Source organism: Phymastichus coffea, unplaced genomic scaffold, assembly GCF_024137745.1.
Source record: "Phymastichus coffea isolate CEN01 unplaced genomic scaffold, Cenicafe_Pcof_1.1 PCOF00118, whole genome shotgun sequence".
Taxonomy (NCBI): Eukaryota; Metazoa; Arthropoda; class Insecta; order Hymenoptera; family Eulophidae; genus Phymastichus; species Phymastichus coffea.
The window spans coordinates 87,480-630,938 of record NW_026706929.1 but is presented as its reverse complement, the minus strand read 5'-3'; the positions used below and the strand labels follow the sequence as shown (position 1 = coordinate 630,938).

The window sequence follows — 543,459 nt, the reverse complement described above, 5'->3', positions numbered from 1 at the left end:
CAGCGGCTCGCCGAGTATCGACTGCGACGCCGCGCCGCGTTAACGACTGCCGCCGCGCCGCGTTAACGACTGCCGCCGCGCGCGCCCGAGGATCGCCCGAGGATCGCCCGAGGATCGCCCGAGGATCGCCCGGGGATCGCCGGACGCGACCGGCAGCCGCGATAACAGTCGCGTCGCAGGCTGCTGTCGCAAGGCCAGCGCGCCTAAATAGCCGCTGACCGGCAGATTTCGCTTTCCGATCGAAGCTGCGGCCGCGCTCCGGTCGGCGGCGAACGCGCGGGCTGTCCTCGCCGGCGTCCGCGCACCGGATCCGCCTCGATCGCCGAGTGACCCAGCCCTGCCGCTGTCGTCGCCGAAGCCAATAATATTCGCACGCGCGACGCCGCCGCTGCTGCTGCGACTAGCGGCGCACGCGGAGCTCGACAAAGGACGCAATCGAGCAACGTCCGCCTCCGATTTCCACTTTTTCTGGGCGTTTTTATCTGCAGCTGGCCGCGCTGTCAATTAGTGGTGCACTTTCTTCGACTCGGCCGAACGCCAGAGAGGAAGAGAGAGAAGAATAAAAAAGCTGGATCGCTGGAAAACCGGAGGCGAAAGTTCAGGGCCGCACAGGACGCTGCTGTGGATTGTTGTCGCATTGTTCGCGACTTTCGCGAAGGCGGTACGCGAACGAAGGCAACAATGACGGACGCGCGATCGATTGTCTGCGAGCGATCGCATCCTCGATACACGCGCCACTAACTGACTTTCCCCCCTCCTCCCGGCGAATAATTAAGCAGCTCGCTCGAATGAACTTTCTCCGTTGTTTTCGTCGCCATCGTCGTCCTAGTCGCCGTCGTCGTCGTCGTCGTCGTCACCGTCGTCACCGTCGTTGCCGTCGCAAGGGTGCTCGCGAACGGCAGCAGCAGCAGCAGCAGCAGCACTTTCTCCGCAAAGAGCGGAAAATAGCGTGGGCGCGATGTCGGCGCGAGAGGAGAACAAGTGCAGCGTCGCGCGCAAGGGGGATCGCGGCGTTGAGAACCCTCGCGATTCAGGTTTTGGGCTAGGGTCCCTCGACAAGATTTCAGACCAGTTTCTACGCGAATATCGCCGCGTCTCCTCCGCTTGCTCCTTTTCGCGGCTTTGCCGGCGGCCGTGGCAGCGGCAACGGCGGGAGCAGCCCGACAGGTAGGCCGAGCGATCGTCACATCCTGCGCTGCGCGCGCCAAGCCAAGAGTCGTCCGACCGCGGGACAGGCGTTTACCGCTATGCAAACCGACGCGGCAACGGAGCAGGGCAGCCGAGGCGCGAGACGTCTCGGGCCGCCGGCGATCAGCCGAAGCCGCGGAGGCGAGTCGGCCCTCCAACGTTCGCGGTGCCGCGACGGCAGCCGAAAAATGCGGACGGGAGCTCGCGCCAGGCGCGCGATATACGCGTGGGAAAGCGCCACCCGAAGCGAGGCACCGTTAGTCGCGAGGCTCCTCTCGCTCTGCGCCTATGCACGCGGATCGCATAGGATATCCTGTGTCGTGCGTCCGCTCGGCTCGGCGGCGAGCACCTGCCCAATCCGCCGCCCGCGACGATAAGACGCGCCGACTTTCTCTCCCCGCGATTACGCGCGCGCACCGCCGCGGGTACCGTTCGACGGCAATTGGCGAATCGATCACTCCGGAGAGCTGCCTCCAGCCGCGCTCCCGTCCGCCGCCCGCGGCCGCGAGGCTCTCGGAGCGACGGGCCCGAGCCGAGGCCGCCGGGCACGAGGCTCCCGTGGAACGACACGCGAGAGCGCGTCGCGTCGGGAGCGCGTCGGACGTCGGCGCCGACCGGGGCACGGCGCGCACGTGCGGGCGGGCGAGCGCTCGGCGCGACGGGCGCAGGCGCAGACGATCGATGCGAGGGAGCGACGGCCCGGAGCGCGGACGCGGCTGCCGCGGCTGCCGCGACGCCGAGCTTGCGGACGGCCGGGCGGGATCGATCCGCCTGGGCGCTCGCGGTGACGCAACGGCCGACCGGCGGGCAAGGCCACCGCCGCCGCGGCCCGACCTTCGCCTCGGCTGCTGACCCGGCCGGCACCTACCTGCGCCGCCTCGTCGCCGGCGGGCTGTCCGGCGAGCTGTCCGACGTGCGTCGTCCGCGCTGGCCTCGCGCGGTGGCTCGGCACTGGCACTGCTCACATTGCGCGGCGCGCCGACCGAGCGGCTGCGGGGAGAACGACGAGCTCGGCGCGGAGGAAGGTCGGCTGCTAGCGCAGTCGGCGTCTCGGCTGCCGGTCGGCCCAGCTCGCACTGCCTCTCGAGCCGCGCGCCGAAGCCGAACCGAGTCGGCTGCGCGGCTGCGGCGGGGCGCCGACTACCTCGGGCGGCGCGGTGGTGGGGCGACGCAGCCGCCGTAATGCCGCAAAAGCGGCTGGCCGGAGAAAGAGCCGCAGTCGCCAGAAGGACGATTCTTGTTTTCGATCAACGCCGCGGCTCTTTCACTCGTCCCCCCGCGTCCCGTCGCCGTCCGTCCCTTTTTCGTCGTGCTCTTCCCCGTCTCGCCGGGATTTTCGACTTTGCGAGCGAGCCTCGCGCTCCCGCGCGGGAAAGCGCGCGAGCCGAGGGTGCGCTGCCCGATGCGTCACTCGGCCCGCGTCGATGGGGCTGCGGACGCTCGTGTCGATGGATTCGGGGGGCGCGGGACCCCGGCCGGCCTCCTCGCCCGCAGTCGGCGCGCGATCCCCGCTCGGCGCGGAGCATCGTCGCGGGCAGCCCGTGGGCAGCGGTTTTCCGAGGCGCCGCCGCTGCGCCTCGAACGAGTCGAGCCGCGCGCGATCGGCGCGCGGCGAATGCCCGTAGGCTCCGCTGCATAACTGGTTTGCGCGCGACTCTCGCCGGTCGCGGCGAAGCCCGAGCCGTGAAAATCGCCGGCCGCGCCGAGGCAGACTTTCGAGTGGCGCGAAAGATCGGCGGGAATAGGCGAGCGAACTGGCAATTTGTACGCGGCCGGATCCGACGCTGGTGCGGGCAGGCTCGGCGCGAGCGGCAATGTAGCGCGCGCGTAGCCGCGGGAAGGCAGCGCGGAGAGCCGCGAGCGCGGCCGAGTCAAGTGCACTTGGCGCGAGCGCTGCTTACGCGATCGACGCAATCGTTCGCCGCGGCGGCGCCCCGTTATTCGCGTCGGATCGCGCCTCGACGCGCGGGCTACCTCCGAGACCGACGCGGCGCTAATCAGCGCGAGGATGCGCGCAATAAAGCGCCGAAGGCAGCCCACTCGCGCGCTCGCGACCGGCAATGGTCGCGACCGTAAAAATTTTAGTTTACATTAGCCCGCGAGTGGCGGCCCCGTTTCCCGGGACCTCGCCGCTCGCGACCGTTACTTTAATGGCCGTCCGTCCGTTTTGCTGAAAAAGGTGGCGATATCCAGGCAAAGCTGAGCTCCGGTTGGCTTCGTCCGCTGGTTCGCGCGACTAATCGCGCGAGAGTGGCCTCCGCTCGCCGCTCGGCCAGTCATCGGCCCCCGGACACCAGCCGTCGCCGCTCGCGCGCAGACCCACCGATGCGCCTTCGAGGATGACTCGGAGCCCGCTCGCGAGGTACAGTTACCGCGCGGCCCGCTCTCGCCCTTTCGTCGGCGGTCGGCGCCGAGCCAGCGAAGCTGCCCGACGCGGCCCGTCGCGCGCGGTACCGGTCCACGTCGCATTGTCCGCGAAACGCTGCGGCGCGGCTTTCGCGTCGGCGGCGGCGGCGAGCAAACAATGACGCGCGCGCCAACCAGCCAGCCATGCAAACGAGGAAGGGAAAAGAGAGGAGAGGAGAAGCCGAGGCAGCCGCGGGAGTACGATGGCCTAGGAAGATAAGCTAAACGTCGAGAACCGAGTGCCGATACATATACGCGCACGCACTCTCTCGCTTCGCCTCGCCTCGCCTCGTCTCGCCTCGCCGGGAGAGCAGCAGCCTTTGTAGGCCGCCGAAAGAGAATCTTGCATCGCATGGGAAAGTCAACTCGACTATTATTTCCGCACGTCCGCGTGTATCGCGGGTACCGACCGATCGCAGAGCCATCACCGGTGACACTTGCGCCACGCGCGCAGACTGCCACGTCGATTCAGCCCTCGTTCCGCCTACTTGCTCGCGCCGTTCCCACTGCTCCTCTTGCCTTTCGGTCATTTTTTCGCGCCGGATGCTGCTCGATTCAGGCGAACGAAAAACCAGTCGATTCAACGTGCTCGTCCGGACGAGCGCGGAGTGAGCGGCAAATCGGCGAGTGATGTATTGCGGTGCTTATACGGACGCCGACGTGCAAGATCGTTACGTTTTAATGAGACCTAACGACTTCCAATAATTAGGCTATCCGGGACAACGTGCGGGCAATTGCAGGAGTTGGAAAATTCGCTCGCACGAGCGGAAAGCCGCCGGGCCGCGATTAACCTGGTCCCATTTCGGCATGTATAGGCGCGCAGTAGCGGCACGCCGAGTCCCCGTCTAGCTCGCGCGCGCAAACGCAGCGCGGTCGGTCGGCCGGGAAATCGCGTCCGTCGGGCCGACGAGCGATCGCGGGACCGGCGTCGCGCTTTCGGCGGAGCCGTCCGGCGCGCGCCCCCGGCTCGGCGCGCAAGGCCGGCGCGGCCGCTCGTCACGGCCGAACTGCGCCGGGAAAAGGCAGGCGAGCCGCTGACAAATCAGCGCGCCAGTCGAGTTTTACGGCCACCCAGCCCATGCTCTGTCGCAAGCGCGGCATTGAGGACCTCTTGCGGAAACCGCTTCTGGGAAGCTCTTTTCTCGGGAGAATTGCCCGGCTGCAATTAGCCGCGCAGCTAACGAGTTGTCGCACGGAGCTGACCTATAAACCAGCGCGCGTTCGTCCGCGAGGCGGATCGGTCCGCGCCGAGCGAAAGTGCCGGGTCGCGCCTCCGCGCTGGCGACCGACCTCGAGCTCTCGATCGTCCGGTCGGCCGAGGCGCGGGCGCGCACCCGGGTGATCGGCGCGCCTCGCACCGTTGCTGCACCAGGCCGCGCGAGAGCGCGGTTGCGTAACGCGCGACGGACAAATCGTTCGATCGCGCGGCTGCCGATAAGCGGCGTGCCCCGCCAACGCGCCGCCGCGCGAGCCGCAGCGGCCTCGATTCCCCGACGCGACAGCCAGTGCTCTCACGCGCTTCCAGATGAATCCGCGACTCTTCTCGACTCTCCTCTGCGTCGTGCTCGTGCTGGCCGCTTTCGGTAAGTCACCGTCTCTCTCGCAGACCCAGGGGCATCTCCGCCAGCTCGAGCGCAGCGGAGCCGACGTCTAACGTGTTTTTTTGGCGCAGACGCGGCAGCCTTCGCACCCTGCATGCCTGCCGACTGCGCCGACTGCCACGGGATCTGCGCGACCGTGGAGATAAGGGCAGCCAATGGTGGACAAGGCCATCCGGTGTGCCGATGCGAGCAGCCGAGAAAACGCTGATGCAAGCCTTCGGCGCGCCGTCTGTCGCAGTTGCGCAATTGTCCTGTAATCGCGGCTCCGAATGACGAATAAAGACCACTGAGCAAAGAACAATAATTAGCAGGCTGATCGAGCGACAACGGATCCCGACTGGGTGGGGACGAGCGGCCGTGTCCGCGAGTGGAGATAAGACGGGCAACGAGCGAGCGAGAGCTGCGCGAGTGACTTTTGACACAGATAAGCCGGCGAGCGTGAACGATGAAATTGCAAACCGCGCGAGCCTCGGCTGGTTTGCGTAACGGCGACCGGTACGAGTGCCAAGCCGAGCGCGCGTCAACTCGACTCCGCAAGTCCAGCCCGCGGAGCCGTTGTCAATAGCAGTGCTCCGAGAGTAGCGCGTCCGAGCCGTGTGAACGAGTGAAAGCGGCGCCGAGCAGATTCCACTTTCGCTCGGTCGGTCGCTCTCGCGGCGTCCACCCTCGCTCTCGATTCCGGCGAGCCGGCGACGACAATGGCCCGCGAGCGGCCCGCAGGCGGCCCGCAAGCGGCTGACGCCCGGCCTCCGATCGATCGGCCGCGAGGCTTTCGCGTGCACGCGTACGCGCGAGCCTCCTTTCTTCGTAGAAATCCACCTCGGGAACTGGCCGTCGCGCGAATCTCGACCCCCTCGAAACCTCTCCTCCTCGGCAGCTGCTGGCCGAGTCGGTCCGCGCCGGCGCTGCATTGTATGCGAGAGTCGGCGTGCCACGGCTAGTCCAGTCGGACTGATGCGTGAGTCAGAAGGATAAAATGCAGGTTTGGCGCGCTGAATAAGTTGGCCTTGGTGCGAGTGTCTTTGTCGTGGAATCGTCGAAAATAGAGTCAGAGTGGCGTACAAGAGAGCGGTAGAGAGAAAGAGAGAGAACGCGCGCGCGCGCCGCGAAAGGTAATGACAATTGGCAGCTCTCTGTTTCTCCCTCTCTGGAAGAGGCGTCGCGGCGACCTCGTGGCCGCGCGCGACGCGGCGCATCCCATGGGGGGAGGTCAAGGTCCCTGCGCGGATGGCTCGCGCACGTGTGATTGCGCCGATTGCACACGTGGAATCTACTGTATAAGCGGCCCCATTGTGCCTCGTAGGCTGCAAAGAGAAGACAAGAGTAAAAAATGCCAGTTGCAAGCCAAATAAAGCTCGGCGATTGTCTGCGGGCTTCTAAGAAAAGCAATGCTCTCTCTCTCTCTCCCTCTCTATCGCGGCTACGCGCCTATATCCGCGAGGGAAAACGTACACTCGGGTTTATTGAAATGAGTCGCTGCGTCGCGCGATTTCGCAAGCCAGAAAAGGACGAGCGTGCACATGTGTGTGGAAAGACGTGTGTTGCTCGCGGCCGCCGCTCGGCGCTGCGGGAAAACTGGTCGCGCGAGCGGAGCCGGCGAGGAGAAAAACAGCATGGAAGCCGAGAGCGAGCGAGAGAGAGAGTTGGGACGAGTCGGCAGCTCGGCGAGCTTTCGAGTCGACGCGAATGGGCTCTCGAGCAATTATGATGGAATATCGGTCAACTGCGATCGATTTCGCCGGCGACAGACCTTTTCTCGTCTCTCGCGCGATTCACCTACTTCGCCATTTGCAGCCGAGCCGCGCGCAGGATCCGCTCCCGCAGCCGGCTGTCTCCGCCGGTCTCGGGCGGTCGGCCGTGGCCGCGCCGCCGCTCGGAGAAACTGGCTCCGCGGCCGAAAATGGCGCTGACGCCCCGCGCGCCGCCGGAATCTTTCGCAAACCGCGAGCCGCGCGAACGTGACGGCAATGCGAACGAGAAGCCCCGGCGGGTTGCGTAAGCTCGCGCGTCCTCCGCAGGCGCGCGCGCGCCGCGAAAACGGAGTCGCAACCGGAGCCGCAAGCTCGAGTTACCGCAAGCTCGCCGCCGGCCGATCCCACGATTTCTCGCTGCGAGTGCGGCTTATCTGCGCGCCGATCTGCGATCGCTGCCGCGGCGCTTTTTCAGCCTGTCGGCAGGCGAGCCGGCGCGAGGAGAAAGCGCGGCCCGAGGCGCATTGGTCGGCTCGCGCGCAATAATCCGGCCGGTCGGCGCGCGATCGGCCGCTCGGGCGGCCGAGGCTCGGCCGCGAGGCCGCATTCCTCCGGGCCGAGACCCGGGGGCCGAGCCCGGCCCACGGCGCCGCGGCGGAGGGCGCCCGAGCGGCCGCCGCGGCGAGCGCCGGCCCGCGCGCATCTGCCGCCCGCGAGTCCGCCAAAGTGGGACGCGACACCATTCCCTCGCCCGCGCGTCGCGGCTCCGCTCGACGCTCCGTTTTCTAATTCGCGATCCCGCGGATGCTCGCCGAGATCGGCGCGCGTGCTCGCCCAAGGCTCGCTTTCTAGCCGCCGAGCTCGCGCCGAGCCGCGGACCCGCGGACCGGCGACGCGTATGGAAATCCAGCCGCGCGGACCCGCGGCGCAACCAGTCCCGCGTCCGCGGGCGGCAAGGTTTTTTGCGCGCCGACGTATTCCGATAATTTACGAGGCGAGATAAGCGCCCGAGCGCGCCGGGCTTTCTAGAGCGACGCGCGGGCCGCGGCCTGCAGACCGGGTGCAGCGAAGATGCAGCGAGCGCCGCGACTTGGCCGCGGCGCTCGGATCAGCGCGCGCGCGCGCGCGCGCGCCAGCCATTGCACTTGGAGCACTCGGAACGGCGCTCGCGCTCGCGGCCGCAGCCGACTATAAATTCAGGCGCGCGCCCACGCGGCTGCCCGCCGCTCCGATCTTATGTAAATAAATGACTGCGGGCTTCCGGCGAATTAATAATGGCCGGTGCACGGTCGGGCGTCGATAGATAGCGCCGAGTAACGGAGGCCGCAGGCGGCCGCCAGTCGCGAGCACATAAATTACCGCTGGCAGCCGAGTTTTCTATGAAAGCTGATTGGAAATGTGGGCCGCCTGGCGGCGTGCGACAAAAAAGCCCGGCTCGCTGAAAGTGTCAATGGGCTTTCGAGCGGCCGCGTGGGTCGCGCGAGCCCTGCTTCGCGGTGGCCGGACGCCTGGCGGATGCCGACAGGGGAGTGCAGACCGCGCGGCCAGCCAAAGGGAGGTGAGCGCGCCTGGTCCCCGCCTAATTAGCAAGCGCGTCCTCGTCCTCGCAAAGTGCAACGTGTACGCGCGTTGCTGCCCGACTCGTTGGCCGGCTATTTTTAGACTGTCCTCCGATCGCCGAGTCGCAGTCCTACTCGGCGCTGCGAGCACTGCGCCTCCTCTCTCGCTGCCGTCGACTCAAGTGACTTGTCGCCGCTGCTGCTGCCTCTGCTGCCGGGTTTTCGGGTTGTCAAAGTAAACCACTCGTCTATTCATAAAAGTCTCTTATATTTTGCCATTTCTCTTTGTCTCTCAAGTATATTCACAAAGGACAATTACATTGGACTCGCGCTTACGTTGGCTCTAATCCTTAATTCTTACATCGATAGCAATAGGTTCGCATTACTCTCATCCTCGCACGTACAAGCACTCTAACACATAAATATCTCTCTTTTTCAGTAATTGTTTTGGACATACTTTTTTCTTCCGACGTCCGCAACTACATGATGGCGTGCCTACTCGCAACGATAAAAACTGATTTATTTTTATGTTTATCTTAGTTGAGTCTTTCGACAGATTGCTTTTAATGTCTTTTCCTTCTCTCTCTATCTACCTGTCTCTCTCTCTCTCTCTCTCTCTCTCTCTCTCTCGCTCTCTCTCTCTCTCTCTCTCTCTCTCTCTCTCTCTCTTTATTTATACATTGTTTTTTTGTTCAAACGCAATAAACTCTATGGAGTATTGCCGAGTACCTAAATATGGCATCTATAGGTATTCAACTTTACGTTCTTCCAACACAAACCCAGAACGTAAACAACACAAAGAAGTTTTTGATTCGGTTGAAAATGATTTGATGCTACGTAAAAGAAATACGAAATATTCTCTTTGTGATTGTTATTATGTACAGACACGAGTGTGATTTTTATACAAGGTTATCTTTGCATCAGTCGTTTGAAAAAATCCATGAAATTTGGCCTTGTGCTCAAGGAAGGTTTAAAGTAATAGAATGAATTTAATAATGCGACATCATACTGTGATATAGTAGTATTGAATGCAACACTGTCATGGTATTAGTACGTGTTTTATTTAACTAGTTTACTCACGCTACAAACGTCTCTTTTCTTCTACTGTAGTATTTCTGTTTCGTTATAAGGCGGACAAGTTATTTCACGAGACATTTACATTGAATGTTCTTTATTCATAATACACTTACATACGTTCTCTACGCTACCAGTTAAATTTTCCTTTTTTTATGGCATTTTTCATCGACCTTTTTCGTACAAAACAAAATGGTATCTTTTTGGCATTGGAAGAAAAAATACATTTTCAACGTTGTTCTCTCTTTACTATTCATTCATATCGTCCTATTCGATCATAACTTTTAAGTCTCCTCACTTGTTCTTTTCTTTTAAATTTTCCATACATCTCGATATAATCATTTTCAATGTTTTCTCATCCTTTAAAGACTTTAGTTTCGATAAACTCGCTATAATTATTACAAGTATTCTTTCTATTTACTTTCTAAATATGAACTTTAACACTATTTTGGCATCATCGCATTTTTAATATCGTGTTTATTGTATTGTTCTTTTATTTTTGCGTCATTTCGAGCATATTCGCCATGAATAATCACGTATAAAAATTGGTAGAACAATATTTATTCACTTTGTCTTTTGGAATTATGGCAGTGTTTTCCACAATAGTTAACAACACTCCGAATGACTCAAAAAATAATCATTTCAGTTCGATATATAAATTATCCACAACAAAAACTATAATTCATCAATGCAATGTTATGATTAAACGAAAGTCACAATAGCATATAAAAGATTTATCACAAAATCATAAAAGTTATTCAAAACTATACATTTGAAATAAATCAAGTTTCTTTTTTTGTTAATGTTCTTGAGATATATTTGTACATTCCACATCGAGATAATAAAACAAAACTAAATAGAAATAATATCTCATCGCCTCGTTATTTGATTTTTTTCTCGCTTCATTCAAAATCTAAATGACGAATCGATGTATGGATTCACATCTTCACAAATGCGATTGATGGTCAAAGTTGTACTGTGGGTTGCTTTTCCTTAGTAAAAGATCTAATAGAAACACCATTACTTTGACAAAGAAGGAACACGGTTTTTGCAATTAAAAATTTCTACATCACTTTGACGTGAGTATAGTTTGAAGTGAATACTATTCACTGCGCAGCAATATTCTTATAAAGTTGATTGACGTTCATTGCATAAAAAGTCATATCACTCAGACTCGCGTGTATTAGTGATTCTATCAGACGTTCTTTTTCAGGAAAAAATATATACGTACGTACGTTTATATTCGAGTTTCTTTTTTAGTTTTTTTTCTTTTTTTTATATATAAATTTGTCATATCGTATAAATATTTATAAAAGGTTCATAGTATGATCTTTAAATGAGATAAAAGAAAATAAAACGAACAAAAGTAAAAAATGAGAAAAATTATTATTTTAATTTGAAATATTCGTTTGTTCTTACAATAGAGTGATGTTCAAAGAAGGAAGAACAACTGAAGGTGTGTGTGTGTGTGTGTGTGTGTGTGCGTGTGCGTGCGTGCGTGCGTGCGTGCGTGCGTGTGCGCGTGTTAGTGTGTGCGTGAGTGTATGCATGCACGTGTTGCAGTGAAACTTAGCTAACAAGAGAGAAATTCGGAATAGACTTTTAAGAATATTAAGAGAAGACGCCGTGGTGGCTTTTGCGGAATGAGCGCTAATTTCGCAACAACTTCCTTTGGGACGTCGCTTGTGACAGTCGTAGGTATTGGAAATGCCGGGCCGCAGCCCCAATTGGATTCAAGGCGACTGATTTACACAAGTGTCGCTTTTTATTACACATTATTGCGCCACTTGTACAACATTCTGCCGTGAATCGCCGCTTCAAACGTTACAATACTAGTACATAACACTCTTCCAAAACTTAATTTATAAATAATCAGTTAAAATAGATTATACTACTAATTATTGTATGCGATAATCATGAATAATATATTAATGATTCTTATAATACTCTGGCTCGGGCACGAGGCTGACCGCTCAATGATTATTCTTAATCGTGCCTCAACATCTTTAATTTACATGCAGTTTCTTCCAAAAGAAAATTAATAAGAAGTCTTCCTCGAACCCATGCGCCTTCAAACATACCAATATAAAAGTTTTCATACAACCGGTTGACGTCGTTATTCCTAATAATCATCAGTGTACCTAAATTGTAGATCGCTTATAGTTCACTAGAAGAAGGTATAGGGGCAACGGGATTGCGGGCAGTACGGGATAGGGGCAAGTTGTAATAAATAAATTATCGATAGACTTTGTCGCCGCATAACTATTCTTTGCCGAGAAAGCTCAGTGTCACAAAGTACGCGAGTATAAAAATAGATGAGTAAGGAAAAAGTGAGAATTGATTGGAAAGCAATGTCACCTAATATGTACAAATATTCAAATAATACAAATTAATTGGATAGACCGAGCTCGTCAAATTGATCGATGCGCAGGGCGTTCGCTCGTCACATTAAAAGACTACTAAGGAAAGTGTCTGGATCGCTCGCGTCAATAATCGTTGCGCTGGCTGGTCGCGCCAGGCGCGCCAGGCGCAGCATCGCCGAATCGAACAGACGAAAGAATCAAGATACCAGTAATGAAAGTCACGCAAATAAAATGGTATGGGTAGTACGGTGGAACCCAGGAACTATCAGTAGACAATAGGTCTAGAGCTAGGCTGATCGCTAGAAGGCACGCTCGCACGGCCGGACGGCCGAGGGCGTGCGCGCGCGTGCCCGTGTGCGGGGGCAGAGAGCAACAGCGAGAGCGAGAGAGAGAGAGAGAGAGAGAGAGAGAGAGAGAGAGAGAGGCAGAGAGAGAGAGAGAGGGGGGGGGGGTCGGGGACAAGTGTATGCATAGGTACGTATAAGTATAGACGTGTAATGGCTAGCCTCTGACGGGGCAGCTCCTCGTCGGGAGCACGCTAGGTACGTATAAAATCCAGGCGACGCCGGGCTACGGCTAGCCGGGCGAGGCGCCCTTGGCCTGCAGTCAGCCGATGGCCCCGCCCTCCTGATATGGACCGGTGATCATGCACGGGTGCATGGGGAAGAGCGTCGTCCAGGTCATGGTCGTGTAGGTGGGCGAGCGCATCATGAACTGGGAGCTCGGCACATTCGGCACGTGAGGAACTGGCAGCGGCGCCTCCTGCGGGCCCGCGCCGGCGGGGCTGGCTGCCGCGGGCGCGCCCGGGCCCCCGAGCGCGCCGCCCGCCGCGGCCGCGGGCGCGGCGCCGAGGCCCAGCTTGCGCAGCCGCATCTTCTCCTCCCACTCGTCCCAGCCGTGGCGCGGCCGGTTGAGGTTGCGGTGCTGGTAGAACACCAGGCTGATGCGCGTGGGGTTGAGCCGGTTGGGCCGCTTGAGCGCCGTCGTGGCGTGCATCTCCTGCTTGGCGCACTCGAAGAGCACGCTGCCGTGGCCCAGCGCGATGGCCACGCCGCCCATCTGCGCGTCCTTGAAGCACTCCTCGTTGTCGGTGTAGTCGGCGACCTCGCCGAGCGGCTCGGCCTTGGGCGGCGGCTCCGGCAGCACGGGGAAGTAGGGCGCCGCGCCGTACAGGTCCCAGCGCGGCCAGCCGGCGTTCAGGTGGGCCTGGTACGGCGCCGCCACGTTCTGGAACGGGTACTGCGCGCCGGGGAAACAGGCCTCGCGCTTCGGCTGCTGGTAGAACTGCGCCGCCGGGCCCGCGAACTCGGCGCCCACCGCCGGCGGGTGCGGCTGGCCGTACGCGGCGTTGTACCCGTAGCCGTCCCATGAGTTCGAGTAGGACTTGTCGAAGACCGCCGGGTAGGCCGGGTAGCCGTACTGCGGGAACGCCGGGTGCGCCAGGCCGCTCATCGCGTGCGTGTGCAGGTCCTGCACCTGCTTCATCTCGGCCTCGGCCCAGCTCAGGCTCGGGTTCTGGCTCGCGAGCTCCGCCCTCGCGGCCTCCTGGTAGAAACCTGCAACAGCGACGGTGCGCCTGATGCCCCGCTCGTCGTCCGGCGCGCCACCTCCACGCGCTCGCCTACCTTCCTTCCGCTGGTGGGTCTGGCCTATCTTCTGGCTCTGGTTCTCGGAGTACGAGCCGCCGCTCTTGTTGGGCTCGTGGGGCTTGAGGAACGGCTTCGGCACCGTGTTCTGGAAGTTGCTCGAGTCCGAGGATGGATTTTGATTCGGGGTGGTCCTCGAGGGCGGCCTTCCTTTAGGAACTCTGAAGGGCGAGGGCGGCTCGCTCGGCGAGTCCCACGACGATTTCGACGAGTCGGACTGCTGCGTTCTGTCGTCCCAGGGGGACTTGCCGTACTCCAATTTGGAGGATGGACTGTGGACGTTGTGCGACGGCAACTGCAGGGGCTTCTTCAGGTGGTCGCTGCCCCACGAGCTCAGCGAGCTCCAGTTCGACTGCTCGGTCGAAACGGCCGGGTTGTTGAACGAGTTGAAGCCCACCCTCGCCTTTTGGTCTATCGCGTTCGCCAGATGGTTGTCGACGCTCGGGTGCTCGTAAGCCGAGCCCAGGGGCGCGTAAGCCGTGCTCTGCGAGAAGTATCCGGGATTCGTCGGGGCGGCCGAGGCCGCGCTCCCTTGGATCGTCGGTGCTCCCGATGGCTGCTGCTGCTGCTGCATCGGCGGGCCGAACTTTGGATTTGGCGGCGCGGCGGCGGCGACCTCGGCCAGGAAGCCGCTCTCGGGCGCGCCGAAGCCCGGGCTTCGCAGCAGGTGTGCGCTCGGGGACTGGTTTCTACGGGCGGCCTCGGCGCCGACCGCCGCGAACATCTGCTGGCCACTCCTCGGCGGAGTCCTCTGGGGGCTCTCCAGACTGGCCGACGAATTCGAGTATCCGACGCGAGGGGACAGAGTGGACTGCCGGCTGTCGTGCGAGTGTTGGTAATTCCTCGGTGACGGCGTGGCCATGTTGAAGTCGCTCGGGACCGAGGAGTATCCGGAGCTGCGAGGCGATACGATTCTCGGGTCCTGAGGCGTGGCCGGGCCGGTTCTCGGCGGCGTCGAGTACGCGGACTCCGAGGGCGTGTTCGACAGCGTGCTCCTCGGTGAGACGGCGTGTCCCCGTGGCAGGTGCCCGTAGCCCGCCGCCCTGCTCACCAGCTCCTCGCCGGGATGTTGGCCGCCGTGCAGGCTCCTGGAGGACGGCCTGTACGCGTCCTGGGACAGCGTGGTGCTCTTGGGCCTCGAGTCGTCGAGGCTGGTGCTGTCCGGATCTACCTTGATCTCGCGATCCAGTCCGCCGAACGGGCTGTAGTCCGCCCATGGATTCATCCAGTTGCTCTTGCGCTGGTCGAGCCAGCCCGGCCGATTCCACTGCTGCTCGTTCTGGTAGTTCCAGCCCTGGTACATCGACACGGGGCTGTCGAGAACGGTCGACGACACCTGCGAGCTCTGCAGCTGGCTGTCCATGCCTTCGAGCATCGTGGCCATTTCGTGGGTCAACTGCGGCGTTGGCCTCGACGGATCTTGATACATCGCCGGTCTGCTCGCCTCGACCAGCTTCTCCGCTGGATTTTTCAGGTCTTTCTTGTTGCTGGCCGCGTCGGCCTCGTCCTCCTTTCTCTTCTTGCCGTGGCGTCTGCAGGGCTGCAACGGCACCGAGCGAACTCTCACCTCGCACGGATATCTGAGAACAGACGTTTGCATTGGAACAGGCGCCAGGCACCATTTCGCGGGTCTGCTGACAGTCGCTCACTTTTTCAGAACCTCGATCGCACCGGATTTCACTTTGTCCTCTTGTCCCTCCTTGGAGCCAAACTCGTCGGTGTCGTCCATGATGTACAGTGGTAGCACGTGCAGTTGTTCGTCGTCCGGTTTCGCGAGCGACCGATGTCTCGTCAAACTGACCACCTGTCGAGAAACGATGGGAGCGTGAGCCCTGTTCGTCCGTCAGGACCAGACGCTTACCAAGGCTAAGGATGCTTACCACCGTGCAGCCGTTATTCATATTGTGCAGGTCCCGGTGCGAGTGGGCGCAAAAGTCCAAGCAGGCTGTCACGCCGGAAAATGGTCTGCCCGGCTTGAATCCCAGCCGGCACTCGCTGGCCTCCCGTTCGAACTGCGTTTGATTGTTGAAAGCCTCGGGAGCGAGGCTCAAGTACAAGGGAGACAGCAGAGTCGCCAGAACGTGCATCCGCTCTTCGACCTCTTGTTCCTGCGAGGAAAGATCGAGCGATTTAGTTGGCAGAGCTCGGCAGTCGCGTCACCCGCACATCTGGCCCATACTCACTTCAGATCTCACGGATAATCGGAACTTCCTGACAGTCTTACTTCTCGCGTATTTACAACCGTTATAATACATCGACCAAGAGCATCCGAACGAGTAACTTGCTCCGCAGGAGTCAGGATCGAGGCCTTGGCAGGCGCACGTTCTGGGTTCGTTGGTACCGCACCTCCTCGTAGTTGGCAAGCCAAACCTGTTGAGCTTGTGGGTCAGCACCGAGTACAAACGGTCGGCTTCGTGACTAGGAACTCCTTCCCAAGCGACCATTGCCACGACTAACCACGCGGTGGAGCATTTGTGGCCCTGGCGGTGCTTCACCACTGCCAGAATCTTCTCCGCCAGACTAGAACGTCGGATTATCTGCGGAACAGGCAGACTGACAATGACGGCTTGCTTTCGCGGGCAAAAGCTGCGGAGGGAGGCTTGCTTACCCATTTGGCCATAGGACAACCCTGAGTAGTCTTGCCTTCTTTACCGGTATAGACGACCTTCTCCAATCTAATAGCAGTGCCTTTTAGACCAGTTCTCTTCTCGAGGTCGTTGCGCAGGTCGGCTAGACTTGGCGCGGCGCCGAGATGCGTGTAGTAGGAGCCAGGCTCCGGCGGACCTTTTGGTTTACGTTACGTTTTATACATTTATATCATGGACACGCACACATACATCTACGCGCACAAGAACGGACACGTTGGTTTTGAAAATGAGAGCTTTGGAGCGTTACATTGACAATTAGCGCCACTACAAATGTTTCTCTCGACGCGCGACATCTAGGCAAGCTGCGTACGTTCGGCATGGATTTATGCTTTTGTCGTCGCTCTACATACATATTTGCTTTGTTTGTTTGTTTGTTTGTTTGTTTGTTTGTTTATTTGCTTTTTTTTATTTGGAGTGTTATTACGACTTTGACATTCAGCATCTACGTTTGCATGATGGTTAGTGTGATTGCTCAATGGAGTTAGTGTGGCGAGGTACATACAACTGTGGGTGCAACTCACATTTGTCGGAGGTGAAGCAATCGCAGTCGGGCACTTCGGTCCTCACATTGTTCTTCAGCTTGTCCAAATGATCTTGAAGCTTGGCACCGCAGCCGGGCCGCGACTCGCCCTCGTTCTTCACCTCGGATTTTTGCGTGGAGTCCTCCGAGAACTCGTCGCGCGTCTGGAGGCCTTGGCAGCATCCGTCGCGCAGGTGTTCCGGAGTGGGCTGCTCGGTACCTCCTCGCCGACAACACCAGGAGCCGACTCCCGTGGCCAATTTCGCCGGGCCGCCGTCACCCCGGAACTTGTAGCTGGACTCTGCTGCTGTGTCGCGGTTGTCGGCCTCGAGCTTGATGGACGTCGGCTGCGTGGTCAGATCGTCGCTGCTGTTCGACACCGGGTATTCTTGCTTGATTTTTTGGTTCGAATCATATTGCACTTCCGCAAGAGTATGAAGCTTCGTCAACTTGGACTTGTGCTCCTTGGTGATGCTACCAGACGAATGGCTAAATTGATTATTATCCGCAGTCTTTTTGCTAAGCTCCGAGTCGATGCACAATCTCTGCTGAAAGTTTTTATTGTCGATATTCTGATTTCCCGGCTTGATGGCAGAGTTGAGATCCCATGGGCTCCTGTTATCTAAATTATTGCTTCGCGCGCCTAAAACTCTATCAGTCTCTTTTTTCTGTGATGTAAAATTTATCAGGTTGTCGATACTCGACATTTGGGCACTGTTGTTCATGCCAGCGTTTGATCCTCCATCCGATGACCATTCCCATAAGCCACCACCGTCGGGCAAATTATTGGCCCGAGGGTGGTGGCTATGCAATAAAAAATTACCGGTCATGGATTCGTTGCTCTGACTCATTGCCATCAACCCGCTCTGATTCACATACTGTTGTTGCTGCTGGTGCTGCTGCTGGTGCTGCTGCTGATGCTGCTGCTGATGCTGGTGGTGATGGTGGTGGTGGTGCTGTTGCTGTTGCTGCTGTTGCTGCTGCTGTTGTTGCTGCTGCTGCTGCTGCTGCTGCTGCTGCTGTTGTTGCTGCTGCTGCTGCTGATCACTTCTCTTGTTCTGATACTTGTCCGCGTTCTCGTGTGACTCTCTTAACCGATTGTCGGTTGACGCGTCGCTGTTCGAGCTGTCGCCGTTGCTCGTGTGCTGTGGAGGCATCTGATGATGAACCTGCTGATTCTGCTGGCTTATTTGATTCTGCATCTGTTGTTGTTGCTGCTGCTGCTGCTGCTGCTGCTGCTGCTTGTTCAGAATCATCGACTTCAAACGGCTGTTCAAATTCACACGATTATTTTGCGGGTACATGCTATCTTGAGATTCCTGAGTTTCTGGGTAACCGTTCTGTTTGTTAGGCTCCGAAGCCTGCTGATGCTGCTGCTGTGGCCACATAAGTCTCTCCCCTGAATTTTGTATGTCTTGCTTGGTATTTTGCTGGCCCCAGTTGACCTGATTCTCGGGCTTGGGCGACCAGCTCATCTGACTTTCAATCTTTTCTTGAGCACTTTGGCTTTGCCAGACGGCGGGCTGGTGACTCGGAGTCCGTCTAGGACTGGGCTGTGAGTCAGGCCACTGTTGCTGTTGTTGGCTGCCATCGCTCTTCATGCTGCTGGGCGACCAGTTGGGTTGACTAGTTGGCGTATCTGGCCAGGACATCTGATTCGAGGGCGTTAATCTGGGATTGGGCTCGAGTTTTGTTTGCTGCTGCTGCTGCTGGTGCTGCTGCTGTTGCCACTGTTGCTGCTGTTGTTGTTGCTGCTGCTGCTGCTGCTGCTGAGCCGAGGGCGTTAGTCGTGGGTTTTGTTGCTGAGCTGAGCTCTGCTGTTGCTGCATTTCCGGACTAGTTTGCGGCCAGTTGTGCTGCACGGGCGTCATGCGCGGATTTTTTTGGGGCGCGCTGTGATGGTCCGGCATCTTTGGAGAGTGCTGTGGCCAACCCTGCTGCTGTTGTTGCTGCTGCTGCTGCTGTTGCTGCTGCTGCTGCTGCTGCTGCTGCTGGGCGGAAGGCGTCAGTCTTGGATTCTGATTGTCTCGCATGCTAGGACTGTGACCTGGCCAGTTGGTCTGCGACTGCGAGGTCTGCTGTCCGTCCATATTCTCAGACCATGACTGTGGCGTGTGAGGTGTTTGATCTTTGACGCTGTTGCTGTCCCAGCTCATGTGGCTCGATGGCCTCGACATGTCCTGCTGTTGATTCTGCATCTGCATGTTCTGCTGTTGCTGCTCATTCGATTGCTTTACATTGAGCTGCTGTTGCTGCTGCTGCTGGGTATTCGAATCTGACCAAGAGATCACGTTATTTACAGACTGCATCTTAGCGATGCTGTTGGTCTCGGACCAGATGCTCTGTGGATTAGCACCGGAGACCTGTTGCCACTGACTATGCGATGGCGGTGGTGGTTGCTGCTGCTGTTGGCCCATCTCTACGTAGCCTGGGTATCCGTTAGAGCTGTGTAAACTCTGTGGGCCCGGTTGAAGTGGATACCCAGGCATCTCGTTTCCCGACACACTGTTTGCGGCAATTGTTGCGAAGCCCTTGACTTGCGTGTCGCCTGGCTGCGGCGCCGCCTGGTTCTGCGCTGACTGGGGTTGCTGGACCTCCATGTGCACCGAACTGCTTCGACTGTTGGGCGTCGTGGAGGCTGGCGGGGCCATTGTTATGTCCTGCAATCGCATCGGCAATCAGTCAATTAGCACCGAGCGACGGTCGGCTAACTTTTCTTCGCTTGCGGAAACTCTCATGCAGTCGTCTCTGCAAGCGTTTCTATTTTTTTCAAGAACCATCCAAAAACTGCACGCATCAGATATTACTTATGGAGGAAGTTTGAACTCGAGGCTTTAGCTGGCGTAACTTGACGCGGAAATAAGACATGGTTCATACCTCCTACGCAATTACTACGTGCATTACTTCAATCGATGTTCAACATTCGAATTTTATCGAGTAATCGTAATCTTGATCAAAGCAACGTCTTAACAATCGAATAAAACAACATGTACTTTACAGCGAGGTTAGGACTTAATTCGTTATCAACTAGATGACAACAAGTAGCGAGGTCTAGTACGTAATTGCAGAATGAAGAGAGATGGAAGAACAAAACGAAAGAGAGTAGTACTACACTGCAAGATTACAGATGACTAGGAGAGTAATGAATGCACCCGTTGAATCGGATCGAATGGAAAAGAAAAACAAAGAGAAAGAGTGGTGATGAACTTTGCAACACACATAATCAACTGTACTACGACAAAATACGAATGTATAATGGATATATCGTATTAACTTAGAAGTCAGAGAGATTGATTGTTCGGCAGCTAACCTGCTGCTGATAGCCATTCACATAGTCCTGCCTGTCGTACTGCGGCTGGCTGGGCTGGCCAGGCGGTTGCTGGACAGAATCGATGTACTGGCCGTTCAAGGGCCGCTGAGGCGCCGTCGTGGGCGCGCTCGGCGGCGCTTGCTGCTGCTGCTGCTGCTGGGCCTGTTGCTGCTGCTGCTGCGGCTGCTGCGCGGGCGACGGGGCCAGCGGCGAGGACTGGCCCGTGATCGCGTACTGCCCCGAGGCGCCGGCCGCCCGCTGGAAGGCCGACTGGTCGGCCGTTATGAAGGCCTGCTGCTGGTAGGCAACTGAAAGGCGGAACAGCGCGGTTGGCACGGTCTCCGGGGCACGTCGCTCGGGGACTCACCGGTCTGCGGGTGGTAGGGCGCGGCGGTGCTGTACTGCGGGTGGTACCTCAGCTCGTCGATCTGGTTCGGGGGCAGCTGCTGTATGAACTGCTGTGGCGGCCACGGGGCCGGCGCGGGCTCGACCGCGACCGCCCCCACGGCCGAGACGCCCTGGTGCCAGACGGCGTTGCCGAAGCCCGCGGTCGGCCGGAAGGCCGTGCCGCTGTCCCCGTAGAACGGCATCACTCCTGGCGACTGGAATTGGCGCAAGTGCCCCGAGAGCGTGAGTCTCGATCAACTCGATAACGGCGCCAGGACCGGTGTTCGGATCGGGGCGAGACGGGCCGGCCGAGGGCGGGGGGAAGAGGATCAGTGCGACCCTGAGCGGGATCGCGGTCAGTGGCATATCCGAGCAGCGGCTCGGCCGAGCTCCGGCCCGCGCCGGCCCCTCGAGCGCCGAGGCAGGCACTTGAGTGGAAATGGCCGCGAGCTATAGTCAAGCGGCTGCCGGCGGTGCAGAAAAGGAGGAAAGGGAAGGGGTAGACCGGCGGCAGACACGCGGGGGCGGTGACCGCCCTCGACGCGAATCAATACCCGCAGGAGGAACAGGAAGCGACGCGCGCCAGCCAGCGTCCCAAAGCCGCTGCTACTGCTGCTGCCGCTGCTCGCTTCCGCAGCTTTTTTTCGCGCGAAAGCGAAAGCTTCAAGTTCATCCCCCCTCCCGCCCCGAATGCCGACTCGATCTGGACCGTCTGTCGCCTCTCGTGCTCGTTGCTCGCGACCGCGGTGCACAGAAGAACGAGAGCTCACCATGGAGACGACCGGCGGAGCGGGATTGCCGTTCCGCAGCGGGCCAGTCTGTTGAGCCACCACCGAGTTGAGCGGGTCCTTGCTCTGCTGCATCGGGTCCAGGTTCTGCGGGGTCGCTTGCTGCTGCTGCGGCTGCGGCGCCTGTTGCTGGGCCGCCTGCTGCGGCTGCTGGGGAGGCGGCTGGGCCTGCGGCTGGGGCGTCTGCGGCGTGGCCGGCTGCTGCAGTCCCAAGGTCGGCTGCGGACTGCCCAGTCCCTGGGGCGCCGAGTCCGGGGTGCTCACTTGCCGGGCGATCTTGCGGTAGCTCTGCAACAGCGAGGGCAGGCCGCGTCGGGCCGGTCAGGCCGCGTCGCCGATGGGCCTTTGTTCGGCCGCGTGGCCGACTCGCGCGCGCCAGCCGCGCCGCTCGGGCGCGCGAGGTCGCGGCAGCGCGCGCCGTTATAAATAGTCGGCGCGTCTCCTCTCTCGCGGAGAGCGAAAGCGCCGAGGCTCGGCCGGCCGCGGCTGCGCCTATCGGCAGAAAAGATCGAGCCAAGCGTGAATGGCCAGGAGCGGAGGAAAAGCCGCCGGATCCCATTCTCGCGTCAATCATCGCTGGGAGCACGTGCGCGCACCGGTCGGCGCGAGCCCGAGGCGCCCGGCCGGGCCGTCGCTCGAGTGCGCCGCGCGGCCTCGCGGCGGTCATTTCACTCTCGCGCCCGCCGCCCCTCGCTGCACTCGCGCTCGCGCGCGACCTCCGCTCCGGATTTCGAACGCGCACACGCGCGCGGCCGAGCGAGCTCGGCGCCGCCGCTGCGCAGCGCCGCGTCGCATTGTCCGTTCCCGCGCCGACGTGGATCGTCGGCGGGCTGCACTGGCTCGAGGCGGATTCCGGTAGCACGTGTGCAGCCGCGGAAAATGGAGTCGACAGCGCTATTAATAGAGCGCTGCAGCAAGGGGTCGTCGCGTCGGCGTCGGCGAGCAGGCGAGCTTGCGCGCACGGCGAGAAACACGGGAACGGCGGCCGATAAGAGGCGGCCGCGCGTGACCCGAATCCCGCGGCGGTCCGGGCGAGGGATTGCGCAACGCCGCGACGGCGAGGCCGACGGCCAGCGAGAGTGAACGGAGCAGAACTCACGGTCGGCGGCGGCGGCGGCGGCGGCGGCGGCGGCGGCTCGCGGCAGTTGGGCGCCACACCCGTGCGTACACGACCAGGCAGGCCTCGGCCGGGCCGATATAGCTATAGCGTGCGTCCGCTTGCAGCCAGTGATCGCAGCTCGCGCTCGGCTGCAGCAGCCACACGTGCTCACCGTTTGCTGGCGCTTCTCGCGACTGAGAGCCGCGGCGCTTCTTCCGCTGGTCGTCTGGTGTCGGCGGCGGTACGCGCGCCTCGGCGCGCCTCGTGTCTTTCCGCGCGCGCTCGTCGCCTCCTCCTCCTCGCTTTTCCCTCCCGCGCGTCGGCCGATGCCCGCGCGCTTTCCTCGCCGCCCGCGGCCCCAGCCCTCGGCGCGCACCTTTCGATTTCGCGCGACCACTTACCGCTGCACTTTTCGTTTCGTCGGGCGCGAGGCGCTCGCGATTGTCACTGGCGTCGTCGCCGTCGGAGCATCGCTCTTCCCTCCAGGTCCTCTCCCTCGCCCGCCGCGTCCCCTCTACTCACTCCCTCGCTCGCGCGCGCTCTCTCTCTCTCTCTCTCTCTCTCTCTCTCTCTCTCTCTCTTCCTCGCTCGTTCCCCTCGCCGCACTCATAGCCATGGCGTAACCCAGCGCAGAGGTCGCCAGCGCCCGAACTCCTTTTGTCGCCAGCGCTTTCATGCACGCGACGGCGTTCGCTCGGTCACCGAGCCAGCGTCCGCGACGTCGAGCCGCGTGCGTGCGTGCGTGCGTGCGTGCGTGCACCGCCGCGGCCATCACGCGGCAACAAGTTGCCGGGGAGCTGGGGTCGTCGTCGCTGCGAGATCCCCTCGGGACTCGGCAGACACGACCACGTCGACACGTCAAGTGCAGCTCGTAAACACTTGGAGTCGCTCTCTCGGCGGCGATAACGCGCCACGGAAACGTCTCGAGAGCAGCGCCGCGCGCACCTTATCTTGCTCCTGACCAGCTACACGGCTATCTAAGTGGGTTATGATTAGATAGCTCTCGAGCCCAGCCGAAGCTCGCTCGCTCGCTCCTAGCAGCGTTCCGAATGAATCGTGCGCTCCGCGATTCCTCCCCCTCGATCGGATTGCGGAAATTCCCCTTCGAGACCGCTATCCGCGCGCGGCGGTTCTTTGGTCGGGCTGCCGAGGCGTGGATGCGCGCTCGCACGTCTAACGGTGTTCGGCAGTACGCGAGATGCGCACGAGCCGCTCGGCCGGGCTCCGATTGCCCAAGCACTCGGCGATATCGGCGAAAAGTGTGACGGCGAATGTCAAAGCGGCATATCACTTGGCGCGGCTGGCGGCGCGGAGCACGGCCCGCCCGTGTGGCTGCTCGCTCGCCCGGCCGATCAATAGCGCCCTGTTTAATATCAGTTCTCAAACTCGCTCGTCGATGCGAGGCGGCGCGGCCGAGTGCCAGATGCGAGTGGGCGCCTCGGCACCCCGGAGTGCCCCACGTGCTCTCATTTTCCAGTGGAACAATCGAGTTTGATCAGACTCGAGCTTGGCGCTCGTCCGGTCGAGCGCAACGTGGCCGGAAAATGCCAAGATATGGTAGCTGCGCTTACCCTGGTGGTGCCCTTTCCTCGGCCTCGGCCTCGCTCCCTGTAAGCTCCTTCGCCGGTCTGCAGGTGGTACAGATGCTGCAACAAGAAGCAAGCAATCGTTAGCTCGCGTTGGCGGTCCGAGCCGCGCTTATCGCGACGGGCCTCGCTGCTGTCGAATAACCATGGACAATCGGTCTCGTTAACGTTAATAGGAGCCCCAATAAAAACATAGCCATAGGCGACTTTTTTCCGCACCGCAATAACAGCCTTCGAAATGCCGTACGAGTGCTCGCGCACACGGCCGATGGCCTCGGCGCGCGGTTATCGTCGCGCGGCAAAAAAAATAGAAAACGCCGCGCGGCACGCGGAGGGCAAAGAGATATCGACGACAGGGAAGTACCGACGCACGCGACGTGCATACGAAAGCGCGGCACGGCGCGCTGCAGGGATCTGCGTGCTCGCGTCGGTGGCGGCGAAAGGTGGCGCTCTCTTTCGAAAAACTGCCCCGCCGTGGGAGGGAGAGAGAGAGAGAGAGAGAACGCGCGCGCACTACGGGAGTTACCTTACCGACCACGCGTGTCCCGACGCGATCGCTCTCGAGAGTCCCGAGGAAGGCGACAGCCGCGTTCGCGGCCCGGTGTCCACTCGCGCGACGCGGCACGAACGCCCGAGCGGAGTTATCGCCGCGCGAGCCAGCCGGCAGGTCCGTCGACGCAGAGATGGGAAAATTGCTCGGTTGATTGCGCAGCGCGAGAGCGTTCACGCGTAAACGCGCGCTTGCTCCACATTTTGAGGAGAGCGAGAGAGAGAGAGAGAGAGAGAGAGAGGAGCAGGCCGATGAGCAGCGTCAAAGAAGAAAATCGATAAAGTGCGTGCGAGCATTGGTTAATTGCGCGGGCGACGACGGGTTTGCACGACCTAGCTACCTACCAACCTACCTGCCCGCGATGAGTGCACGCTCGACAGGCAGGGGCTGTGGCGTCGCGCAGGAGAGTTTGCGCGAGCGCTTTGTTTTCGCGAGTCATTAACAGCCGCCGAGTGCGACGCCTCGGCGGGCAGCGCTGGCCAGAGTTCGGTCGCGAGCTCCATCGTCGTCCGTCGCGCCTCTGCGCAGTCGGCAGCGACAATTCAAACAAACAAGACGGCCGGGCGTGCGTTGTTTCCATTAACGCTGCGGCGGCTTATTATGTTAGTAGTCTGCTGGCGGCGCGCCGAGCGGAAAACCGATGCATCTGCCGCGGGACCGTCTCGCTTTTCCACGCAGCTGCGCTCGCGGCAACGATCGCTCGCGGCTGACGACTTTAATTTCGACAGAGCGATCGCTGCCTCGATGTAGATATATTATATACGCGCTCGGGCACACGACGACTCGTATATAGGTGCACGCGCCGTGCAACCAGCGACAGATGGTCGGCGGACGTAAAGAGCCGTTGCGATCCCATTAGAAAGTGGCAGCGAGAACGCCAGTTGCAACAACAGCAGAAACAGCGGCGGCCGCCGGCGCGCGGCTCCGGCTCTTCCCGGCTCCTCGCGTCGCGATCGCGGAGCCCGTCGGGAGCACGCCCGCACGTCGGCGCTCGCGAGCGAGGCTGGGTTCGCGCGGCGCCCGGGCCCGATCGATCGCGCGCGCGACGCCGCGCCGCGCCGAGGCGTATTTCGGCGAAAAAGTTAGTATTCGCCTCTGCGCGTCAGTGCCGCGGCAGGCTAACGGCTTCGATAATTATTTTTACAACGTTTCCGAGTACGTAGGTCGGCGGTCGCGCTTGGGCGCCTTGCAGCTGGCTCGGCTCGGCCCGTCGCTGCGGCAACCCCGTGCCGGCGCAAGGGCACGCGCGTGCTCCTGCTCTCTCTCTCTCTCTCTCTCTCTCTCTCTCGCTCCGCGTGCAGGCAACTCCCGGTCGGCCACGACGCACACGCCTCGCCGGCGGTAGCGTCGCGCATCCCGGCTATCCGCTCTCTCGAGCGCGCCTTCTCCCGTCGAATCGCGCGCGATCTCGCCGCTGGCTGATTAATCGATTCAGCCGGCTTTTCTCGTGCAGCCCCTCCCGCCGCCGCCGCCGCCGTCGCCGCTCGCCCATTCTTTTCGCTTCCGCGTCCATTCCCACGCCCTTGTCCCCCGTTCTCGTTAGCTTTCGACGCGAGCGGCGGCGTCGATTATTATTGCGACCAAATCCATCGGTCTTTTCTCGCCTGCGTCGTGTTTCCAGTCCGTTCGAGCCTCTCTCTATCTGATCGCGTGGTGCGTCGTTGCCGCGTTGCCGCGTTGCCTTCGTCGATAAAAAAGCCGCGCGGGCGTATATCTCGGCGCTGTTGGCCTATCAGTGGCTACGATAACCGAAGGAAAACGTTTCCATCGCTCGGCGAGTATCAACGGTCCGAGCAGCTGACGCTCACGGCAATCAAACGGAACGATCCCGAGGCACTTGATTCGCGGCCGCGCGCGGTATCTCAGCGGACTGGCCGGGCACGGTGCCGAAATTCGACAATTGGCCTGGCAAGTGGGACGCTGAACAGCGATGGGGCCAGCTCGTGGGTCGAGAGAGCGAGCGCGAGGGGAAACGCTCGGCGCAGGCGGCCTGGGCGGCAATTTCCTTGGCGGACAAGGGCTTCCGATCGGCGCGTATCGCGGAGCGCCTTATCGTCGCATCGAGAGGCCGCGGCGGAGGAGTACATAACGACAAAGCGGACGCGCGGGGCAGATGCGAGCCGAGTCACTGGCCAGGGCTCGATAGGCATCGGCAGCGAGACGCCGGGCATGTGCAGGCGCGCCGACAGGTGCCGAAGCCGCGGCGCAACGGCTTTCTCGCGCTCCGCGGCCGGCTCGCCACGGCCGGACGCGCACGTGCGAGGCCCGCCAGTCCACGTGGACTTGTTATTGTTTTGGCGGGGGTGCTGGCCTAACGACAGCCAGAGATTCGGATTCGGGAGGGTCAGGCGACGACCCTCGTGCTCGCGCGCACGGAGGGATCTCTCGCTCATTCATGCCCCACGGGCGGCTCACCCATCCCCCCGGTGGCCCGGCGGCGCTACGATCCCGTCGCCGCCGACGCCGCCGCCGACGCCGCCGCCGACGCCGCCGCCGCCGCCGCCGCCGCACGGTCTGCGCCGGCGAGAGCCGCGGAGCGAGCGAGCGAGCAAGAGAGAGAGTGAAAAGGGTCCGCGGAGAGCGAGCACGCGCCGCCTCGAGAGCGAGCAGCACGCTACGGGACGCGGAAGGCCATTTGATATCTTAATGCGATATTGGGGGAGTGCGCGGCGCGGGACGCCCCTCTGTTTTGGCGCGGCTCGGTCCCTCAGCGCCCACGCCGCCGGAGAAGGCTCCGGTGCAGCGCGACGCCCGGCGCTCGCTCCCTCTCGTTTGTAGGTCAGTCGCCCGCGCGCTCGCCCGGGTGTCAAGGTCGCCGCGCCTCGCTCGCGGCTGCCGATCGCTGCCCCGTCCTGGCTCGCGTTCCCACAGGATTTTTCTATCCGGCTAATCAATTGTCGTCTTGGCCGAAAGTGCAGTGCGTCGAGAGCGAGCGCTAGAGGAAGTGGAGCGAATGAGCCCGACAAATTGGCGCTTCCGTCCACCGTTGCAGGTTCATAAAACCTGTTAACCGCCGCTCTGATTATAAAAGCCGCTGAAGCGACGCAAGCGCGTTATCAGACATCAGGCTGGTTAAAAAAAATCAACGCTTGTACGCGCCAAGCAATTGCCGTCGCTTAAGGCCCCCATGCCGTGATGCCGTGCGCAGCGCGGAGCGCTTCACAATTTTTTTCAGCGCGGCCCGTCTCTCCCGTCGGCGATAATCGCCGGCTCGCTCACGTCACAGCCCGAAACTCCCGTCGCCGGCCTAATCCTTTGGCGAATGCCGGCGAATCTGTGTCTGTAGGTTAATGCAATCTGGCGCGGAGTCGTCGGATAACTGGCCGCCCGGCTAGAATTGTCCGCTCGCGCGGAATTGATTGATAGGAGCTCTTTTGTTTCAGAGCCGCAATCATCGAGTTACATCTTCTCGCGCGGTGCTCACGCGCGCGCTGCCTCCGCCGGCTCGCACCGCCGTTTTTTCCTCCGTTTCTTTTTTTTCCCCTTTTCTCTCGTTCTCTTTTTCTCGGCTCCCTTGCTCGCTCGCTCTCTCTCTCTCTCTCGCTCTCTCTCTCTCTCGGTTTTTTTCTCCCGCTAAAGGTCGTGTCACGGCCAGAGATCAGCTGGGATGATGAATTTGTGCCGCGCGCGGCAGATGCGCCGCGTGAAAAACCGGTCGTGTTGATGTAGCTGCGCGAATCGCTATAAAAATATCCGTCGGGGCCCATTGTGTCGTGCGAGGCTATATAACGGTCGAGAGCGCGCGCAGCGGCCCATTCACTGAATTACATTCTTCCCGATGTGGAATTGTTCGTGCTCGCGCTCGCTCCGGCAGTTCGGGCCTCTCGACTGGGCGCGAATTTTCGGCGAATCTCGAGCGAACCTCGGACGAACCTCGGGCGAATCTCGAGCGAGCGACGTGCGCTCCTGGCCCCGGACAATGGCCGAGCGCGATCGATTTCGGAAAACGAGCCCGCAGGTACGCGGCCGACCGGCGGAAAAGGCAGGACAATGCGCGAGCAGCTGCCCGCTGCGCGTGAAATGGACCGGTGCCGCCGAGCCGCGCCGAGCCGCGCCGAGCCGCGCCGAGTCAACCCCGATAATTAAATGCTCTCCTCGCTTTCCTTTGGCGCTCGCGCGCAGCGTTAATTGCCGACGGCAGAAACGCGCCACTTTAACGAGTCGGCGATCGGGCGCCGTTGTATAAATGCGCCTGCAGCTGGCGTCTTTCGGAGGCCCTGCCACGAGAGGCGACGCGCGACTCGCTGCCGGAGGAAGTAGATTTCCTCCACACGTGCTTCTCGTTTCGCTCCAGATTGTTTCCAAAAGTCCTGGAGGTCAGGCGCGCGCACGTGTCAACTCGGCTTTCCTTTAAATACCGAGAAGCTGCGCCGATCTGCAGCCGCTATATCTTTCAGTCCCCGGGGAGCGAAAATAAGAGCGAGAGAGAGAAGCGAAGAGGGCGCAGCGGAATCTCGGGGCGTGAAAGTCGCGCGCGCAAATCGTCCCTACACACAGGGGAGGCATCGGCTAATCCGATTAATCGAGACGTCGCGCTCCGCCAAGCTGCGCCGGGAGAGAAGGCGAGCGCGCCATCTGGCGCGGCAATCGTAAATTTCGAAAAAGCTAAAATCAAAAATTGAGTGGAGCTCGCTGGGGGTTGCTTCTGCTTGCACATGCAGCGCGCACCAATTGCTCCTTCTCTCTCGCGCTCTCTCGCGCTCTCTCTCTCTCGCTCCATGGTAACCATGGCAACTGTACAAACAAGATGGCCGCGGCAGCTTCCGGTCGCTCGCGGTGATCAATCTTTCTTCCTTACTTTCGCCTGTTTTTTCTTCCTCGCCGATGCAAATGCACCGTAATTAAGCATATCGATTTTCCCGGCAAGACGAATAAAACTAATGGTCACGCGTATAATTGGGATTAGCTGCAGAGAGCGAGCGAGCGAGCGAGAGAGAGAGAGAGAGAGAGAGAGCGAGCTGTCGAGGGGAGAGCGGAGCACATGTGCGACAGACACCGAGGCACGACTCCACGACTGCGACTTTTTACGATTTTCCGCGCTATGATTTAGCGCACGTCGGGGAGAAGGGTGGCGACCGAGTATTCTCCAGGCGGCTCTCGCGGGGAACGCTTCCGACTGGCCTCGGCGCCGAGCCGGTCGAGAGACGTTCACTGTTGGAGTCGACCTCGCGAAGACGGCCCGACGAGCTGTACTCCTCGCGGCCGCTCGTCGCCGCCGACGGCCGCGCCTCGTCGCCCGTGTGTATGGACAAGGGAGCAGCTGTCGGACAGCTGTGAGGGCTTTTTACCTGAGCTACTGCACATTTTTCGAGCGAAGAGAGAGAGAGAGAGAGAGAGAGAGAGAGAGCGAGCAAAGAAAAAGGCGGCAACGCGAGTGGCAACGGAAGGAACGGTTGGATTGGCAAGCGGCAGCAGCAGCAGCAGCAGCAGTAACGGCAAGTGCGTCAATTTCCGCTCGGCCTTGGCGAATTCCCGCGCGTAATTATTTGGTGCGCGCTCGAAAAACGAGGCGATAGGTGCGGGTACAGTCGCGGGCAAAACTGGAGCCCGAGCGAGAGGTCGCGCCGGCCGGCGGTGGTGCGCGGCCGCCGGTTGCACGTGCGAAAAGAGAGGGAGGCTGTGCGTGCCGCTGATGAGTCATCAGCCGCCACCGCACTCGCGCCGCTACACGCCGCGCACAGTCCTGCTTCCGCGCGCAGGAAGCGAAAGTGGGGGCGGCAAATCGATATATCGAGCGCGGCTGCAGCGCTTTCCTCCGCCAGCGCCAGCCACTGACTCCCAATTTCGCTTTCGTTATGGCGCAGACACGCGCCTCCGCTCGGCCGCTCTCGCCCCTGCCGCTTTTCCATTTTTTATCGCTGCTCGTGCTTTTCTCCTCCCGTTTCGCCGGCTCCTTCCCTCCCGGCAATTACTCGCGATCGGCAACAACTGCGGCCGTTCGTTCACCTGGCCCCGCGGCCTCCGCGCTCGCAGACGCGCCGGCCGTGTTTGCCTTTTTCTCGGCGCGCGTATGTTAATCGTCCATCTGTCCGAGCCGAGCGTTGCCTAGCGCGCGCGTCGCCGCGGCAAGTCCAAACAAGGGCCGCGCGCGGTAATCCGCAGCGGAGCGAGCTTTCGCGCGTATCAGTGGCCTCTCCGAGCGAGCGCGCTACCGTTTGCGCCGCTGGCGGGCAAGGGGCAAATCTCGGCTTGCCGACGTCGCGCCGGCTGCGCTTTCCGCGAGCGCGGCCCAAGAATAATTGCGTGTAAGCGAAGAAGACTACGGCTGCAGTTTCGAGGGCTGGGCTTCGGTTTGGGTTTCTCGATAAATCGAATTGAAAGCGAGAGCGCGCGGCCGAGCGGCCGAGCGGCCGAGCAGGCGAGAGCGCGCGGCCCGAGGAAGCCAATGAAAGTGGGATCCGAGAAAGAGGATCCGGAGTGTACGGTTACCGGGCTCCGCGCCGGAGCTGGCGCATCTGTATGTCGCGCGCGCGCGTATCGCGAAAGTTCATTAACAACGTGCACAACGCAGCCGACCGGACGATAACCGATATCGAAGCGCGACTCGGGAGGTTATCGCGGGTCGACGGCGCGGCGCTCATTGTTCGGTACTGGCAGGCGCACAATTGGGAGCGCGCCGATCGGCGGGGCAGCTGCCGCGGCCTCGCGAGAGCAACGACCCAGCGCACGAATATCGCGGGCCCCCCGGACCCCAGATAGACTCGCCTGGCTGCCCGGCCGCGCGCCCGGAGAGGCGGCAATTAAGGGCGCCTCGCCGCGCACAAAGCGCTCGCATAACAATGCCGGGCGAGGACGTGACGCGAGGATGCTGCCCGAGGATGACGCGGCGTGCCTGGAATCGAAAACGACTATTTTCGCGCGCGCGCGCCGCCGCCGCCGCCGCCGCCGCCGCCGCCGCAGCCGCCGCAGCCGCAGCCGAGCACGAAACGAGAGCGGCCGCGCGGCGTGAGTCATAGGTCGAATCGCGTCAGCGCCAGCGGCGAGCGCACAATTGATTTGTTTGTTCGCGAAAAATTGGGATGAGCGCGGCCCGCCGCTCCGCCAGCGCGCGCGCCTTGAACTTGCTGGCGCGCGCCGCGCCAAGGCGCTCTCTCGCGGTGCACGCTGCGTCTCTGCGCAGTGTCGGCCGCGGAGAGAGCGAGAGCACAGGTCTCGATCAATAATCGAGCCCTTCCAACTGCCCGCCGCGGCCGGCGGCGTGCGCGGTGCGTGCGCGGTGCGTGCGCCCTTCCCGCTCTCCTTCGCCGAGCCGTGCAAAGGCTTTCAACGACTCGGCCGCGAGGAGCGCCGGCCTCCCGCCGCCCCGCGGGCCCCTCGGATGGTCGCGCGCGCTCGAGTTTATTCGCCTTGGCCGGCGCGATGACTAATTGCCGCTGTATCTGTTGACTCGGCTTATTTCCATAGGCACGATTAATCTACGCGGCAGCGGCATTTCGCAAACAGCGCGCTATCGGGCGGCGTTATCTATCGGTGATTTATTGGCGACGAGAGAAGCGGCGGCCGCGGAGAGCAGTGACCCCAACCCGCGGCGTCGGTCTCGGCGCGGTATCGCGCGGCAGGCCGGTATCGGGGCCAAGTTCAGCCGGGCGCAGGGGCGAAAACGCCGCGCGGCACTGACCTTCTTCTCGGTGAGCTTCTCGCAGCGGCGCATCTTGCAGATCTGGTGGCTCTTGTCGTTGCGGCACGGCGCGCAGTCGCCGCAGTTGTCCTTGCGCTGGCAGCCGATGCACTCGCCGCAGCGCTTGCGCTTCTTCTTCGCGGGCTTGTCGCCGAGGCCCGAGCCGTCGTCGTTGAGGTCGCCGGCGCCCAGGTGGTGGCCGAGCGCGCGGCCGCCGCTCGAGGAGACCGCGGCCACCTGGCCGCTGCTCTCGGCCGCCGCCGCCTGCTGGCCCTGCGCCGCCTCCTCGGCGCCCGCCTCGTCCATCGAGCCGGCGCGCATTTTCCGGCGCTCCTTCTTGCGGCCGTCGACGCGCGAGCCCGGCGACGCCGAGGACGAGTCCAGCACCGTGGACATGGGGTTCTGGAAGTTGGCGTGGTGCAGCTGCGGGTACTCGGGCTTCATGGGCACGAGCATCTGGGCCGCGTGCTGCGCCGGCGCCGGCGGGCCCGCGTGCTGCGGCTGCTGGTGCGGCGCGCCCACGAAGGGCAGCGGGCTGCCGCCCAGCACGTGGATGGGCCGCTCGTCCACCAGCTGCTGCTGCAGCACCTCGCGCGCCGACACGGCCGCGGGCGCGGCCGAGACCAGGCCCGGGTAGGCGGGCGCGGCGCGCTGCGGCTGCGGCGCCGCGATGGCCACGGGGTTGCCCAGCGTGTGGAAGCTGGGCAGCGCGGCCACGGGCGGCGAGTGCGACATCGAGGCGGGCGACAGCGGCGTCAGCGTGGTCAGCTGCGGGTCCTGGCCCGAGTCCGGCCCCGGGCCCGGCCCGGCGAACTGCGAGGCGAACGACGGCAGCCCGTCCAGGTGGTGCTTGCCGCTGGTCTCCCAGGGCCGCGTGTACTGGTTCGAGAGCAGCTGCTCGTTGCGCGAGTCGAGCAGCCGGCCGCCCAGGCCCTCGTAGTAGGCGCCGTCCCAGCCGAGCAGCTCGCTCGACAGGCTGGTGAAGGGCCCGAGGCTCGAGGCGGAGCCCTCCATCTGGACGAGGGTGGCCACGTCGCCGACGGCGAAGCTGCTGAAGGGGGGCAGGTGCCGGGCGGCCACCTCGGCGGCGCTCAGGCCGCCGGCGGCGCCGTTCAGGCTCACGCTGATGCTGCCGGGCGCGCCGTTGGGCGCCGCGCCCGGGGTCGCGCTCGCGAGCGCCGCCGGAGAGTGGCTGGCCACCCTCTCCGCGGCGTCGGCCTCCTTCTCGCTGCTCATCTTCGGCGCCCCATCGCCGCGCCGGCCGCGCGCCCTGCGCTCGCCCGCGTCGCCTCGCTGGCCGTCGCTGCCCGCGGCCGCTGGCTGCCTCGCTGCTGCTGCTGCTGCCGCTGCTGCTGCTGCTGCTGCCGCTGCTGCCGCTGCTGCCGCTGCTGCTGCTGCTGCTGCGGCTGTGGCTGCGCTCGTCTACTCTTCCTTCCGCCGAATCGTCGACGCGCACTCGCGGATCCGCATGCTGCTGTCAGGGCAATCTTGCTTCCTCTCTCTTCCTCTCTCTTGCACTTTCTGCTGCACTTGTCCACTCTCGCGCGCGCTCTCTCTCTCTCTCTGTCTCTCTCTCTCTCTCTCTCTCTCTATCTCTATCTCTCTCTCTCTCTCGCTATCACTCTGTGCTTTTTGTACTCGACAGGTTTAGGCTACGAACGACTGCGATGGTCCCTTTCCGATCCATGCACTTTTCCTTGCTACAAATGGCTCGTTTCTTTGGTCTTCGGAGGAGGCTGTGTCGACTCTGTGCGCGTGGCTGTGTGAGTATTGGGTTGCGTGGGTTGAGGTGTATCGGGTGCGTAGCGCATTCAACAGTCAACGTGTAGAAAAAATTACGGTCACTTTTTGCTTTGCTTTGATTTGGCACTTCCCTTTTGTACACTCGCTCGCTGTAAGTTTCTTCTTCGTCCTCGTCTGTTTCTTCTTCTTCTTCTTCTTCTTCTTTTTCTTGTTCTTCTTCGTTTCTTGCCGAACGCTTTAAGCTCTGGTTAATTTCTCTCTCAAATATATAAACACACCGATTAATATATTCTCTCTCGCACGTTCTCTTCGTAAGAAAAATATAAATCACTTGAGGTTAACGTGGCTTGTTAGAAGGCGGTTGATTTGTACGATCTGAAACAGAAGAGATAAGAATCGCCGGTTAATGTCTCATTAGAGTAGCGATGTTTATGGGATGTACGTATATGTATATATTGGTGGGCACGTGTAAGCGAGTAGCAGGCAAGCAGTAGCAGGGAAAGTATAAACACGGCAAGCCAATCGCATCGCGGCACACATCTCTGCAGCTCTCGGCCTGTATACGTGTACGTGTATACAGGCCGTGCGGCTCTCGCTCTCTCCGTGGTCATAACATCGAGAGTCAAGGCTACTATTACGACCCTGCCGATTCCTACTCCCACGCTCTCGCGCCCAGAAAAAGTACAGGCGCGACTTCCGCGCGCGTCGCTCACTGCCATTGAGGCAATCGGCTCGAGGCGGCGTCGGCGATAGGCGAGATTGGCCGAAAATTGGCCGGAGCCGCGGCTGAAATTGAAAGTGTGCGCGCGCGAGCGGTGGCAGCGGCGACTGCTGCCAGCGGATCACCATAGGCAACGCATATCGATCGGCCGATGGCGCGTGCAAGCTCCCACGCCAGCGTCGCGTTGTGCGCCTTCGCCGGCGCAGCATCCGAGCCGTCGCCGGCCGCGGCGCGCCCGGCAGCTTTCGCTGTCGCCGCCGGCCGCTTGCACTTTCCGCCGGCGCGTGCCAAGGTCGCCGCGGCCGCCGGCGGACGCCGCCCGAGCCCGAGCCCTTTCTCTCCTCGAATCTGGTGCAGCGCGGACGGGAAAAAAGAAATCCAGGCAACGCGAGGGAAAAAAGCGAGAGCACGCGCGAGCCCGCAGTGAAAAGAGGAGGAGAGCGAGGCAACGGCAGCGGCAGCGGCAGCGGCGGCGGCGGCGGCGGCGGCATCAGCGTGGAGGAGCAAAAAAAAGCTTCGGGTACACTTTCGCCGGCCTCGTGTCGTAGTCCGCGACAAAGGCTGCCCGATTCAAGGTCCCACGCACTCGCGCATGCGCTCTCCGGCTCCCTTAATCTCGTCTCTCTCGCTCTCCCTCTCGCTCCTTCTCGCTGGCTCTCTCTCTCTCACTCTCTCTCTCTGCTCCGAACACGCTTGCTCGCCTTACTCTCGCGAGCCAGCGGCTATGTATATACGCTCGGTGCGTGTTTAGAAACACGTGCTGCTCCGAAAAATCTGCCAGCAATTTAAAGTCCGCACGGGTTTTCCCTGGTGCACGGGCCGCTGCCGCCGCCGCCGCAGTCGCCGCCGCCGCAGCCGCCGCCGCCGCCACCGTGGCCGAAAACAAAGGAGCAGAGCGAGGGAGAGAGAGAGCCAAAGAGAGCCAAAGAGAGCCAAAGAGAGCCAGAGAGCCAGAGAGAGCGAGAGAAAGAGCCCGAAGGGCTCGTAAATCTCGGCTCGGCAGGTTCTCGATCGAGCCCGAATCTCGAGGCGGCCGCGGTCCCTTGTGCGCGCGGCGCAGGAAAAAAAACGGCGACGACACACGCGGCCGGGAGAGAACAAGGCGAGCCGCGGCGGCGGCGGCGAATAATTCAAGGGCCGCGCACTCCGACAGCCGAGAGAGCGGCGACTCGGCGGCGCGGCCGGGCCGGCGGATCGGCGATTCGGTGCTCCGATAAACTGTCTCACGGCCGAGTGCTGGGGCCCCGACGGCGCGCAGCAGACGCACTTGTTCGCGCACAGACACACAGCACACGGAGGAGGGCCGCGGCACTGGGGCACTGCGGCCGGCCGCGGCCGCGGCTCGCGGTCCGCCGGGACGGACGCGGCGCCGGGACCTAGGTACCTTTGGTTGCGGGCTGCAGGCTGGCGTGCTCGCTGCGCGCGCGCTGACTGTGTGTACGCTCGCGGCGCGGCGCGTATATTCTTTGTCCGGTCCGCTGCTGCGCTGCCGCCGCTGCCAGTCGGCGGTGGCGCAGCTGCCCGCGTTTAGGCCCTCGTGCAAGCTCGGCTCCGCTCGGCGCGGCTCGGGTGTCATCCCGCATCGGCCATGGCGGGAAGCGAGCGCGCACAGGACGCGAGCCGCCGAGAGAAGGAGCGGCGAGCGCGGTGGAGGGGGGCGGCGGGCCGCGGCGCGCAGGCGCGCCGCCGCGAGAGACCGCCCCGCCTGGCGGCCGCGTGCAACCCCTCGCCGCGGCCGGCCGAGAGGGGGAGTCTGGGCCACGAGCTGCGCGCTTTTTCTCTTTCTCCATTTTTTCCTTTTTCTTTCCGTTTCTTTTTTTCTGCTTCTTCTGCCTTTTTTTACTTTACTTTCGGACCAGCAATTATTCGAGGTTGCGGCTACGCGCGTTTCTGCGCCGGAGTGCACCGGCGCTCGTTACTCGCCGGCCAAATTGGTGCTATTGGGAAAGCGCTCGAGAGCGGCGGGTGGCTCGCGGCCGAGCGACCGTAACGGTTCGCGCGTTTGTTGCATCGCCGCGAGCTCGTTGCGCGCCAATCAATCGCCAGCTATCGCCGCGATAATGCATAATGAGCTGTTTTTCTGGAGGTTCCTCGAGCTTTCTTAATATTTGCGTCGAGCCGCCTATCGATAGCGATAGGTGCTTATCAGAAAAGCGTCTCGGAGCCGTGCTCGCGGACGCCCCGAGCGAAGCTGCAGCGTCGACGCCGAACAGTCGACGATGCGTTTTCGAACGAAGAGGCCGAGTGCGCTGCCAAGCATGGCAGAGAAAAGTGCATATCACGCGCAGTGGTGGTAGCTGACTTTCGAGTCCCAAAGTGCCCCAGCACCCCCCCCCCCTCTCTCTCTCGCTCGCTCGCTTCTTTCCTTCTCTAGTTTCAACTCGAGCAAGCGTACGCATACGTGCAGCTCCGCTTCTCTGTAAACGCGTAGGTATATATGTATGTGCGCGCACGCACCCCGACTCCAACGCGAGCTGCGCGCTACGCATACACGTATACGCACGCACAAGGGATGCTGCACGCGCGCAAACCTGCTCTCCTTCTTTTGCCTTTCTGATGCCGTCATCGATCCAAATGCTGCCGCCGCGTTGCCGCACTGCCGCTCGCTCTCCGCACATTTTTCCGCCGCAGATTAAAATCTTACGTTTGAAATACGCATCGCTCGAGTGCCACCAGGTGCTTGGATTTTCCCATGGCAGCTAAAAAAATTAAGAAAAATAGAGCGAGAGAGAGAGAGAGCGAGAGAGAGAGAACGAGCGAGCAACGCGTTTTTCGTTCCGAGCGTTTTTCCGCTATGAGAAGTGGAGGCAAGAGGCGACGTCGAGAGAACTGAGATAATACTTTTCGTTAGGCTTTATGCGTGCGAGACGCGAAGGCTCGCAGGGAACCCGATTGGGCTTGGCTCCAGATCGTTAGAACGGGAGCAAGGCGCGCGCGACAAGCTATCGCTAGAAAAAACGAGCCGAGGTATGTTAATTTGCAAATAGATTTGGATGGTCTGCGGCGAGAGATTCCTTCCGCCATGGGCATTGTCTGGCTGTATGTACATTCTCGCGTAGAGCGGGCAGCTGAGCGTGTGCGTGTGCGTGCGCGCGCGCGCGCGCGAGGTACTTAGCGTAAGGCAGGGAGCGACCGGCGGAGCTCGGCCAGTGTGCGTGCGTCGGGGCCCGTGATTATCATGACAATGGGGCGCGCATGCAGATACATATATAAATTAATGCGCGCTCTCTCTCTCTCTCTCTCTGTCGCTGCGACACGGCGGCCGGCTAGGCGGATAGCGCGAGCAGCGCGCGGGGAGGCTCGACCGCGTATAATGCGCATAAAGGGCGCCCGGTGCCGCGGCGATTTTCGCCCCGGCCGGAGACGCGACCGAGCGCGCCGCGGATAAATAACGCGGCCGCGAGCGAGCGCGACGACGCGATCTACGCCGGCACTCGGCGGTCTATTTCGAGCGCACGTGCGCGCCGACGCCGTCGCCGCCACCGTCGCCTCCGAGACCTCTTTATCTCCGGCTCTCTTAATTTCGAGCCGCGCAGCTCGCTGGCGCTCCACTCGGTCGATCGCCGTGGCCGACGTCGGTGCAGCTCCGATGTCCTTCCGCGCCGCCAGATCGACAGGGAGAGAGCGCCGATTATGCGATCCTCGGTCGCGCGCGCAGTCGGCCGAGACGCATTAATATGCATAAATACATACGAATAGCCCGCGACGCGCTCGTACCACTTAGCTCGTACGCCCGAGATGCGAGCCCGTGCCTGCGGGCCATCCCGCGCGCCTCTTCTCGGCCGCGCTTTCCTGTGCCCGAAATTCCTGGCGCGACGCGTCGTTGCTGCGCCTCCTAGCCGAGGCGCGGTCAGCTGCGACTCGGATGGCGCCGCCGCGATAATGCAACTTCGTGCGAGCTTTCATCCGGATACGCTTTCGGCGACGTCCCGTGCTGGACTATCGCGGCGAACGATCGAACGATCCTTATCGGAGTCCGAGTTGAAAACGAGTCGCTGCTATCCGCGTGAACGAGCGAGGGACCGGGACGCGAGTACGTCTGCGATGCCAGCAAACGACGGGACCCGACGCGAGGTTATCAGCGGAACACGGCCTTCTCCCACGAGAGCTTATCGCTGGCCTTTCTTTCATTCTCTTCGTCCGCGACCTTCGCAGGGCAAATTTAAAGGTATCGAGCGGACCGACGTGGTTCCGACGGAGCGCTGCTTCGGCCAGTGCGCCGCGAGCGTTGCGTCACGAGCGTTCGGGCAGATGCGACGGCTACAATGACGCCGAAATAAATCAGTTTATCGAGCGAGCGAGCGAGCGAGCTAGCGAGCGAGAGAGCGAGAGAGAGAGAGAGCGCAGGTATAAGCCTGGATGCGGCTATTGTATGCGCGCGCGTTGCCTCGCTCGCAGCGGTTCTCAGTTACCGAAAAAGCCCCCGAGCTGTCGAAATCAAACGAGAAAATGACGCCAGCTATTCGCCGTCGTCCGTTGGCGTGCGGCATTGTGAAAATAGTGATACGGGGCGAATTAAAAGTGTAGCACGCGCAAAGCGATGATAGCCATCGCCACAGGAGACAATGCACCCCGCTCTCTCTCACCTAACAACTCATGTATATTTATGCCCACAACTTTTACGACTTTCCGTTAACATGTAAAATCAAGTCATTAATTCCTGACTTTTCCCGTGGGGCTGCGTCCGTTTGATTTATATCGAGCGCTCGCGGTACGAAAAAATCGGCACTGCCCACTTTCCACGATTGCGAAATTGAAAGGCAGCATGAGAAACCCTGCCGGCTCGTACCTGACGAGAGCGAGAGAGAGAACGATGCTATCTGTGTCCTGCGGATCCTTTCGACGACGGCTCGTATATACACGAGTATCGATCTTTCTCTCGCTCGCTCGCTCGCAGGCTGCGGCACGAGAGGCGGTCCACGTGGTTGCAGCTGCTCCTGTTTCATGAAAAAATAGCGTTTAATTTTCTTAACGACTTTTCGAATTGATTGATGCGGATAGCATTGGGAATAGATGCTGTACTCTCCGTCTTTATTGTAGCACGCTGGCGATCGTCTCTCCCGTTCGGCCGCATGCGTGCACCGTCGCGCTCGGCCAATTTTAGTCGTCGTTCTCGTCGCTTGTCGCTTCTTCTTTCCGCGCGCCAGAGCCACAGGTCGAAAGCTCCGGCGAAGTACAACGAAACGGAAAAAAAACAGCGAGATCAGCTGGCCGGCGAAGCAAGAGGCGCCGGCTCAGCGCTTCCTTTCTCCGTCGCCGCCTAATCGCGAAAATTGAGAAAGCCGTAAAACGCGCCTGGGAGAGGGAGCTTCGCGCTAGACGCACGTGCGAATGCAATAACCGGCGTCGCTGTCCTAAACGACCGATTGGAGCTTTGATCTCGCGCTAGAATCTCCGTGTCGCTCGCTCGCTCTCTCTTTCTCTCTCTCTCTCTCTCTCTCTCCGCGCCATGTGTGCGCGACAAACAGTAGTGGCAGCTGCAGCTGCAGCAGCAGCTCGTGACACGCGTCCATTGTCGGGGGTCTCGTGGCATCGAGAAATGAAAAATCGTCGCGCCAGTCGTTAAGGCCGTTCACCTGGACTTCTCGCGCTCCCTCCCGTCATCGCGCGTCTCTCAGGAGCGACGAGAAGCCAAGTCGGCCGCGGACGGCAATGCGCCTGTTAATTGCGTTGCCTTGCGGGCTGCGAGAGAGCAGTGGCAGCCCTTTGGGGCCGGATCGACGCATTGAAGAGGCCACGCGACCCCAAGTCGAGTCCCCAAAAGGGCCCGCACCCTCGCACCCACTATACAGGCGGCGCGCCGGGGAACGGCGAACCCTCTCGCGCCGGTGCACTCGACGCGCCCGTCAAAGCCGTAAGGTGCACCGCGAACGGCCACTTTGTCGCCCGGCCGATCGCGACCGATCGCGCCGCGGACGGCAGCGAGCAGCACCGTCGAGCCGCCGACGGTCGAGAGTGATCGCTCGTTACGAACATCTGCCCCGCGCCTCGCCGCAGGGTAGTCGCGGCATCGTGCTGCCGCCGCCGCCGCCGCCGACCGACGCCATTGCCGAGCCGAGCGCCGTGGACAGCTCGCCTCGCTACGGCCGCGCCGATTCCGCGGTCTCGCGACCTCGCGACTCGGTCGGCCGCAGCGCCAGTCCCGGGCAGCTTTCCCCTCGAACCTCGGCTCTCGCGCTCGCTCCCGTCGACGACGACCGGGCCGCCGCTGCCACTTGGCCTTCCGACCGATTGCGTTCCGAAGCTGCGCCACTCGAGCGGAGAGTGCGCCCGTATCCCCCGTGTGCAGCCGCAGCGGGCAAGTTCAACGCCCGGATCGGACGAAAAACAGCCAAGGAAAAGGTCTTTCACGGGCGCGCGCAGCGCCGAGATTCGTCAGGGGAAAAAAGCGTAGTATGCATAATGCACGGAGAGACGCGATTCATCTGCCTCGGTCCGATGAATGCGAGCGAGCGTTTCCTATAGGCAGGAAAAGCCTCGAGTCATTTGACACTCGAGGATGTTACCGCTTGACTTATGTGCTTTACTTTTTTCTTTCCGCTGGCTCGTCCGTTCCCATACGAAGAGCGACGCAGCGCCAGGTAGTCTCTCTGGTCAAACAACATTAGCGCGCGCGTTCGCGCGTTCGAGGAAAGCGCGCTTTGTGACGTCCCTCGCTGCGGCATTGTGGCGAATCGGAGACGCGATTTACGACTATGACGCTTCTTTCGATTTGGTAAACACGCGCGCGCATCCGGCCCGAGGCGTGCCTGGCGAGTTCGTCACGATTAGCCCGAGCTACAGCTGCGGCGCTCGAAATTCGACGTGCACGCGCGATCGATAAGCGGACTCGGTTGCGCTCCACTTGGACGATTCGAACGTTTGATCGCACGCGCGCGCGGAGTAGACCAGGGTTATCCCAGGTGATTTATCGAAAGCTCGACCGAGCGAAATATTCATGCGCGCAGAACCAGCGGAAGGAGAACAGAGATCTGAGAGGAGAGCTCGGAATCCCTTGGCCGCCCCTGAAAAAGTCCTGAAATTTAAAGAATCCTCATAAGGCGCAGATCCTGGGAGACAGATAAAGGGCGAAAAAAACAAACAGAGCGAGCGACGCTGAGAGAGAGAAGGAGAGCGGTGGTGGTAGTGATGTCGTAAAAATCGCAGGCTTGCAAAGGAGACGCGTGCGTGCAGCAGTGGCAGCTTCGTCTACGCACCAAAGAGAGAGAGACAGAGTCTGCGATCGATGCGCGAGCTCTCTCTCTCTCTCTCTCTCTCTCTCTCTCTCTCGGTCTTTGGTCGCTATGGCAACACACCGCACGCACTGCGTACGATCCGCCTTGATAATCGTCGTCGTTCTCTCCCCATGCCCCTCCCCATCCCTGCCCCCCCCCCCACACAGCAGCGTACGCAGTCTATCTCTATTTTCTCGCACGCATAATTTTATTTCATCCGCGCTCTACCACGCGACTTATTCTTCCATCTCGCCTTCCTTCTCTCGCTGATCATGCTAATGTCGCCCTGCTTCAAAGCTGCTGCCTTTCTTTGCTCCTCTTCTTCGCGCACGGCGATGCAGCTGCGTTGACGCGCGCGTGTACGTCTTGCTAGGAAAACGAACGAAACCGAAAGAGAGCGAGAAAGAGAGAGAGAGAGAGAAAGCCAACAAGCAACTCGGCACCATCGATCGATGCCAGCAGCAAAAGTTACACACCCACCGTCGGCCTTCCCCCTTCTCCCCCTTCTCTCCCCCGCCCTGGTACACAACTACCTCCAAAGCATGAACCACATCGCAGACTGTGAAGTATTTGGTTCTGCGATGCTAGACCAATTTCAGCTTCGGAAACGCGGGTCGACGATGACTCGTTTTCTCGTAATGTTCGCGAAGGCGGATGGGCGCGAAGCAACGATCGCGAGAGCGATAGCGGCGAAACGCTGGCGTTACAGGTGCGGAGGCAGGGACAGCGAGAGGAGGGGCAGCAGGGAATCGAGGGAAGAAAAAAATCAAAACAGAGGCTCGCCCGGCGTTTGGGTATTTGGGTTAAAGGAGGAAGCCGAGCCGAGGGGGAGCGTCGGTCGCGAGTCATACACGCAAAACACGTGGCTGCAGCGCGGATGAACGTATATAGCGGCCAGCTCCCTCAGCTGGCTGGCGCGTGGCAGCGCTCGGGCGGCTGCACGTAGGGCAGGGAGTGAAAACTGCCGGGAAAGTGCGGAGGGTCGCAGCTGCGCGTGGAAATCGCGCCCCTCCGCCGCTGCCAGCGCCGCTCAGTTAGCGGGTCAACAGGTTGACGAGAGGGCTTCCCTCTCTTCCCTCGAGCTCTTCAAACGATCGTTTTCACAAGCGACTGATTTTCATTTACGTGTGCCTGCCTGCCTCGCAGCGCCTGCCTGCTCACTGAACAATCTTGCTCGAGAGCGCTCTTTTTCTCTTTTCCTTTCCGTCATTAGCAAATGAATCAGAGTTAACTCGGCCCAATTACCCTCGAGAGCTCTAATCAGTGCTCTGGCAGCAGCGGCAGTGGCAGCAGCGGCGGCAGCAGTGGCGGCAGCAGCAGCAGCAGCAGCACGACAAGAAAAAAAGTCATCGGCCTCTGCGACAATTGCGAATTATGAAAGCCAATTGGTTAGAGAGCCAAAGAGAGAGAGAGAGAGAGAGAGAGAGAGAGAGAGAGAGAGAGAGAGAGAGAGAGAGAGAGAGAGGTCAGTGTCTCTCGGCGTCGCCGTAATGGTCGTGGTCGGCACGCAGAGCGCAGCGGGAGGCCGGTCGTTGGCTCCGCGTACTCCGGGGAAAGCCCGAAAATCCGCGGCTAAGCCCGGAGGCTTCCGTCTCGCGGAAAGCCGGACGAATTGTCGAGCGCCGGGCAGGCGGCACGAGCCGTTTGCCGGCTCGCGGCAACGGCGCGCGATCGGAGGGTCGCGTCCGCGAGCTGCTCGGAACTATCGACGACCGGCGAGATGGCGGAGAGCGAAAGGAAGTGGCGTCGCGTCCGTGGCCTGTGCGTCTGCCCATCAATCACAATTACACGCTCTCCCCCCAGCGCAGTTGATAATTACGGTGGAAGACTGCGCTCCGCTCGGCCCGCCAAAGCTCTAGAATCCTCGGACTTGTTTGCTGCCGGCTCCGGCTGCTTTTCACAAGATTAGACGAGCGGAGGAGAGCTCGGTCGAGTAGGCGCTGCCATCAGGATATAATTGCCAGCAGGTACTCGCGCTCCGGCTGGGCCTATTAGCGCGCAGCTCGGAGAGGGAAAGGCTGGCGCGTGTGTGTAAAAAGGAGTAAGAGAGCGGAGTCTTTGTCCGCGCGGAGCTTGCTCTATCTCGGTGCGTGCGCGCGTATAATGGAAACCCTTCAAGTAGCTGCCCCGCTCTCGCGCACCTACTCTTGGATTACGCACGAGGCGGAATACAAGTGCTCTCTCTCTCTCTCTCTCTCTCTCTCTCCCTCTTTTTCTCTCTCGCCTTTTCAATTTCCAAGTCCTGCGCTCTCCCTCCCTCCCTCGCTCCCTCTCTCTCGCTCTCTCTCTCTCTCGCCTTCGCACTCGCACTCGAGCGCTCGCCTCCTTTCAGCCTGCGCGCTGCTTGATGAAGACAGCATAGCTGATGCGCGTACGTGCCTAGAGCCAACCAACCCCTCGACGACTCTGCCGGCTCCGGCTCTGCCTCGAGCTCAGGTAGGGGGAAAAGTGCGCGCACACGCCGCGCCTACGACACGTATACCTCGCAGCCCAAGTGCATCTCCAGAAAGCCGTGGCCTGCGCTTCTTCTGGCTGCTACGCCGATCCCGCGAGCGCCGAGCTTCCGCAAGCTCCTCCGCTTCCCCGGCGATCGGCGGGCGCCTGCCTCCGACATCTGCGGATACGGCCGACTCCGCACTCGCTATCCACTACTGACATCTGTCGATGTGACACCGAGTCGTTGGCTTCGCGGCATGGTAAAGCGATCCGGAGCGCGCACGGAAGGTAGTCATCGGCTTGTTTTACGATTTATTGAAAACAACAGAATAGGGGCAGCCAATATGAAATAAATTACAGCGGTCGGTACACAAACACCTCGTTGCAATGCTTAGCTACTAGAGTCGATAAGTGAGCTGCAAGTGACACGCGGCCTCGTCAGTACTCCAGCGAGACCTGGCACATGCAGCCGTGCGGGAACCAGAAGACGTCGGTGTAGAGGCGGTCGCCGCCGCCGCCCAGGGCCACCAACCGCTTCTGCACGTACTGCTGCTGACATCTGCTCGTGTAGCCCAGCGGCAGCGAGCACAGGCCGTCGCACGTGTCGCTCCTGCGCGCAAACGGACATCGGCCGTACGTTAGTGGCGGCGCGTACCCGCGCGGGCCGCGAGCCTCGCACTTACACGCAGAGCTCGCTCTTGACCAGCTGCGAGTGGTGCTGCGAGTGGTGCTGCGACTGCTCCTCGAGGTTCACCACGTACATCCAGTTGCCCTGGTTGTTGAGCGCGGCCCTCGGCGAGACGAACTGCGAGCGCGTCGGGCAGATCGACACGGCGTTCGCCTCCGACTGGCGCTTCGACCGAGCGCGCGGCTGTCGCGCCGCGAACTCCAGCAGCGGGTTCCGGTACCGCGTGTAGCCGGCCGCGGCGCCCCGGGAGCCCCGGCTGAAACAGTTGCCAGTCGGCGACAGTTGGCAGCGCTGCGGCTGGGAGGCTCGCTCGCCCCGTTACCTGGCCCAGGGCGCTAGCCTCTCGAACGGCTCGGGGCTCCGATGGTGGTGGTGGTGGCCGTGGCTCTGCCGGCCGCTCGCCGAGCGGCTCTGCGCCAGCAGAGGGCGGCCCGGGTGCGCCGGCACCGGCAGGTACCTGCAAGCAGTCGCGGCCGTCGATGCGTGCACGCTCGCCGCGGCGAGGTCTCACCTGTTGTTGGTGGCGTTCGGCGGCACGCCGAGGTGCAGAGCCGGCGACGACTGCGGGTACAGCTCCGCCGGCGGCACCTCCGGCCTGGGGTAGTCGTAGCCCGCCTCGTACGCCTCGCCCGCCTGCTCCTCGGCGCCCTCGTAGCTCGGCACGCGTCTGCAACAGCGGCAGTGTTAGTCGGGAGCGCGCGATGCATCCTCGGCGGCCGAGCTCGATACCTGAATGCGTCGAAATTCTCGCTGGATTCGTCTCGGAGAAAGTTTTCCAAATCCACGGACTGCTTCTCGATCAGGTACTGGATAAGTTGCCTAGAAGCAGTTGTTTTGATAAACGAGTTCTCGTTTTGCCGGATCTGCGAGGCCCGTGAAAAAGAAAACTCAAGTTTCACGGTATAAATTTGGGCTGATATTAATTGGCGGCCAGCTCTGTTTGTTCGACGCTAATTTGATTTGCTAATGTGGAATTAGTGAGAGCCAATGACCCGCTTACGAGCAACATTAATCATCCGCAGCCCTTTCTAAAAGTCCAATTCCTGCGTCCAAGTGGCACACGTCGCGGACAATACGCGCGGACAATAGCACTCGGCCGCGACTTTTAGAGGCTGACGTGGTTGGCGTGCGAATGACGAGCGCTCTCGCTCGTTCGCCGATCCGTGTCCAACTGTCCGGGATCAACAAACAGAGTGCCGCCAAAAGGCTACTGAATTTTTCCGAGACGCCTTGCGTAAGCAGCAACTCTAACGCCGATCGGACCCACGGACAACTTTATGTCATTTACGCAATTTTATAGATATTGTCGCGCGTTATTGTAATAACGGTGATATGTTATTTACGACCTGATTATCAACTTGCGTGAATTTGAAATGGCCGGCCAACTACTTTCTCTTTGACTGGGACGCATAAGGCGGTTTTCAGCTGCAAATCCTTGGAAAAAACGGCCATTCGTGGTGAAACATTTTTAATGATAGTTTTCGCACCACCTTACTAATGACTTTTTAGCACGAGCCGTGGAATTTCAGCTCTTTTTCTTCCAGCAGATCTCCGACGTTCCGGCGTTCCGTCGCTCGGGCAAAGTAGAAATCACTCTGCCGCCCATTACAAAAGCGTTTGAACGCCCGAGCTCGAAAATTAGAAACCGAACGCGCGGCCGAACGCAGTTCGAGAATTCGTGCAGTCTTACGTAGCCACTGTAGAAATCATAGCGCGTCGAGTAACGGACGAATCATCGCTGTACGAGATGTCGGTGCTATAAAATTAAGAGATAGCAGCATTACCGCGAGTCCCGAAATCATCGACTAAGACTTTCACCGTGGCCAGAGACGACGAGCAGCAGAGCTGTTTGATGTTTAATTCAATAGTCAACGACGCCTCGGGACTTATTTTTCTTTCTCTTACGTGAAGTAGAAGCGCCGATTCTTCTTCAACCGACCACTCCAGTGATTGATCGTGCTTTTTTATTCTCTCGCATAATCAACATTGAGATTGCGATTCAAAATAATACCTAATAGTTTATTGTTGTAGTGCCTTCGACTTCATTGTCCAGCTCACCACTGATAAACGCACAGCTAAAAGTAAATATAGTTTGAGCTTTGCTGCACTTGAAGCCGCGTAACAAGATTATTTCCTCTTTTTACCGTACTATACTGCGCATTGATTACCATGGATTTTTTACCCTTCGTTCGTGTAAATCTTGATAAAATTTATCTATAGAACTAACGCTGCACTTGACTTGAAATATCTCACTGCAATTAAATTTCATACGTTGTGTTACATTCTCAATTGTCAATGTCCTCAATTTGCAAAATAAACAAGCAAAAATTAATAATTTTAAAGAATAATTTTTGTTTAATCGAATATTAGAATTTAAGAATCTTCAGTTCATGCTGGAATTTGAGAAATTTTAAATTGAGAAAGGCATTTACTAGAAAAACCATTAATATACATTCGTTAGTTTTTCTTGACAAGAAAAATACATGTCTCGTATTCAAAGATTTTTTTCGACTTAGACATTTCAGAAATGTACGTGTGCGATGCATCCTCAATCCTTCTTAATCAAAGCATTTTTTTGGCAGTACACTGTTCGAATGACGTATTTTAGAAAACTAGAAACGTATTATTCATCACGGGTGCGTTTATCGAATGGCGTGAAAAATTAATTATTTAATATGCGAATATAAAATATTCCGAGGATTATCGACGGAAAGCCTGATGAATATCTTCAAAGTAGATAAAACATAACTGTGGCAAGGCCATGGTCACGGAATAGTAATCACCGAATGTGTCTCGCTCCTATTTATATAATCGCCTTTTTTTCCGTCAAATTAACACTTTTCACACCCGAGGAATGTGCATCCGTAATGTGACATCAGCGGTTATCCAATAGAAGATGAATATTTTAGAGACAACCGACTTGATATTGCAGTTACGCGCGGCTACATTTTGGCACACAAGCAATAGTTGTACATTGACAGTGATGCAGCGCTGGAATAAAATATAGGCTTGTATGCAATTTGTTATCATTGTATTTCCAAGCGTACGCTAAGCCCGTGTAGAGGTCTCAAAATGATGTTCATGTACGAAAGAGATCTCTATTCAATAATAAGTAAATGACACGTAACCAGTTTGAATGGAAACGACGCATTCTCTAAGCGAGCTCTGTATTATTTGAACAAAATTATTGGCACGTGTCAAATTCAAAGTAGCTATCCTTATATTGTTTCCTATAGTGATATTTTGATAAGATTTATGTTAATGCAAAGAAAATAAGATTTAACCAGCCGGAATACGTTTCGTTTACGTATGCTCATTCGAAACCTTTCAGATGCAATGTTGGCGTTATTCTACCTAGCGTGTAAGTGAGCTTTTTCGTTGTTCTGGAAAACGCTGTGGCCTTTGACTGACGACAAAAATATACTACTGTATGCAGATTATCATATATATATAGATTATAAATAATTAATTTCTTACTCGAACTCGATAACAATCGACCATTCCACGACTGTTTCCAATTGCCGTACGAACATCACAGCAGGAAATATGATAGGAAACTTTGGTCGGCGGATATTCAATTGGTTGATTGGCCAAATGATATACAGTGAAATATTGAATAATAAATAGGCATCTTACTGCGGATATCGATCCAAGGATTCGCAAAAGGTCAGTCCAGGTTTGGCACATTTTGGAGTGTAACCAGGTGGTGCTGGCACAAACTGCTCGTGAATGGGCGCTGCGAGCGGACAACCATACTTCGGGCAAGGCTTATGATTCACGTATCCGCTGGCCGATGACTACAGAAATAAGATCTGGCATTAATGATATTAATGATGGAACGAGCCAAAGTCAAAAGTTGTAGGCGCGAGTAGGACGTCGATTAGACAAGAGTTACATCGAAAGAGAAATCTCGGGCTGACTGGCTCGGAGGCGCGCAGCCGGCGAGGGCACGCGCGAGCCGTCGTCGCACGCGGACTCGTCGCCGAGGACGGAAGAGCAAAAAGAGAGAGTGGACGGAGCGAGCCGATCATAAGCTTGCTGCTGTGCTTTTGTAAGCCGACCGCGGCCCGACTAGACGAGCCTAATTTATGGGCGGCGAGCTCTTTCACTCCGGCGCCGCGTTCCTCGTCTTCTTTCTTTCCGTGCGGCGCGTTCCACGTGGGCTTGTCCGCTGCCGCGTCGGCCACTTTCACGCGCGTGCGCCGATTCCAAATTCGAGCAGCGCCCGGCGCACCAGCCAGCGCAGCGGTGCGCGAGGAGCCGGACTGACCCGGATTCGCGCGAGCAGCGAGAATCGGCGGCGAGGTTACTCACCAGCAGCGCCAGCAGCAGACAGGCCGAGGCGAGCGCGAGCCGCGTCGGGGGCCGCATCGTCGAGGGATTGCCGCAACCGAGCGGCCGAGTGCGCAGCTTGTCGTGGACGAGGCGTGAAGTTTGGCTTTTCGAAAGACGATTGCATTAGCGAGTTTCACCTGGCGGCACTCGCGGGCGAAACGACCTCATGGCGCTGGCTGCGGCGCGCGGATCACTCAAGCTGTCGTCGCCGCTGTGCGCGGCGCGATCATCGCGGCTGACCGGCGGACGCACTCGAGGCGGCTGCAAGCACTACTGGCCAGCTCGTCGTCGCGATCGGCAGGCCGTGCGCACATGACCGCGGCTCCGCAGCGGCGCGCTCGCAACCACTGTCTGGCGAGCTGCTGCCGCCGCCGCCGCCGCCGCCGCCGCCGCCGCCGAGGTGGGGTCCACCCGTGCTCGTCCACGCGGCCCCGCGCGCACTTTCACTGCGCGCACGCACTCGGAATTCGAGCGCGCCGATCGGCACCGCCGCTGTCGCCGCCGCCACTCGACCTGCAGTTTTGCAAGCTTCGCTTCCCCTCGGTCGCCGCGAACGCTGAGGTGGTGCAGCGCTGCGTCCGCGAGACACCTGCTAGCCACGCGGACGGCCACGGCTCCCGACGTGTCCTTTTGTCGTCGCGCCTCGCTCGCGCGTCCTGCCCCGCCACGGCTCTAGACGTGGTTGCCGCTGGACCATCAAGGATCCGCCGAGCGACGTTTCTACGTCTCGGCGAGCTGTCACGTACGATAACCGTCGCTAGCCCACAGCGGTGCACATGTCAGCATACGTGGGCGAGAAACCAGCGCATTTCTGCTTTGGCATAGACGCGCCGTTGAATATGTATTCTTTAGGCTTGCAGCTAGAAACTCGGTTATGATGGCTGGGGCAAGAAGATGAAGACGAAGATAATGGAATGCGACTTGAATGGAATCGAGCTCATGAATTTCATTGCAGTCGCTCCTCTTCGATTATATATTGCGTTACGTAAAACGGAAACGCTCAATGCTGCTTCTCAAACGAAAGCAATTGAACACCGTGATCCACTAGACTTCAAATAGAGAGAGAGAGAGAGAGAGAGAGAGAGAGAGAGAGAGAGAGAGAGAGAGAAACCGTGTTACTTGTTTTTGCACAACGCGCACCTCTACTATTCACGTTGACTTATAAGCAAGAGTTTCTCAGTGAAGCTTGCTTCACAGCAAAATGAACTTAATCTAACTCTCTCACCTTTGGTAGTATTCATATTTATTAAGAAAATGGAATGATAGTCGGAAATCCAAATTATTAGTATAAGCACCGATTGACTTTTCCAAAAGAAACCTTTAATTAATGCGGTATTTCAGTTACATATTTGACGATAAGCATACCATCAACTTACAGTATAAACATGACGATTATTTATTAGTTCATTTCATTTTTGCTAAAATAGTTGTCAATTATTTACTTTTTCGAACTATTACTCGGTCGACTGAAAATAATATTTTTGTCGGTATCGGACTGAAGATTCGACGAATTATATTTTTTTTTTCGCTTTTATCGAGATTCGGAGTTTCGAAATTCGGCAGACATTTGTTGAGCGTCAAAACAACAGATATCTATCATGACCGACATGGCGTACGATACAGCTGTACCATTCGCAGATGTCGCCAGGCGCCGCTGTTTACAAAGCTTTGATGCACACTCGAGCATGGAGTCTTGTTCACAGTTCACTGTGACGAAGAATGCAGACGAAAGCAGCCGCGGCTAACTGACACGAAGTGCTGGCACCAAGAAAAACAATCATTTTGGGAGCAGATCTGGCTACCGAGCAAAAGTACCAGAATAGAAACATAAATTCGCGCGGACGGTAAAGGGCCGTAAGCGCGCAGACACAAGTGTCAAGTAAATTTCCCGGCGAGCAACGATATTTTCTGCCACAAAGTACAGTGGCAAAGTAAAGTACACCAGTACAGAATTTTAGTGATTAAATCGTAGGTGACAGTACCGTGGAGGCAAAGTCTGCTGCGATCGCCCATCGCAAGTACAGCTGCATCCGGATCGATCCGGACTGTTGCTGCCGCTGCTGTTGCTATCGACACTGCCATAACCATGTCGGTCGTATTGTCACGAGCCGACGAACTGGTGCAGAGCGTCAGCTTGCATAATCCTCGAAAAATGCTGTTCAATGGCTACGTGCTACCATTCGTTCTCACGGAAGTGCTATGGATCTATTGTTGGATTTTCGTGTACGGCCTGGCAGACTACTACGAACCCGGCTTGGTTGGCATCGCCGTCATCGCTGTGTTGCAGATCTTTGTCTGCTTGTGCTGTCAATGGTCGGTGCACGTGCACACCTTTCTCAATTGCAGCTCGGTGAGTTACACGGTCTCTTTAATTGCTGTACCTGACTTATATTAATAATCAACTAACGCCTTCAATATGCTCCGATTCTCACGGTAACCGTGTCGTGCGTGGCGATTCGGGTCACGTGGGATACTTTTAGAAGGGACCTCTAAATGCACTTGTCTTAAATATTATCTCAGCATTTAATGATCGATCTCATTTCTTTTAGAGTAATGATCCGTATAGAGCAAATATTGCTAAAGTTGTGCCTACACCAAATAATGGCAGTACAGAGCTCGTCAAACTGCACAAGTCCAAGTCCCAGGAGCCATGGTTTATATTTCAAAAGACCAAGTATATCTGGAATCCTGACAAGAAAGAATTCAGAGGCCTTGCATTCCCTATCAATCATTCGGTGAAACATTATATGAATTGGAAAGGCTATGCCGATGAGAAAGAAGTCCAAGAAGCCGAAGAGACTTATGGTGGTAACAAGTAAGTTTCAATTTATTTTTATGTTCAGCATGTTATGTCTATTATTATGATAATAAATATATCATTGCAGCCTCGATATGGTTGTGCCAGAATTTTGGGAACTTTTTAAAGAAAGGGCAATTGCACCTTTCTTTGTTTTCCAAGTATTTTGTATGGCTTTATGGTGCTTTGATAAGTACTGGTACTACAGTCTTTTTACACTTTTCATGCTTGTCATGTTTGAGTGTACATTAGTGCAGCAGCAGCTAAGGAACATGGCTGAGATTAGAAAAATGGGCAACAAACCTTACATGATAATGGTCAGTAAATTAAATCCAATAAATTATTTTTCTTTATGACAATAATCCATTTCAAGTTATTATTTTTTTTTTCACCATCTTTATTTACAATCTGTCTACAAAAACGCCAATAAGTAAATTTTATAATATACATTAGGGATAATGTATATTAAATTAAATTAGGGATAATATATATTAAATTAAATTAGGGAAAATCATACACGCAGGTACTTTTTCAGTGATCCATACCATTATAGTTACATATTTACATTATGTTTACATGTAAAAAAATAACAATACAAGTATTAGGTTTGTATAAATGGTGTTCTTTATTTTTTGAATCATGAACAGCTACGTGTTGCATGGAGCAAAATTTTCGCCAAATAATTTATATGTTTAGATGTTCTGTTTGTGTTCTTTCTGCATATCTGTTTGATTTTGTTGCAATTTCTATTTTTTCTTTTACTGCTGTCATCTTGATGTCTTTTCTAATTACTTCATTCATAATGAACCATGGCGCATTCACGATAGGTCATAGGGCTTTTTTTTGGAATTTTTCAACAATATCTGTTTGATTTTGTTGCCATGCGTCACAATTAGATTTCATAAGTCCATATCGGTTTAATTATGCATTTGTATATTAATAATTTATTATTAATTGAAGGTTTTGATTTTTTGTCTAACTACCAGTACCATTTTCGTAACTGTAGGTTGAGTTGTTTTCGCTTGGTCCAAATATGGTCTCACCACGTCAACCTGCGATCTAAGTACATCCCTAGATATTTGACTTTATCTCCTTGCGGTATTGGTTGATTGTTTATGTGAACTGGCGGGCAATTTCCTTTCTTTAAGGTATAAGTTACCTGTGTTGATTTTACTTTGTTACTCGTTTTCCTCCATTTTTCGAACCAAAAGTGGGCCATTTTCAGATACTTCTGCATATTTATAGAAGCTTGTGTTGCATTAGTATGTGAAATTAATATTGCTATATTGTCTGCATAAGTGGCGATATTTATATTTTCCATGATTGGGAGATCACAGATGTAAATTAAATATAATAAAGGACCGAGAGCATTGACTTGAGGAATATCGGTTTATATTGGATATAATTTAGTGACTTATTATTAATGAATTAATATTATAAACAGGTTTATAGAAGTAGGAGGTGGAGATTGCTGTTTACTGATCAACTAATTCCTGGTGATATTGTTTCGATAACAAGATCTCAAAATGACAATCTTGTACCTTGTGATATGCTTTTACTTCGAGGACCATGTATAGTGGATGAAAGCATGTTGACTGGTAAGTAGCAGTTAACCAATGAAGTACACTGAGTTCTGCTGCTTTCATTATTAATTAAACTTGATTTATTACAGGTGAATCTGTACCTCAAATGAAGGAACCTATTGAAGATATCGATGAAAACACAATTGTAGATATTGAAGGTGACAACAAACTACATGTTTTATATGGGGGCACAAAAGTAGTTCAGCATTCGCCTCCAATAAAAAATTCGTATGGATTAAGAGGTTTGTATAGGTGTGTATTTACATGAACATTATTTTTAAATCAATAATTTAATGTTTTAGCAACAGACAATGGTTGTGTTGCTTATGTATTACGAACTGGGTTTTCCACTTGTCAAGGAAAACTTTTAAGGACAATCCTCTTTGGTGTTAAAAGAGTCACTGCAAATAATTTGGAAACTTTTGGTTTCATTCTCTTTTTGCTGATCTTTGCAATTGCGGCTGCAGCATATGTTTGGGTTAAAGGTTAATTTTTAATAGAGTATCTCTGTACACAAAGTTTATTCTTTACTAGTGGTAAAATTAATTTTTTATAGGAAGCGAGGATGCGACAAGGAACAAATATAAGTTATTCCTTGAGTGTACACTAATTTTGACATCTGTTGTCCCACCAGAGCTACCAATTGAATTATCGTTAGCAGTGAATACTTCACTTTTAGCATTATCTAAATTAGGTAACTGACTGCAATAGTATCATTGCGTGCTTTATAAAATTTTCAGTTGTAGCAACAAATATTATTGTTTTAGGTGTTTTTTGCACAGAGCCATTTAGAATTCCTTTTGCAGGAAAGATTGAAATTTGTTGCTTTGATAAGACTGGCACTCTAACTAGTGATAACTTAGTGGTTGAGGGTGTAGCCGGTATCGAGTAAGTATATTTAAGATTTTCTTATTCAAAAAACTTTATATTTCAAGATACTAGTATTTAAATAATTTTTAGTGGCAATCCAGAAGTTATTCAGTTACCTGAAGCACCATTGGAAAGTGTTCAAGTATTGGCAACTTGTCACTCTTTAGTTCAATTAGATAATACCATTGTTGGAGATCCATTGGAGAAAGCTACATTAAAGGCCATCAGTTGGAATCTGACGAAAGGTAATTAAATATTTTCGACTTTGACAATATCATAGTTTCTATGTCGTAACATTATGCTTCGTTCGCATAAAGGAGAAGCAGTTATTCCGGTGAAAGGAAAGTCGCCCGGGCTAAAAATTATCCAAAGACATCACTTCTCGTCAGCACTGAAGAGAATGTGCGTCGTTGCTGGATATGCAACCAGCGGATCAGTAGATATCACATACATTGTCACTGTAAAAGGTGCTCCGGAAACGTTAAAAAGCATGGTAAAGTTGATATATTTAAAAAGTACACACTGCGATAGAGTTATCGTTTAATTATTTTTAAACGATCATTTGTTTTATTTTTGCAGTTCTCTTCGGTACCAAATACTTATGAGGAAATTTATTTGGCGCTATCTCGTCGAGGAGCAAGAGTTCTTGCGTTGGGCTACCGCAAACTGCCAAGCTCGACTACGCTTCAAGATTTACGAAATTATACTCGGGACGAATTAGAGAGTGAGTTGACTTTTGTCGGCTTCGTAATTATCAGCTGTCCACTCAAATCCGATTCAAAGAGCGTAATAAAAGAAATAATCAATGCATCTCATTCGGTAACTAATTTTTCATTTGTTTGTAGAATCGACCCACCTTGCATACAGTGTCAGTAGTATTATACTAATATTTTCAGGTCGTGATGATTACTGGCGACAATCCATTGACTGCGTGCCATGTTGCACGTGAATTACACTTTACAAAAAAACCAGTAACGTTGATATTAATAAATGTCAAAGACTCTTGGCACTGGGCGAGTATAGATGGGATAATGCGTTTCGACATCGATAAGGATACGAAGAGAAACCAAATATGGGAACAGTATGCCTTATGTATCACCGGAGAGGTGATAACCGTTGCGATTGATTATAACTTTTCATTATTCAATTGGTTGACTATGAATGTTGATTTCAGGGCCTTAGTTATTTAAAAGATTACGAAAGAGATTATTTGTACAAAATACTTCCACACGTAGGCGTGTTTGCACGGTGTGCGCCAAAACAAAAAGAGTACATTATTACCACTTTGCAAGAAATTGGATATGTGACATTGATGTGTGGCGACGGAACGAACGACGTGGGAGCACTGAAACATGCTTCCGTTGGCGTTGCCATACTGTCGAGCCCACCAAAGCGCAACGGAACCAAATCTAACACCACCACACCAGTGACCCCAAAGTCAAGTCCGACCGAATCAATGCCACCAACTGTTAATGGACCGCGAGTAAATTCACGGCAACAGCAAATGAATAGTGCCAAGAGTAAAATCGAGAAGCTTATGAAAGATTTGGAAGAACAAGAGCGATCCGTCGTTGTGAAGCTTGGAGACGCCTCCATTGCTGCACCTTTCACAAGCAAGTTCTCATCGATTCAGTGCAGTAAGTAGATATTTCTTGTGAATGAGTCGAATAATCGGATAATGTAATGAGTGATAACATTAATTGTCGTTCTTTTTGCAGTTTGTCATGTTATCAAGCAAGGTCGTTGTACTCTGGTCACCACTCTACAGATGTTCAAAATTTTGGCACTAAATGCACTGATTTTGGCATACAGTCAGTCAGTTCTCTATCTAGATGGAATAAAGTTTAGTGATGCGCAGGCAACGCTCCAAGGCATTTTGCTTGCAATTTGCTTCTTATTTATTTCGCGCTCAAAGCCACTAAAAACACTATCAAAACAGCGACCACTGCCCAATATATTTAACGTGTATACAGTGCTCACAGTTTTACTGCAATTTGCTATTCATTTCTGTTGTCTCATTTACATCGTTAGAGAAGCAGTTATTCGATCACCAAAGTAATCACACTTGTGTACCAAAGTTAATTAATTTGCAACAAGCCGATTAGTTATTTTTTTTAATAATCAATTCGTTTTTTTTCTAGAGACGAGAGGCTATCTGCAATTTTGGCGCCAAAAGTTAATACTACGAATGTTCCGAGTGACTCCGACAAAGAAGAAGAAAATTTTCAAATGAATTTGATCAACAGCACAGTGTACATAATGTCTATGGCACTGCAAGTATCAACGTTTGCAGTAAACTACAGGGTTAGTGTGCAAAGTATTTGTTTTAAAATGTTTAATTCAGGAAGTACAAATAAAAATAATCGGTCTACAGGGCCAACCATTTATGGAAAGTCTGTGGGAGAACAAACTGCTACTATACAGTCTGGCAAGTAGTACCGCGGCTATCTTTGCCTTAGCTCTTGGAATCGTACCCGATATTGCTCAACAATTTGAGATTGTAGATTTCCCTAGTGACGTAAGTAACTCCGTAATTAAGCCTGTAATTAAGCCCATATAGCGTCAATGCGTAGAGTATTCATTGAATTTGACATGTTGCAGTTTCGAAGAATTCTAGTCCAAGTGCTCGTAGCCAACTTTGTTCTCACATTCCTAGTGGACAGGGCGTGTCGATGGTTGTTCGGCGAGGGAAAATATCGAAAGCTGTGATCACCTTATCGCATTTAATATGAAATTTTTGTATGATAATCCTGTGTAAATGCAGATACGTTTATTAATCGTTATCTTGTATAGGTAATTACTGAATGGTGTTGCAACACCGGTACGATTAGTGATCAAATGTGCCGAAATATTTGTTCAAAAATGGAAAAATGCCGAGCGTTTGAACTTGATATGAGAAGAAATGTATGTCTGATACACTTGTACAAATAATGCGTCGGTTTTAATTCGAAATCTCACATTCCACGTTTCATTCAATCAATTGAAATATTCATTTTTCGAACTAAACAGTGACTTAATCCCATTTTACGATTTGATATTTCAAGCTAGACCAAGTTTTTCTACATAGATGCGATCAGAAAAATCATTTCACAATAAAATTTTAATTTTATCAGACAATAATACTACGAATCGCGCTATGTTATGCGCGTGTCGAGTAGAAAAATTTGATCACACGACTGAGTTATTAGCGTTAATCGATTATTCGTAGTTATTGTTAGTTTATTATAAAGTAAGTTGATGTAATGTTCTGCGAGTTGCCCCGATGTATCGAGCAATATCTTACACAAAAGTCTTTTTTTTCATTCGATAAGCAACTGCGCGACAGGCATGCAATATTTCTCCAGTAAATATCCATAAAAAAAATCACAAATTAAAAGTGTATGTGTCAATCGATTGTATTTTGATAGACTACAATCACCGTAAATGAATCTAGTTTGTTTGAGAAGCTTTTTGTATTTATATTGCAATTTATTTATAGCCAACACATGTATGATAATGAAGTAATTCACTCGTCGCGGAAGATGTGTTGAAGCTCCGACGTACGGCATTGTATGCGATATACGTCGTGAGTAACGCCTCGTAGAGGCATGTATAGGCCATCTTCATCTGTATGTGTACATAAAAACGATGGTAATTATACGACGGAGCTTTGAGAATTGGTGAATTACTCGTTGGTCACTGTAATTGGAAAATAGCCACAAGGGTGAAATGAAAAATAAAGATTTGGAAAAGTAAGAAAAAGAAAAAGATGTAGATAAAGAAAGAGATTATGCAGTTATTACATGCGGCGCTGTTCCTCATCCGAAATGAAGAAAGAACGTAATTTGGGCAGAAGGAAAACGGACGACTTTATCGGAGTGCTGGAGCGCGGCGTGAGGCTGGTAAACAGTTTTATCGTCTACATTAGCGGGCTTAGCGTTTTACGTAAAACATCGTAAAGTCGAGTCAATTGGCTTTATCGTGGCAGTTCGCGTCTGAGCGAGCGCAATGGCGAACGCTGCCCGCGAAAAAGCACAAACAACGTGCGGTCAAAGCGAAAGAAGTAAGAGAAGCGCTTAGTCACGCCGAAAGACAGTCGGAGCGGCGTTCGATTATCATAGAAAATCGCTAGAACGTCAGTGCCAGCCGAGACAGCGTGAATTCGAAAAAGGCTCGGCGGCCGAGCGCCCCACCACCGCCCGGCGACGGTCGATCGCAGTACGTTCGCGTCCGCGTTCGGCGTTCTCCCGCCTTGAGAGAATTATAAGCGACTACAGGCGAGCGGAGCAGTCGTCTCTCGCCTCGAGAGCCCAAGCAATACCCATTACATATCGTATCGCAGTTCACTGATTAGCAGCCGGCAGCCAGCCAGTCCGCCGCGATTTGTCGAGCGCTGAGCACGCACCGCCGTCGCCGTCAAGGCGAACATGCACAAGTGAGTGTCGAACGCGGCATAGCATATACGTCGGCAGCCACGTGCCAAGCCAGCCGCCGAGTGAATGCGGTCGAGAGACAGCGCTGCGTTGACTGCTGCGCGCATCGCTCGACGACTCGACTGGCCCGCTCCTATAAACTCCGGAGAGTTTTATTCTGTCCTTGCTCCTTGCTTTTCCCTCGGCTGCTTTCACTGCCGACCTCTATCCGTTTGCTCGTCATTCCGATCCGATTCGCCGTTTCCATTGGTGCGGGACTGTCGGCTCGCTGGGCGCTTGTTGCGAGCGTGCCGATCGTTGCTGAACGTGCTCGTCGACAGTTGTGAGTATACGCCGATACTGATTCGGCTGCCTGAAAAAAAAAAATGCCAAACGATTGTTCGTTTGATCGAGTCTCGAGCGACGATGACAAAGCGAAAGCTTCGCCGCGCTCGAACGCTCGTTGGTCGTGGAGCGACGCGACGCGCGAGAAGAGCGAAAGACCTGCGAGCTCGGGTGTTTGTTTAGCGCGGCGGGGCCGGGGAGCCGAAGATGGAGACGTATTTCCACTGGGCGGACTGGACGGTGTTCGTGCTGATGCTGACGATCTCGGCGGGCGCCGGACTCTGGCACTACCGCAAGGCGCGCAATGCAAACATGGAAGAGTATTTGCTGGGCGGCAAGAACCTCAAGCTCTGGCCGGTCGCCGCCTCTCTGGTCGCCAGGTGAATATAGCGCGCGCGCGAGCTCGCCCCCGCGACCCTCGTTGAAAACGGCCAACGTGTTGCAGCTTCATATCGGGTGTGACGATCCTCGGAACGCCCTCGGAGATATACAACTTCGGCACTCAGTACTGGATTACCGTGATTTCCATCATGTTCTCCGGCATTGTGGTGGCCAATGTTTACCTGCCCGTCTTTACCACGCTCAAGCTTAATTCCGCCTACGAGGTAGGTGCATGGCTTTCGCCTTTGCCTACGCGCTGACACCCACGAGTCACGAGTCACGCGCGTTCTTTTCTGCCCGCAGTATCTCGAGATGCGATTCAACCGGGGTGTGAGGATCTTGATATCCCTGATCTTCGTGGTCGACGTGGTAATATGCACAATACACGCGTTATGTTATGCTCTGGCTTCGCTTGGCGCCTCGCGCCGAATCGACGCAGCTGCTTTGCATAGACTCTTAGCATAGCGAGTGAACGCATTGGAGATTCGCTTGGCGACAAAGCGAACGCCGAGGCGGCGCGAGGCGCGCGCACGAGGTTTAACGCAAGCTGACGCGAGGCTTTCAGGTGATGTACCAGTCCATCGTGGTGTACGTGCCGGCCTTAGCGCTGAGCCAAGGTGAATAAAAATCCGGCACCAGCTGGGCGCCAGTTGCCTAAACGAACGGCCTGCGCGATGTTTCAGTGAGCGGCATCAGCATCCACGCGATCGGCTGCGTGGTGTGCCTGACCTGCGTGTTCTACACGGTACTGGTGAGTATTCGGGCGCGAGCAAGGCGCGAGCGGGGCGCGGGTGCTGAGCGAGCGATGCCTGGTTCACCAGGGTGGCCTGCGCGCGGTCGTGTGGACGGACGCGCTGCAGGTGGGCGTGATGGTGGGCGCCATGCTGACGGTCACGGGCCTGGGCACCTACCACGCGGGCGGCCCTTCGGCCATCTGGGAGAAGGCCCGCGAGCTCCAGCGCATCCAGTTCCTCAAGTAAGCGGCCGCCAGGCTAGTCGGTCGCGCGCGCGCGCGCGCCGCGCTCCTTCTTAACGCGCCTCTGTGCCATCAGCTTCGACGCCTCGCCCTACACGCGCCACACGGTGTGGACGGTGCTGATCGGCTCCTGGCTCTACTGCACCGCCTACATCGCCGTGAACCAGACCATGGTCCAGCGCTACCAGTCGTTGTCCAGCATGCGCGCCTGCAAAACGTGGGTCCATCGTCCCGGCCGGCCACGGTGAGTGCGGCCAAGCCCGCGGCCGGCCACTAACCGTCGCGCCTGTGCTCGCTTGCAGGGCGGTGGGCCTCTTCACCGTCGGCACCATCCTCTTCATCTCGCTGTGCTGCTGGTGCGGCCTGGTGCTGCTGGCCTGGTGGGCGCCGCCCAGCTGCGACCCCAGGGCCAGCGGCCGCATCCAGGCCGACGACCAGATGCTGCCCGCCTTCGTCATGGAGATAGCCGGCCATTTGCACGGCGTGCCGGGTCTGTTCATCTCGGGCATCTTCGGCGCGGCGCTCAGGTACGCCACCGCGTGCTTCCCCCGCGCTCGCTAATCGCCCCCGTCGGCGCGCAGCTCGCTGTCCGTCGGCCTCAACTCGACCTCGGTGGTGCTGCTCGAGGACTTCGTCAAGGGCTGCTTCAAGCTCAAGCCCAACGAGAAGTGGGCGAGCATCTTCGTGAAGAGCGTGGTCGTCGTGCTGGGTCTGGTCGCCCTCGGCCTGGTCTTCGTCGTCGAAAAGCTGGGAGGCGTCCTGTCGGTAAGTCGCGAGCGTGCGCGCGCCCGCTGACCGACGTTCATCCCGATGACTTTGCTCCAGGTGACCAACAGCCTCGCAGCCATTGCCGCCGGGGTCTCCTTCGGGGTGTTCACGCTGGGGATGTTGTTCCCTTGGGCCAACTCGAAGGTGAATCGCCGTGGCAGGCTTGATTCGGACGGTGGCCGACCGAAGCACACTGAAGCACGCGCCTTTTGTCTGTTGCCGGTGCGAGCAGGGCGCCTTCGTGGGCGCCGTCATGGGCTTCGTCGTGGCCGGCTGGGCCTGCTTCGGAGCCAACGCTGCCATCGGCGCCGGCCTCATCGTGCCGAAGAAGCTGCCCGTGCCTCTCGACCACTGCCCCGCTAACATCTCCGAGAGCTTTCTCAAGCAGTTTCAGCATCCCGAGTGAGTACTTGCCGTGCCTCCCCCTCCCCTTCTGCCAACGACAACGAGCACTGACCCGAGCACTTTGACGCGCCCAGCGAGGAGGACGTCTTTCCGCTCTACCGCCTCTCGTATCACTGGTTCACCGGCCTCGGCAGCATCGTCGTCGTCGTTGTCGGCGGCGCCGTCACCTGGATCACCGGCCCAACCAATCCCGCGACGATCAACAAGGATCTGCTCTCGCCCGTGATTCACAGGTAAAGCTCTGCCAAAATGCCGTCGGAGGGACGTTGCACTGATTCCATCGAATGACCTCGAAAGGTGGCTTCCGGAGCCGACCATCTACAGCGAAGTGTGCATGTGGCGTCGCGACGTCTCGTCCGAGCTGCCGAGTAGCAGCATGGCGCTGAGCAATCGCAGACCGTCGAAAAACAGTATTCAGCATTCGAGCGTGAGTTTGCATTTGGCTCGACGATGCCGCGCCGACGCTCGCGCGCTAATCATTGTCGTTGGGATTCGCAGGTAACACAGGAGCTATCGACCGAGCGCACTAGGTACTGAGAGTCGACGAGGGGGCCAGTTTCCGTAGAGGCGCTTGAGCTTGTACTTAAGCTAGATGTAACCGTTCGTAACTGTACGCCGGAGGATCAGTGGGTCCGATCCGTAGAGCTGGTTACTGCGCGGGCTCTGTCGAGGCTGAGAGCCACTGGAGCCACCGAATCGGCAGACTAATCCTTCGTAGCGAGATTTTGTATTTTATCCGCGAGAGATCTTTATACGTAACTGTTGTCACTATTTTATTTACACAATGCAAGGCATGTTTTATAAAGCTTCGAGATGCAATACACCGACTTGGCCTTATCACGCCCGTGTCTGCTCCACTCGGGTCTTTTTCCATTTTTAATCGATCAATCAGCCGAATGAACGCCGCGACCGGCAAACAATGGTCCGCGCGCAAGCCTTACGTAAGCGCCCGCCCGTTCGGCTGTATTCGTAAGCAAACATCCGCGGCTCGGCTTAATCAGTTTTAATTCGATTGTCGTGAGAGTAATTCGCGACGATCCTACACAAGCGAGGACGCACGCGATATCTTTTATTTGCATCTCCGTAATCAGCCAATTAGCCTGCGACTACGTTGCACAATAGTCGGCCGGCTTGTCTCGCCCCAGAGTCACCCAGGCAACTTGAATAGAGCAATTATTGACCATTCAGTCTCGGCGCGGTCGAGTGGCGAGGTTCGCGACAAGGCCAACGGCTGCGGCCGACGATTAGTCGCGACATTAAAAGCCGACGGCACAGCGACGAGTAATTGCCGTTGGGCAGCGCAGGACCGATCCGAAAGACAGGACGAGCGGAGATGCGCCAAGTCGAGCGCGAGGACGCGACTCCAAGTCGATTCGACTCGACGCGGCTCCGTCCAATCCGTCCGGGCATCGGCGCTGCGGCCGGCGCCGAAAGGGCATAGGATATTGGAGCTGTGCGAGCCGCGCCGGAGACCCGAGACCGCAGATCAAACGGCGCGGATCCAGTCGGACTGACGGAATAACAAATTTATCAATTCTTCGCTCGGCTTCACCGGTCGCCGATGCCACTGTTTGCTCCGGCCAAACATCGACGACTGGCTCTCTGCCGATGAGCCCGAACCCCTCGGCTCCGAGCTGCGCCGCCTTGCCCGCAACGCGCACGAACGCTCTTCCTTTGCCGACGAGCGCTTCCGCGTTTTTCCGATACGCTCGGCGGCGACCGTCTCGAGCTCGGCGACGCGGACCGAGCAGCCGCGCTCTTTCCGCGCTGACCGCCAGATGTCGGCAGGTGCCGACCTGGCGCTGCTTTCGATCGACCGCGTGCCGCGCGAACGCTTCGCAATCCCAGTCGCCGAGGCGCGCTGTGCGATGTCGAGAGCCGATCGGCTCTCGACATCAGCTCTCGAAGCGCCCCGGGCGTTCGCCAGCTGGCTGTCGCCGCGTCGGCTCGTCGAAGATGCTATCGAGGCTGGTGCTGCCTATCGCGCTCGCATCTTCGCCGGCGGCCGCGGCGAAACGAGTGGGCGGAGCGCTCGACTCGACGGCGCATTTTTCGCGTCTTTCGCCCCGCGCGGCCGCCTGTCCTTCGGCCGTTCTGCAGTCATTATGCAAATCGCGCGCTCGCAACTGGGAACGGACGGCGTCCAGGCATCCGAGCCGAGCGGAAGCGTCAATTGCTGGACTGGAAATCAGTAGAAGCCGCGGAAAGGGGGAAAAGTGCGGCGTGCAGGAGGGCGGAGTGCTGCTAATTGCTAAAAAGGCGAATGTCCGGGCAGCGCTCGAAATGATTTGACGCGCGGCCCGGGGAGCCAGAAGCGCGGCGACTGGGTGTCGGCCGGTCCAATTAGCGCAAAACCGAATAATCAATGTAACTGGTCGTTGCGGGACTTGGGGCTTTCGCTCCGAATCTGAAAGATCGGCTGACTGACAGGTCCCCGCGCGCGCGATCACGAAACGCTACTAGACAGTCGCAATTAACGATAACGGTTCCCCGCGGACGCGCCCGGCAGGGGCGCTAATTAATATGGGCTCGAAATAAACGCCCGATTACGCGCAGCAAACAGCGCTCGCGCGCACAATGCCAAACGGTAGCGGAACGAGAGAGCGAGAGCGAGAGCGAGCGGCCAGCCCCGGCCTGATTGATTGCAGCTAATTGCAACGCACACAGCCGCCGCGGCTCCGTCATATTTTCCCGTCCATTAGCCGCGCATCACTCGCGCTCGCGCCGCCCTCGCGCTCCCGCGCTCTTTCCTCCAGCCGTCGTTCGGCGCTCGCGGGCCGCGCGCCCTGCCGTCTCCGCGGACCTATCGATCCGAGGATCGGCCGGCTGCATCGACGCTTCCTCGCCAATTAAGCCGAGCGCCGCTACGGGCGCTCGCTCGACGATTTTTGCGCCGCCGACGAGCGCCCGGCCGCGCCACAGAGGGATGGATGGCGCGGCGTCGCATGCAAATTCGTTTTATTGCCGAGGGTCCGAGGGCTGCGCCAGCCGGGAAAGAAAGGGAAAGCGTAACGCGCGATCCGCGCACCGGGGACGTCCGCTCGGCTACCTTACCGCGCGCGCGCGCGCGCGCGCGCCTGTAAACGCCCCAACTCGCCGGCGACTTCATTTCGTCCCGTGGCCCTCGCTTCAATTAATTACTGCCAATTGTCCGGCGCCGCACGCATGCCAATTATCTCATTTCGTTGTAGCGCCCAATTTGCAGCTCATCCGACATGCAGATCCGCCAGATCTACGGCTTCTTACCTCGGCGCTCGCGCTCGCGTGCATTTTTTTTCCCTTACCTCCCGTCCGACGCCACGGCCGCAGCGGCTCGTGTTTCGCCGTCGTCTCCCCCGAGGAAAGACTGCGCGGCGGCTGGAAAATGCGATAAACCAATTCGATTAGACCTCTGCAACGCGAGGCGCACCTTACGCACGACATCTGTGCACTCGAACGATTCCCTCGGTAATGGTGTCGTCTCGACTATGAAACTTGACGTTTTCCGTCAAGGATGTTCGGACGGCTTTGCGAGCCTCGTTACGTGCTTTTCCGGACTCTCGTGCACTCGGCACTGCGCACCGAACGTTCCAACGCTGACGATCCGTGATACGTTTATGCAGCACTTGGCGCTAATAGCCAGGATTTTTCCGCGGTGGATTCTGCTTTTTCATTGTGGATCGTTGGAAGGGAGAAAACCAGCCGAAGCCAGGAAGAAAATATTTTGTCCAGGTACGTGGGTTCCAAAACTGCGCGTTAAGCTCTTGGAAAACGCAGACGTATAGGCCAGAGGAGCGGAAGAGCGTGCTTTTTACGATCGACGGACAAAAGTCATCGATAAGATGGACTGACTCGAATGGAAGATATTTTCGAGTGCGAAGCAAGTTGCCAGAGCAGGTGGTAGGATTCGGCGAGCATTAATCAGAGGTGTCGGCCCGTCCGGAAAGCCAAAGGTAGCGCGCGACGAATGTCTCGGGCGGGCATCAGTCTGGCGGACAATCGCATTAGGTTTTTGAAAGCCGGCGCGGGAGCGCGCGAAGCGGATGAAAAATCCGTCGCCGCTGGGCTTACTTACTTATGTTCTTACTCCACTTAGTTTAATCGAGGACCGCTCTTGCCTTAGATCCACTTGTTTTTCCGGCTTATCCGCTCGCCACCTCCCAGCTGTCGTTGGCTCGCGCAGCTAATTCATTACTTAATTCCGTTAGTTCCGCGCTAGTCGTTCGTCTGCAGCCTAACAGCCGGCGAGGGGCAAGCTCATTAAGGCCCTCGGCTCGTTACTCCTTTGCTAATTAAAGCAATTGCTAAATAAAATGCAATCGCGCTAATGGGCCGCGTCGTCGATTCTCGCGCGCTCGCTAATTGATTTCTCCGGGCGATTTATCCTCCGGATCGACGCGGCCCTCCGGGAGGGGGCCCGGAAAATAAAGCGGACGGAAAAAAAAAATAAAGCAAGAGACACGCATAAATCTGTTTGCGGAGGCAGAGCGCGAGAGCGACAACATAAAGCTCTCGCTACGGCTCATATCGCTTTATTGACTGTAAGTTTTTTCGGGCGGGCACAAATCGAGTTAGGCACTTTTCTTTTTTTTCCTCTTTTTTTTAGCGCTCCAGTGTTGTTTTTCAGTCGTCAGGCCGGAAAGCCAACTAGTCGGATGCAGCTGGTCAAACAGGCGGACTTTGTGAAATCGAACATCCCGATATTTTCGCCGGCATTCGGAATATTTGCGAAATCGAACGGCCGGCAGCAGTTTTACGCTCGGCCGCGGCCGTCGAGCGTAATGGCTCGGACTCTCGCCCCGGCCTTTTAATTATTGCGCGAGCGCGCGGCCGGCAACGAAAAAATTTTCGTTTTCCCCCGCAAGCCTCGGGACTTTGTCTTTGATGCCGACTGCTCGCCCGTGCATTCTGGGCTTCATTTGACGCCGCTCGCGTTTTTTCGTCGCCGGGGCCAATAACTCCTGCATTAAACAATTTTAATCCGGTTTATTGACTCGCGTTCGCGCCGCCCGCCCGCTCCTTTATTTTATTTTTATTTTTTTTACTTTTTTATCGTTATTATCATCATTATTATTATTATTACGCTCGTCCGCGGTCGAAAGTGGGCGCGAGCAACAAAAATTGATTGTGCGTACAGCTGCTGGACGATAGGCGCGCGGCGAAGAATTTAATTTGAAATTTCATAATTTTCATATATTGCTTTTGCAGATGCAGCGCTCGCGCCGCCTCGGCAGAGGCTATTTTAATTATTCCCAGCGAATCCAAAAGCAATATGAACTCGCTACATTTATTTAATATCAAAATATTGTGCCTGCTGCAATGAAATTTATTTTGCGGCTAATAATGCGGCCGCCCAGCGATGTCCGGGCGGCAGGGCCGGCGCACGATTAATCGCGACGCGCGCGCGCTCTCGTTCGCGATTAGCCGCGCCCGCGCGAGAACCGACCCGTCGATCGGCTCGCGCCAATCGCGGACGAGCGGGCGGACGCGCGGCGCCTTCCCTCGGTCCTCCGCGCCAAGTATTAACTGGCCCGGCCGCAATCGAGCCTGCAAATCAACAGGCCGCTTGATAATCAAATTGGACCGAGAGCGCAGCCAGCGGCCCGAGAGCACGGACGCCGGGATTTTCCGCGAAATTGGCGGGCGATTACTCGCGTCGAGACATAACAGTTTCCGACTGCGAAATAATCCGCGCGAGCGCGCCAGGCAGCAGTTGCGGCCTCGCGGCAGCCCCCGCCGCGCCGCTTTCAACAAATTCCGCTTGCGGAGCTACGATGACTGTTTATTTTTGAGCGCCAAACGAGCGCGTAAAGTACAATAAAGCCGCTCTGAATACCGGCGTCTGGCGGCATTAGTGCGCGCAGCTGTATCGTTTCGCGAGATTACGCCAAAGCAGATCCACACGTGGGATGATACTTTAAATAAACTCTCGGAATATGCTTAGCGCCGGCGAGGGAGGCGAGCGAGGCGATGCGCGCTCTCGCGAATATTATACGTCAATACGGCGGCGGCGGCGGCGGCGGCGGCGGCGGCGGCGACGACGACAGCGACGACGACGACGTCGAGCCGCGGCGAGCGAGCGCTAAGCGGCTTACGCGCGCTACCGCGGAGAGCCGGCATTGTCCGAGGTATCCGCTATTTTCAAAGCCAGTCGATTGTCAATGGCCGGCGGCCCCGCCCCGCGCCGGATCCGTCAAAGCCGAAAAGATCCAAGGCGGCTCTCCGCAAACACAAGCTCGCCTTCCTTGTGCAAACCCACTCGACACCGGTATCTTTCGGCGCTGCTCGCGCCCGCCCCTCGCACTCGAGCTCCCCCGCGCAAACAGCCCCGCGACCAGCCTTGACTGGACGCGCGAGAATCGGCCGCAAGGACGGCCGATCGCAGCGAGTCGATCGGCGAGAGCAGCGGACCGGCCGCTCGGCCGCTCGGCCGAGCAAACATTGACCGTTATCTCGCGCCGGTTCGGGGGCTAATGGAAGGCGCTGCGCCGAGCCTACGAGCGAGGGCCGCCGATGCGCGCGCAAACGAGCGCGCCGTGTCAATGTTTGCTCGCTCCCTTGGAAAGTGACGCGCGGCCGCGACGGGGGACGCCTTTTTCCCGATCGCGCCGACAAAGCAGCCGGAGAATGGGCCGCGGGCTGCCCGTTTGCGCTCTTGACGACTTCTCGCTCGTAAGCTGCATAAGTAATAACGGAGGCGCGCGGATAATTCGGCTGGGGCGTAATGAAAGGCCGGCGAGAGGCGAGGCGGCGGCACAAGCGGGGGCAGCGCCCGTATCATTATTTTCTAATTGGGCCATTATTCGCTAAATGAGCGAAGAGCAGCGGCGCAGGTGCGAGCAATTAGTGCATTCGCGAGTGCGCGCGGCTATTTAGGCGGGCGGCCCTCCACTCTCGGCACTCCGTAAATCCTGCTCGCGGATTTTCAATTGGGGAGGCTGGCCTCCTTGCGCGCTCCACTCTTTCGCTCGACATCGGAGCTCCTCTCCGCAGTCGGCTAATAGCATTAACACGTCTAATGCTCGGCCGCGGCGCCCAGGAGAGCGCCGGAGGCCCGCCGGGGGCCCGCCGGGGGCCCGCAGCGTCGCGCGCCATTTGCCGATGACCGCCCAGGCGAGTGCCCAATGGATCGCATTAATGACCGCGCGCGCGCCGATTCCCCGGCCGGATAAACAAGGAGGAGGGCGGCGCGCTCGGCCGGCGCCGAATTGCAGTTGCGAAAGGAATGCGCCGCGAGCGGAGAAACGCGGATGAAACGGATATCAAATTGTTCGATCGGCTCCGGCACGACAAAGAGAGTCGGCCCGCGGAAAATTGATTTTTCGCGAGGCTTTGTGAAACGGCGCAACGGTGATACGGGAGCCTCGTGCTGCCATTAACAGCCATAAAAATAATCCGATCCGCGGGCGTTTGATCCGCGGGCCGGCTTGCGTTTCGAGCGGCGCTGATCACACGGCGATCGGCCGGCGTCTCGCGGCGGTCCGCGGCAAAAGCCCCGCGGCGCGCCCGCGATGCCTTGGAATAAATGTTTGCAATCAACTCGAGCGAGCGCGTCGTTTATTTGCCGCGCTAGCTGCCGAGCGCCATGAATAATTCCCGGCCGAAAACTAAATTATTCGCAAATAATGCACATTTAAAGCCGCGCGTACGCGTATAGCTGCCTGCCCGCCTGCCTGCCTGTGCGCACGCCACTAACTTTTCACGAGCTCCCTCCTCCGCGAGCCGCGCTACGAGCCACGTCTGCTCGCGCTGGCGAATTTCTCGCCTGAAAATCGAGACCCCGGCGTCGCTGCCGCCACGGCTAATCGTAACTTTATCCTCGGAATAAAAGAGGGAGCCTGTGTATATACATTCCGCAGCTCCGCTCGCGCTCTCTCGGAACGTTTAACGCGCCCGTTAACTTATATCTCTCGCTCTCTCTCTCTCTCTCACGCTCTCCTCGGCGCTTTTCCTCGCCACTTGCGCAATTTTATTTCGCCCTGTCCGCGCGACCTTGTTGCCGCCCGCCTCTTCGGCTTTGTTTGGCTTGGCCTTTGTTTGGTCGTTCGTTCGGCAAGGAGCGTCCAGCAGCGTTCAGCGGCCGGATTGGCACGAATTTCTGCAGCGCGATTCGCTCGGCGAATTATGCAGGGATTAGCGGTGCGTGCGGGCTCCCGGCCGCGCGGACACGTATTTCCCCGCGTCGCTCTTCTATTTTTCGGGCGAGCTTAGAACGACGGAAAATAAAGGCTCCCCGGAGAAAAGTCAAATAGAGCTTGCGCGATTCATCAGTAATTCATAGGACGCCAGTGGAGTTCCGCCCGCGCTGCAGTCCTGTCTATCCGACTTTGGCGTCAAAACTTTGCGGGCTCCCGCTGCTCTGTCAACTTTCGCGTTCCACCTCGGCGCGAGTATCGCAAATAATGCAACTGCCGCCGCCGCTGCCGCCGCTGCCGCCGCCGCCGCTGCTGCTCGCTGTGCAGTACTTCCACGAAGCGCCCGCCGCATCTGCTAAATGATAACCTTGTTCGATCGTTTTTCCACAATTCCCAACGTTGCCCGCTCGAACATCACTCGCCCTTTTTCCCCCTCTAATAATTCCATCGGCGCGCGCCAGCCTTTGTCTCGCATTTTTCTGCCGCGTCATTTTCGAATGCCCAAACGTTTTCCATGCTAATATTCAAATTTGCCGGCAAAACGAACGAGAAGTATCTTTGAAAGGCATTAAAAGCTGAGCCAACAGCCGAACATATATTAAACGTCGTAACGTTGCCTGTAATAAATGTCCATTGAAAGTATTTCGAACAAATTAAAAGTTTTAACGGCGGTAGATTTCTCTGCGAACGGCGATAAAGGTCGCGTGTTTCTCTTTTATTTTTCTAACTTTCGGACTCGGAGCGCAAGCGCAGGGATTTTTCGGAAGAAAAAAAGAAGCGGAAATTTCGCACGGCTACCGGCATGCCGCGGATAATATAAAAGAATGGCAAAAGCCGAGCGAAAAAGCTCGAGGATTAAAAACAAAAAGGGCTGGAGGAGGGGGGGGGGAAGTAAAGCGCACGCATACGAGAGCAGAGAACGAAACAGGGTAGGCTCCAACTGTAAAAATGATTGTAAAAATAGCAGGCTGATATAAATGCCAGGGCAAGCGAGCTCTGGCTGCAGGTAATCCAAGCGATTGGCACGCCTGCATTCTCTCCGACTTCTTTTTGCATTGTTCTCGAGAGCGAGTCCAGCCCCTCTCGTTCTCCTGAAATCTCGACTTGGAGCGCAGCATCGAGCTCTCGGCCCGAAAAGCCCCGGAGCAAAGCGAGAGCGAGAGCGAGAGCGAGAGAGAGAGAGAGAGGGCAAAGCCTCTACTTACGTCGAAATGAATCAAGTGGCGGCTTTCCAGGCAGGTGCTTATTACTCCGCGGCGGAGGTATGCGCCCCGACACACCGACACGCGCGCGCTCGGCTACGGCGGAGTCCCCGGGGCGAGTCTTCGCCGATATCTGCCTCGGATATCTCTTTTCTGCGATTAGACGCGAGCCGCCCAAGTTCGCCGGCCGACTGACTTTCGATTAGATTGCCAGCTGTAAATCACGGGGATTAGGAATACGCCGCTTGTCCCTGGCCGATAAAACAAACTTTGCTCGCGGGAAGAAACCGCGGCGCGTCGACACCGAGCACTGCTCGGAGGCGAGCCGATGCCTCTGGCCGAGCAGTCGCGGATTCGTCGCCGGGATCGTCGCCGGGATCGTCGCCGGGATCGGCGCCAAGCATCTCCGCCGAATAATGCTCGCGGACAAGTTTCGGAGCGCGATTGCGAGCGCGCGAGCGAAGCTTCCTCCGTGCATCAGATTAGCCGAGCAGCTCGACGAATTAGGACTCTAACGCTCGCGTTCGTAGCCACGTAGCACCTCGCGCTCTCCGATCTGATACTCGGGCTATTGTGCGCCGGCCCGACTGCACGCAAATCTCGTCGTCTGCCGTGCTCTATACTCTGCCTGGCGCTCGCTCCGGCGGAGCTCGTTCGCTTTATCGTGCAACTTATTGGGCGCGCGCGCGCTCGCGGCCTTTTTACGCCGACCGCCGACGAGGAGCGATGAGCGGAGCGACGAGGAGCGAGGGGAGGAAGAAAGAAAAGCAGCGCGGCTCAATCGCCTCTCGCGGCAATGTCGAATGCCGCGCGCTGAAAGAAACATGGGATCCGCCGCGGAGCTGGGAAATGGCAAGCGCGCGAGAGAATCGGCCGCGCGCGCTCGGTTATGGCGGCGATAAAAATGTGAACAACTGGCAGGTAAAGCGTCGGCAGCGGGAAATAAACGATGCTCCGGCCGGCGCGCACATCGCGCGGAGAGAAGAGCGCGCGGTCTCCGTTGGCGCGCCGTAAAACGGACAATTACACGCGCGGCCAAGCCGAGAGCCTTGGGGGAGAGCTTTCGCAGGTGGCAGGGGCGCGAGGATGCGCGAGCCGGCTTGCTCTCCCACGGCACTCGCTCTTCCCGGCCGGCCGAAGGCGTTGCTCGAGCCCGGCGTAACGATCGACCGAAAGCTCGCTCGCCGCGACGGGCCTCTTCCGCGAGGACGACCGTCCGAGTGCTGCAGTTCCGCCGGCCGCGCGACGCTCCCGGTCTCGTTTTCCGTCGATCCCGCGCGCGTAAATCTCGCGCTGCGGGCGTTCTTTTGTTTGTTTTGTTTTTTCCGCCTTTTTGTTTCAGCCCCGCGCTAAGCCCCTGCGCCGCGCACATTATCCTCCTCGAGTCCGGAAGCTCGATAGTTGCGCAATGCTAATCCGCTGCGAATGATACGCGTGCGCCTGCACCGACATGCGGATGTGAAGCGGCAAAATTTTTTGTTTTCCCGTTTTTTCCTCTTTTTCTCTTTTCTTTTTCGTTCTTCCGATGTTCATCGCGGATCAAAAAGGCACTTCGGCGAGTATTTGATAAGCCGGGAGAGCGTTTATCTGGAGAGCGAACTTTTGCCAGCGCGAGAGAGAGATGAGAGTGCACTCGAGAGCCTCGATTGTTCGAGGGCTCTTTCGCGAGGATGCCCAGGCAGCCGCCTGCATTTTTCAACTCGTTACCGCTATCGCTCGCTCTCTCTCTCTCTCTCTCTCTCTCTCTCGCTGGCGTTTATCCTTTCGCGATATGCCTACTCGTTAAGTACGATGCGCGTTGTAGGCTGCACTCGAGTGCTCATTGGTATTTTCCTTTGGCAAACTCGCCAGCGATTTTTATCCGAATCATCGGTCGATCGTTTGGCAGGGAGAGCGCTGTCGCGCGGTGGCGTTGCGCCTTGGAGTCGCGAGCAGCGCTGTTCGGGCCGCAAAGAAAAGAGGCGACTTTGGTCCGTAACGCGCCGGCATTCTCATGCAAATGCCGGTCCGCGTAGGCCAGCTATACGCGAGAGTCACGAGCGCAGGTGGAACCGCCGAGTCCGATAGCCCAGCAGCCGGCGCGCGCTGGCATTGTGTTTCGGGGCTGCAGCGAAGACGCGAGCGGTGAAAAATAAGTTACAGCACGGCCGGGTAATCCGGAGCTTTGCCGCGCTTATCCGCGCGCGCGACAGATTTGCTCTCGGCGAGAAACGGAGCCGCCGCTGGCTGCGCACTTTTGCTCGGCGGCGGCTTCGTTCGCGCGAGAGCTTAGCCGGGGCCGGGCGTTTCGGTCGCTGCCGGCTGCGGAACCGAGGCCGAGGCCGAAGCCGGGCGAAGCCAAGCGACGTGGTGCCTCGGCCCTTTTGTTTTCCGAACAAAAGCGCGCGTTCGCCAAAGCGTTTTGCACTTTTCCGAGCGAGCCGCAGTTCTCGGCGCTGCGTCGCTCCTCCGGGGCTTACGCCTCGCTTGGCTTCGCTCCTCTCTCCCGCGCGCCGGCTGCAGCTCGCCGCTCGTTACGGGCTCATCCGCGCGCGACCGCCGCCGCCGCTATTTGCCCTATTGATTTGGAGAAAAGCAACACGCGAGCCGCGCGCCTCGCGCCAGAGGCATATCATTACGCCTATCGCCTCGGCATCTCGAGACTCGCCGCGCGCCACACCAGATCCCTATCTGCGAGCCCTCGAGCCATCGATCATTTTCGCCCCCCTCCCCCGCCCCGCACGGCGCGCGCGCACCACCGAACTCCGCGACACCGACCGCGAGCCTATTTATTTATTTATTTGTCTCTGTATTTATTTGTTTTCCCTTCCGAGCTTATCGCCGGTCAGCCGCCTCATAGCTGCGCGGCTCCTTCCGAATCGCCTGTTCGGAATCGGGCTTTTCCGGAAAAATACGCAGCTGCTCCGAATCCTTTGACATGCAACGCCAGCCACTGCATTTACATACAATTTACACGCGCAGATACAATCTCCGACCCGTGGCGCGACCTTTATCCAATTGAGATCTGTCACGAAATGCTTCACCGAGAACATGTATATACATTTCTATAATTTATACTTGTTATCTACTTGTAAAGGACCACTTGACGAGCGAGCTACGCACTCGGTGCGTGAGCAGTCGCCGGTGGATAAGTTGCGCCTGATGCTATCGGAACGTCGTCAGCCGCAAGTTTGCCGCTTCAAAACGATGTATCCGTCGAACGATCGATCGACCGGCGTGTTTCAGCGGTCACTTCGCATTTCTAGACCATCTGCCTCGGAGGAGCGAAGCTTCCATCGCGCGAAAGCAGGCTGGGGCCAGACGAGCTCGCGCCAGGCTCGCCCGTCTGCGCGCGTCTTTCGTGCGAGCGGACAATAATTTGCCGAGCCCCGGGGCGAAAGATAGGCACTGGCGCGAGCCCATCGGTCCGCCGGGGACAGCGCGCCCGCAGAGGCCCGGCCATCGACGGCCTCGCGGAGAGCGAGATTGGCCGGGGCCGCGCGCGCGGAGGGCCCGGTACCGGTCGCGCGGCCGCCGGCGGAGGTTGGCGCGCGGACCGGCGCGCAGGTGTGCGCGCGCGGCGGGGGAGGCATCCCAGCCGCGGCCGCGGCGCCAGGTGAAAGAGTCTCCAATGGCGAGTGGCTCGGCGCGCGAGCTCGCTCCTCCTCGCGCGGCGAGGGCGTGGCGCGCCTGCGCCCTCGGCCGCCTCCGCGCGCACGTGCTCTCCGCGCGCGAGCCCCGCGTCGCCCCGGCCCCCGCCCTGGGCCGCGGACGCGGTCGCGCCTCGGAGCCGCCCGCGCCGCCGCCGGGGCCGGCCGCCGAGGACGCGGACGACGGCGCGGCCGCGGCGCGGGGCGCGCCGCTCGGCCGCTCGCTTGGCCGAGCCGCTCCGCCGCTCGAGTGCTCTTCGCGCCTTCGCCAGATGGCGCTGGGCTCGGCTCCTCGGGCCGCCGCGCGACACTCGCTGCGCCCACCTCCGCGCCCGCGTACGCGCGCCCGCGCTCGGCCGCCGCGCGGAGGCCTCCGTCGCCGGTCGCGGGCGACCCGGGCCGGCGCGCTGCCCGCGGGGGACGGCGTGCCGGAAGGAGCCGGGTCCGGTCGCGGAAAAGGCGAGCGGAGCAATTGGCCGGCCCACGGGGAGCCGAAAGCGAGGCGCGCGAGTGGGAGGCACCGCGGCGGCAGCGGGAGCGCAGCCGGCGGCGCCCGCGGCGCGCAGAATCGCGAGTTCGGCCCAGCCGTCAGCGCCTCTCGGATGCTCCGGCAGTCCAGTCTGCCGGCAGCGAGCGTCGCGCGTATCTCGCCAGCTACCTAACCTCGTGGAGTCTCGCTTGCGCGCGGTGCAGTGCCGCCGTTGCCAGCTCGCGGTGACGAGCTCGCGCTGCCCATGACGCTGACCGCTGCTCGTCGACGACCAGCCGAGCTCGAGGCCGCGGCTAGCGAGCGGTGAGCGTCCTCGTGGATGTGCCCGCAGCGCCGGGCGAGCGAGCGACGAGCACGTGGCGACGGAGCAGCAGCACCAGCACCAGCACCAGCAGCATCAGCAGCAGCGGTAGCAGCAGCAGTAGCAGCAGCGTAGGCTTTCCCTGCTCGTGCCGAGCGGCTTCGCCGCGGGAAGAAGCGTAAGTGTTGCCAAGTTGAATCGAGCGACAGGAGCTAGTTGCGAGGCGGCCGAGCGTCCGATCTCCGGTGCGGCCGACTGCTCGGCGGTGGCCGCGTCGACGACAAAGCCCTCGCCGAGCTGACGCTGCAGGCTTCCCGAGCGCCGAGCCCAAGTTCGGGCGTACAAATGACTTGGCGCACAATTTGGCCATTAACGGCGGCCGCTCTGCGTCCGTTAATGGAGGCCATTGTTCGAGCTACCTCTCGCCGCTAATAGACGCTCGCTGGCTCTCTGCTGCAGGCGCGCCAAACACGTGTACCCCCACTATTGTGCTCTGCGTCGCATCCTGTCAGGATTGCCCCGCTCCCCTATAAATAACCCGCCGTACGCGCGCTCTTCGTTGACTCTCGCTCGAGCGGTGACTTTCGCTAGACGCATGCAAATGCGCGCAAACGCGCCTAGCCGCCTCGAGCGCATCGCTCGCGGTGCCTGCTGCCTGCCTGCCTGCCTGCCTGCCTGCCTGCCTGCCTGCCTGCCTGCCTGACTGACTGACCTTGAGTTCGCGAATTCCGCTCGTGTGCCAAGTGCCTCTGCGTATAGCTGCGCCGCGGCCAGCAACATCACCGACCTGCGCTGGAAAGCATCGCTCGCCCAATCCAATTGCCAAGCGATCGCCTTTGTTAAACAGCGATCGAATCAATTTTCGTTAGCGATCAACAAATTGGCCTGGCAGCGTGTTTTTCGGTGGCGAAACGAGGCCGGCTTTCAACCGTTATTCAATATGGCCGATAACCAAATGAAACGCGAGCGAAAAGGCGAAAAGGCGAAAAGGCGAAAAGGCGAAAAGGCGAAAAGGCGAAAAGGGGGGACGGAAGAGAGGAAAGTGTGCCGCGCGAGCTTGTGAAAAATACGAAATTCCCGAGTGCTTTTCATAAGCCGAGTGGGCTAAAATAAAATTGGCTTTTGTCGGCGTTAATCGTCGGCTCGCCTCGCAGGTATAACGGGAATCGAAAGTAGCTTGTATTACCAGCCGCGATTACGGCCATTACTTGAAATTAAATTTCGGTAAAGCCCGCTGTAAAGTAATTCTTCGGAGAGGATGATCGCTGGAAACGAGGTCGAGCGGGCGAGCGAGCGCCGCGCAACGGCAAGTAAGCGGAGTCCTGGCTGGATTAGGAGCGCAGAGGCGACGGGTAGGTGGCACAGGACTCTACGCGAATAGAGGAGAGAGGCGAGGAACGAGGAAGGAGAGCGGCTCGGCGCTCGCGTGCACTGCGAATATCTCGAAGGACACGGCTAGCGGTCGGGCGAGCGGCTCTGCTCTCTCACTCTCCGCTCTGTGAGTCACGCTCTTGAATTTCAACATTTCGCGGCCTCGACGACCAGTCGAATTAATGAGCCGTGCAACGCCAACACGCTGCCACCTTCCTTCTCTCTGGCTCACGGCTGATATTGATACGTCATTTTTGCCCTCTCTCGGGCGCCCGAGCGCTCGAGCGTCGCACGGCACCATCGAGAAAAATTTTAATTCCCAAAGAATGCAGGCGGCCGCGCGATAAGCGAGCCGCGACGGCGACAGCTCCAAATTAAAAAGGGCGTCACTTAATTAATTAGCCCTCTCGTCGCGCCGCCAAGCGCCGCCTCGCGCTCGCCCACCTACCCAAACGACTTTGATTGCATTTTTATCGCGCGGCCGATTTATAAGCCGCGTGCTACGACGAGATCCTCTTCAAGACTCTCGACAGCCCAGCCAGACCCTCTTTCCCTCGCGTCTCCCCCGCGTGCTCCGCTCTCGAGACACCTAATGCTCTTATTAAACATCGGATTACTCAACTCCAGTCGGGCATCGTTCGTTTAATTAGTCGTCAATTTTTGCGAGCGCTCAGCCCCTCCAGTTGCGAGTCGCCAGAGCCGGCCAGCAGAGACAACGGCCGCTCGCTCTGCTCGCTCTGCTCGCTCTGCTCGTCGATCGCCGAGCGTCGAGCGTCGAGCGTCGCGCGCGTGATCGCCCGCTCGTACGCGTCGCTCGCGGGGCTGCATTTTTGTTGCACGCGCACACGCAGCCAGTCCGTCCCTCGGCGAAGTCGAGTCGATCAATAACGGCCCTCTGCCTCGCATGCCTATGCCACGCGGCAGCTCGCGAAAGCCACTCTCGCGAGTGTTCCACGAGTCCTCTCGGCCCGGCCTCCGCCGCCGTGACAGTCGCGATCGCGCGATGTGGGCCAGCGGCGCGGACTCTCGCGGAGACGCGGGCGCAGCTCGCGCGCGCCATTCTCGCCTCGCGCGCGTCTCCCCGCCCAGCCGCGCTCCCCCGCTCGCACGGCACTCGTCTCCGGGCGAGGAACGCGTCTCGAGAATTCAGCACGCGCGGCACCTTTGGGATTTGATTGAATTTTTTCTCACGAGCGCGCCCGCGTGCTCCCCCCCGCCCGCCGCTGCGCCCGAGTGAGACAACGAGGCGGAGAAATGTTTCCGCCAAATGAATCCGTCGAAATATTGCATTCCTCCAAGACGCGGCCGCGCCGCCTCCTCCAATTTTTGCACTTTAATAAAACTACCCGACGCCTACGCCATCCGGCAGACCGGAGGGCGGCATGGAAATTCGTTAGTTGATCGGCCGTCGATCGCCGGCAGCGCCGCGGGCGACTGCAGCGAGGACTCGGCGCAGCGGCCCAGCGCCGGGCCTCTTGCCGCCGAGCGTTTTTCGCTGCGGCAAGCGCATCAATGGGCGGCGGGTCGGGCCGGGCGCCGCTTGTCGCGGAGGCGGCGCGCTCCACTCTCATTTGGCGTCTCGCAATAAGAGAGCCGACGCGGCTCTCGGCCATCCGCGCGCGGAGCGGGGGCAGCTCGGATTCAATTATCCGATATTAAACTGCCACCCCCGTCCCTCGGCCGACTGCTCGGCGGCGAACCCCTTTGCCGGGCGTCGGGCGCGCGCGTCCGAGAGCAGCCCTCCGGCTGTCCGCCAAGTACTAGATTGAATGGACTTTGGCCGGCGTGTTGTACTTGCTGCGCCGCCGCTCTGGCTGTTTTACTTTGCCGGGCAAACGCCTCGCGCCCTCGCTCGCGACGATTCGTCCGCGGCGGTCGTCGCGCGCGGGCACCGCGGGGCGTCGCTCGACCATTACCGCACCTGACGCTCCCGATCGCTATCGGCGGCCGAGGCGCGCTCCCGCGTAATTGGTCCATTGTTGGGGGGGCAGCGCTTCGCACCTTCCGCGGGCGCTCGTTATTTTTGATATTTATCGCCGCGAGACGCGCGCCCGGAGATCCGTCGCCGGCGAGCGCGCCGGCTGCAGTCGGCGAATTGAATAACAATGAGGCCCGCTTCCGCGACGTCCGCTCGGGATATCGAGCTCGCGACTGCGGCCATCGCTCGGCCCCGCGCCCGGAAGCCCGTTTTTCCGCCCCCGACGCCGACGCTCGCTTGGTTGGCGCGGCCGCGCGCGACGCCCGGTTTCGGCCAATTTTATGAGTATGTAAAAAGCAGCCCGGCGGGCCGAGCGCCGAGCCCGCAGGAAATTAAAGGGAAATGGCCACGCGCATTATGTGCGCGCGATCGCGGACGAATGGAAGCTGCTCGTTTGAGCGACGCGGCCCGACGCGCGGACCTCGCGAGAGCAAGAGGCCCGTGCCTCGCCGGCGGCGGGCCGAGCGCCGGCCGAGCGCCGGCCGAGCGCCGGCCGATCGATGCGTCCACGGCCGGATGAACACACATGCGCGATATACGTGGACAAGCTCTGCCTTGCGCTGCAGCCCCGGCTAATTACGTTTATTAGCCGCCGGTCGTGCGTTTGCCGCGAGCACACACAGAGTTGCCGCTCGCTCGAGCCCACCGCTTTGCCCACCGCTTTGCCCGCCGCTCTGCCCGCCGCTGCGCCGGAGACTGCAGCTGGCCCGGCCGCCGCATTATTTTTCGATCTCCGTCGTTGCCGCCGCGCGATCGGCCGGCGCTGCGTCTCCAGAACGGCTGCTGCCGGCGCCCGAATGAAATTACGCGGCGGCTTGCGGTGCGGGGTCCGACCCGTGCCTTCTTCCGCGAGCTGACGCGACGTCGCGCGTCCGATCCGAGGCATAATATCACCGGGGCAACGCGCCGCGAGCCAGCCCCTACTGTTTTACCTTGCACTCGACCGCCGGACATTTTCTTCTCTTCCAACGGGGTTTCGCGTGGACGGAACTCGTAGGCGACAGACCCAAGTCGAATCGAACCGAATCGACAAATACGACGTCAGTAGTATCGGTCGAGCGTGGTCAGACGGGCAATCCAAGCTGAATTTTCGCGCGAAAAACAATTAGGTCCTTGACGACTGGAACATAGTCATTGAGTTTTTATCGTTGACGGATATTGAATAAACGGAGGAACAACATCGGCTCGATAACCTTCAAAGTCAATAGAAATCGAGCGGAAGGAAGGGAAAACATATAGCGGCAGGCAGCGCTGCGGCATGCGCATGAGCAATCGCGCCGAAAACGGAAGCTATGAGAGAATACTACGCGGAATTACGTCAGTTTTCAAGTAAACGTGGAAGCTTTGACGAGACTTTGTGCGAAAACAGAGAGCAATAAGTCGATGGAGCTTGGATTCGTCGGTGCGCCAGGCCGTCCAATTGCAACATCATCCCTGTTACCGGAAGTAAACAAGCGAGCAGGTCTACGCGCGAGCACTAGCGGGCAAAAAACAGGCTCGGCCGAGCCGCGGCGAGCGATGTGGGGGCTCCTCTCGTGTGCGTTATTAGCGCAAAAAAACGCGGAGCGTCGGCGCGTGGCGCAAAAGGAAGAGAGACGCGCAGTGTGGGGCAGAAGAGCAGGAAAAAGGCGAAGACGTGAGCGCGGCGTCGTGATTTACGCGAGCTGGGCGTTACTGGCCGCGCGGCGCCGGCCGTACGGGGCAGCCACACTTAGTTTATTAATCCGTGCGAATGCGCGCGTGCGATCCGAGCCGCTTCATCCACCTCGCCGTACGAGCGCACGACGACGACGACGACGACGACGACTGTCGCAGCTCGCCGGACTCGTCCTCCGTTTACGAGCGTTACTCGCGGCGTCGCGTCGGCCGACTATAACAAACCAGGCGGGAGGTGCTGCAGTCGCACCACTCGCTAACCGGCGTAGGCTGGCGCCGAGGACGAGCCAGCTCTCGGCAAGAGCTCCGCGACGAGTGCGCGAGATGGCGGCAATGATCGATCGCCGTCAACGATAAATCGCCGCGCCGCCCGTGTCCGCAGCGCCCGAGCTACGTAGCGCCGATAAATGATCGCCAACTCATGACTATGCCAATGAGCGCCGGATAAATAATTCAGCGGCGAGGAGCTCGATCAGCGTCCGACGGCCTCGGCTGCCCTCGAGTCAGCTGACGCCTACGAGGGGCCGCCAGCTCGAGCGACCCCTCGAAAGTCGCCCGCGGACCTTCGCGCTTCCGCGGCACGGACCGAGGGAGCCGCGTCGAGTCGACGGCTCGTTTTCGTTTGGCTTGTAATTAGTCCGATCGGCGGCGTTGTCGTCTCGCCAAAAAGCCCGAACGCAGCTGAGCGCCACCGAGTATCCGCCGGCGCTAGTTTATTTATATTTTTAATTAGAAAGAAAGTTGGCGCTGTTCGCGGGCCGCGCGATTATCGTTCGCGAGTCCCGTTAGAGGTCGTTAAGGATGCCATTGGCCGTATACATCTTGCGGGGGATTGCGCAACTTTGCCCGGCGGAGAAAAGTTGGCGCGGCGGCGGCGGCGGCGGCGGCGGCGGCGGCGACAAGGACAACGGAGAAAGCGGAAGAGGCTCGCGCGAGCTTGGTTCTGCCTCGCGTCCGCGCGCTAATTGATCAGTCATCGATCAGAGAGCTTTTAGCGCGACGTACCTCGGCAAGGCCCCTTGCCTCTCGTGGGCGCGCGACCGTCGATGACCAGAGTTGCAAATGAGCCTGGCCTCTGTCCATTGTTTTCGCTGTTGCTCGGCCCTTTATCAAGTTGTTTGCGATAACCGCGCGAGCGAGCAGCGACGGCGGCGGCGCCATTTGAAAAATGAAAAAACGGAGCTACTGACATAAAAATCTGGGCGGGTAATAAATTGGGCGTTCGGTGATAAAAATTCGACGTAAAACGGCGCGGACTTGCGGGCAGGGGGGAGTTGCGAATCAATCCCGCAGTCGCGCGCCGAATAAAAGTGAGTCGTCGTCGTCGTCTTTCTCCAATTTCCATGCTTCGCGAGGACAGACAAATGCGCACGCCGCGAATATATTCGCTTCCGGCAATAGATTTGCCTGACCCCAGCAACAACGGCAGCAGCAGTAGTAGCAGCAGCGGCGGCAGCAGCAGCAGCAGCGCCGGCAGCATCCAGTAGTTAGTTAGGGGGTTAGGATGCCCTTGTTTGTCGACGCGCGGAGTCGCGAGGCGCACAATCGTCCCATTGTGCGCCTCGTGATTTGTGAGGACGATTTTTTGACTTCCGGCCCACGCGCGCTATTCAGCGAGAGACTCTCTCTCTCCCTGTGCGCCTGTCTGCGCGCACGCCGGTAGTAAACCGAGCGGTTAAGGGTTGATCGATTTATGGCGAGCTGACGAGCGCGCGACCTGGGCTGAATCTTATTTCGGCTTTGTGCGCGCACTCGGCTGCCGAGCGGATTTGCCCGTCCGCCAGTGGTCTTGCCGCTAATTGATAATCAGCGTTGCGCAAGCTCCGCCGCGGACGGGGGCATCGGGAAAGTCGAGGAGGGCGAGCGATGCTGGCGGGGAATGCGCGAGGCCGCAACCAAAATAAACAGCGAGGAATGAGCAGCATCATAAACGCCAGCTATAAATTAGCTGTCAAGTGTTAGTGATTGGCGATTAGCTGCGCGCGCATGCAGGCGCGCTCGCTCGGGCGGCCGCTTAACGATCATTGCCGGGCTGAAAAAATTAATAACGAGTCGAGAGCCGGCAGCGCGCGGGCCAGCTGCTTGCACTTTCACCGCGGGCCGCTCGCTACCATTCGACGGCGCCTCGACACCTCGCCGGCGCGAGCCAATGGTGGTGGCCGGCTGCGCCGCGCTCGCAGTCAAGGCGAGATCGATGTTGCTTTTCGGTGATGGCCGGTCCCGACCCGCGCGAAGGGACACACGTCCAGGCCGACCGGTTTACGACGCTTTTACAACTCACTTTCGACCGGCCGCAGCCGCCGCGTCCGTTTTATTTTCCGCGTCCGCGAATTAGTCTCGTCGCGCGTTCCTCTACGCATACGCAGCGATTACCGCGCAAATTAATGTGGCCTTTACGGCTCTTCGTTAAGCCGCACTTTGGCCGATCGCGCGTCGCGCTCTATTGCAGATAAGTATCGAGACTCGGTGCCTTTTCGCTCGGCGGCCGAAAACGCGGGAGGGGCAGAGGGTGCGCTCGGCTACGAAAATAATTAGCGAGGGTGTAGGCCAGACATGATCGCGACGCGAGCGTGTTGCTTTGTAATCTAAATTAATTGAAAAACGCGCAGACCTCGCGCATGCAATCATTCGGCTTATTGGTTTTTCCGCGGCGAATTGATTCATTATCGTGCGCGCGCGGGGCTTATTTATACCGCGGCAGTGTGCTGCGCCCGCGAGCATAAAAACCAGCTCGACATTGAAATTCCTGTTATTAGCCGCCCGGCCCACGGGCGCGCCTGTCAAATCTGTCTGGCGGGGGCAAATCATCGTGCGTTATTATCCGTCCTCGTCGTAATTTCTAATGTGGGACGCTCGCAATCGATGCGCGCGCGCGCGCGCTTTTGCCGCCGTGTCGCGCTGATTCCGCGGCGTAATCGTCGCCCAACTGTAAATAATCCGGCGAATTAGTTGGGCCGCTCTGTCGTAAAATTCTTCGGAGCTCTATTTTGCGCGGCCGAATAAAAATTTAATTATAGAACCATAGAACCGAATACTACGAGGGACGCCGTATGCCTGAGTGGCTGCAAAATATGACTCACAAAAATGTACGGCTTTATGGCTCCTAAGAACATTAAAAAAAAGTTTTATGATTCACTCGTGTGTGTGTGTGTGTGTGTGTACGTGTGTGCGCGCGCGTGTGTATGCATTAAATTTTATACTTCACTACTGCAGAAATGAATTAATAATAAATATCTCAGCTTATTGCCAATTGGCGGGAATATCGCGTGTAAAAGCTGCCAATAATCGTAAAACGCGTTGCGATATATATTCAAATTTGAACGAGAGTCGAAAGCAGCTGCAGCGAGTTTAAATCGCAGGAAGCATTGTCGTGAGTCCACGGCTACGGTGGCGCAAGGGCGAGCGACTCGCAATTCCTGCGACAAGTATACACGCGTGAAACGGCCAAAGTCCGTATCGGCTTACGCGCGAGCGACATGTTGCGTTTGCGTTTGCGCGATAATTCTGCGGCATCGCTGAGAGAGAGAGAGAGAGAAAAAGAGAGAGGAAGGAAAAGAAAAATCAGAGGTCAAATGAGTCGGTTCGTCGTTGTGCCTCAGCAATTTGTAATCGTCGAACGTCAGGGCGTAAAGAGAGAGAGAGAGAGAGAGAGAGAGAGAGAGAGAGAGAGAGAGAGAGAGAGAGTGAAGGAGGGAGAGAGGGCGAATTCACACGCGAGAACTGTGGCTAGAATTATCAAGTAGGAGTCGGCGACTCAATATTTATTTAGCAAAGAAGACGAAGGAGCGGCAGAAGCTAGCTGTCTTCTTTCGCCACTCAATCATTCAGCAGCTCTTCTCTAAACGATTCGCCAGCAAATTCGTCGGGACGTCGTCGTCGTCGTCGTCGTCGTCGTCGTCGTCGTCGTCACGCCGAACGAAATTTAAATCCTGTTTAATATTGAAAAAGAGGCTGCAAGCAAGCAAGCAAGCAAGCGTATGTCGTACTGGCCCCGGCATGCCTAATTCATTCTTGCCGCCGACGCGACGCTCCTATACCACCTATGACTTGTCGGGCGACTGCTGCTGCTGCTGCTGCTGCTGCTGCTGCTGCTACTGCTGAATGATACATGCGCGATCCGAACGCCCGCTGTACGACCTTTTTTTCTCCGCTTTTATCTTGGCTCGGTGCTACACTACTCCGGAACAATCCAACCGGCTGTCCTTCCCGTAGACCTTTGCCACTCGTAGTTTGTCGCTCAATCGGCGCTGCTGCCTCCCTCGACGATTCGTCAGTCGAACCGATAGACGTCGGACGATTTTCTTCGTGGACCTCGGTAGCTGCGAATAAGTTGGCTCGATCGTAAGTTCGACCAGGTAAAGCCGGAGCAAATGGTCGGGACGTAGAAGGCCGCGAAGAATGTCGAGTCCCGCGCGCGCGGCCAAGAGAGAGAGAGAGAGAGAGGGGATGGAGAGGGGGAGAGCGACGCTTAAAGAAGATTGTTTCTGATGTAAGTGTGCGTAAAAATAGGTGTGCGAGCAAGCGAGGGTCCCACCACTCGCCAGCCACTCGCAACGGAGAGGAGAGGCGTAGTCGCGAGTAAAACGACCGCGTGGTATTCCAACGAGAGCAAAATCCTCGGCTGCAGTGTGTTGATACACTGAAGCCTCTTAAGTACTGCTCGCGGCAGGCTTGGCCAATAAAATGCCGAGCAGCGCGTAACAAGTCTATTCGAATCCTTTGTTTTCTTCTCGGCTCGCGCTCTGCTGGCGATGCTGCCACGCTTGGATCGAATCGCGACGCGGCGAGCGTCCGACACAGCAACTGCAGAGAGCGAGAGAGCGAGAGAGAGCAGTCCAAAGGGAAGCGCTCGATAGTTCACTATAGACAAATAAATAAGCGCTTGCTTTTTTTTTCTTGCTTTCCAGAGGACGATTAATTGCTCGCGCGAGTATAAGAACTCGAGGGGGTTAATGGATTTGCACGCGTGCAGTTTTAAGCGAGAGCCTTTATTCCCGTATATAAGACTCCGCTCCAATTACCTCCTTGCTCGCTCTCTCAGTTGAGCGCTCGGAAAGGGGTTGCATGATAGTTAATTACAGCCCCCCCCCTCCATCTCTCTCTCTCGCTCTCTCGGCGCTGCTAATTACTATTTTTAAAACATTAAAAGTAAAGTTTGTTAAATGAGTGGGAGTTAATTACGAAGCTACCGGGTTGGAGGTAATTGGAGCGAACGACAAACAAAGGCTAGTACCTGCAGTTCTCTCTTTCTTCCAGCCCCACTCGCTCTTTCTCTCTCTCTCTCTCTCTCTCTGTCTGTCACCGTCGTTATTTCTCGCTGGCGCGCTTTATTTTCACGGCAAATTTCTGATCCCCCGTTAATCCCCTGTCCCGCTTTCTTTGGCCCTTTCTTTTCGCGCAACTTTGCCAATTAACTCGAAATAAGGCTCGTCCGTCGGCGTCGCTGGCTATTTGGGCGCTCTCGCTGCCCCCGCAATGACAATTCGATTCGCGAAAGCGCGGCCCGCTTGACAGCCGATGCGCGCAGCAGAGCGGTCGCTGCGCGCGGCCAAAGTACCACTGACATTACGCGCCAGCGACTTCAAAGCGCAGGGCTAAACGACTTGCGCCCTCTCTTCTTTTCTTCCGGCTGCGCGAATTCCTCGCGCGATCTGCATAATTGATTGCAGCTGCGCGCAGCTCTCAAAGGAGCGCGTCTTGTGCTGGCTGCTGCTGCTGCTGCTGCCGCTGCTCCTTCTCCTCCTCCGCGTCATCCTCGTGCTCCTTCTTCGTCTGCTGCCTGCCAAAAATTCAGCTCCCGCGAGCTGCTCGATTGGCCGCCATTATACTCCGAGTCGGCTCGTTAACGCCGTCCGCAGTCCCACGGGCCGCACGTAGCGAGCGAAACGCTCGTCGCGTCTCTTCGCGTCTCCGCGCGGCGGAAACTCGTCGGCGACACGAGGTTCTTCGCAGGGCTTATCGAGGCCGAGCGCGACGATCGCGGCGGCTTGTTGATTTATCATTAGCGGGACAATGGGGGATATGAATGGGCGCTGAATAGGCGTGCAGCCGATAAGCGTCCGCAGGCCGCGCACGTGTTTACTTTTAATTACGCTAAGAGAGTGTCCATTAGGCCGCTACTGCTTGCCTTGGATGTTGCGTGGCCTCGGCGTCTGCGCCCCGAGAAGCGAGAAAAATGCGCACTTATTAAGTGCCGAGCGATGAATATTTAAGGCGCTCAACAAGTTGCGGATTTTTCGCAGCACTTTGTTTAATTGCGCGCGCAGCCAGTACAAATCCATTTCATCTACGCGCGCGCTTCTCTCTCTCTCTCTCCCTCTCCGTACTCTGTTCCGCTGTTTTTTTCAGCTCGCAGTTAATTTTATTAGCGATCGATCGACGGCAATCTGCGGAAATGGATTTTTATTATTCCCCCAAGGCAAATAGCTGGCGAGAGAGAGAGAGAGAGAGAGAGAGAGAGAGAGAGAGAGAGAGAGCGCGCGCTTTTAGCCCGAGTGGAGGCCGCGATTTATCAAGGCATTTATTCGGCTGCAGATATCGAATTGGCTCGGCTAAGTAGCCGTAGCGGCGCGGCCCGCAGTCTAGCTCCGCGGCGAGGTGTCGGGAGCGCGCACGAGAGGCTCGGTTCGTCCTGCCACGCGCATGCCACGCGCATCGGGCGCTGTTTAATGCAGTCCATTAGAGCGCATTTAGATCGAGTGACAGTCCAGTAGAGCGAACGCCAAGCCGCGCAGCGCTGGCACACAACCGCATTAGCCTGTGGCGCACCCGCGCTGCAGCGCGAGCGTTTGATCTGGCTGCGCGCCCTCTAATGCACCGTGCGCGCCATCGTACTCGCGCGCACGGTTTTCGATTGTTCGAGCCCTACGAGCGCGCGCTTTTCGGGGAGCTCCGCGCCATGGGGGAACCGCGCGAATCGGAGCTGCCGATTGCAGCTGTCTGTCGGCCCAAGTCACTGCCGAGTCATTAGGCGGAATTTTCGAGTGGCGCGCGCGCGCAGCTGTCGATGGCAATCGAGCGCTAGATTGCCGCCTCGCGCGACTCGTCAATTCGGTTAGCGTGGCCCCGCGCGGATCCACTCGCACTGGCGCGCGGCCGTATGCGCCTTGGCGAAAAACCGATCGGCCGAGACGAGCGAGCGACGATCGTAGCTTAGGCCGCGCCGTGGCCTGATTTAGAATTGATCAATGCAAATTGGCGCAGCGCGCACGAGCAATTAACAATTCCTTGTCTGCAGCGCGCATAGCTCGGCTGACGAAGGGCGAAATAACACACAGAGAGAATGCGCGATGCTCCGGAGAAAATGGAATTAATTTGCCGGGATTAAATCCGCCTTGTCGCGCGTAGACTCGCTCCTGGCTCTGCCTCGCGCTCTCGTCTTCGCTTTCGCCAGTCACGCCAGGGATACACTCTTTGCGATAAAGCGCGCACTCTCTCTCTCTCTCGCTCGCTTAGCAAATTTAACGCTAGCGCTCCCCATTGCGGATTCAGTAAATAAAGTCACCGGCAAAAGGCTTGCCGCCGCCCTGCTCCGCTCCTACGGCATTAATCGCCTTGAATATTCCGACGCGAGCTCCACCGCGCCTCGATCGCTGTAACATGCGCCGCGAGCACGTATATCCTGCCAACGACACTTGAGCGAATGCGAAACTATTGCGCGCGACGTTCCTTCCGCTCCATCAGTCGCGCGCGCGCGCGCGCGTCCAAAGCCCGTTGGTCACGCAAGCAACGGCACGATTGTTCCGCCCTGCCACGGGATTGATCTTTCGAAAGTTGCCTTTGCGATCAAGTTTCTTTTACCTTCAACGATACACGACGGCACTTGTGCAACTGTTTCTTCCTTCAAAATATATTGCGTATCTACAATGGATAATCGCCAGTTGGTTACCCTGATAAATATCCTCGTGTCGTTTCAGCTTTTATTGGAAAATTTCATTTTTCTCCTTTCGGATATCGAAGCCTAATGCTTCTGTTGCACTTTTATGTTTCTATTCTTGAAAATACCTGCAGCATTGTTTATCTAAATAAACTCCTGAAAAAACATAATCAAGACTCTATACATCGAGGCAACAGTTAGCGGCTTGAACTTGCTGCCGCTGCTTATCCCTCAGCGATCAAGTGACGACAGACCTATAGGGCTGTAGCCAAAAACATAAGCACATGGATTGGGGTCATATATCGCGAGGAAAAGGCCAAGAAGCAGTCTTTGTCGAGGCGTTCAACAGTCGATACCTATTTTCAAGCTTACTTGCAGATTACCACAACATCCTGTATAAATAATTAAAAACAATCTTAAAAATTACAATCATTGTGATAATTATTTCAAATTATCGCCTTACACTCCATTGTCTGATCAATTAAAAAACGTTCATTTTTATCCATATGATTTACCGAAGAACGTTTGCGCATATTTGGCTTGAAACATTACATTTTCAAAATTAGAAACAATTCTTTAACTTAGTAATTCTAAAAGATACACCAAGTTATTCATCAGATTCAATTTTCTGAGGCCAATGAAAGGGAAGGTAGTTGAAAAGTAGTTCGAAAAGTTGTTATATTTTCATTACATTTTGCAAGTAAATTATTGTACAATTTTTATATTTCCGTAAGAAGAATAGATGGGCTCCGGGTCTGGAATTGTTTGGAGCTGTTTATCAGCAATCAATCAACAATGATAAATATATTAGAATTATAGAAAACTACATGGTTCCGTCGAAAGAAAAGTTTTTGATAAAGGTGAAGAGAACTTTGAATCCAAAGTCTTATTATAGAGATTGTAGAATCAATATCAATAGTATGTTGAGCCTCGCTATAAGGTTGAAGATGGAGCCAGTTTTCACGTTACAAACTATAGAAATTCATTCAGCTTGACCCGATTACTCGTTAAGATTACAATTGAACTTGTGAAAATGATATATTACGCTATCGTATATCAATAAAGCATGTTTAGCGTGAATACTCTTTCTTTATTTTACGAAACGTAACTTAACAAACTAGCATGTGCAGAAACACATTATCGTGAACCAAACTGATTGAGTTTTTTTTTTAAGTAAATAAAATAAATCAAGTAAAAACGAATATTAAGAAGGTCTACTAAGAAATTGAAAAACGAGAATAATGAAATTCAAGTTACTTGAAATTTTGACTGCTACTTCTATGAGATGCTTTAACAACGTTTTTTCACGTCAGCTCTTGAGAATATTTAAAATAGAGAAATTGTCAGATCAAAGTTTCAAGTGTTAAAATCAATTTAGTGATCAGAAAAAATACATTGCCTATATATGTGTTGAGCACGCGTATAACATCGACACTTTAACAATGATATCTTAATGTTGTTAGTTGGAAGAATGAATATATCGAGTGAGTTTCGCTCGAAGAGTAGGGAGTAGAGCGTTTCGTTGGAATAATAAATTTGGTGCGCGACGGTCGATCGTTTGATAAGTTTAAAAAGGCGAGTGCACTCGAGTGTCGAGCTGTTCTTAGAATAGGCTGCATTCGGCGGTATCTCTCGCTATTATTGAGTTTGATGCATCGAAAAAGTGACTGTTACTTTTGGTCCACAGGTGAGCCAAGGGTCCACCGAAGCCTGCCTGGTTTGGTCGAGAGCGGTAGCAGTCGTTGCTGGTAAGCCAATGCGAAGCGCGCCACGCGCTGGATTATTTTGCAAACGAGCGAAAATCGGAATTCGGCGGTCGTGGCCGCCCATGAAATGTCGCAGGTGGGCAATTGGCGTATTAAACAAAACGATCGACGAATCCGGAAAAGCGGCGAGAGTTTGAAAATTGGCGGCAAGCTGATCGAGCGGAAAAAGAGAGGGAGGGCGCTGGAAGCTCGCGGGTTCGGGCAAGAATGTAATATCGAAGCGCAATTACAGGAATTGGATGTCTGCGAGGAAGCGAGAGGAAGAGCGTCAAAGCGCGCTGAAAGGGCCTCAGGAATGCCGTTTATTTTGTTCATTAGCCCCATCAGCGGGGCACAAATCAATCAGCAAGAGGTGGGACGGAGAGCCGAGCGAGATGGAAACTTACAAATGAGGACGGAGAAAGCGCTGGCAGCCGCGGCAAAAAAACAAATCGTGAGCGCAGATGCCAAACGAGAGATTATTTACGTAGCGCTGCGTTCGGTTGACACGTGCTGCAGGAATGTGCTAATGAGATCATTTAACGAGAGCGGGCCCACTCCCCCCTCCCGGCTGCGAGTCTGCGGCGGACAGTGGCGTTGATTTACGCTCGCGTTATTTCGGTGTCGCGGACGGAGGCGTCGCGGCGCAGCGCTAATTTTACCGTAAATCGAACGTCGCGCGCAATTAAGGCGTCCAGCGCTTAATTGATACCTCTCGGGGGCCCGTGAGCCGAAATCCCCCCGGGTCGCCGAGTCGGGGCAACGCCGCAGCTGCGCGCGCCGCCGATTCTTAAATCCTACTTGGCGCGTGATTTACGCGCGCCTCGTTAGCGGGCGTATATATATAGGCGCGTGCAGCCAGCGCGCGGGCATAAATAATCGCGCGAGCCAATTTATAATGACAATTACCATAAAAATTGTCACACAATAAAATATCTCGGGCAATTTACGAGCCGCCGCGGCACGGCTCGGCGCGGCCCGACGCGCGCTCCGCTCCGGTCCGGCCCGCCGAGGGTCCGCGCAGCACCGACTTTACAGCCAATTATTTTATACGCCGGACGGGACCGAGGCAGCAGCGGCCAGCAGCAACTCCACCCGCTCATTCCGCTGGCGGCCCTCGTAATTTCGGTGGTTTTATCGAGGCGAGCGCGCCCGTTAGCCGAGCGCCGTCCGCTCCTTGTCGCGCGCGGCGCGCATACATTTCCGACACGCGAGCGGCGGCGGCGGCGGCGGCGGCGGCGGCGGCGGCGCGACCGCCATTACGCGCAATCGAACAATCGTGGGCTCATTGTCGCCCGGTTTTTCTCCGGCGCTCCCGGTCTCGCGGTCACGCAAAGACCTTGTCGTTCGCTGAATCCAGCAGCCCTAATGATTCGCCGTACCGGAGCTCGCCTCGGCGCTGCGCCGGCGCGCGAGAGGGCGCTATTTCCGCGAAGCCCCGAGCCAATTACGCGGGGCCCGATAATTAAGCGGCTCGCGCCGATCGACGGCCGAGCGGACGTCGCGGTCGCGGCGGCCGGCCGAGCGTGCGCTGGACACGTGTCATTGGCGCGAGCCGCGTCTCGGGCGCGCGCGCTCGTTACCGCGCGGGCGCAACGCCCGCGGCGACGCGCGCCACGTAACGCGGGCGCGATCCGCTATCTGCCGGTAATTAACCGCTTCCTTAAAGCACGGCCTATCTGCAGCCGCTTATCCGGCCTATCTGCAGCCGCGCGCCGAACAAAGCGGCTCTCGCGCTCGCTGCGGCGGCGGCGCGGATTCGCCGCAATTAGCCCATATAATTTAGGCATTAAAAGGAGCGAGGAGGGCCGCAGGACACGTCGCTCAGCGGACGAAGCGCGCCGCCAAGACTGAATGGGCGGAAGTCGTCAAATGGGATTAAAGTGCGGCGCGCGCAGGCGAGCGTGCAGGCCGCGGAGCTGCAGCTCCGGCGAGGAGGTGATAATTGAATAGATAGCCGAACGCCTGCGCGCAGCTGTCCCCGATCGGCTGGATTCTCGGGCGGCGCGCCGGAGCGGAGTCGCGCGTCGGGGAGGACGATTAAGTGGCAGGCCCTGTGTCGCGCGCGAGGCGTCGCCGCCGCCGCCGCCGCCGCCGCCGCCGAGAGAGGCAAATTAGAGAAGTTCGGACAATGCCGTAATTGTCGGGCGTAGCCCGGCTCGTCCGCGCGCCAAGTCGCTCTGCCCGATGGCCTTTCGTACTTCCATTAAAACTTTCTTATTTCTCGCAACACGGCGCCCGGCCGAGCACGTGGCATTGTGGGATTTTAATAAGCGCCCGGCCGCGGCCCGGCGCAACAATGCCGCGCGGATCGTCGCCGCGATGTACTTTTGCCCGAGTGCGAGCGGCTACATTTAAAAGTTGCGATCCACGCCGCTCGGATATACTTTTCTGACTGCCGTTAATTGCCGCGCCCGCGCCCGCGCCCTGCCCGCGCCCTGCCCGCGCCCTGCCCGCTCTCCGCGATTCTCATTTAGATAGCTTGGCGGCGCGCGTCAACGTAATAATTAATCTTGCGACGAGGGGGCCCTTTGTATGTACAGACATTGCCGGTACGGTCGATAAGTGATTACAGCTCGCTCGCTCTCTCAGTCTGCCATTGCGCGCAAAGAGAATGCGCGCGGCCTGATTAATTGATTGATAATGCCTATTAAATGTACCTTTACGGGAAACTCCACTCGCGCGCACCTCTCCGCGCGCTACTGCTGTCATTAATTCCCCATTTATCCTCTGCCTTGGCCGAGCTAATAATTTTCATAGGAAACGCCGAGGCGAGAAAAAACAAAAGAGCGGCATCTTGGGCTTTGGAGTTGGAAACAGGAGCCGCCGCGAGCCGCCGCGAGCCGCCGCGAGTACGCGCGAAATGTGTTTTTAACGATTGCCGGCGGAGCTTCCTGCTACGAAAAAAGCAGGCATAGCGAGTCGGGCCGCGAGACAAAAAACTGCAGCAGACATCTGCTTTCGGTTGCCGGCGCTCGCGCGCGAACGAGCCGTAAGCTCGGCGCTGGAGCAGCGGTCCGCCCAGCCGCGGGCTACGTCGGATCGCCGTCCCGCGAAGGCTCGCGGCGCGCGTTCGCCACTTATTGCGCCGGCGACAGCTTGGCTGGTCCGGCTTGGCGCGGCATGCGCCATCGATCCCCATCGCCGCAGGCAGATCGGACGAGTGACCGGCGGCCCGAGGCGAAATCCCTCGGCAGACCTCGCGGCAGACTGCGCCGCGCGGACGTACAATATCGCGTCGAGGCCTTTATCGCTGCATATTGTTTCCGGGACGAGGGCCGTTATTATGCGCGCCGCAGCGGGAATAAAATTGGCCGGCTGCTCGCGTCCCTCCAGCGAGATCGATCGGAGGCGCGAACGAAAATCCTAGGCCGGCAGGCGGAGGCTTGTGCAAATAAGCCGTAGGTGCTTTTAAGGCCTCGATCGCCGAGGGCTGATTGATCAATTACACCGACATTCGAATGGCGAGAATCGATCGGCGAGCGCCCGGCCAATATCATGCAGATGGGCTCCTCGGACGTGTGCGGCGGCATATTTCGCCGGCATAGTCCGACCAGCGCCTCGGCCAATCGCTTATTTGCCTTGCGCCTCGCGCAATCTCGTCCTATTTAAATACAAATTGCGACTCGGGCCGGCTTTTCCGACGCGGGCCGCATTATCGCGCACTTTGACCGGCGGCGCGACGCCGCAGTTGTCGCGGCTCGGGCGCCTTCGCTCGGCGCGCTTGATGAATATTAATCGGGCTTTAATCGGCCCGACGCGGCCCGCGTCCTATCGATCAAAGCGCCCGATGCTCTGAGTAACTGTCGTTTCAATTTGGAAAAAGCCCGATAGCGCGCTGCCCGGCCTGGCCGCGCAAAAAGCAAATTACGCTCCGCGCCGATTCGCCTCGGCCGCCGCGAAGAATGCGGCGCAGTCGGCTAGTTAATTCGGGCTCGCTCGGGACGCGCACGCCCGAGAAAAAGTTAATTCATTTTCTGACGGATTTTCGCGACACGCGGCGAATCGAAAATGCGCCGCGGCTGATCGGCAAAAAGCGCGCGCTATGTCGGCGCGGCTCGGCGGTGATTTCTCAATTTTGCCGGCGCGCAGCCGAGAAAGAGCGAGCGAGAGAGCCAAGAGCCGCTCGGGCTCGACGGCGGATACGTCTTGATTGAGTTCTCGGGGCATCGGGCGGCAGTGTTGCCGTACCACGTGCTCGACGAAAATATCCGTTCGCGGCGCTGCGTAATTAAAACTTTAAAGCGGCTCCCGAGCGCGTCGATTAATTGCCGTGCGCGCGCGCGCGCGCGAGTAAAGGCGCCCCGCATTAATTTTGCGACTTTTGCGGCCACGCTCGTGTGATTTGGCGGGGCATCGACGCGACGCTGGGGGCGTTTATCCCCCTTTGTTTTCCGACTGCAAATCAGTGGTCTCGGCGTCACCCTCGCAACGAAATCCTCGCCGAAGCGGCTGCCGCAACAACGACGACGACGACGCCGACGACGACGCGGACGACGACGAGCATGCATATTCATATGTGGCTCTCCGCGTGCGTGGCTGTGTGCGAGAGGTTATTAATTAACCGGAAGCCTAATCAAGACTCGTAGTCGAACGGGGGCTGGAGTGCCGCAACACCCTTCCTTCCTTCCTGCCTCCTTTCCTCTCCGCCCGAGCGCCCGCCCGCTCGCTCTCCCGCACCCGCACCCGGCCAGGATTAAACAAAGCAGCCCCCGCAATATCGAATAACAAAAATGGCTATCGACGTTGCTCAGACTTTTGAGTCAGTGGGTCGAACACGGTCCAGTGCGTGGACGCGCACAAAGAGAAACTCGGCGTAGCTCTCGCGCGAGAACGTGTCGGTGGCAGAGGAGAGTGTACCGCTGGCATAAAAAAAACCGAGAAAAACGAACGGAGGAAGGAGCGAGGCAAAAACCAAATGAACAAGAGCTTTTGTATTTGGGATTTCTGAGAGCGGCGGAGAGCAAATTCGCAGCGAAGCACCGGCGAAGCGGGGGAGGGAAAGAGGGAGCGGCGGGCAACTGCAATTTGTAGCTCTTACTGTCCGCGGGAAGAATGGCTATTGTCTTGCAGGAGAGACAAACGAATTGAGTCCTCTATGAAGCCCGGGCCGCGCCAACGGGAATCGATATTTTTAATTTCAGTAGAAGCCAAACATCTACGACGAGCGCAGGACACGGGGGCCGGGGCAGGGAAGGAGCGAGAGCTTGCGAGTGGCGAGCAAAGGGCGCGCTCTCGCTTTGCCGCTTGCCGCTTGCCGCGCCGAGGGAGGCTCGATCGAGCAGCCGCGGAAGATGATTTGGCTCGCGGGGCCGCGCACCTCGCTGACCGCTCCCTGGAGCTTATTATTTTTTCATCGGCCCAGTCTCCAGGCCGGTCCAGCCGGCCGACGGATGGATGGAGCCGGAGCCCGAGAAATTGCGTCTTCCGGCGCGATACGTGCGCGAATTGAAAAGCGGCTCGGCGCCTGAATAAAATATCGGCCGAATTTATCGTAACACCTGGTGTAAAGAGCCCCTCGCGATCCGGCGGCGACCAGCCACAGTTGTCCGGCCACGCGTGCGCCGCGTATGCCGAGTGGCAGCGAGCCGGCACGGACTGGCGGCAATTTAAAATGCAATTAGGGCGAGCGCGCGATCGAGTGATTTATCGGCGATCTTAATGAAATTCCCGGTGGCGCCTTAGAGCGATACACAAATCCGGGGGGGTTAATATCGGGGCGCGGGCGCGCGCGAGGGTCCGGGCTGACGAGGAAAATTAAATTTTCCGTTCGGGAGGCCGAGCGCGGCCCCAAGTCCGAGCGACGACTCTTTCCGAGGCGGCGACTGGCGCGCTAACCAGCCAAATTAAAGTAAATAATAACTGCAATGTAAAGCCCGGGGCGGCGCGGCGCTGAGAGGGAGCCGGCGAGAGCTAGTCGGCAAGTTGGTCGCCGCCGGTGGCCGGCTTATTTTAATTACTGTCCGCAGCGGCTCTAAATTAAAGAGGCCGCGAGCTCGGGCTAAATCGTCCGAAACTGGACTCGGATTAAGGAGACGACCCTTGCTCCCGCTCGCCCGGCCAAGAATTTCATCGTTTCATTAAGCGCCCCACTCGCCTCGCGCCCCCGGATTAATGGGCCTCTTTTTGCCGGAGATGTTTAATATATATATCGCCGCCTCGCCGCCTCGCCGCCTCGTCGCCTCGCCACCTGCTAGGACAAAGGGGGTGTGAGAAGAGGCAGCGCGCCGAGTGTTGTCGGCGCTTTTCACCGAGTCCCTCTCTCTCTCTCTCTCTCTCTCTCTCTCTCTCTCTCTCAAGTGCTTTCGCAGTTGCCTCGAGTGCAGTAAGAGGCTTTCAGAAACGAAGGCGGAAACGGCCTTTTTAATAGGGTCGAGAGAGTTCGCCGATATATACCCCCTCGACGCTTCTTCTTCCGCCTCGGCGTGCTCCTCTCGCTTCCCGCGACGAGGAATCAATGTCGAGATCGCGGCTCGCCGTGCCGCCGACACTTTACACTCGTTGGAGCGGTTTTTAAAAAGCTGCGCGCGGCCGCGGCCGGGCTTATCAAAGACCCATCGGAATCCCCAAATTCACGCGGGCGCGGGCGCAACTTTTTGTCGCTGTCTTTGCGTCTTTTTGTTCCCTCTCTTTTTTCTCGTCCGCTTTTGTGCCGTCGGAGGGTCTTCGCGCGCGCGCGCCGAGGATAAAGTTGGAGCAGGGCTTAAGCCAAATGCGAGTTTAAAACGCCTAATGCTCGGGACGTAGGACGTAACTTTATTCAAATTTTCCGGGAATTAAAAGAGAGTTTGCAGCGGAGTCCGTGCGGGGAATCGGGAGGCCTCGCTCGCCATTCTTTCCGTCAGAGACACAGGCCGAGCCCTGCCGCGCGCGCGCCACGGGGATTACGAGATGGTTGTATTTTATTTGCAGCCTAACTGGCCAGAATTCCGGCGCGCGCGGCTTATGTTGCGGAGGCCAGCAGCGCTAGTCTTTGCCCAACTAAACTTTCGTATCAATTTGAGCCGGTCCGGGCCGGGCCGCGCCGGCCCGGGCTTTTCCGGCGCTTTTTAAGCTGCCCCTTTATCCCCGCGCCGGCGCGACTACAACTTTCCGAACGTCATATTTCAAAGAGGCTCGGCCGGCGGCGCGCGTGGGAATCGAGGGCTCGCCGAGCGCGACAGAGCCGCGCGGCCGCCGCGCGATCGCCGCGCCCGCTAATAAAGGTGTTATTAAATTGATTGAGATTAATCGCGTGATTAGTGCTTCACGCGTAATTGGATGGCTCGGCTAAATTGCGCGCCGCGGCGTACGTGTTTACATCGGCTCTTCGCCCGCGCCGCGGCCCCTCCCCCTTCTTAGCTCTGCCTCTCGCTCGTTATCCTGCCCGCGAGTCGCCCTCTCGTGCGTTATTCCCGAGCGCGCCGGCTATGATTTACGGGGCGGCCGCCTCGGCGTCCGCGGCGGGCGTTGGGCGTCGGCGCGCCGACGGGGACGTCGGAGGCAGCGCGTCCGCCGGGCCGCGAGGCCTTTCTCCGCTTCCGGCCGGCGGCGAGTGCTCGGCCAGCCGCGAAACTGCCGTGTCGGCCGGGAGATTAATTCGCCGACGCTCGCCGCGCTCTCTCGCGCGCTCTTCCGCGGCTCTTCCGCGGCTCTTCCGCGGGCGGCGCGCCTCGGATCTCTTCATTAGCCGCGCGGCCGCCGGCGGGGCCCCGGGCGCTCGTCGGTTTCGGCCGGGCGCGCGGCTATCGCGGCCCGGCTCGACGCGGGAATGCACTTAAACGCGCCGCCGCCGCCGAGAGCGGCCCGGCCGTCGCGCGCGCCGCGCGCGCTCGCCACGGCGCGCTCGCCACGGCGCGTCCGCCGGCCGCTGCTCGACGAGCTGCCGTTATTGAGATAGCCGTGTGCGTGCGCCGCCGCGTGCCAGCGCCCGGCTATCCGTCCGCTGCCTTTTACGCTAATTGATAAGTCGTGTTGCGCTAATGAACGCCAGACCGGCGCGACCGGCGCTGCACCGCCCGCCAAGGACATTCCGAATCTTACGATCGCCTCGCTCCCCCGCGCCCGCCTGCGGCTCCGCCCGGCAGCTACAAATTATTACGATCGGCTTATCGCGCCTCGCCGCCGCGTCCTCGCCTTCGCCGGCCCCAGCCGCGCTGCAATTAACTCTCGCGATTTCAATACCGAGAGCTCGCGCGCGAAAGGAAGAACCGCGTGTGCGCGGCGCTCGCAAAAAGAAAGCCAGCTCGCACGCGCTGGAGCCTGCCTGCTTCGGCTGATTGCCCATTGTCCGGCTAATAAGATATTCCGCGCGCGGGAGGAGAGCCTGTCTCGCTTGATTCCGCAGTCGCGCCCAATCAGCGCCTCTTTTTCGACGAACTGGACGGCCGGCGACGACTGCGCCGACTGCTACTACTAGCCCAAGGATCAAGGACGCTCTTTTTTCTCGCGCAGCTCGTTTTTCTTCTGCGGCGGCGGCGGCGGCGGCGGCGAAGGAGCGACGGAGGGGCAGAGGAGGTGTCGAGCGACACGTTCATTACCGTGACAGGGCAGACCCGGCGCGGCCGACCGAAGCAAGAAGGAGAAAAAGAGAGGACACGGGCTGCATGAATATTTCTCCTTGTAACTTTTCGTAATTTATTCAGCGCCGCAGAATTTGATCAGCGCGCGCGGCCGTTGTTTCCTTTATTTCTGTTCGTACTTTGCCTACCCCTTCCCCCGGTCCCGGCTCCTGCTCGTTAATTGGTTCGAGCCTCCAATACATTCGTCGTCGCGTATTTTCATCGCAGCTCAGCGGCGCGCCTCTTCGCGCCCAGCTGGCAACGGCTGGCCCGCTCGGCCGCACAGCAGCGCCGAGCAAATGGGACGCTCTTGCGCGACGCGTCGCCGCGTGTCGCGGCCACGAGGAGCACTTTAGATAGCGCGAGCGCCGATAAGCGGGCAACGATGTCGCGCGCGCTGCGAACACGCGCCGGAATTAGCCGCGGTTTCGGTCAATTAAGCGTGTTCGACGAGCGCGCGCTCGCGCACTGCGATTTATTCGCGCGGCGCCGTCGGCGCGCGATATGCAAAGCAGTCGCCGCGGATCGAGCGTCCCGGATGAAGATGTCCCGCTGGCAAATAAGTGCACGTGTAGGCGGCGGCGGGAGAGCGTGGGCCGGCGCTGCGGTCCGGCTAATGCGAATATGCTGTCGCCGCCGATAGAAAGAGATAGCCGATAGCGAATCTGTGTACGACACGGATGTCGAATTAGCTCTCTGGATGCCCCGGCCGCCCCGACCGCCCCGACCGCCCCGACCGCCCCGGCCGCCCCGGTCACCCCTCGCTGCCTGCTCGACACCGCCGCCGCCGCCGCCGCCGCCGCGAAACGCTCGACGCGCTGCACACCGCCGGCACATAGTTATTGCTCGATCGGGATGGCGAGTCGTCCACCTTCTCTGCATGCCCTCCCCCTTGCGCTCCCCCGCCTCTGCCGCTTCCTTCCTTTTTTTCGCCCCGACCGATCGATCCGCCGTAGCGCGCTTATTTATCGCCGCGTAACCCTCAATCGGCCAGTTTTATTGCGAGAGCGAGAGAGAAAGTTTAACGACCGGCGTTCATAAATCCGCGACGGCTATATCCAACCTGGCGTAGACTATTAATTCCGCCATTGTCCGTATCGCAAAAATTTCGGCGCATCCAAGGAATATCGTAAATAAGAGTCGGCTTACTCGCGGATAAATCAATCTCTATCTCTCGCTCTCTCGCTCTCTCGCTCTCCCGCTCTCTCGCTCTCTCGCTCTCTCACTCTCTGCAGCTAAAAAAATCATCGTGTATTTCTTTTTCCGCTGCACGCAGCCGCCATCTTTCCTCTTTTTTCTTTCAGCCAATATAACTTTACGGGCGATCGATCGATCGCGAGGGTCGTTTCCTATAATTGAAAATATTTCAAGCGGTTGAATCGAGTTACAGCTCGCACCCGTTTTTCTCGCAGCCTAATTTATATGTTAATTCTTTGGGCGAGCCGTGCCTGCTCCGCTCGCGGGGACGACGACCGGAGGAGAGTCGCTAGGTGCGATCGCAGAAATCGTCGCTCCGCGAGATCGCGTAAATCAGCCGCGCGCTACGCACCGCGAGATTTGTCAGGCGAGCGTGCAAGCCGAGAGCCGCCAGTGTCGTGGGCGGACTATATTTAGGCCTCGGAAATTTATCACGGCGCGCGCCGGTCAATTAGCCGATGGAGGCCGCCGCGCGGCTTTTTGCCCCGGCTTTCTCAATCCCTCTCGCGCGTCTCGCGTTTCTCCGCGCGAGCAAAGAGGCCGCCGAGGCAACGCCGGAGCACCTCGTGCCTTCGACTTTCGCGACACACGTCAAACATCCGCGCGCGCGCGCGCGCGCGCAAGAGCGCATGAGAAAGTCAAACAGCGCTCGATTGTGCAGCCGCGCGAGGCCGCCGGTGCAGCGAAAATATTGAGATTCGCCGCGGTGGCGCGCGGGGCGCGGAAAAGCCGCGGCCGGCGATCGCCGCTGGAAATCACTTATCCCGCGCGTCGCCCGTCAATGAACTCCGCCGGGCGCGCGGATATGTGCCTAGTCACAGTCCCACGGCGCGTTCGGCCGCGTGAGAACGCGGCCGCGTGTGCCGCTCGAGGTGCGCGCCCGAAATCTCGAGCACAATGGAGCCGCTCGCGGATCCTCGATCGCGCGACGCGTCCCGCCGACTGACCTCTGCCGCGGCCGGGTTATTGGCTCGGGGTCTTTTTGCGCCGCGCTCGGCTGACCGGAAAAGGAGCACGGCGAAACAAAAAGCGCCCGGCAGACGTAAAAAAAGGGGGGCGCAGCGGCGACGCGCGAGCTATGCCGCGCGGCGAGTCCGTTGAAAAATTCCCCGACGCGCGCGGACGCAGCGGCTTCGAGGAATTTCCTATCAATTAGGGACAGGTTTCTTGCGCGCGCCGCGGACCAACTTAATACGACCGATCGTTATTCTCACACCGTCCGTTCGCGAGCGGGCCCGCGTGAAATCGATTATTGTTAGGCGCGCGCGAGTCGATTTCACCAGCGGCCTCATTTGCAAGGCGGCCTGCCACGGCGGCGCCGGCCACTCGTCCGTAAATCACTTTTCCGACGCTGCAATGCGATAATTAGCGGCGAGCTTTGTCCCCGGCGCCCGCGGCCCGCGGCCCGCGAACAACGAATTTTCTTTTGGCCAGCCGGGGCTGCGCGCTCGATCGGGAGACTGGCCGAGCCCCGCGCCAACTCCATCGTTCCCCGAGAGCGGAGAAAGCGCCGAGGAGCCTTTCTATTTATACGCGTCCTAATTGAAATTTCCGATAATCAAGCGACTCTTAATTATTACGTGCGGGTAGGACAGCCTGTTCTGGCGATGAATTATTGCGGACGCAGCGTCCCCGTTAGGCCGGCTCTCCTCGAAAAAGGACGAGACGAGACGAGACGAGCGGCTCCGCGCGATAATGTTGGCTAATTCGGCGAACGTTCGCGAACTGGTCCTCGAGAGAGCAGCTGCAATTCGAAGCAGCTCATTTTCATAAATTATGTACGAATGCAGGCAGAGTCTGCGCGCAATGCCGAGGGGTCGTTCAACGGCGCTCGCTCGAGTCGATCGATCCGTACGTGTGTGTTAATTAAAGGCCGCGTAGGCGTGCGGAGGAATGCGACGGGGCCGAGCGCGCGTCGCGAGCGGATGGACACCGGAGAGCGCGGTGGCGAGCGCGGCGGCGAGCAGCAGGTGGGGGGAAGGCCGATAAATCCGAGGAGAAACGTCGCAGCTGGTATAGGTGTATCCGGGAGGCGAGCGAGCAGCCGCGCGCGCGCTGCGTAATGGACTGCTAATCGCGGCGAGGGGATTATAACGCCGACAAGTGCGATTCGCCGGCCCGAGACACGATTATTAAGTCGGAGTGGGGAGGAGGAGTCGGAGATTTACAATCGCGCCGCTGGCTCGAGCCAAAAACGTTATTTATTGCAAGTAGGGCCCCCATTCGTTCCGCGCGCGCCGCCGCCGCCGCCGCCGCCGCCGCCGCCGCCGATTAGGTGGGCGCGCGCTCGCGGCGCTCGCTATAAATTGCAATTTGCCACCGTAAGCGCGAGAGAGGGCATCAGTGTCGCTGCTCGTTTCGCGGACACGTTAATTAATTCGGCCGTTCGCGGAACGCGCCTTCTCGGGCGGCGCTCCTGCGCTCGCGCCTTTCCGCGCCGCGATCGCAACGACGGCCGGGTCAGGCCCGGATTGCGCCGGACGATCGCGAGAAAATAATGTGAGAAACGATTTGGCGGGGCTCGCGCAGCGCCATCATTACGGCGATCTCTTTCCCGCGGCCCTTCGCCCTCCTCGTCGATCCGCGCCGGACCCCCTTCGCCCGCGAGCAAGCCCGCAATTACCAACTATTATATCGCCCGTCTCTGCCGCGTAATCTCCGCGCGATCGCCCACGCAGACGCTGCATCGCCGCAATCACTTTCCAATTCGGCCGCGACTTTAACTGTTTGTTGATCGATTCCAATCGCATCTTCCCACTGTGAAAAATTTACTTTCTCATGACAGTGAGCTCCGACCAAGTGGAATGGTCTTCCACTACTCGACGAGCATCTCGTCACGGGATCCGACAAATTATCTGCAAGTAAAGATCATATTCGCTGCTCATTTCAGTTTTCTGGTAACGTGCGCACGCGTCATTGCCGTTGCCGAATCGCCATTTATTCAACCGAGAATCGTTGTCGTTATCCGTAGTCAAGAATCGAAATTCGTTTCGATGTTGACGCTCAATAGACCAACCGCCAAGCAATTTGCGACTTGGAATAACGTTCTCGCCGCAATCTCGACTTTTGCATAGAAATAAGCGGTTCAAAGCCCACGAGATAAGACAATCGCTACCTGAGCAGACCTCGTCTGCCTCGTGGCTCGGAGATGCGAGGCAAGAGCGAGGTTGGCAAACATCGTGTCGTTTGGTTCGGCGTGGCCTCGGCGTTACTGCGTGGAGTCGTGCGGCTGCGACCCCGTCGCACGGAGTTCCATAACGTCTCAGTGTTCTGTCCATGGCGACTCGTCGTGTGCACGAGCGCAAGGCAGGCGATAGATCGAATATCCACGAGTTGCGCCAACCTTTCTTTTGCCCGCTGTGCATTGATTACACGCACTGCACGCGGTGCCCATTGTTAAAGCCAAACAAAAAAAGAGCATAGCGTTGCAGGGAAATTTTTCCATGGAAAGCCGCTAGTTTACAGGGTGTACTGGGCCGAAATTAACCAATTGTCCCATGAGCAGCATATCGCGGATTTCACACGCCGGCACTCCGCATTTTTCCGTTGGTTTTTTTCCGTTTTTTTTTCGCGCGCGCGCGATTGCTCTAACAAGGGTTAGACTTATTTTCACGAGCCGCGAACAATACTCGGTACTTTTGAAAACTTGTGCGAACGCGAAAAAAGCGCGATCGTTATGGCTCTTTGTCTCACTAGTGCGCATTGTCTCATTTTTTGCCCTTCCTTTTTTTCCCTGGCGCGTAGCCATCGACGCGGCGCGTAGGATGTTTTGAAAAGGCCGCCGCCGCGCCGCCGCCGTGCCGCCGCCGCCGCCGCCGCCGCGCGACGATGTCCGATAACGCGTTGGCAACTGATTGTAACCCGCGCGCCGCTCCGGTCGGTCGTTGCGATGGAATTAAGAGTCGCCCTTGCGATCGCTCGAGTCGGCTGATCTGCATAAGCAATGCAGTACGCGCGCGCAGTTGTCGGCGACGGCGCATATAAAACTTGAAGGTTAATAAAGTAGGTGGCCGGGTCGGGTCCGTCTGTTATTTGCACTTTTCATTAGCAATTACTCTGGCCGCGGTCGCACAATGAAAGCGGGGGGCCGGCGCTGCAGTGGAAACGGTAGGTATATATATGCCGGAGCGCTATAATTACTTAGCCGGTAATACAGGCGTTGAGTGGCAGCTCATATTACGTCGGCTAATTCGCCGCGAAAACTAAAGGGGCGTGGAGATGGTCGTTGCCGGGTCGAGCCCGCGGCGTGGGTGTAGGTAAAAACCGACTGGATGCGAGCGGCGCGGCGCGGCGCGGCGACGAGCGCGAGCTCTTTTCGGGATAATAAATCGCGCGCGCGCGCGCGTGCGGAGATTACGGGGCAAACATAATTCTTGTTTGTAGTAGATAAGATAGACAACGGCGGAGAGAGCGCGAGAGCGAGCCGAGGGGGAGCTTACGCCTCTATCGCCGCGGCTTATCTCAGGAAGTTGTCGGGCAAGACGCCGGGACAGCCCGTTTAAGACCCTCCTCTGCTGCTGCCTTTTATCTTCCTCGCGCCCTCCGCTCTGTGGGAAAAGCGCGGAAAATCACACCTCTCGATTGTCGTCGACGCGTGGGAAAGCCGCGGCGCACGCCCAATTAGCCGGCCCCGATGCACGCGACCAAGGCCGATCGGCTCCTCTTACTTCTGTCCCTGCGCCCGCAATTGATTTGCTCGCCGCAGTGAAGTTTGGCCAGCGCTAAAAGGATCGCGCCTTGTAAAGCACCTCTTCGCGCCTCACAGGGACAGAGAGAGAGAGAGAGAGAGAGAGAAAGCGGCGCACACGAGCACTCGGAGAGGAGGGCCCAACGTTGACTGACGCAAGCAATTAGTAAGCGACTCGCTCGCTTTGTTTGCACGGCCAATTTCGAAGCTGCACGTTAACATTTTTGTTCGAGGCTCGCGCGCTTGGCCGAGAAAGAGAGGGGGGGGGGGGGGAGAAGCTCATCGTGAAAAATAGCGTATTGACGCAGCACCGAGGGCAATGATTAAACGTCCAAACCGTTTGAAGTGCAAATCAAGTGAGGTGAAGTGAAGCGAAGGTAGGCGAGGTGAGTAGCGGCTGAAGAAGGATGATTTGGAAACGGTGTTGCGAGCCTGCATGAAGCAGCTAAAACGCGGTGGAGGCGAACAAACGCAAGCTGACAAAAAGTCTGATTGAAAATGCTCGTCACTTCCGTCTCGCGGCTTTCCCCGGTTTTTATCCAATTTCCAGCGAGGCGCGACGTCTATCGGGCTCGAAATCCACCTAATAAACGATGTAAATGAATCGAGGCGATTGTTTCTCAGGCCAAAGGCGGGCGAGTGACGGTGGGCTGGGCCGGAGCGCGGATCAACGATCCATTGGGCGGCGAGCTATCTTAGCTATGAAAGCCCCGTTCAATTACCGCCGATAATAATTAATCTCGCGTCTTCGGCAACTCCATCCGAGCGGCGAGAGCGAGAGGCCGAGTCGGCAACAACGACAACGCCGCGGAGCCGCTCTTATCGAGAGGGAAGGCCCCGCGAGCAAAGCGAAGCGAGAGAGCCAAAAGGAATAAAGCGCGGCGAGAGGAGAGATCGGTCCTCTAGAATGTCCTTTGTCGCGGCTCTCCCCGCCGAAACTCGCGATGCCGGGCCCTGAATAGGCCAGCTGGGCCTGGAATGCGGCAGGAGGGGGCCCCCGACGACGAGAGGCGGGCAGACGGCGACGCGCGGACCAGCATCACGGGTTTTTTGATAGGCCTGTGTACACTCGGCGCAACATCTCTGTTTAATCGTAAATTGTCGGGTTTTTACAGCCGAGGCGCGCTCGCAGCGCTCCACTTGCTCGGGGGCCGTTGGCCGCTCGCGGGCGACTCGAAATTCGGCAGAAAGCGCGGCGCGCGGCTGCCCCGCTGGGCGAAGAAACACAGCCCGCGAGCGAGGCCGGCTCGGCTTAATTTCCAGAAAATATTAAATCATCGTTCGCCGGCGATCGCGTCGCAGCGGGTTGCGGCGGTAGGGGAGCGGAGGCGACGCGCCTCGGCAGGCCGCTCGGCCTATAAAAATTATTGCGAGGCATTGTCCGCGCATCCTTATTATTTATGCGGCGGCGGACAAAGGCAGGGGCGCGCGAAACTGCTCTCGCTCGCGGGAGATACTTATCCGCGAGACGGCCCCAATTCGGGCCGTGTGCGAGCGCGAGATTTTCATCTGTTTTCTGGGAAACGAAGGCATTATAATGAATCGGGCCAGCCAGTTGCCCATCAAAGGCCCACTTTGAAGCGTTATCGCGTTTCTCGCTGCGGCTCTTAAAGTCCATTTAATTATTCGTCCGGCTCGCAGCCTCCTTGGCGCTTTTGTTTGATTTGTCGCGCTCGCGCGCCGGACATTTAATTAACCGGCGTAGCCGCTCGCGCAGTGGCTTTGTCCAAAACTAGGCGCTCGCACGACTGCCAGCCGTAGCGGACAAATGACTAGCAGTCGCGTCTGATTAACGACGCGCGATCGTTTGATTTATGCAGCTGGCCGGATGCGCCAGAACGCACGGAGAGGGAGAGGGAGAGGGAGAGGAAGAGGGAGAGGGAGAGGGAGAGAGGGGCCCTTGAATAATTCCAGAGAGGTCTTCCTTCCTCCGTCCGGAAGATTAAGCGAGACGAGGAGATTTTCGCGAGGTATGCACTTTTTCACTCGGTGACGAACGGCGGAGCCTCCACAATGCCGCGGGAGTACACCTGTTGATGGAAATTTGCATGTGAATGGGACGACACTCTCTCGGCCCGACTCGCTCAGACTCTCTTTCTCTGTGTATTTCGTCGCCGAGCGCTGCGCGTCTCAGCCCAGAATTATATTTTCTTAAGCACTCTGTCATCGCCGAGTGATTTTCGGATTTAAGAGGACGATAACTGCCTCCAAAGGAAGCCCGCCACGCTCGCTTCGGCTCAGCCGTCATGTTTCCGGAGTGCATCCAGTAATGGAGGTGGCTCTCGTAAATATTCAACGGTTAATTATGCAAATGCCGAGTGTTTTGTCAATGAAAACTAAGCTTTCCTACAATTCACTTTTCTCCGCGACGAGCTCGCTTACGCGTCAATCGCTCGACAAATACTGCGCGTTACAATAGAAATGAGCCGCTGAATGGAAAGCTCTCTCGAGGCGCGCAAGTGACATTCAATTAATTTTAATCAAGCACCTGCTGCTTTCGACGATAGAGTTGATTTTACCGCGCGAGCGCCAAATGGGAATTGATAGCGAAGCCTGCGAGGCCGCAACAGTCGGCAAATAAAACCCATCAAATGATGTATACGGATGTAATAACTCGACTACAGCACTTGCTCTCTCGGTCTCTCGGCCGACAAAACACAACAGGCGGCTGAATGTAGGTAGGCGATTGAATCCCATTTGGCGCAGGCGGCGGATTAATGACGATCGGCACGCTGCATTGTTAATTGAACATCCGTTTTCCGCGATTTTTCTGCGCTGAAAGGAGTCTTAATGCGAGACAGCTCGTCCGTAAAAAAAGCCTCGCCATTGTCTCATTAACGAAAATCCCGAGGTTATTGTGCGAGTCGATAAAAATTAAAGGTCCATTCAGGTCCGCCGGCGTGTGTAGAGCTGGCCTCCAAATTAGGTGTCTTTGTGCTGCTCTCGTCCGCGTCGGCCGCGCTGCTATATAGAGCCAGCCAGCCAGCCAGCCAGCCAGCCAACCAACCAACCAGCCAGCCAGCCAGCCAGCCAGCCAGCGAGACGGACTGAGAAAAGAGAGAATAAATAAGTCTTGAGTGAGTTGACGTGCCTCCTTTAATTTGGCCTGGCTTGTCCGGCGGCGACGGCGCTGCGAGCTCAATTAAACGAGGCATATTTGTCCGCGCACAATGCGCCCCGAGCTCTCGGGATCGGAGGACCCGTGCAGCCGAGCTGCCGCATCTCCAATTGACGATTGCGGACAGCCTAACAGCTGTCGCGACTATTATTCCCGCGCCGCCGAGGATCGCGGCCCCGTTTAATTACGCGGCCTGCAGGCTGCATCGAATTAATCAACGATAATGCTGCTCGTCGGCGCGATATACATCGCAAGAGGGGGGAAAAAACAATGGGGCGATAGAGGACCGCGGAGAAAGAGATTAAAAAGCGGCCTGTAGCAGTTACACATTCCACGACGTACGCGACGGGTGGCCTTCGCGCAGCCTCCTCTCCGGCTCTCTGCCCTCCTCTCTGCGTCTGTGTGTTTTTGTGATTGATCACGTGACCTCGTCATTCGGTATAATAAGATTGCTTTTAATCTGGCTCTCGGAGAAGATTGCCTCCACCTCCCCCGAGCATTCCACGCATACCTAATTACGTCTAACGTTTCGGCCTCGCGTCTATATATATGCGCGATCCTCCCTCCGATATTCGTACGACACACATGCATGACAAATCATCCGGCGGAGCGTCTTGCCCGCGCGCGATCGCTATCTAACTCCAATTAGCCGTCGCTCTCCCGGCCCGTTCTCCGCGCCTTATGCTCCTCGCTGTTTATTGTCGCTGCAACGCCAACAACGCCCGCTAGTTTCGCTTTATTTACTCGCCCAAGCAATGCGATAGTGCGCCCTTGCACGGATTCGCGCGCGCGCGCGCGCGCTGATTTTTATCGATAGTTGGCTTCAACTGCATGGATTTTTCCGGCAAAACGATACTCTGCCTCCAGTGTCATGCGATATTTACCTACGAAACTGGAGCACACCCTAGAAACGGACTTGCAGTCGTAATTATTTGGGTGGGAGAGAGCGACGGCCTCTAAAAAAACACACACACGCGCGCGCGCGCGCGCGCGGAAAAAAAGCGCAGCAATCAGCGGAGGAGAGAATCCCCGAGTTTATACAGTGAGTTTGCTCGGGACGCAAATGAAGAATTGTCCGCCGAAGGGCGCGCGAGGGGTGGCCCCAACGATGAATGGAGTGTAATGCTGGGTCTACCTTGATTGTTGCCAACCCCCTCCCCCTCGGCCTCCCCCACCGCGCTCTCTTTCTCTGCTACTGCTTTCTGTCTGTCTCGCTCTCTCTTTCTCAAATCCATCGGCGTTTTCAGAGGACGAATTTCCACTCAGGTACTTTCGATGCACAAGCTTCTTTATTTCGATAAGTCGAGCGAGCGAACGTGCTCGGTTGAATTTTATTTGTATTTGCACCATTATTCACGCCTCTTTGAATTTCCTACAATACATGCTTTTCATGGAAAGATGTATACCCGAGATATTATACGCGGCAAAATTTTACGTTAACTCGATGCACTGCCAAACCACATTTCTTTTGTTCGAGCTTTCAATCGTTTAGTTGTACTCGCAGACACAGTTCGCCGTATGCAATCTTAGGCTTTGGACGTAACGATAAAGCAGGCGGAACCAACGTCCAGTTGCGCACGGATTTCGAATTTGCGCGTATTGCAACAGTACCGTGTCGTGGCATTATGCTCTGGCTGTCAACTAATGAAAGTTACATAAGCTTACAACAGCCGTTTTTCACCCGAACGAACCAATTCCGCAACTCTTCGAATTTCTCTTGAACGAACGTGTGTTATTCGAGCCATCCAAACATTTAAACAGTAACTTCTACATACCGATCGATCGATCCCTCGTCCCTTCCAAAACTACTCATCATTTTTTAACGCTTTTTCCAAATATTTGCCTCCAATTTTTCCTAAAGTGACGAACATTACAAACAGACATTTTTTCCTGCTTTTTAAATCCATTTTCTAATTTAATTAAGCTGCTTTGAAGCTTATAACTTTCAAAAAATGCTCCTATTTGACCAAAATAGTTACTGATTTCTTTTGATGGACCAAGTCTCGCAAATGTTACTTAGTTTTTACCAAAAATTCAAAACAACTATCTTATATGAAGCTATCCAAAATATCACTGAAAACTGTTTTCCAACATTTAGCTTTTGGTCAAATATCTCAAGTAACTTTATCATCAGCTATCAAAAGAAACTTATGAAACTTACATGTTCATCAAATGAGAGAGATCGTTGCTAACAGGGTCGGATGAGTATTTTTTGCGCGAAGTAGACAGTAACTGTAATTTCAAAAATCCAAACAGAGAACTTGAATTTCCATATGTGTAACAACATGTTGACCAGGATAATTAAAAATTGAAGTACAGAGTAGAGTAACAACTCCGATACGTTGAAAGATTCAGTTTTGGTAAAAAGATCGAAGCGTTTAAGCTTTGTACACCTATATTGGTTTTATATTTTTCACTTTCTTATTATCCTGTTGGCAGTTGTTCAGCACAAAGCTCATCGTTTAGATCGACGATCCGTTCTCCTAGTCCTGTTCTTTAGAGATGGTTATCAAAGGGCGGCTGAGGGGGGTGCGGTGGTGGCAGCAATTCGAGAAGGAATTGTAGATGGAAGAACGTAGCGCTCAGGCCGGGTGTAGCGCAAAAGGCGACGAAATTGTAGGCATCCCGCAAGAGCGAGGGACGAGGCCAGGTGCGCTCGATGCTGTACATCTCGTGTGGGAAAATGTCGAATTAGCGCGATTTCCTGGATCTCGCATTTGGACCTTCTCAATCCGTCGACGCGGAAGAAAGGTTCTCTTTCTCTCTTTCTCGTTCGGGCTTCACACGCGAGCGCGCGCACGTACGTCGCGCGCGCGCGCGCGCGTGTGTGTGTGTGTGTGTGTGTGTGTGTGTGTGTGTGTGTGTGTGTGTGTGTGTGTGTGTGTGTGTGTGCGCCTGTGGGTATAAGCTGAATGTTGCTCTAATGAGGTTTTCCTCGCTCATCGATTTTCGTCCAATTACCACGGATGCAATCAACATTTTATTTGGGCCGTGCGCATTATAAAGAATACCGTGCTCTCTCTCTCTCTCTCTCTCCCCTCTTATACGTATAGCGCGTGTGGGCGCGCATGGCCACATTACGTATACACGTAGGCAGGAATCGGCGGGCGCATAAATAATAAAAGTGCGAGGGTAAATATAATTAGCTGCGGGCTGCAGGAGCAACACATGTTTGGTAACAATCGGGCCTGTTGAAAACGCGCCGCGGCCCGGCTCTCTTTTCAATTGCGAGCGAGCGCCGGTGCTCTCAATAATTCAGCTGGCGGGCGCTGTAAGATCGCGCTAGCCAATTTAATCTAGTAAACACGCTTAATTGTGCAGCGCTGGTGAAAAAGAAAAAAAAAGAAAAAAAAAGAAAAAAAAAGAAAAAAAAACACAAGAAGGAAAAAAAAAAGAAAAAAATGTTCTTTTCGGCTAGAGGGAAAAATTGGACTGGCGGCGAGTTGTGATGCATGCGCGCACATGTAAGCTCTCAGAAATAATAATGTGTGCTCTCGAGGCTCTAACGAACGCAGCCGGAGAGCAGGCCGATATTTCGTTATACACGCGGAGAGCACATAAGTACGTAGAGAGCGAGCGTACGAGCAGTCGAGTGGCTGCTCCGTTTGAGCAGCGCGCGGGCGCGCGGGGCCGGGATAGAAAAGCAGCACGCGTATGCACAAGAAATATTCCATGGGGTCGCCCATGGTAATTGGCCCTCTTGATCGGCCCCTCCAAGCGCAGCCCTCCCAGCCCTCCCGCCGGTCCCAACGCACATGCACATCCCCTCGAGCGCCGAGGGGCGCTTTTCAATATTTTTCATCTCGTCATTGGCTCTCCGCGCGCTCTATGATCCGCCGCGTGCTCCGCTCGGCGTCGGCTAATTAGACGCCCCCAGCTGCTGCCCTCGCGCAAGTCGCCGGAGCCACCTGATTTGGGGATTAAGCGAGGAGCCGAGCGCCCGGCCGATGCGGCCTCGTGCCTATCTCGGCGCTGCCGGGCGCAACGTTGAATAAGCGGCGGCAGCGCTATAAATCGCGCGCGGGCCTCTCCGGCTACGTGGGCCGCAGCGGCGCGCTAAAAAACGAAGCTCGCGACGGAAATTGAAAAGTCCGGGGCCCCCGCTGCGCCCCTGGTAAATGACCCGTAATTGGAACGGAGTGTGCAGGCGCGCGTTAAGCAACGCTCCGGAAACCAGCCGAGAGAGCCAGACAGAGCCGAGCTGCCGAGCTGCCGAGCCACTTGTTTGCTTTTCACCTCTCGCTTTCAAATTAGGGATGCTTTTCATTTGGCCGACAACCGACACGCCCCCTCGCGGCTCCCGTAATGCCATACACACAAAGTAGCCGCTACCGCGAGTGCATCGCCGCTGCCGCTGCCGCTGCCGCCGCCGCCGCCTGCACCGATCCCGATCCCGTCCTATCCCCCCTTCGCTCCATCTTCCTTTCTGATATACCTGTTACGGCCGCAGAGCCCACACGCCCCGATAGGCTTTAACACTCGGCTAATCAATTCGCCGCTCGATGCTCGTCCATCCGGTCCGCTGCATTTTTATGCAAAATATTACTCGCGACTCCGTGAAATTTCATCGGCGACCGACTAAAGCGCGCGCGTCCAAACTGGTTATCTCCTCTCGCGCCAATCAAATTATTCGGAGCGGCGAGCGAGCCGCGCTGCTTTTCCGTGGATTCGGCACTCGACGGCGCGCGATCCTGCGTCTCGCCGCGCGCGATCGATATGCGCGCGCGTTCCGCCCGCGTGCCCGCGTGCCCGCGCCGGGATAACGCGCTGTGACGGCGCGCGGACGCGGCATCTTTTACGCGTCCCCGGTAATTATCCCGGCGAAAACCTGGCGAAGCCGACGAGCCCGCCATTGTCTCGTGCCCCCTCCCCCCTCCTGCCGCCCACGTTTTTTTCCTCTCGCCGGAGGCGGCTCGCTCTTGTTCTCGTTCTTATGTTGGTTGCCCGCCACCGCGCATCCCCGCTCGCTTGTTTTTTTCGGCGAGAGCCGCGCGAGCGCTCGGATAAAAGTTTTGACAAGTGCGAGAGCGCCTCGCGGCCTGCGAGCGCAGCCGGCATCTGTGTTTGCGTTAGACGGCGTCCGCACAATGCCCGCCCGCTTGGATCAATCGCGGGATGTTCTTTACGCGCGGCTCTCCGTCGCCGATAGCTGCACAACTCAACCCCGTTCTCCGTCTTCCTGCCAATTGAATCTCGTCGCGGCTCGCGGGAACGAATGCGAGCGCCCACTGTCGAAACGTCCAGACGAGTGCGAACGCGTCTCGATCGGACTGCAGCTGAAAATCCGCTGACCTACATGTATCCATCGCATTGCCGAACGGATGAAGAAAGAGCGACTATTATAATATACTCTCGGGAAAGACAGATAAAGAGTGAGCGAGCGAGCGAGCAAGATGGAAGGGAGGGGGTCAGCAGAGCGCTAGCGTCGCGGCTATTCGTTTAAAGTTGGAGTTTGGCTTGCACAACCGACGTCTAAATTTATCCGCGGCGCAGCTCGTTCCGTCTGCGAATCTGCCTTCTTACTCTTACGGCAGCCGTTACGAGAGGCCAGAGCATTCGACAACATTCGACAGCGAGGCAAAGAACAGAGTGCGGAGCGAATAAAAAGAGCGAGCGAGCGAGCGAGCGGAGCGATTTGTAAGTGTGCAGTCAATGGAGCAGCTGACAATCGGGCGGGGCATAATAAAAATAGGTAATTACTCGCGAGTAATCCCGTGATCGTCGTCTCCCGTCGCTCTAGCTGCCCCCCCCCCCCCCCTCCCCAACCCTCATACTCCTCTTTGGCTCGTTCAATTAACGCGATATCGCCAGAGCGCGCGTCCCCCGCGAAATGTCTCGCCCCTCCTTCTCCTCCCTCGACGCTGCTGGCGCTGCCGCCGCCGCCGCCGCGAGACGTGGAGCGAAGCCATGCAAGCTATACACACTATACGCGTTCCCCTCTCGCGCAGACTGGCGTTGCGCGAGTGCGGCGACTGGTGGGGAGCTCGGCTGCTTCGGCCGCCGGAGTAACACACTCGCTCGGCCGCCGTCGCTGCGAGCGCACCGTACCGACGTAGTGTGTGTGTGTGTGTGTATATATATATATATACAGCTCGTCTCGCGCAGCCACCTAACCGCAACCTTTCTTGTTTCGTTTGGTTTCTCGGTTCTCGTTTCTCTTGCGTCGCCGCGTGCACAAGAGAAAGAAAGAGAGAGCGCGAGCACAGTGCGCGACCGTCAGTGTGCATCGTTGCGCAAGCCGCAGTGTGAATAATTCGTTCAAGTGAAAGTCCGTCGTGCGGAGCAACAACAGGCAGTAGCAGCAGCAGTGGCAGCAGCGGCAGCAGCGGAGCCTGCTCTACCGAACGAGGATGGCGATGCAGAATGCGATTAGCGAACTTTGGTGCGCGCTGGCTTAGCTTGGCCGAGCGAAGAGCGGAGTAGAGCGAAGTAGTCTGTTAAATCGATAGGCCGCCAGCACGGATCAAAGCTGCAGATGGATAGCAAATAGAAGAGAAAGTGAGTGTTGTCAATGTTGTCGTTGTTCTGCTCGTTGGTTCGGGGCGCTGGGTCCGGGACAGCGCTCGGTCAAGTGAGTGCTGCTATTAATAATCTCGTTCGCGAAAGCGATAAGCTGGCTGCAGCTGAAGGTTGATGTGTCGCGGTTGGAATGAACTCGTGAGTGAGTGAGTGAGTGAGCGAGTGCGAGTGTGTGGCGGCTGCGCGCTGGTGTGAGTGTGTCTGTAGGTTTAGCGCGCTTTGACGCAGGCGCGATCGCCGTAGCCCTGCACGTGCTCTATAAAGAGAGAGAGAGAGAGAGAGAGAGAGAGAGAGAGAGAGCGAGTCTGGCTGCCGGCCAGTCCTCGCAATTAGACCCAGGCTCGTTATTGAATTCCGAAGGCCTCTTATTTATTAAAATGTCGCGCGAGCCGCAGGCCGTCGGGAGAGGGACTAAACCGAGAGGGCGAAGCTTCCAGGCTTTCGCCTTGATGCATTAGCCTGCGTGCACTCATGAATATTAGAGCGGCGAGCGTGCGCGAGCGAGAAAGAGGAGGACAGGACGCGGCGGCCGATAGTGGATGCCGTCCGAGAGGGAGATGCACGGCGCGGGGACTAAGGTGTGTAAGGTAGTCCATTAGCGCTAATGTTATAAACGTTAGCTGGGCAGCTGCCGGCCATTCCGGTCGCCTCCGCGTCAAAGGCCAAAGAGCGTCCTCTTGTCGGCGTGCGAGCGGCGCAGCTCGCGCGACTTTTGCACGGCGGCGCTTGCAAAAAGCTTGCAGTTATCGCGCGACAGGCTGAACAAACAGCCGGCGACGTTTAATAACGAATCGATACGGGCAATAAGCGCGCTCTCGACGCACACGCACACGCGCGCGCGCACCCCTTTCGAGCCAAGAATAAGATCAGAGGGGAACGCCGAGCGAGCGTGTGTGTTGGTGTGCGCCACCCCTCCGAGCCGCGAGAGCTCCGCGAGCAATAACATTAATTGCTCCAGCTCAATCACGCTGAGCGACGCGTTATCAAATCACTCGCTGTCTCTCTCGGGCCCCAGAGCAAACTTTGGACGAGCGAGGGCTTAATGCGGACGCGTGTTATTAATGTTGATTTTGCGGACGGCATTGATTTTTGCCGAGCTCCGGCCAGAGTGATTTTTGGGTTTTTCGGCGAGCGCCGGAAGATGCAGGCGGCGGCGGGCATCGACACGCGGATAATCGGCTATATATCGGCACGTGGCTCGGCTGGCTTGACTGCGGCATCGATTTTCCCGAACGGGGCGGGCGCCGGCACAGCTTGAGAACCCCTGCCGGAGAGCGACCTAGGAGCGAACGGCTCCGCCGCCGGCAACGCTCTCGCTCCCTCTCTCGCTTAATTAATTACCATCCGCGGTTTTAATTAGCTTGGCTTTTCTTCCGCGATTTCTGCCCTTTTTTCGCTCTTCTTCTCGCTACTCTTGTTTATTTATCGCTAATTAAGAAAAGCCCCAACAGCGGCACAAACAGGCTCTTGATGAATAACGCCAGTCTTCTGCAAATCATAATCAACGCCCGAGAGAAAGAGTGAGCGAGAGCAGCGGACAAGCAGTCGATGAAAGTCTTGGACGAGCGTTGGCTTTTAAGGGAATTACATGCCTAATGCATCGAGACTCGTAAACAATATCGTCCGATGAATTTTCAGGCTTTCAGCCTGGGGAGGAAATTCAATTAATTACGCTCGCGTGCTCCGCTCCACTGTGCTCTCTCTGTCTCTCTCTCTCGCCCTCTCTCTCTCTCTCTCTCTCTCTCGCGGCGCGCAAATATACTCGTTAGCCTCTGCTCCCAGCCCAGCGCCTCGGAATCTATTTAGTTGCAGCGAGCACTTTAACAAGCTGCAAAAAACCAATTGCCGTAAATCTCGCGCTGAGCCTTGTAAGCTCTCGGCAAAAAGCTTTCGCCGGCTAATTCTCGGCGCGAGGTTCGCCAAGTTCCCTCCGCGATAGGCGTTTATCTTATCGGCCTCGAGTGCATGCCAATTTTTCTCGGCAATTTGGCATGTGGCGGCGCGGCTGTCTCAATCGCGGCACTAGCTAACGAGACGGCGCGCCGGGTCCGAGCATCTGTCGACGAGGAGCGCCAGGCGATTCGCGCGCGACGCCGTCGCTCCGGCGGAGCGTAAAAGAAGGACGGGGGCGGGGACAAATTAGCTCAACAACCGCTAATTTCGCGCGGCGGGGAATTAATTTTCGTATTAGCTCTTGTCGCGCGCACATAAGAGCCCCGGCAAGCCTGACGGCATTGTCGCGCGCGCGCGCGCCCTGCCGACGGCAAGACGACGACGACGACGACGACGACGACGACGCCGCCGCCGCCGCCACCGCCGCCGCCACCGCCGCCACGGAGGAGGAGGCCAAAAATTTAATTAGCAAAACCCGGAGAATTAATTGCGAGGCTTGGGGGCCATCCCATTGTGCGCGGTGCGCGGGCCTGGGGAATGTAATATTAACAACACAACGAGAGCGCGCAGCCGGCTCGCCCCGTAGTCGGCGGCGCGGGCGACGGCCTCGTTATTAATTATATGACACTGCAGCTTCTCCTTGGCTTCTTCCAGCCGGCACGCACTTGATCTATCGGCGTCCTATTTATCAGCCGGCGGCTCGCGGCGTCGCGGCCTTATTAACGCCGCGACGGCTGCTCACCGGCAGGTCGCGCGGCCTCCCCTTGCGCGCGCTGGCCGGTCGCCGGGGCCGCGCTGGCGCTTTCGTTCGCATGCCAATTCGAAATTCCGCGAGCGAAACTATCCGGAGAATCTGCGACTAATTTGGAAAACGGGCAGCGGCGGCTTGACCTATGGCCTGCCCGTGGGCAAAAAGCGAGTGTCGAAGCCAGCGACGTCTGACGAAGACGTATGCATTTTTGCCGGCTCCATGCCGGCCGCCGGGCAAAAAGTCGTTGCCGCTTGCAAATGAGCTTAGTTTTAGGCCGCGCGACGAGCCGGCGCTGCGGCGGCGCGCACGGCCGCGCGTTTCCCGCAGTGCCACTCTCGTTTCTCGCTCGCCTCTTTGTTTTTTTATTTACGAGCGGATGATTAACGGCCGAAGGGGATCGAAGGAGGGCCACGGGCTCGCGTGCATTCAGACGCGGCGAGACAATGCGACTGAAAAGTGGCGGAACAAAGCTGCTCGGCATACATGAATATCCGTGGACGGCGCGAGGGCCGCGCGCGTTTTCGCCGTCGCGCGTGCGTATGCAGCCGCTCGCGCCGCCGACGCGCGTCGATCGTCGCTCGACTCTCGATTTAGCAGCGTCACCCTGCAAAACTCGCGAGCAATGCGCTCTCGTCGTCCCGGCAGAGTCTGCGGCCCATAAGCGGCAACAATGGGATTCATTGATCAAACAATGCGTGAGATCACAAAGACAATTTACATGCGGAATAGTCGAGTCGAGGAGTGTTTGTAGCAATAAAGTCGAATGACAGAGCATATATTTGCGCTGGAGAGCTTGGCCCGAGCGGCCTTTTAATTGAAACAATATTTGCGCAAGAGGTCGAGCGCGCATCGGAAAGAAGGCTACGGCAACAATATAAGTTGGGCGCGGATGCGGAGGGCGAGCTGATTCATAGCGCGGCGCTTTCGGAACCGGAAGAATCGGCCGAGAGCGGCGACGGCGGCGGCTAGAGGGCGGAGTGGCGAGGGGGAGGGGGCTGTAATTTCGTTTACACCGGAAGTAGCCGGTAAATCAGCGGCTTAATGAATTCAGCCCGGGGGGTCTCTCTCTCTCTCTCCACTCGTACAAAGGCTGGCCTGTACCTACGTGCACGCTCGCCACGGACTCTGCAGACGAGTGCCGCGCGCGGCTCGCTCGGGAAACTTATCGCGCAACTCGCGAGAAGTATTCTCATCAACGGCGTGACGAGTAAAATTGAGTGTTCGGAGGTGTCGGTGCGGGCGCTCAGCCACGCCTCCCCCCCTTAATTCAGCCTCGTAAATCAGTGTCAATTAGCCGCGACAACGACGATTAATTAATTATTATCAGCCAATAATAACAAAGCAATTAAGCCCCCACCCCCTGTGGCAGCGCGGCGCTCGCGCACATGGGAATTACGTGGTCGAAAAGTGGCGAAATTAATTAGCCGTCGTCGTCGGCGGCGGCGGCGGCGGCGGCGGCGGCGGATGGATTCCAGGCCGGCGTTCTCACGGAAATGAGTGGCCAGGCGTGAATTCTGGATAAAGCGTCGCTCGATGGGATTCGTATATAAATTTAATGGCGCGAGCGAGGCAGCGAGCGCGAGCAGGTGTCCCGCGAGCCAACTGAAACTGGCGTCGGCGCGCGGGGCCGGGGGAGAGAGTCGACCGACCGGTTCTCTCTCTCTCTCTCTCTCTCTCTCTCTCTCTCTCTCTCTCTCCTGCTTGCTCTCCGTCGGGGAATATGCATGCATGCGCGGGAGGCCGAAGGCCGAGGAAACGCACGTAGCGCACGGGGCATGTGTGCATACGCTTAATGCCGTCAAAATTATGGCCGGCGAGACAATCGTGCTATTGTTTGCGTATCGCCGTATTTCATCGATGGAAAAAGGCTAATTCGTCCGGACCGCCAACCAGTCCGGAGATTTATCAACGTCCAATTGTGCAAAGGAGATTAGCGCGAGTGCTGCGGACTCGCAGATGCGTCTCAGGAATATATCGGAGAAATAAATAAACGCCTAGCGGAGAGAGCGCAGGAGCGCATTGCGCGCCCGCGCGCCAGAGCGAGGATCGGGCTTAAGAATAGGAGAAACGCGCCCGTCGAGTGCTGCCGGGTGAGGAGGAGGCGGCGAAATGGACGAGTCTTGTTGGGGGTTGAAAGGGCCGAGCGAGAGGGTAAATCTTAAATAAAGTGATATGGAGTGCTTTCGTATAAAAGCTCCATTTCCAGTGCCTCTTCGGCAGCGACGACGCCGCCAACGCCACTCCCGAGGCGTATGCGCGCCTCCTTTCGCTCTCTCTCTCTCTCTCCCTCTCTCTCCTCCTTTTTACGCGACTCGCAAGCTATACGCGGAGCGCGCGCGCACACACAGATAGACGGACAGCAGACCGCGATGCGTCGGATTTCTCGCGCTCTATTCGATACGGCCTCTCTACGCCTGCTAATTTCGCGCGACGTTTACGAGCCAATTGACAAATGGACAAATGCCTCGCGCGCGCGCGCTCTCGCTTGCTTATTAGTTGCAACAATCGACGCAGCGCCGCCTTTCCGTCTTCTCGCGCGGCGTTGCTCAACGCTCGACGCCCGGCGGACTTTCGTTTACGAGTGTGCGCGAAGCCGAGGCCAGCGTCGAGTCAGCTGTCGGATATTCCGGCGAGCAGCGTCGCTGTTTGCAGTGCAGGCCTCGTCGTCGCCGATCCCGCGCTCGTCCGCCTGGCATTAGCCGATCAATTGGTAGGCAGACCGAGAGCTTGGCTTTCGTGCAGGCACGTATAGGTGCAGACGTACATCTGGCCGGGCCGCGCTAAGCGCTGCGCGTCTGCGACTCGGTCCTCGGGGCAATAATCGCGCAGCGTACAGCGGCATTCAATTCCCGTCTAATTGTGCTTATTAATGGTAGCTCGGGGCCGCTCCGCAACGTCTACGGGTATTTGTCTTTCGAGCGAGAGCCTCTCGCAATACAACCGTTCATTCGCTTCAATAGATAATGTATTAATCAGAGAGCTGCTCGTTGCGACTGCTGCCGCCGCCGCCGCCGCTGCTATTGTGCAGCCGACGATCGATCGTTCCCGCAAAAATACTAGACTCCCGGCTAATTGCAACGATTCCAATGGATCTTGGCGCGGCCAGCTTTGTAGCGGCGTTCGGCTCGTTAACCGCGCGCCGATAAACATAATAAAGCGCTTGCGCGCCACTCGCTCGTACAGGCCGACAGGCGGCGAAGGTCCGCGCGAGGATCCGGCTTGTTTGTCGTGTGCGCCGGCAGCCAGCAAGTATTTTGACAGGCCGCGCGCGAGCAGTTTCGTTAGGAGAGGGTCGGTAATCCCGGCCGTGTTTTCTTCTGTCTTCCGCGCTCGCTCGAGTCGGCTTTATGGAGTGTCGCCGCGGGTTATCGCCGGGGATGCTGCCACCTGTTGGCCGACGCGCGACGTCTTAGCTCCATCCCTTTGCCCCATTTTTGCCGCGCGCCTCTTACTCCCGCCGCTCGCCGGCTCGTGTCCGGATCGCCGAGCGATCGGAAATTTCGGTCAAGGTCGCTGGCTAGCGGCTGTAACCCCGACTCGCGGCAGGTGCTGGACCCCCGAGTGCCGGCCAGATTTTTACGAGGCAGCTGGACCCGGAGCCGCAGCACGGCGCGTCGACAGCTCGCTCGGGTGCACACTCGGCTTTCGCTGTTGACGCGGGGAGCGGAGAATGGCCAGGTAGTCGCGCCCCGTCTCCGTCTCGAGTCGGCGATGGATCCAGCGACGCGAGGCAGTCTCGTCAAGCGGTCTGCTCGACGGCCGATCCGCGCGGCCCCAATTTTTCCTCGCCCGAGTCCCGCGAGCCGAGAACCGCGAGCGCGTCGGAGTCTAATTTTTGGGAAACGACGCGTCAGCCGGGGGGACCGACAGCTGTCGGCGATAAGCCGCTCGCGCGACCCTCGGGTTTTCGCGCGCTTATCGCTGGCTGATAAACGCGATCTCGCATCGCGATCGAGGCCCTCTCGCGCCAGGCGCAAGTTCCGCCGTCCGGCGCGCGAGCGAGCGAGAGAGGGGCACTGGCCGATGGAATATCCTCGGCACGGCGGTGTTCGATTAACCGCGCACTTGGCTCGTTAGCGACGAAGAGCTCGAGCCCGGCGCACGAGCGATTCGATAACGAGCGGCCGAACGCATCGCGTCGCGCGCAGCGATTGTCTGGCGGATCGAGCGCGGCTGCCAAGGCGGAAGAGCGTCCCGGCGCGGCCGCGCGCCCATTAGACTATTAATGCCAATCGATGCGCGCGCGTCATTACCGTAATGAGTCGCCGCGACCGCTGTCCGCGCGCAGCGACTCGGAAGCTCTCGCGCGCCCTATCCGAAGCAATCACGAAATTGCGCCGCCCGAATTTAAATGCCACTCGGGCGCGGCCCGCGCTCGGACGTATCCGCGCTCCCCGGCCTCGCGGCTTCGTTACTTATTAGCTCGCGCCGTGCGCGCCTCTCTCCCGCGGGCTGCGCTCGCCCGATACTGCACTCTCGTTAGCCGCGACGTCGCGATTGTCGCCGCGGCCGAAAAGTCCGTCGCGAGTTGGCAGCTCCCGCTCGGCAAGGTCACTCGACGCTCCGCGCGAAACGGACTGCCCGGGAAGGCAGCAAAACGCACAATCGTTAAACCTGCCGGCGGATAATCCCGCGATTGTCTTGCGCAGTCGGTCCCGTTCTTTGCCTGCCGCCGCCGTCGCCGCTCGAGGAAAACAGCGGTAAAGCGATTAACTTGGCGGAAAAGGCATTCTATCGGGCAGCTGCATAAATAAACGCAGGCTGTTTTTCCTCGGACCAGAAATAACAGCGAGCATAGAAACGACAAAGAAGAAATGGACTAGGCGGACCCAAGACGGTACCGTGCTCGCGTTGCCGCACTATCTTCTCGCTATCTACTGATTCTCATTCCGTAGAATTCAACTGTCCTCGAATACGCAATCCATTTCTGCAACTCTTTCAATTTCCGTGGCTTTACGTTTTAGCCTTTGCGTTTTCATGCGATTCGCCACATTGTAATATTTCGGAAACATACGCCAGGAATTGGTTAGCTGGTAGAGAAACCAACTGTCACCCCGGTTACTGTTTTCGTTTGAGTGTACTCGCGAGTTAGACTACCGAATTATTGATTTTCCTGAAACTTGGAGGGATGCTCTCCGACAGAGCGTCGTGTATAAAAAACTGTCGGAGCTATTTCGCGTGTCTTTCATCTCTATACGTATGGGCTTCAGCGTGAACCATTGCCAAAATTAAGGCTGCCTATCTTCCGTACGTATCTTCAGCAGGAATCTCTGTCCTGTCAGTTTTACAAGTGAGAACGTTAGTAGAAAGCAATGGCCGTACGTAACATTTTTCACAGCAGCTTTCAAAATTTTTCCAAATAGATCCTGTAGATAAAGCTGTGAGCAAAAAGTCAGCCTTCGCCCATATCTTCCGTCGTTAGTGCGAGTTTTTTTTAAAGAGCTCCCTTAGCAGTCACGTCAAAAAAGCTAAAATGCCAGTGGAAAAAATAGATTTGACCGACGACTCCAATAAAGAATAATGAAAACCTATTAGGAAACATATTTAAAAAAATGGTTGTCACGATTCTGATCAGGAAAATGCAAAAATTTTAGATAAGAAGCGGCACTTTGATTACAAACAAATTTCAGAAAAGTTGCATATAAAAATTAATTAATATGATTGATACGATGAAAGTTTCCATTGGACAGGCGACTCTTAACTGCCTGCGTATACGGGCTCTGTACTTTTCTATCGTTGCACGTGCTTTTTTCGTATTTCTCATATACTTGTGTTGGCAAAGGCATGGTCACTGTAGTCTAGTCATGGCGGTCGTTCATTGTTATTATGTTGTTTATTTTAGGATGCCAGCTGCTCGTACATTTCCACGAGTGCACTCTGGCAATGTAGTTCGCACTATAAGAAATTTATCGAGCAAGTAGAAATTAACGTCGTTTCTGTTGCAAAGTTGATTGTTCGTTGAAAAAATAATTTGGCTGCCGAGGCTGACAAGCGTTGAGAGATAGGTTAGAGGAACCGGGAGGAAGGACGCTCGGTCGATTATTTATAAGAATGGGTCAAGCCTCAGCTTTGTTAAAGAATTGTTGATCGTGAAAGATGTAGCAGTTCGGGAGGATGAGCGAATCGCTTAAAAAGGAGCAGTCGCACGAGGGAGCGCGCGTCAAAGGGCTGATAGCAGAGCCATATTAGGTGCAGCGAGAGGAAGATCGAGACGGCTTTGTCTTTTATCGCGCACATCGACTAGCTGGCGCAGACGATCGCGCGCAAGACGCGAGCGAATAGCACGGTCGCGGGGCGCGGGGAGAAGCGGAGCGGAGCGGAGAGGAGAGGAGAGGCTAGCTAGGGGTTAGTTAGGAATTGCTTTATGAGATTTTCAATCCCTTTTCGAGGGGAGGCTAATAAGCTCCCGCTCTCTGTCTCTTTCGGAATTAATTAAAATTTCTCCTGCCCTCCGTCTAGTTTCGCGGATGTTAGCCGTCTCTCTAAATGAAATTTCACATGTATGACCAAAGTACGCGTAACTCGACTCGTCGGGGCAATTTATTCTCATTTATGATTCACTTTAAGCTTTTCGCTGTCTCGCTCTCTGGCTAGGTAATAAAGCTAGCCCGAGATTTCTCATTTTGCAAACAATTCTTAGGATGATTTACGGTAGGTGTAAACTCGCTGTCGCGCGCGGCTCGATACGACGACAATGCAATCACCATCTGCGGCCCATATATCTATTAAAATTTTACGCCGGCAGTCTGGCCAAATAGCCGAGGGCTTTTTTATTAGGTGGGGCTGTAATCCGCCCGAAATGCTCTGCCTTAACAAATTCGCCACGTTAAACAGTTGCGGCTCTCTCTCTCTCTCTCGCAGCGATTGGCAATAGCGTAATGGAGACAGGCGCGAAGGTCGAAGCGGAGACCAGGGCGGCGTGACCGATCCGTTGGGCCGGACCCGGATGGAAAAAGTCACGAGGGAAAAGCACGGCTAGAGAGCCGGCCGAGCCGCACGGCGCGGAGCGGACCAGGCGGAAAGTGGTGTAACCGCAGATCGCTAGTGCGCGAGGGGCGCGTCGAGGCTCGCTCGCTCGCTCGCTCGCTCGGTCGCTCGTAAAGCGCGAACGCTCGCCGCCTGAGAAGGGAAGCGAAATTGCGAGGCAATAAGAAATACACGGCGGATTGCACTCGCTGAAAAGGGGGAGGCTTTTCTTAACCTAAAGCCTCCTCCTGGCTGTCGCGCTGCGGGCACACCTTTGTCGCAGTTGCCAGGCAAATTAATCGGATCAGACGCCACTCGCGTGGTCGTACAATGCTCTAAGTAGGCGGTGTAGTTGAACTTTGCTCGGCGACGACGCCGAGTAATCTCTCCATTCACGCTCTGACGCAACTCGCTCGCTAATGATCCTTTTTAAAGGTGTCTATTCAGAGAGTCTTTGAGCGAAGACGACGCAGGCAAACATCCATCGACGACTCTCTCTCTCGCTCTCTCTGTCTCCCTTTTTCATTTTCATTTCCAAGCGGTTTCGCGCAGCAGCTCTAATAATAACCACTCGAGCGTGTACATCGAAAGGCTTTTAACGCGACTATACGTCGATATGAGAAAAGTTACATCATTTGCAGCCGGGAAGCAGCGCCGGCAGCGTCGGCCGAGTCATTATTCCATAGCCGAGCGCCGAGAATTGAATTGGCGCGCGCGCGAGCGCCTCTCTCCCCTCCGAATAAATCAACAAAAAATCTGTGTTTGACAGATATTGGCATACGTGCGCTAGCCCTAAGCTCTGTCGGCGAGGCATTACCATACGCCAGCTGTTCGCCGCACCTGATAAACTGATAAAACCGAGGCGGCCGTGAAATGGATTTTGATTGCCAGGCCGCCAGTTAATTTCGCCTCGCCGTCGATATATATGTACGCGTGGGCGAGACCATAAATTCGCCGAGCGTTAAGTCGCCACGGGAAAATTTAATAAACGCCGCCGCCGCGCCTTTTTTGACGCCGTTTAGCCGTGATTTACAGGTCTCCGCGTCTCTATATTGCCTCCGAACCTACGGATCCGCGGATTTCCCGCGAGCCGAATCCGGAGCGCAACACTTTTTACATGTACTCCTGATAATTGAAAATTCCAGCTTTTTACAGCCTCAAGATTAGGGGTCTCGCGCGCGCACGGCCGAGAGAAGGAGAGCAAAAACAAAATGGCCAGGCTATCGGTTATGGTCGTTAAGTCGAAAATTGGAAAGCCTCCGCGCTGCAGATCGCGCAATTTTCTTTCCGCGGTCTTCCGCGGCGAGGCGCGCGCTGCGGGCTGATTGGTCGTAAACACCGAAAATATGCGCCGATTGGACGGACGGCTTTACGACCTTTCCCAGTTTTATGGTTAATTTTTGCAATTTTGTAATTGCCTCTCTCTCTCTCTCTCACGATGTTCCCTTTGTCTCTCCCTCCGGAACGCGTACACGCTGAATCACTCTCTCTCTCTCTCTCTCTCTCTCTCTCTCTCTCTCTCTCTCTCTCTCTCTCTCTCTCTCTCTCTCGAGGAAATATTCAAATGAGACACGCCCATAATTGAGCTAATTTACGGTGAGCTCTGTCCGTCACTGTGCTCCCTTCGAAATGAAAGTTGGCCCTTTTGATGCACTCACTCGGGGATCGGGGTGGGGGTGGGCGACTCCATGAAAAGACCATCGCGCGCGGGAGAGCTGTTTGCCTTTCAGCGCGCTCCGTTTAATAGAATAATTAAAGCTCGGAAGCTCGCAGCTGATGCCCGTAGTAGGTAGCCGTATTTCGCGCGGGCGCTGCCGGACAATCGAAGCCCGCTCTTTCTCTCTCTCTCTCGGCCGGCATTATTAAAAGTCGGCCCGGCCCGCGTGGACAAACAGAGACGCGGCTGAGAAAGAGGCTCGCGGCGGCGCGCATCGAGCGTTGCGGTGGGTTCGGGTTTCGGGTGAATTTGCCGAGAGAGCGCGCCGCGACTCGCTTTCGACGACTTTTCCGGCGGGGCGCCGCACGCGTGTACTCGATTAAGCGCGTATCGAGCTTCGAGCGCGTTGCGACGCAGCTAGCGCCATCTCCGCTCGGCAATCCGCTCCGCGAGGAATCCGACAATCCTCTCTCTCTCTCTCCCTCGCTCGCAATAATAACAGCGCGCGGCCGAACTATATCCAGGCAGAATGCGCAAAAAGCAAGATAATCGACTGCTCTCTCTTTCTCTCTCTTTCTCTCTCTCTCGTTCTCTCGCGGCCGCGAGTAATGATAACTTGCGCGGAGAGATATAATGAGCGGCGTTCGAAAAGCTCGAGGGCAACACGCCACTCGCTCGCTCGTTGGCTCGGCTGGTAGGCCGTTCGGCCGGTCGGTCAGTTAAGAGCGAAGCCAGCCAGCTCGAACAAAGACGGACGCGGGCCAACGTGGAAATAATCTAATTATCGCTGGCCGCGCGGATTATAGTAATTAGCCGCTGATGAAAAGGTGCGCGTTAGCCAATTCCGAGGAATGGCGCGCATAACTCAAGCGCCAACGATATCTGCATGCCGTCCGATTAATGCACACGCAGCTACAGGTGTAACGGCGAGGCGATCGTAAAAGAAGCGGGGCTCGCCGCGCTCGGGACAACTGCGAGCTGGCACCATTGCTCATTATTGGAAATAGCAGTTGGCGCTGTCGTAAAACCGAGAGCTGAAATTTTCTAAAGTCCAATATACTCGAGGGGGGAGAGGCGAGCGGCGAGTCGAGCGGCGGGCACCGTTATTCCGGGCATTGTGAGAGAGCCTCGCAGGTATAGATGCTGCCTGCCCGCCTGCCCGTGCCGCTGCCTCGCTACTCGGAAAGGTCGAAGGCTTATTAATTAGAATTTCTCTTGCCGCTGTCGCCAGAGCCGCACGGATCACGAAAACCAAAGCTACGCGCCTATATATACTTTTGCGCCTGGCCGCCCCGGCACGCAACCATCTGGGAATTGTTCTGAGAAGCGCTCGGGATTAAAACACCAGCGCTGTGTAATTTGGCTTTTCGAAAATTAAAGGTTTGGCTTTCCCTCGCTGCTGCGCCCCGCGGACCGAGCGCCTCATCAATCTCCCGGCCAATTGATATTTTGACGGACGCGCGGCATCGGGAAAAGCTCGTAATTGCGCGTCAACGGCGGCGGCGGTTGCTTGCCCGTCAGAGCCCAAGCGGGCGCGAACCGGCCCCGGCGTCGCTTGTAATTAGCGCTCGCGCCAAGCCAAATCTAGCCTGGCGGAGCGTCGTGCGGCCGAAGCCGGCCTCTCTCGCGCTCGGCCAAAACGAGCTTTCGAGCCCAGCGCCGCCGTCGGGCCGAATTTCCGAGAAGGCTCCCGCTGGGTGGCCCCTTTGCCGGAAAATTAAAAAGCCGAGCCCCCGAAGAAAGCCGAAGGAAAACCGCCGCGGCTCGGACTCGCGAGGAATCCACGGCCACGAGCAAACGAGTTTTTTCCTTCGGAGAGGGCGCTTCGGTGGGAGCGCCCGGATGCCTCTCTACGAAGCTTATTCTTTGTCGTTCTTCGTCGCTCTTTGTCATTATGCTATCCGCCGACTCCCCGAAGCGTTCGTGACTGGTGTCGCGCTTCGATCGTTTCGGCACGCGCACTTGGCTCCGTTCTCGGCGTCGAATCGGCGTTCGCTGTCCGGGGAGCTTTGCCGAGGTGTTCAAGGCGAGAATTCACGAGCACCGTTCTCATTGCAGGCAAGCGGTGCAGCAGAGCGTGGAAGTGAGGACCGGCAGCGGCGGCGGCGGCGGCGGCGGCGGCGGCGGAGGCGGCGGAGGCGGCGGCGGAGGCGGCGGTCAGCTGACCCGGGGCCCGCGGAGCCAGTTGTCGACCACTAGAGAAGCGGTGGGCTGCCCCGGGCGGGCCGCCCCCAGCCACCGGCCAAGCTGGCGAGCGCCCTAGCCGCGGGCATGAACCCCTACCCCCACCACCCGTCGCTGGCGGGCAGCCCGCACCACGCGCCCCCCGGCGCCGAGGCCCACCACACGGGCTTCGCCGCGGCCGGCGGCGGGGGCGGCGGCGGCGGCTCCTCGGCCGGCAGCGCCAGCGGCACGGCCACCACGCCCGACCCCAGTCCGCACTCGCCGGCCTATGGCCAGGGCCCGCAGGAGGGCGCCGCGGGCGTCGGTGGACAAGGCCCGGCCGGGGCCTACGCGAGCCAGGGCCTGCCGAGCAACGGCCACCACCACGCCATGATGCAGCAGCAGCAGCAACAACAACAGCAACAGCAGCAGCAGCAACAGCAGCAGCAGCAGCAGGAGCAGCAGCAGCACCACAGGCCCTACCAGCACCCGCACCTGCCCGGCCACTTGGCTGGCTACCCGCCCGTCAACCACAACAACAACTGCACGCTCAAGGTACGTATGCTGGATCCGTCGTTCCGCATCTCTCTCCGCACTCGATCGATCTCCGGGATCCGCGGCTGGCTCTCGCTGGCCCGGCAACGAGATGTGCTCGACGATAAGCGCAATTAAGCTCCACTTTCTACGCGGCGAGCGGCGCGCGGTCCGCGGAGCGAGAGCCCGGGAGAAAGCGCGCCGCGCTGCACGCGTGGCGGAAGTGTCGCGCGCCAAATGCACGGGCTCCTTAGCGTCGACGATCGTCCGCGGCGTCGGCCTGCCAATTGCGTCGGTGCTCGAAAGCGATCTATCTCCCGCTCGCGGAGGTTGCGCGTATAAATGTGCGTGTCCAAGCGAAGGGCAAATTGATTCCTGGGCTCGCCACGGCCACTCCGATCGTTCCGTTAGCCCGGCCGACTAGTATTGACGAGGCCAGCAACGCGGCATTTAGCGTGGATGGAGCGAAATCTAATTGAATAGAAGGAACACAAGGGAGGAAGGCTGGCTGGCTGGCTGGCTGGCACACAGGCAGGCAGGCAGGCAGGCAGGCAGGCAGGCAGGCAGGCAGGCAGGCAGGCAGGCAGGCAGGCAGGCAGGCAGGCAGGCAGGCAGGCAGGCAGGCAAGCAGGCTGGCAGGAAGGAAGGAAGGCGAAAGGGGCAGGCGGGGACGCGCGCGAGGGGAATCGGTGGAGTTGGCGCGTGCCCCCTCCCCGGCCGAGTCCCCACCGCGCGCGGAGAACGAGAAAGAAGGATCCTTTCTAGGCGCACGGGCTCTTTATTTGCCCCACTCGGCCGGGCGGAGGGGGCGCGGGGCTCGTACCTGCAGCCAGGCGAGGGCCCGCAGCGAGCGCACCGCCGCGCCATCGGCCTGCGAAGAGAGGGGCCCCCACCTTCGCGCTGCCTGCGTGCGCGCGCAGTCAGTTGGGCCCTGACTTCCAGCGGGGCACGTTCGCTTCGTTCTTTCTCCGTCTCTCTCGCGCTCGCGCCGCGTCTCTCGCTCGCTCTCTCTTTCTCTCGCACTGGTTTATTCAGATATCAAACGCTCAGTGGCCGCGTGTGAAATTGCCTTTTGCTCGGTGTCGCGCGCCCGCGCGGGAAAAGATTTATCGAGTGGCCCCGGTGTGGCCAGCGAGAGAGGACACAGCGAGCGGACAGGAGCGTCGGCGGCATCGTGACGTGCTGTGCGCGCAGTGTGTTTAGAGCTGAGAGCCCGGAGAAAGACGGGATTTGTCGGGGCGCCCTGCTCGTCGCTCGGCGACTGCTGCCCGAGTGTGAATGCGCGGTTTAACGCCCCGGCGCAACATGGAGCTGCACCACCACTTTGGCAATATCGCGCCCAGGATGCACCCGGTCAAATGCTTCCCTGTCGACCGAATCGTAAGCATTGCAGGCGCGTGCGCTGCGCAACAAGTGTGGGTGTGTGCGTGAGCTGTGCGCTCTGACGTAACGGGTCTCGGCGCATAAATATTGAAAACCAGCTGGCTCGGTTGAGTAAGATGTTGACTGCGCGCGAGAAACAAACATGTTTTCAACGATGGCATTTTTCGAAGAGTACGTCTTCGGACGGCTTCGGCCGAGCGGCGGGACGCTTGGGACGTTGGGGCCGGACGGCCAGGATGAAAACTGAGACGACGCGCGGCCGAGATTTACAGCCACTTTTCTTGATTATATCAAAGCCAGATAAAAGAATCGTAAAAATTACAATCGGTATTTTATAGGGGGGATAAGCGCGCGACAGGCCAGTATAACTCGGTGCAAAAATATGGGGGGCGCTCCGTCGCCGTGGAATACTAAAAGGTCCGAGAGAGAGCGAGAGAGAGAGAGAGAAAGAGCGCGAGCGAGCGGAGCGTCTCGTGAGCGCGATAAACGCGCGGCGTCGGCCTCGGTGGCGTCATGATTTCGGCTAAAAATGAGAGTCGCGAGCAAACACAATTACTCAAAGTTCATTAAAGCGCGCGTAATTAATGAGCAATTAAAGCGGGCGGCGAGCGCGCGCACGAGTGCCGGGCAAACAAATTTATTTCGAGAGCCCGGCCAAATTGAACGGACGCGATTTATCGGGGTGGCGTATACGTGTGCCGCGGCGCGGGCGCGCGTCCGTACGCGCGCGGCGAGCGGCGTAGTTTTCGGCGCGCCGCGAAAGGCGACCGGGCGGAATGCGTGGCCGACCAGTCCTCCGCTTCGCTACGTCCGATGAATATTCAATTGGACGGGCGGCGACGCGCCCGTGAACCGAGGCGCGGGCCCGACGCCGAGATCGCTCCTCGGGCGGCGGAGGCACGCGGCGTGTACCGTTTCGCCGGCACGCCTTCCTCGACGCCGCTCGCTCGAGGCTGGCTCGCCTTCCGCCGCCGTCGTCGTCGTCGTCGTCCTCGTCGTACTTGTTGCACTCGGCGACTCGCTCGTCGCGCGCCATTACGTCGATATCGCGCTCGCGAGCCCGCTGTTAATTAGCCGATAAGGCGCCTGATAACCCAAACGAAAGTGCATTACTATATCTCCGCTGTAATCTCCGCTTTTGGCGCGCTATTCAGCCGACTCTGCTTGCTTATCGGCTTTACGCGCATCTCTTACTCGGCCGTGCGTTGCTGGTTCGCCAAATATTTTCACGGGTTCTCGGTTGGTCGTTTACGCGTCGCTTGTCGTGCGTCCGAGTGCTCGCTGCGAATTCACGGCTCGTCCGACAACTACGTTCATTGTTAATTCGCTGCCGTACAGTTGCTTGACTTTCGAAAAAAAGAAAGCTACTTTTTCATCAATTAGTGCCCCGCTGCTATTGCTCGAATATATATTTCATTCGAGCGCGTACTCGTCTGCTTCCACTATTTGCCATTACGCGATTGCCTTCCTCGCTTTGTTAGGCTTTACAATATCAAACGGATTATCGATAGCAGACGATATCAGCCAGTCGGATCGCCTATTAACTATTAAAGCCACGATTGACATTCGTTCGGTTGCTTGGCTTGGATTAATTCTAATCGTTATTTCATTCGAAACTCATTGCACAGAGCATCAAGATTTTCTTTCGAATTCTTACGTGTGTTGCGCACATCGAGAAATCCCCAACGGGTTTTAATTCGACTCGAGCAACAACTATCGTCGAGATTCCCAACTAGAAGGACAAACTTGAGGTCGAGAAGCTTCACGTGTACACTATTTCCCACTGAAAACGGATGATCGAAAGATTATTTTTCATCGACAAGCAAAGCACTACAAAACTCGCTGTGGAAACTTGTTTTTAAATTTATCTCTCACTCGAATGTACCGTAAAACGTACGTAATATCCTTTTTTCTCACGTTTTGCAATTCATTTTAGTTGAAGACAAGATTCTAGAAAACTTTGATAGCAAGTATCGTAGGGCTTTTTCAACTGAATAAAATCAGCTTCTTCAAATTTATTTGCTTGTATCGAAAGACACCTAATGTAATATTTGTCATTGAACCGGCTGAACAGGCTTAAATGCTCGTGACTCAGAACAAAAATATTCCAACGACGCCACATAGGTCTCGAATCTTTTCCTATTATGAAGTCGGATGAGCCATTAGCGTTCTTCGTTTAATCCCGCATATAAAACCCAAAACGGTATAACGATTGAAAGTAGTTGGCTGAAAACCCAACCCGAACCCGTTGAAATTCTTTAAATAGTTGGTTAGCCGTCTTGAATGATGGAAAATTTACTTGTACGAGAATAATGCATCGTTCGTGTAGCGGAGGCCCGTGAAGAAGGCGAAAGTTGCATTAATTTTTCTTGCACGGCTCGTGACAAATGTGTTTTCCTTTCACGTTGCAGTGTATAATCTGTACCCGCGTTGTATCGCATCTCATTTTTTGTGGTGTCATAATGAAATGAGAATCCTCGCGTATTTCTTTCCTCGGACTGCTAGGATTCCATTCGGCAGTGAAATTTCATTTGTATTTGGCTGGGTAGAAGTGTAGCGGTTGCCGCGCAGTCATATTTTTTCGTTTGTGAAAATGAGCTCTTATGGAAAGAAAATCACACTGGTCCATTCAACGTTAGCTTAGTTAGTACTCCGAAGTGTGTAGCGAATGGGAATAATTAGTCGCGGCCTCCGAATGATTCGCCCGAAGTGTTGCCAGTACGATAAATAGTTTTATCTAGATTGGTATCGATGGTAAAAGCACTCTACTGAAACTAGACTCGGTTTTCGCCGTTGTCTTCGTCCGCGCTCTGAATTTGATTTGTTTATTTGTTTCCTGAAGAAACCGGCCTAACACTCGGACGTCAATCTAGATATAAACCTTGATCCATACCCATTATCCGCAGTTTGAGCCGAGTCGTAGCGCAGAGAAGCCGCGAGTAAATATTTTCACGTAGTGCTGCTATCGGGGGAAGACCTAAACATTGACTCGACGTAGACAACGTCTTGCTTGCGTACGACGCCGGTACACGAAAATAATTTTTGCATTTTTAAAAACGCGAAAGTGCCGGCATTGGAAAGACTAACGTTCACGGATTAAAGGTTGTAAGTTCAAATAGAATACCGAGAATCGACTGTCGCTTATTCGTAGTTTGAGCGAATTACGACACGGAGTCTGCGAGTAATAGTTGTATACGCAGGACTAAATGTGGTTGTCTCGACGTCGAAAGATCTTGTTTTCGGGAAATATTTGTGATTCCAATATACATGAAGAAATTTTGCATTTTTAGAAGCACGCAAGGGCCGCGATTGGAAAGACTGACACGCGTGGAATAATGTCTGTAAGTTGAACAGAATACAAAGAATTAATTATGGATGCGCTTGCAGGAGTCGTAAGAGCACTCTGTCAAAATATCAGTACGACAGTGGGCATTTTTGATGGAGAGTGTTGTTGCGAGAGAAAGATCGAGTACGGGAGGAGAGATCGAACGCAGACGTAGCGAGCAGTCGGGCATAGTAAAGTTGTGTGTTGTGCGTGTTGCAGCAAGAGGGCGGAGGAGTGGGAATGGCGACGAGCATCCAACAGTGCGCGGGCTGTGGCAACAGGATAATGGACAGATGGCTGTTGTTCGCCTTGGACCGCTACTGGCACAACCACTGTCTCAAGTGCACGACGTGCAACGTCGCCATAGCGGACAGTTCGACGACGTGCTACAGTCGAAACGGCATGATCCTGTGCAAAGGCGACTACATGAGGTCAGTATACCCGGCGACGAGTTATGGACGGGCCAAGTAGCGACGGATTTGGGCGCTGTTTATCGAGGGTGTGGGGCCGACGGCGGCGGCAGCAGCGGCAGCGGTGACGGTTCGTTTCTTTCTCGGATTCAAGGAATGTTTCAATCAGTTTGATTGAAGGGGGCTGGCTGGCTGGCTGGCTGGCTGGCTGACTGGCTGGCTGGCTGGCTGGCTGGCTGACTGGCTGGCTGGCTGGCTGGCTGGCTGGCTGGCTGGCTGGCTGGCTGGCTGGCTGGCTGGTTGAGCCGGCGCGGCACGGCAAGAGGGTAAACTCGATTTGCAGCGCGCGCGGCGCTGCTGCGGTGGACTGGAAAGCGGAGCTCTCGAGGGGGGATGGCTTGGCGCCACAATCACCGAGATGCGTCCAATCACCCCCACCCAGGCCGCTTGCCGCCGCCGCCGAAAAGGAGAGAGAGAGAGAGAGAGAGAGAGAGAGAGAGAGAGAGAGAGAGAGAGAGAGAGAGAGCAGCGCGCGCGGCATCGTCGCGTGGCCTAGATGTGCAATCAGACCGATTCTGGCCGAATACCAAATTCCCAGCAGCAATTTCGCCACTTTGTTGAATCAACACCGGCAGCCTCCCGCGCCTTCTTCGCCGCGCGACACACTGCGGATAGCGGGGCTTCGTTAGGCGCCCGGTTCATCACTCGCGCGCTTTGAAGTCGCCCCTATCGCTCGCTAGCGCCGCTTCGATGTCGCTCGCACGCGGCTAATTACCGTCGCGATTCTTTCTTTGGCCGCGCGCTCCGTAAGCCCGGCGAGTCGCGAGCGAGCTGCGCTGGGCGCCTGACGAGATGATGATGCACAACCGGCGCGCCGCGCGTGTTATGCCCATTATTTACGACGACAGCCGAGCCGACCCAACCAGCGCGCCACTGCCGCCGCCGCCGCCGCCGCCGCGTTAACGCGTCCCGACGTTAATTGAAAATACAAGCAAATTTCTTGCAATTAATACGTGTCGCGTCGCCAAGGCCTTATCGCGCGCGCTAATTGTTGATTTACCGGGCGTCCGCGCCGAGCCCCCGTTCGAGTCAACATTATAATGATACCGCGACGTCTGTTTCAATTTCGGCGAGGGCTGAAATTCGGTTGGCGCTGCAGTCGAGCGAATAAAGGAAAAGTCGGCAGGCGCATGTCGATCGCAACGTCAATAACACGTGGTGGCAAACAACCGAGAGCAAGAAGAACCTGCCGCGACATTTGGCTCCTGCCTGCGCGCGCGAGCGAGCGCAGGCGTGCATTATAAATGGGCAGGGCGCGAGCGCGCGCTGCACAGTCGTCAAAGCGAATTCATCGGGGCGAGCGCAATGCGTTCCTTTGACGACTGGCGGCGGCTAATCCGAAAAAGCCGCGCGCCTCGGGTAATTATTCCTCCCCCCACCCCGTCATTGCTTTTTTCCTTGTTGTTTTTTGTTTTTTTCTTCCTTTTTTTTTTTCCCGCGCTCCGCTGCCGGCAATTACCGAACGCTCCCTCTTTGTCCCGCCGATAATTGGAAAATGCTAGCTGGCCTTGCGTTTTAACTGCACGCATCAAAGACAAAGAAAAAAATAATCATAATCGGCGGGGCTCGGTGTGTTTGGGGCTGATTACTCGTATTTTGTTCTCCCGATCCGAGTGTTTGCTGGGCCGCGAGCAGCGATTGTACGCGATCGCTCTAATTGACGAGTGGGGACGCTTGCATCGTCCAGCGCGGGAAAGCGGGAAGGTAACGAGGCGCTTAAAAGAGAAAAAGAGAGAGAGAGAGAGAGAGAGAGAGAGAGAGAGAGAGAGAGCTTTATCATTGGCTCGATCGGTCGTGGACAAAACGGCTCTCCGCTAATTGAGAAGGAAGGACCACGTAGCCGGCGCTGATTCCGGGCGCTCGGTTGGCGCCATCAGCGATCGCGGCTCGAGCCCCAGTTGCATCGTCGAAGCGAGCCAGAGCGGTCTGGCCCAACCGGGAAAAACCGAGAGCCGATCCGCGGCGCAATCGAAAAAGATAATTGGCTCGACTACGGCTCCTTTGCCTCGACTCCGTCGCGGGTTCGGCTGCGCGAGTGCGGCGACCGAGCAAACACGCGCGCAACGCGACGACGAGCGAGAGCCGGACGGGCGGCCAGGTGTCGAGGGGACGCGCAGGCTGGCTATCTCCGGACGAAAATATACGGACTGCCCTGGCTCTCGCGCGCCTTTTGATTGCGTCAACTTTTTTCCGCGCACGCACGCGCTGCAAGGCCGTTTGTCGCTCGACGAGCTCCCATGAATTTTAATCCGCGGGCGTTCGTCGAAAAGCGGGAAAAAAAGGCCGAACAGACGGAGCAAAGGGGACGAGGAGAGCAGCTAGCCGGCAGCAAGAGGAAGAGGCCGCGTGTAATATTTTTCCAAGCTGCGCCCGCCAAGCAAAATAAACTTTGTCATCGGCCTGGCTATTTTTTCGGATTAATGAGCCGAGAATTAAAAGCGCGCCGATAGCCGCCACGTGTGTCTCTTTCCCCGTGTACGCGCAGTCGTTTGCTTGGGAAAATACGCCGTGGCAATTTGCGCTCGAGCAAGCGAGAATTAACCGAGAGAGCCTTAATCCGCGAGCTAGCATAGCGCGCGATGAAAAATTTTTCGCGCGTCATGCATATTTAAGCGTCGCCGAGCAAAAAGGAAGATTAAATCATTAGCTGCGACGATAGAAGGATTCATGTTTGCCCGTTATTAAACTTTTAATTGGACGCCCGGCCGGCCGCCCCATTTTCGCCGGCTGTGTCCGCGAATAATTAGCGCCGTTCCTCTTCGCGCGCCCCGGCTACTTAGCCTCGCCCCGCCCCCGATACGTATCGCCAATTTTTCTTCCGCGCGGCCGCCTCGCCGAAGACGACCAACTGACAATTCCGCTCGGCCGAAGCGTAGAGCGTAGCAACCGGTCACCGATCTCGTTCGGTCTCGCGCGTCGCCTCCCCGGATTCGTTTGCTCTCGCTCGGCCCTCGCGACGACGGCGTCGGCGGCAACGGCGACAACGCGCGACGGGACTGGCGAAGACGGCGGCGGCTCGCGATCGAATCCCGCGGGTCCAATCCGCCAGGCGGCTGACAAAGGCCCGCCCGAGCACAATGTCCAATTTGCGTGGCTCTGGCGACTGCAGCCGCGGAGGGGGAAAGGAATCGGCGCGGCGATGATCTCCCGGCGGCGAGTCGTACGCGTCGGACAGCCGGCAACAAAGACGCCAGGCGGGTAATCGCCGCGCGAACCAGTTCTCGCGTCCCGGCTCGAAAGAAGCATTAACGCTCCGTTAGCATGCAGATTGCCGTGCTTCGATTACTTAATACCGCGCTCTGCGCTCTCTCCCCCTCGGCTCGGCTCTCCGCTCGTAAATTTCCCCGTCTTTTGTATTTTTGCGCCGCGCGCAATATCGGCCTAATGACAAGCGAAATTGGATTTTAATTTGCACGCCATGCCGGAGCAAGCCGAGCGGATCGAGTCCGCTCCGGAGATTATGCAGATTGCGGCGCGCAGCAAGACGGCTGGCCGGCTGTCGGCCCGGCTCAAGGACGGCCCATTATCGGTCGACGCGAGCGGCCCGCGCGGCCCGCCTGACCCACCTGACCCGCCTGACCCGCCTGACCCGCCTGACCCGCGCGCCGAGCCAATATAAATGCTAAAGACCCGCCGCCGCGGTCGAGCAATTTCCAGTAGCCCGGAGAGTCGGCCTCGCGCGACGCCGGCCCGCTCATTTTCAGCGGCCTAATTGGCGCGCCGGAAGCGGCGGGCTAAGCGCGAGGCTCGTCGGCCCGGCTCGCCGCCCGCGCCGCCCGCGCCGCCCGAAACTTTCTAAACGGCCAATAGCAATAATAACTTTTGTAACTCGGCGTAAATTGAACGCCCGGCTTTGTATTTATATGATAATAGGAGCGGAGCGAGCCTCTAAATACACTCGATCGCTCGTCCAGTCTAATAAGCGTATCCCTTCCATTTCGTGGCTGTATTTACATAGCCCCCTCCGCCAGCCAGCCACTGGATGGCGCCAGCGCGAAAAGAACTTTTCGCGCAACTTGCAAAGTGCTTTCATTCGCGCCCCCCTCCCCTCGGCCCCACTCCCGCCGCCGCGCGAGTGCTCCACGAGTGCGAGCTTGGCACGAGTAGAGGGCTTCATTATAAAGTTACTGCTCGCTCGCTTGCGGGGCATCGATCGATGTGCAGCCAATTAATTGGCTTTCTCAGAATGCATGCGATCAAACATGCGAGCGGCTTTTGTAATTGACGGCGAACCTGAAAACCTTAACTACCGCAGATCCCTTGCTCTCTCTCTCTCTCTCTCTCTATCGCGCGCGCGCGCGCTCGCTGTGACACACTTTCCTAACGAGCATTCAAGAAGAAAAGACAGGAACAACGAGAGAGTGAGAGAGAGAGAGAGAGAGGGAGAGCGAGAGTGGGGGTAAGCGTAATAACGAGGTGGCTCGCTCGAAAAAAAAAGAAACGTGGTACTGCTTATAATTTTAATGACGCCGTGTCCAAGCGCCGACTATTAAGAATACGCGTAGCTAGAAACTTTTAACGAGACGACGACGACGACTAAGGCGACGACTAGCGCTGCGACGGCGACTGCGACGACAACGGCGACGTCGCGAGCGCGGTATTATGTATTTTATAATGATCCGCGTGGCGAGATGACGACGGCGCCGGCAGGAGGGGGTCGGGGGGAATTCCGCCGAAAATTTGGTGGCGCATGCGCATCCGCAGCGGAATAAAACGTGCGAGAGCGCGGGTGATCGATTGCGCAACAACCGCGGAAACAGTGTTGGGCGAGTGTCGCGGCGGCCGAGCTCCGACGGCGCTTGATAAGCCGCGGCGTTAACGCAATTGCCGGCAGTGGCGCAAGAGCCGCGCGTCTCGCTAATGGGCGTTTCGCAAAGAGGAGCCGAGCGCGCGGATCATCAGCTGCTGAGTCTCGCAATGGAGATCGGGCGCATGTAATTGGCGCTGCCGGCGACGCCTCGGTCCGCGGAGGAAAATAAGGGCTCGAGCGGCTCGGTTTTACGAGGCAGCTGGACACCTCTGCTCCGGCAATTTGCTCCGACCGAGAAATCCCAGAAACAATTCACTTTACGGGGCGTAACACGCAACAAATATCCCCGACGCTCAGGGAAAATTGCCGGCCGCCTTTGATGAGATTGCAAAGCGACTAAGTTTTAATTTGTTCTCGCGTGACGAGGATTATGTCTAGCTCGCCGCCCAGCCGCCGCCTGCCCCTCATATTGACTCGTTCCCGAGCCCGAGCACGACTTTTCTCCGTGGCCTTCTCTTTTTAGCGCTCAAATTGGATTTCAGCTCGGCTACCGACCAGATTGCCCGCCGCGACAATTAACTAATATTCGATGTAGTGGTCTGCTTTTTCGTCATCGGCAACGCCGCGCTTGGCTGACGAAAAGCGGGTCCGCGCGGGTCTCGGAATACGGATGGAATTGATTGCTAGGCTGGGTGACCGGTGCAAAGGTTAATTTAATCGAGAGAGAGAGAGAGAGAGAGAGAGAGAGAGAGAGAGAGAGAGAGAGAGAGAGCGCGCGCGCGCGCGCGCGCAAAGACTCCGGCCTAGGCAATAACACACGCGCATGCACGGCTGTGGCGAGCGTTTTAATAAAGAGAGCGCTCGAGAGCGCCGGGCGTATTATTAACCCCCCTAGAGATGATGAGTAGGCCGGTCTGCTGGGGAAGAACTCGTTCTGTTTATCGCCGGCCATCTCTTTAATCCAATATCCTCCTTCTCTTCTTCATTTTTTAATCAGCTCTCGCGGCCGCGCTCGATTTCTTTGATTAACCTCGAGGGCCCGGAGCCGGCGATCGATTCCAAGCTAATCAACATGTATTAATTGCGCCACATATCGAATCACTTTGCCGGATTGCAGCTTCGCCTTGGCGGGCGTCCTTCCAGAAATCCCACGAAAGGCCAGCTGCGAGCTTTCGAGATCGAAAATATCGAGCCATTAGGGTAGGAGCGCGGGTGGCGGGGGCAGGGGAGGGGGGGCGGCGGGCGTGCACTGGGCCACGACTGCTAGACTACAGAGGCGTGCGCGAGCGCTCGCGGAACTAAATTGACTTGGCAAATGTTGGCTGTAAGTTAAATTAGCGCCCCAGCCCCTCCACACGCTCCCTCGTAATTACAACTTTTCTCATTAATCAGCGGCCTCGCAGCGGCCGCGCTCTTTTTCGCGCAAACAGATACATCGGCGATCGGACGCGCGCCACTCCGTCGATCATCGAGCTCATTAGCCCGCGCGCACGCGCGACTCGCGGATTAACGGTACGCTTATCGCCGCGGCGAGCTTGCGATTGCCTCGCCTCCGCGGCGGTAAACCCGGCGTCGACTCGAGCCGGCGATCGTCGGCTCGTCGAGACGCCGATTGTTCTTCCAACTATCTATATTTTCCTCGTAATTACTAATTAGACGCGCGGCTAATTGCCATCGCTTGCTGCCGAAAGAGAGCAAAGTTGCTCGACGCGAGATATCGATGTCGAACCCCCTGCCCCTACTTTAGCTCCCTTGTCAATATCGCGTGTTAATTAGGCCGGCAGCTTATTAATTAACCCCCGTCCCCGTGGCCCGGCCGACAAACTTTTTCGAAGATTCGCTGGCTTGGCCAAGCAAAATAACTTTGCTCTTCGAGAGCCAGTTAATTAGCGGCTAATGCAGCGTGAAACGTACCTTGCCTGCTCTCTCTTTCTCGCTCTCTCGCTCTCTCGCTCTCTCCCTCTCCTCTGGCCGTGCGATTCAAAGAAAATAAAAACTCAAGCTTTTTTCGAGCAGCCGCGAAAGTTTGAAAATTGAAATTAATTAGCGAAAATTCGGCGGGCAAAACTCGATTAGCCGCGATCGAACGCGAGAAGGAGCGGCAAAAAAAGCCGAGCCAACGGCGGCGGCAGCCGAGAGCGCCGAAGGAATTGAAACGTCAGGCCAGATAAATTAGCAGTTTAATTATCGAACTGTCAGGCCGGCAATTAAATTAATAACGAGATTTAGCGAGAGCGCGCGGGCGAGCGAGCGAGAGCGGGACAATGGTGGCGAGGGACGAGGGGCAGGGGGGGAGGGCGGCGGTGAGCGGTGTCGAGCGGCGTCGAGCGGCGTCGAGCGAGGAGGTAAATAGGCGCTCTGTTTGCTTATCATTTTCTATCGATTGCGCGCGCCCGCGCCGAGATCGCTCTCGATACATCTGTCAATTAGGCGAGATCCGGGCCGGCGATAAATCAGCGCAGGGCCCTTTGCCGCGGCGCGCGGCAGCAGCCCGGAGCCCGCCGAATAATTAGGTCCTCGACAATTGCCGCCGTCATCTCATATTGGAATTCGGCCGCCAGCGTTGACACATATTTGCAAAGGACGGGCCGATCCGCGAGCGCCGAGTTCATTCGATTGCCGGCTAATTGGCGGTTCATCAACAAGACGCGTAGATGGTCGGCTGAAAAGCTGCGCGCACGTGACGCTCAGCTAGACGCTGGCTTCTTTGGCAGTTGGGGCACGCGAGCGATATGCGCGCGGCAAACACGCACGGAGGGACGCGACGTCGGCTAATTGGTGCATAAACATCGAGTCTCTGGTGCAGCAGTAGCGCGCGCGCAAACATTGACTGCCATTAGCCTTGTAAATACGTCGCGAGCTAGCATCCCGAGGGAGCAAAAAATCCGGCTCCCTAATTATTTCGAAAAAAGGGTGTCGCGTTCTATTCGGGGCGGGAATAGAGATTGCTTTGCGCGGCCGAATCTCGACGGTACAGGGGGGGGGGAGGGGGGGGGGATTTACGCGCGGGCTGCGGCGCGCGAGAAGAGCTGCCAATTAAACGGCGCACTTACAACACCTTATTATATCGATGCGCCAAGCGAATGGCGAGAGCGAGAGAGAAAGGAGCGTCGAGGTGAGTCGTGAGTTGGAGCCGCCGAGAGCTCATTTACTTAGAGCCGCGAGAAGCGTGCAAGCGCTTAATTGGAAACACGTACTCGGAATCTCGGGGCGCGCGGCGCGGCTGGCTGCTTATCGCGGCCGGCGGCCTACATGCATGCGTTCTGTCGATTGATTGCTCATTGTTGCGAGGAGCGCGCGGCGAGCGAGATGGAATGATGGGCCCGTTGGCTTTGTTGCAGGCTGTTCGGGACATCGGGTTCGTGCGCAGCTTGCGGCCACCAGATCCCGCCGTCGGAGATGGTCACGAGGGCGGGCAACGGCATCTTCCACACCAAGTGCTTCGCATGCACTAAGTGCGGCACGCAGCTCATGCAAGGCGACAGGTGAGTGTAGCTCCGGCTCGATATCCGCGCGGCCGGCCTGCAGGCGACCGCCGCGCAACTACCCATCAACCGCCGACAACAGATGCGCCAACTGTTATTAGCGCAAACTGCACACCAAACACAAACGGACTGCTCGAGGCCATCGCTTTCTTCTCTCTTCTCCCCTTTTCTCCTCTCGACTCTTCTCTTCTCTTCTCTTCTCTTCTCTTCTCGTCTCTCCTCCTCCTCCCCCCTCCACCCTCCCGGCAACGAATCATACCGATTGCCTTGGCCGCATCGATTGCCAGGTGTCGAGCCCTTTCTTTAGTTTCCAATTGACCACTGCATCTTCATTATCCAACTCTCGATCATTACTTTCATCGACCAACAAACTTCTCTTTCTCGCAATCTGCAACAATGCCAACACAATCGTCCACAGCTATTTCCAGCTGAATCGCGTCTATTACGTATTTTCATCTGTAGAATTCGATTTCCGAGTCAGATTAACACTGTAATTTTTTGTTTTTTATGAATTTCCCGTAGACTATAAAAATATGATGTATTTTCAAGCGATTTTTCAGCACTTTTATAGATAAAAAAGGTTGTCACAAACGTGCCACATGATCGGCGAAAGCTTTTTAGGTCTTATTTATGATCGATAAAACGGCATGACCAAAAGCCCACGCTCAATGTGATAATTCGATAAAGCTTTCTCGATTTGAGGCATTGTTACTGTGGCATTCCTCGTCGTTTGCATTAAACAGATTGAGTCGATTATGAACCGAAAGCTAATTACCGCCTCAATATTTGACGTTCTCTAATCAAAATCCTTGATTGTACAATCGATACATGCTAGTGCCTGCAATTATACTGATACGCCGTCGCGTTCAGTAGTTAAAATTCATACCTGGCAATATCTCTCTGGCAGAATTCTATTCAATTCCTTGAGCAAGTCTTGGAGTGTATAAATGTTCAGAATTCGATTAACTTTTACGTGTTTAATATTGACATGCTTTCTTGACTACTTTTTCATCATTTCACAGAGATAAAAATCTAAAAATAATAACCATCACAATGTCGTTCAGAATGTTTTTCCATGCAATTTTTCAGAATCTCTCGATATTTACTTTGTTATGTCAATCGATGTAGTTAGTCTTTTACTGGATTGAAATTATGTGATTTCATTTTTGAACGAATAATTTAAAATCGTTATGCCGAATTGATTCGTTTTATTCGTCAATTTTTTATCGATGGACTGTCTGCAATGATTAATTAATTTTGCTTTCACCAAGATTCATCAATATTTACCAATAATAATTTTTCTATCATGAGTCTCTTGAAGCGTATCGAGTATTAAGTCTTTAGAAAACGACTGTAAACTGTTTAACATTGTTTAAGTATAACTGGATGAAGTTAATTAATTAGCTGAAACGTCGGAATAATAATTTTGAAAAAATAAACACCTGTAATGTTTATAAAACAGTTTTCATCAGGTCTTTTTTTATTTCAATTTTTCAGTAATCTGCTTAATATATAATGAGAAATACAAATTCGAATTATCTACGTAGGCTTTTTATATTAATCACTTATTCTAATGCATAAAGCATATCATTGAATCTTGCAAAAGAGTTAATTTGTTTGGCTAGTATATCAATTTATTTTTTCACTAGAAACCATACTTTTGTATGTAACACAGTTTCTGCAAATTGATCACGATAGATGTTAAATTACAACATTTTGTAGGTTATAAATAAATGAATCACTAAATATACACAACAATCAATAAGGTTGTTCGATTTAGGTGCATTCTATATGAGTAAGTGCGGCGTAATACAACCCGCTTTCAAGGTCTAATAAAGTCTAGAAGGGTTTTTGCCACAATAGATTTGACCAGGGCTTCAAGAGTCGCAATGGAATCGGACGAATTGCGGAAAATACCAAGGCCCTCGGTGTATTTGCCTTACTAAAAGAAGCTCGTATCGTTTGTTCGCAGATACTACCTGTTGCAAGGTGGAGCAGTGTGCGAGTCGGACTTTAACAAGATGGTTAAATCGGCGAATTTGGCGACGGCGGCAGCGGCAGCGGCAGCGGCGGGCAACGGCGGCATGCCCACGCGGAAAGGCAAGGTCGGCCGACCCAGGCGGTCGCGTGAATGAAACGGCAACCCGGTCGGCCGCCCGAAGAAGGTGGTCGCGCCCGTGGCACCTCCCGTAGTCGTGCAAGCGGCCAGCGCGCCGCAGCTCGAGCTCGCGGTGGACCACGTGGCCACGACCGACGCCTACTCGCCGCCGCCGCCGGGTCACCACCTCCACTACGCCGCCTTGCAGCAGCAGCAGCAGCAGCAGCAGCAGCAGCAGCAGCAGCAGCAGCAGCAACAGCAGCAACAGCAACAACAGCAGCCGCACCATCACCACCACCACCACCAACACCAGCAGCAGCAGCAGCAGGCGATGATGGCCCAGCACCATCACCCGCACCAGCAGCAGCACCATCACCACCACATGGCAGCCTCGTCCTCGCAGCCCTCCTATCAGGACTGGGACTGGACGAGCGAGGGCTGCGATTGAACGGCCGAGGCTGCCCGCTGACTGACGTGAAAGCAAAGTGCGCGCTGGTTGTGTCTCCTATATATACATATACGATAGACAATTGTTCTTCGTTTGTTTTCATCTGTTTATTTGAACTGATCTGTTAGTCTCTCTTTCCTCGACTTGTCGCAGCGACAAACGAATGCCCGCGCGTGCGCTTACAAGCAATAAAGTGATAATGGTCGGGCGCCGCCCTCGCGTCTCAGGGTACAGCAGCTCGTGGTCATCCGTCGACAGGACAATCCGCCCTGGCGAATCTTGCGCGCGCCGATCAGAGCAAGATCCTCGTATTTTTCCATGTAGTATGTTACGAGCCCCCAAAGGGATATTTTTCGACAGCCTCGGCTCTCGCGCACCTCCTCGGCCAACAGCCGCCAGCTCGAGCTGGGCTCTCTTGTTCTTGTTCTTCTGGATCCTCGCCATCCATGCTCCCTTGCCCTGTCTGTCTCGTTTTGCCGCAGACCTCTAAGTGTCAATGTACATATATATAGTTATACCTCGAGACGCTCCGCGTAGCGTTCGACAGCGCTCGTGTTCGGCGCGCCGCACCACACGACCACACGACAACGCGACCAATGCGACCACGCACGCACGCACGCACGCACGCATACACACACACGCATAGACTCCGACACACATCCGCGAGCAGCGCGACAATCTTTCCGGGAACGGACGAACGGGCGACGAGAGAAGCTGCAGCGACAGCCACTCGCGCGCGCGCCGAGCTCGGTCCGCGCGCGAATCGACGGTCGCTGCACCCGCAATAAATGTAACATAAATGTATAATCTTATCAAAGCGATGGCAAAACCATGTAAAATCTGTCAAGTATCACGTTTAAGCAAAGCAAGCGCGTTCGCGGCCAATACTGTGCAATACCCTACACGCTAACCCGTTGGTCAATTGATAAGATATGGCAGCTGCGAAAGGAGCAACAAGTCTAAGTAACCGCTCGTATTGCTTGCGACTGGCGCGCTCTCCACAAACTCGTCGACGTCCTTCACTACTAGTACGCGACATGTGTTTAGCAGCCTGACGTTTGTCCAGCGCCACTACACGCGATATACCTCTGTCTCACAATACTGGCCCGAACGAGATCAAGTTCAATAGCGAGCAGCTATAAGAAATCACAATCGCCCCGAGCAAAACCTTCGATGTAAACTGTATCATAAAAAGAAACTGGTTATTACTCGTTCTCTCGTTCCGCAAATAGCGAACTTTTGTTCCGAATAAAAAGAGTGAGAGAGAGAGAGAGAGAGAGAGAGAGAGGAGAGAGAGAGAGAGAGAGAGAGAGGGAGAGAGGGAGAGAGTGAGCGAGAGAGGGAAACGACGCAAAGAAGATGGAGAAGCACGAATCGTTCTGCATGCTTAATGATCCGAGAAGTGGGAGAGTCGAGGAGCCAAGTGTCTTACCGAAGGAAGAGACCGTGAGGTGAGCGCCAAGGAGAGAGGGGGAGCGATGGTGTGCGTGTAATTTAAGAAAAATAATGCGCTGTACATAGAATGAGGAGAAGAAAACAAAAACGGTAGAACAACAAGCAAACAAACAAAAGAAAAACTACGATTTTGTATATTGTTAAAGATTTGTGTGATATAAATGGTTATTCACGAGAGGCCGCCGAGGGGGGCAAGCCAACGGCAAATATTCAGTTGCCGCTCAGCTCGAATGACAATGAGCGAGCTGGCAGAAAACTGGTTTGACCAAGCAGCTCTCGACGGCCGATCCTCCAATTGCGTTTTAGTTAATTTTGTTATTTGATTTATCCTCGATTGAGCGAAAAGAAAAAAAAAACAAAAAAATCAAATAAAAACTATTTCTGCGGACAAAAAGCCAACGGGATGTCTTCCTTGAACGAGCGAACGACACGCCCGATTGCGTATGGCTCTTGTAAAATAATGCAACGCGGTTCTTCACGAGCGCAAGAAAATAAAACACACGTTTATTAATTAATAAAGATACAAGTTTTTAGAAAGTTCCCACGAGTTTTTATTCGCGCGCTCTTTCGATCCTCCTGCTCCCGGACCTTGTCATTCAACAATGACGAAACACTCGACTTGATTTATTTTCCAAGCCGAAGATATTTATCGAGCTGATCGACCATCGGACGATATTAGTTTTTTGCCGCAAGACGCATAAATTATCGAGATCGTAGCCAAGAGGCTAGCGTGAGCGCGAAGCGGTCGTCGAAGAGACGGACAAAGGCAAAGTATAGCTGCCGAGGAAAATTGGCGAGGGACGTGGCGAACGGCGCAACACGCTGGGAGCAGTTGGCGTTGCGAGAGGACGCACAAAGCAACGGATGTTATTGTCGCAGAGTGGAGCGGCGGAGGTGGATAGCTCAACAGCGAGGGCTGACATTTGGGAAAGAATAATAAAGCGCATTAGCATAATGGAGCGGGCCAGATTTGAGCTCGAGTTCCGAAAACAATGCGGCGCGACGGGCCGCGGCGTGGAGCGAGCCCTCGACGTTCCGCCGAGTCAACCGCTGTCGGCCACGGGGCTAATGAGACGGAGCGCCGCGCGGCTAGCTGGCGGCCGGCTGGACCCGCGGCGCTGCTCCGTCGCCGCGGACTCCGCGCCGCGTATTTTCGGCCCGCTAATTGTCAGGCGTAGGAATCGCTGAGCGATGATTTCGGCGGCGCGCGCGCGCGCGCTCGTTTTAGCGCGCCGCGGCCGTCAGCTTTGCGCGATCGCCTGCGCTCGTTTTTCGATCGGACGCCGAGTGCCGCGCGGCGCGTAGTCTTCGCTATTTCCCGAGCCAATCAAAATGCTTGCTACATACATCGTCCGCCGTCAGGCCTGCTAATTAGACGCCACGTAAATCAGTGCTGAAACTCGCGGCGTTAATTAACACTGACGCTGCTCTCTCCGTTCTCGTGTACCACCTACCCGCCTCCTACCTATATACCTATCTACCTATCTACCTATCTACCTACCTACCTACCTATCTACCTACCTACCTACCTACCTGCATACCTGCCTACCTGCCTACCTCCCTACGTACCTGCCTAACTGTCTGCCTACTTACCTGCTTGTCTACCTACCTACCTACCTACCTACCTACCTCCCTACCTACCTACCTACCTACCTACCTACCTACCTACCTACCTACCTACCTAGCTGTCTGCCTGCCTGCCTACCTACCTACCTGCCTACCTCCCTACTTGCCTACCTACCTACCTACCTACCTACCTGCCTACCTATATACCTACCTACCTATCTACCTACCTACCTATCTACCTACTTACCTACCTACCTGCCTGCCAACCTACCTACCTCCCCACCTGCCTACCTGCCTACCTGCCTGCCTACCTACCTGCCTGCCTACCTACCTACCTACCTATCTGCCTACCTACCTACCTACCTACCTACCTACCTACCTACCTACCTACCTACCTACCTACCTACCTACCTACCTACCTACCTACCTACCTACCTACCTACCTACCTACCTAACCACCTACCACCTATTTTTATCGGGCGGTGAGCAGGAATACTGGAATAGGTAGCTGTTTATATTAATTAACGCGTCTAGATCGCCCCGAGATTGTCACTCGCGCGCCGCAGTCCTATTATAATGATGGATCGTCGTGGCGCGTGCTGCCAGCTTCTTATCGCGAGGCCGCTGTCGATGCGACCGACTGGCCGACTCGTCGCAATAAGCGACGCGACGCGCAGCTGCGCAAGTAGTCGAGCTTCGCTGCCGCGCTCTCGTCATTTCCTAACTCAGACGTCGTAACAATGGTTTTTGCAAAGCAGTTGTCGCGGCTCAGCCAGTTCGCGGTCGCCCGCTTTCGCCGGCGCCTCGGCAGCGGCGAGGCGGCAGAGCCGAGCCGCTCGCTCGAGCGCGACGCCGGTTTTTGTTGGAAAGCGTGGGCTGATTATCGCGCGGCTAAATTGAACGCGCCGATATCGGGAAATTCGAACAATCGTCGCGCGGCGGCCAAGTTATGAAGCCCCGAGTAATTAGCGACAAAGAGAATGCAATTAATCGCGCGCTCCGGCGGCCGGGGCCAGGGAGGGGGGCTTTCTAATCGCCTGCATATTGTTACGATCCGCGCGCGCAGTTCCTTCTTCGCTCGCGCGCTCGGAATCAATTATGGCATTCCGCGTTGACGCGCCGTACGATATGCGTCCGAAAGTTGGAAATGCGCCGGCCGAGGAGCCGAGGAGCCGCGGCGACTCGCGAACGCGCAACGCTCGACGCGATTTGCCGAAAGTCAAGCGGAACTCGGCTAACGACCGTGGCACCTGGTGGAAGCGCGCCGGGCGAGCGTGCGCGGGACTGGACGGCGATCGCGAGGTGAAAGGGCGTCGATGCATGCTTAATTAACGCGCAGCTAGCAGCCTCGAGTAGATCCGAGCCGGCTGCGATTTCTTATTAGCCGCGCAGTCGTGCAGCAACAACGGGCCGCTCGCTCGACTAATTAGTCGGCGCTCTAACTGAATTTGAGGCGGAAAGGCCGTCGTCTATATTTGCATTAGCCGGCGGCGCAATACGCAGGTAATCAGTTACAGTTAGAGGCGGCGCGCCGTCCAGAGCCGCGCGCGCGCGCGCGGATTTAATTAAAGATGGGAGATCTGGCGTCGTCGTCGTCGTCGTCGTCGTCGTCGTCGTCGTCGTCGTCACCGCCATAGTCGTCACCGGCGGCGCGGCTTTTTTGCGCAAATAATTAATATAGTAACGGCGCGCACGCGGAAATAAAGAAGAGAGGAGAACGAAACAAGCGAGAGCGCGAGTAGGCCGCGAGGTGGGGGCAGGAGGTTCGGGACGACTTTACGATCGCGAGGCTCGCGTCTATCTTTACTGCTTCGCCGATAAAAGCGAGGCGCTTTCGCGGGGAGTAAAAAGTTGTTTTGTTTGTAAATGAGCCGCCGCCAGCTTATCCGGCTTCATCTAAATGAACTTCATTAAGCTTTTGCAGTGCTGCGCTCATCGAGCTGATAACGATCGGCGGCGTGCCGGGCCGCCTGATTAACCTTGAACCGCGACCGAGCACCAAACTTAACTTTCGCTTAGAAAGCGATCGTCGCCCCATTGTCTTTGCGCCGCAGACGCTGCCGCTGCTGCTCCTCCTTCTTTCCACTCGCCTCTTGCAGTTGCATCGAGTCAACGCTCGCTCGCTTTTCCGATGCGATAAATACTGCACTCGCACTTGCTGAAACCGACGAAACAAATCCGAAGCCGTGAATAGCGATTGCTCGAGATGGCGCACGCCAAACGACCGCCGACGTATCAGCCGAGAGTCCGTTTTGACGGGCTTGGCTGATCGACACGCGAAATGGCCGCGTAGGCAGAGGCAGGCAACAATCGTCCGAGTCATCGAAGCAAACGAATATAGCTGTCGGGGACAATCCGCCGCTCAGGTTTGAATAGCAGAAAGTTGGCGAGAGTGAGGTCTCGTTAAAAGAGGAAAACATCCGCGCAATTAAGTCGGCGAGCGCCGAGGCAAGTTGGACGAGGCGGCCCGGCCGCCGGTCGGCCTGCCGGTTAATGCGCTTCTTTTCGCCGTCGGCCTTTCAGGCGAGCTCGGCCGGAGACGCGCATTGTCCGCGCGACGCCGCTCCGAGTTCTCGCGCTCGCGCCCTCTTTGTCAATGCCATCGGCGCGCTCGCGATCGCCGCGCCTATGTAACGCTCCGACCGAGAGCAGAGGCGCGGGCGAGCGCACGAGCCGCAGGCCCGGCCGAGGCGGGAACGAGGAAATCTTCGCGGAGCGTTAAGGAGGCCGACCGGCGCAGCTGTATAAACGGAAGCAACAAGCTCGTTCGCTCGTTAACTTGAATTCGCAGTTAATTTAACTTAACGTCGGGCGTAATAGCGTGACGCAGTGGTGCGGCTTCTCTCTCTCTCTCTCTCTCTCTCTCTCCTTCTCTCTCGTGCGGGCGGTCCGCAGACAGCCGTTTATCTCGCCGCAGCTACTCCCTTCTGTTCGGCTTTCGTCACGCCCGCACCTTCTATTACGCTCCTTTTTCTGGCCGCGCGCGACCACGCTGCCGAATAAACAATGAGCGGCGCACTTTGTTCCGAGCCCCACCGCAGAAGCGCTTGGCGTTACGCCCGTCCAGTTACGCGCGCCTCCTCGCCACCGCGAGCCTGCGCTCGTTCGGTTATCAACCGCTAATCCGCCGGCCCGATCCACCTTCCGCGCGTCGCCGACAGTCGCAGGCTGCGCGGACCGACGAAGGGAGATTCCCCGGATTCCTGCGCGCGGCTCTCGCGCCGGACGAATCTTCGGGCGCTGTGGCCTCGCCGATCGCCGCGTGCAACGAGCGGAAAGCAGAGCGCACGGCCCGAGGAAAGTAGCGACTCGTTTGGGCGCCCGTTTATGCGCATCGAAGGCTCGCGCCCCCTCCGGCTCCTCTTGCTCCCACTCGCTCTCTCTCTCTCTCTCTCTCTCTCTCTCTCTCTCTCTCTCTCTCTCTCTCTCTCCTTCGCTTTGTCGACTGTACTGTGAATAATGCGCACACAGGCCGACTCCTGGGCTGGGCTGGCTGCATCGCGTCGGCACCTACTGGAGCTTCTTGTTTTGTTTGCCTTTCATAATTGCGCGCCTAATTAGCTGTCGGATAATTAAAACAACACAATTAACTAACAGAGAAACTTGAGAGGCGGCCGCGCGAAAGCGAAGCACTTTGAAAGACGCGCCAGGAGATTTGCGGTAACGAGCCCTGCGACGGGTCCGCGGCTCGCCTGAAAAGGTTGCAACGATGGCGCGAGACGAAGAACGCCCGGATTACAAGGCCCGCGCGATCGCAATTGCCATTTGCCTCTAATTGCCTCTCGGTGCCGTGGCGCAAGCCGCGCACCGTTCGCTGCGTTAATGCCAATGCTCGAGTTGTCGCCGCGACGCCGTTTCGCAGTCGCGATCTCTCGAGCTTCGAGCGCACTCGCCCGAAATCCTACGAGCGGACGTTGGTCGGATTTTTCGTCCGCCGCGCGCTCCTCGAAAGTCCAATAGAGTTGTCGAGCTGCTGCTGGCTCCGATGCCCGCGCGGGCTTGCAGAGCACCGGGAGATCGCAAATAGACGAGGCAAGCGAGGCGCCGCTGGCCCGACTCCCGATTGAGAAACTACGCCGGCAACTCGCGCGCGGACTTCCGAGGAAAAAGGAGAGTTCCGCCGGCGCTGGCCGCGCGGCTCCGGTCTATTTTCTAATTATTCCGCGCGGCTGCTTCTAATTAGCGTGGCTATTACACGGAGCGCACGTTCGCGCGGCGCCGAAATACACGGGAGGCCAACTATTTGCCGGGGCCTCCGCGCCGCGCGCTCGTTCCGCGCGATAACCGCGCGAACAATGAGCGGCCTCGCGCGCGCGCGCGAGTGGCTTGCGCAACTCGCTAATCGGCGCTCATCCGCCGAGAGCGTCGACCGGCCGAGCGCCGACTTTTGCCAAAGTCACTCGACGAAGGGAAGGCGCGGCGCGGCGCGGCTGCGCGCAGCACCCCCGGCTTGGATTCCGCGTCTGGGCCGGCACGCCGAGGGGAGCGGGTAGGTGGCTCTCTCGGCTGCATCGCAATCCCATTGTCTGCGCTCTGCCCCGGCGAAGGGGCACTTTCATTTTCTTGGGATTGACGAGCGGCGCGAGCACGCGCGCGCGCGCACGTGCGGCGCCGCGCGCACACGCGCCGCGCGCGCCGACCGAGACGAGAGCGAGAGCGAGAGCGAGAGCGAGAGCGAGAGCGAGAGCGGGCGCGCGGCAATTATTATTTTGAGTGCTTGGCGACGCGCTGATATTTTATTTAAGGCACAATCGCCTAATAGCTCGGCGCCGCCGCGGAGGAGGGCCGAGGAGCGAGAACGAGTGCTGCAGCTCGGGACGGCTTTACATTAGTAAATTACCTAGTGGAGTCGAGGCGCGGCGCGATCTCTCCCTCTCGCGCGGCGCGCTTCTTTCCGATTGCGCGCGCGCTCGCGCGCCCTCCCCTCGGCGCCGCGGCGCGCCTCGCGCTCCGTTTTACTCGATCCGCAGCCGGCAGCCAGTTTCGGCGGGCGAGGTCCGTCGGCTGCGCGCGGCCGCGAGCGAACGACCGGGAGCGCTGCCGCCGGTGGCGCGCAATTAAAGGGCTGCGGCAGTAAAAGCGCGAGAGATTTGTTAAGCCGGCGCGCGAAATAAAGCTCCGGGGCCGTAAAGCGAGGAGGAGGTCTGCGGGATTGAATCGCAAATTAGTATCGCCGCGCGGCGAAATCCCCGAAAATTGAACAAACAGACCCGGGGCGCTTTTAATTAGACGTCCGAGGCCCGACGTTAAGACGGGCTCTGCCCGCGCTCGGCTGACTAATTCCTCGTGCGCCGGACCGCCGGGCATTTTTGCATTTTTGCAGCCGCGCTCGGATCCGGCGGGCCCGGCCGAGAGCGGAAGCCGTCCGTCCGGAGAAAGTTGCTGCCGATTGCCGCAGCCTTATAGAATATGGAAATGCGCGCAAGTTCCGCGCGAGAAGCTCCGGCGCGACGTAATGGGCAAGTTTCGGCGGTCGCAGGCAAGCCTCTAAGTGCTCGCTCCCGCGCCGCTCGCCTTGTCTCTTCTCGGCCGCGCCATCTATTAGCCTCCCCGCGTATGCGCGAGAGCTTCATTCATCATCGCAGCGCGCGCGCGAGCTCAGATAAGCGACATTAAGCCAGTCATTTGCGTCGCCCGCATAAATTTGGCCTATCGATCGGAGCGATCGCGCGCCGCCGAGCCAGAAGACGAACGTCGCGTGCATCCGCCAAAGCTGCCCGGCCGAATAATTGACGACGCGCGGTCGCGGCAGGCGCGCCTAACGAATCGCTTCATCGGCGGCGCCGTGACCCGGCGGAACGCGAGCCCGCTACAACTCAATTTTTGCCCGCGCGGCCGCGATCGATGCGTTTTCGCCGGAGCGCCCCATCCTTGCCCGCGCTGCCGAGCCGCGACCCGCCACTTTTCAATAAAATCCCGACGAACGCCTCGAACGCTGGCCCCCGACGATTCGACGGGCGGACGTCGAGCGAGCGAACAGTGGATATTCGCCACGGTCCGTTTGATAAAGCCGGCAAATACCAAATTAATAAAATGTTATATTCGCGTTTGATTCGATTCCTAGGAAAGTGGCTCTCTCTCTCTCCGTTCAGCCGTTACATTTTTCCGTGTTTTTATTTATTCGGTCGATCGACCTTGCCGAGAGCTTCGTTCGCGAATCGATGCGATCCGGGCGGGGGCGGGGGCGGGGGCAGGCAAAACCGAACGTTCGTCGCAGCGATGAAACTGGCGAAAAACGACGCTCGATCGAGAGCCGTAGCCCGCGCCCTTACGGAGAAAGCAGCGCTGGCTGCCGATATAATTCGCCGGGCGCGAGCGCCGAACAAGGGATTTCTCTCAGCGCCGTTGATTAATTCATTTGGACGTGTGCGCGCGATTCAACTGGTCGGCGCCTCTCCATTATCGAGGCTCTGTGTGCGCCGAGCCCGTCACGCGCAGTCCATTAGGAACGATCATATTTGTCAGCTTTCAGCTACGATTAGCTATTTATCCCTGTTACTCGGCTGCCCGCGCGGCTCTCGACCAGCTGCCATCCGGAATTCTTCGCTTGCAATTTTGCCGTTCCCTTAATAACGCGCGGCTCATTTGAATTTTAAATGCAGCGCCGCGGCGGCAGGACCGCTTTTCTCCTCTCCGGGCGAATCGGCCGTCCTCTGCTGCCCCCGCAGCGGGCGACGTAGGTGTAGCTCGCCTGCAATTACTCCGCTATTACCGACGCGCAATTATCCCGGCGCGGCGGCGCGGCGGCGCTGCTGCGGGCCATTGCCTCGCGACACGCAATGCCACTTTGCGGCCGGCGCACTTTTTCTCTCCTCTTTTTTCGGCCGGCCAATCTCTTCCGATCGACCATTCGCGCGGTTTTCCAGCTCAGAATGGCACCGACTACAGCTGGCCGTCGGCTAAGAGACGCTCTACGGTACGTCGGCCTGATCGAGAGCGATTTGGCAAATATCCGCGCGCGCGACATCGTTGCGATTCTCGGACCTGCCGCAAGCCTTCCAGAGGGAAAACATTGGCTCTCTGGCTGTCGAGCGGCCCGTATTGCTTTTTTTCTCTCGCTCTCTCGCTTTGTCTGAAAACCGATGACTAATTAATTGCGAGAGGCTCCACCGAGTAATCAGCGCGCGTGTGTGCAGCTCAATAAGCTCGTCTTTGCTGGTTCCCCTCGCCGAGAGCGGTTGCAATAAACCAGTGCGCCTCTCACATTTGAGCGCGAGGGCTTATTAAATCTAAAACTTTCGACCCGGGCGAACGGGGATTTGATCCGAGCGAGAGAGAAGCCTGCCATTACTCCCTCGCGCATAGTTGCCATTCTAAGAAATGAACTTTTGATGGCGCCCAGCGCACTAATTAACCTGCGCGAGAGTCGCGGCGGGCGCGCCATCTGCGGATCAATGGATTTTGGGCTATCGGCTGCTGCGCCAAATGGTCGTTTCATTGGGTTATCGCGCCGCTGGAAAGGTGCGCCTGGACGGAGAGCAACCGCGCCGCTGCCGGAGCTCGACCGGCCGGATGTCGCCGGCGCGACGGTCGCGCCCGTCGGCCGCCGATCGAGTGGCTAATTGGAGGCGCGCGGATCGGCTGTCCGGGCGCTCCCGCGTCGGCCGGGTCCGCGCGGCGGCGGCGGCAGCGGCGGCGGCGGCGGCGGCAAACGGACGCCAGGTACAGAGGCGGCCGTGGCGGCCGTCGTTAATTGGATCACGTAGCGTCGGCCATCGAGTCGCTTCGGCGCAAAGGGCTTTTCCCGCGGCGCGCTCTCGCCGAAAAAGAGGAGGCAAAAAGCGCGCCCTCGGAGCAGTTATTAGCCTCTTCTGCCGCGTTCGGCTGCAAAGTGCACAGGTGGGTTAGTGTTACAACGTGGCTCGTCGTAAATACTCGCTCGTAAAACAACTCGTCGCTGGGCCGGAGCCGCAGTCCAGCGCCGCTGATAATTAGCGCGGGGCCGCGAGGGCGAGAGCTGGCTTAAGTGGGCGCTGCTTTACGAGCGTCGCGTCGGCGGGCTCGGGGGGCTCGAGCATCGCGGCTAAATAAATCACGCGGGCCTCCTTGGTCCTCCTTCGTCGGCGCTCCCCCGGCCGCGCTTGACAATGGCGCGCGCTCAATTATAAGAATCCGCCGTTGTCGCGGGCCGCGGCGAGGTGCCGAAAGTCTCGGGAGCGCTCGGCGCGTTCGGGCTCGGGGCCGCCGGCGCTCCGACGACGCGCGCGACGAGAAGGCGGCGGAGACGCGGCCGTTTGTCTTCCGCCGTGCGCGCGACTCGAGACAGGCAAAGCAGATGATTGTCTGGCGCCTAACCGACCGAGGCTCGCCCATTGTAGTTCGCCCTCGCAGCGCCCGTCCTTTGGGCGTCTCTTCGCTCCGACTCGGCTCGCCTATCAATTTAGATTAGTCGTCGAATGATCCGGTGCCCTCGAGCCGGCTTTCGATTATTGCCGGGCTCGCCGCTTGGCTCGCGCGATTGCCAGTTTTCTGGGTTGCGCGGCGCGATTATCGGCGGCGCGTGGGAAAACATCGATTGCCGATCGAATGACACGGGCCCTGGCCTCCGCTCTCTGAAAAATGCTCACTGCGATCGCGTTACCGCGGCACCACTGCGCGACGGGGAGCTCGTCCTTTTTTTCCTCGAAATATCGAATGTTTCTCGAGTATCCTAGGACATTAATGAACGAAAGCAGCGCCATATTTGATTTCAGCCGCGAAAACAAAAGAAAAGCTCGGGTGTCAAAGCCACATTAATTGCGAGTTTTTTTCCAAAGACTTGACGCGCCGCGTCGCGATCTTTTGCCGGCGAATAAATAGAACGACGCGTCCAGAGCGGCAAAGGGACGGAGGGAGAGAGAGGATTGCCACGGTGTAATTAAATTAGCAGTGGCGAGTTAACACACTGCTTGAAAAATTAATGAATGCAACAGCTCGCGCGGCGGAGCGGAGACAGCTGTAAAGCTGAAAAAAGGCAGAAAGGCGGCGTGGCTGCGCGGGCGAGCGAGCGACCGAGCGAAGTGTGTGCGAACAAATTGATAAAGGGAGGGGGGGGGGGGAGAAAAGCCAGTCTGGCGCGAGCGCGCGTTGTGCGGAGTATCAGCTTATTACTAATTAGCTGCGCTATCGAATATAATGCGGCAAAGGCGCGCGCCGTCGTATTGAGCGTGGATTTTTGCGCGCGGCTTTCATCGAGCGGATGTATGTTTGAACGGGGCGCGCGCGCGCGCGCGAAACACCTCCGCGCGCTCGCGAGCGGTCCCCAAGGAGGCGAGGCGACGGCCCGAACGAGATCGAACGAGCCTAATGAATATCTCGCTGGCGCATTATTCGAATAATGATGAGGGCGCCTCGCAGGCTCCATCCGTCTCTCGTCTCTCTCGGGCTTGTCGATATATTTTTGGATATTCTCCTAGCCAGCCTCGCCCTGAATAAGTCATGCCGGTCGTCTCGGGAGTAGCGTCTTCGCTAATCTATTCTAAGAGAGCCGCTCGATGTTTTCGAAGCGACGTCGGCCGCATTATCGAGCGCGCGGCCAACTCTCGTACCGAGGCCGCGCGCCGCTCGAGGCTCGCCGAGTTTGCATTATTAATTAGCATGCTAATTGCAGCGGGCCGTCGCACCTGCCGGCCGACGCGCGTCCGCGGCAAAAACTGGCCGCGCGGGAGGTCGGCTCCTCGGCCGACCGAGCGCTCCACAGCGCCTGCCAGGCTGGCTGCCTAGGAAGCGGAGGCCCGCCAATTAATACCAAATCTAATGCAGCGCCGGCAAGTGGCCGCGTCGCCGCCGTGTGGGAGCGCGCGCCGCAGCCCGCGAGCCGCGCCTCGGGCGAGCGAGTCCACCGAGTCCGGGAGCCAACTCATTACCGCGGAATTAATTGGGTTGGCTGCCCCGCTCTCTGGGTCACAAAGGCCCGAAACGCAGCTACCGAGCACCCGCGGCGACTCTCCGCCTTCGACCGGCAAACGGCGCAATTAGCCGCCCGGGCAACTCGCGCCCGCCGCCGGATTAAAAACGGCACGCAGCGGCGTAAGTCTAACGCGGCAGCGAGGATTAAGCCTTATCGGATTGGATTTCGGCGCACGCATCGCGGCCGGCCGCGGTAATCTGTAAATATGCTACGGACCAGCTGCCGGCGCGAGCACTCCGGCTAAACCTATTAAAGCGCGGAGTATTCCGGCCGGCACTGGCCCCCGGCGCCGCCGCCGCCGCCGCCGCCGCCGCCATGTCGCATCGATTGCAGCCACGACTCGCGAGACGGCTGCGCCTCTTCTCCGCCGGGCGCGCCTCGGCATCGACCGCGCGCACCCGCAGCCGCGGAATAGGAGCGCGCGCCGCCTATTAATCAAATTGTATCAATCGCAGGAGCTGCTATTAACTAATGACACCGGGAGGCGAATCCGCGCGGCGCTGGAGCGGGGAAAAACGGCGAGCTGTCGCGCGCAGAGAGCGGCCCGCGGATGATCGATAGCCGCGGCTGAGCGTGATTACTTTATTAATCGTTCGGCCGGCCGAGTCCGCACAGACAACCGGTCGTCCGCGGATCGCCCCGCCGCCGGCGTCATCGATCTTGCGGCCGGGCCGCGGCCCGATCGTGCGGAAGCGTCGCCGAAAGCCGCCGCCGGCGCCGCGGGTCCGGCGCGCTTTGTGCCTGCGCGTCCCGGCGGCCGGCCGATCGGACGCCGCTCCATAGCAAGCAGCCGCGAAATTACACGGGCTCCGCGCGCAAAAAGCTCTGGGGAAATTAGCGCGATTTTTCATCTTGGCCGGGAAATCAGCGTGCTCGAGCCATCTTCTCGCCCTGCCGCAGACCTGCCTCCCCGCCGCGCTCTCCGCGGCTATCCACGTCCGCGCACTTGACATCGAACCGACGCCGAGGAGAGGACGATAGCTTCATCGCCTCGTCTACCATTAGTTACTCTGTTTTTCCAGCTTCCTCGTCTTTTTCTGGCGTTCTCTCCTTTCATTTTCTTTGTGCCTTTTTGTTCGGGCTTTTGCTTCAGCGGAGCCATGCAGCGGACAGAGGAATTCGATTAGGGGTTGGTAAAATCGATATAGGGCGGCGTGTATACACGTCTTTTTGCTGGTGTATAAACGACTTTGTCGCACGCCAGGGACCGGCCAGCTTTGACAAATCGTTCGCGCGGCCCTCTCGACAAGAGCGAATGCACGGTGTAAAGAGCGCCTACGGCAGGAGAGAGAGAAACAACGAGAAATAAAGCGTCCCACGGGCAGCGCCGGCCAGCGCCAGTCAGCGAGAGTCTAATCGAAGGGTCAGTTTTCAGAGGCGGTTAATTATTTTTTTCGGCTGTCGTTGCGAGCTGATGAACGTTCGCCCGTTCCCGGCTTTCCCGGTCGATCCATTTTTCCTTCCCGCTGGCGATCGTCGCAGCGACGACCGGAGAGGCGTCCCACGGCGCCCTAAGAATCCCTTTGCCGAGCAGGTCGGCTGCCCCGTTTTTCCAAACGTTTTCAAAGCGCCCATTTGAGCGCTCGTTGTTCCCGCTCACCACGGTGCAGTCGTACTTTCCGCGCGGCGCGCTGAAAAACTTATGAATCTGACGGAAATCATGGAAACGCGTAAAATCCGTGAGAGTAAAGAGAAAGAAAAGCAAAGCGTTTAGAGTGCATTGAAAGAAGCACGAATGTACAGCAGAAACAAGAGAGGCAAGAGGAGAGAGCTGAAGGCGTCGGCAAGGCTAATAGAAGTAAAACACTCTGGCGCTAAGTGTAGCAAGGTGGAAACAAGAGAGGACGGAAGAGAGAGAGAGAGGGGGGGGGGCGATTGGGTAAATAATGAAACGAATGCAAATGCAGTCGGGAGAGAGAGAGAGAGAGAGCGCGCGCGCGCGCGAGTGAGTGGAGCGCAGAAAGGTCGGGACGAGGCTACTGGCGGCGGTCGCCAACTGGCTGCGAGCTTAGCGCCGGGCGCGAGCGAGAGAGCAGTATGCACTTCGGATTTAAATAAGCCCTCTAAAAGTGTGATAATTGAAACGGCGCGCCCTGCTCTCCCAGATCAGCGGCGAACGAGGTTGCGCTTTTGCTCCTTTTCCGCACTGGCCAGCGGACGCGTCGCGAGCAAAGGCCGACTCGTCGCGAACGGACGAAAGAAAGATGACGCCGAACGAAGACGCCGCGCGCTCCCGAGCGGGGCAAGTATTTCATTTGCGAGGATTGCGGCCAATCGCGGCCAACTTTTCCGCGAGCGCAACCGGTCGGCGCTGCTCGCTGGATTGGAGGAACGGTTTTTCGGTCTCGCGCAGCCACAGCCGAGCGACGCGGGAGAGCAGCGCCGACGGTCGGGGGGAGGGGAGCCGGGGGAGGCCAGCTCCAGTCCGCGGTTCAATAGCTATTTTGGGGCTATTGTACTGCAGGCACTATGCCAATATCGGCCATTCGATAAATATCGTCTTAATGAACTCATGTATATTTGATTGGGCGCTCGCTCGGGCCTCCGCTCTTTTCCTCGGTCGGCGCCGTCGCCGCGCTCGCCCTCCTGCCTTTTTATCCTCTTTTCAACCCTCATCAGCCGATCGACGGTTATTTTTAACGCGTGTTTCGAATTTTGCCGGCGCCTCTTCCGCCGGAGCCCCGGCTGCGCGCAGTTTACAAACTATCCGCGCGGCGATATCGATCGGCGGATAGCCCGGCGCTCAATTGCGAATTGCGCTCCGAGGTTTCGTTGTCGGCGCTGGCAACGGCATTAATGAATCTCGGCCGAGTATTCCAGCGGAGGCGCCGCCGGTTTGCTTGGCGCGCTTCGGGCCTGCATCCCGCCTCCTCTGATCAGGCAAAATGGCATACCGCATTGCTTTGCAGAGTATCCCGCTGGAAAGTCAAAGAATCGCAGCTGCTTCCGGAAAAAGAGGGCCGCGTAACATCAAACGGCCGAAAATGCCGGCTCGGCGCTCGCTGCGCTTTCCGTTAACCAGGCCCGCCCTTCTGCGCCGCGCGGCCAGCGAGGCCAAAGGCGCGAACGGCCGGGTCAAGAAAGGCGCCGGCGCAGGCTGCGGCCGTTGTCGCTCGCACCCGGTCATCCGGCTGCGCGCGCGAGGAGGCCCCCACGGGATAATCGGACGGATGACGAGGAGCCGGGGCGCGATATTTGTGCGCGCGGCGTCGGCTACATTAGCAAGATTGCCCCCCCCCCCCCACCTCCCCACTCGCGGCCGTTTTTGCCCGCTCGCGCTTGCGTTTCGTTTCTGGCGGCGGTGCGAGATGGCCGACAGACGGAGTCGGGACTCCCTGAAACATTCAGGCGCCCTTCAGCCGTCAGCCGCCGCGCCACCCCGCGCCACCCCGCGCGCCCGATCGAGCCGCTTGATTATTCAGGCGCGCCGCCTGCGCCGATACTTTGTCTGCTCGCGCGTCGTATTCCATCTAGCGCCGCCACCACCGGTCGAGCATAATGCACGAGCGACGAGTGCGAGTTGGCAGCTACCTGCGTGGCCGGCCGGTTTATGCCCAGTCGTATACTCGCGATGCGCGCGCGCACGTAGCAACTGCTCTCGGAAAACGTAGCGCCACTCGCCTGCAATATTCAGCGCTGCGCCGCCGGAGCCGCAGCTCGGGATGAGCGCGACTTGGTTGCGGCCCGGGCGCGGGCGACCAACTGACGGCCCGTTGGACGAGAGCCGGCCGCGCACGGACATAAAGGAAGCGAGAGCGCAGGCGAGGAAGGAGGCGAACACCAGCCGAGCTAGCGGGCCCTTTTGTTCGGGCGGTTCTAATTAAAATTAAAAGGCCAACTTACACGGCTGGCGGAGAAGTGTAATTGCGCCAGAGATAGGTCAGCCTTCGTTATATTTATCCGCAAGGAGGAAGAAAAGTTGGCATTCCTCGTTTGCTAAGCCGCTGCGTTAATTGGCAGTTCCTGCCAATTGACACTCATTAGAGCGTAAGATTAATTACGGGGAGCCTGGCTTCGCTTCTCTTCTCCTCTCCTCTCTTCTCTTTGCTCCGCTCCGCTTCGGGTCGCCGCCGCCACCGCCGCCGCCGCCGCCGCGGACGACTCCTCTCCAATTAATGAAAGTTATGTCCGACGCTAACTAACCTCCGTCTCGGCGCCGCCGCCGTCGTAGTCCTCGTCGTCGGCGTCGTCGTCGTCGTCGTCGTCGTCGTCGTCGTCGTCGTCGTCGTCACCACCATTTGGAAGTCGCGCTGCTCCGCTGTACTCGCGCCTCCGCTCGCTCACTGCGAAAATCGGCCGCCGTCGCGTCCTCGGCTGATTGGCCGGCTCGCGATCACCCATTGTTTTGCTGGTGCATGCCAGGTGCGCGAGATGGCTCGAAAATGAAGAGACGAGCCGGGAAAAGAGATCCGCAGCTCGCTTGTGACTGATTCACAAGGGCGGCACGTATAACTCGCGAGGCACGCGCGAGCCCGGAGATAAAAGTTAACACGAGTAACTGGCTTGCAGGTACGCGGCCATAAAGAAGCGCGAAAAAAGTCGAGTGGCGGCGGCGGCGGCGGCGGCGCTGCCTCGGCGACACGCGTTCGCGCGAGGCGGCAGAGCCGAGCCCCGCCGCGCGCAGTAAACACAGCGACGACCGAGCGAATAACGCACCGAGACAGACATAAGCAAGCTCCTGAATATTTGAGCTGCCGTTTGCGCACGCATTCGGCTCCTTTTTTATTCGGCGAGCGAGCTTAAGCCGCTTCGCGCGCTGCCGCAGCCGCAGCTTTGTTGCGGCGCGGCCGGGCTATTATCGCCCGAGTCGGCCGAGTCGGCACGAAGCCCCTGAAACGTCCCACCGCGGGCGGGCTCTGATCAATAATTGTCCGGCTACGCGCGCCCGACGCGCACGAGTTGGCGCGCTCGATCCAGGTCAGAGATCGACCGTCCAGGTGGGGCTGGCGCGCACCCGACGCGCGCGAATCGTGCGTGGGCGAAGGGAACGCCGCCGACGGCGTGACGGCAATTCCGCCTCGCAGCTCTAATGAGATTTTATTCGCAAGATAATTAGTGCGTCTCGCGAGTCTCCATTTCCCTCTCCGGGCGCGCTCGGCGCTCGTTTCATCTCCTTTAGGTAATTACTGCGACAATTATCGTGTTCCGCGCGCGCCGCGTCACAGAGACGGCTGCAGCTTCCTCGAGACTCGGCTTTGTTCGGCCGGTCCGCGGTGGACGGCCGGTGCAAATTACGGACGAGCGCCGCTGATTCGGGAGCGAGCGTAATTTTTATCGAGCCCCGCGCGCTCGGCTAAACGGGCTCGCTAATACAATTAAAGCGCGATAATCCCTGGACGATCTATCCGCGAGAGCGAGCGAGCGAGCGAGCGAGCGAGCCCTCGCGGGACGCAGCCGTCGTGGCAGTAAGAAATGTAAGCGAAAGCTCGACGCACGTAGGGGACGGAAGAGAGAGAGAGAGTGAGCGAGAGGGAGAGCGACGGGTCGGGGTAATCAGTAAATGCGTCCATCAGCGGATTATGGGGTTTCCTCTCGCTCTCTCCCTTCCTCTTTCTTTCTGTTTCTCAGCGCGCTCGGCACACGCACACGCGCGCGCGCGCGCCAGTCGTACGTGCTCCTTCGTCCTCGGCGTGTCTACTACGTCTATCCGTCTTTTTCCCAGAGACGCTAGTTCCGGATTAACCATCGAGAGATTGGATTGGCGAGGGCCGCCGCTTTCCGCCGAAATAATCCGAGACAGAGGCCAATTAATAATAATCGGATGCAGCCGCAAGGTCCGTGGCGCGCGGAGGAGTGCCGCCTCGAAAAATATAATAAAGAGATGCGAGCTAGTGGCTGCTGCGGATTCGGGAAAGCGGAAGACATTATCCTCTGCCACTCGCTGTAATTGTTTCGGGATGACTTGCGCTCACAGGCTAATTTGTTAAAATGTTTCCGTATAAATCTTGGTCCGCAGTGAGCGCGCCGGCGATGGCGGCGGCGGCAGCATCTCTCGCTCTCTCTCTCTCTCCCTGCCCTCTCCGCTGGAATTGAATTGTAAATATAAAGCATTTAAAAAGGCGCGCTCCGCTGCGGATTCCTTAATGAGCGCACTCGGGCTAGTAGCGAATAACAATACCGGAATACATTAGCCGCTTGAAATAGCGCGCTAAAAAAAAGAGCAACGCGGCCGTCTCCTCGGCGGCCGCGGCGGCCGCGGCGGCTTCGGTATAATTGGAATTAGCTCTGCTTGGACTAATGAAATAGATATATGTATATATAAGTGTCCCGACAGTTGTTTGCCTTTTCTTTTCCGCCGATGCGACTCAGTCGGCGCGCCCATTAAATCATAATTGGCTTTGTGTCGCGGAGATACCGCCGATTCTATTCTCGTATTTATTTGCGAGCTTACGCTTAATTAAGCTCCGGCTGGCTACTCGCTCGCGCAGCTTTTCAACGAATCGCACAACTGCGCGGCTTTGTTCTGCTCGGCCGGCCGGCCGACGCGGCCGCGTCGACAAATTAGCCGCGGGATCGAGAAGTGTCGGTCGCGGTGTGGCCGAGCGACACGGCGCGGATTGAAAAATTACGCGAGCTTGCAGCTGCGCTCGGAATAATGGCATGTCGAATGGATCGTAGCGCGAGAACGGTAAGGCGCAGACGAGGCGAGATGCGAGCTGCGAGCAGCACCGAGCCGGCGAAGAGGGAAAAAGAGAGTGAGACAGTTGCGCGGGGATTTGGCGAGAGGGATAGAGGCGGCCTTTAATTAACAGAAAGTGGTTCATTAGAGCTTATTCATTAGAGAGAGAGAGAGAGAGAGAGAGAGAGAGAGAGCGAGAGAGAGAGAGGGAGCGAGGGGGCGAGAGAGAGAGAGCGCGCGTAATTAGCAAACTCTACCCTTTCTCCCGGGCTCCTTTTGCACTCGCGCGTTTCACCCTCTGCCTCCCCACTCGACTCTCTCTTGACTACTCAGCCGCCCCCTTTCAGCCGTACGTAGATTCGCTTGGCTGTGCGCGCTTGCACGGCACACACACGCGCGCGCACACACACGCACACGCCAGCGCGCGTACTCGGCAGCAGCGAGTCACGGCAAAAACGCAGCAGCAGTACAAACAGGATCTAGCGGCGCGGCGCGGCGCAGCTGAAAAACGATAATTGGCGCGATCGCGACGGATATCGAGCTTTAATCGGGCGCAGCTCTCCTCTCTCCGGCCTCGCTCTTGAGCTCGCCTACATCATTACCGCCGCAGCCCGCCAGCTCGCCGACCCACCAGCCACCGACGTAAGAGCGGGGGAGGACTAAAACTTCTAATTACCGTCGCACAGCGCGCTGGCGATCTAATGAGCGGACCCTCGGCAAAAACAAAGTTTCGCGCTAACGAGACCGATTTATTGTATATACGTACATACGACCGCACCTACCTGTATTAATGATGTCCGAGCTTCTTTCTCCGCTCGGGCGCGCGCTCGATTTCGTTCCCCTTTGGAGAGCCCATCCGCGCGACCGACACCTCCGCCGATCGCGGCTCGCTCGGATCGATCGCGCGCCCGCGCGAGAGACGGGAAGGCCGAGCGAGGCGCGATGCCAGCGCGGGGGTGGGGGTGGGCTAATTAGCGGTCGCCGCTGAAATACGCAGACACGCATGTCCAATTAAAGTGTCGTAAGTTTGCGCGCCGAAAATCCGGGGCCGCGCTTAGCTCGCGCGCAGCCAATTATCAGCCGCCGTTGCGCCTCCGCGGCAAGAAGCGCGTCCGAAGACGCGTCGGCCAATCAAAATTCTTCGCTGACCGCGCGCGCGAAAACCAGCGGTCCGCGAGGGGGAGAGGCTCCGTCGCGTTTTCGATTCGGTCGCTAGTTGCGACACGCTGGGATTTAAAAGATGCACGCGATCCAATCAGAGGGAGCCGATAAAGCAGAGCCGCAGCGGCGGCCCATTGTGAAAATTCCAGCTATTGCCCAAGTCGATCGGGCCAAAGTACACACGCGGACTGCGGACTCGTGAGTTAAAGGCAAGAGAGCGAGAGAGACCGAGCGGGAACTGCATAACGAACTCTCCCCCCCCCCCCTCTCTCTCTCTCTCTTTCGAGCCAGCGCGCGGACTTAATTAAAGGCTAGGCAACAAATCTCCCTGACTGCCTCCGTCTTTCGCTTCTTTTTTTTATGTCGTTTTATTCTTGCTTTTATTCCTGCGAGCCAGCTAAATAAGATTGACGTGTCCCCCGGTGCATTTGTTTTTAATTAACCGCTTGCGCCCAAATTGGCAGGACAGCATTCTAATGTGCTTGCGGCTCGGCGCGGAGAAAAAGAACGAGAGGGGGAGGGGGAGAAGAGCAAGAGGAAAAAAACCATTCGCTCTCGTTACCCACCTATTCGATATTTCCTGTGCATTCGATTTTCTCTCTCTCTCTCCGGTTAGTTTACTTTATTTGCTTTCTCCGCCCATTTATCTCCTACTTTACTCCTTCGGCCTTTCGTTACGCGCGCGGAACCGATGACCATCTCTCTCCCTCGCTTTCTCTCTCTCTCTCTCTCTCTTCGTTCCCTTTTCGCGACGCGCACGCACCCGGCTTTTTGCCTTTTTTTAATTGGACGCGAAAAAAACGCGTAGGCCGGTGCTAGTCGCAGTGGGGCAGCGCGAGGAAAAATAGCCCTGAGGACCCGCCGACGAAGCGACGCGCGGCCGCGACTTTTTTTCAAGGTCTATAATTGTCATGAACTCTCTTTCTCGGGCAAGCGGATAATAGGGTAGATACATCGCATCGGTCCGCGCGCTCGCGCGTAACGAGCTTCTCTCTCTCTCTCTCTCTCCCTCTCCTTCTTCTTCCTCTTCTTTTTCCTTGGCGTTTTTTGTAATGGGGCCTAAATTGAAAGCCCCTTCTTTTTATTCCCAAGCATCAATTTACCGAAATTCACTTTCTCTTTCCGACTTTGCCTTTTCTCAAGCCCGTCTGTTTTGGCATTCAATCCATCTGCCGCGCGCAAAGTGCGATTGCAAGAGATAGCGCGCAGCTTAATTTGTATTGTAAAGCAGCCGCGAGAGTTGCGATGGGCGTGAGAACACATTCGGGCGTACAGCGAGGAGGCAGCACGCGGATCGTACGATTCGGTTGGGCTCGGCTTGGAAAGGGCAAAGCAGGCCATTAAAAAGAAAAAGTCGGAATCCGCAGCCGAGCAGCAGCGCCAGGGAAATCTCCATTTGGGCAGCGCGCGTACAATAGCCGAGCGAGCAGCGAGCAGCGGCGCAGCGGCGCAGCGGCTGGTAACGAGCGCCGAAAAAAGCGCAGCCCGGCCAGGGTAAAAGCCGGTGCAGTACTCTGCGGAAGCCTTTAAAAGATGCAAAAATCAGGCGATTTATGGAACGCTGCCGCTCGGATAATGGGTAATACGCTAGCCGGGGCGGCTACGCGCGGCGCATAGGTGTCGGGATTAATTAAGTATAGTCCAGCGGCCATTAGCGAGAGCTCTCAGGGCTCTCCCTCTCCCTGGCGCTAGCTCGCTCTCTCGGTCTCTCGCTCGCTGCTCTCGCATTCGTTTATTTTGCAGGACGAAAAGGGCGCGAGCGAGCGTGTCATGGAGCCTCCGGTGTTTTATGCGCCCGCCCGTTATAACTCGACAATGCATTTCTCTGTTTTCGCGAGGCTTTCACGCCGAGAGATAGGGAGAGAGGCTGCAAACATGCGCGCGGAAAAAAAAGGACTAGGAGGAGGGGGCGGACTGGCCGATGGCCGCCCGCCGCGCGTTTCGCAATTTATTTTCGCGATAGGCTTTTTCCCGTTTCCGTTCAAAGACGTAATCCGATAACTTGGCTCCCGTCGCGCCGCGTGCCTCGCGGAATATTTTTTTAGCCGATTAAACGGACGCGGCTCCGTGGCTCCGCGGCACGGGAATAAACAGCTCGACTATTAATAAAGGCCCGGCGAGCAACGTTTAACGATATATAATTGAAGCGTGCGCGCGACAAGTAAAAACAGCCGTGCTTACATTATTCATGCGTGACCGTATGCGGCGCGGCAAAAAAGTGCTCGCGCGGGCAGAGCGGGAGAAAAGGAAAAAACCGGACGGCTCGGCGACGTCGACGGCGATGACGACGACGACGACGACGACGACGACGACGACGACGACGACTCGTTAGGGCTGGCGGCGTTTAAATGCCCCGCCTCGTCCCCGTCGGCAGCGGCTAATGCGACAGAGCTTTCAAGAGATCAGCCATAAGGACAACAAGATATTAGTGGCCGAGAGCGATAGTAGTAGCCTACCTGGCGCCCCTGCGCCCCCGCCTCCCCGCTCCGCGAGCGCTGCTAATGGATCGTCTCTCATCCGAATGCTTCGTTCTCTAATGCACTCGCTAGTTTGTTTACTTATTTTCTTGTCGCCTCATTTGGCTTTACTTTAAAGCCCCATCCCCGCGCTGCCAGTTAAAAACTCGACGCCGCCACCGCTGCGCAGTTGCGCCTTGTTAATTAGGCCCCCGAGCGTTGTTTCAAGCCGATTAGCGATCGCGAGTTATACACGTATGTGTGTATACGTACACACTTCAAACGGCCGCCTCGTTGTTTTTCCGGCCGCCGCGCGCTCCTCTCCGCTTTCCGGTAGATCTGAAAGGCTGTGGAAAAATACAAGGCGCCGCCTCTCGAAATAGACCACGCGGGCTTTGAAGTGTCCGCTCGGCATCGAGCGACATGCTAATTGTTCAACGTTTGAGCGGCGTTCTAGCGGAATTTTAATTAGTCACACCTGCGATTTCGAGGGAATATCGATAGGTGCGCAGCTAGCGCGCGGTCGAAGGGGCGAGCGCTTTTTTTCCCCTCATTACGATCAAACGGAGTCGCGCGCGCCGGCTGCAATTCAATTAAAATTAATTTGTTTTCATTTGGTCGAGCGAAAATTAACATCTCATTTATTCGCAATATTACCTACAATAGAGAACGCATCGGAGAGAGAGAGAGAGAGAGAGAGTGCAGAGCAGAGCTGTTTTTAATTATTCATGAGTATAATTAAAATCACATTATTACTTTCAATTACTCTCATCGGCGGCAGGCTAATGACACAATGGCAGCGGGCCGGACAGCGAAGAAGGCTGCTCCGCGGGCGAGGAGAGAGTAGGAAGGAGCTGTGGGGTCGAAGGAGGCAAACCCAAGTGTCGGGCGGCGAACGCGAAAGTAAATTGGCATTGCCGTTGGCGGGCGGCCCAATCCGGGATCGAGTCCGTTAATCCCATGTAATTAATTATCCTAGTTAATTGGAGACGGGCTCGCAGCCGGCGCTGCCGGCCGCGTCCAATCAAAGCGCGGACGCGCGGCCGGCTTTTCCATTTGTTTTCAATCGGCGCTCACGATCGAGCTTTGATACGAACACAGAGCGCGTCAAATCGATCGAACGGCCGCTGTTGCTCGCGCGCTACTCTGTCGAGCCAAGCGTCGCGGTCAATTTGCTCGCGAGCTGTGTTGCCGCGCCAATGGCCCTATACATATTCACGAGGCCAAAATGCTAATCAATAACATTATTCCGCATCATTGCAGACGCGACCAGTGTCCTCTCTCTCCGGCAGTGTATTTTTTTTTCTCCCCGCGACCGTTGCCCCAGAGAAAGAGAGAGAGAGAGAGCGGTTACATGGATCACCCATTGTTGCGTCGTCGCGCGACTTTTATTTTTGTTTTTTCAATGCGCAACTGCGATTGCCGTCGGCTATTTTCCCTTTTTGTTCTCTCGCCTGCAGAGCGATTCAAACGAATGCAATAATGCATCTGCCGGTCGTCGCGCTCTCCTCGGGCATTCGGCCGACGCGGCGGCGACGCCTCCTCGTTCGACGGCACGAGCCGCCCAGACGTCGCGAGCGAAACGCGATTTCGGGGAGCGAGCGAGCACAAGGCGAGTGCGAGTCCGCTGATTTTTGAATTGGTCGAGCGCGGTGGCAGCGCTGAAATGCCAAACGAGCGCGAGGCAGCAGTGCGGATCGATGGCTCGCCGATGCCGGCTGAAGGCGAAAGAAGCACGTATGCAAAACCGCCGCCGGCGGGAGGAAAGAGAGCGCGCACGCGCGGTCAAAGAGTCAAAGTGAGGAAAGCAATCGCGCTAATGACACCTCGCCGCTTATCGCTAAAGGGACAGAGGCAGGCGGCGCTGAATGAGACCGGGCGCGCATTCCCGATGTCGAAAGTTCCGCTCTTTCTCGCTCGTTTGAGAAAGCAGCTGAAATAAACCGCAATTTCCAATAGCAGGCGGCGCCACAGAGCTCTGTTGGCCGTGTGCGAATGAAAGGAGACAGGCCCGGGCCGGCGATAAGTAGCGCAAAAATTGCGCCCATCTCGCGCAGCCAGATTGACAAGTTTAATGAGAAACCGAGCGGCGGCGGCGGCGGCGGCGGCGGCGGCGGCGGCGGTGACGGCGGCGACGGCGACGGCACTGGCGGCGCGTCATCAACACTAATAGCTGCGACAGAGTAATTAATTCGCCAAGCTGCTTTCCCTGGGCGCCCTCCTCTTTTTCTCTCGCTTTCCCTGCTCCCCCTGCGCGGGCGCGCGCGCGCGCTCTCCTCTCGGTCGTCGCGCCAACGACACATTAGACAATATTACTTTTGGGATCCGTGCGCGCTCGACAATATAAGCTTCCTTCCTCTCTCTCTCTCACCGGCTGGCAGCTTTTTCTAAGCGCGACAAGGCGCCTACTTGAATGCGAGCCCCGCGGGGCGTAAGCCCAGCGACGCACTCGCGCAGCAGCGACGGCGCCGCGGCATCGATAATTCGTCGGCAATTGGAACAACGATCGGACAATCTGTTTAGCAAGAATGGCGGCGCGAGAGCGTCGGCGCGTAATAAAGTTGCCAATGAGAAGAGCGGCCGGCCATGCCTGGCTGCGAAATTGAAGCACGTAGGGCGATAGAGCAGAGCGAGGTTATACAGGAATACATTTTATGAACTGAATAAAGTATCGGCGCAGCGGCGGAGAGGAGCCGAGGGAGCGTAATGGCCCCGGAGCGTTTACCTTGAGTTATTGCCCGCTATTGCCGAGAATTGGCCACGAATCGAGCCTTTAAATTTGACGGAGGAGCCCAAGCCGATAGAATTATTCTCGGCCCATGCCCGCCGCAGTATCGACTGCGACCCGCCGGCCTCCGCCGGCCTCCGTTGCCCACCGCCGCCCACCGCCGATACGCTTTTCACTCGGCGCGGCCAAATAAAAAGGCGGCCAGAGCGCGGAAAGCAATATGTTAATCAAAGGAGGTCCGCGAGCGATAGCCGCAGAGCATGTGCGCCACCAAAGTGCCTTTAATACAATACAGCAGCGGGCTTGTTCGCCGCGCGCCAGTAAGTGGATTACCAGTCTGCCTGCCCGCTCCTCGGCCGGATTTCCTCTTACATCCGAGTCATGTACTTTCCTTCTCTTCTCTTCTCTTCTCTTCTCTTCTCTTCCCTTCCCTTCTACTCCGCTCGCTGCTCGCTGCTCGCTGCTCGCACGCTCGATCGATCTTTTAAGCGTACGTCCCTTTACCTGCATTACCTTTATTACGATGTTCCGCTCTCGCCGCATCCACTCCAATACCTTTCATCTCCCCGACTCGTCCGCCAAGCGCCGCCGCCGTTACGCGCATCGATCTTTGCTTCGCGCTGCTCCGCGACAATTATCAATCTCCGCTGGCTGTGCGCGCGCGCGCGAATTATAATATCACCCGCGCCGGCGCGATATATCACTTTTCCAGCCAGCCGCGCGAACCTAACGCGAGGCGATAATCGCGCGCCGCTGCGACGCCGATGGAAATTAAATGCCCGCGGAGGCATCCGCTCACCTCTGGCTCCTTCGCTCCTTTTGCAAGCTCGCAACTTTTCGAGAGAGGGAGACGGAGTCGGCCGAGCATGAAAGCCCAAAACAACGTTTACCAATTTTCCCCTCTCCACGCCGGCCAAAAGACCGCGCTCGCGCGCGAATTAATTAGATTTTCTTTTTGCTCGCACCCACTTCCGGCCTCTCCCGTGCAGCGCTTGACATCCCCGACGCTCGCCCCGTCCGCGCCCCCCTTTTCCCTTTCGTCCCTTATTTTTAATTATTCCCGGCGCCAAAGACGCTTCGGCATCGGGAAAAACATACAGAGCCATCGCCCAATTTGTCATGGCCGATATACGCGAGCTCGCTCCTCCGCTTTTTCTTTCTTTTTTTTTTGTTTTTCATGCACTCGCTCGGCATTCATTAACGCGGCACTCGTTTTATTAAAATCGCAGAGAAAGAGCAGAGCCTCGAATCGTTTTTGCAGAATTACATTTGGCCGCGGACGAAGGCAATATCGTTGACTCTCTCGCTCTCTCTTTCGCGAGTGCCGCCGTCGATATGTAAAAATAACGAAAACATTACAGGGCGGGCCGCGAATTCCGCGCCGCGTAATCGTTCGACATTTATCGCCGGGCGAGTGTTTTAAAAACGGGCGCTCACCGCACCGATCGCCTCGCGTCGATATCAAATTGTAAAGTTCGGTCGACGCGGGCTGAACAAAAACGCCATTTTCCCCCCTCGTTTTTGATAATTCATCCAGTGCAGAGCCGGGCGATAAAGGACAGCGCGTTGGCGGCCGCCGCGCACACGTGGCGAATCAGATACGCCGGTGCATAAAACATGAGGCTCCGCGGCCAAAAGAATAACACAAAAGTCCAAAATGAAAGAGTGCGCCGTTGGCGTTCCGCGAAAACGAAAAAAAAAAATGAAAAGTCCGGATGAAAATTAGGAGGACAGCTTCGAATTACAAATGCAGATGAGAGTGCTTATTTGATAGGCGGCCGGATAAGACACTCTCTAACCTTTCGCGCTCGGCTCCAAATGTTTCTCTCGTATAAGTAAGACAAAAAACTATTCGCAAATTCCGTTGTTCTTCCTGTCGCTATATGTTTCCTCCGCTGTTCTTTTTTTTCTTTTTTGCTTTTTTTTCTTTTTTCTCTTTCTTTTGTTTCTTTTATTTTTTAATGGGCAATGCTTAATTCGATAGTGGAGCACGCAGAGGTCCTCGCTAAAACGTTTCGGTCTGGAAACTAAAACCTGTAAAAAAAATATACGAAAGAAGCAGCGGCGGCAGGACCCGCGTAGCGCGCGTACAGAGAGAAAACGGAGCCGAAAAATTCGATTTTCCGGGGGCAAAATACGAGTGGAGCCGTCGTTTGCGTAAAATAAAGTAGGCGAGCTCCGTGAAACTCATCGCTTCGGCGAATGCAAATCTGCGAGCGCCAAACTTTACGGGCGCGAGGAAATTAAAAATATTTTTACAGTTGGGACAAAGAGAGATTTGGGGTGCGGGGTTGTCGATTTACGAGGCAGCAGCGTCTCTGCGGGCGAAGCACTTTTACAGCCTTTCGTCGCCTCGTATTCTTGGCGCTCGTTTTCGAAAGCGCGCGGTTTTTTCTTTTTTTCCGCTGGGCAGCGGCGAGGGTGGCAGCGGCGGCGGCGGCGGCGGCGGCGGCGGCGTCCCAGAGTGCATAACGATACGCGGATAAATTTTTACGGGCGCTCGTAAACAAGCAAGACCGCAGCGCAGCTCCGCGGTTCGGCCGTGACGTGCGCGTGTGTGTTTTCTTCGCGCGAGAATGATCCGCGCGCCCGCAGATTCGGTTGGGCTTTATTTGGCAGCCGCGACGTGCCGACAACGACAGACGAGTAGTCGTTGCGCTCGCGCGTCAGCTGGCATCGCGACGCAGACGCCCGGGGCGGGGAGGCCCGCGCTGCCGCGCCGGCACGTGCTCGCTCGCGCTGGCAAGGAGCTACATCGGGGGCTGCCTTGTCAATTACGGGCCGCCTCCTCGTCGCGATCGCTGTCGATTGCGGCTTCAATTTTAACGAGCGCGCGAGCGCGAGGGAGAGGAAAAGTCGCGGCGCGCCCGGCCGTTCGTCTCGCGCCGAGCTCTCGCGGGCGATCGCGCGCGACGCACCTCTCGCAGCAATATCTCGCGGCCGGCAATACGTCATCCGCTCCATAAAAGTATAATGGCCTCTTAAATAAGCACGCGCAGGCAGCTTCGTATTTATACGTCGCTCGGAGCCCCCGAGCCCCCGCGCGTCACCCACCGCTCGCTCGCTGCAGCTTCTCCTTGCGGTCGCGCTTCGCGAGCTCCAATGGCCCATTAGATCTCCAAAGCGCTCGGCTCTCTCGGCTCCGAGTTTGCAAAACGACAAGGAAGGTGCCACGCTGTCTCTTTTTTCCAATGATCTTTAATGTTGGACGCAGCAGTACACAGCATAAGTATATTCAACTTTCCCTCGCGCGCATTACACCAGCTGTTTTGCCTCGGACAGCGGATAGCTTATCCTACAACTTATCACTATACAAGCTGCGATCTGTCGACTCTCTAATTTTCTAGGCTTATACGGTAAGAGTAGGCTACAAAATAAAAGTGCGCGTATAGCTGCACGCTAATGATCAATCGTTCTCTCTCTCTCTCTCTTTCACACTCGACGCATACAATCTCGCAAGGAGGCGCAGAGCACCGGATAGATCGAGATCGACTGGCGTGTCCGCGGACGCAGCGAGCGAGCTGGCTGCGCCGCGGTGAAAGCCACTGGCCAACTTTCGAGGTCGCGTAGAAATCTCGCGCACGAACTGCAATTACACGAGCGCGCGTCGTTACGGCGGCGTGCCGCGGCGCTCGCATACAAATGCAAATGCCACGTCTATTTGTTTCTCAATGGGCCTCGTCACTTTCGACAGCCGGGGCACAAATCATCCGACGTCCGCGCCAATCAGCGCCATAGTACGGTTATATTCGCGGCGAGGCGCCTTGAGCCGCGCAGAGGAGTCGCCGGGCGCGACCAACTGTCGGCGAAGCGCTGGGCTGCCTAAAAGCGATGAGACCGAGAGTTTAGTTGGGCGCCGGTGCGTAGGTCAGGCTGTTGTGGATGTGCGGCTGGGCCTCGCGCGCCCCGTCGCCGTACTCCTCCTCCTCCGGGTGGAATATCGCGTCGTTGATGCGCCGGATCTTCTTGAAAAGTATCTGCAGCAGGCTAGCCTTGTCCTTCGCCGGCGGCTGGTACAGCACGATTTGCTGGTGCAACGGCACCTGCAGTAAAAGCCCCGATTTAGCCTCCGAGATACCGGGATCCTTCTCTACAGGGAACAGCAGCCGTGGCACATACAAAGAGAAACAGTTGGTTTTTTGCTTTCGCTTTTTCTGATACAGTTACCAAATCAATACTCGTCCCAACGGTCACGGCTCACTTTTATTCCCGAAATATTATTTTACCACAGAGCTGTGGCCAACTGGGTCACGCTAATCAGTGTCTCATCATGAGTTTGGGCTTGTTTATTCATAGAAAAATACTTCACATACATGTCGATTTACTGGCTACTGTCATGCGGTAAGCTCTACATGAGAATGCTTACAATTACTTATAGACTCGCAATCACATGGTAAGTATATAATATCCAAGTTTCGAGAGCTATCACAAGAATTTACTCAACAAGTATACAAACGCTTCTTATATATTATTCACCGTGCGAAATGCCCGTGCGCGCACTATTCAAGGCAGCTTTATAGAAATTTTGGTCGATCCATCGGGCGAGATAAGTAATTTGTGGGCTAGAAATAAAAATAATATTTCTGGACTGAGAGAGCAACGGCGGAGAAAAGAGGTGAGCGTTGCATAAGTGAAGGGGGGCTGAGGGGTGGGGCTGGCGGGGGACAAGTTGATTCGGTAACGAGAGTGGGTGACGAAAGAAAACTCACCTAATAGCTCGTTGTTGTCCCATGTCCAGGAAGACTTCTGCTGAAAGGAGTTATCAGGCCAAGCTTCCGGGTGCAGAGGCGGGGCCCAGCTCGCAACGGAGGTCTCGGGTGGCAGCACGAATTCCGGCTCCTGATGACTCGGCCAGTTGTACGAGCGCGGCGGCTCGTGACTGCGACAAATCGCGAGTTACCGATTGTGCGGCCCCGAGGTCGTGCGAACGCCCGGGCCAGCGCGAGCGGGCCGCGAGCGAAAGTGAGCCACGCGTATTCATTGCCATCGTACCTGTGCAGCGACGACAAGTCGATCTCGATCTTGGGCGCGTGATGCAGCGCGGGCTTGGGCAGCGGTATCGGCACCGGGTAGTAGTGCATGTGGTAGTGGTGAACCGGCGTAGGTGGCTTCTTGTGCCCACCCAACGACTCCAGCAGGCTCCATATGGCTTTTTTCGGTCTGCAATCAAGCGCCGGCTTCTTGTACCGTTCTCGCCTTGCACGCGCCGCGCTCGGATTCGCTTTTTGCTTCATTATTATGGCTCGCGATCTAGGCCAAGCGCTCGCTTACTTGCCACGTTGAGCGGCCGTAGTCGCGATTCGACTGCTCATTTTCTCCTCTTTGAAAAGGAATGAGAGACGAAAAATTGACAATTTTCGCGTCAGCCTTGCCACGCGTCGCTCGATCCCGAAGGCCTCGAGGCAAGTTCACGCTCTCTCTCTCTCTCGACATTTGTTTTCTATTCCCGCCGAAAGGCCAACCAAACTACGCTACTTTCGGAATTTTCAATTCAACTTTCTGCAACTTTCGTCACTCCGACTTTTTTACGGCGCATCGTTCGTTCATACAAATGATCTGTCGTAATGTCGTGAGCGAGCATTCTGACGATGATCGTCGACTGATTATACGTTGACAAGACAAAAGTGGGATAGAACGCTGATTGCTAGTTGCGTACAATTGGAAGGCCTAGACGAATAACTGATACCCGGCCATCGCTGTTACTCGTTACTAAGCTTTCCTTATTTGGTCGAGACGCCAACTGAAGTGTCATCGTAACTGCATGAGCGAACCCAACCCGCAGAGCTTCATTACGAATGAAAATGAAGAGACGAACGGCGCTGTTTAATGGACAATGAGTACGTTGGAAATCAACATTGTTTCAATGGAGAAATTGAAGCTAAAGCAAGTATGTAAAATTGGACGCGGAGGATGTGCAGCTCGGTCCTATTCAAGCACATTGTCGGCAATAGTACAGGAATCCCGGTGGCGCGATTGTTTGTCAAAACGCAGCCATCGTACCGAGAATTGCGCCGAGTTACTCGCTGTCTACTGGAAGCATTGGCGACGCGGGCCCGACAGGAGCGAGCGCGCAAGAAGCGGCGGAAGCATCGCGCGGCATTAGAAAGAGCGGCAGAGCGGCTATTAACGGCATTAACGTTTTAAGCGCGCTGTCGCGAGCAGAGCACCGCGGGCGGCTCGCGGGGACGCGCGGGGGGGAGGGGGAGGGATCAAGGGCGAGCGCGCGAGTGATTAATTCCTTCGATAAATGGCAAATGGCGGAGCGGCCTGTTCGATAATTAATTCGCCATTAGCAGCAACAAACTCGCTGCTTAACCGGGCAGCCGTACGCGCCGAAACAAATAATTTATAATCCGTCCGAGCACGCAGGCGGACACGCGCGCGTAATTTCCGCTCAATTATGGACGCTGCACACTCAGACCGGAGCATCCCTCCGCGCCGCGGCAGCTCATTATCCCCGTGTTTTACCTCTCGTTATATTCGGCCAACCTTCGCCGATAATCGGTCGCGCGGCTCGCCGGCCTTTTCGGACTTACCCCTGGAAGAAGATGGCCTGCGCGGCCCCACCAAACACTAACAGCAGCAGCAGCGAGCACGCGAGCTGCAAAACAAATGCAAAAAGGAGGCGATTAATAGAGGCGCGCTGGACACTTGTCGCGGCGAGCGCACTCGAGCACTCGAGTAATTACACTGAGCCGAGGGTTCGTCCTCATGCTGGCGCCCGGCTTGGCAGGGCATGCGCTGCCCACGTGAGATGCATAACAAACTGAGCCGACGGCCTCGACCCGTTCGCCTTATAACCGCGAGAGCGTGCTCTTTCACTCGGCGTCTTCCCTTCCCCGGCGACCGGCGCGCGGCCCGGCCCGGCCCGGCCCGACCCGGCCAGCTCGCCGGAGCGGAGCCTCGCTTTTCCGCGGCGCCCCGACCGGACTTTTCGGTTTCGGCGGATCTAGATTAACGACCTGGGCGCCGCTTTCCTTCGCCTCGGCTCGTCCTCGGCCGCGGGCTCCCAGCAATCAGCGCCTCCGACCTGTCCCACGGCCGACAATGAGCGCCGAGAAAGCCGCGCCCGCGATCTCGCGACGAAGCTCGCCGAAAACGGTCGATATCAGCGCCGAGCGTTCAGCTGCTCGCGTCGCGTGAGAACGCTTTCTCGCGGTAATCGGACATTGTCGAGTTTCGCCGGGCGGCTTCCGGTGAGAGGCGTACCGCGCGGTGTCGTCGGGATCGCCGTCGAGACGCCTCGCAGCCGGGACGTCGTCGGCCGAGCGGCAGATGTGTAATTAGCCCGCGCGCGGCGAACCGTTAGCCCGGAGGAGCCGACGCCGGCCTGTCCGCTCGATCGCAGTCGGAAATCGGCGCCAATCTAAACAGCGTTTGCGCCGGTAACAATTGGATGTCTCGCTCGCTTCTGTTTGCGCTCGGTCGGCGCGACGAGCGGCTGGGCGAATCGAGAGGTGGATCGCTCGAATCAGCCGGAGCCGCGCGCGAATCGGACGAATGCGCCGCCGGGGCCGCACGCGTCGCGCGCGAAATTTCGGGCGTCGCGCTATCTCGGTGGACGCGCGCATAAGTTCGCAGAGAAACGCGAAACTTTCCACGAGCCGGACGCAGCGAAAGTGGGCAGTGTCAATATTTTTCCGCGAGCTCGCGGGCATCGGCGCGCAAATCAATCTCCGCGCGAGCGTCGTCGCGTCGATCAATCATAGGGGAGCACTGGACAAATAGAGAACAAGTGGCCGGGTTTGATGAATCGTACGGGTGCCGCCGAGTCACGAAACGAAAGTCTCCGGGCGCTGGTCGCGGCAGAGGAGCCGGGAGGGCCAGGCGGGGAACGAAAAGGATAGCGGACGCGCGCCGGCTACTCGCGGCTCGTTACGCCGTCGCGGGGAAATTGATACAGGCGAGCGCGCGTTGTTTGACTGGAAATGAGATATAAATCATCGCTTGCCGGCGCACTTTCCAGCTCGCGCGCCCCGTAATCATAGCGTCAAAAGAGGCGCACGTCGCGCGTGACGAATTATACTGCTCGAGGCTCGTCAAGCACCGAGTCGGCGATATCCGCCGGCGGCTGACGCGTCGCCGTCGCGGGAAGTCGCGCATCCGATAGCTCTGATTCGCCGGTGTCACCCCGAGATCCCAGCTGGCGATAACCGATAGCTTTCTACTCGAGCGCGAGCAGCGGCATTCCTAGAAATTGCCGGTGAAAGCGGACGCGTGTCGGGCGCGTACGGTCGGCGGCGAACAAAGAAAAAGGAGAGTAAGCAAAAAAAAATGTCCTTTTTCGCGTGCTCGCGCGGCCGGGAGCACGGAAACGAACGCAGACGGATAAGCTAATTAGCCGGCGGCAGCCCGATGCGCAACTTTCCCCGATAAGTTTTCAGCGAGCGAGGCAGGCGTTATTGAATAGAAACTGGCGAGCTTGCGGCCGATTGTAATTCCCCGGTGGGCGCGCGAGCGCCGCACGCACGACTGCCGGGGCTAATCGGATCGCGCGCCCGCCGCGAAAAAGGAAGCGCGGAGCCGGCCGTGCGCGAAGCCAGGGCAGGCTCGTTAGGCCTCGGCCGCGCCGCCGCGCCGCCGCGCCGCCGCGAGCCGGCCGTCGGTCGGCGAGAGCTTTCCGCGGCGGGAGAGGGACGACGCGAGTGCAGCGGGCGCGTGCGAGCAGCATCGGCTTCTCATAAATCATTCAGCTCGTAGGCTAATCGACTTTCGCGCTCTTTGCTCCTTGAGCGCGAGCGGAGCGCTTTCTAATGGGCTTTATCGGGTTACGCGCGAGGCATTGCCATTCCGCGCAGCCTCCGCCTGTCTTCCGTCGCACGCCATTCGGCGCCTCGCCGCGCGCAAGCGAGGCCTCTCGCGGATGCTTGTGCCGCGCTTAGCCGTCTTCCTTTTGCCTGCCCTGCCGCCGCCGCTTCTCTCCGCGGCCAATTGGAAACGAAGGCGCCCGCGTGCGCCGCATGCGTAATTTACGGCGCGAGCCGCGCCGCCTAGGAAAGTTGTCATTTTTACGACGAGCTTTCCCTGCCCGAGTATATCAGCTTTATAACCGCGAACGCGGTGCGTTTGGAGACAGAATTTTCACCGCGCGCCTACTTGTCACACGCATTACGAGTTTATATCGAGAGGAGAGAGGGGGGAGGGGGGAGAAACGAGCACGCGCGAAATCGCTCCTCGCGTGCGAAACTTGCCAGTTTCTTTCCGCTGCGAGTATGCGCGATCGAGTCCGGCGCCAAGTAATTTGCGTGCGAGTACCAGTCGCCGTGACCAAAACGACGCGAGCTAACGTCGAACGGTTCGGATAAGCTATCGCTCGGCTGATGAAAGTGCGCGCGAGCAGAATTCGGTGTCGGCGCGCCGATTGGATGAAAATCCGGAGCGATCGACTTTCGACTCGCGAGGACACAATTCATGGCTGTGCATGGAAATAGTCGAGCAATAATCGGGCGTTAATTGGCGCGAGAGGCCGACTTTCTTGTTCCGTTCATCGAATTCACCGGAATGCCGCGCGCGCAGCCCGTCTCTTTTATCCGGCTGCTCGCGCCGAAAAATGTCGGCCGCGCGTCCCGGGCCAGTTCGTTATCGGGGCATCGGGCGAACGATAAAAGAGACCGCGAATTCTGGCGCGAGCAGGCAGGTAGGCAGCAGCGGCTTCGGGCAAAGCGGCGACGGCGTCATTAACTCTGCCCCATCTCCGCTGGCAGCGCGTCGCGCCGCGCTCGCTCGCTCGCTCGCGGACGTCGATCGGCCGAGGGACGGGAGCGCGCGCGGAAGGCATTTGTCGGCAACGGACGCTAGCGAACGGCCGAGCGCGACGAGCTCGGCGTATCGACGTCGATCGGCGCCGCGCGGCCGCGTGGACAAAGAAAACAAGCCGCGCGGCTGCGGCGTTCGATTGGTTTATCGCACCGCTGCGGTCGCGAGACGTAATCCGCATAGGCGATGAGCGCGAGCGCGCAGCCGGTCCCCGATCAGCGCGAGGCTGGCTCGCGTCGGCTCGCAGTCTTCGACGCGAGAGCGCAGCCATTTTTCGGGCGACCTTCGATTGGCCGTCCGTGCCCGCGGTCTCCCTGCGGAGCGGCGTCGCTGGCGATTCCCGCGGGCGCTGCGCGTCGCCGTCGCCGTCGCCGCGTCATTAGAGCGTTTCCCGGGTTTATTAGTGAAATCCGCAGGCGAGAGAGCGAGCGAGGCGGGGCCGCGAGGGGTCGGAACAAGGACACCTCGCTCCTCTCATTAAGACGCTCGTTACTCTCGTTAGAGAGGCGCTCGCTCGCTCGCTCGCGCACGCGGACACTCGACTGGCAGACTGACTGAGAGCGAGCGTGCGTATGAAATATATTCCGTCGACTTAACAAGTCGCCGCGGGAGCGCCGAGAGACGCCTATTGAAAATTACTAGTGCGCGAAACATTTAAATATTCCGTATGTATATGCACGGGGCGCGCGGATGCTTATGCATGAGCTCTCGCTCGCGCTGCTCCGCCGACGGTGAGACGTCGAGGAAAGGCGCCGCGAAAATTCGGCAGCGGAGGAGATCCGGTCGATCGCGGGAGAAAAACGCGCGGCGGGCGGCGTATACGTGTGGATGGCAAAGGCGCGGCGCGCGCCAAACTCCGCCAGCGCGAGCGCGCCGCGTGTATCGTTAGGGCCGTGCCGTGGGTGTTCCTTTATTGAACTAATTTTACAGCGGCGTATCTTCGCCGCAGCTCCCCTTTGATGCAGGCGCCTCCCGCCTGCCGCCTGCCGCCTCCCGCCACCCGACCCCCGTCGCCCGCCGACTTCCTCGCCCTCGCGCTCCGCCCGTCCAACTTGCCCCATTACCTCTACGCAAATATAACCAGTTAGCGCCCCGCAGCCCCCTCAGCCCGCGCTCGCGCGCACACTCCCGGGCGGATAGCGGAGCGGCATCCCTCGGCTGCCGCTATATCGGGCGCTCATCCTTCTTCCTCCGCTTTGAGGACTCAGCCGCGCTTCTTCGGGGGGACGCGCGCGGCGATCGGCAGCGGACAAACAGTCGACGCGCGCAATAATCGACTGCAATCGTCGGCGGCAGTCGGCGCACCGGGCCAGACCCACCGGGGCAAGACGTCCAATATTTGCGGCTCGGCGTCGGCGGAGCGCGAGGCGCTGGCCGCGGCGAGCGTGCTACGGCTGCGCGGGGCGACGCTAATGCTGGTAAAATATTTGCGAGCGAGAGAGAGAGACACGTGGGATTCGGCGGCGAGCCGGAGCTTCGGCCGCCGTCGGTCCCGCCGAGGCCTGTTACACGGTCAGCTAACAACCCCTTAGCTGCTCCCCCGGGGCCGGGCCGAGGCAGCGCCCGCGCCCGTAACGATTGTTTGATCGGCCGGCGCCGCTCGCGCTCGACCGCCTCGCTCGTCCGCGGGTGCGCGTGGCCCGAGCTTCGGCAGCTGCCCCGCTGATCGACCGATTGGCGGACGGCCGATCGGCGCCGACTCGGCCGTATCGAGCGACTTCTTCTCCCGGGCCGGCCGCCCAGCCGCGGAGTCGCGTGCGGCCCTGCGCGCTCGCGTGCGCGCCCGAAACTGCGTAATGAAGTCCGCGCACGAAAAGCCGGCGACGCGGCATCAGTCAAGCCGATCGACCGATTCGCGAGCGCGCAGCGACAGATGAAATTTATTCGGGCGCTAATGTTTTTCGTATTGCCGAGTGGCGTGCCCCTAATGGCCGCACCTTCGTGCCCGGCCGCCATTTACGGCCGAGGCCTTTGCACACCGACGAGCCGCCGCTAAATCATACGAGAATGCTAATCAGAGCTGCGGAGCTCGTCCGCCGGGAGAGCGCGCGCCGTCGAGAAAGTCGCATGACGAAGAGTCGCCGGCCGGCCGCGACATTCGTTGGAATAACGCTGCCTCGGGAATCTTCCGGGGCCGGGGCGAAGGACTCGAGCGCTCCGAGAAAAAGGGACGGGCGGGCTCCTCGAGCGCTGCATTTAACGAAAATACGTGCTTGATATTCCGCCGTATGATCCGCCCGTTAGTGGAAGCTTTGCTGTTTTCTTAGTGGCCGACGGGCGCAGCCATCCAGCCAAATTATAACGGGCTGCGCATTGTTTGAAAAATACCATGGCATAACAAGAGGACGCCGTCGCCGCCGCCGCCGCCGCCGTCGCTCGGACATCGTTATCCTATCTCCGATGTGGAGCGCCCGAAAAAACCTACAGCCGTCCCGGATATAGCCTGCTCGCAGCTCGGGCTCCCCACCCACTGCCTGCTTGCGACTTGTGTATTTTCGGACGGTCGAGCGCTCATTTCGCCGATGTTTAGCCGGCCTCTGCCTTGTTATCACTGGCCACGCTGGAAAACAGAGTTTGACAACGCGCTCCCGGTCGACATAAATAAAACTCGGGCGCTCTGCGAGTGTGTGTGTTCGCGCGCGCGTGCCGCCGCCGCGAAGAAAAGCCAGACCGAGGCGCCGGGGCTAAAGCGCTCGATTGGGCCGTTAATGGTCAGCTGATTGGCTTGAGCCGGCCAAACAAGCCAGCCAAAGCCTCTTCCGGCTGCACATACAAAATAGATAAGAAGCCGTCGGAGGCTACGTGCACTTTCCCGGATAATTGTCTATCGCCGACTGCAGCCGCGCTCGAGCCTCGTCCTTTTATCAAGGTCGTTCGTCTTTCATCCTTACTCCTGTTCGACGATGATTTGGCGTACGCCAATCATCCGGCTGTGCGCGCGCCTCTTAACGTGTTCGCTGTCGTTGTAATTGGACGCGACCCTTACTACTTTCCCTTCGCAAGTCAGGCCCGCAGGGAAGCACTCTGTCTCTCTCTCTCTTCTTGTTACCCACATGCTAATTCGCTCGAGAGAGCGAGAGGCAGACGCAGCTACTCGTGCACCTGCCACCCTCCTCCTTCGTCTGCTACTCGCTACTTGGCGCTGCAGCACGCGCGCCGAATCTCTCGTGCTTGTGTTCGTAATTGTTCCGCCGGCTGACCTGCGTACCACGCGCGCGACGTCGACCCAGCGACTTTCGGCTCGCATCTTCCGATGAGAATCGGAAAAGGACACGGATCACCGCGAACAATGCCGAGCGACAGCTCGTCATCGTCATTGATACGTAAATGCAGCGCCTGACGAAGATCAGTCGAGCGCTGAATTGGCGATCGAGTCGCCGTTGGACTTGTTAGCGGGAGCAGGCAAAGTGGCAGGCCTCGCCGAGGGCCTGGCGTAGCTGGAAAAGTGTGCGGCCGGGCAGACAGGCAGTGCGCGCAGCGACAATGGCACACGCGTGTGGGTGGAGGACAAATGGGTGACGGCGATGGTCGATAGTAATAATTTGCGTGTGATTGGCGCGCGGGAGAGAGTGGGAAGAGGGATGGGGGTTCGTTATCGGCGCGCCGCCGCCGCCACCCCTCGGGGAGTCCTCCTCATTAAGGCCTGCAAAGCCCGGCCTGATCTGCCTTTCACCCTCCAGCTCCGCTGGCTTGGCTCTCGGCTCGCCGGATATATAGACCGTACACTCTACTTGTACGTCTGCCCATCTTATTTGCTCTGCGCCCCTCTTGCCTCGATATCCTCGCTCGCTTTGTTTCCATATGCGTCATTGGCGCGCTCCCGAGCGCCGAGCCGAGAGCGCGGAGCCCCGGCCACTATGCCGCCTCTGCTCCTCGAAGCCCATTAATATTTTCCGGCCGGGGCCATTGAGCGTCGAGCCGCCGAAACTTTCGATGGAAACTAGCGTGGCCCTCAGCCGCGGTGCGCGCCGAGTGCCGCCGCCGCCGCCGCCGCCGCCGCCGCCGCGATTTTCCACAGCTTCACGGAGAGCGTCGCACAAAAGCGCGCGCAAAATAGACGTCGGATCGATTACGCTTTTTCACGCACGCTAACGCGATATCCAGGGGCAAACCTCGTCTATCGCGTCCCTCGGGGGCAGGACGCCGACCGATCGATTGATCTCGACCCACGCGCGCACACGTACACACTCGCCAATTACTAGTTGGTCAACTGGCTGCAGCCTCGGAAGAATGGCGGCTTTTGTGCGTCGGCAAATTAGTCTGAAACAATCATCGCGCGATGCAAACAAAGTCGAGCTTGACCGTGGAAAAAAATTTTTTTCGCCCCCTCCGACCGATTGTTCCAGCGGGCCGCTCTCTCTCTCTCTCTCTCTCTCTCTCTCTCTCTCTCTCGGGGATCATTGATAACAGCAGGTCGCGGGAGAGGCAGCGAGCTGGGCGCCCGCGTAATTGATTGGCGCGGGGCGCGAGTCAACACGCCCGAGCGAGTTTCAATCGAGCAACTAACTATTTTGTATGTCTTCCTGCGATCGATCAGCGAGGGCAAAATTCTCGTGTATCAGCTTAATTGAACGCGCGGAGCTTGGCGCGTCTGCCCGGAATACTTTGGAGCTGTGCGCGCGCGCGCGCGCGCCTAATCCTTCGCTAACGCGGCTAGGGCTCGCTGGGGGACGGGGGAGCGGACTCGTGACAGCGAGACATTATGTCAGAGGTAAACATCTGGAGGATCAGTGACTTGTGGGAGCGATGCTCGGCTTTGACTGTGGCGCGCGCGCGAACTCATCGATCAGACGGCGAATTCTTTCGCGAGATGTTCGAAGGCGATCCGACGCTGCGGGACGCTGCGGCGGTGCGGGTCCGTCCGATCGAGGGTTGCTCCGAGCCGAGGGGTTAGCAGATCCTAATTGGCCTCCAGCTTCGGCTCTTAGCACTGCTCTCGCTCGATTCGCGACTCTTAACAAGAGCAAGCCTCCGATTGCCGCTGAACAAACGTCCTGCTAGGGGGAACGGGGGGTACGAGCGATACCTCCTTCGTCTACCCTCCGCGCCTCTTCCGACTGTTCTTCTTTCGCTCGTTGGCCGACTGCTTCCTGCTTCATCCCAGCGAGCGAACGCGCGAATTTGAGAGAGCGAGGGAGGCAGCGCGAAGCGTTTGTCGCGCGAAGAATGCAAAACGTGGCTGCAGCTGCGAACCGCGCCGGAAGCTCGTGCTGCAAAATAAGAAGGTGGTGCGCCAATGGCGACTTAACTGGTCGCGACGAGCTCTCTACGTACGACCCCATCGGCCGAGGGAATACACTTTCAGCCCGCTGCCTCCGCGCTTGGCGACGGTATTTTCATTAAATTCTTTCGAGGCCGCGAGAGCGCTAGAAAAAAGTCTCCGAGGGGGTCAGGCCGATATAAATCTAATAACGCGGCGCCTTTGCTTCGCGCGCCCATCCCTCTTGCGCTCTCGCCCTCGCGTTGCCGAGCTCGAGCGCAAGTAGGTGCGCGAAATTAAAAGTGCCGAGGTGGTGGGCTGCGGTCGAGCTGCGCGAAAAATGATCATTGCTCGGGGTGCCAAGTCGGGAGCAACGACTGCCACCTACCGCAGATCATTAGCAGTGGCGAGAAAACGGCAGCACACGAACGTTGGCTGCGGGTAATTAGCCGCCGCCGGGGGTAGGGGGGTCGATAGGCGGATTCTTTATCGATGTCGTCGGTGAGGGAAAAAAAATCGTAGACCGATAAATAATTGAGCGCAGATAAGTACAGCCGAGGCGCGGCACTTGTCTACAAGCGATTATGGACACGCGAACCTTTCCCCCTCTTGCTCGCCGCCACCCTCCACGGACTATAGCTGTGTAACCCGCCGTGTGCGTTCTCCGCGTTGTCTGGGTGTAACGTTTATTTCTCGCGGACGAATCTTTGACGTCGTTAGCGGGGAAATCGAGGTAGTATTAGTGTAGCGAAGGCTCTCGCGTGTGCATGCACTGATGATCTATATAACTGTTATTGCTGCTCGCTTATCTTTACTCGCTTTCCTCCGACTGTGCGCGAGGATACAGATACACGCGCGCGCGCGCACGTACGCGGGAGCAGCGCGCGCGAATGCGCATACTTTGTTAACTCGCCGCCCGTAATAATCGTACGGAGCAACCATTGGAATGGATCGTAATCAGTAGTATAATCGGCTTTGGTCAGACCACCGCGCACCCTATTATTTGGATATCAGATACTACAAAATTGCATGTAATTTGACACTCGAAAACAGTTGTCTACGCGAAAAGCAAGCTCTTTTTGTTGGTAGTTGGCCCGTTTGCGAGAGAAAAGCGTGGGCCGGCTGCTGCTCTCGGCCGACAACAATGCATATAATGAAGCCGTAGCGAAAGAACCAGAGAATCAGTAATTTTTTATATATTTCTAGCGACTGAGAAGGTAATGGAATAATCCTGCGTGAGGCAGAGAGGGAGAGAGAGAGAGAAAGAGAGAGAGAGACGAAAATCTGGTAGGTTAAGGTGAAACATCAAGTTTGGAACACGGTAATGCACTCGACGTTGTCAGGCCAAGAGGGATGAGGTAGTGTAGTTCTGCCCCGCCGCTGAAAGAGAATGAGGCGGAGAGGCAGGAAGGGGAGCGAGAGAGAGAGAGAGAGAGAGAGAAGTTAACCTGGACCAAGGGCTTTCGCTTTGGAATATTTAAACGCAGAAAGAGTTCTGCTCTTTTACTGATTTTACAGATTTCATTTGACCCATCTGTTCGGAGATTATGCAGGATTTGTTTTGCTGCCTAGCTAGAGAAACTTTTTCCAAAGGTGCTTTATTCAGCCGAAGCTGAAATGCATCCGAAATAATTGCTCTCGTTTTGCAACGTTGTCGCGAGCGAGGCTCGTAAAAAACTAGTTGCGTAGTCGCGCGCGCGTCGACGCCGAGCACGAAAGCATTCGTCAACGAGCAGCGGAGTAACGGTGATCGCGACTCGAGCACGGCAAACGGGTGAGCGCAGTTTTCGGCAGGCAGTGCAGGTGAAAGAGTGCGGCGGCCACGGGAAAGGAAAATGGTGCGGAACGGCTAGCGCGGGGCCGGCAAAATCAATGTGTCAATTAGAGGGTGTGGGCGGAGGGGGGCGCAGCGGCGCGCGTGCAAGGGCGGCATTTTCGCAGGCTCGTCCCCGGTCGGCTGGCGTCTTTCGCGCTATAAATCTATTTATTGTTTATCATGATTAGCGAGCGAGCGATGCATCAATTAAGGCCGGCCTCAAAGTCCGTGTACACGCGCTTCCCCTGTATACACACGCGCGTGGCCGCGGATATCAGACGCTCTCTCCCGGCTAAAAGCTAAAAGCTTTCCCATATTTCATTAGTCGCTGCGCGCCCACGAGAGCGAGAGCGAGCGCGCGGAGGGGAGAGGCGCAGGGGAGGAGGCGCAGGGGAGGGAGTTGGACGTAAGGCCGCTAATTACGCGCCGCTTTTTTCACGAGGGCCAATTAAATCGTAATAAGGAGCGCGTTTGAATGTCGAGCGGAAGAAGGGTGCAGGGGAGAGGGAGAGGGGGTGGGGTGGCAATTAATGAAGACGCTGAAAATAAGCGCGCGAGCAGGCTGTCGGCTGCAGCAGACTCATGCGCTCCGACTGCAGTGGGCGCGCGCGGATAAAAAGATGCCCCGCCAGATTAGGATGTAATTCAATCTAGATTCAATTATTGATAGGCGCCGTCGCTTTTAATTAGCGTCATTAAAGTTTACGAGCGAGGCTGCACGATCTGCATGCGCGCGCGCGCGCGACTTTGAACGAGGCAGGGCGCGCTGCTAAGAGATCGCCGAGAGACGTGGAAGCGTGCCCGATATTTTTGCAATTGGCGCGACTGATTAAAGCGTGTCAGCGCGGCTCGGGGCGCGGACCTAACGAAAACGATCGCGAGCAAAAGCGATCGGGCCAGCCCCAATTGTGTCGATGGCCGAAGGACGACGACCATTGAAGGCTGGTCAAAGGTGCGCCTCCGCCGTCGCGCACCAACGTAAAGAGCCGGTCAGAGAGAAAAGGCAAACACGCCGGATTAAAGGGATCGTCGAGTAGTCCTTAATTATGCATTGTCGTCAGAAAGTAGTGGTTCGATTCCGAAAGCTCTCTGTGCTCGTTTCCCTTTGCCTCGGCAATCCGCCCGATCGATCCGCAGCTGTTTACCGGCGAGGGAGGATGGGCGCAGCGTCAAGAGCTCTCTCTCTCTCTTTCTCTCTCTCTTTCTCCCGTGTGCGGGCTATTTTTCGTGCGCTGCACTCGGTGGAGCTCCTCGAGAGAGAGCGAGAGAGAGAGAGAGAGAGAGAGAGAGAGAGCGAGCGAGAGGGTGAGGGGGGGGGGGGGCGAAAATTCGGAGCAGCGCCGAAATTAATTAATGCAGCGCGCATTCTCGGCCGGGGCTGGCGCCAGTCAGACGCCCGGGCATCGAGAGATCGCGAGCCGAGCTTGCGGCCTCGCCCGTAAAATTCTCGGCATTGCGTCGAGGGCGGCCTTATTAGCGGGTGGCGAGCGCGTCCGGCATACCTTGCGTAGGGCCGCCCGGACGAGCGCGCTTGCCCGGCAATCCGATTACATCGATGACTACAGCGCTCGCCTTTTTTCCGCTTACAGCAAAACGTCATTCGGCGATCGCTTGTCATTTCGGGATTTCTCTCGCGCTGCCCGGCGTAGTCAGTAGTCTTTTTCATGAAATAATCCGCGCCGAGTCATCGTCCGACCCCGTTCCAAAGGCCCTCCGCCGGCGCGTGGCTAAACGCTCGCCCATTAATTCCGAATCGGCCGCGACTCTGTTTTCAACAAGGCGCATTATAATTTTTTTTTTCCTCGCGCGGCCGCTGAACAAATAGCAAAAAAAGGAGCGCGGCGGCGGCGGCGGCGGCGGCGGAGGAGAAAAAACGGCGAAAACTGTAAAAAGAGCTCGAAATTAATGATGCCCCTGGCGCATTAAGAGCGCTGCGAGCCGCAAGAATTCCCCTTAGAATTCGCGCGGGCGAAAGCGCAAAAAAGCTGCAGCGGCCATTTTTCCGCGGCACCTCGTTACTCCTACTGTTTCTATTTAATGATGTCTAAATTGTCATGCGCGAAAAGGGACTGGAAATTAAAAGCGCGAAAAGAAAAGCGCTTTGCCAGCGCCGGCTATATTCCTTGTAGCCGGCGCTTTGTCGCTCGCGCGCGTACGCGCCGAATAAAGAGGATGACGAGCGGGCGCGCTTTCCCTCCCCGGCCCTCCCCAGCCGCGCCGGCTCTCCCCGAGTTATGTTAATTGCGAGATTATTGTGCGCCCGCTGCCATTGTCGCCGGCGTCGTTTGACTCGGCGATCCGCACGGGCGGCGCGCGCTCTCGGCTATTTTTCGCGAGCGGCCGCTCCGCCAACTATCCGTGCGATGCCGCGCGGGGCCGTCTTTTGTTCGGCCGGGCGCCAATTTTCGCTGCAAAGTCCAGGCATAGCCGACGGCGAGCTACTTATCTCGCGCGCGCATACCCCCCGGCCCGGGGCATTCTCGACTTAACGACGCCCGATCATAATTCTCGCGGCCAGCGATATCTTGAATGCGCGGCATTCGGGCGCGGCATTGTGCGAATCGGCGCATTCCAGCCGCGATCGCCAAAGGTTCACGGCCCAACTATTTGCCGGCGGCGCACTTTGCGCGAGCGGCGCCCGGCTGCCTCGGCCAAACAATCGAAAGAGCCGTTGCGCGCGCGCGCGCGCCGCCGCCGCCGAAACTGCCCGGCCGCTCGCTCATCGCTCCTCGCCCCGTGCCTGCGGCCCGATCATAATGACCCCGTGAGCGAGTTGCCGAGCCAGCCCGCGCCGCTTCTGCTCCGTCTGGATAACTCGCAGTTCGGCCGGCTCTCTTTCTCGCGGTGGCGAGGCGGCGATCGGGATTCAACGTGACCGCCCGACCGCATCTGTCGCTCGCTCCTTATGCGCCGGCGAAAACCCATATCGACGCGGAAATATCAAAGGACCGTGGACCGTCGCTTGTTAACCAGCGAGCATCGCTCGTGTGCGACGCGCAGTTGCGACTTGCGCTCGCTTCGAAACAAGTATAATTAATAAAGGGCGCCATTTCTTTGCTCGGCCCTCGTGCAAAGTTCTTCATTAGCACGAGAGCGGCTTAATCGTCGCGCGATTCCTCGTTAAGTGACTAATTAAAGCGTCCTAACCGGCGGAAAATCCGTCGCTCTCTCTCCCTTCTGCGAAAAAAGCAAAAAGAAGCGAGCGAAAAGGAAGAATGAGCGAGCAAACCTTAACTAGGCCGCGCGAGCGAAACAAAGCTCATAATTCGCAAGAGTGGGCGAAAAACACGCGTCGATCTCATTTGCAATCGGGAATTCCTGGAGGCTTTTGTACTTCGGCACTCTCTCTCTCTCTCTCTCTCTCTCTCTCTCTCTCTCTAATTGGTACTAATTACGTCCACTAATTGTTGCCTTTCCCTTGTCCGCTCTATCTTCTCGCGCGCCTGCAGAGAAAAATCTACGAGTCGCGCGTCAGCGGCGGGCGCGCTTGTTTAGCGTCTTGTCTTGCGGCGCGCCCGGTAAAAAGCTGCTTTTACTACTGCGGCGCGGCGCTTTCTTGCGGCTTATAACTGAGCGCTCGTTAATTGTCGGGCGCTCGCTCGTAGTTGTCTTGATAAAGATATCTCTTGTCTTTGAAAGGCGCAATTTAATTAAAATCGCAGCGAAACGGAGCATAATTAAAAAAAAAATACATCTGTTTCGGTTGGCTTTCCACCGTCGAGGCGAGAGCACTATTTGTTTAATTCGGCGCGTCGGCCGTAATAGCGAGTTGAAAAGTCGAATAAAACAGATAAAGCTGAACGGGTGGTGCGCGAGCGAGCGTAATTTAATTAGACAGAGAGAGAGTGCCACTTGTTTTTTTTCCTACCCCGCCCCCCTTTTTATCCCGGGAATTGCACGGGCTGCATCGCGATTATTTAAGCATTTCGTCAGCCTTTTGCTTTGATGTTTACTTAGTGGCTCTTGACGCGCAGTCACTCCGCTCTCGTCATCGCCGTCGTCGTCGTCGTCGTCGTCGTCGGCATCGTCATACATTAATTAATAGCGCGCGACTTGGCGCGAGCGACATTTTCGGCACACGTACGCGGCTCGCCATTTGCAAATATAATTTGGCGCCTTTAGCGCTAATTTTTTGCCTCGCTCGACAAGCGCATTCCTGGTGCTCAGTCCGCACCCACGTGGATTTTTTCTTTCTCCCTTCCCTTTTCTTTTTTTTTTTCTTTTCATCGGGCCGTCTTTCGAAATTTATGTTAATGCAGCAGTCTTAATTATTCGCCGCGCCGTGTTTGATAAAGCGAAGCGTTGCCGGGAATAAATGCGCTCGGCGGAGTATGAACGGGGGAGCCGAAGAAAGTCGGCGCTGCTGCGGTGCTCGCGCGCACGAGCGCAGCCGAAAAAGGAAGAGAGTCCGACGGGAGCGGAGCGCTGCCAGGCAGCCTTTCGCGCAGTCTAAATGCCGAAAATACGCGTAATGGACTCGCCGGCTGCGGCCGCCGGCATTTGTACGCAAATCCCGGGCGAGCGCGCGCGCGATCGAGCGCGTAAGCCGCAGCGACGAGCGAGCTTTTTAACCGTCGCGACTTTTGTTGGGCGATGGTACACGGGATTGGTACACGGGATAAGTCGGCGAATAAAACTTGGCTCCGCTTGCGCGCATCGGCTGCTTTGTCGATTGTCGAGACTGCGAGCGGGCGCTCGCGGCCTACCGCACCCGCACAATTAAATTAGCCACGGGCGACGCTCCACGCGTGCTTTTGAATTTGTACGGACGAACGCCGATCGCCGCCGAGCGGGAGCGAGAGAGACTGCTCGCCTCTTTTCCGCGGGAGCTTGCGCGGCTTCGGCTCCACATTACTGTCGTTTGTTCCTCTGCTCTTTTTGTCTCCGGCGAGTTTTGTTCTTTATTTCGTCCTGGCTGCTACTTTACGAGCCTCCCGAAGGTCCGAAAAAATAGCAATAATAATAATAATGACGATAAAAGTAAACTTGGAATTCCGCGAGCGCTCGCAATTTTTCAAGTGAAATAGGCAAGATTAAATTTGAAACGGCAAACTAAAGCTTGCGAAAAGAACGACCCTTGCCGCTCGGACATTTCGAATTATTCAAATTTCAGCATCAGATTCGTATTCCGACGGCATTAGCGTACAAATTTTCATGCAGAAACTGTCTCGAATTACCGAAATCCGCGGGGATGAAAAACTTACATTTGCGGGGGTTGCTGCATTCGTTATTCGCGCGGATTATTACAATCGAATATGTTGGTCGCGCAACTTTCCCATCAAGATATCGCGCAAAATCGATGATCGATTGTTCTCGAGATGCGCGAGCTTGACGATCCGCGGGCAGATTAGGCGGAATATTCGGCAGCGCGAGACGCGAACGAGTGAGAAAGTTGGCAAACGAATAGACGAATGATCAGCCGCAAAGTTGCCTCGGTAATGGAGTCTCTTATCGCTGATCCGCGAGGCAGTGCGTTTAAGAAGTACAGGAGGTGTGCGGCGCCTTGGAAGTTTTGCGCGCGGGCGCGTGTGTAGGGTGAACGGAGAGGAAGGACTAGGAGGTTAATTGAGTGTGTCGTTAAATGGGCTTTAAATTTAGTTTGCGCGGGCGAGAGGTGGAGCGGGGCATTAGAGCGTCGTTAGGCGGTCCTCGCGAAAATCAGAGTGGCCATTACGCCAGCGCGACTAGGAGGAGGGCGAATTTCGCTCCTTCTCTGTGCGCGTCTAATAAGCGAATCCCTTTCAGTTGCGCTTTAGCTGCAGGCGAGCCGGGCCCCCCGCCACCGGGCCGGCGCAACTTATTCTCCTCGGACGAGCGAAAGCCCGTGTATAGTGTCGCACGCGCGCCCCGCTAACTTCCTCGACAGTTTCAACTTTATTGCGTTAGTTTCTGCGCGCCCGCCCCCCTCGCCCGCCCCCTCGCCCGCCCGCAAGCCCCTGCCCCCTCCCGTCGATTATTACTATTTTATGCCCTCTCACTGCGCCGCTAATTTTTACGTTCGCGCGCGGCTTCGCCGTTTGTCCGGCGGCCGAGCCTAGATTTCACCAAGGCCACTGTCTTCCACTCGGTCGTTGCCGCAGCCACCTGCCGCTCAGCTGTCGTCGCCAAGCGTGTTTGCGTGTAACGGAATAGCAGCCGCTTAACCAACCTCCTCCAAGTCGTGTTCTTCCGAAAGCATTGACGCCGCGTTGCGCTAGACATTCATTGGGCTGCGAGGCGAAGCTCATTACCATCAAGCTCACCTCGAATTTGTCGCCCATCAGCCGCCCGAGTCGGCTGCAACTTTCGGCCCGCCTTACATACGCTTCGCGCGATCGCTCCTCGAATCCAGATCGTAACACGGATCCTAGTTGCCCTACGCAACCGTTATTTCTAGCTTGTCTTCTCTATTTCATAAGTGGTGCAGTCGAACGAGATCAACTTGGATTTGCGTCAGTTGGCTGCAGCAACGCCTAGTAAGCAGTCGTCACTGTCTCCTTGGACTCCTTGGCTTGAAATAATCGCTTCACCACCTATTCCCACTCGACTCTTACACCCTTCGCATATGCTTTATACTAAGTTTGCGATCAATGTACTTCGGTAAATGCACATCCGGCTAATTTTCTGTCAAAGACTTTGATTGTGACGGATGGAGCTATGCTTCATTGCTATACGGTTCACTGAAACATTCGAGTACCAATCTAACTAAATCAAATCGCACGATAACGCTATAATGCAAGATGTTCAGATGTCACAGGTTTCAAGTAAATTTTGGGTATACAAGTATATCTCCCTATTTATATCATTCTTCTTTCTATACTGCGTTCTTTTCCGTCATTGTCTATACGCACGTAACCATGCAACAAGGTTATCTTTTAAAGATACCCGCGAAGAGGCTTCGAATATTGCTCATTCAAGTATGCGCACGTCATCCATCCTGACAGCTTACACCAGCCACGGAAAGCAACAGAAACGTTAGTTTTCAACGTCTCGTTATAAAGGTAAAGAAGTCGTCAGTGACTTGAACACAACCAAATTGTCACATCAACAATACATGAAAGACGAGATGAGAGGAAATCATAGACGTGTCGTATCGTTAGTAAACTTTTATTCAGACTTGATTCTAGAATACAATTACCTTCGTATTCTACGCACGCCAGTCAAGTTTTGTATCGCGCAATGAACTGATATTCAACCCAAGTCATTACCTCTATAATAAAATACACTCTCAGCGATACCTATTCGATTTTAATTATTTTTCTCATAGCTGTCGACGACTCACAGACTGCTCGAGGCAAGTTTTAGACCAGTTATCTTTGCGCATAGTAGCCGTATTGGATGTCTCGATCAGCCGCACAAAACACACGGTTGCCGTAATTTACCCGACGGGAGTTATGCTCGACTGCGTAATTGACAGCTCTCTTCCAAATGTCCGCGACGAGTCCGAACAGTGCGTCGCTGAAACGAAGGCGCGATAAATGACATCGGTGAGTTTGAAAAGCAGTCGGTGAAAAACAACTGGTCGTTTCTCCAAAGCCCGCAATCAAGAACCTAACCGATGGTTCTCGCGGACGCGTCGTTACGATCGCGATACAAGCCCGCTTCTCGTTAAACTTTGACGGATACGCCAACTGCAACGCATTATTATCGGCTTTCGCGAAGCGTACTCGATCGTGAATTGGCTTATTACAAATACCTTGACTAGAGAGCAATGTCATTGTCGGCTACATCGTAGAACTCATGTCTGATCATTTTTGCTATCGCGTGTCTACTAACCACTTGCGAGTCGTCTGCTCGATAGGATGATGTATTTTCATCGATGTCCCTGTAGAACGTTTAGATTTATCTTTGTAGAGCCTCGGGATTAAGCCTGAATTGACGGACGCTCGGAATGGTCAGTCCTCGAGTGCCCAATGAATGTTCAATGAAAGACAGGCTATACTTACCCGAAGCAATGGGCAGCTGTCGATATCCATGGTTTTAAAATTATTGATCCTCTGCATAACTGGTCACCGTTCCTCGCGATTTCAGTCCGTCAAAGTATTTCTTGTACTGTCATTGGACGCAAACAAGTCAAGACGCGAAAGGCCAATCGAAGTACGCGTCCGCTTACAAAGCACTGCGCAATGACAAATCGATTGTAAAAGAAGCTGGACTGCTTGCCATGTAGGGCACACGTTTCACGTCGTACGTCAAAGCTCCTATCAAATTTTTCCTTCCCAAGAGGCTTCGCTATCATTAGCTATGGGCATAGCACGTTACATGTTACGCGTCATAGCTTCGTATATTTTCCACGTGCTACTTATCCATCAAAAGGCGTTTGCCGGCAGACACCAAATACAGAGAACCTATCAACGCGCCGACCATTGCGCAACAGTTGGAGAAACAATGGGACGAGAACTCCCTTATATTCGGATTTCAAAATTACACACGAGCCGCTACCCAGCGGAATAGCAAAAGTTGCGAAAGGAAAATATCCCGTTATTAATTTAAATAAGCGAATGACGCAAGCGACGGCCCAAAAAAGCACGCGGCACGCAATATAATTGAGATGCCCGATCGCGCAGCAAGCCTGTTCGAACGCAAGCTCAAGACAAGCATGCGATGACGCAAATACCATTCGACTATAGATTTTAATGGCAATCAATGCATCGTCAATTGGTGCAGCAATTGGAGCGACTACAATTTTTTTTTCGCTTATATCGGCTTGCGCCTTGATTCTTCGTCGAATTTGCTGCAAAATTCCAATTAATCAAATTCTTTCATCAAAAAAGAAAAAAAAAGAAAAGAGAGACAGACAGATAGTTCTCTAATACTTAACATTAGCAGCGTAGCTGGCAAGTTCACTCTCTCCCTCTTCTTGATCCCAAGAATAAAAATACCCGCTCTGGCCGCAAAAAAGAGCCATGAAAATTTTCTCAATAACTTGCGAGATCTTTTTGTTGCCAAGCTTCTTGCGTGCCGAGCCCTATAATTACACTGATAACGTGTCCGTATGCGAGTAAAAATGTGCATAAATATTCTCCCGATACGCTGCATAGTTTTTGCCTGCTCGACAGCAAGAGAGAGAGAGAGAGAGAGAGAGAGAGAGAGAGAGAGAGAGAAAGAGATGGAGGGGAGGACTGCCGCGACGTAGTTGAAAACGGAGAGTTTAATTAAAAAAGTCTCAGGGCATAGACTTGCAGAGTGTGTAAGCTTAAAGTAGGTCCACATAGTAGCCGTTACACGCCCCTCCAGCCCGCCTGCCTGCACGATAAAGAGCCGATAAAGGCAGCCACGTGATTTTTTAATTACAGACTGTCCATACTTAATTAATCGGCTTCTCTTGCGCGCACGGCCGCTCTCCTACTTTTCACCTATCCTTTTTCTCCTCGTCGCTAGACCGGCTCGGCGGAATTGAGCAAACACAAAAAAAGAAAAAAAAATCGTCAGGCGCTAATCGAAAGTTTTTGCCATCGCCGGACTAAAGAATTTTCGCACGGTGTCACTCTTGACCGTTAATTAAATTTCTCCAAATTCCTGATTTTTATTTATTTATTTTTTTTTTTTGCAGTGCCTGTGTCAACTTATGAGATTCGAATTTGACTTTGCCAGTGTACACACGCTCGCGATTTCAATTTTGCTTCCTATGCGCCATGTACCCCCTGGTTTCCTCTTTTTTTTTTTTTTTTTTTTTATTCCATGTCCAATCGCTCGTTCAGAGTCAATACGAGACTTAGGTTTGGCCTGCGCGACAATGGCCGGCGAACGAGCGAGCTTGACACGGAGCATTGACGAGCCGTGAAAAGCGATCGACCTGCGCGATCGCAAAAAAATACTGCTCCGACAGAGGCTCACGTTTATACAGTCGTAAACGTGCTGCGAGAGAGAATCATTTTTACATAACTGCCAACTATATCTCTGGCGTCGCAGCTCGTGCACTCACGCGCTTTATTTCCACCCCTGTAGTGGCTTCCTCGGATAAGGGAAGAGCGCGCTTTTGTGACGCTTGTGCCTAAGAAATTCATCGCTTTGTTTTTTCTCACGGGAACTTTACTATCGCTTACGGAACGGTGGACACTTATCGGAAGCATGGGTCTTCATCTGTATACATATGCGTTTACACGTGACGTCACCCGCGCGACAAATCCAGCGAGATAAACAGCTTAAAAATCCCTGGCTGCCGGGCAGCGGTGGCACGTTGGAGTTTTGTCCGACGTTAAATGCCGAGGAGCGAAGTCGACCGAAGGCCGTTGGCCCCGACCAGATGAAATTGCATTATTAGTTTTTCAACAATCATTCGACGGACGTTTAAAAGAGGAGTCCGGGTAGTCGCTCGCGCGCGCGCGAACACACACACACACACTGGTGAGAAGAGAGAAGGACGGGAGCAGGGGGGAGCAAATTTCCGGTGGCGAGCCGCGCTAATTGCGCGCGAAAACCTAATTCAATAAGTGAGAGCGCGGTGCTCGGGCTCTGTTGGAAAAAGCCAGCGAGAAACTGGTTTGTCCAACTTCGATCATCCGTTCTGCCTCTCCTCGCTGCGCGCGCTCTCTCTCTCTCTCTCTCTCTCCCCCTTTCTCGTTCCTTCCTTCCTTCCTTCCGCTCGTGCTCGCTCGGTTTACTAATGAGTAAGCATTGAGGTGAGACAATGCCTCGGCAAGTTCGCTTTGTGCCTAATTAATGAAATAACGTTAAATAAGGGGCGCTTGCAAGCAGCCGACGGGGGCGCTTATATACCTCCTCGTTAATGGCGCACCCGCAGTCGTCGAGGTCGCGAGTCTCTTTCGCTTTGTCCTCTCTTGCTTCTTTTTCAGCCCTTCGCCGCCGCCGCCGACGCCGCTGCCGCGTCTGGCGCTTAATCAAACTTCTCGTTTCTTTAAATCTGCGCCGCTGCAAACTGATATTTCCTGTTTGGTTACTCTATTGCCAGTGGTTTGCGAAAGCGGATAATGTCGAAAGAATGCGTCGATTGGCAAATCCGAGTGGCTCGCGTGTCGCGGCGTAGTTAGGCGAGATCGGCGACAGCGATATTGTTGGAAACGTAGGTAGTACGCGCGTGCCGCGAATGAAGAGAAACGAAACGTTGTAGAAAGCACGAGGACAACTTTGGGGCTTCCCTCGCACGTGTTGGCTATGTCGTACCGCGCAGCGCTACCCGGCAGGTAGGTCGATTCATTGACGCCGGTTAGGGTCGCTCAAAGGACGTTTTTCTCGTAAAAAGTCTCGGATTCAGGTAGGTCGATCCGTTCCCTAGCGCCCATCAGACATCAGACATCAGACATCAAGTATACATGTACGTCTAGACATGCGGCTGTGCTGTTATCTCGACTGGGTCGAGATAGGTTCGCTGTTAAGCGCGATTAGTAATTAATAGCATTAAAAGCGAACAGAGCATTTCCAACGCGAAAATGGCCGGTTTGCGCGAAATTAAACGACTTAATCACGTCTCCGTGCTTTAGGCTCGGCACGCACACGATCACAATAGCTTTCTCGTGGCCACGAAGCCACCTTAGATCCAAGGGTTTACTCTTGGAGGTTATACGTCTCGTGGAAGTACGGCTTCCGGGTTTTCTAGGTCGAGAGACGGAAAGGGGACGCTGCGAAGCTAACCTGTGAAGGCGAGCGAGAGAGAAAATTCGGCAGTGGTGGCAACGCGTCGCCAGCGGACGGCGCGGCGGTGGTGGTCGAGGGACATTTTCAAGCAACGAATTTCATTCTGGCTTTCGCACGGGCAGATCGCTGGGCCGCCGAGAAAATTGTACGCGAGCTAGTTACTCAATGTACGAGGCGTGCTCACACATTTGTACCGAGTTGTTTCGCGCTACTTACCCGCTGAAGCTTTTCTTGTGATTTTTACGCCGATATTGTCACAGAGAGGTTAAATAAATGAAAATCTAGTGATAATAAATTGCTTATTTATTTATTTCGGCTCTCCACGCCCTCGATAAATATCGTAACGAGCAGGTAAGAAAAGAACGGTCGGCGAGCGATCAACGAGCGAGAAGGTTCAAGTGAAAGGTGAAGGAAAAAAGGGCGCGCATCCGGAGCATCCGGCCACTTGATCGGCCGAGCGTAAGGGTAGGAGAGGAGAGGAGAGAGGAGGAGGAGGAGGAGGTTGGCTTGTGATCTTCCAGGGGCTTGAACGATCAAGTGGCCGGATATTTCTCGCGCCGCTTACTTCCGTAGTTTCTTTAATAAGCTTTCAGACTCGTCGGACGATAGGTCGCTAATGTCATTCTCCATCGCAGATAGCTCGACCTTCACCTGCGTTTCTCTAACCTCGTAAATCCTGCAACAAAAAATCAAATCAGTCAGCTCTTTAGCTCTGATCTTCTCCGCGCGCAACATCACACATCATGCCAACACTAACTAACTCTGCAACCCGTTCGTTCGTTCGTTCGTTCGTTCGTTGCCTGGTTCGCTGGTTCGAAGCGGCCGGGAAGAGGGGGTCGGAGTTGCGAACAGCCTCCCCCGTCGCCGCCGCTGCCACCGCCGCCGACATTCCCGTCCCTTTACGTGACCGCCGCGCAGCGCAATCAGTTCCCGTAATGCCACGATTCAGGGTTCATCAGGGCAGCCATTTTCCTGACACCCCTTATTACCGCCATTTCGCCGACGAGCGCACACCTACGCGTATTCTCCTACGCTCGCCTGCACCTACGCTAGCTGCTGCTATTTTCCCTCGGCAGCGACGATTGTGAAAAGCGCGCGCCCATGACCAATTTTTCGACGATTGTTTTTACGGATCAGCCGAGCGGAATACACATTCACTCTGATTTTTCCCATCGACGTACTGCGTATTGCGCCGCAACGCTTTTTTATTTTTATTTTTTTCTGCTTTTTTTTTATCCCCTTCTCATGAATGTATTGATTTTTTAATACAATTTATTACTCTTATTCATGACAAAGCAAATACCACCAACAGATTTTAATGTTCAACCAATTAATCTCATCTTAACAAGTACACTTAATCATATTTATACTCACAAATTTTTTATGGTATCTATTTTTTGTTGAGTCTTCATTTCAACATCTGAATTCACATCAGCACATCGCTTTGTTGAAATACAATGGTCATGTCTTTTACATTTGCCTTTCTGAATCAGATCAAAGCTGAAAGTAGTATTTGTAAAACTATATAAATTATGATATAATACAGTTTAATAAATTCTTTTTTGTAATAATGATACATTTGTACGTACAACAATTAATTTATAGATATTACAATATCAAATTTATTGTTTTTTTTTCATAACAGCATGCACATTTAAATATCAATTAGTTAGTTGAAAATTTATTCTAAATTTTCTCAATTATCTTGTTGATTAAATGCATCAATGCTAATCACTTTATAAATTTAAAAACATATAGTAAATCAATTTTTATATTTAGAGCTAATCAAAGGAAAGATATGAAAGACAAAGCCGATAGTGTCCAATAGATACAGAATTTTCATTTTCTTATTAATTTACTTAATATATTCAAGAGTTTCCCATACATTTTGTTAATATATTTACATATACTACTTACAAGATGCAACGTTTAGAATTAAATGGTTGGCTATAACAGCAACTAACATGAACTTTTTTGCCAAGTCTGTGAAAAGTATAGAATTGTTACTGATTATACATTCAAGTTAAAAAACAGTAATTACCTATAATTTTCTAGTGGTAGAATTTTATTCACTTTTATACAGTCTATAATGTATTGCAAATCAAATTGAATTATATCACTCAAAAATTCATTCTTTTTCGTTAATACAATTGTATATGTGTTCCTCTCGTTGTATTGAATGACTTTACCACCATTGGTCTGTTAATTAATTAATGATAAAATGAATAAACCACTTAACAAGTATTCGTGAAAAACCTTAGATTTACCTGAATATCGTGGCTCAATTTCTCTTTCTCGATATTCGACACTTTGTAGAATGTAAATATCATTGGCCCACCAATTTCAGTGGCAAATAAAGAACCGTTTTGCTGCTGTTTGAGTATCATTTTCGGTTTTTACCTTGAAAACTGTTAGATCCAACACAGTCAGCAGCAGTCAGCTGATCAATGTGTGGCAAATCAAAGTGCAGTATGTATTTTGGAGAAGGAATCGTCAGTGCTGCCACCACTAGGAAGTTGAATTTGAATCTCCTCCATTCTACCTCGATTCTTGTCTTGTTGAAAGTTTGCAAGGTTCTGCAAGGCAGTACTGCAGACGGGCAGAACAGCGTGAACCGCATCCAATGAAAATAAAAAGAGGGAAACTTTGCTTTACTTGAAAAAAAGTATCAGCAACTTGGCGAGCTGATCGAATCACGTCTCGGTGCGCTGCGCGGAGAAAAGAGAAGAAAAATCGGAAAGTGATAACGAAAACGAGAGAGAGAGAGAGAGAGAGAGAGAGAGAGAGAGAGAGAGAGAGAGAGAGAGAGAGAGAGAGAGAGAGAGAGAAGGGGGTGAAGGGATGCGCAGCACGGAAGTGGGAGCTAGGAAGAGTAGGAGGTCCGATTGCAAATGCGCAAGCGAAGTACACGGTTTAATCCGAGTCCTGAATAGCATTACCTACTCGGCGGGCGCGGATGTCATCATCGTTTTCCTCCGTCTCGCTCCCTCTCTCTCTCCTCTCTCTCAACCCCCCACCCCCCTCTATCTCTGAGTGAACTATACTACTCGATAACGATGCCAGAGACCTGCAAACAATTCGTGAGCGAGCCAGCCCTTATTTAGTAGGAAATGTAGCGCTGGTTATAAATTACCCTGCCGCCTCTCGTAAATTAGCCTCGGATTGGCGCTCCAAGTTTTTTTTAGACAGTTTGCTTTTCTTACGGCTTGTTTATTCGTCATCAATATAGTCTCGGCACACGGAGAGCCATCGGGAAAAAATGCAGATTTCTAAAAACAAAGCGGAAATGCGGGGGGTCCGAGCGATAGAAAAAATACAGCGCTGAAAAAACTTGGAGCGGCCACAGCATAAATATAAGCGATAGACAACTTGGTGTGTCTAGTCCATAGCGATAGTGTGGCTAAAGTTAAGCTATTACAGCTATCGGAGCCTCCAACTCCAGGACGGGAGAATCGACTGTCGGACTTAGAAAGCCATTTGGCGTAGATCGACATCTTAACGTATTCGCGCGTGTCAGCAGGTCCGCGTGGCTATTTTTTCGCCTGATCCTCCGCGTAAGCGTGCTTGTCGTTAATCTTTCGACGTAAAAAAAAAAGAGAATTAATCCAATCTCCGCTTGCTCGTCAATTATCATGGAGAGAGAGAGAGAGAGAGTGAGAGAGAGTGAGAGAGAGAGTGAGAGAGAGAGAGAGGAGAGAGGAGAGAGAGAGAGAGAGAGAGAGAGAGAGAGAGAGAGAGAGAGAGAGAGAGAGAGAGAGAGAGAGAGAGAGAGAGAGAGAGCTGATACACGGAGTTGGCTTTTTGCGCGAGAGCAGCAGGCAGAGCAGCAGTGAGAGATCGTGATGCGCTACGCCACGCCTGTCCCGTGTTCGTCTCCTGGAGCCGGCGATCGGACCTGCCCACCGCCACGTACGCTTCTCTCTCTCTCTCTCTCTCTCTCTCTCTATTCCCCTCGGGATCTCTACGAATAAAAATAGTTGGGGGAATTGGCGAGAGCGATTTTATCGCTTCCTGCGCGAGCTTTTTGGGCTTTTCCGCCTTTACTGCGATTGTAATCCGCGCGAGTCCATGAGCTTTTCCGCGGTAAAGAGGCGGAATACTTTAGCCGAGCCCGAGAGCTGACTTTGCTAGAGCTGCGCCGATAAGTGACTTTACGCGCTTTCTTCTCTTTTCTTAGCCAAACTTCTCCCTGAATTTCTCTTCCGCTCTCTGTTTCATCGAATGCTCTCGACTTACCACAGCCAATTGTGTTTGGCTCAGATCAAGCTGCTCATTACTGCCCGATGACAAGAGAATTTTGCAATGTTATCGCGCTGAGAGAGAGAGAGAGAGAGAGAGAGAGAGAGGCAGGAAGGCTGGGCAAGGAAAGGTTTTTCGTATAAGCGGAGACGAGCTGAGATAGGGCCGGACGGAGGCGTAGACGACAAAACTGTCCGCTAACGAGCGACAGACGATATCGTTCATCTTTTGTTCCGCTTTAATTATGCTCCACTAATTATGCCCAGCCAGTACTTACTATCGTGTTACCGGAGACTGGCTGCCCAAGGGGATACATCACTCCACTCTCTCTCTCTCTACCCTTTCTCTTCTCGTCGATATTATAACGCGTTCGCCACTCTGTCATACACAGGCCTGCATCTGACGCAATGTCGCAAATCGCACCTCGTTAACGGCTTATTTGCCGACTTTTCACTTTGTCGTCTCGTGACGACGCGGGCGTCTTTCTCTCCTGTCAAGTATAAACGAATACACGCCGAACGATTCACTCGGCGACTTACAATTTCGACTTTCAACGCGCGCAACCGAAAGGGCGCGACGAGAAGTAATACAGGGTGACAAAATGACTGTCGGTACGGCGCGCTTAAAGCGTCGATTGGCCAAGCTCTGTCCGCTAATTGTTTTTGTATTTTCCGTAGGGTAGTCTGCCGTGAGGCAATAAGAGAGACGTGTCGCGCTGCAGAGAGACTACGAGCTGCCGCCGCGCGCCAAATTGGACCGCAGCTAAACGGCTGTGCAATTACGCGGCGGCCGCTGCACGCCAGCGTCGCGGAATTGATGTCGAAAAATCATCGGCCCGTTCCGATTCACTCGCGTGAAAAATAGAGACGTGCGCCCTTATAACGTCACATTTGTTTGCACTCGATTGCCGGCACAGGCCCTTTTTTCCCCTGCCGCACATGCGCGTTGCTGCCGTTTTATCTAAGTTAAATTGAAAAGAGACTCGAAATTGGAAATCTTATAGGATTGTTTATTCAATTATTATTATAGGCACTTTCGGCATACATCGAGAGATGTAAGAATCAGACCACATAAGAAATAACACTTTCTTAACACTTTTGCTAATCAATTGCGCGATTCGATGATTAATCAATGGATGTACACGTTTTACTTTTTGATTGTAATGCACGCAACGAAGTAGTATTAACGCTGAAAAAACTTGAATTACATTTCATATGCAGTAAGAAGCTTTCAAAATTCATTTATTTCATCGAGTTCACGCTATTAAACATTAATAGAAACAATAAAAAAACCTCCAGATTCAAAGAGATGTAAGATAATCATAACGTATAAAATAATGAATAAGATTTACTCGAGTAAAGAAAGACAAAATTTTTTGTGGACAGACGTACATTATCATTATTCTTGTTGTGACGCATGTACACATTCATGCTGTAGCGCCTAATATTTTGCTCTCGTTGACATATTTTTTCGTCACCCAGAAAACGCATAGCCGCCTACACGAATATGTCCTCGCAGCTCTTGCTCTCTGTCTGTCTGTCTATCTGTATGTCTGTCTGTCTCTGTCTCTGTCTCTCTCTCTTTCTGTCTCTCTCTCTCTCTCTCTCTCTCACTCTCTCTTCCACGTGCGCACGTTGCCACTACTTAATTGAAAGAGACGTATGTATCCGCGGTAGCTGACCGGCTAGCGCAATCACTATATATCTTGAGCAAGCAAATAAAGTGAGCGAATTCCGTAAATAAAAGGAAAACTGTAATGCTACCTGCATAGTTTCCTTTTGTCTTTGAATGTTCAATCAAATTTGATTATACGGTTGCAACAGCGTTACATTTATTTCACTTTGCAAATCGCTATCAACAAATACATTATAAAGAATAAGCAATGTATGTATGTACTTGGTGTAAAACTCATCACTCTACTCGCTTTCCTTGTATTTACTGACTAATAAAATTTTACCTGTTCGTATAACTATTATATTCGTCTAATTATAAAATACTACTGTAAAACTTGATTACATGTATAAAACAACAAACCTGTACAATGCATCAATTTGAATAATAAATAGCAATATTCACGATTGCTTAAAATTTATGCCGCTTACGTGCTATCTTCTTAAAGAAATTGCCGCTAAATTTGCAAAAGAGTACTTAAGGAAAATTGTGTTTAAATTATATAATCGATCAAATAATGGATAATTTGCTTTAGTCCTTGATAATGGAGCAATTCATCATGGAATATCGGGGTGGAGTTTTCCAATTGGCACTGGAAGATCGTTTCAGTTTCTTCGGATCAATGCCTTGAAACAATTCTTTGAGATCCGGCGTACATTGCTTGGCGTCGAAGAATTTCAGGACGACTTTCATTGGAACGTATTGCTGCATTGCCAATTGGTGTTGCCGTACATTTTCTACAAATGATAAATATATTATTGTAATACCAAAAATCAAAAATTCAATTCAATTATTATTTAACATTCAACGTACTTGATGCCCAAGTTGGAATTTCATGTTTAGGTTTGTTTTCATCATCAGAATCTTCCTCGTCAGGATCGCTGTCGATTTTATAACTGCTAGGGACCTGCTTCTGCGCCGCTGCTTTTAACTTGGCTTGCAATGCATGCTCCATCAATTTCTTCTGTTTAAGCTCAGCCAAATGCCTTTGCTCAGCCTGCTTACGTTTTTCCATCTCCTGCTCGCGACGCCTTTGTTCGGCAAGTAGCTTCTCTTGCTCTTCTTGCTCTTGCAACCGCTTTAAACGTTGAGCTTCCTCTGCTTTTCGTCTTTCCTCCTTTTCCTAAAAGACCAACATTACGTAAAATCAACCTTAAGTAACTTATTATGAAGAGTGATTTATTCGCCGACCATACCATTGCCCGTTGCAATTGTGCAATACGCTTCCGTTCCATTTCTTCCTTCTGCTTCTCTTGCATCTGCAGGGCCAATTTAGCTTTTTCCTCCTTCTCCTTTTCGGTTTTCAGTCTCTTCTCATATTCCAACTTTTCTTTGGCTTCTCTCGCTAATCTGTTTTTTAATTCTTTCTCTTCCCGTTTTCTATGAAAAAAATACTCATTACCTCTTGGGACTAACAGAATTGTCTATATAAAAAGATACACACCTCCTCTTTTCTTCTGCTTGAGCTCTCAGTAATTCTTCGCGCTTTCGCCGGGCGTCTTCTTCGTGTGCTTTACGTCTTTTTTCTTCGGTTCCTCTATCTATTTTTTTCGAGGCAGACGATATATTTGTTTGAATGAAAGAATCAACATTTGTCACGATATTACCTCGCGAACCTGTCATAGCTTTGGAATGCTGAAATAAAGAAAACAATAAAATATTCAAATTGTAATGGGCGCTGAACAAGTTTGATAACGCACGGTCTGCTTTTGATATACTAACCGCATTGTGGCTATGGGAGTTTGATGGCGTTGTAAACTGAGATTTGCTTACAGAGCTGGGTATCTGCAAACGGTTCTTACCCAATGGCGTAGTTTTTGCGCTTAATTTCTGAGCCGATTGTTCAATGGAACTCTTTTTAGCAATACAAGTCTCATCATTCTGGAATTTGAAAAATAGATTTAATTTGCCATTATAAATAAAATATTGGAGTTATAAAAATAAATCACCTCTCCAGTTTCATCAATTTCCCTGGCATGTTTGGCAAGAGAAATCTTTTTTGCTTTGGCTAAAGATTTTCTAGCTAATTTTTGAGCTACAGTTGGAGCAGAAGCTTCAGAAAAGCTTGCTGCAGCCAAAGCTCGCGTTTTTGTTCTTGTGACTCTTCCACCTGTCTCTTGTTCATTTTGCTTTGGACTTCCAGCAACCTGCTCAAAGGCTTCAACTCGTTTTTTAACCGAATCCTTGGCATAAGGACTGAACAAAGCTGTTGGTTTATAATTAGATTTGAACGGTGACCCTTTCTTGTTCTTTACATTTTTAAGGCCTAATAGTGGTGTGCGATTAACTTCGTCTTCACTTTGAGATGAATTTTGAGATGATCTCGTGATACGTTTTAGTTGGTATGACTTTTCTTCCTGTACTTTGTATCCTTTCCTTTCGGGTGATGATTCATCATCTGTCATAAGTTCATCCATTTTAGGCACTTTAAAATCTTCTTTACTTCTCGTTTTTAAATTTTTTTTTGCTGTACTTTTTGTTGTTGAAGTAATGTGTTCTTCTATTTCTTTGATTGTGCTGTGAGACAAAGGCTCTTTGAAAACGTTTTTTTGTATGGTGATTGTCTCATTGAATACCTTTTTGATAGTTAATGGTTCAATCACAACTGTGGCATTCATCATTTTGTCTAAGGTTACTGTTGTATTGGGATTCATGGTTGAATTCATTATTGGATAAGGTTTTCCATTTGCGTCTTCATATATTGAAGCTATAGTTTCATTAGCATTGGTTGTATCCATTGTTTCATTGACAATATTATTCATCTTATATTTTTTAACACAATGAGAATTGATTACAGAAGACGAAGACCTTGTCATGCGACCTGAAGACTTTTTATTTGTTGGAGATTCTGTTGTTTTCTCTGAGATTCTTTCTAAAGTGTTCATGTACTTTGTGTCACCTTTTTGTGGAGAAAGCTTAGATACATTGGCTTTCTTAGCAATAGGTTCACCAGTAGAAGAAATGTGAGTTGGGCATTCAATATTCAAAATATTATCAGAATCCTCTTCCAGCTTGCGCTTTACAGATATTCGTTTTGACTTCTCTGCTTCTATAGTTTTATTTTGATCCGAAAGTAATGTTGCATCAATACTCAAGTCAAAGGTTTCTTCTTTCAATTTTTTGGACTGTGTTTTCTTCTTTTCTAATTTACTTTGCTTTGATGGTCTCACATCTTCATCTTCTTCTGAACTTGCCAAAGATTCCTTTGGCCTTTTTAAACGACTTTCCATTGTCGGTTGCTGAAAAATTACAATACATAACATTGTATAAACTAATTTTTTCAAATTCAATTTTTTAAATCACATAAGTAATTAACAATCCATACTCGACTTGCCAATGGTACATCACTGTCATCTATAGATGGTCTTCGCAGCTTAGCAGTCAAGGTCATAGACTGCTGTTTTTTAATAATATCAGCAGCCTTGACAGATGCTCCCCTCTTTGATCTTCCTACACGGATTTCCGTTGTCTCCATGACTGCTACATCTGCCCTAGAAGATCTACTACTTTTGATATTAAGAATGCTACTGTCATTCCCATCCATTTCATTATATTCTGGAATGGCTTTGATCCTAGTGCCTCGTTTTTTTGGGAGCTTGGGCGTTTTGGCAAGTAACGGACCAGAACCTGATGAACTTATTTGAGAGATCAAAGCATCCATGTAAGTCCTTACATCTTGCTTAAAATCATGAACAGTCTTTGCAATGTTTTTCGACTCTTTATGAAAGCGATCAAAATCTGTTTGAAGCATTTGAATCACGTTCTTTTTATCCATGGTGATGATGAAATCTAAATCTAGATGGACAAAAAACAAATCTTTCATACATACAATCAATTCACAAAATTACAGCGTTATGTTGGCTATGACACGATATTCTTCTATTGCACACTAAATTACTTTTTTAAGATTTTTGCCATTACCTACAATGTTAATCAACAGGCACAAGACGAAAAATAAGCAAAGGAGTCTACTATGTTAAACGAATGTATAAAATTGCAGTAACTCGCTGCTGGAATAACGGACAAATCCAAACGCTCGCGCTGAACAATCATCAACAAAAAAACGTAGATAATAGTTAACCCGAAAATAAAACAATTGTCTTTCGCATTTTTTGATTGTGTATGACTAACCCTAATAACGCTATTGAACCGTCTGCCAATTTTACCGCGTTTTTCAACTTTTCCCTCTGACGATCCTCGAGCCCGCGTTTACTTATATATATGTATACTAAACAACGACTTCGCACTCTTGCTTGCAGCGATCTTTCTACGGCTGATTCTCCAACAGACATGAAAATCGTACGCGACAAGTAATTTCTAGTGGATTTTCTGCTGTTGCCAACTTGAATTGACAAATGCTTAACATAGCCTCAAAATGATTAGACAAATTTAAATATAACAAGTATATTTTAATAAAAGTGAAAAAAATATTCAAATTATTAACCAATAGTTACCACTAAAATATTACTCAGATTAAATATAATATTATAAAAAATGGTTTGTAAATTGGGGTAATTTTGTTATCATTATTGAGATTATGTTGCATGAAATTGCAAAGTTGAGATATTTTGAATTCGTAAGTTGGCAGCAATTAGTTGCGTACAATTTTCATGTCTATTGGAGGATCAGCCTACCGACTTCAATCCAACGTTATTTTTTGAATTCACGGCATCAGCGCATCACCATGGCGAAATAGTGAAGCTCTGGCGAAGACTACTTTGATAATTTGATTGTTTAATTAGCCATTACGCAGCAGCGCGTCGAATTTCAATTTTGCGCATAATATTTTAATATAAACCATGTTTTCTTATTATTAAGTGAAAGTGGATATTAAAAATAACAAAAGGTGTGCTACCTTAAAATGGTGTCGTTTTATTATTGCGATCAATTACAATAATTTTAATAAATATGACTGAATATTAGTACCAATTTCTAAATTTGTCATAGTTTTACTTATTATTAATACAAACTATATTTATTTCAAGTAATATTGATATAATTTTATGATAAATTTAAAAAATTTCTGCGTATAAATTATTACATATTTACAATTTTATTTTGTATCGAATTCTGAACCGCATATAGGGGCTTTCTCCATAAGGAAACATAGTCTGTCGGACAATGAACATTGGATGTGTATCGAGGTATAAGACGAATTTGTTTAAAATCTGGGTATATTTTGTAATTACGTAGAATGCGAGAAATGATAAAAAAATGTGAATCTATCATATTAACATTATTAGTATAATAATGTTATTTGATTATCTTTTGTCCAATGGCCAATGTCTGACGTTGGTCTCCTTATGTACAAAGTCTCTTATAGGTTTGTTTTACAAACGCTATATATTAAATCGTGTTATACAATTCGATTTTGACTATAAATTTTCAATTCTTTCTTGCGATCCACATAAGTATAAATATAACGGTTACAACATATTTTTTTATTAAAACATTAAAATCTTGTTGTAATTAAAACACAAACATTCTTATCTACAAATTAACGCAATAGAAAACTAAATTAATTTATAACGTGAAACTGTTCACAATGCTTAATTGTATCTATAAAATTGTATTTTTCGTCATATTGCAACGAGAAAAATGCCTGGTAATTTCCGACTCTACAGAAATGGATGGATTTACGTATAAAAAATTTTTAACTTAGATATTATTGCCAACAAATTATTAGTGCAAATTTTTCCAACAACGGATTTACACTTTTCCGATACTTTGACTAGATGTACCGCTTGATCATTTATTGTAACTTGATTTTTGTAAAAAAAATAATGTTTTTTTTCATTGACTTTAGCGTAACAAACTGGTTATACATTATCAAACTAGGTTCTTTTTCCCCTTTATTTCGATGTTTTAGACTATTGAAATTTTAAACATCTACGGCGTTTTTCAACTTGAACAGTAACTTGATGCTGACTACACATATAAAGCTTTTGTTTTCTTAGTCTTTAAGTTGAGAAATTATTGGGACATCTGTAAATTTGACAATTCGATCATTTGTCAGAGCGGTTTGCTCAGAAATTATTGAAACGATGATAGTATAGATGTAGTACAACAACAAATTGCTAGAGTATTAAGCTACAAGCTGAAACTTGCGTGACAATTACTATTATTTTTTATCTTTTCAGTTGATCTTTTATACAGTTTTAAAGCTAGTATATATATCTACGATAATATAAAGCACATAAAATGGATGATCACCTTAGTGAAGGAATAGCTGAAATTCAATAGATTATGAGTACTTTTCTGATGGATTTGGCTTCAGATTGATTGAATTGTCAATAACTTGATTGTTCGAACAGAATGAAAAGTTAGGCTTCTGTTTTAGTGGAATGTTTTGAGTTGCGTTTGCTAATAAAACGCTTTATCAATGAAAAAGATTGTGCGACTTTGAAATAAACATTGGCATTATGCAAGTCATGTAGATGTAAGCTTTTTGAGACATGGTTTCTTTAATTGTGTTTCCAGTCTCTATTGTCACTTTATTCCACTATTTCTTATCAGGTACGAAAAAAAATAATTTCTTGAATATTATTGTAAAACGCTTTGAGCATTGCAATCTGAATCAAACGACTTTTGTTTCATATATCTTTTCTTTTACGGCTAAGTGGCTTTAAACTTTAAAGAGGAACATTATAATTTATTTAATTTGGCTTTGGAATACTGACATGTGTAATATCCATCGCCTCGAGAATCCCAACTAATCCCCGGTAAAAGTTTATCTCCAAAACTAGTCTTCGTTTGTATGAAAGTTATAGGAATTTTTTCCCGCTATACTTTTCGCAATTGCCTTCCGCAACAATAGTTGCATTCGTCTGAGAACGCCAGCATTCTCTATGTATTCAACTTAAATTAAATTGCATCTAACTTGCATAATTTTAAGTTTCCGGAAGGTGAAAGAAGGCGATTCAGGCGCTTGAATAAAGACTTTACTTGAGCAGTAACAAAATAATTCGATGTTACTATTGCACATAGCATTTTTTTGAATGCCACACTTAATTGAATCGATAAACTATCAAGTTTGTATCCATTACAGTGATTACTGCGTTTTCAATGAATTCTGCACAGAGCATAAAATAGAATATAACGTAAACCCTGTGGGCAAAGCTCGTACACAGTACCCCACTCGCGCGATCGTGCATTTTCGATAAAATGTCGTAATGATAAATTTCATACAAGTGAATGATAAAAAATGCAAAATCAATTCTCTAAACTATAACAACTCTTCAAACGCCAAAAGTTACACTTTCGAAATTAAAGTCTACCTTACTACTGCTGCTACTATTAGGGGTCTGACTCATGGACGTTTCGTCAGCATTGTTACATTGCAAAAGAACTTCTTCTTCCAACCGAGCATTCAACAAAATATCCATTCCAGTCATTCCTCTTTCGCTATACTTTTGAAAAACGGCCGTAGCGATCCTCCAAATTTCACGATTTCGCTCAATAATACGTACAAGTGGCTGCAAAGCCGGAAACAACGTTGCTAAATTTCTGAAAAAAAAGAAAAAAAAAACAATAAAATTACATTTTTAATTCCAAAAAAATCTAATATTCTTGGCATGCTTTGAGCAACAATCAAAAGCTTACGTAAAAAGTGGGTAAACTAGATTGTTTATGAATTGTACTTGAAGATCCGGTATTGACGCTTTTTCCCTGTCCATCATTTCGATTGGCGCGGTTCCCATGCTTTTCTCTAAATCACCTTGCGAGAAAAATTCGTCGTAGATTTGTTCCTGAAGTGAGATCGAGAAGATTCCTTTGCAATCGTATCAAACAAGCTGTAATAATCGAAACTTACCGCTGTCTGCTTCGATACTCGCCAATTTTTGGTTTGGTCGTTTAGATCACAGCTCGTCATAAACATGGCGTGCAAAATTTTCTGATGCTTGGGATTGCCTTTGTCGTAACCTTCCCTCGTTAACATTTTTTGCTCGGTTGAACTTCTGAAGTGAGAAGCGAGATCCGTAGCGAGAATATTATTCCTCAGCAAGTCGAGCGCTTCACTGTATTCTTCGCTAGTGAGGTTCTCGAAAATGTTGCAGCCCTCGGTGTTGATAATGCACATGGACTGTGCCAAATGGTGTCGCTGCAAGTGACGAAGAAGCAGGTCGATTACGAGCGAGCGGCACGCTCGAAAGAATTTTATAGATCGGCGCTCACCTCCATGACGGAGCCTTCGGAGCTGTAGAGACTGGCTAAAATTGTGCCGCACTTGGTTTGGAAGGAATTGTTCGTTCCTCGATGGTCAATGTCGTGGCAGAGGCACGAGACTAGAAACACAAGCGCCTGCAGCGAAGTCATGTAGCCGTCCCTCACCAGATGAAGATTCTTCATGAGCAAGTAGGCGAAGTGCGCCACCGAAAAGGCGTGCATCCAGTTGTGATAAGGCGCGTCGCGATAACCTTTCTTAACATACAGAATGAACCTGAAAAGAGAGTCGGTTGCTGAAGGAAGCCGCTGCCGCCGCAATCGTTCGGTTCGCGATGGCGACTCACCTGGCAAGAACGGTTTTCCGAATTTTCCAGCGTCGTATGAAATTCAAATCGGCGAACATTTTCAGCACGTAGCAGGGCATGTGCCTGTACGGTACCGTGCGCGGACAAAATTGAAAGGTATCAAAGTCTTTGACATTGTGGTCGTCGCCGCAATTTAAAAAAGCTCGTACGTCTTCCTCCTCTACCTGAAACGATGAAACGAGAGAGGAGCAGGAGTTGTTTGCATTCCGCACGCTCGCTACTCGACTACTTCTACGGCAAGTTGAGAGTATGTAAATGTTACCTGCTATAATTTTATTTAAATCCGTTTTAGCATGAAAGATTATGGGCGCAGATTAAAATACAAAGCAGAAAGTTGAGGGGAGATGCAAATGCGCTGAGTCAGATTAAAGCTTGGCGAAAGGACAATCGATAGCGTCAGCGAGCGCACGTCAGGCGGCCAAAAAAGCTCAGGCATCAGTCGCCTTATGGACGATAATGGGCCTCTTTAAGATGACTCAGTGCCGTTGGCGAGCGACGCACGCCAACGAGGCGGATACGGCCAATCTTACCTGCATGTGATACATCATGAGCTCGTTGCTGAGCTTGCTCCTCGCCTGGGCATCCTGTATTTTCTTGTAAACAATACTGTGCATTATCGAGATGCCGCAGTAAATACTGAAAGCCATCGCCACCTCCTCGTCGTACACGTCGAAGTAGAGCCCGTTGATCTTGTTGCACAGCTGGGCCACACCTGCAAGCGGGAGCGCGCGGCGCGTTCGCCGCCCGTTTACTTTCGGCAGAGGCGCGAGCGACGACGGGTAGCGTGGTTACTCACCGATGATGCCGTTCTCGTCGCGGATGGGGAAGCAGAGGATGTTCCTGGTCCGGAAGCCGGTCACCTCGTCGATGCCCCGGTAGAACAGCGGGTGCTCGTAGGCGTTACGAATGTTGAGCAGCTTGCCCGTGGTGGCCACGTGGCCGGCGATCCCTTGACCCAGCGAGATGCGCATCTCCTGCGCGGTCTGCCGGCGAACAGAAAGAACAGGGCGTGAGCGTCGTCGAGGCGACGGCGCGGCCGCCACGGCCTACCTCCTCGGTCGGCAGCCCGTCGAACACCTTGGCCACGAGCTCCTGCTGTTCCGCCTCCAACAGGAACAGCGAACACTTCTCGGCCTTGGTCAGCTTCCTCGCCTCGGTCATGATCTCGCGCAGCAGGTCGGTGAGGTCGCCTGCAACAGAGCCCGGAGCGCAAAGCGGTTAGCCTGACGGGCGCGCGACTCTCGGCCGGCTCGGCGATTACCCAGTCGCGTGAACAGCTTCTTCGAGACGTCGAGCAGGTCCTGGCACTGCACCTTCAGCCTGGTCTCCTCCTGGCAACGTAGCGTGCTCAGCAGCAGGCTCAGGCAGTATCTGCAAAGGACCGTCTCATCGCCGTCAGCACGGGAGCTTGCGGTCGCCTCTCGCCGCTGCGGCCGCTTTGATGAGTCGGCCGACCGCGCGCGCGAGCTTCGCATGACAATCGGCCGGCGCCGCGTCTATGCTCATTTCCACGGAATTCCGTCCGCTTCGCCGCATCATCGAGCTCGTATCGCGATCGGCAACGACCGACTTTCTCTCTCTCTCTCTCTCTCTCTCTCTCTCTCTCTCTCTCTGACAGCGAGCCGCATTATCCGCCTGATTATCTGGTCAATTCTCCGCAACAGCTCGTTATCGAGGCACTTTGCCATTGTTTTTATCGGCGACAAGAGTCGCAAGTGAGAAAGAGAGAGAGAGGGGGAGGGAGGGAGGGAGACAGAGAAAGAGAGAGAGAGAGAGAGGAAACAAAACAGGTTCGTTATCGCGCTTGTTTACACTTGAAATGCAGTTTTCAGCGAATCGCTGTGAAAAGCTCGCGCGGGAGAGGAAGGCCGCGCGCGCCGAGTTTGCTCGGCCTGGCTACGCACGCAGTCTCTTCCCGCTAATCCGCAGACTGGTTCCACCGGCGTGGTCGCGAGCGACGAGCGCCCTCCCGAGACCGCCGCCGCCGCCGCCGCCGCCCGACGATCCGGACTGGCGGCGCCGGCGCCGGCCTTGGCGAGCGAGCGTCGCCGTCGCGCCGCATCGGCGCGCGCTCGGCTCCAATCGGTCGTTCGAGATTAAGGTCGCGCTCGTCAACTGGCGCGCGCGCGGACAGCGAGCGAGAGATAAACGCGGCGAACAGCCGCGCGCATGCAGGCGCACTCACCTGAAGCACTCCTGCACCTCGGCGCTGGCCTCGTCCTCCACCAAGCCCAGCAGGCACACCACCAGTGCCACTTGCTTCTTGATCGGGTGCTGCACCGGCACGCACAGGTAGACCTCGGGCAGCGGCTCGGCCACCTGCCTCAGCGTCGCCAGCAGGTCGGCGTCCAGCTCCTGGACGCGCTGCTTGCACGACTCGCCGCTGAGTACGGCGTTGCGCAGGCCCTCGCCGCACGTTGCCATCTGCGTCATCGGTCTCGTCATAGTCGTGAGCCCACAGCGCGACGTGCCCCTCGACGCGGGCGTCTGGCGGCGTGACGCCGACATTGCCGCCGTCGCGGGGAGGCCGCCTCGGCTAATTGTTGCCGCCTGGCGCGCAGATTGCGCGATTGCCGTCGATGCGCGTCTCGAGGCGGCGCCGCCGCAGCCGCTTCTCGCCGGCGAAAAATTCCACGAACGCGGAAAAACTGCCCGCGGGCAATCGTCGCGCGGCCAGCTGATTCGCGGGCGTCCGCTTTTTAAACGCGCGTACACGTACGTGGCGTGCGATGACACCGCATCCCGTTCAATATTGATCGACGCCAGATAAACGTTATCTGCTGCTGCGTCGCGTGAGTCACGCGGCTTCTTCTCTCGCTTGCAGGCGGCCCGCGAATTTATAATTCTTATCGCGCTGCTTTGACTGGCTCCTCTTCTCGAAATTCGATCGTTTGTCACGCTTTTTTACGCTAGCTCGTTCCGCGCGCGGAGACACGCATATGATTTACGATCGACTTCGCTTCTTCCTAGCTTTTTTTCCGTTTCGCATGTTTTTTCAATTTCCCCCCCGTCCTGCAATAAAAGTCTCGCGGAGCTTCGTTGCGAAAGCAAAACTTACCGGGAATCTGATCTCTTGCTCGAGGACCTTCTCGCCGACGACGTACACAACCATCTCCTCGGTTTCTCGCCGAACCGGCAGCAGGAATGACACCCTCGCCCCGGTCGCATCTTGAAACTGAAACACATAACACTGATGCGTTGCAAAGCGAGGAAAACATTGGCGAGAGACGACGCAAACAGGGGGTTACATAACGTTTGTGTAAAGAGACACGGGAGAGAGACAGAGAGAGAGACAGAGAGAGAGAGAGAGAGAGAGAAAGAGGGAGAGAGGAGAGAGCGAAAGAGAGACGAGTCTGTGAGCACTCACGTATCGGTTGAGCTTTTGCTGAACGGAGGAACAGGGCAGGTCTGCGAGCTCCTGCAGCAGGGCCTCGTTGCTACAGCCCAAGCTCATCGCTGCTCACTGCTGGCGCGCTGTCAAAATAATACTATCATCGCTGCTACCACTGCTGCTGATGTTTCTACTGCACTGGCACGCTGCGGCTGGTGCTGTTGCTGTTGCTGCTGCTGCTGCTGCTCTGCTGTCACTTTCTGTTTTGACGTCATATGTGCTTTACAATATCTCGCGCGCCAATACACTTCCTCTCGGCTGTCTATCTGTCGTCTATCTTTCCTTCTGTATCTTTATCGTCTTCTGTGATGAGCCCTCCAGTCGCACTCACGCACACACTGTCTGCCTGCCAATGCTGCTGTTGTTGCCGTTGTTGTCGCCGCACTGATTTAAAGAGCTATTGTTGCTGCTTGCACAGAATGCGAGGCGCAACTAACTGAACTCGTTCCGCTCGTTCGTGCAGGCAACGGAGGCACTGGCCCGGGGATAGCGAGCAAGAGAGTAGGGGCCCCGCCGCCAGTGCTACTGCTGCTGTTGCTCGCGGCTGCTGCTACTGCTGCTGCTGCTGCTGCTGCTTGTGTTGTTGCTGTTGCTGAACGTGCGCAACTTGTGAATGAGCACGCTGACACGGCGTCGGCAAGAGAAAGAGTAAGAGAGGGAGAGGGAAAGATCGCCTGGAAAACTACTAGCGCAACGACTCTCGTCTCGTCACGCACCCGTTTTCGGGACGAGGCCTCAATTCAACTCGAATCTATTTAAATTTCGCTGACGGCCACACACGTGCCGCACGTGTATCTGTGCGCATACCTATATACGCAATAGCGAGACACCTACACACGAACCGTGACAAACGCGCGAGAGGGCTAGCGGAGAGAGTGCTGAGGTTATCAACTACTGTCTTTCTCTGTCTGTCTGTCTGTCTGTCTGCTGTCTCTCTCTCTCTCTCTCCCTCTCTCTCTCTCTCTCTCTCTCTCTCTCTCTCCCTCTCTCTCTCCCTCTCTCTCTCTCACTCTCTCTCTCTCTCACTCTCTCTCTCACTCTCTCTCTCTCTCTCTGTCTTTCTCTCGCGCGCGCGTGACGCACGTGTGGGCGTGAGTTGTGTGCTTGCGCTTGTACCTTAACAGCTAAACAAAAACAACGGCTTATTGACCACGTCGAGAGTCGTTACACTGCATACAACACGCAGCAGTCTGCACATTCTCCTCTCTCCCTCTCTTTTTCGTCTTCGCTACTCCGATGCCCTCCTTCTCTTTCCTGCCGTCACTCCCTCCTTCCTCCAATCATTTTTCTCCCCTCTTGCTCTAGCAGATGAACAGCCAGTCGGCTACGAAAAAGGTCCGCCTCGCAAGCTAGGTGGCAGCAGTGTGCTTGCTCATCGGCCAAGCAAGTCCGCATAGCAGGCAGCCATTTTATTGATTGCCATCTGCCTAGCCCGCTAGCTGCCGTATTGAGCGTATACCAAGCAGATAGCTGTGTAGTACTATAGTTGCTGGGGAGCGTCAAGTCGCACTGCGAATTTCACGTTCACGAGCAAATACTGTTTTCCGCACGCCCACAGCTGCTCAGGCTGTGCCGCTGTTATGAACAAGGTAAGCTTTGCTATCTTTCACTTCCGTACGCGTAGCTTAGTCACGGCAAAAGTATACCAACACCACTTCCTGTTCTTGCGAGCGTCCGCGCGAAGGCAAGCGACGCTTTGCCCTGTTTGGTTATGTGCACGTTATTGTTCAATTTTCTCTGGTGCACGCAATTCTTTATTGCTCTGTTTGTTTGTCCAGATGTCACGTTACCCGTCCGATTGCAAAGTCTACGTGGGCGATTTGGGTAGCAACGCCACCAAGCAAGAAATTGAAGATGCCTTTTCCTACTATGGACCTTTGAAAAACGTATGGGTGGCCAGAAACCCGCCTGGTTTCGCATTTGTCGAGTTCGATGATCCAAGAGATGCCGAGGACGCCATCAAGGGCCTTGACGGCCGAACCGTTTGTGGGCGCCGTGCGCGCGTCGAGCTGAGCAATGGAAAACGTTCCAGAGACCGCGGACCACCCAGCAGGAGCGGCAGTGGCGGCGGTGGTGGTGGCCGAGGTGGTCCTGCCAGCAGGTACAATTCCGAGGATAGATGCTATGATTGTGGTGAACGCGGTCACTATGCCCGTGATTGCTCCAGACAGAAGAAAAAGAGGTTTGTCTAATGGTCTTTTTGCATGACGATATCAACATCAATATATATTCCAGATGATATTCTTTCGTTTTTTATATGTGCAACTGTATACACAAGACTACGACAAGGGACAGTCTTAAATTTTTTTACTAGAATAGTCTATATCTAATGCCATGCTTTTATTTTTTCTCCAATGAGTTGAAGTAGCACAAAGATTTTACAACTAAAATCTCATGGTTATTAATTCCATTGTAATCAAATGAAGTACTATTTGCTACATTAATTTTGGCAATTGCTTAATTTACTTGATGTTTTGTTTAAATTAATTATCCAATTAGTTGACTCTTTAAAGCTATAAACCAAGAAAGTTTGTAAGTGGTTAAGGTCAAAATTATCGAGTAACAGAGTAAAAATAATGTTCTGATTGGAATAACAGAATCATGCTGTTTGACAATTCGCCAAACTCTTGCTCTCAGACAACAAGCTATTGAGTCAATGAAAACATGCGTTGACAACAATAAATGTCCATTAGTTCCAATCAATTTGCTGATAGCCGACTAATTGTTTGTTTCAATTGGTTGGCTATTCAATAGGAAAATAAGATAAATATACCTATAGCAGTATGATCCTGTATTTTTGACTCTGAAATTTGGTTAATTAGAATTAATCGGTCTTATTGTGGTTGGGAACCTTTGTGCTGCATACAGCTATTTGGTGTGTGAGTGTATTGATAGTGTTTGCCAAAAAGCGGCAATATTCTTGAGTAAAAAGAAAATGGATTGTATCTTGATAGAGGCTAGAACGGCGACGTAATCCTGCCCATTATTTGTAGGAGGTGCGGCTGAAGCGGCACTCGCATCGTGACCATGTCGCTCACACAGAGGTTACACACTCGCGATAATCGACTTGGCTTCACATTGCGATCTGCACTCTGCGTAGTTACAGCGTGTAGAGCACCTACCTACTCTCAGTGTCTCATGGGCTTATTACCTACTGCACTCTACGAGAACAGACACACTGCAGAGCAGATAATAAGAAAAAAGAAAGAAAGAGAGAGAGAGAGAGAGTGAATATGTCCACTTCGGGTTCTTCTAGTCGACGGCACTTCGCTGCGCTTATCTTCTCTTCGTGATACGACTCTTCGCTCTCAATCTCACACACAGCGTCGCAATATACAAAACTTCGAGACTTCCGTCGCCGACCGAGACAACTCCTCTGCGCCGCTCTCTCTTCACACACTCTCTTCACCTTCGTCTTCGCCTTCGTCTTCGTCTTCGCCTTCGCCAATATCTCCGCCCAATAACTCCGCGCGAATTTTACTGCCGACCAAATCTGCTCTGCAATGCCTACCTACTACCCCTTACTTCCGCGCGCATTCACCTTGCTGACCTTCGACCCCATATTATAGGTATACATATGCAAAATCAACTGCGAGATTCTTTAAGTCTTCAATCATCGAGATACATATTAAACATATCTATATATGCACTTGCGCGAGACTTCAATCAAATAATATTAGTAACAAATCTGTCAAGACGTTCATTGCTTTTGATGTTAATTATTTATGTAATTATCAAAAATCTTCCATTATAGCTGTAAGAAGATTTAAGTTATGTTTTTTGTTGCTTTTCAGTTTTCTCATTTGTTTTATTTTTTTATTATTGTTTTTTATCAATTTTCACAGTAACTAGCCGAAATTGACTGATGACGATTAATCTGGAAAGCATTAACGTTGATTTGTCTAGTAATATGTTACAGTCACAGGCGTTCAATTGTATTATGAAAGAAAATTACCAAGAATTATTGATCAATCGTTACAATCAATGTCTCTCGCTTGAATGAGAGCTAGGCTTTTTTTCTTTTTCAATAAAATTGATATAGCAAATTTCAATGTCACAGCTGACGGAAACATTGATAAGATAAAATTACGATAGGCATAATTTTTAAATCAAACACTTTCAAATAAACGTAATTTTTGTTTTCGCTAGGTCTTACTCGAGATCGCGCTCAAGGTCTCGCTCACGCTCGAGGCAGCGCGGTAGACGCAGTTATTCGCGTTCCTACTCACGTAGTCGGTCACCTAGCCGCAGCAAGAACGGCCGTGATAAGAGCAGATCGCCATCCAGAGATCGTAGGTCCAAGTCCGGCTCTCCTCGTTAAGTAGTTGGAACAGACGTGGTAAGGTCTACTTCAATTTTTGTGAATTTTTGTGAATTAAAAATTTTGTACTTTTATATTCATTTTATTATTTCAGATGCGATGACCAGGGAACAATGACGTTATTTTGAAGAGGAGTAATAAAATTGACAAACATAATAATTGGATATTAAAAAAAGTCATTGATTGAATTGATGTAGCACTTTTAATGCACTTGTAAGTCAATTTTAAATAGCTGATTTTTCAAATAAAACATGTCAAATTTTTTCATAAACATAACAGATAAAGATATATAAAAAAATATGTTGTATTGACAGTACAATAAGTTTGAATCTTAACACACCTTAAAACTTATTTATGACAAATTCTTAAATATAAGTCTAAATGTAATATCTTTTTAGTAAATTAATGTCTACATACAAATTTACTTCATTTTCAATAGGAAGTTAGCAATGTATTCTTAATTACTGTAGTTCTTGATAATTGTAAAGAACATTAATAACTGAGTATGGTTGTGGCATTGATTAAATAATAAATACATAAGTTTCAATATACTTAAGATTTATATTTTTCTTATCTACTCGTTTCATGTACATATCAATTACATATGAATTAATTTACATAATTCAATTTCCATTCAATATTTTACAATAAATTTTTTGTTCTTCAGATATTTTTTTACACAAGTAGGCTCACATCTCTGCATCATTCAAAATGAGGTACAAACGTATGAAATTGCATCTTTTTCTTTGGTTATTTATATAAATATACAATTATTACAAAATGATTTTGAATGATATTTCTTTTTCATCTTAAATTGTATAACATGGCTTAAGAATGCGTATATATTTTGCATTTAAACCATCAAATTGATGGCAACAGTTTTATAAATTAAAATGCTTTATCTTAGTACAAATTGTTTGTACATTCACAACGTGTACATGCAATTTATAGTTTTACTTCTCTACACTTTCTGAACACCTTACAATACCTTTGATTAGCATTCATTTTCATATAAAAATAAAATTTCTACCATTGCACTTGTTACATTTTTTTTAAATTTATAATTATAATTAATATTTATTGATCAAATCAATCTGTAGTTTCAATAAAAATTAGTATTCAATAATATAAGATTGTGAGACTGTACTGTGTACCTGTAAAATAATTTGTTCATCATACTTGTTCGGAAAGAATCCATTATTTTTGTTATTTAAATAACATTTCCATTTTCTTTCGTTGTAAAGTTTTATCTACATATCATTTTTCACAAACAAGATGATAAATTTTATCCATTAAGTAATAAAAGATACAATTTCAATTTTTATATTGCAATAGCGCATGCACAAGTAATACTGTCACGGTTGATAAAATATTTTATGTACATTCGCTCAATCTTAGTATTTTTCTTTCAATTTTTTTAAACATCCAGTCTATATTTCACAGTCTAACTTTTTAGGCTCTTTATTATTTCATCAGAATTAAAAAGCTTGTCTTTTTAGGATTCGATTTCGATGTACGTTTCGCATTAAAAAGATAGTTAAAAATACGCATACTAAAAGAAGTTGTCAAAAGATATTCGTAAAACTCAGTTACAAAAAGTTTTCACAAATGCCTCAATAAATTCAAAAATAATCATCACATTTGTTCACCGTACTGATGGCACATGACGAACAATTTACAGTTTTGTTGCTGTATAACGATATAGGATTTTGGTATAATGCAAGACCGTTCATTATTCTATAATGTTGTGACTTGGCGAATCTTTAAAACTTTATGAGGTCAACATAAAGTAAAAATCTTTAACAGAGGTATATTCTACACAGCTCTAATACGTACTATTACTACTTTATGTTCTTTGGCTACTGTATATGTAACACGTCGCATGTTAAAAAATGTTTCCTTGGCGTATACAATTCATATAGGCAACTACTTTGACACAAAATTCGTTTTTTTTCCTCATAATTATGTGCGATCCTTAATACTAAAAGGTTCGCCTTGCTATTATCACATAGATTGTACACAAAATGAGCATCACCTGTTTCTTTGTTTTATAAAAGTTTTTTTTCTTATCAATATCCCGTCGTTTTACAAAACTTTAGCATCTATAGATTTTTTACAAAATAATCTTGTAGCAAAACTTCTCTTAGTTTCTATTTTGTCCTTATTAGTATATTGCCTAACTAGTGTGGGAACGTAAATTAATGTTGATAAGAATTTACTTTTCCGCACTAGTTAGGCAATGTACTATGTTTTTAAGAGGCCATTTATAAGTTGATGACTCCGTTACGTTAATGGATGTAATGAAGTTTTTTTTTTCGTTATTGTTTCTTGCTTATGACCAATTTATCGATTCGTGCTAATATATATTATAAATATTTATCTCTCTTTTAATTCAATAATGCCTCCTGTTAAACGCGCCTTCTTTGCTTATCAGATATCTTTTATTTGACATTATCTAGAACGTATGTGATGAACTGAACATTTGGTAATAAAGACAGTTCGAACTTTTCCATGACTTGCATCATGATGTTAATAAATACCCACGCGCAATGTCAATCGTTATTTTTCAGCGTAAAAGCCTGTAAACCTCATAAAAAAAGGTAACCTTGCACTTTTCATTAAATATTATGATTAATGCGCGGTTCCTCATTGGTATTCCAGTCGAGATCAATTCAAATTAATGACGATATCTAATCTGGGCTTGAAATGTTAGCGCCAACGTATTACAGCTTATCAAAATAGTGATTCGTCAGCATTGGCATTTCATCATGAATATTGATATTTCTTTGTAATCGGCAGAATGAAATTGAACGATAGGGTAACATTTGAAACAGTAGCAGGTCAACATTTATGACCCTGACACCTTATCAGACAATCAAATCGTAAAAAATAATCGATTCTCGCGTCTATATCGATGAAAAATAAAGCATTAATGAGAAACAGAGTCAGGTATTAGTCTCATCACTGCAACGACGAAATTGTACCGAGATAAGAGAAGGGCGGAAAATAAAAATTAAACGATGCCGTTAATCACTCACTCATGAACGAGTTATGCCTGGTTGACGAAGGCGCGATGAGCTCGCTAATCGTTGAGTTATGACGAGTCTTCCTCAAACCTTCGTCAATGTCATTTACCAAACTCGAATTCACCGACTGGGACAGAGCGGCTGTTTTGTTAAAGTCAATGGTAACATAGCCAATTTGGTGGCTCTTGTTCGGCGAGTCCGGAGGTGTCGACATCCGTTGACTATTTTCAGCTGGTTCTTCCGTCGTCGTTGCCGCTATACATGTCGTTTCTGTCGTCATCGTCATTGCCGTTGTCGTACATGTCTCTGTCGCTGTCATCATCGTCGTCGTCGTCGTCGTTGTTATCGCGGTGGCTACCGTCGATGTCATTATCGCTCCACTCGTCGCTTCTTTCGTATCCAAATCGAGGACGGCGTAACTCACCTCGCGAATAGCCACGCTATTGTTGGTAATCGGCGGAGGAGTTTGTGCGTGCAGTGACAATTTTTCAGCAAAGGATGTTGTAGAAAATCGTTTCTTCAAACCCTCGATCTCAGTCGCCTCCAAATTCGCGTAGCAGTGTCTTGGCCCGTCATCTGGTTCGTGCTGCTGTTGCTGAATATTCGCCTGAGCAGATGATCGATCTAAAACAGCCGTGGTTACAGGTTCTAGCTTTTCTTGACCGGGACTGATGTTCATATAAGCATGACCAGCAGCGTCTGTCGAGTCGGCTGTGTCTTCTCTTGGAGGCGTGGAAGAATACCCACCGGTCAGAGACCGAGACAGGGGACTGATATCACTGCTGAGGTCCACATTTATGTAGGATGGCGCCGAGGGTAGCAGTAATACCCGACGAGTTGTCGACGAATGAGACGAACATCTTTCGCTGCTGATCACTTGACTTGACATTTGCTCGAACGATAGAAAACCACTGCTCGAATTGGAACTGCTTACTGTATGCGATCTGCAATTAAAATGTGTTGTATTAATGTCAGGCTCTGCTTATTGTCAATGGACAACAAAAAGTTAATGCCCTAGACCAATTGTTATGTAAATTAAAAGGTGTACCTCTGAATTGACCTTCTTGCCAGGCTTTTACTGATATTGAGATCAGTGTCCACAGCAATGTTAGACCGAACTTCATCATTGACATTAAGTGAGGACGGATAAGAATGAGGAGGGTCATCAGGGATAGGGGGTGGTGGCAATAATAGTGGTACTACTGGAGGTGAAGATGAGCCCATTGTGCCTTGAGGTGACATTGGACCGCTGCTGCTTTCAATGCTACTCAATCGTTCTACTCCATTCTGCTGAATATGAGAAAATAATGATAAAACTCCAGAATTAGGTCGTGCTGGTGTTGGATCTAGAGAATGAGGTTCCGTTGATATTGTCCCCCGTGTTAAATTAGGTCCCGACTGACTATTAGGCATATCTCTTGAAATAGCATCATCACCAATTGTACAGACCTGGTGCATATTCATTGTACGTTAGTAAATGTCACTGTATTTTCTTCTGAATGATGGATTGAAAGAAATATTTTACCTGGATGTTGGTTTGTACAAGGTTGAATAGTTGAGTTGCTTTACGGCATTGGAAGGCATATATCCCTGGACCAGTAGGACAACGCCTTCCACACTCAAAACTAAAAATTCCAGCATCATACCCATAACGACGAATGCATCGCAATGGCCACCTGACTGGTGATTTTCTTTTTTGGTGCAAAATTATTTCTGACTGTGTAACTTCTAACTTGCCTGGTGTAACTAAATTTCCAAAATCATCAACATTCATAACTCGAAAGACATTTGACTGTAGATCGTTATCTATTCGACTATTGACACAACCCATTCTTGAATTTAGTTCTGTATAATAAATGTTCAATGAGACAGTTTATGAGAGTTCCAGTGTAATGATATTCTGTTATTAATTACGACTTACATGTTAATAAGTGAGTTAGTGCATCGCAAACGCACGTCGTTCTTTTTCGTCGAGTCACCGTAAACTGGCTCGCTGTGATAGTTTCTCTCGAGAGCAATGTTGTTATCATATCGCACCGTAATAATACTTTATTCAAGATTAGGGTCGCATTGAGGTACCTTTATTCAAAATAGACCTCAATCTAATGTTGTGAAAACACAATTTTGTTATTACGGATTAAATCAAATCAATTGTATATTTGAAGTATAACGGTTTTCGAGTATAATAACACGTTACCTATTTGTAAATGTCGATCTTACCTATTACATGTATCTCTTTAAATTCTCCATTTTTTGTTATCTCGTCGACTCTTCAGTTTATAATCTATTTTAAAAAACTAAAAGCTCAAGTATATAATAATAATAATAATAATAATAATCAAGTTTGCCAGGCTTCTCAATTTCTCTGAAACTGTAGACAGTTTAGTAAAGCTCCGATTCGATTCAATATTTCGATATGAGAATAACATTTTGCATGGCAATGTCATGAAGTAAGACGATAAACGACCGCCTAACCTTAGCCCGCAAAATTTACGTATATAGAAAAAATTCTAATCGATGTATTTGCAATTGAACCTCGTGAAAATGCTATTTTTACGAATTGAACCCCTCTAGCTTGTTTTAAAAAAATTATAAAATAACTACATCATATGTGCAATATAAGAATCGCTATTTCTCGGTAAATTTTACATTTAGCGAAATTCCATTGGCTTTGAAAAATTGAACTCTCGCTATTTTTAATTGAATCATTCGTAGATATTGAAAAATGGTATTTTTCTTTGAGTAACAGGTGAAAAACATAGTTAATTAATAAGATACACGATACCGCCCAGTTCCTCAAGCGCAAACTACTTCCAACGCTCGCTGTACAAACTGAGAAAAGTTTTGTATGACCAATCGGAACCTTTATGCAATTATGTTTATAAAAAATTCTTATCTATGTATTTGTAATTGAACCTTACAAAAATACTTTTATTTTAAATTAAATCCCTTCGGTTAGTTTAACAAAATAAAAAAAAATTTCCATTTTTTTATTTTAACTTTATTTTTATATTTTGAGGAATAAAACAAAACTTTTTTCTTAATGACATTTTTTTCTAAAACCAGTAGAACTCGAGATAATGATAGATTTAAAAAAAGACTGTTTTTTTACAAAAATGACTGTAACTCCGGTAAAAAAGGTCGCACGAAAATCCGAGAATGGTTTTCGTAAAGGGGAAGGGACTAGCTTTTTATCTCTAGCTGTTGGTATATATTTTTCCTCCTATATTACTAGTTCTAAACTGACATTGATTTGAATCGAGGTAAAAAAATCGAAAAATTTTTAATGTTTTTTTATCGTAAAAAACAGGTTTTTTTAACCTTCTTCACGTGTAAATGGAAGTTATTACAACAGTCTTCAAAATGCATTTCTATTTTTTATACGAGAATTTCCGACTGAGATACAAAACTTTCAAGTTTGCCTGATTTTGGTGTAGGTATATGACAAAAGTGATTGATGAGCAGTGTATTTATTAAAAGAAAAAATATATAAAAATAATGTTAATTTATAAAACTACACAAAATAACGATAATAATGAAAAAAGTTAATTTAGTAAATTAAAGTGTGCAAGAAGTGTTTAGTGGCATATTTCAGTTGACATATTTGTAGCAGAAAAGTGGTGAGCGGGTTCACTTCAGACTATAAATTCGTGGCTGCTCTCACGCCGTATTAGTGTTCATGTTTTCCTAACCTCGCTAACCCATGTGCGCGTTAGATTGAGTTTTTGTTATTATTGTAAAATTCATATATTTTCGTTATATGATTTTATAAAAATGAAGATTCATAAAACGCAACTGAAAAGAAAACGACAGGCGAAAAATATTGTTAACATTATTGAAAATGATAAGGAAAGTGAGCACAGTGCCAAAAAAGAGGCTGAGGTAACATTTTTTATTTTTGAGTGCACTAAATTATTATAGCTCTCATTTTTCATGGAGTATACTACTTTCTTAAATAAATAATTTTCAAAATTTATTATTAAACTTCGCAATAACATAACACATGGAATTCTCTTTTATGTTTCATATCAAATTTCAGTTAATTTATCAATCAAGCCAGTCAGTTTGGTTTGATGATTGATATCAAATAGCCCTTATACAAAGAGACTGTTTAATCATTTAAACATCATTTCTTTTATATTTAGGATTCTGGAACAGAAGATTTATTAGTTGGAGAAATAAGTGGTGACAGTGATTCAACAGATGAGGAGGTTGATATAAATAATGAGGATGCTGAATCAGATGAAGATGAAGATAAACCTATATTTGTTTCTGAAGATGAAACTGAAAATGATGAAGAGACAAGTCAGGAAGAAGAAGAAGAAGAAAAAGAAATTTATGATGAAACAAGTACAAATGAAGAAAGTGAAGATGATGGTTTATTAGAATCAGAGGAAGATTCCAATAACCAAAAAGATATTGATTTGAAAAATAATAAAGAAATAAATAAAACAAAATTTCAAAAAAAAATTAATACAGAACAAAATAGAAAAGATTTGAAGTCCAACAAAGATAGAAATTTACCTTCTCATTCTAAAAATATTTCTAAAATGATTCACACCAACATCAATGAATATGAGAGTGATACTTCTGATGAAGAGGATATTAGGAACACAGTAGGAAATGTACCAATGAAATGGTACAATGATGTAGAACATCTTGGATACAATTGGGATGGTAAAAAAATATTAAAACCTGAAAAAGGTGATCAGCTAGATAATTTTTTGAAGAGAATGGAAGATCCTGACTTTTGGAGAACAATAAAAGATTATCAAACAGGACAAGATGTTGTCTTAAGTGAAGCAGACATTGACCTTATCACAAGAATTCAAAAGCAGAGACTACCAGATGCTAAATTCGATGAGTACAGTGTAAGTTAATTTTAAAATTTCAAAACTTGATTAGCCATGATAAAAAAGGTTAATATTTATGATTTTTGTTTATTTTTTAGCCATGGATTGAATGGTTTACTTCAGAAGTTGAGAAAATGCCTCTGAGAGGTTTTCCGGAACACAAACGCTCCTTCCTACCTTCAAAACCAGAAGCTAGAAAGGTTTCGAAGATGGTTCATGCTTTGAAAATGGGATGGATTAAATCAACAGCAGAAATGAAAAAAGAAAGAGAAGAAAAATCAAATGAACCACAATTTTACATGCTTTGGGAGACTGATGATCAAGCAGAGGAAATGAGGAGAATTCATAAGCACATTCAAGCCCCAAAAAGATTTTTACCTGGTCATGCTGAAAGTTATAACCCACCTCCAGAATATTTGTTTGATAAGAAGGAAATGAAAGAGTGGAATAAACTGAAACATTCACCATGGAAAAGAAAGTTACATTTTATTCCTCAAAAGTATAATTCACTTAGAGAAGTTCCTGCTTATTCTAAGTTCATCAAAGAAAGATTTCAGAGATGTTTGGATCTTTATTTATGCCCAAGAGCTATAAAAATGAAATTGATTATTGAACCAGAATCATTGGTACCACAGTTACCAAGTCCAAGAGATTTGCAACCATTCCCCACTATTCAATCAATGATTTATAAAGGTCATACAAACATGGTTAGAAGTATAGCTATTGAGCCAACAGGCCAATATTTAGCAAGTGGTGGAGACGATTCAACGTTAAGGAGTGAGTTATTTAATTTGATTTTAATATGTTTGCAGTTGTCAAAATTGTTAATTGAAATTTTTCTTTAGTATGGGAAATTGCAACTGGTAGATGTGTTAAAGTCGTGCAATGTGAAGGAGTAGTCAGAAAAATTGCTTGGTGTCCAAATCAAAATTTACCACTGATTGCTGTAGCAGCTGATCAGAAAGTACTTTTAGTCCATTCTAAAGTTGGCGATCACGTTATTACAAAGAAAGCTGATGAACTTTTAGAAATTATTCCACAGAGTGACTTAATAGGTAAATATTACTTTATTTTGCAGACATTCGTTACTTCATATCAAACTATATCATTTGTCATTTATTTTTAATATAGTGCCTGAAAGAGTCAAAGCTGTAGTACAGTGGGAACATATAACAGAAGCTGGTAACCCAGAGCAATGGAAAATGGGAATTAGAGTTATTTTAAATCACTTCAAAACTGTTACACAAGTAACCTGGCATGGCAAAGGTGACTATTTTGCAACAGTTATGCCAGATGGCCAGAATAGAGCTGTTTTAATTCATCAGTTATCCAAGAGAAGATCGCATTTACCTATTGGACGACCTAAAGGACAAGTTCAATGCGTTTTATTTCACCCTATCAGACCATTTCTATTTGTAGCAGTGAGTATTCGAATACAAAATTTTTGGTGACATTGTTAAAATACTTAAACAGCTAATTTTTCAACTCTCTTTGTTATCTAGACACAAAGGAATGTAAGAATATATGACTTAGCAAAACAGGAAATGATAAAAAAATTATTAACAAATTCACAATGGATATCTACGATGGCAATACATCCAGGTACATATTATGTTTATTCATCAAGCCAAGCCTATGAGAAATTAAGTACTCAATTAATTAATTATTTACAGGTGGAGATAATCTGCTGGTGGGAACGTATGATAAAAAGTTATTGTGGTTTGATTTAGATTTGAGCACAAAACCTTACCAAACGCTTCGTCTTCATGGTACAGGAATACGCGGTGTCGCTTACCACAAAAGGTATCCATTATTTGCATCAGGTGCTGATGACAGAGGTCTTATTGTATGCCACGGAATGGTATATAGGTATGTAATAAAATAATGTTTTTTAGCCTAAAAATAATTCAAGGTATTAATTCATATCAATTGTATATTATTGTAGTGATTTACTTCAAAATCCTTTGATAGTACCACTGAAAAGATTATGCAATCACGAACCATTCGAAGACTTTGGAATATTGGATGTATTATTTCATCCTATACAACCATGGATACTTTCAGCAGGAGCAGACTCAACTATAAGATTGTACACTTAAGGAAATTTGTATTTCTATAAATAGTTTTATTAAAAATAAGAAATAAATAATTTTTACAAATTGTGAAACATTGCTCTAAAAGTACTTTTGTTATAATAAACATTTTGTTTTTGATGTACATTTAGTTGTGTATATTTTATTAAGTATTATTGTATAATTTATAATCATATAATAACAGAAAGGTGAACGCTTATTTATTGAGCTTTTTATTTTTGAACGTTAAGTTTTCGCTTGGAATCTATTAGAATATCCATGTATAAAAGTCTTTTAGTGGTTAAATGTTATTATTTTAATCTTGATTGTGTTTACGATATTCATAAAAATATGATTGTTAATTTAAGTTTTGATACTTAAAAAAGCTATTTTCACAAAAAAAATCAATTATAAAAGTCATTTTTTTATAAAATTGTCTTAACTTTTGACTCAATAAAATATAGGAACTAATAGAAAACTATTAAATGCGTTTTGATTCACTTAACAAATTATACAACTTGAAATCACATTTTTCTTTACAAAGGTACAATCTAAATACACCGAATTCTAATCTTGATTAAAAGTTGAAGATGAGCTATGATTATGGCCTATACATTGCCATTCTGGCTGACCACATTCGCAAGTACGTCCTGCATGACGAATTTGAAAAACTGTAACAATTTTTTTGTCATCATCAAACTTACAAGTTATGTGAAGATCATGAATTAGAAATGTGTAAAATTGATTGCCATAACGTTGTCTTAAATAAACAGATCTTGGATCCTCCTTCAAAATATTTTCCACAGCTTGTCGTTTTTCCTCTGCTTTTTCATGTAATATTTCTTGCAATTGCAGTAAGGAACGCTCATTAAAGACAACTGATAAAGTAGACGTTTTTGGTTTTGATATCCAATCAGGAACTCTTACTGCTCCATCTGTACTATTGTCACTTGTTTGCCTTATTATTGATTGAAAATTTAAGTCCGAATTATTACTATTATTGGCTAAATTTTGTGCCTGAGAAACATTAGGCTGTAACAAATCAAAACCTTCTTCGCCGTCAGGTGCTTCCCTAACTCCCATCCTAATAGGAGAAGAAGATGATGATGAATCATCAAGCCTCAGGTTAAGAGTACGTCTACTGATCAAATTTAAGTCAGTCCCACAAATTGCATTGGGGCCATCTGCTCCTTCTAATAGTCTTGAAGTTCCTAAGTTTTGTTCATCGCTATTTTCTGGAACAACTGAATTAAAACCAATACGATTCAAGTTATCTCTATCAGCAATAATAGCAGCAAGTTCATTGTCCTCTAAAAAACTTGAATTATCATTGTCTATGTCAAAATATAAAGTCTCTTGAAATTCCTCAGCTTGTAGTCTCATGGCAAGTTCTTCATCTCTTGACACATCAGCAGATGAGTTTGAGGTAGAATTTGAAGAAATTGGAGATGTATACAATAAAGGTTGATTTCCTCTTTGTTGAGGTAAATTTGAATGATGGTCATGAGAATCTTGAGGTACCTCATCAATGTCTGTGGTAAACCAACCGTCTGGGTTATCAATAGATGTAGGTGATGTATTATTTTGTCTTAATTCCTTAGAATGAACACTTTGTAAAATATTTTCTATATGCACTGGATTATCATAATGTGGAATATATGGTTTAATGTCTAAAACTGGTGTTTGATCAATCATATCAACACCTTCAAAGTAGATGGTACAATCTTCAATCTTGATTATTTTTACTAAACTTAATCCAATAGGAGATGGTCTATGTGGGGATCTTGTTGAAAATACTCCAGTTCTTATGCCATTTAGTCTTGGAGGTGCAACTTTTGCTCTTACATGCACTATATCATTTTTATGGAAATAGAACAATATCCTGAAATTGTGAATAGCTTGATGTGAAATTGGTCTTAATTAGAAAAACTTGTTACATACTAACCACATATGAGAAAATTCTTCTAGTCCTTGAAGTGCATGTTCAGGATTGGTGAAGATACTTTTGAAAAGTGTTATCTTACCAGGTGTTTCGCTACAAACAGTGGGTTGTCTTGGGGTTCCTCTTTTTTTAGGAAACCAAGTTGACACAACACCAATAGGTCGACAAGTCAAGACATTACCATTGGCCATACTGCTTGGTTCATTACTTCTAGAATTGGTTGGAGCTTGCAATTGTGCAGCTTCATCTGAGAAAGAGTTCAGACCACTAGTACTTAATCCTAAAAGTCTTTTAATACTACTGACATCTCTCTCGTGAACATATCGCAGGCTTTTTATTTGTTGTCTGAAAGTGCCAATAAATTTACATTAAAAATAAATTGTAGCAGAAGAATTTATAAATATTTAGGTTATGCAATCCAAATCAACAATGTCGATCATTATTCATAAAAATATCAAAAGAATAAGTAAGTAAGACGTTTGAAAAATGCATACCTTAAATTATTTATTTCTTTACGTGCTGTAATTAGTTGTTCTAACAAAAATTTAGAGTTTGTTTCGAAATTTGCACAATTGGTTGCCATCATGTAACATTACTTATTCCTAAAATGTCTATCTATATTCGAGCAAATATTTGATCAGACGTATTATTTAAATTAATTTGAGTTAATTAATTACGTATGTCATTGCTATATTACATACAAATATGTGAATCTTCGTGTTTAACACTTATATATTTTCACATACGACACTGACTATACATATAACATATACGTATACATATGTATGTACGTATAACGTGCTAGCATGAAAACCAATACTTAATGCTACAGACTTCAACATTAATATCAACTGTATATCTTCAACATATGTAAATTTGCAAGTCTGTATATTTTCTATAAGATTGCTATTGCAATTTCACTAACTGTATGTGAAAATATATATAAGCTTGAGACTATTTATTCGTGCGGTATGCGATGTCTCTTTAAACATTTGGTTAATTTTTTGACGTAATATATACATTGATTTTATGATATTATTTTTATATAGATTTTTATTGTTTTATTTTTTATATTAATTTCCTTATTTGTCGGTCATATATATACTTAATATTACACACATACGCACATACGCGCGCACATGCACATATATAAATCGAAGCTAAAATCAACGATTTAAAAAAAAAGCGTAATTATCAGCGCTGGTAATTGTTCTTGAAAATTGCCTACAAAAAATCATAGTATATATAAATATAATGCCTTTTATTAATTCTATAATTACTTTTGTAACGCTGTTTTTTATAAATTTAAAAAAATTATAGGGGTCTTCTATATATATAAATAAGAGATATCGGACGTTGGACAATGGACATCGAGTGTACTGAGATTATCAAGTTAAAAAATAATCTGTTTATTTAACATTTGAGATATTCATGGATTCTTGCACACGATACCAGCAATGATAAAAAATATAGACCTACTATATTAACGTTATTAGTATAATAATATACCATTTGACTTATCTTTTTTCATCATAGTAAACGTCTGTTGGCCGATAGCCGCGATGAATCTTATGTAAAATGTCTAAAGCGCAATTTCTAACTTTTCACGTTACCGACGTTAAATTTGCTTTTGTTGAATTTCTTTTTTCTTAATTTTCTTTTATATATCGACTTTTTAATTTCATTATATCTAAAACGATGATTATGATTTATATATATATATATATATAAAATTTATATATATATATATATATATATATTTATAAATTAAATTTGGACATAATAATTTTAAATTATGTATACGTCATGCATATTTACAAAGAAAGAAAATTGATTTGCGAAGTAATTATTTGATAATGAAATTTACCTTTTTACATTATCTAAGCTCGTTAATTTGTTGCTTTAGCATAAAAAAAATAACTTCTTCTCTTGTAACAAGATCTGAAAGTGTGGCAGCCGAACTTTTATAAACAATGTATATTTGATGTTGAAAATTTTCAAGGGAAATAAAATGAACACACATACATATATATATATATATATATATTTAAATATATGTAGGTCCAATTTTACCAGTTGTCAGTAAGCAGAACCTGTCATCATCAACATATTGGGATATTTTTCCATATAATAAACGTGCATGGAATGGAAGCAAAAAACTTTTCCTAATAACAGCTAATCTTGTTCGTTTGATTCTCATTTGTATGATTAAATATCTAATTACTTTGTGTCTAATTGGCACAAAAAACAAAATTAACTGCAAATAAAACGAGTGAATATCATTCAATGTGGAATTGATAATAATTTGATTAGGCCCCGGTCCCATAGGTACGTACGGATGCGGACGGATACGGATGATGAACTCTTACGTACATAGTAGAAATAGCAATGCTACAAAAATTATAATTTCGTTTAAAAATGAAATTTGAAACTCCGGAGGTCTATGCAAAAATACTAAATAATACAATTGTGACTTAAATATTTGTTGCAAATATTTTATTTGTCTAATCAACTGTAGTGGAGTAATTTCTCCAAGTAAAATTGTAAATATTGCTATGTAAACTTATATACAAATTTTATTTAGTCTTATATTTCTTTAATCATTGTGATGAAGTTTTGGACTATATTGCGGAGAATATACAGGAATGCGTCGTGGATCAGAATTTAATCCTTCTCGTGAATAATAGCGCTTCTCGATCACTTTATCAAAAAATCTACTTAATTTTACAGAGGAACTGGTACCTGCCGCTAGAGATTTTGCTTGACGACAATCCTGTTATCAAAATTAAAAATGTCATCAATGACAAAGTCTAGACTATAATAGTTGCAATTTGTAAATATTATTATTCACCAAGAATATTTCATCTGCTCCACATTCTTCAGCAATAGTAGATGATCTTCTATATACCGGAATACTAGATCTAACTTCTGCTATCAAATCTGACTTGGTACCTACTACTAAAATAGGAATCTGAAAAAATATCATGATTCATATCTTTTTCCTTGCAAAGGAACTTGTATTATTTTTTAAATGCAGCAAACCTGCGTTGACCCTACAAACTTTTCTGGATCAAAATCGTCAAATGATTTTACTTTAAATTGGCTGCTGTCTCTATTCAATACTTCTTCTAACCATTTCTGTAAATTTTGCTGTGACTTTCTATTAGTTAAGTCATGGACAAGAATTATACCTAAATACAAAGTGCAATGTCATGCAATAACAATACAATATACAATTTAGTATTTAATTTATCATTAGTAAATTTTATATGTTACCATTTGTTGGATTGTAAAACACACTCCTTGTGTTTTTATGACTTTGACTTCCTCCAACATCCCACAATTCTATAAAATATCTCCGTTGGTTTGGTGTACCTTCTTTGTATTCGTGCAATTTCACTTCTACTGAACACCCAATGGTCCAAGATGGATTACTTATTGGTTGTTGTTGACATATTAAATAGGTCAAAGAAGATTTTCCAACGCCTAAAAAACAAAATATTATTGTGAACTTACAGAGTAATTAAAAATCTGCAAACGTCAACCAATGTAAATTTAAATTAACAAAACATTAAATAAGTATATCTCAAGTATATCTTTTATACTGCGTAAACATAGTAGGTCCATAATAACCTTGCTTTAAAATTGCATTGGACATTCATCATTTACGAGATCATCATAAAAGTCGTTGAAAAAACTATTAATTTGTGATATCTTATTTCATATCTTACCTGAATCACCAACGACAATAATTTTTACTTTATCAATGGAAGCCATTGATAATAATTACAGCTATCGTTATTTTATCATTTAGTTAGTATTAATGGTTGGTGAACAAAATAAAATATTTAACGACTAATGCACTTGACCACCGCCACCATGTAAACACGCACACAAGCATACACGCGTTGCGATTGGGACTTGAGTTTACAAATATATTGACTGTAACCTCATTTTCGATGTCAGTCTGTAAATGATGCTCTTCGAGTGTAGAACGCCGCGTCAGTGAGCACCATTAGTTTACCAATGAGCGTCAAATAAATTATCGTTACTAACGATTAAAATAGTAAGTAAAATTATTAATTACTATGGATTTTCAAAAATCGAAGCAATAACATTTGTAGAATTAATGAACCAGTAAATTAGATTGTTCTATATATTCTTTTTTAATGAACTTTTTTAAGTAATTAACAATAGGCTGATAAAAAACATATTAGTTTGTTATTTAATAATTTAACAATCAAATTTGAACTTTCAGTAGTTGCTATTAAGTTAAAATTTAATTCCTATCATCATGCAATTTATTGATCATTGTATATTAAATGACATATCTCGACCTTTGGAATCTTATTTGCTCAATTTTAATAATTAATTATTCTTTTATATCAGCTGTAACATAATGACTTCTGAAGAAAGATTGATAACAGAAGTTCCCAGTAGTTTAAAACAATTGGCTAGGCTTGTAGTAAGAGGTTTTTATACAATAGAAGATGCTCTTATCGTTGATATGCTTGTCCGAAATCCCTGTAAGTAACAATAATTATTATATTTAATTGATAGAATAGTTAAAATATAAACCTTTTTGTTAAATTTTTAGGTATGAAGGAAGATGATATATGTGATTTGCTTAAATTTGATAGAAAAATGTTAAGAGCTAGAATCACAGCTTTGCGCAACGACAAATTTATTCAAGTGAGATTGAAAATGGAAACTGGATCAGATGGGAAAGCACAAAAAGTTAATTATTATTTTATAAACTATAAAACATTTGTAAATGTAGTCAAATATAAATTGGATCTTATGAGAAAAAGAATGGAAACTGAAGAACGAGATGCTACTAGCAGAGCTAGTTTTAAATGTAATAGTTGTTTAAAGACTTTTACAGATTTGGAAGTAAGTATTTAGATTTTAATAATTTCAATTGCAATATTGGTGTCAAGGTTACTGCAACAAATCCTCTTGAATTTCTTTAAAGGCAGATCAACTTTGTGATATGGAAACTGGAGATTTTAGATGTACATATTGTAGAGAAATAGTTACTGAAGATGAGTCTGCTATTCCAAAAAAGGATTCAAGATTATTACTAGCCAAATTTAACGATCAGTTAGAGCCATTGTACATTTTGTTGCGAGAAGTTGAAGGAATCAAATTGGCTCCAGAAATTTTGGAGCCTGAACCTGTAGATATAAACACAATCAGAGGGTATGCTATAAATTATATTAATACTTTGTTTCATACAAATGGGTTGCAAATAAAATGTTTCTTTACAGTATTGACTCAAAGAAATCAAATAATATGCGCGGTTCTAATGATCAATGGTCTGGAGAAGCTACAAGGTCATCAGGATTTGCTGTCGAAGATACAAGAGTTGATGTTTTGATAGGAGATGATATACAAGATGACAGTGTTAATAAGAAGAAAGAAAGACCAATCTGGATGCTGGAGAGTACAATAACTTCTGATTCTTTGCAGGTATTTGTAATTATTTTAAAGTAATGTTTCAATTTTTGAGTTTTCCAAACTTATGATATTTCTTTTCTACAGAATGACCTAACAAATACTCAAGACAGTATATTAGATGAAGCAGCCGCAGCTGCAAACTCGAATGCCACAAATAACAAACAAGGTGAAGATATAATGTCAGTACTTTTAGCTCATGAAAAGAAAGGAGTTAACGCGACTGCTGTAAAGACTGTACTTGGTCAAGAGTCTAGTGATAGTAGTGATATGGAAGATAACGGCGATAGGCACCAGATCGAGCAGGGTATATATTTAAAAAATTTAAAACAGTATTATGGTGACATGAATTTGATTAACTGGTGTGAAAATAATTTCTTGTTGCAGAGGATGTCGAAAAAATGGTCTCTGAAGATGACGATGACGTTCCATCCGTTAAAGTGAATGGCAAATCTGTACCAATAACAGATGTTTTAACGAATCCCGCACTTGCTGAAGCAATGACTGCAGCAGAAAGAATCGAATATAGTCGAGCTTATCAAGAATACTGTGAAGATGAATAAATGTGAATGAGAAATTGTGTAATATTTTGTATAATAAAAGCATGCGTTTTATAAGAAAACAAGAAAAGAACTTTTCTTTATATACCTTTGATGAACATTATTTTATTATCAAGTTACAACAATATATTAATAAAATTGCAGTTCAACAACATTAAACTGTCAAAGATGTGAATCCAGAAAAATATAGATAATATCTTTCATTGAAGTAATGTACAGCAAAAATTCAACAGTATCGGGAATCAAAAGGCTTTCCAAGTTATATATTCTTAAAGCTAAGATAAATATATGATAATAATTAATAAGATAATATGTCACTTCTGGTTAGTCAGGAAATGTGTATGTTGTAAAGTTAAATGTTAACGCACAACTTACTTGAACATTTTTTTGTTCGCCCCCCACCGAATTTCCATTCGACCACCACAATCGAATGGAAATCCTCGAGACGATGTTAACGATATTTTTTAGACTTTTTTCCTCTTTTTTTGCTTTGAAACGTATCAAATTTTTTTTACAAAGCTTTTTTTTCTGTTTCTTTAAGATTATATATTAAATTATTTTCGTTGTATACATCAGTATGAACAAGAAAATTAACGCATTATTCATAGCTATGAAGTATCAGTATTTAAAGTACGTTTTCTCCTAGGTATGATCTAGAAGCTAGTCGACAAACAAATGAAATTTTTTAATCAGTTTTTATATATATTTTTTTTAAGATTTTTTATCAATGCTGCAAGGGAAAACGATATATAGAGAGAAGCGCTTGATCATGCCAGAGCAGGAACACTCGCCGACAATGTCGAGCGGGAATTATTCGGGTTCGTTGAGACGAAGACGGGCGAAATCCTCGAAGACGATGTTGTCATCGTCATCGTTCGCGTAGCCATCGTAGCGGTTCTTGTCGACGCTCTTGGTCTTCTTCATGCTCTTTTCCTTGCGCTCCTCGCCACTTCCAGCTCCTGAAAAGCAATAAGGTGAGAGCAATCGGCCACGTCGAAGCGTCGAATTCGAATTCACGCGAGCGAATACCTTGGGCCGGGTGCATGAGTTTAAAGGGAACGTCGGTGACCAGTTCGCCACCAAGAGTGCCGCAGTTGAGCTTAACGCGGACAGAATAGGAGATGACGATACCCATGTTGTCGTTGGGGGCTTTGCCCTCGGCGACCATCGTCGAGGATGCGAGGTTCACGTCGTCGTCCTAAAAGCATTTCAGTGGACACTCAGCGAGCGCGACATCGGACGGGACTGCGGACTAATTGCGGTTGAAACGCGAATAGATAAGCGTGCCTTGAGATGGCCGTCGAGGGCGATACCGCGGCGATCCTTGTTACTGCTGGCCAATGGCACCATGTAGAACTGCTTGCTGAAGGAGGCCCCGGGCGTGATGGGGCAGCCCTCGCGGGTCTCCAGGCTGGCGACGTGTCGAGAGAACTGGGCGTTGACCATGGTCACTTCGCAGTGTTGCACGACGAACAGCTGCGAGAAGATTTTCGCAATTCGCAACATTACAACTCGTTGCAGGCGAATGAAGAGGCCGCGAGCCGAAGCGTACCTTGATGTTCTTCACGGCCTTGCGAGAGTTGTTGGTGACGATGACATTGGCCGACACCTTCTCGCCGTGGTAATAGATCTCCTTGTCGAGGGTTACCTCCAGGTTGAGCTTGCCCTGTGAGAAGGTGAATCCCTTGGAGACCAACGAGCTGGGAAGTCTCCGTCCACGGGTGGGCGGAGCGTACTGCAGCTTCTTGATGGCCAGGGCGACTGACGATCGTTTGTGTCCCTTGACGACAGGCAAGAAACGTCAGACTAAGATCGAGCCGAGCGGAAGAGCGAGCGACTAGTGGAAAAGCGCTCGCTCAAATTACGCAAATTGCCGTGACACTGACGATCAAATCGGGTTACACGTGCGTCGCGAAAACAGATACCTTGTCGTCTTCGCTTTCGGCTACGTAGATCTTGACGGTGTATTCGACACCCAGCGGCTTGCCCTGATCGTCGTCGCCGGGTTGCAGAGTCACCGAGCTGGGCGAATTGCTGGGAAATTGGAAGAAGAACGGGTAGGCGTTAGGCCCGAGCTTGCGCAGCAAGCGATCCTGGATCGGCGTGGTCTCCGGCTTCTCCTTCTTGTTGGGGAAAATCTGCTCCTTGCACAGCACCATCTCCCGACTGAACTTGACGCCCATCACCTCGTCTTCCTCGCGACCGTAACGGTAGGTGGTGATCACCTGTCGATTTGCACGCGCCCTTCACAGCCTGGCCCGTTGGTCGATCGCCGCGCCGCACCTACCTGTCCGTAGACTTTGCGACCCTGCAGGTAGTCATTCTCGATGACCACGACTCCATCGATGGGGTCCACGTAGTCCAGGTGGTCGATGAAGTCTCGCTTGCCCAGGTAGACCGTGACCTTGCCTGCAACAAGCCCGGCCGTCAAGCACACGCGAGCCCCGGGCCTCGGCGTCAACCGCAGCTGCACTACTCACCATTGGGGGTGACTTTTTTGAAGACCTTTACGGCCACCACGTAGGCCAGGAAGAAGAAACCGAGCATCTGGAAGGCCGATTCAGCTCACGGCACGGATGATATCAGAGAGCAATCGGTGAGAGACGAAAAAGAAGATGAGAGAAAGAGAGAGTGAGAGAGAGAGAGAGAATGTGTGTGTGTGAGTGAGAAAGAAGGGGTGCGCGATGGTGCACGATACTGTTCCCGATTGGCCTGCCCAGAAGTGACGGGCTCGCTTGTCGCGGCTCGCCTCCTCATATAGACTCGCCAGGGGCTTCAAAGCTCTTCGAAGCCCCCGAGCTTGCTTAACCGGATCATTCAATTACCCATTGCAGCAATCTCATTAAACTGCACTCGGACGGAACAGCCAGCCGTCCACGTTCAGTCGTTGGCCCGCTCGCTTTGTCGCGCCCCCATCCAATCACCCTGTCCCCGGCGGCGCCAAGGCAAAGCACAACTCAGTCTTAAAATTTATCTTTATTTTTATTAATAATATGCTTACAGAGTATGGAGGTATTTTAATCGATGAGCTTCGAGTAGCGTCGACATCGTCTCGCAGCCGCTCGCAACTGCGAACGCCACATCGACCGTATCTCAAAGAAAAGAAACGCACGTTCCTCGTGCCTGTGTTGCAAGTGTCTTCACTTTTTACATCATGTGTCCAACTTAACGGCTAATTCAAACTTGCATTGCTCTGCAACTCTCTCGCTCACTCTCGCTCTCGTTCTCTCGTTCTCTCACGCTCATTCTTTATATTATATAATACATCCTTCCACAATTATAACGCAGCGGAATAATGCTAGATTTTTTACACTTTCAAGCAGAGTACCGTACGCTTGACTCGCCGATTTGCTTGCAATTTGCCGAGCCAAACCTATGATCCTCTCCTTGCTCGACTGTTACATTCGTTTACATTTACAATATATAGGTTTTTTTCTTATATTCCTCCATCTAAAGCACGTTGGCTTGTGTTCTTATTACTGCTGAATGCAGTCAATGACAAGATAACGTATATTAGTACGATTCTCCAGCCACTATTCAAGATAAAAAAAGAAGTACGCTTTCCTGTGGGCAGCTCAATACACCAATAAATAAAAACTTGCCTACGTGTTTATTAACAGAGAAGAAATCAGCACGACGTACATTTTTCTTCAGTGTATTACATCAGGACTGCTCACTTCAGTTTATCAAAACTATCGCAAAACGAAACAAGTATTACAACATCGTAATACTACTACTTGTACAGTCGTTAAATTCATACGAATTTTCAAGTTAAATTACCAAATAAACAAGTCGGTAACTGAAACTTAAGCCTACGATTAAAAGCCATTATAAATAAACTTGCGCTTTAAATTTTCACAGTTATTTTCACAGTTTCAGTGTTATTTACCTCGAAAACAAATTCTCTAAAGATGAGATACTCGGAAGTAGAATAAATATACCTAGAATTTTAATAATTGAAGATTATTTTGAAGTTAATTCGATTAACTCGACAATCGAGTTGACGCCGTTTCAAATTTTTTCTTATACAACTTTTATAGAAAAAAGTTTACAAAAATGTTCACGCAAGAAAGTATGAATTAGCTAAATGTTCATAACGATGCAAAATTCGCAAACAAAATTTTACAAGCCATAACAATAATAGCAATAATAAATGATTGCGCAACGATTAAATACTAAATATTACTAAAAATAGGCACAATAAACACTATTTTCAAGCCGTTGCTACCAGGGAACGGAATTTTAAAACAAGAAAGAAAAATTTCGCAAAATTCTTAATCGAAAGTTTATTACTTACAGTTTGCCCGTACAAGTTTTTAATTATTGTGATTTTCTTTTTTAAATAAACGAATGTTTTTCAGGCATTTGAGTATATCAAGAGTCAAATAATGTATTATTATAATTAAAATGAAAAGAGATAAATTTCTGCAACCAGATGTATATTTCAAATCGAGAAACTTGCCATCTTCTAATGACTCTACAAGAATATATCTCGGTCTGTTTCTAGATTTGTCCATAGTCTTTTGACAATAATGCCGTTTCTTTAATATTATATAGTACATGAAGTTTTCTATTCATTCTGATGATGACTTAGAAATGTGCAAAATTTACGACATTATAATCGGAAGACCAAGACTATATGAAAATTTTGAAAAAGGCAGTGAATTTTATCTATGAAATGGCACATTTATCATAACGAGAAGCTAGAAACTTTTGACGTTTTTTTCCTTTTTAAAAGTATGTCGAGTAGTTACAGAAAGATGCGTCATACAAACCTTTATCTACATTCTCAATGAGCTTACGATTTTGTAATTTCAATAACTATATAAGTTATACAAAATTAAAAGTCTTAATTCTCAATGATGCGTCTAATTTACAGATACAGTTGAATGTTTAGGTGATAATAAAGAGAATGTGTGTCTGCTTAATGTATTACTCTGAATTGTACTTAAGCACTTGACATCGCGCGGGAAGTCTCTAAATAAAAAGTTTACATAACGTACGAAATATTTGGTACTGAAAAATATATAGTGAAAAAATGATCTCGGTTCTGCAGAGATTCTTTTCGTCACAACAGGTACTGTTTATTAGCGATACGTCGTGAGTTTAGATGTTTGGTATATTATCAAAGTCGAGTACGCGAAAAACTTGCACGTTCAAGTTCTAGCCGTCTCTTTTTCATTCAAACAAGATAATAATGATGTTCAAAAACCGTTAACACTGTCAATTTTAAACTTTGACAAGGAGTTATCAACAAAGGCAGTCAGTATGTGTATGTGCGTGGGCGTGTCTTACATTTTAATATAATTACATCAAGGCAACGTCATCATTGCATTCGGTTTATGCTACAAAAAAACACGCTAGTTTTACTTTTAGGGTGTAAATATCAACTCCATTCCTTCATAACAAGAGATTACAAAATATAATGTACTCTCCGCGTTGCATGTATTGCTCGGTGGCGCTGTCTCTTCGTTGAAAAACAAATTAGTATCTACACTTGATTTTGCATTAGTTATAGACTCTATATGTAGTTCCCTGATACCAGCGCGCTTCTATTACTAAACGGTAAAAACATTGTTAGTTTAACTAGCAAACATTGTGGATTTGTTGCTTTTTTTACTCGTAGTGCGATCGCTTTTTCATTGCAAACTTACTAAACTTACATTACTAAATCGTTTTTTTTCTCGCCATGTTCTTTTTTACTACCGAAGATTTTTTTCTGTTTTTGATGTGTGTGATACATTGCTTCTTTTGCCTTACTTATCTGATCAGCGAGGTGGCGCTGCTTACTCTGCTCGAAAATGTTATTCACTTACGTTGTATAGAAATCTATAATAATGAAAACCAGTTCTGAATATTACATCGATTTTATTGTAATGCTTTTGTATATCAATGACGAACATTTTACCTAATCACCTCAATAGACACTCTCTTTTTTATTGTAACGTTTTCGCCTTTAGGACAAGTCTGCAACAGAAAAAATGATCATGCATAATGTATATTTGAAGACATTTATTACTAAAAAAGTAAAAATTTTGGTATTTACAGCTTGGAGCAGCTGCCGATTCGAATCGTTTCTGTATCTGATCGTAAGTAAATTTGACAAAAGCATCATATTGCTCCGATAACTTCATAGTTAATATCTGATCATATTCCTCGCGAATTTGTGTTTCCTGCTCCTTCAGCATTCGTTCGCAAATCAAATTAACCTAGAACACATCAAGGCCGATTAGTATATCAATAAATTAGTTGTCATCTAAATAACAAATATGCTATATTAATTGACCCTACCTGTTTGAAAGTAAAAAGTGGCTTATCTTTACTACTGCTATTGTGAGCATTTGAACAAGATGGGCTAGATGGACTGACTGGTCCTTCCATGTCAGAAGAGTCGCTTTGCGAGATGAAATGTAATTGTCTACGCCGTTGTAATCTACGGATTTCTTCTCTGATGTTTGCTGCCATTTTTTCTATATACATCATAAAAATCTGAATGAGCTGGAGAAGAAATCAGCATGCATTGGATTTTATGGAACTTTTAGGTTAAATAATTCAAGTTTCCCGCTAGGCTTTTAATAAACTATTTATTTTCATGATTCATCAATTAATTTGGTTGAGCGAGATAATATTTGTTGCTTAGCCGGCACATATCGATTCATAATGTTTCATAACAGTCATTAATCGCTCCCCACAACCAACAAAAGAATCTCTATTATAAAAAGCGCTATGAATAATGAAAAAAAAACCTATATAATCTGTATTAACTGTGGTTAGGCAACGCGCAGATATTACAAGTCCGTACGCTCTTTTGAAAAGTAAAAATCGCCCATAGCCGATAATCACACATGAACAGACAAGGAGTGATCGCTGTACGCAAGTAATCCCTCGAGACAATAAAAATCGTTCATCGTTATATACATCAATGCGCGAAACAGAGGAGAAGCTCGTCCATAAAGAGTTACATTTTGACACTCGCATCTCCAAATAGTAACAAAGCAGCGAGTGAATTTCTTCGAATAGTCGGCCATGTCTTTTTGGTATTTTCATCCGTTACGGCATTACCATATGATTGAATGCGCGTCACAGCCCTCCCCTATTCTCTCTCGCTCTTTTGGCTTTTAAGGCCCTTTAAATCGCGGATGACGATTGGAAGAGAGCAAGAGGTGCTCCCGTGTCGATTTTTCTTGCTGTAGAGAGAGAAAGAACACGAGGGGGAAAGCTATAGCAGTGAATAAAAAGAAAAGAATGCGGACAGCGAGAGAAAGATGGCGAACGGTGGGACCGGGAAGTGGTAACTCACCAGGCGTAAGCTTGTTGGCGATATCGCCAAAGCTACTCGGCGGTTTGCTGCTTGTAGCGGTTGGCGACACATTCACAGGGATGCATCGTCTTCGTTTGTTCGGTCTGCCGTGGCTGTGCACCGGATCGAATTCCAGCGAGCGTTTGAGGGTGGCGCAGGCCATCTTAACTCTCTTTGCCTAAGCTGCCCTTTTCTTCCGTCTTTCTTCTGGCGCTCCTCGTTGCTGTATCGCAACTAGTTCTTTGCAATACTGTTACTGGCCGTAGATGATAACGCACTTGAGGACGTCAAGGACACGTCGCCCAGGTTAACTGTGCTCACCAAAACAAACACACACGCACGACTATGCTCGCTCACTTTACAGCCTAGCTGCTAGCACAAACAATATGGCCACCGCGCACTTGCTGCTGCTGCCACTCGACTTTCAGCGTCAACTGACACAGCCTCGCTTTCGCTTTTCCTTACTTCTGAGTTTTACAAACCGATCAACAACGCACAGTCGCAGAAATCGCACGATATTGCACCAAATCGCTCTCAGGGTGCGACGCAAAAGTTGGAAAAATTGCCTGAGAGCGTAAAAGCTCCGCCAGCCACAAGCCTCGAACTGCGACTGCTCCTGATGACGCAGTGCTGGCTCCCTCTCTCTTCCTTTCTTTTCAATTTTGCTTGCTTATCGCTTCGCTAGTGGATTTTACATACTACAAAAGTCACAGTGTATGGTATCGAAAGGCTTTTGTTTGCAATTTATTGCAACGATATTCCGGTGAATATCATTTATATATTTATTTATAAAGATTCTTTTTTACTTAATCAAAGATACTTAGAAAAATATATTGTTAATATATTATTTATATTAATGTGTTTTATAAATTTATATCCGTTAATGGGCTTTTCTTTGCTACATGAATTTTTCTCGGTAAATAACGTAGGGAATTGAAAAAATTATCATATACAGATTTTACGGCGCAGTTTGCGCTAGAGCTAATTTGGGATGATTCTATGCAGCCTTTTTGTTAAAAATTTCTTGAAAATCAACATTAAATCCAGGTGTCATCGATATAAATAAAAGAAATTACGAACGCACTCTTTTGTTTTATTTACATCGATTAAAGCTGACTCTCGTATTCATTGTAAAAACATTTTTCTGAACAAACGGCTGCATAGAATCATCCCACTTGCTTTAGCGCAAACTGTGCTGTAAAATCTGTATATGATAATTTTTGCGAGTTCCTACGTTGCTTCCCCGAGAAAAATTCATGAAGCAAAAGAGTGCCCATTAACGGATATAGGTTTGTATACTATGTAGGGGCCGGGAGAAGCTTTAAATTTGTGCTCTGCACACGTTTAAAAAAACCAGGTTCCTACTTATGTTTAGATACTGTGTATATATATATAAAATGTTCGGAAATAGTACATTTTCGCGTTATAACCTCAAAATCACATCTTCGGTACTTGTTTATAAAGCCTTTTTGACGGAACTAGTTGCAGTGCTCGCCTCTGGCTCGTAATAGTCTTATCTCATTTTGACAAAAAAATTTAACCATATCGACTATTAAATGTTGACCAATAATAGTTTCCACTGTAATGATTTTTCAATTTTTTTTCCTATATTTTCTTAACAACTATATTCACTTTACATATGTAAAATAAGTACAAATTATGTTTTTGAATTTTCAAAGATTAATTAATTATTAAATTTTACAATGTACATTGTACATGCTATTATATTATTTTCCGTAATGACAGATTATTATGACTGTTTTTTCATATAATTTTGCTAATACAGTACTAGTACAATTTGTTTTTTAACATCAGGATTATGAACCGTAATGTTGATAAAGTAGTAAATAATTCAAAACAGTCATATATGCTTTTTATTGCATTTTTCATTTTTACAAACCTCTACTACAATAACACGCTTTGTACATAATTGTGATGAAATATTTCATAAAATAATTTTACGTAATTTTACTTCTGTTTGGTATAAATACTGCATCTATTGGCAGGCTTATTATATTAATGTCTTACCACATTAATTAATTTTTGTAAAAGATTCGCAAATTCGTTTACATCAACTCAGTAAAAGTTTAGTCACTGCTATAATTAATAATATTGAAGAACATAAAAACTCTTACTGAAAATCGTATAGATTTCCAACAAAAAAAGAAAAATAAATGGTAAGTGCAAAATAAAAAAATCTATATAATTGCGACTAAACAAAGAAAAACAAATTTTCTGCCCTTACTAAGGATATATAAGGAATCAATGAATTTAGGAATGTCAGCTGATTGCAGTAGTCTGACAATATGATATTATGATTGATCACTTTGAAGTATAAAAAAACTATGGCTATTCTAGCAAGGTCACTTAATAAATTGTAAGAATAGTACTTTGATAATAGTTAAAGTATCAGTTCTCATTCCTACATTTTGGTACTTGGCAGAAAATAATTAAAAATATAGGAAAAAGTGTGCCACAACACAAAAATACCAATGTCCTTTTTACATTTGTGGCAATTGGTCAATAGGAGTAGTAAATTTAAAGTCAGTTGGGAACAAACTCGCTGCATGTGGAAACATAAGCTTGTAAGATTGTCTTATTGTGACATCAGCAACTCCAGCAATATCACCAATTTCTTTTTGTGATTTCTTGTCTTCCGAAGCCTAAAAAAAAATTATTAACATATAATTTATACATTTTATCACATAATACTAATATATAAATATTTTTCTAAGGATTGTTGTGACTTTTCTTACTTGTGATGCCATGTAGATTGCTGCTGCAGTTACTGAAATAGGTGATCTGCCTGGTACAATGTCCATTTCTACTGCTTTTTTTGCAATGTATGTTGCTGCTCTTTGTACTGAATTAGGTAAACCCAGGTTACAGCAAAATCGAGACATGAAGTCTCCTGTAGTGATGAGATCCACACTAGTTTCAAGGGCTTTGAGAATAAGTTTGAAGCAGCGACCAATTTCTTTTTTACTTATTTTACTAACTGCACAAATTTCTTTAAAAGTACGTGGTACTCCTTCCTGACGGCAAGCAATGTACAAACATGCAGAAGCAATGGCATCATTAGCACGGCCTTTCAAATTTTTGCCATCATGCACTTGTTTGAATAAGCCAGCTGCTCTGTCATTTATGGTTTTAGGCAGATTGATTCTATCAGCCATTGCGCTAATCTCCTTCATTGCATTAATTAGTGTTCTATCTGAACTGCTCATCTGCAATAATTAAAATTAATTAATAAAACCACTCAATCATGATTCCAAAATTCTTTTTATTCAGATCTTACCGTTCGCCTATTTTGGTACTTTGACACACCAAATTCATTGAAGGATGCTGCTCCTGTACCAGGACCTATTATTGTGGATAAGTCAGATCCATTGAGTAGTGGATTTTCTGGTCCACCAACACGAGATGGATCAGTTCCTCCTTTTTCATTGCTAAATGTCCTCCATTCTGATCCTACATCTATAACTCTGCAATGATAATGAGACTTTGAATTAGTTACAATATAATTTGTACATTAGAAATTACACTTAGAAATTATTTTTACCTGTCTCCTACAACTAATCCACATTCAGAGCAGATTTGATCTCCAGCTCTATAGTCTTCTACTAATGGAGCTTCTGGATGTGCATAACAACAAACTTTATTCATTGTAGGTCTGTAAGCATAAGTAGCGTTAAGATATAGAATCAATAGAAAAATGATTTTCAGTCAGTTGAAAAAAAAACATTAAAGCTTATAGTTATGAACAAATTGACGTAGACACTTTCAAAAGACATTTGAACTACCAATCATTGTATAATGTATTGTTAAAAGTGCCAAATCGAATTGAAAATTGCAAAATAGTTATGAATGTACCATCTGAGAACAAAGCTGAACTTAACCTATAGAATTATCGACGGTACAAAAATTGTTGTTTCAACAAAACATGTACTCCACAATTGCTGAGAATTGAATATCTGATTTCATATAAGTAATGATCATTTTTAATTATTAACTAACAAATATGCAAGGAGAAAGATAAAAAATTTGCAAATATTGGAATAAAGTAGGTGTATTGTTTTGGTATCCAAGTAATGGAACTATACAGTCTTAAAGTGCTGCAGAGAGCCAGGACATGCCAGTGACAATCAATTGGAGGGAATGATGAAGAAGGGTACGATTTCTAGAATCGATCCATAAAAATAAATGAAAAACATCATTACCTTGAAAGTGAAGCCATATTTCGTTGATATAAATCAATGATCACACTACACTATTGCATTTCGTCTTTTTTTTACGTATATAAATATAATAATGCAGTTATACTTGTCCCACATGCATACCGTACACGATAGTACAGTACTGGCACTATTACTAGCTTGGCTTGGTTCCGCGCTCTGTCTATGTTTTGCCTCCCATTCCCAATCCTGATTCCATAAGAATTACACGCGGCAATGACTTCAGGTCGCTCTGACGTCATTTCAATATGGACGATTCGCGCCAACTTTAAAACGTTGCTACTGCTACCGTTGTCACTGCCTATGCCTATGCTGTTGTTATTATTTGATGATTGTTTCTAACCTTACCTCGAACGCAAGTCATAAATATTATTCAATGCTCTCGAGATAAGGATTTCCCAGAACTAATATCCACCTTAGTAATTATCTGAACTAGATTTTATCGAAGAACAGTTCTGGAGGTTTGTTTCCTTAATTGGAAATTCGGAATAAATATTATTACGACATAATCTGTACAATCAACGATATAGCATGTATTTTAGTCACAGAAGTCATTAAGACGTATTCAAATAATACGCATTCCAATTTTTATTCAAGTGAAATTTTAACATTTCGTCGACGAGCATCTATGCGTGTGCCTAGTAACAAGCTCGGCTGTCAATAAGAATGGCAACTATTTATTTATAACACTTGTACCAGTATTGCATTTAAAAAGGTATCTCATCAAAGACCAAGTCGATGCATATTTGCGAAATATTTCGCAAGAAACAGCTATTAGAAAGCAACAATTTTTCACCAACTCTGCGTGGGGTTTGACCTAGCTGTGTGAACTTTCATCATTATCACTTGCTTTAGTAGATTCTCGTGATATACTATATAGCTGAACGATTTCCGATGCTCGATTAAGCCACGAAAAAGGACATATTACTTGATCGGTGAATTTCACGTACATCTTTTTTCGATACGACCTACTTAGAAATGACATCAATACTCATAGTTTGTGCCATGTCATTCAAATGTTAAATTTGTTCTGTAGGTGATTCTGTGTTTCATGCTCACGTTATCTATAACACGTATATCTTGAAACTGAATGCATTTTGACTGAAATAACAGTGAGGATCGCACTCGAGATTAGTGGATCGATATTTTTTTATCGCGTTACATTTTTCGTCGTCGTTGCGCTATATTACGACATTTGATTAGAAAACTGATAAACATAGTACTAGTCTAGAGTAATTATATTACTTTATATAGTTTTTATCAATAATGTCTAAAATAAATTGACCATAATATTCAAGCCATTACTGAGTGTGATCGGTAAAATTTTTGCTTTGTACGATTAAAAACGGGAAACTAGTGCTGAATTGCCCAGGATACGCATCAGCTTTTTTCGATCGCAATCTTTGAAAATATCCAACTTAGCTAAACAATGGCTTAGTTACGATAAACAGGTACTACGTCACCAATCATCAAACTCTAACTGTAAACAGCAACAGTCTTACTACGTGATGGGCTTATATGTTCGATTGTTCCCAAGCGAGCGTAACTTAGTTAATTGACCAATCGTCGAAGCAAGTGACAACGCCAGTAAGTGCGCCGGACTAGTATACCTATAGCAATTGACAACATTAGACGACCACTCGTGAGAAAACATTTTATAGATAATTTTGTCAGGCGTTGAACGTGCATGCTATTTGAAACTGTCATGCTCGCAGGTGGCCTGCTGACAGATACGTGACCGCGGCCACTTTACCTCGAAACGCACTTGCTAGCAACCCTGCTGTACCCTTCGTTCACTTCAATCCAGCTAACGTAACGCATGTGCATCTAGCCTGACGCGTTATTATTTTATCTACATTCAAGCTACAGCTTCGTATTGTATAATATCAATTGCTGATAGAGTACTTGCAATGAAAAAGAAAAAAATTGCCACCAACTGATTAATTGTATTTCGTGCAATTCAACTCGTCAAATCAAATCTCGCACTTTGGATGTGCAATTATCGTTGCAAATAAAAATACTTGAGCACGCGCAGAGCTCCTTCACCGACTTCGTTCAGGACGACTACCCGTTGCCCGACGCCAACGATCGCATCTTCAGCATCAGCGTCACCGTCTGCTGGGACTTCTCCACGAGCAAGGCCGGCCGTCAAGGACTGCATCCTAGAGAATCCCGCCGAGCCGCCGGACACGGGCGTCTACTCGCCAAGCGTGCAGAACGCGTTCTACCTTGCCGAGAAGTGCGTCCTCGCGAAAGTCGATCAGAACGGTCATTTGCATCTCAATTGGCCTCGCCCAGAAACGCTCCACTCCTATTGCCTCTTGCTTGCCCGCGGATCTTCAGCATTGACATGGAAATGCCCAACGAGCACTACTTTGACATCGACTTCAGCAAGTTCTCCAGATTGGTGTCGACTGATAAGAAGGAAGCGTATCTGCTTATGAACAAGCCTTCTGACATTATTTACGCGCAGCCCGACCGGAAAGACGTCGCTTCGAAACTTTCATGTTTCCGGTCGCCGCTCGTCTACTTTAGATCCTGTTCCAATTATTTGATTATCTGATTTCGTAGATTCAAAACCAACTTTTTGTGTTGAATATCAATTGTTATTCATTTGTCAACATCGCCAATAACAATAATTGGAATTATTATTATTATTACTTGTAAGGCGTTCGTAAGAATGACTTTTGTACAATTTGTAAAAGGAAGCAAGAGAAGAGACGCCTTGCACGAACGCAACTCCAGCAAAGTGTAATTTGAGCAATAGCAGTCTCGAGCAAATAAGCGAAATGTGAAAGGATGCGCGCCCGCGATAAGACTAGTCGCGCCGACTGTAAGCCTGCCGAGCCCCGAGCTGCAGGGATTATCCCGGCTAGCCGAAAGTACGCCTGGTTAACGATCGATTTCTATGGACACGCCGCGCCCCGTTTCCTACGGCTCTCATGGCGGAGGCATTCGTCACTCGCTAAACAAATCTTGCCGGCCGAGTGAAAACTGGAGATATTTGAGCAAGCCAAACAGCTCGCAGGCTGGCTTAAGAGTCGGCAGTGGAGCGCTCCTCGGGCCAGTTCACTCGTCGCGACTGCAAGCGAAAGATGCCCGAGCGGGCCGCACGGTAGCCCGTAGCTCGCAGTATCCACGGGCCGCGAGAGCAGCCGCCTCCGTCGCACGATGAAGTTACCGCTCGTGGCCTTGCTGGCGTGCAGCCTGGCCGCGCGCGCCGAGGACGCCTGCGGAGGCACCTATCAAGGCTTCCAGTACACCATCACCAGTCCCAATTATCCCGGCGACTACCCCGCTCGCGCGCAATGCGTCTACAGGTTGCAGGGCGAGGCGACGACCAAGTGCGAGCAGCAGTTCCACTTGCAATTTCTGGACTTCAACCTGCGAGCTTCCGAGGGCTGCCGGCGTGACTCTCTGCAGGTGGGGGACCGCCATCTCTATTGCGGCAACACTGCCGGACTGCGCAAGTTCACGGGCAGCAACAACACCCTTATCCTGCGTTTCCGTTCCGGCGACGCGCGCACCGCCAGGGGCTTCAAGATACTCGTCAGCGCGCTGCCCTGCAGCCTGAAGCTCAGCCCCCTGGCCGATCCGTAAGTGCTACCGCTAGTCCGTGAGCGTCCGCCCGAGAACGCACTTGTCGAGGCAGTCGGGCGCTTCGCGGCGAGCGAATTAACGGATGCGCCGTTCGTTGCAGCCCTTCGAAGCCGGGCACCTCCGGCTGGAAGGCCCGCGACATCGGGAGCGTGGCATACCGGCCTGGGGCTGGGGGCGGCGACGGGCTGCCCCACAACTCGACGGCGAGCGATTCGCAGCACAAGCTCGGCTCGTCGATTCGCAGGGACCAGGTTGGCTCGACGGCGGTGTCCATCCCCGACGACAGCCGCTACGACAGCGTCTCCTCGTACTTGTTTCTGCCGCCCAAGGAGACCGACGCGAGCATCACGCTGCGCTACGTTCTCGGGCCGTCCTCGAGCGGCGACAGGAGCCCGAGCCGCGCCCCAACGGGTGTGGCGCCTCCGCGATCGGACCGGCTGGGCGTATCGAACGTCCAGTGCACGAACGCGCCCGCGAGCAATTACGCCGAGTCGGGCGGCTGCGACGGGGCCGGACGGCCGCCGCAGTCCAACGAGAGAACCAACGATGCTCCGGGCCTCGCATACGACCCGAGGCTCGGCTTCGTCGGCTCGGGCAACCAGGCCGTCTCGGCCTATTACCCTCCGGAATTGGCAGTCTATCCCGGAGGTGTCGAGCCCGGCTACGATTCCGGCTACGATTCCGGCTACTACCCCGGCTATTATCCCGGCTACCCACCCGCGGGGCGGCTCGGTGAGTGCTGCCGAGTCCCGACCACCCGGAGGTTCTCCATCGTCAGTCCCGGCTTCCCCGGAGGACTCGGCGCCGGCGCGCGACTATCCTGCCGCTACACCATCGTCAAGTCCTCGCCGGACGTCTGTTGGCTGCGGCTGAACCTGCGCTTCTTCAACTTGGGCGCCGCCGAGCCCTACTGCTCGTTGCACTACCTCGACGTCGACGGCCAGCGCTTGTGCGGCTGCAGGACCGGCCAGAGCCTGCAGCTGTCGTTCGGCGATCGGCTGGCTAAGAGCATGAGCTTGGTGAGCACCGGCCACCCCAGGGGTAGCCTCGTCGGCTTCCTTATCGAAGTCCAACAGGAGGCGTGCTCGCCGCTCGTTTACGGCCCGGCCTACTCCGGCGACTACGCGCGCAGGCGCTCGGCCACGGAGCCCGAGCCCCCGTCGAGGGTCGAGCGGGACCTCGGCTACTCCTACCCCCGAGCCAGACCGGGTTTCGCCGACGGTGGCGAGCAGACGCGCGCGCGCCTCTTCGCCGGCAGCTGCCAGAGCCGCCTCCTACTCGACTGGACGCTCGCCGCGAAGGAGGCATTCTTCGAGCGCGCCACCTGCAGCGCAGCAGCACCCCCCGGCGCAAGGCTCGCGCGCAGCGACTCGTCGCGGGGAGAGGAGGCGGCGCCCTTCGGCGACCACTGCCGGCAGATCCGCGAGGTTCAAGGCCGGATCGAGTCGCCGCTCTACCCGGACGCCTACCCCGCCAACCTCGACGAGTGCTACCGGTGAGTCAGTCGACCGAATGCTCGCCGCGCCCCCCGGGTGACCTTTGTCGCGTTGACCCCGCCTATAGACTTCACAGGGTGGCCAACTTCTGCAAGCTCGAGCTTCACGTGCGAGACTTCGACTTGGAGCCGAGCCAAGACTGCGCCAGCGACTACTTGTCGTTCGGCGTCGAGCGGGAGAAATACTGCGGCAGATCCTTGAACGACTTTAAGAGTGAGTAAGCTTGCGCCTTTTTCTTTAGCTGTTTGCTGCGCTCTTTCTTCTGTTCCGGCACATCCTAATCGCTCGTTCCGTAATGTTTGCAGCGGTGTTTGATCTGACGCGGACCGACAGTCTGCGAATTGACTTTGCGAGCAACGCTCGCGGCGCAGGAAGAGGTTTCGACATTAGCTTCTCGCAACTGCCGTGCGAACCGGCTCTTTAAATTCCTGCTCGATGACACTGCTACTACGCTCTTCGATATGTGCACATACATACTTCATATTTATTTTGTACAGTATAATATTTCTCGAAATAAATGTATTTTCTTATGTTAACTTAACCTGGCTGAGCTGATAAGAGGCGTGACAATGTGATATTTCTTCACAGAATCGAATTTTTATCGGCTACTCTAGATGTGCACTCGAAACTTTTACAGATGTCTTAAATTCGAACGGATATAGCTGAATCAGAAACGTATCGTGAAGGGGCATGCCTGTTTATTGACTCTTGTTCTCAATCATTTATATATTACAGACGATTACTATTTTTAATTTACATATAGACAATAAGATATATATGGTAAATGAATCTGTTTTTTATACATATATATATTCTTAATGATACAAGCACGCATATATTGAGCGCAGTCTGATTAAATATCGAACTGGCAACGAAAGAAGTGTTAATTGGAAATATGATTGAGCCGCGGTTGGCGCTTGAATAGAATATAAATAAAAATGACGTGTAATGCTTGAAAGAGTAAAGTCGACTGGATAATCAGAGTGAAATGCTCGTAACGGGTAAAGGGAGACAGGGCTGCTACTTGGCATTCATCAGCCGCGGGCGAAGCTGTGGATGATCGCGAGATGAATTTACTTTCTTCTCCGCCCGAGAAATCGGATGTTCGTGTATATTGCACTGGCGGGTCGCTTTCGGTTGCAGAAATTAACGATTCGCGACTTGTTTCCTTGGCGGGCGTCGTGCAGCGCGACCAGCAGATTGAACACGTCTTTCCGAGTTAAGGTGCAGGCGTTGTACGGCTCATAATCCGACTGGTAGCTTCTGCAACGAAAACAAACCGAGCTGAGGATCATTCTCGCCGCGCTCCGCGAGCGACGGCAACGCGCGAGTTGTCGCCACATCCAGCGTCAAGCTGCCGATAGCAGTTTGCAGTTGCACTTGGCTCCGATCTGTGGCGTGAACGCGAGGTGCGAATCGACAGGGAAGAGCGTGACTGAGCAACGTGCCTTGAATTCTGGCGTTTCCAGGGGTATGGCCTGTAGTAGCGCGTCCTCTTGGTGACGCTCCTCGGATCGTCCAGCTCCAAGGGATATGGTCTGCTGTCGTCCAACTCGTCGACGGGCTCCCTCGCGAGCAGCACGGGGGCCTCGTAGACGTCCGGCCGCTGCAGCACCTTCACCAAGTAATTGGCCATGCGCTGCAGTTGTGGCTCGTCCAACTGGTCGATCGACTTCAGCCGCTGGTCCGGGTACTCTGGGAGATTTCGCCGATGAATCGGGGCGCAGTTGGCAGAGCTCTGCCTGTGAGGAACGCTCGCCGATCGCGTACTCCCAACCGAGCCGCACCGGACCCCCACGCGATACTTACGCGTCGAATCGACTCGTTCGTCGGCCATTTGTGATTTTTGGATAAGCATAGGCGTCGATTAGCCGTACTCCCGTACTCGTCGCTCTCTCGTTCTCGCGTCCCCGGCCTTTATATCAATTTTAAATCGTCCAGCTGCCGATAACAGTTTGCAGTTGCTCTTGGCTCTGATCTGTAGCGCGAACGCGAAGTGCGAATCGACAGGGAAGAGCCTGACTGAGCAACGTGCCTTGAATTTAATTTTAAACGATCGTCAAAGCCAGCTCGTTCCGCGAAAATTTTTTTCGATTCAAAACAATTTTTCCAAGAAAATCGCGCTACATCTCGACGGATTCGAATACCGGCTTAGCGTGTTAAAGCGATCGTTTGAACAGTTATTAGGCAGTCTAAAGATCGATGCAGACGAGCGCGAAAACCAAAGAAAGACCATAGGAGCGAGCAGCGAAAGAGCACGCGTGCAAGTGCATACGAACCATAATCGTTGCGTTCGTCCTCGAGATCAACGGCGTCCAAGCGGAAAGTCCTCGCGTCGAAGGCGTCGTGCGCAGCTGGAGGCGTCAGTCTGGCCCAGCCTTGCAGCTGTGTCGCAGCGCCCTTGTCCTTGGTTGGCTCCTCCAGTCGCTCCGTCCTCAGTGCCCGGGCTTCGAGCAGCGCCACGAGGATCAGCAAGGCGCAGCGCATGTCGCGATGCTGCGGTTTCAATTCGCATGAGCACGTGCCTCGCGCGCCCGCGACCGTGCATCGATGCATCCGCTCGGCTAGCACTCTGCTTTAGCGCACACGCGGCCATTTCGATGCTTAACTAGCGCGCTAATGTCTTTTTACACTAGCGGACTTGCATTTGCGAACCAGCTGCAGTCGGCCGAGGCAGACGAAGAAATGCAACTCGCTCGAGTCTCCGTTGAAATGGCACGCGCAGTTTACAGCTGCAGAGCTGCCACCGGCGGAGCGCACTACTTGTTGCTCGCTCGCTTCCCGGCTGCGGCGCGGCTGACCAGTGATCGAGACGTACCACTGAAACCCTCCGCCGCTGTATTTTGTCCGGGCACGCCGTCTTGCTCGATTTCATTCGGTATTCCACGACAATTGGAGCCATTGAAAAGTCGCGAATGCTCGCGTGGCGACCGATGCAGAGCAAAAAACCGAAGCACCCAATCGGTTTTTTTCTTATAGTTCTTCGAAGAGATCGTCGGGCGATGCGCGCATCGATGGTGAGCTGCGGCGAACGGTGCTCGAGCGCCGCGGGCTCGTTTTCGCGAAATAATGCCAGTCGGGAAGCGAACGATCGCGTTCTCTAAAATCCTAACGAATACTCATGCGGTTGGAGCGAGAATGGCCGGCCGATTATCCAGTCGCTGGAACTCGCTCGGCGTACGAACACTCGTCCGGCAAGCAAGCAAGCAAGCAAGCAAGCAAGCAAACAAACAAGCAAGCACAGCAAAGCAACAGGAAGCACAGCGAAGTCGAACTGAACGAGATAGCTTACCTGGTGGGGTCTCGTGCTCCACGAGAAGCAGTTCCTTGGCAAACGCGCGCCAAGCACTCGTCACTCGAGATCGATTCGCGACACTTGCACTGACTGCTCGTCGGTCGGGGGCGGACTGAGAGCGAGAGACAGGGCACGCGCGACGCACGAGAGCGCCGGGGGTCCACGAGCTTCTGGTGTCATGCGTGCGCCTCCGCGCTTTATATAGGCTGCCGCGTTCGCTGCTGCTGCGGCTGCAGGCTGCCCGGGGGAGGAGAGCCGCCTCCTCCACCGAGGCTGGCCTGCACGACAGAATTACACCTGAGCTCGCGTTCGCGTTGCCGTCGAACGGCATCGCGCTTTTACCTGGCTCCTCGCTCGTGTCCTCGCTGTTGCTCGCGGGTTCCGGTCCGGTTACGCCCTACGTGTGCTAGATCGAACGCGCGCGGCTTGCCACAGCACGGCTAACGAAACTGATGGGTTAGGCGTCAGACTGGCAGGTCGCCGCGAGTAGGGCGCGATTTACGATTTACGCATTCGATAACCTCAGGCCAACAGCAGGTCGAACCGGAAACTTATTGCCTCGTGCGCGCTTGCAGCTGCGAACGCGTTCGCGTCGCTTTTCTCATTCGACCATCGCAGTCACTGGATTGCCCGCTATGCCGCGATCATTCGGCCTTTTCGCCAGTCGGCCCGAGAACGAGCTCAGTGCGCGCTTCGATGAGCCGGCTATAAATGTTTCGGAAGGGACGCTTTTTACGAACTTTCTTCCGTCTGGAAGTTTCATTCTGGATACCGTGATACGTTGCGTCGACCGTAGAAAGTTACGATCGGATTGTTCCTCGTTCTTCTCGTTGGCAGCTCGGCGGGAAAAAAGCTTTTGTTGGGCGCTACGCATTTCGCGAACCTCCGAGAGAGAATATTTTCACAGCTCCGCGAGCATCTGCGATTCACAATTATCGCGCTCGCGTGAAATTATCCGAGCAAATATTTCGCGCACAATGGGTGCTATTACGAATTGAATGCCGACTCTGCTTGACAATGCGCGCGCGCAGCTGCCGACGCGTCTGCACGGCGATCATTTGAGTGTTGGGTGTACAGACCGCCTGCGAGGATGTCCCATTGAAAAAAATAGTATTTATTTGTGTCTCGCCGTGCGCTGCGCCTCCGCGGAAATAGAACATACAGATACAATATAGCTAGAAAAATTAGATGATATACATATAGCTGCTTTGGCGCAGCTTACAAGTCGTCCTTTGCACAGGACGACAGTTCAAGCGTGAGAGCCTCGGTCGTCGGTGCTCTGCTGGTTAATGGTGCAGCGCTTGCGCTTGTCGGCACCGCGGCTGGCCAGACTGTACAGCAGGCCGACTATCTCGTGTGCCTTGGCGTACATCTCGTCGACGGTCTGTGAAACGAACGAGCGAGCTCCATTAATCGTCGGCGTAGCTGGGTCGCGCTGGCGCATCGTCTTCCGTCGTCCCGCTTGAGACGTTGCGCCGATGGCCGGCGTGCTCAGTCTCGCGATTCAAGCGATCGCGCGTGCCAACGCGGGGTTCGACGCCCGCAACGACGACTGCGTTCCCGACCGCAGCGTCACCATTGCTGGCGACTCACCTTGGCCTCCTTCAGTTTCTTCACGGACTCAGCCTCGTAGTGCAGGCTCTCGTACTCCTCCTTGGTGAGCATGTAGCCGTTGCGCACCTCCTCGGCCAGCTCACGGTCCCTGGCCTGCTGCTCGATCTCCTCCTTGGACATGGGCACCTGGGAACGGACGAGGCCGTACAAAAGCCGGGCTCGGGCGGCCGCGACAGCCTACCAGCGTGGGCACTCCGTCGATGAGGATCTCCTTGGTGGGCACGGCTTCCTCCTCGCCGGCCTCGCTGTCGCACGGCTCAGCCGATTCGGGCGGACGCTCCGGATAGAGCAGCTTGAACAGCGACCTCGGCATCTTCACCTCCTTGGAGGCCCTCTGCGGCGCACGCGAACGGAGTATGGGACACTTGGCGCGCGCGTAGGCCCTCGCGACAACCTACCTTCTTGCGGCGCCTCTCCATGATCGCGTCGCAGTAGAGATAGAGCTGGAACAGCGGGTACTCGCGGATCTCAGCGGGCGCCTCGTCGACCGGAATCAAGCGGTTCAGGATGAGCCGCTTGGTACGCATCAGCTCGCGAGTCTGCAACAATACAGCTAAATCCGCGCGCTGTTTGCTTAGCCGCCGTCCGGTCCTCCGCTTTGCTTTCTCGCCAGCCGTATTTGCGTGCTCCTCCACTTTTTCTCCATTTCGCCCGACACGCCCCTTTGTTTGCCTCCTCGAGGCTAGCTCCGTCGCTCGCCTGCTTTCTCTCGTTTGCTCTGTTCATCTGCGATCGGCTAACCCCCACCCCCGCGATCAATTGATTTCCGAACGTTGAAACGTATAGCCGACGTGGCACGTAGTCGTACGCCCGGGGGCCTGGGCGCCCGAGCACCCGAGCACCCGAGCACCCGAGCACCCGTTGACTGGCAACGAATTAGGCGGACGGTAAAACCAGTCGTGAATGGTGGTTCAGGAGGTCGCCGGATAATTAGCGTCCCTAAATAATGATCGCGCGCCGGCGGCATCGCTGATGCGAACAAACGAGGCGGGTGCATGCAACCTCCGACTCGACTTGTCTGGGCCATGTCAACCAATTGTACTCGGCTGCTTCAAAGCGAATCGCTAAATCGATAAGAAGGTTGGGCGGGACACACTTTATTTGCGGAATATCATAATAGCCACGAGGATCGATGTGATGTGCAATGCAACGCTGAACGAAAAAATACCGTGGCGATCTCAGTGGCGAAGCTATCGCGAGAGCTGCCGGCCGATCCGGAGTGCGTCCATTGACTGGGCGACGCGAAAGGCAGAATCCGCGAGTTTCGGCGGCCCACGTGGCGCCCGGATATTGCGTCACCTGGCTGACCTTGCGCTCCTGTATCCGAGCTTGCTGCTGCGCCTCGTGCTCCTGGCGTATGCGCGACATCAGCTTCAGCATGTACTTGCGCTCGGTCAGTCGCACCACGCGGCTGCCCATCAGCTGCTCCAGGCGTGAGCGCACCGGCGAGTAGGCGAAGCTGCAATGTGCCAACGAGGCATTCATCTTTCAGCGAGCTGTCGGCCAATTTTCGTCGCGCTGTGCGCTCATTTCTCGTCTCGACGTCGACATAGAGGCGAGAAACGAAAAAGGCAACGCTTCGATTGCGTGTCCTTGCGCGCGCGCTTCGATGAGCGAGCTGTAATATCGATTCGCTCTCTCGGAATGCAGCCGCTCGGTGTGCGCCCATTCACTAAACCGAGCTCGTGCGTGCGCAAATCGCGATAGATCCTACGTACTCGACCGAGAAGGACGCAGTCGCAGCACTGAGGCAAGCCCGAGACTTTGTCGGCCGCCAGAGTCGTCGGAGCGGAGCGGAGCGCACTTCCCGATGTGCCTTCGGAGGCGGCTCATGTGCACGACTGCAGCTTCGTGACTGGCTGCGACGGTTGCCGTTTAGTTGCCGGCCGCAAGGCGAGCATGAGAAGGGGGGCCACATAATGATGAAAGCTCATTTTCTCGTCGACGGTGCATCTTTTGTTGCCGCTAGTCTTATTTGCTGATCGACAGGCCGACGGTGCTCAACGTCACGCCGGCTGTTTTGTTTTTGTTCGTTCGTTTTATCTCGCATACGCGCGCTTCAATTAATCGAACGTCACTTGCACGCCGTACGACAATGGACGCTGTCCCTCGGCCACATTCCTCTCTGCTCGACGCGCAAGTTCAGCCGTACCAATGCCTTTACCTCTCGTTTGCCTCGTCGCACCGACCTCGCCATTTTCGCGTCTACCGAGCGAGCCTCGCCTTTTCTATTTCACTCGATCAGCGCGATCTCGAACGTCGGCAGCGCACTGGAATGCGGATGACACCGATGCGAGTGTCGTGTGGGCAGGGCCCGATCGCGCCTCTGATTGCACGCTTGTTTAGCGCGCCTCGCCGAGTGCTTCTTTCACCCGCTGTTGGTTGCCAAAGCGTTCGCGGCCTCGGCTGATGTGCGCGCTCGGCTTGACTTTTTTCTCGATCGATCGCCAGACGTCGACGATGATTTATAAGACGGCCCGACACTAGCGTTCACGACTGCGACACGCGGCTCGAGCAAGCACCCCGTTTCAGTCGCTACGACGCGTCGTCTGTCGAGTATCGTTTTACGGACGGGCCAGTGCTTTCCAGAATGGACGAGATTTCCGAGTCGCACGCACGGAACGAGCGCAAAATCGAACGTGGTCGTCTAAAAAAAAAACAAACAGCATAATCGCGTGACAATGAAGGTTCGATCTAATTCACCGTCCGACGGCCAGAGCCATCGGAAAGCCGCGGCGCGTGGAGGAGGGGAGGGGGAGGGCTCGCGCCCTTTCCCGTTCGCGAAGCTCGACCATGACGCTGGCGGCGTTGGCGGATGCTTAAGTGGCACGCGGCTGTCGGAGCGGAGAAAAGCAAACACGAGAAAAAACAAAAGAGAGTAGAAAGAAGAGAAAGGCAAAAAAGCAGTGCTCCGCGGCGCATCGTAACTATGTCGCGCGTCTTGCCGTGCCGGGGAAAGCCAAAACCAATCGACTGCTTATCGATTTCAATACTTCTTTTGTTCTCGCTGTACGGCGACTGGCGCCTGACATTGCGGCCTGTCGCGAGGAGAGCTGGTTGTCCGGACAGGCGGAGAGCGCCAACAGGTGTCGATTTAATTGTTTTCTCGCTGGGGCGACCGATGAAATTCTGATCTGTTTGTGGAGCGGCTCCCCTTCAAGATGATCATCGTCCAAAAATAAACGACCAACTGAACGACGGCACTGTCCCTCCCCAAGCGCTTTTCCAGCCTCTCTCCGCGCGCCTGCACACCTATCCGCGTAGTCGCGCCTAGTGATCTCTGACGTCAGCGAGTTCGCTTCGCAGACGAAATATCAGTTCTATTGTGGGTGCGAACGAGCGCGCCCCGCACTACTGGCCACGACGCAGCCCCAAGTCGATCGATCCGCAGCCTTCACGCAAACTCGACTGCAAACTCGAGGGCGAAAGTGGATTTTTTATTGGTAAGCGGACGCTACCTGGCAGTCTGCCTGTCTGTCTCTCACTCTCTCGTCGACGGCTGCATTAGCCGCAATGAGCACACGGCTGCTGCGAGTTGGGCCAGCTCGCAACAAGCCGCCGAGCAGCGAATTAATCAGTGAAGCTTATTAGCTAACGATCGGACGGCGGTTGCGACTAAGTTTCGGCTCTAACGACGATGTGACGAGCGCGAGCGAGAGCGGTGTTTCGCGCAATATGCGCCCCCCCCCCCTCCATGGACGTTGATCGTAGGGCGCGAAAGCCTCGTTGCATCTCCGCGGGATTAAGCGTCCGAGGCTTCGAGTCGCGTAATTTGTCGGCGAGGGCTGCGAAGCGCGGGTCCGCTTACAAGCTGCCTTGGGCGCGAGCGCGTAAATAAGCCACGCAAGTAACGCGAGATTCTCGCGTATTCGTTGGTCCTTCGCGGAAAGCTTTCGCGCGGCGGCGATCCAGTGGAAAATTAACCGTCGATGCGAGGATGCGAAACGAATCCCACGTAGTTGTCCATTTGCGCGTGGCCGGTAGTGGTCGTGGCGCTATTGTCGGTCTGTTTGCTATGCGCCGTCTGAAATGGTGACGCGCCGTTGGCTTGGCTGGGAGTTGGACACGTTTACCGAGAGAGAGAGAGAGAGAGAGAGAGAGCTGCGGATAATAATCAAGGTCCGACTAATGAAAGAAAACGCACAGAAGGGCGCAATAATAGCAACGGTCCAAGGGGATATTCTGTTTGTACTGTGGCTGCCGCTCGTATGTTTGCTTTCGATTCTCGTATCTGTTGCTACAGGGAAAGAGGAAAGACAATAGTCGGCGCGGCGTGGCTCCGATCGGATTTCAGCTAGCTGCACGACTCCGACGAAACGCCAATGTCAACGAGGAAACGCGCCAGTCGCCGCTGCGGAAACAACGAGGCTGCAGGCGCTGTACCTGCAGTCGAGCAAATTGGCGTAATCCGTAGCGTCGTCGTGGTCGTGGTCGTGGTCGTGATCGTGGTCGTGGTCGTCAAGCCGGCCGACGAGAGCTGGCCCGAGATTGGCCCTCTTGAGCTGCAGCTGCATCCTGATCTTCCGCGAGACATCTTCCAGCCAGTCGTCGACGTCCGTCTCCTCGAAGGGATTGGCTTTGCTGCTGGGCTCCAGGGCCGTCAGCAGCTCGACCGTCGCCCAGAAGCTCCCGAGGCTCATGGCGAACACTCACTCGGCGCGGCCGCGAGAGCGAGAGATCGCCCTGGCGGGCGCGCGGGAAGAACGGGCGCCGAGCGCGCGTACGCGTGTTACATCGTAAGCTGCCAGCCAGACAGCCAATCGTGCCAGTTTCGAAAACCGAAAAGCGTTAAAACTCCTGCCGAGAGTTAGCTGACACATTAGCAACGCGCAGCACGCGATGTGATCGCTCCCCCGCGCGACCTCGGTCGCTCTCTACCTGTGCCAGCCGCTCGCTTATCCGGCTGCCTCCTGGCACGCACTTACGCGTATCTGACCACGGGCGGCTCCCACCAGCGCAGGGGCTTGTCGTACGGGTCGCTGGACGAGCTGAACATCATCTTCAGCCGGTCCTCCTCTCCGCGCGAACGAGCCCTCGCCTTGGCGGCTTTCCTTTGGCTCGCCGTTGGCTCTCGGGGCTCGTGGAGCGCTCGGGCCGCTCCTGCGCCAAACGCGACTTTCTTCTTCCCTTTGCCTCCGCGCTTCGGCTTCTGGACGCCCGGCTTCCTCATCTTGCGCCTCGACTTTGACTCGGCCATTTTTCGATAGAGCGCAGCGAAAGGATCGCGAGAGTGTGGTTATGTCACCGGCTAATTTCGACAGAAACAACGAACGACCGAAGGCGCGCAACAATCGCAGCCGCCTCTTTGTGTAGCAGATGTTTATTGAACTTTACAAAAATGTATAGGCTCTCTAACAGCGCGTCAGTGATCGATGCCTGGCAAGACGCCGTTGATCGAGCATTGTGGCCCGCGAATGTATCACCGTGACTCGAGCGCCCGAACCTTAGTCCAGGTGCTGGTCAACATCCGGTTACTTTGACGCCATTTACGAGCGGGTGATTCGACAGCCTCCGCGTGCTCTTGACGAATTTCTCCCAGGCTTCTCTGTCTTCTGCCTGTGTCGGTCCCCACTCGCTCGTTGGATTAGTACCGTGGGCAATCTTCTCCGCTAGCGTTCCCTGGGAGGAAGTAGAGAAAATATGCATTTGTTCGATCGGAATGTGAATGTATGAGTTGACGATGGAAATTGTTCACTAACGTGCTCGGAGCAGTTTGCCCAGGAAAAGTTTTCATTTGCAATGTCGCGAAGGAATGAATAAAGAAACGCGCAACGCCGTTGTTTGTATAACGGCGCTCGCTAGTAGTTACCTTTCCGAAGACCAAGTAGCAGATGATGTAGCCGGGAATGCAGAGCATGCTGACGAGGCAGGAGCACCAGCCTACGGCGACGGCCCACTCGGGATAGTCGACTCCGTTGTAAGTAATTCGCGTGTTGAACAGAACGGTTGTCACAAAGATAAACTGAAAGAAATAAGAAGCGAGGCAGCCGGTGAATCGGCGCCGGCGTTGCGTGTGCACGTTTTCGTACACGTGGAAAGTAGCGCGTCGCTATTCGTGCCGGCACGACTCGAGTTCGTTTTGGTCGGATCGGGGCGCGGATGATTGACAGAGAGGAGGCTCACGGATAGTATGACGGGCGTCATGTACTTCCAGCAGAACGGCCACCACCAGTGCAGCTTCTCGCCGATCATGAACTCCACGTCTCGCACGAAGTTTTCGCAGCCTTCAACACAAGCAGCACCAGCTACGTGAACGAGTGCACGCGCGACACGACAAAGCGTGCGCCCTCGCCTTACCGTACGTCCAACCGACGACTATGACCTCGACCAGGCAGATGGATATCACGGAAATCGATGCGGCGTACCAGTCGAACATTTGCAGAACGTACATGCCGCCCTGAACAGACAATTGCGTGTGCGATTTGTATCGGCTGCGGCGAATGCTGCGCATTCGCGGGCTGGTGCGCGGAGATTCGCCGCCGCGGACTTACGTTCGTCACGAAGATGGTCGAGCCGATGAACAAGATGACTAGGGAGCCGAAGGTGACCAGTGACTTGCGCCGCCTCAGCTCCGGATAAGCGTCGGTCACGCTCGATATGATGGCCTCGATTTGCACGAACTGTCGAGCAGCGCACACTGATCACGATCAATCGCCCCGAACGTCGGATATTAGTCAGAGCGTTAAGTAATTACACAACTATCCATTCCCAAGAGGTAGAGCATCGTGAAAAAGAGGACCGCCCAGAGCTGCGGGAACGGGAGCATCGTTATCGCCTCTGGATAGGTGACGAAGGCCAGTCCGGGCCCTGAACAACAACAGACAAGCAGCCGTGTCCGTTAGCGCTCGCGCTGCTTCGCTCCCTCCAGCAGCGCTCACCTCCAGTGGCGACGGTCGATATCGGCAGACCCGTCTTAAAGGACATGAAGCCGAGCACCGAGAACACCACGAATCCCGCGAAAATGCTCGTCCCACAGTTCAGTATCGGCACCAGGATCGAGTCTCTGCGAACAATCCAAGCTCGATTCATTGCGAGGCGCGCCACCCGCCGAGCTCCTCCGCTCACTCACAGCCGATTGTTGTTGCGAAACGGATTGTAGCTGGCCATGTTGACGATGCCGCCCCAGCCGGGGCCCAGCGAGAAGAATATCTGGATGGCTGCGTCGGCCCACACCTGCGAAATTCCCACGCAATAAGCGCGTGTCGCGGATCGAGTGACGCGTTCTTTACTTTCAAGTTGAGCAGCTCCTCCCACTTGGGCATGATGTAGAACAGAATGCCGTCCGTGGCTCCGGGAAGCGTCACACCCCGCACGAACAGAATGAACAGGATGACGAACGGAAAAGTGGCGGTGAAGTAGACCACCTGCATCGTTGGCACGACAATTATACTCGGCCGCCTCGCTGGCGAGCGCCGCTCACTCACCTTGCCGACGGTCTTCACTCCGTTGCAGATGCACAGGTAGACGATGATCCACGAGACAACGTTGCAGGCGAACAGCGGCCAGACGATGCCGCCCAGCTCGTTAATGCTGCCCGATATCTCGAGGATGTGGTTGCTGAAGCAGCAGGCCGTCGCGTCAGTCGATTGACCGCCCCGGTCCGGGGGCGCGCGCGCGATATACTCACTGAAAAAACTCGTCGGCCGGCGTCTTCGTCTTCTCGATCAACCTGATCTGATCGGTCTCGTTCTTCTCCGCGAACACCTCTCCGCCCAACTACAGCACACGCGCACGCGATTAGCGATCGAGCCGCGTCCTGCCCCGCTCGTTATCGCCCCTCACCTTCAAGCAGTTGTAGGTGTTCCAGGGATTGTCGCAGCCCTCCCAGGGCAGAGTCTGCCTGAAGGACATCGCCAGGAACATCAGCGGATAGGCTATCACCACGTTGTAGTACATCGTGCAGATGACATTGACTATGACGATGGCGAATCCCGCGCCTACGCAACATCCTCGTCGGAGGCCGTCAGCTCGTCGTTGAACAAACGCATGTCGGATATGGGTGCATACCTTTGAACAGGGGACTCATGCGGAACATGGTTATACAGCCAGTGCCGCCGAACTGGCCCATGGACGACTCCATGAAGAACAGGGGGATGCCGCAGAGAAACAGCATCAGCAGATACGGCACTAGGAAGGCCCCTGCGTCAATTGGGTCGCGCGATATTCATTAGACCGCCTCTCCGCACGTCTATACGCGGCCTTTCGCAACGCTTGAGCTTCAACGTAAATTCACGGCCAGTCGCGTGCTCGTCCGACAATCGAAGAGGCGCGTTTTCGCTCATCTTAGGACCATTCCGCGATTCTGTTAGAGAACATACTCTCTCTCGGAAAGAGAATCGAGCGAGCGAGGTGCCGCAGCACGCTGATAACCGGCGGACCTAATCAAACAATCCCGAGCGCGAGAAAGGAGGTCGAAGAAAGCCACGCGCTCCTTCCTTTTTTCGCTGGTGGCAAACCGACTGCTAATTGGCGTCGTAAAAGGGCCGCGCGTGCACGACCCGCGGCGTCGGCGGCGGCAAACGCGCCGGAACAGCTCCAAGGCCAGAGCGAGCGCAATTTGCCTGCGTAACGAGCGAGCGAGCGGCGCGAGGCACTTGCGCCGAATCATCTAATCAGAGACCTCCGCGTCAATTGTCAGACGGAGATACGGTAGCCGCACGCAGGCGCGCGCGATCGGAGGCCGACTCCTTCGCTTTCGAAAGGATGACCGGGGCTGCCGATGCCACGCGCCGCACGGGTGTCTTTCCGCCGCGAGCCGGACCACGTCGAACGGGCAAGCGCTCTCCGCGCGCTCCATACTCACCGCCGCCGTTCCTGTAGCACAGATAGGGAAATCTCCAGACGTTGCCGATCCCGATAGCGTATCCGGCGCACGACAGCAGAAACTCGGTTTTGCTGGCCCACGAGCCCCGAGCCGGCTCGCTCCTCTCCTCGCCTTCCGCCGGCGGCTGAGCTCTTGCCTCCGGCTCCGCGGATACTTGCTCCAGCTTCGTCGTCATTTCACCAGCTGCTGCCGCTCGCTGCAAGCCACGCGTCCTTTCAGCGCTCCCGTATTTACTTCCGGCCGATGCCACCGAAAATCCCTCAATTTCGCCTTTTCGCTCGCCTTCGCTGCGCGCCCCTGATCTTCCGATCTGATCAATCTGTGCTATTAATAGACCGCACTTGCGTCCCTCGCCGCGCATCCTCATTGCACTCTAGTTTTGCTCTTTTACAAGTACCACTGTCGACCGAAAAAACTACGCCTATTCTCGCGTGGATCGACTGTTTTTTGGAAGGTCATTCAATGAAAAAGGATAAACGACAGCGTCGCTCTCATTTTCAACTTCAAATCTACGGCTGAAAATACACCAGAACCCGTATCTGCTCTCATATTTTTCTCAATATTTCGTCTTTATGTTCGAATAACTCATTAGTGTAACGGAACTGCGACAAAAACACGTTCACACATGTGAGTCAATATTTTGGGCAGGGCATATATGGAACTACGGTTATACTTGTAAAATTCGAGTTTCAAGTCAATAAGGTACCAATGTTTTCTTATTTAAAAAAATTTTTTTAAATTATGACAAAATTATGAAATATGGACAAACAAGATTTTCACGAGCACACGCGATGACAGGAGAAATCACACTACATCGAATAATGAAATCGAAAAATTGAGAACGTGCGTCCTCGGAAACTTTGACAAGAGCACAATCCGAACGTTCGAAAGAACGGCGCCGAATCGATGCGTTCGTTCTGCGAAATCGGCCGTAAATGGATATCAATGCAATTCCAATAAGAAGTGTGCTCGACGATATCGATTTCTGAAAGTTGTATTTATAGCAAGGCGGAGAGTAAGAAGCTGTGGCAGAAAGTGAAACGTAGCTAATTTAACGATAAAAAGCGCACGAAGGGAGCGACTCGTAAGGGTGTTGACCGCTGGATACGACCAATGGGCAATTGGTTGTTTCAGAGTCCAATCAAGCGCGATTGCAGTGGCAAATCGCACCCCTGAAAGTTGCGCGCGTGCTGCGGTCTATATTTAGCTCGGGTGTACGTGCGCCCACTCGAGTTACAGTTGGCCGCCGTGTGCGTAAATAGCACTGGATGATAGGTAGGGCCTGCGCCGCCCGGCTTTGTCCAATTCTAATTCTACTTCCTGCCCCGAATGTTTGCTCAGCGACACGCGGCCAACATCAGCTATGAGCGTCACGCGCAACAATACCAACTCACTGTTCGGCAATCGCCGTCGGTCTCTACGGACTTTCCGCTCGCGCCCGACCAGCCAATCGCTCAGTGGAACTTTTTGTTAGCTCGCTTTCCACGCCGTTTACCACGCGTTCCTGCAGCTCCCGGATTTAGCTGGCCCGCGAATTGGCCGGATCCCATCAAAGTATTGACAAGCGACTGATCGCACGGCGCAACGTGACAATTGCCCTTTCGAAGTGCTCACTGACAACTTAATTCACGTTGTTAAAGTAAACGCAGCCCATTTAAAATTTGACGCGTATTGCATCCATTTGCGCCTGCGCCGATGCGGCGAAGGCGCCTCACTCTGACTGTTTTGCTCGTGAATCGTCGACATTTTCGTTAATCGAACAGAGCGCAGAGTAGCTCATCCTCGTCGTCAGATCCGATTCGATCGGTGCAACGTCGAATGAACGAGAAGGCTGCGACGAAGGAAGGAAGCGCGCGACCGTTAATCCGGCAGCTCGTTGCGTAAACAATGCGGTAATCGAGCGAGCGTTAATCGACGCCTTCCAGCGCGGCCGAGGAACGGAGGCCGAGGAGCGCAGCTACGTACCTCGCGGACGGTCGAGATGTGGCCTGCTCGCGCTGTCAGCCTAGTCGGCCATGCTCCTCGGGGCGAGCGGCTAGTGAACAGGCGCAGCGTCTCGTAGCCGGCCCCTCGAGAACTTGCCGCGAGGTGGAGGACGATCGCCGACTGGAGCTCGCCGCGCGCCCGCGGCGGCAGTAAAACGCTGAATCTCTCCCCATCGTAATCGCAGCCTCTCTCGCCTCCCGTCCGAATAGAGCGTGATGGCACTGATTAGTCTGATAGCTCGCCGAGCCTCTCGCCGAGCCTCTCGCTCCTACATGCGCTCGCGCTCTCGAGTTGTCGCCGGCCTCGCCGCTCCCGAGGGACGCTCGCTTCGCGAGTCGCCTTCGCGGCCTGCCGCCCGCGGGGACGCTGTCGACGCGCGCGGTTGGCTGGCCACCGGTCCACGGCCAAACGCGACCCTCCGCCGGAGTTCGCGCTGACCCTCGTCTAATCGACAACAGCAATGGATAATGTCGCTTCGTTGTCGCTGTATAGCAGCCACGTCGCTCGTGCCGTAGGCCGCGACGACGTCAATGTCATTGCCATTCGGTCGGCTGAGCGCGACGGCCAAACGGCTTCCTCGTACTCTCGTGGAGCGACCGTTCGCGAGTGCAAAGGGAGCGGAGCGTGCGGCGCTAGGGAGTGCGAGAGGCACGTGTGCGCCAAGCGGCCGAGCAATCGATGGGGACGGCGTGCACTGTGTACAACAGAAGCGCCCGGCGCGTAGCAAGTCGCCGACGGGCGAGCAGCGATCGATAAGCCGAGCATAAAGACAGGTGGGCGGTGTGCAGGGGTGAGCAAGGGCCTCGATAGATGCTGAATAATGTGGCGATCGGGGGCGCCGGTCAGTACACCGCGCCGTACAACATGGAGCTGTTCGTCGCGCTGAGCCTGTTCCGGCGCAGGAAGTACGAGGCGTGCGCCGCCGCCTGCACGGAGCTCCTCCGCAAGAGCCCCCTCGACCAGGTACAATTTCTCCCAAAGTCAACAACTTCCCGTTGGCGCCTCGACCGTCGTTCGATCGCGAAGTGCAGTCGCGCTCGAGCGTCGGTCAGCGTGTCGCGTCATCGAAACGCAACTGCGCAGGCGGTCTGGGTGCTGAAGATGCGGGCGCTCACGCTACAGGTCTACGTAGACGACATCGAGGCCGAGGAGGAGGGCCTGGCCGAGACTCTCCTGGACAACGACACCATCGCGGCGATGCCCAGACCCGGCACTTCGCTGCGCCATCCCGGCACTACCATGCCAGGCCAGGGATTCCGGCCGCGCACGCAATCAGGTGCGTCGATCGATTCACTTCTCGCGAGCGATTCCGAACGATACCCGCCGCCGAGCTTCTCTTCTGTCCGTTCGCGATAACTGCGCGCTCGCCGCGCGCGGAAGAAGCGGAGCTCGGCCGCCGGGCACTGACTCGGTGGAACTACGACAGGAAGGCCGCTGACCGGAGTGGTGAGGCCGGCCACGCAGTCGGCGCTCGACTCATCACAGGGCTTGGAGCAAACGTTGCGCACCCCGCGGACGGCCGCGACCGCGCGACCCCTCACCGCCAGCAGCGGCAGGAGCGTCCGGTAATCAACCGGCCCGCGCGCTTCGAACGCCGCTGGACACGCTCTGGCTAATCCTCGGGCTGACTGTCCCACAGGCTTGGCACTGCGTCGATGCTGACCGAACCCGGGGGTCCCTTCATCCAGCTGTCGCGACTCAATATCTCCAAGTACGCCGCGCAGCCGGCAATCGCCAAAGCTCTCTTCGAGTATATCTACTACCACGAGCACGATCCCCGCTACGTAAGTCGGAACGGCTGGACGAGCGATCGATCAGTGCCTGCAGCGATCACTTGCCCTTTGCGTTTGCTACCCAGGCGCTGGATCTAGCGGTGCAGGCGACACAGGCCTGTCAGTACAAAGACTGGTGGTGGAAGGTGCAGCTGGGCAAGTGCTACTACGTGCTGGGCCTCGTGCGCGACGCTGAGCAGCAATTCCGCTCGGCGCTACGCGACTTCAAGACCATCGAGCTGGTGCTAAGACTCGTGCGGGTCTATATCAAGCTTGACCAGCCTCTCGCCGCCTTGGAGCTCTGCAAGAAGGGCTTGGAGTCCTTCGCCAACGACGTGTCCATCTTGACGGAGATGGCGCGCATCTTCGAGGGCACGAACAACGTCGCCATGTCCATCAAATACTACAAGATGATTGCCCACGAGGATGCCTCGAATAGCGAGGCCATTGCTAGCATAGGCTTACATCACTTTTACAACGACCAACCGGAAATCGCACTCAGATATTACAGGTGACCACCGTGAAACTGCGCGTCCTAATAGCCGTCGTTTCTTTCTTAAGCTTTGCTTTATTCCTTCCTTCCATCTTTTCAGGCGACTGCTACAGATGGGAGTCTGCAATGCTGAATTGTTCAACAACTTGGGTCTATGTTGCTTTTACGCGCAGCACTATGACTTCACTGTCTCATGCTTCGAGAGAGCCTTGAGTCTGGCCACTGACGAAAGCGTCGCAGACGTGTGGTACAATATTTCGCACATCGCTATCGTTAGTAGATATAACATCATCATTCCGAGAGAGGAAAGTCCAATTTTTATTATTTTTTTTCGCTGTTGTTCTAGTGCTTGGGAGACTGGATCATGGCTAGCGAATGCCTGAAGTTGGCCATTGATGCGGACAATCGTCACGCTCCGTCCTACAATAACTTAGGTGTTATAGAAATGAAAAACGGAAATGTTACTTCTGCTCGCATATATTTCCATGCTGCTGCTAGTATTGCCCACTACATTTATGAGCCGCACTTCAATAGTTCATATTTGGCATATAACGTAAGAACATCTACAAGCTTATTGATTCAAATTAATTCTCATACTTTTCTCACATGATTCTAGACTGGAGACTTGCAGACTAGCTACATATCGGTACAAAAAGCTCTCAACGCCTATCCTTCGCATCAAGACAGCCAAGAGCTTCTCAGAAAACTACAACAGTACTTTACATTCATGTAAGATGACAATTAATCATTAATTGTAAATAAAACTTTTTTACGGTTGCTCGATTGTTATAACGTTTTGTCACCGAGAAATTATCACCTTTCTTATGAATTAATATGTACAAATAGTCAAAGGCAAGTGTGTAATTAGATTTATAATTCAAATATATATGGATTGCGTTTATATTCCAATATTGAAATCACTGCAAGTCTCATATTCTTCTTGTAAGAAAAAATAAATACTGTCACTAATCTGGAGCATAAAAATACAATAAAAAATCTGTTATCACATTTCACTGCAAAATGCTCACACAATACAAATCAGTCATACAGCAACATTACGAATTGACCAGTAGACAAACGCCACCGTTTTCTTTTATATAATTGAATTATCTGTTGAGTTAAGTATAATGTTTCATGAATCCCTGTGAGGGCACTGTGCTGACTTTACTCTTATCCATACTGTTTTTACAATTTTGTGCTCAACCATTATACAGTTCATCATCACTTCATTAGAATTTACACAGTATGCGATATAACTAGCCACGATATTATAAAATAAAAGAAACACATTGGATAGACAGCCAAAGCTTTTCTGTTAGGTGGTTGACTATCTCCAAGAAATGCCATTGAAGCTGTAAATAAAATAAAAAATGAATACATTTATTCAGTATGTTCTTGTATTATCATGAAATAAATATTTAATTACCATAAGTTGCCCATGCAAATCCAATCACTGTAATTATAAATCTCAAAACAAATAAGAACGTAGTTTGTTCAACTAACAATATAATTCTGCAGATAATCAGTGCTATTGCTGTTGGTAGTAAGCAGTAGCCAAGAACACAAACACTTTGGAAGAAAGATCTAAAAGTATTGTAATCATCAATTAATTTTGATAAATTAGGTATAATTGTAAATATCTTGTCAGAACTTACATGTTACCACCAAGGAGTTTACTGTTCAAAGTCACTACCATAGAACCAATCCAAACAATTACAAAGACTTCTGCAAACTCTGGCCCACCATCATTGGAGTCATTTGCAGTATCAGATGAGCCTTGCAAAACCCTTCAATAATTTTATTATAAACTTTAATGCAAAAAGGTTATATAATTGGAATACTTGGAACGTTAATAATAATAAGTTTTAATTTGAAAATACTTACATTGCTATAAATGTACAAAGTACTAAAGGTCCCCATAAGTCCCCTATAAAATAGTAATGAAAAGTAATCAATTTTCAGTTAATGTTAGAAGACTACATTTCTTTATATTTAACAAGTTAGCTTTTAATATGTATCATTGACTTATTTGCCTAATTCTTACACTCTTTTAATAAACTCTTTTTCTCTTTGGGATACAAAACATGAAGGAATTTTTTTCCTACTGCTCTCACATCCCTGAGCTACAAAATAAAAATATAAGATTAGATAAATACACAAATAAAGTATAATGTTGGTTCATAGCTATGAAATTATACAATTTACATACAATAGTTTCCCTAATAGGTTCATCCAGTGTACTGAAATCAGCATCTCCAAGACTAGCTTGACTCCTTGTATTTGGACCTACAGTCATTTCTCCCTGTACGTAGGTGGGGTCAACAGCAGATATCCCATCGTCATACATCTAAAACCAATCAGTGGTGTTACAATGTTATATCTGAACAAAAAAGTATTGATAGTAATAGAAATATGTTGTGCTTACATCAAGTCTTGCATCATTCATAGCCATGATAGTATATTTATGTTTCTTCTCACTTATATTTAAAAAAAAATCTGTTATTCCAAGCGACAAATTCCGATTATTTCCAAGTTCAGTAACTTAAATTTGGAAAGCAATTGATAAATATGTTTGAAAAAGCTGACTGTCCTTTATGAGTAAATAATCGGATGCAGAGTCGCACTAAATATACGTCACTCAACTAGTCGTCACGTCCAGAGCATTTTTTTTTTGACGCGAATCCTCATATTATCGACAAATTACAAAGGTTTTGAGGCTACTCCAGTGCGAAGTATGCTTACTCCAGTTAACCTCCACGATACTATATAGTTGACAAACTAGTTGACTTTGTGGTTGGGGCGCTCCACTGGGGCGTGAGTCTATATAGTAGTTTGAGAGCGTGTGTATGTGTGTGTGTGTGCACATGCGTTTTAAAATATATATATCAACACTCCAGCAGTAGTCCAACTTTGAAAGTGGTGTTGTATATATAGCCGCTAATTTCCAGATGGCACAGAAATTGAAAAATAGCAAGGAACCGGCTTGTTAAGGAGCTCGAGCAAATCGATCGCGATTGACGTCAACAATACGACGAAGCGGAGCTGTGAAGCGTGAAAGTGGTTTAAATAATGGTCAGGACCACGTTTGGGAGGTTGGGCTGCCTCGTCGTTATTGTCGTGGCACTTGCCGCCGCTGTGAATACCAATTCTACTACTGCACAAGCTGACTCCCAGCAGCAGCCAATCAATGAGGCGAAGAAGGAGACGAGCCAAACCGAGCTGAATTTGAAAACTCTTGATAAAGAGTTGTGTATCCTTTTATTTTTTTTTCAAATTGATGTTGAATTTTCAAATATTCTTAAATATATATACGTATATGCTCCAACTTATTTCACAATTTCTGCTTATGTGAAATACAATCGCACATCTTTTAGTGTCTAATTCTACTGATCTATGAATACTGATTTATGAAAACCTACTAAAAAGTCAAGTTGTTTTGTTAAAAACACATGGGCGAGCAATTTGTTTTGAGCTTCATTGAACTTTTACTTGATGTAACGGACAAAATATAAGCGTTGTATGTGTAAGCGTTGAATCAGAAGCTAAGATAATCTAACGTTTTGATTGTGAATCAGTAGTTTGCCGGCTGAATGTGACATTAGTTCCTTAACGATCGGTCCAAGCCAGTCAAACGACTTTTCGCGAAGCGAAGGAAGGAGCATTTGCAGGCCGTGAAGACGCTGCAAAAAATGGACAGCTACGAGCGCCAATACAAGATGATCGACATGCTGGCGGAGAAGATGTTCGACGTGATCGACTCGAAAAAAGTTCTTCTGGAAAATTTGACGGATTTGGAGCTGAAGAATGTGTCGTTCGCACCACAATCTAACAGCAACACGGACGTCGCGGATGGTAAGAGCAGCCAATGAGCACGGGCGCAAGAACTTTACCCGCGCGAGCGAATGTGTAATGTGTTGGGTTTGTCGTCTCGCGCAGCCGTATCGAATGTTTTGGAGAACGTTGCCCTCTTCGGCGACGTGCTGCTGAGCCTGCCGGACGTCACTCGGAGAGTTGTGCGCAAGCAGCCCAAATGGAACGAGACGATCAGGTGGTCGTTCGGGTTTCTGAACAGGACCCGAGATCTGCTCGATAAGCCGACCCTCGAGATGATAGCGCTGGCGATGCGAGAGCTGAACGGCTCCAAGCGCGAGGCCAGCCACTTGCAGCCAAACAGGATTCCGAGCGCGAGGCCGACGAACCAGCCAAAAAGCGCGCAGATGGCCCGGAAAGAGAAGCGCAAGAGGGGCCCGCGGCTCGTCAACGTGGAGCTGTGACCGCTCGTGTTTTCGACTGTAACGATACAATGTACGCACTTGCCAAAATACACAAATACATACGTATGCACATTGGAAATGGACACTGACGAGTTGTTGCACGCGACGCGAGAGCGCAGAGTCGGGCCCGCGGGTCGCGCGCGGGCCGCAGTCGCACGAGCTAGTCAGTCAGTCAGTCCGCTATAGAAAGCGGTCAGCCAATGAGGCGCGCGCGCGCCCGCGGTGCTCGCGGGAGTGGAGGAAGCGCGACTGCGGGCCGCTCGCGACAAGCTGCTGCCTCGGCTGGCAGTGCACCGCGAGTGTACCGTCGGCGCGGCCCGTAGCCCTGCCCCAGTCCACGCCACTCGAGTAGCTCTGCCGTCCCGTCGACGATGTCCAGCCACCGAAGCCACGCCGCGGCCGCCCTCGTCGCTGCCCTGGCCGTCGCCTCCGGTAAGTCGGCCCCGCTTGGCCTCCCCGCGCGCACCTTCACTTTCCGCTCGGCTGCGCGCCTGCAGCTGCGGCCAGGCCTCGTCCGTTTTTCGGGATGCTGATCCGAGCGTGCGAGCGCGCGCGCTCCGCATGAAAGTGCGTCGCGCGAGAGAGAGACTTTCTTTTATTGCCGCCTACAGCTCGGCGCGCCACGGCGACGTCGCAGGTGAAATGTCGCTTTTCCGTATGTAAATTGCATCTGGACGTCGACCGGAGGCGATACACGCGCGCACTTTCACTCGCTTGCCAAGGTCGGGATGTTTTGGCATCAACGAGGCGCCGCTCGTCGGTTCTTCTGGCTCGATCGCCACAGCGGCTGACACTTGCGAAACCTCGAGGCCAATCATAAATCGGCTCATTAGCCATGCTGATTTCGTCGTGGCTGCTTTCCATTTTTATTCGTTTTTCAATATTCGTGGGCGCCTCCTCGCTCGAGTAGTCCGCGGATTCCGCGGAGTCCGCGCAACGCACGACCACCTACCGGTTTCCCCGACCAACATCGTCGTCGACGGCCTTGGCGAACGCACGGCCACTGCGACGCCGTTCCCGCGGCGGCACGTGAGCGCTTTCTCGGCATTTTCACTGCAAGCCGTTCGTTTGGGTCGGCAGTGCTCGGCCAGAGCGGCAAGAGCCAGTCGGAGCAGAAAAAGGACGAGGAGTTCCGGTGCCCCGAGGGCCAAGGCAACGGTAATTTCGCCGATCCCGCCACTTGCCGCAGATTCTACCAGTGCGTCGACAACTACCCGTACTTGAACAGGTGCCCGTCGGGACTGTACTTTGACGACATCAGCAAGTTCTGCACGTTCAAGAACGAGGCGCGCTGCGGACCGATACCGACAAGTACGTACGAAATACTATAAGCATATTCGTGCGTAAGCTGACGACTCGATATGCGACATTTTCGCCGCGCGGATGACGCGTGCAAAATGCCATGTCGATGTAATGCCATTGCCAATGTAGCACCCGCCCCGTCGACGGAAGCGCCTACCGATCTGGCGGAGCGCTGCGACACCGCCGAATGCCAGCTGCCCTACTGCTTCTGCTCCAAGGACGGGACCATCATTCCCGGCGGCCTCAAGCCCCAAGACGTGAGTTCGGCGACCGCAGGCGCGCGACCTGCACCTGCTCACAGGCTACGCCTCCTCCTCTTTGCAGACGCCGCAGATGATACTGCTGACGTTCGACGGCGCCGTCAACCACAACAACTTCGACCACTATCGCAAGATCTTCAGTTCCGACCGGCTCAACCCCAACAACTGTCCGCTCAAGGGCACCTTCTTCCTGTCGCACGAGTACTGCAACTACAACATGGTGCAGAGCCTCGCCCACGACGGTCACGAGATCGCCACGGAAACCATCTCGTGAGTTGCTGGCAGCGCGCGCTTCCGTCTCTCGTTTTTCCAGAACCGTTGACGGGTGCGCGCGGACTGCGTCTGTCGCCGCGCGGGCTCACGGGTGGTAGGCTAGCTAACGAGCGACACGCTTGCAGGCTGCAAAAGGGCTTGGAGGACAAGAGCTACGACGAGTGGGCGAGTGAGATGATCGGCATGCGCGAGATCGTCAAGAGATTCAGCAACGTGTCGAGCAGCGAGGTGGTGGGCATGCGTGCGCCATACCTGAAGCCCGGCCGTAATACGCAGTACAAGGTGATGGAGGACTTCGGCTACATCTACGACAGCAGCATCGGCATATCGCCGAGCAAGATCCCCATCTGGCCGTACACGCTCGACTATAAGATACCGCACGAGTGCAAGGCCGGCACCTGCCCCACCAAGTCCTTTCCAGGTGCTCGCACGGCTCCCTCGAGCCCGCTCCGCCTTCGAGTCCCAGCGATTCTCACGTCGCGCGTGCGCTTCTGTCTACAGGGCTGTGGGAGATCCCGCTGAACGCCCACTACGTCGAGAGCTACGAGGGCGGTCACTGCCCCTATCTGGACCAATGCGTACTGCACAGCCACGACGCCGAGGAGGTGTTCCAGTGGCTGCAGGAGGACTTCAGCCGCTACTACGACCAGAATCGCGCCCCCTACATGATGCCCTTCCATACCAACTGGTTCCAGATCAAGGAGCTCGAACGCGGCCTCCACAAGTTTCTCGACTGGACCACCTCTCTGTACGTTCCTTGCCCCCTCACTCTCCTCTGGCCACATTTTCCACATTTTCGAGCGAAGCGCTAGCTCACCGAAAACCTGCCTTTTGTGCAGGCCTGACGTCTACTACGTTACGGCAACCCAGGCTCTCACTTGGATCACAGACCCCAAGCCCCTCAATGCTCTCAACAACTACGACGGTTGGTCATGCAAAAAGAGGGAAAACGTTCCTGAACCACCCTGCAATAACCCAAACAAGTGTGCCCTTGATTTCAAGCCTGGTGATGCTAATTTTACAACCACCAGGTCATTTATCCATTTCACCCGTATCTGTCTACCAATTCTTTTTCACTAATTATTTGATCGTTCAATTTAATCCTCCAGGTATATGGAGACATGCACAGAGTGTCCAAACAAATACCCTTGGCTCGGAGATGCCAAAGGCACTGGCTCTGCAACTCTTGATAATTACAGTGCCGAGAGAGAGCAGAAATAAATTTTTTCTGAACTTATCGATTCCAAGAATCGCACTCTGCATCTTTTTTCTAATTAAAATCACTGAGGAACCAATGAAGACTTGTGACATTGAGCTGAGAATGCATTTTTCTTAAATAGATTTGTACTTATATTACTATTATTATAATTATTACTATTAAGAGTAACACAGAGCATTAATACTCATCATTAGGCTCTTCCTGATACAAATATTGAATGATTCTCTGTTGCGTTTTGTGCATGTGTGATTTTAATTGCTGATGAGGATGTATGATAAAACAAAAAAAAAACAAAAAAGCAAATGTTAAATTAGAAATCTTGAAAATATGTATTTTGTGTTTTTATTTCTATACTCATTTATAAAAAATTAAATCGAAGAATTTTTACATATTCAATAAAAATATTTGTTACTGTTACCACATCTCACTTCACAAGCTCATTACTGCTGAACAATATTACAGTTCTAAAAGTTCTGGATGATTTTTAAACTCCTCGTAAATTCTTCTTTCGATGTTTGGTAACGTGAGATTATCAGCATTAGCATTGAAGCTGACATAAATAGGTTTTCCCGTTTTCTTGGATAGTTTATTTGCAATATTGATGGAGGTTTCGTCTACAACAGGCCCCATGATTTTTGTCGATACAACAGGTTTGTTTGGCTCATTATCTATCGTAAAAGCGAGCGACAAATCCTTCATATTTGGCTCGTTATAATCACTGATCCACATATATAGACTGTTATCCATTTTCATCATTTGACATACTAGTCTAACCTCGCCAACTTGATCATGAAAATCATGAAACTGAAAACTACAGGGAAGCAGTTGCACATCGTCGGTTTCTTTTGCTACAGACATTGTTAATTTTCAAGATTAACTATGAAAACAAACAAAAGAATAATAATTATTAGAGCTGATGCAGCAGGAGTCAAGTCAAAACAGGATCGCGCGAAAATTCATATATTGAACCTCGAATCTATCACATGTGTGATTGCGGTTTCCTCTGGAAACCACCGCGGGAGGCGCCACATCCTAGCATACGAAATATTTTTTACCATTAAATTTTTAATTAAATGATAAATTGATAACATAATGTAAATTGAAAATTGAAAAAGTAAATGTAAAAATAGTTTGGATAAAAATTTATTAGTAGATTTCACACAAATTATTGCAAACTTGATATTATTCGGTTGTTTCAATTTAAGTAATTTAATAATAACTAACTACACGTCACATGATAAATTTGAATCTCGTATCGATCCTATTTACAGCGAAGAATCAAGAAGTCGCTTACGTGAAATGAAAATTCAAAACATTGACTTAGAACATCAGTATCGTCCAATAGAAAGCGTCTGTTCCTGGGCACGTAATAAGGAGACGTGTTTTAGAGGACGAATTCTGGGAAGCAGCAGTGCAATCTTTCTCTTGGGCCTCGAGAACATAGCATTCAACATGAGCGTACGTGTACCAATATCTACCTACAGATAAGTCTGTATTTTGGCTTTGAAGTTCGGCCTGCGCGGCGCACGACTACGAGATAGCGGCGCTACGAGTTGGTTAGAGACGGTGAGTGGCGGCAGCAACGACCAGTGTATTAGTGCTCTGTAGTAGTGTGCGAGAGCTTACAGCGAGGCGAAAGCAAGAGAGTGCTGGCCGTGGGGAAGACGTAGAAGAAAACATGGCCGAAGCCATTGTGGACGGAACTTCGTCGATGCGCCGATTTTTTTGTCACCGTTGCAGCGTCGAGATTGAGCATCTGCTACCGGTGAATATAGCCGTTTATTTTCTGTCCTTAATCTGCTTTCGACGTTATCTTGCGAAACGGGACAGATCCAATTTTAGGCAGGTCTTGGGAATTCCAGAGTCCGTGAGATTCAACAGGAGGATTACTTATTGTGGAGCTTTTGCTACATCTTCTAGCACTATTTTCTTGAATAACTTGTCGAGATTCTGCCGTCTCGGACTGCTTTCTATGATGTTGGTGTATCTGGACAAAGACGAGGAAGTTACTCAACATTGGTTTTTATTGTTTCAAAATAGGACTTCACATGCCCAAGATGTTCTACAGGATTTATAGAGGAGCTAGAGAGAAACAACGAAGATGCTGCTGGTCAGATGGATATGGATAACCAGGATTATGGTGACATCGATGTGGATGTCACTGGCTTTGATGATGTACGTTGCTCTTACCTTATTTTCTCTCAATCAATATTGGTTTGTTACACATTGAACATGCTACACTCAAATTGTAGTCTATGGTATAAAATTTTTAGATCTTTTATTTATTAAGTAGTTTTTTCATTCCAATTCATGATTTCCACATAGTAGTCAATATAGTATAATTGATTATTATTCTATCTTGTATTATTACCAATTGCACATAAAACAAAATAGGGAACGTTAAGTTCATCAGGTATTGTCATCATTATATCATATTTCACAATCAAGTATAAAAAAAACGTTAATTTATGATAGACATATGTAACTACCAAGAATTTTTCATTTACAAAATAGCTATGTTTCGAAATTTCATTGATTTGTTTTTGTTACTTAGGACTCTGAATATGATATTCTGCCTATAATCAGAGCAGCTGCAGAAGCCTCAGCAAGAAGTGGAGCCAACTATAGAGATGGCTGGAGGAGATCACACAGGTTAAGTTCAGCTGGAGATCAAACATCAACTCGAAATACCAGGTTTCATAATATTCATTAAAATTAAAACTTGTTTCATTTTCAATAAAAATTGGAACTTTTATAGTATATGCATTTTATGTACATGCATCTATATATAAAAAAAAATGTCTAAAAATGTACAAATAAAAATATAATTATAAGTTTTTTCTGCTTTTTTAAACAATTTTATTACGGATATTTTAATATATATTTTGATGTAATAGCTCCAGAAATCAACAACATCAACAAGCTGGAATAGACATTGCATCACGAGTACCATTAGATAGTTTAATTCAAGAAATTTTTTTCAATCTTTCTGGAATAGGATTTGGTTTTGCACAAGGACAAGGAGGTCAAGCACCGGTGTATGTATAATTGTCTTTATAATATATTTTTCTTTTCGAAGTTATTCTAAATTGTTTTGGAGATATTTAATTTTAATTTAAGATTAATGTATCAAAAAAATCCGTGTTAACTCAAGATTTAGGTGAATTCTGCTTGATTTAAATATATTGATTAACTTTATACTTATGATAGTAGATTGTTCTTGGGAAATCCTGGAGATTATGTTTGGGGCCAACAAGGCTTGGATTCTATTGTCACACAATTGTTAAATCAAATGGATGGAACCGGCCCACCACCATTACCTAGAAGGCAAATTGATGAAATACCAACCACATCTGTATCACAAATACAAGTTGGTAAGTAACGTATGTTAGTAAATATTCTAATGCATATCTGAATATCTTATTTCTAATAAATAATATTATATTTTCAGATTTGAAACTTCAGTGTTCAGTTTGTTGGGAAGATTTTATTCTTGAAGAACCTGTAAGGCAACTGCCTTGTCAACATTTTTACCATGCTCCTTGCATTGTTCCATGGCTAGAATTAGTAAGTTGATTAAATAAGTAATTTTCTTTTCATAACTTGATACCTTTGATTGTATCTTTTCAAATACAGCATGGGACTTGTCCTATATGTCGACAAAGTTTAGGTGATACAACAACTATTGAAGCAAATCAAGACACAGTTAGCCCAAGTTTGGCAGCACTATTTAGGTATGTGGCATAATTTCAATAAAATATTTTCAATTTATTACAAATTTTTACAGATATCGAAATATGTAATATTTTCAGAGCTGCTAATGAGTCAAATAGCAGCAGAACATCTTCAACGTCTTTGGGTAGCAGTTCTCGAAATGATTCACCCAACGAAATGTGAAATTAATTTGCTATTTTCATAATGATTGATCTTTTCATACAATACTGTGCAAACCGAATTTTCTCGATTATTTATTTTCATAGAACGAAATATTTTCAATTGATTTTATAGAAAATAATCAAACATGATTTGATTTTATTAAAAAAAATGTTAATTGATATGGGAAGTCTAGACTTTTGGCAAATAACAGTTTTTCTGAGCTAACTTCTTAATTAAATAACGTATTTATAACAGTAAAATATTAGCGGTTTTTCAATAACGTAATCAATCCTTATGAATAATTGGTCAAAATAATTTTTTATGAAATATTGTAAGAAAATTATATTTCTATATTAATTCCTTTTCATGAAAATTATTTACAGGTACTTTTCTTAATTTAACTGCTTTGCCAGCAGAATATTCTGAAAAGTTCTTTTTATCTCTTTCCAGATGTATAAATATTGCAATTGAATCCCTAATATTTCACGATTGTTGTTTTTGAAAAATCAATAACACTTTGGGAGGAAGTTAAAGTAAAGCATCAAAGTAAACATTTAGAAAAAATAGTAAAAAGCTTTTATACAGAAAATACTCTGTAAAAGCTCGAGAAAATTCATTTGGAAAGCTCTTACCATAAAAACTTTGAATAACATTTTGAGAAATGGTAAAGTGTGAAAAAGGTGCGATTTGTGTATATTTCGTGTGTTAAGAACGAATGTTAATATTTTTTTGCGGCAACGTAAAAACCTGTACATATTTTTATTCTATTCTAATTTACATCTTAAATAAAGATTTAACAGTACAGTTATGGAGATTCATGCTTGCTGGTGGCAAAGCAGAATAGATTTGCTAGTAAACATTTCTGTAAAAGGTAACACTTCGGGTACATTTTGGTATCTCGATGCTTGTTTGTATAGAATATAAAGTTAATACCATGTTAAATAAAATTCAGGACACTCGACGAAGTGACGTACTACAATGGCTTCGGTTTGATAATAATGTGAACAAGATAAATAAAATGTTAACATCTCAAATATAAAAACGACTAGTAAAGAATTTACATTGTATAAATTCATAATGCAATAAATAATATTCACGAAATTGTAAAGTGTACTTCATCTTGCCGAAGTATACTAATTTTCAATTGATAAACAAATTACAAGAATTTTACAAGTGTGATGCAATGAATGGAAAAATAAAATCAATTTCAGTATAAAGAGGGTGGATTTAATGTCTGTTCCTCAAAATTCACAAAACAATAATTTTACCATTTGTAAGAGCTTTTGTATGAAAAATATTGTGGAAAATTCAGCGATTTGCACATTTTTTGTAAGGCTGATATAGCATTCATTTTAGCGTTTTTACTATTTTTATTTCAAGTTTTAGGTAAACCGATAATTAAATACTTGTTTTTCATTACTATCAGCCATAAAATTACTAAGTGATGCTGCAGTTGTTTTAATAGTCTATATGAATGTGTAAATTAGTATAACTTAATAAATCGTATATTTATTCCGAAAAATTATTTCTTTGATATTCAGTTTTGAAAAATTGACAATCGCCCACAGCTAAACATTGAAAATAAAACGAGCTATGCAGAATAAATAAGTCATGAATTCTGTGTGTATACATATATACATACACACACGCACACACATACATACATATATATGTATATAGATTTACCAGTTTAAAATAAAATTATATGTATTGCAAGTTACGGAAACATTAAAGAATGTTGAAGAGCTACTATACTCAGACAAAGGACGCGGCAGTAAATATTTGATCTTTTTTATCAAATTATGTAGCATATTTCTTAATTTAGCTGCGCTGAATAACATTCAATATATGTTTATTTTCTACTCAGTTCTAAAACAATTGAAGAAATGCTTGTATTCCCCGAATATTGTAAGGAGATAGTAATTTTTATCCTAAAAAAGTTATATTTCAAAAATATTTTTAAATATTTATAATTTTCGTATATCGAAATATTTTTATTATATATCTAGGAATGTGAGATTTACATTTCAGCAGTAAATTCAATTTACAAATAATTAATATAGTTCTAGTTTTCTTACAGTAAAAAAATGAGTCGCCAACATCCGGCATTGTGATTGGTTGATGCTAAAAGAGAGCGCAAAGTTTTGAATTTTCGTATACTTCGAAATATTTTTATTATGAGATATTATATGAGGTAAGAGTATGAGATATTTTAGTAGTGAATTCAATTTACAAATAATTAATATAGATATATCTGCAAAATGTTTTAAGAAAATGAGAGGTTATGTTTTTAAATTACGATGGAATAATTCTAGTATGAATTGAAAATTTGATTATTATCTATGAAATAAAAAGTGTCGTTTTAAATATAATTGGATGAGAGAAAAAGTGAACAAATAAAATATAGGGAATTAAATTTTTATTTTTTTACATTGTGGAGTGATAGACATACGGACACAGGAAACTATCAGAATATTAAATTTGAAGCATTTTCACAAAAAAGACATCGGATGTTCAAATGTACTTATACTAATATAACACTGGGGCCGTAAAAAACTACTGCTATTGAGTAAAATTATTACTGTACGATGCAAACTATGTAATAAATAATAGAAAAACAAAAAAAGAGCACGTTATATAACGCTGGTATAGTAAATGAGGAAAGCGAAAAAATTTATTTTTATGGATGAACATTGTCACAGCTTTGCTGTTAGTAAGAAATTGATTAAGATTTTGGAGCGTTTTATTTTTTTTAATTGTTACAGGCTGACATTTATTGACTGATTTGATGTCATTATGTACATCCAACTAATGTCCATACTATAATATCATTTTTCAGGCGACGGACATGAATTATCCTTATTCTAAGGTTTTTCTTTAATAACAATTAGTAAGATAAGCTTGCACTAAAAATTTTGAAAGTTAAATTAGTTGATAATTATATTCGACTCTTCAAGCTTTTTAAAATATTACACATTAATCATTTAATATATTATATTTTTTCATTTTTCATAGATAATTGGGTAGACTTCGTTATTATTTCAATCTATTTACATAAAAATTTACATGGCACGAAATATAATATTACAAATAAAGGAGGTTGGTTATTTGACTTAACAAGCGTACGAGTATATTGTTTGAATGGAAAAATTCTTATCCAGCAAACTAAACTTTTTTATACGTGTTTTGTTTTTTATAAAAATTACTTGTATTAGACGACTTTTTGACGGGAGTAACCTGCACATCTACGTTAAAACTTACCGCTTTAGGGCCACATTGATAACTGAGTCGACCATCTTATAAAACTCTTATATAGATTGATATAGTAATTTTATTGGTTCACAAGGAAACTACATTGCCATGATCATATAGCAGTCTACTATATATTCGTTGATGATAGTCTCCATTATCACGATATACTATACACATAAGCCACAATGTCTAAAATTATATATATATATATATAGTCTCTATGAGATACAGTTGCTTGTTCTGTTTAGTTATTTTATGACTAGTTATGATTTGGCCCAGCGTTGCTGGTTGCGCATGCAATATGTTATATTTCTTCATGTCATTCGCGTTATATATTTATATTTCCATTATTGTGTTTATTCAATGATAAATTAATTTGATCAAGATGAAGTTCATATGTCAATACATTAATATTTTTAGTAGTAATTCATTTAGTTATTAGGTTATACAATGAACATTTGTTATTGTGTAAACGCATTGGTTCCAATTTGAGTTAGATGTAATGTTAATGTTATATTGGACCATAAAAAATCGAATTTTTTCATAGTAATCATTGTGGAAAAAAACGATGACAGAAGAAGAACCTAAACTGGAAATTGTTACCGAGCCATGTCCTATAAAACTAAGAAAAATTAGACCACAAAACATAATTATAAGGTTAAGACAAAGAGAAACTATAGGCTGTTTATTTCCAGGAACACAAGTTCATGTAGCAAGACAATTTTACCAAAATGTATTTCCAAATTATACAGTGGTAAATATAGAAAAACCTCATTGTTTCCTCAGAAAATTCAGTCCAGATGGAAAGTATTTAGTAGCATTTAGCGCAGATCAAACTTCTATTGAAATTTATAAATATCAAGGACCAGCTGCTGCAGCGGATTTATTAATTGGCTGTAAAGGAGAATGTATTGGACTCAAAAATGATGAAAGATCGTTTAACATTAGGAATAATATTTTTAAAAAATTTTTTAAGGTATGTTTGCACTTTGAGTATATCAATTATTAACAATACTACTGTAACAGCTAATAATGGATAGTATTCTATGTTCATTTAAATTATATATTGCAGATAAAATGGACTGTTAATTTAGTACAAAGTAATGAGCATCTCAATAGGGAATGTAGCTTATTTACTGATGATGGACGATATGTCATTGTTGGATCAGCTGCTCATATCCCAGATGATTTGAGACCACATTTTTATCAAGTACTATTTATGTTTAATTCAGTTATTGATTCAGTAGTAAATTAATAGTATTAATCAAATTGTATTTTAATAGTTTATATAATCTTACAATTTTGTAGATTTACTCAAACAATGAAGCATTAACTCCGAATCCTAAATATCCTTTAGAAGACTATAGTATTCATTTAGTTGATATTAGAAATGGACGACTCTGTGATACGCGACACTTCAAAATAGATAAAATTTATTTATCTCAAAATCAAGGTGAAAGTTTGTAATTATTTATGTAAAAATATGATATTCCAATATATTAAGCTTAATTTGACAGGTCTGTATTTGTACAAAGATATACTGGCAGTTTTATCAGTGCAACATCAAACTATACATATTTTTCAATTATTAGATGGAATGTTTATAAATGTGAGATCAATAGGAAGGTAAATTTATTAGCAATAAGTAGATAAATAAATATTGATTTGAAATTAGATAATATATCATTAAATATATTTAAGGTTTTGTTTGGAAGATGAAAGATACTTAATTGTAAGTGCCTCGACTTATCCTACTTCCAGACCTTTTATAGAAGCTTCAATTAATAATCTTAAACATAAACTTCTTGTATATTTATACAAACGAGCAGCATATATTAGTGATATTACAGGAAATCCACTCGAACTTAGACGTTTTTATAAGTATTTTGATCAAGTGAGAATTTTATTTTCTTGCAAGTTATATTTTTATATTACCTAATTTTTTTTTCATTACTACAGTTTAGATCTTTAAGAATGTGGAAAATGCAGTTGTTAGATACAGATCATATTTTAATTCGATATGCGAGTGAAGAAGTTGCCACACTGCAAGAAAAAGAAGTTAATGTCTACCAGCTACCAGCTTTATTAGTTGTATATAATATGGTTTCAGCAAAAATCTTGGCAGCCTATGACAATGCGTCTACACAGCTATTGACGCAATTCGAAAATTTTACAGATTTTTTTAGAAATGCTAGAATGAGTACTGACTGTCAATATATGTGTTCCCCTTCGAATAATATTTATGCAAGGTGTGCATCAATAAAAATAATGTATTGACATATTTCACTCTAAAATGATCAATTAAATTTACCAAAGTTGTTACAGATTAATACAGCAAAGATGCAAACAAACTTTGACAAGTGCTCGATTTGGAGGTATCACAGAAGCAACCAAAAGATTGCTCGCTCAACTGCCAATTTGTGCCCAATCTTACTCGAGTTCTCCATACCTAGATTATTCATTATTTTGTTATGATGATAAATGGGTTTCTATGATGGAAAGACCAAAGCCCTGTGGAGAACATCCAATCAGGTAAAATATTTCTTTAAATATAAAGGTAAAATATTTCTTTAAATATAATGAAAAACATTTTTGTTGAACGAGTAATTTATTTACTTATTTATTTATTGACTGCTAACTTTAATTTTACAGATTTTATGCGAGGGACTCAGGACTCTTGAAATTTCGAATGCATGCAGGAATTTTTGGAAGACCACCTCCTATACCGCGATATCCCCACCAACCAAGAGAAAGAGATCTAAGAAAAGTTGTTTTTACTTTTCATCCAACTGATCCATTTGCAATATCAGTACAACGTGCAAGTAATAACAATACTGATTACATAATTTGTTTTCACGTGCGACATGTGTGAAAGTAATTTTTCGGCATCGCGTGCCAAGACTCGACTTCCGCATACTCGGGAAAGCAAACGTACTTTAAATTTCGTCTTGCATATGTCGTATTGAAAAGTAAAGTTAGATATATGTATGAGAAATAATTTCAGCCTCGTGTGGTCTTCTCACTCTCGCTGCGCTCAGGCGCAAACGTCCACACGAGGTTCAAATTACTTTCTCATACTAGTATCAAAATGTATTATTATCGTACAAAGTACTGTAAATTATTATTGAAAAAATATTTTTGAACTATTAAATGTCTAATGTTGAAGTATAGTCAATTTTATAAGAATTGCATTTGAATCAATGAGTCAAATGTTGTAAATGTTATTTGTAATTATAAATACTATAAGAATAAATTATAAATTAAAAAAAAAAGTAATTTATTTTGCAGAATTACCAATATCTATTAAAAAAATATAATTATTGTTGGCAATATTTAGTATTTATAGTAATAGGCTCGGTTATTTTGGGACGTTGAATTTTTGAAAACGATGGAATCTATAAGACATACTAGTAGAATAGCATGTCTATGCCTGCACAAGCTGTCAGTTTTAATCGATCTGTGCATAGTTGTTGAACATAGTTCAAATATGTGTTCAAATGTAGTTTAAGCTTAAAAAGAGTACTATAAATTTATTATTTCAAAAAAATAAATTAATCTATAAAAAAATCTGTGAATTGCTGCGTCGTACGCCGCTGTTTATGAATTAAGTATCACTGGCACGCAAATACCTTCATACATCCTCTGCTTAAACTGTAAAATTTTGTAAGCGTCAGGAGTAAACAAAAGTCAAAAGCGTCTAAAAAAATTTTAAATAGCGCGGGAAGTTGAGGCAGTGAGCGCCCGCGTTACAAATATTCTCCCCACTCCCCAGCCGCATTCGACTTCTGTACGCTCCTGACAGTCTTGATGCTCTAGTCTCTATGCTTGACACATAAATAGTATGTACGTGGTGGTTGACTGGCATTTCGGTCGTAGCATCGCAAGTTAGCGCATGCTTCTGTTGTGTTGTGAGCACATTCGGCATGCTCGATTTGCGCACATTTCTTAATATTATTTAAAATAAAGTTAGTTTTTTTTGAACAAGTTTAAAACATTTATTTTACAAATACACTAAAAGAAGTGGCAAAGTTTATTAATTAATTAAAATGGTTGATAAGTTAAGGCGATACGAGAAAATCGACTTTCTTGGCGAAGGACAGGTTAGATTTTTTACTTCATTAATTTTATGTTTTGGTAAATATTAAGTTATAATTCTAATAATTTAAATTATCTAATTAAAAACATTGATTCATTTTTAGTTTGCTACTGTTTACAAAGCTAAGGACTCGGAAACTGGAAGAATTGTGGCCGTGAAAAAGGTTTGCTTCAGTTTATAATCGTATAAAACGCCCGCAAACGTGTTAAATAAATAATTTTGCGAAACGTTGACTGTGTTCTAGATCAAAGTAGGAACTCGAGCAGAAGCAAGAGATGGTATCAACAGGACGGCGTTAAGAGAAATTAAATTATTACAGGAATTGGAGCATGAAAATGTCATAGGCTTATTAGGTATATTAAACATTGTGATTTATTAATAGGAAAAATTCTTCTAATCTTAAAATTCTTTTTTTCAGATGTCTTTGGATATAAATCTAATGTTTCATTAGTTTTTGATTTCATGGATACTGATTTGGAAGTTGTTATAAAGGACTCTGGTATTGTACTCACACCAGCCAACATTAAGGCTTATTTAGTGCAAACTCTGCAGGGCTTAGATTATTTACATTTCAATTGGATTCTTCATAGGGACTTAAAACCTAACAATTTATTGATAAGTAGCGAAGGTGTAGTTAAAATAGGAGACTTTGGTTTAGCTAAATTTTATGGCTCCCCAAATCGAATAAATACTCATCAAGTAGTAACAAGATGGTATCGATCGCCAGAACTTTTGTATGGAGCAAGACTCTATGGCACTGGAGTAGATATGTGGGCCATTGGATGTATATTAGGTGAATTGTTGTTGAGGACTCCAATATTTCCTGGAGATTCAGATTTGGATCAGCTAACAAAAATATTTACTGTGAGTAACATGTTTTCAAAACTCTTCCTAATTATATAGTTCAGAAAATAATATTCTATTAAAATTTCAGGCTCTGGGTACACCAACTGAAGAGACATGGCCTGGAATGACACAATTACCAGATTTCATTCAATTTAAGCCGTTTCCACCTGTACCTCTGAAGGATATATTTATAGCTGCGAGTGATGATCTTCTAGATCTTTTGGCTAGTCTTTTAAATTTAAATCCTCTTGAAAGATGTAGCTGTGATCAAGCATTACAAATGCCTTATTTTAGTAATAGTCCTCCACCCACACCAAATGCCAGATTACCTCTACCTCAGTCAATCAGAAGATTATCTGATGATAAACCAAACTTGAAAAGGAAATTACTGGAAGCAATTGATGGTGCTTCATTAGCTAAAAGACTGCAATTCTAAGTTAATAGTGAACAAATTGAGTGTAACTTATTTGAAATCCCTTGGAAAATGTGTGAGTGTGTAGAAATTTTTGTAAATATCTTATATAAGATTTCTAATAGTCTAATTTTTCAGCTATTACTGGTCCTTGTACTTTTTACTTATTTAATTGTATTAATAAGATAAATAAAATTTGTAAAAGTTAAGTTTATGTGACAAAATTGATTCAATACAAATAAAAGAAACTGTTTTATAAATTGTAAAACGATTCACAGTAACAGCTTAACAAGATTTTTTTATATATCACGAATTAACATGTTATTATTAAATAGAAAGTTCTCTGTTAAAAATATGCCGTGATAAAAATGGGAAAATTTTCTCTGATATGAGAAATCTAAAACCAGCGATAAATTTAAATATCACGATGTCAAATCATTTTCTGAGTTCTATATACGAGACTTGACTTCTTATGGTTCAGATAAAAAATATTCAAGTAAAGCCGCAAGTAACTATAGATTTTATCTAGGAGGCGTTCTCAAGCATAAGTAGTAAAATACATCGGAAAAAATTGTATTATATAAAAAAGATATATTTATTATCAGAAGTGATTAGAATGTGAGTGTATTACAGACAGTTATCGTAATTACATTCTTTCAAGTGTTATGGCTCGAGTTAAGACAGGACGGGCAAATGAAAACTAGACATGTTTTGTACATTTTTTTTTAACTTGATGTCCCGTGCTTAAAGTTAGATATTATAAATTGCTTTTAACTTAATAAATATAAATCTTGGAAATAATAACGTAGATTTCGATCAAATGTATTATTTTAATTATGTGCTTCTAAATGATAAATTATTGTAATTTCATTAATCTTAATGAAATTTAATAAAATTTACATTTATTTTAAAGAAATGTTATACTATTGCTAAATAAGGCCGTGCTTTATCACTGTACAACGTTTTCTGTTTCATTTCACTTGAGTCAAAAAGTGTAGTCGGACTTACCACGAGAACATTGTTAAAAAAGTACATCATTCAATCAATTTAAAACAAAATTTATAGTAAAAAGCTTATTTCATGTATAGATCATACTCAAAGTATAAAATTTAACATTCTTACTCATTTTGACATGTTCTGATAATATAAAGTTACCTACTACTGCATGTCTATCAATCGGAAAAACGTAGTACTTAAAAACATTAGTTAGTTTTAACTGCCTTTATTATTCATATGTTTATTTGCATAAATTATACACCATTTCCATTTCACGGATTTAGTAACAAATCCTTTTGAAAATTTAATTTTGACTACAGTTGGTAAGTTACGACCGCTTTTTGACCATAAAAATTAAGTCATTAAATATTTTACATGACGATGTATTTTGCATGTATACAAACCCTTTCTTCATAAGCCAGAAGTCGTATAATATTTCTGTACAGTACGTAACGTATGTACATTTTAATAAGCCATTTTTTAATTTTTTTAGCCACGTGTGCTTTTTTACATAAGGAACATTTTATCGTAACATTTTTATAATCGCTTCAGCATCACTAAGTGGTTTTATTTTTATACAAAACGTTTGATTATAATTTATAAATAAACAAATTGCAAGTTATAACCGATGCAACAAAAATTAAATAATACTTGAGGAATACGATAATTTTTCGCATATTATTCAAAACGTTTCATTTGCAAAAATAAAATACTTTACATTTAGAAAAAAATTAAATTATTTTTCAAGTTCAAAAAAGTCAAAATAATGCTTAGAGTTGATAAATACAAATTTATGTAAATACGTTAACGAAATAATGACAATTATATGTGCAATAGACAAATATCGCTAACTCGACAGGCAAACATATCAAGTTTTTTCGTAAATAACGATTTAACTAATCAACAAAGAATAAAAATTAAATAATATCTATACATAGTAATAAAAGATTTCTGCACTGTGTAAGCAAGTAGATTTTGTTTCCAAGGATTAATTTGCATATGTTTAAAAATGCATCTGATTACCCTTCGTAACATACACAAATTTTAAACATATTTGCACCAAGAATTACAGTGATTGACTTCTACGCATTGCAGTACTTTGACAACCAAGTACATTGTAAGCATATACATAGACGTAACTTATATGCAGTTGGTATAACTAATCAACTAAATCACATACCGAAATTGTTACAACAAGTAACGTAAAATAATGTGTACAAACCATTTTGCAATAAAAATATATATATATATATATGTATACATGTATAGGCTGTGCATTTTTCTTTCTTTTTCTGTATTTACAATCACGCGATTTTTTTCACTTCAATGTTTATATTTTTCGTACAAAAAGATGAACTCTCAGTTTTACCTGCATGAAATACTTATTTCATTGTGCCGGTATCTACTAGAGAAAATACTTCTTGATAACTCATATTTTACACCGTGGAATATTTGTCGGTACCTTTTTATCTCAACCATCTCTATTAATTTCTATAATTCTATCTCCTTGACCGTATAAAATTTTTTTCGCTTCAATAATTTTTCTCTTGTTTTCCTGTCATTTGCCAATAAGTTTCAATGAACTATTTATCAGACTTCATTAATACTAAACTGAACAAATACTTGTGACATTGCAACTTTTGCATAATTAATGGTAACTTAACATTGATTTTCCTTAATTTTTTAAAAATATGCCCTAAGTAGTTTTGGAGCCGCGCAATTATCCTGTACTTTTAAATTGCCTCAGCAAACAATTTCATAAACAATCTTTGCAGTCTTGTGATAATTACAACTTTATTTCTCAATCGTTTTGCGTAAATTACAGGAACGCAGCGATTTTATAATTGTTTTTTTGTCGTAAGAAATGTTCGATGTTTAAAAATGAAAATTGTACGCAGTACATACGATTGATTGAGAGATGCTACGTTAATGACCGCGGAGGATCTTGGTGTAACATAGTCAGGCACGATGTTAAAGAATAATGATTCCCAGAGACTCGATGTTTAAATGATAGTTTGATTGTAGAACACACTCTTCCGATATAATTTAGTTTCGGCTTACACTTCACTTCTTTTGTTTTACAGTATTGAAAGTAGAAATACCATACTTTATTGTTTTACTACTGCTTCATTTGTTTAATTTATGTTTTAATTTTATACATATATATGTATATATGTATATGTATATATATATATATATATATATATATATATATATATATATATATATATATATATATATATAATTTATACACACACACACACACACACACACACACACACACACACATCGTATTCAGTAGTCAGTCCAAGGCAAACATTATCTGTAATAATATAATTTAATTACTATTTTCGTAGATTTTCTTTTATAGATTGTTTTTCTACCTATATATTACTTTCTTTTTAAAAAATGTATACTTAACATTTAATATATCTCTTTAAAATATTTACAATCAATACTATTGTACAGTTTTTATCATTTGTCGTATTAATGTTTACAAAGGCAATATTTAATATAATCATTATCATTATTTTGTTACGTTAACGCCTAATGTAAATTCCTTTAGAATATAATAATTCTTCATGGTAGATCATTTTTATATTACACGTATAAGACTATGATGAATATGTTTTTTTTCTTAAATAATAAAGCTTCGATGGACACGTTCTGTTCTTGATTTTCTACATATAATTTATATGAATTAATTGTTCTTTTTTTGTCTCATCAGAGATAAACAATTCACGAAGCTCTCGAGGGAGGAAAATTAGTCGCCTTGATCGACTACAACGTCTGTTAAGAATTTTATTATTTCATTACAATAGTCCGAATCAATTAAAGAAAATTCTATAAACGAATAAACTTAACGTACGACATAAATCACTGTGCATAAACATTGTATTTAGTCCGTAAACCATAGCTCACACATATCCCTTACGCTCAAGCCTCAACAAAAAACGTAAAAATAAAATACGTTGGACTTAATCATTCGAACATTGACTTCTAAATATGTTTCATTTGATATCGTAAATTATGTATCTGATCAAAATCATTTAAAAATTTAAAGCTCATGTTCTGCGATTGAAAGACAAAAGGAAGAAGAGAAACAAATACCGGTAATTCTTCCTCTCTTTGTCTCTCTTTCTCTTGACTTTTTCTTCGTATCACGAAAGAATACACATATGCAAAGCACAACATAGTCTTTCTCGGCACATAAAGCAGGCGTACATGACAAAGTAGTCCCTTTCAGAGAGTGAAGTTGTCGGGAGTGTGCGAGTTTCTGGCGGACGTATTGTCCTTTGGTGAGGTCGTAGCCATGGCGCTGACTTGTTTCGAGACGTTGTTCGAAGCAAAAGGAAACTTGAAGTCTGAGCCATTGGGTAGTTTGCGCATGATTTTGCCAGAGGTGATGAGACGGCCAAAGCCCTCTTGGTGAGCGAAGGCGTATCCGGAGCGTAACGAGCGTCTCGTTCGCCTAGTCGATGGTGTGCGCAAAATGTCTTGACTCTGCCGAGAGCGTATCTGTACAAGTCGCTGCTTCAGCCTCACGCGGTCCGACAACGTGGGCTTGACATCAATGAAGAAAAAGCGCCAAGCCGTCACCGGGATCACCAGCATTATCACTGATATCACCGCCGTGAACCAGAACGTCGCTTCTGACATTGCCTAGAAAAAGTGTAAACGTCCATCAGCGTCGAATGCTTTCTCACTGATATTTCTCGTTAAACGTGTATAGTCGGGCATTACCATCGTCAGACTTCCCACGTAACTACCGCCTATGACGAAATTGTAAAAATAATCCATAACGAAATACCAAAGGAGCGAGCCCCACACCATGAAATGGTTGACGACCGTCCAGTACGAGGTGTCGAGAGCTATTTGAACTGTTACAACTATGACTAATATAGTGGCAACTACTGTGCCTAGCAGCATATGATCCGAAAGTACGTAACCTTTCGGCGAAACGCCATTATTGTATGTCCCTGCAACGAAGTACAAGTTGATATTCATCGGTTTACACGATAATCACACTGATATTGTAAGTCTACTCACCATAGGGCACTAAGAAAAGTACACAACTAGCAAAGAAGCCGTGTAGGGCGCTCCAGCAGAACTCTTTTTTATTAAAAAGTAAATTCTGATGGCCCGGAGTATAAAGCTTCGGATACATCAAGCTGTTCTTGTCGTTAACATCTTGATCGAATACACCGACAGCCAGTACCGGCAGGGACGTGTAAAATAAATTGTAGACGGAAATGTACATAGGATCGAAAACGGTCTGAAACAAACGAATAACAGAATAATGTTTTCCACGAGTTTACGTAAAGACCAGGAAAAAAGTTGCTAGCTTAATGCACCACATCAGACAGAATTTAACATTCAGGCTCGAAAGTCTCGACCACAGAATGAACTCAATGTGGGAGACCTTAGAATCATATTCGCCTTATACTCATCTCGTGTGATCATACTACATACGTAAATCGGATAAGCAGCAAGAAATGTTACCTGTGCGCTAAATCCACAAAAGAAGGCGAACCAAATGTGACATAAAGTGAATGCAAAATTTTTGTAAAAGAAATAACGAAGGAACTTGGACATTCTGTAGTACGACCATCTGCCATGGACCATAAGAAGCCTTTCGAGAAAACGAAATTGTCCGATCGAGTAGTCCGAGGCTAACACAGCTTGCAGACCCTCTTGCCCACTTATTCCTACGCCAATGTGGGCAGTTTTTATCATAGACACATCATTCGCTCCGTCCCCAATCGCCAATGTCACGGCTCCTTTACTTTTCTTCACCAGCTCTACTACCATGGCTTTCTGAAGGGGAGTCACTCGGCAACAAATTACGGATTTACCTGGAAAAGTGACATGTACGTAATTAAACATCAAAATTTTCAACTACCCAAGGTCGATTATGATATTTTCTTACACTGGCAGGAAACGTCCAAAAATAGCTGTTCCATTTGAGGATGCAATGCGTGAACTAGGGAATGTCCATTAATAACCACTGCAAAATCGACCTGCGAATCTTGCTCATGCTCGTCGCTTTCCTCTCTCGTCGGATTATACTCTGTATCACTATTAGGTCGAAGCAACAGAGAAAATATATGATATTCTTTAAATATGCACTTCAAGCGTTTTGCCACGTCTGTGAAATTCATAAATGTGGTTGCAAGCATTCATAGATGTAAGCTGATTTCGTTTCTTCTTTTTCAAAAGCTATACACTCGTCAATGTTTACAAACTGTTGTAGCGATTATGATACACAAAATGCTGCGACAGCACATATTATGAATATCATAACGTGACACGAGCAACAAAACAGTATTTGATTTTGTTATTATCGATAAGATTAATTATAAGCAGACAGAAAGAGAAGGAGTGAGTATCAAGCATAGAATAATAATAATTATTGTTTAATAAACATCTTAGATTCCATGTATTTCCGAGTGATTCAAGTATTTGTCTATTCTAAAATGAACAATATGTAAAGAAACCTTAAGATAAAATTGTATTACTAAAGAAAAGTGTGGTAATAGTATAGAAGGTTTGATCTTCTCGATTGAAGTACGTGCGAAAAATGTTTTGAACTGTGTACTTGTGGTATAAATTGTGACAGAGGCTAGTAAAGTGATAATTAAAACTTTGTTATGAACTGATAAATAGTTCAAGCAAACACTCACTATTCTAAGCAATTTTCCAGAATGAATCAGTATATACATGAACAAACATCGAAGCTTATTTGAAGATTATAATGATCGATACTTTAACCGAAACCAATCCACATGTCCAAATTGAAAGCCATATTGGAAGTAATGTCAATGACTAGAGGGAATCTACTTGTTTGCTAATTCTGACTTTAAAATTCTTTATTCGATAGGAATAAGCATAACCAGACAAGAGAATATGGTGCAACATTCATTGTGAATAAAGAGGGTGGGGCCGAGGATCAGTAGCATATTATTTCCATGGTCTTACTTTAATATTGCATCGTCAGTTATAATGAGAAATATGCAGTATAGTAGAAAAAATTGGTAGAAATGAACTAATCGTACTCCGTCTCTTTCGTTTTGCCTGACCTTTCCTTGTCCCACCTGAATGTGACGATGGAGAGTGTCGGCCTCTTCTGCTGGCTCGAGGTAGCCTTTATTGTTTCTAGATACCGTGTCAATTGCGTTTGCACGCCATCGTACGTAGTCGCGTCCACTATGAAGACGTCCGTCAACTCGTCCGTCAGTAATTGACAGGAGTAGCCAATGTTGATGGCCGTTTCTGAAAGATTGGACAATGAATTGATCGTGGCTCGAGAAGGAATGGGCAAAAAAGCGGGAGGACTAACCCTGCTTGTCGCCTGTCAAGACCCAAAGCTTGATACCCGCGAGGCCGAGATTGGCGATAGTCTGAGGAACGCCGTCTTGGAGCTTGTCCTCGATGGCAGTGGCTCCCAGCAAGGTCATGTCTTTTTCGATCTCCTCGTAGATGGCGTCGAGCTTATCTTCTTTGTTCTCATGGCTCATCGCCGCCTCCTGATGCCGATGCTTCCAGTCGTTGAAGAAGGCCTCGTCTAGGTCTTTGGTAGACAAGCAGAGCGTCCGCAAACCTGCGACACAAGAATCGTTGGATCGATCGGCTGCGGGCACGACGCAGTGGTCGCTCGACCGAGTGGCGCGCTACTTTGCCCTGTGTACCTTCGCCCGCGAATTTGTTGAGATGCTCCTGCGTCTTGGCCATGATGTCCTCGCTGCCCTGTTTTACCCTCTCGTATATGACGTTGTCGGCACCCTTGCAGTAGAGCTTGAGCTTGCCGTCCCTCCTCAAAATCACCGACATTCTCTTTCTCACATTATTGAAGTCCAGGATGCAAAGCAGCTCGTAGATCTCGCGCTTGCCCATCACGTCGATGGTGATGCTATTAGGCGATCGCTCTCTGAAGATGAAGCCAAAGTTACGCGCGGCGGAGACCAGAGCCGCCTCGTCCGGCGACTGGGCCTGATACTCGAGACTGCCGTTCTTCTCCTCTGCCATGACCGTGTGGCAGAGCGCCAGCAGCCTAAAGAAGCTGTGCACGTCTTCGTTGTGGTGGCGCACTGCCTCCAGCAGCGTGGCGTCGTAGAACTTGAATTCCGGTTCGTAGTCCTTGTTGAAGGAGAAGTCCAGCGGCTGCTGGGTGCTCTGTTGGAATATAAAATTGAGCCGATTAAGTGACGCGCCCTCCGCCAATGTGCACACTCGACGCCGGCTTATTTTTTTAGGCACGTTCTTTGCTCGCGAGCATTTTACATGTAGACATTGAGCCTGCTATTTTCGTAATGCGCATCTCTCTTGGCGATTCCGTTATGTAGGTGTGTAGACGTAGGCATGATGACGACAGTTGATTACGAGATCGAGCCGAGCACAAGGATTTTACGTTAAATGTTAGATGATAGTCTACAGTGAAGAATAACGGAGTGACGAGACACATTTATCCCTGCGATGTTTGGTAGTCATTGCCAAGCCAACGCAGCAGTTCTTTCCATAGAGGAATGCCAACGCAATTAGATGCAAAGATTATGCCCGGCAAAGTCAGCAGATTAATATGCAGTCATTATTAAAATTAGCTCGTAATATCGACATAATCCATTGCCACAGTTACACGACTCTATATACATATGTACACGTACATATATATATATATATATATATATATATATATTATGTACAAGTCAGCGGAAGGCGAGAGCCGTAGATGTAAGGTACACGTGGACGTCCAAAACCATTACAAGTGCAAAAACGCAAAAGTCGTAACTCAAAGCACACAGCCAAATCACCTCGCGTTAGATGTGCATGCAAAAAGCTTCCTAATGCCATCGCGGATGTAAGAAAAGTTAGGCAAGCACAGCCAGGGTGTGAAGTAATAATTTAGTAAGCGAGTAGAGAAAGAGAGAGAGAGAAAGAAAGAGAGAGAGAGAGAGTTTGTTGGCGGCAAAAAATGGAAGATCAAATGCGAAGATTCTGAGACAGAAGCATGCGTACTGAATAATCGAGTGGCAGTCTCGAGGCGCCGTTGATGCCAGGCTCGGGAGTTGTCAGTCTTGACTGTTGGTCTTGCTGCTCCAGAAGCCGCACGCTCGCCCCGCTCAGCGGATGATAAACCGAGTGCACGAAGTCTTGGCCATTTTTCCACTTTACCGTTGGCGCAGCCTTCCCACTTGCTGCTTTACCTGTCTGCGTGGCATGCAGGACACACATGCGCTTTTGTTATCTAAGGCTCCTTGCACTCTCTTCCCTACTTGTTTTTACACGTTTTGGCTTGTTTGCCCACTCCCCTCTCAACCCAGAAAAAATGCACCACAAACGTAATATACGCAAGAAATCCTACTGGTGGTCGGGTCAATGGTCAAGAGTAAGGTCATGCAATTTTCTCTCGTTACATGCGAATATGCCAATGATCTGCACCAGACTGGTAAGTTCAAATCATCGTTGCATTCGAAGGGAAAACAGCGCTTAAATAAAAGTAATCTATAAAAATGATTAGTCAGAATGTTGGCAATATTCGTAAGTCGTTGGGTATGTATAGTGTACCGCGCAGATTCGGGCGAGTTATCGCTGTTGCACAAACAATACAAATAAAGCAGTGTCGACGCAAGATTGAGGTGGGTAATTGCCGCGCGTGCGAACGTACACGCGGTGAGTGTAAGCATGTGCGTGTGTGTTTATGTGAGAATGTTATGTATTTTGTGTGTGTGTGTGTGTGTGTGTGTGTGTGTGTGTGTGTGTGTGTGTGTGTGGTAGACGAGAGAGGGAGAGGAAGGGGCGGGATGAAGAAAGAGGAGAAAAAAACAGTATGAACAAGAAAAACTCGGGAAAAAATTCGAACAACACACTCAAACATCGACTAGTCTAGATAGTAAGAAGACGAAAAGAGCTTGGTGGGCTTACATCGGTGAGGTCGATCACTTCGCCGGTAGCCTCGTCGATGATGTCCCCGTAGCACTGGCCGGCGACCGAGCACTTATTGAAAGTCATGATGTTCTGGGTGAGGGTGCCGGTCTTGTCGGAGAAGATGTACTGTATCTGGCCGAGCTCCTCGTTAAGCGTGGTGGTGCGGGCACGCGCGTGCGTGTTGGTCGGCGCGTGATACATCTCCTCGTCCCAGTTGATGAGGAACGACTGGACGAAGCGGATGACCTCGACGCTCACGTACAGGCTGATGGGCACGACGGTGTTGAGTACGATGGCGTAGGAGAAGAAGACAAGCAGCGCGATGACCGTGGCGCCGGCAATCGGTTCGGTAGGCACCAGCGAGTCCCAGGGCAGGTAGACCTGGAAGTAACGGCCCACCAGGCTCTCCCAAATGCCGCAGCCGATCATACAGAAGAGGCAGAGCGATAGCAGGAATAGCACGATGCCGATGATGAGCAGGTTGAGCAGCCGGTCGATGGAGGTCCGCTTGAACTTGCTCTTGCCTGAGTTCTGCATGAGCTTGGTGTCCTTGCCGGCGAAGATGACGATGCCGTAACACCAGGCGGTGTTGCGCAGGATACAGCCGCGCAGGATCACCTTGTCGTTGTCGAGGATGTACTTCTTGCCACGCCACGTCAGTATCCCGTCGAACTTATTGAGCAGGTTGTTGGGCGTCTCGCAGATGATCTCGCCGTCGAAGTTGCCGATCAGCTCGTGGTTGCTCATCATGTCCGCGGTCTCCGGCAGGCACTGGCGACACTTGAGGTTCGTCTCCCTGTAAAGTACTCTTGTCTCGTTATTGCCCGCGTCAAGAGCCGCGCCGAGAGCCGCGCCGAGAGCCGCGCCGAGAGCCGCGCCGAGAGTCGCGCTTACCCGTCCAACTCGGCTGTCTCGATATAACAGAGCCCGTTGGGTTCGCTGGTCGACAACAGCAGCACGTCCGCGGCCACGAACTGGTCGTTCTCCATGCGGATGACGTCGCCGACCTGCACCTGCGACCATTTCTCCTCGCGCAGCGTGGTACCACGCAGGCAGTGCGACTTGCGGTTGTTGACCTGCGAGTCGCTGCTGTGTCGTTGCTGCGCGAGCGGAAGCGAGCGTGAGTGAGATCGCTCGCTGACACGAGCCGGCACGTTCTGGCATACTTACAAAGTCATCGTAGGCATCTTTGACGGCAGTGAGCGTGAGTACCCCGATCAGGGGTATAGCCGTGGTCACGGGGGTCAGAGAGGATATCGCGGGGATCAGCTGCAGCACCAGCAGGCACAGGAAGTAGAAGTTGGCGAGCCTCTGGAACTGCTCGAACAGATTCAACGGCAGGAACGTCAGAACCGAGTACTTGGACGTTTTGATGTAGTTGTTCTGAAAGCCGCAACCAGTTAGTATTGTCGCCTCGTGTCGACCACTCGTTCGTCTCTCGCTCGAACGCTGCTTACCGCATAATTAAACTGCAGGTTGTATTCGCGATTGTTGGCGCGAATCCGCCTCTCCGTCTCTGCAAGAGTAACGAGCAAACGGGCATGGATCAGTGGTTAGATTGGGCTTCGTTCGCGAGTCGCCAAATGGAAACTACAAGCACGAGGATCCCCCATGCGTGATGCGGCAAGGCAAGCTGATCTCAAGACTTGAACGTGATCCAAGTGCCGCCAAGTGGCGAGTTGGCGCAATCGAGCGCCTTCGGTGTGCCTTAAAAATAGAGTCGGCCGAGGTTCGCGCGTGGGATCTCGCGTCGATCGACCGCCACGATTCGCCATACGTTTCGCTTACGAGCGACGCACGCGGCGCTCGCAAAGTCGGCTCGCGGAATATCGAATCGCTATCGGCGCGCAAGCTTCCCAACGCACTTTCCCCCCACTGCCTATCGAGAGCCGACGCGAGTTCGCTGCAGGCTCCGAGCCCGGAGGTGCCCGGAGGTGACCGGAGGTCGCGGGCCAGTGGGCGATTCGCCGAGCCGTTTCGCCAAACGAGAGGTTCCTCGATTAGCGAGGGCAAATTTATTCCTAAAACAGAGTTGACAATCATTAGGAGAAGATAAGGCGGTGAGGGAGGAGCAGGTGCGAGGTGAGAGTGGCGAGTGCGAGCCGAGGCGAGGAGCGCCGAGAGGATGGGAGCTTACTGCGCGAGTCCTCGGAGGAGGAGGAGAAGAAGCCACCACCGCGGCCTATGCACTCGGTGGCGGGCGGCGATCCGGGTGGTATGCTGCTGGACGAGGTGGGGGTGGGTCTGTAGCGGCCGCCCTTCCAGACGACCAGCTTGCCGAGGACCGTGAGCAGGTTCTCGCGGAAGGTCGCGTGGCGCGCGCTCGCCGCGCCCAGGCTGCTCGACGAGTCGCGCTTCGACGAGCATAGGCCCGCCGCCTCGGAGCCCTGGGCACCGCCGGCCACGCCGCCCTCCTCTAGGCCGTCGCGCGACGACGTGGCGCCATCCGTTATCAGCTGCTGGCTCTGCCGATTGTGGCTCGAACGGGTGCTCTGTCGAAGACACAGTGCGCTCAGCCTGCCTCCCTCTCCCTCTCTCTCTTTCTCTCTCCCTCTCTCTCTCTCTCTCTCTGTCGCTTTGTCTCGACTGCCTGCCGTCTACTCGTCAACTCGCCGCAGCTAGAAATCACGTATATCGCTTGCTCTGTGCACGATTCGCGAGTGTTCGGCTGCCCGGTAGCGGACGCGTTGCTTATGTCGAGGGGCAGCAACGTCGTTATAGCTGGCGAGAGTTGACGAGTCACTAGTCGCAGTCGCAAGAAGCGGGAAAAGGCAAATGGGCTATACCGTGGCGGCGAGCTCAGCATTGAAAGTATTGGACGAGGTGGAGAGCGCGAGGCAGCATACAGACGCGTCCTGCTGCCTCGGCTTGTGCTTTGTCTGGCGGCGCCGACGCCTCGTGCTGGCTTTGCGGCCATGCTGGAGCTTCCTGCGCCTGCGGCGTCTGGCAGCGCAGCCAGCCAGGCCGCCCTTGACTCCGTCCTCGTCGTCGTCGTCGTCGTCCTCGTCGAACTCGTGCCCGTTTTCATCTTCGTCGTCGTCGTCGTCGTCGTCGTCGTCGTCGTCGTCCTCGAAGTCCTCCACTCGAGCGATCATGCGCTCCTTGCCGCAACTGCCTCCGGCCGCAGTCGCGCCCCCATTTGCGTCCGACGATTGTTGCTGTTGTGGCTGCTGTAGCTGCTGTTGCTGCTGCTGCTGCTGCTGCTGACGCTGACGCCTCGCTGACTCGTCGCTGTCGCATCGCACCTGAAGCAGGCTCAAGGGGTTCGGGCGTCGCTCGGGCGTAAAGGGGGGAGGAGGGAGGGAGGACCGTACGGACCTCAAAGACCTCGAGCTCCAGGGTGTCGTGGGTGTACTGGTTGTGATGCGCGGCCTGCAGCGCGCTCATTGCTCAGCTGCGGCTCGGGGGCAGGCCCGCGGCGGCGGCTGCAGGGGGGGCCGCCTCATTCTCCCAGCCGCTCCGCCGCTCGTCCCGTCCTCGTGGCTGCTGCTGCTGCTACTGCTGCTACTGCTGTTACGCTACCCGCCGCGGCCTAGCTGCCCTCGCGCCGGCAGCCCGCCGCTGACGCCCGCTCCGCTGCGCTGCCGGCCACCCTCGTGCCGCGCTTCTTCTTGAGCTTCGTCAGTCTCGCCGACACCATTCGCACGCTCATCCCAGCGCGCCCCTGCCTCCGGCTTCGCACACCACATTTCAGTCTCGCCTTGGCGTTGCGTTCGCCGTACGCGCACTTGCGTTTGCCATGTCTCGCTTTTCCGAATCTCCCGTCTGCCTCGGAGAAGCAGCCACTAGCGACCGCTGCGGCTCTTCTGAACGCGTGTGCCCGGATCGTTGTTGGTACGCGCGACTGCGCTCCAGCTGGGCCTCTACGAGGAATGCCTTGCGTACGCCCCTCTCGATGCTCCGATTTGTCGGTCGGTTTCGAGGAGAGCAAGTGCCCAGCCTCGCTCGCGCGTTCGCGGCGCCATAGCATATCGGCAGCGAGGCATGAATCGCAAAGCCATTGTCCGCGATTCCGGACGATCTCCCTTGCTGAGCGCGAGCCGCATGCTCGTGTATCGAGGTCGATCTCGCTGCTCGCTCGCTATTTGCAAATGAGAATTATGGAATGGAGCAGCGGCCAGGAGAAAAACTGTCGAACGAAAGCTAAGGCCGTGAGAGCTCGATAGTCGCGATTAATGACATTTTAACGGCCAGACAATTGGAGTCGGAAAGGCCGTTGCTGCCGGCGCTGCCGCCACTGAGATTCGAAGTGGGAAAATTGCTCTTGATGAAGATAAACCGTTCGGCTCGGCAAGACGATGCCAATTTGGCGCGCTCGAGATTTTCCGCGACAGGCGCTACCGCGCGCGGCCACTTTACGACGGCAATTCTCCACGATGAAGTTGTCGCAAGGTTATTAGAACAATGGGACACGGCTGGATAGCGCCGCGCGCGACAAATACAGCTGACGCGCGCGGCAACGATTATTGAGCAGAAGCAGTCGGACGCGAGAACAGAGAGCGACAATGGAGCGCGATCGATCGATAATTAGCGCGAACAAAAGCGCGCGATAAGAGACGAGCGAATGGCAGCGAGCGTGATTTTCTCCTGGAAATCCTCGTTCGCGCTCGAAACGTGCACGGCTATCGACGGGGGGGGGGGGGGGGGGGGAGTTCGCAAGCTCGCAAGCCACAGCGTAGATGGTCGTACGCGAGCAACTTGGCGACCTTGACTCGCCAGTCGCAGCAGTGCAAATCGTGTCAGCGGTCCGTCATAGCTTGGCAGGCATCGCCATGGGAAATCTTTGCTTCGAAGCCGCCAAAGGCGGGCGTGTTTGCGAGAGAGAGAGAGAGAGAGAGTGAGAGTTTTGACGGTTGAGTCGCGCGATGCAAAATGAAACGCGCCGGGGCGATCGATGCGTGAAGCGGCGCCGAAGGCGGCCAAGCTAAAGGATAAGGCGGAAACAGGCGGCTCGATACGTCGCGCACCCGCACAACAGAGTCAAGGCGAGCTTTCGCGCGCGAAGGGCGACTCGGCCAAATAGAATTTGCGCCGCGGCGGTGATGGCGGCTCGCGCAGCGAATCACCCGCCCGTGAGGCGAGCAAAGGAAAGACCTCCCGACGGCTCGCCGCTGAGCATTGTCGCGATGTCGAGTGCGCCGCGGGAGCAGCGAGTGTAGGCTCGACGAACGAGGCGTGACGCGTCCAGCATTTGAATTTCGCATGGAAAAGTAAGCATACCTCCTTATCCGAGCGCTCTCAAGGCCCTCGCTGTCGATACGTGCCGAGGCGCGAAATTGAAAACGCTCCGCGCTCTCGGTCGCCTCTGTCTCCTGATTTTTGGCGCGACTGCGATCACTACTCGTAATTGACAGTCAGACGCGATGTTTACGTTTGGTGCGCCTGCTAAAAGCTTTGACGGAGCGGCTATTAGGCGTTGCGGTTTCGTGGCCGAAGAAAACGCGTATTCGCTCGAGTCGGATGTTACGTCAAGGCTGCTAATGTAAAGTTACGACATTGCAGCGCCAATGATGGTAAACGAAATTCGCCCGTTTTTCGTTTCAGACAACCAGGCATTGCTTTTGGTAACTGCGGATATAGGCTTCAATGCGGCATAGCTGCCGCTATTCAATTTGTAAGACCCAGCATGGCAGTCGGAGTATGCGCCAGATGCAATCGACTACGCGCGAATCTACGGTAAAGTCCTATAAGCCGGCCATCAGACGCCGCGTCTTTATTTTTCATTGCTGAGCAAAGGATGTTTCTCGAGATTACCTTCCAACGCTACTGCTTCTCGACTTCTCAATTCGAGGTAGAGATGAGAGAGAGAGAGAGAGAGAGATGGGGGGGGGGGGTGAAATGGGACGCATGGATGACTCGTGGATCCCAGCTGCTTGTCCGGAACGATTGTTTTCCCATGTCGGCGCACCGACAATTTGAATGCGCGCGTACGTACACGAGACGAAGCGGGGCCAGAGGGATCACGTTGTTCCAGTTTGTTCTACGTGCACCACCGAGCCCAACAATTGATTCGCGGCCGCTGCCACGAAGCTAAACTCGCGAACCCTTTACTTTTTATTCATTATTTCGTATTTCCGTTATGCATCTCGAGCCACATTTCGCGCTGCAGTCTTGGCGTATCGAAGGATACGCGGGGACATTAAGAAGCATTCGTGGCAATGGTGAAAAGTCCGATGAAGGCAGCTCACGCATTGGCTCTCGGCTTGATTCGCCTCTCCAACGGTCCGCCCGCCAAAACTTATCCACGAGCCTTGGCCAAGCATATATTGTCGAGCGTCGCATCGATCGACGGTCGTGCGAGTTGTGGACGACGCCGGATTGCCGACGTGACTTGCCGCCGCGCGCCGCGCAACGTCGGCGCGTCTCATCTCACGCCGTCGACACGCGTCTAACGTTGGCTCTCCGGCCGACTTGGCTTCGTCGCATTTTTCTTGCTGTCCACCAGGAGTTTGCGCGCGCACGTAGATAGAAGAGTGGAAGTAGGTTAAGGAATCCAATGGCAACCATAAACTCCAAGATAGAGGGGCAGCGCGCTTATCGGAAAAAGTTGGGTCGCGCATGGCACCGCGATAAGTATAGAGCAAAGAGCGAGAGAAACCAAACGTTTACGCGCTGCCATGAGCTGGCGCGAGTGTTGCGGTGATGGGACGAGGCGAGGAAATCGCGCAGAGATAAGCGCGGCTGGCTTTATCGGCGCCCGGCGAATGGAACTTCGATTCACTCGGCCGCGCGAAAAGCCAAGCGAGCGAGCGAGCGCGATTTTCGTGCCGGCAGTCGGGCAAATTCCAGCGTACGCGTGGCGGACAGGAGACCGGTAGCGAAGGATCCGACGAGATCCACGGGAGACTCGAAGCAAAACGAGGAGCGACTTGTCGGGCTGTTCACTCCGCTGAAACGATTCGTGCGCGCGTGGCTATTCTCGTTGCCGAACACAAAGACCTCGCACATATTAATTAGCGGCAGAGACGGGTGTTTTTTCAATCGGAACGAGAAGGAGTGTAGGCGCGAGCCGAGCGATTGGCGTGCGTCGTTATCAGGGCCAATTGTGTACGAATACGCGGCGCGAGCTCCGACGAGTGGCTTTCAATTCAGTGTTCAGTTCAGGGGCGGGTCAAGTGGACGGTATCGTCAACGAGGCTAGCACTCGCGCGTAGCCAAGCAATCGTTTCTGCTCTTTGATTTAGCGCCACGTCGCCTCCTCTCGCTATGATTCGACTGGTGACATTTCACACGAGATCTCACGGTAACGCTCTCGGGCCTGGGATTGTTTCGCATCTTCGTAACTCCTTGTCCCGTCACTGGCGCCGAAAAGTATGCGCTCGAGTTGTAACTATCGTCCAATTAAGACATGCAACCTTTTTCGCACTTCAATCAGCTAAACGCAGTAGACAGCTTTGAGAGAAAGAGAGAGAGGCTCTCATCTCTCTTTGGTGGCGCCACGGCGTCGCTTCCTGTTTATATCCCTTGGGATTCATTCCCCTTACCCTACCCTCTCTCGCTCTCTTTGTTTCATGTTCCTCGTTTCACAGACAGAATGTAAGGGTAAAACGAAACGGTTCTCTTTTTTCTTGATTTCGAAGAAAATTCGACGGGCTCGAGAAACGTTTTATAGAGTCTGCTTTCGAGTACTTCTCAGCAACTTTCATAGCTACTCTAGTTCTACGATAACTTTTTTACTTTTGAATAGAAATTTTAGGCACTTTTCCATCGTGAATCTCACTTTCAAAGTTACAATTAGCCGTCATTTTCGTTTTATAATTTATTTTTCGCTCGAGGCATTCCTACGCGCATACGAATAACCCAATTTAGATGTCGATACGTGTAAAATGGAAAAATACACGTAGATCTTTTGCCACATTTTCATCTTTTTTTTAAGATCGTATTTTTAGTATTTTTATCGAAAGATACGCAGCGACTGCTTCCATACACAAACAGTTTCCTCGAGAGCTCCGAGACATCATTGAACTCTTGAAAGAAACGGCAAAGTGTTGAAAAGAAGAGAAACAAAGCAAAATAAAAAACAAAATAAAAACGTCGTCTCCGTTCGCCGCGGCGAAAGACGTCAGCGTTAATTGCACAGCGAAACCCGCGAGGAAAGTGCAAGCTCCGATGGCAAAATCAACACGTCGCGCCCCGTCAATCGCGCCGTGCTCCCGGGAACGCGATACTGTGTGCAGAGCGCAAAACAACTCGGCCTCACTGCCGCAGCTGCGAAGTGCGAGTACAGGTCTTTCGCCTCGGTCCCGGACCTCAAAGTGTCCGCGCGCGGTTCGTTGGACGGGCGGCAGCGTCGCGCAAATGCAGAAAGGGAGAAGGCAGCGGAGCTCGAACTCGAATGCGCGCCATGCCAGAGCGGCTTTGAGGTTAGCGCGACGGTGCGGTTGCTCGCGTTAGCGACCGCCAGATTACTGTTGACGCGCCTTTGGATAAACGCGCGCGCTAGCCGAGCCACGAGCACGCACGCTCGTTCGCTCGCTTTATCGAAAAATAAGTTCACGGCATTATTCCAATCCAGTTGAGGCGAGTGAGAGCCTCGTGCCCGTTTTCCTCTCTCTCTCTCTCTCCCCCTACCCCTCCCTCTATCCTTGTATTCGCCGACAAACGCCAACTCGATGCGACTGTTTGAGTGCGTCGTCGAGGGGGGAAAGAGGGAGAGACTGAGAATAAAAGAATCGAGCTGAATAATTAAAGGCCTATAGGCAGGCGGACGACGTCGAGTATCGCGATGTCGTCGCGGTGACGCGCCTGTGCAACTGAGCGAGAGAGCGAGAGAGCGAGAGAGAGAGAGAAAGCTCGCGAGGCGGCAATCGATAGGGCGCTTCTTTGCTTTCACAACCAAGCTCTCTCCATCTCTCTCTCTCTTTCTCTGGTGGGCGCCCTTCTTCCTTGAGCTCGCTGTCGTCCGCTAGCTGTGTTGCACTCGTCGCGCGAGTTCCCGAGTAGTTACACAACGCCGTCGAAGGACGAGCCATGGCAAACGCAATGCAGACGACGGACTGACAGAGAAAGAGAGAGAGAAAGAGAGAACGAAACTCACCGAGAAAAGGGGTTGTTCGGAACGTTGCGACTCGGCGGCACAGTTGGCTGGCCGCTCTTTGCACTTGCAGACTCGACGCAGCAGCACGCACTGGCTAGCACAGGTCAACACCGCGGACAGCGGAAAACGGCCACGAGGAAAGCGAAGGGAGGCGAGGAGAAGGTGTGCGAGGAACTTGTGCAGAGTGGGTGAGAAAGAGTGAGAGAGAGAGATAGAGAACGCGTCTATCGACGAGCCTGGCGGCTCCGCAGCTCGTACACTGACTGGCCGCGAGCGCGCAGCCAGAGCCGTTCGGCGCTCGGCCACCAGGGGCCGCGGAGGCGCCACGCGCTGCCCGGCGCCGCGACGACCAGACGACGGGCCCTCGCGGTACGCGCGCACCGCGCCACGGCTCGCGCCTCGGTGCGCTCGCACCGGCGCCGCGGAATCTGTCTTGCCGGCCCGCCTCGCAGCCCGAGACTGGCCGCGCGCCTTGGTCGGTGCCGGCTCCCGCCGATCGCCGGCGACCCGCCTCGCGCACACCTGAGATCAGCTTGCTCGCGCGCGCCCGGGGGAGGAAATACCTTGCTGCGGACGGGTGGCGGCGCTGCGCGACATGGTCGCCGCGTGCCTGGACGGAGCGGGCCCCAGTGGCCGGTGCGGCCTGCCTGCTCGCGCCGGCGATCGCTGCTGAGGCGGGACTGCGGCTGCTGCTGCGGCTGGGCGTGCGAGCTGCCGAGGTCGGCGTCCATGTGGTCACGACTAGCCGGGCAGCAGCAGCGGGCCGCCGCCGTCGTCCTGGTCGACTCTCTCGCTGCTCGGCCTGGCTGCTCGGCGCCCGCTGACTCGCGCCGCCGACGACACCTCCTCAGGCCCGCCAAGGCGACAACTTGTTAGCCGACGCACCTCCGCCGCCGCCCCACTGAAACACCACAATGTCGCCCTGTCAGCTCTTTCGTGCCTGCCGTCAAATGTTCGACGATAGGGCTGTATTGGCGACGCGCACTCGTGCGTTTACGCCTGTCATCGAAGCCGCCGAAGTCGTTCGTTGGCTCGCGCAACTGCGCCGGGCGAAGCCTTTCCCTGTCCTCGCTGGCGCAGCTCTCGACTCGGTCGACGAGGCGCGCCTGGCTACGGGTTACGCGGGTCGATGCGACGCGTCGCCAATGGCCGGTACGCTTGGCTCACGCACTCCGCTCGCGCACGGCGCCGCGGCCGAAAAGCCCCGATGATAACGCGTCCGCGACAACGCCGCGCCGAGGCCGAGAGCGCGACACAGCGCGATCGATCGGCCACGTGGGCTAGACACGTGGTCGTGGGTACGCGCCGGCGGCGGTCAATGTATGCCCGGTCTTGGACAAGGACAGTGTCACGGTCGTAAGCGCGTATGTGCTCGCTGCGCCTCCCCCCTCTACCCGACCCTCCGGCCCTGTCGGCCGCGCGACCGTGATTTGCTTCGCGCCGAGAGCCGCCGACGATCGAGTGGACTCTTCGGGGACGACGCCCGCCAATGAGTTTTCCCGCGAAGGGCTCCTCCTCTCGACGAGCAGCCCCGACGACGCGATGTTCTACCTCGACAGCCTTCCGAAGAGCTGCCTGTTACGTCTGGAGACAGCTACAACTGTTGGCTCTACGCTCGTACGGCACAGTGTGCGACGGTCAACGAGGGCGGCGTACAAAGAGAAGCTCCGTCCGTCCGACGTTTCCGACTGATCCGTCGACTCGTCGGTGACTTTTTTTCGTCCAGGCGCAGGCGGCGAGTCAGCCGGCCATAACTTATCGAGCGGCCAGGCCATCCTTGAGCGGCTAAAAGTTTTCTTGTTCTTCGCGCTTCGGTTCCGCGGCCGTGAGCTGGTATCATTATTAATTGGCGCCGAATCGACTGGTTAAGCGTGCTTTACATGGCTCTACCTCTACTTCTACTTCCGTCCGCTCGACGTGGATCAGCGGCACAACGCCGGAATTATTCAGGACTTAATTTCGGTGGCTCGCTCCGGCGACGGCGCTTATTACGAGAGCTCCGAGCCCACGGACGATGGACGATCGCTTAGCGGTTTGGCGTTAATGCCTTTGGCATTGGTCGGCAGACAGGCCAGCCGCAAGCTGCCTTTCTGCGCCGACACTTTGTTTTGCGGAAACAATTTGCCCAACTGCACTTGTGACTTTGAACCGACTGCACGGCGCTGTTGACTAATCCAATTCATGCACATCGAGGTTTGCCCGACGACCGCCCACAGAAGCGTCACGCTACGAGCAGCCTTCCGAGCCTTCGTCGTTCGGAGAGCGCGGTATAGAGCCCCAGCTGCAAGGTGGGCGTAGTTGCAGGTGGGCGATCGCAGCAACATCGATTGGACTTATCGGCTGTTCGCGGGGCGCTCGCCGAGCCGACTATCGCGCGCGGCGGAACCACGGCAAACTCTTGCGTAACGGCCCTCGCGGACAGCAATAATCGCAGCGATCGCGTGCGGAGCGCGCGAGGCGAGCCAAGGTGTCCGGTGCATGAATGAGCCGACGGCTCGCGACAACCGAGTCCTCGGACTTATCTCCGCGCGAGATAGCGCACGCACGCCTGGCCATTTGCATCGGTTGCCGCGGCCTGCCGTGCGCTGACCCATCGCCACCGGTCTCACTTTTGCCTGCCCGATCGCTTGCTTGCCCTCGTCAGTCTTGCTGTAGCGTATTTAGGTTCCCTTCCTTCCCTATCTTTCCCTTTTCACCCTGCGTCGCGCTGCACACCCAAACTCAAACGAATACGAATGTAACTCCAGTCAATTCTGGTTCTAGTTCACGGCTGCGCGTTCAATCATCTACGTATCAATCGTTGCCTGACTCTTGCGTCTCTGCTCGCTCGATTCTGATAGCGCAGCCTTGTATGAGCACCTTACGTAAGGCCGATCTTGCACATTTATGCGATGAATTCCCACGAAATTACGCGCAATATAAACTCGGCGGGACGAGACCCGAGAAGCTTTCGTTGATAAATCGGCATGTAGCTCGGTCCGAGGATAGCCGCCTGCGATCGACAGAAACATATCTTCCCAGTGATCACCGCGCTCCTCAAATATCCAAGTTGGAATAGCACATGCGAGCTCGAAGATAGCAACAATCGTCATGAACGAACAATAATCACGTTGTTTTTCACAGCAAGTTATAGAAATGACGCGGATAATGAGATCCTCCTTGAATACACTTGACTAGAGCTATCGCGATGACTCGCTCCATCCTTTTTTCTTCTCGTTTTTTTTCTGTCCTCCCAACAATGAGCGCTTCTTTTTCTTATTCCTTTTAAAGAAGCGCCGCTGAAAAAGCGCGCGCGTTACTCGCGCGCCGTGGGAACAGCGCGCGCGCCGTTGCTCGGGCTGCGTCCTTCGCGACAGGTACAGCGCTCGCGGCCGATTTCGACAACGCGCTCGGCGATTAGGAGCGCGTCGCCGTGAAAAAGAGCGAGCTGGCTCGTCGTTCTGCGGCTTCCATCCGGGGGGGGGGGGGGCGCAGCGTCATCGTCGTCGGCAATTTGCCGACGAGTCCCGCGTCCGCGCTCGAGATGACAATGCACCGCAATCGACGCTCGTTACGCAAGCGACGCTCTTGAGGGCACGCGCAAACTTGGAGCTTTCTCACGCGAACCGTTGCGACAGTCGTGCGCGCGCTATTCCGATTATCTCGCAACCGGCCGCTCGCTAATTAAAGCTGTTTATTTTGCATATTCAATAAATTTTACGTCACCGTTCCGAGCCGCCTGCAAATCAAACGCACTAATCACTCCTCGCTGGTACATTCGATGCGCTGCCTTGGCTAAGCTAATTCAGAAATCATTTCTGTGTCAAGCTCGTTACTTTACATCGCCGCTTTGAATTGTTAAAGACTCGGCTTCTCGGCTTTTTCTGACTCAACTTATTCACATTTTGCCAGGACAAAGTGACGTGCACGCACGCATCTGGAGAAGCTTGTGCGGCGCGAGAAAGACGCGGGCCTAGTGCAGTCGAAAAGCATCGGTAGTAGAGTTGGTTGGAGTCTTGTTCGACCATCGATGTACCGCCTCAACTTGCAGCATGCAAAAATTTATCCGATACGACCACTGCACATAACAGCGCGATCCTTTAGCCAGTTTATCAAGTCGGGCTTTAATGTTTCGTTAATTGCGTGCAGAGCGATTACATCGAGGCGTTGCATAAGAAAGCATTTAGCTCCCGGCAATTTCGCCAACAATAAACGCGAACAATATAGACACGCATCTCCCGTTGATTACGAATTCAAAGAACAAGCCTATTTGGATTTTCAACGTAAACTTGTTGAAAAGATGCATTGTCAATAAAAGTCAAGGCGATGAAATGGCGTATTAAGCGTAATGATCCTGCAGACATCCGCAAGCGCAATATCTTACTCGGTTTATCAGATGACTTGTTGATGGCTTGCACAATATCGGACTACAAGTTTGTAGTCCGGTATCGCGGTATAAACTTGTGCAGTCCCGTATCGACGAGGCATCGCGCAAGTTTATCATAAACGCGTAGCCAATTCGTGAATTTGGAATTTGCACGACAGTTGTACGACAGTCGTATGCGCGGACGATCGTGGAAGCAAGGGGCGGACACTACGCGATGGGCCGGATTTCGGCGCGATCGACACCCCTCGGTTTAATTAGCCCGAGCAATAAATCGCGTGCGACTTTTTTTCGACGAACTGTTCGAAGCCTTCCACCGTTGTCACTTGGTGCCCCAGCCGTGATAATTGAATTTGAGGCAAAGCCGTGATCAAGTTCGAAGGTGCTTCGAGGCCTCTCGCACAGGGCGTGCGTCCGCAAACGAATATCCGTGGATATCATTTGGAAATTCAACTGGGCAGCCGAGGAAAAGCTTCGCGTGTGGCCGGCTTCGCGTAATGGTGGCTCTCCTTTATTGACGGCGCACAACAGATGATTGAAAGCGACTTTCCGTGTTTATGCACTAAATTAACGGCCGAACCTCTTTCTCGCAGATAATACATCTGACGCGTGTCACGGCCGGAAGGCGAGTGGATTTCTCAGCGGCAAGCGCTGTTATTAATGTTGCTCAACGCCCATTTCAAAACTGGAACGACCTCGTCGGATGCAAGACGCCACGCGGCGAGCCAAAAACTTTTTCATTTTCTTCAATTCCTTCGGACACCGATGCTTGTTGGTTGCGTGACGCAGCCAACTGGCACTTTGAAACTGTCGCTATGCGAGGTACTGTCGTATCCAGTGCTTCGTAATCGGTTCAAATGAAAAGCATTCGGCGCTTAAGACGCTCGACAGTACAATTATGATTCAGAAACAGCAAGACCTAGCCGATGATATTAGTATTTACTCTCGGTGTACGAATAAACGATGTGGCGATAAGGAATAATCGTTGGCAATAGGGATGGGCTTATTTGTCGTGGATAAATAGTGGATGAAGCGTTCGAACAACAGTCATAACGCGTTTTCGCCAGTCCGCGCTCCCAAGAGAGAGAGAGAGAGAGAGAGAGAGAGAGAGAGAGAGAGAGAGGACGAGAGTTCAGCTGAGTTTGGCCGCGGGAAAACAACGCTCGGCAAGGCCCTTTTGTTCGCATGGAAATGAGAAAGCAATTGGCCGAGAGCGTAGACGAGATTAATTCGCCGTCCATCGAGACGTGCAATCGAGCTCTCGATCGCTCGCGCATGGCATGCAGTTGCATAACGCGCTGCAGAGATGAGAAAGGAGCGGGCTATCGCAGCGGGCGCGTTCGATGCCCGATACGCACGGTACTTTCTACGAGGCTTTGACACGCGGAGAGGCGTCGCGCCAGTTATAAAACGAGGACTGCTCTCGCGTCACGTGCGTGCGGACTACGCCAGTTAATGGCTGTGCACGTCTCTCCTGAAGCGGCAGCGCCGCCGGCATAAATATTTTCTTTCTCTTTCTCTCTCTCTTTTTTGTCGGCGCCGCTCGTTGCGCAACGGGCGCCGCTCCTAATGACGGTCTCTGCAACAATGCGGTCGGTCGCAATATCACATACCGCGCAATCCTGCAAACGGCCGCCGAGACATTACCCGTCCGCTATTACGTCTCGTTAGGTCCGCGTTTTCCGCTGCTAAGTCTCGCGCTATCGCTGGGATCAGGCGAGGCCCGCCAATCCTCGTCGAACGCGCGCTCGGCCAGCGTTGGATTCTTCGCGCACGGTTGTACGCTCGACGAATTAACGCGCTTATCGCGGTGGCGCCCGCTCGCGCTTCATCCGAGTCACGCCGCGATAAGCAGCTTTCTCTCTCTTTCTCTGCTCTCTGAGAACGAGGTGACGAGCAGGAAGAAAGGGTAGGCCAGTCCTCGGCTCGTCGCTCGGACCTGGTGCAAGGAGCTTGCTCTTCTCCGCGACCGAGCTGTGTTACGCGGACGCTTTTCCAGCGCCAACGAGTCTGCCGCGAACGAAATCTTATCAACGGGGCTCCAAGTGTCACTTGATATTTATCCGGGTGTTCTACGGACTCGAAGACATTAAAAACAAATTAAAATGCTCGCTAGGCGCAAAGGAAAAAAAATTTAAAGCGCTATCGAGGTAGCAGAGCGCCTGACGCTATATCCGACGGAGCGACGATAAGATAACGATCCCAAACGTAGCATCTAAGGCAACCAACGGCTTCGCGTCCAGGTGAGAATCCGCGACGATGAGGGGCCGAGCCGATAGTTCGGCGATCGGGTAAAGGTGAGGATCCGGCGGCGCGTTGACCCGAATGTTTTCGCCGCGCGAGATCGATGGCCGAGGCGCACACGCGCCAAAAGATAAAGATCTCTCTCCCTTTTTCTCTCGATCGAGGCGTCCACGCGTGCGCGTACGAGGTCACGTGAGCGAGCGCGACGACCTTGAGCCCTTTCGGAATAATAATTGGGTCGCGAGAAAGAGCGAGCGTCAGTTGTGTAATGAGCTCCGTCTCCGCGGCGGCGCGCGTGCACTTTCGCGCCCTGCCGAAACGCAGCCGTCGCGGTCGCCTAATCGTCTCGCCGGATCCCACGGCTCGAGCGGCGAGCGACATTGAAGCGTACCGAGAGCGAGAGTTATCGATCGCCCGCGGCGTCGACGCGACCTCCGAATCGGGCCGCCGCTTCGTCAAAGCCGGCCGCCGTAGGAATGCACTTGCCAGAGGGACTCGCGCGCGCGCTTGAGCATTTGTAGCACACGAGCGGCTTGGGTTCAGCGACCATCGCGGCCAACGTCCGATAATGCCGGTCGAGACGAGCACCAGTCGTCCGCGTTCGGTCCGTACGCCAGCAGTGCCGACGACGACTGCCCGCCTCTGGACTGCGGTGTGGAACATGGCGCTCGGCCGACCGACTGCTTCGCCGATCGCGACCGTCGCGCTGACCAAAGTCGCGCGCTGCCTCGTCGTCTTCGGCGCCGGCGCTTGCGTTTTCAATTGAGTAGAACAACGTTCCCCTCGGGCACTCGGTCGGACGTTACCACCACGAGCGAGGGGGCCAATTCACGGCCGGACGTTCACCCAGCGAAAGTTACCAAAGCAAAGGATTTCACATTCGCCGCGCGCTTTCGAGAAAAACGCAGACAACACTTTCACGGAACATTACGGAGTGCGAGCTGCGAGTAATCGAGCGGAGCTATTGCGGCCGCGAGGGAAATATAAAATCGATGAGAAATTAAGAGCATCGGGGAGTAATTAGGGGACAAGCGAGCCGACCACGCCATGCGAGATCCTTCGAGTGCCCGAAGGTTATTAAACGTACGACGAAAAAGGAAAACAAGCGAGTTTTTCGCATCGATTGCCGCGACACGCGCGCTTGCCGCTCAAATTTTTCACATTCGGACTGCTCGTGGCGACTTTCGCGAAGGTCGACGAAACTAGTCTTGCCGCCCCGCCAAGCTCAGCCGCGCAAACGTCAAAGTGTATACGCACTTGGTGGCTGCAGCACGCTGGCATAAACGAGCTGCGACGGTCTTGGCACTGTTCAAACCAAAGCAAAGGAGCACCACATGCACACTGTGTCGCGGTACGCGCCAGTCAAGTTCCACTGCGAGCGTGCGCACGACGTAACGCTCCGCTCGCGGCCGACTGACTGACCGAGCGACCGACTGACTGACTGACTGACTGACTCGGCTCGCCGCGCCGGTCGGCAGTAGTAAGGTATAGTAGACAGGTAGTGGATGTACTGACGCGACGCGCGCGTACGAGTGTGCGCGCAAGCGAGCAGGCGAGCGAGCGGCCGAGTCACGATTGTAAATCCGAGCGCGCACGTAGACTATTGCCGTCGCGCTTTTTCGGGCTCGCGCTCACTGTTGCGCCGGACCTGTACTAGAGGATCGATCGCATTCCACTGTCGCGCGAACCGTCAACGAGTCGCCGACTGTGAAATATTGCCGCTCCGTATCGTTGAGAGCAGAAAGCCTGGCGTGACAGTCGGCCGTCGCGACCTCGCGCCGATGTGCAATTAATGAAAGCGCAGTGGGCGCCGATAAAAAGGACGCGTGCAAAGTCGCGAGATCGGAGCCTGATAACTCGAGGGCGAACGACGACTGCGACCGTCTCCCGCGACAATCGTATCGGCGACGGCCGCCCGGTCGCGTCCCATCGCCGTCGATCGGCCGGATCGCAGTTCGCCACTGCGGGGCGGATCGATCCATGGGGCAGCACTCGCGTCGACTCGTGCGAATAAGCTCGAGCGCGAGGCCGGGCAGAGAGCGGCACCGGCACGACACCCGCGGGACGCGCGTTGCACTCCGAGATCCCAGTGCGGCGCCAATCGGCAGCGTCGGCGGATGGATGCGGATCGATGCGCGCGCGTCGCCAGCTCGAGCGCCGCGCCGATGCCGATGGCGATGGGCGCGGCCGGTTAAAAATATACGGAGACGCAATCAGCCGTCGGCTCATTAATAGATTCTCGCGAGGCTGCGTGTCGTCGGCGGCGAGTGCTCGCGCACTCCTCCTGCCCGACTATAGCCTTCCAGCTGCCACTGCGATCTGTCGACCGTCCGTCCTTTGCGCGCCGGTCGTACGGGCATGCACAGCTCGGGCCGCGAACGATTGGCCGAATAATGAAAGGCGCGCGTTACGGGCCGTTACCGTAACCCACTTGCGCCGGCTCGTTTCACTTTCAATTTTCGCCGTCGCTTTTGACAGCCGCGCGCGCACGTGACTCCGCGAGCGTCGCTTTGTTTCCTGCGCCCTTCCCGACTCGCCCTTTCAACGGTCACTCGAGAGACGCGTCGCGCTCGCCAAGAGCAGAGCGCAGGTTCGCGCAGGCGGGCGCAGTCGGTCGATCTGGCCTGAAAGAAGCGCTCGCGAATGCCGCGGCGGCGGGCTTGCGGCATTCGCGGCAAGCCCCGAGAATCGCGGCGAATTTTCGCGAGCCACGCAGACGCGCGCGGCTAAAAATAAGAATGACAATGCCTGGAACTGTGAGCTGCCAGTCGGCGCCGTTGAATTGATTCGTCTTCCCTCTGCAAGCCCAGAGCGAGGATACGGCCGTACGAATTTCGGCGATCGTTGACCCTGGTCACGCACACGCCAAGTGTCAGTCGCGAGCAGGCGAACGACGCGTCGGACGCTCTGACCTTGGACTACTGGCGCGGTAATCGAAAAGCAGCCTCCCATTCTACAGAATCGTCGTGCTAACCAATGAGAAGCTTGGACGTTTCCGAGCCAAGTTTTCGAGAAGAAGCGAGCGAGAAGAGGAGCTGGCGTAGATGCGTGTTAGGCGCTCGCTCACTGGCCGCGAGCTTTTGTCGCGAGCGTAATCAAAGCAGCGTCAGACGTATAAACGTGCCACGGGATGTTCCTGTTAGGCCGGCTCGCTCTCTGTTTACGTCACGTTCGACGACAAGATCCATAGCGCGCAGAAGAGCACCGTCAAATGGTTAATAAAGCCAGCGGACCTAGTTACACGTCTCGCGATTCCATCGCGTTGAACGACCATTGCTCCGCCGCTCACCCTTTCCGTTCCGCAACCGAAATTTGGTGGCGTTGTTTCTCTGGGCTCCGAAGTGCGCTGCAAGCTCTGCCCAGCGCTCTGCCCAGCACTCTGCCCGCCGGGCCAATTCGTTGGCGACACCGCGTACGACGACTCTCGCTCTGCGCATCGCTCTCGAGCATCGGCATCTATTGGCTCGCGACTACGATTACTGTCGATCTCATCGAAACCAATTGACGGCAACGAACGCTCGAGCGACGTGCGAATTAATCGCTCGTCCACGGCTGCCGCGAGCATCGCGGAAAACGCCGCAGCCTACTGCTCAGCGACGATGACGCCCGCGGTCTGCCTTGATTAGAAGCGAGAAAGAAGCAATTAGCCGATGGCCAGAGTCCACTTGTTTGGGCGTCGACTGGAGGATATTAATTTAGCGGCGGCGCGGCGGGGACGAGCTCGCCCTTGGACGCCGACCGCGACGATGAGATCGACTATTCTTCTTCGTCCGGCGTCGGTCTGCGGTACAAGTCTCCGCCGCGTGGCTGGTAAACTTGGATTTCCAGTCGCTGCGACGAGATCCCGACACGTGCGCGCGCCACCTTGACCAATCAGTGGACGCGAGCGCACGGCTCCGAGATCCTCAATTCGCGCCAATAATTGCTCTCGTCGCCGAGCCGTTCGCGCCTCGAGTTCGGCCGGTCGGATCGGCTCGCGTTGCCTCGCTGGCATCTTCCGGCTGGGCGGCGCGGGGGATCGATCGCGCGCCAATCAAGCCGCCCGGGAAATGGCAATTCGATTGGCCGCGCGTCAACTGGTGAGCGCGGCACGCGCGTCGCGATCGAACGGCGCGACGCGAGGCTCGCGGCTCCTCTGTCAATTAGCGAGCGACCGGGCGAATCGCGAGCGCAGCCGGAGCGACCTAAAAAGAGGCTCGAGCATTGCTCGTGGAAAGGGTGAGGCCGGGGACGGGTGCAGCTGTTCCGTCCAACTGACCGGTGGCGGCGCTCGCGGTGGCTTGGCTCTTTCCGCCTCCTCCCGCGCGGCCCCGTCGATATTGGCCGCCGATAAGCAGGCGCCGCGATCGGGCCGAATGCATTTCGCTAATGGAATCGCCAGGCGGGGCGTGGGTCGGCAATCTAATTAGCTGCGGCGCCAGTCGGAGGCACGACTGCTGCGCGGCCGTGGAAGCCGACTCCGCGTCTCCGACCGGAAAAGCCCGGCGGGTTCGATCGTTCGCCCGGGATCTCGCGGGGAGATCGGCCGGCGATCCGCTTCGAAGACGCGATAATCGCGGTGAAACGATCGGCGAGCGCGATCAGGCGGCAGAGCGAGTCGCTCCTTCGATCCATTTGCGTGGCCACGCCCGCGGACATCACGCCCGTCGGCTCCCATCGCTGTATTTCTTTCCGCCTCCCTCGGCGTCGCGTGTTACGTGTGTAGCGACAATATTACGGACAGTTACTTACCAAGCCGAAAGCTTCTACGAGGAATATTGGCAAGACACTTGTACAAACGATAAATCAATAGTCACGCTCGTTTGTCAGCTTAATAAAACACGCGTCAGTTACCCGTCTAGTCCCCGTTCCCTCTGCCACGTCCTTTTTTCGCCTCGCGTGAACGCCTGCGATTCTCTGCAACCTTGATGATTTTGTATCGGATCGCCGCCTATCGCCGCTGCGATGGCACAACTACAAATTACAAAAATCACTTTTTTTCAAGAGCCAGCTACGCGAGGCTTGTCTGTTTCCTCGTGCCGATACAAGATTTCGACGGTTTTAATTGCTTCCGTTCCACTCGTCAATTCGATACTCGCTGTCCATTTCCCATCCAATATGACATTTAACAAGTTCCTTTCCTACCAACGCGTCACGTTATTTTAATGCCAATTGCGAACGAGTGCTCTGCTAACTACTTGTTTAGACCTTCCAAATGGCCACTTTTTCATATCTGCAATGCGATATTTACGACTCTTTAGAATATTTATGAAGCATTAAAATCTGAGCAATAGTTGTAGCGATGGCAAAATCGTTTGCTAAATGAAAAATTACGGAACCACATATTCATTTTGAATGTCACATTTGATAATGTCGAGTGAGGCATCAAGTCAAGGCCACTCTAGGGTGTGTACTTTTCTTTGTAGTTTCTCGTTTAGATGAACAATTTCTCATTTCTGAGTGGAAACTCATAATTTGTCGAGGGAAAAATGGCGTTGGACCTTTATGGTAGTGATTGTCACAAACGTAACGATGGATAAGATGGAAGCCGAATAAAGGTTCGTTTGCACGACTGCCGCGACGTTAAGCTGTGATTGGCGAAAAGTTAGAATGCCAGTTGCCGTGGAGAGAGAGAGAGAGTGCAGGGAATTTGAGCAGTTCCAATCGACGCATCGATCGCCGGGAGGGCCAGCAAAGGCGCTCGCAATCGAGCGCAAAAGCTCGAACGTCCACGTGGGGGGCAATTAGTCGTCGAACGAGCAGAACATCGGACGATCGTCGATCGCAAGAGACGAGCATATAGGCGTGATCGATACGAGGCAAGGCGTATACGCGAGCAAAGGCGAAAAGGTGAGAGCAAACGCGGCGGAGAGCACGCATATAGAAATGAAAGCGAGCGCCGCCGCGGGGCGACCTTGCATGAATGATTGAGGGGGTGCAACCTTGCTTATGCACGCCCGGAGCCTCGAGTCAAACGAGCGACGTGTGTCGTCAGGATAGGCATGCCGCCGAACTTCCGACTTGTCGCCGCTTACGCCTGCCTGCGCGCTCGTTTCCCCGTGACGCCCCGTCGGTAGCGGCCTTTTCTCGCGAGGACTCGATCCCGTGGCAGCGCCGCCGTTGACCGCGAGCCGCTCGTCGGAGCTCTGCAGTTTTCCCTCGCTGCCAATTGAACGCCAAGCCGAAAGGTTCGCTCGAGGCTACTTGTACCGCGGTGGCGAGGGGGCAGGGCTGACATTGAGCAACTTTCGCCTGGTCGACCGTTCCGCGAGAGAGAATCGTTGGAAAGAATCGGCGAGCCGCTCGTTAATTGCCGGACACGCGTAAACGCTGGATGTTTAATTCAGACTGCGGCTATACGATTGCCGGCAGATTCTCGAGGTTGCGGCGCAGTCCATAAGCCGCGGCGTTAACGAATCTCGTGCATAGAAGCCGCACAGCCACGTAGCGATCGCCGAATGGCGGGAAGAGATGCATGCGAGCTCCATCCGCGATATCGAGGCTCAAGGTTTCGGCCGCACTGCAACCGGCTATAGTCGGGGGCGAAACTTACAAAGTCGGCGACGCGCGGTAAATGATGTATTAGCGGCTCGGCGGCTCAGAGGCTCGTTAGTGGATCGAGTCGCGGCACTTCCGCCTTGAGTCTATAGAAAGGCTCGTTTATTCGCGTTCGCGCAGTTTCACGAGCACTGTCAAGGCCGCGTCCGCGGCGGGCTGCTCACCGAGCCGAGCGCTTCCCGCGACGCGCCACCGAGAGCCGGGCCAATTCGTTCTCCAGACCATCGGCTGCGGCCCCGTGCACGCCCGACTTGAGCGGCTAATAGGAGCTAATGGAAGTTTCATTAGGCCGTCGTGTGCGCGAAAGCCACTAACGACTCTCTCGACGCGTCTTCCGCTTTCCCCTCCGTCGCGCACCGCCGCGCGATACGTCTCACGATCAATTATTTAGCGGCCGATCGATCGCTGGAGCGCCCGAGTGCTAAACTCGCGAGATTGCGGATCGATAAGGCGAGCCGTCGATCTCGCAAGGCTCGGCCGGCATAGACGACGCGAGGCGCGCATTCAGCGGCTCACGCTTCTCGCGCAATTTGCAAATGAGTGATCGCGCGCGCGTACGTCTCCGGCCGAGAGCTGGCTTTCCCGAGGAAACGCTGATTACATACGCCCTGCCCATTCATGCAGGCCTTTGCGTCATCGCCGCTGCTCGCTGCTCGCCACGAGCACCACCGAGAAAAAAGCCCGCTTGCCGCCTTCTTTGACAACGGCGCGCCTTTGAACTGCGCGTTCGCCGGCGGATCGGTCGAAAAGTCGGCGCGAAAGCTAATTAGCCGCGCGAGCGCGAACAATCGAGCCGACGGGGCTTTGCTTGGCAACGCGACACAACTCTTTCGGCCGTTGCCGCGGCCCGAGAACGAGCTGACTTTTGCTTTCGAGAGTTTTATATGCTAAGCATTTTACGATGACCGTCTCGGGAACCTTGAATGTTTAGTGCCGGTTTTGGTTTCGAGAATATTCCTTTTTCAAGTTAATTCTGTCGTTTGTGTACTTGAAAAGTTTGGTATCTATACGCCCTGTATTACACCGACCTTCGTAGAAAACAAATCGTTCGTGATTTTTTTTTCGTACGTCGGCATCGAGCATTTGTTTTTCTTTCACTTTCACGGGCAAGCTTTCCGCTGTCTTCCACAATCGTCGAATAGCAGTTACATTTTCGAAGCCTTTGCATCGTTTTCAAAGTTTTGTTCTGAAAACCTCCTTTTGCTCAACCCATGAATGTGTCAGTTCTTAATATAAACGTCAGCGTTTATCGAGCAAAAGCAAACTCAGATCCGCTACACGCTTGGACAAACAACTGGCCGTTTCATACGTACCGTCTAAAGCCAATAAAAGTAGGCAGTTCCGTGAAAATAGGCATATTTTCGGGGTTCACCCCGATAAATCGCACAGGACTCTCATTGCCGATGACCTTCCGGTTTTCGTTTGCTGTATGTTCCTTGTTTTTTAAGCCTGCTCGATCGAGGGTAAGTCAAAGGCGTTATGTATCAACAACGAGTACTAATATAATTCAAAGATCTCTAGTCTGTATAAAGGTCGCGCACTTGGTATTTCAAACAGTTCGAAAAAAATACTCAACCCATTGACAAAAATGCCAGTTATTTGAACAAATAGTTTCGAATGTTATTTATATCAATGGCATTATATTGATTCAAAACTCAAATTACCTCTGTCGGGTAGGGAAAAGTCGTGTGAACTCCTGCATGAGATATCGCAACGTGTGCAAATAGTTATCGTATCACGCACTAACGCCTTATCCAAATTAAATAGTAGACGATATTTTACACTCTGGCTGATAAAAAGTTTGAATCGTCAAAACAAGAAGAAATTTGACTTGACGGTGCATATCGTATTTGAATTTCTCAGTACTCGATAGGAAAACTGTCAATAAAAGGCAGGGATGCAGAAGAAAAAACGCGAGCGATTCTCATTGTTATGTACATACGTTCGCAACTTATATTTCTATTATTCAATTCGCTATCGCCGGTCAATCACATCGACGTTTCCGCTTGGCAGCGTTGGCGAAAACTTCCGACTTAGTTTTACTTGTATGATGTAATATAATTTGTGTTATAGGCGATTGAAGTTGGCCAAAAAATCTAATGTTAATTAGATTGTTGAAATACGAATTATAAGCCATCGTTACCATAATAAATGTCTTTTCCCGACACTCGTCATATTGCCAGCTGTTCGAGTTACAGAAATGCTAGATAAATATTGCAGAAGGAAATGAAGAAGATACGTATGACTGGACACTTGTACAGACCAAGGAGCGACGCGATGCGGAGAACAATTTTTTTCCAGCGACTAGGTGCCAATTGCCAAGAGCGCGAAACTGCAGGCGAAACGGGAAAATTCAACGATAGGCAGGCTCGAGAAGAGCAAGTAAAGCAACAGTAGCGAGGATGTGACGCGCACAGCAGAGACAGCGCTCAGTGAGCAGAGCGAGCACTCACCGCACGCCGAAAAAACCTGTTGCTTCGGATAATGTATTCGCGCGCGCACCGATTCTCTCTTTCTATCTGCCTCGCGAAAGCAAGTGAGGAGAGGTAACGTGGACGACGATGCAACATCGTCGCGACTACAGCCACGGTAACCTAAAGACGGCAGTTGCGAAATCAGTTTCAAGTGTTACTCACCGTGAATGGCGAATAGAGGCCGATGACGCTGCACCGGACGCCTTGCTAGCGAGGTTGCACTTAACCAACAGCATCGCCAAATGCACCAGCCATATTGTTTACAACTTAAACATGCATAACGCGCGACGAGACCACTGAACGAACTAAACTGAGAGAGTTGGCTGTACACGGCACGCGCGTCAAAGCCTCCCACAAGACTGTATATACAACCTTACTCTTACTCTCTCTTCTCTCTCTCCCTCTTCTTTCTCCCTCCCTCTCTCTCTCTCTCTCACACTCGTCCAGTTCAGTGCAACCGTGCACTGAAGGTATCTACAGTTTCTACCGAGAAAGCGAGTACATTTGCACTCGAATAGTCGCGTGTTACCCGTACACCGACCTATTCTCACTACTAGCGACATCTTGCGATAGTGCACTTTAGTGTTAAACACTCAGCACCTTTAAACACCTGTCGTTGACCCATCGGTCAACATGCTCTCTGACAAGGTAATCATTGATTTTTAGTTTATGTGACGGGGCTTACATTAGATCAATATATGGTCATATAATTAAGTGCTTGTGTCTATCTAAATTTTTTGAATTTGTGCATTCATTTGGATGCTATTGTTACGTTGTTAACAAACGATACATTGAATCTCGTTTTTAACGTTGAAAGGATTTATAGATTTTTTTTATTGATATTCTCAGTTTCACAAGTAATCGCACATCGTGCATAATATCCAGTTATGACGTTCTGGTAAACGTGTCGCAGGCGCAATCAGCCTTATGTATATTACACACACACGCGCGTGCATATATATACATATAGCGCGCATTAGATAGATATACATACATATATATTTACAATAATGTTGCTATTTCCATACAGTATAATTTGCATAAACGCTTGCTTCAAAGCTTCTTCATTATAAAATACAATATACCTAATTATTTTATTACTGGTAATACTAATATTTATCAGACCGTTAAAAAATGTTTTCTCGAAATTACAACGCACTTTCATTCCTTATAAGTGTTGCTATGTCTGATTTTTAAATAAGAATTAAAAATATACAGTTATATTTATAACGCTCCATAGCTCTATAGCTTTTACATTTATTTATATCTCAGCAAAGCTTATTAAATCTCGTTTCTGTGAAGATTTAAAGAACTGTAAAGTTGAACATTAAGGTATATTAAGATAGCTTTAAAAAATGTATTATTTGTATGTCAGTCACCTAAATAAATCATATCAATTGAATGCAGCTCAACAGAAAGATAAATTTGGTCACACGATTTATAGCATCGTAAACAATTTTGTCTCTTATAGTACAGATTTCTATCTTGTCCACGGTTTACAACTGATAAATGTATAAAATTTGATAGTATCGAATAACAACGATAATATAGCTTTATATTTTTGTCCATTAGTTTATGAAACTACAATAGTTTCTTTTCGAAAATTTGGCATCGTATTACTTTTCAACGCTTTAAGGCTAATCTTGATTGCTAAAAGGGCTAGAGAATCATAGACGACATCTATAGGCAATCCTTCATCTGTGATCATTTTTTTTGTCTAAAATACAAAATTTTCGTCCTCTGATTCTCCACATTCAATATCTAAAAAAATGTTATTTATAGATAAAATTTTGATTTATAAGATATTTTTTAATATTTTTGATAGACGTAAAATTGAAAAAATTATTAAATGTTACCTCTGCCCGTACGATTAAAATGCGGTCCAATAATTATCGTAATTCATAAAAAAGTCATTGAATGATTTAAGAATCTATAGAAATCAATCGAAATTCATTAAAATTCCATAATATTTATTAAAATATTGGTCGAAGCTAATCTGTTATGCGATATTGCGGTATGCACTTGTAAAATTGTATGTAAGCCTTTATATAAGATACATAATTGCGTTAGTTGTTGATTATTTCTCGATCCGCAGTAAAGTACCTACTTTGCATTCTTTGTTTCAAATAAGTTGTCTTGTTTTTATAGTATTCTAACTCCATTCTGATTATTTTCCTGAAAGCAAATTTTTATTTTATATTTGATTGCGCTTTCGGTAATATCAATAGATCCATTTCTCTCGAAGGAAACCTACTTTACATTATAGTTACGAGTGCAGTAACATGTAATAGCAGACGATGTTTATATCTAATGGTTAAATTTAATTTGGAAAGAAATTCTCTCCTTCCTCTTCTCTTTTTATTATATTATATTATATTATTATATCTTAAAAAAATATGATGAATCGCCGACATCGAGCTTTGTGATTGGTTGGTGCAAAAAAGAGCATGAAATTTTGAAATTTCATATACTTTTAAATATTATATATCTATAGCAATGTAAGGTTTCAATAATAAATTCAATATATAAATAATTTATATAGATTAAGAACACGAAGTTATTTTTGAAATTATATGCACAAATCAAGAATTCTACAACCATCTGTGACATTAAAATTAATATATATTATCTTAAAATTTATTTGGAAAAAAGAGAAGGTGAACAGAATAAAATGGAGAAAAATACATTTTTATTTTTTGTAAATTGTAAATATAGAGGTACGAAAGCAACGGAAACTAATTATCAGAATATTAAACCTATTAAATTTGAACAAAATACGTACGTTTGTATAACGTCGTAACCACTACTATTAAGTAAGTAAGGTTTAGTATTGTATAATAGCTTAGTACATTTCATTAATCCCAAGTTTTATTAATATTTTGCATAATTTTTCCAAAACTTCATGAAATGAATAAAAATTCATTGCTTTTTGTGAAGAAATAGATGCAAATTTTATTTTTATTTATCAATAAATACCGAAGAATGTAGTGTATTTTAAACATCATTTGCTCATGAGCTCATATCATTAGAATATCAAAGTTGTTGTGTAAAAGATTCAAATAATGTAATAAAAAACAAAAAATATAAAACAAAGAGCAAAATATAAAAATATATAACGAAGTGCGCTAAATAACACTAGTAGTTATATATAGTGAAACAAAACATTTACCAAGCTACTTGCATATTTTAAAACAGTTCTTAGCCGTAAATGAAAAAATAAGGAAAAAACTTAAATAGTGTTTATGCGGCTTACTGGAGTGGAATTATTAGATAAGTTAATTTACCAATTAACATTAAGTAATAACAAATTTAAAAAATTCTTTAGTCGGGTTATTCATTTGATCATTTTGGAATTGTACTATTTAATGAAAACTTCAAATGCTGTGTAATATAACTTTTTCATTTTCAGATTTCATATCCGGTTAAAAGAATAGAAAATTTAAAAGAAGCAAGAAATCTCATTTTTCTTAAAGGATTTAATGTGCGGAAGACACACTTACCATCTCTAAATTATTGCCAATGGTACTGTGTGAGTGGTCATCATTTTGTCATTGTTTTTCTTGAAAGTTAAAAGTGAAAGCTTGATGGTAATAAGGCCTATTAGCACTCTTTTCTTTTGCTATATGAATCTTCGTCTTTTTGCCTATTCTTCTGTTAAACTAACAGATACTGGTCCATATTTTTTTTCTGATTCAGATTTTTACTTATCAAAATCTTATTTTGATACAGATCTGACTTAACAATTACTTCTTCATTATCATTCCTCGCCTCTTTTTCCTTTTCCATTAAATGTAAAAAGTGATACTGTTATAAATATTTATAGAGTATTTAAGAATAATTAGAAATGCAAATACATTTTTTTCATGTTGGTGAACTTTTGTTGATTGGTTTTGTTGATTCGCCTTTTGGATCACTCGGTTCACTCACTCATCATTCTCAGCATCGTAATAGTCAATGATTTTTAGCATTCATATGACGTACAATTATACATCTTCATTATAATATTCATAATTATCATTGTCATTTTCTATTTCACTGCATTAATCAATATTGAATAAATTTTGCCTATTCAAAGAAATATTTTTTTTTAATTTAGAATGCTATTTTCTCGATAAGTCTTGGTTTTGAATTAAAATAACATTTCTTAGAAACAACAATTTATTCGAAATTATAAATGAATTTATTAAATTACAATAGATGAAATTTTTTTAAACTAAAAAACCAATTCAACTTAATATTAATACTATCTAACTAAAATTATTTGTTATGCGAAGTTAATATTTAAACAAAATCAAATCCTTTTCTTGATTTTGCAAATCATTTCTTATTATGAATTTCTTAAGTTGTTAGGATTATTTTATTAAATTTATAAGTTTTTATCAATTCATTTATTTATTTTGAATTATAAAATTTTTTTTTATGAAGCTGCTCTTTTATAATGCTTTTTTTTTATAATGCTATATTATTTTTTTTAAATAATTAATGAATTTCTGCCGCCCAATGATTTAAATCTCGATTTTGGAAGAATTCTTCTAAAATAAAAACAATTATTCTTTTGCATGTTAAAATCAATCTAGAAAGATATGTCAAAAATACCATTTCAATTATTTTAAAAATTCAGTTTTAAAAATTTTACTCAATTTTTCATGAACTTTGTTAATTCAAATAAATATTTGATTGAATAGAGCATTTTAGCTTTCAAGTTCATTATTCATCCTTTATATTTACAAAACTTATTTCTTGAATGAAATTTGATATTTCTTAAACCCGAATTAATTTGAAAAAATATTCGATTGAAAGAACAGTTCTGCATTACAGTGGAATACTTCTTAATAAATGATTTAAAAATTAATTTCTAATCAAAATCATTTTAATGTACAAATGTTGCGTTAGTTGATTAAGTGTACGCGTATTACCCCATGCGTCCAGGGTTCAGTTCCCCTTGCGAGCGAAAATCGTCTGCGATTATAAATAATTACCTCAATTGTAAAAATTAAGCGATACAACTTACAAATGTAATAAATTTTTTCTCAGTGTGTCATTGCATTGTAAAAAAATATTCAGCTTACTTGCACAATCACGAAAAAATGGATTTATATATTTTATTTTTATCAAGATTAATTCACAAGATTACCACCAAATAGTAAAAATCGCAGATTGTCCAAGTTTGTATGGTAGCTTATTATCATTCACCAGAACCTGTAATGTAAAATAAATATTAATAAAGTTTCATTGCAATTGATAAGTTATTGTGAATTGATTCACTTAACGTAATTTATTATTACATTCGGAAAAAAATTCGCTCATTGCTATGATGCTTTCATTATAAAAATGTGAACGGAAATATACGTTGAATTCTGCGAATGTAAAGGGTACAGCGGTATATTCTTTTATTGAAGTCTGCATGCGATAATAATAATAGCGTAAAGATGTTCTATTTTATGAAAGTTTTATAGCTGCGAACGAAAATAACTAGGATAGCAGCGACGTTCCCCTTTACTAACGCGTAATGTAAGTATTTATATCTCAAGCGCTCGTCGAAATATTGTATAATCGATAAACGTTCATTGTCATTTCATCGTTGGAAAGAAGAGCTGAAATTACGAATTCGTAGGCAGCAAGAAACGCCTACTGCAACTATAATTTTTTAATGAAACGCCAAATATTTTATGCGATCGGGCCATAATACACCTTCTTGCTTCTGTAGCCGTCGCGAATTCGTCATAGTAATGAAGGGAGGGCTGAGCTTGCGCTATCAAGTGCTTTTAATTGAACAAAGTTGAAAGTTTATTCGCCATGAAACCGAAAGCAAAAGCAGACGATGCTTTTGCAATGTATCGCATTTTCCTGTGGACTCTCGGTGTCTGGCCACTTGAAAAACACAGTCTCTTCAAAATTTCTCGTTTGACGATTGCTACGATTGCTCAGGTAATCTTTCATATTCGCCGTAACTGATTTTTAAGTAAAATTACGCACTTGCCTATTGTTCTGAAGTCAAGCATATATATTTACATTAGCAGTTTTTGCGCTTACATTGTAGCTTAGTCGACATAACTTGAAAATGTTATACCTACATAAAACTTATTTACGATCAATTAGGCGACCTTTGCAGTACACACTACTGCGGAACTTTATCTGAACAACGGCGAAATAGCTGCAATGGTCGACGTCGTCCTTTTTTGTTCTTCGGCTTATCTAACGCTTGCGAAAATGATTGGTCTCCATGTTTACCGGGACAAAATTGCTGAAAATCTCGAGTCTTATCGCAATGACTGGGCGGATACCAAAGATGAGAACTCATTAAGAATAATGAGAGATCACCTTAAGGTAGAATATCTAATCATCCATCAATCAGCTCAATGATAAGCTATACGCAGCGCGTTGTAAAGAAATCTTGCGACTTTTTGCCGTCATCCTTGATTGTTGTATCGTTGATAAATCGCAATTGATCGGAAATCCCTTCTAAGGTATACAGATATCAATTCATACTGTACAACTCGTGCGGCTACATTGGCACGACAATGTTCGTAGTGCGAACGATCGTTGCTAATTTGTTGGCAAAACGTCAACTGGGCGTCGACGATGACTTCGAATACGTACTTGCCTGTCAGACATCATTTTTATCGTCGCAAATTATAGCTTATTATTACATACCAATTTTGGCAGTACAATTCGTCCAGCTAATTTACTGCTGTACCAGTGGGGCTTGCACAGATTGCTTCTTCTTTTGCCTCGTATATCACTTGAGCGCTCAATTTAAAATTTTAAAAGTCAAGTGGCAAACATTAGAGATAGGCGAGGAGCCTGTCGAAGATCAAAGAGCCAAGGTCATAGAGTTGATTAAGAGACATAAACAACTTATAAAGCTCGGTGAAAACTTGGAGGCAAGCTTCAACAATACCGTGTTGATACAACTAATGACAAGTATAATTCTCGTCTGTGTGAGTGGTAAGTCGCACTTTGTATCTTAGGAGTCGCAATACAATGTTGCTTTCGTCCGATTAATTCTAGGATGCAGCGTGCTGGTCTCGCTAATGAGCAGTGACTATATCACGATGATCGTGAGTACGAACTGCATATGCTTCATGATGACGGAATCTTTCATTTACGGCTATGCAAGCGAGTATCTTGACACGCAAAGCCAAAGTATCATCGAAGCTGCTTATGCTAACAAATGGTATCAGCTGCATAACAGTCTTAAAAAAGACTTGATCTTCGTCATGATGCGGGCAGAAGTGCCTCTAAGCATCACTGCTGGAAAATTTTTCTACGTCACGCGAAATACCATTGTCGTCCTATTAAAAACTTCCTTTTCTTTTCTCTCGGTACTGAGGCTAACTCTAGAAAAATCTGCTCAACAAACATAAAACTTCACGACAAAACATACATTTCAAGAAAAAGTATAATTTCTTCATGCATTAATAAATGGAAGTTTCCAACTTTATTTTTTGTATATCTCTGATTGTGATGGGAAAAAACTTGGTTTTATTCATGATCTGTTGATCAGTCTCGTTCTGATGGGCCCCACACTTCACAGACAATTGGAATATTTCTCTTGTTAATTGAATATTGAAATTTCAAATTACATAAAGTAACAAGCTGTTGCAATGAAGATAAACGATCTTTCATATAAATGATTATGAACATTTGCGTGTGTTTTGCCACGTTTCATTTTTTATTCGAGCCTTACGTCAGTCAAATATATGCATTTACTTTGTAAATTATTCATGCACGTCATCTCAAATTTTTAAATTGTATTAGAAAAATCAGGATCTTCGCCGAAAAATGCAGCTCTCTGGGGCTTTTCTAATATTTTCCATTGTACTCTTTCAAATAGAACATAGATTATTTGTATAAAAAGTGAATATTTAAGCGAATTAGACGTCTTTTCGCGAGTTTATTTATGACCTTGGCGCTTAAACTTGTAATAAGCCACGCGCCGTTCTAGAATACGAGAGTCATGAACATTGCAAATCCGGCGCCAGTTGCAATAAACTACTTGTCGGAGGAAGAAGTAAATTTGATCAGATTTCGAACTACATTCGCGTTATATTTTGTACAGATAATTTGTTGGATATTTGGTGCTATTCTACAATGGCCATCGTAACAACAGACTGGACTCAAGATTTATTTTTATGTGTAATTTTACTTTTCTTAGGATTTTATTTATACTTGACAAGAAATTTCAATTACTGGAAAAAATTGGGCGTTAAAGAACTTACTCCGAGTATTTTCTTTGGAAATCTTGGACCGTGTATTCTTGCGAGGAAACCTCCCTTAGACTTTCTTCAGGAAGCGTACCAAGCTGGCGAAGGGGAAAGGCTATTGGGCTTCTATGCTATCGATCAACCCTATTTAATAGTCCGTGATCCAGAATTCATACGACATATTTTTGTCAAGGATTTTCATAACTTTAGTAACAAAATGCTCTCAACAAACGAAAACGATGTTTTAGGAAAGAACAGCCTTTTTCTCGTTAAAAATCCACCTTGGCAACATATAAGACAAAAGTTAACTCCTATATTTACTTCGGGCAAACTTAAAAAGATGTTTGATTTAATGCTGGAAATTTGCGAAGATTTTCAAATTTACTGTGATAATTTGAAAATTGACGGTGAGAATTTGTAAAACTTTTACACGTTTTCCTTTTTTCATGTAATATTTATATGCTGCATTGTTTTTATCTAGACAAAATTGGGAAACCCGTCGAAGTCAAAGAGGCTTGTGCGAATCTTACTACTGATATCATTGGTATAACAGCTTTCGGTTTGAAATTGAATTCATTAATAAACCCAAACGCCGAGTTTCGATCACATGGAAGAGCTATGTTCCGAAGTAGTTATGTGCGCTATTTGCAAATGCTAGCTATTTTCTTCGTCCCGGCATTGCGGCGTTACACCAATCCAAAGTTTTTCGACGACAAAGGATCTGAATTTCTAAAAAATACTTTCTGGTACGTGATCAACGAGAGGGTAAAAACCGGAAATAAACGAAACGATTTGATTGATCTTCTGATTGAGATAAGGAAAAATCAAGAAAACAATAACTCTGACACATACAGTACGTATTACTTAAATATGTGGTTTTTCATTTTTACTTTAATTTTTATGTTTTGGAAATAATGATGCTGATAAGTCAATTAACAATTAATATTTGTTCACTAACAAGTACTATTTTATTTGTGCACAATATTTGACACGGTATACGTACATTTATGAAAAAGCTAACTGAATTCAAATTCTAATAATTTCAATTTCATTCTTAATGATATTCAACATATTCTTGTTTTCTGCACCACAATAAGAGTTAGAAGGAGATGCTTTGGTTGCTCAAGCTGCAATATTTTTTACTGGCGGGTTTGAAACTTCTTCGACAACAATGTCTTATGCACTGTATGAATTAGCAAGAAATCCAGATATGCAAAATAGATTGCGAAAGGATATCTTTACTGCAATGGAAAAAGAAGGTGGAAAAATAACTTATGATTGGGTAAGTTATTATCTGAGCATTAAAGCTTTTAATGAAATGTATATTTCCCATCGAAAATTGTATAGTTGATTTCATTTTAATAAGTTAGCAAAAGTTTTGTGTATGTGTGTGCGTAAATGTGTGGTTTCTCGATAATAATTTATGGATTCTGTTTAGGTGTCGACACTGCCATATTTGAACATGGTGGTACAAGAAATTCTAAGATTATATCCAGTATTAGCATGGTTGGATCGACTTCCAGAAAATGATTACACTTTTCCTGGGACCGACATAACTGTGAAGAAAAATACACCTTTTATCTTACCAATGCGGGCATTACATATGGATGCGAATTATTTTCCTAATCCAGAAAAATTTGATCCAGAACGTTTTTCTAATGAAAATAAAAACAACATCGTTCCATTCACGTATTTTCCATTTGGACAAGGTCCTCGAAACTGCATAGGTGAATATTTTATTTAAATTCTAACTTTTTTTCAAGGAACACATCAAAATGTTTTGCATTTTTCCTGAAACTTGTGGTTTATGACGTACAAATTATATAAACAATACTACGTCTTCGTATATCTTCAACGTTATTTATTATTTGTTATAGCTATTCACATTAGAAAAAAGCTGAACAAATTGAAGATATTAAACGTACACATCAATAATATATTAATTATCAATTAATTTCTGATTGCAGGAGAAAGATTAGGCCTTTTGCAAACAAAACTTGGTTTAGTCAACTTTATCACTAGGTACGAAATTAGTACTTGTAAACAAACACTAATACCAATGAAGTTTGATAGAACAGATGTACTTACTCATTCCCCTGGCGGAATATATTTAAATTTTAGAAAACTTTCAAAGTAAAAAAATTGTTAATATATAATTTCATGCGATGTATACTTTAGTTATATAATAATAACACAGTTCAGTTGAAATGAAATCCTTCTTTACTGTCTTAAAATTTTATATAATCATCTACATATTATCGAGAGCTGTTTCTTTCAAAGCAAAAGAATTAAAAGACATACTTGCTATATTATTAAAAGTAACAGATTGATAATACTTTTGCAGTTAATTATATGTTTTTTGCGCGCTCCCTCATATTGCAAGAGTACACCTCGATTACTATAAACACTGTGCGTCAGTTGTTAATATACCGATTATTATATAATATTTACTCAGACCGTAACTCGGGTTACATTAGCAGCATCCCGGCAGAACTGATTAAGTCTGAATTTCATAAAAATTGAATTAACTGTGGATTCTTAGCGTTTGAGTATACCTTTCACATGTGAAAAGTTCAAAATTTAATTAAAACTAATAAAACTCCAATGCATAATCGCGGTAAATCCTGCCTAACAGAACCAATCATCTAACTGTCGGTTAAAAAATGATAGGCTTCATACTTTCCGAGCGTGTAGCTCTGCGAAAAGAAATTACACGATGATATTGAAAAATAGCGTTAAAGTTTTTTGTTTTGTGCGTCATTTGGTTTGTCATCGGTCGATCGAGGTTAATTAACAAATTTGTAAGAGCGATCAGAAGGAAAAAAAACACGAAATATTAAGAAACTTTTTACAAGGGCAACTTCCGAGACCTGCCGTTTTATTAAAAATCAATAGAACATTACGAAAAAAAATTCTTCATGTAGTTTAAAGCTTCTTCGATACAAATACAGTAGAATTTTGTAAAAAAAATATATTAGTATATTTATTAAGGTTGATCTTTAAAAAAATTATCTCTTCAATGGCTTATTCGATTGACGTAGGACTTGATACAAATTATTAAGTAACGATTAAACATTATCATTTTCAATGATTTTATAAATAACTTTTTTAAAAATTTAAATGTCAATCTACTAAAGTTTTCAACTAATTTTAATAGAAATCGCGTTTTAGATGTTTGAGTTATTATAAAATAAAAAAAGCTTGAGTGGAACGTAATACAAACAGTAGCTCATCCTATTCGATAGCAATCATTCGAAATACTATTTTTGAAGAGATAGTGTAATGCGAATACAATTATATATACGTCATTTAAAAAATGGTAATTTTTCGTTAATTATTGTAGTGTAAATTTGATGAAATCATTAACTGCCAAGTAACCCCGTTAGTATAATAACGCTATTATACTAGGACCAGGCAGGAGAGATTTATTACACTGGAGGATGACTCACCCTCCAGTGAAACAGTCACTCACCACGTGGGGCGTAAGTTAGCTAAACGAATAGTAGTTTTGCTTTGATGGGACAAAGGCATGGTTTTAACAGCACATATTTGTGTCAGTCGATGTAATGAATCCAATGTGCTAAAGTTTCCAACTAATTTCAATAGAAGTCGCGTTGAAGATGTCTGATTTATTATAATACAAACAAAAAAACAAGCTCGAGTGCAACGTGATACCAACATTAGTTTATCCCATTTGGTAGCAATCATTTAAAATATTTTTTTTAAGAAATACTGTAATTCGAATACAATTACGTGTATGACAATTCAAAAATTGTAAGTTTTCGTTAGTTAATTATTGTAGTGTAAATTTGATACTGCCAAGAAACCCCGTTTAATTTTTTGTCGGCTCACGGAGACGGTACTACCAATTCGCCAATGATACTTGATTATTTATCTATTTTAATATGGCATATTTTATATACCTATTTTATTACTTTCATAAATCCTAACACGACCTTCATAAAACCATAAAACCTAGCACTGTGTGTCCGTTAAGGGTGAAAGTGTATTCATTTGCTCACTACTAATGACGCGGAAAACTTTTTTGTCCCTCTATCATTTCTACCAGTACTTACGAGTATTGGCGGTTATGCGAGAGCTACAGCGACTATATAGATGGATCGGTCATAATTTTTATCCAGAGTTGAAAGTCGCTCTAAGAATACCTTCTCTAAAATTCGAAGTCTTTTTTATTAAAAATATACGACTTCTCCATCTTTCCAACTCCTCCGACCGCGTCACCAAATTTCTACGATACGACAAACACGCACAAAAATTTTTTCTTTTTAACAATATTGTCAAATACGTTCCTAATTCTTTTACCGCGTGTTGCCGAATCAAAATGCCGTTAGTCTGCACATCGCAATAATTCATCGTCAAACACAAGAGTGAATAATTAATTAACGGCTTTGTATTATAGCACGCTGTCAAATGGTGGGACGAGAGAGATTGCAAGCTATAGCCGAGTTTAGAGAAAAGTCCCCGCACACCTCAAAATTGAAACCCAGCGAAATTTTTTAATTTTCTCCACAACTAATGTATATAAATTCATCATTTTTTTAAAATTTAGTGTAACTCGACGTAATATCAACTTTTACATAATCGATTTTCATGTAATAGTTATTTATGCGTCAGTAGAACATCAATATCATTGAACCGGCTGGCACAAACATGTGCTGTCAAAACCATGTCTTTGTCGCGTCAAAGGAAAACTACTATTCGTTTAGCTAACTTAAGCTCCATGAGGTGAGTGAAAGTTTCACTGGAAAGTTCCATCTTCCAAAAACCCGAATACGGCCGGCTGCAGTGAAATAGTACATTACGATACAAGTGCGGGAAAGTAGATTCTTGTCTCGTGTGGCGTTTATGCCCGAGCGAAGCGATTTTCAACGCACGTTTTCTGCCGAGCATGCGGGAAAGATGCACTTTGTGCACGGAGTATCGAAATAGTACATTACGATACAAGTGCGGGAAAGTAGATTCTGGTCTCGTGTGGCGTTTACACCCGAGCGAAGCGAGGGTGGAAGGGGACACGAGACGAGAAACTCTTTCCCGAACATGTGCCGTACCGTATTTTTTGATACGACGTGTGGAAAGTGCGATTTTCAACGCACGTTTTCTGCCGAGCGTGCGGGAAAGACGCACTTTGCGCACGGAGTGTCGAAAAATATATTTTTCACTGCAGGCGGCCGTATTTGGGATTTTACATGCAGAGCACACTCGGTCGGTAAATGGGTCCTACCCGCGAGCAGCTCGTCCTATAGTGTAATAGCACTATTATACTAGAAGAAGGCAGGAGAGAGGATTCATTACACCTACTGACACAAATATGTGCTGTTAAAACCATGCCTTTGTCCCATCAAAGCAAAACTACTATTCGTTTAGCTAACTTACGCCCCACGTGGTGAGTGAATGTTTCATTGGAGGGTGAGTCATCCTCCAGTAAAATAAATATCTCCTGCCTGGTCCTAGTATAATAGCGTTATTATACTAACGGGGTTACTTGGCAGTTAATGATTTCATCAAATTTACACTACAATAATTAACGAAAAATTACCATTTTTTAAATGACGTATATATAATTGTATTCGCATTACACTATCTCTTCAAAAATAGTATTTCGAATGATTGCTATCGAATAGGATGAGCTACTGTTTGTATTACGTTCTACTCAAGCTTTTTGTTTATTTTATAATAACTCAAACATCTAAAACGCGATTTCTATTAAAATTAGTTGAAAACTTTAGTAGATTGACATTTAAATTTTTAAAAAAGTTATTTATAAAATCATTGAAAATGATAATGTTTAATCGTTACTTAATAATTTGTATCAAGTCCGACGTCAATCGAATAAGCCATTGAAGAGATAATTTTTTTTAAGATCAACCTTAATAAATAAACCAATATATTTTTTTTACAAAATTCTACTGTATTTGTATCGAAGAAGCTTTAAACTACATGAAGAATTTTTTTCGCGATGTTCTATTGATTTTAAATAGAACGGCGCAGGTCTCAGAAGTTGCCCTCGTAAAAAGTTGTTCAAAATTTCGTGTTTTTTTTCCTTCTAATCACTCTTACAACTTTGCTAATTGAGCTACATCGACCGTTGATAAACCAATTGACGCAGAAAATGAAAAGCTTTAAAGCTATTTTTCCATGCCATTGTGTAATTTCTTTTCGCAGAGCTACATGCTTGTAAAGTACATCATTTTTCAACCGACAGTAAGTAAATGTTTAACTGTATTTTTTATATAATAATTGTTATATGCTCATCCAGTGCCAAGATGTGCCCTATTGAATATTCTCGTTTCAGTTAAGCACACAAAAATAATCTGATAGCTGTGTTAAATCGATCAAAATGTATAATCGGTCAATTCCTTATAATCAAGTAATTAATTCAGTTTTTTAATCTACTTTTATATAAAAGTGAAATATACACCATTTTGAAGTTTCTCATAGATATGTTTATGTCAATACCAATTTTTAATAATAATTTTGCTGATCTTATACATATTCGTTTAAACGTTAACTGATCATTTCACGAAAAACTGATTGGGCCATTTCTGTTGAAATGTGACTGATATGTGATGGCAAAGTTTTTAATGATAGAATAAAAGCATTAATTTTTTTAGATTGTTTATTCAATTAAAATTACACCGGATAAAATTACGCACTATGAAATTGTAGAGGATTTATATTTCTAGTATGAATTAACTATCCATTTGTATTTTACATTGTAACAATGAAAATACTTATTACGAACCGACTAATGGGTAATACAAGGATAAATTTTTCAAGAAATTTATTGAACACCTTTATGTCATAAGAGAACAAGTTCATAAATTTCTTGTTAATTATGAAAACATTGTTCTTGACTTCAGAGACAATAATTATTAATTGGAGGATAGTGTTTTTAATTTGTAATAAAGTTAAGAACTTTTTTTACTGTGATGTTATTTTACAACTCCTTGTAAAATTGATGTCAAACATTTATAATATGATCAAACAATATATTTCAAAAAACTTTATTTTCTATTTATGCCCACTAAAGTGAACCGCTTTTGTTCAGGTCATCATATGTAGTCATTTCATTTTAGCGATCCCTTGAAATATAACAATATAATACAATTTAACATGCATTTAAATTAACTTAAATTATTATTGTTACCATAACCCAACTTTATACATAATCTTTTAGATTTTTGCGAGCGAGATAGCAAACCTATAACCCAACTTTTTAAAAATTAAAAAATTTTATATTTTTAAATTTAAAAATTTTTCAGTTGATCCTATTGAACAACAAACTTTTTTTGTAACATAAATTTTTGATATAAAAAAATTTTATATAATCCATATAACCCAATAACCTAACTTTTTTAAAATTTAATATTATAAATTTGATTTACAAACCATATATAAACTTACTTTGCAGTATTGATGCAAACAAATTTTCAAAATCAAGATATTTTTATTGAATTAAAGCGTTCATGTTGTTTATTTACTTAAAATTTTTACCTAAAGTAGATACAATATCCTGACAAAATTTATATTTGATATATATATTTTTTTATATAAAACAAATTTAGAGGTGAAAATTATCAAATAAATCTATATATTTTATCATTAGTAATTTTGAATTTCAGACAGGCAGACTGTAGTAATTAAATGCAACGAAAGAGGTCGTACACAAAACAGCACGATGTATGTATGTATGTACACACGCCATACACACACACACACACTCATGTTAGTAGAAAATTCACTTCTGCTAAAGTTGAGCTGAGTTTGAACGTAATCTTTGTTTTTATAGTAATTGTAATTCTAATTATAATGATAAATAGATTGATTGATAATTTAAGATTCATGTACTAACATATCTGTTAGTATACGTCAATAATAATGGCAGTTAATATTTTAAAAAGGGTATGTTTAATTACTGACTACTTTTATCATGCATCTAAATTAAATTTTATAACCTAGAATCATTTCATAAAAAATATTTAATGTAATCTAGTGAAGGTTTTAATGGCAATCGTATTATTTATTATAAATATAAATATATTAATGTGATATTTTTAGTTACGATATTTAGGACAATTGAGGACTTTAAATAAGCCAATATCAAGACGTTTTAGCATTTACGAACCGGATTATTTGGAGGTTATATTTTACATTTTTTAATTAATATAGACACTTTGAAATTATGCATTATAAATAATATCTTATAGGCATTAAAACCGAAATACCCTTTATATCCCCCTTTGCTTGTAAGACTACGAGGCTATGATTTTCCTATTTTGGAAAAATATCAAAGTTATGTTCATAAGGTAGCAAACTTGATGGATTTTGATATTGAGGACAGGTAAAATTCTTTGAAAAATGCTTACTTAAAGTATATTTTATTTACAGTAAATGTTCATTATACTTTTTTAAATTATATTTTTAGCTATGCTGTCCCTGCTAGAGAGTTGAAAATTTTAAAATACAAACCTAAATCAACAGTAATAGAAACAGAATATTTTCTAAGAGTGCATGAAAGGGATATAAAAATATGTGATGTACCTTCTGTGAGACTAAAAATATTCATCAGGGCTATTCAAAAGGCTATACCTCCTGGAGTGATGTTAGATATTGAAGAATGGTCTTATGATAAAGAAAAAACTAGATTCATACCAGATAAAGAATTATTAGACTTAAAAGGCGAATTAGAAGAAATGCAAAAACCTAAAAAATAACAGATATTTTTCAAGCCATAAAATTCAAAACTTTTATATAATAAAAAAATTTTATTCCTTTTTTATAAAAGTAAATAATGGTATATATTTACAATATATTATGTATAAAAATATGCATATATTGCTATAATAATACTCTGTTATTACGTAACGAAAGTTCTGCTTTACTTTATTGTAATAGTAATTGCTTTGCACCAGTTTAATACTATAGAAGACCAAAATGAACTACTTTGATTTTGGCAGGTTCCGGTTTTTTAAGAGAATTTTTCGTTTCACCACATCCATCTTCTGAAGAATAAAGGCAAATAAGTTTAGCTACATAAGTAATATTATAAATATAATTATAACTTACTTGACAGTGGTTGGAAATCCTTCAAATAATCTTCATTGCCTAAACAAAGTGGTAAGCTTTCAGCCAACTCACGTTTTGGATCCATTGAATGCGCTTGAGTTACAGATTTTTTCTGAATAGGACGATTTGTTGAGCACTATAAATGTTTTTATAAATTTAAAAAAGGTAAATATTTTTAATTTTTTGGTAAACTTTCATTAAATACTTACGGAATTAGGTACTAATATATGTGTAACGGTATCAGAAAATTTAACTTTTGGCTTCTCTGTAATAACTGATGAAACTTCGGTTGTGATAGATGAGGAGGGGTTGATTTCAGCTGGACAAGGAGTGTCATTTATAATAGGTAGTGGTGGTATGTTGGAAGACAACTTATGTTCCCGATTGGGGATACCATTTATATTACTATGCGTAAAAGCTAATTTAAACGACCTACTTTCATATTTCGATGTATTGTTATAACTGTTTGATTTTGTGTGATTTACACTGGAATGTGGAGTACTGAGATTATCGCAACTATTATGGAAAGATACATAATCGAGATCGTAATCTAGTCGATATTTACGAGTTGATTGTAAATTAATATTTTTTTTATGGTTTTGTAAAATATTTGTAATTGAATTTTGTTGATGTAAAAAGTTAGGGATTGTATTTACTGGTTTAGTATACTGGAGTTTTGAAAGTGAATTATCAATGTCTGATAAACCAGGACTACTCTTAGATATTCCATAATTTTTTTTTGGCAAATTATGGATGTAATTAGCTAAAGAATCAGTTATTAATGGTGGTGGTGGCGGTATCCCTATGGAATGTATTTGGTTAGAGGTTGAATTACTATTTGTACTACTTTCACATGAATTTGAGTTAGTGTCATCATTAGGATCGTCAGGTCCATTAAATGAAGTCGACATGAGATTACTACCCGAATTAAAAAGGGCTAATGGTTCAGCTAATGATATGACGGGTTTCGTTTGTATTCCCATATTAATTGATTGCACAGAACTGGACAATTGAGAATGAAAAGATTTTGAACTTCTCGGCATTAATATTCCACTTAACTTTGCATCATTTTTATCCAAATTTGCATTAAGGTGAGAATTGTTGTGCGAAGTAGGAATTACGTTTGACAACCTATTACTAAAAGACGTGGTCATTACATTAGTACTTATACTGTCTATGGAAGACGTTAAGATCAATTGGACATCCAAAGGTCTCGGTTCCATTTCTGCACTAGTATAAATATCAGCTGTAACATTGTCGACTTGATACGAATTTGCAATATTTTCTAAAGACATGCTATTCAGTGATGATTGGGCTTCACTGGGGGTCAATTGATTAGCAATCGAAAGACTTTTAAACGGAGATAGCAAACTGTCATAACTTCTCATTGCCTGTGTGTATCCTGGATTTGTTAATGACCTGAAGGCAGTTGGCTTTTCATGAGGCACTGTGGTCAAGTAGGTGTTCGGAATGACATTAGGTATAGAGTAGTTGTAAGAAGTTGGAGGATTATTGTAGTTTGATACATTGAAAGATGTGGACATTAAATTAGTTTCAGTCTTACAAAGCTCATGACAAGGCGTGGACATTAGACCGCTATTATCGTAAATAGAAGGATAAAGAATAGGAAGTGGTGGAGCTCGAATGTGAGAATTTCTAGAATACTTATGTTTTGAAGGACCCTTAAAGTGAATCTTTTCCTTTTTTGATATATCTTCACTTTCAGAATCTTCAGAATAAGACTCATCTTTTTCACTCCCAGAATCTGAACAAAGTGAGCATGAAGGTCGGGAGCAAATAGAATCTAACAGATAATAATTAAAATTACAAATCTGTTGATATGGATTGTTCACTGTTAATTACATTTGTATAATACTTACGTGAACTGCTACAACTGTTACATCTACTTATTATTTCTTGTGCTTTTTCTTTGGCAGCTACTGCCATTTGTGTATCTTTTAGTACTACTGCATAAAAATGTATGTCCATAAAAAGATCATGATCGTTCAAGTCAATTGCCAAACGAAATGCTTTTTCAAACATTCTGTATCTATAAGCATGGAATCATTTTTAGAAATAAGATCAAATATTTACACAGTGTTTTTCAATTAAATTTTACCTTAAAAGGTGATGAAAAAATCTTCTAGTCAAATCTCTTACTTCATCGCCATATTCATCGATAACTAATTGGTTCAAAGGTTTTACTGGGACATGAAAACTTCCCAATGCATTTTGAATAAGATCTGTAAAATTAAGAACATTATAAAAATAATAATGTAATAAAAATGACATTAATTATTGAAAAAGGACCTTACTCTCTCGATCTGGCGTTAAAGGTTGTTTAAATAAATAATTAACTATTTGATTCAAAGAGTGCATGCAAACACGTGGGCTCATATCCCAGTTCATTGCAAGAAGGAGGCAAGTTGCTTGTTGTACTTGAGATAAAGTCAAGTATCTTTGCACCAAGATATCTCCAGAAAAGTTAGCTCCTTCAACCACTCTAATAATGGCAACAGGGCCTCTAAAATTAACAGCCTTGCTAATAGTTAAGAATGTCTCATTGCACTCAACAATATACTTTACTAAAGATACCTTTCAAATAGTAATAAGAATAGCGCATCTCCGTGGTTGTAGTAATCTACGAAAGCATTTGGTTCATTTTTTTTACACCACTCCAGTCGCATAAGAGCCGGTTGCGTCCTGATTCATAAATATTTAAATTGATTAATGATAAACTAAAACAAGATTTTCATACAAGGCAAAAAAATGGTATAAAATATTACCTAAAATATGAAGATAAGTCTACAATGTTAGCAGGTGCAATATCCTCACTTAACATTTGTATTTTTATAGAATTTAATGCTAAATCAAAATTTTGAATCTGTCCGCGTTCGTTGCCAATAGCAAATATATTTCCATCAGTGTGCCAACATGCCAAAGTAGGTATCTAAAAAAATATTACATAAGTTGAATATTCATTCAAATCTATAAAATATTATCATGAATTAATAATAATAATTAATAATACTTACGAAAGCTGCTTTTATACTATTATTTGTGCCTTTTACTTGATCATGAAGCGTGATAGATCCGTCAATACAACATAATAACAGTATGTCTTGATTAGGTGAAAATCTCACGCAACTGGTATGTGTTGGTAGTGGTATAGATACTACTGCTATTCTTTGTAGTTTATCATTTTGTGAGACTTCATATGTTCTCCACTCAACTGTAACTTCTCCCTGTAACATTAAAAGATATAAATACAAAAATAAATGAGTTAAGAAAATGGACCATTTTTTTCTTACTTTGCGAGATACTTTCTGTTCCAAAGAATGGATGACATTGTTGTAAATGGTATTGAATAGCAAACATAAAGGATCAAACTCTGTTCTAAGATAGCAGAGCAATTCCAAATTTTTACTAAAATGAAAAATAAAAAATGTATTCACATTCACAGTTACTCCACCACCTGCTTCATATTAGGTGGTATCCATGGAAATAAACAAGCAGTTTTCCAATCTGTATAGTAAGACTATCATGCAAAATTTTTTTACTGTAATTTATTAAATTAATTTTCATTTTACGATCGAGGGAACAAAAAAATTAATTTATGATAAAATGTCACAATTTTGGCATGCACATTGGGTTGAAGATGGTTTTAAACCAAAAAGATTAGGAAATTGGGAAGTTCCTAGGTGGCATGCTCAGTGGCCTGACATGCATTGTACAACAACAAAGTTTCAAGCACACACAAATGGTAGACTATTTACTAGTGTGAAAAGATCTGATAATCCTTGGAGCAACTTTAAGGTATTTATGTCTAATTTTTAAATTAAAAAACTGTTTTTAAGTATATGTAAATTCAGGGAACATGGGAATTACCACTAAAAATAGATAGGAAAACTGCGGAAGAACTTTCTAAAGCTACGGAATATAGAAAAGCTTTTTGGGATGCTCATAAAGCAAAAAATCAGCAAATTTGTCAAAGAAACAAATGCAAAGGTATTTGAAATTCCAAGAACTAATCAGCTGTAAATAATTTGACATTTGACTTTTCTTTTCTACAGCAAAATATAATGATACAAAAATAGATAAGGAACAAGTAGTAAAAATTAAGAGTGAAAAAGGCAAATTTGACAGTGACAACACTGACGAGAAAGATAATCCGAATGCTTTATCAGAGAAGTCAAATAACAATGGGCCTACATCTGAAGATAAATGTACAATCAAAGCAGCGTGTTTGACTTGAATTAATATGCACCAACCCAGTGAGTCTATAAAGGTGGACATTAGCCCGATCATGTTCTTTTACTGTTGGACTCCATGGATACACTTCATTCATTGTAGATTTCCACCAGATCAAGATCTACAAAAATAATCATGATCAATATAATTTTGTTTTGATTAGCAGTTATTTCCAGTTATTTTACCAAATCTTCTGTTTTATTATGTTCTATTTTTTTTCCCAAGCGGCGTCCACTAGGTCCACATAAATCAAATGTTGATAGCTTTGGATCCAGATGACTAATTTTTTCAAAAATATTTTTCTTTGGTTTCAAAAAGTTTACCAAAGTCACTTGACAGTCATTATATGTGCAAATTAAATAATTTTTAGTTATAACAGCTGTAAGATATAAAACTGTTAGCATTTAGTGCAATAGTTTTACAGTAATTGTATAGACAAAAAATGTTACCATCAGATAAGCGATCAGACAATTTTCCAACTAAATATTTATCAAATACAATTTTTTGAATATCACCAGAGGTGAGATTTACTTGAATATATACTAAAAGACCAGAACTCAACATAAGTTGCATTGTGCAATAATCAAACCATTGACAATATACAGTAGAGTACTCATTCAATTGTTCTTCTAAATATTTTATAGAATCTTTCATTTTATTTCCTTTTTTATTCTGTGGAATATAGACCATTCCACGCTTTTTAGCGTAAGACATTTTTCCCTCTTCATATACATTTTCGATTTTTTTGTCATGATAACTGTAAATAACAAAATTTTGATCTTACGTTAGATAAAAATATTTTTACAATATGAAATATGTTTACTATTTGACTCTTTCTGGTGGCTACAATAAAAGGTAAAAGTAAATTTTATCAAATATAATACATTAAATATATACACATGTATTGAGCAAACAAATCATTTAAGTTTTTTTTCTCATCCATATAATAATTGAGTACCGTTTTATGCTGGAATGTTAATTATACCTTACTATAAAAGATGGACGAAAAAAAATTCGAGTTTTACCTGAATGCTCCAAAATCGGTTTCCTTAATACTGACGTCATTATCAAAAGTCCAAAAATTTAATTCGCCCAATAAGACGAACATCCTATATATAAACCAAGTTGTATTATACGTGCTCCGAGATGTCAACCCACTTGTCGATCTGTATACAAACAAGCGGAGCAAAAAGTTATGTAGGTTATGTTGACGTAAGACTTAAAAAGTTCGATATAAATCGAACATTCTTTTTATTCGATTTATCGTATCGTTGATTTTAAATGATCACGTGACTAAAGTTTACAACGTAATTGAGGTTAAGGTGCCTCTACATATTATTAAAATATACTATAATATACTCTTGAAATAGTTGAGATTTCTTAAACTTTCTTGAATTTTCATGTTTACGGTTATTTTATTCAACTCAACTTCAAGTGTTTTTTTTATTAAAAATGTTTCGGCATAATATAGTTAGAGAATCTTTTATTCCAGTTGACTTAGAGGAACCACTGACAGGTCAAGCTTGTACAGAGATGGTTATTGAAATTATAAAGTACATAATGTACCAAAAGCAACAAATTCCGTTATCTTGTGATTCCTTGATGAAGCTTCATGCCAACTCCAAGCCTACAGACAGGAACTTTTCATTAATGCAAAATTTAGTTAGTTCAATGTACAATGTATCCAGTCACCTATCTTCACAATTTAACATTGAAGACTGTACTGTTAAAGAAATTCTTATTGTTATTGGGGCTACTATTGTTTCCCCAAAAATTAGCATCAGACTAGAACTACCAGACAGTATTTTGAACAGTAAGATGCATCTAAGACATCAGCACTCTGTTCGTAAGGCATTATTAAGCGTAATGAAGTAAAGTATTTTTTATTATTAATTTTAATATTTTTCAATTTTTCAAACACAAAATCTACTTTTTTCAGATCTTTTTGTGAATGTAGTGAATTTCAAGATGAACTAGCTATTCCACTAGAACCTACTAATACATTTATATTGGTCAACAAGAAAGATCCTTATAAAATTTCTGAATTTTTTGTACCTAAACCACAATTTGATTTATCTACTCAGAAAACTGCATCGTTTCACATAAAATTCAACTATATTAAAAATAATCAGTTGAATTGTAATTGTGATAGACTTGTACATATTTATCATGATTCGGATGAGAACAATATTGTAGAAAAATTAAAAAAATGTGACTCTAATGTTTCTTACCAATGGTATCAGTCAAGAGAAATTTTTAAAGGATTCAAATTTTTAAGATAATAATAAATAGTAATTAATAGTAATTGATTATGTAGAAAGCTCTAGTACAAGTTAGATTTATCATGTGAAAAGGTAGTTCAGAAGATTTATACAATTAACTATAACATAATTTAGTGTAATATACTTTTGTAAAAAGTACTTAATTATTTTAAGCAGAAAATTAGTAATTATAAGATTTAGAATACAAAGACAGATTTTCTTTATGAAAATACTTTACTTTTCTATAATTAAATTATTTTGTGATTATAAACAAATCATGACAGCATCAAAAGATCGCAATTCCTTGTTAATTATAAAGCATTTTATTATAGCTATGACATGTGACCAGATGGAAGTCGCTTCTTTTGATTTAGATTAGTTGTAATTACAATGATTATGTTTAGCCAATATTCATTCCGCTTAAGATCTGCATAAAATTTCAAGTTGCTGACAATGTTGGGCACAAAACCTATTTTTTTAACTATTCGATAATCGGCTTGGCGATATTACTGGCAAGTTATTGGAACAGAAATTTAAGACGAGTATGATTATATTTTTGTTGAAATATCACAGAAAAATCGAGAGCATCATGAAGTGTAGCGATGGACGATGTTGCGAAAAAAGCAGTTAATAACATCAATTACACTATTATTAACAGGAAGCTTTCCCGAAGTTAACATTTAAGAAGTTCCATTTTGCAAACATATTAAACTTTTTGTGGCATCTTTGTAATTTGACTGTTTGTAGTTGAAAAGTAACGCAAAAAAATATTTTTGTATATACAATCGCAGTTGAGATCAATTCACAACAAACCCGATGGTGGTTTAGAATGCTGTAAGAAGAGAGAGTATAGAGATATCATGGGTCTGAACCTCCCGCTGCACTACACTAAGGTTCGCATAAAGTCGTTGTGGATGAATGCACTTTATTTTATTTGCCGTAAAAAGATCTTTACTACTCTTAAAAACGACAGCCTCAGTGTCTACCTTGGCAGTTATAACTCGGTCGTCTTGGAATTCTTCAACTCTGTTACCGCCGGTCCTGTTCACATGATACATCGTTTGATCTATGCTTTCCGAAAGCAATTTCTTTCTGCTGACAACGAAGCTGCCAAACCTATGCAATTCTTATATTGCCAAGATCCAGAGCTTTAACATACAAATATGAAAAGTAAAGCCGACAAATCCGCGTAACTTGTTGACACCAACGAATATAGTAAGCGTCTATATTCGCTATTGACACTGACTGACTAACAATTGAATTGAATGAAATCCAACGTGTATTATGGTCGAAATAACATTTGTACTTTTTTAAAAGAAATAAATTATGTAAATTAATCTTACATATGTTATAATTTTTGATAATCTAAAATATGTTATACACTGTTTATAACAAAATATGAAGTAGATGGTTTTTAATATTTTTTCTTAGCTCAAAATCATCCTCGATTCGCGAATGCAAATTGGTCTTATATTCCGCATCTAAAATATTAATGTAATTTAATTTATTGTTAAATAATCTTAATTTATCTGACAGAAAAATCAAGGACCAATATATTGAGCAGTTTGTTGACTATAGGTATAATATAGAATTTGACTTGTTATTTTGATTTTCTTGTTGCGCTGATTTTGGGCATTGGTTTGACAAAAGAAATCGTCAAATCTGTAAGGCAATGATAAGTTATATTTATTTTCATGATTGCGACTTGAAACCCTTACGCAAGTATAGATATGCGAGTGCCAATAATTTTAAAAACGTAATCAAATACAAACTTTCCATTCGGCATGATCACAAGACTAAGTGTACTATCTCGAAGTTGACGTAATATGATATTTTTACAACGATCCAAATACCAGTAGTGTTCGTGAGTGAAGTTATACGGAAATACGTCGAAAGTATCGGCTGCGATTTTTGGTAGGAAATCTACTCTTACGTCAGGATGACTGTCTTTTTATAATCGGCCTAACGTTTGCAGATTTTTATTGAGGGAGCAACTGATAAAACGTTCGGCCAACTAGCGCTTCTGGTCAGATCGCTGCCGTAAGTGTACCGCCAGCATGTCTGGTAAACTGAAGTTCCTGACGGTCGAGCAGAAGAAGTTCTGGGACGAAAACGGTTTCATAAAGTTGAGCGACGTGTTCAGCAACGAGGAGCTGGACGAGATCTCAAAGGAGTACGATGATTTGTTCGAGCGCAAGCAGAAGGAGGACGCGGGCGGCCTGGAAGCTGCCTGGAAAGGAGACGACATGAAGAGAGCCGCGCGTAACATCAGCTACACAGTGAGTACGACGAGGGTGGCGAGCGGCGAGCCGGAGCGACGAGCCGCGCTAACCCGGTTTCGTTGCGCTTGATTACAGGTGAAGTCGATCCACAACCTGCAGATGCACAGCGCGGTATTCACGCGACTGCTGCTGCAGCGGCGGCTGCTGGACGCGATGGAGGATATCGTGGGGCCGAACGTGCTGCTACACCACACGAAGGCGCACATCAAGCCTCCGGAGAAGGGCGCGCCTTACCTGATGCACCAGGACTACCCGTACTTCCCCTTCAAGAAGCACAGCATGTGCGCGGTGTTCGTACACCTGGACGACACGAGCCCGGAGAACGGCGGTCTCTGCGTCTACCCCGGAAGCCACAAGCTCGGCCCATTGCCCGAGCGCGAGCTCATCGACGAGCACGGCGAGAAGTACCGCTACGTCGATCCCGAACGCTTCCCCATTTCGGGCGCCACGCCTCTGACCGCCCGCCGGGGAGACATCATCGTCTTCTCTTACTTACTGTTGCACGGCTCCTACCTCAACTTGTCCGACCGGCCCAGGCGCATGTTCCTCGCCCAGCTGCGCTCGGCTGACGACGAGCCCGCCAAGAGCGTGCACCACTCGCACTGCCAGGACCTCGTGCTCCGGGGCAAGAATCCTTTCATGCGTGCCACCATGGCTACTCGCTTCGTCGACTCCACCAAGAATCAGTGAATTTTTTTGCGTCCGCCTCGCCACGATTAATTATAGAGCCCTTTTATCTCTGTGGCTGTCGTCTTTTCAATATAAACTTGTCTTAAAATCGATCCTTGTTTCCATTTGATTTCATCCGTGGATCCGCGGAACAGTTTTCCTGATGGGCAAACAGTTGAATTGTTTATCGCAAGTTCCTGCGTAAATCCACTCTAATTATATATATATATATATGTATATGCCAGCCGAAATTTCATCGCTCTAACCTCTATCGATCAACCCGAAATCCGTGGAAGCTTGCACGGGCTGAAAATGACACAACACCAATTCACAAGTCGTTCGAATAATCCATTATCAATATTACTGTAATGAGCTCGGATTTTGATAAGGAGGTGTCGTCGGATGACCTCCGGCACGAAAGTGAGCTTGCATTATTTGATCGCGCTATCCGAAAACTTATCAATTCTTCGCTGAAGGCAGCTTCTACGCGTACGTCGATGCGCTTTGCACCGAGGATGGAGAGCACGAAGGGGAGGTCGAGGCTGAATTTGTCGATCGCACGGCCGAAGACGGCGAAGTGCAGGCACCGGATTTACATAGCTACTCGAAGAGTTATCTGTTTGACCTTGTTTACGTGGAAAAGCAGCAGGAAGAGGATGAGGAGGAGGGAGAAGAGGAGACAACTCGAGCTTACGAGGACCATGGTTTCTCGCCTGTCGGACACGTGACTTTGAGCGAGCAACAACGCCGGGAAATCGTGCAGAAAATCAAAGATTTGTTTAGCGAGACTAAGGTGCTGATGGTCGTCAACAAGTTTCTTCAGAAAAGCTACATCGACGCGAATCGCAAGTCGCCTTCGATGGCCAACGCGCTCGACAAGTTCGACGAAAGTTTGATCTTCGAGGACAGCCGGTAATGCAGCTTTTCGGGACAGCTCGATCCGATATCGACGAGTCGTAAAGGTCGGCACTCGCGAACGTAGGTACCAAGCGGCATTGGAAAAGTTTGCGCAAACGCGTCTCTACGTCGACGGAAGAACGGCATCCCTCACGGTGGACTTGGGTGATCTGGAAAACTGGCGCGCTGGCGCAGAGTCCGAGTACGCGCGGACTTTCGAAGATCTGCTATCGCAGCAACTGGCGCTCGCCAAAAAAACAAAGCCGCCAAAGTACACCAAAGAGCTGTGGCTGGCGCGGGTCGAGCAGCTGCTCAATAATCAGCGGCAAAGAGCCGCGGAAGTGACCAAGATCCGATTGGCTCAGGTGCACCTGCAAGGTAAACTGGCCAAAGTAACGGCCAGACTGAAGGGATTTGATTCGTTGGGTCCAGGATTCTCCATCATGGACTACGAGTATCTGCTCAAGCGAAACAGTGTCTACAGCGAGAGGCGCGACGAGCAACGCGAGCACATCGTCAAGCTCAACGAGAGAAACTTGATTTCAGCCGCGGTGCGTTTAGCTGAACGCAGCTAAGAGCGCCTCGTCACATTTCCGCCTACGATAAACCAATTGAGTTATTCTCCTCGACAGATAATCCGACACGTCGACGAGGAGGCCGACATGTACAACGAGAAAGTCGTCGAGAATTCGGATCGCTTGGACGCACTCGTCGACGGAAACAAACGCGAACGGTCTAAGGCCGTCGACTTGGCCAAGACTAAGGTGTCGCTGAGCAAGGCCATGGGCAAGCTGAGGGAACAGATTGGTCTGCTCAACTATCCGTTTTCGTTTCGGAAAATGGAGCGCGACCTACGAGAAATAGCCGAGCTGAGAAAGCGCGGCGACAGCCTGCACGCGAGAATGATCGCGGACGCGGAGAAAATAGCCAAATGCCGCCTGTAGCCCCGTGTATTTGCCTTTGCCAATAAACAATAGCACTTCGACAGTTGGCCGTGCTTAAGCTTTGCGCGCGCTCCTTCGCTCGGGGGCTGTCTCCAGAAGGCCGTCCGGCAAGTGCGCGTCTGTCAGGCTGTGCTTGCCGTCGCTGATCATCTTCAACGCGGCGTCCCTTTCGGGACCAGCTTCCGGCAGTGCGTAAATTTTTACTTCCAGCAAATTGAAGTCCACCGACATCAGCACGCGCACCAGCAGAATGAAGAAGCTCCCGATCCAACTCCAAGTCATCGTCCACGAGGAGATCTGCAAGCGGGGCGCCTCGCCGGGTTATCGGTAAAATCACGCAGCGACCGAGTCTTACTTGAATCATCCAGTGAGTTAGGCAGCAATCGAGCTCAGCGTTATTGTGGCTCTGCGTAAATGTCTCAAAGACTTGGCATGTCCTGCAAGGCACGAAAGGCCTGCGTGTTTTTACACGATGTCGGCAAGTATAAACGACACTCGGAACTAACCGATTGTATTTGAACGGAGCCTTAACGCGCCTCGTGATCGCGTGAGCCGCCTGATAGAGCTGTTCGCTGAAGTGAAAATATCCGCTGGTGAAGGAGCTTACCGCGGCCATCGTCGTCACCATCATCACCAAGCTGATGAACAATGCCGGCAGCACTAACCTCCATGGAGCGATGAACCTTCAATTGGAAACCTAATGTTTTCCACTGATCCTTTGATGCTCGGTAAATTGGTAGGTGAAAAAGGCTTGCAAGCTGGTATCGTAGCCGCCTTTGCCGCAAATCATAAACATTGCCAGGAAAATCACGCCGAGGGCGCCCGAGCTTAGGCACGTGAAATGAAACCAGTTGCAGTAAAAATTGCTCTGATGAAACACGACAATGTCTTCGCTCCAGTCGTATTCCAAATTTTCAGCTCTTGCGGTCACATTTGGTATGTGGATTAGCTCTTTGTCGTAGCGAATCTCTGCCCAGAAGTAACAGTGGCCTCCGCAAATCTGAGTCTGAGTGCCGTCGTCAAAGTGCATAGTTGTCAACGGAAAACTATTGAAATATATATACACGTAAAGTAGCGAGTTACCCAGAATATACTGAATAGTATTGCACTGGTGTAGGCCGACAGGGTGCTCAACAAATAGGCGACGATAGCAGCTCCTTTCCACGCATACGAAATTTTCGATGGGTTACGCTCGACCAACTCTTCATATTGCTCTATCAATTGCATCGGCATTCTTTCGATTAATAATCACTACACAGCTCTGTGTGCTTTTCTTTATATATAACTGAATTAATGATAATATGATCGATTGAAATTCAAAAAAACCAATTGGCAGCGCCATCGCTCGCAGCTTTCCGGAGTTATTTTGCGACCGTACAGCTGTTTGCTTTCAACAGGTGTTGTAGTTGTACATACATACGTCAATGAGTATGCGTGCCAAACAGTAAATGTGCAATAATAAAACATTATGGCACGGTTTTAATTGCCAAGACTAGTTTCAATGGATGCTAAACTCGCTGCTTATCGCAATAAGAAACGACGAGAGGCTATGGTCGACGCGGCTAAAAACACAATAAAGGAGGCTTTGTCTTGGCAACGAAGTCCAGCCGTCAACATTCCTGACGTAAGGTTACTTTTGTTAACACTCACTATGTTTTTTTAAAAATGTTATTCCTTAAGATAATAGACATGCCGAGTTTATTTATTGTTGTTATCTTAAAAAACATTCAATCACAATTCAACTTGCTTGTCGTACTTATATATGTATAAATATTTATAAATAATTGCAGGATAAAGACGACTTGGAAAGCATCATTTCAGAGGACAGCATAGATTTTAGTCCTCCCCCAAATCCATTTTTTACCAGGACCATGTGTATTCTGTACTTTTTACTGTGGCTCACCTTGTATATAATTGCCATCAAAGTGGAGTTTGGAGCCGTTTACTTTGTGGTGTCTGCTCTGGTATTTATCTATTTCAATACTCGATCTGGACCAAAGAAGAGAGGGGAACTTAGTGCTTATTCGGTATTTAATCCAGAGTGCCAATCTATTGATGGTACTTTAAAAGCAGAACAGTTTGAGCAAGAAATCAGATTTGGAGCTGCTAGTGTACATTGATCTTTTAAACTTGAGATACATATCATCTATGCACATGCTGTAGAATTGTAAGATATATCATAAAAAATAAGTTGGACATTTTTTATTATACAATTAAATTGAATTTTGTGAATTGTATCCAACTTATCTGAAATGCATTGTATATAAGTATATATTTATTTTATAGTGTTAATTTAATTTGATGCTGTGAATGTTAATAATTAGAAAGTATTTTTTAAAATAATATTGTATAATAAAAGTATTTTATATAAAATTCCAAATCAATGATTCAATTATGGTTTGAAAGATCAGACTGATCCTTTGTTATTTGCCTACACTGTGCTTGATCAAGAATAATCCTATTAGCTGTTTCATAACATTTTTTAATTTTGTTTGATTCGTTCATGATAAAATGCTCATTAATTGAAGATTGCTGACTGAAAATTTCAAAGTCTACTTTTGGAGATGAGTGGCAGAGCATAGCTCGATCTAGATCCATCAATTTATCATTCATCATTCGTACATCTAATAATCTAAAGCAAAAATAAATTTTCAGTCAAATTGACTATATGGACATTTTTTATGGTTTACTTACTTTAACATGTTGGTTTTATCTAATATCAAATTGAATTTTTTTATATCCCTTATTAAATTATTGATGGTCTCAGTGAAATTATCTGAAATAATAATTAATTAATATTTTAGCACTTACTAGCAGCACATAGTGATTTAATTTACCAACGGATCCTTGAATGCTTGGTTTCACTATCATATTTTTTACAGTTTTATTCATAATATCACCAAAGTATTTTGGATTCCATCTGAAAAATATTCCTTCTGATAATCGAAATATTGTTATTCCGGCAATTTGAGCTAAAGTTTTCTGATTTTCAGAACTATTTTGATTGGAGCGATTTTCGCCCTAAAATTGATATATATTCCATTGATCAATGACATATTTGAATGATAGGTGTCGTTTAAAGAACAAGCAATTTCTATTACAATGAAAGATAAAACGACGTGAGGTACGTCGATATTGAGCTTTTGTAAGGCTATCGGCGAGTCTGCGACAGTTAATTCATCACCGTTGAACGATCTCACCTCGTCCACTGCATCCAGCATCGTAGCTTGCACCATGCCAGATCCAGATACAGCAATGTCTTTACCTACATCACAATAAAGCATAGCCAACGAGAAGAGTTTTAACATGAATTGAGTTAGAAGCAGAAGATTACCTAGCGCTGCTGTTCCATGAATAGCTATGTAAGCAACGATTTTCGGCTTAATACGCTCAAGAATCATGTCTTTGCAACTGTCTTCTTTGCCAATAAACACGCAAAAAATTATGGTCCTCTTTGGCTGCCAAAGCTTCTCGTGATCTCTATACAAGTGATCGAAGGATTTGGCCACTTTGTAAGCGACGTCGTAGCCATGATAACTCGCCGATAGAACGATGTATCTATCTGCACGGTTTTCAAATACATTTACCATAAATCAGCGAGGCAAGATCATTATCATTATAAATCCGCGATATGCTATCATCATTGTTGGCGGGGCCTTTACCTGGCTCTTCTACGCCACAAATCGTCGCGATCGTGCAGTCCGAAGTTTCTTCGACATTCAACTTGAAAAGGCTCAAATCCTTGAACAGATCCTCCGTTCGATTCACCTCGAGCTTTTTCAGATGTTGCAACTCTGGAATCCTAGAAATCGAACTATATTTCATAGCTCTTGGACATTATAACTCGCGTGCACATCGTTACTTTATCGACTTGCCGGACATGTGCTGTTACCTGAATGAATATCGTTTTTGGCTTACTTTCGAAATGACATTAATACTATGACTGGTAGTGGTTCCTAGGACCACTAATCGCACGATATCGTACCGAAAACTAAGTATTTTTTCGAATATTTTTATTGTAATGCACATGTCCAGCCAAAATGACAAATTTATCGATAAAAAATTTCAATTTACTCGGAAAATAAAGATTAAAAAAATCATTTGGTTTACGTTTAGGCGTAGAAGTAACCGATCGATCGGATATCCAATGAAAACTTGAATATTGATTGCACGATTGATGTATCCGCTCGTTTACTAAAACTAAATAAAATAAAAATTGACGTGGACGCGAAACTTACATTTGAGGATTGTCGTGGAAAGAAGATTGGTTGAGTAACTTCAATAATTCGTCCCTCAGTTGCAACGTTTTGGCCAGTCCATTGGCGTCCAGGACTCGCAGCATGCGGGCGTCGCGCATACTGATTACCTGATCGGACACGAATCGGCCGACAATGAATCCGGTGAGCAAGCACAGGAAGCTGATGGACATGACGGAAACGAAGCACATGCGCTTGGTGACGAACTCGGTGGTCTCCGAGCCGTAGCTCGGTCCGCGGCCCATTTGTAAGCTCGATGAGTAAGCCGCGGCGCTTCTGTGTTTTCTCGCCGCAGCCGAGGATATTATTATATTGCCGAGTCTTTTTCGTCTCTCGGCACGCAACACCGAAGCTCTTGTTGTCGGCAAAGCGCTCGTCGTACGTATTCCTGCGAATTGAGGGTATAAAACCAACGGGCGATTAACGATCGGCTGCCGTTTTTCCGCTGACGATTCGTTTTAAAATAGAGCTTGGTCCCGAATCTGCCACGATATGCTTACGAAACACTTATGGGGATTGAGTTTGCCAGAGAATCGGTCGAAGCGAAGAGCGACGCGGTGCAAACGGGAGCTTTCATCTATGGACAATCTATTCTTGCGGAGCGCTGCGTCCAAAGCCGAGCGTTTGACGAAGAGCGTCACAATAAAGCACGAAAGCAGAACGACACCCACGTCCCGCGACGACTTGGCTAGCGCGCGTCCACAATAACGCGTCTTTTGTTTAGCGAAGGCGACGCAATTACCAATTTGCAGAGCAGTGAACGTACGAGGGCCGCAGGGGCCGCAGGCAATGGCCGTGGGAACGAAGGAGGCTCAGGAGCGAGGTGCCGAAGCGATCCTTGGTCGTGGCCGGCCTGCGCGTGGATGCTACTCACCCTGGCGGGGCCCGCGTGGACGCGTGCTCTGGACGCGCTCAGTCGTCCATCGTCGCGCCTTCGTCGCGAGCTCTCTTGTTTTCCTCCTCCTCCTCCTCCCTCGCACTGGCGCGTTTGTTCGCTTCTAGTTCGGGCGCTCGTCTATTTTCGGCCCGATTGGTTTTCCGCCCGGAAATCAGCTTCTTTGATCTCGGCGCGCACACCAGTGCCCGCTGTGTGCGTTCCCACGAGGTCCCCGCTGCGTACTGACGGCTTATCCAGCAGCGGACGCGCCTCGGAGCTTCTGGCGTCGCGCTTTCCTTTCTCCCGTAAAAATAACCGCGCGCTCTCGGCGGAAAAACTCAACTCGGCGCGGACGCAGGTGTACCGTTGGTGCTCGGCGCGAGCTTGCGTGGGACAAGACCGAATATATTTTTACGGGAGACGGAGAGAGCCGTGATGCCTGATTCCCGCTCCCTTTCTCCGCCCTGTCTCGTGCACGCGCGCAGCCGGGGCCAGCTTATTTTACACGCCGAGCAGCGTTCCAGACCAATGGCTGTAAGACGCCCCTTCGTCTCGCTCCTCGCGATCGTCGCAAGTTCGTTGCTCTCTTCGCCTCCAAATCTATGCTTATTTGGGCATTGGATATCGATTATGCTCCAAGTCATTACAATTTTCTCGCCTGCGCGGCCATTCTCACAGAATTCAATAAACAATATCCAATTTTTTCTTCTACTTTTACTTTGGAATTTCACGCTTGACAGACGATCAGATTCATCCTTCGACAACAATGTTGGTTTTTACCATTTGACAGCTGTTTGCGATCAGAAACTTTTCAAACTCGCGAGGCGCATGCGCGATGATGCCCTTAAGCTCCATCTTGATAATCACGAATCGCAAAAAGTTGCCTCAGTAGCTCAGTCCAGTCCTCGATGGCAATTCATCATCAAAAAATAATATAATACTGCACCTCGGACGTTGAACCGTCACCTCCCCGAGGCACGTCATGACGACCGCGAGTCCGTGTCCAACCAAGATTTCCTAAAGTAACGATAATAACGTACACATCACAAGTCCGTCCGGAAGAATAAAGCAATGGCTAGTGCAACGTCCAACAGGACGCTGGAAGACATGATAGTTGTAGAGCCAGGAGTGGAGCCCGGAGCATCCGCCGAAACGATGCTCGTCACCACGGAGAGCAGCTTCGAAGAGTTCGAACATGAAGTCAGCAACAATTTAGACAAGGCCAAGCTTTCCAATGAAACCGCCTCCTCCGCTGTCAGTCATAACATCGAGATACAGCAGGATCAAATTCCTCGTGAATCGTCCGAAGCTAAGGCATCGTTTACTGATCTCGATAAATCTACGTCCGTCGAGGGCAGTGATATGGTATAACATTATTTGCCAAGTTGTTTTCTTAATGATTGAACTTTCATTAGCTCTTTGGCAAAAATACAGCAAATTTATAGAAATGAGTCATGTTTTTAAGAAAGTGAAATATACTTAATGTTTAATGCTTTGATGATGAACGTTGAATATTTTATTTGTAAATGAAAAAATTCATTACGTTCCATTTTCACACGCTTGTTCATGTTTTCAATATAATATTTCACTCTTTTTCATTACAACTAAATAAGCTATAAAAGAAGTTTTGCTTGAAAAAACATTAAATTATCTTATTTACAGTATGAGTTATCGCAACAGTTTGAACAAAATAATTTAGATGTTGATCCATTGAGAAATAAGGTCTGGCTTGCACAGAAGAAACACATCTTTGTACTGAGCCAAGCTGGGAAACCAATATACTCTAGATACAGTTCTGAAGATAAACTAGTCACTGTCATGGGGGTCATGCAAGCTCTTGTATCATTTGTGCAAGCTAATAACGATATGATTAGATCTGTTCATGCTGATGATACAAACTTTGTTTTCATTGTAAGGGGACCACTAATTTTGGTTTGTGTATCCAAAACTCTTGAAAGTGTACCTCAACTTGTATTGCAGTTATCGTAAGCTCATAAAACTTTAAAATTGCATAATAAAGCATTATTTCTATAATTCTTTTTCATTCCATTTTTAGGTACGTTTATAATCAAATATTATCTGTTCTGACACAATCTCAATTGACTAGAGTGTATGAACAGAGAAGAAATTTTGATCTGAGGAGACTATTGACTGGTAGTGAAAGACTAATAGATCATTTATTGAATTTCATGGATAAAGAACCAGCTTTTTTCCTTGGTGCTGTTAAATGTCTACCATTATTGCCTTCAATGAGGGATGCAATAACACAGACAATTGTACAAACGTGTGGTAAAATTAAGGTGATAATTTTAAGTTGTTTTAATTTTTTTCTGAAATAACTTACAAGAAATTTTAAATTTGCAGAATTTAGTCTTTGCAATACTCCTTGCAAATAATCAGTTAATAACATTAGTAAGAATGAAAAAATTTTATATACATCCAGCTGATCTCCATTTGATATTGAATTTAGTAGACAGCTCAGAGTCCTTTAAAACAGCTGAAAGTTGGACACCTATATGTTTACCAAAATTTGATTCTAATGGATTTATGCATGGACATGTATCATATTTAGCGGAAGATTGTCAAGCATGTTTGTTGTTACTGACTGTAGATAGGGATGTATTTTTTACACTTTCTGAGGCCAAGCAGGTAATCCGAAAATATTAAATTAATGTGAATTTAATTTTAGAACAGAACATTTTAGTAAATTTGTATTAAATATAAAATATTTTCAGAAAATTGTAGAAAAACTTCGACGTACTAATTGTTTAGAAGCGATAAATGAATCCATGAATAAGACTTCCATTACAACTACTGAAATTGGATTACCTGAGATGAGGCATGTTTTGTACAAGTGCAAAAGTACTGCACAGTTTTGGAGTCCAGGTTTTCAAGTACCTTATAATACAGATGAACAAGTTCAGAGGTCTGTAAGGAAGTGAATAGTAAAGATTATGGTTACTTTTGTTATAATGTTTGAATATTCATTTTGTAGATTACTTGGCTGCTATCAGTGTTTGCATCATAGACTTCATTCACCTAGCAGACCATTAAAATTAATTTTTCAACAATTAGATCAGGAAACAATGCTAGCATGGGTATGATAATATATCAAATCATGTTTTTATTGAAAATGTAAAAAAATCATTATTTGCAGGTTACATCAGGATTTGAATTATATGTAACATTTGAACCATTGGTGACAAAAACTGATGCAATTAATTCAATAACAAAATTACTAAAATGGATTAAAAAAGAAGAAGAAAGGCTATTTATTTTGAATTCGCCTACTTTTTAAATTAAAAAATGAATCTAAATAGTACTAAAAGATATTTTTTTATCATACAATGGAATCTTTTTTCATCTGTACAATATGTTTCGATTTGATATTGCATATAGTGTACAAATATATTTTAAGAATATTGATCAGACTGCATTCCTTTATGGAACCTACTGTTCTCTAGAAACGTTGTTTATAATGTTGAAGAAGATTACTTGTGAAAACGTATTGTAAAAAAATGAAATATATAAATAAGAGTATAAGAATGATTTTTTTTTAAACTATTTATCATTTGATGTAATATATAGCCACTTGTATTGTAAATAAGTGTAACTGTATCCATTAAATACAAAAAGTACCTTTATACTTCTGTACATGTTATTATTCCAAAAGAATGAAATTACATTTATACTTTTGTTTATTTAAAGTCGACTTGTGTAAAAATCTATAAATTAGAATTATACTTATTTTTAGGGTAATTACAACTTGTATGAAATGCATTAACGTCTATCACGATCCCTTCGTCTGTCCCTACTTCGATCTCTATCACGACGGTCTTTGTATCTATCTTTATCTCTTCTTCTTTCTCTTTCTCGTCTATCACGCTCTCGCGATCTGGATCTGCTTCTTGATCGACCTCTGTCCTTTTTATCCGAGCGGGAGTGTCGCTTTTCGCGATCACGATATCTGTCTCTATCTCTGTCATCGTCTATCCTTTTGCGATCATTAATAATAGGCACTTCTTCTTCTGAACTTTCAAGATTATCATCCATATCATCTTCTAATGCAGATACTCTTTGTTCTAAAATAAAAATAAAATTTTAAAAGATTATAATTTTTATGTCAACCAACAATTAAGGTGGTTTAAAAATAAAATAGGAAGTATTATTTTACCTAATTCATTAGTTTCTTCCAGAACATGCCTCTTCTGTATTCTGGGTAAGATAATATCACAGTACCTTTCCTCTCTCAAAAGATAGTCAACAAATTCATCCATATGTACTAACTCAAATTGGCCTTCTCGATTTTGTTTTCTCAATTTTCTAAAGTCATTGAGAAGAGGTTCAAGGTATCGATAACAGTCAAGAGATGTTCCTGTGAGACGCATGTAAAATGCTCCTAATGCACGCACATATTTAAATTCTTCATTCTTGATAAATTCAACTATAATGTCTTTTTCAGGTTGAATTTGTAACATTTTCAGAATCAAACATAGAAATGGTGTAGGTTTTACGTTACCACCAAAAACACCACCAATGTATCTACAAGTGAAAGGTAGCCAAATGTAACATTTGATTGTTAATTCTATCAAATTAGTAAATGATATTCAATACAGTTAATACATTACCTTAATTCCATAGCTTTATCAACTAGAAGCTCTGCGGTTAAAGCAAAGCATTCTTCTTTCCAATATTTACTGTCATAAATTCTAGATCTTATAATTTTTTCTACAAGATACTGAGGGTTAGTGCCCCTAACCGACTTTGCATCTTTTACTGTTCGATTTGCCATTTTTGTTGATCAATTTTAATTGTACTCCGATGTATAAAATATTTTCTATATAATGAACACTATGAATAGTTATTCAAAATCAGAAATATCATAAAATTATAACAGTTACAAACATTTTTAAAACCTGGAAATTAACCGTAAATATAAAATACAGGTTATAAGCGTCATTGCGCACTGCGCGTATTGTTGTGGATCATCCATAATGTTGTTACGAAGCAATATTTGTCCGTGCTTAACCAATCACATTTGCAAACGTATTCATGAAAATGCTTTATAATGAAATTTCCCTCTTCGAATTCTCATTTAATTGTGGAGTCACATTTGGCGCGAACGAGTTTGCAAAGTCGGACTTTCGTTGATCACGTTGTGAATAGGCTTTGCTGGAGACCGTTAACTGTCGGCAAGTATAATTTCAGTAATTATTTTAATAGATATACTATTAAAGAACTCATTTTTCTATCATTCAGCATTCTGACATGGAATATTTTGACGTAGCTTTATTATTATGTCTGTCAGGTTATAATTGGCACATTATTGAAGAACGTAGCACTACTTTCAATTTTTTTTGTCATATAATTATCAGAATGTCGTACATTTTTGAATAATTAAAATACAACTGACAATTTTGAATACAAAGTAAATATCATTTCAATGGTTGGCTTGTAACAATAACAAATCCAAGGTCAAACCCTCAAAATGAATTTTGTACTTGAACTATTATATGGTGAGGTAATCTCATCAAAACAATGTACTACTTTTCATTTACAGCAATATGGAAGACCCAATTGAAAATCGTCTAAAACCATATTTAATTGACAGCAATGATGCACTTGAATTCAAGTTGGTTCGCAAAATACACGATCTAGATGATGACAGTACAACATTCAAACCTGAAATGTCTCACCAAGTATTTGGAGAAAGGTAAAATTCCAAACTGAATAAATGGAGTGATTTTGAATTTTTCCTCAAATATTTTACAGTGAACAAATATTTGGATATAAGGATCTCAAAATTAAACTATATTATTCAGCTGGCTCTTTAGAAACATATTTGGGAATGACTTACGGAGAAAAAATTAATAAAAAGATATGTGAAGATGTTGAGCCAGATGAAGTTCTGAAAAAAATATCCAAGTTTCTTGCACCAAAAGTTCACGATAACATTGATTCCTTTGTAAAAGCTCTTTCAAAAGACGATACTTTTGAACCTGCTGGAGAATTAATTTATTCATTTACTATTGATGGTAGGAAATTATAATTTTTATAAAACGCATTCGATTATTTGATATTGTTTTCAATCACTTTTTTAGATCAGGGTAAAACAAGAAATTTTGAAGTTTACAAAGCTGACATGAGCTATAAAAAGTTTAAAGAATATCATCAGCATTTACAAACATTCCTATTGTGGTATGTTGATGCAGCCAGCTTCATTGACATTGATGATGATCAATGGCATTATTTTAACATGTAAGTTCATATGTAATTCATAATCACTTATTCTTTAATAATTAGAAAATAATGAGTAATAGGAAGCAAAAAATTTTAGGTTTGAAAGGTATAAAAATGAAGATGATTCTGTGCATTATGCTACAATTGGTTTTGCAACTATTTATCAGTATTATGCTTACCCTACTCATACAAGGCCACGAATTTCTCAAGTTTTAATTTTGCCACCTTTTCAGAAGATGGGACTTGGAAGTCACTTACTAAGAGCAATTTATCGCGAGTATATTAATCGTGACGAAGTCAAAGATATAACAGGTATTACTAAATAAACTATTAATAGGGATTCAACAATACATTTACCATTATAATATTTTACTAATTTTTTAATACATGTTACAGTGGAAGACCCATCTGAAGATTTCCAACGCTTAAGAGATTATGTAGACTGTTTAAACTGCAGTACTCTTCCTAGTTTTTCAAAAGAAAAACTCAAGAAAGGTTTCAATAAGAACATGGCATTGGAAGCTGCTGAGAAATTCAAAATTAATAAGGTAAGATATCCTTAAAATATATTTGAGTAAAATGTGTTTTTTCTAGTTTTAAAAACATGATGTACTTGTTTTATGTTTAGAAACAAGCTCGCAGAGTCTATGAAATTTTAAGACTGTATGCTACAGATATGTCAGATGAAAAGGATTATCTTGAATATCGTCTCGATGTGAAGAGAAGATTAAATATTCCATATAAAAAAGGAGATAATGATATAAAGAAAGTAGAAGCGGTATTTAAAACTATCGACAAAAGTAAAGTCAATATTCCTTTGCAAGATCGTATTAAATTTCTTGAAAAGGAATATCATAATTTGGAAAAAGAGTATAAAAAAGTAATTAAAAGACTTGAAACTGCGTCTGATTGTTGAGAAAAGAGTATGATTATATTTATATTTTTTTACTACGACACTTGTTCATTTGCTTTTAAACTGTGGTTCATAATTATTATCATTTTATATTTTCTTCCGTCTAAGATTAACATGTAACAAGTACTATAAAAATAATCAATGTTTTATTCAAAAAGCTGAACGTTCGTGAAACGATTCGTTATTCAATATCTATATTTACATAGGAGAAATTTTTCAACTAGAGAAAAAACAGTGTTGGTCTTCATAGAAATTATTATGCTGCTCATCCATTTTTATGATCTTTGTACTTTGTTATTGTGAGTTCAACGTGTAAATACTCATTGTATTAATAAATAAATAAAGAATCTACCTATTTTTTAAAAATTTCCTTCTCAAATGATATTTTTGTAGTTTTTCAGCAGAATCGCAGATAACTCGATTTATTGTGATTTCGGAAATATTCAAATTAAAATTTAAACGAATATAAGATTGGCAATTTAATTTAAAAATTTGTATTTTAGCTAAAGTTATCAACGTTTGTTGTAATACCAAAGATATCTTTCAACTTACAATGATATAAATTTAGTTGTGATATTAGAAGTTCCTAATTCTTGTAATAGCATAATTTTTTTTCTACTCCCATGGTGTTACGAAAAATCAGCACTAGTATCAATATTATATTTCTGTAACAAATAATTACTATACTTCAATTTAAATTTAATTGATGGATATATGATCTTCAATCTGATCTTTAAAACTATTTTGATAGATTTTATGTGTTTTTGATTTATTTTCACAAATATCGTCTAGTTTTTGAGCAAAAATCATTGGGCTAATTGTTAAGATAAGATTTTTTATTTTTTATGAAACATACTTAACTTGTATGCATATTTCTAGATAAACATCGTAATAACAACTTGCAAAATAATGTACAATCACTAGGTTTTTCTAATTTAATAATCATTTTTAAATTACAAAAAAAAAATCTATAAGCCATCTTTGTTTCTACATTATAAAAATATTGAATGTTACAATAAATAAAAAACTAAATAATTATGATGTATATATAACGCCATAGATATTTTTTATACAGCTATATTTGAAGTTAACTTCGACATTTCGACTTTTAAAACCGACTGTTTAGACTGTTCAGGTTTTGTCGTTTTGTAGATGGTGGTGGTCAGGGATAAGTCTCAAACTAAGAGTTGAGTTGAGATTTGGGACGTCGATATACAATATGCATTACTCACTTTGATAAATACTCGACATAACATGAAATATTGCACTGAAAATTTCACTGAAATATTTCAGAAAAACCTTGCAAAGATATTGTAAAAATGTTTGTGAAATAAATTATGAAGGTTCTATTAAAATGTTTCATGTAATATATCCAAAACGTATTGCAAAAATGTTTCGTTAATAGTATATTACGATACAAGTGCGGGAAAGAGTTTCTCATCTCGTGTACCTTTCCATCCTCGCTTCGCTCGGGCGTAAACGCCACACGAGACAAGAATACACTTTCCGGCACTTGTATCGTAATGTACTATTTTGTGAACATTTCATTGGTTACTGAACTCTCCCATGACCACAAAATTGTAAATATGGCGTACGTGTAGAAAATTGATCATTTTAACGAAGTAGACCTCGAGGTAGAGAGTAAGACTACGGGATAGCATGTGGATATTTGAAGGAATTTTTATTGGATTTGGAATTTTTTGTATGAGATATTTTGAAATGAGGTTATTTCAACATTAAGGATCTGGTATTAGTTCAATTTCCATAAAAATCGGACGTTCTAGTTTTTCCCGGAAGCTATCAATTTATATTTTCCTTTTTACCTAAATTTATACCTTATACCTTTAGTTGATTACATTTATCATTTTTGGGGTAAATCTATATTTGGGATGAGATCACATTTATACCCACAATGTTTGTCAAATTAAGCAAATATCTATTATCATTACAAAATGAGTTAAAAGAAAACGGTAGTTTTACCATCTATATACATATATATTTATATTGTCGAAATACATTTAAGTAACCAAATCTAATTTACGCAAACAGGGAACTTTTTGGAAACTTTATTATACAAATACGATAAAAAATGAATATTATTCTATTCAATTGTTGAAAGTGATATTTAAAAAGTTACGATATTAATAATAGTTTTTAGAATAAATAAATTTTAAATTACGGCGTTTATAGGCATTCTTGCATTTCTATACAGTTTAGCAAAAAAGTACTGTGGCAATTATTGAGTTTTGAGCACTGAATGAATTCTAATACTTTTCTTTAAGTTAGTATAAGTTTTATGTTAAAATTTAATTTAACAAAAAGTTTTTTTTTTTGATAATTTTAAACATAATTATTTCATGTATATAGGTTTTTTACGGTGTATACTTATTATATCGTAGCGGCATTGGTTACAAAATATGTGCAGTAATTTAAAGATCTCTATGTTCATAAGCATTGTATTAGTTTTTCTTATTAATATTCTATTTACAATCGCAAAATAATGGTTGAAAAGTAAATGTGTAGCTAAAAACAAAGTATGCATATTGCTTGAATTTATTGGCACCGCGTGAAAATAAAGAACTTACTTTGAAATTTTATCGAAATAAAAAACCATTCTGTACGAAATACATTTTATGTATATAACATTAATACAAGCGTTGGAATGATTACAAGGAAAAACGTTCATTAAGTTAAATACAATTAATTTTTCTAAAACAGGCTGTTTTCAATCTTAGATCTTTGTAATTACTCGCAAAGTCATGCTTCAATCAAGCCAATATAAAATGAACGACTAACTCGCTAGCATATTCTTTCAAATAAGCCCATCGTCATCGAAATCGACTGAATCTGAGTTAAACTATTATAAAGACATGCGCAAAAGTAACATAAAAAATCATGTTAAATTCAGAACCTCTTACGTATTTTTTTATTAATGTTTATATTGACTTGAAAAATGTGTGGATTTTTAAAGTTGGAATAATATGTATTCTGATTTCAACAGACGTATTACAACGATAATGAAAAATTTATGTACACCTCCAAGACTAATTTTTCTCCTGAAAAAACAATTGTTTATTCAACTTTATTTTAGTATTATTTTAGTATTAAATCAAAAGACTTAATATTTAATTATTTTTCTTGTATTATATACAATTTTCTACTTTATTTGACAATTAAATGCATGCTATTCAGAAAAATTTTAGAAATTCCATCAATCTACTTAACAACAAAAATTGAACTTCTGTTGAACTGATACATATATTCCTTCTGTCGTGTTGTTCCGGTTTCACTAAAGCTTGTTGGCATAGCAAACTCATTCGTTAATCAATATTTCAGTGAACATTAAGTGGTAGCAATGTGTTTGTGTATTGGACCTATGAAATCTGGAAAAACTTTACTTTTAAGAAAACTTCGCGGAGATGATATTGACGATGCTACGTCCGTGGTACAAACTAATGGTATCAATCTTTTTATGATACGAAGTAATGATAAACAATTTGAGTTGGAAATCCGGGAAATCGGTGGTAGTATGGCACCTATCTGGAAACATCATCTAGACAGGGTATTTATATAAATTATTTTTTCAATAATAATATATTCAAAAATATTTCATTTGCTTCAAATTTACGTCAATTATACGAAACGTTTAATGTAAAATATGAAATAAAAAAAAATTATACAAGTCTTATTTAAACGTAATTTCTGATATTTTACTACATACAGGTGTATAAGGTGATCTACGTAGTTGATACAAGTAACTTATGTCAAATAAGTGCTGCAGGTGTATTACTTTATTCATTATTGGTCGAACCACAACTGGAACGAGCAAAATTTGCTTTAATACTCACAAAAATGGACTTATCCTATCGCCAAATGAGAAATGAGGCTCTTCTCATGCTACATTTTTCTCGTCTCCAAAGAGAAGTTCGTCAAGAAATCACGGTTATCGAGGCCAGTGGAGTTACAGGACTAGGTGTCGAGAAATTGAGAGAATGGATATTTGATCCAGTAACCTTGGCGAACGCAAGTCGTCGGTGAACATTTATAAATGTTAAACTATTGGTGTTTTTGAAAATCTATATTTTTCTGTTGAACCATTGTTTTTGTTTTGGAAACTACATTAATAAAATTATAAAATTTGCTTTAGATTGAATCAAAGGAAAAATCTCTATATAATGAGATCATAATCTACATCAAACTTATAAAGATATGAATTTTCCTATATTTTACAAACTGTAAATGTTACTTTCACGGGCAGTTGATTCATGAATCTGATGAATTATATATAATTAACGAATGCCATGAATTTGAGTTTGACTCTTACATATTTACATAACTCACGGTGTACTCATTATTACGAGATAACTACACTCATCGTTTCATTTCCTTGTAATCGCGCTTGGGTATTAGATTAAAATAAATAACCTTGTCACTTGTCACACAATTACTGTAAAATTAATAAAAATAATAAGAAAAAAGAATTTAGTGTATCCTCGTAAGATCTTCAACTATCTTCACTAAATCATCAACTGTTGCTTCTTTCTTCATACCACTACCGTCGTCAATCTAAAATATAATGAATATATTTTTGAACAATGTATTAATTAAATTAACCGAAACAAAACTGGAAACTCACCACTAAACCCATGGCAACTTCAGCCATTTTTTCGTGACTTAAATCCAAGAAACTTTCGATTAAATCTCCATCAATGAAACCTTCACATTGTTCGATCTTCAAATCGGTGTTGAAACTTCTCCAGAAATGATGTTCAATTTTACCAACGCTCTTAATAACAGATGTTAATCTATCTTCTAAATTACGTAGAAATTCGTAGAAAGATGATGGAATTTGTGTGACGAGACCAATTGCACCGCTTACTGTACCAAAAAGAACACAACCATGAGTAGGGGTACTCGATTCACCTAAATGCTGCATTACTAGAGATCCATGTCGAAACACGTTAACCATATCTCCTAAATGAAATTGTCCAACTTCTTGCATTTGTTGCCTTTCTTCTTCTGAAGTTGCGGCGCTGTAAGAAATAGACACGAATATAATAAATATAAAAACGATTTGATGATTTATTGAACGCACCTGTCTTTTTGACAAACAAAAAGATTGAAACAATTTTCTGATCCTAAGAAGGTGTCATCATCCAATATTTCAATAGCCGTCATCCAATTAGGATTGTAATCTCTAGCTATTTCCTCGAAGCTACCTTCCATAGTCTTATATTGTAGTAAAGTTACTGATCTCATCAAATCACCAACAAGTACAAAATCGCCTTTTGTTTTCAAGTACAAAGCTATAATGTTATTGAAATGACTACATTCCAATCTTAACTCTTTTTCAGCAGTCCATTCAAATAACCTGACAGTACTGTTGATACTTGCTAAAAGTTTACCATTAAACTCGATAAGTGAATAGCATGAACCCTTGATTTCTTTCTCTGCTACCTAAAAGAAGCACAGGATTAGTTATAAAATCAAGGACAATGTCGTTACTTTCCTTTTTTTAATTACAATATACCTGTGTTAGTTTACCGTCATTCCATTGATAGAGTAAAATTCTACCCATTTTAGGTTCAGACTCGTCAGGGTTGATTAAAGCTGTACCAACAACAAAGTATGGGGTTGGATCTTCGCCTAATCTCGTAGAAATGAGCGACATTGCATATTCACTTGGCATAAGAGTATGAGCATGAAGTACTTCAAAGGTATGTTGATCAACAATTAAGAGATTGTGAACTTCAACTTCTTGACCTATGTCGTTAGCCGTGTTACTCGGCTTATTGTGACTGGCAATAGGATTGCTGTTTGACACAGCAGCAGCCTGCGTTGATGCAGATGGCCGGACAATATTGATGCCGTTGGTTTCTTGAACATCTACACGCATTGTTATCACACCAAAAGTTTGAGTAATTTCTTGATAAGCAATTCTTCTGGGTGACTCGCCTAAGGGTACTGTTCTGATGTGAAGTTTTTGAATTTCATCAATTGTTCCAATGGTAACTGAAAAAAGAATCGAAGTGCAACAAAAAGTATTTAAAAAAAACTCCAAATAAAAATTAATTTTCTAAAAGTTTCAGGATTATTTACCAGTACTATCAGTTGCAAGAGCCAAACTATCTGGGTATGATTCTGCATTCAGTGAGCACATGTGATTAACTTCTTTCAAGTTCACATTACTGAACACGAGCTTGTGATTGGAACTGTAAATGACTGTAGGACGATCTGAGCAGGCAAAAACGTTGGTGGTCGAAAGAGATCTGAATGTCCTCAAAACTGTTGGTTGGGTGCCTAAAGTAACTTTCTTTTTATCAGCTAGCATTCCATTTTGCTTGTTTAGAGTGAAATAGTACATGCTTCCATCTCCCAAAGCACATAACAAGTATGTGTTGCCTTCAAAGCAAGTCATAAGTATGGACCTAGGGATTATTTCTCCACCAAGCAACTCTTTGTTTATTTCTTCTAATTTTGGTAGAGTTAAAATGCGAACTGATATATCTGTCCACAAACCAACAGCAACAAGTTTTGCTTCATTGCTTCCATCCAATAGGGAAATGTCAAGACAGGCAACTTCATGTTGAAGAGTTGTAAAGCCTTTTGATACTATTTGATTGCCATTTATTTCCAAATAGAACAGATCATTTCCAGTGGCACAAAGTACCTGAGTACCATTGCAAGCAACAACACTGATATTTCTTTTGTTATCTGGTTCCCATTCAGAAATGACGGATTTAGTTTCAGAGGATACAAGTCTTGTTGATGTTGGCGTAATCTGAATAATTATATCATTGGTAACATTTCCTGTATGGAAAGTCTGTTCATCCGCAACGAATCCTGGTATTTCTGTTTCTTCTACTTCTTCACCATTCAATACCAACACTCTTGTTTGACCCACAAAAGACAATACTAAAGTATTGTCAAAATTGCCTCCTCCAACTTTCAGAGCCCACATTCCTTTAATTCCAGGTAAGTCTATACTTGCATGTTCTTGAATGCCAATTCCATTTCTGATTATTCTCAGTGAACCTTCTTTGAAAGCACCTGAGCAAGTGACAATTTGCCCTTGCCCTTGTCTCTCAAGATCAACAACAGCCATGTCAACAATGGGAGCAAGATTAGTAAAAGTTTCCATAGGAACACAGTAGGATCCGTTTTCATCAGCTTTGGTGATTAATTTAATTAATTGTGAATCACCTAAACGGCTACCAACAAAAATCACACCATTATCCAGATATGTAATGCATTCTGGAATACTAACTTCTCCAAGTAACTCCACTTTCAAATCTTTGACAACCATAGAGCCATCTGGCTTTTTATCCTGCTCTAAAAATAACATAAATAAGTGACCTGCCATATCACCTAAAAGATATCGAAGACCTTGATTGTCTACTTTTGCATAGCATGTGATGGTGCTTTGTTTTATAATTGGTGGAACTACTGTGACATATGTAGTACCATCATGGTATAAAATGCTTTCTTGGCCTATAATAATTGCTCCACAAATTGGAGAGGGTACAGGTATAACCATCATAGCTTCACGCTCAACATTATCTTGTCTCCAAGGAATTTTTACAAATTCTTTGTCCCTCAATGAAATTTCATGAGTCTTGACATGTCGACCGTTTATGTCTTGATGAATTAATATCAAAGTAGGATTAGCACAACCATGTAAGAAATTAACATCTTGAACCTAAAAATTGATAATCAATAGTGAGTATTTTTCAAATATACATAAGCAAATATTGAAATCATTATAATTTTACATTTTGTTCATCCATACGAATAGAAGAAGCTTTTAGCTCTGAATTATCTTTGTCAAGTGGAATGATTTTAAATAAACCATCATAGAGTCGTAAACCAATGACCCTTGCTTTAGGATCAATGACAGCCTTGATTCCAGTTTCAGATGCTTTGCCAATTCTATCAGACACATTACCATGTGCTTTTGTGATGATTTCTATATCTTCTCCTTCTCCAATGCACTCCAAAATCATTGCATTGTATCGTGTAGTTAATAGGAAAAGTAAGTCTTTCTTTTCGTGCTATTTGAAAGAGGACGTATGAAGGATCATGAATAAGAGATAATTGAATGTAATTTAGTGTTAATCATATACTTACTTGTGGTCTGAAAAATTTTATGACAGCAATTTTCCCATAGATGCCAACTTCTTTAAGTGGTCTAAGACCCTCTGGAGTAACAAGATAGATCTCAAGTCGCATGTTTTTCGCCAAAATCAAATTTAAGTCGGTAGGTGACGTAAAATTGCCTTGACATAGAAAACACAAAATTAGAGACAAATTATTAGACCCAAAATTGCGCGCTACCTGATAGCGTGAAAAAAAATCAGGTTAACTTACCGGTCACGCATGCTGTGACTGCTGTCGGCTTGTGAGCCGTGACGACGTAATGGTGTGCCAAAGTTTTCATTATTACGCTTTTTGTTAACACTAAATAATCATCGAAAATTTTCGTAAAATTGTTTAATTTGTTAACTGCAAATCACACAAAAACCGACTCTTGACCCTATTCGTGTTTTCAATTTCGCTTGAAGCTTGGACTGAAGTGAGTACCGCATCAAAATTCTGCTTTTAACATTTCGATTACTCGATGGCCTATCAATTTAAATGAAAATCCCACTATTACGATGTCAATTCATTTTAGTTTTTAAATAAAAGGAAAAAACTAATTTTATTGATATCAACTGTTATATGATCTTTTGATATTTTCAGTAACAGTAAATACAAATAGCGAGTGAAAACTATTTATGTTGAATAATACATTTTTACACTACTACGTTTTCGAAAAGATGTTTAAATAAGATATTTCATAACTTTTTCGTGATATTTCCAGTGATAAATTCTAGTGACTTGGCCGAAAAAATGCATTTCGGAAAAATATACTGTTGCTCTTGAATCTTGACCTTGCTTGGCACTTATATCTTACGAGTGTCAACTTTGTTGCAATAATATTCTATCTATAGAGGTTATGTTATGTTAGCTAAAATAGAAAGAGTCGCAAGTTAGTCTTCCAACCGCTGACGATAACGAATAAACATAGCATGTAACGCAGCCGATTGTCACTGTAAAATATTATGAAACTATTTAAAATTTAGTTTTACTTTTTAATGTAAGAAATAGCTGATTTATTGTAAATAGTTTGAAAAATAAGTTAAAGCATGGATAAAGAAGAAAAAATGGATTTTTTTGAGCGATTTTCCAACTTTATGGAACATGATACTAGGGGAGTACAGGTATGCTATGATATCTGTAATTTATTTTGTGATCTACTGATTTTAACATTCATTCTTTTTTAGATAATAACTTATGGAGTAGCAGGTATTGGCTTTTTAGCTGCATTGTACAAGATCAGACCAGTATGTGTCTTATATAACATTTATTTACACTGATATTCTCTGCAATAAAGTTAAACAAATTATAATAGTTTGCTAGGTTTACCAGTCCATCTGATGTGCCTAAACACTTTTTTACCAAAAAAGTCTTACTTGAGGGTACAGTGAAAAATGTAGCACCATCTGAACAGCCATATCTTTTGATAGATCATAAGCCGTTAGTTCCTTTACCTAGACTGGGCATTCAAAAATACTTACCTGTAAAAATAGCTGGTGTAAATATTACTGGAAATGGTAAGTAACTTATAATATTGATTTTTTTCATTATATTTTCCAAGGCTCTCCTATAGATTTTATTTTTCACAGGTATGAGTTGGTTGCAAGCAATAGTTAAGGGACAAAAAGTAAAATTTTTGCCAATAGCTAAGGATAATGAATTTTTGACATGTATAGTGATGCTGGCACAAAAAGATAATGTAAGATGTTTACAAGATATTTGATTCTTATCAGTTGAAAACAATTATTATGATGAATTTTTATTTGTAAAGGAACCAGCATCTATTGGAAAAGAATTGCTAAAAGTAGGATTTGGTACTGTCGCAGACATCAAACCTTTTTTACCAACAGATAAAGATGTAAAAGGTTATCAGAGATCTCTGCAACTTGCTCAAAAATGGGCAGAAAGGAAAAGAAATGGTATTTGGCATTTCAAGTACTCTCCAACAATTCTATGGAAGATAAGAAATAATTTAGATAATAAGCTAAAATCAACTCTCCCAGCTTCATTAGCAAGATATTTCAATATTTAGCTTTAAAAAGTGATGAATGTAATTAAGTTTCTAAATTGAGTTCAAAAATTATTTTATAAACTATTTTATAAGAGAGAAAGTAAAAGCTGTTGAGTTTTTAAAATTTTTAATATAGATACAATCATGTTTAATCAATAAAAACACTCAATTCTATTTATATACAGAATATCGTAAATGTTATGATTGAGATGCACGCAAATCGAGCGTCGATATTTCGGAAAAACAGTTTTTTTGAAAATTTTTGATACTTATATAAATTGATTTTATTGTTTTACAATGAAATATACAAATGAATGAAACTAGTTAACTAATAAGTTGGAAGAGATGAATAATTCATCTTTCGTTTTACAATATTTTCATGGAAGAACCGGCAACAATGTTATTTATGGTATTTTTTCCATGATTTTCCCTCTTGAATTACTCTTGAAGTTATTTTGCAATTTTTACGTTCTAAAGTCCTATAGTAAGTTGTGTATTACGCATATCTTAAATCTAAGTGAAAAGTGCAAAGTCTCTTTGGTTGGTCTTTTTTTATTTATTGGCAAAAAAATTATTTCAAAAAGTTTCTTTCAATGTCTTGTTGCCGACATTTCCACGCATACCTACATAATCACTTCTGAAAGGAAGCTATAAAGAAGGATGTTTCAATGTTTTCTCAAGCTGTCAGTGTGAACATTTCAGTCAAAATAACATACTTTGTATTTCGCCACACCGTAACATACAATTTTCAGCATACCGTAAGATCGGCGCGATTCCCGTAGAATACTCATACGACGATGCTTACTACACAATTTAGCTATCGATTTGTACAGCTTGAAGGACGTAGCGAAAGACGAAATTGCGTCGTTTTATCGAAGGGCCGAAGCCGTAGAAAAATTGCTGAGCTACATAATATACGTCCTGTTGTTGTCAATCTACGAAGAAATGTACAAATGTTCATTGTGCGCGTTGACTGTAAACTGACTTGTCATTTGTGTTGTCCTATAGCTACATATCTGCCGAGTATATCGTAACGTACATAGTAATTAAGTGTATAACTAATCAACGAGTTAAATATGTTACAGACTATACTGAGAGAGCAACAGTGTGTCGAATAGTTGGCATAAATACTTATACGACAAAACGAAAGGGAAAAGCAATTGTACAAGCAGCAATGGGAGCGACGTGTGCTTGGCGATTAGGTCGATCGTTTTTATACACAATACAAAGATACATAATCCGCTCGCAACAGGCCCGACGTCTGGAATGACGCTGCCCGTTTCGCCGACAGCGGCCAAGCGACTGACAAGTGGCGCGCACGCCGCTGGCTGTCGTGCGGAGCGGGCGCGGGCAATAAGCAGGATGGCCGTGGCGCTCGGCGAAATGAGTGCAGGCCCGCGTCACCCGGTCTCTCGGCCGATCAGAACTGCGACTCGGCGGCGACGATGGCGTCGTCCGAGTCGACGAAGGTGACGCGTTTCGCGCGCGCGACGGTGCCCTCAGGGGCCGAGCACTAATGCTATACGGTGATCTCCTGGATCTGGACGCGTTTCTTGACGGTGCCGACGGCCGCTCCGGCGCTCAGTGAGCTGGAGGTGCGCTGCGGCGGCCGCGGCGGATGCGGGTCCTTCTGCCGGCTGAGCGTGCTCACGCGATCGTGACAGCGCTGCGAGTCCTGCGCCTGGTCCTGCAACACAGAGAGGAGCGCAGCTGTGAGGAGGCCCCGAGAGCCCGAGGCGCGAGGCGCCGAGCGCGCACCTGCACGGAGGTCGGGCTCTTGGGTAGGCTGGTGTAGCTGGGCGGCGCCTCCTGGGCGGAGGAGGCCCTGCGCTCGGCGCCCTCCTTGCCGCAGCGGCTGCTCATAGGCAGGCTGTCGTGGCCGTTGCCGGCGGAGGCGCCCAGCGCCACCCGTGCGCGCTTCTTGTCGCGGTCGCGCTGGTAGTAGATGCCGGCGAAGATGAGCATGTTGAGCACGAGCAGGATGCAGCCGACGCCGACGGTGATGGCCAGCGCGGTGGTGGTGCTGTAGTAGTGGCGCGAGGCCAGCCGCTGCAGCAGCTCCGCGTCGTCCTTGTTGTCGTCCAGTATGGCGTTGGCGCTCTGCGTGGCCGGCGTGCCGCGCCGTTGTGCGCCCTCCTGGCCCTCCTCGGCGTCCTCACGGCTCGGCGTCGCGCACGAGGTCGTCGACGACGAGCTGCTCGCTCGGCCGCCGCTGCCGCCGTCGCCGCCGCCGCCCGGCAGTGGCACCGGCGTGTACCACTCGTCGCGCACCGGCCCTGTCGAGCGCGCCTTCAGCTCAGTTGCCGCTCCTCTCGGCTCCCCTCGGCTCCCCTCGGCTCCCTCACTCACCCGCGTAGAAGGCGTCCTCCTTCTCCCGGAAGTGGTGGTGCTTCATCGAGACATCGTCGCCTGGCTGGTGCAACTGCGGGATAAGGTTCAGCCACACCGCCATCTTGTGTCCCCGGTAGTGGTTCTTCATCTTCGGCTTGAGGGCTGCGCGGCATTGATCGTTCGCAGGTCAGACGGCGCTCAGCGGCTCGCCATTCGTGGCCGTGGAAACTCACCGATCATAAGGTACTGCTGGCTGCCGGTCTCGTACTTGTCCCAAGTGAGGCCCCGATAGCGAGTCTTCTCCTTGACGGTGCCGTAGTCCACGGTCTCGATGTGGTGCGGCTCGTTGGGGTTGCCCGTCTTGGCGAAGTTGGTGAAGAAGGTGAGCACCGCCTCGGCGACGCCCTGGTCGGCGCGCGAGTAGTTTTGCGGGAAGAAGCGGCCGCCTGCGATCAGCGGCAAGCCGAACACGTACGGGATCGCCTCGCCTCGTACGCTGCCCAGCCTCTGTTTCGGAGTGCAACTTGAGCCTCTACTCGTCGACGACCGACGGGGCGCACCTGCTCGGCCTCGGCCGGAGCGCCTCGTCGGCTTTAATAGCTTGGGAACAGTACGACGCACGGCACTACTTCTATCGCGCGAACGACCGCATGAAAAAGCATTTTCTCGCTTCACTCGCCAACAAAAAGATCCGAAAGCGCCGCGCGCGGCTTAGAAAAGCAGCAAGAAAAGGTGGGCGCAAAAAGGGCAACGCGAGAGTTCACTCGAGAGCTAGCGTAGTATTATAAAAAGTGTTTTATAATGCATAATGCGAGCGAATCTGGCACAAAACAAACGCGAGGTCTGAAATACGCTTTGCCTCGTCCCGCGGAGCCGGTGCGAGGGAAAAAGCCCGGAAATAGCGCAGGAAAAGGTGTAACGAGGGAGAAAAACGCTGGAGGAGCGCGGGGAGAATGGAAAATATTATTACGAAATGAAGAGCTGCAACGAGCTCGCTTTTAATTACAGAGGAGATCTGCTGCCGGCCGTTGCCTCGCCTGCTGCCTCGCTTGCCTCGCGCGTAATTGCCGCACTGAGGAATTCACTTGGAGACGCGCGCCCGTCACTAATTGAATCTTGAATCGCCAACTTGCCGCCGAACGCCGAAAAAATTGAATGGAAAGCGATATGCCGAGTGATTTTAATTTGGACCGCGCGTAGCTCTGCATTACGGCCGAGTTATCGCGTCGACGCTTATATTCCGGGCCGCTCGCAGTCGACGGGCCAACTTGTTCCGGCGAAGAGTTCGCTATTGCTCGGCGGATGGCTATATAGCGCGAGTTTGCGACGACTCGCTGCCGCGGCTTTGCCTGATTTTTCGAGCGCGCTCCTCAAGTCTCTGTTAACGGGTCTTCTGGCTTTCTAATTTCGTTAGTCTTCCTCGGGTATTATCAAAATTGCGGACTAACTTTTCAAACTTCAAATATTGTTCGAAATTGCAGCAACGACCGAGTTGCCGGCTGGCTCGGCAGCACCACTTATACCTATACATTTTATAATGCTCCTCCCGAGAAACCTTTCAATTCAATAATCAACTTTCTTGTTTTCAGCAGCTTTTCAATCTGACGCTCATCCAGTTACCTCGGCGTCGTGCCGGCGAAACGCTTGGCTGCAGCTCTCACGACGCAATTAACGATCCCGAGAAAATTGACAATAAAATCGGCGCAACGATCGCAATTCGACGGCCGAACGATCGACGAGCCGCGGCCGAGTAAAAGGTCCGGCGCCGGCTCAATTCCGCAAAACCTCGCCGATCGCCTTTTGTTTGAACGAAAAAAGCTCGCACTTTTATGGCCCATAAAGCTCAAAAGATCTCGTACAAGCGACTCTCAGCTGCATCGAGCCACCGGCCGTCCGCTCGCAAAGCCCGGCGAAGCTTACAAATTTATTAAATCATACATCTCTGATACGCCAGCTGAGGCACCGCGAAAAGGAGAACGAAAAAACCGCGAAAACACGTCCAGACGCATAAATTCCCTTGCGCCAGTATATTTAACGCACAAAGCTCGTCCTAAAAAATAGTACCGCCCCCCCCGTCCCCCGCTCTCTCTCTCTCTCTCTCTCTCTCTCTCTCTCTCTCTCTTTGGAAGAGGATGGGAGCCGTGGTATTCTTCCAGCGCGAGATGAGCTTGGCCATCGATTTTCATCCACCTGGGCGCAACGTGTACACTCCCTCGCACACGAACGCGCGCGGGCCGCATGAAAGGAACTTTGAGGCGCGCGCACAAAGGACCGCGCTCGCTCATTGCTTCCGCCGCCCGAAAACTCGGCCTTTTTATCGCGTGCTCCGCTTGCTTACCCCCCGACAGAAGACCTCCCGCTTCTTCTTCTTCTTCTTCTTCTTCTTCCTCCACGTCGCGCATAAAATAAAGCCCGAAAAAGCACAAGGCTCGCGTCGATTGAACGCGAAATCGCCTTATCCGACATCTCGAGTGTTGATTGCTCCTTCGCAACGTCCAGCTATCGGATGAACCGAATTGAAAGGCAATAATTTCCGTTTCGATGTTCGTTAGCGATGAATATCTGCTTTAAGAGCACGCTGTGATGCTGAAACAGTGGCTGGGGACTTGGCAACGGGGATGAAATCGTCATCGAGTGAAAACAGTTGTTTCTAGTGGAGAAAGTAAGAGAAGCGGAGAGGGCCACTGCACGATCCGTAGCTGGATATCGGAGTTCCACTCTACGACTGGCGCTCAGCAGGCCTGAATTTTGCCATTGAAAATTTCTAATGTCTAATGAGCGCGAGTAGACTTTGAGCAGACGAGTGGCGAGCACGGTAAAGGGAAGCCGAGCGAAGGTCGCCGTATAGGGCAGGGAAAGAGGGGCGAAGAAGCGCAAAGGGCTGACCTGCGGATAGTCGCTGTCCTTAGTCTGGTAATTGAAGTGGAAGAAGTAGGTGTTGGCCCCGCGCCTGGCGTGGTAGAAGGCGATTCGCATGAGGGGCGCAACCGTGTGGCCGTCGCTGAGCGCTTCCATGGTCGACTCGCGGATGTTGATGGGGTGCAGCACCGGTTTGTCCCAGTCGGTGTACTCGTTCCTCACCGCGCTAAAGATCTCGTTAAGATGATACACGTAGGCGTTGCGGATGAAGGTGCGCAGCACCCGATTGCGCTGGTCCTCCTCGAAGCCGTATTGGATGTCGTTGGCGTTGAAGTCCAGATAGGACTCGGCGGTGCTGCAGCCCAGCACCAGCGGCACCTTGATGAACGCATCGCTCAGCCGCTCCATGTCGAGGCCCGGTTCCGGGTGGGAGCCGTCCACCGGCACGCTCGGTCCGATCGACGGCATGAATCTGCGGGCCATCGCCGGTTTCCGCTCAGTGCAAGTTAGCGTTAGATTCGTCCCGCTATCCTTCGGGTCTTTAGTCCTCGGACAACGTCGCCCGTTCTTCCTTATCGCTCGCACTTGTGTCGTCGAGTTGCCGAGTTACCGAGTTGCCGAGCCCGTCGATTATGCCGGCTCGCTTTCAACCCCCTCGCGGCTCTTTCGCCCGCTTCGTTCAATCGACTCATCCCATCTTCGTAAAACCGTTAGCACTGCTCCGAATCCGTTTATCGGCTAAAATAATGGCGCGCACGAAACATGCACTCGAGCGTCCAGTCGCGGTCATCCAAAATTCGAAAACGGCCTTTGCGAGTAGGGTCCCGTTGGCAATCGCGGCGACGTTGTTTGCATCAGTGATCTGTGCGCCAATAGCATACTTAATCTCGTTGAGCTCGACGCCGAGGATGGCCTCGAGGGATGAGGCGCGCAGACACTCAGCGATATCCTCGTCGTTCTCGTAGCGGCAGTCGAGCTGCTTGGCGACCTGCGTCCGCAGTTCGTTCGGGTCGTGAACCGCAGCCCAGGGGCTCAGCGCCGAGCCGCTCAGCAGGACCACGTTGTGGAACAGACCTGTGTGCCAGCGCATTTTAAATGTACATACGTTATGCGACCTTTCGTTTTCGTCGCTTGCAATTTCACGTTTGACGCGCAGGCGTTGATTAGTTTGCCCGACCGGCGCGCAGTTCGATCAAACGAACTCACACGCCAGTCATGTCCGAGCAGAAAAAGATGTCGAGAGCGTCCGAGCAAATGTTTTCAAGCCGAGCTTTATCGTTTCTCTCGCGCGCTCTCTTTTTACGGAGGCTATCCGAAACCGGCGAATATTGTTGTTAGAGGCGTTGAATGGAAACACGGCGCAAAAGCACTCGAACAAAGTTCCGGCTTTACCGTTTCTTTTTAAACCTGATTCCGCAGTATGCGACACGGCTGAAAATACGGCTCTCCTCGTAGGTCCGTTTGTTTGTTTGCGTTTGGAAAGAGCAGACAGAGTCAACGATTCGTTACGTTCGACAGCAAGCGAGTGTCAGTGCAGCTGCACAGCCGATAGATAAGGAGCGCAATCGACGCCGTCGAGGCAGGCGATACGCGCGGGGATGACGGATTCATTCGGGCGGAATGAAGCTTTATTGCAGCTATTAAAAGACGAGTCGATGTCTATGTAGTGCGCCGAAAGAGACAGACCTGGAGTCATGCCAATGCTGATATCTCAATTATACGCGTCCCGGCCTGATTACATTTGGCTAACGCGACAGATCGTTGTCGCAAAAGTGTCTAATTATGCCGACGGTTTATTAGCGCTACTCCTCTCGCTGGCCGCAACCAAGCGGCTGTTATTTACAACACTGCGTCGCTCGCATGAAAAATGCCAATAGCCGCTAGGGATACGGCGCCGCGACGGCGAAAATAATGAGCGCGGACGCGTTAAACGACGGATAACGAGGAGCACGCCCGCGCGCGGATTAGCATTATTCATCGGCATCCAGGCGCTCCAGTCGAGCGCGTTGCGTTGGGCCCGAAAAATAACACACGCGGAAAACGCCAAGCAAGTGTACGCCACCAACGGAGCGTAAATCCATTCAATTAGTTTTTCAATTTGGCTGAGCAGCGCGCAACGAAAAAAAAAATCACGAGCCTATTATTCTCGCACCACGGGATTTTGTTGATTGAGTTTTCCAAGGGATCGAACTTCTTTTTTTTTCTTTTGTAGATGTTTCGTTCTTTTTTTTTTATTTATTCATTTTTTTGCCTCGACGCTAGTTGCTTTTTCCGATGGCATTGCCGTCCGTATGGCAGCGATGTAAATGCGCTTCAGTCCTTTTCGGAGCGATGTTAAGCAATTAATTCTTTCGCGAGTATTCAATCGGCATTCATTGACAGTCGTAATCCTCGAGAAGAAGCGACGGGGGGAAAAAAAGTACCAAGCGAGGAGGTGAAAAATTCCAATTCAATGTTCATAAATTCAATTAAAGTTCTCGTCAATCAGCGAACATTTTGCCGGCTTAATCCAATTCAGCGAGCCATTTACATACCGAAGTTGCAGCCACTCTCGCTAACCGAATTTCCGACGCGACCGTCGAGGAGAGAAAGAGTCGAGAAAAAAGAAAAGCTACGACGGTGGCGGCGGCGACGTTCGATCCCTGAGAACGGCTCTCTCGCACGCAGGTGCGAGCCAACGAAAATGGGCGGGTGGCTTTCGGTGGCACAAAGATTAAAAGCAAACAGGAAACACAATGAGGCGAAGTGATAACACTCGGGGAAGAATGGCCCGCTAGAGTTCTCTCGCACAAAGGCCTCAGCCGCTGTAACTTGGCAATTTTCGCCGAGGGTGCACGTATATATACGTATGCGGGAGGGATCGAAAGTAAATCAAAGTTTGAAAGGCTGCCAAGGAAATTTATTGTCTTTGGTTCTCGGCAATTAAGATTCCTTGAAGCGTTCGCGCGCGCGCGCGCGTGTGTGTTTTCAGCGCGTTTGCTTAATACGAAGAACGGGCAGGTCGGCTTTATCGGATTTGAAAACGCAGCTGTAACGCAGATTTTACGGCGCGCCGTAAAGCACTTTACAACTTGTACAGCGCGTCTTCGCGGCGAGCTCTCGCGCGACAAAGAACTCGCTCTCCGACAAAGCACGCTTGCGGCTTTTTTTATCCCTTTGAGCCTCAATTGTGCAAAGGCATTTTTCGTCTCTCCCCCCCCCCCCCTTCCCCGCCCCTTTCTCTTCTCTCTTGTCGTCGCTCGGCGCAATTTCGCGGCCAATTATAAAAGACGCTCGCTCGGGCATGCATGCCCCTAATTGCCGCGCCCAGGCTACTTTTCTCTAATTACCAGAGACGCCTGCGTCGTGGTCGCGGTATTTACTCCTCCTCTTCCCCCTCCTTCGTCTTCTTCTTCTTCTTCGTCTGCCGCCGCGCTCGCGACATCTTGCTCGTTCTATTTACTTTAATGTTTCCGCGCGTTTTAATAACGTCCCCGCGCGCGCGCGCGCGCGCGAACGACCCGCCGCGGCTGCCTTTTCCTTTTCAGGGCCACGCGAGCCTTTCAACGCAAACCGAGCTTTCAATTTCTCGCGAGTGCACCGTTTACGCGATTATATCGCTTGGAGCGAGATTTAAAGCGGCAGCACCGGCACTGCCTGTTCCTTCCGACAATTCAATTATTAATCGAATTGCAACCGCGCGGATTGCCGCTTTTACAGGATTAGCGCCGAGATCATTGCTAGCGCATTTAATGTAACGCGTTTCGCTCCGCGAATTCAAAGGGAGCCGTGAGTATATTGGCGTTCGCGCGATGGTAACGCCAAGTCAACGTGAAAAGTCCCGGGTATTTAGCGAGCCGAAAGGTCTGAGCGCACGCTGACCACAATCACTGGGAAGATTGGGAGCGTCGCGCGCGACGAGGAAGAAACTCACGGGGGGCTCACGGGCATTACCTGCGACTCGAACCGAGCGTCCTCGCCAAGACGCCCCGCGGCTTACGTGCGCTCGCCGCTGCCAAGGCCCGCTTTTCCCGTAGCCACCTCGCGCAGCCCCGATAAGAACGATGATTCATCGCCGAGCCTTCGGCAATCTTACGTGATAGCCTGCAATCGCGCTGCCAACGGTTTTCACTGAAACTTTGCTTGGTCGGCGTGAGCAATCGGTCGAAATCGAAGGAAGCATTTTAAAAACGGACACGCCAGAAGTTCTGCCGAACGATACGCCGCGCGCATACCTCGTTCGCTCGCGAGGTAATGTCCCAGCGGTAATTTGACGGAAACGTTAGGCTTGCTAAGTTCCAATGCTCGTAACGTCGAGGTCAACTGTCGAGAAATACATTCGATATCGCTCTCTATTATGCCGGACTTGTTTGCACTTGGAGCTGAACGCCCGAATGAATTCAGCCAACGTTTATTGCCGACACTTGTCCGTCGATGCAAATTTGTCGGCCGCGAAAACGCGCGAGGCACCGAACCTCGCGAACAATCACATTAAGCTGCTGGACGGATCCGCTGGGCAAACATCCCGGGCAGGAAGCATCTTCGCGAAGGCAAACACTGGCTAACTTCGCAGATAGGAAGCTCGAATCCCTCGAGGCTGTGGACCGAGCCTCATCGACGCTCCTTGGCTCGCGATTTTATTGTGCTGCGCGCGTCGCTGGCTCGCCCCTTTCTCTTGCTCGTATACCTGCGCCCGATATCGGCCGGCCGTCGGTGCGCTGCGCTTTTTCTCTGCTCCAACCCTCGCCTCTTTCTATTAGCGTTATGCCGGGCTTATCGCTTTCGAGAGCGCGATTCGATAGAAATCTTTATGTCGTTTGTCGGCGATGCCGAGCGCGATACGATCAAAATCGAATCGCGTTCGCATGTTGCCGCCATCCCCGTCGCCGCTGCTCTCTGCTTGAGTCTTCCAATCCTATTTCTATTTCAGACTTGCTTTTTTCAATGCGCAAAGCGGCTTCTCTGTCCGGTTTTTACTCGCAGCCCAATCTATCACTTACGTAGCCCGGAGAACGAAGCTTTTCTTTCGCTTGGGCGCGCCACTGTTCGCCAGTTATTTCTGGATTTGACGCCTTACGAGCCGCGATCTTTCACCTGCAGTCTTATTTTTGAAAGGTCTGTTGTAACGACGCCTGCCGCAAACATTTACGGAGCTCGCGATTCCTATGGGGTTGGGTTTCGACGGCTCTGGAAAACAAATCGACAAGCGCAAATTCGAAAAGCTGTCGCTGTTCTTTCAACAAGTGGACTAGCGCCGCCAATCGAGTATTTTGATCGAGTTCGAATGTTTCGACGTCGTAAGTAACGAAGAAGCTCCAACAAGGGCACCGAGCGCTTGATACAATTTGAAAAGGAGATTGATGACTTATTCATAATGGTTTCATAGCCGGGGAAGCGTCAGGCTTATGCCGCATGTAATTCAAATGAGTGGGGAAAAGCGCGTCTAGGGCGGGGGATAACGCTGATCTCGACGCTCGCGGAAGGAGCTTTTAGCGAAAAGAACAGATGCCGAGGTTGAAGAGCGAGCGCTCTTTTTCCTCCGCAAGCCGCTCCGCGCCTGATACAGTCGTGGTATAGAGTGGCACTGGTAAAGAGGTCACGGGCAAGAAAACATGCTGTGAGTAAAGAAACGATTTGTCACGTAGCAAGGGCGGAAAGCTAGACGTTCTGATTTGACGGCTTGAAGCAATTAATCAGTCGGCAAAAAGTTCAACTCGCTAGCTGCTAGTCGCTTCGGTTAATGATCCGAGAGGAACGTCTGTACTGTATAAATGTTTGTCAACACCGCGGAAAAATAGCTACTGAATGGGAAGGAAGTACGTGTCAATCGGCGACGGCTCAACGAGTCCGCGGAAGCTCCGTGCGCGATCGCTTTATCACGAATTGACCACGACAGGCTCTCTCTGTCTCTCTCTCTCTCTCTCTCTCTCTCTCTCTCTCTCTCTCTCTTTCTTTCTCCTCCTGCACATCTCGATATTGCGAGTTCTAATGAAGATTAAACAAAAAGAAATGTTTGATTTCTTTGGGGCGATGACGAAGCAGATGAGAACGGAGATTGATGGTTAGCGTTGATAATTGAAACGTCTGCTGTTTTCGCCCTTCGGACTCGTCAGCACTTTCCTATACGTCGAGACGACAACAGCAAGGGGAATCGGAAGGATTCGATTTGTTACCATCCCAAATATTTGCGCACTCTTTAGGATTATCAATATCGCGGCATTTGGAAGCTGGCGATAGGCCGGATAGCCCCGGTAAAACAACAGCAGCGAAGAAAGAGAAGAAGAGGAGAGCTGTCTATGGCGCAAGGAAGGAGGAAAAGCGGAAAGCCAAACAAATAGCGCCGACCGGCAAAACAGCTCTAACGAGCGGCGTCTCAATTCCCGTGTGTTGGTTCTCACAAAGCATTTCGGCGAACAAAGAGCCCCGGCTAATTTTTAATTAGTGGCACGTACGCTTTTGAGAGAGCGGCGGAGCAGTTGGCAGGTTCTAGCTACGCGGGGGCCGAGAATAATTAACTCATCTAGCGCTGGGTCGCGCAAAGCCGTAGCCGAGAGACAAAAGGGTTTTGGCTTACCTTTGCCGAAGGGCGCCAGCAGCAAGTAATTCACCAGGGCGGCGCCCGTGTCGTGGCCGACTATGGTCACGCGAGTCGGGTCGCCGCCGAAGGCGCCGATGTTTTCCCGCAGCCAGCGCAGGCCCATCGCTATGTCGTACAGCGCCCAATTGCCGCTCGACGCCGAGTCTGGATGTTCCGTTATCGGCCTCGTCCTCAGGAAACCTGCCGTTCACACGGTTCGCCTCGTTTATTTCGCCTCGCAAAGCTGGTTACACTCGCGCCTCGTTTCGCACTCGAAAACTCGCGCTCGACGAATGACATCTGATCTCGGTCGATTCGCGCAGTTTGGATTTCGTTACGGCGCGATTAACGCGCGCTGGCTTAAGCGGACCTGCGCTTGCAGTGCAGGAATTCTTTAGGGCATTTGACGGAACAAAGTGAGGTTGCGTCGTGGCGGAACTGCATTTGCTTGAACGCCTGATTCAACGCTTAAACTTATAAAATGTTGGCGCGGCATCCGTCGAGTAAGCTGAAGCGAGTCGCTATTGAACAAGCGAGAAAAGAGAAGTAAGGGAGAATTGGAAAAAATTGGAAGATAAACTGGCGGAAATGACGAAAGTGCTTGGGCGGAACATTTAAAAGAGGCATTAAAAGGTGGGGCCATCGCTGGAGCAGAACGGAGCTGAGACGCATAAAAAGTTGGAAGTGCGAGCCGAGCCGAGCCGAGCCAAGCCGAGCTCGGTCGCGACCAATACTCGCGAAGAAACGATCGCGAGGAAAGGAGTTGCGGGCGAGTTGGCTTCCGCCCTCGTTCGCACTCCCATTCTCGCGCTCGCGGCCCAGTTGCGCGTGCGCAATTAGACGATCGTAAAGAGATGCGCGGTCGCGCATACGTACCGAGGATTCCAAGGCGATAGTTGAGGGTGGCGACGATGACGTGCCCGGCGCTGGCGAGTGCGGAGCCGTCGTAAACGGCACCGCTGCCCCACTCGAAGCTCTCACCGTGCACGTAGACCATCACGGCGTAGGGCGCCTCCAGTCCACGGGCACCTGCAACCAACACAACAGCTCTCGCTCGACTTGGGCCGCGCGCGCTCCTTCGGGAAATCGCGCTTGATATTCTTAGCCGGCCGGGAGCCCGGCTGCGGCTTAATATGCATGCGAGCCCGAAACTTGGAAAAACCTGCCGAGCCAGCGCGCAGCTCGTTAGTTATGCCCGGCCCGGCCCCGGCTGCCCTCTCAAATTAAACACCCCCCTCTCCCTTATTTCGCGCTCGGCAAAAAACCACTTTGCATTCGCAACGCAAGCTGGAATTTTAAGTGGCCGATTGGCCGGCACACGCGTAACGTAGTTGCCAGCTCGCGCGAAAGGCTTTTTCGTCCGGCGCTACTTGCTAAGCCGACCACCGGCACACGCGCACGAGCGCTATTGGCGGACCCGGGAGCAATTAGCGATTGTTGCTACTCGCCGCAAGCTTGCTGCGAGCAGCACTTTTCATGGCATTTATGGCATGGCCTCCCTCGTGCTCATTCTTGACTATCGTTGGGATCCAGTGAAAACGCGCCGAAAAACCACTCGGCAACTTTGAAAATCAATCGAGGCACAAGTTTCGATTCAGTCGCGACTTAACTGTCCTGTTTTCAACCGCGAGATTTCCTTTCGACTGCGTAAGAATCAACGCTGGTCTTAATCGCAAAGAATTACGGATGACGATTGCATCTCTATTTCGAGCGACTGATAAGTTTGATAAGGGAGTTGTCGAGCGTTATTTGATAAGCCTCACTCGAGAGCTATTAGAAGAACATCCAAATGGTCGAATGCGATGGCGAGCGAAGAAGCGGCTGGAAAAGAGCAAGAGAGAAGAAATCTGAATGATAGCAATTAGGGATAATTGCAGGAAAGCCGCAAGAGCGCCGAAAAGTTTCAATCGCAGAGCAAGCCAGGGAGAGTATTATTTCCAGCAAGAAAACGGAGAAAAGTCCGTTAACGGAGCCAAACAAAAGAAAGAAAAGAGGACCTGTTACTTTCTCTCTTTGCCTTAGTCATCCTTCCGGCGAATGCTCCTTTAATTACTACTTCATAAGCGATATCCTCCCAAAGTTTCGGGCTGAAAAACACCGAGGGGGGCTCTCTCTCTCTTTCTCTCCCTTTCGAATCAGCTGGGCCTTTTAATTAGCCCGAGGGAGAGCTGCTCCGCCGTAATTGCAAGCGATACGAGAATTCATTAAGGTGATAATTTACACGCGCGTGCGAAGCGCCGAGCCCTTAAGCGACTTCCTCGTTACGATACTCTCTCTCTGTCTCTCTGTCTCTCTCTCTCTCTCTCTCTCGCGCGCGATCGCTCGAATTTCGAGACCGAAGAAATATGGGTGCCGCTCGAACGAAAAGAGAGAAAAAAAGAAACGCAGTGCACGAGTGCGCGCCACTGGATTACCGCGCGCCGCCGAGTCGAACGCGCCGCTCACCGATGAGATTTTACGTTTCGCGGCAAACGGTATAGCTGCGCCCTTCTATTTTTCGCGTTAACGCCGGTGCTTAGCTCCAGGATTTTTCTTGCGCTCTTATTTCTCTTTTCCTCCACGCGGGGCTTTCACCAGCTGACGCTTGCTTTTTGCCCGATCGTCGTGGTGGTCGCCTTTTCCACGGCAGCTTTGATTCAATTAAACGCCAATGTGAAACGAAAGCGCGAGTTTATCTTGCTGCTGCTTGGAGAGCTCGAAGAAACGACGCTGCAGAGAAAAAAGAGCAATATATGTATGCATCGCTCGATTGCGCCTTTTCCTGTGTTCTTTTTTTATCGATAATTGGCTTTTTCTGCTAGATATTTGATACCCTGCGGAGTCGATCAAGAGACATAGCCTAGACTTCGCGGCAATCTCAATACTTTTTGGAATTCCAAACATTTGTTCATTATACAGCGCGGTCAGCAGATGCTGCGCGCACGCTGACAATAAGAGTGAACAGCGTGATATGGAAAAAAAAGCTTATAAATCAATTCGTCGTTCGACTTGATGGACACCGGTGGAAAATGTTAACATCGATTGCGGGAATGAAAGGCAGCGAAGTAATTTATAGACCTAATACCTTCCCATCCACTGTGTTGCCAAATAAATTGGAAGCTTGCTCTACGTTGTTTCTCGTTAGCGCGGCTGCGGAAAAAGGCGACTACTATAGCTACACCCAATTTCGGCAAAGTTTACGCGGACTTTTATTGAAAAGCCGTCATTGTTAATGGACGCAGATCACAAAGCCGTCACAGTGGCAACTCCGTGTGTAACGTGCAAAGCAAAACGAACGAAGAACGAGCTCGATGGAGAGAAATTCTTGTCGCGGGAAAGATAAAATTCACAAAGCTCGTAATTGACGTTTAACACTGTCGCTAGCTGCCAAATCTAATTAACGTTGACCCTTCATCTCGTCAAATATTCATCCAGTCGTTGAATGATTGGAATTTCGTTGCGCTGAAAGCATCGACCGATCGATTAATTTTTTATACGGACTGTTTTTACTTATTCGACTTTGGCTTATAAAGCATGGCTATCAATCGCAGATAATGAATTATTCTTCACGGTCATATGTTATTTAACGCGAACCATAAAATGTTGACCTTTTGGAGCCCGTGATGAAATTGTAGAAGATAATTGATCACGCTAAAAAAGTGGAGTTTCACATAGCCTTGTACGCCAACAAAAATTCGAGCTTGGACAGCGAGCAGCAATGGAATACGGCGGAATAAGTTTGGCTAAATGCTCGTGCAACGATAACGTATTTGAAAACAAAAAAATCGTTGAGCGCCGAATTTCACTCGTGGCAAACATTCAATCGCCGGGTAAAAGCGTAAATTCACGTAAAAAAGCGAAATCACTCGTTTAATCCTAGAGAGGCCGCGACAATTTTCGGGGAAAGAGAAAAAGCCCGGATGAATTTGCGAGTGCGCAAAGAGGCAGCGAATCACGCAGTAACTCGCGACGTCGCACTGCATGCGCAAACGCTTTAAGCTCTTTCGAGGAGGGAGCTATTAGCGCATCAGCTAGAGAGGGTTTTATTGGTCGCGGCCCGAATTCGATTCGCGTTCGCGCGGGTGTATCGCGCTGCACCGAGTCGCCTCCTCAATTTCGTTACTTTTTCCGAACGTGCATTGTAGACAGGCCGGTTATTCCAAATATGCGGCTGTCAGCCGAACGATTTCACGCGAGTGTTTTGAATCCTCAAAGTTCTTCGCGAAGCTATTAAACTCTCCGCTCGCTCTATATATGACACATGCAAATACGAAGTCTCTGTTTACTGTGAAAAAGCCTCGAACGACGGCGGTGAAAAGAAGGGAAAAAAGCCGCGCAATTAAAAGCCGCGATCGCGAGCATCGACAAAGTAGCCGTTATTAACTAATTGCCAAGCAAAACTCGACGCACATGGTCGCGCGCGGCGAAAATTGCGCAAAGGCCGGGTGGATCTTTTTTCAAAGCGAGAGCTGACCGCTCGGCTTAACGTGGTACAGCGCGGGGCGATGGCAGCAGTGGAACGAAGAGGTTCGCCGCGTGATATTCGATTGATATTGCGTCTCGAACAGCTGCGCGCACGCCCGCAGGACGATAGTTGTTGTAGAAACTCGTTAAGGCGCAAGCCGCTCGAGCATGTGATTTTGGATTTTATGAAGGCTGGTGGGCCGAGGCTGCCAACTTTGCACCCACGGCCTGGGTAAATATCAGCTTGAACGCTCGCAACGCTCGTCGCCCGTGCGCCTCGGCACAAAGTGAAAAAGCGCCTGCCTGCGCACACGGCTTTCTTCAATGATGCGCGAGCAAGCGTAATTCGAGGTGCTTTGAGGCGCGGCAAACGCAGCCGTTAGCTCGTCGCGGACGAAGTTACAGCGTATAATTATGAAAAGCTCCATTGAGGAGGCGACGGGGAGCGCGAAAAGAGAAGCGCAAACAGTCGGTTGTAAGGAGTACAACGAGGTCTGCGAGCGAAAGCGCGAAGGGGTCATTGTGGCGCGGCGGAGATGCAGAAAGGAGCCTTTGCGGATTCCAGGCACGTAAGCGAGTCGAGCCGGCGCTGGAGCCCGAGTATCGAGTCGAGCCGGCTCGGTCGAATCCGATCGGACTTTGAAGTAGCTGAAACATACCGCTGGCTGGAATGTAGAGGTTGAGGTAGAGGCAGTCCTCGCTCTGATGGCCGAGGAACTTGAAGAGCCTGCCGAGCTGGTTGTAGCGGCCGAGCGGCATGTCTTGCAGGGCGGCGCTCTCGTTGCGTATGTCCGGCAGCTTTTGCGGGCACGCCGGGCCGAAGCTGTCGGCGCGCTTCACGCCTTTCCACTCCGCGGGCTCCTGGGCCGGCCGGAAGCGCAGCTCGCCCACTGGGGCGGCCGCGTACGGGATCCCACGGAACACCTCCACCGGGTCCAACTGCTGGCTGTTCAGCTCCTGCAATCGTTCGGTAATCCAGAGCCCGCTGCTGGCTTCGCGTGCCGCTTCGAGCAATCCGCCGACGACGCCGCGCGAAACTCGCCTCTGGGGCGACTGTCTCGCCTACATTTCCGATTTTCTTCGCCGTAGCTACGTCGGTGTTCCGTTTTCGGCGACGTCGTCAAATTCGAGCGAAGCACTGGCACCGAGAGAGACATTTATTTGTTAGGAAAAGAAAGAAAAGTTGTCCAGAATCGGAGCGAACAAAACCTCGGGCACGAAGTTTGCATCGAGTGCTGTAACTTTTTCATGCGCCGCCAATTTACGTCATTGTAAATTCTTAACGATGCGCGCGTATATAATGCATCGAACAAAGAAAGCTTTTTCGAAAATTCATAGCCACGTTGAATGTGACTCTGAATGGAGGAAAAAGCCAGGATACATTTTTTACAGCGCGATCTTAAATATAACCATTCAGCGGCGAAGGCCGCAGAAAAAAGGAAAGTATTTGCAGCGCACGAAAGATCCGTTATGAAAAGACTAACTGCGAGAGCCCTCGTACATTTGGCTTTAATGCATATTTTTATACCGGCGGAATATAGCACGAGAGAGAACGCCGAAATATCGAGTTGCCGATGGAGGGCGAGGGATTGTCCGACCGCACGCCAACCTGGAATCCAGCTCTCGCTCGCGTTGTAAAAATATTCGGCCCGTCGAGTTTATACATAATGTAGAGCGGAGAGACAGCGCCCGGCTCTCAACGGAAAATCGAGGGAGAAAAAAGACCGAGCTCCCACGTAGATAATACGAGAAACTCGCAAAGCTAGCGCGCCGCGCGATTCTCCGTTTGCACAAATGCCGGCTGATTTGATTACCGCGCGAATGTGCGCGGATGTGCGCAGTGCAAGCTGGTAAATTATTCGCGAGAACGGGCCAAACGCGATTATATTTTGGCGAATCAAGTGGGCCTGGAGTGCGCGGGCGCGCGAGTTTGCCCGGCGCAAACTTTTGCCGCGGCGCCGGCTTGCCGACCGCACCGACTAGAGCTCGCCGATAAGAGCGCGAGCTCGGCCCTCGCTGGCGCAAACGGCTCTAGCCGCGGACCTGAGAAATCAAGCTCGGGCCGGACAATTCGGCGACTCGCCGAAATGCCGTCCGAGCCATCATTCACAGGCGCGGCCGCGATAGCGCGAGCATAAAGGACGCTCATCAGCATAAAACGCAGTACCGCGCGGCATAAATATCGGCGGACAAGGAGCGCAGCCAGGCTCCGAAATAAAATAATACGGCGCGCACAAACGTGCCGAGCATGCGCGACGAGTGGCGCGACGAGAGGCGCGGCGACGACGGCTGGGAGTTATTATAATTTCGCCCTGCGCGCTGCTGCGGCGTCTCTTTATGCGCCGACGATTTCATCCGGGGAATCAATCGAAGGGCCGCGCGTGACCGTAATCCCTTATCGCGAGCGACCCTTAGCGCCGCCGCCTCGTCCGTCGACCGTCGAGCGCAGTATTCCGAGAGCTTTAATAAACGCCAGCGCGCACCGCTGCGAATTAAAATTGACGACCAGTCTCGAGCGTTCGGCTGGCTTTGGCGATCCATCGATCGCGAGCGCGCATCGAGGGCATCGCCAAACCCCACAGAGCGAATTCTTACGGACAAATGGACGCCCGCTGCGGCCCGCTGCGGCCCGCTGCGTCCCTCTAAGCCCCCAATCAAAGCGCGCGCTCGCGTCCGCGGATAATAGTACATAATTAAGGGTATTACCGCCGTAGCAAACGTCAAAGGCTACCTGCTGGCTGTCTAATGGGCCAAGGCAGCGGCTTAATCAAGTATCGCGCTCGCCGAACGAATCAGTTCTCTGACCTGTGGTCGTTGTTCGCTTGCCTGTGATCGGTCATTTGAACCGGTGCCACGTTCGCGCTTTTGAAAAATCGAGCGAAATCTTCGGCGGGCATCAATGGACGCCGCGTACGCTTCCGCCGTTTGCTTACTTAATCAGTACTGCTACATCTATAAATTGGACGTGCGACCGGGCAAAGTTGGACATTGTTTGGCTAAAAGTTTACCGGAGCTGGGGACTCTGCGTCGACCGCTTTTATTCAGTTTGGAAACTCGCGCGGCGCGAGACAAACGTTTGTTCGGGGGCGAAACGCTTCGGCCAGCGCGCGCGAACGAACGTCACCGACAAACGCTTCGGACAGTGGCCAGCAGCGGCCACGCGAGCCCCTTGCTTACAGAGATTATCGTCGCTCGCTCTGTCTCCCTTCGCTGCTGTTTTCTGCCCGGATGGGCTTGCGATACCACCTTGGCGCTACTCCTGCCAATGCCTGCACTGACTTTTGCTCGACTGATTATTACCACGACAGTCGTCGGCCGTGCTTCTACTGGGAAGACCTTTCAAAAGTAATGCCGTGTCTTTAGAGGAGTTTGCCAAGGTAAAGCTTCGGCCTTAGCTTCGCAAATGACTTTAAATTTTTCATGACCTTTCTTTCAAACTTCAACGCGCGTTTAAAATTCAATCGGATGTGCAGGGGCTTGCCGAAGCATGCACTTCTTTAACTTGAGCAACAAATTTTATCATTTCCTCTAGAGCTCAAGTTTTCCAATTCTCATTTTCGAGCGTCCCTTCCTTATCCCGCGAGGTCTTCGAGAAGCCGAGTCGAGCTTTGAAAAATAATACCCGTCGGTTTCATTTCGGAAATATAATGTGCGACTGAAATCGAGTAAATATATATTCGTGGCCGGGCAAAAGTCGCCGCGGGGTTCGATCGGATGTGGGCCGAAGTACGTGCCCTTTCGAGAGCGAATCAAGCTCCGATGTGGCATTGGAAAAGTGAGCCAATAAAAAGCTCAATATCTGGTCAGCCATAAATTCGTCGCGGCGCGGATGACGGCGGCACGTAGCACTGCGCAAAGCCGGCGACGGCGGCCCCGCAAATAATGTATGGAATATTTAGCAGGCGACGTGGCCCATGTAATACGCACACGCACTTGGCACGAAACGTCAGCGAGGGAGGGCCACGAGAGCGGAAGCCATTTGGCCGACGGCTGACGGACGAGGCGGCCGAAACGTCAATGGGCCGCGCGGCCGCTCGCCGCGTGAATATCAATTAGGTGTAATTGATGTTCGGCGCGTCGGACGCGCGCGCGCGCGCGATTGATCGCAGTCACCGCCTCGGTCTTCTTATTATGCCGGCTGCGCGCGAAAAATTATACAGGCGACGCGGTTAATCATCGCTGGCCGACTGCCAAGATTATGCAACCGACACTCAACTTTTTCATCGTTAATCCAATATCCCTCTGTCCCCCTCCTTTCTGCCACCCCCTCAGTTCACAACCCTGCCTCCCGCGCATCGGATGTTATTAAGCGGATAGTATGCCGTTTTAATAATGTCCACGCTCTCTTATACTTTTCGCCCTTGTCCAGCCCCGGCGATGCTTTCGACCTTTCTCGAAACGGTTGTCGCGCCTTTCGCCTTCGTGTTGTGACTTACGAAATGGCCGTTCAATAACGAATCTTGCGCTTTGTTTTTTGGCTGTATCGCTCGAATAATACAAGCTGCACGTGTGGTAAGAAATAGCGTTCAATTGAGATGAGCATCACGTACAGAATGTAACAGTATGAATGAATGACCGAATCACTCGGTCGTACAATAACGCAAACATAGTGGATGTTCGAATGCATAACGAAAAACTTGTGTTGACTATAACAGCGAGGATTATTGTCAGCCGTTGGCGTATCATCGAACTTTACTCAACTGCGACGCGTGTCCCTTTGAATTAAAACTTTCGGTGACGGCGACGAAAGCAGTTCTTCAATAATTGCAAACTGTACTTCGCACTATTGCAGTACATCCAGGATTGGGTTACCCTAAAACTGTACTGTAGAACGACATTACTGTGATGAATATTTGAAGCCGAGGCAAAGGCGCGGCGGTGCAAGCGCGAGAAGCATTTGGGCGCGCGGGAACAGTTGAATTTAGCCTAATGCATGATTGATCGCCGGGGCGTGAATCACCTGATTTGTCTCGACGAGGAGGGCTGTTTATATCCGGCGCGCGCGCGCAAATCCATCTTTCGTAATTACCGGGCCGGCGGGGCGATAATTCCGCAGCGCGCGCGGCGTCAAAAGAGTGGCGGCATTTGGCCGCGCGTGCACGTACGCGCGCGCCAATCGATAGCGGATGTCGACGCATTAATCAAATTGCCCAGTCGTCGCTGTTTGTCAGCACTTGGAGAGAGAGAGAGATTATTCGGGCATTGTTGGCCGGTTAAAAATGTATCGTCAGAACGTGCATCAGTTCTGTCAGTGCGCGCGCCCGCACAATGGGCATTATCTGGAAATTATCGGGGCTCCAGCTGGAAAATGCCGACTAATGGCGCGGCCGCGCTCGTTTGGCAATTACGCGGCGAGTCTTCTTCAAACAGGCGCGTTCGTCGGCGAATCGCGGCGCGCTGTACACGTGTCGAGGCGCGCACGAATTGCCCTCGGAGAGGTCGCGCGCTCGTAACTATTGATCAGGCGGCCGAGGGGCTGATCGATACGCGCGCGCTCGCGGACAGAAGAAAGCCGGGCGAGCCAGCGAGCGACTCGTCACATCGCAATAACGCTGACAATTACGCGAACGGGAGAGCGGGCGCGCGAATGCCGGGGCTAACCAGGTGGTCCGCGCCAAGTCGGACTCCAATAGTCATCGTGGAATGGTCGAACGCGAGTGCGCCGCGAGCCTGTTGAGGGAGGAGGTGAGGGGAAGGAGGAAGGGGAAGGGGGGGATTAACGCGCTGCGCCCAGAAATATCAATCTATTTTACAATTGATCGGCGTTTGCGGGATTCCGGCCCACAGGCGCGCCCGCAGCCTGCAAACATCGTCCGGGCGCATCTCTGTGCAGCCCTTTTCATAAATACTCCTCGCCGCGCCGCACGTCTACCCGTAAACATTTATGCCGGCGCTCGACCTGGCGCGCGCTATCGATTCCTCGGGCGCAGTCAGCGGGCTGCATTATGCGCGCGATCATGCGATTTTCATTTTCGATTCGTTTGACACGCGATACGGCCGAGCTGCAGTCCGCTATTTTATACGCGGCCACGCTCGGCTTTTATGCATTCTCGCTCCGCGCCGTGCGCTGGTTACTACGATATTTCAAAAATACGCGCATCGAGTATACGAGTACACTCTTGGATTCCGTCGATTTTCAATAAGTTTAAAAGCGCATTCGTGGTCTGCCGAATGGCTAATGGAAATACAACAACACACAGAAGCGGCCCGCGGCCAAGCAATCGTTCGACGAGCTCGTATCCAACGGCGAGCAGAGCGCGCTAGCCGAAGCGCACGACGTGCCGAGAGCCCGGCGTGATCAAGAGAGATCGGGCCTACCGATGCCGATCGGCGCAGTTACCTGGAGGATGCCGCGAATCTGTCCTTGCTTGGTCTCGACGATCCTGGAGGCGTAGCGCGTGGCCGGCTGCTGCGCAGAGGGCGGCGGTGGCGGCGGCGGCGAGGCCGGCTGGGCGGCCCGCGCGCCGGCGGCGACGATCGACGAGAGCGCGAGCACGAGCAGTTGCGCCCAGGGCGGAGGCCGGCGGCATCGCAAGGGCATCACGGCATCCGCCGGTCAGCGACAACACCATATCGATCCAGCCCTCGGCCCTCACCTCGGCTGCATCACTCGCGCCCGCTCGCCTCTGCCTGGCTCGCCCCTTCCTTCTTTGCGCTGGCTGTCTCTTCCTCCGTGCCTTGATTGCCGCTGCGCTCGCCTCGCGGCCTTTTAATATCCGCGATGACGCTGGCGCTGATGACGCCGATACCTGCAATGCACAGACAAGCGCGTCACTGCTTTGTCGACGGAAAGCTGCTGCTGCTGCTGCTGCTGTTGCTGATGGACGTTGCATTTCCTTCGACACTTCGCGAGATTGCCGGCAGACGGGATTTGCGCTTAAAGTACTAGTCCCAAGCCCGCTAGTCCCAAGGAAGAAAGCTGCTTATATATCTTTCGCGAAGATCCTCGCGTCGCTCAAGTTGCTTAATCTCTTGGCAACTTTGTCAAACTACATTGTCAGCTAATTAGCTAGTCGGGATCATCGCATTAGCAGAGCTACTTACTCGTCGAGAGCCAGCTCGCGAGTTGCGCGAAGAATAATCAACGTACGCGTGTGTGGAGCATTCGAAGTGTGCGATATCGCGATCGAAGAGGTCGACTCTAATGCTGGAATCGAGTTGCCGAAGCGAGCTAATCATTTGGCAGCGCTAAACGCGCGCATTAATCATTCGCGATGTATATATATATATATGCATATGTATATCGCGGAGAGCCGGCGAATAAATCAGCAGCAACCAGCCAAGGGTCGCCGCTTTGCGAAAGCGAGTCGGACAGCTGCGCACAATAACGATAATAATAGGCGCGCCGACGGACGAAAAGGGCGTAACAAGCGCGAGTCTTTAATCAGTCGGTGCGAGAGCTAATTTAGCTCGGCTGCGGCGCGTATACTATAGCTACGTAGGGGCAAAAGTCGCAGCTAGTAAGTCTGCGCGCACGCTTTAATTCGAAGGCTGAAAAAGAGCTTTTCCAAGATGAAGTCGTTCGCGAGCGCGCCGTCGCCGCCGCCGCCGCCGCCGCCGGTCGTTTCTGAACGGGGCCGCCGCGCGCGACTGCTTTTCTCGCGAGAGCGCCCGGGTATATAAAACTTCGGCGCGCCAAAGGAGAAAGTTCGCCGTCGTCCCGTATAATCATAGAGGGGCCGCGAGCTCCTCTCGGCAAGCAAGTGCCAACAGTCATTCTCGCTCGATGCAAATCGAGAAAAACAGGAGTTTCTTCGCCTTTAGTGCCATTCTCGCCCTTCTCCGCACTACTGCTGCCTGCTATAACTGTCCTTTTTGTCATTCCACCTCGCTACTTTTCTCTCTCTCTCTCTACCTCTTTCGAGTAATTCCGATAGTACCCGGTGTTTCTTTCCTAATTCGTTACTTGTTTTTCCGGACCGTTCTCTCCGAGCCACGATTCAGTAGCACTGAGCTGATCAACTCTACGCAAGAAGTGCTTTCCGCGAGCTACGACGCGCGTCTTTGATCAGCCGCGGCGGCAGCTTGCGAAAAACATCGCGGCCGTCAGCGACGCGACAAACAAACAGCTGAATCCAGCTGTCAGGCGAAGCGCGCAAAGATTGCGAAGAGCTTGCCCCCGGTGAAATAGGACGAAGAAAATATTATCCAGTGGAGCGGCAGCTTTAATCCTCGGAGTCTCGGCTAACTTCTCTCGGATCCAGTTCCGCGATGGCTCGGAGAAGAAAGCTTCGCGTCGTCGACGACGCGGCAGCCGCCGCCGCGCAACTTGGCGAAAGTGAGTCAGAACTGTCGCGGCTGCTCGCGTATAAGTCGGTGTAAACTTAGTTCGCTCGCTCGCGCTTTGCCGCTCGTTCGCCGGGCCGCACCTGATGACAATTCCCGCAAACGTATACTTGGTGTATTATTATTACGATCCGAGCCTACGAGGAGAAAACGCGACTGCGGCGTCGAAGTGAAGGGGCAAAAAGGGTGTAAAAAGAAAATCGTAAAGGTCGCGGCGCCGCTAGAGCCCGTACAATTTGCTGGAGAGCGTTATTCGAGTAGATTCGAGTGATATCGAAGCGCGATCGCTGGCTGGATGGAAGCCGTCAGCAGCACGCGGATGAGATAGCTAGCAGCGGAGAGCAAGATGTCGGAATGATGACGCTGATAGATAGATAGAGCGAGAGAGAGAGAGAGAGAGAGAGCTCTTATAATAGTTTGAAATGGATATGTGGTTGCGGCAATATCGAGCGCGCTAATCTCCATTCACTTCACCCAGCTTGAGTCTGCACTGTTTTTCGACCGATTGCCTTACAGTTTCACACTGCACTTCTGATAATTACGCCACTGGCGGGCATTACGCTTGTTGCGTACATCTGCCGATTATTCCACCACCTCAATGAGTTCCCAGTGTGTTTATTTATATGCAATCGTGCAGATCAGATGGTGTCAATAATTCATCGAGATAAGCTTGCGGGATTGCTGTGAAATTAACTATATCTAACGCAACGTGCAAATCCGATCGATTTACCTCGAGCAAATTGCTGCAAATGAAGTTTGCTATAAAAATGACAAATTTTTTAAGTGGCATATGAGACTATATCGACCGCGTAGCCAACTCTCGTATTAATTTGAGTGACCTTTTTTAAACTTCCAAGGTAAGGAAAGCTTGTAATTAGTCGCTTCTTTGCGAGCGAAAAAAAACTCGTCAAAGCAGTTTTCCGTGGTGCAATTTGTAGTCACATCGACTCGAATGTTTTGAAAGTACAGCCGCATATCAGAGTGTAGTTTATTTGTAAAGCCTTGCAAAATGAATTTCAGTGATAAATTTACGTTTCGTTGAGTAGAAGTGCTCGCCAGTGCCGCGAAATTTTTAGAATATAAAGACACGACAAGTACGCTCGGCTTGGCAGTGCCATAATGTAATGATGTTTACATTCACTTGCGTAGCGTCGGAACAAACAGCCCCGTTCTCGTAATTATGACTAAAAGCTGTCGGCCAACGCGCAAGAAAAACTGAAGTGTAGCGATCTTTCACAGCCGAGTTAATTAGTGGCCTGTCGGCAAATAAATTTGCGCGCGTGGCACTTTCCCCGACTGTCGAAACTCGTGGAGACGTCGCTCGCTGATAATTGCCGCCCCTGTGCCAATGAAATTCTCCCTCGCCCTCGCAACCCCTCTCGTCGCGGACACGATAAGAGAGAGAAATAGAGAGAGAAAAAGGGAGAGGAGCGCGAGAGAAATGAGAGTGGATGAATATTTAAAAAACAGCGGTTCCTTTCGACGTCGGCAAGCCGACAAATGGATGCAGACAATTTAATAGTTGCCGGCTCAGAGAACTTGCATACTTGAGCGACTTTCTCCGAACCGCTCGCTTTTTCTCGCATGCGCTCGAGCAAAGTTGTTAGCTCTCCGAGCGAGTGTTGCTTCTCGCGATGTTAAACCGAATGAGACGGGATGACAGCCTTTCATATCAATTCCGTTACCCATCGTTAAATTTAACCGAGTAATAGTTTATTTTCTCTTTCGTCCTGGCACCCTCGCGCTCGATCTTATAAATAACGTAAAGCTCGGCAGTCTCATTATGAAATGAAAGCTCTACGCTCAACAATTAAACCGAACTTTATATCCTAAATTTAACCGTTATTTGTTCAACGGAGAGCAAATTAATAGCTGCTTCTTTTGTTTAGTCAATAATTGGTATGCACTTCGATATTTTTTTCTTTGAATTTTCCAACTAGTAATCTGACTAACAATCGAATCAAATTCAAAACTTTATCCAATTGCAATGTTAAGGGACTAGACAATGCTCTTTGTTTGCCTTTGTAATAAAGCAACGAATAACATTTCGCGACGGCTGACGAACATTCATGTTACATTGAATTTACGATAGTTGGTTTTTTTTTCGGTGGAAACGAAATAAATATTCATTTTTAGAATGTGAAATTCGGGAGGCGAACGAAAGACTAGTTCACGAGCATTTCAAAAATATTAGAAGCGCAATATAAAATCATGTAATATCTAATTTGCCGGAAACGGTGCTTTTCTGCAATCGCTCGAAATAAAAAACCGAGCTTTTTTATAAGACTGTTCCTCGCAGTTGTTTTTCATTCGAGACGAACTGAATAAAAACGTATTATATTATTTTGAAGTTGGAGGAGTAGTTTCAAAAGTATTTTGCTTTGATAAGAGTACTGTGAAAATCCAATAAAAGGCCAAGAAGTTTGCTTAAAAATGCCGGCGAAGCTGAGCTTAGCGAAATATGTCGCAAGTAGACAATTCTGTAGTCTGAGGTCAGCCCGCAGCAGAGCAGAGTAACAGCAGAGCAGCCACTCAAACTGCTGTACATCCAAGCTCGTTCCAAGAGTAGTGCAATATGCACACACACATGAAGCAAAGCAACAGCAGAGCGAGCCAGAGCCGCCGTCTCCCCGCGGGTCGTCACTCGTCCCTACTCCGAAAATTTTAAAGTTGCGCCCTCGCGGTCGATAAGTCTCGAGTCAAGTTGCGCGCATGCGCTGCACTCGACCAACGCAGCCAGCGAACACCCACATCCCACATCTCGCGTATCACTTCAGACCGTCGGCGCGGTCGCTGCTGTGTGGAGTTGGATTGTTGATGCTGCTGTGGCATCTGGACGTCGCGTAATTTCTCGTTTTGATGGTCTTGCTCATCGCTGCTTATGTTTCATTGAACTGCTTTCGTTCGGTATAAAGGTACGTTGTCATTGATTTCCTAAGGTGTGGCAGGTGCGTCACTGCAATGCGTGCATGTGGGTGTTCGTGACGTAGCGGTCATAGACCTTTGACAAGTTTCATCACCCCTAACTCATCGGGGCTGTACGTTCCTTTTTAATGCTATTGTGGACTCGTGTGTCATCTATTGGTTTTTATCTATGAGATAAATCTAGATAAATAGCAACATTTTAATAGCCAACATAACCTATCATTCGAATGACTGATATGTGTTGTACTTTGACTGTTGCAGGTGAAAAACTCAAGCAAATATGTCAACTTCGGCGATATTTATCTTGGATGTGAAGGGTAAAGTACTGATCTCCAGGAACTACCGTGGAGACATAGAGGCAGGAGTCATAGAAAAATTTATGCCCCTGGTGATGGAGAGGGAAGAGGAGGGCAATTTAACACCCATCATTCAAACGCCTGAATGTACTTATTCTTACATTAAATACAACAATTTATACCTAGTATCTATCACCAAGAAGAATGCAAATATATCTCTGGTGTTTGTGTTTCTTCACAAAGTGGTACACGTTATGCAAGAATACTTCAAGGAACTTGAGGAAGAAAGTATCAGAGACAATTTTGTTGTAATTTATGAGTTGCTGGATGAATTGCTTGATTTTGGGTACCCTCAGACTACAGACAGTAAGATATTGCAAGAATATATAACACAAGAAGGACACAAGCTGGAAATTCAACCAAGAATTCCAATGGCAGTAACAAATGCTGTGTCATGGAGGTCCGAGGGTATAAAGTATAGGAAAAATGAGGTGTTTTTGGATGTTATTGAGTCTGTAAATTTATTAGCAAATGCAAATGGAAATGTGTTAAGCTCAGAGATTGTGGGAGCTATAAAGATGAGAGTTTACCTATCTGGTATGCCAGAGCTTCGATTAGGATTGAACGATAAGGTTTTGTTTGAGTCCACTGGACGTGGCAAGTCGAAGTCTGTTGAATTAGAAGATGTCAAGTTCCATCAATGTGTTAGGCTCTCTAGGTTTGAGAATGATAGAACTATATCATTTATTCCACCTGATGGAGAATTTGAATTGATGTCATATCGACTAAATACTCATGTTAAACCTCTTATCTGGATCGAGTCAGTAATTGAAAGACATGCACACAGCAGAGTCGAATACATGGTTAAAGCAAGGTCTCAGTTCAAGAGGAGATCAACAGCTAACAATGTGGAAATTGTCATTCCTGTGCCAAATGACGCTGATTCTCCAAAATTCAAAACCACCATTGGTAGTGTCAAATATTCTCCAGAGCAGAGTGCAATTACATGGTCCATAAAATCATTTCCTGGTGGTAAAGAATACTTAATGAGAGCACACTTTGGCCTGCCATCTGTCGTTGGGGAAGATGTCGAAGGTAAACCACCTATCCAAGTCAAGTTTGAGATTCCTTATTTTACTACGTCAGGAATTCAAGTGAGGTATCTCAAGATTATAGAAAAGAGTGGATACCAAGCCTTGCCATGGGTTCGATACATCACACAGAATGGTGACTATCAGTTGAGAACCAATTGAAGAATTTCAAAAGTTTTTTTTTAATGTTTGAATGATTTCTTCGATTATTTCATTGAATTTATATCTATGAAAAACAGTTGCATTAAATGCTGAATCGATACACAAGTGATATAATCTGTATTTTTAAGAAGTATCCTATTATTGATTCGCGCCTATTACTTTTATTGGTCGTTTATTTCAGCCGCACAGATTGTTTAAAAGAATGATAGAAGGCTTTTTAGATGTTATTGTTGTTATTGAGTAAAATTGCAAGAAAAGCAAAACAAAAAAAAACGTAGGGCGCTAGGTTGGCGTGACTGACAGACCAATCAACAGACACAATTTTTCATGTTGTACATATGGAAAAAATTCCATTCCATGCAAGGCAACTCGATTTCGAGCTTTTGCTGTAAGTCATGTTCGCTATATAGTATTAATGCCATCAGGCCGCCAAGTGACTATTGCGATGAGCGACGTATTGTTATTACCGATGCGATTAGCATTGGAATCTGTAATTAATGTATCGAAAAAGATAATAAATTTTTAATTGAAACTAGAGCTGTGCGCTGTTTAATTTACTGATTGCCATTTATTCTCAGATCAGTTGAGGAGTCTTATAGATTTGCCCCATTTCCCCTGTCCTCTCCTCACAGATAAATCATGAGCGAATTCTCCTTAAAATAGAATGAGAAAGGAAGGGAAAGGGGGCCAAAGTAATTCGCGGAGATTTATCTGACTCAACTAATAGAAAAAGCAAATTTGCCAGCAAGCTTTGGCCACTCGATTGCGGAGCCGAGTAATGGGATGCATCCGCCAGGAGGACAGGAATTCGGAATTTCTTTTCGCCCCATCTTTTTATTCTCTCCTTTCATCTCATCTATCTATTTATCTAGGCTCCCTTTTCACAGACGGATAGCTGGACGAAGGAGCTCTCGTCTGCGATCTAGTCAACTGGTGCCACTGGTGCGCGACGAGGGATTAAGGCTCGATTCATTCTGACCCACGCGCCCCCCCCCCTCCTTCTCCCATTGTTCGCCAATTATCGGCCGCGATTCAATTTTCAACGCCGACGTTTTTCGATATTGCCATTTTAATGGATTTAACTCGCTTTCAATTACCTCCCGAGTGCTGCGCGCGAGCGCCTACCTGCCAATGCTGGCCTTTGCAATTTCACCGGCCGGCGCATTTCCGTTTGTGTTTCGCTTTTTATTTATTGTTTTTTTAATTTTGGCTGGCGATTTGAATGCATCGACGCCAGTAATTAATTTGCAAATGTGCGCGCGTGCTATCATTAACGAAGCTCGATTAACGTTTATTTATGCGCGCATAGAAAATAAAGCTTGCCAAAGCTTTAATCATTTTCAAAATGCTCACAATTCGTTTTTGATTCAATTTTAATTTGTAATTAATTATTGATATATTGTACCGTGGACATATGAATTCGGTTGCTATTCACGGCTGACGACTCCATCAAATATTAATGCAGATTAATTGAAATATATTGACTTTATTAGCGATCTAAACGCGTTTGGCATTTGTCAAATAGAAGAAAGAGAAATGCGCGAGGGACAAACGAGGATAACTAGTCGATCATATATTCTTCAAAAAGGTCGTAGCGATGTCTCTTTCATATCCGTCCTCTCTTGGCATATAGCAAAGAGAGAAAGAGAGAAAGAAAGAGAATGAATAGTCGTATCTGGTGATATCATAGCGGATTATTCGTCGCATTTGTAGAAACGAAAAAGGCGCTATCGGGCTTTTCTCGTCTCTGTGTACGTGTACGTGTCCGCTTATCCGTGTATGAGCGAAGCGACGCGAGCGAGTGCTTTGAGCCAGGGCAGCGTCGTATAAATCAAAGGAAATAATGCCGGCGGTCGGATCGATACTTCCGTCGCTTTGACAAACGAACCTCCTCGCTCCGCGAGAGGCGCGAAAACATTCAAACGATCGGAGCTGGCGCGCGTCTCCCGTCCGACGACTATTATTCGCGAGCGTTAGCCTCGCGGCTGCTCCGTTTATGGCCCACGCCAACTATCCGCAAGCTCAAGGTGAACGGACGGAAGAGAGAGCGCTATAAGCGCGCCCAACATTCAATCGAGTTTAGATTTTATACCGCATTCCAAAGTATTATAGCTTACGATTGCACTGCGCGAGTGAACGAGCCCTGATTAAAAACAGTCGCGCGTGCGCTCGATTTATCCAATAGGTCGATGCTTGTCGGAGGGAAAAAAGTAAACACGAGCGAGTCGAAAGTTTTCAAATTTAACTTGCTTTGGAAAAGAGAGAGAGAGAGAGAGGGCGGCGTCTCTTTGGAAATCGATCCAACGCGATAATTGATGAAATCTTAATTAAAACTTGGAAATTATCCGGGGTAGAAAAAAAAGTGTCTAGAGGTCGCAAGCGAAACCAGTGAAAGCTTGAGGGTCCTCTCTACGCAGTATAGTCTGAGGGAAAAAGGAGAAAGTCGAGTTCGAGACAGGATGGTCGTCTTTTATGTCCGTTTTATATCGCGGCAAGAGAGCGCCAGAGGAGAGAGAGAGAGAGAGTGGGGAGAGAGAGGAGAGAGAAGGAGCTCCACCTTGGAATGGCATAATTTCGAACGGACTTTATGTCACGCGATCAATCACGGGCACTTGCACTGACGCGAGTTTGATGGCCGTAAACGCGAGATAAAATTTACGAGGAGAAGAAAAACAACAGCTCGATCCCGGAAATGCTGGTGCGCCGTCGGCTTGTTGACACATGTATATTCAAATGAGATATCTGGCGAGAATCCACGTAAATCTATCTATTGAAAATGCAACGCGTTCTTTTCAAATTAAAGTCGAAAATCCTTCGCGAGCTTTTGGCTTCGCAGCGCATCGATCACTGGATATGTCCGGACCTCTTTCTCTTTCTCTCTGGTTCTCCTAAAGATGCAAGCGATTCTTTCTTCAATTCGTCCGTTTCCGCGTCTTCTCGTGATTAAAACGCTCAGCGAAACAGTATAAGTGCTATAGCTCTTGGCTTTGTCGCGCTTTCTTTCAGCGAGGAGCTGCGAAATCTAGTTGCTTAGCCTTTTTAGCATGGAAAGCCGGAGCCTTGGCGATAGCAGTAGTTTGCATTTGGATTCACAATTATCACAGATGATGACTGATTTTGATTATCAAGCTGTTATAAGATCGATGTTGACTTTGAAACGATATAAATGAGTTTTCAATTAACGCAATTGCAAGTTAACGTTCATTCGGAATTTATATGCGTGAATCCATAATTGGAGATGATGAATAATTTAGTGCCATTATTCACACTCATAGTATAGTAATTGAGAAATTCATAATCCAGGGATAATTAACGGGAAAAGTAATAATATAAAATGCGTGTTCTAATTTAGTAAATGTTAAATAGATAAAATTATAACGAGCGCACGGAATTTACAAGATTTCAAGTATTCAAAGCATGCAAAGCTCAACCATAGCGCATATTCGTGGCTATTTTTTTTAATTTTGTTTGATAAATTAGTCTACGTAAAGGGCGAGATATCAAAAGAACATGCAATGATTATTTTCGTGTCGTAAAGATTGCAATTCTCGTTGCAGAAATCAGACCTCGCGTGCTGTACATGTCGATCGATCGAACAGACTTGTTTGTTCTGGGTATGACGAGCCGCGATTCGAAACACGATTAATCACTGTCTCATGAAAATTTGGCATGGATAATGCATTAAAGCCGGTGAATCGTTCGCGCCGAATCGACAAGAGAGCAGTCCAGTCGGTATAGCGGCTTATGGCTTAGCGCGGGATAATCAAGCGCGAAGAACAGTTGGACACGGTCGGCGAGAAAAAAGTCAGATGGCCGCGCGAGTTTCCTCAGCTGACAGCCGGTGCGTCTGTCGCGCGCTCTCTTGCCAGTATTGGTCTGCGAGGGCGCGAATTCTCGTCAATTTTTCGCTGCTTTCATTATTTCTGCCGTTTCAATTCGCCCGCCTGTCTGTCCTCCCAGTCTACCTCTGTACCTTATTTCGGTTCCGTTTCGATCATCGATTTGCCGTGCGCTCCAACTTCGTCGCGGCTGATTTTCCCATCGTTCTCGACTAATTTACAGGAATGCACTGCTAAGCTCATGGCTGATCAATGCACGTCCGCAACGTGCACGGGCCGAATAAAACGAGCGTGCCAATTAATAATAGAGAAACAAAAATGACAAATTATCGGAATAACATATTGCATGTATAAGAATTGATCGTAGATGCGCCTATTAAGAGGTCTATTCGGAGGTTGCTAATAATTTAAATCACGCAGCCTGATAAGCAAATAGACGGAAAACTATGGATAATTTGACAATGCAGCTGAAAATCCGGTTATTATGCAGTGGTCAATGAACGCTCGACGTTTTGTCTAGCTAAATCATTCAGCGGAGATATCATTGAATTTGAAACCTCAGATTACCTGGCATTATACAGAATCGAGAATTAAAGAGAAATTCATAATTAATGTGAAGCTGGCCGAGCTCTGACGGATTCTCGTCTTCCGCTGCCAACGTTAAAATTCACGACACAATTGAATATTCCACGCGCGGCCCAGATCACGTTGAAACGTTCGAGTCCTTTGATCGTTATCGTTACTTTCTTTTCTCCTCGCAGCCGCACCAACTGAGGAGGAAAAAGAACCGCCCGGAGTCGAAGAAAAACGAACGGCGCCTTTCGTTGTTTCTACCAAGACTCTTCGTCGTCGTAACAATCGCGTCGATAAATAGCGCCCGAAAGCGTTGGCAGTGAAAAGAAGGGGGGGTGGCAAATGAAATGAGACAGTTGAGGGGCAAGACAGTGTTCGCGATGGAGAGGTCGAAGGGGAAGCTCCCTACTAGGACGAGAGTAATTCGATTGACCCTTTGACCGGTACATGAACTAGCTCTCGAGGTTGATAGGTGTGCAATTAAAGCTCGATCCGTTCTCGATTATTTCGCTGCGGGATCGTTCGAGTGCACTCCGTCAGGTTGGCTGCTGGATCGGCGACTCGTCGGTCAATAGTATTACGCGCGAGTTGGTGTTTTTTTTGTTTGCCCGCGAGCCTCGATTCTTCACGAGGCGGCGCTTTAATGGCGCGTGGAAACCGAGGATGGGTCATTAAAAGCTCGCCCAGTTCGCAGCACACCAACCGGTCGAGATTAAAATGCCTGCCGGAGATTAAATTCCTTCGGTCGCCGCAGAATCTGTGCGGGGCATGGAGAGTGGCGCGCCGGCGAAAAACGATCTTGAGGCTTAGTACTTTCGGAATGGTCGCGCGCGGCTTTGTTCGCTATTGTAATTGCATCTGCCGCGATTAAATTTCACTTAGAGAGAGAGAGAGAGAGAGAGAGAGAGAGAGAGACAGAGCTCCTCGCAGCCACTTACTCACGAGCAAACGAACGCAATTTCCGATCGCACGCACTCGCTGCCCCGCCGTTGCTGCTCAGGTCGCTGGTTGCGTTGGGCACTTCAATTTATTGAAGTGATGCATTCACCTTCGTCGATGTGCGATTCGCTTCGCCACTCAGCCAATAGGCAAATGGAGGGCTTTCCAGCAACGAATAACGTTCGTCGATTCGCCAAGTGCATGCGGACCGCTCGATAAGAGATGCACATTATCTTTGACAGTTGGAGTATAGGAACGATTTGCGCAGGTCAGTTTGCGAGTGGAAGTGGCGGCGGCACTATATTTAAATTAATTTCATTAGCTTTCGCAGGGCAGCGGCAACAATACGCATTAACGAGCGTCTGCGCATTGTCCGATAAAGCAGCGGCTCCGCGACTGAGAACTTGGAACAACAAGCTTCTCTCGCCTTGAACTTTCTCGATCTGGCGCCCCGAGTTGAGAGTTGGGAGCCTCGCGCAAACGGATCGCCGGATCGCGCGCGCATTTGTTAATTGCTCGCCAAACGAGATTTCGCAGGCTTAGGTGCCGTTCGCGCGACGTACGCCGGCGGGTACGTACAATTGGCGGACGGGCATTGTGTCTCGAGGTGAGAAAGCTCGTCGAAACGCTTCGAACAAAATCCCCTTGAATGCGCTGATTCATTAATTGAGCGCCCGCTCGGGAACAGGTCGCGGCGTCGCTGCGCGGCATTGATTGCGCACATTACAGCCGCGCGGGGTTTATCATCGCTCGGCTCGCGAGCGCGCGATAATTCACCTATCGGCGCGTATCGATGGCCCTCCGACCACTCGCTGCTCTGCTCGGCACGGCAGCGCCAATCCATGCGTGCACCAACAATGCACGCCCCATATCGATCATCTTACTTTCGATATTTCTGCCTCCAGCGTTGCACGCCCCATTGACTCGATCCTCGGCTTTTCATACTTTTGCATTGGCACACCAGACACCGCTGCGCGCTCTCGCTATTCCCTCGATAAAATCCAATTCTGTCGGCATGCGACGATTCCGTTACCGGCTAATTTACTACACTCCGTCGAGTCGCAAAGCAAATTGATTGATACACTAGGCGAAGCTCGCGCGCTGTGCTCTCAATCTTCCCAGTCAAAGAAGGCTAAGTCCGCGTTTCAATTACTTTGAGATTAGAAGAAAAACAATTAAAAGAGGTCAGATCGAAATTGCCAAAGCTATATCGCGTCAGAGTTCCTTTGTGACGTCAAACGCTAGTAAGCTTCAAAGGCCGTGCTGTGTAACTACAGCCTCGCATCAAAGTGATTTTGACATGCTATATCTGGCCTGATTCTGAAGCTATTTTACGAAATCGCTACTGCGCGAGCAAATTGTCGAACCGAAAATACGGCGGAGAAAAAAAATAATTTCAACAACGATAAAAAACAATAACGCTGTCCTGGAGTGCTTACAAACCTTTCATAGTTCACACATGACAAAAAAAAAAAAAAAAAGAAAAGAACGACGATAAATCTCGCTTTCACTTTATCGCCAAATCTAACTGTGCAGCGGCCTATCATTTTTGTGTTTATCCAAGCGACGCGCTTGGGTAACACGTGAAAAAAAGTACCGTCGCACCCACGGTATCAAAATCTTTGCGCTTAAATTCCCGCTTTTCGATTTTCCGTGGTCGCTAGCCGCAAATCCGACCGGGTAATTTCCTCCGTCGGGGACGCGACAGTGTCTCATGGCTGCCGATGACGTGCGAGAGTGCGAGGTCAATATTAACCGTCGAGGAGCCTCCGACGATAACTCGAGACGCGCGCTGCCAACTGCTTCGCCGTTGCAAATGCAATCGAAGCTCTCGCGGAAAGGTAAAAGAACCGATGGAGCGTGCGAGATGTTGGCTCGGCCGGGAGCGCATTGACGGAAATATGCGCCGTTTGGCCAATAATTCACGAGTAATTATTTATTCAAACTTGGGTGCGCGGGAAAAAAGCCCGAGGATTACGGATGTCCTTAAGCGCTCGGATGAAATATTTAAATAAGGCGCGAGCTGGGCCTCTTGACATTTTTCTCTTGCGCGCGCTCCGCATTAGTCAGCGACAGCGCGCGAGGGCTCCAATCATTAAACCTCTCTCGTGCTGCTCTCGTCCCTTTTTTCCGTGCTCGCGCCCACGGGAACCCTCTCTCTTATTCTCATCCCCCCCCACCCGTTTTTTGTCTATACCGGGCGAGCTGATCTTGACGAATTACACGAGCTTTTTATGCATTTTCTCGCGCGCGACGATTTGCGAGAGAAAAAAAATTACGACTTTTGTTTCGCCGAGAGTAATAAGACGGGGAAGCCTCGAACGATGGCATTGTTATGTCGGTAAAATGACAATACGCGCGCTCCGCCGTGGCGTTTTACAGTTGCCCACTCCTTTTCTTTTTTCACGCCACGCGCGCGCCTCGTGCGCCCGTATAACCGAGTTACTTGTTTCCATTAGCGAGCGGCGAATCATTCCCCATTTAGCCGAGATAATCGGATATGCAATTGCTATTCCCGCGCGTCTAGTGCGTCTCCCCCCCCCCCCACCCACCCACCCACCTGAATATTCATGTGCGAGCGAAAAATTAGTTGTCGACTTCGCTTTCACATGGATTTATGCTCGGGAAAGGTCCTTAACGCGCGCCCGGAACACGTTTGGCTCGTGAATAATTTTTAAAATCGTGACTCTTTCAGCGACATGGCTTGTCTCGTCTCGAAGGTAAAAATTCCGGAAGGACATTTGGAAAACAGGCGCCGGATGAAATGGGTTGAAGTACGCGAGCGCCGGGAATAGAAACTGCTTATCAAGTGATACGGGGAAGCTATCCTGTCAGCGAACAGGGACGTATCCTTGATAACGGATGACGTATAAACTCAGCGTAGCGCGAGTTGGGGCGTCAGTTGACGCACGAATGCGTCTTAATACGGGTATAAAATAGCCGAACTAATTAATTAGTTGCACGAGGCTAGCTTACCGCGGCACGCCGCGACCTTGCCTACCGCGTTGATAACTCGCTGTTATGTATGCGCTGCGCGCGAGCAGACGCCTCCTTGATGTTTATACTCTCTCTCTCTCTCTCTCTCTCTCGGCTTGCACATCAAATAATTAGCTCTCCGCGTAGCGCCGAGCAACAAATGTGTCTGGAAGCTAGCGAGGCGGGGCGGATGGCGCAAGCCACTCCGCTCGTGAAAATCAACGAAAGGCGACTGACAGGCACAGCGACTGGCTCACAGCCGCGATTCCGACCGGTTGTGTAGTCTCTGAAAGCTATAAGTCACCTGGCTTTTCGCCGCCGAAAGCGCGCTGACGATTGTAACGCCCATTGAAGGTACATCCGAAGACGTCCGGGACACGTTCCGTTTCGCAGCAAGGTCGAACGTGATGCACGTTGCATCCTCGTTACCGGTCACGGCGATCCCATATCCGCGGTTAACGAGGCGCGCGAGGAAAAAAGGCGCGCATCGCACGGAGAGGGGGAAGGGCACGCCGTCGGAGCGAACGCCATTCGCGGAGCTGGGAGCAATTAATGCAGCGTCCCGAGCATAATAGCTCCTTGGCCGTACGCTAATTGGCTTCTCCGGCGCGATCTCCGCTCTCGTTGCCCAGACCGCGCGCGAGCTCGCTGGCCTTTGTGTTATCGCCGCTCGACCAATATATACGCGCCCATCCAGCCCGTTGCACCGTGTTTTAGTTAGAATTATGTCAGTAGTGGCTCTTTGTGTGCGAGAGAGAAGGAGAAAGAACACAAGAAAGAACTGCTGCATCTGCGTGTACTCATACTATGATATAATCTAATCGGCAATTTGCTTTCGCATTAGCAAAGTAGCGCGCGAAAGCTGATATCTGTGCCGAGGCGTCTTTGCGCGTTGCCTTTTTGCCCGACGCAAACAAAAAGCTTTCGCTAGCTTTTACAATGTTTGTTGTTCCGGCGCATACCGACTATCGCATATCGCAGTATTTTTTATTTCTGGCTTGTCGCCAAGCACATTTTGCAAACCGCGACACTCTCTGCCGAATGACTCGGACAGCCTTGTTTCTATTCAATTACCGCTGCACTTGATGCAGCCATTGTTGGGCTGCTTGGATTTCATGAATACAGAACTCAGTGTCAAGAGCACCGAGTGGCGGTAACAAGTCAAACATGCCGCTACCAGCTTGCCTACAAAAATAAGCGGCGTCCCGGTGGAACTTGACGGGAAAAAATGTTGAAACACTCGCGGAAAGTTTGCTGCCAGCCAGAGCGGCGCTGCCACTTCCAAAAACCCAACAAACAATCCGACGAAATTGCCAGCGCCGGAGACATACGAGCTCCCCGCAGCTCTGCCCGCCGCGGGCTTGCAAAACATCATAATTAGTCTTTTGCCGAGCTCCCGCCCGAGTATCCATAATTAAACAGCTTCGTAGTGCGAGAGCGTACACGTAAACATACACGTGATTTCGGCGGCAAGTTAGCGACCAAATTTATACGGGAATTAGCATTTTTCGCTGCCGAGCGCCGTCGAGACGGATAGAAAAAGCGCGCGACTCGGGGATAGGCAGTGCGCGCGTACAACGCGTTGCCCGTGTCGCCAAGGAATATCGATCGATTCCCCGAAGGCTTCTCGCGCGATAGACGAGCGCCGATGCGAGACGCTTTTTCTCGCGTCGCTGGTGCGCATCGGCAAAGGCGGGATTTTCGCTCGCTACCAGCCCAAATTCGACTGCTGCCTTCGCGTTTTTCGCGGCGGCCACGGCGTTGCCGGCTTACTTCCATTAAACCAAGAGACCTAGCCGCGGTTCCTCTCGCGCTACGACGGAGGACTTAATTAGCCGAAGCGCGCACTGGCAAATGCGCGCGCCCCTACCGCATCCAGGCCCGCGGGGGCCGCGTGAAATATACGCTGACGCGCGCACCAAGCTTACCACGGGAGTGCCGATCTTTACGGCCACTCGTAAAGCCAATGTCACGTGTAACCCGCGCCGTTCTTACGTCGGCCGGACGCTGCTCTTTCCCCTCGCGGCGGACTCTCCACTTTATAGCCGACGGCGATGAGCAGCCCGCGGTAATTTGGCCGCGGCTAGATCGCTGCCGAGCGATCGCATTGGATCTCGAAGAGCTCGGTGACCACGAAAACTAATAAGCCAACAATCCCTCGGCGTATGGCCGACCGAACTCGGAGCCGCACTACTCGTGCCCCGCGCATGTATATCCGCCGGCTGGCCCTGTGAAAACTGCCAATAGGGCTGTATCCTATCGCAACATCTATGCGACTAGATGAGGAAATACCGCTCTCCAGCGATGTACGTGGAGCGGTTATCATCTGGCATTTTGCTTGGCACGCTGCTTCGCCGTTTCGGAGGAAAGCCTGCCCGAAAAGAATGCCGTCGTAGAGGTGAGCCTGATGCGCGCGATCGACAATGATTGGTGCGTGACGTTGTCTCGAGCTGCTCGGGCTTTCTTATTCTTACTTTTTGTTTATCCAATCTGAGGATTTGACAAGGCTGCACGCAACAAAAGTACGACTGAAAAATCAATATCCGGCAAGTCGCGCATTCCGTCCCGCGGAAAAAGAGAGCGAGGAGCGAGGGAAAAGACGAAAAAAGGGGCCAAAAACGAAAATCACGCGAACGGTAACATTAGATCCCTTTTATATTTACAACGGAGAACAAAGCAGCGGAAGAAAGAGGATGAAAGGGGATGAAAGAAAAAAGGGAATTAAGGCAGAAAAGCAAAGAAGACGTGCCTTTTCCCTCTTGTTATCACTGCTCGTCCGCGGGGAGCGAGCCAGAGAGAGCGCATTTATCGAAAAAGGCCGATTCGTTATCGGTTATTGGATTCTTGTCCGACAGAAAGAAAGTGGAACGCGCGCGCCGAGTCAACGCACTGCTGCCTCTCTGGCGGCGTCGCGCGCGCCACTGCAGCCCCCACGGAAGTGTATCACTCGGACACTGGGACTGTACCGCGCAGCCCATACGTAAATTACGTTTGGCCGCGAGCTCTCGCCGCTGGCTCGATATAAAATGCCAGCCCCGCGCTTCGTTGCCCATTGCGGGCCTTGTTATATACTCGAGGCGCTCGCTACTGACTTTCGTTAGTACGCCCATTCATACCTTCGCCCTCCGATGAAAGCGTACCTCGCTCATTATTTTACCCGGTTCTCCCGCGCGGCTCTCGACTCATCTTTTCTCGGAATTGCAACTTTGTCTTGCCAGATGTATCGACTTCTCGATTCGTCTTGTTTACTTGCTAGTCGCTCTTATTCATTGCGATCGTTCGCGCCTCGTTGCGCGCACTCAACTCAACTGACGCAACTAAAACTTTTAATTGCTCCTCCGGAAGATCATTTTGCAATTCTAGCGAGCGCTACAAGGCGAGCTGTACTCGTACAAGTCGTCTCGCTCGCGGAATGTCCGGTATATCCGTCTCGGCAAATTCAGTCGATAAACATATCAATGAGGAGCGGCGAAAGAGGCCGAGGAAAGAGGCAAAAACCATGCGCCGAGGAGAAAGCGAGCAAGCGCAAACAGCCGACTCGAATCTGGAAATCCAGAAGGCGAGACTGAAGCAGATTTGGCTCGGCTCGCCGTGGCAGATTCAATAAGCTTGCTCGAGGTTGTCGGCCGCGGGAAGGAGGAGGGACGGCGGGAGTGCACGGCGTGCTTTGGCTGGTAGTTTGCCGAAGACGCTCGGAGGCGTAAGCCGCGCTGGCGGGCCGGCGCGCCGCCTCGGCGCGAGACAGATCGATATGAAAAGTCAGCCACTCGCGTGATCGTCGAAGTGACAGAATGGGCGAGGAGACGCGCGAGGGTCCGCCGTTCGCTTTGATTTACGGCTATTTGCGAAAGTCCCGCCAAAGTACCAAAGTACGAGAGATTTATCCAAGAGCAAACATCCGCGACGAGACCTCACTTGTCGAGGACGCGCGCTAGGTAGGTACACGGTGGCAGCGTAGCGGGGCTTTGCCGTGGGAGAGCCCGCGCGAGAGGCAAATCCTTCGGGGAGAGCTGTTATCGGCAGGCAGCTGCGGGCAGGACCTGGCCAACGGGATATTTTATCTAAGTGAAAGCGCACAGCTCGCAGAACCTACTTTGAGCTGGCTACTTTTCGCCAGGGGGCTTTTGTGCGAAATTCTCCGCTGAGACGGCGAGGGAGAGAGAGAGAGAGAGCCTTGACTCTTACCTCCTGCGCCTTTCAACGCCGTGATGCAATGCGTGCTATCAGGTGTATTCGCAATCATGCGACACATGCTCTTTGATGGGTGTACCAATGCAGTCGGCTTTTCATCGAGCAAAGGCTATTCAGCCGATGCACGCCGGTTGAGAGTCGCGATCGGTATTTTTCGTATCGGTATATTTCATATAGCTAGGCAACGTCGAACTTCAACTTCCTTTCGAAGCATACAAATTCATCAAAGGCTGTCGCGCAACGGCGGCGTCAAGTTTCTCGATCGACGCGTAGCGCGATGCGCCAGCTGCGGACTCGACGCGCGCTCAAATTGAAAATGACTCGAAACTGCAGCGGACCGAGAGGCACGGAAGAGCTTCATTCGAAATTGATGAAGTCGCCGAGGCGGCAGCTCGCCGACATGATCTCCCGTGGGCGCGGGCACAAAAGACGTTGTACGCGGCGGGCGCCGGCGGAGCTCCATTTGGGCCAACTCGTGGCCACTCGATACACGGACGCCGCATTGTGCGCCGCAAGCCCGCGCTACAAGCTGCGCGCTGAAGGAACAGATAAGGCGAGGCGAGCGACCTGCGCGCGCGCGCGCGCCCTTTGTGCTAGATGTGTCGACCCAGCAGTGCTTATTTGCGCACGCGATGCGATTTGTAACTTGTTCTGAGAAATTGAGCTCTCCAGGTGTGATACATTACTCATCGCACCGGAGCCACTCTATTATGCATCACTGCCGTTTCTTTAGCAAAGGAGCGCGATTCTTTATGGATTGGCCCTTTTAGACGCGGCTAAGTGGCTTCTTTTTCACTGTCTTTCTAGCGGATCCTTGTACTTTCGCTCTGTCTGTCTGTCTCTGTCGTTTTCTCTCTCTCTCTCTCTCTCTCTCTCTCTCTCTCTCTCTCTCTCTCTCTCTCTGTCCCTCTCTCGTCTTTCTATTGAGTGTACTGCGGCCGATGGGACAAGATATACTAATTTCATCAACTGTCTGTATTGAGCGCTGTGATTATTTGCTTTCTCGGCGATCACAGTTACTTTGCGTTTTTCTAGCTGCTACGGAACTTCATTTCTCGAAAACGAGTCAAATGCTTCGTAATGAGTAGAGACGACATCCCGCCAAAAGATGTTCATTTTTTCAGCTGAAAAACTGTGCTCGTAATTATATTTTCCAGCAGTTTGGTAAATTGATTTCATCGCGTTCATAATTTACGTTTAGAATTCCGTCGCATCTCTGATGTGAATAGCGAAGTACTAAAATTGAAGTCGGCGCAAACTGCGTTTTAATGATACGTTAAATTTTCAGGCAATCGTAACTTTTAACTGGTCGGGTAAAGCGTGAATTGCGAGGCCGCCCGGCACACACGTGGTGCGCGGCGCCAACCGAGCACTGGTTTTTACGCGACGAACAAACGCGAAATTCCAGCGAAACTACTTGAGCGCGCGGCAAGGCAACGCGCAACGCAATCAATATCAAGTTGCCTTGGCAAAACATCTCGAACAATTTCTCTCTCTTCTGGATCTCTCGTCACGAGCAGTCGAGAAACTAACTAACTCGAAGGGGCAAGTCCGCGCCGGTCATAAAAGCAGAGAGGCAGCCGGCGTATTGGCACTAGACAACTGACAAGTCGCGGAGACCATCGACTGCTCGCCTACGGACCGTCCGCGGTAAGGCCTCGAGCGCTAGCAGAGTCGCGGCGACGAGGGCGGTTCGGGCTTTATTGGGCGAATCCCCCGCCGAGCCGCGAGCGGCTTCTCCCGTACGCCTACACGCTTTAATCTCGCAGTTAGCTCGCCGCGCGTCTCCGCGTAATTAGTGCAAAGCCTCATCGATCGAGCGCTCAAAGATTGCGTGTTCGATTCGAGCCGCGAGTAGCTCACCAGCGAATCCAATTTCTCGGCTGGCGCGCAGCATATTGTTCGCTTCTCTCTTTCTCTCCCTCTCTTTTCTCTCAACTGGATTTATCGTAACGACGCCGCGCAGCTTTTTTCCGCTCTAATCCGTACGCGGAGGGCGAGTATTTATCGAGTGCCGCCTCGTATGGAGCTTTAATGGGCGCGCTCGCTCGCTATGATTTAAGAAGCCGGTGCAACTGTACTTTTTGTCTTGTTAACAGCGCGAGCGCGGCGCGCTAACGAAACGATCGGCAAAGCCGGGCTCCGTAGTCGGTTGATGGCGCTTCGTCCGGGGGAATAAACCGAAGTCATTACGGGCGATCGGCCAACATTATTCCGAGATGCTTTCAGCGCCGAGCCCGGGGCTCGCGCGCTGCACGCCAAGAGAAAGCGCCCCGCACGCGCGCGCCCGTGTTTTCGGGCGTATTTACGGTCTGCGGTTGTCTTTTCTCTTCTCTTCTCCACTGTTAGCCCTTGCGAGGGCCGCTCGGAGGAGCATTTCGTTTGGCCTCGTTGGCCAGGTGAACCGAATAAAATAAAGCAGCTATAGCCGTTCTCCCCCCTCCGCTTCCACACCATCCTCCTCCCACCTCTAACGGCGAGCAGTTGCCAGTTAAAGTACCGGTTAGAGGCCTTAATTAATGGCCCCGAGCAGCCGAGTGCGTCGCTCTACCCTCCCGCAGTCCGGATTTTCTGTTGTGGTTGCGGCTTTCCCGTCGAGATTTATTTTTTCAAGGCTTCTATACTCGGGAGCTCGTAGCTAAAGCTCACGAGTTGATGCCAGATTGATGCTCGTTACTTTATCTCTCATATTATCCGTGCGATTATCCCTATTAAAGTCAAACGCCTCGGCAAATAATTGTTTGAACATGCTGTTACTTATTCTTCGCGATAACGAATATTTTTCAGGCTATATGGTCATTCGATAAGAAAGAAAAGCGAGCTCAATTACAATTAAACGGCTTAAGACATTTCGAGAATATTTCATTCCGCGGAAGGCACGATCGCGCGACTCGCGAGAAAACGAGCAGCTTCGTTAGTTTATTGATTCGCTATTCCCGATTGAAAGGCGAAAATGAGCTCCTCTTTATAAAGAATAAACGTCGAGTGAGCAAAGCGAACGTCATTAAAAATAGCTTGAAAAGCTTCACATTGAGCGCGCCGCATACGTCCTCCTTGATATATATATATATATATATATATACCTATATCGATCGCCCTCGTTATAAGTGCAACTGCTTCGCTGGACTGACACTCGCGAACTCGTCAAATCTTCTTCATTACATCCTATTATGTGCGTCAAGCAGGCGCCAACGCTCTTAAAGTCGTTCATCGAATTGCCGCCATCTCTCAGTTATCGCCCGAGCTCTCGGCGGAGCTTATGAGTAAAGAGGCATTAGCACATACTCGAGCGATAAAGGAGAATTAAACGAGCTAGCTGAGGCATCTGCGCTTTTCGTTGGCCTCGCGCTATATCAGAACAGAACCGTTCGGATTTTTCGCGTCGACGCGTAAGCTCGGAAAGTTTGGCTAGGCAAAAGAGCCGAGGAGGTGGGGGGGCAAGAGGTCGATGGGCCGAGCACGCGAGCTAATTTGTATTTAACGACGTCTCCGGTGATTAAAGCCGCACGCGAGGAAGCGCCGCGGTTAACGGCCCCTTCCGCCCAGTCGCCCCCCCCCCGCCGTGCCGCATGCAGCTAGCCGGTCCACCTGCAGTATGTACGCTTCCATTCGCCGACCTGAATTTTGATAATCCAACCGAGCAGCGCCAGAAGCAGCGGCAGTGCAGTCGAGCTCGTTTGGCTAATTCATTATTGCCAGCCGACAGCAGGAGGGGCGAGGCTGAAGAGTCAGCGCCGAAATCCAGCCACGGTCTTTAATGCTGTTTCCTATTGTTTTAAAACGACCCGAAAGCCTGTTAATAATTTACAACAAGTTTTAACTTCCGAGTTTCGCTGCCTGAATGCACCGCATGAGAACTATCGTTAATCCTGCAACCGCAACACTCCAGTTCACCACCGCCCCCTCCCCTTTCCAACGATTTTCCTCCGAAGGGATAATTATTTTACAGGCTTGTTTGCTTTGAAAAACAAAAACTCTCGACGTAGCGCGCGTAGCTTGGCGAAAATGTTTTACGGCGCGGCACACGTGCCCGAAGAAACATATCACTTCGTTACCAGGACCAATATCAGCAAGACACCCGCTTGTCGTTCAATATCTTTCCGGGCCACGTATAATAAAGCAATTTGCGAATTCAATCGAATGTACTTTCGGGTAGGAAACTTGTTTTTGTTTTCGAAGTGAGCGCGAGCAACGTCTCTCGGAGAAAAGGCTAAGGCAGGATATTTGTCGTGAAAGGTGACACTGTGCAAAGCCGGGGCATTGTATAAATCTTATCCTGTGCTCTCAGAGAAGAGAGAGCGCATGCCACTCTCGCAGGTAGTAATCCGGACACTAGTCGCGGACGAAAGGAAGGTGGGGGTCCTACAAATCGAGCAATGTTTTAAAAGCTGCCGCGGCCCCTTATCCCCCGCGTCTTATCGTATAAAAAGCCCACAAATCTGCAGCTCGGTCTCATGAAAAATACAAGCGGTGACAATTACTCGCCAACGGAAGCTCTTCAGGCGTCTCGAGAGTGCCGGGGGGGGCGAGTGCAACGTCTCGCGCAGAGGGAGCGAAGGTTGGTCGGGCGTAGGCGCAAGCACGCGGTCAATAAATCGCTGCCCTCGCGAAATGGCCGCGGAGCCTCTCGCCCTACCTCTTCCTTGCTGCAGCCGAATTCGAGCCCCATCTTACGCGCTTTATTTTGAGCTGTGCGAGTAACTCACCTATCAGCGCTTCGCTGTTTCTGTCGTGTGTGCTGTACGCTCCCCTATACTCGTCTCGCGGGACACGCCGGGTGTAATTGATTTGGAACTCGCGCTCGCCGAGTTGATCGTGCGGCCGCTGTCGGTTGAGTTTCACTTGAATACTGCTGGGACCGCTGTCCTACCAAATTGAGCTTGTACTACTTGAACCACGTGCTTAGTCAACTTTCCCCCGCTATCGATCCTCTTATTTATCGGTGACTCGCCTTCAATTTTCGCGCAGCTCGATTTATATTCCGAATGCTCTGGCCATTGTTTGAATAATTGATCCGCTGAAAATCTAATTAGTTGGATCAATGAACGCGCGCGCTCAATCGCCAAAGCATACGCGATGGCTTAAAATCCAAAGAAAAACAACTGCCCGACGCGATACGGAAATTTAAATGAAATTGTTCCCTCTGCGCCAAATAAAAGCTCGCAAAGTACCAAAGTACCTAACTATAGGATAAAGTTTCATTAAAATAAAAGAAAGTTCAAGTTGTATGACCAAACTGAGAGTGTACTACTTAAAGGTGCTTTACACTTTGCGAGCAACTCGAGCCCTATTATTCATTAAACTTTTATTGTTTATTTTCACTTCGGTTTTTTCCTCGGGTTCCATGAGAATTTACGAGGCGGCAACAAAAGACGACCGTGCTCTGATAAATGAATTTCCGAGGCCGCGTCGCTCGTTTCGCGTATATGCAGCCCGATGGTATACAGGTGTGCAATATCTGGCAAAAGCGCGAGATAAGAAGGTGCTTCCTCCGCGCGAAGTAGAGTCCAGCAGGAGAGATAAACAGCCAGATAAATCAGTGTATTATGCTAGAGAGTGCGGGACGACGAGAGAACGAGGGCGAAGAGCTATCACGTAGGAATAATTAAGAAAGTTATTTGTGAGATACTTAAGGAGTTATGGAGTAATTCATAAAGTCTGGGCAAGCTTGACGTGAACGCGAGCGAGAGATACGACTAGCGCGAAAAGGAGATTTTAATTATGTCGTAAAGTCGCCGCTCATTCTCTCTCTCTCTCTCTCTCTCTCTCTCTCTTTCTCTCTCTCTCTTTCTCTCTAACTCGCGGTGGCTGAGAGGTATCGCTCGTGCGCGACACGGAGCCAAATTCGTTAAATAACCTCACTCTTTTCCGGCCGGCTCTAAGCGGCAGTTGAGCGCTTGTTATTAGGCTCCTTTGTGCAAACTTTATAATCAACGGGGTTTTGCAGTGAAATGCAAAGAAGAAGCCTCTTTTCAAATTGGCGGGGAGAGTTTGCTAAAGCACTCCTAGCTAGTTATGAAAGCTCGCGAGTTGCTCTTATTCCAATGGCGCTGTTCCGATTGGACCAGCTCAATTTCATCGACGCGGATGTCATATCCTCCCCCCTCCCCTCCTCTTTTCTCCGCAGCCGAGTGCTTGCGCATTTTGTTTTCGGAGACTTGTGTTCGCCGACTAATTGATTGCGACGCAGGCGAGAGCATCAGCGAGCTGCGCAAATGCGGAACGAAGCCCGCTAAGCTCGCTGCTTCTGTAATCTGATTAGATTTATAATTGCAATACAGCATCCCACGAGCTCCGGCTAAACCGATCACTCATTTCAGTGAAATTGAGCGCATTTCGACGCTACTGTGCAAGTGTGTCTGCAAACGTGTAGTCGCAGTTAGCATTGACAGGTTTCCCAGCGAGAAGCAACAAAAGCCCATTGATTCCATTCTATCGAATAAACTCACTCGTAAAAGCAGCAAAGCATCGAATAATGCCGACGCCCAATTTACGCTCACCTGCAACAGAAAAATAGCCAGCGGTACGTGAGCTTGTAGTTGTTATGCCTGTGACGTGTGTAATTGATGCGATTCCAGATACGAGAACGGAAAAGTATAAAAATTAATCTCTCAAGCTCTCTCATACTGAAAGCTCAGTGGCAGCGCAAAAACTGAGGAGTCTGAAAGGGATTGGCTTGCAAATGACATTGAATTATTTTATCCCTTCAGCTGTCAGCTCGCCTCCCACCATCCCTCACTCCCTCTCTCGCTCTCTCTCTCTCTTTCTTTTGACGTTCAACAAACTCATGTGCGTTTGATTTCCCAACGGTTCGCAGCTAATCATTAATGCATGCCTCGATTTTTCATTCCGCTCTAAAGAGAATAAAGCGTAGTTTCGGCGAGGCGCGCGCAAAGCAAGATCGGTGTGCTTTCATTCCGTACGCTCTCATTTCACAAATGGCCGAAAATCCCTTTGTCCTACAGCGTTAGCGATTATCTCGATCTTATTAGTCGAGGCAGGGAGAGAGAGAGAGAGAGAGAGAGAGAGAGAGAGAGAGAGAGAGAGAGAGAGAGAGAGAGAGAGATAAAAAGTAGGCAGAGCCGGGGCCATTTCGTCGGTAAGACGGCTTACACGTGCGCTTCAATTTTTACTTGAAAAGAGCTGCGCGCGCTCGTGGATATCACTGAAAGCTGCATTAGCTGACTGGAAAATTCATGTATACTCCTCGCTCGCTTTCCCAGTTTTACCCATGGCCTTTATCCGGATGTTTTGTATTTTCTTTATTTGCTCTTTTTTATTAAAGATTTTTCGCATTGTCTCTTTCGCCAGGTTTGCGAGCGGCTCTAACAGTTCACGAATACCAATTCATCGGCCGGAAAAACAAACGAGAGAATGCGACCATTCATATTCTCGTCCAATTAAGTTGCGGCAGCGCAGCGAGAAGAGCCGAACGAATTCATTTTCTCGCCCGTCAGGTGTAATCGCGCGCGCAAATTTCCAATTGTCTGCCAGGCGCGTAATTAGCAATTTTCTTATTCTCGGGAATTACGCGCGAATCTATGGGAGTTTATTTGGCTTACGCATCGGCGAACGAATCCTTTTACTATCACGACTATAATGAAAAGAGTGCCTTATGAAAGCAAAGCCGAACCCTCGGACGGAGCTTTCTTACCTTTGAAGTAGCTACTCGACATAATGCCGTGTGCTGTTCCAGGGTAAAGCCGTCAAAGCAAATCAGTCTCCGTGAAAACACGCACGGAAAATATTGTCCCGAGTCAGGAAGAGGGGGTCGGGGTGAGAGAGAGATACAGCCAAATTCGTATGCTTTTACAGCTCCATTTCGGACTCCAGCTTGTATTTTCCTTTTTTTGTCCAGGAGCGCGTCAGCGAATTCCCAGATCTCTTTCTCCTCTCAAGAGCCGGTGCTGTAATTTACGCGAGAGAGCAGCGCGCGTGCACGAGCCAGAGAGAATCGCGGAGGAGGCGGATGCGAGATTTCCAGGATTTCAACGTGTCTTGCGAGAGACCGAGTAAGTGCACGGATTTAATTAATCGCCATCAGTCCTGGAATTTTCCTATTTGTCTTGAAATTCGGAATTGGATTCTTTCGGCTCCAAGCCGATAATCAAGCCGCGCCGGGCTTGATTATCGGCCGCGCTAATTTCTCGGCGTTTGGCCACGCGCTCGGTATTTTCGAGCCGTCAAAGCGTCCAATTTTGATTGGCAGTTATTCGAGCCCGGAGCCGCGGGGAAAGGGGAAAAAGGGCGCGAAACCGGAGTCGCACAAAGCGTGGCTGTGCCGTTCGCAGCATAATTAGCTGTTGCGTGGCTTTGCGAAAGACAAGTTTTGGCAACGGCCGTTAGGCGCGCGTCACTCGTTGGCCGAGCGAGAGCAGCGAAAACGCGATCCGCATCGCGTCCCAGAGCCGCGCCTTCTTCCGATATAATTAATTAACCCGATTGTCATCGAAAGCTCCTTACCGTAGCCAGTCTGTTCGTACTCGTTGAGCGTACGGTCTTGATCGCGAGGCCGAGAGAGAATGAAGCGTAGCGAAGACAATAGCAGCAGCAGCAGCCGCATTTGCAGCGTAAGCTCGGCCGTGCTCGAGCAAAGACGATTTGGCATTATAGAGCTGGTGCGACAGCAGCAGTATGCCAGCAGCCAGCCGGAGAAGGACGACGCGTAGCGGGTGGGGCCGCAGCTATTTGATCGCGCGCGTGTTTACGCATAAATTGCGAGAGGGCCAACGGCGTCCCTTGGGAGGCTCCCGCAAACTCCGCCACATATGTATAATGCGAGACTCGCTTCACCTCCTAACCGGATTAATTTTCGAGTTGCTCCGACTGGCGCATTCTAGTTACATCGACGGGCTTCTACAACGACGCTTGCCGATGTGTTAGTCGCCCGTCCCAGCGACCGGTTGAAGAGTCGCGCTTCATAATTTATCTCGTATCGGGTCCATTTGAATCGCAAATTCGCTAAGATTAGCCGTCATGGTCTTGCGGCCCCGCGAGGCCGACGCAGGTGCACCGGATTAAACTGTCCTCTCGCGAGAGAGACCAAACTTTTCCCTTTTTCCTTCGCTTGCTTTATATCCTTTTGGTCGCGTTGACGCCGTGACGCTTGCGCCGATGAGATGTAATATTGCCACGGAATTACCCAGCGCACGAAAGTGCCCTGGAAACCGCTCTGTGCGCGATGTTATAATATCGGAAAGATACTTGCAGCCAGATTTTGCTGAAAACTCTGTACAAAGAGTAGCTCGAGCGTTCGGGCATTTTACGATAAAAACCGGATTTTCTGATCGGCGATCCAATAATGAGATTTACATGCGTCCACGTAGTTGCTCGAATAACTTGCTTACGGTGTGGTCGAGCGAATGCTAAACGATAAGCACGTCTGTATTTCGGCTCGAATCTCACGCTAATAATGATCAATTGGATAACAAAAAGCCCGAAAACGCGAGGTCCAATTCGGTTTACGGATCGTGTAACTCGGGCTCAATTGTTGACTCCTGACGCAGTGCCGGGAAATGAAAAAGTACCATGCGCGTCAAATCGCGGATAATTGATTGCAAATCGAATTGACCGAAGCGCGTATAATTCCTTTCATCGTCGGCGAAACGCTCGTTAAATGGCTGCCGGGGCAAAAAGTGCAAATAGCCGGGTCGGGCCGATCGATCGCCAAGACGAGAGGCGCATCGCCGGCCAAATATCGCGCTCGGGCAAAGCTCGTGGATACTTGTGGAGGAGGCGCGAGGACGATAAATGAAGCGCGTCGGGCGGGCGGGGCGTTAAGCCGATCCAATTTGTCGCGATGTGGCGCCGCATCCTCGATTAAAAGACCGTTAATTAATAGTAAACATCGGCAGCGCGCGTATGATGGAAACGGCGCTTCACCGCCGCTCATATATATGCGGCCGAGGCTGCGGTATTAGGCTGGCGAGCGCGTAACCGCAATGCACGCCGTCGGCCCCTCCACGCTCCGGCGAGGCCGGAATTTGGCGACGCGTTTTACGGACGCGCGAGCCTGCGCGAGTGCGAGTGCTGGCAGATGTCGAGCGAGAGAGCTGCTAAAGCGCGGATTAGGCGGCTGCGCGCGACCGAGAGAGCAGCTTTTTTGCCACTCTCGGTGCGAGTTATGAGGCCTCGTAAAACGGATAGACTGACATGCTCGCTACTCGGAATATGGGCTTCGAGCTTCCAAGGACAATGCTTTTTGCCGGAAGCCCGCTTGTCGCCGTGGCCCAGGCGACGGCCGCTTTGAATTTATAAGAGGATTTGCGCCACTGAATGTTTGATCTACACGCGCTATCCCAGATTGTATGTAATTATTGTAGCGCGTCCTCGGTACCCAGTGCTATTGCAATAATAACAGCTACCTTTGCCCAATTGATTCTTCGCTTGAGATGTTCCAGTGGACGTTTGGAGAGGAGCACGCGAAAGTTGATTTGCCAGCGGGGTTCGCGCAGCACTCAAGAAGTCCATGTAAAAAGGAAGGTTTCATATCGTGTTTCAGTCGAATGTAATCAACCGAGCGCTGCTGTTATTCGGCGTATTGAAAAGTTGCCTTATTCATCAGGTTTCAGCGAACATTCAACTCTGTGCCACATCTACAATCGAGCAAATATTTCATATTTCACGCGACACCAAAACAACTACCGCTGGGAACGTTCATTACGAACATACAATTAACTGAATAACCTGACTTAGTTGTGGCGTTCTGCGACAAAACTATTCTAGATAGACGAATCCAAATAAGCGGCGCAAAGCTCGTTCAACGCACAATGGATTACGAGTCGTTGAGCCAAGTTGTCTTGTCGCGAAGACGTAGTTGCCGGGAGAAATAGCTGCGCGTCGCGGGTGCGGAAAAAATTGCAGTGCTGCTCAAGATTCGCTAAGCGTATTCCGATGCGACAGTGGCGTGCAAGCGCGCGGAATAGGGAGGGGGGGAGGGGGTTGCTTAGTTTTACTTCTGGCCGGCGGCGGCGGCGTGCGCACGCATACACAGCCGCACGGAGCTCGCCAAGCCGTGACTGAAAGTCCGCGTTGAAAAACTTGGCAGCGCGCAGGGGTGGGCAGGCGTTGCGCGTGACCCGGAAGCCGAGAGCGAGGGCGGGAGAGAACTCGTACACGCGAAAAGTGCAGCCAGCACTACCGCCGAGTTTTTCCTTTCGCGCCTCGCTGCCCGCACGAGTGTTGCTGTGTATACGTGCCGTTTTCCGAAGGATTTATCGCGGTTAACGTTGCCGCGCGACCTTATATCGTGTGCGTCGGCGTAATTGTGTGTGTGTATGTGCGTGTGTGGTGTGCTCGTGGCGATCGATCGAAAAAAGCTTTTTCGAGTGACCGGTAGCCATTAAAGCCGAGCGCGCGCGCGCACCCGTTTTCGGAGCGACGCGGGACTTCAACTCGAGCCCGATAAAAATACAGAATAAATTGCTTCCCTTCGCGCGGCTACCTCGCCTCTACATTACACTTTGTTCTTGGAAAAATATAACGAAGGCCGAGCTGCGCTGCACTCGAGTATCGTTGCTTCGACAAACTTCTTATTTACTTCGTTTTTTATTTCCGACTCCTTTAATAACGTACTCGTGTTTCCGCCTCGTAATTTTTCAAGAATCACCATTGCACTGCCAACTCGTTATTTCGTTGGAATGTTTTTGCTGCGCGACATTTACAATTGGACCAATTTAAACGAGGAAAATTCAATGGATCTTTCGGTCACGGACAGCGATGAGCCGTGAGCGCATCGAGAGCCCTGCATCTACTGGACACTGCGGAGAATTAAGTAAGCCGAGGGAGCGCGGCAAACGAAGCAGAGCAGACAAAGAAAGCAAGCGAAGGAATTGCGGAGCGTCGATCTGCGTGTTGCGCTGGCTCGTGAAAGCGAGAGGCCGTACAGCCAACGAGCTATACGTCTGGCCGTTTTTTCGAGCTCGATAATAGCGCGAAAGCCCGAGCGCTCGGAAGCTGCGAGAATGCAATCAAGATTAGGTGGCGGCTTATCGAGAATTAAGCGGATTACACGGGGCCTTGTTACGCGCGTACGTGCGACACTCGCCAACTGCATAAATGCAAGCTTCGATTTACCGAGTTGTGTTAGCGTTAACTATCTCCGCTCCTTGCTCTTTTTATCCGATCCTCGCCCCCTCCAAATGCTGTATTCTTTCACGCCCGCAGGCACAACCGAACTATTCATCTGGCTAATTCAATTATACACCGTAATAAACATTTGCTCAAACATTTGCATGGACAAAAGGCACATTTCGCGAATAACGCTCGCAATTATAATGCATATTTTCCTCGAGCAAAATAAAAAATGAAGTACCATGGTGCGCGAGCATCAGAGATGCACTTTGAAAAGGAAAAAAAAAAAAAAAAAAAAAAAAAAACAGCAAACCAAAAAGCACACAGAGAGTGAATTTAACGCGCGTTAGCCCGAGATAAATTCGCGCGCGTGGCCAAATAAAATTAATTTTTTCACGCTGGTATAAATTTTCATTGCGCACTTCGCGCCGCGCGCAACACACCACGGAGTTTAGTAATTTATAGGACTATCTCGGTCGTGAAATTGACGAGCACCAAAATGCATTTTATCTTCTTTTTCATTAGCCCGATCATCGCCGATAATTCCTGTCGTCTCGCTGACTGACGTAAATGTCGCCCGCCATCACGCAATCAATGTTCTCTGTCCATTTCTGAGTTTCGCCACGCAGAGCCCCTTTTATTTTTCGAACATTCTCTCTTGACTCGGATTGACGTTAATCGTTTATTAGCACAAGCTATAACGTATTACTTTCGTGCTCGTGCCGCGATCCGCCTAGTTCGCTGTAGATTACACGCTCAGAAGTAAATGGATACAGCACGCTCGTTCAACGTTTAACTCTTGATAAATATGGAAGCGTAGAGCTAAAGCTCACCAAAGTGGGTGGCTGATATGCAAAGAACTTCATAATTCGTCGGCGAACTGCATCAATATCCTTGGTCGATAAGCTTTAGGAAAGAGAAAAAAAATGAGCGAGAAGAAGCCAGGATCCCTAAGTAGATCGTCGCTACTATCTGCAGGCGACTCACGTGCCGATGGGTTTTGCATGCTTGACCCCCGGGGAGCCTGCGGTACTCTCTATATACTAGCGTATGAGTGTGTGCCTGGACGCTCTGGAAAATCCATACGTCAGGGGACATGCGCTGCCATGCACCGACTTCATTACCCGCGGAGAATCAAATTTTTTTTTAGAGCTGGCGATCAAACTGTTTGTCTTGGTAGCTTGCCTCGTTTTTCTTTTTGTTTTGTTTTGTCAGTGCAGCCATGTAAAAAGCAAATGGAATTGTTCGTTCTCTTAATTGCTCGTTTTTCGGGACCAACCTTGGGAAAACCAAGTTTGTTATTTTTATTTGAAAGGAGACCTGTTTCCGGAAAGCGATTTCCATCGGCAAAACGTTTTATTTGAGCTGCAGTCTACAATGGTGAAATGACTTGAGAAACGAGGTAGGCTGGTTTTTGATGAGTACTTATCTATGTCAAACTGCATGCCTGCAGCGATTAACATAATCATCGCGCAGAGATCACTTGACAAATGTGCGCGTGCGCGTGGATCATCAAAGAGCAGGCTTCGTAATTAAGTGTCGGCGTAATTGGCTCACTCCCCCCAAAGATATGCTAATGCGGCGCACGACCGCCAGCGAGCGTATATAGCTCGTCGATACTGATTATATCGCAGCGCAAGCACTGGTTAACCGAGCTGGCCTTTGTATTTGTTTTGCTGCCCGACGCAGTTTGGAGCTGCACTTGTTGAACTACTTTACGGCGACTGCGGCCAACCGGCCGCGCTCGCATTTCTTTTTGGTCCACTCGAACGGCTAATTGAGCCACTACTGGGGCCCCCTCTCCCCCAACCCCGCAAGATCGTCTGATAAACGCGCTTGGCGAAGGATTACCTATGAAACTCGCGGATAAGAGGGAGAGGGAGAGGATCAAGGAAATAGCTTGCGGGAATCGACTCTGCTCGAGTGCCGCCGCTGTCGCCGCACGAGCCCTCCTAGTGTGGGTATCGATTAAATTTGTTATTCAAAATGCGCGAACGGCAACAGTTTCGAGAACGAGGCTACTCGAGTATTTTCGATAAAAAGGGCGATTTCAACGTTCCGCGGCCAACTTTCTTATCAAACGCAGCCTCATTGTTAGAAACTTCAAGGCAACTTCATAATTTGAAAGTCAAACTTTGGCGCGGAATGATTGCACAGAGGCTTATACTTTCAAAATGTACTTTGTTCGTTTGTTATTGGTTTAACGCTTGATGGTCGGTCTTGCGCTCGGCAATATAATACTCAGGCGTATGATCATGCGGCAGCGGCCGAAGGAAAAATCCGCACACTGGGAGCGCACTCGCGGATAACGTATGCACATGTAAAACGAAGTGGAGTAGCGAATAGGGAATTGGCTTTCGAGCTCGCGAGCATAAAGTACGCTCGTGAATTCTCATCTGTGCAGATAAATCACGATTGATGACTGACTGGCGGCGGGCGAAAGAGGCCGAGAGACAGAGTGGGCGCTAGAGCGTGACACTTGATTTATAATAGTCCGCCGACTAACTCTCCCCGATTGTCTAGCTGTTCAACTGGAAAGTGACTACGAGAAGTACGCTAATGTATTCCCAACGGTGACGTTCTAGCGCGCAGACACGCACTCGCATAATCCTTAAACGCCGTCGCGAATTTCGCCTTGTTCCATTAGCCGTGACGTTACTCTGTTGTTACGCGGGCCTACCACTTGCCAATCATCGTAATACGTCCGAGCGCCAACAAAAATATGCCCTGCACCAACGCCAGTTACCAAACGTGCATTTGAACCTCGATATTAACTATCGCGCTGCTCGCCCTCGAAAACCAAGCGTCTTTTAATATTGTTAAGCCTCACAAATTCGATGTAAACTTCTCCGCGTTCCATTAGAATTAGCAGTCTTTGATCATGAACAGCCAAACTTTGCTCGGGTACACTGCCGGGGGATTGCGCTCATTCGTGTCTTTTGCAAAAACCAGCGACGTTGACGTTCTCGCGAGCGACACCGTGCTCTAGTTGATGACTACCTCCGATCGGGCTCCACTAGCTTTGCTGCTTCACACGAGAGCAGGTTTACTTGTCGATCAGTAATTGAGTTCTGATCCCTGGCTCGATGTCGCGAGGCAAGAAAAGCTCGCTGCCCCGTCCTCTCGTTTCGTCGCGCTATTCTCGGGCGAGTGGCGCACCACGAGGTCAAAGTTCAATCATTCATCGGCGAAACATAAACAAACAACCGAATAATGAATTGGTTGCTTGGCTCAGCTGCGGGGCCGTTAAAAACAAAAGCACATGCTAATAAAACCGAGCGGAGCGTTATCCCCCAAAGAGCCCCTGGCTTTTTTACAATCGCGCTGGGCGCTGCGCGCACGCCTCCATCGAATCATAAAAATACAAATCCTCGGGCCTAGCTATGTTACCTCGTAAAGTTTCCTACCGTAAAAGCTCTCCCCCCTACCCATCTTCTCCCGACAGCCGCGTCTATGCATATACTTGACGAGAGAGAGAGATAGAAAGAGAGCTCCACCTTTACAATTCAAAGACGCGTGCCGGCTTTTAATTCCGCCCGATTGTTTTCCAGCCGGTTCACCGCTTTATTTCTCAGGCCGCGAACGCTCGACTTCGAGACAGGAAGGCCTCGCGCGCTGCTCAAAAGAGCCGCTGCTGCTACCACCGCCGTCGGTTGTTTTTCGCGCGAGGCCAGAGCACGTAACGCAGTGATGTTTTGTTGCGACCTGCCAAATGAGATTTGACTGGCGACGTGCTTTCCTCTTTTTCCGGCTTCTGCGGAGTACGTGGTGAAAGTTTGTTGTGCAGGAGGAGAGAGAGAGAGAGAGAGAGAGAGAGAGAGAGAGAGAGAGAGAGAGAGAGAAGTTTGCCCGAGTGGACCGGGAATTTTACTAAGTAGACGGGCGCAACCGGAGCCCCGATCGATTCTTGCTTTTTTCGCTTCGGCTGATCAGACACTCAAGTGTTCTCCTCGGGATGTACGTGCCGGGAAAGTGAGGCTGCAAAAGAGTCGCTCTACTACACTTTAATAAGTTCTCTACAATGCTCGACATTGTTGCGCTTGTTCGCCGGAGAAACTTGAGCCGATGTACGATGAAACTTCTCACTCGAGATTTACGTACAGAGCATTAGAAAAAAGAAAAAAAAAGATCATCTTGTAATGGAAAAAACTTGCTCGCCCAACCAAGCAGACATTTCAAAGCTAACTTGCAAGCGTTTTGCGTATCAGCAGTTTCCAAAGTTCTGGTTTCGATTCGATTGGCTAGAATGCAACTTACATTCAACTCCTGCCGTTACATATTGGATGTAATGTCGAGATCGAAAGGGGGGAAAAAATTGGTTCTGGAAATGTGCTTCGCGGAAAAATCAGTGTCCAATAGTATCATCCGAAAGCCAAGTTGAGCTTGCGCGTATCGACATCCACGGGGCCTTTTGTAGCGCGTAATTCGGAAATTCGATTAAACAGGTAAACAAACGCGGAACGACAGAGTGGTAAGGTTGCAGGCCTAATGAGAAAGGCAAGCCTTTGACCCTTGTCAAACGGAAATCCTGGTTAGTACAATTTCCACGCGCCGCTAATCCATTTTTATTCGCAATTCCGAGCGCCAGGACTGGTCGCGAATCGAGCTAGCCGCATGACGTTTGGGCACCGAGTAAGTTTACGCGCTTACGAGCTGCACTCGGCCTGGCCAGCCAATCGCGCAGCCCCGCCTCTTCGGAATTTTGCAAAATGAATGACAGTGCAAAGCGCGATTCGGCCTCGCCGCGAGTCACGTCACGGTTACAAATGACGCTCTGCGCCGGATTCAATTACGATAAGCTCGCTGTGCGCTCTAATTGCCGCGATACGCCGGCGCGCTCATCGCTCTGTCGGCCCGACTCTTCGCGGAAGCAGGCGCTCTTTTCGCTCGGCGCCGCCACGCAGCCGCGCTTCGTTGTCCCTCCGAATTGTCGACCGCATTGTGTGTGTGTGTGTGTGTGTGTGTGTGTGTGTTATTGCCAAGCTTCGAAGCTTGTCTCTGGCGCTTTCTCGCGAATTTCCGAAACGTCGCTACAGCGATTTTTGCCTTGGCGACGGGACGACTTTCGAGTGCCCGCTCCGAGACATTGCGCAGCTTTCGCGATGATCAAACCACGCCACACTGCGCGTCGCCGGGTTTGCTCCTTCGCAATTACTTTTGGCCCGTAATTTCGGCGAGCGATATATCCAAGAACCTGGAGTTTAACCACAGGTCCCGCGAAAACGCACCAATTTACACTTGCACTATTGAATGTCGAAGGGGCTGCGTGGCTACGTGGCTAGCGAAGAAAATTCATTAGCGCGGAACGCGAACCCATCGGAGAAAGGACGTTCGAGGTACGAGCAGCCGCAGCTGTTGTTACTCACACTGGCGTCGGGGCTGCAGCCGGTTGACGAACTTCCGACGCTGCAACGCTCAGGAATGCATCGCCACGTAACCTCGAGGGCAGCAGTCCAAGAGCCGCAAACTCGACAAGCAGCGGAGGACCAAAGAAGCCGACACTGACTTGGCCCAAGTTTTCTAATGCGACGCCGAGCGCCGCGCACTAATTTTGCAAGGCGACCGTGCTCCGATCGATTCGATTCCGTCACGTTCCGCCGAGCCTCATGTTGCCTCGGTCACGTACACACGGCTTCTACGGGCCCCGCTATTTTCTCAGCGTCGAACTATCGTTTCGCCGAGCTAATGAGCCCTTTATCCGGAAGCGCACAGAGGGATAAAAGCACTCGGCGCGCACGCACGCACGGCGAACGCATTGCGTACTTCACGGCGTCGAGGTGTCGCAATTTTTTCGGCTGTCGTCGCGGGCTTCTAGCCGTGGCTACGAGTCGAGCGCGACTCCGATCGCGTGCGCGGGCCGAGTTTAATTAGTCGCCAAAGTAGCGCCCAGGGAGAGAGGAAAAATCGAAATAATAGAATCGCAGGAGCGAACTCGACGGACGCGAATTCAATTTGCGATACAAAGTTAAGTCGGGGAGCGCACGTTTTTCTTGACCCTTTCCTTTTTCCTGGCTCTTCCAAGGATTCCAAGTTGCACAATCGGATTTTCACGGCGGAAGTTTTCGGGCAAATCGAACGGAAAGGGAGTTTAGTGCTAGCGCAAACAAAGTCGTACGTTTGCCCGGGCGCAGCAAAGTAATTAACGACGAGCGCGTAGGCGAAGCGAGTTGCGCATAAAAATTGGTAACTATCGTTGGACGGGGCCGCTGCGATGCATTTTATTGTTCTTCGGATGTTCGTTCGCAAGCTGCCGGTAGATCGATCCATAGACTGGCGATAAATTTTCCTCCTCGACAACTTTTTAAATTTCGCGCAAGGCGTCGTCGGAAGATAGGAGAGACGACGACACCGACGAGGCCGACGACGGCGACGGAGAAGACGACGACAACGACGCTAGAGAGTATCCCCGAGGAGAAATTAGGCCGGGAAAATTGCGAGGCATAACCGTAACCGGCTGTAATATCCAGATTTCGCCTAGGGACGCTTAATGCAAGGAGACGACGCGCACACGCACGCGCGCTCACACCCGTATCTAACTGAGCTACGCTCAGATTTTTTTCCATTAGGCGACTGCTCTGCATTTTTCTGCGAAACCGAATGCTTGCGTGCTTTCTTTATTCCGGATTTTTCGCTTATTGCGTTTCTGATTATTCGATTAATTTCAGTAAATTATTTCGACCGCGAAAGCTGTTTGAGACCGACGAAAATCCGCAATCTGATAAATTCTTAAATCATTCCAAAGAATTTTTTTTTCAACTTACATATTTTACTTTGAAGCAGGTTTGTAGCAAAAAGTTTGAAATTTTTAGATCTAGAATGCTGCAACTTTGCTCGCATATTTTTTGCAATCAAACAAAACTTTAGGTTATCGTTATTTTTCTTACTTTTTATTAGATCCATTTTATAAGTTCATTAAACTAAATTTTTCAAACCTAAATTCAAAATGTTCTTATGCGTGTAAGAATTTTATGAATATACTTATACAAAGCCTTACGTTTTCGATAAAACAAAACTTTAAAAAAAACGTGGAAGAAATATAGAAACGTCAATGCAAAGTAGTCTTTCTTACTTTTTATAATTTATTTTAGTTAGAATAGCAAACATTTTTTAGTTACTTTTTGGAAGGCAATGAGCTATAGAATCTTCTTAATATGTAGAAATATATTTGCTAATATAAAAGAATAATAAAAATTACAGGTCTATAATTCAGAACAGAAAATGATAATGGAATCAAATAGAACAAGTAAATAAAATTATGTAACTCTCGATCTCCGTGAGTTGAAATTTAATGTCTAGAAACGCGTTGAACTAAAACCAGGACATTTCGAGTACAAACTCACATTATGATAAAATAGATGAAAATAAATAAAATATTCCGTTTGCGATGGTATATTATACCTTAGTAGTTTGATAATGTCTTACAAAATTATAATACTTTGTATCTCATACAAAAGTAAATACTCTTCGGAGAGTGAAATATAACAATGTGCTTGAACGGTTATCACACGCATGCGCGCGCGCACACACACACACATAAAATGCTGCTATTGATTTTGACGAAAATTAAATACTTTCAATTTATCGTGAAATACTTGAATAAGTTAATAGTACCGTTGCTGTTAAATACGGCCTTGTTGAAATGGTTCTGTCGACCAGTTACCGTATATAAATTTGATAACGGATACAATTGCTGATTGTATACCAAAGCCATTGAAAAATGGACGCTCGAACTAACGATATATACAAATAATTAATAAAATGAAATTATCTGTGTAAAAAAACTGGAATGAGAATAAATTTCAATTACTATTATGAACTCTGCTGCAGTCGAATTTATCCATTTTTATGTAAAGCTCATAACACTGGGAAAACTGCAAATATTAAATATTCCAGAGATTATTGTGAAAGTCGGGGAGAAAAAAAAATCCATCGCTCTGCGGGCGGCAAGAAGAGCGAACGGATAAAAGTTTGATATCGGAATAAATTTGTCGAAATAGTTAATCCCAAACTGATATTAATTATGTCCAGGGCACCGTCAGCTGGATGGTAATGCGGGCGCAATCTTTAGCCGGCGAATGGAGTTATTGCATTATGCAGTCGGTGCGGAAAAGTTGACAAGGTGCTTTCTCGACGGCCTTATCGAGAGGGCATCTCTGAAGGAAGCTTTAGTCGGCGAGCTTAACGATGTTTGGCCGCCGGTGATCGGTTAGGTGTCGCCAGGCGTCGAGATAAAAGCAGCTCGTCGTCGTTGCCGGGGACGAGGCGTCCTTTGTCACGATATTCGCGCGCGGCTGCGTGTCTGTGGAGACGGGGCGCGCTACATGCTTTTCGAATCAAAAACTCGACAGACGGAGTGGAAGATGGGAGGCAAGACGGTTGGCCGCCTCGGGCAATTATCCTCGAAAGTTTGAGCGGCTCTTACGATAACTGTGCTCGCGCAGTCGCGGCCCGAGGAGGTCGAAAGAGTTTGATGGCTGTGGCTTTTCTCGGCAGACTAATGGATTTCCGAAAGCACGACTGGGAGCCGCGGGAGCCGCGCGGCGCCAATTGAGAAAGTTCGCGTAGGCTGTTCCGTTTCCGAGATTCGAGGCAGCCTCGGCACGTTCTCCGACTGCAATCCGCATTCCTGCGGCTTTCCGCTAGTCGAGCTGCCTACGGTTGAGCCCACGTGTGCCGTCCGACGGCGACGCACGAGAAGAGGCTGCAGTTGCGCCGATGCCACCTCTCGGCTCGTCGAATGCCATCACACTTGGCTGGACGATAAACACTTAGGCGAGCTTCGCCCGACGAAATCGCTCGCTGCATTTTACGAGGATCCGATACGTTTGAGCCGAGACCGCGCATATCCGACGATCATTTCTTTTATGGACTGGGTCGTTTGCCCCCGCGATACCGTCTTCAAGATCCGAGCTACGAAAATTGGAAAATACTCGAGAGTGGTTACTCCCCGAAATGCTAAATGAACCTTGCATTTTATCAGTGATGCTTATTCCCTACTATTGGCTTATAACGTCATCCCACAAAACATCCACATGGAAAGCTAAATCAATACTATCCGAATAGGTCTATTTGTTTTACGATAAATGCATAACGTACCTGCGTCACTATTATTGACGCTCACTGATTGCTCTATCGATTCCATTGGAATTGAACATGATGTAAGCGTAACAGTGGTCTGATATCGATTACAGCATACTGTGCGAGTGCTCATTTTTGTGATTTGAAATGGGCGAAGCAGACAGGCATAGGGGGGGGGGGGGGGTGAGCTCGAGTAGATTTTAGTCCGGTGAACACGCGGAGCCCTTCGGATGAGAGTGACCTGGCGAATTTTTCTTTTAATATCTCAACACGGACGCAATTAAAGCGCACCTTCGCGCAAAGGAACCTCGGAGCAAAGGGAAAAGGAATTTTCGACGGCAAAGTCAGTTAACCTTTGCGCGGCCGCGAGCTAAAAGAAAGCCCGAAAGAGCGTCGGGCGGCTGCATATTTAGATTGGCTCGCCGAAGGAATAATGCATGCGTAATGCGCGCCGCGCGAAATTCTTCATTTGCATAATAGCGGCGACGAGGCACGCGATCTACCAGCTCGTTAAAATCGGCGGCTCAATATTGAACGAGCCACGTGGCTCGGCGCCGCGCCGGGTAATCGCCGAGTAAATTTTTTACGAGCCCACGTTCCTCGCGAGCTCCCTTTCTCGCGCGCCCCGACAAATTGACGCTGCAACATTTAAATGCCGCCGGGTGGCCCTTGGCGCTTCGAAACCAAGGCGTCCCGCCGATCATCAGACTGGATCGAACGGCCGACTCGGGGAAACCAACGCGATAGCTCATCGGATTCTGTTTACCCGTCGCGGCGTTTCCGATAAATATTATTTATCTCATTTGTTGCTCGGTCGACGGTTGTTGTATCCGGAATTTGTTTTTTCCGGGTCGAATACACAGTCGGACGAGCGGGCTTTTAATTAAACGTCCAACAGAGTTCTGCACAGGCTAGGATCAGCTTTGACGAATGAAATGGAGTTTTGATAAATAGCCAAGCCCATAGCTTGATCGATTTTCGTTGCGGGCCCGAGTGCTCTTTGGCGCTTGAAATCGTTGCCTGGCATTTAAAATACACAATGATCGTTGGTTGCCGCTTGGGGTGTGTCATTGCGTGGAGGAGCATCGAGGAATGAAAATGAATGGTCGACCGTCCGGAGCGTACGTCGTCGGCCCTACAAATCATTAATTCGGAGTGAAAAATAAACGTTATTTAAATTTCAATCGATGCCCTGTAACGCGAAAAATCGCGGCGCTGACGAACTGAAACCATGACAAACGAGAAACCAAAGAAGAAAAGAACGAGCAGCCATAAATCAGAGGAAGCATTACTGATACTGACATTAGCACGAAATATCGAAAAGTGAAACGTCGCGAGGGCGTACAGATATCCCGCAAGCCTGACAGCCTTGAAGCTCCATTGAATAGTTGCATGATTCGAGGAAGAAAAAAAGGAGGAGTGGGTTGCGTAAGAAGACCGAGTGACGTGGCCTGATTACGCGTCGGAAAAACAGTACTCGAGCGGCGATTTGTCAATGTCGCGTGGCTGCCGAAAAATATACGAAACGGAATTGAAGGACGCACGATATAAGGAGCAAAGGCGAGTGGCGGTTAGATTAGTAACTGTCGCCGATGGCCATTCGTTCGCCTAGATTGATGATATATCCGAGCGATCGCGGCAGGGAGAGCGAGAGTCGCGAGGATCGATATACACCTGTAGAACTCGCTTCCTCCACGTACATAGCCTCGCTTGCCGTGGAGCTTCAAGTAAGAGAAAAAGATTTATTGAGCGCAACGACGGGATCTCTCTCTCTTTCTTTCTCTCTCTTACTCGCTTGCTCGAGTCTCCGGGCTGTGCGGCCTTAGGCAAACGAACGACGCGTGACAGTTGGACGTGCTCGCGACGCGGCAATCGATTCGCGGCAAGAGTGCGCTGATTGGAGAGCTTCGGAGAACGCTTGACGAGGGTGTGGCATCCGCGGAAAAATTAACCGCCAGCGATCCGCAGACCATCCCTCGCTTCCAACTTTTAGCGCGCGAGAAGACCACATAATTTGACTGCCAAGGCTTGAGAGGTGACGCCTGGATATTCCGCGAGACTTATGATAACCACATCTCGTCGCAGCCCCTCTCGCTGCGATCTTTATGCCTTTCTGGTCAACAAAATGACCGTTGAGTCGACGAGGCGCGAGGTCAACGATCGACAAACGAAAATAGTTGGATCTGACAAGCGTGCAATGGTCCATCGCGTAATTGAGAAAATAAAAAATGGCAAAAACGAAACGAAGTGGCAATACGTTTCGCTATACACGCATTGCTATAAAAAGCCATAAATGGAGAAAGCCAAAAATTAAAACCGATAAAGCCCGCACGCGGCCTAGAGAAAGAGAGAGGGAGAGAGAGAGAGAGGCCAAAATATCGACAGCCGCATAATCTACGCGGTAGCGAATAAATCAGGGAGCCGCGATGTGGATTCGCGTAACGCAGACGCTGCGGCGCTGGCTGCGAGAATTATACGCGTGAGAGCGGCTTGCTCGCGAGCGCGACCAAGCGCTAAGCTCCAAGTGCGAAAGCTTTCGACGAGTGCCAGCGCGAGGCTCTCGCGCGCCCGCGTAATTTGAAAAAGAAAAGGGAAAAAACGAAAATCAAAAAGTTCGGGATGCACGGGCGCGGCCCCATTTATCGAGGGCTTTTTATCGGCGAGGCGAGATTGGCCGTCCGATTTTTTGGCTGATGAAAAAAAGCGCGATGCGTATTGCTGCGCTCACCTTGTTTTTTTTTTTTTTTCTTTTTAAGTGAGATCGGGCCATGATATCTGCGCCTTTTCGCATCAATGTGAACAAGCTGTGGAATAGCTTTTTATTTCGTTTTTTTTCATCGTCCGGAAAAATATACTGGTGATTTTCCGTCGTTTATGCTTTCTTTTTCTCTGTTTCATTTGGATAAAAAAGGCGTCATTGACGAACTGTTACGTATGAGAGCAGATGTAACGACGAAACGAAGAAGCATTCGTTGCTACGATGGTTTCCACCGGTTAACGGATAAAAAGATCGTCATTGGAGACAAGGTTACGCGCGTGGCATAAACTTCTGCCCGAAGACGTTACGTAGGTGAGATCGGGCATGGGGAGTGCGGCAAAGAGACCGAGGCGGATAAACAGCGCACAAGAGCACATTAATCTTGACGCCATCAAGTGGCAAAGGGGAAAATGCGAGTGCCCTGGCGGGGTCGGAGAGGAGGAGAGAGCGCGGTTTTTTTTTTTCGCGGCTCGCGCGATTTGATCGCCCTTGGCAAGAGCAACGATAACTGTAAAGATAACGCGCGCACGGCTGTGCGATGATGACGATCGGTCGCGCCGTGTGCAGCCCCGGAGCCTCGTAAAATAACACTGAATTTTACGTACTAACAGCCGGCTTTCTCGCGGTTTTCTCGTTATGGCGGATTATTAAATTCGCCGGTTACGGGCTCGCACGCGCGCGACAATCCTTCTACGAAAATATTTTTCTTCGCGCTCGTCTCGTTCTCCGTTGCTCTAGCTTGCACGCGGCCAATTCTACTTTTGTTGCGCATCGCGTTACTCGACGCGACGACGAGAGGATCGAGCGCTCGTTCTCTCGATATATCGACCGAGTTTCACCGTTAAATGCCGAGGTAATGATGTTATTTCTTTTCCTCGCGGCTATGCGAACGAAACTAGAACTCGATTTGAGTATTTCCAAGTCTGCCGTGAAAAAAATTTTCGAAAACGATCTTTCATTTTTTACGGCACTGTTACACGCACTGCATAAATTCCGGCATGCTATATGCTGAAGTTTACAAGTCTAGCGCGAATAACTTTGTTCCTGTCTATATACGCTGCGGCAAGGATAATACAGTTGAGATAAACATAGTTTTACATACGAGCACGTGTAGACATGATGAAAATACCAGGCAAATAAAGTGTATAGTGAACGATGTGCCCATTGATCTTTTCAAGAAGGTAGCGTCGAAAATAATAATATGCCGATAGATGCGGAACGATTCGCAGGAAGCCCCGAGCAGCAAAAAAATAACGATGTATCCAGGTTGGCGCTGAAAAAAGCATATGTCTCTCTCCCTGTCTATACATCCTTGCGCGTCAACATCAAGGCAATAACACCCCAGAGGCTATTTCACAACAAAAATGCCAAGCCGTTTATTATTCGCCCTCAGCGAAATCCGCCGTGGGACGTCCAATTATTTCCTAGGCCATTTTTGTCCCGGAACGAGAAATTACAGTAGAAACAGGGAGGCGGGAGCTAGGAAATCGCGCGGTAATTGAAAGCCTGCGCCTCGAAGGAGAGTGGCGCGGCGACAGCGGCAGCGCGGCTTGGTCGCCCGGATATTCCCAGACGCTAATTCGAGATTGAAACGTTTTCCCCATAGCGCCGGAGTCGACGCGCGGATATTTCGACTCTGCGACAACAGCCGGCATATTAGTTTAATCGAGCAGAAAGTTTGACGAGCCTCGCGATTCGACCGGGCGAACAAACGTCGCCTAAGCACGCCAAAATCAATACACGCGAATCGATCCGCCCCGCCGAGGCGCACGGCCACCAGGCGATTCTTCCGTTCTCCTTCTTGCCGAGCGGAGCTGTAGCTCGCGAGAGCGCGACCGAGTACGCGCCAGGGGAAAAGGACGGTTGATGCGCCGCCTGCCGTCGCGATTAAGATGCAAACAATATTTTCGAAGCGGCACCGCGCGGTAATCTGGTTGCCGGTGTCGCTTCGCATCTTCTTTTTCGTCAAGCTGATCGCCTACGACGTGCCGCTGTCTATCCGTCGCCCGACGCAAATTTCACGTCACGACGCCGCTGCGTTGCCCGCGGAATCCTGAATTTGTCGCGCGCCTTTTACCTTTCCTTTATTCGTCGGAAAAGCTCGCCGGATATTCGAGCGCGATTCAAGTTGCGTGTGCGTCTATTCGTGCATTATGACTCGTGCTGCTACTGTTGGAGTCTTCATCGCAATGACGATTTCGTAATGAAAACGTTTATTTACCAGCTTTTCCACTCCAGCGCCGTTGCAGCTCGTAACCATAGTTATTTTATATTTTTAGTCAAGGCGAATGGAACAATCCACTCGTAAACTCTCTTCTCTTCTCTTCTCTCTCTCTCTCTCTCTCTCTTTCTCTCTCTCTCTCTCTCTCACTCTTCTCTAAAAAAAGTGGGTTAACAAACTTTGTGCTCCGTTTCACGTGCAAACAAACTCGAATAACTCGGTGAGAAGAAAAAAAATTTCGTCAAGGAAGATCGTCGGCGCGCAAGCTGAATTTGAATGTCAGCGAGCTATTCAGCAGCGGCGTTAGCCTCTTGAGCAACAACAGCCGCGGACAGAAAGAGAAAAACGGCAGCAGCACGCTGGCGTGCTAATCCTTTAAAAATCGACGTAGCGTGCGGAAGAGAGAGAGAGAGAGAGAGAGAGAGAAACAAGGTCAAGCCGATGCGGCAGCGGCGTAATTCATTATGCTAATTATTCGCGAGTTTTCCAGGTGAAAAATCAGGAAAAAGCTGTCGGTCGCGGCACTACGCAGCCCGAGGCTATAAATCCTCGGCAGCCGGAACCCCGTCGGCCGACAAAAGGAGCTGCAGCTGGTCCCGAGATTGCCGTGTGTATAAGGTATGAGAGGCAGATTGATGCGCGCTCTCCGTGGAACTTGAAAAATGGCCGGAGTCGAGCGACGGGAAGGGGAGCTCGTTAGGCGGCACGCACGCCCGTACGCATGCACCTGGTCGGGTATCCTGGCGCACTGGCCTGCGCTGGCCGCAGCGACGACTAACGAAAGGAAAAAAGAAAAAATCGACGGACCTGGCGAGCAATCAATGGCTCTATCGGCGTCGAGCGAACGAGCAGAGAGAAAGAACGATAATGTAACGATGGCCGTTTGCCGTGTAGCTGCAGCACAGCTGGAACACGGGTTTGCGCGACCCATTGTTGCGGTCGGCCTCGACGGCAACCTGTGCCGCTCCGGCCATCGCCAGCCGAAAGCCCGATTGCTGTCCCATAATCGTCATTTGACATTCAATTTATTTGCACAATACGCATTTGCCCGTGTGACGCTGCTCTCCAAGTCTTTGAGCGGCGCGCTCGTATATCGGAGAGATGCTTCGCGGTCCGCAGTCGCGATGCACTACTCGCCCGGCGAGATCGATGTCATTAATTTATGAGCTGCAACGCTCAGCCACCACTACGCGTGCTTGGCAAACGCATTTGTTGCATTCTTTATTTAGAGGCGCGTCCGAATTATTCCTCTTTGTTCGATGTTCCGCTACAATAGCCGAATCGTCGGCCAATAATCGCGCGCGACGCACGCTCGCTCGGCTCGACGAAAGGCCGAGAGTTATAACTATTATGCTCGCATGATGGGAGAGCGCACGAAAAGGCAATTACGTGCGGGCGTATGAAAATTTGATAGCGCGTAAAATAAAGTCATTATCCTCGTGTAGTATATCGTGAAATTTCGGTAAGCCTCAGCGACGAGTGTAGAAACAAGCCACTATTCGGGCCCTCGCACCAAATCGATATCGAAGCTCGGCTGAAAAAACTAGCAGCAGGAGCGTACAGCGAAAGAACAGGGAGAAAAAGAGAGCCGCGAGAGACACCAAACAAAAGCGACCGGTCATTCCACAATAGTTCATCCACGTGCTGCACCATTCTCATTCGAAGCTCGATATTTCCGGTATATCGACAAGCGAGATTTAATACTCACGCGCAAAAATAGCGAATGCATTTTATTTAATTTTTGCGCTAGATTTAGGGCAAGAAGACTTTTGCCGCCATCGATCTCTCGGCAAGTTTTTCTAATCTTCTCCAGCTTGCTTCTATCTCTCTCTCCCTCTCTCTCTCTCTCTCTCTCTCTCGCCCTCGTCTTCTCTGTTTTTTCTGGTAGCGCGAGAGAGAATACGGAGCTCGCTTGATATACGCGAGGAGGAGGATAGGTTTCTTGTCGCGCGCGCATTCGACTGCTAGTTTTTGCCGCGCGGGAGGGCGACGTGCTAGAATTCTCGGAATTCGCGTCGGCTGATGCCTGACATTCTATACACTCGCACGCAATGAACCTTAAGTATTTACGCAACGAAATTGCCGTTTTGATATACACGCGTGTTCCACTATGGTGATGTTAATTGTTAAATATACATATATATATATATGCATATATACGTATGTGTGTGTATAACAGTATTGACATTGCAGCTTCCGATTAACAGCACACTTCAATCACATGCGTAGTCGACATGGCATACAACGAGTACAATTGCCCTGAAGTCTTAATAAATAAATATTAAACAAATATGTCAATTAGTCGTGCTAATAACGTCAAATGGTCATTTAAGGTTGCTCGTTATTGTAAATCAAATGTCGCTTTACATCGCACAACACGACCTCCCGCTAATTGATGGCGTTAAATAAAACACTCTCCTCGACTCGACTCACGCGCGCAGAATGTATTATCGCATCAACAAGTACCTTCTATGTAGCACAACAAGCTTGGTATGTCTCATCGGAAGAGGCGCGAAAGCGGCAGTTCAAGTATTCGCCACCAAGGCGAAAGACAATAGAAGACTGGAGTGGCGCGAAAAAAAGACGGAAGAGACAAAAAAAAGAAAGAAAAAAAAGAGCGTGCTTGCGCCAAGATAAGCCGTGTGGCATTATGCGCATTCAGACGGACGTGTAATTTTTAATCCTTTTGTCGCGAGGCCAAGTGTGCAGCAGCAGCCTCCCCTCTCTCTCTCGCTCTCTCTCTCTCTCTCTCTCTCTCTCTCTCCTGACGACACAAAGCTTTGACAAAGCGAGACAATGGAAAAATCGGAGGGAGAGAAGAAGACAGAGAGAGAGAGTGCGTGCCACGATTCGAGGGCCTTTTTATCAAGGCGCGGCTATTCTTCTTGCTCCAGATATGATGAAAGAATTTCTCTGGAGAGCGCGCGCATACCTCGGCGTATACATTCGAGTATCTGCTCTCCGGGCGCGTGTGTGCAGATTCAATTACGATGTCTGTCATGAGTGCATGCTTAAAACGACTCCGACACTCGTGTTTCTTTTCGGCTCGTTTGATTAAGGCCAACATTCGCTCGCGTCGCTAAAAGCTCGTGCCTCGTGCAATATCAATCGATTTGTCGAAGAGGCAATTTTCAATCGGCCGAGTTATCGAGAATGCGGTGGCTCCTTCTACTTTGTAAGGCAGCGTGCATTGAAGCCGAATGAGAAGCTCCCTGTTGATCGGCTGTGGCGAGCGAGCAGAGAAATGGAGGAGGAAGGGGTCAGTTTTCCAACCGATTTTTCACCGGCAGTCGCGAGTTTGCAAACTCGTTTGCAGACGCATTCGTCATGCAGGCGTAGTAGTACGAGGCGTTTTTGGTCAGACGTGTGCGCGAGAACGCGGGCGAGGGGCGGACCGGCGGAAAGTCCGAAGCCCGTACGTTTATGCAGAGACGCCGACTGTCGTCTTTTTGCCAACTAGGGAGTGAGCCTTTTTGTTGGCCCCTTTGTAGCAGCCCAGCAGCGCAATAGATGGCAATAAGGTGCTTCTACGTATGTTTGCGACGGCTCTCTTTTACCCCATTGCTCTCGGCCTTTTGCTTTTCCTTTTGCCGCGTGCTTCATTCATATCGTCCGTTGGGTCGGATTCATCATGTATTCCTTTTCGACCAGACATTGTTTCGTGCCGCCGGAGTCGCTTACGCCAGTACTCGAACTGAATTCGCGATCCGCCGTGATATTTTCTCGGAGGTGCCATTGCTTGCTCTCTCATTTGAAAGTTAAATGACGCCGAGCGGCGAGATCTCAGTTGTAATCCGCACTCACTAAAAAGAAGCTGCAAATGGAAAGCAAACGAACGCGACGAGGTGTAAAATTATCGAAATCTTGGAGTCGAAGGGCTGGCAAACGCGTTTGGAATGGCAGTCGAGTGGTTGTTCGCGTTCCGCGTGAGAGCAATGACCCCCCTCCTCTCGAGCGAATACACATGATACCATGAGGCTACTCGGGCGGACAGCGTTCTCGCGCGGAAAGGTGAAAAATTAGCATAATACATCTTGGCGAGTAGCGGAATCCCCGGCAGAAATGCAAATCTAGGGGTGGGGCGAAACAGCCGGTCCCGTATTTCCTGCTGGAGATTAAAACTCGCGAGAGCGCGCAGCTTTATAACTGGCGCGCGCTCTGCTGCTGCGTGTATTGCGCGCCGAGTATATGCGTAAGCCGCGCTCCACGAGATAGGGGGGGGGGGGCGAGAGCTCTATCTGGCAAGTTTCGCCGGCTTAATTAGTCCAGGACTCTCCTACGCCGGTGAGTTCCGACTGAAGCAGTGCCCCGGTCCTTTAAACTCGATGCGCTTTCCTCCCAAGCTTGTCGCTGGGTTCATCAGACGTACCTTCGATCCGCAACGACAACGAGGACTGCTGCGAGCGAGCGCGACGAACGGGACTCCGGGGCTATCGCACTGCACTGAAGCTAGACACAGGGGCACGTGACAACACAGCGAGATCAGCGGGCAGGAAGATCGACGCAGCTACGAGGCGGTGCGCGCGAGGCGGAAGCTAGCCGAGCGACAGCGCTGGCACGACTGGCGCGAGGAGCAGCGAGGAGCCGCGGCAGCGCAGCCTCCCGAGCGAAGCTCGACTCGCCGCCGCCGCCGATCGCTTGGCTCCGCGCGCGGCCTCCGCTCTGCGCCCGCGCGGATCGATCCGCGACAGCGGAGCCGGCTCCTGCCCTGCTCTCGCGGCCTCTCGCCACACTGGATCGCTGCCGAGCCTTCAATGGACGTCGCTGTTTATGCGACCCCTGACCCCCTTTTTTCACGCTGTCAGCTCGCCCGCGCTCGGTCTACCCCTCGCAGCGGCCCGCACGGCTTCCATTTGTCGCCGTGCCAGCCGAACGACCTGTTGACGACTCCTACCAACGCCGATTTCGACCGGAGCTCCTCCCCGACAGCTAGCGGCTCGTCGCGCGAGCGAGCCGCTAGCCGACCGCGTACGCGTGTTTCATTGCATTAATCCGCCGAAGAATCTCGCGCAGTTTTTAGCAAACGAGCGAAGCATATTCATCATTAGCCGTTCGCTCGCGATGGCATGTCTCGATTCGACGGAACATGCCATTCTCTTTCGCAACTTTTATTCGCTGAAATTGCAATATTTGGAGAGGTAGTCGTAGCTATGTGCTCTCGTGCTAAAGAAAATTACAAAGAAAAATCGTATGCATGCCAGCTGCACGCGGAAACAGAAATACGCACATTCGGTTGATTCTTTTAGTGCTCGTATTCGGTGAACCCCGGGTTCCGAGAATGACAGCGCCAAGAATCCATAAAACTGTCTTCCAACAGTTTCCAGAGTGCACGCATTGAGAGCACCCGTTCGAAACTGTGACGTATCCAGTGTCCCGAGAATACGTCTTGTTGCGTCGCGCGTCAAGTCTTCGTTGGCGAACAAAGTGAAGGAAACGGCGTGATCAGCGACGACTCGGGACTACAAGCGGTAAAATCGGCCGGGGAGTCTGCAACGAAAAATTGGGCGGGAAGGGCTGAGCAGGCCTGTCGCTAGTTTAATCACGAATGACTTACATCGACGCCGGGCGGTGGATCCCGAAATGACGCCCGTCAAAGGCGGAAACGCGCGTCTAATTTCGCGGCAGCGGTAATTGCGAGGTGTCCCTTTGAAAGGCACGGCGGTTGCTCAGCGCGAAACAAACGCAGCGGCTGGTGCAGCGCCGCAGCTGCAACTACTGCCGCCGCCGCCGCTGCTGCTGCTGCTGCTGCTGCTGCTGCTACCCGCCGCGCTGTAATTGAGATTAAGAACTTGGGCAATTCCGGGAGAACTGCAGTTAGGCGAGTTGGCGCGCGAGCGCGAACACGTGTAGGTGCCGTCGTTTTTCGGCATAATAAACATCAATGCCGCTAGATAGATTGAGATTTAGTTTTGCCGGCTCATCAGCCTGAAAGCTTTCTCCTGAAGATTAACGAAGTTCCGCTTCATTAGAGGATCTGCTCGCCCCCCTGCCTGCGCCCCGCGCCGCGCTCCGCTCTTGGAAGGGAACGCGCACTCTGCCGTCGCTGAATTACCTATTAATGGACTTCGATCTATCTCCCACCGGTGAATTTCTTCATTGCATTTTTCATTCAAACTTCCTTGCCGACTAGCGCCATGCTTGATGTTTTATCTACGCGCCGGAGGAAATGAAAAGGCGACCTAACGGATTTTTGACGAGTTACCTTGCTTCGCTCTTTTATCTTGGCCTTTTATTGTTCCCGGCCGCGCGCAGCTCGCTCTCGTCTCTCCTCTCGTTTCAGCTGATTAGACGGCCGACCGGAGATTTCCCGCCCGACGGCTATACTCGATTTTGCGGAATTCATTAGAGCGCGAAGCTTCTTGGCGTGATTTGTCGACGCGCATGATTTCTGCGGCTTGATAACGGCGTGACGGTGCTCTGCTCTTTGTATCTCGGCTATCGCGCATGAAATTCAACGGCAGCGAATTTCGCGCGCTCGCCATGACTCGGCGTATTTTCCCAACATTTACGCTCGGCGCGCGCGGCCATTGTGTGCGCTGCGGGACCAGTAGCCCAACCAGCTACCGTTCATTCGTCATCTCCAAGACCCAATGCTTCTATTTTATGATAGCGAGCCAAAAGGGTTTTCGCTTTATTTGCTTCCACGAGACTTGTTAAAGTAAGTTCGATAGCAAACGGAATATCAAATACTCACGGCAGCAATTTGGCGATGGCAATATTACGAAAGCGTTTCTCCAACCGACCTAACAAATTTACCCTCCGAATAATTGAATACTGTTTTCTTCGATTTTCCGCGGACAAAGTATCACAAAGATAATCCGGATACTAGTTATAAGATAGATTCAATTTACACATAACGATCCACGTAATTTTTGCACTGCTGAAAGCTATTTGAAATTTAATGGTCGGTCGCACAAAACTACGTGGGATATAAATAATCTTCACTCGAATGGGCGATAATGGCCATTTTTTTCTTTGTGAACAGTACAAAATAATAAAAGCCTAGAATACTGGCTGCGTCGAGAGCAAATGATAGACTGGCGATTTAAACAGCGCGCAAATATTCATACGCGCCAGCGAAGCATGCAGATAAGTTCCAAAATCAACATAGCCAGAGAAAGCTCGCGCTAGAGAGGGATGAATGGGGGGGGGGGAGAGATCGTTAGAGCAATCTTTCCCTCGCTTCTGTCTTCTCGCTCGTGCTATAACGGGCCGGACAAATTTGTCTTTTGTAACTACATCGGCGCTACCATCGAGCCAAAGGTAAAATTACGATATTTGCAATTTCCTGAAAGGGAAGTTGCCACCGCGGCTGTAACCGCCAAGACGAACGAGCGCCGAGTTACGATCGTTATCGAGTTTCACTACGTCCAAGCGTAAATTAAGAGATCGAACTTGTACTCTCTTAAAGACCGATGCTGCTTTGATCACTGCGCGAATGTTTGTACTCGATACGAGGTCTTTCTTTTTGACGAGCGACGTAGAAGCAAATTTAGCTTCAGTAATTTATTTAGAGGTTGAAACTAGTTTCAATCTATAATCCCATTGAAAATAAACTAAATTATTCATTGATTAACCTAATTTTATTATTATTAATCTTTATTGGGATAAAGTTGAATATACAATCACTTTTTTTTTAAATTAGTAGAATTATTCAATTGTTAGTAAATGTTTTTTAAAATATTTTATTTTATATACTTAGCATTAAGATTTTTTTTCGATATCAAGGATACCAATGTCGACCTCATTGTTCCTTTTGACTGACAGTTAACTTGCGTTACATGCAGTTGACTTTTATCAATGTCAACGCTTTCCTCATTTTTCTAAGCACAACGAAGTTATTTTCATTGGTTTTGTGAAAATTTACTTGTCTATGGTAATTTAAAAGTATCAGGTATACAGTAGGTACTTGTTCAAAACATATTTATTTTTAATATTTTACAAATGTTAAAACTACTATTCATTGATTGTAAAAACATTTAATAGCTGTTACCCAAAGAATTTTTATTACACCCATGAAAATGTCATATATATATTGTTATGTATTCAATAAACTTTTAAAAGCTTATGTTAAACTTCCGACATATCAAAACGGTCTGCGGTTGTAGTACGTATAATGGATGTATAATATAAGCTTATTTAATGCAGCAATTTGACAGAATGATAGTAACTCTCAACTAAAGGGTAAATCAATATATATATGTTATAAACTATATACGAGTAATTTGCCTTGTGTCAGGTGTTACAATTCCAGAATTAATGTATATTGCGCAATATTATTTTTATGCAGCCACCATACTTAACAGTAATTATCCAAACATATACCGTTACTTCATAATACAACACTTTTTTTGTGAATAAAGTATGCTAGAGTAATCACGTATGGAAATTAAGGCACGTCGAAATTAATACCCAAGAAGAAAGTTATAAAATTAATTAAAAAAAAAATTTATTACTTAAATAAGTGAAGTACTGTGTTTGGCGTTAAAATTTAAAATTATATGAAAAACAAACCTTTTTATAGACAATAAGATTAAAATGTCTTATTAGCAGTAGGGATTTTTCTTACAATTAAGTAGATGTTAGTTTTCTGAAAGCCACTCTGCAAATATAAATGAAACGAATTTTCGTATCTTTGCAGGGGCAATTTCAGAATCGGTAGAAAGCACGGCTGACAGAGGGATGGAGTTAGAATGTGATTCGTTCAAAGTGTGCATCGGCGAAACTTTCATAGCGCCTCGTGCAACTTCATTCGACTGGAGTTCAGTCTCTCAATTTTCGTTCGGGAGTGGAGTCAAATTTTATATAGTATCGAATGCACGCAAAGCCCGCTCCTTTAAATGCAGCACTTGGGGGGTCGATATATATAGGTCCTTATTAGCTTGGCTGTGCTTGCAGAAATCCAAACGGCACGAAAGCCCGTCCAATTTGCATTTCAATTTGCAGTCTGAAAATAAAAAGTAGGCGAGACGTTAAGTGTCAGGCCAATTGTACGAGTGCGAGTTAACAACTACTAGGGAGTTTTCCGAGATTGCAGCAACTGTGTCCTCAAAGTTAGCGAAGCTACTAATGAATGGAATTGAATTCGCTGGTAGTTCGCCGCCGCCACACCGAGAGCGACAGATCGAGAGAGTGGGAGGGGGAGGCAAAGGGGCCACGGGCTGGAGAGACATAGAGAGAGAGAGAGAGAGAGATAGTGGATTCATCGATGTATTCCTGCTAAGGTGCGGATCGACAACTGCCGACTGATGGCTTCCCCTAAAAGTTCGCATTGTTCGCACCTCGGGCTCTATTTGTTGCAATTATTGAAGCTCCATCACCATTTTGAGTTTATGACTTGGATTGAGTTTCGTCCAGAACATCCTGTCGCAAGCTCGGCGCGGCTCCCGTTCGTATTGAATCTCGCGGGAAGGCGGCGCGGTGCGCGCGGCTAACGATAAATCGCAAAGAGCCCCTTAGACTTTGATTCCGCTCGACAGGGCTACAATGCGCGCGGCGCGCGATAAAAAGGACTCGATGCATTTTCGTCTACGATAATTCCCGGTAAGCTGAACTTGCCTCGCGAGATGCGCCGCGGACTGGTGCTCAGTGCATATTTGCTCGAGGCAAACGCAATTGCGGCCGACGAGTTTCCCGCTTCTATTGCTCTTTGATCAGCTGTGGTGCGCCATGCTCAAAAATTGCACGCACGCCTATCTGACTGCCGGTAGCGCGCGCGCTCTCTAATGTGCAAAGAGTTCATTACCAAGCGTCAAGTAGCGACTCTGGCAAATTGCCTTTACCAGTTTACGCTCAAGATACGACGCCAGTAATCGCTTTCAAAGCTTGCGTATTTATACAAATTTTTTCCAGCTCCACGAGCTTATCTTATCAAACTTGAATGACAATTTCGAGCAAGTGTTACAGGATGTTTGCTTCGATTTCGACTTATGCATGTGGTATCATTTCAGAACTACACCGTAGCTCTTGATAAATAAAAAGGATTCTTTATTAATATTCAAAGGTATAGCTCGAAATTCTTCCTAAAGGACCACATGGTCTTTTTAAATTTCAAGCATGCTTTCGTATTAATTTTGATTTATGACATCTTACAATCTTTGAGTCGTGTTGATTTACATATAACAATCTAGCTGTGCACAAATTATTTCATAATGGTCATTTAGTTGTGAGAATATTTTGTTGTATCATTAGCATATGGAATAACTATTCTTTAGCAAGGTGTTCGGTGAGAGATTGTATAAGTTCGTTTCGAAACATCGCAGAAGTGATTCGCGCGTTACCCCGAAGAGATTTTTCTCTGCTTGGGAAACGCGAACGTTCCTTTAGCAATTTGATTCCCCTTTATACAGAAAGCAATAAAAAAATTGAGGTTCAAAAACGACAGCATGAGTGAGCATTGCAAGAAAGCGAATAATACGCTCCAGTAAAAAAAGTAATAGAAAGTGGTAGAAGGGTGTGCATTGAAAAAACATCGATTTCCGGGTACTTCGTTCTAAGCGCGCCGTCCGGTGGCAATCCCATTGTAGGGAAGGACACACACTCGTCGCGCACGGAACTAAGAACTATACAAGCTACAAAAGACACTAGCACAAAATAAAATGGAAACTGGTGCGGCGTATTTTTATAAAAATCGATGCGAATGGAGAAGTCGGTAGCCTTGGCTCGTCTGGCGATCGATTCGCAATGTCTCGTTTTTCTCATCTCTCCTGGCAACAACAAAAAAAAATCTATACATAGCCTTAGGCTAGCGCGCATCTTTACTTTGTCTGGTGCACCATTTAAAAGTCAAAGCGTATGCAGATGAGCCGTCGCCGGCGCCTGCACCGTGGCAACGTCCGTCCCCCTCCTCTCTCTCTCTCTCTCTCTCTCTCTCTCTCTCTCTCTATCCCTCTCACTCTGTGTGTGCTTTGATAGGACGATGACTATGATGACGCGTAGTTGCGTACCTTGTGTATACACAGGCGACTACAGACACAAGGGAGGCGGAGGCAATACACGACAAGCGTATACGGCTGACTTTACGTGCAGTTGTACTACTTGGAATCTTGATACAGTTGATTCGATCGTAACTTGCGCCTGATTAAACCCGCGAGCTCACGCTACTTGAAATCAAAGTGTAAAACAATATTTGCGTTGACAGTGAGAGAGGAGACAATTCGCTGGCGAAATTAGTTTCATGAGTGAGTTTCCAGACAAAACCTAGCGAATTCAGTTGTTGGCTGGAGTATGTCGGGGAAAAACGAAACTTGCTGCTGCGAGCTTTGAGCGTAACCGCCCGCCAGTAAGATTTCTGGCAATTCTAATAAATGTTCAATGTCTATCAATAATGTTCGAACGAGCAGCATCGATACGCGTCGAATGAATATTTGAGTCGTCGTCGGTGTCGCTATGACTATAGTAGAAGCAAACGAAGGGGCAGATGGAAACTGGTTGGAATCGAATCAGCGAAGAATCGAACAGATCCACGACGAGTTGTGACCGAGAAGACGTACGGAGACGGGAGTGGCCCAGAGTCTGCAGCCGGCGAAAATCGAAGCGTGGAAACAGCCAGTGCATTGTCGTGAAAATGATGGGCATTCGCATATGGCGTGCAAATTAGACAAAGCAGCTTGAGAGATAATGTCGCCGCGCGGTCCCGACGAAATAATCGGGCGCGTTCGGCTTCGCCAAGCGCCAAGTTGTTGTGCAAACACGGCATTCAGCCGACTCGAAGAGGTCCATTGTCCCGAAACGGACACAACACCTTGCTATATCGACGCCTACACACATACTCGGCGCTTGGCGCTCTGCGACATGTAATTCTCTGCGAGACGCATTGTTGGAGCAAACGCGCCTGGACTCTGCAGTTCCTATCCGCCTCGCTCCCTCTCCGAGCGAATTAAAAGCAGATCCGGCTACGTTTGAGGGATTACGTTTTGCTTGCTAGACGGATTCCAAGATTATATGCGCGTGCTCGTCGCCAGAAGGAAAGCTCACCGGCTTGCAATTAGTTATAACGAGGCCGAATCTCGCTGATGTTACGCTTTCCGGAAATTGCAGTTTTTACTCAGAAATGCAGACTCTGTTTTACATGCATCAACTTCTCGCGATCCTCTGGAATCGAATGCCTGACCAAGCATACTTTGTTTCACTTAAACCAAGTAGATCTCGTGAGATTGCTACGATTCAATCCATTCGCTCCCCCCCCCCCTCTCTTTCTCTCCGCTACACTGGTTTTATCGATATTGTTTGATAAACATAAAAAATTGTATAAATCGTTGAGTATATCGGAGTCGATCTACGTGCAAATGCAGCGACCTCGAGCCTGGGGAATAGCCTGAAAAATTTCCATAGCGTAACGAACCGTCACGCCAACGTAAAGACTTCGATTTTTATTTCGTTTGCTATCGTTATCACGATATTAAGACTTCGTCAGTCGGTGCTTTCGCGCTAATTGCGAGGCGACGAATCAAATTATGCGCTACGTGTTTCCTCGAGATTGAGGTGTGCCCGTCCCTCTTTCCTACTCTCGCTTGGCTTTCGAAAAACAAGAAGAGCTAGATTACAAGATTCGACGAGGAGCTCTGAGGTTGAGCAGGAAATCACTTTCATTCTTTCATTCGTGCAATTTGAATTGCAATTGCGAGGTCCTTCAATTAATTTTCACGGAATCTCACTCTTAGCGATGCATCATCCGCACTCGACTAGTTTCGTCATTTTCTTAGTGCATTCAAATTACTTTCAAAGGCAACGAGATTATTCAACATCGCGTGTTGAAAGAATCATCTCGGTAACTGCGCGTTAATTATTCGCGCAAAATACGCAGGGAGGAAGGGGGCAAAGACATCAAAGTGCTCACGGCGCCGCGAATCAGCGTTTGCCTGGCATGGCCCTTAAGTCAGCATCGCGAGCGAGAGAGCGTACGGCGTCTCGTCACTTTTCGTTCAAGCTAATTATTCCGCGAATGTGCATTTGCGTAATGGACTCGAGCGCGACTTCGATAACAATGACGCGTCTTGTCGAGGTGAAGTGCGTAAGTACTCGGCAGATTAGTTTTCGGCAGTTATGCTTCTTGAATATTCATTCTCCTACTCATACGGCGGCGCGCGCGACCGTGCGCCGGCGAAGTGCAAGATGCTGGCAAAGTCGTTGAACAAAAAAAAAGTATCCAATATCTCCGTTGGCGCGAGCGAGGAAAAAGAATTGGAACGGAGAAATGGGCTCTCATTGTTCCTCGGCATCGTGTAGCTCGAGAAAGTCGTGTCAAAAAATGGGGTAACGCTTGTCGAGGAAGAGGATAGAAGAGCGAAAAAACGAGAGCGAAGAAAAGAAACTACGCATTCGATAAAATTGGCACTTGCGTTCGCTCAATAGTTTTCGAGTGCGAAATTAGGTCCGTTACTCTTGGAAACAAAGCGTCCGTCGCGCACGTGCGACGCGAATATTGCGCGAGCCTTCTGACCGTTTCTCCGTTCCTCACTTCGACTGCGGAAAATCAAGAGATTCGGTGAATGGAGCACGCGCGCGCGAATAAAGTCGCGCAACGGGCATTCTCCTAAAGTTTGCACGAAATGTAAAGTCGAGCTTCCGCCTCATAAAGCTGTCTTGATTCAAAGAAAGGCAGGAATTAGCAAGAAACGAGGTTGGCCTTATCAATAGGCAGCGGCGATAGTGTAGCGGCGGATGGGTCTGGCTGGAGCAATAAAATGCGCGCGCTCTCGCGCACGAACGGACGAGCGAACGAGAGATAAGACTTTAAGCGCCGGCATTAACGGCCGCGTCGTACGTCACACTTCGTTAAAGTCGCGTAAACCGAGCGCGCGGCGCGCTTCTTTCGCCCAAGCGATTTATGCGCATACGCTGCTTGAGCGCGATTTACGCCGCCGCGGAAATTGAACCGGGCGCCGCGGCGCGCGCCTAATGGCATGCGCCGCTCTTGCGCGCGCCGCCCGATCGCCTCCCGATCGCCGCGGGCTCACCTACGCGTTTTCAATATTTCAGCCGCCGCGGCAAATTGTCCTCGCTTAATGGCCGTCGACTCGCTTCTAATGCGCACCGATACCCAAGCGCCGGCCGTCGATTTTACGCTCGCTGTTGACTTTTACCACGCGCAATCGACTTTTACTGCCCTCGCGATCCCTCATTCCGAGACGCGCGCCAGTCGTATCCGCCGCTTTCAGTAGCCATCTTTTACTCTCATTGGCTTTCTTTGATTTTCCGTGTAACGCCACTTTTGTGGCCGCGGTCTACTTTTACGCAACGTTCTCGCCTGATCACGAGTCCGAGTCTCGCTTTGTCAAGCATTGATACCTCGACGATCTGAAATTTTTATTAATCACTGGACACGCGTGTCCTTCGAGCAGTCGAAGGAAAAGTTACGAAAATAAAACGATAATGCTGTGTGCACGGCATTTACAAGAGTGAACGTCGAGTCAAAACACCGAAAGTTGGCCGACCTAGTCTGGCAATCCCCGCGAGATACACACAGCAACGAATGCAAGTTTAAGCAGCTCGGAAGAGGCGATAAGAAATCGCGTCATTTTTAGTCTCGCTCCTATTCCTCTTCTTCTCTCTAAAACCAGCACGCTCGTGTTTTTTCTAGCTCGTCGCCCAGCAGCAGCAGCAGCAGCGGCAGTGGCGGCAGCGGTGGCGGCGGCGGCGGCGGCGGCGGCGGCAGCCCATCTTCTTGCTCTTTCTCTCTTCTTCCTCCGTCTCCTATTTTCGCTATCTGGCCAAGATATCCCACGAGCTTGGCTGCGCAAATAGCCTGGAGCGGGTAAGGGCAAAAAAAATGTATTTGTCTCGTGTCCCCGTTGCCTTTTAGGCCAGCTGCTTTGTCATTGAGCGCACCTGGCGTTTTAAGCGCTCAGTAGGGAAACAGTTAATGTTCCTCGGTTCACCTGTCTGGCGCGTGTGCGTAAGAATCTTGCAGGGAATCTCGTTTGGACGCGAAAAATAAATTTTTACGCGAGAACGGGGCCAAGACAAAGGTGCCGCTGCAACTAAGTAAAATCCCCACGTTTCCCTGAGCGCTCGAATAAATGGGATTTCATTCTCATTTTTACAAAGGCTCGCTTTTTCTTGTCAGTTGTCGGGAATGTTCCCTCTCCCCGAGCTCTTTTCGCTGATGATATTTCGCGCTAAAAATTCGCGGTCAGCCGGTCGACCGAGCGACCTTTCTTGTCGCTGCTTATGGAATTAGCTTCACTCATCTCGCTCTATACGAATACCTGCGATTCTTGCCTCCCGTATTATTCATCAGCACAGTGGCCGTGTGGAAACGTGGTATAATTGATCGAGCCTTCTCCTTTCGAGCGCAGCTATTGCAAAGCGCGTTTTGCGCCGCTTTGTATCTACCCTCATCTTTCACTTTTCAGCCATACCTCCGCTCGTGACAACTTATCGCTGATTCGCGATTAATTCCACATTCAAAGTTTTGCCTGCTATCATTTTTCACGCAACACTCGAGTTGAAAAGCTAATGGAAATATATCGGTCTTTGTTGACAAAGCTAATGCATAATTTGCATGAGCGTGCTCAGAGATAGAGAATGAAGGCGGCAGTCAAGCGGAAAGCTGGATTTGCCGTTGTAATGTTGTAGGAGGATAACAAGCTTTCTAAAATGTCGAACAATTTGAAAAACTGAGAGGACGCAGACTCGGCAAAAGAGCAGAAGACAGTGTGCGATTTCCGAAGACATCGTTGTCTCTTGTGCGCTCTTGTCTATAGAAATAAAGCAAGCAGTACACACGCGACAGAGAGAGAGAGGAAGAGAGAGAGAGAGAGAGAGAGAGAGAGTGAGACAGAGGGAGGGCGAGACGGAGGGAAGAAGATACTCGAGGAAAATAACGAGAGAGAGCAGCGGAGAGGTGGAAAGGAATGCCTAGCTTTTTCCCTCTGTTTGGGGCTGCAAGTGATATTTCTCTCGGGTTCGTTCGCTCGCATTTCTCTCATTCGGAAGGAAGCGCGCCTAGTTTGTCAGAGAGACGCGGCAGCTGCAAGGCCGGCAACGTGCGTGCGACACGTCGCCCCGTCGTTTTTCTCGCTCGCTCGCTCGCTCGCTCCTAATCAGGTTTTTGCGCCCGTCGAGAGATGGCCACCGCTGATAAATCGCCCGCGGGCCAGAAATAAATTACGCAATATAAGTTCGAAAGCAGAGACGGATACGCGCGCAAACATCTCTTCGGAGAGCCAGAGCGACGAGGATAAGGAAAAGTTTGCCAACCACCTTGTTGTTTGTCACCTTCGTTGCGCGCTACACTCCCCCCCGCGGTGGCTGCCGGCTGCCGTCTATACGCGCATAGTCCACGTGCATTGGTCGAGAGCTGATGCGGTAATCGAACGCCGATACACCGTAGCATCTAACTTTTCTGTAACCGCGTGTGTGCAATCAAGCTCAGCGCGACCTCCCTCGTTGGCCGGGCTGCAAGTCCGTCGCTCGGTCGCGCCGCGCTCATTTTCCGACGATGAAAAAGGGAGACGTAAGCTCGGCGAGACTGGGAGTGATTGAACCCGCCAAGCTTCGGAAGAAGCCAGCTGGCGTATTGAATTGGCAGGGGTAAGCAGCTTGCAGCTGTGACAGTAGACCGTTGGGCGGATTAGCGGGGCGCACTGCTGATCGGACAGAGCGAAGAGCCAGTGGACGCGTGGACGCTTTTTCTCGCGCCCGGTCGCGCCGCGACAAGCAGATTACGGCTAATGAAGTGTCGCCATACCGGCGCCGCTTCGCGGATCCCTGTGTACGCCTGCACTGTGCGGGCGCAGGCTCGGCTCGCCCAAACACGTTTAGCGAGTGGCGCGCGCGCGCGACCGACCGAGACTGCGGAGTAGCGGCAGCAACGACAACTCGGTACGCGCGCTTTTCCGTGCTTCTCCAACTGCCGTGGTCCGCTTAATCTCTTCCAGCGCCAGCGACTGTGGGAGCGGGATGCTTTCGCCCGGGTAATAGACGATACGTTGGCTACGCGCGGCGCTTTAGTCGATCCAGTCGGCGAGCTTGTTTTGCCACGCCGAGATTCGTTTAGTTTCGCGAGCTACTTCCAATTTCGCTCCTCTCAGACTTGCTAATGCTACTCTGGCTATTGAATCTATCCGCTGCGGTCGTCGTGAACTGGACACGATACCGGAGCTTACGGGAAATTTGACGATAAATAGCGCTAGCGTGAACGACAAGGCGCGGAGGGAGCCGTCGAGTCGAGGGCCGAGAGGAAAGGGATATAATTCCCGTGAAAATCGCGCTACTCTCGTTGGCCAAAAAGTCAGGCCATCGAGTCGAGTGACTGTCGTAAGTTGCGCTCCTCGCTCGCCTCCCTCCTCTATTCGAGAGGTGGCCGTGTCTCCATCAAAATTCATACGCTGCGCTACTGCCTCTGTCACTGGCTTCCCTAATGACTTGGCGTTTTTCCCTCTTTCACTTGCTCGCCTGCGCTCTCGTCGCGAGCGCGAGGTGGGTAACAGGGCTACAGAAAAAGAAGCAGCTTAATAAAACGCGGAGACTGGCTAATTACGACTTTATAATGTGCTGTCGCTAATTCCCTTGAGGCGTGCGCCCGCGACCCCTACCGCCTCCCTTCTCCGTTTCTCGGATACTGCTGTATATCTTGTCACCGAATTTCCCTTTTCTTTTTTCCCCCGCTTAATCTTTTTGAGGTAAGCACTCTCTCTCCGCCCCTTTTCGGCCGCCAGCTGGCTTTACCTTGAATTGCGCTGCTAACTCGAAAAATTAGAGTGAATATCGTTACGTTTGAAATTCCTTTTTTTTTTCTTTCGGTTTACAGCGAAATTTAATGCGGCTACGCTTTCTAGCCGTCGAGTTATTTTTTTTTCGGCGTGTATTTGCTTTTAGTTGCACGCTGTAAACGTCAAAGTGTCGACCACTGTATAGAATTTTTATTCTTAACGATCGAATTTTTATTTTATTGGTAGTTAAAATTTGGGCGAGAATGTAAAAATGTAAACTATTATAAAAGTATATATTGCAATTCAGTTGACAGTTCAACTGTTTTATCTCTTTTGCCGGCGAAACGAAAGAAAAACGTGGAAATCGTTATATCCCTCTATTAAAAAATTGACATTCGACATGTCGAATGTATTTGAAAGGTCGCACGCGTGCAATAAATATACTCGAGCTTAAAATTTTTAGCAGCTCTTGATTTTTCAAACCACGTTCCCACGCGGATGTTAAAAAAGGAGATGGAAAACTATATCTAAAAATTCAATAAAACTATTCGCAAGTCGATCAAGTAAAAAATGTCTGAACGGAGAAAAAAGAAGAGATATGAAAGAGGCAAAAATCTGACTGAAAGGCTAAAGTGTTAGCAAAGTTGACAGGCACCATTCACCTATTTGATAGGATAATCTGGGAAGAAACTTAAAAGGGATTTGAAAGAAGGTAAATTCAAGTTTGAAAACTGGTTTGACTTTTTACTTAAGATTCTCGTGGGGCTACAAGCGTTCAACATAGTCGGCAGCTCTCTGGCTTCATCTATTCCTGAAACAGACCAACTTTATCTCATCTCATTTGCAATAATACAATGAAATCGAAGATCCTGCCAGTGGTGAAGCTCGTGGCCTTCAGCCAATACCGACGTGCCGTCGGCTCGCTGCAGCGAAATCCACCTGCGAACGCGCTGCTCGACGTGTAACTCGCTTTTCAGTCGAATCTCTTGAATGCCCCGTCAGCCAGACCGGCTAGGGCAGAATAAATAATCGGGGCGCGAGAAGATGAAGTCCTGATAAGATTATAAATAAAGAGAGAGAGAGAGAGAGAGAGTGTGCAAATGTGCGAGTGGGAGGGCGATGGAGGTCAGTGCGAAAGCTAAAGTGTCGCGCGCATACATATCCTAAATTTGGCGACGGCACTACAGGCGGACGGCCGCTGCAATTTGTTCGTAGGTGGGCGTGTTTGCCGCGCGTGACATCGTTGCCACCGTCCGTATAAATTTCTCCCGGCGAAATACTACGCTGACGCGAACTTTTGCGCTGCAAGAGAGCGCCATGGAGCTTTAATTAAACGCCAAGTACCTGGCTATCGAAGCTGAGCGATCTTCGGCTAATTGATTGCGTAATTTGATAAATAATTAGCGCTCTCTCTCTCGCTCTCTTTGGCTCTGCCACTCTCTGTCTATCACCAGCAGCAGGTGCCTGCGAAAGGCGCTTGGGCGCGCTCAGCCGCGCAGTACAGTGTCTCGCGACGCTTCAACTTTCGTCAGAGTGTAGTGTTCGTTTTCGAACGTGGCTTCGGCAGCGTCTGCTCGTTCGTTCAACTTTCAAAACTATTCGTTAGTCAGCCTTCGCAGTGTCAGAGACATAGTTTCGATGCCCAATGCTGCGACTCAAAACTCCATTCGAACATTTCTCAATTGGAAAACCGCATAAATCAGCGCTCGGAGCATTTACATAGGTACGCGCAGAAGCTTACATTCCTGAGATAACGGAACATTGCGCGTTACAGCGCGTTACTCGGTTCAGCAATTATATTCGTTCGCGAGCTGAACTCGCAGAGCTGAATATTTAAGCACATCGATTCGCAGCCAGAAAGGCCCAGTGCGGAGGCCTCGAGGAAAGCAGCTTCTCGCCGCAGTGGTAATCAAAAGAATAGAAAAAAGCCAGCTAACGCAGTGGGGGAGGGGAGAGGTGTTTAATTATGAATATCGGCGGCAAAACGTCAGTGGTAATGAGCGCTGCGGTGCGCCTCGGGGCCACACGGCGAGCACGGAATTTCGCGGACTATCTCATTAAAAGGTCGAATGCCGATTCGAGCCTTTGCAGCCTTATTCCTCTCGAGCCATTGTTTCGTTTTCTACTTGCAAAGCTCGGAATAATAAATGTCGGCGACCTACTCTCGATAATTCATAATGGAGAGTAGGAAAGGCATCGAGGGCGCTTGTTTTCGTAAATACGCGTGCACTGACCGAACTCGATTCGCGACTGCAACGGCGAACGGACGAGGGAGGGGCACGGGGCGACGCAGTACGCCCTTTAACGCGCCCGCGAACAATCGGTTGGCGCTGGTACATTGCTTCTCGTAACTCGTCTTTTATTACGAGCCGCTGCCGTGTGCTTGTTCGGCCGATGCGACCATTTTGCTTTTACCGGAATGCGCAGATCGATTCTCGTCCTGCAACAAATGCCTCAAGGTAATCATCGCCGACGCTCAATTCAAAACAGCGAAACGGGCCGCTACGATAGATGGATAGAACTAAGGCAATAAGCTCATCCACGGGCCGAGGAGAGTCAGTTTATGGCTGATACGCGCGTTCATCGATAGCGTGAAATATCGTTGACAATTCCTGCGCCAGTTCGCTCTGCGCGCGTTCTCCCTCGTCCTGCAACAGCTGCGCGCACTGCGTACGCAGCAGACGTCCTCGAGCGTCCGTGCCTCTGTGCTTCTGTACGGGTGAAAGTGTCGGGGCTACGCCACCGCGAGGAACGAACTACGGAAAAACTAGACGACGAACGAAAGCCAATAGCAAATCGCTGCGAAGCTGCCGAGGGCACTAAATTAGTTTAGCGCCCCGGCATTCAAGCGCTCGAAGCTGTTGCGTAGTTGATGAAACTACGTGCGTCTCGCGGAGCGCGTACCCGAGAGCGAAAACGTGGCGTTTCGCGCATTTGCCAGGCGACGATCGCGTTCAGTGAGTCGCGTTCAGAGGGCCGACGTGCGCGCAGTGCTCGTGGCGCGTTCGCGATGATCGACCGAGACGGCGATTGCTCGAAGCTGGCTTGAACGATCGGCGAATGTCGGTGGCGCGCGAAAGCTCGGCGTTTGCACTCGGTCGCAGGAGCGCACGGCGCGCAACCGTCCCCGGAGCACTTTCGGCAATTACGAGGGCGAATCGCCGTCTATAGCGGCGCACGCCCGCTGCCGGCCAATCATAATTATCCTTCGTGCCGCGGCGCTCAATCGCTCAGTTTGATAGACCGCGGCGCTACGAAGTTTCGGACCCCGCGCGCCAAGTTCGCCTGCTCGGCTCCTCCGAGTTAACGTTCTCGCGATATACTCATTATCGGCTTACTCCTGCAACTTCGGCTCGGCGTCTCGCGCGAGTTGCGCGCGAGAATTCCCATTGACTCGCTCCGCCTCGGTCGCGCGCTATAACGAAAGACGGATCATCGCCGGGGTAAACAGGCGCGCGCGGCCAGAGCCGTAGAAAACAACGGCTAGCACTGGTGCCGGATTATCAAGTTACGCTCCCACAAAGGGGATTAAGACGGTCTTGCCAAGACTGAAAGCTTCCAGATATGGCCTCGACTTTTGCCTCGGCACGGCATTTTATTACATTTTCCAAAAGCACGTTCTCTCTGTCTTCGTCGACGAGCGCCCATCTTGGCCGTCTTTGTGACTCGACGCTGCCCAGTACTGCGAGTGTTGCGTCGGAACGGACGCGTGCGTTTTCGAGAAATCGCTCGCCGAGCGTTCGTCTTCCTGCCTCCTCTGTGACTACGAAGTAGCTGGAGCAAACGTTCGTAAGCTTAGTTCTTACTAATAAAGCGATTCTTGACGTTTTTCGCCTAATACCACCGGGCGACATACCACGGCTGGGAGAGAGGCATGTCCGACGATGAAAATCTGATGTAGCCGAGCGCGGGCTGCACCGAGTCCACCGACGCCACAGGCTGCTGCGGACTACGTACAAATTCAGTCGTTTGAAGCATCTCGGATATTCAAGCATCGCCTCTGGCTGCTCTTCCTCTCTCTCTCTCTCTCTCTCTCTCTCTCTCTCTCTCTATCTCTCTCGCACGCAGGTAACACGAGCGACAGCCAAGTTTGCTCGGGCACTGGAGAGATGCATTACCGGCGGCAATTAGCATTATGCATTATTACGACGAGTCTTGAACACTGATATATCGCTTCGGGGATTACTGTCAGCCGCGTCATTTTTTTTTGCTTCTTCTTTGGAATGGCTCCGTTCGCGTTGGCGCAAACCCGATCGAGTATTCGAGAGGAAAACAGGAAGCCCTGATGAATAGAGAGAAAAGCAGACTGGGGTTAATGAGGCAAATTTAACACACGAGAGAGAGAGAGAGAGAGAGAGACGCTAAGCAGCTTTGGTGGCGCCGTTGTCCGACATTCAGAGCGCTACTCACTGACACGGGCAATCCATTATAAATGATAAATCTCGTGCGAACGAGTAATTTAACGCCTTGAACATTTGCATGATAAATCTGCGCGCTCTGCTCTCGCGATAAAACATTTTTTAATAATGGCTAATGAAAATTAATTTCCTGATGCGGTGTAATACAATTATACGCGCTCTTTTAAAGCGCGCAAATCAAATACCTGATAAGTTGTCATTGTCCGTCTCGTTCCCTTCCTCGAAATAGAACGCGTTCGCGCGCTCGATAACTCATTTGCCGACATGCCGTATGCGCGATAATGAAAAGTAATTGCTTCGATTAAGTTGTGCATTCTATTAATTGTTCGATCGCATGTCCGAGAGGGGCACTATGCTTCGAAAAATCCGCTCCGCGCGTCAGGTTTCATTAACTTGCGTCCTCGCTGAACCGGCCGAACATATTTTCCTTTCATTTCCACAATATTGCCGCTACAACACTCGGCTTCGCTTTCAGAATACACATGCTCTGCTGCTGTCTATCTGCTCTTCCATCTGACATAAAATTAATTGCAACGTAAATACAGCAACGTCGCTGAATTTGCGCGAATGTTTGGATTATCGGGGACGACGCGAGTGGATCAAAAGCTATTTACCTCGGTCCGCGCGAAGAATCGAATAAATATTTACGACTTAGCTGAGAAAGAACTGGACGTTACGCGTGGATTATATCCGGAAAAATTAAGGGATAAAACAAAGGCAGCGAGAAGCGAGGGCAATAAACAGAACGATCCAGCGACAGCGGCAGGCGTGCATTTGGAGCGCAACGTGTCAGAGCACATCGGCAATGCGACTGTGCAATTGGCGCGCGACCGATAATTACGATCAAGATTACAAGGCCGCTCGCTCTCGTATAAAAGCGCGCGGTTTATGACAAGATCTCTCGCTCGCTCTCGCGCGTGAAATGTGCGCGCGCCCGTGTGCTCTCCGCTGTTGCTGCCCCAACAAGTCCTTCAGCCGCAACGATCGCGTTAATCTGTCGCAGAACAAGCGTGTTGCCGACGCGTCCAAGCTGGACAAACATTATCTCGACACAGGCGCTTGATTATCTCTCTCTCTCTCTCTCTCTCTCTCTCTCTCTCTGCTCTTCGCTGTCCGTCGCAATAGACTGCCACTCTCGTGCGTTACCCACTGCAAGCTTTTTTTATCTCTTTCACGCTGTGTCGCGCGTTTCTCCCTGGTCGATTTTCAGGCCGATTAATTGCTCGTTTATTCGAGGCTTCTAGAAAATCAGCGTAGAAGAGCAGATCCGCGGTGATCGCGGCCAATTGAGCGGCAATGTCCGACAGAGGTGCATCCTACTTTCAGGAAGGGCGAACACAGTGTGCGGGCCGACGAGTGACGAACGAGAAACGGAAGCGTCGGGGCGCGGGCACGCGCGATTTCTCCGCGGACGAGCGCGAGCCGACTGAGCAAACATAACACAAGCGCCGATTGTTGAACACACGAGGTGTGCAGTGGCTTATCGGGCTGTCAGACCAAGCGTAAGGACGAGACAATTCGTCGACGTTTCCTGCCCACCTCTGTTCTGCGCCTACATCAATGCCAATCTCTACGCACGCGCTCAGTCTCGTTATTCATCGGCGAACAAAGCGTTTATCGCCGCGACGCCTTCTCTCTCTCTCTCTCTCTGTCTCTTCACCGCAACTACAGAAAACAAACGCGATAGATATTCCGCCTCGCTATTTTTTACTTTTCGTCCTCCCGCCTATCGATCCGACGTTCAGTGTTTGCTCAACTTTTACACGTCAATCGTTAGCTGATAATAAGAAATCTACACGTCCTTCGGAGACCGCTTTGTTCCAGAACGCCATTTTTGTCTTTGAAGAGGGAACGAAAACTTGAGATTATTATTTGCCAAAAGCAACTAGCTTTGGGGGAACGACGGCATCAGGGAATCCACACATGCATTCCAGGATGAATAATTGAATAAATGCTTAAGTGACTGCAGCGTGGAAAGCACGGAAAGAGGTACGTTATGCACAGCAGTGTACATATATCCCCATTGTGTTCCCCAAGGAAAAGCGAAGCCGAGAGGCATATCTTACATCGAAAATATCGTAGTGCCAGAGAGCTTTGGAGCTTTCAGCAACAGATTCGAGCTTCACGCGCGAGATCAGTAGCGCGATGGCGTTGGAATTTGGGAAAGAAAAGCCGGAAATTCGCGCGGAATGCCTCCCGGCAAGACTTCTCGGACCGAGGGCCAGCGAAGAATGGCGAGGACCTTGGACATCAATCGCGAGCCGGGCTTCTCGCAGTGCCGTTCACATAACTCGAGAGGTCGATTTTCCTTAAGCTTTCGCGAGCAGAGCTGCGATAAATCGCAGCATTATTGCAACGATTCGCACGGTATCTCAGCGGCAGAAGCCCTCCGCGTCATAAAACCGGCATCAAATATTTTTCGACGTTGGCCGCCCTCTATCCACGCCGGCGAAGAATCGGAATTGAATCAGGCACGTGCTGCAATAAAAATCGTCAATTCCGCTTGGTGACCGGCGCAGTCGTGGCAGTGAGAGAGACAGACCGAGCGTCGCTAAAACGTAAAATCTGCCGAGGCACAACCGTAACGAGCAACTAGGAGTTTGATCTCCCGTAACAACGATGTTTGCCCGAATACGCGAGCAAAGCTTCTTTGGGGAAGCGAAGTGCACTTGCCAATGTTTCGAAGAAATGGCAGGCATTATGAGCGGCGGCCGCCTGCTGCAGCTGCTGAGAGCTGCAACTCTCTCTCGCTCTCTCAGGATGGGATTAAATGGAAAGGGATTATTAAGTCTCTTGCCAAGAAAAAACCTCCGCGCTTTAATGCGTTCAGCCGATAAATTCGCCCTCGGCCAACGCTACTTCGATCCACTTTTTAATAACTTTAGCCTTTTAAAAGCATTCTACCCCGAGTATACCGTACCTGGATTTACATACGTATATATGCGCGCGCACGTCATCTTTGCATATACTCCCCTACCTCGCTCACGCTAGCCTTGTTTTTAAACTCCAATGTTCGTATGTACAACTTAATTATGTCTGTATGAAATTCACTAAATTTTAAGCATCCACTTACTTATTATTAACGCGAGTAGCTTGTTCAACAATTATGCTTCATGCTCCAAGAAAAACACGTTTATAATTAGCCCAAAAATACGTTAGTTACCCTTTTTCTCGTTCCACAGAGCCACTTAAATAAAGCACGATCAAGAGAATATTCAATTTTCTATAAAGTACTACGATAACTTTGTACGCTCACTAGAGTTAAATGAAAAGGGATTAAAATTTCATAATCTCCGGCTGAACGAAAATAGAAAGAGAAGGGAAGAACCTGTGACATTAAAATTTTGATCGGTGACGCTCGCTTGAATACATCAATGTAGGGATCATTTGAATTGAAATAACGTGGTTCTTTTTAATACCATCGTTAAAATTAACGGATTTTTGCATTAAGCAGCACGGGTATGCCTTCGCTAGACTCTGACTGGGAGTTTCGAAAAGAGGTGGCACGCGCATATCTTGATGTGCGCGAGGCTTGGCGAGGAATCGCAAGTGCAACCGCGCTGGCTGCAGTGCAACAGCGTCAGCTCGATTAAGCATCGCACACGCAGCAGGCAAGCAGCAAGAGGCGAAGGCGAAACAGATGCGCGCCAGTGCGGCCGACAGCGCCAGCCGGATATCCATTCCACTCCGGCGGAGCTGCCGAGCTCCCGCGTTACAGCAGCCACGGTCCGAAGTACGAATCCCAGTCGGTTCGGGCGGCACGACGACACCACCTGCCGCGCGAGCTCCATCGAATGTTGCCCGCCCGCCAACGGCTGCCGAGGAGACGAGAGGATCGTCTTAATAGAGGATCGGAAGCTCGCGAGGCGGCTCTCGTCGGTTGCATTAACTCTCGAAGACGTAATTGCTAATCTCGAGTTACGCGAGGCACAAAGGCTCCCTTTCTTTCCACCTCTCTCTCTCTCTCTCTCTCTCTCTCTCTTGTTCCGGTTATAGCCCTTTGCTCTCTCGCTCGGCTTTTTTCTCCTCCAGAGTCCGCGTTATTACTCGCTTAATCTCTTAAGACTTAAATTAGCACGTTACCAGAGCAAGTCAATTTTAAGGGCGTCGGAACTAATTAGCCGCAGAGTTGCGGGATTTACGGACCGTCGCTGTTTCGAGCAGTCCGCAAAAAGGCTTCCGAAGCAAGTGACTAACGCTGGCGCGCGGTAGGCGAACACTCCCGAACGATCGCGTGGAAATGGAAAAAGTTACGCTGGCCCTGCCGTGAGCAACGCGACCGGGGAAGAGGTGCTCCGCGGCTCTTCGAACGAGAGTCCGGTATAAGGTTACGGTAAGGATGCAGCGCCAGCGTGCCAACTTTCAATCCGTAGAAGCAAGCGCGTAACGCGCGAGCCACTCTCAATCTCAGCGAACGATTCAATTATGCTTGCGTTGTTAAAAAACGAAATTCACTAAATTGGGCTGCTGTCGCCGTGTCAACATCGACGGTGTTGTTTCGCCGACGATCGACCGGTCGACCGATCACCTCGGTATAATTGCAATAAATCGCCGCTTAACGATTTGGGCTGGTTAAGCGAGCGCCGCACCTCTGTGTAGGTAGCGCCTCGGGAGCCAAGCAAGAAGCTCGGCTTTGACGCCGTGCTCCCGGTAATTGGATAAGCGAGTGTATGCAAGATTCGCAAATCCTTTAAACCTAATCTTCGAGTTGCGCGCGGAGCAAGGCTCTAGTCGCCCCCCCCCCCCTCCCCTCTCTAAAGCCGGTCAATATCCTTTGTCGCGAGCTCTCTTCTTCTCTCTTTGTCTACCTACCTCCGCTTCGACTACAGCTTCTTCTGTGACGCGCGCAAGCTCTGCCTCTAGTGCACTTTGCGCCCAGATTCGCACTTACTTTCATTTCATTTGTCCCCAAGAACTTCCAGTCGTCAAACGAGTTTGCACTACTTGTTGTATGTACTCGCTGTTCCGGAACTCATCGGATTCGTCGAGCTTTTTTCCTCCGCACTTGCTTACGTAAGTGATCGCTAAACACATTAGACTTAATTCTAAGAGCTCGTCTCGACTTCCAGCTCTTTAGCTCAAATTCGTACCTTGTCCAGTTTATGAACTATCGGGCGCTTTTTAATCAACTTCAAATTAACTCTACGTATATGGTAATGAATCGCCTTTTTCGATTCCTAATAAGCCAGTCAATATTCGAATTCGAATCATTCGATTTGCTCGATTGCTTGGTTTTTTTTTGCACAAGTTTGAAAACTTGGAGAACTCAAGGCATGCTCGAAAGCTCGAACTTTCGCAGAAGCGTAGCAAACTCGTTCCACTAACCTACTGCTGCAATACAGTAAATTACCTTGTGTTTTTTTTCATTCTTTCAAAGATACTTTTATCTCATAAATATCTATAGGTACTAAAGTTCCAAAGTTACAGATTTTTCTTTTCGGAAAAAACCATAACTTAAGAGCTGCAATGAATGAATCGAGTACAGGTGTTAAACTTTATCATTCAGTTAAAGAACAGATTTAGTGAAACAGCGCTTGAACTATTGTTGACTCTGTATTACCCTATATTCAGTTTATTTCGTAGTGTTCTTGATAACAGACTGAATACTTATCAGTCTGAAATATTAAGGTTTTGATAAAGTGGTTCTCTTATCGGATGATAGAGTTCAATCTTTTTTAAACACATTAAATTACCATTTCATACTAATAGTGAAAGTTTAAGTGCTTAAAATCTATATAAAACAATAACTATATTTCAAATGACATAATGGAGTTTACGTAATCATATCTTTTTTTTTATTTCCTTACCTAAAATAAATAAATCATTATAATTAACCTTTTGAATGATGGATACGAATACGTTATTTAATGGTAATTTACTTCATAAATAAGCTCAAGCTCTTTTCCATTCAACTTAGTTAAAGAAGAGACGACGGTCAAATATAATACTCAATTAGTCATTTCAACGTGAAAAGACTTCTCGTATTAAATGAAGCAAATAACGAATAAAAAAAAATAAAAATTATAATTATAATTATTTTCTTTGAAAAATTAATTAAAATTGTTATTTTCTTCTTTATCTTTTATGAATAATTTGATCATCACTCCAAAATCAATTAAACTGTTCTGTGAAGCTTGTAACGCGAAGGGTAATATCAGATTACCTCGACAAAAATACCGACTCTTCTGAATATCGAAATACCTAGAAGTCAAAGCGAAACGCAGTAACGTACAAAGAAAAGAAGCAAAAAAATGTCTCTCAATCCCGCGGAGATTCGCTAAAAAGAATATGTGAACATTTCTAGAAATCGATCCAGTCGCTCTCAAAAAGAAAAGAAGAAAAAATAAAAAAATAAAAAAGAAGAAAAAAGAAAACAAGCGAGCTCGGCGAGTCTGCGCGTCGTTTTTGCCTGGAGTTTTTTTTCTCCCCGCGCTTAACTTTCACGTCACGTAGCTAGCGTGTGTACGCGTCATCGATAGCAGTTTTCTCTCTGCCGCGCATACAACTGATACAGTGAGATACAGCGTCAGATATACGCGTATAAAGCGGGATATATTATAAAATATCGTTGATGTCGGCGAAATATAATTGGGGCGCAGAGATGAAAAATGTTCGTGTTAGCTACATTTGCATGAATTATTCGCGCACGTCGCAGCTGCGCGCGTGTACGCGCGCGGCAATAGCTGCGACTGTTTTCAATGTGGAGCTGGTACGTGTATGCATAAGCGAACGGCCGATCGTAAAACGAACGGCCAATCGCGGGAGCCGGCAACGTATACATCTTAATACGGGGATCAAGAAAGCCAGTCTAGCTTCCGATTGTTTCGAGAGTCGCGCACACGCGGACAAGCAAGCTCCCCCAAAGGAATTCTCTAGCTAGCTTGCTTGCTCGCAGAGATATCGACGTCCTATCGGTTGGCCGGACGAATTCGATGATAATGCGAATTTACCGGGCACACTGTTTTCGTTGCCTGGCGATCGACTCAACTGATTGCAGCGCTTTGTATGCTAATGCAGACCAAGCGAGCGTAAACGCGCTTTCCATCTCCCCCTCCCCTCGCTCTCTGTTATAATATCATACGACAAAAGAGGATGAATTTCTTGTTATGTTGCGTCTTATTTTCATAAAGAGCGCGCACTATGAATTATTTACTTAGTCCAGCTCGTAAACATGTCGTATGTTTAAACGAATGACTGATGTGTCATTTTTTTTCTCACGCAGAGAGTTGACCAAGGTCGGAAACTTTCAGCGAGGCAAGGAGAGTTTCTAAATATTCAGCGAGTGCTTTGGGTCTCCAACTTTTTTTCAATTAATTCATATTCCCTAAATTAAGTGTTACACCTACTGCAACTTTTTTCTTGAAAATGTAAGATTGCTTCGGTTCTTGATGGGTCAGTTCTCGACATATCAGTGTTTCTTTGTAAATCTGAGAACTAGATCCTCTAGATTGACGGCATGCACAGAAATCTAAACGACTGGTAGACTCGAGGGGAACGTTGAGAAATCCCGTAATTTGTGTGACGGTCGACGATAATGTAGTGGAAAAATCAAGCAAAGTACACAATTATCAGGAGGACGGACAAGAGGGTTAAAATTCAGTAGCGCGCGACCGACCTTAATACAGTCTTTCCCGTTAAAGTAAATTACCCTAAAAATGTGCGGATTGTTTTTTTTAGGGACACAGCGTGGTGGTCGTTTGTTCACGGGCTTCGCGTAAAGGCAGAGTAATGCTCGCGCGCGTATCGGCTTTCAGCGAACATTGCCGCGCCGTGGAGCTATAAAAACGTGACAGCCGCCAATTATTTCGCGTAATTGCGGTGGCGAAAGGGCGAGTGCCTGCGAAGTTTTCTCGGCGCGCCAATTTGATTCGCGCGTATACGCGGAGCGCCCGAGAGATCCCACTTGGGCGACAACGCGCGCGATCGAGGAAAATAGGCCATACGGTAAGCGTTGCCGCCACTGCGTGCCCCGCCTTTCATTTTATTTTTCATTTTCCCGGGATACGGCTGATGAGTTGCTCGGGGCCGGGTAACGTGTTTACGACGCTGTAAGCCAAACGAAACAAGCCACTAAAAAGTAGGTTTCGCTCCAGATAAATCTCCTGGCAGAGGAAGATCATCGAACGATACACGTAAACTCGATTTTCCGTTTCACACGATAATCTCGGGTAATACATCGCCTTTCCAGCCCTCCCCCGCCCCCCTCGCCGTAGGACGGACGAGACTTGGCTGGCTGCCCGGATTTTGCTTTCTTTCTCTCTCGCTCTCCTTTATTTTCCCCCCATTTCTTTTTGCGATTAAACTGCACCAGCCGCCACCGCGAGAAGTTAATTCGAGGAGTCGGACTGTTGCTGTCCGTTGTAGTCTTGAGAGCAGTGGCTAAGCTAGCCGAAGCTCGATTTGAGACTAGACTGCAGCCGGAATACCAGGAAAGAGGCGAAAGTCGTTAAAAAAGTATTTTCTTGATTTGAAAGCGCGCCCAGCTCTGTTATTATGACGGCTTCTTCAATTTTCGTTGGAGCCCTTTTGCTTTTTTTTTCTGCTCTTACCGTCGTGCGGCCAAGTTGGAGTAATCAAATGCATTTTACAATATCGAAAAATTCCCTCGTTCACTTTTTTTCTTTCTTTCGCAAGGCTCCGGCGGCTCTTTCATTAGCGCTGTATCTCGTTTTCGTTTGCTTGCATATGCGAATTAAAGCCAACTAGTATCCATGACGATGACAGTTGTTCGCCGGCCGAGGAGCTTTCGTTCTATCGTCATCGTACGAATGCACGAGCGAGAGAAAAGTGAAAAAAGTGTACTGCGAAATGCGAAGAAAATCGATTTGACGCGGAAACTCGTTTTATCGGGCATAGAAAGCCATCGCGAAGCTAGTAATAAAGCGATAGACCAACGAACCGAATGGCTATCGACAGCAAATAAACAGAGGCGAAGCAGGTGATTGAGCTTCCGCTGAGTTTCCCATAAAGCAACGCTCGAAATTCCCCAGTGTGGAGCGCAGCCGTGGCCCGATGAAATGTAAGCTCGCTTCCCAGCAGGCATCAAGCTCCTTGAGCTTATAACCATAGCCGCGACATCAAATTACGTGGTGAATCGTCGACAGCCAAAGTTGGGGCTGCTGATCCGCGTAAAATCCGGCTCTACGCAACTGTCGGCGGCCTGTGGGCTGGAAGGCTGTGTGGTTCGCGGCAAGGAATTCTGCCGAAGAGGAGGAAAAGGGACGAGAAACAAGCGGGAACGGTCGAGAGAGGCAGCCGACCAATCAGGAGCTCGCGAGCAAGGCAGCGCACCGAGATCGCGCGTGGGCGCTCGCGCTAAATACACAGCGGGCGCGAGTCGTTTCGTCTGGCGCGATTAGCATGGCGGGCTGCGCGGCTACGGCCTGTAATCAATCATTGTCGGGCGCTATTCGTTAGCCGTCTGCGGAGCGCCCGAAGTGCTAAATTTCCAGCTGCCAGCGCGTCGCCCGTCGTCGCCCCGTCCGCCTTTTCGCGGCCGCCTCTACCTACGCCGCGAGCTCGCGCCCCCCGACTGGACTCTACTTTCTTCGCGGCGCCGCTTCCTTGCAGCTGCCGCGCGCCTTAACAATTATTTCTTTGAAGAACCGCGCTCGCCAGGCCTCTCTCGTTCCGAACTTTCTTTTATCGCCAAACTTTTTATACGTCAGAGGTCATTCCAAACGACTGCAAAGGAAGACGGAAAGTTGCTCGTGCGGCGAGCTCAACAGCGCCTCGGCTTGTCTTTTTCGTTCAGGTAGCTTTATTTATCGATGTTGCGTAGCCGCGCAGAGACGTAGACCTAATAACTGAAGTAGTATAGATAAATTTGAAGCAAACAGTCGACTATCGATCAATATGGAGCAACTTTCTAGTTGAACTAGCAAATGCCGAATAAGTGTAAGAACTTTGGAGGGTTTTTAACGTTGACTCGGTTACGCGAAAAGTTTCAATTTCTTCCAAAGCCAATAAGATAAATCAAAGATGATAAGTCGTAGCTCGATAAATTCGTGGGAGGCGCGCTCGGTCGAACGTTATCAGGTGTGGCACTATTGCGAGCTTTGCCGTATAAACAAAATGTTTTTCCTTGAGAGTGCGCAACGGGGGAGATAACAATTTGCGTATGTATGTGTCCGCGAGAATAATGAATTTGCGCGAGAGGGAGAGTTAGCACTTGCGTCCGAGAGGCAAAGTTAGCGTCAGCCGAAAATTTCTAGGTAAAACGCGCATTAGTCACAGCTTGCGGGGCTCTATCCCCCCACCCCCGGACCATCCGTTTTTGCAAGCTCGCAACGGCAACTTTCCGCCTTATCGGCTCCGGCGTTATGCGGCCACGCCGACACACGCGCGTGCGCGCCATCCCTATTTGTCACCGACGCAACCTTCCATCTGATAAATTCACCCCTAACGAACTTTTCTCCTAACGCTGCTCGCGAGCTGTCAAAGTTCCAATATAAAACCAAAGTCCTGGCCGTACATCCGTCTGCGGCCGTGCGCTCTCGGCGCCCTTCGCTTGGCCCGCCACCGCCGCCGAGCGATTCTCACTCCAGACGAAGCTCCATCCATCGCCATCCCTCGCGCACATTGCCGCGTAGCAAGACAAATGCACCCTTACGCGTAGGATACATATTGCTCCCTGGCAAGTTTTACGACATACATATGCAGGCTGCTGCCGTCGCTGCCACTGCTAACCCAATTATCCACTCGACTCGCGAGAGATCAAAGCTCGGACAATTCTCGTGCGCCACTCGATCCACTTTGTCTCGCTACCCCCCTCGGACATGCTAGCCGCGCCGCGTCCCGCACCGTCGTACGTCTTTGCGCGCAGCTGCCGTTTTATTTCCGCATTCGTCGTTCGACCATCCAACGATCGATCCTTCCTTCCTTCCATCCTTCCTTCCTTCCTTCCTTCCTTCGCTCGTCACGCAACTTCGCCTCGCGACTGTTTTCATTCCAAACTTTCCGCCCTTCTTGACATTTCAATTTGATTATTTCACGCGCCGCGCGATTTCATCCGCGAACACGGGAGTACGCGGCGTGTCGCGCGAAATAATATCGAAGACAATTGAAATTGCGTAGCGACCAAATTTCGCACATCCGAACGGCGCCAACTCGTTCTCTTTTCTTTTTTTTTTTTTTTTGTTATCGATGTATCTTCCATAAATTTACATTGTAAACGAGCAAGTAATGTGTGCGAGTACGAAGGTGAAATTATACGGATTGATAACGCGTATCGACGATTCGTTCCGCGTATAGTATATCTATTTGTTCATTAGGAAAGAGCGGCTTCCGGCTGATTGTACGCAAACAGAAATGTACTTTCGGCGCAAAAAAGCGAGAGAGCACGCATGCACAGGGGGTAAACTTGGCCGTGGGCGTAATAACGCGCAAACTCGATAGAGGCAGGCCGGGCACAAAGTCGGAGGTGCAGAACCATATCTATTCTCGGATCTATGTACGTCCGACTCGAAATTCCTCTACACGGTTCGCCGAAAATATCCGGAGCGCGCAGCTATATAGCACAGCGGAGTCGGATTTTGCATGCACGGGAAAAGAACGTCGGGCGGTGGAACTCGCGGCAGCCAAGCCGCGAAATATTTCTGATGTCGTTGGCGTGGATTGACATTAGCCGCCGAAGCGTAGCCTAATCGGAACGACGGATATTCGTGATTATGAATGAAGCACCTCCGAGTCGCGATCAAAGGCAAGGCTCCGACTCCGACAGAGCGGACTGTATTTCCGATGGGGGAAATACAGTCGCGCGCGAGCAGCCTTAATAGAGTTTTAAATCATTTTCCATGAAATTTCTGGCGCATTCAATTACGAGTTTAATTTTGACATGTCAGGACGAAGGCGCTCGCGCGCGACTGCTGCTAGTGAAAATGCAGATTAAACCATTTCGCGCAACAATGCGTCCTCATTTTACTGCGCGAAGAGCTGTGAAAAACGAAGTATCGCGCTCTTGGCGCGCGGCGTGTTTTCTTTGACATTTTACCCGCGCGCGAGAATTCCCTCCGCTAGAAAGGCAAGTAAAAAGGGAGAAAAAGAGAAGCGAGCGCGCGCTCACGGTCGAACGCGCTATAAATGAACATTACGGAGGCGTATAATCAAGGCTGAAAGAGCGAGAACTCGGGCGCTGGGGAAAAAAGAGAAAGCCAAAGATGCTCGCTGGGCAAATAAGAAGATTGAAAGCCGGCTCGCGCCAGGCCGGGGTAAATGCTCCCGTCAAACCGGCGGGGCAAATATCAAAGACGAGGCTAGTTACTCGACGGCCAGAACGGCCAGGCGCGCGAGAAAAAGTCGATCGCACGGGCCCGAGACTGCGATGCCTGCTCGATAACCTCGGCGTGGAGGCTATTAATTACGGCAGCTTTGATTATCACTCGCTTGACAGGCGCCCCGGGCACATCCAATTTCCCCCTTCTTTTTTCGTCATTCGCACGCTCGCCGACGACTGCTCGCTCGCTTCTCTCTCGCGATCGGCCGCGCCGCCCCAGCCGACTTATGTTAATTGCGTCGTTGCGGCCAAGTTTGCTCAAAATTTCGATTTGCAATTTAAACTTGCCGGACAAAGTAATTGAAAGTACGCGCCGGCGCTGCCGAGGTCCAATCAATCGATACTCCACTTTTAATTACCAGACCAAACTACTGCATGAGTAAACGTTCGCGCTAACCGACTTACCATCGATTTCTCGCGAGCGAGAGGCTGCCCTGGGATTAATAAGTTGTCGACTGACGACAAAGGTGAAAAAGGAAAACAAGAAAGAGGAAGCGGTGTAACTCCATTTCCGATTGTCGAGTCCTATTCCGTACGCGCGCTCGCGCTCGCGTCGATATCGCCGCGAAGCTAAGAGCGAGGCATTGTAAAGAGGAATTAAGCTCAATAGTGGAATCTCGTTCGCTTCCGCGCTGTTTACTTTAAAAATACGTATCCGTGGAGAGAAGCAGTGAGGCCCAGGGATCATTATTAAGACGATTTCTTTCTCTGTCTTTTCCTCCTTTTGTCTTCTCCGTGCAGCCGGGTCGCCGGTGAAAAATTGCGTTTGGGCGAAATGAACTTTGCGCTTATTGATGTGTTCTACTCGCAGCCCGCGGATATAAATTGTTGCCCCTAATGAAATTCAAGCCGAGGCGCGCGCGCGCGCGCGCGAGCAAATAGAATCGAACGTGTACGAATGGTCAGGCGCGAGCGCGCGAGCGCGCGGCCGCAGGGGCCGATTGAAAAATAACAGAGGCGAGGGAGCAGCCGAGCGATCGAGCCGCTCTCAAGTAAGTGAGACCTCGCGCTGTTCGCTTTAATGGATAGTCGCGGCCAAATCTACTTGTAGATTGCGTTCCGCGCCATTGTTTATTTTCCATTGCTGATCTGGCGGCGGCAGACCTCGCTTGGCTAAAGTCGCACGAGCGACGCCGCCGAAATTCCCATCTCACGGCGAAATTCGAGTACGCACGGCCGAGCTTGAAGCGCTCCGGGGAGCGCCTCTAAAATGTATGAAAAATAGCTGAGCGCCAAATTGAAAGCGCGCACGCGGCGAGGAGAGGAGCGCAGCCCGTCGAATCTCCGTATTTATCAGCGATGCATAGATGCGGAGGAGTCGCGGGGCAGCTGGATTTTTTGTCCGGCAGCACCATAAGGAAAACCTGATAAGCCGAGAGCTCCGCTCCAGCGCGCGCACTCGAGCAAGCAACGGAAGCCAGCTGCGAGCCGGAGTAGTCGCGGGCAAAAGGCAACGCGTGCGCGTCGGTCTTCGTGAAAATTTGATTCGCGCCGCTCCGCAGCGAGAGGCGAAGACGAGAGAAAGAAAGGAAAAAAGGAAACCCGAAAAAAACCAAGACGCTCGCGCTACGTACGGAGGTGCACTCGTCGCTCGAGACTGCGCATAAGTAGATAAAGCATTCGCGCGCGAGGAAGGCGCGAGCTCACTCTGGCTCGGCAACAACAATTCAGATGTCAAGAGCGTGGACGAGAGGCCGAGCGAGTGGAGCGTGCCAAGAAGCGGGCCGCTACTTGGCCGGAAACAAACATAATAAGATACGTGGAGAAGTAGAGCTCGCGTCGCGCCGAGGCGCAAATTGCAGCCGCGCGAGAGCTACGCCTTACGTCGACTCGCTCCGAGCGCGACTGTGCGTGCTCATCGATCGGCCGCCGGCGCGCGCGAGCGAGCCGGGCTTCTCTTTCGCGCGCGCATATTCATCGGCAGAAGGGAAGCCGGAGCAAGGGAGCGACGGGTACTGATCGCCGGCCGGGCCCCCCGCAACCGTGGGCCGAGGCGAGGCGAGGCAATCGGGGGGGCGGCTCCGGGGCTAAAATTCATCCCGCGCGCGAGTTTTCATCCGGCACTGCTCGCGGAGAAAGTTAATCGTCTCGGCTTCCCATCTCTCCTCAAGGCTGCTCCCGACCTCCGCCGCTTCTTCGATAGCTGCTGCCGCGACGAGGATCGGAGCTGTCTTGTCGCGCTCGCCCGAGAGAGTCAATATACCCCCGATTGGATCTCATTGTCATGGATTTATGATCATTTGCGCGACGAGCCCGGCCAACCAGCGCGCGATCCCGCTGATGAAAGCGACGCGAGCTTCGGAAACAAGGTGCCGTGATCATCCCCCCGAACCACCCCCGTGAATTGTGAATTCAGCGGAGTGAGCGAGCATTCGATCTATCGGCGCGGAGCTCGCCGGCTCTCCCCCAAACCGAAACAAGTAGTAAAGTAAGCGTGCGACCTGACCCGCTGCGCCACGGCATGCGCGCGAGCTCAAGCCAACGGCAACGTGTCATTTCGCCAACACTTTCCAGGAGGACAACGGAGCGTAGCGAAGAACAGATTGACGAACGATAATTTGCATTTCACGAACGCACCTGCGTAAAGTCATCCTCCAAAATACGAGTGAACTTCGCGATATGTGCGCCGCTCGAGCCGAGTAAAAATTATGCGAACGCAGGGCCGACGCGCGCGCGTCGGCCCTGCGTTTTTCCGGCTTGGAAATTCAAAAGCATTGGCAAACAAAATGCCCGTGCGGTTGTCCGATAAGCCAATCGCGGCGGAGTCACATGCAAACATTCAAAAGCATAAATATCCAGAATAATTCGCTGAGGCGGCAAGGCAATATTCTCCAAAGCAAACGTGCGCCTCGGTTTGCCAGGAAAAAATAAAAAAGAAAACGCCACGAGATAACGCAAACATCCGAAATTAATTATTCATCCGCGAATAAAAATTGTCCCGAGTGCATCGCGCTGCGGCTGCAGCCGCCGCATAAAGTAATGACTGCGCTCATTAACATATTCATGAGAGCCATCGTAAATAATTCGCAAAAAAAAAACCAGCGACGCGCTGGGTTCGCGCGCGGAAGAAGAGCAAAAACGATCAAGATTTGATGATCGCCGCGGCTAGTCGAGTGTTTTCCCTGGTATACAGAGCAGAGTGGGGGAGCTGTAATTCGGTCGTAAGAAACGCTGGATGGCAAGGAAATTTAGGCGCCGCGAGTCATAACGGACTGATATACATGGAGGCGCACGTATAAACTGCAATATACGAGTCGCTCGGTGAAAATCCACCGCGGAAATCTGCTCGAATGCCATCATAAATCCTGCGCTCCGCTATGTATAAAGTATGTATCGGGCAACCGCGAGCGCACGAGCGAGCGCAAGAGTCGTCTGCTGCGCTACATATTTATGCCTGGCAAAGGTATTTCGCGTAAAATCTATAAGCGACCTTTTCCCAACCGATTTTATTTTCAGTTTTCCGTGCGCATCTTGCACCTGCACCTCGCACTCGTATCAATTGCCTCTGACGCGGCGCTACTCTCAAATCGAAAGTCCAACTTCCGCCATCGTCCAACTGTATATATGCGTCGCTCGTCTCTGTTTAAGCATTGCTCGACGCTAAACCGACGGCCATACCCTTGTTGCTCATCAAGTTACTCGTTTTGCCGAGTGCATTTCAAACGAGTTCTCTTCGTTACACCGAAAACCTTTTCGAAAATCGTGCAATTTTAATAATATAGTTACTGCTGACTCAATCGGGCGAAATAAAATTGGAATGCATCGTTAAAATGATAATATATTGAGGAATAATTTGAAAAGTCGTTCCCCCAGGTCCAACGCGTATCTCATACAGACGCCTGTAATAAAACACCTCTTTGTGCCGAAAATCCAGAAGTGCTGTATAACTGAAGTATCTACTGCCAAGAGTATGAAGAGAGAGGGAGAGAGAGAAATTAAGCGAATTAGTCGGGTAGTAGCAGTCGACTGGAGAGCGAATGTTTTAATTTTATCCATGTTCTATTTTCTACGGTGTCACGAAGCTTCACGCAGAGCTCGCTCGACGTGAGGTTGGTACGTAAAAGCGACACGCAGCTCCGAAATTCATTTGCACGACAAGCGAGCACGCGAATATTCCATATAGCACGCAGGTGGCAGATCGAGCGTAGTACACGCGGACACAAGCTCCATGGCGATTGTCTCGAACGATCTCGAATCTACACTTTTAATCTCGCTAATCGAGCAGCTTGCAACGTAGAGAGCCTGCTCGTTGCGACGAAATTGCTGGGATGGAAATCGAAATAATAATACACATATATCGCGTGTGTTTGCCCTAGCGCTCGTCGTCTCATTGACATGCGAGCACTCGGCGTTTACGCGGCATGCTGCATCGCATGCACGCGCGCAGCGGTTAATCGTCGTATATACAGCACGCGCGCAAGGTGTACCGGCGCTACACGCTAGTTCGGGGCCAAATGCAAATAGCGAGCCCCGCGGCGGACTATTAAACCGAGAGGCCAAATAGAAAAATCGAATTACAGCTTAATCGCGGCTAATTATCAGAGAAAATCAGCGCGGCTAGCGGCAAACATATTGACAACTCCGTTAATAGAGCTACTCAATATTGACCGCAGCTGTGTCGCGCGGCGGACGCTAATAATCGGGGCTCGCTTCCAATTCCACCGAGCTCGGCTGGCCAACTCCGACCCTCGCCCGCAGCTGCTCCCTTTTTCACCTCGTCGTTTTTACCGATCGCTCGCAATCTCTTTCCTCGCCGCCTGCCCCACCCCAGCTTCATCTTTCTCCGGCTAGGCGAGCGCGCGCACCGCGGAATAGTCTGAATAATTCAAGCAGTAGGACGCCTCGGCATTCCCACGCGCGCAGCGGAAGTTTCGAGCAGAAAATGAATTTCCTCGCGCGCGGCTCGCGAACTACTAATGAAAAAGTGCGCGCCGAGGGGAAAGATACCCCCCCCCCCTCGCCGATGGGATTCGTTTATTAAATCAATGCGACAACAGCTACTTCGGCACAATGCTCTTATCAAGTCGCGAGCAGAGACGCGCAACGAGCTCGCGCCTTCCGAGTGCGCCGCGCGCGCGATATTAATACAATACGCGCGGCACCCCGGCATTTAAAGCGCCGAGTCCCGCGACATCTTGAGCCACTCGGTTACGTGCGCGCATAATGTGGACTCGCGCAGATATACCCGCGCCGCAATTGCAGATCCAGCGTGCCCGCCCCTCCTTCGCCCTACCGCGCCGCCGGTATCTCGCGGAGTGGCTGTCACGGGGATGCGACTTTGCATTGAATAAAATTGCCGCGGAGCACGTCGCCCCAATAAACGGCGCTCCCCCGAGACGTATCTCGATGTGACGCTGGCTTGCTTCTTTCTTTCCTTTTTTTTCTTCGACGCTTTATACTTCATTTTCAACCGGATATGACGGCCTTTACACGTTTAAATGTTTATTCCCGAGCTTACGCGCGACGATTCAGCGCAACGCCTGCGATTGTTTTTTTTTTCTCCCGGAAGTGCCATTTCAAGGAAGCTCGCTAAACGGCGCGCGCGTGTACTCTGCGGAGCAAGTCGTCGAGACGAGCGCCGGGCTTTGTTACGACGAATAAATACGTCTGCGATAAAGCTATATGATATTTGGACTCGTCAGCCACATCTATGAAACTATTAAGATCACGCGAAAGCACTGACACATTAATAACAACGGAAACCTAAGTTTCTATGCTTTTCTCGTCATAATTTAGAGTTTAATAAAGAACAAAAGCAAAAGAGATAACGTTCATCTCGACGAAGAATCAAATTCTACGAGGCAAAATCCGTCGGTAATGGTGTGTCTCGTTTCATTTTCTAATTGAAACTTCGATTCCTGCACGTCCAGCTTTGAAAACTCACAAATCTCATTCCAACACCTCAGCTTTGCAATTTTATTAATATTACAAAATAATCCAATATATGACTTTTGAAATGTTTAAGATCAATGTGATCACGTTCGTTCTTTTACAAAATTAATTTTAAACAAATATAGATTTGTCGAGTGATTTATAGCACTCCCGTGAACGAGAAACGGTGTCACAAGCATGCCGTGGGATGAACGTAATCCTTTTTGGTATTTTATTTTGGCCATCGTAAAACATGCGCGCAATGTGGATATTCTTAAACTTTCGCGAATTTTTTGCCGGAACTGCTCATATGAGTATAAAAATTGCGATGTAGCGGTTAAATAGACTTGCAATACGTTGAGCATGGTTGTAACAATTATTGCCTATGATTATATTTACGAAATACCGTTAACAAAATAGTCCGAATTATACGACACACCAGAATGTCTGCTATTTTAGAAGACAATATTTTGGATGACGACGCGACTTTGAAACGTGCGCATGCTATCTGAATATTCTGAATCTGAAAAAAGTTGTAAAGCCCTAAACATTGCAAGTTGCTACGAAGAAATTCGAGTAGACTAAGAGGATTAAAGTTCTGGAATGGAAATCACGACCTAATCGACTCTCAATATTTTCTGCACAAATATGCAAGCAGATTGCGGAGACGCATTGCTGGAGCGGCATCAAAAACAAATTTTCAATATTGCCTTGGTCTCGCGGCGGCGCCGCGACTCGTCACGTAGCAGCTACGCGCGTAAGCTGCAGCATTCCGAAGGCGTCGCAGGCAGAGAAAAACGTAATACGACGACGAGGCGCGCGGCTTGTAACGTCGCCGTCGGTCATGTACGCCGACGCGGATATCGCTCGCTGCTGCCGCTGCTTCGTGGAAGATGGATGAGGCCGCTGTACGTCGACGATGGCTGCTTCGACGTGCACCAATTAGCCTCTCGCCCGGATGCGCGAGGCTTGTTTACTTGCGGCTCTCCCAATCTTGAAAGCTCGATCGCTCGCCGCTGAGACGTATTATCAACCCGCGACGCTATTTCACTGGCGATCTGCATCCGTACGGCGCCGCGCCGCGCCAATGAAGACTAATAGGCCTGGATCACTGACTGTCCAATTAATATTGATGCCTCGCGATTGGCTGCCATATGAATGATGCTATTTACTTGGAATAAATCGGCGCAAATTACACGCAGTAATAAATATTGATGGCTTATGTCACGCTGCCACATCAAACGACGTTTGTTTCAATTAGCCGTGGTTTTGTCGCGCGCGCGCGTACCTGCGTATTTGTTTTTTTTTTCCACATTGCGTACAACGCAGCGACAATGCTGCGAGAACAAGTCAATTTAGCCAGGTGACCAATGAAAAGAACAAAAATTAATAATCACCGGGCTCCGCGATATTTAATTATCGACTGAAAAAATGCGACAGAACGCGCGCACAATGTCTTCTCGTTATATGTATAGAATATTGAGATCGTAACGAGGAGAGCCAAGGGCGAATCCCCAGGAGAGTAACGAGAGTTGACGCGAAACGATTTTTCGGGCGGCAGGCGCAACGAAACGTCGTTAGCAGCGCCGCGCACCGGAAAATCTGGCGCTCTAACGACGCACCGCCCGGCACTCTAAAAATTCGTGCGCGCTCTTTCTTTTGTTCTACCTCTCCCTCTCTCTCTCTCTCTCTCTCTCTCTCTCTCTCTCTCTCTCTCTCTCTCTCTCTCTCTATATATATATATATATATATATATATATATATACACACACACGCGCGCGCGCGCTTATATATTTATAACGCACGTCAATTGTACGGGAATTTCGTTTGCCGTTTGATTGACGTCTCTCCCTGTGCGACGTTTTGTTTCGATTTGACCGCCAGCGGTTGACGGACAATTTTTCGCACGAGCACGCGCCAGGCTTTTTCTTTCCCTTTGCCGTTCCGCGCTGCGGATGAGTGTTTACGCCGCGCGTGCTTTTTCACAATCGAGCTTTCGAGCGAAACGCTGTGAATATTAACTTGACGATCGCGCTTAACCTTTCAACTCGAGAAAACTCGTGGGCGACACTCACTTGCGCGTCATCTTGGAGAAATGCACCTCTCCAGATCGTTCGACATCGATAATTTACCAAAAAACAGTAAATTCAGTCAAGGCATTTTCTTATTACGGGCTGATAAGACGAGCCGGCATGCTTTCGGCATTATCGATTACTATTGGCGCGCTAGCAGCGGTGGGTTTGCTTAGTGACACAATTCAGCACCAGAGGGACCCATTGTTTTCTGCTTCTTTCCATCCGCGGTACAAGTAAGGTTCGTTTCATAAATCGGGTAACGTAATAATTTTTCATAAAATTACGTGTATATATTGCGAAAAAATTTATAAATATAATGTTCTATTAAAAACTGGTCTTTATTGTATGACTCCTTTAGATTTTCATGTGGTGATTTTGTTAACTACACTGTGATTATTATGGATTGCGAACCCTGTGTTTCATGTGTTCTTCCAATACTTGATCAAATCGAATCTGCAGATTGAAAAAGTCAATGCATTGTTGTGATACTTATCGTTTAAGACGCTACTTATACGTGCAAAATCATAATTGTTATGCTTAGAACATTTCTGTGCAATTTTTCACATATATACACTTACCGCTATATTGATCTTAACCTGTTTACATGCGTACATAACCTTCAATCAAATGGAATTTTAAAAGATATTCCTTAATTTTTATAAGAAAGTATAAATAATTAAGAAACTTTTATTGTCATATTGTATTTTTAGAAACTGAAATGACGGACAAAGGTGAAGGGAAAAAAGACAAGTCTAAAACTCCTAAGGACAAGAAGTCCAAGGAAAAACCAACAGAGGCTGTTCCCTTAAAGAAAAGGCCCTTTAAGAGACACGGTCGACTTTACGCTAAAGCTATCTTCACTGGTTATAAAAGAGGTCTACGCAACCAGCACGAACACACAGCTCTTCTCAAAGTTGAAGGTGCCAGAACAAAAAATGATTCTGACTTCTACATTGGCAAGCGATGCGTGTATGTGTACAAGGTATGCCAAGCGATTATTCAAATTTATATAGCTGTACGACATTTATCTGTATATATCAACAATCAACATCTATCTATATGCTAACTTCACTAATTCACAGTCAATCTGATCATATGACTGGACAATTGATAATCAAGATTGTTTACTTTTCTATATATTTATTTCTTTATAATTTATCTATAATTTAATGCAACTTAGTATGCGACAGCTTAAAAATTAAATTGAGTTATAAAATATGATAATTTCTTAATATTTGCAGGCTAAGAACAAGACCCCAGTTCCCGGCAACACTACTAAGAAAACAAAGGTCAGAGCTATCTGGGGTAAAGTTACCCGTCCTCATGGTACTAGTGGATCAGTGCGCGCCAAATTCAAGAGAAATTTACCAGCTAAGGCTATGGGACACCGCATCAGAATTGTAAGTAATGAAATATTTTACTAAAACTATCAAATCAGTACATTATTAATAGTATTCAAACAGAATTCTTTTTCAAAATAAGCTGAACCTCTCTTCTATCTTTATTAGTTTATTTATTTTTAGTCATTTATATGCAGAAAATAAAATTATTTTAAGCTGCTTCTATGAATATAAGTTTTAAATATTGATTACCATATAAATTAAATAAACATTTTGTTCTGTTACAGATGCTGTACCCAAGCAGAATCTAAATTTTTACATTAACATATTACTATTAATAAAAAAAACCCACTTAATAAATTTGTATTATTACTGTATATATATCCTCCCAAATTTTATTTAAAATACTTGTAACTTTATCTAAATCAAAAGCTGATAAAGATTTGATAAAATAAATTCAGATAAAGATGAAACTAAAAATATAAAACGAATATATAAGAAAGAAATTTCAATATATGCATACTTACGTTAAAAAAGTATAATTTCCGCACAACTTTGGTTAAAATTATTCATCAATAAAACATAAGTTTCTAACAAGACGGAATTATTGGTTGCCGCTTATTATCGATTGTCAGGATTGCGTGAGTGTGTGCGGAAGCCATTTTCCTTATATTACGCACGTCCCGCACTCCCACTATTCCTACCTACAGTATATATTCGTATTATTACTTCTATACATCCGCAAGCAATCTTGTCAAGACAACTTCATCAGTCGAGTTGTAGACACTGCTGTGATTGTTGACTAAATTTTTTTTATAAATTTGACCACTTTGAAGATGGTTAGAATCTTGTGCTACTTAAGATAGTAAATTTTTGTAAATTTAGAACGGAGTATGATTTGGAAAAAGAAATCGAAGAGTGTCAAGACTTGAAAAACAAGATGTTTGCTTGTTTTCGGAATTGTTTTGAAAATTTCAGCCTTTCTGCTGTGCACAATGAACCAAAAAAAGAAGAAAATATTATTGCATTAGATCCAAATCATATGGGTAAAAATAACATATATTTTCAATAATAAATGCATTTTAATCAAATTCAATTTGAATCATTAGTTAATATAATTATTTTTATTACTGTTAAGATAATTAAGCTTTCATAAACTAAATAACAAGTTATTGTTTATTATTTATTTATTTAACATTTTTTATTTTTAGGGCAAAATGTTGTTGTAGTAAAAAATTACAGTAGAGTCTGCGGTAAAGGTGGAGTGCTGGGTAACGCTCCTTTAGTACAAAGTAAAAGCTACTTTGAAGTAAAAATACAACAAGAAGGCATATGGGGTGTAGGCATTGCAACAAGATCCACCAATCTTGAGGGATCTATTGGTGGAATGGACGTTGAAAGCTGGGCTTTAAACTCCGATGGAATTATTAGACATAATAAACAAGAATTACATAAAATTGAAGATCCAGCTCAAGAAGGAGACATTATTGTAAGTCTGTCTCTTGTAACTGTTATATTTCATTATTATAAAAATCATTTTAATTGTTTTTGATAACAGGGTGTATCTTACGACCATATAGAATTAAACTTTTATTTGAATGGAAAATCTATAGAAGCTCCAGTCATGGGAGTGAAGGGAACAACTTATCCTATACTTTATGGTAATGTGTAAGAGTTATTAAACATATAAATTTAGACTGATAAAATAGCATAACAGTTTTATCACTATTTTAGTTGATGATGGAGCTATACTAGATTTTATTTTAGAAAATTTCGCACACAATCCACCAATGGGTTTTGAAAAAATTATGTTGGAACAATCTTTACTTTAGTGTACATATATGAGTGCATTATATAAGTGCATTTTCTCAGGCCACATTCCTCTTAACTAATCATCTGTGTATGTTCACCAAATGCAATTAATATTCATTAGTTTAAGCTCAAACAATGATCAATACAGAAGAGCTAAACTTATTCAATGATTGCATCATCAGAACTGTTTTGAAGTTGTACCAAGACTTTATGAAGTTCCTTTCCATTTAGTATTGCAGTGTTGATATAGTAATAAACAAATTTTTAGCAATTACATGAAATAGCAAACGTAAACTTATTATAGTTTAAGTATTATTGCATAACATATGTAAAATCAGTGTGTATACAAAATATTTGTCTAAATATCTCTAACGTGTAAAATGAAAGATTATTTTTACTAGAGTAAAATATGAAAATACAATGATAACACAGGATGTTAAATGAAATTTCTTGAGGGCACTCAAGATTTATTAATATTTACATAACTAATTGAGCAAGCTTTTTGTCAAGCTGCATTGTATTACAATTATGATATATTTTTATAATAGCAGTATACTGGAATCTTAAATATACTTGTGTATACAATTTAAATATGAATTTTTTTTATTTCCAATAATTTAGCAATACTTAAATCTACTCATTACATTATTTACAATCATTTAAACTACATATAAAAGGATTAGACCTTTTGTTCGCTTTATTAGGCATATGTCATGGGTTCGTTGAAAATTTATTTGATATTTTGACTTTCTTATATTATACATTCCCTAATGCATAGACATCTAGTCTAAAGTGCAACACACTGTCGAAAAAACGGTTTTGTTGTATATAATTAACAAATTTTACCACCGTAACACATTATATTAACAAATACGAACTTTTATTTATAAAAAGTAACAAGGATACTTTTGTTTGGACATTTTTTCCTACGAGTACACTTACATAGATACACTTTATAAAATTTTAGACATTGCAGTTGTCTTTTTTTAATTTTTCAATAAACCTTGGATTTCGTTATGGCACTATTAAAAAGGTTTAAAACTTGTTCAACTTATATTATATGCACAACATACAATTTACTTTCATTAAACCGATGAAATATTCTAATTCACAAGGTTTGTGATTTTGTAAGTTAACTTAAAAGCTAATGATTTTATAAAAAAAGTTTTAACATTGCAGTCATAATTGTATGTGTAAACTTTCATACAGCTTACATTAATGTAAGAAATCTTTGGTCCTTAAGATTATAAATATCTTTAACATAGGATAAAATATCATTGAACATTGAGTGATGATGACCTTCAGTTTAAAGAACATGATCAATCATTTAAAAAATATATCAACATTTTCAAATACGAAAATGATTTATAAGTTGAGAAATAATAAATTATTGTAATTTCATTTGCACCCCAGTTCAGAAAATGAATTTTTAAATAAAGATAAATGTATTGAGAATATTATTGCTCAATTACTAGTAATTGTTAATAACATTAGCGTTTATAAGTAAGCTACATTATTTTTTTTTATGAAAAGTGAAATCACACTTTTTTAACAAAAAATTAAATTACATGTATGCGCCTGATTGACATATTTGATTATTCTGTTTTTATATGATCTTCCATAAATGACGAGTTACATAACAGTAAATTATGTACTCAAAGTATGAAATAACTACTGTGGTAACCTATAGTTATTGCACATATCAACGTTTATTGCTGAGAGTTAACTATTTTCCTTATGCTGAATACAGCTTGAATTTTATGTAAGGTTTTAGGCTTTTAAAAATTTATTTTTCTTATATATTTTAAATATTTTAAAGCTTCCACATAGGATTATTACATTTTCCTAAAATATATTTTTTTAAATTAAGCAAATTTTAAATATAAAATCTCAAATTTCAATAATCCACTTAAGATAATTAATACTTTTTGTATTTTGATCGTATCTTTACTTTAACAATGAAATAAGAGTTCTGATTAATTTATAATTATTAATTCTATGTTGCTTTAGAAGTCATGTTATTTTAAGAATATACAAATGTTATAGTCTGAAAATATAAATACAGACTACTCTTTAAAAAAACTCATGAAGTAAATTGAAGCTGTAATGACTTTTAAGAAAAAAGTTAGGTAAATACCTATTATTAAACGTTAATATGTACAATAATGTTTACAATTATGAGATCTTTGTACGCCCCTATTATAAATACACATAATAAAATAATCAAGTGCATCTATGATCCATGATGCATTTTAACATGCACACTCAGAATATTAAAATTTAGTCGATACAAAAAGATAGATGTACTACTTATACGAACTGTTAATATGAATTATAACAGATTTGACAGTAAAATTTTATTTTGGAAGAGCAGAATTATTCAAAAGTCGCCCATCAAGACATGTGTATGTACATTAATATTGAGTCACATTATTTGTTTTGTCTCTTAAATTACTGCTTTTTGATTAGCAGTTAGACCTTTGGAGATAAAGTACTTGAAAGTAGTTTATATATATCACAATTTTTCCACTTTTCTAACTTTCATTTACACTATCACATATTACAATGTGAACAAATATGAAAGTTGGGTCTTAATTTCTAATCTTTCATTAACTAATTTATAAAAGAAAAAATTCAGTAATAATGTTTTTGAAAAAAATAGAGATGAAAAGAATGGCACTGCTAGATGTTAAAAGATAACGGTAGTCATCTGTATTAATTGAAGACAAGCTAATATAAAATTTGTATAGATATGCTTCTCTTCAGAGTAGTATAAATATTTATGAAACATTCAAAAGATATAAAAAAAATTTTAAAATCATAAAAAATACTCATCTAAAACCAAACATGTGTGCGCACAAATGGAAGAACTTTGATGAAAATATTGCAAGTTATCAAATTATAAAACTGTCATCCTTATTAACTTGTCTACACAACAGTCATAATGTAAGTAATGAAAATTGGGCCTGTTTTTTATAATTAACTTTCTTTGATTTCAGTGATAAAGCTGTTGGCATATTTTACTAAAAATTTCATGAGAATGAACATTTTTTCAGAGTGGACCGAGTCGGCGCATAGATTTTCGGCAAAAAAATATAGGATAATTAAACAGGAAGAAAAAGAAGTGTTCTTTCATTAAAAGCAGAAACAAGAAAACAAACTGTACAGCACTGGATCATGCAAACAAAAGGGTAAAACTTGATTGTAAAGTAAAGTTTAAAAGTGAATACTTCACATAAGTAATACCTTAATTGCGATTTCTGCGTTTGTTAGAAAGCAAACATACGTTTCGTGCTTAGCTTTTGAAAGCTAATCAATATCCGTTGTGTCCTCTATCACTGAATCCCAATTAAATTCAGTCACACTTTGTCTTGATGGTAGCTCCCCAAGATGCTGGAAACGTTGAACGAAATACGGATCACGATCTCTCAAACGACGAAACCTTTGAAATGCGAGATTGGTTGCAAATTCGTACAGTTCGATATCTAGCTTATTGAGCCTTCTAACAGCATCTAGTTGCTCGGGGGTGAGAGTTGCCATCGTGGCAGCACTTAATGTTGCATTATGCTGTTCAAATGGAACAGCAAATCTCATTGCGAAGGTTTCTTCGAATGAGTATTGTCCGACCTGATAATAGAATTTGAATTTTCAGATTAATATTTACATTCAGTCACGCTGATTATTCAAGCTTTTTCAACACTTTTTCTTAAAAAAAATTAATAATTGCAAACGAGATTCCACGCAAATCTTCATTCGCTATCTCTCGGTTTTTTTCTCTCTTGTTCTTGATCTTTGATTAAAGAGTATTGTAAATAACATGAAATACTAAATCAGACATTGGAACTTGTTTATTTAAGTTGAAACGCCTTGAGAAATACACGTGATCATACCGTGATGTAGTGAACTCTAACAAGATAAATATACAAAGAAGGGGAGAAAGCCAATATAGCGAAAAAAACCATAGACTATGCGTGTATATGGTATCACGAGTTTACGTAAATGTTTATATTAAATGCTTATTTTAAAAGTAGTGCTTTCTTGAAAAGGAATAGTTAAATGGACGTGCGTCTTGTGAGCTTGGGAAAATAAAAACGCGAGTTATATAAACAAAATAATATAAATTTTCAAATATACTAGAAATCTTACCTTTTGATATTCTGTGAGCATGAAGAACGGCATATACTTGAGATTACGTTTTGCACTAGCTAACATTATTCGATCATGGTCTATATTATTAAGCGATGAGTTGTAACAACCAACAAGAGACAAGTCTGCTAACATTCTAGTTTGTCGATTGTTTGCCAAATTGTGGGGACAAGCCATGAACTGGAATAATTCGTGTACTGTTAGTTATCAATATTTATAATGAATTATAGGATGCTACTAGCAACATGTTTTACCTCTTCTAGAGTCACTCCTTTCCAATTAGGGCTAAAGTAACACTGCGGTATGTTCGCCTGTATACCTCCGCACCAGTGCCGAGCACCCTTCCATGTAGCTCCTCTTTGCACATGTCTAAATTCAGACAGATACCTCGCTACGGGGTTTCGAATGATAGTTACATAAAAATATCTTCGTTTAACGTTATTTCCCTCAATTTTGTTCAGCTCAGAATCAACACAACTTGTTAATTCTGTCCAATCGGCATGTAATCCACACTTCCATCCAGTGGAGTATCTCGAGAATAGCCAATTTTCATTTCGATTTGGACGGAAACAAAAGCAACGCTTTCGTCGCCTTTGACATGAACATGGTCTTTGAAGATCAAGATCCCGAACTAAATGTTTACCAAATAAAGTGCCACCTGTGGAATAATAAACATTCAATTAGTTATAATCTTTTAAATTTAAACTGTCAAGAACAAGAAGTTCAAAATGTTCTGAAAAATTGGTCATAAAATATCTGTACAGATAAGTACTAAATTACAAATTTAGTAATAAACCAACAAAAATGGAACGTAACTCTTTTCTATATTGTTGTTGAAGTCAGAAAAAAAGATAGGTACAATGTTGCTTGAACATTTACTTAAATAAATAATACATAAAAATTACTAATCTTATCGGAAAAGTAATGTAAATATTTGATTGGCATATAACAGTGCATTTTGTAAATATGCCATGTAAATGTTTTACTGTTATGAATAGAGAGTATAAACTGTTTAAGTTAAAAATATTTACAATTCTGAACTTAACAGCTATAGATACAGTGGTGACTGTATCGTTAAAATTAGTATTGGTATTCTTTCAATCAATTTAGCACAATTAGAAAGAACTAAACCCACCAGTCTTCTGGATATGCAGAAAAACCATGACATCATTCGCATTGATATCAAATTGAAAGGAGTCATTTAGAAAGACATCATTATAACCAAGACTTCCTTGAATACTCTGTAGTTTGAAAGCAGGATGTACGGGTAAAAAATTCTTCTTCTCTAATTCAAGCGAATTAGATCCTAGGCCAAGAGAGTTACCTACAAATCAACAAAAACTTCAATAACCATACAACAAATGTATTGGCTTTGCACCTCACATATCCAATTGAAAATCAAATTTGGATTTTATAGGTACAATTAAGTACTGCTCAGTTCTATATGGTACAATCTTGATTGTAAAAATAAATAAATGTTTATATGATGTGCTTTTATCGCAAAATAAGATAGGATAGGAAAAAAGCAGCAAGAGAAAAATTAGTCCAATCATTGAAAAATTTGTAAGTTTCTGCTTACAACAGCGGATAAGATATTGTTCGCGTAACCCAATCGTAATTGTACTGACGGAGCACATCCGCCGCGAGAAAATCTCACCCGACAGAAGAGGTTCCGCAAGCCTAGCTGTTTCCTTAGGGCCGCTGAGGGCACACGTATGATCCGGACAAAAGAATCCGACGTAGAATATACCGGCGATGGCAAGCAGCACGCAGACGCCACCGATCGCCCTGAGCTTCCTCGTACATGAGTCCCTCATCGCGTGCAGCTCATTCCTGTCCTGCATCCTCCGTCATCCTCAGCCGCTACTTCTCCGATGATCCTCTAATAAGGCCGAAGCTGCCTCCGCGCCGTCGGCCATGATAATATATATATGCCCTGCTGAGCTACACTAAGAGTTAAATCCGCTGTTGAAACTTGCGACAAAAGAGAAAGACGACGCCGTGATAAGAGAGACCAGTACACCCTGTTATTACTGGCAGCAGTCGCCAGACTGACGGTATAGTACGCACTCGAGAGAGCCAAGCGCAATGGGGAGCCGACGACAAGAGCAGTGGAGTGAGAGGGGGGGGGGGAGAAAGAGAGAGAGGAACTATGCTTAAAGTGTACGTGCAATGTGCGTGCCACGGCCCCTTGTACGCTCAATTCTGTATGCTCTCGAACACCCCCCTCTCCATCGTCGCCTGAGCTTTAATGTTTTGAATGTTTTCTTCAAATTTATTTCAGCCTAAGTTCAAAGGAACGCTTGTAAGCTCCAATTCATATCGCGACAGCTACTGAATCTTTTGATTTCGCTTTAAGATCCGTGTGCTTGTAATTAGTTTTTACTAGTGTATATCTAAAGAAAATTACCCTTGAAAATTATTTTTCATTCATGTTTCGCTGAAACGATTACGATTTCATATCGAAATTGTGAGCACTGTATAACGTAAGCGGACGTGCCGAAAAGAGAGTGCAAATGACCTATACAGTTTCTGTTCCCCTCCAGCAGCATGGCACGCACTCTCCTGATCGAGTACACTGTCTGCTGCTGTTGTATTTCGAGTGTGTACACTTACTACATTCTCTTCCCTTCGCTCTGTTACATACTCTTTCCCTCACCTAAGACGCTTTTATTCATATAACACAATGGGCTTTCTTGGCTCTCTTCTTCTCGCGAAATAGCAGCAAAGAATACAAAAATATCTGCCAGCTAAGATATGTAAGATTTACCGAAACGTCGTATTACGGTGTGCAGGCAACAACACATTGCCACAATATGTTCGGGCTAAAGTCTCAGAAATCTGAAAAGTAGACGTTGCCCAGCTGCAGCAGCTGTCGGGGCCCATGTTTATAGTTTTATGGATGGTTCCCCAAAGTGTTTCTTTACGGCTCTCTGCGACTCTCACTGAGTTCTCAAATATTTGCTTCACACTATAATATACAATTCAGTTTAGAGTTCTTCAATGCTTCTTTGGAACAATTTATAAGAATAATAATATAACATTCAATTCACCTTAGACTTTCAAATTCATAACGCAAGAAATATTCGAATTGTATTAATGACTCGATGATTTCTCGCTTACTCAAAATTTAAAAAAAGTATTCGTCTTGCTTATTTCGAAATAAATTTTCCTACAAACCTTCAAACAATTACAACAAATGAATTTTCAATTTGTTTCTTAAAAAGAATCATTAGTAATTCCTTATATTGAGCAAAAATTTTTTATTTGCCGCTCTCCGCCATGTTGGCTATTTATTCGATTACACAATCCACACACAGTTTTCTGCTACGAACTTCAGGTTGAGCTGCGTCGATCAGCTGCTAGATGGACACTATAAATCTATAATCAGTAGTCCAAATTAAACATATAAGATGCAAATGGTTATTATGGAATTCATTGAAGATTCAATTATTTTATAATCAACTGTATTCAGAACTTTTAAAATATACGACTTTTAAAATAGTATATAATATATTTATTGATTATTATTGGTTAGTAATAATCAAAAATCTTAAAAAATGAAGTAAGTCTCAACAACTACATTAATTTTTTAGTGAAACAAAATATCTTGTGTACGTTTATTGATTTTATAGTGAAAATGTTGAAAAAGTATTGGAACAAAGGATTGCGGAATTGGAGAAGAAACTTTTTGGTTTGGAAGAAAAGGTTAATATGGACTCTGTTCCTGAAAGTAGTGTTATAGATAGTCTTTCTCATGCAAATACCCTAATATCATCTGCCTTGTCTGGCAGAGACAAAATCAATACATTAATCCAAAGGCTACCTGAAATTGAAAGTTATATTGAATCAGATTTTGAACCTACAGAGGTGCAAACTGATGTGAAATTAGAATATATTGAAGCAATGCAAGCTGAAATAAAAGAAAATGCTATAAAGCTCATTAAATTGAAAGAACTTGCGCCAGTTTTAGAAAGTGATTCATTCAAGAATTTACCAGAACTCTCTGAAAAACTACATAATTTATCATTGAAGTATATTGAACTAGGCAAACGAGCTGAAATTGTGAATAGTGATACCCGTAATATGATTTCTAGGTATAATGATATCATCACCAATATTTCTAAAACATTAATTGATATGGATGCAAAAGTAACTGCTTTAGAAAAAGCTGTTGAGCCAAAAAAAGCAATTGATTAAATAACTCGATATTATACATAAGAATAAGAGTTTATTACAACAATATTTTTTAATTAAATGCAGTTAACTTAAACAACTACATTTTTATTTATAACTTAAATAACTATATTTTCATTTGTAATAAAATACTTGCAATCATAATAATGACTATACATGTACATTAGATCTTATTTTACATAACTTTGATATAACAATTTATTTTATGATAAGACTAATATTATTATTTACATGTACTATATCAATATTATATTATTAAAACTTGTTTTTTAAAACATTATTTTTCATATAATTTGCAACTGCTTATTTTTCTTGCTATAGAATTAAGTACGATTTTAAATGCATAGACAATCAATATAAAATATATTCTCTTGAATCTAGTTATTATAATTTTATACATTATTTACAAGTTTTTGCCAAAGCATAAGAATACTTTGCAATGTTTCTAATTGCTACATCATTTAAAAGTAATCATTTTATATATAATCAAAGATTTTCTTTTGATTTTCAAAGTATCAACAATAACAATAAAGTTTTGGCACTTGAGAATTGAAAGATTTTAATTTTGTAGTATACTGTTATAAAACAATCCAAAATTATCCCATAATTTTCTTTCTCTTTGCAAATGCGAAGGAATAATTTACTATCAAAGATTTATAGCTTTCCAAAAAGTAGATCAATATTTTCATGGTTTCTGGTTTCAATAATGTGCCTGTAATGCTGGCACCAAATTCCTTAACCAGGAAAGAGCTGGTGCCAGGCTTGAATATATTGAAGGATGTCCTCTTGAACATCTACTATGATGGCTGAGTAAACCTTGAATTTCCCACCTGCCAATTTCACTGACGCACATTAATGGCGCTCCCTCGTCATTCTAAAATCAAATAATTTAGCATAACGTATGCGCAGTGGCGTTGATCATATGATTATCAATGAATGAAAAAAAATAATTACATAGCATGGCCCCTTATCTGTGTCGGTAAAGCCGGCACAAATATTATTTTTCGTAATAAAACCTGCATAATGGCTTGTTGCATTACATTCTTCTGAATTATAGGTCGGTACCGGTAAAAATTTGAGATATTGCTGCAAGTCTATTTCTCCATTCACAGGGAATCCCCAACCAACCGTGACACACAGCTGCGGAGGCTGTAAAAAATAAATTTTTTTTTTTCATTATATATTTTACTAAGATTAATTCTAGAAGCTAGTAGATCTGTTTAATAACCTGGAACGATTGATTTGGCAAGCATGCAGCACTGACGTTCCTTGAAAATACTAAAGGTTCAGCCAGTTCAACGAGCACAATGTCATTGTCATACAAAAATTGATTATATTTGACTTGAGGATAAGGCACGATATTTTTGACTTTGTTTGGCTTCAACAGATTTCCGCCAACAAATAGCTGCCATCCGCCACTTTGTCTATTACTGAAACGAAAACGTTTTTTAGTTTTTAGAAATCCGAGAACTTCTCCTATATATATTCAGAATTAAATATTTACCTATATATGCAAGAATAGCTTGCCAAAGCATGCATCGGACTAAGGATACTAGCCGTGCATGAAGTTCCATATTTTGGTTCTTTTAGTAGCGCCACGCTGGACCATTGTCCTTCAGTTGTTGGTGTTCCTCCAACTAATCTTGCCGTGGGACCGACACTCTCATGGGATCTACATGAAAATTCTTGACAAGACACTTCTACAACTTTACTCGAATTGCAAGAATCTGTTTTTGATAAGTTCAGAACGATCGATGAGTTGGGATTGGCCTTCGTCATCAGTTGAAGGAGTTTTTTGTCAGTTCCTACTTCCGTAAACTGCGTCGATTCTGCCGCGGCAAATCCTAAGCTTCTGCAGTATTGATCGCTGAATGCATCTGTCCACCCCTCAGAACAAATATACCTTTGCTCTCCGTTCGATTGCCTGAAGTAGAGATCATGAAAATTAAATGAATCGCTTTGTAAATTTTTCAACATTCTCGTGAAAAGAAATCACGTTTACCTTATCATTATAGGACTACTCTTGGTCGAGAATTCATTCTCTTTATTTTCTTTGTCAACTTCAGTACTGATGGATGAATTTCTGTTGAAACCGCTGAGGCAGCTCCATTCATCCGATCGATCAGGACAGTTTTCAACTCCATCACAGAATTGTTCAGCAGGAATACAGCCTCCAGTTTCACATTTGACCTGGTCCACGGCACACTCACACAACTTTTCATCTTCTCCATTCACACATTCAGTTACATCATTGCAACGCCAAGTTTGAGGTATGCACCATTTTTCCGTAGGACACAGGTACTCGTCGTTGCCACAGCTTTCCGAACACGAGTACTCGTCGGCGTGATTTTCGCAATCCGGCCGACCATCACATTGCCATAAAACTGGAATGCACCTTCCTGTAAAGGAAAATTTCAAATATCAGCCTGCCAATTGAAGGCTTGAAGTCAAAGATGGGTGGAAAGGAATTCGGTGCGTACCTTTAGGGCACTGGAATTCGTCAGAGTGGCACTTCCAATTCGAACATTCCCGTTCGTCGGTGCCGTCGTCGCAATCGGAAATCCCATTGCAAACGAGATGTCGTTTCAGACATTGACCACTCGCACATTGGAAGTTTCCTGGACAACCTTCTTTTTCACAATCAAATTCGTCTGATCCGTCAGAACAATCGTTTTCCGAGTCACACGTGGAGGAGAGGTCAACGCAGTAAGATCCGTCTCTTGAGGTTCCGTTGACACATTGGAATTGACCGCTTTTGCATTTTGAGAAAAAAATTTGCTTGTGTATTTCTTCTTCTGAAGTTACAATTGCTACAGGAATCCCTGGAAATTCCGGTTGACTGGGCTCACTCGTAGAGCTGACAATCAGTTTATTGTCTTCCGTAGTCGTTTCTTCTACATTTTTACTACTGTTACCTTCGATCTCATTTTTCGTTACTGAATTCTCTACTAAAAGTGTTTTGTTAGTACTACTTTCGACAGCTTGAAGTAATTCGGTTGCAGTTTCTTTCACGGCTCGCTCTTGGTCTGCGTCTTGATCAGTATTATTTTTTACATCTTTCGACAGCAATTCTGGCAAATCTGTAGCAATATTATGACGATTATAAAGTTGTGAATGAGTCGATTCTGTGAAATGATAATCACTTTCATCTATTTCTTCTGAAACTGGAATAAAGTTTGGGTATATCACTGTAGCGGTAGAGTTAATTTTTTTTTCACTTGACGGAATTATTACTTTTGATTTGCTGCCGTTGAAGTCGTTCGAAATAAAAATAGTTTTCAATCCTGCATTTGAATCAACATCTGATGAACTTCCCGATATGAGTTTTGGAATGTTATCATCATCTACCGTTCTACTGCTCTTTCTATCTACATTGTTTCCATTTTCATTATCAGCTGGCATATTAAAATTCAATTCTTTTTCTTTTTTAATCTTAGTTGACTCTTCTGATTTTCGCGATAACATATACGTATCTTTTTCTTCTAAAGGAATAACACGTAATTGGTCCTCTGTCATCTCTTCAAAATCATTAGATGTGTCTGACTTTTCTGTAGTGGTAGTAAGAAGATATTTGTATTCAAAATTTTGCGGTGTCGTATCATCTGAAATTGATTCGAAGACTGGTTTTATGATATCTTTTACAGGAGATTCACTTGGCAAATTATAAATAGTAGTTTTTTCAATCAAATCTTTATCTACAATTCCTGTCAAATTTGTTGAATTATTTCTATTGAACTCTGAGTTATTCTCTTCTTTGTTCATTTCTTCCTTTTTATAACCGGCAGCAACTAATCCATTAGATTTATTATCCGTTTCAATAACAGCTAACGTTGCTTCTGTATGATGTTCTTGTCTATTTATCATAGTCGTTTGTAATTCTTCTGGCAATATCGGAATTTGTTCGGTTGTTTTTCCTTCCGTGTTGATAATTTTTGTCGGCAAAGATGTCGATGATATTTCTTTTTCAGTCTCTTGAGATATTGTCTTAGGATACATTTTGTCACTATTTTCTGTTGTTGACATTTCTGACTGAATTTCAATTGGCAAAATTGGAATTTGAGAAGTCATGTTTGGATCTTCAACGCGTTTATCAATAACTTCCACAGTTTGAGCCGTTGTAGAAGACTTAAACGATAGTTTATCTGCTGATTCAGAATCAACTTTTGACTTTGTGTAATTGTTATTTTTATTATCTTTATAGATCTTATGAATTTTTTTCTCTTCGTTAGATAGTTCGATATCATTTTTTCCAAAACCTTTTGGAACAAAATCATCTGTTATTGCAGTTATTTCATTATACCGTTCTTCGGGGCTCACTTCATTTTTCACACTGCTATAATTATTTGTATCATTATTTTGTTCAATTTTACCACTGACACTGAATTCCTTAACATGTACTTCAACTGGATTCGATGAGTCTTGCTCATTTGTATTATAATGGGAACCCTTTTTCACAAATTCTTTGCCAAGAACCACGTCAGTTTCACTTTCATTATTCTTCTCTATCTCAGACTGATTTTCGCTGTTCATTTGAGAAGTTGCTTCATTTAATCCAATTACTGTAGCTGGCTCATTCGGTATCGTAGTATCTTCTGGACTCATAGAGAAAATGTTTATTGCACTATTTTCATGACTTTCTTGATGGTTTTCAGTAGCGTTAATTTCACTAAGCTTCGTTGAGAAATTACCAATTTCTTTCGAAGTAGCTGAAAATTGTGATGTATTTTCAAATGTACCTCCAGTTGACAGTAAAATAGCGGGATCAGTGACTGCAGAAGGCATGCTACTAGACATGACGGATTTATTTGTAAATGGAATTGGCTCGCTAGACGATTCTGGCTCGTTTTTTAAAACACTTTTTAAATCTAGTTCACTATTGAGTTCTGTTAAAGGCTCCGTTGAGGCCGTATGTTCAGCAATTGGCTGCGGTTCGCCAGATGGTTCCGATTTGTTCTTAATGTCACTAGCTGGCTCTAGCTTACTCTTCGTTTCTGCCATTAGCTCGATTGGCGTGATAGGCTCCGCTGCTGGCTGTGGTTCACTGGCTGGTTCCGGTTCACTCTCAGGCTCAACTATAGGCTTTTTTGACGGCGTAGGTTCAACAGCTGGCTGTGATTCGCTGGTTGGTTCCGGTTCACTTTTAGGTTCTGCTGCTGTTTCTGATAACGTCGTAGGCTCGGTTTCTGGCTTTGGTTCGCTGATTGGTTCCGGTTCACTTCCAGCAGAAGGTTTTAATTCGCTAGGTGGTTTGAGCTTACTGTTAGATTCAACAACTAGCTGCGGTTCGCTGGAAGGCTTCGGCTCACTCTTAGGTTCAGCAGCTGGCTGCGGTTCGCTGGTTGGTTCTGGCTCGCTTTTTGGCTCAGCAGCTGGCTGCGGTTCGCTAACTGGTTCCGGCTCACTTTTAGGTTCAGCATCCGATTGTGGTTCGCCAGATGGTTCCGGCTCAATCTTAGATTCAGCAGCTGGCTGCGGTTCGCCGGTTGGTTCTGGTTCACTTTTAGATTTAGTTGCTGACTGTGGTTCGCCAGATGGTTCCGGCTCAATCTTAGGTTCAGCAGCTGGCTGTGATTCGCTGATTGGTTCTGGCTCAACAGCTGGCTGCGGTTCGCTAACTGGTTCCGGCTCACTTTTAGGTTCAGCATCCGATTGTGGTTCGCCAGATGGTTCGGGCTCACTCTTAGGTTCAGCAGCTGGCTGCGGTTCGCTGGTTGGTTCTGGCTCACTTTGCGGCTCAACAGCTTGGTGCGGTTCGCTGACTGGTTCCGGCTCACTTTTAGGTTCAGCATCCGATTGTGGTTCTCCAGATGGTTCTGGCTCAGTTTTAGGTTCTGCAGCCGGTTGTGGCTCGCCAGATGATACTGACTCACTGTTAGGCTCAGAAACTGGCTGCACTTTGCTGAAGGTTTCTGATTCAGTTTTCGGCTCTGCAATTGGTTCAGGCTCAGCTTTGGGTTCGGCTACTGGTTGTGGTTCAGAGGATGGCTCGGGACGTTTTGTTGGTTCTGATGAAGTATGTTCATGCTGACGTTCTAGTGAAACAAAATTTGAATCCTTCCAGTCGTGTGATTCTGGATGATACACGTCATCAGGTATTCTGCTTCTGCCTCGAATATCTTCAGATTCAGCTTTTGTAAAATGCGTATGTGTTGATTCGATATTGTCAATGCATTTTTTATTATTGGAATCGAAAGATTGCCCAGTAGGACACATGCATATAAAAATAGTTTCAAGATAGTCATAAACACAACTATCATTACACTTCATATTTCCAGAGTAGCAATCATTAACTAACGAATGTATTTGTAGATGGTTCACGTGATATTTGCCTATGGCACTACCGTTCTGTCGGAATTTGTCTTCCAAGTGATTTTGGTTGTCTTGTAGCTTTTCAAATACAGGTTGACTAACTCTGAATTTGACTTCTCCATCTTTGGATATCGAGTGGACTTTAACTATAGGCATAACGTCGTTCAAACTTAACATTTTAACTAAATTCCTTTCTAAATCATCAACAACCTCCCTGTATACTCTTGACTTAGGATTATTCATATCGTTATTCCAGTCTAAATCATCTAACTTCAGAACGCCATCCAGTGCTTTAGGAACATATCGATAAAGTGATTCATCTGTCGTAGGCCATGGTGGGAAAGTTGACGTTGCAGGTGGAGGACTCGACGGAGGATTCTTTATGTACTCTTGACTTCCTGCAGAATGTACATCATTAAATTGCCTGGAACTTGTTTTGTCACTGTTCAATAGTGGATGTGTATCATCTTGCATCAATATGACCCCAGCTTAAACGAAGAACGTTGTTGCTAAATCAAACATATCTCTAAGAAATTCATATGCAATAGATCAAATACATACTCCCGGCTAATATGGCGATGATAGCAATTATTGCTACAATAAGAAAGCCGCAACCCCAACAAACTATCTTCCTCCAGTATGATTTAGTAGACCTCTTATCCTTTGTGACATACAGCTTCTCTCCTCTGAAAGTAAAAACATAAACTTAGCAAAAGTAGCTCAACAACGGTAGATTTTCTTCATAATTTGAAAGCAATTTATACAGCTGTGCAGTATCCTTAATCAGGCAGTCGCTAGATTGCATATTAAAAGCTCCTTCAGTTTTGTTAAAACCGATTGAAACCTAACAAACCAAGGGTGCTTTATTATTTCCTATACCTAAATGGTGATGGTGTTAAAGTTTGTATATTATGCCATTGGCCTTGGCAACCGGCTTCGTGAACGCATTACTGGTGTGCCCTTTGTTTGATTTGGATGAATCTTAAAACCACTATAGGATTCAATGAGCTATCAACTAATTTGAAAGTCTAAGATGATCGCGTGCATCTATATTCTGATCTGAGTGGCAAAAACTAACAAATTGGGTTGATTGGCCTATAAATCTCTAAGATGCCCCGTGAAGCGTATAATAAGTTAGTGTGAATTCCTGGACCACAGCAGTATCCGCGCAACGGATATGCTGTTGACTTGTTTTTAGACAGAAAGCATCCCACGGTCATTGGCAGTGTGTACCTGAGGGCTGTCAGCCAGTGGGAATAGTCAACCAGTCCGGCGGCCGGGTCTCTCAGGCTGAGTCCCTCACGGCCGACACCCGGACCCAAATCAAATCGGACTCCTGCTACGGTGGTTTCAACCTCTCTGATGGGGCTTCTGCTAATTTTTGAGGGGCATAATAACCAATCAAAATACCTCTGTAGGTGGGTTTTTTTTTTCAATTTTGGATTAAAACAAGAAAAGTGAATTTGGAAAGGGCGACATGGTAAATTCCAAAATTCGCATTGCGGAACCAAGAAACACAGAAATCCTAAGTTATGGAGTGGCGCACTAATAACACTGAACTCACCAACCTCCCCTTAAGTCGATCGAATTGATAGCAACCCAGTTTACCTCATGAATTTCCTGTGTTCATTGACCGGCACAAAGTACTCTTCATAAGGATCGGCCGGCACCTCGCAAGCCTCCTGATTCTTGGTTTGATGAGCGTTGGAGCCGGAGTACGGTTTCATGGATACAAGCTCGAGATTAACGGCTTCAATCGGCTCTTTCTTGTCGTTAACATCTGCAATCAACAATTAATTATAAGCGATATGCGCGCGAAAGTGGTCGACATCGTTGCTCGTAAATTAAAGACGACAGGCCGATTAATTTTGATTGGCCTACGTAGCTTTCATCACAGTTCACGAGCTCAGGGTCTTGATCGAGTCGTGCGCTACACGAGATATCGAATAGAAAACGATGACAATTAAGGTCGCGCGAGTGAGCGTGTCGCAAGATACGACCGCGCGGACAAGGTGAAAATGCACTTTTTCCCGCTCCTTGGCATGTGCGCGCGATTAGGAAAGCGGTAGCGAGGTGGAGGAGCGTTTTTGCACGTACGTAAAGACCAAACATAACTAACCGTTGTTTGAAACGCTGGTCACCGTTGTATTGAGAAAACTGACATCGTTATTGTTGCCATTGCCGTTTTGATGACCATTCTGTTTTGGCTTTTCAAGATCGGTGGTCTCGTCTGGCACCTCGATCCTGGTCTCCGTTTTGAAATGTGCTTCGGGGCTTTTACGTGGCTCGACGTAGTGCTTCGACACGAACGAGTGATTGCCATTCTCGTTCGCGACCTTCTCGTCTCCCGAAGAATTGCAGGCTGCACTCTCGGAGCCGCGCCCGGCGCTAGAGTTATCCTCGTCGTGGGTGAAGGCCGGATTGTCGGTGCCGCCGTCGGTGCTCTCGTACGGCATGATGCGTTCTCGCGATCTGCAACCAGACAAAACGAGTAAATAATCGCGTCGAATCAGTCAAACGTCGAAATTATTTCGTCCGTAAAAGAGCGAACCGAGCAAGCCTGGGGAGTAAGAGGAATATTCGCGCTTGGTAGAACCGAACAAAAGAAGAAGAAACAAAAGAAGAAGGGTGACGTCAGCGGCGAAGAAGCTCGCCGGATCTATCGTTCGCTCGGGCGCTCTCTCAGCACGCACGAGACCAGGACGCGGTGAGCCTCGCTATGCTCCTTTTCTCGATCCCTCTCGGCGCGTCGCTCTTGCTCGTTTTGCCGAGTGCTTTTTGTCGTCCTTTTTCCACGCCCCGCTCGCTCGCTGGCTTACGGACCCCGGGGATCCTGCGCGCAGCCAGCAGCCTGCAGCGGAGAAAAACGAGCAGCACGCGATCTCGATCGACTTGTACAGTGCTCGCGCACGCTGGACGGTGGATACTGCTGCTTCTGCTGCTGCTGCTGCTGTTGCTACTGCCGCTGCAGCGCATGACCCCGGCTCACGTGGCTTAGCGGTGGTCTCCGAGCGCTTTGGCTGCTGTTCGCGGAAACTAGCATGTGCTCGATCGTTTGCCGCGGAGCGCTAAAGATCCTGCAAGAGATGCCTCGTAAAAATTTGACGAGCGTCCAAAGGGTCCAAGAGCGAGCGAGCCGCGCCGCGCCGCGGCGAGCCGAGCGATGTAAGTGTGTTGGCGTGTAAACAGCGAAACCAAAAGTGGTTGACCCTGAGCGAGAACCCACCAGACCAGACTCTCTCTCTCTTTCTCTCAGCTAAGCGACTCGCGAACGCTGATTCACAGACCGACCGTGTATACTTGTGTGCGCATACAGGGGGTTGCGGACGTCGTTTTTCAATACAGGTTCTGAGTGATTTTCTGATGGAACAGAGATATTTGCAGTATTCAACTTCCAAACTGACGTAATTCCCAGAAACTACTCTCGTCTTCCTTATTAGCCCGATGATTCAGTCAGGGGGTTTGGGCGTTATTATCGCGCCCGCAGTTGCTCAAGATTTTCGCACGAGCTGATGCTTGTGAGAAGGAGAGTAAGACTGGATTAGTATTTATTAGGGCCAAAGCGCTTACCGCGACAATACGCAAAAGTAACGTATAGTTATCAAAAATACAAGGACAAAGATTTAAACGTTATAGGAAACAGATACATAAATGGATGAAGACGTCAATAAAACGTACAAACGAACGAGGGAAAGGAAACATAGAAAACGCATACACGAAGTAGAAAGAGAAAGAGAAAGAGACGAGCTATTCCGTAAGCGGGCGTTCGCTCGAGTAGCGGATTCTTTCGTTATACCCTCATTTCACGCTGTTTATGCAATTTGAATTCATATTCGATAGTTACACAACCTGAAATATTCGACGCTTGTGTCGCTACCCAACGACGGATATTAATTTTTTTTAAGCAATTACTGTTGTTTTTCTCAACAGTTGGCGAGTTACAAAAACCGTCTCCCATCTCGATAAAATATTTTCGCCGACTTTGCCGATGCGTATATTGACTTGAAAATGCAGATTTTCAATATCAACTTCGTAAACCGTTGCGGAAATGATATCTACAGTGACGATATTAGGTAATGATTTTAGTTTTTCGGGCTCTCATATTCCATGGAATGGATTTGTAATAACCGCAACAGTAAGCATGCAAATGTTCATTGTAGCGTTATATGCTTAACATTCTCTCGATTTCGTTTCGATCCGGTTATTTCGTCATGCGTAGGTGTTGATACATTGTTTCTTATTCGCTCGAGACGTATTGTCTCTTTGATTGGTGAACGTAGTAGAAACTCGCGAACGACTGAATAATTGAAAAGATGTTGGATGGAAATTCCAATGAATAGAAAATAAGAACGGCGCGTGAAAGCCGCGCAGGGTCCAAAATGCACAGTGCACGAAGCGTCTGGCCGAGGCATTCTTTCTCTCGGGGCGAAACGCGATCACGCAGCCGTGAACTTTCGCCTGCGCTTTGACTTTTTTTTTCGGGCGGAGGGGGGCGTTTCGACGCGTCTCGTTTCTCGGGACATTTCTGAAATCGAGCGCGCTTCTCTGCTCCCAGGCATCGCAATACGTCCGTCTAATGAGACGAAAGCGTTCTCTCGGCCGGGCCACCTCGTGACGCAATTAATTATCCTTGAGAAACTGCAGTGGCGACGACGAGGACGCGCGCGTTTGTCAATTGCCCTCCGAATGTGATTTCGGGAAGCCGCGTCTCGCTGCAATTACACTTTCGCGCCGGTCTACCATAGACATTCGAGATTCGAATGACGGGCGTGCAGCATACGCCCGCGAAGGAAACGATTGCAACGAAAAACTTGGCTTTCACTCTCGGGCCAACGGCAAAAGAACGGCTGGCGCGAGTGACGAGCCGCGAGCGCCGCTTATATCGGTGCTTCGCCGGGTGATCCCGATGACGGAGGGACATTGTTCCAATCGAGATCGGATCCTTACGTAAGCGATTGCGTCAGCTGGCGAACCGCGATGATATTCCAGCGTTAGAGTCCGAGCGCGCGAGCGGAATTATCGAGGCTGGCCGTTGCAGCCTCGAGGCGCGGGGCTATCGATTCCTATCTCGATCGTGCGTGCGCCAAACGAGTGTCCGAAAGCCCGGATCGACACTCGCGAGTGTCTACGCTCAATTCGCAAAAAGAGACCCACTTCTGTGTCGTCACGACACATCCACGAACAAGTTTCGTTCCGTTCTATTCGCGCGCCGAGAGCCGCATTGTGCCAGTAAACGAGGCCTCTGAGGGAGCGAGGATCATACGAACAACAAGTCGGTGAACGCCGCCTTGTCCGACCATGCTAAGCTCTATTTTACGTGTAAATCGCCGGTAGATTGACGATGATGCTTCGGCTATCACGAGAGAGAGAGAGAGAGAGAGAGAGAGAGAGAGAGAGGGAGGGAGAGCTTAATTTAATTTTTAACACGCAGGTGGCGATAAAATCGCTGAAATTCGCCGAAGCAGATTAACTCTCGGACGTTGCTTTCCAGTGCGAAAGACGTATTGGCGCGCGCTGCCAGCTTATGCGCGCGGAGAAGGGAAGGCGCGCAAGACTTTCTGTCATTTAGCCAGAGATCCGATTTCGATCCGGTCGAACCTGTTTCGGTAAAAGTGCAATGAAAGAAAGCTCCTCTCGCGCTCGTTCTCTCGTGCCTAACCGCGTTTTCGCGGAATTCCGGCAGCCTCCTCCTCTCCGCCCGACGCCTCTGGCTTTCTGGCTTGCGCATGAGCGATTACCTGCGCGATTCCCCCGTTTAATTATTACTCGGGACATTCTCGTTTTCCATCTCGAACGTGTGTCGAAGGCTCTCCGCGGCCCGGACAAACTGGTTGCCGACTGCTTTCGCGCCCACTTTCTCACATTGAGTCATTAATTATTATTATATAAATACGAGTATTCGTCGATCGTCCCGATGCTTTTCACCGCTTATCGCGTAGGAATCGCCTACCACGAGCTGGCACTCAGGCTCGCGACGAAATTGCCGCGACGGTACTTGTTCAATTTGCCAGCATCAACGGTTGTTGTTGCTTACTTTCGACCGGATCCTTTCTCGCGCGATTGTACGGCTTCACCGAGGTCAATACAAACAAAAAAATCACGCATCTGTCGAACGGAGCTGTAGCTGTAGCGAAACAACGTTCGATCACGCCAAGCGTAGAGTAATGCAATCCAAACGCAATGACTATTTAACTTGTAGCGCAAATACGTTGCCCTTTGCGATTTATCAGTCTGATTTAAGAGTCAATGTACGTCCAAGAACGAGGTCAAGTAGAAATGGTCGTCTGCAGTCAGACGCACTCGCGACTTGCGGACGAGTGGCTATTCTGCAAGTTCGTATATCAACCGCTGGCAGTATATGCCTGCTCATTATCGGGAGCAAACTGCAGCGGAATGCTAGAGTCACGGCGCTTATGATGCAACGCGCGCGCAACGTACGTTTGCGCGCTCGATCGAACAATTGCAAAAGAAAATACACAAGGCGAAAAAAATCGCCGACTCATCGCGCGCTGAGCAGCTGTCGAACGAGAGTCCCTTTCGCGCGCGACCTTTATACTCGGCGCGCAGACGGCACTCGCACACGGCCGGTTCTCCCAATAGAAGTACGACGCTTTGCTTGGCACGTTGGCCGGTCGGTCCGTAGCCCCGCGGGGATTTTCGGTAAGACTGCGGCGCGGGGAAGAGAGAAGGGACGCCGAGAGAGACGCGGTACAACGCCCGCAATCCCTGCATTAATCTACCGATTACGGAGGTTACGTCGGAGCGCCGTCAGATCGCGGTCGCCTCTTCGCTGCCGAGAAAGAGAGAGAGAGAGAGAGAGAGAGAGAGAGAGAGAGGCTGGCAAGTGAGAGGATCGAGGGCGCACATCGCACCACGTCCTCCGCGGCGCTCGGCGTTCAATAGGAAGGCTCGGCGCGCGGCATTCGCCGGACTCTCGCTCGGTCGCGCGGTCTTTTCCGCTGGACGATTTGCCCGTGGTGCCCACTGCCGAAACGTTGGCGCTCGCCGGTGGCTGCGGGGCACGGAGCACGCGATCTCCTGCGTCTCCGCGCGAAGAAACGAGCCGAGACAAAGCAGACGCGGCCTTGCGCGCGGCGCTATTAGCGAAAGGCGCCGAGCGACGATTTCACTCGGGCTCGTTTCCCAACGTTTTGCGCGCGCGACACACGCGCACCGCGCTGGGAACGTCTCTCCCGACGAGGCTGCTTAGTTGCAAGCCGAACGCGCGCATCTCTAATTGATCGAGCTGTGCGTCGGCGCGAGGATCCTGTCGCGAGCGTCGCTTATTGCCAGCGATGTTCGAGAAGCCGCTGGTAATTGGAACGATGCGTCTGGCGATGAGGCCGCGCGCAAGCTGTGTATAACGAGTCAATTAGTCTCGGCGTCTTGGGCAACGTTGAGAAATTAGCAATTTAGAGGAGCGAGCAAATTTTTCGCCTGGCCGGGAGGTGCAAAACACGGCCGAGTTATTATCGACGCTGGTTTCGCGGCCGTCGGGAATTCATTAAGCGCGGCTTATCGCGCGACGCATCGCGTCCGGCCGAAGGGCTCGTTGGCTCGCGCGCGTCCGGCACTCCTCCCTTTTCCCGTTGCTTTCCTCGTCGTCTCACTACTGGCCGCGTCTGTTGGGATCGAAGCGCGAACGAACGGCCCAAAGCGAGCCGCCCGAAAGGAGCGAGAAGCGCTGCCGCGAGGTGGCCGATTGGCGCGCGAGTCGCTAGGGGCCAACGATTTATTCGACGAAACGCCGCCGCGCGTACAAATGCTTCGAAGCTTCTGCTGCGGAGCGAGGCGCCGTGTTCGTTTGGAGCGAAATTACAGCGAGAGGCGAAGCTTTTCGCGCAGGAAAGAAAAGTATAAATAAAGAACGAGCGGCTGCGAGTCGGATGGGGAAATTTCGAGCAATATCTCAGCAGCTCGGGTACGCGCGCGCCTGTCGAGACATTTATTTGCAGTCGATAAATCGCGCTGCCCCGGCCAAATTATAAGAACGTAAAATTGAAAACTATTCTGTGATTTATGGCGAGGTCGGAGAGCGCGTACTTCAAACATCGCGCACAATATCGATATACCGAAAGTCGACAAGTGATATTCCAGTTACTTTCGTTGCTAATCGAACGCGTTGTATCCGACTGGGCCACCATTCCAAGCCATTTTTCTCCCAATGCCTAGCATCAATGTTTTAATTTGACAGACGCTTAACTCGCGCCTATTTTGGGCACTGGCTTTTTTTTCTCTCCGAGACGCGGATGAAAGATAAGCATACACGCGTGACGTTGTTCGATAAACGTCAAGTCTGAGAGCTCGAGCTGTCAAAACTAGATCCGCGCGCACTCTTCAAGGGCGTTTACTCGTCGCGAGGTCAGTGCCACAGAGACGAGTTTCGGCTGCAATCCCGAAAGAAATAGGAAAAGCAGCGTTTACGGTAAGCGGGCTTTGGCTTTCCAAAAGCGGCGCGGCGACACTCCGCGAGCGCGGGCGCACGGAAAACTCGGCTGGTTCGATTAGAAAGTCACACGCGCGGGCGTCGCCTCCAGTCGACCGATCACGTGTCTCTTACATAAGCGTCCGCACAGGCGAGCGATCGGTTTCCGCGTGTGCGGATGCGTCGCGTTTGGTCAAACGGCCAGTGTCATATGCTAATTCGCCTGGGACTCTCGCGCCTTTCACTTTCGTACGAGAGTCCTTTTGAAAAGAAACAAAAACATCGCTCGGGGAGCGCTCGAGAAGGACGCCAATCACCGATTCGTCAACCGATGCGGCGAAGATTCGCGCGCGATTAGCGCTGTTATTTTCATGGCTAGCGGGCGAGAAATCGCCGCCTGCGCTTTCCCCCGCGCCGCACCGCGACGGAAAAGGAAGAGCCCGGCAGGTACGGCATTCCGCCGGAACACTTTTCCTCTCGGCGTGTAAATCGGATGCGCGGTATTCCGCGTAAATTAGCGCGGGCGAGCGATCGGCCAATCAAGGTCTCTCTCGCTCTCCCGATTTCGAGGCTTTCGAAAAATCGAGCGCGCTTGCGTCGGAGCGCGGCCTTTAATTAAAGGCTAATGAGCAATCCCGTACAAGACGATCGCTGGCCGCTTGCGCAGGCGAGCAGGGCGCATGCAGAAAAAAGTCAATTGAGTACCGTCGCGCGAGCGCATTCCGAGAATCCACCCAGTCGGAGAGCCGTAAACGGCGATCGGCACTCGCTGCGACCTGCCGACCGATGCGCCGTAGTGGATCTGAGGCCACGGGCTCGGTCAACAGTCGTCGCAGCCTCTGCACGATCCCGAGGAGGATCAAAATTAGCGCGCGCTCGCAACTGCGTCCCCCCTCTCTCTTTCTCTCGGCCGAGACGCGTCGGCGCGAAAACCCGTTTCCCCCAGCTCTCAATTTTCGAAAGCATCCTCTCCACGCTGTTGCGCAACGCCATTCCAATTATTTGATAAGACCGGCGCGATAGCTTGGCCGTGTCCCGGGTGCGTCGCTCCCGATCGCGGCTCGCTAGCCGTTCCCACGCGACCTTGACCAGCCAGTGCCCAACCGAGGCATCTGCCGTTGTCCATCCCTCTGCGCCCGATCGCGAGAAGCTCGCGCGATCGCCGAACCGCCAGACCGCGGGCGCGCGGGCTCCGTCGCACGGGCGTACGGGACGGCCGGCCGCCGCGTCGAGCGGAAAGTATGCGAGGCGTGGCTTTCGAGGAATGTTGAATCGGCCGGGGGAATTGCAAGCGCCTCGACAAAAGACCTACGTCCGGCACGTGGCCGAGTCCGCGCTCGCGGCAGGAAGGCATTGCCGTATCGACGGCATCGATAAGGGCCGCGAGCGGCCGGACAAGCGGCGCGGAACAAAGTTCGACGATCGAGGCCCTGTCGCGAGCCCTCGGAATGCGAGCGAGCTCGGGGAACGACAATGCGTCAGCGGCCGCGACGTGGAAGGCGCAGCTGCTGCGCGGCCGCGGCGGCATGCAGTGAAAGTGTCGCTGTCGCGCCACTCGCCCGCTCGAATGCAGCCTCCTTATAAGCGCATTCCTCGGTCGCGCCGAGCAAACGCATCCGACGATTCGAATGGAAACCGACCGATCGCGACCGTCGCGCGCCGATGTTCCGCTGCGCGCGTACGATACGAGACGGCCGGGCGGCACTGCGGCGCCCGGTCGAGCGTGCTTGCGCAACCCGGCAACCCGAGACCGGTAGCTTGCGCGTAATGCAATATCGGGAGTACGACCCACTTGCGCGTACGCTCGATTGCCGTGTTTCTCCTTTTTTCTTGTTATTGTCAGCCCCGCCACGGTGAAAGTGCACAATGCGTTCGCCAAAATCGAGAATCGATCTCGTGACCACGATCGTGGCGCGATCCTAAAAGCTACCTCGTTAGCTTTTCCTTTGGCTGCCCCGACTCTTGTGCAGGTCGCGAGAACTGCAGCGCTGGCTGATAAAACGTCAGCACGGGATGTGGGTCGTGAAGAGCACGCGTCTCGTATACGCAAATTTTTCTTTTTTTTTTCGTTTTGCCTTCTTTTGTCCAAGGATCAAGCTGCACTTTTCCTCATTACCATTTCTAATGACTACATTGGCGGTCGGCGCGCGCGAGCGTAACAGAGATAAATCACTTGGTTCTTTATCGCGTGGCACATTTCTTTTTTTATTAATCAGCTAGCTGTACAAAGGGCCCCGGCATTTACAATAATGGTCGGCTTGGAATATAAACGAACAAAAAGTGAGCTGACTGAAAAGTGATATCGGTACATAAATCTAACTGGCCATATGCTTCGTTTCGCAGAGCGTGTAGACGGTATAGCGCAAGGCACTTCATGCATATAACAGAATCGAAAGTGTCGGTAAGTACGCGAAAGTGATAGTCGCGTGATCCGTATGTTTAGTCAGCTTTACCGATGTTACCGATGAAACCTCTCTACTGTCGCCGAGTCGATGAGAAAAGAAGACGAGGAGAAGGCGCGGATGGCGACGCGCCGAAGACTACTAATCCCGAAACTCATCGGTATCGAGGGAGATAAAATAAGAAGCGAGAGGCCGAGCAGCAGCAGCAGCAGCAGCAGCGGCAGCAGCGGCAGCAGCGGCAACAGCGGCATAAAGCTCCCGTCCGTATCCCGAGGATCTTGCTGGCGAACGCGGAATCCCATTGCCAAGACAAATCCGCGCGGCCGCCTCGTCGTGGCCCCTTGAAACGCGCCTGATTTTTTCGGCCGGGTCCTTCCAGGAACCGGCGCCCACGAGAGCGCAGCGTCGGAAGAGCGCGGAAGAGCGGCGCGCAGGCGAGGGAGAAACGGCGTCGGAGCTGTTGCGTGGAGAGAAGGGCCCGCTCGGGCGGTTCCGGCGGCGAGCAGATATCTCGGTTCGCTCGCTCGCGCGCGCGCGCGCGCGCGCGTAATAAAAGGCCGCGCGAGCAGAGAGCCGAGAGCGCGAGTGGCGAGGTGCACGAACTCGTGGCCTCGAGTGCGCGAGAAGGTGTATGCCCTTGTAATTGCGCCGCGCGCGTAACATTAGCGTCCGCTGCCGTCGCCGGCTCGCCGAGCTCTCCGCTAGAGTGTCGTCCGGACGGGAGCGAGGAAGAGGAGGCGCTCGCTTTCCGCCGCCCGCAACAGTGCCGACGCGAGAGAGCGATACCGGCGCGGCGGCGCTCGAGGACGCCCAGCGCACGCACGTCCATTGTCTCTCTCTCTCTCTCTCTCTCTCGGTCTAACGCGCTCTCCGCTACAATACGCAGCTTACTTTTCGATACCCGATCCGCGGCGGCGGATCATTACGCAATCGGGCAGGCGGCAAGGCGCATTTTTTCTATGTCTAATTAGCGAACCGATGGGAAAGCCGCGATTGTTGGTCCGTGTCGAGCGTAATTGCCAAGCAGCCTGTGTAGCTCTGATTGCGGGCGAATCGCGCGCTCGCCTCTTCTTCTTATCGAGTGTCGACAGACGGACGGACGGACGGACGGAGAGACGCGCGTCTTCATTGTTCCCGATAATTAAGCAGTCGGACGGAGAGCCCCGCAATCTCGATCGCGACGCGCAACGCATTGTTCGATGCGGCTGTCGTAGAGCTGCCAACGTAACAGCGCAGCCGCCGTTGCAACGCAACGTGCATACAGCCTGCGGAAAGAAGGACGAGCCGCAGATGCGTCGCCCTATCGCTCGTAACTCATATCTGCGTGCCGAGAGCAGGTGAAAGTTCGCCGTGCATCGCGGCGACACGCTCGCCGCGGAGAAACCACCGAGCGCGCGTCTTTCGCGCTCTATCGGAATCGAGGCTGCGACAATCTCGCGACGCACTCGCCGGACGCGCGCGCACGATCATCGCTTCCAGCTAACGGATTCGCCGATATCGCATTTCAGACGACGTCGAGCTGCACGATTAACGCGCGTGGTGGATTGCGCAAGCGACGCGGTGCAATGTGGCCGCCGAGAGTGTGCACGTTAGCCAGCCACGCACGCAAATCGATTGCGCGTCGCCTCGCTGGAAATCTGCCGATTAGCGTTCTCGATTGCCAACGCGACAAATGCCAATTGTAAAACACACATTGGCCACTGGTTATCACCTCACACGGCAAACAGCGCGCGAACGCAAGATTACACGCGCGAATTTTCGCCATCTCTTTCTCTCTCTCATTCTCGTGCGCGAAAGAAACACACAGCCTGGGGAAGTAGAACAGGTAAATTTTGTTTTTGAAAGCTGCAGCACGATCGACCCAATTCCATCAAGGTCAAGCGAACCCGGGAGGTCCATTATTTTCGGGTCCGAAAGTTGCGAAAGCGCTTAAATCCGTACGGCTCAATGGCTGTAGGCACCAACGCGGCCTGGGAAGATCAACGGGGGGCAACGTAGTTACCTGTGAAATGCTATACGCATTTCGATCCGCCTCCTCTTGTTTCTCGACTTTTCGGGAACGCCGCTAAAAGACTTTGCTCGACGCGAGAGAGAACGCGGAGATAAGGTACTCGACGGGGCGCGCGATAACGCTCCCGCGCCGCTGCAGCGCCAAGAGCTGCACGGCATTCGAAAGTTGACTTTGTCGATGCTCTCGGCTCGCCGTGAGGCTGTCCTTAATCTTGACGAACACGCCCACTACGCGGCAGCAACGGCAACGACGAATTGCGACAAGAAGATCAATGTCCATGCGCAGGAGCCACTCGACGACAAGTGCGCGCGGGCCCTGTTGACAAAGCACCGGCCATTCGAATCGCCGATCGGTTAAGCGTTTCAAATCATTGGGCGGCCGCCGGCGAAACGCATAATTGCGGAGCCAAGTGCCGGCCCAACCAAACGGCCACCTGCTCCTCTCCGGCTGTAATACGCTGACGTAACGACGCGAGAGAGTCGAAAACAACGTACCCAACGCCGGAATGTACTTATACGCTCGAGCACTGGCGCGGCGACCAGTTACGGCCGGCTAATGGATTAGCATAAACGCTCAATTGCAAGATTTTTATGGATTTTTACGGGCGACAGGCGTGGATCTCGCAATCGAAGATGCCCCGAGGTGTATCGAGCCTCGCGCCTCTGTTGACTTTAGAAACACGACGGCACGCAGCGCGTCCTAAGCAAACGGAAAGCTGGCGGCACCGCTTACTTTTCCCTCGAGGGGGGGCAATACAAGAAAATACGCAGGCTCGCGCGCGTTCCGGATGATATTCCAGCCCCGGCAAGGATACCTATTCGACGAAGGTGGGCCAGCGATCGAGTTTCGCGGCTCGTCGCCTACTTTCGGCAAACGCGAAAAAACAAGGAAATGAAAAAAGGGGAGAGTCGGCGAGAACGGAAGCGACCTCCGGGCCGCCGCGACGGTTGCTCCCAAACGTTCGAAAGGCTCTCTCTTTCTCTCGTCCTCCCTCTCACTTACCTTGGCAGTGCTGAAAAATTCACCGAGCCGCCATGTCTTCTCTGCGAGCCACAATAAAGTCACTGTACGCCGAATCGGAAGACAATTCTCGCACTACGATCGCGGACGAGAAGAGAAACTTGTCTGTCCCTTGGCGCGACCGTACGCTGGGAGGGGAAGAAACGGATTGGAGTTGAGTGGCGCGCGAGCGAGCGAGCGGCGAGTGTCCGTTGGTAGACGCTCGCGGCGATCGAATGCGCGCCGGGAACGGGCCCCGGAGCGCGCTGGGGCAGCTCTTCGGCGGCGACGCGCCTGCGCATTCTCCTCCGCGTGTCGGGGGAGGAGAGCGCGCGTTGTTTTACCTGTTGCCCCCGCCCCCCTCTCTGCCGACTCACCTGCCTGCAGCTCGCTCAGGTGGCAGCACGCTCGACTACCTGTCTCCCTCTCGCTCCTTTCGCAGATCGACGTAGGGACACCTACGCCTTTCCACACCTGCGCTCGGTCCGGCTGTTGTTGTGCACCCCGTGGCACAGATTTTTCCGACGATGCGCCTGCTTCGCTTTTCGCCGCTCGTTAGCGCGGACAAATTTCCAGGGTTCATCGGACAGCCAAGCGGAGGTGGCTGCTTTCGACCGTTCGGGCCCAACCTCTCCTTACGGACTCGCTGTTGCGTCGGCTTTCGTTCTTGTTTCCTCGCCTTTTCTCCCGTGGCTTTACGCGTTGACCGTTGCAATCTCCCGAGAGATTTCTTCCGCGTGCTCGGTAGCCTTTCCACGACACTCGCACGGTTTTTGCACGTACAGCAGAAAGCTTTTAGCCAGTTTGTCGCGAACGAATATGCATTTGCCGGGGCTTCGATAACGCTTTCCTTCGAACGAAGCCACAGAGAGCACCGGAAACTGGATCGTAATGTATGTGTACGCAACACTTTCACCAAAAATTGAGGCATGGCTGACGCTCAAAAGTCAATGCGATGCCAGTGAATGAGAAAAAACGCGATTGAAAATGAACGCTGACCGAACCGAATTACAATATCGCCGAAAAAGCGATTTTCATTCATAACACCTGCGCGGCCTCAAGCGTCATCGAGCAACCGCATCTCTCGTCGCATACCAGCGCGTCTGTAAAGAAAAAAAAAAGGAAGAACGCTTGACTCAGCTCTCGTCTCCGTGTTCGAGTGACTCACGCGCGCGGCTCGATTAATTTGAAAAATCTAAACGAATTGTCATAGAGAGGAGCTCGGCCAAGGAAAGGCTTCGCTGGCGCGAGCACGGCATTGCCACGTAAAATTGCTCGGCTGCCGGCGGCGCGCTGCACCCATCAGCGCTCGCTCTCTTTTATTTGCGCTTCTGCGCGGCGTTCTCTTCCGCGCGTCCCTTTATCTCGCGCGCGCGCGCGCGCGCGCGAGCTCGTGCGCCTACCATTCCTGCGCGGGCTCCCACGGAGAAATTTCCTCGCTGCCGCCTGCCTAATGCGCGCCGTTTCCAATTTGCCGCTGCTTATTTACGAGAGCTCCTCCGAGCCGAGCGATGCGCATGCCGCAGTTTTCCTTTTCTCTCCTATCCCGAAGCGGGAACACAACGGCTCTGCGAGTGACCGGCGCGAGCGATCGGCAGCGGGCTAGGACGACATTGGGAGAAGGCGGCACGCGCGAATGGCCAATATCGGTGCGTGGTGCAACGAAAACGAAGAATGCGTCGAGCGCGCAATCCGCAACGCGCGGCCGGGTCAGTCGCCTCTCAGCCGCGCTTTACGATGTCATTGTCGCCGCGTCAACGGCAAGAGAGCCGCCTGCAATTAAGCGGAAAGCGCGCCGCGCGTGCACCGGGGCCCGCGATGTGCGCGCGCAAAGTGCGCCAATTAGCGAGCCTCGACGCATCGATGCGTTTCGGTTGCGAGCGGCCAGCGCCGAGCGCTAACCGCTCGTTTTCCGACAGGCTTAATTATGCGGGATTTGTGGGGCATTGTTGCTCGGGATATACCGCGCACTTTTCGTTTCGCTGCTGCGCTTATTATGCCGAGGCGGTGGCTTTTCTCGCGTTCCCGGCCGCGCCACGCAACTGCAATGTTGCCCAAACGCAGTGGATAACGCAGATGTCCGCTACATGCTACTTCATTGATCGGAGCTGAAATGGAGCTGCCGCGTTGCCTTCGAAGCAACTGTTCATTTCGATTGGTTGAGCAACCAAATAGCATACCAAGCAACTCTTTTTATCTCGACAATGGCTCATTCATAAGTACAGATATCCTTCTTCGAATAATGTTCCGCATTGCTCAAGTTTCGACATGTTTTAGTGCGAAAGGCAAGATAACCGTCAGAAAGAATAACACAGGCAAAAGGGATCCTTTAGGTTGTTGCAGTTCAATCATATCTGGTTCAATTATACCGTTCAATTATACATCGGTCCAAGCTTCATTGGACAGCTTAAATCGCCCTCGCCAAGCTAATCTCAGTCAGGCACTTAGCTGTTCATCCAGAACAATTTGAAACTGTAATTTTTGAAAAGCAATCGGATGTTGGTGGTCAATGTACGGATGGCATAACGGATAACGAGTCTGTCCTGTCAGTTTATAGTCGTGCACCTACATAGAATAACTCGACTAATGCACAACAGTCTTACGATAAATTATCTTTCCAAATGAGAAATCGTTATGGTAATGAAAAGCACTTAATTTAATGCACAGCACATTAAAAATTACACTAATTACTTCGATCCTCGTCAATACATTTGGGTATACTTAATACATTAATTTTATATTATTTTTCATTGCAATACTTTGTCAAGCTATGCTAATGAGTGAAGAAAATTTTCTTACACTCGCAAGCAAATCTCTTTGGTCACATCAGTGTCATAATTAATCATTATTTTTTTGCTTCATTCGAGGAGAGAAACTTTGGCGCATATGAAGATAGATTACAAAAATATCTAATATAATCACTAAGTTCAATGAAAATATATTGTAATATATTTTAAATGGTCTATTTCAATCAGTTAAAATTTGAAACATAATGAAATATTGATGACATTCAAAAACTCAAGTTAAAAAAAAAACAAACCTAGAATAATAAGTATAAGTGTAGGAAAATCTAATTATATTATACAAAAGAAAGAAATTCAAATATTGGCTTAAGTAGACAACAAATGATCTTGTTTGAAGAAACTGATTTATTAATGAATAATCATCAATGTGTTCGTTATATGACAAGAATCTCATCAATATCTAACGTCCGACTATCGCTATTTTTAACATCTCTCTGCCTGGTATTAATCTGCTCTTACCCCATGCTCTGGTAACACTCAGTTTAATATCTCTTTTTAATGCTTACATGCATTGTGAACGTATTTTAAAAATAATTCATTGAATTTTTTTCTCCAGAAAAATTTATCATTTTGTTTCTTGTTCATAAAAGAATCGTTAGTAACGTACAGTCATTTTAGGTTCAATACTTTGTAACGGTGCTCCGTGGCAAAGGGAATTTACCAAACCGCAAAGAAATGCTGAAAGAAGCAAAATTACCTGTGAGAACGACTAAGAGTAAGGCCCACTTTTAACTCGAAAAAGTATTCAACTATTACAATGAGCTTGCCGTAGCTGATAGTGGTGAACCTGTGTCTCCAGTCTATGACTGTTGGTACCGTCATTACGTATTATGTGACCACGGATCCTCTTCATTTCAGAGAAGAAAAATCTCTACTTCTATGAAAACGGCACTTTATAGTTTAGTTTGAGTAGCTATCATGTCCCTCCACGTATTAAAATTATTTAATAAGGAAACCTTATTCCATAATCTTCGTAGTAGTACATGATTTCAAAATGTCTCCATAAGTAAAAATAATGATCAAAATAAGTTATTCTTATACTAATTATTTAATTTCTTATTCTTATTATTTAATTTATTAGATCATATTAAATGCATGCATTAGAAAAACTTTTTAAATCCTCCAATATCTGCGATAACTTGAATACGTTTTTTTTTAAGAAAAAATGAAAATAATTGAATTTATACCAGTTGTGACGAATCCATACACGGAAATTTTATAATTGATGTTATTTCAAATGAAACAACAGTTGGGTTACAAATGAAAGGATTTGTCATGTTATTACATTTGAATAATCATAATTTGGTATTATAATACTTTTTTTCCTGATTAAGAGCTGTTACGACAGCCGCTACAATGCACAAAATTGATATACCATTATTATGACTAAGGCTTTAGTAGATATTGCAATGGTAAAAAACATGTAAACAACCTCGTAATTCTATAGCCCACTTTTATAAGGTTTTGCCTTTTTGTAAAAAGTGTGCGGAAGGAATGAAGGAAGGAATTTAAAAAATAAAGAATATGAGCATTAGGTTTGGTGAAAATGTATCAAATGCACCAAAAATAGCAAAATTATAATTATAATTATATTTTGAAGGAATATAGTAAACTGGAATTTCAATTTCAAATATACTTCATTGAAGTATAACTGAATATTAGCATTTGACTTCAACGAAACTGTTTCACTAATAAATAAATATATTAAGTTATTGACAAGATTATCAGCTGATTATTTCTTGTTATCTGTGTTCTTGATAAGCAAAGTAACTGCGATTAAGTTAGTTATAAAAGCAACTATCTTGTATACATCATACTTACCGGTCGATGTAGTAGCTGTAGAAATAAGTAAGTAAATATTGATTGCAGTATAAATCTTTTCAAGTTCTCAAATACAGTGTCAATAATTTAGTATAACACTCACGGTATTTCCGACCAATCATTAGCTTATCTTAGCAATACATCGAAAACCCGTTCAGAAAAACCCAAATATTTCAACATTTGTAACTTCTTGAAAATGTATTATTCATTTTAGAGACAAAGTTGAAATAATGGATCTTAATAAGGTATATGCTAGTTATGAGAAATCCGTACATGCAAAACTCAAAATACCAAATAACGTGCACTCAAATGAAATAACTTCACTTTGCATGTATTATTATAGACATTAATTGGATTCGCAATGAGTTGACAAAATCAGACAAGGTCTAATACTACGTTCAGTTGACTGTTATAAGTGAGTGATTTGATGGGTTCGTTTTGCGAAAGTAAAAAGATTTGTTTTCAAAGTTTGTGTTACTCAATTCGTCTTTTATAATTATTTTGAACCTTATTTTAAAATTATATTAATTGTATATACTGTACACTGTGTTAAGTATATTATTTTCAATATTTATGAGTCAGTTAAATAGCATAGTTTAAGTGTACGATATATCCATAATTTTTCCGCGCACTCGTGATTTAAGAAACCAACTGGTGTTCAACAGTAGAAATTGTAAGTTTTCTTTACTGTGGTGTAAAAATAGTTTCAATAAAGTTATCTTCATGAATACTTTTTTACTGTAAGATACTCGATAATGGTTTCAATTTATTTTTTTTTAATTCTAAAATCTCAATCAGGGGCTCTAGAAAGTCCCCTTAACCATTATGGTTTATTTTTCTTTTAAAGTTTGGTTTTCCATACTTTGCTAAATGTTAGAGTAAATGGAAATCATTTTTGAAGAGCTCATTGTCTTTCTTTAAATGATTACTCCAGATTATTTTAAGAACTTTTTGAAATAGCCAATTTTACCATTTTTATGAAAACTTTCATAGATTTTTTTCAAAATCATTTTTTGACCAATGGAAAAAAATTTTCATAAAAGAGGTAAAATTAATTTTTTGAAAAATGTTCAAACATTCTTGAAATACAATGGACGTAGTTCTTAAAACTTAAACTTTAAAGTCACAATAACAATAACAATAATTCTTTACTTAATCTGAAATATTGATCTAAAGAAAGTAAATGATCCCTTAAAAAGTTATTTTCGTTCACTCTAATATTCAAAAAAGCGTGGCAAAGCAATTTTTTTTAAAAAAAAAGGTACTGCGGCTATGGTAACTTTCTAGACCTTCTATTTAAAATTTTGAGACTAAAATAAGGGCAAATGAAAGCATTCAACGAGTACTTCAAGATAAAAATATATTCAGGATGATAACTTTACTGGAACAATTTTTATACCATAGTAAATAAAATTTATAATTTTTACTATTCAACGCCAACTGACTCTCTAATCTAGATAGGTTTTAGCTGAATACAAATATTAACGGGACGGATAATCAATTAAAAAAAATTTTAACGAAATATAAAGCTTTTTTTTGAGGTTTTGGTAGTAAAACTTGTTTGATGGAACTTTTAATCAACACCATTGTAAAGAAAACTTTCGAAAATGTAGGAAACGGTAGATCTAATTTTTTTCACTCGAATGTATTAAACTCCAACAAATCAAACCTAGGTCTCGAAAAACTTTTCTGTGAACATTGATGGGTTAAAGTAGACTAAAACTCAGCTTAAAACAATATTTAACCTAATTAACTCTACACTTTAAAGTCAGACACTGAAGCCTGTATATTTCAAATAATGTAATTTTTAAAGTTTTCTCATATTTCACAGATAAGTTACTGTTCATTTGCGGAATCAACATGTAAGTACCAATGTTACTTTTGTTTCAGACATGATGACATGATACTCAGTCGGTTCTGAAAGTAAAAATGTAATTAAAAAAGATTTTTTTTGCATTCGTCTTTAAACTTTCAATGTTATTATACATGCATTTCAATGTTATGATGGAATTGCAGATAAAAAGTTGTTATGCTTTTATAAGTAAAAATATATATGCACAGATGTTAAATTTTCTTGTTATACTTAGTTATATAAAATATTAAAAAAAATACTTTTTATTCAATGCTATTACTACTTATAAACACGCATTGAGTTATTTCAGGTGGAAAATATCGATCTTGTCTTTGTTAATATTGGCCATTCCTAGCGAAGGGAATAAATCGCCAAAACAGAAAGTGTGCATAGTCGGTGCAGGACCGGCTGGATTAATTGCGACAAAATATGTTGCTCAACATCTTGATGAATTTGAACTTATAACCTTTGACAAACAGTCAAATGTGGGGGGAATGTGGATTTATACTGATAGTACAACCGTTGACGAGCATGGCCTTCCTGTACATAGTAGCTTATACAAATATCTTAAGTATTTTTTGGAAAATAGTAATCTTTTACAAATTTAATATTTTTTAAGAATGTCAATTCATGAGGGTTGTCTTATATAATATTTCAGAATAAATGGTCCAAAAGAATTCCTCAGTTACCCTGATTACACGATGTTTACAGCAGGAAATGGCAGTTTTGTATATCATTCACTGGTTCTTGAATATCTTAAAAACTATACCAACTATTTCAATCTCCGCAAGTATATTCAGGTATTAAGAACCCTTCATATAATTTTATAGCTAACTACTATTTATATATAGGAAACGGAGAAAATTGTCGCTTCTTTCCCCGATAGTTCGACTAAATTAAACATAGTTGGTACTTGAAAAATAATTAAATACGACTAATCAAATTATGACTGAATTATGACTAATCAATTTTATAGCGTTCAATCTAACGATTTCACCATAAAAAAATAAAAATTTAACTACGATTTTGAAATGTTATTTATTAATTTCAATATATTTCAATATAATATTTTAAAATATTATTTGAAATATTATTGTTTATGTTTATATGGAAAACAATATATTCGCGCGAGTCATCCAATTTGTTTATAAAGCTATACTAATGGATTTCTTATAATAGATCAAGACTCTTAAAAAATCAACTACTAATACAAGAAATAAAAGTTTGACTTAATATGAATGATAGATGATGCCATGCATTTTCAAAAATAAATTGTACGTGATCAGAAAAGCTTTATACAGTAATTTGTCAAAGTCAAAGTAACAATTATTTAATTGTTACGTACATTTATATTTTGTTTTGATATAAACAAAAGGACTAGTAATAGTTCAAAATCATTATTAATTTCTTCGAAATGGATTAGTTATAATATAAGTTAAAACGTTTATTAATATTAATTTGTTTAAGTAAGCCATTGAATGGAGGATGCGACAAATTTTCCATGTTTATTACATATATTTTATTTACCTATAGAATTATATGGGGGTGAGGGAACTTCAAATAATATTGAAACTAGCAACATCTTCATATAAATAATATGAGCCATCAGTAATCATTGTTTTTTTCAGTTTGACACTAATGTCGAAAAAGTAAGCTTGATACACGGCGATAAATGGCTCGTAAACATACGAAATTTGAATACTAATGAAAAGGACGAAATACTTTGTGACATTTTTATTGCGGGGAGTGGGTAAGTATAAACTACGGAACCTTTTGCGGTTTTGCCTACCTATATGTATATTCCAAAAAATGCCGATTCCCAGTAAAATAACACATTTCCGATAAAAGCTCGCCATAAAAGATAAGTTGAACCCTTATAAATATTGAAATTTTGGAAAACCCTACCTCAGTAGAATTCACACCCTATGATTTCACAATATATTAAATTTCTTTTAAACATACGTTGTGCTATAGAATGGAACACATGATTTGACTTTTGCTTTATGTGTATATAGATATATAGGTTTTTTTTATTAAAAAATCTTACTGAAATAAGGTATACCGTTTTAGGCATCACGTCAAAGGAAACATACCCAAAATCCCAGGCATCGAAAGTTTTCCAGGGCGCGTATTGCACAGTCACCTTTTTCGCAAGCCTGAAGAGTTTGCTGGGCAGACAGTTGTAGTATTAGGTGCCGGATTATCTGGTTTTGATATTAGTATTCAAATTAGTTGGAATGCTTCGATGGTTTATCTCAGTTCTAGACACGACAAGTAAGTACAATTTTTGTACATAATACGGTATTTTAGTACAATGCACTAGTGTAAAATATTATAACACACTAACAATAAATACAATGAATGATAATAGACTTCCATCTATACTGCCAGAAAACGTAGTACAAGTAGCTGGTATTGCCAGCGCTAATGGTAACGAACTTATTTTAAATGACGGCACAAGAATCAAAGCTGACGCCTTGTTATTTGCTACGGGCTATTTGTATGATCTTCCATACCTTGACGAAAACACTGGTATTATTGTCGAAGATGGAAAATATGTCCGGTTTCTTTATAAACAATTCATCAGTATCGAGCATCCGACCATGGCTATTTTAAATATACCGACTCCAAGTTACGGTTTTATAATGCCGCATGCTCAGGTAAGATAAGGACAAATTTTTCAAACATAGAAATAACACTTTCTGTTTGTTTAATTCTTGTCATTAACTAGCTCAGACAAAGTGTTTTGTTTATCTCTATATTTTTTGTATTGTAACTACCGAATCAACTATCATTGTATTAAGTTCGATTGGGAAAGATTCTCAATTTTTTCATTGACTTAAAATTGTATTATGTAAATTTTTAAAAACGCAAAAGGATTAATGCAATTTCATACGAATTTTAGATGCAGTACTTTCTTGCTGTATTACGTGGCAAGTTAACGCTACCAAGTCGCGAGAAAATGCTAGAAGAAGAAAAACTTCCACCTGGAAAACCCAAGAGCAAAGCTCATTTCATGATTGAAGAAATGTTTTCTTACTATGACGGTCTCGCATTAGCTGGCGGTGGTGATCCTTTGCCTGATTATTTTGAGCCCGGGTTCTGGCTATTTTACAACGAACTTCTCAGGGATCCGACGCACTACAGAGAAAAGAATCTTTATATTTACAATAATGGCAAAGTTGTTGAATTTTGCTAAATATGTTACCTTTTAATTTTTATGAATATTCCCATTTATATGTAATCAATAATTTACTGCGGGATTTGTATTATATTTATGCTGACATATTATTTCAGAAAATTATAATCCAAAGTGAGTTGTTTTGGTGAATAATTACTCATGAATTAATAATACATTGATTATACAGTCAAGTGACGATACGTTAAACGTTTAAATAAGAAAATGAGAAATTTTATGCATGTCCATTATTTTCAATTCAAAGGAAAGGAATGAAAAGATCACTTTGGCAAATGTTACATCTTGCAAGTAACAGTTACAAGCTCTCAAATTCCTAGTTTGACGTTAATGTGAGAATAGTTTCCTCGCCATTTTCTTGTAACGTCGGGGGATCTCAACGTTAACTGATTGTACATTCGAAGACGAACACATTTGAAATTTACATGTGGCGAACTTGAAAAAAATTTTACTTGATGAGATAAAACGGTTCGTCGAATGGTTGAACAAATTATTTTCTACTACAGCGCGACCTTGCACAAATTATCGGAGTCGATCCTGATTGGTAATATCTGCTGGCTTAATTATCCCGCCATAATATTAAGAGAATATGTTACATTTCAGAGCTAACAAGCTGTACTTTCATCGAGGCAGCAATGGTCACTTTGATTAACTTTTGCAATATTGCTCTGTACTATTAGCTGAAGTTTTCGTATTTTTGCCTGTCCTTTATTCCATCGACAGCGTTGCAAAAAAACTTTTAATTAAACATTTAAAAGAATAATCACTGCTGAAAATTATCCGTTGGCCAAAGCAGACAGTACCTGTCTACATTTAATTTACAATCATAAATTCACTCATTGTTTCCCGAATTAATTTTTTCCACATCCTACATTTTTATTTAAGTATTCCATTATTCCCATATTATGTTTTTTCGCATTTCAAGAAAGCGTCATACCTCACGTTATACCAAATTATACCAAGTAAATCTGCAGGAATGAAAAAGAAGTGTGCGCTTCCGCGGATCGAATCGAACATTACGATACTTTCGAAGAGCCGTACGTACTCATAGTCGTCCTCGCAGAAAAGCATATCACAATTGTCGCTTTCGTGCGCATTACGAAAGGCAGTATGTGTTTCAACGTTCGTGCGGTTGCTTCCGGACGGACCGATGCACGCCGGTGAGCACGAACGCGCGCGCACGTACACACGCGCGCGTGCCGTAGCCCTCGGCTCGACAGCGTACAAAGGCAGCAGTGGTCGTCGAGCAGAAGGTGAGGCAGAGAACGAGAATGAGTGATGATGCCGCGCCGCCTGCCTCGTAATTATACATTCCGAGAAAGCTTGAAAATGGAAGTCCGCGGCTTCGTCGAAGCTGCTGGCCGATTTATCGACTGAAGCCTTTATCCTATTGGCGCATAAAGCTTTGGCTGACAATCGATTCCACGGTAATTGTACTGTTGACTGGCGTCGACCTTGAGAAAACAAGCGAAACTCCACTCGGCTAGTTTGTCAGAGCCGAAGACGATCTCCTGCCTGACAATATCTAGCGATCGGTTGCAACGCAGCCCCTCTCGCGCCATAAATAATCCCTGCCAATTTTTTTTTTCTTTTTAGCGGAGACTCGCTCTTAGCACGGGGCTTCCGCTTAATTTGTCATCTCATCCCTATCGCGATTTGCATATCGCGATATTCGCGATTGAAAATGCTTTTGACTTATTGTTTAGGATAAAAGATAGGCTGCATTATGTTTTTATGAAAAGAGGATATGTATTTCGTTTTTTACACACTTACCTAGAAACACAGGGGGAAGAGAGACTCAATAAATACAGAGATTCGCAAAAGGCAAGTACATTGTTATTAATCATCCGCGCTAAAAAGACGATCGCTTGAGCACTTTCATCGACGATCGAAAAAGAAACAATCAATAAAGACGACAGAGAGAGAGAGAGAGAGAGAGAGAGAGAGAGAGAGAGAGAGAGAGAGAGAGAGAGAGAGAGAGAGAGACGGCGAACAAAAAGAGGCGTTCAATTAGTGCAGGGCAATTGCTCGGATTATTTACACTTTGCGTATATACACATGAACGTGTGTACATTGATAAAATTTCCAACGCCACGCGCTCGTCGCTTTTGCCTCAAAGGCGCAAGATCGAAATTGATGCTCATGGACAACGACACGATGAATCCGCGTGAGCATTTCCTAAAAATGATAAAACTTTCGATCGACCATTGCACTCGATCACTCGCGTCGCTACACACACGTACACGCGCGCATACCAAGGCCAATGCACCCACGATGGCAAAGTGCACGTTTGAAGCGAACGCACGAGCGAGCGAACGAGCTGCCTAACGTACGAGCAAAAATAAACACACTTAAAAATCTACGTCGACGCGTCGGAAGATCTCAAGTGGTGCGCTCGAGATAAGTTTTGGCGTCGAAGCTACCGTAGCTATTGAGGTGTCGGCCACTGTAGGACGCCCTGGACCAAGCGTTCGTGCGATTGGAGTAGCTGTTGCAGGCGATAAGACTGTTCATGCCGCTTGGCCGATCGATCGGCACGCCGTTCGGTCCGCCGTGGACTGCACTCCCAGCGATCAGGCTGGTGCTCTGAGAGTGCGATATGCGGCCGCTGTCGGCCATCGACACTCGCAGATCCTCGGCAGCGCTCAGCTCGGTGTACGGCTTGGGCCCTCGCTCGCAGCAGCTCACGAAGATGAAGGCTGCGACACCCTGCCGAGAGAATCGGTGATTGATTGCTAGTCGCTATTAGTCAGCAACTTTGCCAATTGTTGACCTGTAATTTTTAGGTTCAGGCGCTTCCTAACTAACGGATACTACCTATTTTATCCTTCCCGACTCCTTTCGTTCGAAAAAAGGTAACACTCGAGGATCGACGTTATAGTCGAATACGTTTGTCATTTTTAATGACGTCGTTTTGACTTTCACGATCATATTTCATTAGTTGAGCTACCGCTTATAAAATTTTATCGTCGATAAAATTTTATACTCTGAAAATTAAACTCGAGACGAATTCTTGTCGCGAACTATTTTTTATTACATGGAATTTCACTTCCAGCCACGCAATCGGAATAAGCTATCATTAATCCCGAGCATCTTTTATATGTGAAAAGAAAGCGTCCTAATATGTCATTTTGTTATTCATGTCGGAAGGATATTTGTTTTGTATATAAATTATAAAAAAGTATGCGCACTTGCCAGTAATGAAAGAAAAGCGGTCTCAACGTGACTAGTTAAAAATTACACAACGTGAATGTAAACCAATCGTTATACGTACAATCATTTACCTTTCGAGAAAAAAACAATCATCGAGTGACTGATCATTAGCCCTATCTATTTCAGTTGTCACTGCAGCCTCTGCGCGGTGACATTTATCATTGGCTTTTTCACTTTGAATCATTTTTAACCCGGGAAAAAATATTTTTATCGCGAAACAGTGTCAGCTACTTTCAGATTTTTCAACTGGATTCTATTGTTCGTCACTAGATTCTTTTCTCACAGCTCCATTTTTGCAGATCTTCGACTATAATTCCCATGCACGAAGGAGCAAAAAAATTTACATTATTCATGAATCTAGACATCATTTACTGAATTTTGGATCTCAATTCCCATTCATTTTTAACGAGAGAAACGTGGAAACAAGATCAACGCTTTCATTTTTTTTTCCAAGTCTTATCCATTGCAATTCATCTGTCGAAACAACAAGTGGTACGTCATAATAATTTAAAGTATAAAATCAGTAAATTTCAGCTTGTTGACCTTTCGCTTTGGATTAAATGTATCCAGTAGCAACACTATCTCGCCGAAAGATAACCGCTCGGGCAATTGAAAGTAACGTTCAAGAAAATGAAATAAACAATTTGGTACTATCAATTATTTGTTGGAGCCAAATAAAAAGAAGAAACGGTGAATATCCTCTTATCTGATACAGCTTACCACAATGAAGTGCAGAATGACGATGAACATGGAAGCTTGTCTAAAACCGATGCTATCATACAGGATACCGGCGACACTGGGTCCAATAAAAGCACCGAGAGCAAAGGTGCTCGTCCATAGTCCACTGATCAGTCCGTAAGTATCGAGATTATTCGGGAGACCGTTGGCTCTGCAATACCGACAGAACAGAGTGAAATGCCTGCAGTACGGCAGCCCGATGTACGCGAAGACGCGCGAAGTCGCCATCAAGGCGCTCGACGAACAATGGCCAGCGCGATAAGAGATAACCGCCACTTATCAATTTTTACGGAAACCCGATAAAATGGCCGCTCAAATGAATGTCGTTGATAGTCAGCCGGCGCCACGAGTCGATCGATAGCTTATTCTCGTGTGAATTTTTGCGCAGCCACACAGCTGTCTGTTGCAAATCAATTATCGCGCGCATGCATATATGTACAGCAAGTGCGATTACGAACGCTTAGAAATTGATTGAGAAAGGTCGACCGATAGTCATTGCGTTCGAGGAAGGCGCAATAATATTTCGTCGACGCTGTTTCCGGGCGAGCCACCCGAGAAGAATATTGGGCTGGTGAGCCCGAAATGTCGGTGCCGTTAGTATGCGAAAGCTGTCGTAGCGGCGAAGCACTTACATGGCAATTCTCAGAGCATCGGTGAAGCTTGCAACGAGCTGCGCCGCCATTCCCAGGCCGTGAATGACGAGTCCGAGAATGGTCATCCAGAGGATCGTGTCGTAGGGTATCAAAGGCGCCGGCCCGATCAAGCCGAATCCTAGGACGACCAGCATGCATCCAGCGACCGTTGCTATCTGCGGTTACGGAACGCGTGAGTCCGAGGCGCGGCAACGGGCGGCGAGGCTGCGGCGAGGCTCACCTTTGGAGTAGCGTGCTTGTCGCACAGCCAACCCCAGGCGGGCGCGGTAAGCGCATATGTGCCGCCGTTGATGACGAACATGAGGCCCAGCACGACCGGGCTCAGATCGAATTTCCGAAGATGGGGCTCCAGGGTGGCTTGGAGAAAGCCGATGCTCATGCTCGTGACGATGATCGAGGCCGTGGCAACCATGACTCCCGGTATCCTCAGCACCTTCATGAACTTTCCTGCGCAGACCAGCGAGAGCGTGAGTGGCCAGACGCGAGCGACGAGAGCCTCGGCTTACCTGCGGAACTCTGGCTGTCCATGTCCCTCTCGTGATGGACCGGCAGCACGAAGGCAGTCATGACCGCCGCGAGGAAGAGGGCGGAACCCAGCACTGCGAACGGCGTGGTGTAGCCACCGATCTGACGGCAGTTCAGAAAGCGTCAGCCAACGATCGGCGCCGAGTGGGAATGAACTCACCTGGAAGAGAGCTCCTCCGACGGTGGGCCCGACGATCAGACCGAGTCCGAAGAAGGTCTCGAGACTGGCGAACGTGGTTGCGACGTTGTCGGGAAACTCCATGGCGATGATCGCAAAGCTGGCGGTCAGGAAGGCCGCGTTGCCCAGTGCCTCGATTATACGAATGACGAACGATAGTATGATGAACGGGTAGTGACCCTCAACTTTGTCCAGCAGGCCGAAGAATATTGCGCACGTGCCCGTCGTTAGGATGCCTCCGTTAAATAAAATCTTCGGCCCTATTCGGTTGATCTACAGTGCCAATGACAAATGGTGGTAGGAAATGGGTATTTTCAGCAAAAAGCGTGCACTCGGTGTGCCTCACTGATTTTTAGACAACATCAAACATCATGAGTCACGAGCTAGTCTAGTACATAAGAACTCTCGAGCTTCACGCTGTGCATTGTTATTCGAACTGGCGATAAACTGTAGCTTCGGTAGACAGAGAATAAAAATGATAACTTACTCGTTGCCCATAAATCGGGCTGATAATGAAGACGACAAGCTCGAAGATGCCGAAAACAAGGCCGTACTCGGTGGCCGTGGCTCCTTTCTTCTCCGCCTGTGCATTATAAAAAAAAACAAACAGAAGAAAACTGCTTGTTAGATGTCACTGATAAGCTACAACGCTGAATAAGCCATCCGTATCTGCGACGGACAGATGCAATTAAGCGTGAAAAGTAGCGCGATAACGGCCAGATAAACTTTGGACGGACTCGGCTCGCAAACACTAATAATAATGTACAGATAAAGCCGTCTGCTCAAGTTTTGTTTGTCATTTTATCTAGGATTTTCTAAATTTCTTTAATCTTCGTACGTAAACAGACGACTGACCGCGACGACGACGACGACGACAACGACGACGACGACGACGACGACGACGACGACGACGACGACGGCGACGACGACAACGACAACGACGATGACGAGAGGAAAAAGCAAAGAGAAAAAAAATTAACTAACCGTTCGGTGTGTTTTATGGGTGCATTGCTCGCGATAAAAGATGATCACTTGAACGAGCGCTGCCAAGCGTCAACAAACGCTGCTACGAAATTGGCAAACGCATTTATTTGTCCGCTTAAAATATAACGAGCACGCATCTCTCACCGACGTAAACAATATATCCGCCGGTGCGTACGCGACTTGATGGGAGAATAGTGCTCACCTCTTGGGGATAGAAAGGCGCTTGGAGGGACACGCAGACGGCGTTGGCGAAATCGGCGATGCTGATGACGATGAGCGTGAGCCATTGCCTCTTGGTGAATTGTCCCATGGTGGCGTCGGTAGGTTCGGCGTGCGTTTCCTTTCTCGCAAGCGCGTCGCAGCTAAATCCTCGAGCGACAGACTAGCTGGTCAGGTGCCCGAGCTGAGATCTGCGAGAGCCGGGAGTGGCGTCACTTTCCGAGGGCTCGCGAACGACTCGACTGCCGAACGCTAGGCGACGACTGCATGTCAGAGTTCACAGCTGATAGCCAGCACCACGGTTCCGATTCATTATCAACCACTCTCTCCCGCTCTCTCTCTCTCTCTCTCTCCTTTTTCGACGCACACGCGCTCAGCCTTATGTTTAGCTTCTAGATTTACGCACACTTCCTAGTCACCACGGTGCCTTAGGTGACGCACGCGCGACAAACTATGTAAATACTGGCTGTCTTCATTCAGATTTGCGCTTTGAGAAATGCGGTCTGAAATCTAGTTGCGAGCGCGCCCGTACCGTATCGGCACGTCCTTGTTACGACTTGTACGCTCGGGTGCCTGCGCCGATCGACATACACACACGTGTACATGTATCTTTTTCGTTTTTCATTTTTCCATTGATTTCACGTCGCTCATACACCCATCGCTGCACTGCCCAATCTACGGTGCTTTTCATTTACTTAGGCTCGCTATTCGTCATTTTGAGCGTTACTTTATCGCGCTCTCTCGCAAGTTGACCAACTAGTTCGTTAAGGGGATCCAAATGCGAACGAAAGGTATGAATAACATAAGGAAACATGATTTGGGTATCGCTAAAAATATTCTTTTATTTTCACATAGCTATGTACAAGTCTCAATTGTTTACACTGAGGATAAAACATTACGTACTAAGGAGCGAATGTTTGTGCGTTGCTGATGCCGTAGGCCTACGTCGATGATGCGCTACAAGTTCGATAACGATACGTCCGTTTAAGAAGTAAAGGAGTAAAAAAATGAAGTAGTAATCATGATAATAATAGTATGCTAATGCAACGACCACCGATGAGATGTATATTTTATACAGGGAGAAGAAACGTTTAATGTTTTTTCAATACTGATAGCGGACACCAGGATCACGTGTCGAAGAATTTTAAATAATCGCAAAGACACCGCTGCGAGATATTAATTTGCGCTACTCGCAAACAAATTGATCAACGAAAAGCTCGAGCGCGACGTACAATAATCTTGTTATCGCAATGCTATGAAAATAACACTGCGATCACTGACGAAATTACTGGTTCTCTGGTTCTGGTGTCCGGCGACGTTGGGTTACATCAGCCATGAGTGCAGTGACTTACGCAAACGACGAAAAACAACAATTCCGATTGACAGATAGACTTAAACGATAGCGGCTACGGTGATCTAGTTGTTACGAATCAAAATAAATACGAGAGTCATGAGCTTGCGAAAGCCGCGCGTGGTGTTAAATGGATCAAGCTCCTCGTCATGGCGAAAATAATTTTGACCATGACTTCCCACGATTATTGTCATTTTAGTTGTGAAACCACGAAAAGAGACAAGTCATCAATTCGATTGTTTTTCGGTGGGATGAAATGACGGATGCGCCGGTAAATCTTTGCATTTGAAACTGTTCAAAAATTTTATCGTTCAAAAATGTATCGTATGAAAATTGCAATTCACGTCTAAAGACCAAATGACGAGTCCCTAATTTTTTATTCGCACGCGTGGATTTTTTTCAAGTGCATTGCCAGCTAAAATATGATATACGTTAATTGACGTTCAAAGCAGGGGGTGGTCTCGATCAGTTCCACAGAAAAATAAATGATTTAACGCAAGCGACAATTGTTGGTCCACCCTAATAATTAAAATGTGCGTTGTTCACACTATTGTGCCGATAAGTTTCGATGAAAGACGACGAATGAAGATGAATGAAAATGCTACTCGTCCACGTAAAAAATGGCCGATGAAAATGATGTGGAGCAGAAAAGGAGGCAGTGTCGTCGACTCGACGAAAGAAACTACGAATCCTTGAGCCAGACTTTCATGGGCACCTTGGTAAAGGCTCCATTGAGAAAGGCCATGAAGTGTTGAGCGATACTCTTGGATGCAGCCGGTCGCATCTCCTCGATGATCTCCTTGGCGTTTTGGTTGAGGAATTGGTTCATCGCCTGGCCGATCACATTGTTGCCGTTCAGTTGGTCCACAATGCGGAAGCGCGCTCTGCCCAGACTGAAGTCCACCAGAAGCCGTGAGATCCTCATGTATCGTATGTCGTGGCGCTTCTCTTCCACTCCTTGCACCCGTGCGATCGCCGCGACGTCACCTGCGCAAAATCAACAATGTTACTCGAGCAATCGGCTAATTACCTTTGCGAAGGCACTGTTAAGACTCGTCGGCGAATGTTCAGACGCGCGGCGTTGCTCGCTCGAACGACCGAATCTTATGCAACGATTGTGCTTTTCGAACACGCCCAAAAGATATTTCAGCGCTGGTTGTACGATCGTGAATCGCCGTAGTTTTTCTCGTCGCTCATAAATCACGAAGCTCACGACTCTGAGATACCATGTATCGCCTACAAGCAGATAATTTTTTCATTCTTTCGATTTTATATTCGAGCTACAACGAGGCTAGCGCGAACGAAAATATCCGTGCCGTTTGTAAACTAATGTAAAACGTGGGGTACAAGTCCGACGGAACAATGGAAGCGAGATTTGCTATTCGGAGCACGAAGTAACGCAAATTATACATACTGCGCATCCACACGCCGTAAGCCATAAGTAATTCCAAGCGTATCCGAAGAGCGTCGTAAAATGTTGAAATAAATATTTAAAACGGCTACGGGATCGTGTCGCGGTGTCGTTTGGATATGTCGAGCTTGTGCATATTTACCGAACAGAGCCCAGAAGTCGCCCTGGCTCTGAATGGGAAAAAGCAGCACGTTTCCAGTCACTTCGTAACGACCTTGGAGCTCGATTTTCGGTATCGTCAGGTGCAAGTCGAGCCGCAGATTTTTCAGGTCCGTGCGCACCTTGTTAATGGAGTAGTTGCCCGGCCCGAAGGCCGTGATATTCGAGAACAGAGCGCGAACTCGAACGGCACCTTGGCCATTTTCCATGCCCAGTTCTGGAATGACCAGCGGCTCGATCGGCGGCAAATCCAGCTCCCCGATTCCTGGGAAAGAACTTTTGTTTATACAACATGCCATCGCAACATAACAGCCTTTGCATTGCGAAAAGCCACATAACGGCAAGGATGTAAGCCGATTACATGATAGACGTCGAACTAAATTGCCAAACTTACGTAAAAAGGAGGAGGAGAAGAGAAAAAAAGGCCGGGAGCCGGGGATAGTTATTAGGATTTTAGAGATTTTAGAAACCGGAGCATAACTCACCTTTAACGAGGTACGGGCGCAGATGGTTGAAAGCCTTTTGAATGCAGGAGTCGATGGCCGGATCGGGTCGGGCGCACGGCAGAATGTACTCCGCTGAAACGCATAGCAGGTTGTCCGTATTAGGCGAGGCGACGCGGGCCGAAGGGAGAGCGGCGTCGATGAAGACGTTGCGACACGTCGGAATTGGAACGCGTTGCCGCTTCCGCGCGACCCTTGTGCGACCACTTGCGCAAACCGAGAGTCGAGCCTTTCGTAAGCCCGACTTATGGTGCAGCTCGCCGAAGTGGACGATTACGCTGCAGCTTGTCGTTCTTGCGGGCCGGGCTAATCGAAAGCATGACTGGAAAACGCGCGGCCGGCGACGCGTTCGAGGCTTTTCCCGCGCGCAAACAGCTGAGCGACGAGGGACGCGCAGGACCAGTCGCTGGAAAAGCCGCGACAGCTAAATCCCATCTAACCAAACTCTGCCGCATCTGCACACCACTTGAAACTTGGTCTCTTGCACGATCATTTCCATACCTTTCAATTACCTCTCGTAATGTACAGTTGAAAGCCATTTTGTAATGTAACAGCGGCTCATTTGCCCACGATTGGCAGTGATTTTGCCGTGCCGTTGATCATCGTCGGATGGAAAACCACGAGAGATCAATTACAATGGCTTAACGCAACGTGATGCGGCATCAACGCGAAAATAATACCGGTTTGTCCGGTAATCACGGAACTGCGGGTCGAGCGCGAAAATTGGCATTTTTGCCGGGCAAAGAAAGGAAGCGCGCGATCCGGGCGCACCGGACGACCTTCGCTCGCCGTCCTTCGAGGACCCGGCTTACGGGCGTTTCTCGAGCAGCACGCAACCTTCCGCCGCGGGCCGCGCGCATTGTCTCGCGCGTCGAGTTTCGCAACGGCGCCTAATGCGTGCAGACGGCCGGCGGATGGGACTTTGGCGCGAGCTGTAGTTGATAGCGCTCCAAGCGGAAAAACACGCCGGCAAGCAGCAACGAAATAATCGCGTGATTTGCATCACCTCTTCGGTTATCGTCGGCAAGGCCGGTGAACTTCCGTTGCCAATGCCGTGTCGGCTCTGCCGAATGTACGCACCGCCAATCCTCGATTGTCGTTGTTTCGTTTCGCATAGTTCTTCGCCGCACCGATTTGCGAAATCTTCAACGGCGACACCTCTTCTGCCGCGGTACATCTGGTGCGCACAGATTTATCAAAGCGTATCCGCAACTAATACGAAGACGCGACGTCGACACGCACGGATGCGCGAGCGTCCGTGATAAAGGCGATAGCCGAGAAGAGCTCTCGTCTATCAGCGACGGCTGGGCTGGATAAGTGTTTACGAAATGAAAATAAAATAAGATAAGAAGCGTACATCGGTTCGGTAAGCGATAGTCGGGTCTACTTATAGTTACACAATTAGTCTGGGCCGAGCATTAGAATTTAATGACAATCCGGAGAAGAGCGCGCGACGTACAATTAGCATGCGCCGAGGAACGCTCGCTTGTTTATGATTGCAGTATGCGCGCGGTGAAAAGGTGCAGCTGCGACTGCAGCGCGACATTTCGCAAGCGCTGCGACGCCGTGTCGCGGGCGCGCCCACGAGCCAGCCGAGCGGTCGTCGGCGCGGCCGATGCCCAGCTGTCCCGAAGGACGGCGGCCGCGGCACGCGAAGCGCGCGAGATCGTCGGCGCGTCGGTCTGCCGCGCGGTGCCAAACGTAAACAGACGCGACGCTTTCACCGGCAGCTCATCGCGCGTTCGCCGCCGAACTTTCTCCGTGCGCACGCTTGCGTGCGCGGCCGGCTTGCGCAATCGGCCGAATGACATAAGCCCCGCCACGCCGGTTACGACACCTTTCTCTCTCTCTCTCTTCCCCCCGCTGAGATTTGCGCCGCCGGGAAGAGCGTTCGGCACCTGCTGCCCGCTTACGTAAGGCGTTGCGAGACGAGCGAGCTGCTCTTTCCGCGCATGTAGGTCAGATTTCGAGGGGGAGAGTTCAAGTGCAGAGCGCGCGAAGCCGAAAAGCGCGGAGCAGTGGTCGTCGGGGTCGCGAGTCCAGGCGCCCTTGAGACCCGAGCCGGAGAAAGCCTGCCGCGTGCGTCCAGCGGGCGCCGCTCCGCTTTCCGTTTCCGGGAGTGTCGATCGCGTCCCCGAGGAGGTCCCGAGGCCGGCGAGCGGTCGCGCGGGGATCGGCTGAGTGAGACTTACGCGTGGGGAAGTCGGGCTCGTCGTCGCCGGCCGAGATCGGCAGCCGCGCGCACCAGCACACCAGCAGCAGCGGCAGCAGGCACTGCGTCCTTGGCATGACGGTGGCCGGAGAGCAGCGTGAGAACGGAGACACTTGGCGGAGAGCGCTGGAGAGCCGAGCGTGCTGAGGCCGCGCGCGCTGTAGCGACGCGCGGAGCTGTCGCGGGAAAGACTTGGCCGCGCCGCCTCTAAGGCTCCAGCATGCCGCACGCCAGTCGCACGCGTCGCACCGCCGTAGAAGGGGAAGCTCGACTCTGCTCCTGCTTCGCGCACCTGCACTGCCGGAGGGTGAGCGCACCGCCTGAGCCGTCGCCGCCGCCGTCGTCAGCGCGATCGGACTAAAGTCGGGCCCACATCGGCCGTCCGTCTTATAAGCGGCGCCAACGAGCCGTTAAGGCCCCTTCTCCTTCCTCGTCGTGCCCGCGCGCTGGGTCCCGCGTCGCAAGCTCGCACCTCTTTCTCCCCTGCCGAAAATCGCTCGTTACCTGCCGGGCGGCTTGCAGATCGAGCGGACACCGTCTCCGATGCCGCGAGGACCACGCTGGAGATGCGTTTGGCGCCGCTCCCCGACCGTCGCGAACGCTATTCTCCGATTCGACAATAGCCGCGTGAGATGCAATGCGCGTTCTTTCCATAATTCGTCGCGGCGAATCATGACGAGCAACGGCGGTTACATTTTCATGGGGTCTAAATACAAACGGGGCAGTTATAACCACGAAGGTTTCTGTCGCACGCTACCTACAATTTCTAATTGGACCGGAATAAAGGTCGATCGGATCATTGTGCCACTATTATATTTTTATTATAATCAATAAAAAATAACGGCAAGTCTTTCCAATAAAGAAAAGGTAAAGAAATGTTCGGAATAACGAGTCACCGTGGGGAAATTCCAGGCGCTTTGGAAAAAAAAATCAATCAATTTTCATGGAATGACGAAGAGAATTAAGTCGCAAGGTTTCCTAAAAACACGAATTTTGCACCGATTTATTGCACGAGAGAATAATCTGAATAACAATAAAACAGGTACTGCATTTGCGCCTCTAGAGGCGATTGGTTTTCACGATGGAAACAAAATTCTTTGGCCTTGCCACGGCTTAATAGCGCGTTCGATCTGCCGCGAGGAGGACATCGGGAATGGGCGATCCAACGGTGAGTCCCTCCGCGTCCGTGCGTGCACGCGGATACTACGCCTGTTCGGATCGGCCCGAAAGGGACGACAAAGGAACTAGCAACTCGGCCTTTTTTTGTTGTCCTGTATTTCGTGACCTGCATCACGCATCGCCGTGCCCGCCATTACGCCAAATGGAGCAATCGTAAACGTGCTCTAAATCCGAAAATGACGAAAAATAGTTCGACTCGTTCGTATTAAAAATGCAACATAATATCGGAGAATTCCGCGGCGCTCGCTCTGACGCAAATTGTCAGAGTGCCTTTGGATTTATGGAGCATCTCAAAAAGTGGTCTCTGGAAAATTGTCGCTGCAGTTGTTGTGATTTTTTTGCATTTGTCTTTGACGTACTTCGTAGAAGTCGAGTCGCTGCTCTCTCGCCTCTGTGAGTGTGTGTGTGTGTGTTGCTCAATAGGCTAAACAGTCTGCTGCATTCCTTAACTCTATCGCGCGAACTTTGGCGATCGAGCACTAGTAGCCGTAGCCGATTCGCGCTTTGCTTTGCTGTCTATATACCAAATACTGGGAATTTGCAGATATGCTATTTCACACGGTTTATCGATTGGGATATACAAC

At 49.0% G+C, this 543,459-nt stretch overlaps 59 protein-coding genes, 1 long non-coding RNA gene and 1 pseudogene across 104 annotated transcripts in view; 31 read left to right on the top strand and 30 right to left on the bottom strand.

Moving 5' to 3' along the window:
• The window catches only part of LOC131670992 (serine/arginine repetitive matrix protein 2), an 8,946-nt gene extending 6,650 nt beyond the window's left edge, over nucleotides 1-2,296 (bottom strand). For all 3 annotated transcript variants that reach the window (XM_058947080.1, XM_058947082.1, XM_058947081.1), the window contains exon 1: nucleotides 2,057-2,296. The gene's annotated coding sequence lies outside the window, so the exon portion shown is untranslated. The remainder of the gene's footprint in view (nucleotides 1-2,056) is intronic.
• A 6,517-nt stretch (nucleotides 2,297-8,813) lies between these two features.
• On the bottom strand, nucleotides 8,814-36,012 carry LOC131671081 (methylcytosine dioxygenase TET). Of its 4 annotated transcripts, none has more exons than XM_058947232.1 (13): nucleotides 35,883-36,012; nucleotides 32,035-34,152; nucleotides 23,852-23,926; nucleotides 21,164-21,469; nucleotides 20,374-20,608; nucleotides 20,007-20,314; nucleotides 16,698-19,356; nucleotides 16,137-16,312; nucleotides 15,712-16,065; nucleotides 15,409-15,636; nucleotides 15,178-15,332; nucleotides 13,508-15,108; nucleotides 8,814-13,438 (listed from the first exon to the last, which is right to left on the bottom strand). In XM_058947232.1, exons 2-13 carry the CDS (start codon nucleotides 33,268-33,270, stop codon nucleotides 12,489-12,491), a joined length of 8,283 nt encoding a protein of 2,760 aa, XP_058803215.1. In that variant the 5' UTR covers nucleotides 33,271-34,152; nucleotides 35,883-36,012; the 3' UTR covers nucleotides 8,814-12,488. The 4 variants fall into 4 exon arrangements, with proteins under 4 accessions (XP_058803215.1, XP_058803216.1, XP_058803213.1 ...); XM_058947233.1 differs by having other exon boundaries at nucleotides 8,814-15,108; nucleotides 32,035-33,100; nucleotides 33,176-34,152; XM_058947230.1 differs by having other exon boundaries at nucleotides 8,814-15,108.
• Nucleotides 36,013-44,453: 8,441 nt separating this feature from the next.
• LOC131671077 (protein spaetzle 5) lies at nucleotides 44,454-51,245 on the bottom strand. Of its 2 annotated transcripts, none has more exons than XM_058947221.1 (7): nucleotides 51,154-51,245; nucleotides 48,473-48,633; nucleotides 45,566-45,655; nucleotides 45,348-45,503; nucleotides 45,159-45,293; nucleotides 44,832-45,092; nucleotides 44,454-44,758 (listed from the first exon to the last, which is right to left on the bottom strand). In XM_058947221.1, exons 1-7 carry the CDS (start codon nucleotides 51,199-51,201, stop codon nucleotides 44,587-44,589), a joined length of 1,023 nt encoding a protein of 340 aa, XP_058803204.1. In that variant the 5' UTR covers nucleotides 51,202-51,245; the 3' UTR covers nucleotides 44,454-44,586. The 2 variants fall into 2 exon arrangements, with proteins under 2 accessions (XP_058803204.1, XP_058803203.1); XM_058947220.1 differs by lacking the exon at nucleotides 51,154-51,245 and adding an exon at nucleotides 49,151-49,506.
• A 12-nt stretch (nucleotides 51,246-51,257) lies between these two features.
• LOC131671076 (endoplasmic reticulum transmembrane helix translocase) lies at nucleotides 51,258-58,195 on the top strand. Its single transcript, XM_058947218.1, has 17 exons — nucleotides 51,258-51,521; nucleotides 51,721-51,986; nucleotides 52,057-52,285; nucleotides 53,413-53,566; nucleotides 53,641-53,793; nucleotides 53,854-54,036; nucleotides 54,108-54,245; nucleotides 54,319-54,439; nucleotides 54,512-54,666; nucleotides 54,739-54,914; nucleotides 55,001-55,240; nucleotides 55,318-55,527; nucleotides 55,596-56,058; nucleotides 56,140-56,476; nucleotides 56,563-56,725; nucleotides 56,796-56,939; nucleotides 57,023-58,195. Exons 1-17 carry the CDS (start codon nucleotides 51,258-51,260, stop codon nucleotides 57,128-57,130), a joined length of 3,504 nt encoding a protein of 1,167 aa, XP_058803201.1. The 3' UTR covers nucleotides 57,131-58,195.
• Nucleotides 58,196-58,627: 432 nt separating this feature from the next.
• On the top strand, nucleotides 58,628-62,514 carry LOC131670994 (sodium-coupled monocarboxylate transporter 2-like). The gene is made up of 15 exons (XM_058947084.1): nucleotides 58,628-59,155; nucleotides 59,341-59,537; nucleotides 59,603-59,762; nucleotides 59,842-59,907; nucleotides 60,104-60,155; nucleotides 60,222-60,289; nucleotides 60,360-60,514; nucleotides 60,591-60,731; nucleotides 60,817-61,041; nucleotides 61,096-61,279; nucleotides 61,340-61,426; nucleotides 61,515-61,684; nucleotides 61,762-61,920; nucleotides 61,985-62,114; nucleotides 62,186-62,514. The coding sequence occupies exons 2-15, from the start codon at nucleotides 59,365-59,367 to the stop codon at nucleotides 62,222-62,224; spliced, it is 1,809 nt and encodes a 602-aa protein (XP_058803067.1). The 5' UTR covers nucleotides 58,628-59,155; nucleotides 59,341-59,364; the 3' UTR covers nucleotides 62,225-62,514.
• A 12,746-nt stretch (nucleotides 62,515-75,260) lies between these two features.
• LOC131671031 (LIM/homeobox protein Lhx9-like) lies at nucleotides 75,261-143,719 on the top strand. 2 transcript variants are annotated; one of them, XM_058947142.1, is made up of 6 exons: nucleotides 75,261-75,601; nucleotides 89,992-90,052; nucleotides 127,436-128,095; nucleotides 133,002-133,213; nucleotides 141,344-141,487; nucleotides 143,460-143,719. In XM_058947142.1, exons 3-6 carry the CDS (start codon nucleotides 127,649-127,651, stop codon nucleotides 143,620-143,622), a joined length of 966 nt encoding a protein of 321 aa, XP_058803125.1. In that variant the 5' UTR covers nucleotides 75,261-75,601; nucleotides 89,992-90,052; nucleotides 127,436-127,648; the 3' UTR covers nucleotides 143,623-143,719. The 2 variants fall into 2 exon arrangements, with proteins under 2 accessions (XP_058803125.1, XP_058803124.1); XM_058947141.1 differs by lacking the exons at nucleotides 75,261-75,601; nucleotides 89,992-90,052 and adding an exon at nucleotides 113,605-114,089.
• LOC131671014 (vacuolar protein-sorting-associated protein 36-like) lies at nucleotides 143,623-146,022 on the top strand (the record flags this gene model as incomplete). Its single annotated transcript, XM_058947121.1, has 1 exon — nucleotides 143,623-146,022. A coding segment is annotated over one exon (411 nt), but the record flags the coding sequence as incomplete, so codon positions are not given.
• Nucleotides 146,023-173,721: 27,699 nt separating this feature from the next.
• On the bottom strand, nucleotides 173,722-176,620 carry LOC131671013 (uncharacterized). The gene is made up of 5 exons (XM_058947120.1): nucleotides 176,597-176,620; nucleotides 176,444-176,508; nucleotides 174,900-175,067; nucleotides 174,617-174,786; nucleotides 173,722-173,997 (listed from the first exon to the last, which is right to left on the bottom strand). Exons 1-5 carry the CDS (start codon nucleotides 176,618-176,620, stop codon nucleotides 173,753-173,755), a joined length of 672 nt encoding a protein of 223 aa, XP_058803103.1. The 3' UTR covers nucleotides 173,722-173,752.
• A 21,909-nt stretch (nucleotides 176,621-198,529) lies between these two features.
• Nucleotides 198,530-200,783, bottom strand: LOC131671055 (uncharacterized). The gene is made up of 5 exons (XM_058947178.1): nucleotides 200,521-200,783; nucleotides 200,295-200,452; nucleotides 200,171-200,236; nucleotides 199,628-199,753; nucleotides 198,530-198,929 (listed from the first exon to the last, which is right to left on the bottom strand). The coding sequence occupies exons 1-5, from the start codon at nucleotides 200,638-200,640 to the stop codon at nucleotides 198,815-198,817; spliced, it is 585 nt and encodes a 194-aa protein (XP_058803161.1). The 5' UTR covers nucleotides 200,641-200,783; the 3' UTR covers nucleotides 198,530-198,814.
• Nucleotides 200,784-203,486: 2,703 nt separating this feature from the next.
• On the bottom strand, nucleotides 203,487-208,421 carry LOC131671050 (mRNA export factor GLE1-like). Of its 4 annotated transcripts, none has more exons than XM_058947170.1 (9): nucleotides 208,295-208,351; nucleotides 208,085-208,204; nucleotides 207,489-207,958; nucleotides 206,113-207,402; nucleotides 205,886-206,044; nucleotides 205,608-205,798; nucleotides 205,360-205,543; nucleotides 204,977-205,286; nucleotides 203,487-204,900 (listed from the first exon to the last, which is right to left on the bottom strand). In XM_058947170.1, exons 3-9 carry the CDS (start codon nucleotides 207,936-207,938, stop codon nucleotides 204,695-204,697), a joined length of 2,790 nt encoding a protein of 929 aa, XP_058803153.1. In that variant the 5' UTR covers nucleotides 207,939-207,958; nucleotides 208,085-208,204; nucleotides 208,295-208,351; the 3' UTR covers nucleotides 203,487-204,694. The 4 variants fall into 4 exon arrangements, with proteins under 4 accessions (XP_058803153.1, XP_058803155.1, XP_058803152.1 ...); XM_058947172.1 differs by having other exon boundaries at nucleotides 208,089-208,204; XM_058947169.1 differs by lacking the exon at nucleotides 208,085-208,204 and having other exon boundaries at nucleotides 208,295-208,421.
• A 603-nt stretch (nucleotides 208,422-209,024) lies between these two features.
• LOC131671051 (cGMP-dependent 3',5'-cyclic phosphodiesterase-like) lies at nucleotides 209,025-216,965 on the bottom strand. Of its 2 annotated transcripts, none has more exons than XM_058947173.1 (12): nucleotides 216,062-216,965; nucleotides 215,753-215,869; nucleotides 214,880-215,118; nucleotides 213,956-214,065; nucleotides 213,745-213,884; nucleotides 213,491-213,677; nucleotides 213,225-213,406; nucleotides 212,674-212,861; nucleotides 212,339-212,603; nucleotides 211,977-212,264; nucleotides 211,766-211,911; nucleotides 209,025-211,669 (listed from the first exon to the last, which is right to left on the bottom strand). In XM_058947173.1, exons 1-12 carry the CDS (start codon nucleotides 216,146-216,148, stop codon nucleotides 211,402-211,404), a joined length of 2,217 nt encoding a protein of 738 aa, XP_058803156.1. In that variant the 5' UTR covers nucleotides 216,149-216,965; the 3' UTR covers nucleotides 209,025-211,401. The 2 variants fall into 2 exon arrangements, with proteins under 2 accessions (XP_058803156.1, XP_058803157.1); XM_058947174.1 differs by having other exon boundaries at nucleotides 212,674-212,858.
• Nucleotides 216,966-217,487: 522 nt separating this feature from the next.
• LOC131671053 (serine/arginine-rich splicing factor 7-like) lies at nucleotides 217,488-220,774 on the top strand. 2 transcript variants are annotated; one of them, XM_058947177.1, is made up of 4 exons: nucleotides 217,488-217,674; nucleotides 217,864-218,267; nucleotides 219,079-219,654; nucleotides 220,235-220,373. In XM_058947177.1, exons 1-3 carry the CDS (start codon nucleotides 217,666-217,668, stop codon nucleotides 219,089-219,091), a joined length of 426 nt encoding a protein of 141 aa, XP_058803160.1. In that variant the 5' UTR covers nucleotides 217,488-217,665; the 3' UTR covers nucleotides 219,092-219,654; nucleotides 220,235-220,373. The 2 variants fall into 2 exon arrangements, with proteins under 2 accessions (XP_058803160.1, XP_058803159.1); XM_058947176.1 differs by lacking the exon at nucleotides 219,079-219,654 and adding an exon at nucleotides 220,501-220,774 and having other exon boundaries at nucleotides 217,501-217,674; nucleotides 220,235-220,424.
• A 241-nt stretch (nucleotides 220,775-221,015) lies between these two features.
• LOC131671052 (uncharacterized) lies at nucleotides 221,016-225,775 on the bottom strand. Its single transcript, XM_058947175.1, has 5 exons — nucleotides 225,653-225,775; nucleotides 225,354-225,534; nucleotides 224,958-225,277; nucleotides 224,481-224,881; nucleotides 221,016-224,376 (listed from the first exon to the last, which is right to left on the bottom strand). The coding sequence occupies exons 3-5, from the start codon at nucleotides 225,261-225,263 to the stop codon at nucleotides 223,437-223,439; spliced, it is 1,647 nt and encodes a 548-aa protein (XP_058803158.1). The 5' UTR covers nucleotides 225,264-225,277; nucleotides 225,354-225,534; nucleotides 225,653-225,775; the 3' UTR covers nucleotides 221,016-223,436.
• A 1,317-nt stretch (nucleotides 225,776-227,092) lies between these two features.
• LOC131671005 (ribosome biogenesis protein BOP1 homolog) lies at nucleotides 227,093-230,398 on the top strand. Its single transcript, XM_058947111.1, has 8 exons — nucleotides 227,093-227,314; nucleotides 227,578-228,303; nucleotides 228,384-229,062; nucleotides 229,131-229,340; nucleotides 229,417-229,706; nucleotides 229,788-229,887; nucleotides 229,959-230,154; nucleotides 230,231-230,398. Exons 1-8 carry the CDS (start codon nucleotides 227,207-227,209, stop codon nucleotides 230,382-230,384), a joined length of 2,463 nt encoding a protein of 820 aa, XP_058803094.1. The 5' UTR covers nucleotides 227,093-227,206; the 3' UTR covers nucleotides 230,385-230,398.
• Nucleotides 230,399-230,919: 521 nt separating this feature from the next.
• LOC131671006 (tRNA (adenine(37)-N6)-methyltransferase) lies at nucleotides 230,920-233,035 on the bottom strand. Its single transcript, XM_058947112.1, has 4 exons — nucleotides 233,001-233,035; nucleotides 232,794-232,914; nucleotides 232,303-232,644; nucleotides 230,920-232,239 (listed from the first exon to the last, which is right to left on the bottom strand). The coding sequence occupies exons 2-4, from the start codon at nucleotides 232,883-232,885 to the stop codon at nucleotides 230,925-230,927; spliced, it is 1,749 nt and encodes a 582-aa protein (XP_058803095.1). The 5' UTR covers nucleotides 232,886-232,914; nucleotides 233,001-233,035; the 3' UTR covers nucleotides 230,920-230,924.
• Nucleotides 233,036-234,403: 1,368 nt separating this feature from the next.
• On the bottom strand, nucleotides 234,404-236,204 carry LOC131671008 (rab-like protein 3). Of its 2 annotated transcripts, none has more exons than XM_058947115.1 (5): nucleotides 236,031-236,204; nucleotides 235,576-235,785; nucleotides 235,357-235,490; nucleotides 235,151-235,270; nucleotides 234,404-235,072 (listed from the first exon to the last, which is right to left on the bottom strand). In XM_058947115.1, exons 1-5 carry the CDS (start codon nucleotides 236,074-236,076, stop codon nucleotides 234,896-234,898), a joined length of 687 nt encoding a protein of 228 aa, XP_058803098.1. In that variant the 5' UTR covers nucleotides 236,077-236,204; the 3' UTR covers nucleotides 234,404-234,895. The 2 variants fall into 2 exon arrangements, with proteins under 2 accessions (XP_058803098.1, XP_058803097.1); XM_058947114.1 differs by having other exon boundaries at nucleotides 234,407-235,072; nucleotides 235,342-235,490.
• A 57-nt stretch (nucleotides 236,205-236,261) lies between these two features.
• Nucleotides 236,262-238,359, top strand: LOC131671007 (general transcription factor IIE subunit 1). Its single transcript, XM_058947113.1, has 7 exons — nucleotides 236,262-236,365; nucleotides 236,689-236,825; nucleotides 236,897-237,192; nucleotides 237,275-237,501; nucleotides 237,570-237,771; nucleotides 237,844-238,063; nucleotides 238,144-238,359. Exons 2-7 carry the CDS (start codon nucleotides 236,699-236,701, stop codon nucleotides 238,317-238,319), a joined length of 1,248 nt encoding a protein of 415 aa, XP_058803096.1. The 5' UTR covers nucleotides 236,262-236,365; nucleotides 236,689-236,698; the 3' UTR covers nucleotides 238,320-238,359.
• A 37-nt stretch (nucleotides 238,360-238,396) lies between these two features.
• LOC131670983 (arrestin homolog) lies at nucleotides 238,397-241,059 on the bottom strand. Its single transcript, XM_058947069.1, has 7 exons — nucleotides 240,797-241,059; nucleotides 240,604-240,725; nucleotides 240,242-240,541; nucleotides 239,869-240,096; nucleotides 239,604-239,792; nucleotides 239,346-239,514; nucleotides 238,397-239,275 (listed from the first exon to the last, which is right to left on the bottom strand). The coding sequence occupies exons 1-7, from the start codon at nucleotides 240,861-240,863 to the stop codon at nucleotides 239,127-239,129; spliced, it is 1,224 nt and encodes a 407-aa protein (XP_058803052.1). The 5' UTR covers nucleotides 240,864-241,059; the 3' UTR covers nucleotides 238,397-239,126.
• A 2,293-nt stretch (nucleotides 241,060-243,352) lies between these two features.
• On the bottom strand, nucleotides 243,353-246,222 carry LOC131670985 (akirin-2). 2 transcript variants are annotated; one of them, XR_009302498.1, is made up of 5 exons: nucleotides 245,617-246,222; nucleotides 244,608-244,786; nucleotides 244,363-244,525; nucleotides 244,218-244,283; nucleotides 243,353-244,145 (listed from the first exon to the last, which is right to left on the bottom strand). XR_009302498.1 is itself a non-coding variant. In XM_058947071.1 (5 exons), the coding sequence occupies exons 1-4, from the start codon at nucleotides 245,777-245,779 to the stop codon at nucleotides 244,273-244,275; spliced, it is 516 nt and encodes a 171-aa protein (XP_058803054.1). In that variant the 5' UTR covers nucleotides 245,780-246,222; the 3' UTR covers nucleotides 243,353-244,145; nucleotides 244,225-244,272. The 2 variants fall into 2 exon arrangements, 1 of the variants encoding a protein (XP_058803054.1); XM_058947071.1 differs by having other exon boundaries at nucleotides 244,225-244,283.
• A 1,132-nt stretch (nucleotides 246,223-247,354) lies between these two features.
• LOC131670984 (transcription initiation factor IIB) lies at nucleotides 247,355-250,026 on the bottom strand. Its single transcript, XM_058947070.1, has 5 exons — nucleotides 249,837-250,026; nucleotides 249,179-249,289; nucleotides 248,915-249,101; nucleotides 248,373-248,843; nucleotides 247,355-248,279 (listed from the first exon to the last, which is right to left on the bottom strand). The coding sequence occupies exons 1-5, from the start codon at nucleotides 249,851-249,853 to the stop codon at nucleotides 248,118-248,120; spliced, it is 948 nt and encodes a 315-aa protein (XP_058803053.1). The 5' UTR covers nucleotides 249,854-250,026; the 3' UTR covers nucleotides 247,355-248,117.
• Nucleotides 250,027-250,829: 803 nt separating this feature from the next.
• On the top strand, nucleotides 250,830-252,414 carry LOC131671012 (uricase). The gene is given in 5 exon segments (XM_058947119.1): nucleotides 250,830-250,858; nucleotides 251,567-251,663; nucleotides 251,752-251,993; nucleotides 251,995-252,114; nucleotides 252,186-252,414. Coding segments are annotated over 5 exon segments (717 nt in total).
• A 119-nt stretch (nucleotides 252,415-252,533) lies between these two features.
• Nucleotides 252,534-255,438, top strand: LOC131671015 (uncharacterized). 2 transcript variants are annotated; one of them, XM_058947123.1, is made up of 5 exons: nucleotides 252,534-253,447; nucleotides 253,552-254,470; nucleotides 254,528-254,946; nucleotides 255,015-255,160; nucleotides 255,253-255,438. In XM_058947123.1, the coding sequence occupies exons 1-5, from the start codon at nucleotides 253,023-253,025 to the stop codon at nucleotides 255,369-255,371; spliced, it is 2,028 nt and encodes a 675-aa protein (XP_058803106.1). In that variant the 5' UTR covers nucleotides 252,534-253,022; the 3' UTR covers nucleotides 255,372-255,438. The 2 variants fall into 2 exon arrangements, with proteins under 2 accessions (XP_058803106.1, XP_058803105.1); XM_058947122.1 differs by having other exon boundaries at nucleotides 253,552-254,946.
• A 222-nt stretch (nucleotides 255,439-255,660) lies between these two features.
• LOC131671017 (uncharacterized) lies at nucleotides 255,661-258,725 on the bottom strand. Its single transcript, XM_058947125.1, has 5 exons — nucleotides 258,585-258,725; nucleotides 258,240-258,520; nucleotides 257,227-257,443; nucleotides 256,396-256,642; nucleotides 255,661-256,210 (listed from the first exon to the last, which is right to left on the bottom strand). The coding sequence occupies exons 3-5, from the start codon at nucleotides 257,432-257,434 to the stop codon at nucleotides 256,021-256,023; spliced, it is 645 nt and encodes a 214-aa protein (XP_058803108.1). The 5' UTR covers nucleotides 257,435-257,443; nucleotides 258,240-258,520; nucleotides 258,585-258,725; the 3' UTR covers nucleotides 255,661-256,020.
• Nucleotides 258,726-259,273: 548 nt separating this feature from the next.
• On the bottom strand, nucleotides 259,274-264,496 carry LOC131671016 (uncharacterized). The gene is made up of 6 exons (XM_058947124.1): nucleotides 264,240-264,496; nucleotides 261,165-261,315; nucleotides 260,255-260,395; nucleotides 260,038-260,190; nucleotides 259,836-259,982; nucleotides 259,274-259,626 (listed from the first exon to the last, which is right to left on the bottom strand). The coding sequence occupies exons 1-6, from the start codon at nucleotides 264,494-264,496 to the stop codon at nucleotides 259,492-259,494; spliced, it is 984 nt and encodes a 327-aa protein (XP_058803107.1). The 3' UTR covers nucleotides 259,274-259,491.
• A 669-nt stretch (nucleotides 264,497-265,165) lies between these two features.
• On the bottom strand, nucleotides 265,166-270,870 carry LOC131671056 (sodium- and chloride-dependent glycine transporter 1-like). Of its 3 annotated transcripts, none has more exons than XM_058947179.1 (15): nucleotides 270,646-270,870; nucleotides 268,660-268,876; nucleotides 267,864-267,995; nucleotides 267,639-267,793; nucleotides 267,484-267,572; nucleotides 267,281-267,413; nucleotides 267,086-267,220; nucleotides 266,926-267,029; nucleotides 266,735-266,859; nucleotides 266,551-266,663; nucleotides 266,348-266,476; nucleotides 266,154-266,253; nucleotides 265,980-266,080; nucleotides 265,666-265,818; nucleotides 265,166-265,475 (listed from the first exon to the last, which is right to left on the bottom strand). In XM_058947179.1, exons 2-15 carry the CDS (start codon nucleotides 268,853-268,855, stop codon nucleotides 265,317-265,319), a joined length of 1,824 nt encoding a protein of 607 aa, XP_058803162.1. In that variant the 5' UTR covers nucleotides 268,856-268,876; nucleotides 270,646-270,870; the 3' UTR covers nucleotides 265,166-265,316. The 3 variants fall into 3 exon arrangements, with proteins under 3 accessions (XP_058803162.1, XP_058803164.1, XP_058803163.1); XM_058947180.1 differs by having other exon boundaries at nucleotides 265,303-265,475; nucleotides 265,886-266,080; nucleotides 270,646-270,798; XM_058947181.1 differs by lacking the exon at nucleotides 268,660-268,876 and having other exon boundaries at nucleotides 270,646-270,785.
• A 123-nt stretch (nucleotides 270,871-270,993) lies between these two features.
• Nucleotides 270,994-273,680, top strand: LOC131671057 (tetratricopeptide repeat protein 8). The gene is made up of 8 exons (XM_058947182.1): nucleotides 270,994-271,629; nucleotides 271,750-271,942; nucleotides 272,093-272,231; nucleotides 272,306-272,450; nucleotides 272,525-272,949; nucleotides 273,032-273,203; nucleotides 273,278-273,484; nucleotides 273,548-273,680. Exons 1-8 carry the CDS (start codon nucleotides 271,477-271,479, stop codon nucleotides 273,662-273,664), a joined length of 1,551 nt encoding a protein of 516 aa, XP_058803165.1. The 5' UTR covers nucleotides 270,994-271,476; the 3' UTR covers nucleotides 273,665-273,680.
• A 12-nt stretch (nucleotides 273,681-273,692) lies between these two features.
• Nucleotides 273,693-275,887, bottom strand: LOC131671061 (protein YIPF6). Its single transcript, XM_058947189.1, has 7 exons — nucleotides 275,357-275,887; nucleotides 275,141-275,278; nucleotides 274,976-275,054; nucleotides 274,816-274,858; nucleotides 274,587-274,718; nucleotides 274,358-274,515; nucleotides 273,693-274,283 (listed from the first exon to the last, which is right to left on the bottom strand). The coding sequence occupies exons 1-7, from the start codon at nucleotides 275,381-275,383 to the stop codon at nucleotides 274,168-274,170; spliced, it is 693 nt and encodes a 230-aa protein (XP_058803172.1). The 5' UTR covers nucleotides 275,384-275,887; the 3' UTR covers nucleotides 273,693-274,167.
• Nucleotides 275,888-275,992: 105 nt separating this feature from the next.
• LOC131671060 (coiled-coil domain-containing protein 134-like) lies at nucleotides 275,993-277,270 on the top strand. Its single transcript, XM_058947188.1, has 3 exons — nucleotides 275,993-276,181; nucleotides 276,559-276,783; nucleotides 276,868-277,270. Exons 1-3 carry the CDS (start codon nucleotides 276,001-276,003, stop codon nucleotides 277,203-277,205), a joined length of 744 nt encoding a protein of 247 aa, XP_058803171.1. The 5' UTR covers nucleotides 275,993-276,000; the 3' UTR covers nucleotides 277,206-277,270.
• A 229-nt stretch (nucleotides 277,271-277,499) lies between these two features.
• On the top strand, nucleotides 277,500-280,568 carry LOC131671058 (chitin deacetylase 1). The gene is made up of 8 exons (XM_058947183.1): nucleotides 277,500-277,637; nucleotides 278,286-278,516; nucleotides 278,637-278,764; nucleotides 278,832-279,037; nucleotides 279,166-279,461; nucleotides 279,542-279,788; nucleotides 279,880-280,071; nucleotides 280,150-280,568. The coding sequence occupies exons 1-8, from the start codon at nucleotides 277,577-277,579 to the stop codon at nucleotides 280,259-280,261; spliced, it is 1,473 nt and encodes a 490-aa protein (XP_058803166.1). The 5' UTR covers nucleotides 277,500-277,576; the 3' UTR covers nucleotides 280,262-280,568.
• Nucleotides 280,569-280,576: 8 nt separating this feature from the next.
• Nucleotides 280,577-281,229, bottom strand: LOC131671063 (uncharacterized). Its single transcript, XM_058947190.1, has one exon. The coding sequence runs from the start codon at nucleotides 281,115-281,117 to the stop codon at nucleotides 280,716-280,718; it is 402 nt and encodes a 133-aa protein (XP_058803173.1). The 5' UTR covers nucleotides 281,118-281,229; the 3' UTR covers nucleotides 280,577-280,715.
• A 371-nt stretch (nucleotides 281,230-281,600) lies between these two features.
• On the top strand, nucleotides 281,601-285,669 carry LOC131671059 (E3 ubiquitin-protein ligase Iruka). Of its 3 annotated transcripts, XM_058947186.1 has the most exons (9): nucleotides 281,602-281,825; nucleotides 281,868-282,024; nucleotides 282,300-282,434; nucleotides 282,814-282,953; nucleotides 283,157-283,297; nucleotides 283,470-283,633; nucleotides 283,711-283,826; nucleotides 283,896-283,993; nucleotides 284,072-285,669. In XM_058947186.1, the coding sequence occupies exons 2-9, from the start codon at nucleotides 281,938-281,940 to the stop codon at nucleotides 284,154-284,156; spliced, it is 966 nt and encodes a 321-aa protein (XP_058803169.1). In that variant the 5' UTR covers nucleotides 281,602-281,825; nucleotides 281,868-281,937; the 3' UTR covers nucleotides 284,157-285,669. The 3 variants fall into 3 exon arrangements, with proteins under 3 accessions (XP_058803170.1, XP_058803169.1, XP_058803167.1); XM_058947187.1 differs by having other exon boundaries at nucleotides 281,601-282,024; nucleotides 283,473-283,633; XM_058947184.1 differs by having other exon boundaries at nucleotides 281,602-282,024.
• Nucleotides 285,670-287,669: 2,000 nt separating this feature from the next.
• Nucleotides 287,670-290,606, top strand: LOC131671003 (DET1 homolog). 4 transcript variants are annotated; one of them, XM_058947105.1, is made up of 9 exons: nucleotides 287,670-288,044; nucleotides 288,174-288,363; nucleotides 288,460-288,597; nucleotides 288,696-288,840; nucleotides 288,905-289,013; nucleotides 289,089-289,281; nucleotides 289,347-289,636; nucleotides 289,704-289,919; nucleotides 290,040-290,606. In XM_058947105.1, exons 1-9 carry the CDS (start codon nucleotides 287,956-287,958, stop codon nucleotides 290,257-290,259), a joined length of 1,590 nt encoding a protein of 529 aa, XP_058803088.1. In that variant the 5' UTR covers nucleotides 287,670-287,955; the 3' UTR covers nucleotides 290,260-290,606. The 4 variants fall into 4 exon arrangements, with proteins under 4 accessions (XP_058803088.1, XP_058803087.1, XP_058803085.1 ...); XM_058947104.1 differs by having other exon boundaries at nucleotides 287,670-288,363; nucleotides 288,923-289,013; XM_058947102.1 differs by having other exon boundaries at nucleotides 287,670-288,363.
• Nucleotides 290,607-291,246: 640 nt separating this feature from the next.
• Nucleotides 291,247-293,078, top strand: LOC131671046 (cyclin-dependent kinase 7). Its single transcript, XM_058947165.1, has 5 exons — nucleotides 291,247-291,487; nucleotides 291,587-291,646; nucleotides 291,728-291,836; nucleotides 291,902-292,347; nucleotides 292,418-293,078. The coding sequence occupies exons 1-5, from the start codon at nucleotides 291,434-291,436 to the stop codon at nucleotides 292,763-292,765; spliced, it is 1,017 nt and encodes a 338-aa protein (XP_058803148.1). The 5' UTR covers nucleotides 291,247-291,433; the 3' UTR covers nucleotides 292,766-293,078.
• A 2,904-nt stretch (nucleotides 293,079-295,982) lies between these two features.
• Nucleotides 295,983-327,674, bottom strand: LOC131671042 (phospholipid-transporting ATPase ID). 5 transcript variants are annotated; one of them, XM_058947156.1, is made up of 18 exons: nucleotides 327,477-327,674; nucleotides 311,697-312,597; nucleotides 305,978-306,333; nucleotides 305,446-305,904; nucleotides 304,797-305,151; nucleotides 304,117-304,175; nucleotides 303,830-304,042; nucleotides 303,554-303,759; nucleotides 302,657-303,455; nucleotides 301,751-301,942; nucleotides 300,427-300,910; nucleotides 300,078-300,338; nucleotides 299,818-300,010; nucleotides 298,668-298,816; nucleotides 298,241-298,593; nucleotides 297,788-298,013; nucleotides 297,482-297,717; nucleotides 295,983-297,400 (listed from the first exon to the last, which is right to left on the bottom strand). In XM_058947156.1, the coding sequence occupies exons 3-18, from the start codon at nucleotides 306,044-306,046 to the stop codon at nucleotides 296,981-296,983; spliced, it is 4,674 nt and encodes a 1,557-aa protein (XP_058803139.1). In that variant the 5' UTR covers nucleotides 306,047-306,333; nucleotides 311,697-312,597; nucleotides 327,477-327,674; the 3' UTR covers nucleotides 295,983-296,980. The 5 variants fall into 5 exon arrangements, with proteins under 5 accessions (XP_058803139.1, XP_058803138.1, XP_058803140.1 ...); XM_058947155.1 differs by lacking the exon at nucleotides 327,477-327,674 and adding an exon at nucleotides 319,561-319,763; XM_058947157.1 differs by lacking the exon at nucleotides 327,477-327,674 and adding an exon at nucleotides 319,561-319,762 and having other exon boundaries at nucleotides 299,833-300,010.
• Nucleotides 327,675-328,331: 657 nt separating this feature from the next.
• LOC131671049 (uncharacterized) lies at nucleotides 328,332-333,762 on the bottom strand. The gene is made up of 7 exons (XR_009302501.1): nucleotides 333,636-333,762; nucleotides 333,389-333,558; nucleotides 332,449-332,513; nucleotides 331,169-331,379; nucleotides 330,815-331,091; nucleotides 329,171-329,489; nucleotides 328,332-329,075 (listed from the first exon to the last, which is right to left on the bottom strand). It is a non-coding gene; the product is annotated as an uncharacterized LOC131671049 (long non-coding RNA).
• Nucleotides 331,882-334,816, top strand: LOC131671045 (odorant receptor 49a-like). The gene is made up of 4 exons (XM_058947164.1): nucleotides 331,882-333,242; nucleotides 333,414-333,641; nucleotides 333,782-334,262; nucleotides 334,326-334,816. The coding sequence occupies exons 1-4, from the start codon at nucleotides 333,111-333,113 to the stop codon at nucleotides 334,679-334,681; spliced, it is 1,197 nt and encodes a 398-aa protein (XP_058803147.1). The 5' UTR covers nucleotides 331,882-333,110; the 3' UTR covers nucleotides 334,682-334,816.
• A 477-nt stretch (nucleotides 334,817-335,293) lies between these two features.
• Nucleotides 335,294-343,201, top strand: LOC131671044 (cytochrome P450 6k1-like). Of its 2 annotated transcripts, XM_058947163.1 has the most exons (6): nucleotides 335,310-335,928; nucleotides 336,003-336,374; nucleotides 336,619-336,803; nucleotides 336,960-337,248; nucleotides 337,489-337,543; nucleotides 343,165-343,201. In XM_058947163.1, exons 1-6 carry the CDS (start codon nucleotides 335,409-335,411, stop codon nucleotides 343,184-343,186), a joined length of 1,443 nt encoding a protein of 480 aa, XP_058803146.1. In that variant the 5' UTR covers nucleotides 335,310-335,408; the 3' UTR covers nucleotides 343,187-343,201. The 2 variants fall into 2 exon arrangements, with proteins under 2 accessions (XP_058803145.1, XP_058803146.1); XM_058947162.1 differs by lacking the exon at nucleotides 343,165-343,201 and having other exon boundaries at nucleotides 335,294-335,928; nucleotides 337,489-338,459.
• A 76-nt stretch (nucleotides 343,202-343,277) lies between these two features.
• LOC131671048 (large ribosomal subunit protein mL48) lies at nucleotides 343,278-344,406 on the top strand. Its single transcript, XM_058947167.1, has 4 exons — nucleotides 343,278-343,444; nucleotides 343,601-343,681; nucleotides 343,750-343,883; nucleotides 343,968-344,406. The coding sequence occupies exons 1-4, from the start codon at nucleotides 343,421-343,423 to the stop codon at nucleotides 344,254-344,256; spliced, it is 528 nt and encodes a 175-aa protein (XP_058803150.1). The 5' UTR covers nucleotides 343,278-343,420; the 3' UTR covers nucleotides 344,257-344,406.
• Nucleotides 344,406-350,017, bottom strand: LOC131671043 (WD repeat-containing and planar cell polarity effector protein fritz). Its single transcript, XM_058947160.1, has 14 exons — nucleotides 349,885-350,017; nucleotides 349,309-349,616; nucleotides 349,045-349,238; nucleotides 348,880-348,980; nucleotides 347,920-348,034; nucleotides 347,644-347,853; nucleotides 347,395-347,558; nucleotides 347,204-347,311; nucleotides 346,924-347,132; nucleotides 346,728-346,851; nucleotides 346,489-346,658; nucleotides 344,818-346,412; nucleotides 344,609-344,744; nucleotides 344,406-344,544 (listed from the first exon to the last, which is right to left on the bottom strand). The coding sequence occupies exons 1-14, from the start codon at nucleotides 349,965-349,967 to the stop codon at nucleotides 344,462-344,464; spliced, it is 3,600 nt and encodes a 1,199-aa protein (XP_058803143.1). The 5' UTR covers nucleotides 349,968-350,017; the 3' UTR covers nucleotides 344,406-344,461.
• A 163-nt stretch (nucleotides 350,018-350,180) lies between these two features.
• LOC131671047 (uncharacterized) lies at nucleotides 350,181-352,426 on the top strand. Its single transcript, XM_058947166.1, has 2 exons — nucleotides 350,181-350,730; nucleotides 350,799-352,426. The coding sequence occupies exons 1-2, from the start codon at nucleotides 350,312-350,314 to the stop codon at nucleotides 351,139-351,141; spliced, it is 762 nt and encodes a 253-aa protein (XP_058803149.1). The 5' UTR covers nucleotides 350,181-350,311; the 3' UTR covers nucleotides 351,142-352,426.
• A 715-nt stretch (nucleotides 352,427-353,141) lies between these two features.
• On the top strand, nucleotides 353,142-354,184 carry LOC131671034 (phytanoyl-CoA dioxygenase, peroxisomal-like). Its single transcript, XM_058947146.1, has 2 exons — nucleotides 353,142-353,399; nucleotides 353,478-354,184. The coding sequence occupies exons 1-2, from the start codon at nucleotides 353,178-353,180 to the stop codon at nucleotides 354,090-354,092; spliced, it is 837 nt and encodes a 278-aa protein (XP_058803129.1). The 5' UTR covers nucleotides 353,142-353,177; the 3' UTR covers nucleotides 354,093-354,184.
• A 142-nt stretch (nucleotides 354,185-354,326) lies between these two features.
• LOC131671011 (uncharacterized) lies at nucleotides 354,327-355,912 on the top strand. Its single transcript, XM_058947117.1, has 2 exons — nucleotides 354,327-355,519; nucleotides 355,601-355,912. The coding sequence occupies exons 1-2, from the start codon at nucleotides 355,412-355,414 to the stop codon at nucleotides 355,910-355,912; spliced, it is 420 nt and encodes a 139-aa protein (XP_058803100.1). The 5' UTR covers nucleotides 354,327-355,411.
• On the bottom strand, nucleotides 355,836-357,154 carry LOC131671036 (uncharacterized; annotated as a pseudogene).
• Nucleotides 357,155-357,184: 30 nt separating this feature from the next.
• Nucleotides 357,185-358,196, top strand: LOC131671035 (SAYSvFN domain-containing protein 1). The gene is made up of 2 exons (XM_058947147.1): nucleotides 357,185-357,536; nucleotides 357,703-358,196. The coding sequence occupies exons 1-2, from the start codon at nucleotides 357,414-357,416 to the stop codon at nucleotides 358,030-358,032; spliced, it is 453 nt and encodes a 150-aa protein (XP_058803130.1). The 5' UTR covers nucleotides 357,185-357,413; the 3' UTR covers nucleotides 358,033-358,196.
• A 101-nt stretch (nucleotides 358,197-358,297) lies between these two features.
• LOC131671032 (uncharacterized) lies at nucleotides 358,298-361,328 on the bottom strand. 3 transcript variants are annotated; one of them, XM_058947143.1, is made up of 8 exons: nucleotides 361,043-361,328; nucleotides 360,151-360,556; nucleotides 359,575-359,714; nucleotides 359,247-359,474; nucleotides 359,014-359,177; nucleotides 358,750-358,933; nucleotides 358,607-358,688; nucleotides 358,298-358,544 (listed from the first exon to the last, which is right to left on the bottom strand). In XM_058947143.1, exons 2-8 carry the CDS (start codon nucleotides 360,411-360,413, stop codon nucleotides 358,301-358,303), a joined length of 1,305 nt encoding a protein of 434 aa, XP_058803126.1. In that variant the 5' UTR covers nucleotides 360,414-360,556; nucleotides 361,043-361,328; the 3' UTR covers nucleotides 358,298-358,300. The 3 variants fall into 3 exon arrangements, with proteins under 3 accessions (XP_058803126.1, XP_058803128.1, XP_058803127.1); XM_058947145.1 differs by having other exon boundaries at nucleotides 360,151-360,278; XM_058947144.1 differs by lacking the exon at nucleotides 361,043-361,328 and adding an exon at nucleotides 360,911-360,969.
• A 596-nt stretch (nucleotides 361,329-361,924) lies between these two features.
• Nucleotides 361,925-364,358, top strand: LOC131670990 (vacuolar fusion protein MON1 homolog A). Its single transcript, XM_058947077.1, has 7 exons — nucleotides 361,925-362,410; nucleotides 362,708-363,030; nucleotides 363,102-363,345; nucleotides 363,410-363,694; nucleotides 363,781-363,971; nucleotides 364,041-364,143; nucleotides 364,203-364,358. The coding sequence occupies exons 1-7, from the start codon at nucleotides 362,117-362,119 to the stop codon at nucleotides 364,341-364,343; spliced, it is 1,581 nt and encodes a 526-aa protein (XP_058803060.1). The 5' UTR covers nucleotides 361,925-362,116; the 3' UTR covers nucleotides 364,344-364,358.
• Nucleotides 364,359-364,822: 464 nt separating this feature from the next.
• LOC131670991 (pre-mRNA-splicing factor 38A) lies at nucleotides 364,823-366,003 on the bottom strand. Its single transcript, XM_058947078.1, has 3 exons — nucleotides 365,674-366,003; nucleotides 365,220-365,587; nucleotides 364,823-365,127 (listed from the first exon to the last, which is right to left on the bottom strand). The coding sequence occupies exons 1-3, from the start codon at nucleotides 365,835-365,837 to the stop codon at nucleotides 364,826-364,828; spliced, it is 834 nt and encodes a 277-aa protein (XP_058803061.1). The 5' UTR covers nucleotides 365,838-366,003; the 3' UTR covers nucleotides 364,823-364,825.
• A 136-nt stretch (nucleotides 366,004-366,139) lies between these two features.
• Nucleotides 366,140-368,562, top strand: LOC131671018 (histone acetyltransferase type B catalytic subunit). Of its 2 annotated transcripts, none has more exons than XM_058947126.1 (7): nucleotides 366,140-366,237; nucleotides 366,606-366,758; nucleotides 366,818-367,080; nucleotides 367,147-367,303; nucleotides 367,383-367,597; nucleotides 367,682-367,833; nucleotides 367,914-368,562. In XM_058947126.1, the coding sequence occupies exons 2-7, from the start codon at nucleotides 366,610-366,612 to the stop codon at nucleotides 368,199-368,201; spliced, it is 1,224 nt and encodes a 407-aa protein (XP_058803109.1). In that variant the 5' UTR covers nucleotides 366,140-366,237; nucleotides 366,606-366,609; the 3' UTR covers nucleotides 368,202-368,562. The 2 variants fall into 2 exon arrangements, with proteins under 2 accessions (XP_058803109.1, XP_058803110.1); XM_058947127.1 differs by lacking the exon at nucleotides 366,140-366,237 and adding an exon at nucleotides 366,375-366,519.
• Nucleotides 368,563-369,741: 1,179 nt separating this feature from the next.
• Nucleotides 369,742-372,236, top strand: LOC131671039 (ADP-ribosylation factor-like protein 16). 2 transcript variants are annotated; one of them, XM_058947149.1, is made up of 3 exons: nucleotides 369,742-369,945; nucleotides 371,535-371,760; nucleotides 371,922-372,236. In XM_058947149.1, the coding sequence occupies exons 2-3, from the start codon at nucleotides 371,554-371,556 to the stop codon at nucleotides 372,234-372,236; spliced, it is 522 nt and encodes a 173-aa protein (XP_058803132.1). In that variant the 5' UTR covers nucleotides 369,742-369,945; nucleotides 371,535-371,553. The 2 variants fall into 2 exon arrangements, with proteins under 2 accessions (XP_058803132.1, XP_058803133.1); XM_058947150.1 differs by lacking the exon at nucleotides 369,742-369,945 and adding an exon at nucleotides 370,409-370,479.
• A 26-nt stretch (nucleotides 372,237-372,262) lies between these two features.
• On the bottom strand, nucleotides 372,263-376,764 carry LOC131671075 (DNA damage-binding protein 1). The gene is made up of 8 exons (XM_058947217.1): nucleotides 376,566-376,764; nucleotides 376,326-376,474; nucleotides 375,971-376,249; nucleotides 374,298-375,897; nucleotides 373,729-374,210; nucleotides 373,294-373,655; nucleotides 372,835-373,231; nucleotides 372,263-372,764 (listed from the first exon to the last, which is right to left on the bottom strand). Exons 1-8 carry the CDS (start codon nucleotides 376,633-376,635, stop codon nucleotides 372,681-372,683), a joined length of 3,423 nt encoding a protein of 1,140 aa, XP_058803200.1. The 5' UTR covers nucleotides 376,636-376,764; the 3' UTR covers nucleotides 372,263-372,680.
• A 284-nt stretch (nucleotides 376,765-377,048) lies between these two features.
• LOC131670999 (protein C3orf33 homolog) lies at nucleotides 377,049-378,503 on the top strand. The gene is made up of 5 exons (XM_058947089.1): nucleotides 377,049-377,458; nucleotides 377,522-377,581; nucleotides 377,650-377,851; nucleotides 377,924-378,033; nucleotides 378,106-378,503. The coding sequence occupies exons 1-5, from the start codon at nucleotides 377,384-377,386 to the stop codon at nucleotides 378,364-378,366; spliced, it is 708 nt and encodes a 235-aa protein (XP_058803072.1). The 5' UTR covers nucleotides 377,049-377,383; the 3' UTR covers nucleotides 378,367-378,503.
• A 1,358-nt stretch (nucleotides 378,504-379,861) lies between these two features.
• LOC131670996 (neuroligin-4, X-linked-like) lies at nucleotides 379,862-450,488 on the bottom strand. The gene is made up of 11 exons (XM_058947087.1): nucleotides 450,311-450,488; nucleotides 400,875-401,283; nucleotides 395,194-395,491; nucleotides 390,968-391,120; nucleotides 390,089-390,292; nucleotides 384,417-384,609; nucleotides 383,563-384,007; nucleotides 380,910-381,183; nucleotides 380,695-380,838; nucleotides 380,104-380,621; nucleotides 379,862-380,032 (listed from the first exon to the last, which is right to left on the bottom strand). The coding sequence occupies exons 2-11, from the start codon at nucleotides 401,073-401,075 to the stop codon at nucleotides 379,865-379,867; spliced, it is 2,598 nt and encodes an 865-aa protein (XP_058803070.1). The 5' UTR covers nucleotides 401,076-401,283; nucleotides 450,311-450,488; the 3' UTR covers nucleotides 379,862-379,864.
• LOC131670998 (AP-1 complex subunit mu-1) lies at nucleotides 405,597-407,825 on the top strand. Its single transcript, XM_058947088.1, has 2 exons — nucleotides 405,597-405,735; nucleotides 406,007-407,825. The coding sequence occupies exon 2, from the start codon at nucleotides 406,026-406,028 to the stop codon at nucleotides 407,292-407,294; it is 1,269 nt and encodes a 422-aa protein (XP_058803071.1). The 5' UTR covers nucleotides 405,597-405,735; nucleotides 406,007-406,025; the 3' UTR covers nucleotides 407,295-407,825.
• A 37,898-nt stretch (nucleotides 450,489-488,386) lies between the features above and the next one.
• LOC131671004 (large ribosomal subunit protein eL33) lies at nucleotides 488,387-489,991 on the top strand. Of its 4 annotated transcripts, none has more exons than XM_058947108.1 (4): nucleotides 488,387-488,474; nucleotides 488,947-489,218; nucleotides 489,478-489,636; nucleotides 489,864-489,991. In XM_058947108.1, exons 2-4 carry the CDS (start codon nucleotides 488,955-488,957, stop codon nucleotides 489,885-489,887), a joined length of 447 nt encoding a protein of 148 aa, XP_058803091.1. In that variant the 5' UTR covers nucleotides 488,387-488,474; nucleotides 488,947-488,954; the 3' UTR covers nucleotides 489,888-489,991. The 4 variants fall into 4 exon arrangements, with proteins under 4 accessions (XP_058803091.1, XP_058803092.1, XP_058803093.1 ...); XM_058947109.1 differs by having other exon boundaries at nucleotides 488,440-488,492; XM_058947110.1 differs by having other exon boundaries at nucleotides 488,446-488,469.
• Nucleotides 489,992-490,262: 271 nt separating this feature from the next.
• LOC131670987 (SPRY domain-containing protein 7) lies at nucleotides 490,263-492,732 on the top strand. The gene is made up of 4 exons (XM_058947073.1): nucleotides 490,263-490,622; nucleotides 490,788-491,065; nucleotides 491,135-491,237; nucleotides 491,311-492,732. Exons 1-4 carry the CDS (start codon nucleotides 490,517-490,519, stop codon nucleotides 491,406-491,408), a joined length of 585 nt encoding a protein of 194 aa, XP_058803056.1. The 5' UTR covers nucleotides 490,263-490,516; the 3' UTR covers nucleotides 491,409-492,732.
• Nucleotides 492,733-493,374: 642 nt separating this feature from the next.
• On the bottom strand, nucleotides 493,375-497,603 carry LOC131670986 (heparan-sulfate 6-O-sulfotransferase 2). The gene is made up of 5 exons (XM_058947072.1): nucleotides 497,192-497,603; nucleotides 496,670-496,858; nucleotides 495,789-496,192; nucleotides 495,535-495,714; nucleotides 493,375-495,015 (listed from the first exon to the last, which is right to left on the bottom strand). The coding sequence occupies exons 1-5, from the start codon at nucleotides 497,376-497,378 to the stop codon at nucleotides 494,698-494,700; spliced, it is 1,278 nt and encodes a 425-aa protein (XP_058803055.1). The 5' UTR covers nucleotides 497,379-497,603; the 3' UTR covers nucleotides 493,375-494,697.
• Nucleotides 497,604-498,890: 1,287 nt separating this feature from the next.
• LOC131671040 (uncharacterized) lies at nucleotides 498,891-499,997 on the top strand. Its single transcript, XM_058947152.1, has 2 exons — nucleotides 498,891-499,099; nucleotides 499,170-499,997. Exons 1-2 carry the CDS (start codon nucleotides 499,095-499,097, stop codon nucleotides 499,732-499,734), a joined length of 570 nt encoding a protein of 189 aa, XP_058803135.1. The 5' UTR covers nucleotides 498,891-499,094; the 3' UTR covers nucleotides 499,735-499,997.
• Nucleotides 499,998-500,253: 256 nt separating this feature from the next.
• On the bottom strand, nucleotides 500,254-508,496 carry LOC131671010 (uncharacterized). The gene is made up of 11 exons (XM_058947116.1): nucleotides 508,160-508,496; nucleotides 507,649-507,820; nucleotides 507,274-507,414; nucleotides 506,602-506,726; nucleotides 502,704-506,528; nucleotides 502,212-502,667; nucleotides 501,734-502,130; nucleotides 501,236-501,655; nucleotides 500,960-501,161; nucleotides 500,686-500,880; nucleotides 500,254-500,605 (listed from the first exon to the last, which is right to left on the bottom strand). Exons 1-11 carry the CDS (start codon nucleotides 508,494-508,496, stop codon nucleotides 500,432-500,434), a joined length of 6,444 nt encoding a protein of 2,147 aa, XP_058803099.1. The 3' UTR covers nucleotides 500,254-500,431.
• A 15,992-nt stretch (nucleotides 508,497-524,488) lies between these two features.
• On the top strand, nucleotides 524,489-530,386 carry LOC131671001 (uncharacterized). 10 transcript variants are annotated; one of them, XM_058947098.1, is made up of 8 exons: nucleotides 524,489-524,529; nucleotides 526,334-526,364; nucleotides 526,665-526,925; nucleotides 527,013-527,154; nucleotides 527,983-528,104; nucleotides 528,425-528,628; nucleotides 528,726-529,014; nucleotides 529,260-530,386. In XM_058947098.1, coding segments are annotated over exons 2-8 (1,314 nt in total). In that variant the 5' UTR covers nucleotides 524,489-524,529; nucleotides 526,334-526,362; the 3' UTR covers nucleotides 529,554-530,386. The 10 variants fall into 10 exon arrangements, with proteins under 10 accessions (XP_058803081.1, XP_058803079.1, XP_058803076.1 ...); XM_058947096.1 differs by lacking the exon at nucleotides 524,489-524,529 and adding an exon at nucleotides 524,947-524,969; XM_058947093.1 differs by lacking the exon at nucleotides 524,489-524,529 and adding an exon at nucleotides 524,963-525,175.
• An 888-nt stretch (nucleotides 530,387-531,274) lies between these two features.
• Nucleotides 531,275-536,465, bottom strand: LOC131671000 (MFS-type transporter SLC18B1-like). The gene is made up of 8 exons (XM_058947090.1): nucleotides 536,044-536,465; nucleotides 535,345-535,440; nucleotides 534,840-535,130; nucleotides 534,661-534,781; nucleotides 534,375-534,601; nucleotides 534,134-534,309; nucleotides 533,484-533,652; nucleotides 531,275-532,259 (listed from the first exon to the last, which is right to left on the bottom strand). The coding sequence occupies exons 1-8, from the start codon at nucleotides 536,149-536,151 to the stop codon at nucleotides 531,933-531,935; spliced, it is 1,515 nt and encodes a 504-aa protein (XP_058803073.1). The 5' UTR covers nucleotides 536,152-536,465; the 3' UTR covers nucleotides 531,275-531,932.
• Nucleotides 536,466-536,883: 418 nt separating this feature from the next.
• On the bottom strand, nucleotides 536,884-542,015 carry LOC131670995 (protein takeout-like). 2 transcript variants are annotated; one of them, XM_058947086.1, is made up of 4 exons: nucleotides 541,677-542,015; nucleotides 539,467-539,559; nucleotides 538,965-539,246; nucleotides 536,884-538,398 (listed from the first exon to the last, which is right to left on the bottom strand). In XM_058947086.1, the coding sequence occupies exons 1-4, from the start codon at nucleotides 541,771-541,773 to the stop codon at nucleotides 538,094-538,096; spliced, it is 777 nt and encodes a 258-aa protein (XP_058803069.1). In that variant the 5' UTR covers nucleotides 541,774-542,015; the 3' UTR covers nucleotides 536,884-538,093. The 2 variants fall into 2 exon arrangements, with proteins under 2 accessions (XP_058803069.1, XP_058803068.1); XM_058947085.1 differs by lacking the exon at nucleotides 541,677-542,015 and adding an exon at nucleotides 540,491-540,626.
• Nucleotides 542,016-543,459: the final 1,444 nt, after the last annotated feature.

Excerpts from the sequence above, each read along its gene's own strand:
- LOC131671047 (XM_058947166.1), top strand. The coding sequence starts at position 350,312 with ATGTTTCGGCATAATATAGTTAGAGAATCTTTTATTCCAGTTGACTTA. Across the intron at positions 350,731-350,798 it reads GCATTATTAAGCGTAATGAA|ATCTTTTTGTGAATGTAGTG; the intron begins GTAAAGTATTTT and ends TACTTTTTTCAG.
- LOC131670995 (XM_058947085.1), bottom strand. The coding sequence starts at position 540,599 with ATGCGAAACGAAACAACGACAATCGAGGATTGGCGGTGCGTACATTCG. Across the intron at positions 539,247-539,466 it reads GCGCCCGTACCTCGTTAAAG|GAATCGGGGAGCTGGATTTG; the intron begins GTGAGTTATGCT and ends GTTCTTTCCCAG. Across the intron at positions 538,399-538,964 it reads CGACTTCTGGGCTCTGTTCG|GTGACGTCGCGGCGATCGCA; the intron begins GTAAATATGCAC and ends GATTTTGCGCAG.
- LOC131671059 (XM_058947186.1), top strand. The coding sequence starts at position 281,938 with ATGGCCGAAGCCATTGTGGACGGAACTTCGTCGATGCGCCGATTTTTT. Across the intron at positions 283,827-283,895 it reads TTGTTCCATGGCTAGAATTA|CATGGGACTTGTCCTATATG; the intron begins GTAAGTTGATTA and ends TTTCAAATACAG. Across the intron at positions 283,994-284,071 it reads AGTTTGGCAGCACTATTTAG|AGCTGCTAATGAGTCAAATA; the intron begins GTATGTGGCATA and ends TAATATTTTCAG.
- LOC131671031 (XM_058947142.1), top strand. The coding sequence starts at position 127,649 with ATGAACCCCTACCCCCACCACCCGTCGCTGGCGGGCAGCCCGCACCAC. Across the intron at positions 128,096-133,001 it reads ACAACAACTGCACGCTCAAG|CAAGAGGGCGGAGGAGTGGG; the intron begins GTACGTATGCTG and ends TGCGTGTTGCAG. Across the intron at positions 141,488-143,459 it reads CAGCTCATGCAAGGCGACAG|ATACTACCTGTTGCAAGGTG; the intron begins GTGAGTGTAGCT and ends GTTTGTTCGCAG.
- LOC131671077 (XM_058947220.1), bottom strand. The coding sequence starts at position 49,207 with ATGCGGCCCCCGACGCGGCTCGCGCTCGCCTCGGCCTGTCTGCTGCTG. Across the intron at positions 48,634-49,150 it reads GTCTGCTGCTGGCGCTGCTG|TCATCGGCCAGCGGATACGT; the intron begins GTGAGTAACCTC and ends TTATTTCTGTAG. Across the intron at positions 45,504-45,565 it reads GAGAATTTCGACGCATTCAG|ACGCGTGCCGAGCTACGAGG; the intron begins GTATCGAGCTCG and ends CCGCTGTTGCAG.
- LOC131671032 (XM_058947143.1), bottom strand. The coding sequence starts at position 360,413 with ATGGGCCGCGGACCGAGCTACGGCTCGGAGACCACCGAGTTCGTCACC. Across the intron at positions 359,715-360,150 it reads TTCCACGACAATCCTCAAAT|GATTCCAGAGTTGCAACATC; the intron begins GTAAGTTTCGCG and ends TTCGATTTCTAG. Across the intron at positions 358,934-359,013 it reads ACGTCGTTTTATCTTTCATT|GGCGAAAATCGCTCCAATCA; the intron begins GTAATAGAAATT and ends TATCAATTTTAG.
- LOC131671013 (XM_058947120.1), bottom strand. The coding sequence starts at position 176,620 with ATGAGGACGAACCCTCGGCTCAGT. Across the intron at positions 176,509-176,596 it reads GGACGAACCCTCGGCTCAGT|CTCGCGTGCTCGCTGCTGCT; the intron begins GTAATTACTCGA and ends TTTGTTTTGCAG. Across the intron at positions 174,787-174,899 it reads GACTTGTCGTCGCTGCACAG|TCACGAGCCGCCGCGCTCGT; the intron begins GTACGATGGCAA and ends GATTTGTCGCAG.
- LOC131670994 (XM_058947084.1), top strand. The coding sequence starts at position 59,365 with ATGGAGACGTATTTCCACTGGGCGGACTGGACGGTGTTCGTGCTGATG. Across the intron at positions 61,042-61,095 it reads ATCTTCGGCGCGGCGCTCAG|CTCGCTGTCCGTCGGCCTCA; the intron begins GTACGCCACCGC and ends GTCGGCGCGCAG. Across the intron at positions 61,280-61,339 it reads AGCTGGGAGGCGTCCTGTCG|GTGACCAACAGCCTCGCAGC; the intron begins GTAAGTCGCGAG and ends ACTTTGCTCCAG.
- LOC131671060 (XM_058947188.1), top strand. The coding sequence starts at position 276,001 with ATGGTCAGGACCACGTTTGGGAGGTTGGGCTGCCTCGTCGTTATTGTC. Across the intron at positions 276,182-276,558 it reads AACTCTTGATAAAGAGTTGT|TCAAACGACTTTTCGCGAAG; the intron begins GTATCCTTTTAT and ends GGTCCAAGCCAG. Across the intron at positions 276,784-276,867 it reads CAACACGGACGTCGCGGATG|CCGTATCGAATGTTTTGGAG; the intron begins GTAAGAGCAGCC and ends CGTCTCGCGCAG.
- LOC131671035 (XM_058947147.1), top strand. The coding sequence starts at position 357,414 with ATGGATGCTAAACTCGCTGCTTATCGCAATAAGAAACGACGAGAGGCT. Across the intron at positions 357,537-357,702 it reads CAGCCGTCAACATTCCTGAC|GATAAAGACGACTTGGAAAG; the intron begins GTAAGGTTACTT and ends AAATAATTGCAG.
- LOC131671008 (XM_058947114.1), bottom strand. The coding sequence starts at position 236,076 with ATGGCTTCCATTGATAAAGTAAAAATTATTGTCGTTGGTGATTCAG. Across the intron at positions 235,271-235,341 it reads AGTTTGTAGGGTCAACGCAG|ATTCCTATTTTAGTAGTAGG; the intron begins GTTTGCTGCATT and ends ATATTTTTTCAG. Across the intron at positions 235,073-235,150 it reads GAGCAGATGAAATATTCTTG|GATTGTCGTCAAGCAAAATC; the intron begins GTGAATAATAAT and ends TTTTGATAACAG.
- LOC131671000 (XM_058947090.1), bottom strand. The coding sequence starts at position 536,151 with ATGGGACAATTCACCAAGAGGCAATGGCTCACGCTCATCGTCATCAGC. Across the intron at positions 535,131-535,344 it reads GCCCGATTTATGGGCAACGA|ATCAACCGAATAGGGCCGAA; the intron begins GTAAGTTATCAT and ends TTGGCACTGTAG. Across the intron at positions 534,602-534,660 it reads GGACAGCCAGAGTTCCGCAG|GAAAGTTCATGAAGGTGCTG; the intron begins GTAAGCCGAGGC and ends TGGTCTGCGCAG.
- LOC131670996 (XM_058947087.1), bottom strand. The coding sequence starts at position 401,075 with ATGCCCTTGCGATGCCGCCGGCCTCCGCCCTGGGCGCAACTGCTCGTG. Across the intron at positions 390,293-390,967 it reads CTATCGCCTTGGAATCCTCG|GTTTCCTGAGGACGAGGCCG; the intron begins GTACGTATGCGC and ends TGTGAACGGCAG. Across the intron at positions 380,839-380,909 it reads CCAGCAGTACCTTATGATCG|CCCTCAAGCCGAAGATGAAG; the intron begins GTGAGTTTCCAC and ends AATGCCGCGCAG.
- LOC131671039 (XM_058947149.1), top strand. The coding sequence starts at position 371,554 with ATGTGTTTGTGTATTGGACCTATGAAATCTGGAAAAACTTTACTTTTA. Across the intron at positions 371,761-371,921 it reads GGAAACATCATCTAGACAGG|GTGTATAAGGTGATCTACGT; the intron begins GTATTTATATAA and ends TACTACATACAG.
- LOC131671050 (XM_058947169.1), bottom strand. The coding sequence starts at position 207,938 with ATGGATAAAAAGAACGTGATTCAAATGCTTCAAACAGATTTTGATCGC. Across the intron at positions 205,799-205,885 it reads ACTCCCATAGCCACAATGCG|CATTCCAAAGCTATGACAGG; the intron begins GTTAGTATATCA and ends TCTTTATTTCAG. Across the intron at positions 204,901-204,976 it reads AATTCCAACTTGGGCATCAA|AAAATGTACGGCAACACCAA; the intron begins GTACGTTGAATG and ends TATCATTTGTAG.
- LOC131671075 (XM_058947217.1), bottom strand. The coding sequence starts at position 376,635 with ATGAAAACTTTGGCACACCATTACGTCGTCACGGCTCACAAGCCGACA. Across the intron at positions 375,898-375,970 it reads TTCGTATGGATGAACAAAAT|GTTCAAGATGTTAATTTCTT; the intron begins GTAAAATTATAA and ends ATCAATTTTTAG. Across the intron at positions 373,232-373,293 it reads TTTGTTTGTCAAAAAGACAG|CGCCGCAACTTCAGAAGAAG; the intron begins GTGCGTTCAATA and ends TATTTCTTACAG.
- LOC131670987 (XM_058947073.1), top strand. The coding sequence starts at position 490,517 with ATGTTTGCTTGTTTTCGGAATTGTTTTGAAAATTTCAGCCTTTCTGCT. Across the intron at positions 490,623-490,787 it reads ATTAGATCCAAATCATATGG|GGCAAAATGTTGTTGTAGTA; the intron begins GTAAAAATAACA and ends TTTTATTTTTAG. Across the intron at positions 491,238-491,310 it reads AACTTATCCTATACTTTATG|TTGATGATGGAGCTATACTA; the intron begins GTAATGTGTAAG and ends TCACTATTTTAG.
- LOC131671044 (XM_058947162.1), top strand. The coding sequence starts at position 335,409 with ATGGCCATCGTAACAACAGACTGGACTCAAGATTTATTTTTATGTGTA. Across the intron at positions 336,375-336,618 it reads CAATAACTCTGACACATACA|AGTTAGAAGGAGATGCTTTG; the intron begins GTACGTATTACT and ends CACCACAATAAG. Across the intron at positions 337,249-337,488 it reads AGGTCCTCGAAACTGCATAG|GAGAAAGATTAGGCCTTTTG; the intron begins GTGAATATTTTA and ends TTCTGATTGCAG.
- LOC131671063 (XM_058947190.1), bottom strand. The coding sequence starts at position 281,117 with ATGTCTGTAGCAAAAGAAACCGACGATGTGCAACTGCTTCCCTGTAGT.
- LOC131671003 (XM_058947102.1), top strand. The coding sequence starts at position 287,956 with ATGACAGAAGAAGAACCTAAACTGGAAATTGTTACCGAGCCATGTCCT. Across the intron at positions 288,841-288,904 it reads TTATTTATCTCAAAATCAAG|GTCTGTATTTGTACAAAGAT; the intron begins GTGAAAGTTTGT and ends TTAATTTGACAG. Across the intron at positions 289,637-289,703 it reads TCGAATAATATTTATGCAAG|TTGTTACAGATTAATACAGC; the intron begins GTGTGCATCAAT and ends AATTTACCAAAG.
- LOC131670983 (XM_058947069.1), bottom strand. The coding sequence starts at position 240,863 with ATGCTCGGTTTCTTCTTCCTGGCCTACGTGGTGGCCGTAAAGGTCTTC. Across the intron at positions 240,097-240,241 it reads CCGAAAGCGAAGACGACAAG|GGACACAAACGATCGTCAGT; the intron begins GTATCTGTTTTC and ends CCTGTCGTCAAG. Across the intron at positions 239,276-239,345 it reads ACTCATGCACCCGGCCCAAG|GAGCTGGAAGTGGCGAGGAG; the intron begins GTATTCGCTCGC and ends ATTGCTTTTCAG.
- LOC131671053 (XM_058947176.1), top strand. Across the intron at positions 218,268-220,234 it reads TCCAGACAGAAGAAAAAGAG|GTCTTACTCGAGATCGCGCT; the intron begins GTTTGTCTAATG and ends TGTTTTCGCTAG.
- LOC131671018 (XM_058947126.1), top strand. The coding sequence starts at position 366,610 with ATGGAAGACCCAATTGAAAATCGTCTAAAACCATATTTAATTGACAGC. Across the intron at positions 366,759-366,817 it reads CACCAAGTATTTGGAGAAAG|TGAACAAATATTTGGATATA; the intron begins GTAAAATTCCAA and ends AATATTTTACAG. Across the intron at positions 367,081-367,146 it reads TTATTCATTTACTATTGATG|ATCAGGGTAAAACAAGAAAT; the intron begins GTAGGAAATTAT and ends TCACTTTTTTAG.
- LOC131671058 (XM_058947183.1), top strand. The coding sequence starts at position 277,577 with ATGTCCAGCCACCGAAGCCACGCCGCGGCCGCCCTCGTCGCTGCCCTG. Across the intron at positions 277,638-278,285 it reads TGCCCTGGCCGTCGCCTCCG|TGCTCGGCCAGAGCGGCAAG; the intron begins GTAAGTCGGCCC and ends TTGGGTCGGCAG. Across the intron at positions 279,789-279,879 it reads CTCGACTGGACCACCTCTCT|GCCTGACGTCTACTACGTTA; the intron begins GTACGTTCCTTG and ends CCTTTTGTGCAG.
- LOC131670986 (XM_058947072.1), bottom strand. The coding sequence starts at position 497,378 with ATGCAGGACAGGAATGAGCTGCACGCGATGAGGGACTCATGTACGAGG. Across the intron at positions 496,193-496,669 it reads TCTGCATATCCAGAAGACTG|GTGGCACTTTATTTGGTAAA; the intron begins GTGGGTTTAGTT and ends ATTATTCCACAG. Across the intron at positions 495,715-495,788 it reads AAGGAGTGACTCTAGAAGAG|TTCATGGCTTGTCCCCACAA; the intron begins GTAAAACATGTT and ends GAATTATTCCAG.
- LOC131670999 (XM_058947089.1), top strand. The coding sequence starts at position 377,384 with ATGGATAAAGAAGAAAAAATGGATTTTTTTGAGCGATTTTCCAACTTT. Across the intron at positions 377,459-377,521 it reads ATGATACTAGGGGAGTACAG|ATAATAACTTATGGAGTAGC; the intron begins GTATGCTATGAT and ends ATTCTTTTTTAG. Across the intron at positions 377,852-377,923 it reads TGTAAATATTACTGGAAATG|GTATGAGTTGGTTGCAAGCA; the intron begins GTAAGTAACTTA and ends TATTTTTCACAG.
- LOC131671042 (XM_058947156.1), bottom strand. The coding sequence starts at position 306,046 with ATGAGCGCGCTGCAGGCCGCGCATCACAACCAGTACACCCACGACACC. Across the intron at positions 301,943-302,656 it reads AAGTGATCGACCTCACCGAT|ACAGGTAAAGCAGCAAGTGG; the intron begins GTAAGCCCACCA and ends CATGCCACGCAG. Across the intron at positions 297,718-297,787 it reads ACTTTTCTTAGTGCCCTATG|GGACATACAATAATGGCGTT; the intron begins GTGAGTAGACTT and ends ACTTCGTTGCAG.
- LOC131671007 (XM_058947113.1), top strand. The coding sequence starts at position 236,699 with ATGACTTCTGAAGAAAGATTGATAACAGAAGTTCCCAGTAGTTTAAAA. Across the intron at positions 237,193-237,274 it reads AGACTTTTACAGATTTGGAA|GCAGATCAACTTTGTGATAT; the intron begins GTAAGTATTTAG and ends ATTTCTTTAAAG. Across the intron at positions 238,064-238,143 it reads TAGGCACCAGATCGAGCAGG|AGGATGTCGAAAAAATGGTC; the intron begins GTATATATTTAA and ends TTCTTGTTGCAG.
- LOC131671055 (XM_058947178.1), bottom strand. The coding sequence starts at position 200,640 with ATGATACTCAAACAGCAGCAAAACGGTTCTTTATTTGCCACTGAAATT. Across the intron at positions 200,237-200,294 it reads CTACCACTAGAAAATTATAG|ACTTGGCAAAAAAGTTCATG; the intron begins GTAATTACTGTT and ends TACTTTTCACAG. Across the intron at positions 199,754-200,170 it reads AATTCTAAACGTTGCATCTT|CTTTGATCTGATTCAGAAAG; the intron begins GTAAGTAGTATA and ends TACTACTTTCAG.
- LOC131671043 (XM_058947160.1), bottom strand. The coding sequence starts at position 349,967 with ATGTTCGTCTTATTGGGCGAATTAAATTTTTGGACTTTTGATAATGAC. Across the intron at positions 347,559-347,643 it reads ATAGTATAAAAGCAGCTTTC|ATACCTACTTTGGCATGTTG; the intron begins GTAAGTATTATT and ends ATATTTTTTTAG. Across the intron at positions 346,659-346,727 it reads TTTTTTCATCACCTTTTAAG|ATACAGAATGTTTGAAAAAG; the intron begins GTAAAATTTAAT and ends CCATGCTTATAG.
- LOC131671056 (XM_058947179.1), bottom strand. The coding sequence starts at position 268,855 with ATGACGACGAAGCTGGAGCAAGTATCCGCGGAGCCGGAGGCAAGAGCT. Across the intron at positions 267,794-267,863 it reads CATGAGTCCCCTGTTCAAAG|GCGCGGGATTCGCCATCGTC; the intron begins GTATGCACCCAT and ends GATGTTGCGTAG. Across the intron at positions 265,819-265,979 it reads TGACGCCCGTCATACTATCC|TTTATCTTTGTGACAACCGT; the intron begins GTGAGCCTCCTC and ends TATTTCTTTCAG.
- LOC131671006 (XM_058947112.1), bottom strand. The coding sequence starts at position 232,885 with ATGATGGCAACCAATTGTGCAAATTTCGAAACAAACTCTAAATTTTTG. Across the intron at positions 232,645-232,793 it reads AAAGAAATAAATAATTTAAG|ACAACAAATAAAAAGCCTGC; the intron begins GTATGCATTTTT and ends TGGCACTTTCAG. Across the intron at positions 232,240-232,302 it reads GAAGAATTTTCTCATATGTG|GATATTGTTCTATTTCCATA; the intron begins GTTAGTATGTAA and ends TCACAATTTCAG.
- LOC131671016 (XM_058947124.1), bottom strand. The coding sequence starts at position 264,496 with ATGAGCCTCGGGAGCTTCTGGGCGACGGTCGAGCTGCTGACGGCCCTG. Across the intron at positions 260,191-260,254 it reads TGGAGAGGCGCCGCAAGAAG|AGGGCCTCCAAGGAGGTGAA; the intron begins GTAGGTTGTCGC and ends CGTGCGCCGCAG. Across the intron at positions 259,627-259,835 it reads AGAAACTGAAGGAGGCCAAG|ACCGTCGACGAGATGTACGC; the intron begins GTGAGTCGCCAG and ends TTCGTTTCACAG.
- LOC131671004 (XM_058947107.1), top strand. Across the intron at positions 489,219-489,477 it reads GATGCGTGTATGTGTACAAG|GCTAAGAACAAGACCCCAGT; the intron begins GTATGCCAAGCG and ends TAATATTTGCAG. Across the intron at positions 489,637-489,863 it reads TGGGACACCGCATCAGAATT|ATGCTGTACCCAAGCAGAAT; the intron begins GTAAGTAATGAA and ends GTTCTGTTACAG.
- LOC131671048 (XM_058947167.1), top strand. The coding sequence starts at position 343,421 with ATGGCAGTTAATATTTTAAAAAGG. Across the intron at positions 343,445-343,600 it reads CAGTTAATATTTTAAAAAGG|TTACGATATTTAGGACAATT; the intron begins GTATGTTTAATT and ends TGATATTTTTAG. Across the intron at positions 343,884-343,967 it reads GATTTTGATATTGAGGACAG|CTATGCTGTCCCTGCTAGAG; the intron begins GTAAAATTCTTT and ends TTATATTTTTAG.
- LOC131671045 (XM_058947164.1), top strand. The coding sequence starts at position 333,111 with ATGAAACCGAAAGCAAAAGCAGACGATGCTTTTGCAATGTATCGCATT. Across the intron at positions 333,243-333,413 it reads CGATTGCTACGATTGCTCAG|GCGACCTTTGCAGTACACAC; the intron begins GTAATCTTTCAT and ends ACGATCAATTAG. Across the intron at positions 334,263-334,325 it reads AATTCTCGTCTGTGTGAGTG|GATGCAGCGTGCTGGTCTCG; the intron begins GTAAGTCGCACT and ends GATTAATTCTAG.
- LOC131671057 (XM_058947182.1), top strand. The coding sequence starts at position 271,477 with ATGCTGAATAATGTGGCGATCGGGGGCGCCGGTCAGTACACCGCGCCG. Across the intron at positions 272,451-272,524 it reads ACGAGCACGATCCCCGCTAC|GCGCTGGATCTAGCGGTGCA; the intron begins GTAAGTCGGAAC and ends TTTGCTACCCAG. Across the intron at positions 272,950-273,031 it reads ATCGCACTCAGATATTACAG|GCGACTGCTACAGATGGGAG; the intron begins GTGACCACCGTG and ends CCATCTTTTCAG.
- LOC131671005 (XM_058947111.1), top strand. The coding sequence starts at position 227,207 with ATGAAGATTCATAAAACGCAACTGAAAAGAAAACGACAGGCGAAAAAT. Across the intron at positions 229,341-229,416 it reads TCCACAGAGTGACTTAATAG|TGCCTGAAAGAGTCAAAGCT; the intron begins GTAAATATTACT and ends TTTTTAATATAG. Across the intron at positions 230,155-230,230 it reads TGCCACGGAATGGTATATAG|TGATTTACTTCAAAATCCTT; the intron begins GTATGTAATAAA and ends ATATTATTGTAG.
- LOC131671061 (XM_058947189.1), bottom strand. The coding sequence starts at position 275,383 with ATGGCTATGAATGATGCAAGACTTGAT. Across the intron at positions 274,719-274,815 it reads CTTTGTACATTTATAGCAAT|GGTTTTGCAAGGCTCATCTG; the intron begins GTAAGTATTTTC and ends AAATTATTGAAG. Across the intron at positions 274,516-274,586 it reads AAACTCCTTGGTGGTAACAT|ATCTTTCTTCCAAAGTGTTT; the intron begins GTAAGTTCTGAC and ends CAATACTTTTAG.
- LOC131671010 (XM_058947116.1), bottom strand. The coding sequence starts at position 508,496 with ATGCCGTACGAGAGCACCGACGGCGGCACCGACAATCCGGCCTTCACC. Across the intron at positions 501,162-501,235 it reads AGCTATTCTTGCATATATAG|TAATAGACAAAGTGGCGGAT; the intron begins GTAAATATTTAA and ends TTTTCGTTTCAG. Across the intron at positions 500,606-500,685 it reads CAGATAAGGGGCCATGCTAT|AATGACGAGGGAGCGCCATT; the intron begins GTAATTATTTTT and ends ATTTGATTTTAG.
- LOC131671051 (XM_058947173.1), bottom strand. The coding sequence starts at position 216,148 with ATGAGCTTGGGCTGTAGCAACGAGGCCCTGCTGCAGGAGCTCGCAGAC. Across the intron at positions 213,678-213,744 it reads ACGGGCTGCCGACCGAGGAG|ACCGCGCAGGAGATGCGCAT; the intron begins GTAGGCCGTGGC and ends GTTCGCCGGCAG. Across the intron at positions 213,407-213,490 it reads CGACGAGAACGGCATCATCG|GTGTGGCCCAGCTGTGCAAC; the intron begins GTGAGTAACCAC and ends TCCCGCTTGCAG.
- LOC131671034 (XM_058947146.1), top strand. The coding sequence starts at position 353,178 with ATGTCTGGTAAACTGAAGTTCCTGACGGTCGAGCAGAAGAAGTTCTGG. Across the intron at positions 353,400-353,477 it reads CGCGTAACATCAGCTACACA|GTGAAGTCGATCCACAACCT; the intron begins GTGAGTACGACG and ends GCTTGATTACAG.
- LOC131671046 (XM_058947165.1), top strand. The coding sequence starts at position 291,434 with ATGGTTGATAAGTTAAGGCGATACGAGAAAATCGACTTTCTTGGCGAA. Across the intron at positions 291,647-291,727 it reads GAATTGTGGCCGTGAAAAAG|ATCAAAGTAGGAACTCGAGC; the intron begins GTTTGCTTCAGT and ends ACTGTGTTCTAG. Across the intron at positions 291,837-291,901 it reads AAATGTCATAGGCTTATTAG|ATGTCTTTGGATATAAATCT; the intron begins GTATATTAAACA and ends TCTTTTTTTCAG.
- LOC131670990 (XM_058947077.1), top strand. The coding sequence starts at position 362,117 with ATGGCTAGTGCAACGTCCAACAGGACGCTGGAAGACATGATAGTTGTA. Across the intron at positions 363,695-363,780 it reads CACTTTCTGAGGCCAAGCAG|AAAATTGTAGAAAAACTTCG; the intron begins GTAATCCGAAAA and ends AAATATTTTCAG. Across the intron at positions 364,144-364,202 it reads AGGAAACAATGCTAGCATGG|GTTACATCAGGATTTGAATT; the intron begins GTATGATAATAT and ends CATTATTTGCAG.
- LOC131670991 (XM_058947078.1), bottom strand. The coding sequence starts at position 365,837 with ATGGCAAATCGAACAGTAAAAGATGCAAAGTCGGTTAGGGGCACTAAC. Across the intron at positions 365,588-365,673 it reads GATAAAGCTATGGAATTAAG|ATACATTGGTGGTGTTTTTG; the intron begins GTAATGTATTAA and ends TTTCACTTGTAG. Across the intron at positions 365,128-365,219 it reads GGAAGAAACTAATGAATTAG|AACAAAGAGTATCTGCATTA; the intron begins GTAAAATAATAC and ends TTTTTATTTTAG.
- LOC131670985 (XM_058947071.1), bottom strand. The coding sequence starts at position 245,779 with ATGGCCTGCGCCACCCTCAAACGCTCGCTGGAATTCGATCCGGTGCAC. Across the intron at positions 244,787-245,616 it reads CGCCAACAAGCTTACGCCTG|AAAAAATGGCAGCAAACATC; the intron begins GTGAGTTACCAC and ends TGATGTATATAG. Across the intron at positions 244,526-244,607 it reads CACTTTTTACTTTCAAACAG|GTTAATTTGATTTGCGAACG; the intron begins GTAGGGTCAATT and ends GATGTGTTCTAG.
- LOC131671015 (XM_058947122.1), top strand. The coding sequence starts at position 253,023 with ATGAAGTTACCGCTCGTGGCCTTGCTGGCGTGCAGCCTGGCCGCGCGC. Across the intron at positions 253,448-253,551 it reads CTCAGCCCCCTGGCCGATCC|CCCTTCGAAGCCGGGCACCT; the intron begins GTAAGTGCTACC and ends CGTTCGTTGCAG. Across the intron at positions 254,947-255,014 it reads AACCTCGACGAGTGCTACCG|ACTTCACAGGGTGGCCAACT; the intron begins GTGAGTCAGTCG and ends CCCCGCCTATAG.
- LOC131670998 (XM_058947088.1), top strand. The coding sequence starts at position 406,026 with ATGTCAACTTCGGCGATATTTATCTTGGATGTGAAGGGTAAAGTACTG.
- LOC131671001 (XM_058947092.1), top strand. Across the intron at positions 526,365-526,664 it reads TTCATTTGCGGAATCAACAT|GTGGAAAATATCGATCTTGT; the intron begins GTAAGTACCAAT and ends GAGTTATTTCAG. Across the intron at positions 529,015-529,259 it reads TTATAATGCCGCATGCTCAG|ATGCAGTACTTTCTTGCTGT; the intron begins GTAAGATAAGGA and ends TACGAATTTTAG.
- LOC131671081 (XM_058947230.1), bottom strand. The coding sequence starts at position 33,270 with ATGAGCAGCGAGAAGGAGGCCGACGCCGCGGAGAGGGTGGCCAGCCAC. Across the intron at positions 20,609-21,163 it reads CTCCGCCGGTCGTCTCCATG|TCGCCAGGAGTGATGCCGTT; the intron begins GTGAGCTCTCGT and ends CGCCAATTCCAG. Across the intron at positions 15,637-15,711 it reads GATTATCCGTGAGATCTGAA|GAACAAGAGGTCGAAGAGCG; the intron begins GTGAGTATGGGC and ends CTTTCCTCGCAG.
- LOC131671052 (XM_058947175.1), bottom strand. The coding sequence starts at position 225,263 with ATGGGTTGTGTCAATAGTCGAATAGATAACGATCTACAGTCAAATGTC. Across the intron at positions 224,882-224,957 it reads TTGTACAAACCAACATCCAG|GTCTGTACAATTGGTGATGA; the intron begins GTAAAATATTTC and ends AATATGCACCAG. Across the intron at positions 224,377-224,480 it reads GCAAGAAGGTCAATTCAGAG|ATCGCATACAGTAAGCAGTT; the intron begins GTACACCTTTTA and ends TTTTAATTGCAG.
- LOC131671076 (XM_058947218.1), top strand. The coding sequence starts at position 51,258 with ATGTCGGTCGTATTGTCACGAGCCGACGAACTGGTGCAGAGCGTCAGC. Across the intron at positions 54,667-54,738 it reads CAGTTGGAATCTGACGAAAG|GAGAAGCAGTTATTCCGGTG; the intron begins GTAATTAAATAT and ends GTTCGCATAAAG. Across the intron at positions 55,528-55,595 it reads CCTTATGTATCACCGGAGAG|GGCCTTAGTTATTTAAAAGA; the intron begins GTGATAACCGTT and ends TGTTGATTTCAG.
- LOC131671017 (XM_058947125.1), bottom strand. The coding sequence starts at position 257,434 with ATGCGCTGCGCCTTGCTGATCCTCGTGGCGCTGCTCGAAGCCCGGGCA. Across the intron at positions 256,643-257,226 it reads GGACGAACGCAACGATTATG|AGTACCCGGACCAGCGGCTG; the intron begins GTTCGTATGCAC and ends GAAATCTCCCAG. Across the intron at positions 256,211-256,395 it reads TGGAAACGCCAGAATTCAAG|AAGCTACCAGTCGGATTATG; the intron begins GCACGTTGCTCA and ends TTTTCGTTGCAG.
- LOC131670984 (XM_058947070.1), bottom strand. Across the intron at positions 248,844-248,914 it reads AGTACCAAAATAGGCGAACG|ATGAGCAGTTCAGATAGAAC; the intron begins GTAAGATCTGAA and ends TAATTATTGCAG. Across the intron at positions 248,280-248,372 it reads CAATCTACATGGCATCACAA|GCTTCGGAAGACAAGAAATC; the intron begins GTAAGAAAAGTC and ends ATTTTTTTTTAG.
- LOC131671011 (XM_058947117.1), top strand. The coding sequence starts at position 355,412 with ATGGACTACGAGTATCTGCTCAAGCGAAACAGTGTCTACAGCGAGAGG. Across the intron at positions 355,520-355,600 it reads GAAACTTGATTTCAGCCGCG|ATAATCCGACACGTCGACGA; the intron begins GTGCGTTTAGCT and ends TCTCCTCGACAG.